This window comes from Peromyscus californicus, unplaced genomic scaffold (genome assembly GCF_007827085.1).
Source record: "Peromyscus californicus insignis strain IS unplaced genomic scaffold, ASM782708v3 Scaffold_12__1_contigs__length_115047231, whole genome shotgun sequence".
In the NCBI taxonomy this organism is placed as follows: Eukaryota; Metazoa; Chordata; class Mammalia; order Rodentia; family Cricetidae; genus Peromyscus; species Peromyscus californicus.
In genome coordinates, this window is record NW_026294413.1 from 69803560 (window position 1) to 70380275 (window position 576716).

Below are 576716 nucleotides of genomic sequence, written 5' to 3' on the forward strand. Positions count from 1 at the left end.
CTGCAACACACTTCTCTCTCTCTTGGGACTATTCTACACCTAGTCTGCAGTTCTCCTTGGCAGGTATCCCATGACTCTGGCATCTTGGGGCCTCCAACATAATCCAGAATTTACCTTCATAGCTTCATGCACTGGCCTCTCTGAGTCTCTACACAGGGACTCCCTGCCGCATACCTGGCCTCAGTGGCTTTCCTTAACCATGGAACCCTTCCCTCTATCCTTCTTGACTTTAAACCATGTGTTCAAATCTAACAAGTTATACTGCCTTCTTTGGCTGAAACTTGGTCCCCTTGAAGACTTGCATTTGTATAGGCTTTGACACCACTTCCTTTATTCCTTTACTGTTAGGCCTTCCTTTAAACTTTTTATCTCCTTGTACACAGGACATGGCCCCAACATTATATTTTCTTGTGCTCCATTCCTCTTCAAACTGTACATGTTGTATTTCATTTGCCCCACTTGCTCTTTTTCATTATAGATTTATGTGAGAGTAATCACTAATAAGCACATGACACAGTCAGTACTAGGCTGTTTTGAAATCTCCTCAGCCAATGACATTAATCCAAAACTCTTTAATTTAGTCTCAGGTAGATCTTTAGGGTAAGGGTAAAAAGCAGTCACTTTCTTTGCCAAAGTCTTAGAAGAATGGTCTCCAATACTCTTCCCCTCTGAAATCTTGAGCTAGGTCACCCTAGTCTGCATTTCTCTCCACCCTACTGTCTCCCATGTTCCTACTGGGACAGTCCATTAAGCCTCATTTAAAGAGTTCAACCACTTTTTTAGTTCAAAGTCCCAAATTATTCCATATTCTTCCTCCAAACAAGAACAGCAATATGCCACTCCCTGGTGCCAACTTCTGTTTTAGTTACTGTTATATTACTGTGAAGAGACAACATAACCAAGACAACTCTATAAAAGAAAACATTTAATTGAGGCCTTGCTTATAGCTTCAGAAGGTTAGTTCATTATCATCATGATGGGGAGTGCGATGGGATGCAGGCAAGCATGGTGCTGGAAAAGTAGCTGAGAGCTAAACCCTGATCTGCAGGCAGCAGGGAGAGAGAGAGAAAGAGAGAGAGAGAGAGAGAGAGAGAGAGAGAGAGAGAGAGAGAGAGAGAGAGAGCATGGGCTTTTGAAACCTCAAAGCTTACCCATAGAGCAAGTTCTAATTGGTCTTAATAATAAAAACCCGGAGTCAGATATCAGGGTAAATGCTGAAAGATCAGAGAAGTAAAGGAGCCAGTCACTAGAGAGACTTCTTACCTCTACTGAATCCTCAGATCAGAAGGGGGTTAGCTCCTGTCTTCTCCTGCCTTATATTACTGTCTCCACCTTTCTAGTTCTGAGATTAAAGGCATGAGCTTCCACCACCTGGCTCTGCTTCTCTTTTAGAGTGGATCAATCTTGTGTAGCTCAGGATGGCCTTCAACTCCTCATCTTTCTTCTTCCTCCTCCCAAGTGCTGGGATTAAAGGTGTGTGCCACCACTGCCTGGCCTCAATGGTTAACTAGTGGCTAGCTCTGCCCTCTGATCTCCAGGAGAGCTTTATTTGTTAGAGCACAAATAAAATACCACCACATTCACACCCTATGATACACCTACTCCAACTATGCCACACCTCCTAATCCTTCCCAAACAGTTCATCAACTGCGGATTAAGCATGCAAATACATGAGCCCATGGGGGCCATTCTTACTGAAATCACCTCAGTAATTTTATTTTATTTATTGTTGGGTCTTTGTGTGGTTTAGGCATCAGGGTAATAGTGGCCTTGTAAAAAGAATTAGACTACGTTCCTTTAGTTTTTATTTTGCAGAATAATTTGAGGAGTATTGGTGTTAATAATTATTTGAAGGTCAGGTAGAATTCTGCGCTGAATCCATCTAGCCCCGGAATTTTTTTTTGATTGGGAGACTTTTAATTACTGCTTCTGTTTCACCAGGGGTTATGGGTCTATTCAAATTGCTTATGTGATCTTGATTTAACTCTGGTGGGTTGTGATTCCACCCATAACTCTTGTATTCCACAGGCCTGAAAAACCAGGACCAAGGCTTGCTGCTAGCTAAACAATAGCCAGGCCCACTTGGACCACAGTTGTAGAGGCCTCTGAATTGCCTGAGGGCTAAATTCAGGGAACACTTTCCTAGGCAGCCCTGTGTAATTGAGGAGCTCCAGGGCTATCTTCTCAAAGTCATGCCTTCAACAAGTTAAAACTTTTAGAACTGAGGAGATGGATCGATCACTGAGGACAGACACTAGCCATGCAAGCCAGGTGATCTGAGTTTGATCCCAAGAAGCCAGCTGGATGTGGCCGCACACATTTGTAATCCCAACACTCCTATAATGACATCGGAGGCAGAGATGAGAAAATTGTGCAGAAGCTGCAGGGGCAGCTAGACTGGAGGGTTCAGAACAGAAACAGAAACAAGACAACTTGCCTCAGTGAGGTGGAAAGTGAAAACCAATGCCAAAAGTTGTCCTTTGACCTTCACACACATGTACACACATGCACGTCTGCTGCTGGGGATGTCACTCTGTACGCTGTGAATGTGCTGCTCTGATTGGTTGATGAATAAAATGCTGGTTGGCCAGTAGCCAGGCAGGAAGTATAGTATAAGCAGGATAAGCAGAGAGGAGAATTCTGGGAAGTGGAAGACTGAGTCAGGAGATGCTGCCACCGCCACCATGAGAAGTAAGGTGTAAAGACACCGGTAAGCCACGAGCCACGTGGCAAGGTATAGATTTATAGAAATGGGTTAATTTGAGATGTAAGATCTAGCTAGGAAGAAGCCTGAGCCATTAGGCCACACAGTTTTGATTAATATAAGTCTCTGTGTGTTTACTTGGGTCCAGGTGGCTGCAGGACTGGCAGGTGAGAGAGATTTGTCCTGACCATGGGCCAGGTGGGACACAGGAAAACCCCAGCTACAGTCTACTTTCTTTCTGTGTACATGCGCATGTACACACACACGTACACACACACACACACACACACACACACACACACACACACACACACCACTCTAAAATGGGTAAAACAACCAACCAACAAAAAAATTTTAGAAGAGAGCTGGGAGATTCTCAAAAGAATGGCTGTTGCTATTGTTCCTGGCTGCCCACCAGGACTTAATGGTAAGACCTTATTGCTGAAGACAGCACACACTTTGTTCATAGCACATGGATAAATCAAGTTGATACTGACCAGGAAGCTTCCTCCCTGCTGCTAGCTTTCATAGTACTGGAAGGTGCCAGGTAGCCTGCTGGGGGGAAAGCACCCAACAGTCTTACTTAGCTGCTAATCTTGTAAGCAGAAATGATGGCAAACATGGCAGATATGTTCATGTGTGCAGTAGTGGCCTGAATGTTATGGGGATAACCAACTGCCTTCTGGTTGGATTTAAGTTCCACTCCACAGGAAGAAGCCCAGGCCTGTTAACTGTAAGTCTGGCCAATAGCCTAGCCCATAGTTGGAAAGCTCATAGACCCCAGAGGTGAACCTCCTATTATTATGCTCAATGAATATAGTATCAAACTGTTATTATATATATATATATATATATATATATATATATATATATATATATATATATATATCCCAGACACGCAAATTAGTGTGGTTCTCAGACCTCATCAGGGAAGTTTCTTGGTGCAGTGGACTCACTGGGGTGGCCAGGAGAGGATACAAAGGTGGAAGGGGGTATGGGTGGATCTAGGAAGAGTTAAGAGGAGGAATGGGCTGGATATGATGTATATATGAAATTCTCAAAGAAGTAATAAGTTGTTGGGTTTTTTGTTTGTTTCTTTGTCCCAATTAAAACTTTATTGGAAGTTTCTGGGCTTCTTGATCAGAACAAAGTAAACTTTAAGTCTGAGAGTTGAATGAAGTAGGAGGAAAGGGACCTTCCTAGGTCCCTGTTATCACCGATAGTAATGAATCTCAAGGGAAGTATAGCACCATCCAACAAGAACAGAGAATCTCAGATGAGTTAAGTCTGAGCTATGCATCTTTGCGCATCTCTGAATTTCCATGGAGACCAAAGAGAACTTCTAATACCCCAGGCCTCTTCCCAGTCCACAGAGACAAGGGGTCTACCATGATTGCTCTACCCCCAAATCTTCTGTGGGCATGATGGGCCTGGAAGATCAAGTCCAGCATGCAAGAGCCAGTCACATGAGTCATCAATTGAGTCATCAAATAGAATCTCTCTAATATAGGAACTGTAGATGGATATTTAACTTTCTTTTTTTTTTTTTTTTTTTTAGGTTTTTCGAGACAGGGTTTCTCTGTGTAGCTTTGCGCCTTTCCTGGAGCTCACTTTGTAGCCCAGGCTGGCCTCGAACTCACAGAGATCCGCCTGGCTCTGCCTCCCGAGTGCTGGGATTAAAGGCGTGCACCACCACCGCCCGGCGGATATTTAACTTTCTTATGAAAGTGGTCCAGGAATGACACTTGGGGTCAGGAGCACTAACAGTCACCTAAGGAGTTTGTAAATCCAGTTCTGGTGAGTTTCCAGAGATAGCTCATTTTGGGGAGGACTGAGGGAGAGAGTATTGCAAAGGAGATGGGAAAACATGAAGGTCTGGTAGTGTGTGAAGTGCGATGGGACAAGACCTGCCTGTGTTTGTGAGTGGCAGAACATCTGGCAGCCCTGGAGCCTCCATCTTATGAAACTCTGGCGATTCTCTAAAGAAGTGTAGTCCTTCAAGCAACATTGTAGACCCAGAGGCTTCCATGAAAAACAGTTATTAGTCAAGTACTACAGCCATCAGGGAGTAGGGTTGTATGCCTGGTGCAATTTTTGGAATGGGGAAAAGCGTCCTTCAGGACTCTGTCTAAACACCTGTTATTGTTTCCAGGTGTCCACTGGCCGACTACAGCACAGCTGCTTCTCTGGTTCCTTCTCACTTCTCAAGTATCTCGATTGGAGTGCGGCCCCGTGAATCACAGTATCTCCAAGGTTTTTCTTATACTTTCTTTTTAAAATACCTTTTAGATGAAAACAGAAGTATCTCACTCTCCCCCTTTCCTTTCCTCTCTCCAGCTCTTCTCAGTGCCTGTCTTCCAACCTTCACAACCCCCTTCTCAAATTGATAGCTCCCTTCTCTTTGAGTATTACTATTCATACATTTCTAGAATATGTATGATTTGTATGCACATACACATAAGTATGTGGAAAGGAGATATTTTCACAAGGTTCCACCCCTAGACAAAGAGCTGTAGTTAACCATGACCGCTGCAAGGGGCAGAACTAGCATCTCCCAGGAATGACCCCTCATTGGCTTTTCCTGTGTTTTCAACCATTTGTTTCCTCTTTGTTGGCAAAATGTTCTACCCAACTCTAAACCCAAATAAGCTTACTGTGCCCATTTCTTTCATTTTTGGATTTAGAATATTACACAAACAATCATATAAAAGAAAAGCCACTCATAACCCTCTATTTTTGCACGTCCATTTTCTCTTCTAGTGGCTGGTACTTCTCCATAAAAACACATATTTTACTCATGTATAATGTAGTATGTTGTCATTTCTCAGAGTTAACCTTATCACATCAGTTCCTTCTCTTGTCTGTGACAGAGTTCATTGCCCACACAGAAAGAAGCTTGCCTTGAGCCAGGTGTGAGGGCACACATCTGTATTCCCAGCATTTTAGAGGGTGAGGCAAGAGGATTGCAAAGTTGAGGACAGTCTAAGGACAATATTAACTTATATACGCTAGAAAGAATAATCACTTAAGGTGAAAGATATATTCTCTAAAATTGAGATCGAATTCATGAATAACTCTGGATGGCCATTTATATTACTATTATTTGATTTGATTATTCTGGATATTATACAAAAGCACTAAACATGATAAAAATGCATCTTCTCACCTCTACATATCAGTTTCATGTACATGTATTCCTCAAAAAAGTAGTAGCCAAATAACTACAAAATGTTTATAATAATGACATATCATTTTATTAATATATGAGAAGCAAAGGGGTGAAATGCGTAATCTATGAGTATAGCTATATAAGCCAATCCATAGATGATAAAGAACAATATAAAACATGCAACAGAGTCCGCACAAAACAGAGCTGTGGTGCTTGAAACCAGCCTCTAACAGATTAGATAAGGGTTGTGCCACAGAGCTCCCCTCCCAGCCCTGCACCTCAAAGTCTTCATAGACTGGGAAAAGTGAGATGGCTCAGTAATTGAGAGCACATCCTGCTCTTGCAGAGGACCTGAGTTCAACTCCCATGTTGGGCAGCTCCAGCTCCAGGGGATCCAACATCTCTGATTCTGAGGGCACCTGTACTCACATGCACATACTCACACACAGACTCAAACATTTATATATAGTTAAAAATATAAAAATAAATCTTCAAATTAAAAAAAAATCATCGTGGATGCCGTCTCTGTGGGGATACAGATGAGTCTTTATTTCTCTTACTCTACACTCCTAAATTCTATAATGAGCTGTTAATATTTATATTATTATTATTATTATTATTATTATTGTGTGCCGTAGAGCAAGTGTGGCCGTCAGGGGACCACTTTGTGGATGTGGGGCTGTCCTTCCACCTCTGCAGGGGTTCTAGGGATTGAATTATGGTTATCAGGCTCACATAGCAAGTGCTCTACCCACTGAGCCCTCCCACCAGCCCACAGACAATATTTTTTTTACGATTTTTTGACATATTTGAAAACAATGTTTCCCCTAAATCCACTATATTTCCTATTACACTACCCTTACATTATTATCCTACTAATTTTGGTCATAAAGGAAGAAATGAAGATAAGCAGCACTATGGAGCTGCTTGCTCTTGTGTCCAGCCCAGGACTGTGTATTGGCTATGAATTATCTGCTTAAATCTCGGAAGAAGTTTCCATAGGTACTGTTTTGGTTTTGTTTCTGTTTTTCATATGGATGAAATGAGATTCTTAAGTTGAGGTAACTGGAATTCAAGCCCAGTCACCATCTTTTCTAAAATGCCTTCCGTAGCAAGCTTGGTAAGCTTCCCATCAACGATGGTGATAAGAGTCTTTGATTCACATTTGCAAAGGGAAATGTTTTCATGGATTTAGGAGGCCTCTTACAACATTTAAGTGAATATGGAAAAAGATACCATCCAATCTAAAATAATGAAAAAATTTCCTAGCAGAAAGAAGATAGGTTACATAAAAAGATGTTTAAATTTTTTTCTCTAAGTAACTACCCCAAATTTCCTAAAATGATGTCCAAGTTTATGATCTGCTCTTGACTCAGTGAGAGATCTTAATCACTAGCCTGAGGAGTGAGAAGGCGAGAAGCTTAAAACACTAAGGGAGCCCTCCAGCTCGAAGTGCAATACTCATTCCTCCTGATTTTTCAGGCCTGTATTGTCACCAGGTGCTCAGAAGTCAGGTCCTGATGCTGAGCATCATCTGTGAGCATCCTCAGCAGAGGTGGGAGGAGCCATGGAGAACAGCACCACTGTCACTGAGTTCATTTTGCTGGGGCTGTCTGATGCCTGTGAGCTGCAGGTGCTCATTTTCCTGGGCTTCCTCTTGACCTACCTCCTCACACTGCTGGGAAACTTCCTCATCATCTTCATCACTCTTGCGGACAGGCGTCTTTACACCCCCATGTACTACTTCCTGCGCAACTTTGCCGTCCTAGAGATCTGGTTCACCTCCGTCATCTTCCCCAAGATGCTAACCAACATCATCACAGGACACAAGACCATCTCCCTACTAGGCTGCTTCCTCCAGGCATTCCTCTATTTCTTCCTGGGCACCACGGAGTTCTTTCTACTGGCAGTGATGTCCTTTGACAGGTACGTGGCCATCTGTAACCCTCTGCGTTATGCCACCATCATGAGCAAAAGAGTCTGTGTCCAGCTTGTGTTTTGCTCATGGATGTCGGGATTACTTCTCATCACGGTTCCCAGCTCCATTTTATTTCAGCAGCCATTCTGCGGCTCCAACATCATTAATCATTTCTTCTGTGACAACTTTCCACTCTTGGAACTAGTATGTGCAGATACAAGCCTGATGGAGTTCCTGGGTTTTGTTATTGCCAACTTCAGCCTCCTGGGCACTCTGGCTGTGACTGCCACATGCTATGGCCACATCCTCTACACCATCCTGCACATCCCCTCAGCCAAGGAGAGGAAGAAAGCCTTCTCAACTTGCTCCTCTCACATCATTGTGGTGTCTCTCTTCTATGGCAGCTGTATCTTTATGTATGTCCGGTCCGGCAAGAGTGGACAGGGGGAGGATCACAACAAGGTGGTGGCATTGCTCAACACTGTAGTGACACCAACACTCAATCCCTTCATCTACACCCTGAGGAACAAGCAGGTGAAGCAGGTGTTTAGGGAGCATGTGAGCAAGCTACAAAAGTTGAGCCAGACGTGAAGAAAAAACACATTGCCAACTTGCCTGAATCTTTGCTAATAAGACCTGCCTTGGTAGCCGCTGATTTTCTCCATGAGGGCAGTTTTGTGTGATGTGCTCTGATGTACTGCACTTTCTTACTTGTATCATGGCCGTCCATTCTGTCTCATTTAGAGACGACAGAAATTCCAACATACCAGTGCTATGTGTTATGATTTGATATTTCGGATCCTAGCCTGTATCTGAATTTTATAAATTTCCCTTTCTTAAATGCTGAGAATAAACTTGGTATTTCTTTGCTAGTACTTTTCAAATTTGATGAAAAGTATGCCTGAAGGCTATATTCTTGGATAAACTTCAAAAGTATTATATACGGGAGAATTGACAGAGTGGTATAAGTAAATGTGAACTAACTAACTAAATATAATATAGGAAATACTAAGTCAAGGGCTAACAAGTAGATACATGCAACTAGGAAGATGTTGCGGTACATAAAAGGGCCCAGCAGACAATAAAAGTCAACTTTCCCCGCAGGCATGGTGATGCATGCCTTTGATTCCAGCACTCTGAAGGCAGAGGCAGGCAGATCTCTGTTAATCGGAGGCCAGTTTGGTCTACATAGTGAGTTTCAGGGCAGCCAGAGCTTCACAGTGAGATCCTGTCTCAAAAAAAAAAAAAAAAATCAACTTTCTGACAAGAATACAGGAAGTAGTTCCAAAAGCTGTGTGAGGTCGAACGAAGGGGGAGAGAATGCATATGAAAATGCCACAGTGAAACCTATCACTTTGTACACTAACTTAAAAATTAATTTAAAAAGAAAATATTTAACTGTGTAATGATATAGTTTTTCAGTTGCATCATAAATTATCAAATACTTGGACTAAACCTAACAGACAATGTATAAACGCTTTGCTCAAGAGCTATAACCTGGAGCCTGGAGAGATGGCTCCAGTGGTTAAGAGTGTTGGCAGCTCCTCCAGAGCGCTGGACTTCCATTCCTGGCGCGATGTTAGGAGGCTCACAACCGCCTGTAAGTCCAGCTCGGGCAAATCTGAGGATTCGGGTCTCTGCAGGCACCACTTAATATTTTCTTCCCCTTTTACATACCGGAAACTGTCAGATCCGGGAACTTTGACTGCCTGATTGACAGCTGTTAAACCCTTCCACCCTTCCACCCCGGGTCCCCGGGAAGAGCAATCAATAAGCTTGTGTCTCTAGTACTGACCATTTTTTTTAGTGTAAGAGATTTATTTATTTTTATTTTATGTATATGTGTGCCAGCCAGCAAGTATGTATGAGCACCACGTGTGTCCTGTGCCCCTAGAGGCCGGAAGAGGAACCACAACCACAACCCACTAAGCTGTGTTCCCCCCACCCCACCCCACTAAGCTGCCCCTCAGCCCAAGAGTATATATATATATTTTTGTCTTATTTGACTGTTTTTCTTTAACATTGGGAATCTGAGAAATTGTGAGCTGCCATATGGGTTCTGGGAACTGAACCTAGGTCTTCTGCAAAAGGGTAAGAACTTTTAATGACCGAATCATCTCTTCAGGTTCCTATCCCTTTTTAAACTTTTATTTCATTAAATTATTTCTTGTATGTTTTGAGATTATAATATAATGACCTAATTTCCCCTTTCCCTTTCCTTCCTCCAAATTCTCCCATATACCCTTTCCTGCTCACCTTCAAACTCATGACTTCTTTCTGCCAATTGTTATTGCAAGCATATATGTATTTGTATATACATATATAGACCTTTTGCCCAATTACAGCAGCAGCTTCCCCATGTGGAACCCAACATGTACCCAGGCCAGGCAGGGAAGGAAGGCAGCTTGGTGACAGTTTGAATGATGGTCCAGAGTTTGTACATTGAAAACATAATCCCAATACAAGTATTGAGGTCATGAGGAGCTCCGCACTCAAGGATGGATTCATGCCATTGTTTCAGGAGTCCATTCTTGTAAGAGTTCCCGATAAAGAGTAAGTTCCACCAAGTTCCTCTTCCTCTTGCCTGCTGATGCCTCCTGCCGTGTGATAATGCAGCAAGAAGGCGCTCACTGGATGCAGCCTTTTGAACTTGCAGAACTATGAGCTTAATAAATGTCTGTTGACTATATAACACATCTAGCTTGCAGTATTTTGTTATAGTAGCACAAAACAAACCAAGACATGATGGCGCATAATTTTATAGAGATTTTCAGCAATATTGTAAGAGCTTCCTTCTTCTCAGATTCCCAATATGAAAGAAAAACAGCCTAACAAGACGAAATTATACATTCTCTTGGGCTGAGGGGACGGCTCAGTTGGTGACGTGCTTGCTGTATGAACACGAGGACCTGAATTTGGATCCCAGGCATCCGCACAAAACATCGCGCTAATACGTGAACCCGTTGGGGGGAGTTTGTTGTATGGACACAGGCGGGTCCTAGCCCAGCCGTTGTGTGAACCAATGAGCACCAGGTTCAGTGAAAGAAAAAATTAAGTGGGGAATGGTAGAGGAAGACGCTGACCACTTGCCCCCACACGTATACACATGTGCACACATAGGCACACACATATGCACACACACAACTCAAATAAAAATAAACAGGGCTGTCAAAATGACTCAAGAGGTAAAGGCGATTGCCTCCTCTCACCTGAAGAACTCTGGGACACACGAGGAAGAAGGAGAAAGCTGACGACATCCTCTGACCTCTACACTTGCAGTATGGTTCTCTCTCTCCCTTCTCTCTAAATGAATACATGTAATAAAACTTAATTTAGAATAAGTAAATACTGTTGTGTGCCCTATGAAGAAGATTTAAAAGATTAAGTCTGGGCTCAATCTTCAGTACCAGAAAAAAAAAAGTGGCTTAAATATGTCTCCTAAGTAAAACAGAGTGAAATAAGAAATAAATCACGGACAAATCAAACACTGGAAGCCAGAAAAAAAAGTCTTTTTAAAAAAGATTATTTATTTATTTATTTATTTATTCATCCATTTATTTATTTATTCATTCATTCATTCATTCATTTATTTATTTATTTATTATATAGCGTTCTGCCTGCATATATCCCTGCAGGCCAGAAGAGGGCACCAGATCTCACTACAGATCGTTGTGAACCACCATGTGGTTGCTGGGAATTGAACTCAGGACCCCTGGAAGAGCAGCCAGTGCTCTTAACCTCTGAGTCATCTTTCCAGCCCCCAGAAAAAAAATTTTCTAAACAATCCAAAGAAGAAATTAGAAGGCAAATGGAAAGTACTTACAATTTTGAAAACACTTACTTTGAAGGAAAGCTAAAATATAAGAAACTTGTGAATTGTAACTCAATGAGCAGTTATAAAGAATTCATAGCATTAAATGTTTACATTAGAAACAGGGGAAAGGGGCTGGAGAGATGGCTTAGAGGTTAAGAGTACTGGTTGTTCTTCCAGAGGTCCTGAGTTCAATTCCCAGCATCCACATGGTGGCTCAGAACCATCTGTAATGAGATCTGGTGCCCCCTTCTGGCCTTCAGGGATACACATAGACAGAGCACTGTATACACAATAAATAAATAAATCTTAAAAAAAAAAAACCCAGGAGAAAGGTATAAAGTAAGTTATCTAAGTTTTCACTTTAATAAACTCGAAAAGGATGAGTAAATTAAGCTCAAAGTGATCAGAAGAAAGGGTATGATGAAGATAAAAACAGAAATTGATAAATAGAAAACACAAAAACAAAAAATTCAATTAGTTTTTAAGTAGTTAAAATTGTCAGGAAAAAATTAACTATATAAAGTAATCATAAAAAAGGAAAAGAAAACACATCTCCAAGGACTAGCTTTTATGGTACAAGAAGGTGTCCTCTAACGGAGGGAAGCAACCAGTTGCCCTACCCAGCTATGATGTCTATGGACCACAATGACAACCAGCAGGACATTTATCCCTAAGGGTGTATTAGTGGCGTGTGTGCCTTGGCAGTAACCAACAGTTGTCCACTTGGACTACTTTCCTGCTCTCAGCATTCCTTGGTTGACTCTAGTTCTTTGTCTAGGGTTGAGGTCCCATGAGACTCTCGCCTTCCATGTTAGCACGTCTTTTGGTGTCGTCCTTGTTCAGGTCTTTTTTTAGGCAGCCATATTAGTGAGGCGTCATCGGAATAGCAAGTTTGAGGCTATGTAATAAACTGAGGCTAGCCTAGAGCACAGAGTGAGATTCTGTCTCAAAAAACCAAACCAAAGAAACAACAAGAAACAGTATTCAGAAAATCTCTGTTGATTCCTTAATCTTGGTGTTTACTTTCCTGGCTGGTTTGATGCATGCTTATTCCCTATTTTCCCCCTCTCTTGAGACTCGTATTTGGTGGTTTATTGGGTTAGACATGATGGATTCTTTCCTAATTCCATTTTGTTCATCTATTTCCTTTGTTCTGTCGAGACTGCCTTTCTTTCTCCGAGTGTAGTGTGTTTGGCTCTAGCACTGGTCGGTGGTCATGCATCACCTTAATTTGTGCTTGTCTTGAAATTTATTTTTTCCTTTATTGATTGGAAAAGATGACTTTGATGGCCATAGTAAATTTTGGTTGATGGCTATCTATTTTCAGGGCTTTAAACCATAACGTTATGCTTTTGTGGCTTTGGAGGTTTCTGCTCAGAGGTATAATGTTATTCTGGTGGATTTGCTTTGTGAGTTGGCATTTTTCTCTTGCAGTTTTTAATATTGTTTCTCTGCTTTGGACATCCTTAATATAATGTGTCATGGTCAAGCTCTTATTTGGTCAAAACTATTTGAGATTGTAAATGTATATATTATTTTATATACATTTATATATATTATATAATGATAAATGTATCCACCATCCCCATCCCCCAGATTTAGGGAATTTTCTGCTATAATTTTATCTCTTGGGTTTTCTATGAGTTTAGTTTTTTTTTTTTTTTAATCTCAGATCCTTCTGCCACATGGGTTTGGGGGTTTGGTGCATTGATTATGTCCCCTAGCTCTTGGATGATGTGGTATTACTTGCTGATGTTTTATCGAAATGTAGCTCCTTCTCAGCCTTGTCTTCCATGCCTGACATTGCTTCTTCTGATTGTTTTACCTATTGACTTCCATGGTGACTTAATTTAACTCATAGAGTTTTTCATTTCCAACATTTCTGTCTCATTTTTCCAAGATCTCCACTCCATGTTGACTTTCTCACCTGTGTGCTGAATTGGTCTCTTTTCTTTGTTAACCTATTATATAACACAGTTGCATTGTGTCTTCTTTGATAAGCCCAATGCCTCTTTTCTTCCAGCAAGCAGCTCAGCTTCCTTATACAAATCACGTGTGATCTCAGGGCTGAAAAGCAGCTCTTTAGTCTTGAATTTCTTTAAGTCACCCCTACAAGGGAATTTCTAAGTACTGAGGAGTTCCTGCTTCCACGGACTCACCAAAATATTAAATTGTTACATGAGAGAACTCTGATCTTGATTTTAGGTTCTGTTGGTGAGGAACAGTTGGTTCACACTGCGGAGGAGGCCTTCAAACCTCTCTTGTGCCTTTGTCTTTTCCCTTGTGACTTTGGGTATATTAGCACTTTTCTGTTGCTGTGATAAAACACAGTGAGACGAAGGCAACTTACAGAGAAAGACTTTATTTGGGCATATGGTTCCAGAGGAATAAGAGTAAGCATGGCAGCAAGAGCAGGATACTGAGAGCTCACATCCTTTACTGTAAGCACAAAGCAGAGAGAGTGAACCAAGAGTACTTGGAGGCCTTAAGCTCTCAAGTTGACGTACTTCCTCCAGCAAGGCCACACCTCCTAATCCTCTCCAAATAGCACTGGCAACCGGGAACCAAATGTTCAAATACATGAGCCTATGAGGGTAAGGAGGCTCACTGAGGTCAATACCAGGTAGTCCAGGGAACACTGAAAGATCACAACAGTAATATCTTGGGGGCTAGCGGATGACTCAATGATTAAGAGCACTTGCTGCTCTTATAGATGACCTGGGTTCAGTTCCCAGCACCCACTTGGTGGCTCACAACCATCTATAACTCCATTTCTAGGTGGTCTGATGTACTTGTCTAGTCTCCATGGTCACTGTATGCACATGGTGCACATCCATACATACATGCAGACAGACAGACCGACAGACAGACACAGGGACAGGGACAGATTCATAAGACAACCTTCAGGCAGGCACAGATTCAGACTCATTTGGACAGACAGAGGATGGAGACACAGGGACAAAGTAGAGAATTCAAATCTGGACTCACTCTTGGCCAAACAACTCCAAGGGAAGTGTTTTGATTTCTTTCCTTAATGTGACACTGATACATTATTGGTGACTCAGAGTCAATCACTAATGTGTTTAATCCATACAGTGGACAAGCAGCTACATATGGTGGTGGAGAGGGCTTTGAAGAAAGAGTAAGGAAGCCAAAGTATCAGAAGAAGTATACTTAGGTTCTGGCTAGCACCTGAACAAAAGAGACCAAAAAAAAAAAAAAAAAAAAAAACCAAAAAAAAAAAAAAAAAAAAAAAAAAGGAAAAGTTGCATCTTTCAGAGAGATGGACAGACCCAGCTGAACCCTGTGGCTTCTCAGTGTGGAGACTGCTCTGGTAGGGCGGGAAATCTGGGAAGGAAAAGTACAGCACCTCATTAAAGGAATAATTATTCCGCCCATCTCTTCGGCATGGCTCAAGGGGAACGTACCTTCTTAGGATGGGCCTGCCTTTCTGAGAGGTAGTCTCTTAGCTAAGTGATTGACCCTGTCTGTCCTGAATGTTAGCTTTCTACCCAGGCCAGAGTTTCTAGTCTCTTGACCAGAAACTTTCCGTTAATGGGCCTTTATTGCTACTTTAACAAAAACTCTCCTTTCTCTATAGGGAAGCTGTGTGTGCTCTCTTGTGGCTCATAACTACATTGTGATAACAAGGCCCCAGCCATTTCCAAATCCCTTGGCTGCTAAATGCTTTTGAATTGGAAGTTACTAATCCCTTGGTTATTGGAGACTCTAAGTTTAGCATGGGAAGTTTGCCCTTTTCTCCCAATTGTAGAACAGTAACTTTGGATGAAGTTTAATGAACCTCATTGAATGAGAGAAAGAAAAATGTCAGATGAGACCCTTCTCAGGGCTGAGGGGTTACAGACAAGGCAGAACCATGTGGCTATGATAGACCAACTGTAGACCATGCTCCAGGAGCTGAAGCTCCTTCCTTTTTTTGGGGGGGGGGTGGTCTCTACCTGCCCTGAACCAGCTCACCCTTCATACTACTAAAATTTCTCTGTTCTCCTTCATCTCTGGTCACACTAACACATGTCCATCTCAGGGCTTAGGCCCCCTCTCTTTAGATGGAGGTTCTTGTTTCTCTTACCCAGCAAGACCCTCCCTCCTTGTAAATCCTTCTCTTACTGCCGCTTTCTTTTCTCCATAGCAGCACCTGATCTGATTTGCATGTTACTATTTGTTTGCCTTCCTTACCAGAGGGAGCATTTGAAGGCAGGGACGTTGACCTATTCGTTTTTCAACGAATGTGGGAATGATTTCTCCCCCCACCAACTTTGCATGGCAATGCCTGCTTTCTATGCTAGTACTATTTCCAATAACTGTACATTTCTATTGACCTGCTTATGAAAAACAGTGCCTCAGTGATTTGAACTGTTTGCTGACTACCCCTGAGGGGGAACGCTTTGTCATGTGCTCACTCATTGGTCGTTTGTGTATCTTCTTGGATGAGTTACTCATTCATACGCCCTTTACACGATGACAAATACTTATTTTCCTGCCTTCCTCCTTTCTCACTTCTTTCTCATTTGTTCCTTTTTTCTCTCCCATCTCCCTCTCCTCCTTCTTCTCCCCATTCTCTATTTTTCTTTTTGTCTCTCTCACCCCTCTCTTCCCTCCCCTCTCTGCCTCCTCTCTTTTCTAAGACCTTGCCATGTTGTTCAACATGACCTTTATACATGTCAGGATTGTACCCAGGCCCCATGAATGCTAGGTGAACTAACTGCCACTGAGTTCCAACCTTGGCATTTTCTTCTTATTTTTTTTCCTAGTGAAAACTTTTTTTTTTTACATGAAACAAACAAAACTGCTATGTAAATGTTTATTCTTTTTTTTTTTTTTTTTTTTTTTTTTTGGTTTTTCGAGACAGGGTTTCTCTGTGTAGCTTTGCGCCTTTCCTGGAACTCACTTGGTAGTCCAGGCTGGCCTCGAACTCACAGAGATCCGCCTGGCTCTGCCTCCCGAGTGCTGGGATTAAAGGCGTGTGCCACCACCGCCCGGCAAATGTTTATTCTTTTGACTCCAACATTTAGATTAAGGTACAGTGGAGTCCTTGGGTCCCCTGGTGAATGCACGGAGCAAGACCTAACATTACATCAGTATCTGGAGCAGTCTAATTCCCTTATACCATAAACTGAACCTCCAGCCTACTCAAACCTTTGCTTTGGTTTAACTTTTACACGTGAGCTGTCTTTGCTTTTTGCCAGTTTCATTCATTTATTTATTTATTTGGTTTTTCGAGACAGGGTTTCTCTGTGTAGCTTTGCGCCTTTCCTGGAACTCACTTTGTAGCCCAGGCTGGCCTCAAACTCACAGAGATCCACCTGGCTCTACCTCCTGAGTGCTGGGATTAAAGGCGTGAGCCACCAATGCCTGGCTTCATTTGTTTTTTATTTTTGTTTTGTTTTGTTTTTTCGAGACAGGGTTTCTCTGTGTAGCTTTGCGCCTCTCCTGGAACTCACTTGGTAGCCCAGGCTGGCCTCGAACTCACAGAGATCCGCCTGGCTCTGCCTCCCGAGTGCTGGGATTAAAGGCGTGCGCCACCACCGCCCGGCTTCATTTGTTTTTTAATGTGAGAGATTTGATGTTCATTTCTGCCTATAACTGGATCACATCAGACAATAATCTATGCAGCTTTTTTCCTCATGAGTAAAGACTCTTACATTTCCTGGGCAGATCTTTTGAGAGAAAACCTTTTGGGATTGCATGTTTAAGGATACCCTGGGTGGCCCACTCCTTTAATCCCAGCACTTGAGAGGCAGGAGATCTCTGTGAAGCCAGCTCATTCACACAGTGAGTTCTAGGACAGCCAGGGCTATGTAGAAAGACTCTGTCTCAAAAACTAAAACGAAGACAAAAATAAAACAAAACAAACAGACAAAACAAACAAACAAACCAAAAAACACAACCCACCCCCCAAGACAAAAACCAAAAACAAACAAAAGAATGCCCTAGGCAAGATGGCTCATAGGTGAGTGCACTTACCATGCAAGCTGACAACTTGAGTTGGATCTCTGGAGCACAAGTGAATACAGGAGAGAACCAACTCCATGGGTGTCCCCTGATCTCCACATGCACAACATAGCATGCACACGTGTGCACACACACATACATACACACACTGAGTGTGCATACATACACAATGTGCATACACACATCATGTGCATACGCACACATCATGTGCATACACACACACACTATAACAAATACAATTAAAAATAATAATGCTCCGACCACTTTGAGCCTCTTGGGTGATTTTTCTTGGAAAATGTTGAAATCTGACCTTCTTAAACCTGCAAAATCTATGCCTGACATTTTTTAACACAGTAGTAAGAGGAATAGTCCACAAGTCAAGAATTGACTGGGTGACCTCCTTCTAGCAAGAGACAGTTTGGTGTCCTGGTGCTTTGAGACCTAAGACTCTGCTGTGACTTGCCTTTGATCAGAAAGCCATCTGAATTATGAAAGACGCCTCCATGTTCTCTGGTCAGCTTAGTTCTGTGCTCCAACCTAGTTTTGCTTTCTTTTTAGAAATGTTTTCATGATGCGTATTATTTAGTGGTAACCATGGGTTTCATTATACATTCCCATACATGTCCACAATGCGTTTTCATCTTGTCCCTCTTCCTGCTGTCCCCTCTTGTCCTTCTCCTCCTCCCACTGGCCCCCTTCCTCATTCTACCTGGTCCTCTTCTACTTCCAAGTTTGGATTTCTTTTCTGTGTGCGACCCACTGAGTTTCATTAGGGTTGCTTACAGGAGCACGTGTGAATTACCAGTGGTCACACCACCAGGTTTTAGACCTGAAAATTATTGAAAAAAAAATTATTTACTACAGAGCCATGGGGCAGCTGCCAGCCACAGTCCGTTTAAGAAACCACTGATATTACATGCCATTTGTAGTTTTATTTGGAAGAGTTTTCTCCTTCTCTGAAAAGTTTAAGAAGCACATGATACCTAACTAACTTTTGTTTCAAATTCACCAGAGGCCGATAAATCTCCTCATGAGTTGTGAGCCCTGACAAAAACCCTGTTCCTAAGTTGGGCATGGTGGCACACACCTGGAGTGAGTCCTAGCTACTTGGGAGGTTGCGGTATGAGGACAACTTCAGCTCAGAAGCCTAAGGTCACCCTGGGCCACACAGTGGGACCACTGGACACTTGTTGTCAGCTGTCAGCTGCATAGGCTTCTTCTTTTTTTCTTCTCCAAAGTCAGGCTCTTCAAACTGAGAAAATAAAAACATCAACGCAAGCAGCAACCCTGTCCTTCAGTCGTCTCCAGCTGCTGCCTTGTACATTTTGTTCTCACATGTGCTAGCAAGAACGTGGGGCTGCAGAATTACAATGAGTTAGGTCTTGGGACACTCTAAGGTGAAGGGACACCAATCACTAGCAAGATGAAGTCTGTAGACTTTAATCCTTTAGCAAAGCCACCAACCAGGGGTATAGAGTTTTCCTGGGTTGGAGAAAAAAAACTCTGTGCATCCAGAACCATGAATGAATCACTAGTGTTGTCTAGGAATGGGTTATTCTCACCAAGGTGCCAGGCAGGCAGACACTGGCTTTTCTCCTCAATCTCAATCAAGAATGACCTTTGGTAGGATAGTGACAGAGACTTAGTTTTGGAGCCTGTCCTGGATCTCACTCTGTAGACCAGGTTGGCCTCGAACTCACAGAGATCCTCCTGGCTCTGCCTCATGAGTGCTAAGATCAAAGACTTGTGCCACCACCACCCGGCCTGTGACAGAGACTTTTATGGCATAATAGTACTGAACCTACACTACGAGAAACAGTTGGACATGGTGGAACACATCTGTATCCCAGCACTTGGGAGGACAAAACAGGAGGATTTAAACTCTAGTCTAGACTGGGCCACACAGCAAGTTAGGCCAGCCTGGGCCATACTGTGAGACCCTGACTCAAAAAGCAAAAACGAGACAAACAAAGCCTGACAATAGAGAAGAGGTGGTTTGTACTCAGATAGTTCTCTGGGCCGGGGTTGCAGCTCACCTTCAAACTCTCAGGCATCCTGCAAGGTAGACCAGGTTCTTGTGGGAGGACAGAGAGGGAAGAGGAAAACCGAGGGGCCTTTCGACCATATCTGCGATGGTGGGATTTAGAACCACCTAGGAGACAAGCATCTGGGCCAGTCTGTGAGGTCATTTCCAAAGAGTTTTTAACTCAGGTGGGGAGACCCGCCCCGAATGTGAGTGGTTTTATTTCATGAATTGGGGTCCCAGGCTGAATAAAAAGGAGAAAACGAGAGGAACAACAGTTTCATCTGCTTCCCCTGACTGTGGATGCAATGACGAACAGCTTCAGACGCCACTTCTGTGTCTTCCCATCATGATGGTCTGTCCCCACCCCCTCCCAACCCCATGAGCCAAACAATCCCTGCTCTCCTTCAACTCCAGTGAGAAGAGTAATTAATATCTCATCCAAGGAAGACTCTGTGTGAACCCAAAGGTCACATGATGTCTGAAGTGACATCACACCGCCCATTGCACACGATTTGGGACACTACGTTGACCACTAGCCGTAGAGGGTCCTTTTCTCGGCCTGTACGCCACACCTGCAGTTTTGCTCTTGAAGCATAGTGATGTATCAGGGAGCACACACACACACACACACACACACACACACACACACACACAGATGACTTGGAACTGGCATTAAAAGTGTTTGTGAGTTTTCTGAGAACTGAACTTGTTCTCTGCAAGATCAGCAAGTGCTGTTAATTATTAAGCCATTTCTCCTCCCATTATTTTATTTTTATGTGTGTGTGTTGTTGGAGACCGACTCCGGACAACTGTGTTTTGAATTTTGTGTGACCTTCCTTACTTTATCAAACTTTGCAAAAACAGGTTCCTGGCCTAACCACGGGCTGTACAACTTCCTGGAGTACCTGCTAATCAGCCAGCTGCAGGGGCCTGGGACCAATGCGACCTCACCCTTCCTTAGGAATTTTCCATTCTTCTCTCCTTTTGCTTCCCCTGCTCCCCCTCCCTGCCTGAAGCCCTGCTTATAAGCCTCAATACCCAGTCAATAAATGAGACCTTGACGCGACTCAGACTGACTCTGTCTTCCCTTATGCGCCTGGTCTCCTTTCTCTCTCGCCCCCATTGATCTTTCAGGAGGTGCCTCCTCGGGTCTCCCCAATAACCTGGCCCGCGGGACGGGTCAAGTGGCGCCCGAACGTGGGGCTCGAGGCACGGTGACCTGCCGGGCGATGGACAACAGAAGGGGCCCCGGAGAGGATCAGGGTAGAGACGCCCGGACCGCATCACTCGTGCAAGGCGGGAGAGTCTTGAGGTAAGTATGTCATCCCATTGATCATGGGCAAAAATTTATCTAAAGAGGCTGTTTTTCTCAAGGAGATGAAAGGTAATCTTAGGGAGAGAGGAATAAGAGTTAAGAAAAAGGATTTGAGGCCAGGCGGTGGTGGCGCACGCCTTTAATCCCAGCACTCGGGAGGCAGAGCCAGGCGGATCTTTGTGAGTTCGAGGCCAGCCTGGTCTACAGAGTGAGATCCAGGAAAGGCGCAAAGGTACACAGAGAAACCCTGTCTCGAAAAACCAAAAACAAAAAAAAAAAAAAAGAAAGAAAAAGGATTTGATAAAATTCTTCCAATATGTGGAGGAGAAATGTCCTTGGTTAGTGATTAATGGACCAGGAATTCACCCTTTCTAAAGGAAGCAGAGGGAGATGGGCATGTTTCACATTTACTAGCCCTTGCAGAGGATTTTCTCTCAAACTCCCCCTGCCTGACACCCAAGGGTCCAGAGGTTTATTGACATCTACCGGTATGAGCGCTCTCTGTCTTGTCTGTGTCTCTCTGTCTTGTTACTTTTGTTTTGTACTTTGCAGGCTTGATTTGTACTTTGCAGGCTCTCACTGGGACAGACGTGTCTGGACAGTGAACCTTGAGGCGAAGGGAGACGTCCCAGAGCCCTAAGGCCACCTCAGAGGTGACCATTTGGTTTAGGAGCATCTTTGGGTATCTTCCCCCACGGTGGGAGGAAGTGCCACTTTGTATTTTGTCCCGGGAATTTGTCAGAGCCATTTTGTGGGGGTTTTTTTGTATGTTTTGTTGTGATCATTGTTACTTTACTCTCTCCTTCTCTTCCAAGAAAAAAAAAGGTGCATGTCTGACTGACAGGGATGTGGAAGCCCCTGATGTCTGTCTGATTAAGGACAGAGATCCTCGAGTCTGGATTGTTTTTGATGTGATTGAGCCTGGAGGGTTACCCCCCCCACCCAGAGCACATCAGGCTGTCATTGTTCTTGGAGCTTTGTTGGTTGTTTTGTTGGGGCAAAGTTTTTTCGTGTGCCTTTGGTCTTGTGTGTAATGTATTAACTGTTCTCATTGTTGACTTGACTGTGACGGACGCTATGGGACAGTTCCCTTCTTCTCCACTAGACCTTTGCCTAGCCCACTGGAAGGATGTTTGAGCCACAATAGAGGGAACTGGGTCCCCCACCCCCACTCCCTGATTGAACTGAGATAAACAGGTAGCTCCTGCCAGGTGGGACTTGCATACTGCAAGAGGGACTTGCTGGCTGTGAATGAGGCTCAGTGCTGATGTTCCGGTTCTTGGATTGTCTGTGTAAATGTTATTTGTTTCTGTCTACTAACCTCCCTTATTTTCCTAAAGGAAGAGGAGGAAAGAGAGGCATAACTAAGGCCACCTCCGTCCCTCCCTAGCTCTCTTGCTATTAGGACTGCAGCCAGCTGGCCGCTCTCACGAGGGTGGGGGTGCGTGCTCTCCATACAGGCGGGTAAAGACAGGAGCTCTCGACAGGGCAATGGGGACTGCCTGCAATTGACAAAAAACTGTGTGAACACTGAGCAGAGAATCTGACTTTAGTCAGAGGAGTTAACAAAAACTTTTTTCAGGAACACTGGCAGCCAAGGACATGCTCTATGCCCACTGCTCCCCTTCCCTTCCTTTACTGTGATAACTTCAAGGTCTCTTCTGCAGGCCAGTAGCTTCTCTTGTTAACCCTTCTCTGTCCTGATATTGCTTAAAAAGAAATGTTAAAGCACCAGTTCAAGATACTGGGAAAATTATGCTTTTGTTTCCACAGGAAAAATAAAAATTAACATGGGTTTTGGTCATTTGAGTGCAATGGGTTACAAATACTTGCCATCATTTAAGAGAACTGGTTTCAAATTATTGTTGGCTAAGATTAAAAAAAATGTTTTAAAAAAATATATAAAATACAAGTTATTAGAATACGTAAAAGCAAGGTATAAAGGTCTGAGGATAAAAAGGCTTAAATAATGATTTAAAAAAAATGAATGACTTGAGATATATAAAAAAAAATGAAACATGTTTCAGATTTCTTTGTCTTGCTATTCTGCTGTTACATTGAGACTCCAAAGGGTCATAATTGTAAAAATGTCTGTCTACTGTACAGGTATGAATGAAAAATGTGGCCACATGTATGTTTGGTTTTGAATGTCTGAGTTTGCATGTCCTTTATGTTAAGGAATACAAGTTAATACTAGTCATCTGGCTATTCAGATACTAGTTTAAAGCATAAACTGTTCTATTTTAATAAAAAAAAACTGAGAGGTATATTTAACTAATATATCTATAAGAGAACAAATTGGCCTGGTTATTGTTACCAAACTTAGAGATATTTTCAAGATTGGGCCTAGATTTGTTTGGCTCAGATACATTTAATAGATAATGGTCCTCAAACCTGTCAAAGATCTGTTAAATATGGCATTTACATTATTTGATAAAAAGCTTACTATAGCAAACAGAGACTCCAAGCTCCCCAGCTCCTAGCAATGACTCCCAAGGTCTTCAAAAAAGATATGAAACAATGACAAGAAGATGCCACCTGAATTGTGGACAACACTGACCACTGGGCAAGACACTCTGACTCAACACCTGCTGCCAGGGATTTGGCCTATGAGACACTGACAAGATAAGGTCAGTTTTTACCAAGTTGCTCCTCAACAGGAAAAATTTCACATTATGGGCCCAGCAGCCAAGACTGATGCTGTCCTGACACCTGTCCTGCCAACACTTTGAAGACTATAGGAGCCTGGGATGATGGCAGTCTGGGTAATGGATAGTCTCTGTTGTTTTTTAAATAGATTTAAAAGTCTGCACTCAGGTAAAGTTTATCCTTCTCAGATCTTTGCTGACTGGACTAGCTGTAGCTTTCTCAGCTTAGTAATTGATTGATCAATGGATTAATTAATTAAAGCTTATAAGTCTTTTTAAAAAAAGATAAACAGGTTCTAAATATAGACTTACAGATGCTTTTCATTGGGCCAAGGAAATTTCAGTCCAATCTATACTTGACTCTCTAGATAGAAAAGACACTATGGATTTCAGGGCAAATTGATAATACTACAATTACTAAGACTATGGGTCTAAAAGTTCCAAATAAGTTCGTAAGTTTTAACTCCTATTCCTAGTTTATATCTATCTCAACAGGTTTCCACTTGGCTGACAGATATATTCAAACATCATTTGCTGGTGACAACCTACTGCAAATGACTGTGAGCCCTGAACTTGCTGAAAGCTGATATGGACCAATTCAGCCGATATGCATACCATCTCTTCAGCTGGTCAATAGAACGCTCCCTCTTGTCTTTGACTAACATTCTGGCTTTCCAGGGCCTTGACAACAACGTCCCAATGTCAGCAGGAAGTAATTACAGAAGAGAAAACATTGCCCTTGTTTCCCGCCCCCCCAGAATGTTAGATCAAAAGGGAATTTCTTGTCATAGGGAACCTGAGATAAAGTTCCAAGTTCCTTAAGAATAAGGAACTCTGTCAGCCATCACAAGGCTTTTGGTCCTTGTGCTTCTGCTAATTACTGTTGGCTCTTATATCACTGATGTCTTAACTAAATAATGATTCATGTCTGGGTACCACTAAACGGAGGATGCTAGAATTCCAATATCCACCTCTGAACCCATGACACACTTGCAGATGGCAAAAACTGAATAAGGGGAAGCTCGCTTTGCCATTGATAATGGGAAAATCTTATGTTCTGGTCCAATTAGTCTCCGATATGGAATTCTTTGAGCAGAGAGGCAGATACACTCGAGAACCTGTGTCTATGACTATTGCCCTATTGTTAGGTATTGGGGGCATCACTGCAGGAATTGGTACAGGAACTACTGCCCTTGTGCAGAGCAACCACCTTATGCAGTTACAAATGGCTATGACTACTGACTTAGAGGCCATAGAAAGATCCATTTCTGCTCTGGAGAAATCTTTAACCTCGCTCTCTGAGTTTGTGTTACAAAACATAAGAGGTCTGGATTTACTATTTTTAAAGGAGGGGGAATTCAGTGCAGCCTTGAAGGAAGAATGCTTCTTTTATGCCGATCATACTGGTATTGTCAGGGAATCGATGGAAAAATTAAGGGAAAGGCTGGTTCAAAGAAAAAGGGAGTTTAAAAATCAGCACGGGTGGTTTGAAGATTGGTTGCAAGGGTCCCCCTGGCTCTCCGCCTTGCTACCTACCATTCTAGCCCCCTTAATTGTTTTTCTCCTTCTCATTACCTTTGGTCCCTGGGCCTTTCAGCGGTTGACTCGGTTTATCAAAAATCAGATTGACTCGGCCTTACCACAACACGTCTCGATTCATTATCATAGAGTAGATTCCGAGGAGATCGGCCAGGAGCCCCATCAAAGACTCAGATTCAGTGTCCTAAGACCCTAATGTCCCCACGGTCTTGCTAGAGGGTACCCAATGACAGGAATAGTACAGGGCCCACGCCGGAGACAACAGCGTACAGAGGTCCTCGAGACCGGCTCAACATGGCACGCTGCCGAGCGTGGGAAGCCCCCTGTGTAGCCTAAGACAGGGACTCTCTCGGACCCTAGCCACCCCCATCACATGGACTTGGTCCATTTTTGAGAAAAGAGGGGGAACTGTTGGAGACCGACTCCGGACAACTGTGTCTTGAATTTTGTGTGACCTTCCTTACTTTATCAAACCTTGCAAAAACAGGTTCCTGGCCTAACCACGGGCTGTACAACTTCCTGGAGTACGTGCTAATCAGCCAGCTGCAGGGACCTGGGACCAAAGCGACCTCACCCTTCCTTAGGAATTTTCCATTCTTCTCTCCTTTTGCTTCCCCTGCTCCCCCTCCCTGCCTGAAGCCCTGCTTATAAGCCTCAATACCCAGTCAATAAATGAGACCTTGACGCGACTCAGACTGACTCTGTCTTCCCTTATGCGCCTGGTCTCCTTTCTCTCTCGCCCCCATTGATCTTTCAGGAGGTGCCTCCTCGGGTCTCCCCAATAACCTGGCCCGCGGGATGGGTCAGTGTGTGTGTGTGTGTGTGTGTGCACATCCATGTGGGTACACCTGTACAAATGACTGCAGAAGCCAGAGGTGTCATGTGAGATCCACCTGGGAATGGAGTTTCAGATAGCTGCTGGACATGGGACATGGGTGCTGGGAACTCAACCCAGGTCTCTGGAAGGGCAGCAAGGGCTCTTTAGCCACTGAGCACCTCTCTTCAGCCCCAAGTTTACAGTTTCAAAGAGGGGCAGTTGAGTCTCAGTGGAGACATACCATAGGAACTTCTAGGTTGGGGAGGTGGAAGGGGCAGGTTTCCATGTAAGGAACATCTGAGCTGAGACTCAGAGAATGGATGGAAATTGGGGAGCAGGGTAGTGAAGGCCTAGACCTAGGCTGACAGGTACTGACTGGGCAGAGCATAGCACCCAACACCTCATAATTCTCCTGTTGACTGAGGTTTAAACCATCTGTGCTCTGGACTGACTCCTCTCCCATGGTGAGGAGGCTGAGACAGTCTGTGAGAGGCAGTGGCGCATAAGTGGTATGTCTTTGGTTCCGTTCTCTTGTTTGGGGATTGCATGGACTGTTGTGAGGCAGTGGTCTTGTTGGATCAATATTAAACATCGTCATAACCAACAGTTTTTACTCTTCTTTATTAATATAGAAAAGGAGGCCGAGGCAGCTGGACTGGTAGTACAAAGCACCAGGAGTTAATACTATTCTGGTGAAGGGTTGGCTTTATAAAAGAGAAGGAGCAGGAAGGAACTGCCCTGCTTCTGGGGCCAGGCCCAGCCTAGTACCCCAAGCCTTAGAGCAGGACCTGGAATGAAATCCATGGGAGAGGGCTGACGGGTGATTCTGAAGCAGAGTGAGTTGGAGACCATGGTGACAGATGGTAGGCATAGAGGCTCAGGCAGCGAGAAGCACTTTGTGACTGATGCGGACAGAGAACAGTTGGCTTTAAGCTCCTCAGTGAGCCATGGGCAGGAGCTCTCAGGGGACCTCAGCTCTGGTAGAAAATGCTGCAGATGCTTGTGGGCTTTGTGAATGCAGACATGACTCTAAGGTAGAAGGGACTTCCCCCTTCTCCACCAGGAGCCATCTTCCCTCTACACTACACATGGGGCTTTAGGGCCCAAGGCACAGAAGAGGCTTAGAGCCTCACAGTGGGAGGAAGAAGGGGAAGGGTCTCGAGTGTCCCAACTTAGGCAACCAGGATTGAGACACAGGGCAAGGTAATAGTGTGCCCGTATAACAGGTTAGAATATGGAGCAAGGTTAGCTTTAAACCAGCCCCACAGCAGTGGTGTCTGTGTGGAACCTTAGTGAATGAAGCAGGCAACACGTGCTGGAAGGCAGCAGACCTGGGCTGTAGACTCAGTTCTGCTGGAACCCATCACGCAGAGCTGTGTTCCATCCTGCCCTGATCTCTTTCCTCATCGGCCAATAAGGGCTTGGGCTATGACCTCCAAAGTCATGGAAGGGGCTGTGCAGGTGAACAGGGCTGCTCTTGGTGGGTTAAGTGGGAGCCGGGTTTGGATGGCGGCATGGAGTAATGGAGAAGGAATATGTTCCTGTATGGAACCTACTCTCAGACACATTCCCAAACTCGAAAGGCTGCTGGGAGCCTTCCTCTGTCAGAGGAAGGGAAGGCCATGCAGGGAGACGGCATGGCTTGTGCAGTCTCATAATCAACACCTGGTCACACTCGGCGGCGTGGAGAGAATGGGCGGCACTAGGCAACCCTTTATGCTCTTCCCCAGAGTGGGGAGTTCAAGGCCTCTTGTGGATTCTGCCTCTTGCCCTCAGCATGGGATCAGAAGTGCTCTTTTTCACTGTGGTCTGAGCTCGGGAGCCCGACTCTGCCTGGCTGGCATGTGTTAGTTGGTGAGGAAAGGACAGAGGTTCTGACTAAGACAGGGAGGTGACGGCAACTCTGGCTTCCCCCTCTTCCTCTCAGAGCAGCTCAGTCAACCGAGTTACAGATCTCTTCTACCACAGAATTGAAGATGTGCGGCTGGTCGGCATAGACGTGGTGCGATGCACCCTCGATCTCCTGTGGACAGACAATGACAGTGGTGGCTCAGCTCTGGAGTCGCAGCATTGGGAAGTGGTCTCACCATTTCTTCTCCCTCCCCCAGGGCTTGCTGGCCTGTTCCCTGAGCTCTTCTCAGAAGCAAAACCCTACCTTTTCTCTGGAGGCTGCACATTCCTTAGGGAGGCGATGAATGTCAAAAGGCCATTTTGTTTTAAGGGGACAACCACTGTGCCTTTCCTGCTCCTAAGCCTCACCCTTGGTCTGCTTGTTTTGTGCAGGACACAGGACCATAGGTGACTCAGTGGGAGGACACAGGACCATAGGTGACTCAGTGGGAGCAGGAGGTACGGGAGACAGAAGTGTGGTAGGAAGTCTTTCACTACAACCTCTGAAGTTCAGTCTCCTACTCACAGCCTTGGTTTAGTAGGGAGGATGGGGAGGCTGGAGGTCTGGAATAGAAGCATGCGTCTGGCTGCTCTGGGGGGGGGCGCGGGGGGGGGGGGGGCGGGGGGGGGCGGGACCTGCCTTTTAGTTGAACTGGACTGCACAGAAGAAGGAAATTCCTAACTATCTAGCAGGGGTTTTGGTGGTGGTGGTGGTAGTGGTGGGGACCTTCCAAAGCCACTGCTCAGTCTCATCTATATATTTCCGTCCTGATTTTGATCACCCTTTGTCACCCAAGACTTTCCCACCCACTGTCCACTGCAACTCCCACTCCTTGGCAAGTCAACCTACCATGTCCCGGACATAGGAATCTGGCCTTTGCATCTTCACTTTTTTCCCCGTGCTGGTATCTATCCAGGTGTTAGCCCCATAGATCATGGTGATGGGCACGTCTTTTCGAATTAAGTGAATTCGCTCCAACATGGGGCGCCGGGCCCAGCCGAAGGACTCCATCATGGCTTTGAATGCCGTTTCCCCACTGACAGAACAAAACAGTGAGGCAATTGACAGCTAGACAAACCCGAAGCAGAAAATGTCAACTTGTTGCATTTCAGAGGCTGGGCTGGACCTTCTGTCTTTATATTCTCCTCATAGCCAGCGCTGGCTCATTAAATATTGACAAGATCAGGAGATGAGTGCCATGCCTCAGGGCATGCTTGTGAAAACCCCCGTGACACAGGGAGCTGCCAAGGACACAGTGAGTTTTAATGCAACACATATTTACACCTGGACTAGGTGAAGGGACACAGGAACGGGACAGATGCGGCACCTGCCCTGCTTGGGGCTGGCATTGTTGCTTATATCTTTGGAAGGTGGTGGCTACATAAATAATCCGATGACTATGCTTTAATGAAAATTATGCTTTAACTAAAAATTCTTAAGGATTATGAAAAGGGATCAGAGCTATAGAACATGGGCAAGGGGCTTAGCTGAGGGGATGGAGGGAGACTTCACTAGAGTGAGCCCTGAAGGGTGAGTGCTACACCAAGAGGGCTGGGCTGAGGACACTCTGGGACCAAGAATGACAGTGCATCAGGTTTTTGAGACTGGGGCTCAGCAGCTGCTGCCAGGGGGGCACCGAAAATGTGAATTCAATCTTCCTATCGGGTTTGTGTGAGGCTGGGCCGGGAGCCAGCTTTCCGACTAGCTTGCAGCTTTTGTGGGAGGTAGGGAGGTTGAGGACAATGTTCCCTCCTGGGCTCTGCGTGTTCGGAGTAGTTACATTTCTGGTTTCCTTTGCACCCCGGGATGAATTCTGTCTATGTCAGCAGGAGCAGAGGACACCTCCAGGAGACACTGGACCACAGACTCTACAGTCTGTCCGACATGAATTTAAATCGTGTCTCCTTGGCAAGTTGAGTAGCCAGGATACACCTTGATTTTCTCATACACGAACCGGCGGGAACTATGTCCACTTTCTTAGGTCAAGATAGATGAAAAGAATGAAGATACGTACAGGGCTCCAAGGTCTAGGTGGAGTGAGGAAGGTACCACTCAAACATTTTCCCTTTGGCTAGAGTTCATGTTTTCCAAAGGACTGATGGGAATTACTGAAAATTTGTCAGCTCCAGTAAGAGAGCTTGGTGTTATAAAACTGAGTGATGTCTGGAGGGAGGAAATGAGAACTGGCCACCTGATGGGCTGATAATGAGCCCATGGGGGCTGGGGGGAGTCAAAGAGCAGGAAGCTGGGGGTGCCCGCTTTGACCGCTGAGGTTCCTATGGCACACTGTTGACCCGGGACCCCGCCAAACGTCAGCAGTAATCCCGTGTAATACTGGCTCGAGACTAATGCTCACTGTTCTGCCGAAAGGATAAGCCTCCCCTTCCTTCCAGCCTTGGGCGCACAGTGACTTGGGCAGGCTTGGAAAGAGGTGGCTAGTGTCTATGGCTCCTGCAGGGTCAGGGTGAGGTCTCCACAGGGTGGTGCTACCAATGTGCCCTGCTGGTATCAGCCTCTCACAGGGCCTGACTGTGGGAGAAGATTACTTTCCTGGCTCTGTCCTGGCTGTCAATGCAGCCCAAACTGCCAGTCAGCAGGCTTTCGGCGCTTGCCTCTCAACAGCTAACGGGGAGGACTTCTCACAGTTCTCAGGACACTTCTATACCTCCAAAAGGGGGGAAGGATTTTTACACCAAGTCTAAGCCATTTCCAAGTGTATATAGTTGAAATAAATACATATTTTTTCTGTGAATGTATTCCAGACATGTATTCTATAGATATATCACGTGGGTGTATACAAGGGGACACATTCTAGGAGTCTCTCTGAAGCAATATTATACGACATACTAAACTGAAAATGAGGAAATTTAGAAATTGAAGATTGTGGATGGGCAAAGGCTTCTCTTTCTCTATTTGCTTTAAAAACAAACAAGCAAACAAAAACCACATTTGCCTATAAAATCAAACCAAAAACCAACAACCAATTTTTTTTTTTAAATCAGTTTTTCAGTTTAAAAAATGCCCTTGAAATGTTTCCCACACTGCTGCTCATCAGGCCAGTTGCTGATCCCTAGGGAAGCCCAGAGGTCTTCCTCTAGAGAGGACAGCTTGTTTAATTAAATCTAGTATCTTCTATACCTGTCCTGACCTCCCCCGGGGAACTCTTTGGAAATGATCAAGCCTGCTGGTGCTTGTGTTCCCCTGCGTCAGGGTTTTGTGGAAGAGGAATAAAGCATCAGATGATGCAGCTCTTTAAGCCATCCCACGGGGCTGGTCCCGGAGCCGCACTCACCTGGGATTCTGCGCATTGCAGTGGTAGATGTATTCCGAGATGGTATCGTCCTCAAAGAAGTCTGCAAACTTGCGCTTGAAGTCCGGACGGAACCTCTGCACCAGTCCAGGCCCTGGGAGAGGATTGAAGAAAAAACAGCGTGATGCTGGGTGTGCCTGCAATTACAATGCTCGGCAGGCAGAGGCAGGAGGATTGTTTCAAGTTCAAGGTCAGTCAGGGGATACAGTAAGACCCTATTTTAAGCCTCTACCAAAGAAAAACAATAACCACTCAAACCCAACCCACAAAAAACCATGGAGCTGCCAGTGTGGGTGGTGGTGGGGAGAGAGAATAAACTCCTGCCTGCTTATGTTTAAACAAACTTAACCAAATTTATCTCTCTAAGGATTTATTTCCTTTATGCATTTAACACACAATGGCAAAAAGAGCGTAGAAGCCTTCTGGGAAGCGGCAGATGACTTCAAATGTCAGAGTTTGATTGTTGGTCACCAATGAGTTTAGCGACAGCCTAACATCCCCAAGGAACCAGGTAATTTTCACTTCAGTAAGTCCCAAGACTTTTCCTCTAGGTTCACAAGTTCTGTGAGGGTCTGCAGTTGAGAGAATTTTCATTTATAGTCTGAGTTGTGTTTCCCCATGCCCCCCCTGTATGGGAACCTTGACGGCTTTTTACTCTTCTGAAGGTAGCTGATGAAAGCAGACGAAACTACCATTTTCCAAGCACTCTCTCATTTTCAGGCTGTAACGGAATACATGGAAAGGGGACCTTGACAACACTGCTGCCCCAGGCTCGGGGCCCTGCGCCTTTCATCACAGTGCACATGTAAGCGCTAACCATGCAGGCACACTGTGAGGACTGGGCCTACCGGCCACTTTCTCTGTCCTGGCAGGGGTTTTGCCTATGAGAGGTGTCTGGGGAGGTAGGTAGTCACAGGCCCTGCCCTCTTCTGACACAATCTTCCATGGCTGTCATGCAGCCACCCAACACAGTGGCTGAAGCCCCGGATGAACCTGGCCAGACCCAAGGCCAGGAAAGGAGAGCATGGTTAGAGGAGGAAGGATGGTAGGGGGTCTGCTGGAGCCACCTGGACTCTGAGGTCAGCCCTCTGCCCACCTGCTCCCTCTGGCCCCGGTGTCCCTTGCTTGCTCCCCTTCTTCTAGAACTCCTGGGCTACCTTCTACATCAATGCCCATTTTCCACTCTTTCTGTTTCAGCCACTGTAACAAGCGGCCACTGAACATTTCTATACAAACGGAAGCTATCAGTACAAAACAGGGGCTGCCCATCTTTCCAATAAAAGGAATCTGCTTTTTACTTCACCGGTGTAAAAGCTCCTCAAAGGGAAGCATGTGGACAGTGTGAGGGGAGGATGCAGAGCCCCTAACACCGTGGACAGCGTGAGGTGAGGATGCAGAGCCCCTAACACTGTGGACAGTGTGAGGTGAGGATGCAGAGCCCCTAACACCGTGGACAGCGTGAGGTGAGGATGCAGAGCCTCTAACACCGTGGACAGTGTGAGGTGAGGATGCAGAGCCCCTAACACCGTGGACAGCGTGAGGTGAGGATGCAGAGCCTCTAACACCGTGGACAGTGTGAGGTGAGGATGCAGAGCCCCTAACACTATGGACAGCGTGAGGGGAGGATGCAGAGCCCCTAACACTGTGGACAGCGTGAGGGAAGGATGCAGAGCCCCTAACACTGTGGACAGTGTGAGGGGAGGATGCAGAGCCCCTAACACTACACACTACAGTGTGACCCGCCACTTTCTGTCTCTGTCTCTTTCCTGACAGGTACCCAGTGCTAAGAAATCCAGAACAGAGGGAGATGTGGGGCTTCTCTAGAGCAGCGCCTGGTTCAGAGGGACTTGTCTGTCACTGTGCTATGTGAGAACCTGAGGTTCAGAGCTCTCCTTGCTATAGGGGCTGGTGAGCCATGGAATGGGACCCAGTGGTGGTTACTGAACCCGAGTCACTGACAGGTTGTCATACAAGCTCACAGCAGAGAAGCAGAGAAGCCACACATCAAAGCCCCTTCCTTTCTCTGGGATCTGCCAATGCATAAGGCAGCCATTCTGTTCTATCTGCTGATGCTGATGGGGGGGGGGGAATATATCAATCATCTGAAACCTCCACTAACGAGATGCTGCCCTGATTATCAGTTTTAATGCCAGGTCGGGCCTCTGTTTTATGAACAAGTGAGGATGGTAGGACCCCAGGTGCACCAAGGCAAGCTGTGGTGAATGCGGTGGCCTCAGTTTAAAGACAGAGTTCTCCTCCTGAAGGTGACTCACCCCAAGGCCCAGCCACTCGAAGAACAGCCAGTGGATTGGAACGCCCCAGGACAGATGCCACAGCCTTGACCCAGGTTGGAGGTGTACGGATCTCACTGGGGTCAGTTGGTCGTAGGGGAAAGCCCCATGGGTCCACCAGGATAAGGTGTTTAACTCTACATTAACAGAAAAAATAAATAGAGGATACACTGTATTTGCTTGGAAGTATCAGAGCTCTTAAGTTGCTGGGAAATGAGAGTATTATTGGAAATAAATACTGGAACATGCCTAGTAAGGCATGGAGTCAGCTCATAGGAAGAAGGGTGGCTTCACATTACCTTTCAGGGTACTTGATAGAGTAAGAAGTGGCCAGGAATCCCCCCAAACTGTGCCCCAGGAGGATCATGGTGGGGATTCCCATGGTCTCCCGCCATGTCTCTATTGAGGTCACAAACTCATCTTCAGCTCCTTCTGGGTCCCTTGGGAAGGTTGGCCTTGAGCTCCGCCCGAAGCCAAGCAGATCAAAGGTATGGAGTGTGCGGCGGGCACTCAATGAATCCATGTTGAGGATCCAGAGGCCCACACCGCCCCCAAAGCCATGTACCATCACCAGAGGGGTGCGGTCCTTTTGCTCTGGGCTCACAGTCACCGTCCAGATCTTGTTCTGGTTTGGGAGGGAAACATAGCGGGCCAGGAACTTGTTCTGGAGACCTGGGAAGGGAAGAATTCCAGGGTAAACCAACAAGAATGCTTCCTGAGCACATAGCCATTTTGCCTGGACAACACTCTTCATTTTCTCTCTTCCTAAAGGCATCACCTTAGGAAGCCAGCCTGGTCTCCATAGTGAGTTCCAGGACAGCCAGGTCACATAGAAAGACCCTGTCTTAAAAAACGAAAATAAAGCTGGGCGGTGGTGGCACACGCCTTTAATCCCAGCACTTGGGAGGCAGAGCCAGGTGGATCTCTGTGAGTTATTAGAGGCCAGCCTGGTCTACAGAGCGAGACCTAGACAGGCACCAAAACTACACAGAGAAACCCTGTCTTGAAAAAACTAACCAATCAACCAACCAACCAACCAACCAACCAACAAAAAAACCAAAAACCAAAACAACAAAAAAAACCAAAAAAAAAAAAAAATACACACACACACAAAACCAAAAATAAAAAACAAAAAACAAATAGAGTAAAAAGAAAAGAAACTGAGGAAGCCCCGAGGAGCAGCCAGTGAGCTGCATTCCTCTATGGTCTTTGCTTCAGTTTTGGCCTCCACGTGCCTGCCTTGGCTTCTAAACTTCATGATGGGTTGCAACCCGTAAGCCAAATAAACCTTTCCTCCCCACATTTGATTCGGTCAATGTTTTATCTCAGGAACAGAAAGTGAAGTCCCCATCCATCTCCAGCCTCCTTAGCCTGGCCTTACCCTGAATCCTATTTCAGGTAAGGAGGACAAGCCCCTCCCCCGGCCCGTCTTTAGCTCTGATCCAGGCCCTTGGCTTCCACCTGTGATTTGATGTGCAAGTCCTTGACCTTCTCCAGCAAGAACCTCGCTGAGTCCTTTCAGAAAGAACGCCCTGTCCTTGATGTCTTTAGTGATTTCCATCCACGGGCCCTGTTCCTTAGTCATAAATCCCCAGTTGTTTTTGTAGTATGGAGAACTGAGGATGGTGCCTTCCCAATGACAACAGCTTCATATGGTCATTCTAAAAGACTTAATAAGTCCCAGAGTCATTTTTCTTTTATATTTAATATGCTAATGCATTCAAATCCAAGGACAATGTGTAGACCATTTGGTCTACAGGCAATGAGAGGGATCACACTCTTTCTCAAGATGGTGTGCTCAATTCCCTTCTGATCCCTGATGTCATTCAACTCTTGGACTCATTGTTCTTGAATGTACACGTGTTTGGAGATGAACACAGAGAACTGTGGTCTAGCCAGGTGGAGGTGGTGATGGGAGTGGGTTGAGCCACTTATTCCTCTTAGATATTGAGGTGGGGCAGTGTTTTGTTTTGTTTTGTTTTGTTTTTGCTAGTGTGGCAACAGTCATATGAAAGAGCTTCCTGGGTAAATCAGACTGCATCTGGATGGAGGCTTGAAAGCTGTGGTTCCTTTCAGGCCTTGCAGAGCAGCAGGGTGGATCATGATGGGGTGGGGGGATAGGGAGATATGGCCCCAGGGTCTTGTTTGAACCAAAGGCTATTGCTGTTCATGGGTCACCCTTCTTCAATATTGCTCATGAGTTCTGGTCTGTGTGAACTCCAAATGTGGTAACCAGACAGCTGGTAGGCTTACACCTGCGTAGAAGGCAGGGAACAGAAAACACAGGATTGATGACACTCGGGTAGGAAGGTGGTGAATTAGAATGTGCTGATCTATGTGTTTAGAAGAGAGGGAAAAATGAAGAGACAGGGAAAAGATGGAGGACTGAAATATCTGTGTGCATTAATGCACAGTGGAATGTATAGCGTTTGAGGTGAAGCTGTAGGATGTGGAAGGGGCTACCAGAGGGCTAGGGAGTTGAGGGACCTCTGTCGTGGAATACTGTGTCCTCTGTCTGTCCCTCCCCTCAAACCAACTGATTTTCTTTCCTCTGGCCCATGCACTGCTCATCAGGCATCAGTTGGCACAGTGGACCCAGCTTGGGGAAGATCTTCCATCCTTTCTAGACTTTTTGAATGGGGGAGCAAACTGTCCCCTCTACTTACACTGGAGGATCCTGGCTTCCACATTCTTCAGATGAGACATGGAAGTAGGGCGCCAAGCTGGGAGCCAGCTGCTCAGCCAGCCCTGAGGCCTACAAGACAGAGAAGCACTTGTTGGCCACACTGAGAAGGAAGCACATGTTCTCAGCCTTGCCGACAGCTCCACGAGTTATCGGGGGACAAGGTGTTCCCCAGCCTCAGCAAGCCTGGTCTTCATGGCCTTCGGCGTCAGCAATGCCTCAGCAGTCTGATATACTGTTACTCTTCTTGGGCAAATAGCTATTAACAACAATGGCCCTTAGCAGATATCAGAAGACCATGTACACAAAACTTGACTTCTTTGCATTTATTATCTTCCTGGAGCTTTACAACTAATTCCCCTTTGTTACTGGTTATCAGAATTTATGTTCAAGGAGATTCCAAAAGGAGAGGGAGTGACTTTAATATTTCTATTATTCTTTCCACCCCCAGAACTAGCTGTCCTTTGTAGGGTAGGAGAGACAAATTCCCACGCCATCTGTTGTCTTCCACCCTTCTGGAAGTAGAGGCTGCTGTTAGTCCCTGATTGTGAAATCCACTAGCTCTGAACTGGGGTAGGCAGGGAGTAGGGGTGTGTTATTCGGGTTCAAGTCCTATGGTCCACCAAGAGACACAAGTTGCCTCTGGCCTATTTTTTAGGTTGTAAAGTGAGAAGGAAGCTTACCTATGTCCTAGAGGAAAACTGGTAACTCATCCTGCTTTCTCCTTCACACCCAGTGACTAAGCCATCGAGGTTACAAGCCCTAGTTCTGGAGTAAACAGAACTCCTGGATCTGAATCCCAGACTTGCCACTGATAAGGAGACTGGCTTTGAGGTCTAGGAATGAAAGGAACCTTGTTGGGTGCCTGCCACAAGTTTAATGGTTCAATCAATTACCGCTTTTATTTTGCCTTCCCTGTCTTTTCACGTTATTTCCCTTTGTGTGAACTCTGCCTAGGTGAGGGCTATAGGGTGTTTCCCAGGAGCTGCAGCAAGGGCTTGTGGGTATGAGCATGAGAAGACAAGGACACCTTGTGGAGGAACCATCCCAGCTACTCATAGCATACACAGTGGGCACCCCGAGCATCATGGGAAGCACAGATCTTAGATTAATTAGGATGTTTTCTTGGAAATCACATAGTCTAGCCTCTACTTCACAGGTGAGCAGTCTGATACCCCGAGAGGTCACCAGCAAGTTAGGAAAAGGATGCCTCTTCCGTGGATCTTCCAGCCTCAGCTTTTTGAGACCATATCTGAACATTCCTGTATATCACCACATTTCATTAGTTTCTCTTTTCTGAAGGGAATGTAATCTAAAGCCAGAAACTAGAGTTCTAATTCCAGCAAGGCCACTTACCAGCAATGAGGTTGTGGTACATTAGTTTTCTGAGTCAGTTTCTTCAGCCTCAAATGGGAGGTAATTATATGTACCTCACAAGTTTCTAAAAACTTGTGAGTTAACATCTAAAGCATATAGAACAATGCTTAGCACCAATAACCCCCAAATCAACATAACTTTCCCTCAGCTGGAGCATTACCTGTATATATTATTACTATTTTTAAGTAGCTACTCTCAACGAAAGTTTGAGGTTTGAAAGAAAACCAGCGTTGCTGTGTGAGTGGTATGCCAATGGCTTTGGTCAGATGAAAGCTGTCAGTCTCAACCAATCAAATCCTAGGGACATCCAGGACTCTTTTAACAGTCTTCCAGAATTCCTTGTTGGATGAAGCACTAGAACCAGGACCACAGATCTTGGCCAGTCTTAGATGACAAATTGCCTCTGCATTGTAGAGACTATAACAAGTCAGATCATGACACCTGACCCCCACATATCTCTGTAACTATCCACAGCAAGCTCAAGAGAAATGCTGTCCTACAGAGAGCAGCGTGATCCACACAGTCCTGAAAGGTGGTGGGGGTGGGGGGTCCAGGGAGCTATGTGTACACCTTTGCCTTTCTTCTCTAAAAACCGGTCCCGAAAGAGAACGGTGCCTGTCCCACTGTGTGCCCATGTTACTGAACAGGCCATGGTGCCTGTCCCACTGTGTGCCCATGTTACTGAACAGGCCATGGTGCCTGTCCCACTGTGTGCCCACGTTACTGAACAGGCCATGGTGCCTGTCCCACTGTGTGCCCATGTTACTGAACAGGCCATGGTGTCTGTCCCACTGTGTGCCCATGTTACTGAACAGGCCATGGTGTCTGTCCCACTGTGTGCCCATGTTACTGAACAGGCCATGGTGTCTGTCCCACTGTGTGCCCATGTTACTGAACAGGCCATGGTGCCTGTCCCACTGTGTGCCCACGTTACTGAACAGGCCATGGTGCCTGTCACACTGTGTGCCCATGTTACTGAACAGGCCATGATGTCTGTCCCACTGTGTGCCCATGTTACTGAACAGGCCATGGTGCCTGTCACACTGTGTGCCTGTGCTATTAGGGAGGGAAGAGCTGAGATGGGAAAGTGAGGCAAACTGCACAAAGCCCCTTAACCACGAACTTGGCCTGGCCGGGGTGGTGCCTCATCCTCGTGAACCTGTTCTAGACTCCTGTAATCTTGAGCAAGTCTCTGAATTTCTACGGGCACCAGCATCTGCTGCTTTACTTGTAAAACGGAGCTGAATGGCCTGCATCTTTTCTGGCTGTAATGCTGTTTGCCCAGTCTCTGCAGGCATCGTAAATTTTGTCTTAGAAAGCAATACTCTCTTGAGCACTTCCTTCAAGTCCCCCAAGCTATTATTTACTATTGTTACAAAGTTAATTCCTTCTGCCAAAAGGACAACTATTAGGTCAAGGGAAGGAGGCCCTGTTCCATGAACCCTCGGAGCTGAGTCATTCTCCTACAAGCAACTTTTTCCTGATCTGTTTAGACTGTCATCATACCACCCACAGGTGGCATCCCAAACTTGATGCCCTTGGGTAAGCATAACGCCCCCCCCCCCAATCTAACAAACTTAATTCTGAAACCACGGCAGTAAGCACGTGTTTATAGTGATTAAAAATATAAATTTGAATTGCAAGCAGAACGTGTCAAGGAGGCCAAGGGCTAAAAGAACTTGCAAACCAGTTCCACACTAATCTCAGCGCAGTGGAGACTTCTCTCTCCTTCCCACGCCTTCTTCTTCAGGGCCTTTCAGACTCACGACTCTAGTCCCGGGGCAAGTGTCGACAAACACCCGGCTGCTGCCCCCCACGTCCGAGTCTCTCAAGCCTGCTTTGGGGGCGGGAAGAGCAAGCTTATCCCTCGCACATTACCACCAATCAAACTGCGCTACCACCAAGGGGCGATCGCGAAGACTAAATGGAAAGTCAGAATTCCCAGGCTGCACACAAGCACATCCCTCAGCGCTCCCCCAGCTCCGCAGCCTCCTCAGAGCACCCCATCCCTCCCTAGAAGCCAACCTGAAAAGGAAAGGCGGGGAAGTCTGAAGCTGTCCGCAACCACAGACAGTCCCCGGATCCTGGCCCGGACAGACAGACAGAAAGAGAAAGAGAAACGGACAGGAGTAACTCACTGCTGCTCCAGATCATCAGCCATAGTAAACAAGCCCTGCCGGGTCGAGCTGAGCCAGCCCATCCCTCCGCCTGACGCCAGAACCAGCTGACCCAGAGAAGTATCGGATAACAAAGGGGGCGGAGCCGGAGGCGGAGCCTAGGCCGCTGGTGGGATCCGAGAACCGGCGCCCCTTGGCCTGCACCTCGCCTGGGCTGGGACCAATGGGGTGCTTCCTTCCGCTCCCGCTGGCCTGCGTCCAGGCTGAACGCGAGGGTCTCGCAAAAGTAGTGATTCTCTCATCATCCACCTTTGGGGGACAGCGAGGGAGACAGGTAGTTTAAAACTCCTAGTCCCTCATTGGAATGCCACCAGCCCCACCTCTACCTCTCCACAATTAAAGAGTGAAGGAACTGCCTTGTCTCTCTCCCTCTATGGCTCAGATCCCTGACGCTTCACCTGCCTTTCCTAGTCCTTCTGTTGAAGCGGTTTAGATGTCCGTGGAGACGTTATAGGTTGTTCCCTACAAAAGGGCCTTGGATATTGTTAACTCAAGAAGATTTCGATTCCAAAAACACAAAAAACAAAGTGCCTAGTTAAATTTGAGTTTGAGACAGAAAACAATTTGTAAAGACTAAGTATGCTCCACGCAGTATTTGGGACACCCCGTATTTACTGCTCTAAGCAGAGGTATGACATCTGTCAAGATAAGTAAGCATTCCTCTGCTCTGGGGATGTCTGACTCCAACCTAGTTTTCAAGGAAAAAGTAGCTCGATTCTGCTTCCATTTGGAGGATCTCCCCTCCCACAGGAGGGCCAGGTAAAGGACTAACATGTAAGGCCGGTCATGCTTTATGTATGTGGATGTGGGATGTGACATGACTTATCTCAGAAGCTCTGAGCACATTTCAGGTGGGTTCTGTGGAGGAGCCAAATCCTGAAGCTGGCTGCAGAATTCACTTGAACTGGCAAAGGGAGTGTGACATTCCTGGAGCTACTCCATTTCAGATTATCTACTCCATTAGGTTAAAAACCATACTTCAGGAAAAAGAAATTTACAAAAGTACCTTTCTTTTTTTCCTTTTCCTTTCTACCTCTTTCTGTTTTTTTGTTTTGTTTGTGTTTTTTTGAGACAGGGTTTCTCTATGTAGTTTTTGGTTCCTGTCTGGCCTCGAACTCACAAAGATCTGCCTGGCTCTGCCTCCTGAGTGCTGGGATTAAAGGTGTTCGCCACCACCACCCGGCTCTTTCTGAGATTTTATTTATATAGACACACACTGTGTGTGTGTGTGTGTGTGTGTGTGTGTGTGTGTGTGTGTGTGTGTGTGTGTTATGTGTCCCAGGCTGGCCTCCTGGTTGATGTGTATCTGAGGATGACCTCGAACTTCTGATTCTCCTGTTCCTAACTCTGGAGTGCTGGGATTATGGTATGTGTTGCCCAGCATAGTGATTCAGGATGGGGATTGAATCCCAGGGCTTCCTGCTTGCCAGGGAGGCACTCTGTCAGCTGAGCTATGTTCCAAGTCCTAAAGTTTTTTTTCTTTGGTCTTCTAGAAGATTCTGAGATTTCTTCTTCCCTAAAACAGTGTTAAATTGATCATTATAAGAGTTGAAAGTTTAAGGAATTTTCAGAATTTTTCATTCATTCTTTTAGCCAAGCATAGTGGTCCTAAAATTCAGTACCCATAACCTTTGGAAGCCTGTTAACAACTCAGTCTCCCAGTTCCTCAGGTTCTAATTCAGCTAGAAAGCTGGAAGTTTTCAGAAGCATTGATGATGCTGGTAGACCCACTAGCTAATTAAAAGCCTAGAGCCCATGGTCAGAAATCTGGACCTAGGTCAAGTTCTTAGTTTTGCCAATTATCCATTTCCTGATCTTGGGCAAGTCTTTTTATCAGGTTGCTTCTTCCGTTTGTATTGTGTCTCGTGCGAATTAGCTAAGTTAACTTAAAGAAACATTTAGCAAACTTACTCTAAAAATGCTACATTTAATGTTCAAAGCCAAACATTATGTTGGCACAAAGAATCCATTGATAAGAAGAAAGGAAATGACCTCCTCTGCTGGTCCCAGACTTCCCTAGGAGGGCTCTGGAGAGCTGGCAACTATGTAGTCAGAATTAATAGCAAACTTCCCCTCTTCTACAAGAGGCCTCCGTCACTCTACCACATGACTTCATTTTCTTCAGAATACCACTGAAAAGATCCTGCACATTTCTTACTCATGTTTCCCTCCACTAGAGACTAAGTTTCCTGGGGGAATTTTCCTCTGCTTTGCTCTCAGCACCTAGAACAGGTGCGCCAGGGTAAGTGCTTGGCACTTGATAAATGGATGGGCGAACCGTTAAGTAAGCAGAAGCAAGAATGGTTACCTACAGGACTAAGTGCTGACTAGGGTTTGGGGACTATAATATAAATGACACGAGACAGAAATCCTGAGCTGTTTTCACATCCCACTTTTCCTGATAACCTAGAAAATGTAGGTCCTTTTGAGGCAAGAATGATCCGGTGGAACTAGGGCATTCTAGATTCTAGAATGTATCTCACCACAGTGCAGAGAACATTTGCATTCTGTCTCCACATGTGCCAAGTCAGCTTTAGCATAATTTCCCACTATAATAATTGTCTAGAAGGAAGAAATTTGAATATGTGGAAAATGCCATTTACAACTAAAGTTACCCTTAAGGTATCTCCAGAACTGAGGTAACTCAGGATTGGGTGGATCTGCTGGAACTAGATACAATGAAATGGACCTTTGGTACCGATCTAGACAAGTTTCTGGAGAGAAAAATGTGTTTTTCCCCTTCTTATCTTGAAGTTAAGACACATGATGTGTACATATGGAAGAATGCACCCTCCTGTCTACATGATTCTGATTTTTTAAAATATGAATGATTCGATGTGCTTTTAAAGTATTGTGTTCTTTAATTTTTAAAGATTACTTTATGTGTTTGTGTGTTTTGCTCGAGTGTACACCACAGGCATACTTGCTGCCCCAGGAAGGTGGAAGAAGGTGTCTGATTCTCCTGGAACTGGAGGTATGGATGACTGTTAGCTTCCGTGTTGGTGCTGGGAACCAAACCCAGGTCATCCACAAGAGCAACAAGTGCTCTTAATCACTGAGATCTCAGCAGCCCTATTAATATGTTCTTTAGGAATAGAATCTAATTGGTCAACCCCCTCCAAAAGTAGGTGGAGTGGATAAGCTGATATAGCCCAGCCCTGGAAGGAATGAATCACTTCTTCAAATGGGTGCTGCTGACTTTTGAACGAACAAGGTGAGTCTTGGACTAAACATAGGGACTGAATAAAACAGCTTCAAAGTCCTCTGTCCAGTGATACCTGTATGCGGCTTAATTTTTTTTTAAAGGATTCAATTATGTGTGTGTGGAATGGAGGGTGAGAAAGGTACACGTGAGAGTGGATGCTCACGTGGGCCAAAACAGCCTGTCAGAATCCCCTAGAGCTGGAGTTACAGGCATTTATGAGGTACCTGACCTGGGTACTGGGAACTGAACTCAGGTCCTCTGTAAGAGCAGCAAGCACTCTGAACTGCTGAGCCACCTACCCCGCCTTTGGCTTAGTTTGAAAGGAACAAAACCCAAATGCACTTTCCTTGGTTACTCCTAGCTCTGTTTTCATTGCTCGGGTAGCCACACGTGTCTAGTTGTTCTCATATTGATGGGCACAGGCATTTTCATTAAAGAAAATTCTACTGAACAGGGTAGTGCTGCTTAAGTGTGGTGTTTTCAGATCTCTGTTGTAGCGAGAGCAACAATTCTTAGCAATCCTCTTCCATTGGTAAATGCTACTCTCATAAAGGAAAATAGGACAAATTCTTTTTTGTTGCCAGAGAAGACAAGATTGAAGTGCTTTTGTGTGTGTGTGTGTGTGTGTGTGTGTGTGTGTGTGTGTGTGTGTGTGTGTGTGTGTGTTTTAGAGACAAGGTTTCTTTGTGTAGCCCTGGCTGTCCTGGACTCAGTTTGTAGCCCAAGCTGGCCTTGAACTCACTGAGCTCCGCCTGCCTCTGCCTTCCAAGTGCTGGGATTAAAGGTGTGCGCCACCACACCTAGCAAGACTGAAGCTTTTCTGGGACTCCCCAAAGAGCTAGGTGAGAAGGAAATCAGACAGAAGATCGGAATTGCTACACAGCAGGGATGCCTGGATGAAGGGAGACAGGCTCACTGGAGACATTCGCTGCTCAACTAGAACTTGGAGCAGAAAGCACCATGGTTGAGAAAACACGCTTTGTGTTTATTGAAATTTGATTCTGTTATAATTTTCTTTTTGAAAAGAATCTCATGCTGGAGGTATAGCTCAGAGGTCCAGTATTGGCTTAGCATGCTAGATCCCTAGCATCACGAAACAAACACATAGGTAGCGTGCTTTATTTGCTGATTAGAGAACAAGGAAAGAAGGGTCTTGGTCTAACACGGACCACAGCTTTAAAAGTGGATGGTTACATGCTAGAGCAGAGAGACGCAAAGGGAGTCAAGGGCAAAGTAAATACGGAGGGAAAGAACTGAGAGAGCCTCTTCTCCACGGAGAGACTGTCTCTACAAGAGTCTTCTCCTGCTCAAACTTAGGATTTGTGTTTGTCTTCACAGAGAATATAATTTCTTATTCTAAGAGAAAGGATGCAAAATCATGGACTTTGCCCAGTAAGGGCACCCTCTCACCCTGCCACTCTCCCAAGTCTTACGTTGTTGATCATCTTAGTTGTGAAGCTTCTAAGGTCTTCTCTGATTTCTGATTTAACTTTAAATCCTATTTCTTTTGCCAGCCGTTTGATTTGCAATCCTGGTGCCATTTTTTGTATGCCCAAATTATTGGAGCTCTGCAGTATGGGCAACTTTTAATTATTTGGAGAAACAGAGGAAAGAGTTCGTATCAGGAAGAATAATATTTAATAAGAGCAAACATTTTCTGAACATTCACCATGTGTTATGCACTTTGCTAAATGTTTAATGTTTTACATTATCTCATTTAATCCTAATAAAACATTGCAGTGATCCAGGTATTGTTATTTCTATGTTATAGAAGTGGAAAATGAGACCTAGGTGTCATAGTGGTGCATACCTGTAATTTCAGTACTTGGTAAGCAGAGGCAGAAGGATTGCAAATTTGAAACCACTCTGGGATACATAGTAAGTTCCAGGCTAGGCTACATAGAGAAATCTTGTCAAAAAGAAGAGGAAGACCCTATGCTAATTCCCTACCGGGTTCCACCCTCTTGAATGCTTAAGGGAAGTTCCTTGTCTGTGTATCCTGCATAATGGGTGTTAACAGCTTAGATGCAAGATTGTAAAACATCGGTAGCGAACTTCTGCCCTCTGGGGTTCTCCCATTGTGCTGTAAGCCTGTATTTAAGAACTCTTCCCTCCTTCAATAAACAGCATTCGGCATTAAATAAATAAATAAAATAAAACATTTTTAAAAAAAGAAGAGGAAGAACTGCCAATTAAACACTAAGTCATCAGACTGAGATTAGATAATTAGTAGTAGGTGGAATCAAAGTTCAAAACCATCTTTATCTGATTTTGGAACTTGCACTTTTATCTACTGCTCAGCACATGAACTTTTACACATACTAATGTTCTGACTCACGCCACTCAAATCCAACAATAGTATGATTTCCTATTGATAGATAAGTTTATACACTGAACACAAAACAATTTTCTTTCTTATTGTTAAGTCAGGTAGCTGAGAAATTTTTTAGTTTACTGTATCAGAAAGGCTTTGTCTCTGAATGGTGGTGCTTGTCTCAGTAAGTGATGTTTTGCATTGAGTCTGTCTTCCTAGGGAGTTTCTACGTCGATGTTAATGATGGTAGCTGACACAGATCAAAGGCTAAGTCACTGCTGGAAGGAGCTGGAGTGATGGTATAGAAACTTGAGGAATTCATAACTGACGATTAAAGCAGCCCCCTGGCCCATTTGGAGTTAGGTTGAATATCAGAGGAATCTGCTCTTTTACTTGTGATGAGACAGGGAGAAAAGTTCAATTGCAGATGCATGTCATATTACAGGGAATAGGAACCAGTCTGGCTTTTCTTCCCCACCCGCTCTGCCAGTCACACAAGAGCACTGAGGCTCAATTTCTTAAGCAGTGCAGTCTCCTTGGTTGTGAATATGGATTTACCTCTCCTAACAGACTAAGGCTTTCCAAGGACACAGATGATTTGCTGAACCTAGCAAGGTTCTTTATTCATCATAGGATTGTGGTGCTAAATGTTTCCAGGCTAAATACGAGTAACAAGAGACAACAAGGGGATGTTGTTCAGTTGCTGTTTTAGAAATTTTGCTCATTCAGCTAGCTAGGGCAGTTGAAAGTGAGACTTAAACGCTGAGATGAAGTATCTGATTATGTTTGGGTAGTCTTTGCAACTGAAAGCCGAGAAATACTGTTTCGAAGGTCTGGTTATTGTGAACTTATAAAGGCAATGCAAACCAGAAGGCGGAGCTGAAGTTTTCTTAAGTTAAAACCTCAAACTTTCGTTTCGTTTTCTATAAAATGATTCGGAGGTCAGGTTGAACCAGATGTGCTCTTGCGAGCCGTTCACCATTGACATGTCGAGATATTACAACAGATTTAAGACGTTCAGTTTGGGGCGGATTGCTGCTGATTCTGACTCTGCACTCTACGCACAAGTGACTACCTCCCTTTTTAGACAATGACTGTGTTTGATTAACCCCAATGTTCCTACAACTTAACCACAAGTTATTGGTCCTTGTTGGTACCCAGCAAACGTTTGTCGAATGAATGAATACCTGCTGGCTTAGGTTCTTCGTAGGGCTAGATCCGGCCTTCCAGTTCAGGATCCTGTGGAGGTCAACCCTTACCCGCCAGTGTGAACTGGCGCTTGCCCCGGATAAGCATAGTTCTCTCTGCGGAGGAGCTTGACCTCCTCTAACGATCTGTCATAGGCATCTGCAGACAGAGCTTTTAAGAGAATTAGGGTCCGGCAGGTTGAATCCCTAGACCGCCAGCTTGGTCTCTAACCAGATTCTCACGTTTGACCACAGAGGACACGGGGATCAAAGAAAGCCGGAACTCTCTGGTAAGCTACGCTGTCCGCGGTAAAACCTTTCCCCTTGTTCCTGTCACAAATCTCGTCGCCTGAGCAACAGTGGGCGTCAACAAACGCAGGGCGGAAATAAAGATATAGTACACGTCTCCTGCTCAGCGCTAGCCCACACGCAGGCGCATTAACCTACTTCCGGCTGTAGTTCTCAGTCTAGGGATGCAATCTGCGTCTGCGCATTAATCGTGACGCGCCAAGGCCGACCAATACGCCTGCGTGGGCGGGGCTAGGGCCCGCCAGCGCGCACGCGCGAACCACATCCCGGTGGCCGTCTGGTACCCGAAGTGTCCCGCGTTCGTCATGTCGGCGTCGGTGGTGTCCGTCATTTCGCGGTTCCTCGAGGAGTACTTGAGCTCCACTCCTCAGCGGCTGAAGTTGCTGGACGCCTATCTCCTTTATATACTGCTGACCGGGGCGCTGCAGTTCGGCTACTGTCTCCTCGTGGGCACCTTCCCCTTCAACTCCTTCCTCTCCGGCTTCATCTCTTGTGTGGGCAGCTTCATCCTAGCGGGTAATGATTCTGTGTCCTGGTAATAATGTTCCACTTTGGCGCGCAGCTCCGTCCTCACAGTACCCTCTGGTAGTTTGTAGATGGCCGTCGCCTGTGAAGTCATGCATACTTCTTGGGATCCAGGAAACAGGCTTAGAAATGTTGTCACGTTTCCAGTGCCAAACAACTGCCTAGGAGCTGGAGCTGAAGATGTAAAGAAACTCTCTTCTGGTGACCCACCGCAATTAATACTGCTCTAAGGGAAAAAAATCCCACTCCAACTTCAATGTTGCTCTAATACAAATGTAAAGTTTTTAGACCCTTAAATGAAAAAGTCGACCCTGAGCCATTTCAGTCACCTTGGCCTAATCCCTATTCCATTCAGGGGGAGGCAGGAATAGGGATATAAATATTGGTGATTGCTTGTGACGCTATCTAGTGGATGCTGGCTCATTAGTTGCCCCCACTTATTTTTGTGGACGATGTTCCCCTGTTTTTCTCATTATCCTTGAACTCAATTTTTATTCACACAGTTGTGTGTTAGCTTTTCTTTCTGGCTTTCCGCATTTAATAATCTTGTAGACTTCCAGATTTAATGAGGATTGCCTCCACGAATTTCATCTGAAGTCTGACCTTTCTTGCCCCATGGAATTGAGTGAATGAATACTGGGAAGAGGTTTGGCTCAGGAATGTTAGCTACCAAGTGTATTATGGTCATCAGTGTTATTAGCTATTGCTTTTTTTCCCTCAGTGAATTAGAGCTGGTTTGCTCACAGACAAAATATAGCATTGGACTTGTCTGGACACTTAATGTACAAGTGATACCTCCTTAACACAGATCTCACATCACTTGTACACATTCACATTGCCAGCTCAGGCACCCTGGGGATAATTTTACTTTTCAGAACTTAAGTAGGCCTCTGGTTATGGAAGTGTAGGAATGGGACGGGGGGGGGGGGGGGGGGGGGGGGGGGGGGGGGGGGGTTAAAAGTTGATTTTAAAAATGTCTCTGCTGATGCCACCCCATCTTCATGAGCCTCTGTGTAACATTGGTTTCTCAGGACTATGTAGAAAAGAACGATCTGCTGAAAAGTTAGGTTGGTGTGAAAAAGCCAGAGTTTGACTTTTTAATTTTCTTTTCTTTTTTCTTTTTCTTTTCTTTTCTTTTTTTTGCAGGTGGCTTTTTCTTATGCCAAGTATTGTCTTTTCAAAATATTTCTTTTCAAAAATATTTTTGTGGGTGTCTCTGTGTGTGTGTGTGTATAGTGTATTGTGAAGTGTCAGTACATGTCTGTGTACATGTGTGCATATGTGGAGGTCAAAGAACAGCAGCGTTCAGTGGCTAGACTGGACTGTGTGCGTGTGTGCGTATATGGTTGGCCAAAGAGCTTGAGGGGGTGTCTTCCTGTGGTGAATTGTCTGTCTCCGTCCCGTTCTCTCCAGACCCACAGTTACAGGTTTTCCATGGGTGCTGGGCATCTGAACCATCCGGTCCTTATGCATTGAGGCAGGCACTTTACCAACTGAGATATCTCTCCAGCTTCCAGTCTTGTTTCGTGCCTGTTAAGGCTAAAATTGTCAGGTCCCAGTGTGAGCAATATGGCTTGTTGTTATTGAATAGATTGCTCAGCAAAAGAACACTGTTAGTAGTGAGACTAGGGTCAGTAGTGAGGTCATTATTAGTAGTGAGAACATTAGTAATGAGGACATTATTAGTAGTGAGGATATTATTAATAATGGACATTATGAATAGTGAGATCATTATTAGTAGTGAGAACATTACTAGTGAGATTGGTGTCAGTAGTGAGGACATTATTACTAGTGAAAACATTAATAGTGAGATTGGTGTCAGTAGTGAGGTCATTATTAGTGAGGACATTATTAGTAGTGGGGATATTATTAATAATGGACATTATTAATAGCAAAGACATTATTAGTAGTAAGATTGGTGTCAGGAGTGAGGAGATTTCCAAATCTTTTAGGTAACAGGCAATAGAATGAGAGAAAGAAAAGTGGGTTCAAGAAAAAAAGAAAACAGATTTTTGGTAATTCATTGTTGCTGCAGAAAGTTATCATTTGCATATCTTCCCCCCCTCCCCCGTGAACTAAGGGGCATTTTGCCACTGAGCTAAATCCTCAAATCCATCCATCCATCCATCCATCCATCCATCCATCCATCATCTATCCATCCATCTATCCATCATCCTCCATCATTCTCCATCCATTCATTCATCAGCCATCCACCCATCCATCCATCCACCCACCCAGCCATCTTTTTTTGAGAAAGGGTTTCAGTGTGTAGCCCTGGCTGGCTGGAACTATTGATCAGGCTGACCTTGAACTCACAGAGATCCACATACCTCCACTTTCTGAGTGCTGGGATTAAAGATGTGTGCCAGCAGCCTGGCTGCCATGTTTCTTTTGGCAGCATTAAGTTTACTAAATCCAACCTCTTTTGCTAGCCCAGATCATTGCTTGGTTACTTGTTTTAATGAAAAGTTTGAAATTTGGATGTTTGGCCTTTGTTCATATTGTTGAGACAGGAAATATTATACCTGCTGAAGTTGTTTTTGTTTGTGTTTTGATTTTTTTTTTTAACTTTTCTCTTTTTTTTATTGGAAGAGAATGGAGGGGGCATTTTGACTTGTGAAGGGAGGTTCTAGGAAATTACGTTGGAGGATTTTGAAGGACCAAGTGGTGCTGAATGTTGGAGCTTTGGGTGTCAGATCTATTACTGTAGGCGATCATCTGAGAATTAAAAATGATAGCATGGGCTGGTGAGATGTCTCCATGGGTGAAGGTACTTGTCACCAAACCTGAGAACCACCGAGTTTGATCCATGGGACCTGCATGATGGAAGGAGAGAACTGACCTCTGCAAGTTGTCCTCTCATGTCCACATGTGCATACTCACACTAAGTACATCACAAGTGAACAAACCAGCATCCAGCAGCAGTGCGTGTGTACACTCACACTAGTACATCACAAGTGAACAGACCAGCCATCCAGCAGCAGTGTGTGTGTACACTCACACTAAGTACATCACAAGTGAACAGACCAGCCATCCAGCAGCAGTGCGTGTGTACACTCACACTAGTACATCACAAGTGAACAGACCAGCCATCCAGCAGCAGTACGTGTGTACACTCACACTAAGTACATCACAAGTGAACAGACCAGCCATCCAGCAGCAGTGCGTGTGTACACTCACACTAGTACATCACAAGTGAACAGACCAGCCATCCAGCAGCAGTGTGTGTGTACACTCACACTAAGTACATCACAAGTGAACAGACCAGCCATCCAGCAGCAGTGCGTGTGTACACTCACACTAGTACATCACAAGTGAACAGACCAGCCATCCAGCAGCAGTGCGTGTGTACACTCACACTAAGTACATCACAAGTGAACAGACCAGCCATCCAGCAGCAATTCCTTTTTGGAAGTAAAGGACAGACTTGAAGTTGATGTAAGTCGTATGACTTGGAGGAAGATGCTCTTTAGCTTAATTCTCTTTACTCTTTTGACTGGTTATTCCTTTTTTATCTGTGCATTTGCTCTTTGGAAATTGGTTCGTATATTTTAAATCAGTTTAGAATGCTGCCATCAAACATTTAAAAGCCTGATAAGACACAGTGTTGTTTTCTGTCTCCTCCTGGCTGGGTGTGACTTACTCAGGGTCTCAGGAAGTGGGTTGAGGTGACTGGCACTGGGATGAGCTTGTTCAGCAGTATAGTATAGTATAGTATAGTATAGTATAGTATAGTATAGTATAGTATAGTAGGTTTTTGAAGGACTCCGAGGGAGTAATTTTCCTTTCTTGTTTCCTTCTCTGCAGCTGACTGTTTATCTTATGGTTAGCTCTCACTCGAGGAGAGACATCTGTCGCTTCTAAGTTAACATTCCAGTGTTGGCAGCCTTCTTAGTTTCCTTTTTTTACCTAACTGAAATCTGCTCATTTCAAGTACTATTTAGGGAGGGGAAGTGGGAAATAGTTAAGTCTCTCCTTAAAATAAGTATGCCTAAAAATAAGTCTTACTAGGCCAGCAGCACTCCACCACCTTGCCTCAGCTGTAGTCTGTGAAATCACTGTTTTAAGTCACTTTACAACTTTGGTCCTTCTGTTCTCAAACTTAGGAAACAGTTTTGCCTTTTGAAAAAAGTAAGAGTTTGGGAGCTGGAGAGATGGCTAAGTAGGTTAGCGTGCTCTAGGCATGAAGAGCAGCTCTCCTGCACCATGTCAAAGCCAGACATGACTACATGTGCCTGCAACCCCAGTGCTGGGGGCAGGACAGAATCAGGAGGATTGCTGAGTCTTGCCTGCTGGCAGCTCAGGTTCAGTGAGAGACCCTGTCTCAACGGATGTCTCAAAGGGTGAGCGAGAGAGAGAGAGAGAGAGAGAGAGAGAGAGAGAGAGAGAGAGAGAGAGAGAGAGAGAGCGCGAGAGCGAACTCGAGCGCATGCAGGACACCCAGTGGCCTCTGGCCTCTGAAAGTATACATATACAGGCATGTGCATCTGCACACATGCACATATACCACACGAACATACCACATTCATACACCTAACAGCACACACACACACACAGAATAAATTGAAGACATTTACAAAATAAAGTTTTAGTGCTCCCAGTTAAGAAATCTGAAAGGAGTTTGAATTTGAGAGACAACACCTAGAGTGTTTTTTGTCTTAAGGGAGCCAGTGGCTTATGTGGACTGGGGTCTGCCTACTTTAGGGAACGTCTGTGGATTCCTCTTAGCTACTGTCCAGGAGATTGGGAGTTTGCCAATTCATGGCTCACTGTCCTGTTTCTAAGTGCTCTATCTATCCATTGCTACTTTTTTATTCTCGGTCCCTCAGGCTGCTCCCTGGCTGCACAGTCCCTGGTCTCTCGTTTAGCTTGATTTGACTTGTGAGCCTCATTGTGCTGTTTACCGGCATTTGTCTGTGGCTCCCAAAGCAGAGTTTTTGTTTTGTTTGTTTTTTCATGACACATAGGCTCTTTTGGGAGCCGGCCTCATGGGTCCCCCCTCTTCATCTCTGTCTGTTCTGGATGCTCCAGTGTTAGTGAGTTACATGCCGCCCCATGAGCACTGATGTCAGACTCTGGTACCTTTATTTGACCGTCTTCAGAACTTCCTTCACATCTTACATCTCTCAGTTCACACGCTTCCTCCCTGTGGAGAGCCTTTCCTGACTCTCCCAGCAGATCCAGGCCTCTTGTGTCCTTGCTTTGCTCTGTGTATGTGGGGAGTGGGGCTAAGGAAGGAGAGAGATGGGACTTTTCCCTTGGGCTGCATTTCTTGTGCTTGTCTGCCCTCTGGAAGGCAAGGGCAGATGCTTTCACGTCTGCATCCTGTTAAACTGTGACGTGTCTTAACTTAAGGAACACCGAGTACTATTTGTCAGGCTCTCTGCTCAAGTGCTGCAGATTCAACTGTGAGGAACACAGATAATGGTACTGGTGAGGATGGGAGCCTGGTGGGCTCCCCGGCCCTTCCAGTGGTCCTGCAGTGTGTGCCTAGTATATTCACTTTCCTAAAGTGTACTTTGTAACTTCTCACACTTGCCTCCATTTCTTTGCCTGTATTCACAGTTTATCTTGTATTTTAGTTTTTTACTAACAGTGAAAGTAGCCAGGAGTCCCTTCATCTTCCACTGAATCGCAGCAGCCTGCCTGCTCCTCTGCCTGTGCTGTCCATGGCTTCCCACTGTGGACATGTCCCTCTCATGCAGCCGCCAGCTCCTCCCCTGAGTCCGAGGAGCTCATCTCTTGTTGGCTGAGTGACTTCTGCAGTTATCCTTCACTCAGCGTCATGGATTTTCTCTCTATTGGATCATTCTTTTAGACGTGCGCTAATGTTGTCTAATTTGAAGAAGTTGAACCAGGCATGGTGGTACATATTTTAATCTTAGTGCTCGGGAGGCTGAGGCAGGAGGATCTCTGAATTTGAGGCCAGCCTGGTTTACATAGTGAGCTTTAGGCCAACCGAGGCCATGTATAAAACAACCGAGACCCTGTCTTAAACAACAAACAATCCCATTTGACCCCAGGCACTCGTAGCAACCCTCTATTTCTCTCCGTTATTGTAGCACTTCTTCAAAGAATAGTCACTGTTTCTGCCTTTCCCCCACTTACTCCTCAGTGCTCCCCTGGCGGTCTGTCCCCACCACTTCCAACTGTCTTGCCATGTTGCCAGATGGAGCAGTCATCTGCCTCACCTTACCTCACCACTCAATGTTTAGCATTTAGCTCAGTTGGTTCATTCTTAGTGAAACACTTGCTTCTCCACACTCTTGTGACTGACTCCTCCTTGCTCCTTGTCACCTACTGTCTTTTCCTCCCTGCTCTGCTGGGTGTTTCATTTTCCATTTCTTTCCATAGGCGAATTTAAGTTCCATCTGTATGCGTACAGTTACCATGTTATTTATGTTTTTAGTTTGGGCCTGTCCTCTGAGTTTCACATTAGTAAATCCAGTTCCTGACTTCATTTCTCTTCTTGATGTCTGTCTTGTCTCAAGTTTATATATCTCAAAGAGAGCCTTCCCTGCCCAGCCATCTACTTCTTCACCCGCAGGGTACAGTGTCAACCTTGGGGTAGACTGTTCAGCCAGATATTTAGGAGGTCTCTCTGATCACAGAATTTCTCTTGACTCCCACATCCATTTCACCAGCAAGCTTTTGTTGTCTCCAGAATATAGAAGTCTCTGTGTCTTTCATTTCTGCCGATTTTTACCTCCCTAACCCTGAACTCTTCAGTACCTAAGTCAATCATCTCTAGTCCTACAAACCATTCTTCACATTGCAGTTCTAACTTTAAAGAATGTGAGTCATTTATGTCACGCAGCTATGTGGACCCTGCAGCGCCGTTATGTTGCCCTTTAAGTTCAGACTCTTCTGGCCGCTGACATCTGGTGTTTCTGACTTGTTAGTCTAGACATGTCAAAACTGCTTTTACTGTCTTGATTGCTCTGTCCTGGATCTTTACGTGGCTGGCTTCAAACATGGGCATTAGTAGCATTTTAAAAGATGGCTTTCTAGTCTCCCTATCATGCTCCATTTTCTTCACAATGTGTACCCTGCCCAGAATTTTCTTGTTTGTTTGCTGACTTGTCCCTGGAAACACTTGGTTTGTCTCCACAGACTGTAAGTTCCTTGGGAGCCAGACTCCTGTCTGTCTGGCTCTGTGCCACATTCCCAGCATCCAGAATGATACTTGATGAATATTTTGCTGAACAAACGAGTATTTAAGGATGATGAAATAGAACTGCTGAAAGGGGACAGGCTGCCTCAGGAGGAGTCGTTTCCATCTTTGGAAGTGCTCAGGGGACGCTGAAGGCTCATTTCTGGAGCAAGCATGTTTTAAGCAAGCATGTTTCTTTCCCTTTCTTGTGTCCAGAGCAGCTGGGGAATGTGGCGTGTTTATGAGTAACAGGTTCTGGAGGGGTTGTAGTTCTCATGGGGCAGCTTATCTAACCCTGGACATGCTAAGTGTCCTTTAGAAAACTTCCCAGGTTCTTCTTGGAGGCTCCTTCCAGCACACCCGTCTCCCTCCACTTCTCGGACAGTGTCCTGCTTACTTTCTATTGCTGTGGTCAACACTATGACCAATAGGGATGTGGGGAGGAACGGGCTTATTTGGTTTACATGTTATAGCTCATCATCAAGAGAAGGCAAAGCAGGAACATGGAGGTAGAGACTGAAGCAAAGACCATGGAGGAATGCTGCTTACTGGCTTGCTCTCCATGGCTTGCTCAGCTTGTTTCCTTATACAACCCAGGACCACCTGCCTGGGAGTAGCGTTGCCTGCAGTGGGCTGACAGTGGGCTGGGCCCTCCCATGTCAATCATCAATTAAGAAAATACTGGAGAGACGGCTCAGCAGTTCAGAGCACTGATTGCTTTCCAGAGGACCCAGGTTCAATTCCTAGCATCCACATGGCTATTCACAGCTGTCTGTAACTCCACTTCTAGAGGGTCTGACGTGCTCTTCTAGCCGACTAGGGCACCAGGCACACAAATGGTGCACAGACATACATGCAGACAAAACACCTGATAAATAAAATAAAATGAAATACATTTTTTTAAAGAGGAAAGAAAATGCCCCCAAAACATGCCCATAGGCTATTCTGGTGGAGGCAATTCCCCAGCTGAGGTTCTCTTCTCGTAGCCAGCTCTAGTTTATGTCATGTTGGCAAAAAAACCTCTACTGGAATAGGCATTTTATGCATCAAATGGGGTGTTGGGAGGGGTAGAGAGATGGTTTAGCAGTTAAGGGCACTGGCTGCTCTTCTAGAGGACCCAGGTTCAATTCCCAGCACATATACGTGGCTTACAACCATTCATGTGACTCCAGTTCTGGGGGATCTAATGCTGTCTACTAACCTCCTTGGGCACCAGGCAGACACGTGATGCATGTCTGTATATGTGTAGGCAAAACACCCATACACATAGAGTAAAGATTTTTTTCGAAAATGGGGTTTTGGTCTTGACCTCTGAGGTACGTTGAATGCTTTGGGGTTGATTTGTGCACTACAGAATTTGAGTTATTCTGGTCATTTTAGGGTTGGCATCAGCCCGTGGCTGTATCTATCTTCACAGAGCTTTTCTCTTGTTCCCTTACAGTTTATAACAAACACGACCTCATTTTCTATCCCATTGCTGTTCATAGTTCTGTATCTTTTTCTCTAGAGTTTTTGTTAGATTCCAAGCAAGTAATCGAATATTTATATATAAAATAAAGATATAAGCATAATAATTATATATGAAAGTTAAAGTTTTAGAAGAGCAGATGGGGCCCGAGGCAGAGCAGTGGCTGCAGAAGCATGAAGGCTTGCGTTAGGGTCCCAGCACTCCTGGGTAAAGATGGGCATGTCTGCAGCCCAAGCTGAGAGAGAGGAAAGACAGGCAGACCCTTGAAGCTCATTGGCCAGCAAACCCAGCTGGATCCATGAGTTTCAGCTTCATTGAGAAATCCTGCCTCAAAAGATAAAGTGGGTAGACTGGAGGGATGGCTCAGTGGTTAAGCTCACTTCCTGCTCTTCCAGGGGATCTCAGTTTGGTTCTCAGGACCTACATCCAGGACTCACAGCTGCCTGTAACTTCAGCTCCAGGAAATCCAATGCCCTCTTCTGGCTTCCAGGAACACCCGTATACACAGGTCGTACAGAGACAGCACACACACACACACACACACACACACACACACACACACACACACACACACGATAAAAATAAATATTAAAAAAAATTAGGTGGGGTGTGAATAAGGAAGATTCCTGAATTTAATCGCTGGTCTCCACACATGTATGTGTGCACCTACCCTTACACACATGCATACATGAACATACAACACCACAGACACAGGCAAAAAGAGACCTGGAATGAGTCATTGCTTTTGGCTTCTTTTCATTCAGTAAAAGTGGATAGCTTTATTGTCAGTGTGTAGAGAATTTACCTCATTCTGAATAATTGCATAGGATTTCGTTGCACGTCTGTAGTATAAGTGTTCCCTTTGATGATATTTGGACCATTTCCTTTTTTTCTTTTTTCTTTCAAATTTACAAACACACTATGTTTTGTAAGACACATTCATCAGTCAAAAGATAAAAATATTTTAAATATTAAGTAGTATTGCTAGTTGTTTTCCCCAAAAGGTGGTTTAACTGACCTTTCACGGCAAGGTTTTAAGTGGTTCCCTTATTCCAGTCAGTGTCCTTCAAGATCAGTGCACTTCCGTGGTGTTTCTGTGCTTAGAGTGATGGAAACTGTTGCTATGGTGATGAACTCTGGAGCACTAGTCTGATCATCCTCTCCTTTGAGTGGATTCTTCTTTGTTAATGCTGGAGTGGCTGCTGGCCTGAGGCAGGTGTGATTATTTATCGCAGCAATAAAGGTATTTGAGCAGATAAGACCCCTGGAGCTTCTTTTCATGTCTGGGTGATTGGCTGCTGCCTGGTTAGAGACTTCAGGGATACAGAAGTGTGGCAGGAAAGATCACTGTCAGGAGTCCTGTGTGTTAGATCTTCTGCTGTTTCTGAGATGGATAAGCAGCCACTAGAACTTTATCAAAGGTAGTTATCTCCAGTACGAGGTCTGTATTTCTAATCTCTGCTGTGTATTATGCATGCATCTTGTAGAAAAAGTTTAGTATTTCATAGGGTTGTCATTCAGCTCAACTTTTGTTGCTACTGTATCTATAGCCCTGTGTAGATATAATTAGACATCTTTAAATCACTAGATTAAGAGAGTTCTTAGGCTGGGGGAGATATATTAGTGAATAAGCTGAATAAGCTTAGTTTTAGCATAACTCTGAGATATCATTTTTCCCCTTTATTTTTCCTTTAATAAATAATAGTTAAGATTGCAAAAGTGAGCCAGGCAGTGGTGGTACATGCCTTTAATCCCAGCACTCGAGAGGCAGAGAGTTCAAGGCCAGCCTGGGCTATAGAGCGAGTTCTAGGACAGCCAAGGCTACACAAAAAAACTGTCTTGAAAAAACAAAAACAAACAAAAAACAAAAAAAAGTAAAAATATATAATTTAATCTATTTTCTATTTCGTTTTTGCGGTTTTATTTATTGTCTGCCTGCATGCATGCTTATCAGGCTTGTCGGCAAACGCCTTCAACAGTCAGCTGTCTCACAGCCTGTTTTTAGTCTTGGTTTCTTGAGACAGTTGTCTTACATAGCTCAGGTTTACCTTGAACTTGCTGTGGAGTGGAGGGGTGACGTTGAGTGGATCCCATCCTCCATCTGCCTCGGAAGTGCTGGAGTTAGGGGTGTGCCGAACCATTACCTAGCTTGGGATGAGTTTTTAAATTCTCCGATTTAACCACCTCCTAGATCAAGAGAGAGAACATTGTCATACCATACAGGGTTCCTCTCTGTCCATGAAAGATGAAAACCACTGTCTCGACTTACTTTGCTTTTTTGAGACGGGGTTTTAACTATGTAGCCCAGGCTGGTCTCAGACTTGTGGCAATTCTTCCTCCCCTAACCCCTCCAAGTTCTGGGGTTACAGATGTGTGCCACCCCACCTGGCTGTTTTGTCTAGTTTTAAGGTTCTGTATGTATGGAATCATCTAGCATGTACTCTTTATGTCTGGATTGTGGTGCCTAACATTTCACGAAATTCATTCAGCTTGTATCCAGCAGACATTCCTTTTCACTGCCATACAGTATTTCTTTGTTTGCATGCACTATAATTTATCCTCTGTGCTGTGAATAGATGCTAAATGTTTCTAGCTTGGTGCACACCATAGGCATCATTCCTGTGCGTGCCTCTTGGGTGTACGTATTAGAGGAGAATTTTCATCATGGGATGTAGTTGTATATTCATTAGAAATCGTTTGTTTTGTACTTCTAGATAGTGACTTTTGTGTTTTGTTTCTTATGCAGTTTGCCTGAGAATACAGATCAACCCCCAGAACAAGGCGGATTTCCAAGGCATCTCTCCAGAGCGAGCCTTTGCTGATTTCCTCTTTGCCAGCACCATCCTGCACCTTGTTGTCATGAACTTTGTTGGCTGAACTGCTCCCGTTTCCTTCAATGTGGAGTTGGAGACTGGCAGAATGTAAGTGATGATCACAGCCCGTGTCCCGTTGTGTTGATTTTAGCAGTGAAATTAGGTGGGACTGGTTCTGCTGTGAGTGGATGAGTTCCCATAGTGCTGTGAGATGTTTGCAGAATTTCCTGGAGGCCCAAAGTTGGTTTTATCAGCATGACCATCAGCCTGTTGTTCTCAACAGTCATATTCTTTGTGTCTGCAGACCATTAAGGTACAGAATATGAGTGTTTGCCTGAACTTAATATAATGAATTTTACTAGTAACTTACGAAAGAAATTAACTCAAAACTTAAAACTTTTATTTTTGTTGTTTTAGACAGGGTTTCTCTATGTAGCCCAGGCCAATCTCAAACTTACAAGCCTCCTGCCTCAGTGTCCTGCCTGCTGGGATTACAGGTGGGCAACCAAAGATTTTTGAAGAACGATAAATTGCAGGGTTTGCTTTTAGATTTGTTCTTGAAGTTTTTTTTTCCAATTTTGATTGTTATTGATGTTAAATGTAGCCATTGTTACCTGATAGGCATTCAGAGTAGTGTGAATGAGTGATAGTTGGTACTCACTAACGTTGTGTCCCAAACTTAAATGATAAAGTTGATTAACTTGGGAGAAGATTTGGAACCCAGATCATTAGCATTTGGTTCTTTTGCTACATCCCTTGTTGGGCACTGAAGCCATTCCTGCCCCCCAAACAGACTTTACAGAATTCTGATAGAGAAACAGAAATGGGCCTAGATCCCTCTTGTGGAACTGAAAGCCTTCTCTGCCCTCCCTCCCTTCATAGGTTGTATGACCTCCTCTCCACCTGCTCCTCTTGTCTTAGTTACTTTCCTGTTGCTGTGATAAGACAGCATGACAAAGGCAACTTGTAGAAGAAAGTGGTATTCATGGTTGCAAAAAAGGGTTAGAGTCCATGACTGTAATGGTAGGGATTATGGTAGCAGGCAGGCATGGTACTGGAGCAGTAGCTGAGAGCTTGTATCTTGAGCCACAAGCATGAAGCAGAGAGCTAACTGGGAATGGTGTGAGCTTTTGAACCTCAAAGCCCACTCTCAGTGACACACCTCCTCTAACAAGGCCACACCTCTTAATCCTTCTCAAACAGTTCCACCTACTGGATGGAAGCATTCAAACATATGGGCTTGTGACCATTCTCATTCAAACCAGCACAGCTCTGAAGCAGGGTCTTCAAGCTGTAATAAGTACATGGATTTTTTTCCCCATACACGTATCAGTATTGTTCCTTTGATGTGAGAAAACGAGCCGGAAGTGTCCAGTAACTTCCCCCGTCGCAGTTATGTGGTTATAGAGTAGCCTCTGTCTGCTGATGCTTTGGCCTAGTGCTTGTGCAACTCACTGATGAGTGTGCGCTTTCCTTTGTCTTTGCGCCATAGCGTTAACACTGTTGTTTCTAGGTGGTAGGAGAAGAGAACCTGAGAAAATAACCTTTTGGGGAAAAGATTTTAGGACCAACCTCTTTACATCACTACATGGAAACCTGTGTTTTTGTACCGAAAGCATCAGAACTCACACAGGAAGCACCAGAGTGACACATGGCAGAGTACATGCAGTGATGTGACAGTCACTGCATTTCATTTTCTAGCAGGAACTAGTCATTCCCTTGCAATGGCAGTAAATTCACCTTCAGAACAATTGTTTTTTCAGGTAAAACTTTGATTTTAGGGAGTGGTAACTTGTTGGGATGCTTTAGTCCCTGAAAACATTTGAGAACCACTTTATCCTAACCATCCTAATACAGTTTCAGTCCTTGGAGACCTGACCTGCTCTCCATCCTTCCCTCATCCCTAGTCAATCAGTGACTGTTACTGGAATACAAAGGAAAGGAAAATGCCTTTAAAAGTGAACAGTCGAGACCTAAATCTCAAAAAGTGTGAACAAAAACAAAAGAAACGAGCTGGGCGGTGGTGGTGCACACTTTTAATCCCAGCACTTGGGAGGCAGAGGCAGGCGGATCTCTGTGAGTTCGAGGCCAACCTGGTCTACACAGCAGGATCCAGGAAAAGCACAAAGCTACACAGAGAAACCCTGTCTCTAAAAACCCAAAAAACACAAAACAAAACAAAACAAAAGAAACGAAGCTGGTGTCATAGTTGGGGTTTCTGTTGCTGTGAAGAGACACCATGACCACAGTAGCTCTTACAAAGGAAAACATTTAATTAGGACTGGCTTATAGTTTCGGAGGTTTAGTCATTATTGTCATGGCAGTGTGCAGGCAGACATGGTGCCGGAGAAGAAGCTGAGCGTGAGCAGCAAGACCTGGTTTGAGCTTCTGAGACCTCAAAGCCCACCCCCCAGTGACACACTTTCTACAAGGCCACACCTAATAGTGCCACTTCCTGTGAGCCTGTGGGGGCCGTTTTCTTTCAAACCACCACATTGGGATTGTATTTCATTTGGTAATGTGGTTCAGTACCAGCATTCCACAAACCAGACATAGTGGTACATGCCTGTCATCCCAGCACTCAGGAGGCTAAGGCAGGAGGATTAGAAATTCAAGTTCATCCTAGCTGCATTCGAGTTGGAGGTCAGCCTGAACTACATGGGACCCTGTCTTAGATAAGGTAAAGACCTATAAACATATAGTTAGAACATAATGTGATTAGAGTGTTTCAGAGATCAGACAAAATGCTGTGAGACTGAGAAAGGGGTGAGTGTGCCTGGGAGAAGTAGCTGATGAGAGGATCACAGCTCTTACCAGTTACCAGTTGACGTTTCCGTTGGATGCCTTGAGTGTAGCTAGAAAATGGAGCCTCTGATGTGGACAAATACTAGGTGTGAGTCTTTGGCCTTCTGGAGAGATGTTGAAACAGCTGTGTCTTCTGATTGCCTCACTAGATTTGTGAAGGTGTTTTCTAGATGAGTTACGGTGTATATTTAGGAAGGGACAGAACACATTTCAAGGGTGTTCTCAAGGCTCAGAAAGGTAGCAGATCATGGAAAATTATTTCTGGTGCTGTCATGGTTGGGGGAGGACTTGGCTCCCAAGAACTCAGTATTTCAGAATTATGACAAGACAGACAGAAAGCAGGCTCAGCAGAACCCGTGTAGTGCAGATCATAGTCACAGCCCAGGGCCGCCTGCTCAGCTGGGAATCGTGGGCTCAGAGTATGCAGAATCTTCCAACCCCAGATTGCAGTGTTCAGTCACTGTGGAGAGCATAGCCTCATAGGAGAGGTGGGAAATGCTCTTCTCTGGGGGATGGCCCAGCACATTGTCCAGAGATCTTTCACTGCAATACACTACCCTGCTGCACACATCCATTTGTCCCATCTATATATGGTTTTAATTTAGCTTATGAGGCCAAACATGTTAAACATAGTTTCCAAGTGAGGTCTCAGTAGTTACAGTAACTGGGAAGGTAGGATAACAACTCCATGCTCTGAGAAAACACTTATGAGCACTATAGGAGTGACTTCCTTATTCCTAGGAGATGAAGTGTGGGGTACAGGCAACACGTTTTTGAGCTAGATTCTCATGTTGCTGCCTAACATTCTTATTTTTCAGTTGAGAGTTGCACATTTAAATCTATAATGTAACTGATTTTTAATTAATTTGAAGGTGACATTCAGCCAGCAAGAAAGGGCAGATCAAAGAAAATGGCATTCAGCTGTAAAAATGAGTGTGGTTCAGGGGAGCTGGGGAAGAGCAGATGGAGTCCCCCTGGATGTTGTTGTGAATGTTTGTGCAATGCCATTTTATTTTCAAATAGCCTCAGAAAGATGACCTCACCATTCCCGTTTGTAGGTCAGGTACTGAGAGATCCAGAGAGGCTTGTGAGAAATTTTTTGTTGGTTTTGGCTTTAGACAGGGTCCCTTATAGTCCAAGGTCACTTCAAACACGTATGTACTGAAGGATGACCTTGTACTCCTGATCCTCCGCCCATGCCTCCCACATGCTGGGATTACAAGTATAAGCATTTCCCCGACCCAATTTCAGATTCCCTTTTTAATTTTTAAAATGTTTTTATTTTTAATTATGTAGATGTGTGTATGTATGTGTGGGTTTGTGCCTGTTAGTATCAACCCCTGCTCACTTACCCACCCTAGTCCATTTAGTGCTGCCTACACCCCCATGGGTGTGGAACCATCTGCTGCAGCCTGGGTTACCCACCAGCCTAGATGTTACCCTCTAAGCTCTGCTGCCACCTAGTGGATGCACGCTTCCTTTGCTGAGGGTATTACAAAGCATGGGAGTTATATTCTGGTGGAACAACAAAAGCTAGTTCCTTTCCAGCCATAGGAGGGCAGCAGAGGCTCAGGGGAGCTGAATTGCTCACCGGGGGTTGCTTTACATCCTGGCCAGCAGTGGGCAGTGTTGAGCTAGGAATCCTCTGCACCACCCCAGGGGTGTGTTCACAGGGTTTCCCTCTCTTGTGAGTTGCCTTTTTTCTGGACCCTTTATTGCCTCCAGCAATGAGCTCCTGCTGGCAACAACCTTTAATTTTGTAGTTGATGAGTGGGTCCTGTAACCTTTTCTCAGTACCTTATCCTCTCTGGGCTGGAGGTGAGGTTAATTCTATACTAAGATTAGTCCTAATAGCTAAAAACATTGATTGACTTTTAATTGGTGGCTGAATTCTTCTGGTTGGTCTTTTAGGTAGAGAGAGAGTCAGATGTAGTTAGATTTATGTGTGTGTGCGTGTGTGTGTGTGTGTGTGTCTGTGGATGTGGATGTGTGCATGTGTGGGGGTGTGTCTGTGGATGTGGATGTGTGCATGTGTGGGGGTGTGTCTGTGGATGTGGATGTGTGCATGTGTGGGGTGTGTCTGTGGATGTGTGCATGTGTGGGTGTGTGTGTCTGTGTCTGTGGATGTGGATGTGTGCATGTGGATGTGTGTGTCTGTGGATGTGTGTGCATGTGTGGGGTGTGTGTCTGTGGATGTGTGCATGTGGGGGGGTGTGTATCTGTGGATGTGGATGTGTGGGTGTGTGTGTGTGGATGTGGATATGTGCTTGTGGGGGTGTGTGTCTGTGGATGTGTGCATGTGTGGGGGTGTGTGTCTATGGATGTGGATGTGTGCATGTGTGGGATGTGTGTGTCTGTGTCTGTGGATGTGGATGTGTGCATGTGTGGGGTGTGTGCATGTGTGTGTGTGTGTCTGTGGATGTGGATGTGGATGTATGCATGTGTGTATGTGTGTGTGGATGTGGATGTGTGCATGTGTGGGGTGTGTATCTGTGGATGTGGTTGTGTGCATGTGTGGGGTGTGTGTCTGTGGATGTGTGCATGTGGGGGTGTGTGTCTGTGGATGTGTGCATGTGGGGGTGTGTGCCTGTGTCTGTGGATGTGTGCATGTGTGGGTGTGGGTGTGTGTGTCTGTGGATGTGGATGTGTGCATGTGTGTGGGTGTCTGTGGATGTGTGCATGTGTGGATGTGTGCATGTGTGGGGCGTGTGTCTGGATGTGAATGTGTGCAGCCATGGCACATGGTTAGAGGACAGCCTATGGCAGCTGTTCTTCTCTTTCCACCACATGGGCCCTGGGACTGGAACTCAGGTTTGGGCTTAGCAGGTATCTTTACCCACTGATCCATCTCATCGACCCTATTTTTAAATTATTTTAAATCTATTTTCAGTTTTGTTTGAGACAGTCTTGCTCTGTGGCCAAGGCTACCCTTGCACTCATGATCTGCTCCTTGCCTCCTGAGTGTGGGACTACAGGAGGTCACTGCTGTACCCAGCTCATGTGGATCCATGCTAAGACTTCTGTCCCTGTCCTCATCCCCCGACTCCAGCCCTAAGTCACTGTCCCCACTGGGCTGCACAGGACCTGCTCCCTGGACTCTCGGGTCCACAGTGCACACCTCGCACATCCTACATTTGTCACGTTGCTTTAAAATTGTCCACTCTTGCTCCTGCCCTGCCCTGCTCCAGATTCCTGAGGAGGGGACCTTAAGGCTGATGACAGGCCTCAGTTTCCCTGCCTGTGCAATGAGGGGCTTGCTTGGCCTTCATCACAATTTCTTTCAGCTGTTACTTTTCATTAATGTTGTTTATGATGGCCACTGTGTTTTGTGGACTCCATTTGGGCTTTCTCTCTCTCTCTCTCTCTCTCTCTCTCTCTCTCTCTCTCTCTCTCTCTCTCTCTCTTTCTCTCCACTTGTTGCTTTTTATTCATATTCCCTGAAGGTGGAACATTAAAGTAGGATTGTTCAAAATAAAACGTCCAGTGTTACAGAACCGACCATCTATAAGACGTTCTCTTGCTACCACAGTCCCACATCTTTAGGCTTCATGTATCTTCCTTATGCACCTTTACATCAGTGCATATAGTTTTCTTGCCTGCCCTGTGGTAGGGAGACAGAGAGCCGCGCTTCTGCGTTATACCCAAGGAAACAGCCTTGGCGAATTTCAGTTGACTTTAGTCCTTGGTACTAAGTGACTGGGTGGGCATGCCGTAGTGGACACTTGGAGCCACTATGTTTTCATGAACACTATGTTTCTCTGTTTTCAAGAATGTTTAAATAATAATTATATCTATCATAATATATGATATATATTGTTATAATATGTTACATATATGATGTGTATATTTACTTATATATAACAATATTATTATACACGCATACCATGTATATATTACATATATGGTATATATACATATATGGTATGTGTATTTCCTGTTAGATGTGTTTGTTAAAATATTACACTTGCTTTCTTTTTTAAATGGGAAAATTGAAGAGACATTCATAAGAAGAGATAAACACAGAACCTTAGGTGTTTCTGCAAAGTCAGGCATCATTACTGTGGTACAGGAGAGCTGTACGGAAATGCGGACTGGGAGACTTGACTGCATCCAGTCGGGGCTGACCCTACACTGGCATCTTGTTCTGGGTCTGCACTACCCACATCAGTAGCCACTAGTCAGTGATTGATGTTGGTTGATGGATATCTGAAAAGGGACTTACCAAGGAGCTAAATTTTAATATCTTACGTTTTATTTTTTTAGACAGGCTTTTCTGAATCCTTGGCTATCTTTGAACTCAATATATAGCCAAGGAAGACCTTGAACTTCTGATCCTGTCTCCACTTCCCAACTGGGATTATAGAGAGGTGCCACCGTGCCTGCTTTCATGAATGAAACCCAGGGTTTCATGTATGCCACATAAGCACTCAGCCAACTGAACTATATCCCCAGCACAACCCATAATTTCACCTACTTTTAACTGAATTTCAGTAAATCTGTGTAGGTCCAGACTACTCGGTTGGAGAGCAGAGCTCTGGATAAACTTTCCAAGCTGTCAAGTTCTAGTTTGTCATTTCTAAAACGAGAGGACTGGCCTATTTATTGATTTCTGGAGTGTCCTTCATTTTTAGAAGTTACGGTCCGGGCCTTGTAACATGAGAGTGATTCAGACTGAACTCTGCTCTTGGGAGTTTTGCACAGTGGTCTTTGATTTATATCACCCCCATTAAAATTCTGTTTCAATTGGGTGATCAGAATCCAAGGAAAGATGGATTTGGTGGCAGCTGTCCAGATAGCTTCCGAGTAGGGAGCGTGCTGGGAGGGGCTCATCCCGGAGGGGCTCTGCCCGGAGGGGCTCTGCCCGTGTCTCCATTTTTACCTCTGTAGACAGTGCTCTTCGTCATCCGGGTATCTCACCAGCAGGCCAGCCTGGGCAGATGGTACAGTTTGCAGCCTGAGTGAAAGATGGACTCTCCCGCTACCTTTCTCAGTTGGTGTCTTCCATTTCGTGTGTCTCACTATCGGAGGTTTTGATAGCCTTTGCTCTGCTTAACAATTGAAAGCGCTCTTCTGAGTTGTCCACTGGGCCCAGTTGTACTGAGCTAACATTTTAGAAATCCTGAGGCCTCTGTTGTTTGAATACTCGCTAAGTACTTCTCCTCTGGAAAAGGAGGGAATTGGGTTTCTGGAACCTGCTGCAAAGACACTTTATTTCCTGAGCTCTCTTCCCTCTCCGTGGACTGGCCTGAGTGTCGTAGGTTCAAGTGTTGTAGTATCAGAAGTCCACCCAACCCACGCATCAGCCCAGCCACCTCTGCAGGCATTTCCCATTTACCCAAAGTAACTTTCTTTAAGGAAACCCGAAATCACTTCTAAAGACCCTGACCCTTGGTGAGTTTTTGAGAAGTCTTACCTTCTGTCTTGAGGCTGTCGTCCAATTGGACGTGAGTGCCTGTGAGGAATCTGAGGGCAGGAATCTGAGGGCTGATGCAGATGAGGATCGCTCAGTCGGAGAGCTGCAGGCCCGCCATTTTTGGGGAGCTTGGAATTTAGGTGTGAGCATTGTCTTTGTAGATAGTACTCTCACACAGTGGTGGTTGTAGTCTGGCTGCAGTGTTGTCTTATGCTCGGCAGTGAGTGCCGCAGCTGAGAGTTCCGATGGAAGGATTTGGGACGGGACATTTTACCTTTCTGCTTCTGTCTTTCAGGTTCACTCTTTGACGTGCCCTGGATAAGAATTCTTGGATGACAGCTTGTTGAACATTGATTCTTCAGACTGTGCTTAGCTGTGACTGACTGGGTATGAGACTGGCGTCCAGAGAACTCCCTTTGCCCTGTCAGACCCGCTTCCCAGTGCGGTCTGTTAACACGGAATCTGCCTTCCCCGAAGTGTAACCCTTACTCTCCAAATTAAACAAAGTTTCTCTGCCGCTCCTCGCCGTGCCTCTGACTGCCATTTTTCCTTTCCACACTCGTGTGAAGATCGTTTCCCTTCAGCCCCGGGTGCTCACAGCTCCTCTGTGTTGTTAACTGGCAACTGTGAACCTTCACCTTTGTGTTCATTAAGTGGCTGTCATCGAGGTCAGTGACAGAAGACAATGCTGACAACCTGGAAAATGGCAGTCCTCTGTCCTTTGCTGGGTCAGGCAGTCCTCTACTAATCCGTCATTGTCCGGAACTGTACCGCCAAGCACTTTGTCAGAAACCGAACTGGGTGTGTGTGTGTGTGTGCTTTCACTGTACATCTGTTTCCACGTGCTTCTGGGGAAGAGTGAAGTGTGTGTCTCTCAGGCGGTATAAGCCGGGTGCCAAGTACGTGCGTGTGTGTTCAAGAGTGTGTGTGCACACATGAGAGAGACCGTGACAGTGTGACTGTGTGTCTTTGATGCCAGGTAAGTATCTGTGTGTATGAGAGAATGTGTCCCTGTGGTGTGTGACTGTGTCTGTCTGTCTGTCTGTGGTGTGTGGCTGTGGCATGTGCACGTGTGTGTTGATTTGCATCTCGTGTTTTCCAAAGCTCCCCGCAAGTCTCTCGTTCCCCGTGCAGTTGTCTTCAGAGTTCCCAGTCCTCATTAAGGAGGTGAAGAAATGAAGCTCAGATTTGTGCTTGAGATCACGGGTCTTACTAAAATCCGAGACAACAAAAGAGCTCATTAAGGACAAAGCTTGCTTAGAATATAAGTCTGGTGGCTGAAGTCTAGGCATTGGGTATCAAGTGAGCTCTGCGTCCATCTCAGGAGCCTCAAGTTGGCCAAATATGGGAGCAGCTCTGTTGAGCTCCACGGTAGGTGCTTACCAGATGACCTGTGCTGCTGAGGTCCCCCAGTGGGCTGCACACTAGCATAGCCTGGGGAACTCAGCTCCATTGGCTGGGTCCCACTGGATCCAGTCAGTCTTTGGGGGTCTAACTGTAGTTACCTAGGTGACTTGAAGGTGCAGCCAGGTTAGGAGGGTTGCTGTTCATGGGTACTCACTTGTTAGTAGTGCTGACGTCACTCAGGAGCTATTTGAAAAGGAAACTCCCAGGCCTTACCCCCAAGCACTGAAGCAAAGCTTTGTGTTTTAACAAGGTCCCAGGTGATTGGTGTGCATGTAGAAGCTTGAGATGCACCGGTCTGGAGCAGTGATTTCCAGCTTTGGGTGTATCTTGAAATTACTTGGGGGCTTGACGAAGCTGGCCTCCATTCTTTATTAGCCCTCTGCTTAACTAGACATACAAGATTGAGAGTGGTTCTTTCTGCACAGGGTTGGCAAGCTTTTTAGGAATGGCTGCGTTCAATATAACGACCAAGACTGGCAGTGGTTCTGTAGGCCAGGGCTTACCACCATGGGGAGAAATTCTCGGCGACTTAAGAGGTCCAGTGTGCTTGACACTCATGCACAGACATCATGTAGCTTTACCAGGGGAGCCGGATGATTTTTAGTTTGGTTTAGTTTGATAAATAGGTATTTCAAATAAGAAAAGTCTTCAGATTTCAAGAAAACGAGTCAGCTGGGAATGAGTAATAACTTTGTCTTTAATACGCATGCAGGCTGGCATTTCTCACAATGATTTAGAGCCACGTGGGACAGGTACTGAGTTCCCAAGTATCAGATTTGCTTTTGTCTCAGGGGTTGTGGTTTTCCCAAATTAGCCTTGCTGGCGACACATCTCTGGTGTGTGTGTCTCCCGTTTACGACAGTACAAAGCTCTGCAGCTTACTTTTGGAGTTCAAATTGGAAAATGCACTATCGGTTACAAGGTTGCTGTGGGCTTATTAGCTTGCTCTGTGGGTCTCAATTCCGTATGCACAGGAAGGTTGGCAGTGGGTTACTCCTTTGTTAGGGAAATGCCCTGTTCCTCCTTCCCCACAGCTCCTCATTCTGAGGGTTTTGTTTTGCTGACTCAGGTCAGAGCAGGTGCATTGAGTCCCGTTGTATGGACGGAGGGATGTCCTGCTGTTTCCTGCTGCTTCTAGCTCACAGCACTGTGGGCTGGTTTATTTTTCATTTCCTGTGTTCTTTCTGTAGGGCTGCAGGCCGTTCACCACAACCACTGTGCATTGTCCTTTGCTCTCCGCGGCGGTGAGAGGAAGCACAGCCCTTTGCACCTTCTGCCTACACACTTCCTGTCTCCACCCCATGGAAATGTCTCCCCTGTTTCCCCTCAGAGCAGCCTATACCCTTTGCTCTTTGATCACATCCTGTACTCGGGGGCTACAAAACACTTTCGTTATGATGGATGGAAAATACTTGGGGGCGTTAGAGAGATGTGTTCCCTGGTTTGGGAGTCTCAGCAAGCTAGCCTCAGCTAGTTTCCAGCACCTGGGAGCTTTATTTACATGCTCACTGTGATCCTGGTGGGTTGTGGCTCTGGGCTCTGGAAGTCTAGACTATTGGAGTTCCCTGTGACTTTAAGGTTTCTGTTGGTACGATAAAACACCATGACCAAAACAAACAAACAAACAAACAACAACTTGGCAAGGAAAGGGTTTATATCAGTTTACAGCTTGTAGTCCATCAGTCGGGGCAGGAGCTGATGCCGAGGCCAGGGAGGGGTGCTGCCTACTGGCTTGCTTCTATGCCTTGCTCAGCCTGCTTTCTTACAGAGCAGGACCAACTCGCCCCAGGGTGGTGCCACCTACAATGGGTTGGACTTTCCCCTCATCAATTTTAATTAAGAAAATGCCCCACAGGCCGGCCCACTGGCCAAGTGGAAGGGGGCATTTTCTCAATTGAGGTCCTCTCTTCCCAGATGACTCTAGAATGGATCAAATTGACATAAAAACTAGGCAGTACAGGACTATGGCTGATTTTTAAAAGATCAACATAAAAATGAGTTTTCCCTAGGTGTGTGTGATCCTTTTCCTTGAACAGGGACTTCAGTGAAAAAGAAAAAACAAACAACCAAAACAACAGAAGAAATCCTATGTCAGACCAGACAAAAATATTTTACTTGCTTAATTTGAGTTTACAGATCTGAGTGCACACAGAACTCTTTGGCATCACGCGGGCAGCCCAGTGTTGCAGATATGCTGGCATGATCTGAAGTGTTGAACTGAGCCTGTGTTCTGCCACATACTGTTTTTTGAACCTTCATGAGCCCTCTGTCTCTAAAATCCTGTCAATAATTAATGAGGCACCTGGGCTCTGCTCAGTAGGCACGGGGCAATAAAGATAAGAACCAGCCTTGCTGTCTAGGGGTGAGGGAGCCAACACGGAGCCCGTGTGTGTCTGGCATGGTATTAAGTGCCCGTGCCCATCTGCTGTGTAAGTTCCATGACCCCATGAGATCCTAGAATCCCATGAGGATGGTAGTTTCATTTTCCTGAATGGAGAAACGGAGTCTTGGCTTGCCAGTGTTAGGATGTGAATCTTATTTCTTTCTGACTCAAAGCATTTACATTAGGCTTTTGGATGAGCATGGGGGTGAGCACTTCATGTCCCTGCTCTACAAATACATCAGTTCTCATGGAAATGAGCAGAGCTGCTGAGAACTCTGACGCCATGCTTTTCTCCCTCAGTAGCATATCCAGCCTATGGGGCTCTTGCCAAGCACCTTGCTTGCCGGTGGGAGCAGAGGTCTCATCAGGAGACCTGTGCTGGCCTCTGTGTGCGTGCGTGCATGCGTGTGTGTGTGTGTGTGTGTGTGTGTGTGTGTGTGTCTGTATAAACGGCTTGCAGAACTGGTTTTCTTCCTCTACGATTTAGGGTGGAAATCAGGTCATCAGGCTTGGAGACGAGCACCCTTATGCCCTGTGCCGTCTTGACAGCGTATTTTTTGTTTGTTTTTAATTTTTAAAAACAATTTTAAAGATTTTGTTATAAATTAAAAAATTAAAATATTGTATCATTTTCCCCTTTCCCTTTTCTCCCTCCGACCCCTCCCATGTACCCCATCCTTCTGGGGGCTTTTTCCTGGGGAAGCCTAGTTCCCTCTCAGTGTTCCTTAGTTACCCATCATTCTTTGTCAAGGAGTGGGGCCTGTGTGGTTTCCTCCCTCTGTGTTAGCATGTTTATTTTTTAATAATTTATTTTTACTTCATGCACATTTGTATTTTGTCTGTGTGAAGGAGTTGGATCCCCTGAAACTGGAGGTACAGGCAGTTATGGGCTGCCATGTGTGTGCTGGGAATTGAACCTGGGTCCTCTGGAAGAACAGCCAGTGCTCTTAACCACTGAGCCATCTCTCCAGCCCCTATTTGTGTCATTCTTGTTCAGCTCTTGTTTGGGCAGCCGTTGATGACACTTCACGGTGTTTTACATTTCTAGGAAAGCAGGCTGTTCCTCTGGTTCTGGACATCTTCCCCCCTCTTCTCAGATGTCCTCTGAGCCTCAGGTGTAGGAGATGTGCTGCAGATGGGTCGGCTGGTGCTGGGCACCCCATGATCGCTGTTCTCTGCGTTTTCATGTGCGGGTTTTCTTTGTGTATGTATGCGTGCGTGCATGTCTGCGGGTGTGTGAGAGGACATCTTGTGTATGCATGCATGCGTGCATGTCTGCGGGTGTGTGAGAGGACATCTTGTGTATGTATGTGTGCGTGCATGTCTGCGGGTGTGAGAGGACATCTTGTGTATGTATGTGTGCGTGCATGTCTGCGGGTGTGAGAGGACATCTTGTGTATGTATGTGTGCGTGCATGTCTGCGGGTGTGTGAGAGGACATCTTGTGTATGCATGCATGCATGCGTGCATGTCTGCGGGTGTGTGAGAGGACATCTTGTGTATGTATGTGTGCGTGCATGTCTGCGGGTGTGTGAGAGGACATCTTGTGTATGTATGTGTGCGTGCATGTCTGCGGGTGTGTGAGAGGACATCTTGTGTATGTATGTGTGCGTGCATGTCTGCGGGTGTGTGAGAGGACATCTTGTGTATGTATGCATGCGTGCGTGCATGTCTGCGGGTGTGTGAGAGGACATCTTGTGTATGTATGCATGCGTGCGTGCATGTCTGCGGGTGTGTGAGAGGACATCTTGGCAGGAGCCTGTTCTTTCCTTCCACCGTGTAGGTACTGGGGTCAAACTCAGGTCACCAGGGTTGACAATAGGTGCCTTTGTACAGAGCCATCTTGCCAGCTTGTCTTTTGTTTTGTCCTTATCACCGAACTTTTGACTCACAGGGCTGGCAAGATGGCTCAGTGAGTAAAGAGACCTTCAGTGCAATCCTGGTGACCTGAGGTTGACCCCTAGAGTCCATGGAAAAGTGGAGAACTGGCTCCACTGATTTTGTCCTCTGACCCTCACATGTGTACCATGACACACCCTCCCCACCATGACACACCCTCCCACCATGACACACCCTCCCACCATGACACACCCTCCCACCATGACACACCCTCCCACCATGACACACCCTCCCCACCATGACACACCTTCCCACCATGACACACCCTCCCCACCATGACACACCCTCCCCACCATGACACACCCTCCCCACCATGACACACCCTCCCACCATGACACACCCTCCCCACCATGACACACCCTCCCCACCATGGCCGCCCTCCCCACCATGGCACACCCTCCCCACCATGACACACCTTCCCCACCATGACACACCCTCCCCACCATGACACATCCTCCCCACCATGGCACACCCTCCCCACCATGACACACCCTCCCCACCATGACACACCCTCCCCACCATGACACACCCTCCCCACCATGACACACCCTCCCCACCATGGCACACCCTCCCCACCATGACACACCCTCCCCACCATGACACACCTTCCCCACCATGACACACCCTCCCCACCATGACACACCCTCCCCACCATGGCACACCCTCCCCACCATGACACACCCTCCCCACCATGACACGCCCTCCCCACCATGACACACCCTCCCACCATGACACACCCTCCCCACCATGGCCGCCCTCCCCACCATGACACACCCTCCCCACCATGACACACCCTCCCACCATGACACACCCTCCCCACCATGACACACCCTCCCACCATGACACACCCTCCCACCATGACACACCCTCCCCACCATGGCCGCCCTCCCCACCATGGCACACCCTCCCCACCATGGCCGCCCTCCCACCATGACACACCCTCCCCACCATGACACGCCCTCCCCACCATGGCCGCCCTCCCCACCATGACACACCCTCCCACCATGACACACCCTCCCCACCATGGCCGCCCTCCCCACCATGACACACCCTCCCCACCATGACACACCCTCCCCACCATGACACACCCTCCCACCATGACACACCCTCCCCACCATGGCCGCCCTCCCCACCATGGCCGCCCTCTGTCATGAGACTAGTACAGTTCGTACGTGAGAAGAATATTGCCTCAGCAGGTGAACCATGTCCACCCGTGCTCACTGGAGTGAACAGGGCTCTGCTTTGGCATTCTAATCTAATCCTAAAGAGGAACCAAGTAGGTCCACAGTCACCGAGGAGTCACTGGAGCGGAGTACCAGGAGCTGGTCTGGTGGAGGCCCTGCCTGTCTGGTGGCTGCACCGGCACTGAGACTTCATGTCCGCTGTGTTTGGTGGGAAGCCCAGGCATCAGGGCGGGCCCACCGTGGCCTTATGTAAGCTGTCCGTAGGCTTCCTAATCTGTAAAAGGGGCAGTGCCTATTGTGAAGGTCAAAGGAGGCGACGCTCGCTTTGGTGCTGAGCAGGCACACGCTGTTGTAAACAGGGATTCCAGACAAGGATGCCGCCTGGTGCACCATTACAATAACTTAACTTGGGTCAGCAAGGAGAAGGAAGGACGTCCTCGAGTGGATAGAAATAGTGTCTTGCAGTCTTCACGGACAGCAGTCTTTCAGGCTTACCTTAGTTCCTGCCCAGGCTGACCATGAGACAGACCAGTTGCTCCCACTCCCTAAACCACATTCTCCACTCTGAAGTGCTGCCAGCTCCATCTTGGACTTGTGTGTGTGTGCTTCCTCTATCTAATGTTTCCTTTTCTCTTGGTTGATAATTTTCATGGGGGTGTTTGAGAGGAAGGGTGGAACCGGACAGTCCACAGTGGATTTCAGGAGGGCTTTGGAACTGTGATACCGAGGCCTCTGGATGGGGCATATGTTCACACCCCCAAAGCAAGCACACCCTGGGCTCCTCTCTCAAAGGCGGGAAGCCCTTCGGGACGTGGGGGCATCCTGGCCTGAGGAGGAAGGCTGCTCAGAAAACCTGCCTGTGGGAGGCACACCGTGTCCTGCTGGTTCAAGGAGTCCTCCAATCAGGGAAGTCCCGGGGGTGCCGGAAAGGAGGAAAGAAACGTGTCTCTTCGAGGGTGATACAGTGAGAGGCGTCAGGGAGGCCATGGAGTACCGTGGGGCCCCGTGGTCCTGAAATTTCTCCATCCTGACATCCCGGAAGCTGGAAGCTGGAACCTGGAAGCCACGGAAGGAGCAACAAATGTTCATGACAGTGAGAAGGTGCTGGGGTCACGATAATGGGAGACGTGGCCATCTGCTAAGTGGGGGCCTGGTGAGCCCCAAGTATACCTGGGCATTGGTGTTTTAAAGCAGCAGTCTGCTTTTATCTCAGCATGGGGGAGCATGGATGCATCTGACCAAACACAGGCCATCTTGCATGCAGGATTGTGGTCCATCCTTCTGCTCATCTGACATCCCACTGCTTTACATCTGCCTGGGGATTCCAGTTCACTAAGCATCAGCGTTCCCATTAGGTCTTCCAGTCCCTTCAACAACATTGGGAAGTAGGTGGGCATGCGCTTTTGTCTCCAAGTGAATGAAAAATTGAGACAGAGTAAAGTTAAAAGCCCTAGGAAAGAAGGTTGGGGAGGGACAGTGATGCTCACAGATCAACCCCTGCTGTGTCTGACCCCTGCCTGCATAAGATATTAACAGAAGCCATGAAATTCCAGCCACTGACATCTCTCACACTCACATACTGCCTGGACTGTTGAGTTTAGTTTATACACACAAATGCAGTAAACTCAGGTTTTTCCAGCTTGATGCGTTTTGACAGGCATCTGTCCCGATGTACCCACCATCCAGATTCCAGGTCAGCAGCCCCGAATTCCAAACCTGTGTGCTCCGTTCCCACCAATCCTTCCCCCTCTAGACACCAGCATGTGAGTGCCTGTCATGGGCTATCCCTTTGACTTGTCCTTCAACTTCATCTGTATGGAGTCACAGAGTCCCTGAAACCCGGCACAGCGTCTGCTCCCTGACAGGTATCCCGTGTGAAGAAAGCCTTGGTTCCCAAACTACCTAAGAGAGAATGTTGGTACAAAGTGGGAAACTGAGGCTGTGGCCTTACAGATTACGAGGAGTGGAGCCGTGGATCCTGGGCCAGCCAGGTTCCCATATTCCACCTGCTGTGCCCTCCTGGCTTCCAGCAGGGTGGCAGCTCTCTGGGTTCCTCTTGTAGGTGGGTCTCATAAACCTGGGCAGGCAGTGCCCCCTGCTGCCTGAGGACCTGACCCTAGACTCTGTGCCGAGTAACAGGATCACACAAGTCTGGAGTCCGGTGCAGTCAGTGACTGGCACAGTGCAGGAGCTTGTGAAATGGAAGTCACCTGCCCTTTTTATTTTCCCTTGGAAAGAGTTTTTCCTAGGCTGTGGGTTTTCCTTATCCAGAAAAAAAAAAAAAAAATAGACCAAGGGAGAAGCAGCCTTTTTTGGTGGAGTACTGCTGCCCCCGTGTGGGTATCTTGGGACACTACAACAGACTGGGACACCAAGACAGAGGGTTTTCAGGTCTCAGGTTCTGTGGCTTCCTTGGACCCTGAAAAACAGATGTCCACCAGGGCTGTGACACTTGAATCTCAGTCTAGAGTGGGAACGAGAAAGTATGGGGCTTCTCGTGGAAGGTATCGTTTGGGGAAGCAGCCTTAGGAGTGGGTGTGGGCAGATGCAGCTTCGTACCCTGTCCAGCGCAAGGTGGGCTGGACATAGGCTTTCTCCCTTGCACTAAGTACACAGAATGGTCTAATTTGGGGGCAATAGAGGTCAAGGGGAGGGCGACTTCTGGGGAGTGGAGCAGCAGCGCCTCCCCAGCCGGTTGTTGGGCATGGGTGTTAGCACCGGGGCCCGCGAACCCCGGGCCTGCGAGCCCCTCCCCTGCGGGCCCCCGGGCCTGCGAGCCCCGCCCCTGCCGGGCCCTCCCCGTGTGCCTGGTGGCCTTCTTTTCTGCACCTGTGGTTGGGCTGCGGTCTAACGGCCCAGCCTACCTCTTCTGGGCACGTGGCCTGGAGAGATGCTATCTCTGACTCTGTATTTTTAACTCTTCTTTCCAGAGGATGTGGCTTCTGCGGGAGAGCTTCAAAGGGTGCCCTGTTTGCCCCTGTCAGCAACCATGACGTCACGGAAGTGGGAGGAGGCTATTCAGCCCCCAACACCTGGAGGGAAGTGGGCAACTCTTTCCACTTCCTGTTCTACTTTTGGCTATTGATTCAGTATCTGACCAGCTTACCGCTTCAGGGTGCAGCTGTCTGTGTGGTTCTTGGAGAAGATCCTGTGCCTTACATGTCTGGGTGAAGAGAGGCCCGAAGCTTGCTGCGTTGCTCATGTGGCCTTTACACAAAGCAGGGGCTGGTGGTCCTTCAGACTGCCCCAGTAGCCAGCAGAGGCGTCAGCAAGGGTCACGGTCTTTGACAGGTCTCTCACACTCACTCTGGAAGGATCCCGTGGAGAACCGGCCCTAGCTATGTGTGGGCAGAGGCAGCCTTCACTTCCTGTCCAGGGCAGGGTGGGTTGGACAGAGCCCTTGCCCCCTTGTACTAAGGAAGCCCAAAGCCCTTCTTCCAGCATGCTGCTTGAGGGAAGTAGGGTCCGGGGGATTAGTGTGGCTCACAGGAAAAACGGAAGTGGACATCAAGGGACCTTTGGCCCTGGGTGTCAGTGGTCGTGTATAACCAGAGCTGAGACTTGTAGAAGCCTGTGTTTCCTAGTAAGTGTCCTCCAGGATTCAGGGGGACGGTGAGTGCTTGCCCTCACGGCGGCCCTCATTAACAGGCCTCCACTCCCGTTTTCGTTATTGACAGTTTGCCAGGTTACTCTATTCCTTGAGGAGCTGAAACGGTGGCTCCCCTGGCCACTTCCTCCGTTGATGTCCTCTTTCTTCCCTCTCGAGCCCATCCCCCTCCCCAGTGACTAATGGTGTGGGGCCTCACTGGCTCATCCGTTGGTGTCTGTTGGGTGCCGGTACCCAGCACGAGGACATACTGATGAGCAAGGTCCTCCTCCCATTCCAAGGAACACACGCGGTCCAGCACACTTCCCCGCCAAGATGTCACTTGATAAGCGGTAGGAGGGTCTCACGTGAGATTTGGGAGTTGAACTTTATGGTGTACCCGGAACCAAAATGAGACCAAACAAACCTATAAGCTCCAGATGGCTGCCTGAGTGGTCACAGCTGGATGCTCCATAGCCCAGGCCTGTCCAGCCTGCCTGTTTCCTGCCTGCCTGAACTGTGACCCCGGCTGCACTCAGGAGGCAACTATCTGGGGGAAGTTTCAAAACACCTTCCACAGTTCTGGCCTTGGGACGTGAGGGGTCCATTTTTCTGCCGCCCGAGCTGGTCTACATAAAGCCCTTGAGGGAACAGGGCGTTTGTCTGGACTCTGGACTCGAGAGGCATCCATTTTACAGCTGGCCCTGGCAAGGTGTTTGCTGGGGATGTGTGCCTTCCCCCTGTGAGTTGGTCCAGGCTGGTTAAGATGCAGCGGCCGCTTTGTGACCTTTGCTTGACCATGTCTCTTTGTCATGACTTCAGGTTTCTGCAGTAGCCCCCTTCCTTCTAGACTAAGCAGTGGTCAGCCTAGAACCCGCCACGAAGGAGTCTCTGCCTGTTTGTAACACTTGTTCAGCCCCTGTGGAGACTTAGCCCCAGCTGTGAGGGGATGTTCCTGTTCTGATTGGATGGACATTTCTCTGGGGTGAAGGTGACCTTGATCTCTTGGTGACCTCCTGCCTGCCTGGGCCTTGTCACAACCTAGGGTGGGTTGGGCCTGGAAGGAGGAAGCCTTACTCCCAGGCGTGTGGCTGGATCTTCAGCCCCTGCCACTGCACCTCACTATGGGCCTCGGGTAACCTTGGGGTTCTAGTGACTTCTAGAAGTTGCTGTCTGATGGCTCTGGGCTAGTGAGGTTCAACAGAGGCCTGGGTGTAAGAGTACAGGTCAGTGGAGGGGTCTGTCTTTGGCCTCTCTACTGTCTTCCAGGCTTCTTACTCTGCCCCATGCCCACAAGGTCCCCTTCAGCTTCTGCATAACCATAGCCAATTTTCAGGAGCATGCCTACTTCCCCAACCACCCACACTTCCTTTGCCTGGATCTTTTTTTTTTTTTTGTAGAACAAAGTGAATTACCACTTTAGGAGGGAAAAAAAAGACAAACTAATTTGCCCTAAGTTTTTAATGGTTGATAAAGGCTTGCTCTACTAACCTTCCCAGGGGCATTTTCATTTAATACAGGGAAGAGAATGGTTTAATTAAAAGAAATTCCCAGCAGTAGTTCTCTGGCAACGTGCCAGACAGATGAGGAGGGGCTTGGGGAAGAGGCCTGGGAGCCCCTCCTCCCGTGTGTGAGGGTGGCCCTGTCATGGTGGTGTCTCCCAAGGCCGTTCACTTCAGTAATCTTAAAAGGCTTCTGTGTCGGCGAGAGATGAGACCGCTTAGAAGTAATGGGATTCGGTGGTCACTCTAACCAGGGGCAGCCAGGACACGGGACATGGGTTTTTGCCGTGGGTAGCCTCCGGTCCCACCTGACACTTCATATAGATGGTGACCCAGAAGCTCACAGAAGGGAGGGGCATGCCTAGCTCACCCGCTAAAGCTGGTAGCCCCATCTCTATGAGAAGCAGCAGCCTGGGTTACGGCTGGGAGGATTTGCGTATTTCCGGCTCGCATGGTCACGGACTCCAGGGGGAACCGGGCAAGGATTGGGTGGTGGTGGGGGGAGTCCTGGGGGTTAGTAAGTACTCTATTTTGGTCTGGAACAGGCAGGTGTTCACTGGTCTCTCAAGTGTATTCCCATCAGAATCCCTACCCTTGGGGAGAGGAGACCACCGACGGCAGAGGCTGGGCAGAGAGAGGTGTGCTGGGAGGCCCCAGGGACCCCCGCTGCTGCTGGAGGTGAGAGTTTAGGACACCTACTTGGCCAAGTCGCAGCCATCGGTTTATAGGGTAAAACACAGTTTCAGCGACAAGTCAATCTGAGTGTGAAAGCAAAAGAATGTGTCCCTGGAGGGCAGGAGCCAGTGGGTGACGATGTTGGGGATACTTGTCATTCTTGTCTGGTAAGTTTCAGCTACAACTTAGGACACCCCTCCCGCGTCTGAGGTGTGGGGTGAGCGGGACACACACACTTGTAAAAGGAGCTCCCTGGCCCTTGGCACAGCTTGCTTAGTGGAATTTTTAAGAGTTCATTCCGAGAAGAGGCTGGGCTGCGTGATATCCCCGTACTTCGGTTTCTCTCTGCCCAGCTGGTGATAAGCAGCGTGAAAATGCCCCCACCAAACCCAGTCAAATAGGATCACAGTTTCTGCTCTTCTGAGTCATCTTTAATGAAGTCATGGGCAGCAGAACGATATACAATGTGGGTCAGACACACACGGTAGCAGGGAAGGTCTAGACAATGAGGTCATCTTTTCTACACCTTGAGGAAAGGGTAATGTGGAGTTCTTTATGGATGCTTTATAACAAAAACCAAAACATGTTCTTTACAACATTCTCCGGGAGCTGCGGTCCAAGAGATTCTACTGGGGATCTGTCATGGGATGGGGTGGGGTGGTGGGGAAGCGGGGGAGTGGGGGGTCTTCATATCCAGGAGAAGTCGCAGCCCCTGCCTTTCCTGTGAATGGCCAGCAGCAGTAGGTATAGTAGCTCTTAGCAGCTGTTCAGCAATCTCCTTCACAAAGTCAGGAGATCCAGTCGGCGGCGGCGGCGGGATTGTGAGCCAGTCAGACCGAGAGCCTTCTTTATGGGGTGGGAGGGCTCCTTTTTGCTTGAAGAGGGAGAGGAGGGGTGATGAAGAGGAAGGAGCTGGGGAGTTCAGCCTCTTTCCGTCTTGCCGACCTGGAGTGAGGAAAGAGCAGAGGTCAGGCTTGGTGTTGACCACTAGGACTCGGGGATGCCATGGGGATGGCTTTGTTTGGGGCTGTGCCAGGTGACTGGGGGCCTTGTCAGGGTGCAAGCACATGATGACTCGAGCCAGGCTTAGGGGGTAACCAATGTAGTGTCTTCCAGCATCGAGCTGAGAGAGCTTGCTAGGAGCAGGAACCCAGGAAAGGGGGTTCCACTCTGAGAGGCGGGGCCAGAGGCACGTGGTCCATATGCATCAGAGTTGGACTTTCTCTCCTCCTCTACTCACTGGCTATGTGGCTCTTGATGTGACCTGACCCCACTGCCTTCATTTCTAAATAAGGATAATCAGAGCTGTTCCACATATATCTGAGGAGAGGCGTGGCTAAGCTGAGGATTCTAAAAGGAGTGTGTTCTGTTAACCACGCTTCAGGCTACTATTACAACAGCAACTTGTAACAGGGAGTAATAGAAAAGGCCCGAGGGTCCAGTCTTTATTTAAAAATTTTGCTTTATTTAAAAGCAAATTCCCATGGGAGGTGGTTTGCTCTCAGGCCTGGGTCTTAGCCTGAACCCCCATCCCCTAACCCTTCTCCAAGCTTTGACGACTTCTCACCTCAACTGGACCACAGCCGCAGCGTCATGAGCAGGTTAAATCCGGCCACTTTCAGGAGTAGGATTCGGAGTCCCATCACTGACAGGTTTTGAAAGTTTAGGTTCATATCTGTAAAACCAAGAGGTCATAGCCGTTAGGGGTGTGTGCATGAGAGGTCTGTACAGCAAGGCACCGTGGACTTTCCCAAGAGCTGGTTAGGTTGGGTGTGGGCGACTTCAACTCCCGGATCCATTTCTTTTAGCTTTTGTGCACACCCCAGGGCAAAGGTGTTTGTGTATTCCTCCAGGGCAAGAGCATTGTGTTTTAAGACAAAAACCACCCAAAGGACTTAGGCCATATACTATTCCGAGGCCCTGCAGGCTTTGACGTGGGGTTGGGGTAGGTGCTCAGGACATGTCTTCTCAACCCTGTGGGCCTGGGCCCCTCAGTGAAACCACAGTAGTGATGACTCAGTTAGGTGGTTGCACTGGGACAAGACCTTTGCCTGAGGCCATGTGAGTTCTAGGCCTTTCTAGAAAGGAGCTTCTAGAGGGACAGTGTCCTCAGAGTGACACGGTTAGTGCAGGGCTGCTCTGAAAGAACCCACAAGCTCCACAGCTGCTTTCTTTAGCTGTCCTTACCGAGGATCTATGACAGAGGCCGGGGAGTGCCTCACTGGCCGAGTGAGACCGAAGGCACAGCTTGCTTAGTACGGAGAATGGAAAATGAAGCTAACCACGCTGGAGGGATCCAAGACAGAGCGTGGGCAGCTGGGACTAGGTGTGGAGGTGCCGCTCCCACCCCCAGATCCACCCCTTCTCCTCCCCTGTGCACTAAGGGTAATTATGGGCTCATTGCTTCCTCCTGCATCATGCAAAATTGGGCAGCTCCTTCTCTTACCTGTTTCAAAGCTTTTCTCTATCAACTTGGCATCACAGGGAATGTCTAAAAAGAAAAACAAAGACATTTTCTTGAGTCTAAACCATGTGGCTTTTCTGTGATTCTTTGGGAGAGAACTGGGGGACACAGTGCCCAGGGGCATCCAATGGTGCAAAGGTCCCGGTAGGACCAATGCCCCGACTTCTGGGCACCCTCTCATTCTTTCAGCAAACGCTGGCTGTGCAAAGTATATGCTGCATGACATGGACCACAAAGTCAAAATAGTCCCTGGACTCGGGCAGGTTTCAGCCCAGAGACCAGTGAAGGCAGTGAGACATATTCACAGTGACTAGGGCCATATATTTCCGTGTATTCCAAGAAGTTCTGAATCCCACTTTTTTCCTTTGTTATCTCCTACTGAGTATCTAGTCCCACTGACTCAGACGCTCTGCCGCCTTCCTTGACACCTCATTGCTTTTTCTTCTGTGTATGGTTCTGTCCTTGAAGCCCAAGTGGTGTTGGCCACTGGAGTCCCTACCAGCACCTGGTAGGGACTCCATCATCCCTCTCCTGCATTCTCTTTCTTCTGCTGGACCTACAATCCACCCTCCATGCAGCAATCAGCCTTGTATTTTATTTTATTGAATTGTTTTTGGAGACAGAGTCTCAGGTAGTCCAGGCTGGCCTTGAACTTGCCGTGTAGGTGAAGGTGACCTCCACTTATGATCTGGCCCTATTTACATCTTCCAACTTATTTCCTGCAGCTTTCCCTTGTTCTCAGCACTCTCCTTTCTTGGGCTTTGACAGGGTCCTCTCTGGCCTAGGCACGGCTGGTCCCTTCTTAACCTTTGAGTTGTAGCGTGGTAGCATTTCCTCAGAGCCCTTCTCTGAGGTGGTTCTTTCCTCACCTCTAAGTTAATGCACGTATTAATTACAGCCTGACGTAATTTACATGTCCCTCTGCTGAGAGATGGTCTTCCTCGATTAGAATGGTGCTCCCTAGGGGCAGCCTCCTCCTCTGACTCCTGACGTCACTCCAGCATCTGAGACTTGGTACCCTCACACTCTTGGCAGACAGAGAAATCAGGGCAGGCAGCAGGGGAGGGCAGGAAGGGCATGGAAACTGGGCCTGCGAGCTCAGAGAGGGCAAGAGGCTCAAACAAAGACAGGAAGGTGTGAGAAGTCAATGCCGGGCCGAGGCCCTGTATCATGTTCTCTGGTCTGCTGGAGGGCCAGGCATTTGTGGCCTGCTGGGACAGGGCTCAGTACTCCTAAGTAAAACAGGATGTGGATTCTGACGACAGCTGATGAGCACATGACCCAAAGCAGCTTTTAGACACCACAGACATGAGCTGGGCCTCTCCCGAAGCAAGGAGATCGCGTTGGGCAGCACTCACCTGAACTGGGGTAGGAGGCGTTCTCCTTGAAGGCATCTTTACAGTTGAAACTATTTTGGTTGCTCCAGGCAATTGCTCCGTTGCTCTTGGAATCCATAGACCTCATGTCCAGCACAGTCTTGTCAGAGATGAACACTTCAGACGCCATGTCCTTTGACACATTGATTTGAGAATCGAAGTCGGTGAACAGGCAGATGCTGCTGTTCTTGGACTTAGGATCTCTCAGCTGGTATACTGCTGGTTTTGGGTCCTGGATGTCTGTGGGCCAAGAGGACTGATGTTAGAATGATTTTTTTTTTTTTTTTAAAGTTTTTGTGTCCTAACCTAGGCCAGAACTCAGAACCCAGTGACAGGCAAGGGCAGAGCTCTCTGGGTTAGCTGGTATTGTTCTGAGGCTTTATACCAGAAGTGACATCTTAGAAACAGCTGTTCACGATGGACTGGGGCTTAGGGACAGGCACAAGTCATGAGTCCTGGCCAAGATCTCAAGCTCTCGGTATGTCGTCACTTTCCACGTGGTCCAGTCTGGCATTCTGGAAAACCAGAAAGGTGGGGCCACTAAACCAGCTTGTCATTCTTCGACTTAACGGCGTCTTCAAAACCTCAGGAAGTCTAGTCAACAAATTTGCTCTGGCAGGACGCAAACAAGCTTAGAAGAAAGGACCCAGGGACCAAGCTATCCCTCTGGAGTGCTGTCCCCCAAGTAAGCTGGACACTGGCGGGAAATGCAGGCCTGTGCTATTTAGACATTAAGTTGGAAAAAATCTATCACATCACCAGGCGATTTCTCTCTCACTGATAAATGTTTTGAGTAACAAACCAAAATACCCACATCCAAGTCCTGACTCTGTAATTTACTCCCAATGGCCTTGATTAGGTCAACGGGCGGCTTAAGTCTAAGAACTTTCACATATAAAATGGACATGCTCCTTCACCCACCTTTCCAACCAGGCTGTTCTGAGAAAAATGAATATTTCTCCAAGTCAAATGAACCTAATCAACCACACAGCACTGAACAAGTGTGCCAGAGTTTCACCATGAAAATGTACTACTGAGCAAACCAATCACACTGTCTCCTTATTCCAGGAGGCGGGGAGCTACTGGAGGCCTCTCCTCAGTGCCGAGACAATTCTTGACTTTTTCTGAGGGATTTTGTTTTGAATGTGACTCTCGCTGAGTAGTTTCCCTACCCCTTCCACCTTCAGAGGAGGAAGCGGAGGCTGGCCAGAAGGATTTAACACAACAGACCACCTAGAGAGTTTTCAGCAGGGCTGGGACCAGAACGCCCTGTCCTGTGCTCCCCTCTCCCACAGCTCTTCACTATGCATGGAAGTTTTTCAGATCTGGGTGATGCTCTCTGCTCACTGAGACAACCAGGGTGGCCTTGGCGATGCAGGCTTCCAGCTGGATCCTGAACCAAAGACATCAGGCGCCGGCATAGCTCTAGGATGCTGAGTTAAGACAGAGCTGCCTGGAGCCTGGTGCTGCCCGTGGAGCAGCAGAGCTGGGTGGGCGCCATGGTCAGACATGGAGCTTTGCCCCTTTCAGACAGAGAAGGCTGCCGGACAGGAGCTTCCTAGTTTTTAGGCCCTTTCCTTTTCGGCTCCACAGATATCTACAGCCACCTTACCTTTTCCCCGAAAATCAAAAACAAATCACCTTTAATGGGAGGTCTTTGGGGTTCTGTCTCTCAGAGCCCCGTGGTGAGAGACATCCTATTCCTACCTCATAAGAAAAACACATTTTACCACTGAATGGCATCAGAGGTCACTTTAGCAGGACTGGATCAATTTTTCAACTGTAAGTTCAGCTGTTCTGGATCCTAACCTGTCATCACAATTCAAAACAAATACAGAAGGCCATGTCTGAACGTATTAGCCTGCAGGTCCCCAGGGGCACTGCGGTGATGGAAAACGCCCTCGCCACTGAATCTGTGCCCTGTAGTTAAGCACTGGGAACTCAGAAATGAGAGTTATTGACGTGGATGTGGGCCCCATTCAGGTTTGGACAGCGTCAGGAAACAGTACCACAGGCTTTTCAGGAAAGATGGCCAATCTATCTGCATAGCCCTCCTAATGCCTCCTCTCTCTCTCTCTTTCTTTCTTTTTATTTTCTTTCTTTTACACAGGGTTTCTCTGTGTAACCCTGGCTGTCCTGGAACTAGCTCTGTAGACCAGATTGGCCTCGAACTCACAGATATCCACCTGCCTCTGCCTTCTAAGTGCTGGGATTAAAAGTCACTGCCTGGCTAGTATCTCTTTTTTGGTTTGTTCTTTTCGTCCCTTTTTATTATCAGATTTGCCTACACAGGCCAAAAGGCTTGTGCCTTGTTTATTCCAAGAGCAGATCTTTTTTCTTGTTTCCCTCTGCTGGAATTCTGCCCCCCTCCTCCCCATACAGATCTTATCAATCTGTCGAGGCTCAGCAAATCTTTTCCAGCACAGAAAAGAGCCTCTCTCTAGGGCACCTTCTACCAGGGCTTGAACCCATCTGAGTTTTTTTATCCCCACCACCAGTTGTCGACACTGAAAGAGTTCGTTAGCTTGCTAAATGTACAGTGTTCTCAAGCTTTGGCTAGTTTTTATGCTGTTTGGGGACAGGTCAGACATCTATCTTAGGCTTTTTTATTCTCAGCCTAACATTATCTAGAGTGATAGCTACTTAGAAGGCATTTAAAAGTGTCCGCTGAATGAGTAAAGTCATATTTTAATGAGTTTGACCTAGAGAAACACAGATATTTAAGATTGATAGTGGTGCCTTTCCCCCTTTGCAGACCTCTGTAAAACAGTTAGTATAATACCCCCAATAAGCCTCACCCTGCCATAGTAACAATGGCCATCTCCAGGGAAAGGATTGATGACACTGACCTACAGGGTTGCCAATGGTACCACTTGGGATGACTCACCGGATAGTACCGCCACTCGGGTTCCTTTCCCGAATGTTAATTTACCTCCTAGTCCTCCAGTGTTCACACTGCAGGAAACGCCTTTACAGAAGCTCGGGAGACCTACCTAGTCCATAGACAGAAGATGCTCTGGTCCCCCACAGCATGGACAGTCATAGTCTGAAGACTTAGCCCTTCTGCTGTCTGGTACTGCAATTCTGTCTCTTCTCTGAGTAGTTCTTTCCTACCGTCCAGTTCTACTGTAATTTCCATAAATTCAGTAGAACTCAGGAGATCAAAGCTCCCTGCTCAGAGCAGCGGTACCTTGGATCCTCCAGTTGAAGGATCTAGATTATCACCCACCTCATGATTGCCAAGGGGTCAATGTGGGGATAATGTTTCCCCAGTATTTAGTGCTGGGTGGGATGGGTTCTTTCTAGAATCATTTAAGATCCTGCAGAAGAAAACACCCGTGTCTTGGACAGAGAGGAAGAGGAAGGACTTGTGCATTCTATCCTTGCCTCATTCTCCATATTTGGAGGATTGCTTAATTTGGTCCCTGCTCCAAAGATTAGTTTGGGGCTAGAGCTGAATTCCCACTACAGGTAAGGTCTCTGAAGAAGCCTTTGTGATACCACTCTGTTAGAGCCCATTGGGGTCTCAGGATACTACCCTAAACTGTCCTGAAGTTCTTGGCTTCTTACAACTTCTTTTTACCAAGGAAACTGTTGCCCTCTCTTTTTACAATAGTAAAAATTTAGTATGGCAAGGCCATGATAATAGTACTAAGGATGTATTAGACACTCTCCCAGGGAAGGGTTTCTTGTTACGTGCAGGCAACATCTCACATTCTGATGTGGTGTTATCAGTTTGTTGCTGAAGGTGGAAACAGTGTTAAATACAACTGGTGAAGGTGGGGCCGAGTTTACCCCAGCTCCGTCATCCTCCTTGTCCATCTTCTGCTCTATCCTTATTCTAGCATGCAGGACACTGGCCATTCACAGGGCTCAGTCATTTTCACCCTTGGGCGAGGGTTCTGGGACTCGACTCAGTTCTGAGAAAAGCCTCTGTGAACTGCCATCCTGTTACCACACTCATTAGCTAACCCAGAAGTTTAACTACCTGCAGCAATAAAAGAGAATTTGTGTTTGCCATTAACCCATCTCTTCCTCCCCAAGGGCACTTAGCTAATTTTCTGAATGTTCAGGTTATCGGGTGCTGATCTTATCAGCTTCGCTTGAAAGCACCGAGTATCTGCAATTCTTTTAATTTTTTTTCCCTATAAATTATTCTGTTCAGATTTTCATATTCACTTTGGCCCCTCTCTGACTTCAGTATGAGTACTGGGAACACTTTCGGCCACCACAAAAGCCTGTGGAAATAAGAAATGATGTTTTGTGCACCCCAAGTTTGCTAGAGATTACACTAACAGGTCATCAGGCCTTCTTATTCTGGTCGTTGGCATGGTCATACTCACGTGGGCGCACAGCCAGTCTGGTCCCTGATCCAAAGGTCAGCTTATTGAAGCCACCAGATAGCACACAGTAGAAGGGTGCTTTACAAGAACTCTAACCTGGGCTGGACCAGCCTGGATGGGGCACTTGCCTCCTGCCTCAGTTTACCAGTCTCCCTCAAGTCAGCCTTCCTTTGATGAAAGAGAAGTCTCACCACTGAGAATTTCCCTCAGGAATAGTCTCATAGACCTTTCCGTCAGCCATCCTGGAGCCAGTGAGGCTTTCCTGAAAGGTAGGTACCCATTCTGGCTTCTACAATACAACTGAAGACGTAAGAGGCAACTTGGAAGAATGTGAGGAGCCATGGATTAGTTGCAACATGATTTTTAAAGTACACATTGTTTTCTTTTCTGACAGGGCCTTGCTCTGTAGCCCGAGGCTGGCCTTGAACTCATGAACCTCCTGCCTCAATTTCTTGAGTGCTGGGACTACGGATATGTGCCGTCGTTCCTGGTAGGAAATGCATCTTGAGGGAAGCGGCACTGGTAACACGTGGAAAACATTGGCAAGGCAGGATCGGGTGTAGGAGGGCCCTCCCTAAGAGATGGCTGTCATTCCTGAGCATGCGCACAGACGACAGTCATCCTGGCAGATCCACAAGGGCACTGCCTAGCGAGGAAGCCAGGAGGAAGCTCTGCCTCTTCTTGGGGAATTCCACGATAAGGACTGGCCATATGGGGTACAAACCCTAAAGTCTGAGAATAGTGTGGACAAGCACAAGCTCTCAGTGAGGATGCCACAGAGCCTCTGTCCTTCTAAATGTGTGTGAAAAAAAAAAAAAGAATCCGAAGCCCAGGAAGTATAGAAAGTGTGTAATGTATTCTAGTTCTGAAGACTGATAACGCACACCAGCATTTTAAAGTCTGTGTGTTCTTACAATAAAGTAAGCCAGTGCTTCTCAAGCTTACTTTTTAAGGTTAATGTTACTATTCATTAATATCTCGTGTGTGTGTGTGTGTGTGTGTGTGTGTGTGTGTGTGTGTGTGTGTATTTCGGTCTTTGGGTCTGCCTTCTCTAGCTATAGGACATTAAACTTCCATTCTAAATGCTAGTCTAATTTTCCCCGTTAGGTTCTCTCTGCTCTGAATCCGCTTGTTCTCCTATTCATTCCTGCGGCCACAATTAGGGGCCTCGCTGGTGCTAATTGTTTCTTTCTAATCATTACGAAACAGCTTCATTTCCTTCCCACAACTGCACCTAGGCAGCCGAGCTGCACCCACTTGTGCCCTCTCCAGCAGACCCAGCCTCGGGGATCTGCACACACAGACAGGATGGCATCTTCCCAACAGGTTTACCTGCCAGGAACAATGTCGGCTTGAAAGGCTTTTCCAAACACACATTCTTGAGCTTCCTTCCACGGTTTCCTGCACATTTCAAAGATGAGTCTAATCCCAGGGGGAACATTTCCTCAGCGTACCTCTTTTCTCTGTGGTCCCTCAGATGGACACACAGACATCACATCTTTATCATCACACCTCTTCTTTTTTTTCTGCTAAAACCCATTTGTCCTGCGCTCTCATTACAGACATTTTTATCCTTTTGCCTCTAAGCCCTGGCTCTCCAGAAAGATGGTGGGCTTTCTAATCTAGGAAAACCGACCCTTGGCAGGGAAGAGACCCCTTGATAAAGCATGAGAGCAAACACACACAGGAGGAGGAGGAGCTTTCCCGGGAGAGATGGGAAGCTCCCCCACCAGCATAGGCCTCTTGGGCATTCTAAAATTCTACTCTCTGCTGCACTATATTCCATGTGGGTGGACTCTATAATCTCCCTGTTTTAAAGGCCAAACAATTTTCTCTGTTGGAGAATTCTTACTAATGCCAAAACCAGCATGTTTTAAACAGTGATTTTCTCTCCATCTAGCAGGCACTTTTGAAAAGGTTTTTTTTTTGTGTGTGTGTGTATTTGCGTGTGTGTGTGTGTGTGTGTGTGTGTGTGTGTGTGCACGCATATGCCATTGGGACACATGTGAAGGCCAAAGGACAATTAATTTCAGAGGTTACCTCTCATTTTCTACCATGTGGGTCCAGGGATTGAACTCAGGTCACAGAATCAGGGGGCAAGCACCCCAGCCCACTGAATCACCCTGTTGGCCCAGGAGGCATTCCCCACTCTTAATAGTCATTTGTTTGGTGATGCCTACATCCCAGGCATTGTGCTGAGGTATAGCAGTGTGAGAGTGAAAGAGCAAAACTCTGTCCTCGGCGAGATTATGGCAGGAGGATGAATGTAAAGAGGAGGCACTCTGGATAAGAGGTTGGCCCTGCCTTCCTTTGTATTCACTGCAACCCGTTTGGGCCTCCCCAGAATCTGGGTAACCCTGGACCATAACTGTCTGTTTAAACTTGAGATCCTGGAGGGAGAGAGCCTGCCTTTCCTCGTCTTCCCTCCCTTCCTCCCTCTCATCTAACATAACGGTTGCGACACTAGAGCTGTCCAATAAATGACTACCGCACGGGTCAACCCCCCAAACAGTCTCTTTTCAATGCAGTCCTAGTATTTATATTCTGTTGTTATGTCTATTGAACTTCTGTAGGGTCTAATTTTCCAAATTTTGTATTGTTTTTGGCATTATGTAGGCCTTATGTTCCTCCTCATCTCTCAGCTGAGTATGGAGTTTCTGAGGAGTGTGTCCGAAGTTCACTATCTTTGGGGAGTTTAATCCATCATCTTTTATGAAACTCAATGATAAGAAAAGTAAAAATAAATCTTTTGTTACACTTAGTCACAATTTCCTCTCTGATAAAGATCTAGAAACCACAAAAGAGGCTATCCCTGTAATGATGGAAAGGTTAATTCCCCTTGGCGACTCTCTTAGAAAATACATCATTAAGCCAATGGCTGGGAATCTAGAATCCAAGTCAACCAAATCTTATGAGGAAACACACAAAATTAGTTCAGGAACTACTGATTCATCATCTAAGAAAGCAGAAGGACTTCCTAAGGCCAGGCACTTACTTGGATAAACTTGGAGTCTTGTTCCACTCCCCCAAGTGAGCTGGCCTGCTACCTGTGCCCCCACCCTGGTACAGCACAGTACAAATACCTGCCCTCCGACTGGGTAGTTGCCCGTGACCACTTAGAGCCTCTTAGGGAACAAAACGTTTATGTGGCCCACTTCATGGTTTTAATATTAATTCCTCTTTCTTTGTAGGTTAATACCCAATGAACAGTCTCGTCTCCTAATGTTTCTGTTTCCTTCTCTTACGTACCCGCATCTTGCTAATACAAGTATGACTGTACTTATGCCTCCAGAAATGCCGAGTCCCTATGCCATGGCTACCATGGCCAGAGGATTAAGATGTACAAAGATTGGACCAAACCTCCTCACCTGGGGAAGGAAAAATGTACACCCAGGTGGCCTTTGAGGTACGGGGTCTTCCTTCACACAGTACAGGTGGGATGGTGGGAACTGGGCAGTGGTATGATTAATAATAAATAATAATAAATTAATAGTCAAGTATATTTAACTCAACCTTAGTTCTGTTTTTCTGAGCCCTGTGATCTTGGGCCACTTGCTCACCCCAAGTCTCTGTTTCCATATCTATAAAATGGGTCTAATATCAATTACCTATTATCACTAGGATGGATGAGCGCACAGCTCTAAGAAGGGCATAGCCCACTCACTGCCATGCCAGGCATGTTGTAAGCAGAGCTAATAATAATACATTATTATAACTACCTGCATGCTTTACATGGAGAAAGGGGTGAGGCTTCTTGTAGCCAAAGGAGACCCATTTTTGTCCAGGATTCCTTAGCATCCAGGCTAGGAATCTGTGTTCTATGAGAAAAGATGTCATTGAATGGACAGGAGATGGTGAGTGTCTCAGACACAGAGGGGGCAGTAGGGTAGACTCTGTGCTTGCCAAGAAGAAAAGGTCTTCGGAAACCTGACAAGAAGAAAATCTCTTCTCTAAATTTGGATATTTGTCCTTTGAAGCAGAACCCTTATCCATTATTCAGCCCGGCCTCATTAGACCTGACATGCCGACAGTTACTCGACTCAGTAAAGGACTCTGTTAATGAGTGCAGACCACTCCACTCCCTCACCGTAGGACGTCCTTCCCTGACTCAATCTGTTCACAACGATTCCCCAAGGATCCTTTCTGCAGTACTCACACGGATGAACAAGGAGGCTGGTCCCTCTCCCAAATGTAAGCTGGTAGTTTCCTCCCGTGGCACACAGTGAGGAGAGCCTTTGATGAAACCCATCTCCCGGGACCTCCCTTTGCTATCAGGCCTGTTGAGCTGGGGCAGCGATCCAGGGAAACACCGACCACACTCCTAGGTTTGTCAGAGAGCCCTGAGTCCTGGTGCCTAGTGGGATGGATGGGTACCAAGAATGGGTATTGGAGAGTTCCTCATCCTACAACCCAGTTACACTGAAAACCTACCACTCTCTTGTGAGCACAGAAGGAATACCCTAATACCACCACTATCAACCACCTTATCTGTGGGGCAGATAGTCTGGTCTGATTCCATTTCTATTTTTCCAGATACCAGGGGCTTCTGAAAGTGCTCTGAGACAGAGACCCCAGGGGATTTTAGAGCACTTGTGCTGAAGCACCCCTAAACTTCAGGCAGACTCTCTTCCCTCTGCTCTGGTCTTCCTGTACTCTGATGTTTTCCATTCCTAGCCTTCTCACCATGTGCGCCCTAGGCGGTTGATTTCTGCAAAATCTTGTCTGAGAAGACTCCAGGCCAGATTAAGGCCCTTCGTGTGACTTGGGCTTTTATCCCATCCTCTTTTCAGCCTGGAGATAGGCACCCAAGGCCATTTGATTTTTCTTTATTTCCAGTGACCTTGATTCAAACAGGCCCTTGGGTCTATGAAATCCTACATCAGCAGAGAAGAAAGTTGCAACTTTTGAAAGACACGAGGAAAACAGATCTCATGCTGCCTACTTCAGAGATTACTTCAGCTGCCTACATCAGAGACGGGAAAGCTCACCGCAGCCACAGCCGAGGCTTCAGCCTGAAGCTGAGGTGGCCACTCCAGCCATCTTTGGCCCTGGCATGCTGCTGCCTCCCTACTGACCTCCTACTGTGGTTGAGAGTTGTTACTGAAGAGCTGTGTGGCTCCACTGAGCTCAGGGTGAGAGGAAGGGGCTTCACAGTACCCTGCATTGATCAGGACCCCAAGCTGTCTCAGCCACAGCAGCAAGCTGTCCCTGAGATCCCTTCAAGCCCTAATTTCTGTCATCAACTGTTCACTGTGAAAGCAAGCCAGAAATGGTGGGGGGCAAGCTTTATAAAGAAAATGGGAGCTGCCGGATAGAGAGGGTAGGAGAAAGCTAGTTGAAGCTTAGGGCCATCGAGAACCTTGTTTGTTAGTGATACATCACAGATGATGGTGTGCGTACTCCACTGCCCCAGAGTCAGGAGAAGGAGGTGGCCAGCACAATGGTAAGGAGAGATGAGGGGAGCTGTAGCAAAGGGCTACTCGCGGAAGAGGTTCCTTCGCTCACTTACTTGGTATCACCACCACGTGGGTTCCCTTCCCCAAAGTTAGCCTGCTGTTTCCCGTAGGCCCACTCCGAGAAAGGGCTTCACAAAAACAACCAAGTCTGGGCTCTGCCCTCTCATGGAGGACACACGCCCTTCACAGTGACTCTGCAGCAGAGACCCAGCAACAGGAGATCTTGAAGTATTTCCTGCAATGGCTGTTAAGAAGACTCAAAGGGGCCCTTGTAAGGAGAGCAGACAGCGCCAGCCCTCAGTTGCTACCCGCGGCCTCCATTGCCCTCATCACAACCACCAACGGTCATCACTTTTTTCCTCATCTGGGAAAAAAAAGAGTCCTTATAAAACTCTGTGAAACACTTTGCTTCCTCTGCGGGCCTGCAGGTTGTGAGAGTTTCTAAGGACCCGTGGGAGTAGGCAGCCATTTTCTCACGCTTATCTGCTCCACTTGTGTGGAAGGTCCTGCTTTCTTGTGGATAGATGCAAAAATTATTTTTCATTTTGCCAGGAAGAGCAGAACCAAGAGAACATCCAGCCTGCTGAACTGGGGCACACGCTAAGAACATGCCAGGGCATGATTCAGAGCTGCCGTGCTCTCTCTGGGCCTGAGCGAGAGCCATGGGTGACTCACACTTGACTCATTCCTGTCTCTGTCCTCACCTCACTCTACGATAGTGATTGTTGACAGGCTTTTTTTGTCCTCCAAAAGTCAGACATCTCAGTACAGAACAGACTTGATTCCCTCCTCAGAACTGTGGATGCAATTGTCTGTCTCCTGCCAAGGTGTTTAAAGTGTCCACTGCTATCCCTGCCCACCTCCACCCCAATTCGCTAATACGATTGAGGGTTTTCTCTTTCACTTATTTTTATTTACTTATTTTTGAGACAGGGTGTCACTATGGAGCTCTGGATAGCCTAGAACTCATTATATAGAAAAAGCTGGCCTTGAACTCAGAGAGCTCAGCCTGCCTCAGCCTCTCAAGCATTGAGATCAAAGGTATGTGCCACCACACCCCAAGACTGAAGTTCCTGAGATCAGAAATCACATCTTAGCTTTCTTCTTTGTTTTGAAATCAACCGTGGTCCCTGGTTTGTTGGTGACACTCAATAATCATTTACTAAGTTGAACTGGCTTTTATGGAACATTGTTATTGGGGCAAAGAGGCCAGTTTGGGAAGAAGTTAAAAGCTAAGTACACTCTGAACTGCAAAATCTAAGTGCTTAGGCAAGGGAAAAACCAAGAAAGCATTTCTGAGAGATAATAATGAGACTGCGTACACCAAGGCACTGAGTTTCATGTTGATTTTGAGCAGAGAGATGGGAGCCGTATGAGCAAATAAGAAATCTCTTGATGGAAACAAATGCCACCCCCCGGCAGTAGCTTGACAGTGATTCCTTTTAAAGGGTCAAAAGAATAATATAGCAGGAACATGTACTCCAAGTCAGTAGCGTCGCTGTGATCAGAAGCAAGACAGCCACAACAAGGATCACTTACACACCGGTACAACAGCTGCAAATTCACAAAAGCAAACCGAGTGGTGCTTTCCACCACTCACCAGGGCTCTCTGTGGCAGAGATCCAGACAAGGTGGCACCTGCAGCCAGGCCTGGGATTCCAAAGGCACACTCAGGTTTGTTACTAAGTGTTCCAGGGTCGTGTACACACACCAAAGTGGCGTGGGGCATATCATTTTAACCTTCATTTTCCTAAGACGATTGGAAGATGAAAAGAAATAAGGCAGAACCCAACAGGAGATCTGTTTGGTATATAGCAGGCTTCATAAAAGCTCTGACTAGTATTCAGTCTGAAAAGCCATTTATACAATTAGAGTTTCCTTTCTAGATAGGACCTATGGCAATTTTCCCTATTGCCACTTCCCATTTATTATATGCTGTTTCCAGGTACGATACTCATGGATACTATATGTAATGTAAGACTATTGTCTACTCATTTTCTTATTTAAACACCACACAAAGCCAAGGGTAACTCCTTATCTCCCCGCAAAAGACAAAGAAGGAAATGAGTGAAAACAGATGTTTTTCCTTCTGTAATATAAATCAGGTTACTCATTGAACTCACTTGGATCAACCAGCAGTCTTGTTCCCATCCCGAAGATAAGTTTGAAGCCTGTATTGCTCACAGTGATTTGTCCTGTGACAAATTGGTCTATTTCCCTCACTTGCCACTTTCACAACACAGCTGGGCACAGACAGGCCTGGGAAGCCCACGATCAGTCTTTAATAAAATGCTTTGTACATTTTCTGTTCATGAATGAATCTTGCACTCAACCTACAAGACGGTCATTCATTCAACAGTGGTCACAGAATATGGCCCCAGAACCAGGCTTGCATTAATTTTTTTTATGATATTGGATGATTAAAGCAACCCTTCTGAGTCTGACCTGCCTTTTAGGAAGAAAATAAGTTCTGAATTAGATGATTTCCAAAATAACAGCTAAGTAAGTGGTCTATGATCTAGTAATATCCCAAGTGCATTATCCTGTAACTCACAAACAGCCAGGCACTTGCAGACAGCTCACCTGTAGCTGCTCTGCCTGGGAATACACAAGGAACAGTGAGGGGAGGGGAGGGAGTCAGCAGGAGGAGAGTCTGCCATTTCCCTCACCCTTCTCCCCACCTGAGTAAATGATCCGAACAGCGCAATGCTCTGTGTGTCACGGAAAAGAGAAGAGAATCCTTTAGAATGGGGGCATCTAGCTCAAGACTTTCTGAATCTCCACTTAGGGCAACATCCAAGGATGGAAAAGCTAAACTCCATGCATTTCCTTCCTCTCTGTGATTGGCATTAGTGAACCATGACAGAGCCTGTGACAACATGAAGCAGAAAGACCAGGGCTTTGAGATCAGGCAGGTTGACCAGGTTTGAATCTAGGTCTTTCAGATAACTAGCCACAGAATTTGGGGCAATCACTCCTCTTAGCTTCATTTCCCCACCCCCATAAGATAGAGAATAAGAATACTGTCCCTTGCCTTAGAGAGCTCTACACTCAATATTATATCTAATACTATACCCACACATCACAGGCACTGATACCACAGTTATTATCTTTTCCCTTGATGATGATGATGATGATGTTGATGGTGATGATGATGATGGTGGTGGTGGTGGTGGTGGTGGTGGTGGGTGTGTGTGTGTGTGTGTGTATGTTGTGTGTGTTTGTGTGTGTGTGTCTCTGTGTGTGTGTGTGTGTGTGTGTTCCGGGTATTGAATTCTCACCATCAGGCTTGTGTATGAAGTATTTTACCTGTTGAGGCATCTCATGGGCCAGTTATTATTATTAATATGCTGAGTTAGATTATTGATTAGCAAGGCTATTCATTAAGGTTACATAATATCTCCCCCTCAGAAATTGCCTCTGAAATATTCTCAAATCCACATTCTTGAATTGGATGAGCTCTAGGTTCACAAAGGTGGGGGCTTCTGAACCACAGATGTCTACACTCCCCTTCTACTGGGAGTGTCTGAGGCTCAAGGAGGGGTGATGATTTGTTCAGTATTGCACAGTAAGTTGATGCCAAATCAAATTTAGCTTCTTGTCTAAAACTGGCATCCCTTGGGTCCTTAGTTTGTACCTCACTGACTCTTTGAGGACAATGGTTTGTGTAATGGGGCACTTAGTCTCTGGAGTGAATTTGGCTTGGCTTATTTGGGGCATAGGCGAAAGAACCTTGAGCCTCCTCAATGGCAGTGGAAGCATAAATGGTCTATTAGATAGTGGCCATGTCATTTTCTGCTCTTCCAGCGGCCTCTGTCCATTCAACTCCACTTAGCAAAATCCTCAGGTGAAAACTCTAATGTTAGGAAGAGCTTCTGTCAGCCTCAATTCTTGGGAAAAGCCTTAATGGAACACTGAATTCCACCTCAGAGAAAATATGCTCAAATCAGTCTTAAATACTATCCAGAGATTATAATCTTAATACTTTAGGACTTGATTATAACTAATTAAAAATAAGATACAATGACAAAATCACATCTTGTTCACTGTCCCGTGTATTCACTGAACACTCCGTGGTTAGTACAGCACCCCACACTTACTCAGGTCCACTCTTAGCTGGGTTCCCCTTCCGAAGGTCAGTGTGTTTACTCCTCCCAGCTCCCACAGTGTCTGAGGCCTCACAGTAAACAGTTTTCTGTCACCTCTCTCTTCACGTACACCAATGACTTGGAAAACACTTGAGATTTAACGTAAATCTCAGGTTTGACTTGTCATAGGAAGAAAAAGTTCTCACTTCCCAACCTCAAATGGAGCAAATTTAGAGTATTGGTGGGAAGGGACACGAAAGGCTATCTGAGTCCAAGTCCCAGTGAGAGAGAGAGAGAGAGAGAGAGAGAGAGAGAGAGAGAGAGAGAGAGAGATTCTCCAAAGCAAGAAGGCTGCTGTGAGTTACATTTCTAGTTGGCAGCGGAGAATAGAGTGTAGATCTTTTTGATTCTCAGTCTAATATTTCCCCCTTTCTCTACATCCTTGAATGCCCTGTGCCATTTGATTCATTTCCTCCTTCCCTTTGGCCTGGGGATTCTGGTGTCTCTGGCTGCTCAATTTCAATTAAACAAATATTTGTCAAATTTGTAAAAGAACCGTATTAGATATTGCAAGGGATGTGAAGAACCTTTGCTTTCATGATCTTTCACTTTTAACAATGGCTATTCTTGGGGATGAGTTTCTATAGCTCTACATGCTACAGACTAAGACTGTACAGCTAAATTTGCCATACAGAAGGTAAGAGGACTACGAAGGATGTCCTAGGGAAGGAGCACACAGTCCAGGCTTTTCACAGGAAGCTAGGTTATTTCTGGAGAAACTACCTGATTATCTAGGGCCTTAGTCTGCACTCCATCCTATTCCAGTGACTTAACTCTACTGTTACTTATAGCTCATCTCTTACTTTCGTGTTCAAACGAAGAGCCCAGGAAGGTACGGCCTTCAATCCACACATTGTCAACCGACAGAACAAGGATGCTGCGGTCCATGAGACACAGCAGGAATGTGCAGAGACCTGAGCCCAGACAAAAGGACACAAAGCAAAGATGTGAGCAGCATTTACCTGGAGAGACTAGAAGCCTGGTGCCCTTTCCAAAAGTGAGTTTGCCGTATCCTGAATTCACACTGTAGCAAACCCCTACACAAAAAAGGCCTGCAGCATAGGGCTTTTCAACTTGTGATACAGTTTGGAAGGAGAAAGAAAGCTCATCATTTATGGAGAACAGACGATATGCCAAGAGGCTTAACAATCTCCACACATTACATAACCTCACTAGGACTGTGACCTTGGACATTATTATCCTCTTTAATAAATGAGGAGAGGGTGACCTACGGCTAAGCAGGCTGTACTACCAGCATCGCCAACAGACATTCAAATATTTGCATCTACATGGTATTTTAGCAGAGGGCTCAGATCTCGGAAGATTCCTCTTCATCATTCCTTCTAGTATGGGGTTGCGCGCGCACACACACACACACACACACACACACACACACACACACTCTGGTTTTTGCTAGAACTAGTAGGACTCTAGCAACAGTGAATCAAAGCCCCCCCCCCCCCCCCCCCCCCAGTTTGGCCTTCATTACAGAGCCATTGTTTGGAACATAATGGCATTTTACCCTCAGCCTTCCCATTATTCCTTCCCTACGCCACTTACCAGGGTTGACCAGCAATCTAGTTCCACTCCCAAAGGCCAGTTTATAGCCTCCACTCTTTCCACAGTGCTTCTTAGCCAGTCAAAAACACCCAGGAGCACACACACCCAGACTCACGGCTGTAGCTTTTCATCTACAAACAGGCTGTATCTTAGCTTTCTTTTACACCCCACAAAGGACACAGGTCATTTATCTCAAACCTAGGGCATTTGTGGTACCCAATTTAACAATGAAGTTGCTTTCTGCCCATGTCTCTGGATCTATTGCCCCCAAACTCCCAATTTTCAACTCTATTTATCTAACAGATGTATCTAACTCTTCTCTCATCTCCATAATAGTTGTTTTTAGATTATTGCCACAGTGTCTCCCTAACTTTAACGTCAATCAATTGGCAACTTCATGAAGTAGTGTTCGGATCACTATAAGTAAAGGCTCCCCCACCCCAGTCAACTTATCCTGTAAGCTAGGGGCTTACTCAAGTCACATTCTGCCTTCAAAGTCAAGTGACCCCTGATTATATAACATGATGCTTCACACTTGTTAAAAACAAACAAACACCAGTTCTCTGCTTTGGCTTTGTGAATCTGCTGTTCAACATTTGGCCCACAGGCAACTCTGAGCTTTCTTTCCTATTAGAAAAGGACGTGGGCAAAACAACACTATTAAATGTTAAGGGATGCATGAGGGATCCTATAAACGTCTTTGCTCAAATCTCCCGAAAATGACCAAGAAAGAGAAGGTCTATTGCATCCCATTGTGTGCTCCCAATGCTACCATCTCAGAGAAGACGATGCGAGGGAGAGGGAACCATCCAGACACTGGACTCACTTGGGATGACTTGGAGTTTTGTCCCAGTTCCAAAGCTCTGGTGAGTCCCAGAATTCACACTGTCAGGGAAGTCTTTACAAAATGGTTCCTTTGCCTTGCCATTTGCATCCGAGTAACTTTCAACTCACTACGCTTCCATGAAAGAGAGTGTTTTTAACCAGTGCCCACGGCGACAGATCCACATGAAAACAGCCTCTTTACTAAGAACGTATATCTCAAAAGAGTTCTACTGCCTGACCTAGCTTTTACTTTCTTTTTGTTCTATAGACACATATTTTATATGTGGGTAGCACTTCAGAATCTATGAAACATTTTCACATACATTAACTTACCTTTATAATAACTCAGGAGGTATTATTAAATACTCCCTTTTTACAGATAAAACTGGTCCAGTGCACTAGTCAAACCAGATTTAGAGGACCTGGATGTGTTCAGTTAAGCTGCCCTTTCTTTAGGATCAGCTCTCTGAGCTAGTGTTTCTAGGGATCCTTCATGACTTGCTTTGTTCACAGCCAGTTCTGTGCCCTTATTTTAACAGTTTTCCTATGCAAGCATGCACTTGTCTGCATGAACCATTAATTCTTTGACACTTGTACCTCACAAATACTGCAGCAGTGGGCCTCAGCTGCCACATTAGGCTTCTCTTTAGTGATGTCTTGTCCCACTCCCCCAAATGAGCATGCTGTAAGTCGTGGTCCTGTGCTGTCCGACAATAATGCCCAATCTGCTGTGATCATAGATTAATGTGATCAGCATACAGCTATCCTCCCTCATGGGAGCTCTGCTGGGATTCCCCCTTTTGATTACTGGAATAAAGGCTAAGCCATGGAATTAAACCCATGAAAGCCTCTTTTCAGGGCTCAATAACAGTGGTACCATAGATGTAACAGAAAGCCTGAGAGGGTACCAGCTGATAATTCTCCAGCCAATGCTGAAGCAGACTGCTTTTAAAAGGATTTGTAAAATTTCACTAAGTAGTTGTTTTTTTCTAGTCAAAGGCTGTCACTTCTGATCCCCATTGTAACCTAGGAACTGGTACCTGTATATACTTTCATTTTGCCAATGTTTAGCAAATTGCATACATCCCTCCAGTAATTTTTTCTTTTTATCATTTTAAGCTATTAAAATAATTATGAACACATGGTTAGACATGGGATGGAGGACTGCCTCCATTAATAATATTTAGTTGCTTTCCTCATTAAACCCTAATTCTACTTAGATGATAAGGAGGCATGTAGTCATCTGTGTAATATAGGCTATATGATAAATACAAGCATTATCATCAGTAGCTATCAGGTACTTACTGGGACTGACTGATACCATAGTTCCTTTTCCAAACATCAATGTTCCGCCTCCTTGGTAGGCACAGTGAAACGTGGCCCTGCAAATTCCTCATTTGCTTACTCATTCAAACTCACCAAGTATACAACTATACACAACAGAAATCATATGCTGTCCTTGCTGTTGGCAGTTTGGTGGTTAGCTCTTGATTCACACAGTAACTTAACACTAGACACAGAGGAAACAATGAAAACTATCCACTCTCCCATGCAATGGTAACATCTAGGAGTGGGAAACAATAAACAAACATGTAGATTTATGAGGTCCAGTGATGGAAACGGCATGCATTAAAGTCAGCTGGGTAACAGGATAGAGGGCAACCAGGCAACAGTGTGTTTGATGGCATGTTAGATTGGAGAGGCAGAAAATTTCTCTCTGAAGATAAGGTGGACTTAATCATCACCTTCATTGACAGACAGCAAACGAAGGGCAGAAAGATCAAAGCCAGTCTCCGAATTACAGTGTGTCAGTGAGGGACGTTTCCATCATACCTCTTTCTGCTGATGTCCTAGATGTGAATATCACCAAAAACTGCTTTCTAAGAAAAAGATAAAAACGGACAGGTGGGCTAGGGAGATAATTCAGTCAATAAACTGCTTGCCATGCAAGCATGAGGACCTGAGTTGCAGGCCTAGAACTCACAAAAAATTTGTGTGAGTGTGTAATCTAGCACCAGGAATGTGCAGACTCTTGGGGTTCTCTGGCAATCTAGACTTGCTTAATCAGTGAGAGACTTTGTCTCAAAGACCAGCGTAGATGACCCCCAGGAACAACATCCCTGACCTCTGGCTTCCGGATGAATGTGTGCACACGTGTATGCACAGCCGCATGTGTGAGAGACTGGGACGCTAACTCAGCAACTGAAAGATGGGACCTTGGCTATTTAGGGCATTACAGTCATTAGATGGTGCCAAGTGGAAGAGAAGGTGGCATTTCAGAGTAGCTTTTTTTTCTGATTAGGATTGGGTTGGCTGCTGGGCATAGGAAGTATCTTCCATTCTGCTTCTCTGTTATGCTTGCAAACAGTGTAAACTATGGCCTGCTTTTCTAGTCAGAATGGGGAAGGCAGAGAGAGCACCCTGTTTCCTGTGAAACATGGATGAATGGAGACATTCGATACCCCGCTTACATGTCCAAAAGGCTTAACACTTGTCTCAACAGTAAATCCAATTCAGATTCCATAGAAATACTTACTAAGATCCACTTTTAACATGGTCCCCCTTCCAAATATCAGCTTCTGGACACCTGAAGATGCCACAGTGATCTCCTCCACCACAAAAACCAAATAGTGCTTGAGCACAAAAACTTCCAGGGTTCTTTTGCTTGACTGAGATATAATCCAACACTAAGCACATATTTTGTTAAATTCAAGAAAAACAGTAAATTCTTATGCCATTTCAAATGGAAGGAAACCCTAGGAATCACTTAGTACATTCTCCTAACTGCATATTTCTCTACAAAGTGATTGCAGGTTTTTGAAGATCTCCAGAGGCTTTGGTCACTAATTCTTATGATTTTTTCCTCACAAAGGAAAAGCTCACCTTATTTCCAAATTCTGGCCTTTCTCAGCCATAGCTAAAGTCCATCAAACTTGTTCACTTTTAAGCTCACCCTCAAATGGAATTTTGCATAAAAATATAACTTAAAAATCACTAATCGTCTGCCGAACCATACATTCCAAGGATATTTCACAAACATTATCTCAGCTCAGTCATGGAGTCCTCTGGGGTAGGCAGAGCTGGAATCATGAAGTCCATGTTACAGATGGACCAAAGCTTAGAGATCTCAGTGGACCTCATGGAGGCATGGTTATCAAAAGGATGGACTGGGTTTGTTGTCGTCTGGCTTCTAATTGAATGCCTTAATAATTATGTTGTGCACGTTCATATATTGATTCTGGCATCTTGCCTCTCAAGTATTGTTTCTGTCTTATTCCCTCTTCCAGTCTAATAAAAAGTCTCCCCCGCCCCAAGAAAACAAATAAAATGAAACCCCTTCTAGCCTGACTCCTTTTCAAAGCACACTGTCTTTTTAATCCTCATACACGTTCTGTGAGCCAGGAGATAAGGGTTACCAATATTTCAGTTACGATAATTGGGAAAAATGAGAGCCAGAGGAGATAAATCAGAATGATAGTTACAGAGGCTACAGCTGGTTACAGACAGCAATATATTGAACCTTAGGAAATGTGGGCCCTTGCCCTGCCATTGTGAAAGTGTTTGAATCACATAACCACTCATAACAGACAGAATCACCTTTGCTGCCTTTCTCTGCTTCTTGGAACTGTGAGATAGGCTTATTTTAGAAAATCTGATCCCAGGATACATCAAGCTAGCAATACCCTTTATCTGCACTGAATTCATCTATCCATTTGCCCACACTTATATAAGAGAAATACTGAACATTTTAAAGCCAAGCTTAATACAGATTAATTTGGGTCAAACTATCATACTTTATTTAAAAATGGATGACCAGGCTTCTGTTTCAAGTTTGGGAGCAGAGCTGTGATTCAGGTCCAAACACTCACCCGGCTTGACTAGCACCCTGGTTCCTTTTCCAAACGTTAGCTTGTTCCCTGCACTGTAGTCACACTGTGATCTGAGGCCCAGCAAAAACACAGGGACCAAGGAAATCACACTCAGCAGATACTTGGCAAAGGACCTTCCCTATGCTTGAAGAGATGGAGGGCTTTCAACGTTCAGGGTAAACCTGTCTTCTCCATTGTATGCACCTTATATAGAGATGAAACGGCTCTAAGTGTGCACACATTGAAATCTGACCTGTTTACATATTCGATTGTTTCTCAGCTTTGGTCATTCAGACCTTGATATTCAGGGGTGACAGGTCTGAATCATAGCCTCATCCAGGAGCCTTTCGGACTATGTTTAACACATGAAGGAACTAGGAACGCTGGAACATTCAGAGTCAGGCTGTTATTCATCTAGAATGGAAATGCCAAACCTAGTGGATGATGCACTTCCTAACTGAGTGTCTCCATATCATTTGGTGCCCAAGGAAGAGGGAGGTTTTAGACCTCGGTCTACTGTGCTCTGTGACTCAGCTTTACTCCCTTTCCTTAAAGTTTAGATCCAAAAGAAGGTGGTAAGCGAGCATCTTGGGGAATGTACACACTACCACTCAGAGGTCATTCTTCACAAATAGTAGTCAATGGGGCCTCTCACAGGGAGACAGCCAAGAATCACAGGACCCAGGAAAAGCCAACCTTGTAAAACTGTTCTTCAGTTTGGCTTGCCTGTTCTGGTTGTGGGCTTCAGTCTTTTTCAAATGTTGGTTATGGTCATGGTCCAGAGCAGGTGTTTGGGGGTCCTTCAGACCCTTCCAGCACAACTGCTCTCCTATTCTCCCTGTGGTAAAAACCACTATTCTCCTCATGGGCTCCTAACCGGGACTTTAGGCTGTCTTGGCCCTTCTCTCTGCTTTATCACACCAGGCTGCCTGGGAGGTGATGATGGAAAGAAAGAAGCATTCCTATTTCCTTGGTTTTTTGAGAATAATGGAATTCATTTGTCTCCATTTTAAATTTCTCCACAGTAATGTGTCCCTGGAGTAGAAAGGAGCCCACTCACCAGGCAGGACAGTCAGCTGAGTTCCCCTTCCGAAGTACAGCTTCCCTAAGGATGAACCTCTGTCTACACAGTGCTTGCCCCCTTTACACAAACCTGCTCCTAGTGATCCCCATCCTCTCCCCCTGGCTTCCATCCCTTTTAAGCAGCCCCAAGTCTTTTTTCCCTCCCTGAGCAGCCAGCAGCCTAAGGTAGACAGTCAGTCTCGGAGGCTGCATCTTAAGGGACAAATGATCTGTGGTAACAATAATCTTTCCGCCTTCAGAGTCCTCTCCTATCAGAAAGCAATTACACAGCCTTTTGAGAGTGTTTAAATTGGAAGGACCTTCGCTCCCCTGGTCCTATTTCCCAGTCTAAAAGGCTGCTCAGTTGCTGGGACTGACATTATGCTTGGATCCTATTCCAAAGCTGAACTTGTGGAAACTTGGACAGATCAGATCTGTCCTCTGCAAAATCACCCCACTTCCCTCATTCAACCTCTGGTCCTCCTTCAAGGCACTCTCTCTCTCTCTTTCTTTTTCATCTCTAGTACCTCTTCTTTCCCCACTTACTGCACCAAGAAATCATACTTCATTATCTTTTAAGTGTAAAAATCTCTGTAGGCTTCAGCTTGTGAACAATTTGATGGCCCATTTCTTGGCTATCAAACTAATAAAAATAGAAGAAAGAGGTTTAGCTCACCCTTTTTTCTTCTATGCTAGAGTCATGGGGGTCTTAGCATTTAGAGTTGACGGATGTCAGAGCTGATCGAGTCCAACATCTAAAATGTCACAGAAATCCCTTCCACAAGGTCCTGTGCATTGGCTCTGGGACAGCTCCAGACTTCACAGAGTAGCCTGCCTGCCCACAGCGGCTCCATCTATTCAGAAGCTTCCGTGGAAAGCTGGGACATGTTTTCATCTACTGCTTTTGATGTTGCCTTTGGTATTAACCCGTCCCTCATCTCCATAACAGTTCTTCAAATATTGGAAAAAGCCATCTTCTAAGATTCTTAGCGTGGCCTTTCTGTTTCTATCTGACTTTTTGAGGACTTGGTCCTTGACAAATACATCACTGTAGAGGCTTCCCTAAGAAGGAAGTCCATCTGCCAAGGAAGAAGTGGTGAGGGAGGAAAGAGAGGCAGAAAAGCTAGGGTTCTAACCCAGAGGGAGAATGCACTTTGAATTTATTTATTGGTCATTAACCTTACTTTCCACGTATCCGCCATTTTGTTTCAAAGCATTCTGGATTTTTCCCTGTCACTTACTGTTCTGACAGCCACTGCTATTCCTGCCCCAACACGAGCTTGTAGTTATCGGAACCACAGGCTACTTCATCTTGCACAAACCTCAGCAAGACCCTGGTTATCAGAGTTAGCTGTGGGGACACGCAGGCCTGCCCGCTGGTCTAGCTTGGCCCTCTATTTCCTCTGTACCGTTTGGTAACTATTTCAACTCTGCCCTTGAAAGTGGGTTAATGTCTGCCCCAGAGGGTCCTCAAGGGGGTGAAATGAGAAAAGGTGGAAGGGGCATTTACCCAGAGTTTTGTATATAGCAAAGGTTCAGTAAATGTTAGTTATGGGATCTTTTATGAATGCATATAATATGCCATATCTGCTTTATGAAATCCTAGGTACTCAGAGGTACTTTAAATTATATCCAATTTTTAATTAGTAGAAATAGTAGTTTTCCTTACATTGGGAATTTTCCTCATGAAAGAAATCAAAAATACACTTGTCTGTTTCAGAATGTTTTCAGAGTGGAATCATGGGATTTGTTTACTATATTTTATACCTGTTCAAAAGATGTAGAGACAAGGAGCTCTAAAATAAAACACTGGGCGAGGACCCAAAATAAAAAGAATTCAGAGCAAATATAGACCGAGAGGAGGAATTTACTCTCGTCGGTGGGTAACTATAACTTACTTGGTTTTACACTGAGTTTGGTGCCAGATCCGAAGTAAAATGCATTGAAATTATACACACAACGTTTAGCACTATTACAAAAAGTCCTCTTCTTCACAGAGAGGTTTGTTATGAAAATGGGACTAATCAGGTTATGTGGAGACCAAATGAAGCCCACCCGTTCTGGGCGGTTCTATAGAGAAGTCAAGAGCGGTGAGGAATGAGCAGAGAAGACACATTCATTATCAGAGACAGGCAAGATAAGGGCAGCTGATTTTCTCCAGTGTTTATCGATTTCTTTTCTCTACTTTTCTGCTTGGGTGCTTTCTTATGTCCTCTGTGCTCTATGCACACACTATTTGAAACAAGGATGCTGTGAGTAAATGCTCTTTGCTCCTTGCCGGCCTAATTGTAATCGAAAATTCCCCTCAGGTGGACTTGACTATGAGGAAAATCCTTATTCTGCCTCTACTTCCAGGTCTAGCTGACGCCTCTCTTTTAACCCCGGATCCGGATCTGGGTAGTTCTTGGCAAGTGGCCCTGAGCTTCTCTTCAGGACATCCTGAGCCATGCAAGCTAGCCTGGGGGGATCCTGCAGATGTAGCCTAACAATATCACACGATCCTGTCTGACAGAATACCTACTTTATACAACCAGCTGTGTCTTGACATCCACACTGATGGTCCCCTTCTACCTCCACAGAAAAACTCTACCTTTCAGTTCATTTTGCTTTCTACTTGCAGATTTCCTTCAGGAAAAAAGAAACAAAGAAAAAAGAGGCTGCAGTGTTGACTGCCATTCCCAAGTCTAGATGAAACGTTATTTATGGGCAAAATATTTTGCTGACAATTTCAAGAGAAAGGAAACCTCGGTGCCAACAGTTGCACACCCACGCTGTTTGAATTTAAACAGATCTCAACAAACGAACATAGTTATGAGAAATAAAGTCGAGGTGACTTCAGTCTAAGCCAAGTAATTATAATCCTTATGCGGCTTTGAAGGGCAAGGGGCTTACTTGCTCTGACTTGTAAAAGTGATAAGCACTCTGTTACAGGACTGCTTTACTGGTAGGGCACCCAAGAACTATAAAAAAACAGCTTAATTTAAATATCTTAAACAGGCACCGCTGTGTTTAAGGACTTGTGTAGCACAAGCTGGAATTTCTAAGCTAGACATGTAGCTACCTAGCTTGGTGAAGCTGTTAAGACTCAGCTCTGTGGAATTCTGGTCAAGCTTCCCTTTCTCTACACGGTCTTTGATGACCGACTCTCTTATATTTTACCTTGCCCAGGATGCGCAACTGGGTGGCTCTTTCTCTTTCTCAACCCCCGGCTCTCAAGATAATTTATACACAGTTGTTTCCTAATCAGTTGGTGTAAATAGGAATTAACTGTAGGGGCCTACCAGGTATAACTGTCAGGTGGGTTCCAGATCCAAAGGTCAGTTGCCAGCTACCTCCAGAAGTTGCACTGTGATTTGCCCAAACACAAAAACCTCAGCAGAGGGGGCAGAGTACAGTGTGGAGCTGAAAGTTCCTTCTGAAGAAGGCCTGCGTCCTTCAAGCTAGGCTCAGCTTGGAGTAACCAAATCACTTATCTACAAACTCTAAATGAGTCCTTCTTTGTCTTTCTAATTATTAACTAGAAATTCCATAGGAATTAGATTTCTTTAGGGGAATCTTTGACTTCCTTTTTTTTTTTTTAACCACAGAGTTCTGAGCATCAAATAAATACGTGTTTCTAAACTGTACAGTAAATGCTCTTTGATTTTAGATGTCAAACCAGCATGGAGATTTTCCCATTTAAAGAAGCTCACAGAACAGAGAAAATCTCCCCTGTGGGTACCGGTAAGACATGCTTCCAGAAAATTACCCTAATTCTTACATTCATTCCAAGCCTGGGCTTGGAGAACCTGGATGTGGTGGCCATGGAGCTGGCATCAAGTCAGTTTTCATAGTGAAATACACTTTGTTAAGATCAAGTTACAAGAAAATTGCTACTCTTTAATCTCCATTTTAGGCATTTTATTTCTCATTCCCATATCCGTGTTGATTTTTATCTGCTGATGGCCTTTAAAACTTCAACAAAAGTCACTTTTGACATTTCCTAAGGTAGTAAGAACAGTATAGAAGGACCGTACCCAGGAGAGAAGCGAGGGGCCCCGTGTCTAGCAGAGGGGTCTGCGAGGCCACCCTCACACTAGCGCTGATTCCTGCTGGATCCCTGGCGTTAGCATGAACTTGACATAGGGTAGGTACACAAGACCGTCTGTCAGATGAATCCTGTGGACTTCTCAGAGTTCAAGCCCCAGACTTAAGGTCCAGACCCAGCTCAGCCAGAGCAGGGCTGTACCATGATGTGCCTTCTCTGGGCTCGATTTTCTTATAAATGGCAACAGTCCGAAAGGGTGATTTCAGAGTCTCTGCTCAGCGAGTCTGTTATATGGACTTGTGGCCCAATGTTCCAGACACAGGAAGTGTCCTTCAGTACTCATGCATACATTTTATTTTTCAATGTAACTTTTCAGACTTTGACAGAGACTCAACCCTTCCTGTGGCCAGTGATAATTATTTACAAAAGACCCATTCTAAACATGGATGTAACCTCGAAGTGAAGAGCGCCTCAGAGAGCTCATTAAGGAATTAGAAATCTTGTCACTGATTACTGCACAAATCCAGGGCTATGATCCCAGCCAAAGCCCAAGGCAATCAGTCATGTATCCTTAGTCCCAATACATATATTCTGGGAGCAATTCCCAGAGACATTCCTCCACGGCTCATTTTGCACTGAGCTGCGGGATCCTAACCAAGGAGACTTCCGGCCTCCTCTGTGACACTCATCCTCCCTCAGTAGACATTCTTTACACAGTGTAATAATTGAGTCAAAATCAGCCCTTAATCCGTAGACATTGCTTAATCCCAGGATATAATTTTATACTTACTGGGCTTGATAGATAACTTGGTTCCCTGTCCAAAGATAAGCTTTCCCTGGTTATAATTCACACTGTGTTACACACCCTGTCAAAAATACGTTCAATCTGCCTGAACACATTTCTAATCCTCCACCCCCAAATCCGCAGCTGGTTGCTCCCACACCACGGCATGAATCATGGCAACATTTCTTACTGTAACTTCTTATGAGGGAGAGTAGGAGTACTCACACACAGGAGTCTGAGAGACAATAATGAGAAGTCTTCTTTATCAAAAAACGTTTCTATTTAATGCCAAAATGGTGTCTCATTTTTGCTTAATGGCTCTGGATATTGTTGTTTGGGGGGAATGGCTTCCGTCCCAATGTGTTTCTCAAAGGCTTACTTGGAAATGGATGACACACAAAGGCTTAGATGAAGGCATGCCAAGGCTCCATGGACTTGGGCTTACCTGGGGTAACCATAACCTGGGTTCCTGTTCCAAACTGCAGTTTCCCCACACTGGTAGTTGTCACACTGTGACAAACACTTCTACAAAATGGCTTCCCCAGAGAAGACAGCTGCTAAATGAAGACAAACTGCTCATGGGGAAACCATCTTGCTACAAAATGAGGGAACTGCATGATGTGAGATACAAGCATTTTCCTCTTCTCTTTTAATTTCTCTTCTTTCAAGACACTGAGGATGATGTGTGCCAAGAGGCATGCTTTCTGAGCAGGACAGCCAGAGAGAGAGGCATCATGGGGTTAATAAAGCCTGCACTACGTCCAGACTCTGTGATGATGGAAACCCTCCCTTCTGAGAGCTTATCTGATCCCAAATCCCTTCCTCGGTGCTGCTGGAGGGCAGCCACAGCGCTGGAGGGCAGCCACAGCGGGTCAGGTCTCAACTCTTTGAAAGAGCCTGTGGTTTGGATTCTGGAGTCCAGTGGAAAACCTGGGTCAGTGACTGTTCTGTCCTTGTTGGAACAATGCCAACCACTGAACTCTCTTTGTCTCAGTTTTTAAATCTGCCAAGTGGGGCTAACGATGCTGGAGTGTACTGCCATCCACGCAAAACTCTGCCCTGAGATGGTGTATTTACTGGAAGTCTGGCAGTGTGGACAGACCCCAGGGCTGGGTTCTTGGTGAAGTCCTTGTGCTATTCTTCCCCCTTCCCCCCTTGCCTCCTCCACGGACAAAGAAGGTGACAAGATATTGGGCCTTTGTCTGTCCGCCCATGTATGTACCTTTGATTCAAGGAGGCCCCCTGCCCCTGGGAAATAAATAGATTGTCCTTTTGGAGATAATCTGACTCAGCGCATAATTCAAATTATTTGCCACTTACTTGGCTTCACAAGCAGCCTTGTCCCTGTCCCGAAGACAGAGGAGACACTCTGTCCTTCTGCACAGTGCTTGTCTCAGCATCAAAAACCAGCTCAGGTTTCTCCCCCACGAAGCACCCCAGAGAAGGAACCTCTAATGAAATTCCTCCTGTGTTAGCCACAGCCTGAATCCCCCCCACCTCCAATAAGCAAACTCTCCTACTCTGTCCTCATGGGCTTGTCCTGCAGCCCCTCCTGAGGTCACAGTGGACCTCTGGCCTCAGGCCCCTGCAGCATGTCCCCATGCCAGCACTGTGTTCATTGTGTCTTCTCACTTAGGGGTACTCACAGGGAAACACAGCTAATCTGGTGCCGAGACCGAAGGTCAGTCCCTGGTTGTAGTTATTGCCACAGTGTTTCTGTACTCAGCAAAAACTCAATAGAGCTTCCTCTCTGCACCCCCCCAGGGCATCTCAAAACCACAAATGACTCAGGATCCAGAACCTGTAGTTCTGGCTTTAGAATAAAAAAGCCATCCCATTTGTCTGTTGAGTCTTGAGAACAAAGGGAGTTTGGGAACCAAGCAGGCAACGGTTCTAAAACCTAGCCCAGGAAGCCATGGATGTGTCCCGAAGGCTGGAGCTCTGCGTTAATCAGTCTTGTGTTTTCAGAGAGGGGCTCTAGAGGCTGCAGGAAGCTTAAAGAGGTTCTCTCATTCCTCCAAACGCCTGCAGGCAGGGCTGCACTTCACTCACCCCTGATAGGAGGTGTCTATCTCCTTTCAAAAATCCTCCAGAGAAAGCTCTCTGGCAATGACTCCTGACAGCTCATTTTCACTGTTCAAAAACCTATTAAGAAGGTTTTTTACCACTAATGTTACTCTCTTCTTGCAGTATCAGCTGCATCTTACGCTCTGGGTCCTGGCCAGGCTGGAGAGCAAAGCCCCTCAGTCTTGTCTAATACGTCCTTTCTCAGACTTAGAAATGGAACTGTGCCCACCTGGCCCTCACCAGCTTCCCCCTGAAATAAAACGGTCCTCATTCACATCTGTGGACTTTGCTGAGCCCCCATCTCCAGGCTTGAGAGCTTTGTCAGGGACAAAAGAGTTTCAGGAACCAAATCTCTAATGAGCGTCACCACCCAGGAGAGCAGGACAATGTGGAATAGGCCACCCTTCCTCTAAAGTCTCCCCTGTTTTACGTCATGTGGAAGCCCCTTTTGGGAAAGAGGCTCCAGGTATCTTGGAGGAAGTTGTGCTGGGGTCAGGTCGGTGGGTAGCCCTGAGAGCCTGGGGATGCAGCTCTGCAGGAACCTCCCTTCTGCCTCTGATACTGATATAGGTTTTTTTTTTTATTGAAACGAGTCAGGGTTCTTTCTATTTTCACTTTCAAATCCCAGGTGAAGAATTTCCATAGAGCAGGTTGACACTCTCCACACCCCCTTCTATTCCATCTCTGCTCCTGATGCATGACAGAGCCTTGACAGAAGAGCCCAAAGGGTGAGGCCGGATCTCTAGCATGCATCAGAGGTGACGTTTGTCATTATTATTAATGGCTGGGGCTTAATGATCGCTCCCTGTGTTCTGGGCACTACGCTAAATATGTGAGCTGTATTATTTCATTTGATCTTCACAATAATTCATCCGGGCAGATGTATTTTTATCGTCATATTATGGATGGAAAAGCGGAAGCTCAGAGAGATTAGGTAACTCACCCCAGATTACTCAGCCGGTTAAGGAGTGGAACACGGATTTAAATTCAGATTTTTTTTTTTGATCTCCAAAGCTCACACTATATTGACCAGCCCATCATTGCTTCAGCTTAAAATGTCTCGAGGGGACATAGGACATTTCACGGGAGTCTTAGAACTGGACTCAGTGCTGAACCTCATGTTCCATGGAAGATACATATTTTCCTTAATGCAGATGTACAGAGTCCTCCCGGTTCTTTTCAGTTGTTTAAATTGTAGCAGGGAGTCAGAATTAAATGCAAGAAAGTACTCTTTGGCAGCGAGGGTTGCTAGATTTTGGACCTGATTACCCAGAGAAGCCTGAGGATTTTTCTGCTCTTGACCATTAGACAGAACCAAAGTGCATCCCACACACCCAGGGAGCCTGCCAGGAAGTCTAGTCAAACGTGGTGGGGTACTGGATTCCCTGGAGCTCCCTCTTAATGTCCTCATTGGCTTAAATATTGTTTATATCTTTATTCCCTAACCCCCACCCTACTCCTACCTCATTTTAAAGCAGGGAAGAGAAACAGTTCTTTTTTTTTTTTGGCCCGAGGAAAGAACATTAATAAGAGCCCAAGCAGATGCATAAGATTAAAGTATTTTTCAAACTAATGATTTGATTGATTTCCCCTAAAGGCCCAGGCTAAGAAGAAGGCAACTTACTCGGCTTCACCGTGAGCGTGGTCCCATCCCCAAAGGTTAATTTGGCTGCATTGGTGTTACACACTGCTCAGTGCTTTTGCAATAACCTTGACTGGAGCTTCTAAGAAGGCAGGTGGAGTGGGGGGGGGGAGGGTGGCAAGCAGGAAAACAAAACCTGAAATGACTGCCCATGGCCAAAACAATCTCCGTGTAATTAGGTTAGAGCGTGGGAGGAATACTGATCACCAGCCCCTTCCCGGCTCCACTCCATCCGCCATCATTTTCCTTGAGAGAAAGAGTCTTGGAGAGAGCTCCTCCTGGGAAATTCACAGAGTGGCTACTGCCTGTCTCCTGGGGCTGAGTCTTGCTACTCCCACAGGCCTTTTGTCCATTTTCATGCAGTTCTTGCCTCCCCCGCCTGCTCACTTCCCCTGCACCTTCCCCCTCCTGGTGGTTCACATATTTTCTCAGGGAGAGACTACATGGATATTAAAAGCCCCGGTACAATGCCTCAGGGAACATGCACATTAATAACCTTGTTTTCCAACTGGTATCCCAAACCACACAACACAAACCAAGCAACGAAAACACCACCTGTGTTTTGACAGCCTCTGCGTGATGGAGGGTGGGTTTCTTTCAGAAAATAATTAGCCAGCAAGAGGGACTTACTTGGGATGAGGGAGAGTTTGGTGCCTTTCCCAAAAGTGAGCTGGTTACTCCCAGTGCCTCGTAGACACAGTATTTCCTTTCTTTGCAAAAACTCCACAGAGGCTGAGAGAATCAAACTCCACAGCATAGGAGCACAGGGAACTGATATTGAGGGAAAAGGCCATGGTACATATCGTCTTTATCCTTACTTGGAATTGTTGACATTAAGTACATTTTATGTGTTCTTAGGAAAAGTAAAATTTGTTACTAACTAGAAATTAAATAGAAATCCACAATGTATTTAAAAGTCATGCCTTGGCCCCAGGCAATCCTTTCTGTACTTCTCTAGTTTAAGGGGTCTCAGGTTCTCTGTCCAAGTCTTTGAACTCCTGGGGACAGAGGAGGGAACTCTTCTGGAATGTGTGGTCAGGGGAAGCTGGGGGTGTGAGACACAGTGCAGAATCCGGTCCTGGTCCGTGCTTGCCCATGGCGCTCTGGCTGGAGTTTGATTTATATAGTATGATTGCTGCGTCTTCCTGCTTAACCCTAGTGACTTAGCTCCTAACAGACTCGACCTCTCTCTTGTGGTTGCCATATATACCCCTGAACTACACCCCCGACCCCTAACAGATCTTTGTGGGGGTGGGCAATTGCATTCCTAAGAGCACTGGAGAATCACTGGAGGTCAGAGCCATTGTTGAATAAGGTTAGAGCTGGCTAGGCACTTTCAACCATAGAAAGTCTTGCTTCCTTTCCTAAGACAAGCTCCCCACTTCCTGGATTCCCACGGTGACCATCTTCCTACTCACCCCCAGCCCCAGTGCCTGGCCCAGTGTTTTTCTTGGGCTTTTCTTCTTGTTAATCATTTTTTCCTGGTAGAATCATCCAGCAATCTCTCCCATTTAACCATAGCTTTTATTTTCCTTCGGAGTCCTTATCTCTAATCCTTATAAATGACAATATAATAAAAACATGTCTGGCTTTGCCTGTCTGCCGTGACTATAGAGTTTCCATAGACGGAGCTGTGACCAGCAAGGCGTTTCTGAGCTCCCTGAGAACGTCCAGCCCATTGTTAGCCTGAGAAAAATATCCCAAAGGAAATCCCTGGTCCTGGCCTTCTGATGAGCACTTTGCTGTGTCTGAATATATCACAGACATAAAAAGGAGTGGCCACATCTCCAAAAAGAAGGAAACTATTGGGGAAGTGATAGGGAGTGAAAAGACTCCTCGTCGGGTGTTACACTTGCCCAGCAGTTCATCTCTGTTGTCTCCAGCATTGAAGTGGCTCTCAAAGAAGTTGTGTCCTGCCCATCCCTGGAAAAAGGGACACGAGGAAGCATGGAGACCGAGCCAGGATATCAGCAAAAGCCAAACACATAAAGTAGACCTTTTATAAAGGATGGGGGAGAGATGGTGGGAGTCATTAAAAAACAAAACAAAACAAAATGGTGAATATTTTTTAGTTGGAGCCAAAAATCACACTGAATGCACAGTCAGCTGGGACAAGTTGGGGGTAGGGTGGAGCGGGGTGGGGAGACTTGAAAATGGGCTCTAGACAAAGTTTCTTGATTTTTCTTTCCTTCTCACACTAGGTCAACAATGAAAAAGATCTTGGCATTAGGTGGAAGTCTGGGAGCAATTTCTTCTGCGGTAGAGGTAGAGGATGTGGTGTTTGGCTGAGCTGGGGAGTGCCCTGAACCTGAGGGTTGCCCCATGTCTCAGAGTGTAAGAAACACACAACACTCAACACACCTTCAGCTCAGTGGGAGAGAATGTCAGAACGTTAGAAAATGGAACGGTACTTACTAGGGAGAACATGAAGACGTGTCCCTTTTCCAAAGATGGTTTTGTAACCGTTTGAGTCGCACTGTGATTGGGACCATACCGAAAACGTCTAGTGACAGTTTTGGGGAAAGATACATATTCACTGATGGATATTTCACCTTCATGGGACTTAACAGATTGCACATTGCCTCTTCTGCTGTAATAAACAGTCCTCGTTATCTATTGGGCCGTCACTCTCTGGGTCTCCTTGTTATTTTGCCTGAATTTTATGCTGCTTGCTGACCTCATTTGACACCGAGAGTGAATTACAAAAGCAGCAACCCAACAAACTCCTTGAGGATATCAAACACAATTCTGTTATTGCAGGCAAAGGATAACTGGCAGGCAGCCACCAAGCTAGACACCCTCTCTCCAGAGCCTAAACCAGCATGTGGACAGGAAGGGGCAGCTTGGGTCTCACAGCTGGAGGTCTGCCTGAAAGGAGCTGCCTTGCAGATCTCTCACCTCACGTTCAGCACTGAGATGTAAGCCTGGGAACAAGCCACAGCACCAAACTCTGAAGACACTCTCCTTGAGTCAAGCAAATGTCTACTGTATAGCCTTCCCTAGCTGGGGACCTTGGAGACTACTCATTTTGGCTCAGAGGGGTTCCTAGTTTTGGGGAAATGTATGTAGTAGCCCATGGATATTCTCTTACTTCCAAGAGATGCTCATCAACTCTGAAAAGACCCCTGCTTGACCCTCAAAGAACAAGTTTCATTGTCTCCTCCTCGTCCACCTGACCCCACAGATGCGCCTCATTACAGTCATTGAAAGAGCTTGACATGAGGTAGTTAAACTATCAGTTCTGATACAAAACTAGGGAGCCAACAACCCACTTCTGTCTCTCAGCATTTCCCCCAGCAGAGCACTAGGCGATAGACGACCCTAGTTAAAGTCTCTTTGGTTGCTCACTCTAGAGTCACAGTCATAACCTATTGTAGGCTTTTTAATAACCTGGCCAGTCAGTTTGATAACACCTGCCTCTTAATATTTATTGTCTGACATTTGTGTGGGTCTTAGCTCCTAAAATAGCAATGTGGAGAAAACTGACACCCTAGGAGCACCCCCAGGAATGCCAGGCTCCTGAACGCCATTCTTTGTCCCCCTCCAATGAGATACATTTCTAAGTCTTCATCCTACTTTTTTCTTGATGAATTTCCTTTCAGTATTTGCAAGACCACCTTGGACAATCAGTTCCTCTCTGGATTGCTATTTCACTCCCAATGCATTTGAACAGTGAGGCTGCGTTTTTAGTGGAATTTGATGTGGTTGATGAGACCTGATGTGGACATTTACCAAAACAGGACAGTGCATGGATCTCCTGTTAGACTTTTGAAGAATAAATATGAGCTAGATACAAGAGAAGAGGTGCGTAATAAATGTTATTAGCATTGAAAATGAGATAGATGCTCATTTTTAATACAAGACAAGTTCTGTGGGCAAAATCATAATAAACACACAAATCATTGCAGAATACAGTTTCGGAAATACTGAGGCTGTAAATAACTCATGGCTTCAGTATCTGTCTGGAAAAAGAGAGCTGAGCTACTATATTAAAGGCGATTTGGGAAGGCCTCATTTTCCATCTATTTATTATTGTTTCTGTATTCTCAACCATCATGAATGTTTCATGTGTTAAAATGAACATTCACTTTAAGCAGGACATTTGTTTTCATAATAAATTACATCTCTGCTATAGTCACAGGATTTACTTGTTTGGCCAAATATAAGCAGAACATGGACACTTACTAGGCTTCACCACCAGCTGCGTCCCATCTCCAAAGAAGAGTCTGTTGTTGTTATTCCCACAGCATTTCCTGCCTTTACTGAAACCCTTGGCAAGACCCAGCCAAACACTAGCATCACAGAGAGCGGGCAGTTAGATCCGCTATGCTTTTTTTGTTTTTCTTCTTTGTTTCTGGAAATTGTCTTTTATCACAGGAAGAAAAAGAGTGGTTCTGCTACATAAAGCCGGCCATTTCGCCTTTAAAAAGACCAAACTTACAAGCTCTTAAGCCTCTCTCACCCTAGCATTTCTGAGCTGAAATCTACCCAAACTGAATCAAACAATTCGTTAACAATTCTGTCTCCTGTGTGGGCTCAGTTTCAGATACGCAGGCATATTTTGGAAGAAAAATTAAGATATGGTCTAAGGAAGCAAGTGCCTGGACAAGCTAATTTGTAGAAACAAATAGAAATGGTGTATTCCTGTATCCACAGGGATGTTCAGCAGCCACAGAACCATCTGGACTCACCTCTAAATTTGACCTAGGCTCCGTAGTCCTGTCCCTACTTACTGGTCAACTTACTTTGGAGCTTTCTCAGTGTACAATAATGCTTAGGTAATTGTCTTGATGTTTCCTGAAGAAATTCCATCATGGGCTGCTAGGTGGTTTCAGCCAGAAAGGGTTGGGAGTAAAAGTCCGTGATCTCTCACAGCCTTAGGAACAAATGGAAGAAGTGAACCTCTCCCGTTATAAAAAAGTTTGTATAAGAAAGGATAAGGGTGTCAAGAGCCCATTTATCTCCAACTTGTACTTCAGCTGGTCTTTAATATGCATGAAGTCATTGTACTAAAGGAAGAACGTGAGCAGTCCAGGCAGGGACAGCAGGGCACTGTCTTTCTGGGCTAAAAGCAGGGATTCACCGCTAGCATTAAAGTTTGGCGAGAGGGTGACTTTATCTCCCCCTCCCGCAGGTAACTGTGATGTTGATTCATCAGGTTTGAAGAAGGTTCAGGATGGATTTTATTGTCCCCTGTCTAGTCAGGGAGAGACAGGTGTCCAGAGTAAAGAGGAAGGACTTCTCCCAGGCAAAGTGGAAAGGGAGCATCAGCCGGAGGGTCACAGTTCAGAGATGGGGTTAACCTACTCCGGCCTTTCTTTCCCCTCCCCTCCCAGTCATCTCATCAAGGATGACTCTGGAGTCTCTATGGGGAAAAAAGATATAGCTTAAGGAAGCTGATACAGAATTCTATATCCACAGAGAGGTTGCTCTGCACAGGTTGATCACAACTCATCCGTGGCTAGAAAGCGTAACTCAGAAACAGACACTCGGCAGCATTCGGAGAACAACTTGCCCACAACAGATTTTACCCTCTTCCTAGGATTTATCTTAAAATTAGCACAATTTCCTCTTTCCTGGCTGAAGTTGCCACTCAGTGGAGTGGGGGATTTCTCAGAGTCCAGCATGTTGTGACAGGTAACGGGGGACAGCAGGCCACAACGCCAGCCTTAGCCCTCCTCAGCAGAACTCCCATTTGCCATGGGCAAGGTCTAGCACACAAACCCCATTACTCACGTACTTGGCCTGACAGAAAGCAGAGTGCCAGTTCCAAAGATGAGCTTGTTGGCAGTACCCCCATAATTCCCACAGCCCTTCAGAGCCTTACAATAACTCTCAGGAAGGGCCATGGAAGATGGAGGTAGAAAAACATTGTGTCCTTTCATGTTAAGAATATCTTAGCACCACTATGGCAGAAGTCAAGAACCAGGAACCCTTTTACCTCTAGATTCTTATAATACTGCCCTTTAATGGATGTCTTTGTGGGGTTTGAGCTACAGCTCCAAAACCTGAGTAATCAGCAAGTGACCAAGAACTTTGTAGGCATCTGCTCTCCACACAGGACAGTGGCCCTAGGCAAGGGTGTCGGGAAAGCTATGGCCACACTACGTTTTACCTACTGTTCTTTGCCCTTTCTCTTTTCTTTGAATTTATTTTCTTAGTGAGATGGGCTGGCTTGTCTTTGGGAAAGAATTCTAAACATACCAGAGGGGATTAGACATCTCCTAACCACTCTGCTATTTTAGAAAGCTAGTAAAGCATTATTCATTTTGGAAGCAAGTAGATTAAACAAGAGAGTTGGTGGCTGACATTGCCTCTCTCTCGGAGTGAAGACCCCATTGTGCTGAATGCGTTGTCTCCAGCAGTCTGGATTGTTCTTAAAAATATAATTTGCATGCTATACTTCATGTATTATTCAGCTAGTGCCTTCTTTCTTACTGTCATATATCTGAGACTTACCTGCCTTTATAATTAGCTTGGTCCCAGAGCCCCAGATCAGCTGATAGTTGCTATCCACACAGACACAAAAACCTTAACAAAAACATTCGCTGTCCTTCTGGGGAGCCTATTAGAGATAAAGCCCAGATAAAAACTCCAGAGCAAAGCACATAAAACAATGTAGGAATATTGACTATTGAAGATTATTTGTTCATTTAATTACATCAGGTTCCCTTGCCCATTATAGATTCCAGACACAGATGACAAAATCAAATGACTAACCATCCAAAGTCAGTCTTGGTCTCTCTGCATATAAGGGAAGCAGAATTCACAACTGTTTTCAAATTAGAGAAGTTGAACTTACTTTGCCTTCCCTGATATTCTAAATAAAAATGTAAACGAGAAATAGATCATTTTCTTGGCATCCTAAGGCAGTCAGCTCTCTAGTGTCTCATTTTCCGAAGAATTGTGTTCTCATACAGATGAAATAGATTTGTTTACAGAAGGTTGTATCTGGGAGAAATGACATCCTGCACTTCCATGGACACAACAGCCAGAAGCATGGAGGGCGCTGGCAGAGCCCAGTGCTAGGTAGGGTGGCCGAACATACCAGTTAAGCTGGGGATTTATAGAAACCACCTTTCAAATTGCTCCATGATTTCAGAACTTACTTGGTGAAACTTGTAGTCTGGTCCCCGATCCAAAGATGAATTTGTTGGTATTGGAGGACACAGTGATACCAAGGTCTACAAAAACCCCCAGCCCTCTGCTCTTTCTATTTCTGGTACCAAATGGCTACCAGGAGCAGAGATTTGGGGTTCAGTAAAGCTCCAAATGCTAAGTTTCATCTCCTGAAAATGTCCATGGCTTGTGCTTATTATATTTCTAATTAACAAACTAACCTCTCGAGACGGTTCACCTTGTGAGAGTAGCACATCTCAAGCTCGATGCCCAGTGCTGAGTTTTTTGGCTTGGCTTAAATTATTTAACTCTTCTGCTCATCAATTTTTCTGCCTCTGAAACACGTTTGATGACAGGTGATCCTTTTGATTTATTAGAGCGAGTGTGAAGGTGAGGAGGGCTGCTGGTGCAGTGGGTTATGGCACTACCATGGGTTAATGCATTTTGAATAATGTGGGGGAAGATGGGATTGTTCAAGTCAGGGTACTATTAATCTGAATAACAGGGAATACGTTGGCTGAAATGTGTTGTCAAAGCGACTAACACAAAAACTTTCTTAGTGAGAAGTAAAGGAGAGCATGTCTATCTTGTGTATCTTTCACAGTACGGTCGGCAGACACAACCACTTCATCTACCAGAAAAGAGACAGGCTTGGGAAAAGGCCACAGACTTCTGAAGTCTAGTGATGGGAGAGAAGACACGACTGTCCTCACAGCAGTGATAAGCATAGATTAAGTTCCTGGACAGGCTATTCCCCTTGGCTGTTGGCAGCATTAAAAGGAACGGGTCTAAGTTATTTTAAAAAATGAACTTGACCTTTTTAGTAGTTAAACTTGACCTCTTGAATAGTTAAACTGGCTGTGTCTGCAGACCCAGAAATAGTATCCTACCAGAGAGTAGCTGTAAACTCATAGAATCAGAGAAGACACACTTACATGGTTTAACAATCACTTTCGTGCCGCGTCCGTACTGTAGCACACCCCCAAAGCTTGTTTGCCCACAGTGGCTGGGTCTACTACAAAAACCTCTTCAGAGCCACCCGTAATTGAAGGTGGAAGCTAAAACTTCTTAGGTCTGAGAGGGCTTGGACCTATGTGTCACGAAAGAGGTGCTAGCCCTTATTCCTGAGGCTCTTCTTTGTCCTGACCCCTCCCCAGTCTTCAAACAGGCACCTAGGAACCATGACACTGCCTGTATGTCAGTAGGGGCCCTGCTGAAGGCCCGCCAAAGAGGACTCTCCCAGGTCCCCCAGCCATTTGGGGATCACTCAGGGAGCCAAGAAACTGCTCAGAAACACAGCAGGCTTGCCGAAAGAGTCAGGCAATGGTTCTGTGCTTGTGGTTGTGGCTAGGCGCGGTAGACAGAAATTCACAGGAGAAAGAAAAGAGGGTTACACAGGTGTTAGAGATGAGGGACCAGGGTTGGAGTCGGACAGGGTGAAAAGAAGATAGTAGACACACTAAGAGCTAAGAAACCACCAGACACACTGAGAGCTGGTGCCGAACTCGCCATTCTTGGCTGTGTGAGTACATGTGATTTCTGAGAGACGGCCCCTGGCTGTCAGTTGCCCTCACCTATTTAGATTTTTTTTTTTCCTCCTGGGCAGGTTCTCAGTGCTGCCGAGAAAGCCCCGCCGCACACGCTGACCACCTCCGGTCTTGCTCCCACGTCACCAAGCTGTCTGACCAAGTGTTCTACTCGAGTGGCTTGGAACTGCAGCCACAAAAAGACACTCAGAATCTGTTTCTCTCTTCCTAATTAGGCTGTCAATCTGTTTAGCTAATAAGTCGCATAAAGGGCTTTCATCTCCTCCGTGGATAAAGAGTCGTATAAATGCAAAAGAGCGGCCGCCACAAGTCACGTGGCTCGCGGCACGCCTTCTCTTTGTGTGAAGAGATGCCGGTTCGGAAGGGAACCTTTCCGCGAGGAGAGGCCGCGTGGGAAAAGCAAAGCAGCATTTGTTTTTATTAGGCCCAGTCTATACGGCACAAAGTAAAACAGATTCGGCAATTATTAGGTAAATGCGACAGTCGATTCGGGCAATGGGAGCCCGGAGAGGTTTGCTGAGAGGGGTGCCTAACTATTTGGATCAGCTACTGGCATGAATCAAATTAACTGGACGTTGGTGGTGTGTGGACACCAACTGATAAATGTACCCTGATTTGGTTCTTACAAGAGGCTTCTATTTCATAAACTTAACGTTAAGGCTGGCTAGATATTTGCACCCGTTCCCCTCCCTTTCGCACTGCTGTTGACGTTTCCCACTTATTCTTAGAATACCTATCTAACATTAGGACTGCAGAGGTAAGAGTGACCTTCTCCCCAGAGAGTCTTATCAGGTGAGCACATGGAATCTCATTTAGAAGCTCATTAGTCGTTCGGGCTGTGAGAGCCCATTACAGATGAAGGGCTTTTTCTCAAGTGGTAAAGGACTTACGAGGAATAATGGTTAGTCTTGTTCCAGTCCCAAAGACGAGGCTGTTTGTCCAGACGTTGGCAGAGTATTTCTGCCCAGTTTAAAAGCACCTTCTTACTCCACTAAATGTGCTCCATTACCCTCTACATGCTCGCCAGGGACGTGCTATACATATTAGGACCCCTACTTACTCAAAACCACTCAATTAAAAACATGTTGCATTAGGTTCTTTTAACAAAAAACCCAACCACAAAAAGCCCCCTAGTTTTTCAAGGGAAAGCTGGCCAATTTTCACACTATTTCTCCTTGTAGGACAGGCAATGCTTGAAGAATTTTGGAGGCTATGGTGGTGGTTTTTACTTTAGAATACTATTATGATAAGAAAACAAAACAAAACAAAACAAAAACAACCCTGTCTTTCCTGTGAATCAATCAGACTTACATTCCCTCTACCTTAGCTAGAAATTTTAGAGCCAGCTCACTGCAAATCTTGCCTCCCTTGGTCACAAGCTGAAACCAAACAGGCTGAGAAGATCTTGCTGGCTACTTGAAGAGAATTATACTTCATAAAAGGAAAGTAAGACCCGAAACTAAGAGTTTTTAGTTAGAAGTAGGAAAGATGAAGACTAGTCAACAATGAGCCTAAGCGACAGTGCGGCTCACACAGGACCGTTCAGACCCACCTGGTTGTACTTGTAATGTTGTCCCTAGCCCAAAGATGAGTTTCCAGTTGTTACTGGTTGCACTCCAATGCTGTGCTTTACAAAAACTGCCAAGGGGGCTCATTTTTTTTTTAATCTTTCCTTCCTTTTCTCCAGCAGTCTAAGCTAGCCCCAGTGAAAAGCTACTCAACAGGGTACTCACTGTATGCTTGGCACTGTGAGAACACCTTGACGCTGTTCGCTATTAACCTCAGGACATCTTGGAAAGCTGGTTACCACCCCACCCCCACTTGACAATTGGAGAAAATGGTATAAAGAGAATGACAGCCTGGTTACACACAGCAGAAGGGGAAGTGGCCCCCAAGGTGCTCTTGAACATCCCCGGAGAGAGAACAGCTTCTCAGGAAAGGCCAGAGCTGGAGCAAAATCAGCTTCTTTCCTGTTACGTCTAGCAAGTCACAACAAGGCTCCAAGCCACAGAGAATTCAGGAATGTAAGGTCTATAGGGGACCATTGATGGGGGAGCTTTCCCAGAATGGTCATTGACTTGGAGATGACCCCCAAGTCCTGAGAATTCCCAGAAGCACTTGGCTGGTGAGAAACAGTATTTATCAGCAGCCCACGTGGAGGGAGGTAGAGGATGTATGTTCTAACTTTCTCCAACGTCCAGTGCTCCCTGGCAGCTCTTCTGAGGTGAGGCAGCCTAGCTTCCCTGTTAGAAAAAAGCGTCTCCTGCTCCAACTGCCTTCCTACCATAGCCTTCTTGATGCCTTGATCTAGTTATTTTGATTAAGCAATCAGCAAGGACCCAGCTTCAGCGGGCAGGAGAGAAACACTAGCTATAAGAGGACATTTTGAACATTAGGAACGGAAAAGAAGGCAATTCTGGGATTTTTCAAACTGTACAGCAGCTAACATGAAGACTCACTTGGATTTACTGCCAGGCTTGTTCCCAAACCCCAAATCAGCTTACGGTTGTCACCAACATTACACAGTTATAGAGAGCTTTACAGAAATGGAGCAGCCAATGCGGACCAGGAAATCCCTTTCAATCTCCATACCCGGATGGCACGCTCCCTTAGCTGGGATCTCAGCCAAGGAGGCAGTGGGAAAGACAGTTTATTATTGTGGTTAGTTCAGGGTATGAGCAGGGTGGAAAATCAGCTGAGATTAAACACTGTCCTTCTACCTCCAGGCCCAGCTGCTCTGTGACCAGCACAGCAGGGAGCCCCGCTGTCTTGACAGCCTTGCTTTAGGACTCCCTGACTCCAGGGCTCCTCTTCCCTGTGTTGAATAGTCTTTAGGTTCCAAATGGTTAAGACGAAGAGGACAAGAAATGTAATTTCTCCAGTGCGCTTGTTCCCACGCCACACAACTACACACGTGCCCATCTCCACACATACCTATGCCACATTTGTACCACACCATCTCTAGATTAATAGAAAAGTAAAACTGAGTGCTATGGCTGCTTTCTGAAATTAGAGCGCTCCTTATTGATTCAGCAGAGATACTCACAGGGTTTGACCATTAACCTTGTTCCCCCTCCAAAGGTGAGCTTGGCGCCTGCATTATTATTCACACAGTGATCTTCAGCTCAGCAAAAACCTCCTAGAAACTGAGCTAAGTTCTCCCTAAAGATCTGCTGGAAGTAGAGATGCTGTGAACATAGAGAATATTAATAATTGTCACAGTAATAAGCTGGTACAGAATCCTAGCATCAGCTTGGATTTCAGATCTGTTTCTGCATTGGATGAGTGAAGGGTGTTCTTTCCAAATATTCTAAAGAAGGCATTTCACACACAAACCCAGAACACTGACTGCCAAAATTCCAGCACATCTTCAGTATTTTAGATAATAATTCTCCAGGGTTCTGAAAATCACATACTTCATTTGGATGAAATACGAACAGTTTGTGTCCATGGTACCTAAGACTGTCACCACAGTGAGAGGGCGTGAAGGAAACTGTCACTGCCTCCCTGGCAAGAGAGGTCAGAGTATTGATCCATATTCTAAGGGTAGGGCCAGGTGCTTGGGACCACAGTCTACAGCCAGCTTTTCGCACATCTCGGAGGATGGCTTGCTTCTTCAGCACCCAGAAGGAGGTACAGTCATACACACTTATCTGCCTCAGAGTTTGCCCTGATCCCAGATCGTCTTGATCCTCTGCTTAGATGGTCACCAGAAAAAGGGCTTTTCACTTCCTACAATCCTTGTCCTAGGGAAGACTCCTCCGTTCCTATCATCCCTTCCCAGGAGCTAGCACAGCTCGGCAGCTAGCCTGAAATCATTCCCATGATTAAGAAAGTCATTTTTCCCATTCTCTCTAAGTGCCCTCCACCATGGAGAGAGGAAGAGTAAAGTCCTCTTTCCATTTTGACACAATTTGAAGGAGAATCCGAATCAGAAGCTCCGCAGTACACTGTTCATTGCCAAGTGTCAGCATGGTTTCCTCTACCTTCCAACTATGTGCCGCTTTGAGGATTAGGTGCCTAACTACTGATGATCAGAAATGACTCTCTCTCTCTCTCTCTCTCTCTCTCTCTCTCTCTCTCTCTCTCTCTCTCTCTCTCTCTGTATAAGAAACGTAGAAGCATATAGGTAATGCAGCAACTCATAAATTTCTGTCTTGAATTTAGCCAAGGACCATCAACCACGAACCCCTCTTCCCCCCCCCCCCCCACACTCACTACGGAAGCTGGCATCTTTATTCCTCCTTTTCATTTGTCTACTGGATCCCTTACTCTGACCTTCTTAATATTTAAACAGGGTTTACAGTTTTTCATGTCTCTTTGTGAAATGGGGTCCGGTGACAACTGTGCTGAATTTGCTGGCTATGTGACAGGAAACTCAAGTGTTTACAAACCTGTACAAGTCTGACTGGGTATTAGGCCAGGAGGCTGGCTGTATGGACGAAGGGCACAGGTGTGGGCACATGCAACAGTTCGGGGGAAACAGTGCCTGGGGCAGAGAGTTTACCAAGGGGAATATCTGACAATCAAATTAAAGCTCAGGAAATGCCCAGGTTTCGGAGGGGGTGACAGGCGAGGCAAGGGATATGATCAAACCCTGAGACAAAACTATGGGTGCCCAGACAAAGCGCCAGGTTAGACAGAGAAGAGCGATGTAAGGGGGGACAGGAAAGGTAAGTGAAAAAAATGTGACTGAGAATAGCGTTATAAGAGAAGAGAAAGAAGAACACAGGATTGCTATTCTAGAAGTCTCTTGAGACCTCAGACATTTCTTTCCATTTGTTATATTTTATGACAAAGTCTTAGTCATGTAGTCCTGGCTGGCCTTGAACCTGTGACCCTCCTGCACCTGCCTCCCAAGGGCTAGGGTTACAGATCTGTACCAACTAGCCTGGCTTCATAAGCATTCTTCTACTGAATGATGAGAAGTCCATCATAGTGACTCCCCAGAGCTCTTTTAACCCTTTCTGTTCAGAGTTGAGGGACCCAGAGCCTCTTCAGATAGCAGCAATTTTAGCCTCTGTCATTGTTTGTAATGAGTATTTATTCGGCATGCCCTGTCCCTTGCATGTAAACACCAACAATTTTAAAATCAAGTCTGCCTTGCTTGTACTTACTTGTTAGAACCTTCAGTCTGGTACCTGCTCCAAAGACATAGTTGTAGCCTCCTGTGTTAGCCACAGTGTTCTATGTCTCTACATAAACCAAGGTAAGGCTGCCATTGTTAAAAACTGATATCCAGCACTAGAGCATGATAGGCACTTTCTTCACTAAGAGGAGTCAATGTCATGTTTTTCCAAAAGGAATTTAGTTGGCATTATATCTCTCTCTCTATAGAAAGCCCTTGTTCCTCCTGTTGGGTTTGAGTTTGCAAAAATTCCCCCAATTTCATGCTATTATCCTGTGTGTTCATTAAGTAAGTAAAGAGGCTGATTTAGCAAATGTCCTAGACATCTAAGCAGTTTCTTGAGCTCTTCAAAATATTCTCCTTAGGATTCTCTCTGAGAGTCAGTTTATGAGCCATCAAACAAAGCAATGACATTATTTTATAGATATACTTCATTTTAGATCCCAACAGTATTGGCAATTAGCTGGAGTCCCTTCTTGATTGATATCTTTTTCCGAAAGCTTTTTGATTATTAACAATAGTGAAATCTACTTTTCAAGGGTGAAACCATCATGGGTTGCCACAGGAAGAGAAGGCTGTGTCCTTTGAGGGCCATTTCAGAGCAGGAAACGGCCAGGGCCAGAGCATGGGAAAGTGCAAGCCACTCTAAGCTGGGTGCTTTGGCCACTCACCAAAACGCACCAGTGCCGTCAACACAGAATCCTATCGTTGGGCTGTTTTACACACTGAAGGTAATTGATGAAATATTACAAAAACATGAGGTGGCAGCCACTTCCGTTAAAAAGTGTGTCTGCATGGAAGGTACTTACTTCTGTAATTCTAACATAAATAAAACAAAGCAACCTGAAATGATTAACGGAAATCCTACCAACCCCGGAAGGGTGGGTAGCCTGTAAATCTTGCATATTGCTTCCATTTACCTATATCCATAATGCTTTCCCTGACAACTCACAGCTCACAAGTCTACTGCTTCATCGCAGATAACCCTGTAGAGGTGGGAAGCCGTCTAAGCCGCCGGGGTCCTCAGTCCCTCTCACAGGGTTCACTTAGCCAATGACATACCCCAGGAAAATTGTCCTAGGATGGAGAGGAGTGCTGTCCAAAGAAAAACAAGCCCACTGATGTGATAAAGCTAGGGTTGTCCTCTGTCTAGAGAAAGTTCCATGGTTGGCCACTTGCTCGGAATGAGAAAGTCAGGAACTGAGGCTCTCGTCTGTGGTCCCCTCCTCCCAATCCTCAGCCCACTTGCCTTATTTTTCGGTTCTGCTTAGACGGCGTGGCATAAACCCGGTCCGGCCCTCATCACTTATCTGCTGAGGACACGCTTCCTTGGCTAGGCACTGCTGCTTCAGAGGAGTCCCTTTTTTTGTTCGTTTGTTTCTGTCTCTATCTCAAAGCTTTTCTTCTTATCTCTGCCTTTTCCCCAAAGCCATAACGTGCTTTGTGGACCTTCGAGAGAAACACTGATTGCAGTATTAGTATAATTCATCAAACTGCCCATAGACCTGATAACCAAATCCAGCCTCCAGGGAGACATGTATTCATATCTTGCTCACACATCCGACATAGTTAACAACTGCATGCTAAACGAAGCAATTAAATTTAGCTGTGTTTCAACAGGCCCCAGTGGATTTCTTTCCAGCAAGGATAATTAGTTAGCCACAAGAACTTACCGGGTGTGACCAACAGTGAGGTACCTTTGCCAACATGGACCTAGTGTTTGAGACCCTCAGCACATTCTCTTGAAATGACCCCCCCTCATCAATTCTCCTCCCATGGTCCCTTACGGAAGCTAATATCTAAAAGCTAATCACCCAGAGTCACAGATCATGGCTCATTTAGGAAACTCTTCCACGAGACCATCACTGAATCTGTCACTGTGCCCCACAATGAGATGGACCCTTACTCCTGAGAAGTACCATCCAGGGAACGGGGGCTTGCTAAAGTCATGAAGCCCAGCGTTGGCTTACATCCAGCACAGGGAAGTACCAGTCTGAGCTGAGAACCACCCGGGAGTTGAAAAAAGCAATTCTGTGGAGTTTGTGGATGAAGTAAGACGGGGAGGGGGGGTACCCCATCTCCTCTAAAGCGTACTTCAGTTGCACAGTCTGGTGCAGTCTTGGGAATCTTTAACACTTACTTGATTCCACAGAGAGTTTGGTGCCTTTTCCAAAGGTTAGCTTTCCTGTGCCTCCTCCAGAATTCACAGTCATTTGGGGCCTTACAATAACCAGCAGGCAGACAGGACTGAAAGAGACCATCTTCCCCTCTAGTGGAAGTCTCTGTCCTTGCAGCCTTAGTTCCCAGGTTCTTGGCAAGCTTAGAGCATTCTCTGAAAATAACAGCTGGCTGTGAAACTACCTCCGAGCTTGGTCATAAACCACTAGTTCTGCTGCCCCAACATTGAATTCTGATGGGCTGCTCATGCTGAAGACTTAAAAAGACAGTGGGAAGGTCAGGTAGAGGGGGCTAACCTGGGGGTCAGAGAGGGGCAACTTTCGAGCAGGTAGCACCATGCCTCCTTCACAGGTCAAGTTTTTACAAGGAATAACAGTAGCAAAAACCAACCAATTATCAACCAACTAACCAACAGATATGACTGCACTTCTCCAGAGGCAAATAACAACAATCTTACATGAAGGAATTCAGGTGCAGCTGCACCACCCTCGGAAAGGGTGCGTGTGTGTGTGTGTGTGTGTGTGTGTGTGTGTGTGTGTGTGTGTGTGTATGTGTGTCTTTGTATTGAGGAAAACCTGATTTTTGAATCGTTAGGTTTTAATTTATCTTACATGAACATACATAAATCACCCTAGCATTTCTGTACATCCTGGGCTAATGAAGAAAGAAAGCAGTTGCATTAATTACTTCTTGACCAAATCCTTGGAAAGGCCAGAATTCACTAGAAGTTACACTGATCTTGGAGGTAGTGATGTGTACCCACTGAAGTTGTACAGAACAGCAAAGTCACCCACTCATGTTGGCTTGGGGATGGGCTCAGTCCTCTACTTACTTGGTTTCACTGTTAGCCTGGTTCCGGCTCCAAATCGTGGGGCATTGTTGTTATTGCCACAGTAATACACACTCTAACAAAAACATCCTGGGAGACTCTTGTAGTTATCTCCTAGGTAGGGACAGGGGACAGAGGAACTGACATGCCGTTCAACAGGAATAGGGCTATTTGTCACATTTCCACACCATGAGTGCCCATATTTGTCAGTGCGTTCAGCACACCTAACTGGAACTCAAACTGGTACTCAGAGACAGGTAATCAGTTTTCAAAGAGGTCCCTGAACACTACAAAAACCAACATAGCAAAGAAATCATGCCCAGGTACACAGACTATCCTCAGGGCCCACTGCCTGGTGACTTGCTCCAAGAATTCTACTGTTTTTGTCTTAATCATAGGTTAAGAATGCTCAAACTCATCTTCATCATTTTTGTGCTAATTATCACCAGAAATTTCACAACTAGTAAATAATGAGACATAGCAGTGCATTGGAGGAAAAGATCTATCACTTGGTTCTATTCTCAGAGAGTCAAGGTTTTATTTTTACTCCACCCAGAGCCGGCTAAGGTGAGTCTTCCCAGGGGGCACATTTATAAGGAAGCAAGCTTCCCTAGGGTCTCTCTAGAGTGCCCATAAAAGATCACAGCAGCCTATTTCCCCATGTTATACTTATCACCCTTGGGAAGTTGTCAGAGTGACTTGCTAGTCTCTAGTTGAGAGCACTTTCACCCTGTTGCTAAGTGACAAAGTCCTGGTGATAAATTAATTTCCAGTCCCACTGTTCCAGGGAAAATACGCAGTACAAGGGAGCAGGAAGAAGCCTGGAGCAGAGGTTGCTCGCACAGATGGAAGGGGAAGGCTCAGCGACAGAAATCAAGATAGCACGAATAATAATGGAAGGCTAGTGTCCTCCAGGAGGTCTCCTCCCACTGGAAGACAGGGAGAACTATATGCAGCCAGGACATCTCTATAATGCTCCTTCTCTTAAAGGAATACCCAGTTAAGTGACTTCACGGTTCCTAATACCTACCAAGGCTGACCTGCAGTCTTGTTCCAGTCCCAAAAGTCAGTTTCCTGTCACTGCCAGTGTTTACACTGTGAGACACTCCATAACAGAAACCCAAAGCGGGATTTCCCAGCCGGTCTCCACTGCCTGCCTCAGTGTTCTCCCCATGGCTTCTTTCCAGACAGGCAGCCTGGGAAAGCTTTCCTGAATTCTGAAACATCAACTCTGTGAGGCCAGAGGGTTCTGGTCAGATAATTGTTTGATGAGCATATCCTGTCGGCTGCCCTTTCGGCCTCAGTTGGTTATAGGCACTGGCGAGTTGATTAAGACCAGGAGTTGTCAAGTTCAACTCTGAACACATTGGGAATCAAGCTCTTTGCCCTCTCTCTTCTGGGTTTATGTTAATGGATCTGTCTTGTCATTTTCGATGAGTGATGCAGCTGAGAAGCCAAATGATTAATAACTGCGCTACATTAGGTCCCTAAGTCAGGCAGAGATGAAGCCATGATGACAGAATTGGAGACCCAATGAGACTCTATTAGCACACCCATTGCAAAGCTTCCTGTGAAAACACTTTTCACTGCAGAGATGCTGTTGGCTAAGTGGCTGGTGTATCTTTCTGTCTCAGTCTTAAGCTCATCTCTTTTGTCTGTGGGGATCTAGAATGTACCACAATGGACATGGAGTCATATACAGAGACAAGGGACAAATCTCAGGAATCCTCCAAAGCACAGACTGTGTGACTTCCTTCATCCACATGGCTCAAAGCCTTCTACATACTTAGAACTGTATTGGCGGTGGCAGCTGTACCAGATGCTTTCAAACAGTATTTGGAAATGTCCCCAGAGACCCTTCATTTAGACTCCCACCTCCCAGGTAGAAGGACTTACAGGGCTGGATGATCAGCTTCGTTCCTTTCCCAAAGGTGAGTCGGTTTGCACCTCCTGTATTCACACCCTGAGGCAAGCCTTGACATAAACCTCTCTGTCAGAAACACACATCCTGAGCCCCCAAGAGCCTCTACAGTGCCAGCACCAGCTTATTGCCTTGGTCTATGCTACTGGTCATTTCTTTCTCTGCCTTGTTGCTGGCATGAAATATTTACCATTCGTCACCAAGGCAAAGGGCTGAGGAATGCAGGCCCTACATAGTTATCAATTACAACACTGTCCATGTCTTCCAGAGATGTCTACCATAGATTATCTGGAAGTCCATGCCTACCTGGAAGGGGTAGGTAGAATGGAGGACCTTAGCCAAAAGCATTTAAAAGACTATCAAAACCAAAACCAGAACCAACATGATGATTTGTGTATCTGAATCTAAAGGAGGACAAATCATCTGTCAGTCTGGAGCAACAACACGAGAAGGCACAGAAAAGACTCGCTTTGTGCTATTATGGGCCTGACGGCCAAGCACGTCCTCATCCTCAAAGCCAGCATGTCCGCATTGCTGGTTCCCTCGCTGCTGTCAATAGCAGGACAGAAACCGAGCTGGCGCTTGTCCCCAACCTCTTCTTACCACACTGTCTGCCTGGGCTTTCTCCTCACGCCCATGCAGAATGCCCTGCCAGCCAGCGGTGTGCACCTTTTCTCACCCCCAAGTCACAGGCTAAGGACACATCTCTAAGCTCCACACCACAGGCCGCGCTTTCCATTCTGCAAATCTAGACACCAAACAGCAAATAGCATCATCCTTGGAGACAGCAATTAAAAAAAAAAAAAAGAAATTTTTTGTTCCAAATTTAAAAGCTCAGTTTTCAAGCTGTGGGCCACACCAGTGAGTGTGTACAATGCTCTCCAAGGCAGTGTGTGGAAATTTTTAAGTGAACCACACCAGTGATGTGCCTGTACTGCACCTGGAGCTTTCTTTGTTTCTTAGAACCAAATACAGAGACGATTAGGTTGGGATCATGGTAGGCCAGAACGTGTTTTGTACTTACGAGGTCTGACTCTCAAAATGGTTCCCAAGCCAAAGGTCAGCTTGTTTCCAGAGCCCACCACAGCCTCAGACTCCTGTACAAAAACTGCACCTGAGTGTGAGTGTGGTGAATGTGGGGTAAGTGGGTGGGGTGGTGAGTGACTTGGTGCTGGAGACAGGGCTCCCCTACTTTGCATTTAAGGCCTGATGGTATTTGACCAGAAAGCTAAAGACTTCATACTAATTACAAAATCTTGTAAGTGTGAAATTAGAACTTGGCTCCTGTTTGCTCTTTCCTCCTTGGACTAGGGTACATGCTACAATCCCCCATGCTTCACTGTTTCTTTTCTCTCAGGGCTTTTCTAGACCTCCAGTCAGAACTGTCTTTCATTTCATTAATCCTATCAGAACTTCCTGTTCTAAACGATTCTACTCTGCTGGAATGTTCTCCAACTCCAAACACACAGCAACTGCCTCCTCTTGACGTCTGTTTGGAGGGTGAACTTATTATGGCTGTTCAAATATCTGGAGCTGTGAGCTGGCTTAGAGGTAGTCTGTCTCTTTCTAGGTAAGGCATCCTATCCCGAGTTCCCTCTTGGTTTCATTTCCCCTGGGTGCACTGTGGGCTCACCTTGAGTGAGACATTTCTCTGAATGTTTCCAGCAGCTACAGCGTCAGGGAGGGAGCTGACTGACAACTACTGGGTCCCCAACTCCCATGGCTTAGCTCTGCCACTGCCACTCTTCAGGACTCTGAGCCACCTGCCCCTGGATTCAGAGTGAGGAGACTCTTTTCCTGTCTTATCTAGAGAGAAAAGAAAAACACCTTGGTATGGAAAAGTGCCTTATCCAGCCTGACTGGAAGGTGATTGATAGTTTAAGTCTCACTGTAAGAGTCTGAACCAGACAGATCCTCAGGACTCAGGCTGCTAATTTTCAGTGCAGAAAAACAGAGAATTCCTCTAGGAAACATAGTGGTTTAGACACTCAGGAAATCCCGAGTTGGAGAGGTTCCATCCCCCTAGTTCTTGCTCCTACAGTAGGGCTTTCTGCTTGGTGATGCTGCCTTTGGTGACATGGTGAACACATTTAAACTGTACAGCTTTTAACTGGAGGTAGGCCTCTCTGCCTCAGGTTTGCACATTTCTCTGTGGATATACAGCCTGTCTTTGTATCTGTCTGTTATCTTTATCTCTCACTTCAGTGTTTTCAGCAGTTAATTCTAGATTTCAATTTTGCAAATCTAGACACCAAATTGTATGCAGCATGGTCCACAGAGACAGCAATTTTTTTTTCAAGGTTAAGCTCAGTTTTCTAAGCTGCGGACCACGCCACAGTGTTGATGTGTATTGCTCTCTCAAAGCAGTGTGATGAACTGAATGCATATTGCTGCCACACTGACAGGCTCCATTTCTGGGTGGGGGAGAACCTGGAATTTCCCCTAAATTTATTCTCCCTTCACGTTTGATGCTTCACTTTCCTACCTTGGGGAGCTCTGTCTCACCCAGAGCATCATTGTTCCCGCCCTTCCCAATATCTTCGCCATCTGCCAAAAGAGACGCAACACTGGATAGATTCTATAATGCTGTTCTGCTGGTTCTCTGTCTGCATCTCCACATCTTCTGCGAGTCTCTTTGATAGCTTACGATAGCTTATGTTTCTACTGTCTCTCCCCCACACGTCCAGCACCCAAAGTTAAAATTATCATACAAGATAAAAGGGGAGACGCGCAGACATTCGAAGTTCTCTTAACCCGTCGTCACTTTGGCACATGATACCAGCAGCAAAAACGGAATTGTGAATCGTATTTCCTAGTTATGAATTAAATATTCATGACTGGAGTTCCCCCAGAAGACTCAGATGCTTGGCTGCCACCTCTCTTTGCCAATAATGGAAAAGGACATGGAATCTCCCCAAGCTCGGATAGTCCAGTTCGATCCCTAAAATCGAACAGGCTGGTTCCCTGATTAAGGACGAAGTACTTACTGGGTTTAATGGTGAGTCTGGTCCCAGCCCCGAAAGTCATTTTCTCATTTCCATAGTTGGCACAGTGTGTCAAGCCATTACAAAATCCACCGTGCCCACTCTGCCAACGCCCTGAAAGCCCTCACAAGTTGCTTGTGAGCCTGCTTCCTCCAACACTTCCATAACTGTTTCCTCGCCACTGCCTGCTGCATCAGCTGGGACAACATGCTGTCCTCCGGAGAGCTTGGCTGGTGACTTTCTGCTAAATTTGCTTCTAGAGAGGACGGGAACCCCTTCTTGTCTGGGTGTTTCGGGTTCATACTTATGCCTAAGCTCAGATACAAGCCAGGGGACCCCGGCCATGCTTCTCACGCCCTGACACCTCCTCATATTGCAGTTTTCTGTGGAGTTCCCTCTTGTTCTCCTTGGCCTCCGTCCCTCTCCCCTCACATGAGTCAGCCCTTCAGCCTCTGTCCCTGAGGGGTGTACGCCGTGGTGGGGACTGATGTCTCTGGTCACTGCCGTCTTTGCAAGAGCAGAGGCGCCTGCTGCAAGCATCCACTGTCCACTCCCCTCCCCGCAGGAATTAAGACCTGGCCCGGCATAGACCATCCTTGGGGGAAGGCAAGGGAGCCTTGCAATGTTCCAGACAACATTCTACCCAGGAGCAGGGTAACTACCTGCTCCTAGCAAACTTCTGATAGTTCCTTCTGCAGCTTTGGGATGTTACAGAATGGCGATGGAAATTTTATTTTTTTACTTACTTGGAACAACAGTCAAACTTGTCCCGGACCCAAAATAGAGGTTCTGGTAACCCATGTTCCACTGTGACAGGAACCTCAACAAAAACCAGCTGCAGACAGAGCGAGAGTCTACACCTGGGCTCCCCATGTGGGCAAGTGGGGAGTGACAGGCTGTGTCTGTCCCTCGCCCTGTAAGGACACTTGGCAAGGGTATAGAAGGAGGAAGTTCCAGGGCTTAAAGCATCTGGGACCCTGCGCTGCTGGCAGGTGGCTTCTTCTTGGGAGGGGATTAGAAAGACAGATGATATGCATTTGCTGTGGCTTACTGTCTAATTTAGGTGTAGGCCATTTGTTTTATGCTTGGGTATTTACATTTTTTCCTTTTAAGACTTAATGTCTTAATTTCTCCCTTGTTGATCAGACAATTCTGAAACACATTTTAAACCCAGGACTCCTTATGAAATCTCTTGACTTGGGGGAGGATTTCATTTCTTTATTAAACTCTCTAGGTTCATCAGGACCGAAGCTCAGGGACCATGTTGCTATGCCCCACTCTGCCTCATTTCTCAGACACCTCAACTCTTTCATGTCCATCATTCTCACCCCCCTAACTATCCTCCAAACTTGGTGAGAATGTAGTAGTTACCACAGGTGGCTTTCTAGTTACCACTACCAAGGCCCACACTCTCGGTGGTGCCTTTTAAGGACTAAACTGACATTTGCTGTTCTTTGACCTTTTTTTTTTTTTTTTTTCTGGTCAAGGTTAACAGACCTTAATTCCTTCAGCTTTGTGTTCTCACTCACCCTGTCACTGAGCTCCATGTTTGGACTATAAATCCTAGCATAGTCCAGAGCAGCGGTTCTCAACCTGTGGGTCTCGACCCCTTTTGGGGGGTTGAATAACCCTTTCACAGGGGTCCCATAAACAGGTACCCTGCATATCAGATATTTATATTACAATCCACAACAGAAAATTACAGCTATGAAGTAGCAATGAAAACAATTTGAGGGTTGATGGTCACTACAACATGAGGAACTGTATTAAAGGGTCGCAGTGTTAGGAATGTTAAGAGCCACTGCTCCACAGACAGAATGCAAACTTACTTGGAATGACTGATAATGATGTCCCCTTCCCAAACACCAGCTGGTTGTAGGAGGATGTTACACAGCAAATCAACCCTTTACAATAACTGGCGGGTGACTCTTAAAAAGCAAAGGTCCTAGCTTTTTGTGCTATAACTTCAAAACACGTCTCAGGTCCTGTTCAGCCTATAGGATCTGAGTAGGAGACACATTTTGAATAGACTCTGTCGGGGATGAGTATGCAGTTCTCGCTGGTGTCATTAGAACCCCTGGCATGCCGCAGGTTTTCAAAGGCACCATCGAGCTCCCTTGTCTTCTCCCATCTTTGTGATTTCTCCACCCCTCAGCATTTCCATCTGTATCTCATTTCCATCTCTAAGCTAGCTTGGTGACACCAGGTCCTCAGGCATCATCGATCTACCTTCTTGGAGACAGCACATGTTCACCGGCACATTGTGATTAAAGGGCTAGAAATGCCAGGCTCTCTAAAGCCAAGATCTGAACTCCCCACACCTTACCTCTGGTCAATATGTTGTTCTCATTTGTCTGGCTAATGAAGGGCTGACCTTTCTAAGTGGATGCGTTTTGCTGAAATGACAGCTGCCAGGGAGTTAACAACAAAGATCATGCTCTGGAGGCACTCTTGCCCTTTCAGACCCTTTTGGCATATTTCAGTCAATTGGATCCTGAGCTAAAATGTCAAGCTCTTGGTGTTGGTGCTCATATTCCTGGGCTTGGGGAAACTTAACAACAACAACAACAACAACCATCACCACAACAATCATCACCACAACCACCACCACTGCCACAACAACAACATGAGCAATACTGCTACAACCTGGACTCTGCTCATCAGAACCAGACTTTACTAGGAGGTATCTTGCACATTTGAGACATTTATACAACCCCACATTGAACCCCAGAGCAGTATTGCTAATAGCCTCGGTTCACACCTACCTGGTGTGATTCTATGCTGCTAAGGCCAGCTAAAAGGAGTCATGTGACATATGTCCTCCACACACTTAGGATCTACTGTGCTCTCTGTTTCGGCACAGGGCTGGGCACACAGCTCTTTGTGAGAAGACTCTGTTCTTGGTAGAGATCCTGGGATAGCAGCTGTAGTGGCAACACCTTTCTCTTTGATACCTTCCTCCTGATCCAGTCCTATCAAGCTGCACTGAAATGTCTATTTCTGCTTTTTAACTGTTTCCTCTCCTGCTTGCCACTCATTGAATTGATTATTTCTAAGCACTCCCCACTCTCCAAGCTCCAGGCTCTCTTGAACTCACATCTATTTGGCTCCCTTAGGATTCCCACCAGGAAGGTCTAAGAGGCCTGGACTGGGGAGTGAACAAAGGTATGTGGAGGACACTGAACTGGGCCTCTCCCTCCAGCTTGTGACTCTTTCCACATATTAGCTTTGCCTCACTGTCACACATCTCTCTGCAGTGGGTTTTTTTTACAACAGATGACAGAAGGAATTTTATGCATCTTCAAAAATAGTCCCATTTCCCTCTCTCCCCAGCGGGATCCAGCCGCAAACGCACCAGAACCAAGCCTTCCTATCTGCTCTAATTATTGCAAGGATGCAAGTTACCGTGAGAAGAAAGGCTTTAAGTCCTGGGTCTGACACTTTTGAATTAATTGTAGTTTTTTGCCTGTGGTTTCGGTGATAGGGAATGGACACAGTAGCCACTTCTTTCTGTCCATCCTTTTTCTCTTTCTTTTTGTAGTTTTGCATTTATAGATGTAGTTGGATACACGCAGGGGACACAGAGGGATTTGAAATGAGACCTCACAGTCTCATCCAGTTGTCTGTTTTTCCTTCTCTGCTTCATTTAAAACCCCTCCGAACTGACTATGACATAGCTCTTCACTCTCTGTTCTGATTATCTCTCTCTGTTGGGGAGGGCATCATTGGAGAGGGCCTTGGCTATGCTAAGAAGAGTTCAAGGTTGCTATAAGGGGGACCTTTCTGACAGGGGATGCTGTGAAATACAAGATGGCTTACTCAGGAGGAGTCAGTTGGAAAGAGTTTCCTCCTCCCCCCTCCAAAAGTAAGAGCCCCACTTCCAGAGAAGGCTCTGAGATTGGTAAAGATCCTAGCTTTCCAATGTCAGGATCGGCTTTACTCTCACAGGGGGGAGAGACTAGAGGAGCCTGAAGATGGCGAAGGACCTTGAACAACGTAAGTTAACTTAAGCAAAGTGCGGCTCCTACACAACACACAATTCTTTAAAACCCGATACCAGGGACGACACTTCAGAATCTCCACTGTGCTGCCATGTCCTTTTTCACTTACTTGGATGGACCCTGAGGATGGTCCCTTGTCCGAATGTCAGCTTGCCAGTGCCAGCGCCAGTGTTAGCACTGTGACAGAGGCCTTTACAAAAACACTGGGTGGAACCCCGAGGCCCACAGACACCCTTTCTGTTTTAGTTTTGGGGAAAATAAGCTCACCCGGCAAGGTCTAGGCCTATGAAGCTGAGTATAGTTCTCTGACGGTCAGGGGATCTTTCCTACATTTGGTCCAGAGACACTGACCAGCCGCACCCAGGGCCTGCCTCCCACCCCTGTTTCCTCTGGTTTCATAACGAGGCTTACTGATTTCTCTTGTTCAGTGTTCTCTTCTAAAGGTCTCATTTCCATTTTACAACATCATTTCCAGGACAATTTCTCTGTTCAGTTTTCAAGGCATGTCCTTCCCTCCCCTCGAGGTGCCACACATTTCTGATGACAATGAATTGATTACGAGGAGACAGGAGGCCTAGTGTTCCGCCGTTTGGAGGCTGACTAGAATTAGATGAGGTTTAGACACCAGTGCTGGGAAATGCTGTCTCCTCAGCTCCCTTCTCGTCCCAGCATAGGAGAGGGAGATGACGAGAACATTGAACTGAGCCTTTGCACGGGGTGTAGCTTTCTGTTACTCTTGAACCAATGGACTCTAAGCGGGAGCTCACGGGAAAGTTTACCTCTGAGCCCTGTTATCCCAGTTAACTATCTGTTAATGTAACGAGCTGTTTGGAAAGCCTCTCCACCTTGGGAAGAGCTGGTGACCGTATGATCACAGCAGAGGCGTGCAACCTTACAGAGCAGGCCTGGTACTACAGTGGAGACACTGAGATGTCTCTATGGAGACATTCCTGTATAGTTGCATGAGATAGTTATAATTCCATTCCTTGATCAAATGAAGTTCTGAGTGCTGGCAGTCACAGCCATAGGAATTTAGGGGCTTTTGTTGGCTAGTCTGATGGATGCCACAAGAAAATTGCAAGGAGCAAAACTCAGTGGTTTTATTATATGGTATATTTTAGTCCTTTAATTTAATTTGACTTTTAAAATGTTAAACATTTTTTTAAGTAAATTTGTGGTAGCATCTCTACTCATCTCTTCAGCAATTACTTCTTAGCAAAGAGTTAAAGTTTTAGCTTGCCCACTGTCATTAGGAGGGTGGAGAAAGGGGCTAGGAAGTATGTATCTGCTTTGAGGAGGGTTGAGGTGCTACTGTGGCAATAATCTATGTTCTGCAGACAGAAGGAAAGAATTTCATCATGGGTTTGTTAGGCCCAGCCTTGCCTTATAGTTACTGCAAAGAAAGCCCACAGCACGGGGAACCTTGCGTGAAGTTACTGTCCCGGGTGCCAGAAGGATGCCTGCCTCGCACAGCTGTTGTCTTTGCATGGTTCGGCTGGTTTACCAACATTTTAAAGTGTGGAGGTTGTTAGAAAGAGGCCATTGAAGAGCTGAAAGGGTGTCTTAGCTTCTCCATTCCGGAAAACCCACCACAGAGTTCTACCCTGATCTTGCAAGACACCCAAAATTAATACCTATGGCTTGGTCACCAGCTTTGTGTGCCCACCCAGGAGTCCTGCTTTGCTAAGTTACCAGAGTGCGCGGGGTTAACTGCACCACATAACTGCACCACACCACATTTCTGTCGCTGTGGACAGGCTGATTCCGGCCCAGCTGAGCGGTGCACTGGCCGGGCTGCATGCTCTGCAGCCTGGGTGCATCCCAGCACATCCTAAGCTGTGTGCCAGAGAACTTCACTGACTTCTCCTGGCTGCATACATTGTACCCCGAACCACTCGTTAGTGTCCCTTGCCCGGAGCCACTCTTTTTAAGAGCCTGGCCTGGGCTGTTTCACAACGACCCCACCCTGCCATGGCTCTTCTCTTGATCACAGAAGACAGAGCTGAATAAATGAAGCTAGGAATCTGGCTTTTATGCAACATCCAGGGCACGCAGCTTCTGCCATAGAGGAGACTTGTGCCTTCAAAGTTTTCCTATTTTTACGTTCGCTGAATTTCAGAACAGGTCAGTTTTGAAGTATGTTCTTAAAACCCACCAGCAACACAGATTATTTTTCAAGTGTCAGTAGCAGCCACAGTGACTTTCCTATAAAAAATTTTTAACTGTTTCAGTGCACACACATCCTCATGAAGGAGGGCAGGAGTATACATGAGGCAGACACTGCTCTGCTGTGTTCTCACAGCTCAGAGGATGGACGGAGTCCTCCAGTCTCAAGTAAACTAACTAAGCAGAGGCTGAATTATTAATTTTGCTACCAAAAAAAAAATAAAATAAAAGGGATTAAATGCTCTGTCCAGGGAACCAGACAGTCTCTCCTGCAGAGATCTCCAGTACTCCAGGAGGGACTGAGGACAGTTTCTTTAAGAGGAAGAGTAAGAAGGCAAAAGAAAAAGAAAATCAGGCTGTAGAATCCCCATCACTAGTTAATGAAATTACAGGGTCCCACATTATTTTGGAGGTAAGTTTTAGTATCGACATTATTTTTGGTTCACTAAATTTGCATAATCACAACATGGCAATTTCCTCTCAATCTTTCTGGAAAATTCTCTCCGGCCTTAGCCGGATTCAATTTGCCTTGCAGTACCAATAATTTCATTTAAAGTGAGTAATTGGGATATTTTTGGCTAGAGGCAACTTAGTCTTTGTACAGTGGCGTTGGGCACCATCTCTCCATAACAAATCCATTCAGATTTAGAAGCTAAGCTGGGATGCTTTGGAGGGGCAATTCTTTGAAAGAGAAGCATCTGAAGGTCCCCTTCTGCCAACCCCTTCATACTTACTTGGGTTCACAGTTAAGAGAGTTCCTTTCCCAAAGGTCAGTTTGTAGCCGCTGCTTCCACTGTTCCCACAGCCCGGGGAGGCTTTACAAAAACAGGAACCAGGGCTGCTCTTGCAGAAGGGCCCTGGCTGCTCTCATCCCTGCCCTGCACTACGGGTTTGCAGGTTGTTTGTGGGTAAATCTGGAAGAAGCACAGCAGGCAAGACCCAGGCTTCTAGAGGCTAATGGCTGTTTTTAGATATCGTGAGGTCTTAAATACGATTTTTTATTGCTCTTCTTATGACTAAGCTGCCACCTTCATTTTGGTAAGCCCTTTCTTTCTCTTCCTTCTTAATTGTTTTCTCCTGCTCGGTGCTCATGCAGTTTCTAGTTTATTGCACTTTTGGGGTTACGATTTCTCTGCCGTTTATTGAATTACTTATAATCAATTCACTGGTTTCTGGTCCATGGGAAATGGATTTCAGAAGCGGAAGAGGCCAGGGACACACATACTACATGAGGCTGAAGACCTGCTCAGCCTTCCTCGCCTGCTTCTCTGGAGGAGAAAGCAAACCATGTGGTGTCTTTCCAGCAGAGTTTGGAGGACACAGCCTAGAATGATGGCCATGGAGACCTATCAGCAGCTTCTGCCTCCATATTTGCTAGGGTCAGCCTGTCCCTTGCCCACACACCAGCTTCTAGAAGTCACTTTAGGGGTTGTGCCACATCACACAGCTTTGCAAAGCTTGTATACACACTGCCCAGCCAAGCCTCTTTCTTCTCTTGAAGAAGCCAGGTCAGGTTCCCAGCAGTCAGGTCTGCTGTGGAGAATGGCGGGAACCTCACAGAAAGGAGGGGTGAGGCTGTACCTCCTGGCCTGTGCTCATCTTGTCCTTCACAAAGTCCCCTTTACTGGTTGTAGACATGTACTGGAAACTTCAGTTCCTTTGTCAGACATTTAACATCTTTATTTTTTCCCCTTCATAGATTTCTAACCTCTTTTCCTCTCATCCTTCATCCAGCCTTTACAGAGCTTTCCCTAAAACAGTTGGATTAAAGGAGTCTTTACACTTAAAAGTTTCCTGAGTGAAGTTAAGCTAGCTTCCTACTTAAAGTTTCTGGACTGACTCTGGGGCCTCCTCTTTGGGGACTCAATACCCCGCTCTAAGACAGGAAAGGTTAAAAGGCACACAGAGAAGCCAGGGAGGAGCCTGCTCCCAGAAACCCTCTAGTCCCTCTGTGCTTAGGCGGATTTATTTCTGAACACTTCCACCCTCCCCAACCCACGGGCAGGTCATTGTCACTAACAGGGAGCTGTCCTCAAAATCGACCCCTGAGGACCTTCCCATATGCCTTACAGTCTTGAAACAAGACACGGCACCCCTCTGTGCTCTGTTTCTAGATGTGCCCCGTGAGAGGATTAGGAGGAGATCTGTTCGCCTCTCCCCAACTCCTGTCGCTCTTTAATAGTTTCAAACTATTTTTGGAAACACCCCTTTAGGTTAGAGAAATGTGCTAAGTTTCTAATCGCTTCATCTTTTTTCTTCCTATCTATTTACTGCAGTCATATATTTACAATCTAAATTTCCATTTCATTTCCATTTCGGGAGCTCCCTAATGCACTTTTCTATTACTTCCAGAACACTGTGCAGAATGACAAATTACCGAAACAAAACAAATCACAAGGACTTTTTTAGGGCCAGAGACTGACATTTCTGTCTGCTCAAGACAGGTCTGGGAGGAACATATTATTATGACTGTTCCAGGCAAGACCAAATAGGCAGTCCAGGCAACTGGGCCACGAGGCTCACAGGATTGACAGGCTACGTCTAAGGAGCTATCTGTTGAGCATCAGTCCTTGGGATTAATTTGGATTTCCTCTTTAATCTACTTCTCAAATGTCAGTTTCCTATCTTTTTTAGAACCCCTCTGGCAGGGAAAGCTTAAGGTAGATCTCAGGGATGTTTTCTGAACCTCAGTTGATATTTCATCTTCGCACACATCACAAATAGAGGAAGCGAAAGAAAGAAGACTCTAACACTATTGGGAAAGAATGTAAAACAGCTCCTTGGGAAGGATGAGAATTATAAATAAAATAGAGTTGTATATTTTTTTCCTGATTATATTTCTAGTACTTGGAGAGCTCTAAATAGCCAGTTCCAGTCTGGAAATGGAGCAGCTGACATTTCTCCTTGAGCTCCTGTGAACCACTAGACACACAGGCCAGCATGGGAATGGTTTTCTACTTGATGCTGTTTTAGGCATGAAGGACTTAGGGGAGGTCAAATAGAGGTGACACAGTGATTAGGAAGATATCCTGATTCTGGCCTTTCAGCCATGCGAGTGGGTTTACTTTGAGATACCCCGTTGGGTAGCTGGTATTTTGGAATTATGAGGCAATGTTAACCCCTAAATAATTATTTGGAATGAGCTTCCGTTGGTGTAGAAAATAGAAATTGTCTCACAAAGCAAAATTTCAGCAACACTGAAGTTAATTGAAGTTAGGTTCATTTTGAGAATAGTGAGGCAGCATTCAAAGCATCCTTCTGGCCTTGTGGGGTGAAGAGAAGGGTTAATAGGCCTGGCCTAAGAATCCTTTTGCATGCCCAGTGGCCAACTTGTCAGAAAGAGTACAGAGGTGAGAGAATAACAAAAGGGTCTCCCCTGATGCACAGAACTCAGTCCAGGCAAGGATGCAAACATTCCGGGAGGACCCACTTAGAACACAGCAGTGAGCATCATCCTGCGGCACAGTTTTAGAAGCTCATGGTCATTTTGACTCATTTGAAATTTACTTTTAAATGTTGCCTCTCCCCTAAATATCAGCTTTTGATCATCAGTAACAAAGGATCTTACAGAACTTTGCCTAACTAGCGGGGCTCCAAGACTTTGCATTGTAAAGAGTCCAATAGTTAATTCCCTAATTGTGTCAACGTGGAAGACTTGCCTAGTCAAGGATGTAAAAGGAAGGTGGTCATTCAGTGACCAGCATGCACCTCACTCTCTCCTCCTGGGTCAGGCTGCTTGTGATCCTGCTACCATTGCCTTGGGTCTAGCCTGTGCTTTTCTCATCCTCCTTCCTTTCTAGATGCATTTTGTTCCTGAATACTAATGCTTCAATTTGGCAGACATTAGTCAGAGATAGCCCCCTTAACAGAAGCAGACTTAACATTCCCAAGTGCTTGGAAGTGTTGGCAATGGTGTTAAAGGTTCTCTTGTTAGGGGCTGGCCACAGTGTCCTCGTGACCAGTTAGCAACACAGTGAAAGATGCTAGGAAGTGGCAACTTGGTTGTTTCTCATTGAATTTCTACAGGTGATGGTTTAATGTTTAAGAACAAGTAACTGTCATCAAAACATACCTGGTGTGACACTCAGAATTGTTCCTTTCCCAAATGTCAGCTTATTGTTGGCTCCAATAGCCACACAATGACACACGACTCTACAAAAACTCCACTGTCCAAGCTTCCCCTGAAGCGTCAGTGTTTGCTTGTGGGTCTAGAAACCTCCCCGACAAAGCCAGTATTGGATAAGGAGGAGCAATGGATAATCCACAAATCCCCTTTTCTGTGTAGTCAGGGTCACTTTTCTGGGAACGTGTTAGCATCCACCCCCTACTGCTGTCTGCCTTGCAACACAGAGGCCCCAACTCCTTCTCCTCCCTCTCTCCCATCTTACGAGAGAAAAATAGAAGCCCAAGGAGTGGGTTGATTTTCTTTTGGTTCCATGGGAAAATCCCACCAATTGCAATTCTAAAAATCACCTGTACAGTAGCCCGACTCCTAGTGCAATGGTCCAGTGCCATTCTCCTCATGCCTCTTGGGTAAATAGCATGGAGGGTCAAAGGCAGTGTCCTGCATGTGGCAGGAACACACCAGAAATGGTTTGGATTGAAATCAATTAAGAGGATTGCTATGGTGTGGATTTGGGTTACAAGACAGAATAGAAAATTTGCATACCAGGGTTCCAGAGAGAAATTTGAAACATTAGACATGAACACTTACATAAGCTCACGGTCAGTTTTGTCCCCTTCCCAAAGATGAGCTTCTCAGATCCTCCTTGATTCACACACCTGCCAACTGCTTTACAAATACTACCTCGACTGTTCTGCCACCTGCCAGGAGCCAGAGCTCCACCAAGTCCCCCAGGGACAGGACAAAGGCAGAATCATGGTGCTGTGCAATTGTGCAGCTACATGCCTCGTTCTGAGTAGGACAAAGGAAAATATTTGATCGCTCTTTTACCTAAGAGCCTATTGGATCGCTGCCTTATTAATTAGGTGAATGATCAATCCAGTTGGTTGGCAGTTACAGTTAATTTGAAGGAGCTCAAGGCTCTGGGGTCAGAGCCAAGTGCTTTAACTTGCTTTTTACCTCAGTTTCCCTATCTGTAAAGAGGGAGAATGGCAACAGCTTGTCAATGGTGCTATAGAGATTAGAAGTTTATGACCGGGTGGCAGTATTCTGTCTGGTCAATCCTGGGCTGTCTGTGAGACATACTTTCTGGTTTTACAACTACAGAGAGTGAAGCGCCATTGGCTTTCCCCCACACGCAATCTCAGTAAGAAACATCCATCTCTGGTATTGAATGTTGTGAGCTAAATTTCAAGTCCTTCCTTCCTTTTTTTGTTTATTCAATTTTTATTCATTTAGGGTTTTTTTTCCCTTTGTCTGGGTCTCATTATGTATCCCTGGCTAGTCTGGAACTCCCGATCTAGACCAGGTTGGTCTTGAACTTGCAGTGATCCTCCTGCCTCTGCCTCCCATGTGCTGAGATCACAGTTTACACCACTTCTCCTGGTCCTTAAGTTCTCTTTCTTACTGCAGGGACTTGATGAAATTACTTGGCCTCTCAAGCATCTTTGACAACAAGAGACGTTGCCTTTAAGACGAGGATTGTAATGCTACTGATCTCAGAGCCACCTCAGGATTAAGTGTGATAATGCGGAGGGAGCATGTAGCAGATGCTTAACAAACCCTCAACATTATTTTCCTCCACATCAACTGCATGGCCCATGACCTTTCTCAAAATAAAGTCCTAAAAGTTTGGAAACCCCTGTGAAATTGTAGAGTCCTGGAGTTGTCTACCTGAAGACCGGCAGGGCATGAAGGTCACAGAAGAGCTGCTAGACAGTTTGATGTGGGGGTTGGGGGGTAGGGTGGGGTTGTTAAGTGATCTTGTGGGAATTTGGACAAAGCTCTATCTACTTGCAGGTGGATCAGATACTTTTCTTCCTTTTTTTTTTTTTTTTTTAAACTGACTGTACTTGAATCTTGGCAGACGTAGGGCAAGAAGCCACATGCCCGTTAGTTGGTGTAAAAAGGATCTCAAATCACATTCAGAAAGAAGGTTAGATACTCCCACACTTACCTAGATTCACTGTGAGCTTTTCTCCCTTCCCAAATGTCAACTTAGAGCCACTGACTTGCTGGACACTCTGCTGAAGGGCTTTGCAAAAACCCGTGGCATCAACTTAACGAGCACAGTTTTGCAGAGCTTTCCCAAAGACTAGAAGTTTCCTGTGCTGTCCAAGTTTCAGAAGAGAATAAGGGATACCATTCTTTTAGATAAACTGTGGAGCCAGGGCTCAGACAGTGCCCAGAGATACAGTTTTTACTTGAAGATTCCAGAAGACTTTGCAAGCCAATTCTATATACGTGATCCATGGTCCAAAGCCATCACACCACACAATCACGCAATATAAGTTCCTCCGGGGAAGAAGTCAGCTGTGCAGAGTCAATGAGCAGTGTTCGGTAGTTATGGTCATTATCTGAGGGCAAGGCTAGTGCTTCACCAGGCTTTTGCCTTTCTTCCCTCTGCAGGTAGCTGCTCCTTTCTTCCGTTATCTAGTTCAATTGCTGTCAATCATTGCCCCCTGATTCAGCTGCCTTACCCCAACCCCAATGAGCACACAGTGATTTTAATCTCTTTTTGGAATCAGAAATTCTATTTCAGCTAACCTTTGTACAAAGACTGGGCTGTTTTCCTCCATTGGGTCTAGGCTGGTCAGACTTACGGGGCTTCTTGCCTCTGCCCCAGACCTTGGTATCAGGCTCAACTGTGTGACTTTGAGCAACTTTACTTCCTCTCTTGAGTTTCACAGTCTTTATTTGCAAAATTAGGAGGTCATTAAGGACTTTCTAAGCCGTGAGTTTTTCATTTGCCTCTTTGGATTTAATGTATTCAAAAACGCTGTGTCATTTTTACCCCCTGGCTGATCTTATTCGCCTCATCTCCTAAACAAAATCACACAAAGAAGTAAAAAAAAGGAAAAGTAGGTCTCTCCTTAGCATGCTAGGGAGTGGTGGTTTCCAAACCTACCATCTGCCTAGTGTTTGATCTTCTTAGAGTTTGAAGTCAGAATGTTGGAACCAAATCCCCAGGGAGAGGTATATTTTCTTAAAGGAATCCAGATAATTCAAAACCCAGCAAACAGACCAACACCTTTCGTTTAAACACAGTAGTTCTTCTTAAGCCTCCTGCCCTCCACTTGCAAATGCAGTTGTATCTCCTCCTTTTCTGCAGGACCTGCTGTCTGTCCTTGAATCTGAGACCCATTAGAAAGGGAGACTGACCTCCCATTGGATAAGGTAATTAATTCACTATTCAGAGTGTTGCAGGCCTCCGGGTACCAGGTGCTCTTACTGAGGGCTGCTGAGGCACCTCTGAGAGAGGCTCCCTGGGCTGACAAGCCACTAAGCACCTCAGTGTTCTTTATGGAGTGCTGGGTCTGTCCCTTAGTGTTGGACAGAGATACCCATCTCTCAGTCTCCAGCAAGATTAGGCAGCAATGGAGGCCAGCATCTTGAGCTGTCATTTGAGGTTATCACTCTTTGACTAGTGCGGCCTAAAGATGCAGGGCATGGGAAGGAGAGACCAAGGATGTCAGGATACTCTACATTTCTTCTCTGTTTTCACAAGGATCAGAGAACCCTTCTGGAAACCTTACTAGGCTATTTCTCGCCCATGCTGTTCTATAGGCGATAAGAAGGTAACTCTTGGTGCTTTACCACTGACCTTGAGAGGAGAAGGAGAGCCCTGGGGGCCATCAAGTATACCAGGCGGGTCAGGCTCCCCTTTCCACTACACAAAGACACAGAGTACTGCCTGCCCTTCCCATGTCAAAACTCCTGTTCTTCAGAGAGTTTCTCCCTCCGGACTTCAGCTTAGGAAAACATGCAGTAGTGGGAGATAATGCTACCCTACAAAGTAAGAGAACACACAGTAGAGCCAGTCGGAAAGTAATGCTGTTGATTACCTGGTGTCGAAGGTTTTCCATGCTGTACACATTTTTTTTTTTCCTGAGGCTACGTCACTCAGGGCCACTGTTAAACGAACCCTGGCTTCATGACGAAAACGGGCCATCCACGTCCATGGGGCAATGACAATGTCTTCTCAGAAATCAGTCTGGATGGTCCTTGGGAAAACTGTAGGTTCCTAATAAGCATTTGTTAAGTTGAATATGTATTATGAATATGTATTAAATATTCATATTTTCTTACTATTCCTTGAGGGACACTTCAATCTCTCTCCAACAATTCTCAGGTAGAAAAAAAAGTAATTCTGTCAGATATGATTTGCTGAGTTTCCTGATTCTTCCAGTCATGGCTCCAAATGCCAGGTTCCTATTAACTCTGTACCCACAGAGGCAAGCACCTTTACAAAAACTTGCCATCTCAGCATGGTTGAAAGGCAATGACTTTGCTCTTTCCTCACTAGAAAGAGACACCCTTTGTTACTCAGAGATATCCATCTTCCCTGAGAAGGGGATGGCCTCCTTTCCTCTTTTGGAGTAGACGTGGGAGAGAGAGACGAGTCCATTTCAGGATGAAGATGATAAATAAGATTTCAAAAATCTTATCATGCCAGGCAGATTTTTTTTTCTTTCCAAACTGATGGTTTTGCCAAAGGCTGTTTTCAGCACTCCTCTCTCTCCCAGATGCAATAATAACTGGATTTCAAGTTGGCATCTGGACATGGACCTCCAGGCTCCGATGAGTCACACACATTGAACCAAGACATTCTGCTATCCCCGCGCTCCCCCCCCCCCCCAAGAAAGAAACATACATTCCTTTTTTCTTCTTGCTGGACAATCAGGATTCGAGCAGTATACATAGGGTCATAGAAACTCTTGAGCCTTGGGTCAGCCCCACTGTTCTATATAGTGGCGTACTGGAGCGAGAGGCTTGGAAGGGATTGCTGTTTCCAATGTGCTCATTGGAAAGGCAGAGACAAATTTGCTCAAGGTCATGTAGGTAGGTTCGAGTCATAGCAAGGAGTAGAATTCAGGACATTTGAGTCCCAGTACTGCCTCCTGCATCTGCCTGCATGTGCCAAAAGAGAGCAGGACTTTTCCCTGGGCAATCTCTCCTTACAGGAGCTATTGGCTGGCCCAGGGCATGATTCTCCCTCTTAAATAGTGGATATGGCACCATGAAGAAGGATTTGGAAAGTGAGAGAGAGAACTTCTTCACTTATTTCTAAGCCTGCAGGCAATAACAACTGATAGCAAGGGAAATAGCCCCTGGGATACCCAGGGAAGCCAAGGAAAAGACAGAGATCGAAAAATTTGCCCTTTACCAAAAGGATAACCCAGCAGAGAGTTGGCTCTGATTAGTGTCCCTGCAGGACTCATTATAGGGAATGACAGTGCATGTGTGGATGGCAAACACAAAACAGCATGGTCCTCCCTCCTCTTCTCGCTCCCATAGTGGGTACTGTGAATAGAAGAGCGCTCTTTCCTCTGAGTGTAGAAGTGGCCGAAGGATGCTTCTTACGAGTGTGCTCCCGGGGGCCAACTACCAATTGTCAGCTCTTGGCAATTGAGATGCAACCTCTTGGCTCTCGCTGGTCAGGAGAACAACTGTGGAACAGATCCTACAGATGGGCAAGAAATCTGACAGTTGGGAGTCAGGCACAGTTCCATCATAAAAGGTATTGAAGACCTGGGTGGACGAAGACTGTTCTTCCCACAGGCTGCTCTGGAGGTGACATCAAGGTCATTGTAGAGTGTCCCAGTATCTTCAGACTATTTTTCAAAAAACCAGCTTTATAGAGGATAGCACTGGGGAAAAATCATGGTAGGGTTCTTCATGCTTTTTTTTTTTGGCCCAAATCCAAAAGGTCTTTCCCCAAAGCAGGAGCCCGGGGATGTGCTGGCCCTTGTCTTTCTTTGGAGTACTTCCTGGTATTCATCAAGCCAGGTTGTTCCCAGGCATCTCAGAATGGAAGGTGCCCCAGGAAGACAGGGATGCCAAAGCTCTTTCTCTGGACACTTGCTCCATGGCCACACATTCCAGATGCTTCTAAGTTTTCCCTTTTAGTCACATATTCGTAGTATTCCACAATATATATTCCACAATGTATCTAGTGTTCTGTATCCATCCAAATAAATGTCCCTCTTCTTGACTGTGGCATTAGGCATTTTGGAGGCAAAAATGCCCACTTCTCTGGGTCTCTTAGGGTACCATCTCTTTCCCTTGAAGGCAGTCCTCTTTGAGTGACTGGTGAAGAGTGGGCCCATAGGACCAACCCGGCAGCAGCATCTGTCACTCTCAGAGATGAAAGGGGAATGGAAATAGAAGAGGCAGCTTTGAGATCCGTTATGAAAAGAGTGTTTTCCTTCTTTGACCTACTTTCTGTTGAGCTCCAGCATGACATGTTTTTGGAGACGGGCCAGTTAGAGCAGCAGAGGGCGCTGCAAGGTCAAAAACAAAGCCACTCAGCTCAAAGGACATTGGGAGGAAAAAAAAACCCTCTCCCTATTTTATTAATTAAATTCGTTCTTTGACAATTTCACGCATGTCTATAATGCAGTCTAGTTTCCCTCACTCCACCTTCTCTATCTTTCCCCTCCTCCGGCCATCCCCCTTCTACCTTATAGGTCCCTTTCCCAAGGTCACGACCTTGTGTTTTGTTTGGTGACCCACCTAAGCTAGAGTCATCTCTGTGACTAGAGTATGGAGCTATCCAGTGGAGCCTGGTAGGCTGACTGCTGGGTACACATCTGAAGATAACCTGCACCTCCCCAATCCACCATTAACCAATAGTTCATCAGGGAGAGGTAGGGCCCCAGGAGCCCCCTCCCCATTCATGACTGGCTGTTGATAGGTCCAGACTTGTGCAGCCTCAGTGCAGACAACTGTAGCTGCTGAGTTCCTGATTACAATGGCCAGGTCACATTCAGAAGATAGTATTCAGCAGCTCTCCTCTCTGTCTTCTGGTTCTTACATTCTTTCTAAATTTTTTTTTCTTCTTTTGGTAACAGGAGTTATCAAAGACTCAGACGGAAGGATGTAGGAAGTTTTATTTACCCCCCTTGAGAGATGATTTCAAGCTAATGAAAGCCAGTCCTGTTTTTTAGGTGGTTGGTGGTACCTGCAAACTTCTAGTTCCCCGAGGACTGCTCAGGCTGCAGACAGCAATGTATTAGGGAGATGGATAGCGCTCTTGAGGGCATTAGTCAGTAGCGGGCTACCACATCCGGATAGAACTTTTTGAGCCCACTCCGTCATACAAAAGTTGCAACCTTTCGAAGACCTAAGAACAGTGGGCATGAAGACTTATTTCTCATGTTTGAATTTCTCATTCTTTGGGTTTGGGGGCGAGCACAGCCGGCTCAAATCTCAGGGGAGCACAGTGCTCTAGGACAATGTGTTTGCAGTACTGAGAGCATCAAGATGACATCCTGGGCCAGTGAGACAGCTCAGGGTGCAAAGGTCCCTGCTACTAAGCCTGTTGGCCGGAGTTCCACCCCCAGATCCACAGGTAGAAGGAGAGAGCAGAGTTCTGCAAGTTGTCCTCTGACCCCCACCTGTACGTTGTGGTTTGTGAATAACACATGTGAATATGTTCAAACACACACACACACACATACACACACACACACACACACACACACACACCCCTTAAAAACATTAAAAAGGTGTGGTCTTTAGATTTTTTTTGAACCATTGATTGATAGAACAAGCCTTCAGCTGAATTTAACCGTCATCTAAGAAGATATTTCGTTAGCATCTTCATTCTGAATAGTTTTGAGAACAATGCTCTTAGGACTCTTGTTAATCTGTACGTTTGATAAATAGATGCTGAAGGTGGTCTAGACCTGGCAGGTTGACTGCAGGAGCCCGGCTGCCTTGCTGTGTGGCCTCCTCAGGAGTGCCCCTTTCGAAGCACACCTTTCAGGAAAAGTTAGGACACCAGAGCTGGGAGATGTCACTTGTGCCCCCCAGCATCTGTGCCTCAGTGTGAACTGGCTGCATGAGTCCTGTGTGAGGGCCGTGGAGCCCACGTCTGTGCTCTTGGCCAGATGTCACTGGAGTTGAAATCATCAAGAAAATGGCTCAGTCCAGGGGTGGGTTGCAGACCTGGATGCTTTGAAAATTACTTCTGCCAGCAGGAGCTGGGCTGTGTGCAAGGATGAACAATGAACACTTTTTGAAAGATGTATAGTGATGTCCCAAATATGGCATGTTCCAGATATTAGCAAACCTTTAGCTGTCACTTCTTGGAAGTAAGCGTGGACTGCTCTCTTGTACTTTTATTTGACACACCTGGCAACTTAGTTCGTGCTGCTGTGGAATTCTTTCCTCTTTTCTTTCTCCTCCTCTTCCTTCTCCTTCTTTTTCCCTTTCTCCCTGACCCCTGGAGATGGATGTTGGGTGTACCTCATGTATGCTAGGCAAGTACCCCACCACCGAGTGTCACTGGTGAGCTTTTCAGTGAAGCAGCGTTCTTTTATGGCACATCTATTTATTGAATGACAAGCTATGGGTTAGGGACACATCAGTGAAAAGATGAATACTATCATTAGTCTTGCGGAGCTCATGCATGCATGCATGCGCGCATGTGTATATGTGTGTGTGTGTGTGTGTGTGTGTGTGTTGTGCATATATATGTGTTGAGATTGAAGAAAAAGTTGCTTTTTTTTTTTTTTTTTACAAATCTGATGATTTCAGATAGCAATCTAAGGGAAAATTTCAACAGAGCTGTAATCCAGGGTGGCAGTGAGTAACTGACTAATTGGAGTGGCCAGGGACATTTCACTGGAATGGAATGAATGAAGCATTAGGATCAGAGTTTTAGGTAGCTAGAACAGGGAGACACATGGAGGACTACAAGAAAGGCTATTACAGCGGAGGCAGACTGAGAAAGCAAGGAATACATGTGAGTAAGGCTGGAAAGGAGGCAAGGGCCACAGAGCTTCGCAGGGTCTTAGAGACCCAGGCAAAGAGAGGCAGTTAGCATTCTAAGGACCTGGAAAATGGATGGTTTAGGACAAGAGCAGAAGCAACGGGACCAGTTAGAACTCTTCGCAGTGGTCCTTGTAGGAGATGATGATGTTTGCATGAGGGGGCAGTGGGGGGTGGGAGAAGGAGATGGGCTGGTGATTAGAAGTACTAATGAGTCTTACTGATGAAGCAGATGTAGGGAAAAGGGAGAGAAGGAGGGAGCCTTTGCCGATACTCACGGGAGCGGGGGTGAGGAGTGAATTAGTGTTTTTGATTCCAGAGCAGCACTTCCTAAGTACTGTGTCTTGGCTTACATGGAAAACCATATTATTGGGGTACATGACTGGGGAGGGGGTAGCTCAGGGGCTCCAGCCACCCAAGGCATACAGGGCTTCTCAGAACAGTACCTCAGCAAGCTTGTAGTTCTCTCCCTGCCAGCAAGCTCCCTTTGGGGTAGTAATTTTACAGCTGTAGACAGTTCCAAGAGACAGGAAGCCATGTCGTACAACGCACTAAGTGCTGTCAGGATCAGTAAGCACCCCCTCAAGCATCAGAAACCAAAGACTTCTGGGGTCCGAGGCTAGAAAACAATCTTGTCTGGCCATCTTTTCACCTTCTTTATTTGGAGGAGTGAGGGACTTACTCGTTTATTTTACATATTGAATACTATACAGGTACTTGCTAATTTGTTCTGTTTGTTGAGTTCTACAGGTGAATATACAGATGTCAGGTCCCTGAGACAGGGCTACTTGAAGTGTGATTCATGAGCTGGTGTCTGTAGTTGGTTGTTTTTTATTATTATTATTATTATTACTTTTTACTCTTTGTTCTTTGCTCTTTTGGGGGGTCCACCACCCAGCTCTCAAATAAATGCCCAGCCTTAGCTTGGCTTATTTCTAGCCAGCTTTTCTTAAATTATCCCATCTACCTTTTGCCTCTGGGCTGTCATTTTTCTCTATTTCTGTACGCCTCTCTTTATTTCTTCCTCTGTGGCTGGCTGGGTGGCTGGGTGGCTGGGTGGCTGGGTGGCTGGGTGGCTGTGTGGCTGGGTGGCTGTGTGGCTGGGTGGCTGGGTGGCTGGGTGGCTGGGTGGCTGTGTGGCTGGGTGGCTGGGTGGCTGGGTGGCTGGGTGGCTGGGTGGCTGTGTGGCTGGGTGGCTGGGTGGCTGGGTGGCTGGGTGGCTGGGTGGCTGGGTGGCTGGGTGGCTGGCCCCTGTTGTCCTCCTCTTTCTTTTCTCGCTTCCTGATCTTTTCTCCCGGGTTTCTCCTCCTATTTATTCTCTTTCCTGCCAGCCCCACCTGCCCTTTCCCCTGCCTCGCTACTGGATGTTCAGCTCTTTATTAGACCAACCAGGTGTTTCAGACAGGCCCAGTAACACAGCTTCACAGAGTTAAACACATGCAACAAAAAAGAATGCAGCACATCCTTGCATCATTAAAACAAATGTTCCGCAGCATAAACAAATGTAACACACCTTCAACTAATATTCCACAACAGGTGTCAGTCTATGATCAGAGAATACAGGAATGGAGAGTAAGTTACTTTATGAATTAAGTATGCCAAAGCATGCCATTGTGGGGATTGCAGTTTCCTTCCCTTATCCCACTCACTCTGGCCTTCCCTCCACCCCTCCTCACCTTTATTTATTTATTTTTTAAGCAACTCATTTTCATTGTCAGAAGTATCAGTTCTAGATGGTTTGTAAACCACGGCAGTTCCTTGTCGGAGGCCCTTCCTTACCTCACAGTTTCAGCTGATCCAGTCACTTGACAGTCATGTGAGAGGCTGTCTGCCTCCCCTCATTGCCCTCCTATCTCCTTCCTGTTTAAAGTCCTGTGACAACTGAAGAGACCCCAGCGTCCGTCCGTCCTCCATGCTCTGCCTCCTGCACTACCCTAAAGGATGAATCTTGGCTTGATTGTCAGCCTTTTGCTCGCCTGTAAGAGGCTTATTTCCTTTGCTCTGCACCCAGTTTCTCTTTCTCTGACCTTCGGAGGCTTGGTCCCTTTTTCTTTCTTTCTTTCTTTCTTTCTTTCTTTCTTTCTTTCTTTCTTTCTTTCTTTCTTTCTTTCTTTCTTTCTTTCTTTCTCTTTCTTCCTTCCTTCCTTCCTTCCTTCCTTCCTTCCTTCCTTCCTTCCTTCCTTCCTTCCTTCCTTTTTTTTTCGAGACAGGGTTTCTTTGTGTAGCTTTACACCTTTCCTGGAACTCACTCTGTAGCCCAGGCTGGCCTCAAACTCACTGAGAACTGCCTGGCTCTGCCTTTCTTTTTCTTACATGCTTCGTGTCTAGTCATTCTCTGCCTGTGACTTTCATTCCTGTTCTCCATTGAGTTCCTCTGAGCTGGCCGGGGTCTGCGAATGCAAAAGCTACTATTGTCTCATTTCCTCTTCACAGACAAGGATGTGCTGTGTATCACACTGATCCAGAGCTCCCCCAACATGACAGTGGCAAGTGGAAATGCAGTAACATTGCTTTGCACTTATGACGGGTATAATCAAAATCCGGATTTATTTTGGTATCGCAAAAGGCAAGACCTGACCTTGCAGTTCATTCTTTATAGGGATGATACAAGACTCTATGACGCAGATTTTGTTCAAGGTCGATTTTTTGTGAAACACAGCAAGGTCTATAGAACCTTCCACCTGGTGATCTCTCCAGTGACGCTTGAAGACAGTGCCACTTACTTTTGTGCCTCAGGGGGCCACTGTGGTGCAAGTGCTCAGGAAACCTGCACCGAAACCCCTGGAGCACAGTTTAGGAGTGGCCCCCTTCCACAGGAAGTCACATGCCACTTTGTCAGGCCTCCTTCTCAGTCGTTTCTGTTCCAGGCTGGCCTTTAGTGGTGCCCCCAAGTGACTGCTAATGAAAGGCCTGGCCACAGCCAGGAAGACTCTGGCTTCCAAGCAGCAGATCATCTCTCACTCCGGGTTCACTGGGTCTTTGTCACTCAAGTCTCTTATGGTTGGCTGTGGAGAACTACAGCTTGAGGACATTCCGTCTCTCTGTCCTCAAGTCTGTGCTGTCTGCTGTGAGGGTATCAGAATGGTACAGGGGCCGGACCAAGGATGTCACCATCACAGTTTTTAGTTTATCTCCGCCATTGCCTACTCATTACTGTGCACTAGTAAGCTTTCATTTTGAGACTCCTAGTGGATTCTTAAACCCACTCCTGTCTTACCTTGGTTCTGTGTCTTGTCATGTTTAGTTATATTACTTCCCCGGGGTATCCTTTAAAGCCTCTATTTTACTTATTTTATTCTCTCTCTTTGCTGAAGAACATGTCTGGCCAGTTGTCTAAGAACTGAACACATTTTCTAAAGTGCTGAGTGTGGAGCTCAATGGTGTCCTGAGACAAGACCATTTTCCCCAGGAGACTGGCCATATGATGTTGAAACAGATGCCCCTTCAGTCTCTGAGACACAGTCTCACCTTTCTCTACTTCCAGTAACATCTGCTTCTTAAACATGCCATCAGAGTTATTAGATACAACCCTAGGGATGGAAGAGCCCAGAAATAAGAAATAGTCTCACAGTTTCACAGCTGGTTCATGATAGCCAGGGACACCAGGCTGTACTTCTAGAACTCTGTTGCAGCTAGATCCTAGGAGGCTTTATCAGGATGAATTTGGGCAGGAGTTTGCATGCACTTTAGACACAGTAAGTGAAACATAGCCACTCTGTGGAGCAGCAGAGAGGATGAGGTGAGGGAACCACAGGTCATGGTCCATCCCAAGGCAGCCAAGTCTTTCCTGGCTCCTGGCTTCAATCTTCACATATATACATGCGCATGCACGCATGCACACACGCATGCGCACACACACATGCATGCACACGAAAGCTGAGGAAGAATAATTTTAGGGAGGGATGGGGCTAGTGGGAGGGGGTGGGCATGAGTAAGGGGATGGTGGTGAATCTGAACAAGATAACGGCATACCTGTAAGGAAATCTTATAATCAAACTCGTTATTTGTATACTAACTAAAATAGTAATTTAAAATTTTTGGAGGCTCATTTTGATGGAAGAAATTTATAATCCTGTGATGTGCTAGGAGTTTTTCCTAGCATGGTGGGTCAGAGTTGTCTCATTTGTTGCTGACAAGAGGCAGTCCTGAAGCTCAATGTAGTGACATTTAGATTGACACATTGTCCTCATTTTGGTGATGTAGTGGGCTCATGGGACAGTAACTTTGGGCTGACAGTCTTGAGACCTTGGTTCCATTCCCAGCAATATCTATCTCTGCCTCACTGAATGACTTTTGACAAAGTACAAACCTTTTTTTCTGGGGTGGGGCTGACAGGGCAGCATGTGATCTTTTCCCAAGAACTTCAGAATACCATCCTGATGTCGCAGCAAGGGAGCAGAAGTGAGTGCTTCGGGACTCGGCATTCTTCACACATACCAGGTGAGGTGTGGAGTGTTTGATCGCTGTTCCCTGGGTAGACCTGGCCTGCCCATCTAGATTTTCCTGAACCCAGTGACTCCCAGTATCATTACCTCCTGTGGTTTGGAGTCTGTGGTTGATGGTGGTGGCTGGAGAACTGCCAGTGATAATTGCTCTTTCACATGCCACACCATGACCCCTGCTTTATACTTCTCATAGCAGCTGAGGAAACCACAGTGCCGGGTTGCTAAGGCCTGCTACCTTAGTGGGTATACCAATAAAGCCGTGGCCACGCTGAGCTGAGACTATCAGAGCTGAACACCACATTGAAGGTGTTGCTGTTCTAACAGCAGCAGGAAACCAGGGCCTAGTCCCCCAGACAGGCATCTGGGGCCTGGGGATCAGGAAGCTGCGGTGTGACTGACATGCTCAGCCTGGCTTCCAGCAGACTAATAGCTCAATGGAGCTGAGTGCCTCTTCCCCTGGTAGTCCACAGTGAGTGAAGGCAGAGGTGAGCAGGTTAATAAATGAACAGAGGCAGGCCTGAGAAGAGAGGCAGGAAAGCGCATCAAAGATCCAGGCGAAAGGATCTGTGCCCAGTGATGTCAAAAGCCCTGGGCACAGACTGGCCGGCAAAAGGCAGTAAAGGTGATGCCTTCACAGGAAAAAAGAGAGGTCACATTCCTGTCCCCGCTTCCAAAACACTTGCACAGTGAGTCATTGGCAGGCCGGGCACAGGTGTTAATCTGCACCCTCGGTACTGCGCCTGGGACTCAGCCCGTTTGTCCACGTGAAGTCAGTTCACAGAAAGAGGTGTCCTTCCTCTCTGTGTTTTACTTTCATCTTTGGTAATAGAGTGGAGAATAATTAGATGTGACTGCAGAAGCTTTATTGCCTGCTTGGAGGGCATTAAGGAAGCTAAACATGATTGTAAAATATTAGGAGAAACAGGAAGTGCTCAAGTCGTTGGCACCTGGGTGCTGCTAGGACACTCTCCTGCATGGCTGTGAGAGCAAATCCAGAGGGTGGGCCATCCGGGCCTCAGGAGAGGAGGAGCGGGCGGGCGGGCGCTGGCTAGGAACCGGCTGAGTGCAGCTTTCCACGTTAAGCTAAAAAGATACATGTTCTCTCTCCCAAGACCATTTTCCTCCTGGGTAATTAAGCTGCTGATTTACTGGTCCCCACTTTCTAGTTCTGGGTAAATAAAGAAAGATGGAGCACCATTTCTAAAGTATACCAGTTATTGGGGTGAAATAAAATAGGTCTATGTTTTTATAGCTTTCCGAGCCTTTATAAAGCAGTGTGTAAAGCCAGGCCCACAAACCCTACTCCCCAGGGCTTCTGTTTTTCTACTGGACCGGAGGGTTAGCTAGGCTTGTTGCCCTCACAGAAAAGCTGGTTTTGTTAGCAGCTTTTTAGAGGTGGCGGTGACGGGTCAGTTTGGCACACGACGGAGTTGGAAGCCTTGGCTATAGCGTCTTCATAAGCTTTTGATTTTCTTTCAGAAACTGTAGGCTCCTCACGCCAGCCAGCCTGTAAGAAAAGGAAGGTTGTTACAGAATCATAGACCCTGAGCACTGGGAGGGGTTGCAGGGGTGATACCATTTTGGGGTGGCGGGTAGCTACTGTGCTGCACCACTACAGACATGGTTAATCCATTGTGGATCACGCCCCTGCTAACATGGCAGTGGTTCTGCTCCTCAGCATAGTACTCAAACCTATTGGCTTTCCTGGAACCATTCTTAAACCCAGACCCAGAGAAGGTACGGAAACTGGCCGTGGGATCAGGGATCTCGTCACAAGGTCAGGCAGGACGAAAACTCGGTTTTCTGACGCCTAGGGTAACATTCTTTATACTGCCGTGCTGCCTGTGACCTCTGGACTGAGAGTGAAGTAACAGGCGGAACTAGATACCCATTTGAGAATGATTGCCTGCACTTACAGATCAACCCCACTCTCAGAATCTAGGGTCATTCCTTGAACAGAAATTGATGAACATTTGGATATACTGGGGAAAATAAGGGAGAAAGAGTATTCTACTTTATTTATGTGTATGGGTGTTTCCCCGGCATGTATGTCTGTGAACCATGTGTGAGTAGTGCTTTTGGAGGCTAGAAGTGGGTATCAGTTACCCGGGACTCAAATCACACATGATTGTGAGTTGTCATGTGGGTGCTGGGAATTGAACTGTTGTTCTCTGGAAGAGCAGCCAGTGCTCCTAGCTACTGAGTAATCTCTCCAGCCCCAGGGAAGAGTAAGACTTCATAGGCAAGCCTATCACTCTCTCTCTCTGTCTCTCTGTCTCTCTCTGTTCTTCCCTCCCTCCCTCTCTCCCTCCCTCCTTTCCTCCCTCCCTCCCTCCCTCCTTTCTTTTTGAAATAAGGTCTTATTATATATATATAGCCAGCTTGATACTATATAGACCAGGCTGGTCTTGAACTCACACCAATCCTACTCCCTCAGCTTCCCAAGTGCTAAAATTATGGGACAGTATCACCACACTTTCCTTGTTTGTTACTGTTTCCAAACCTCCTTTACAATTTATGGCATAATTAGGGTGGAGCTGGGACTATGAAGTGACCAATTCTTACCTTAGAAGAAGAATAACTTGACAGTAAAGAGGAAATTGATGGCCACACTCTTGGCAAACAGCATTCGTAGCCCCAGCACCGTGAGGGACATCATATTTACCTTCTTGGTGTGAACTATGATAGAATAAAAGTAAAACAGTGGCTTCAGGAGAGAGCATATTTCTTTCCACAGTGCCAACAACTGTCACCAGTCGGCTCCAAATGCCCATGGTTCTTCCTGACCTACACACCCAGTGTGGTGCGAGACAGCATTCAGAGCCCTCAGGCTCCTGTGCCCACCCAGACAGGCCAGTTTGGGAGACACTGGCTCACAGTCTGGCGAGCTCTACTGGGATGGAGGTCGAGGGAACCAGTGGGCTAAGTATGGTTTTCTTTTGAAATTTGATGCTTTGCGGTCTCATGTGTTGATGACAGAATTTGTCTTAACCACTTGATTTGAACTAACCTTTTGGGCCATGGCAAGTCTCTGAAGTTTGTGTGGCATTTTCATGTTCTGGTGGTTTTATATTATCTAGAAAAAAACAATAGTGGTCAAGATTATGTTGGCAACCAAGAGGCAAAAGGAGGGGACTCTAGGTTGGTAAACTGAGGACAAGAGGGTCATACAGGTATTTATACAGACAAGATTCTTCTTGTTTGGGATCTTTTTGGCATCATCAGGGCATCAAGATACACTCTAATTTGTAGGCAGAACAAGGATTTTCAATTCCATGATGAGATAATCTCCCTTGTGGAATTTTGGGATTTGTTCTGGAGTAAATGATATCTTTGGTGCCAGACATTTATATGAAAAAGACTGTGTTGGTGAAGATGAGGGATAGGATTAAATAAGAGGAGAGATGCAGACCATTTCCTTCTTAGCCAGAGTTGAGAACCTTCTTTTTCTTTTTTTCTTTCTTTTTTTTTCTTTTTTCTTTTTTCTTTTTTTACCAGCACAATGCTAAATCAAAAGTAATCTATGCTGGCTTCACACTGCTCACTTCTCTTCCCTTGAGTTTCCCGTCTAAGCTCCCTCAAGACAGCAAGACAGATACTCACCGAGAGAATTTGCATGTGGTTCAAAGTCAGTGGAGTGCACAATTTCACTGTTGTGCTGAACTGAGCATGTCACTGAATTGGAATCTCCATACTGACCAAGCTTGACGGCACTGTACTTCCCACTGGGGGAGATGACTACAGCAGGGTCAAATTCTGCTATCTTCTTGGATGACTTGAGACTTATAGTCACATCCTTGGGATAGAAATCCTTCACCAGACAGGCAACATTCGTTCCATTTCTCATGATGAAAACAGATGGTTTGGTAGGTGGCTGAATTTCTGAAAACATAATCAACTGAGATGATAATTTACAGTATTATGAGAATTAAACTAGTGTTGGTTAGAATCTAGAACACTCTATACCTTGTTAGTGGTGTCCTTGATAGCATTTCATGGAAGTATGGACAAGGTAAGAGGAAAGAAGGGGCAGTTAGTTTCGCTTCCAATAAGGAGCTGAAATGAGATAGGGTTGGAAGAGAGATGGGATATAACAACTATAAAGAAGTTTCTAGAACTGAAGATCTAGTATGGGGCCCTGGATGTGATCCCTGGCACTGCATAAACCCACCATAGAGCTATATACCACTTATTCCAGCTGGGAGGTAAAAGCAGGAAGATCAGGAGTTCTAGGTTATTCTTGAGTACCAGCCCAATCTTGGCTATGTGATACCCTGTATCAAACCAAATCAAAACCAAAACCAAACTCAAAAAAGGCTGGAGAGCTTATTTGGTAAAATGTTTGCTCTGCGACCATGAGGACCCGAGTCAGATTTCTAGAACCCACGTAAAAATGCCATGCATGGTGGCAAGTGCTTGTAATCTCAGCATTGGGGAGGCAGAGACAAGAGATCTCCAAGGGATACTGGCCAGCCAGTCTCACCTAATTGGCGAACTCCAAGCCAACAAGAGACCCTGTCTCAAATGAAGTAGATAGTATTTTTGAGAATAATTCTCAGTGTTGTCCCTTGGTTTCCATGTGTTAATGTGTGCATGCACTGGCACTCACATGTGTACCTGTGCACACACAAACATTAGAAAAAAACCCAAGTTTTTGGATAAGCTCCATTTTAGTTATCTATGATTTGTTCATTAGCTGGACAACTGAGGTCAGGCTGAATATCTGTCTGTGTCAGTTGGTTAGTTTTAAATATAGGAGCCTTTGAAGGAGATTACAGAAGGTACTCATATTTTGCGTTGCTCTCCCCATCACTTCCTTTTGGTAAGACCAATGACCCTATACTAAGTACTGCTGTAATGCTCCTTATCAAATTCAAATCCTCTCAGAAACTGCAACCCTGGTGAGGATGGGACTCCTGAGTTTCACTATCTCTGACTGTGGATTGGAGTAGTTGTTCTAAGTTGGCAGGTTGATGAATTCAGTGAGATAATAGCAGGTATACAGACAAAGCATTGTGGTTAATGCAGTAAAACTTAACATTTATCCTCACTGAAGTGGGGGACAAAGAGAGAACTCTAGGAAGCCTCATGGTACAGCCTTCCCCAACCAGGCTCGTCTTGGGGGCCTTATGGGAGTCTGGGAGACCTCTTTAACATGAGATGGTGAGATTATGTCAGTTAAAAACACAGGCTTCTAGAAAGGTCTGCATAATCAACTGAAACTCAGAGCGGGGCAGTTGGAGTTATTGTAGGGTGTTGCCCCCGTTCTGTAAACTGGAAGAGATCCCACTGAAAGTAAGTGGTAGATTTCTCTGTATTTGGGTGGGCACTGATTCTTTTCTAAGGGCCTGGCCACTGTACAATTTTTGTTTATTTCTGTTTGTTTGAGATAGTCTTTATATGTATATCAGGCTGTATTCAAACTCTTGATCCTTTGGCCTCACTCAGCCTTCTAAGTGATAACATTACAGGTTTGCTACCTTCTAGGAGTCATTTCTTTTGAGACAGGGGCTCATGCATCCCAGACTGGCTTTGAACTTGCGATATGGTCAAGGATGATCTTGAACTTGTGATTCTTTTGTTTTCATCTCCTGAGTGTTAGGATTGTAGGCACACACCATCAGAGGATAACAACTATCATTCTTAGAAAGTACTTACTGACGTAAAACAAGCTAAACCCATCTCTTGTTTTATTCTAAGAGGGGCTGTGGAATGAATGCTGGTGCTGGAATTGGATTCTCTGCCTACTTCGCCTTCCATACCTTGCTTTGAATATAACCCACCGTTATTCTAGGTATGCACTTTTTTTCTTTCCTTAAAACTGGAAGTCTTGATGCTTTGAGAAAGACAGTAATGATTCTCTCATACTGCCTGGTTGAAGCCTCTGAATTGTGATAAATTTTGTGTCCACAAGGCTTGGATTCTATGTTATCTTTAAATAACCACTGAAGAAAGGGCTTTGTTATTACCTACAATAAGAAACAACCACTGACCTGTGAGCAGATTTCTCATCCTAAGATTCATTTCTGACTTTCAATAGTAATTTCTCTTGTGAACATAGCCCATAGTATTTACTAGTAAAGAGCTGGGGTTGTTGGTATCAAATGAAAACTATGTTGAATTACAACATACTATTATCTCTTATGGGTTATGATCAAGACACCAGGTCTCTTGCTAAACAGAAAATCTTACTAGACAGAAAATCTTGGTAGTGCATATGCAAGTAGAAAAGAATTGACTTTTCTATTGCTCTATCCAGAGTTGGGTTGGAGTTCTAGCGATGGGGTCCGTGGTAGTAAAGCTATAACCAAATCAGTTGGTCTGAATTGGTTGAAAGGAGTGACTCTTAGTGAGAAGGTACCTGCTGATCTCCACAGTATAATTAGATCATGGCGGATCAGGGATATCCCAAGAGAACAAGCTGTCCTGAGAAGGCTTCCTCATGACTATATCATAATTCTCTATTTTTTTTTTTTTGTCCACCAAGAAGCTCAAATGAAAGATTGGGATCTGTTCTGGCACTCAGGGCAGGAGACAAATTCCCAAGATTCTGACTATGTTAACTTTAGCTCTGGACAAGATTGGGTTTCTTTTTTTTTTTTTCAAAGAGTTTCTTAGAATTATCCACCCTCAACCCTCGTGAGAAAAACCTTTGCTTATTTTTTTTTTCCTTACACACTCAAGTCACTGACAGCAAAACTGATAACCTCAGCACTAACGGCTGAAACCACAAGTCTTCGTCACTTGTCTTCTTTTGGGAACTTGGTATTTCTTGTTCATGATCCTGTTTGTGGCTTGAGATGTATTGTGGTTGATTTTCAAGAGAATTAGGAGTTAGAAATTTGTTCAATAAAAAAGAATCAAACTAACCAAAGCAATCTCAAACTCATTTTGTCAGTTATTCAAGAGTACGGTTCAATTTGAATAAGTTTGGACAGTGAAGGCTTGATTGGATTTTTCTTGTTTGAGACAGGGTCTCTCCAAGTCATTAGGACTAACTTCATACTCAATCCTCCTGCCTCAGCTTGCTGAGTGCTAATATTATCGGTATGTGCTGCTCGGCCCAGCTGCTTGTGCGGGATTTTAAAATATAAACATGTAAAAAAATTATCATTGATTAACATTTTGGGTTAGGGAGATTATTTCTGAATAACATGAATATTATAATACAGCCAGCAAGATGGATGTCTGAAGAATTCCATGCATGCACATGCTGAGACCTGAATGTATTTGTTGAGGTTTCAAATTGAACACAGTGCATTGATTTAGTAAAACATTTTCTCAGTCTCTCTCCTTAAGTTAAGATCCATATGCTTAAAACAATTGAAAAAAGAGCTTATTCAATCAAATAATTGGCCTCTGATTGGCATGGTAACTAGAGAAAACAGAGATCTGGTTTGAGTTGACCCTTTCTTTTTAAATAAGTAGAATGGAATCCATGTAGCTGTCACTTGGAACTTAGTCTGTTTTGTATTTGATTTAAACAAATATTTTAAGATAACATTTAAATGAAAAATCTCATTGTTTATCTTTTGAGAACAGTCTCTTATTATTCCATGAATATGACTATATTTCAACACTTTCTTTCAAATGTATTTACTTGGACAATACCATTTTGTTTTCCGACATTCTCTTATGAGGACTCATACAGTGCTAAAATTACATGCTGGCAAACAGCAGAAAGATAAGAGAATGTCCTTTCTAAATGTTCTTTATGACTTATAGACTTAGATATTATCCACTGTAGAACCACCCAGAGCATCTTATTGGTTCTCTAAGAATGTGGCATCTGTAATACATGTCACTCAGAGTTTCAAGGCTCTTTGCCAGTCTGGGATTTCACTTAAGCCCTAAAGTTTTCTCTACCTGGTTACTCTCACCTGGTTAACCACCTGTCTCCAAAGCTTTCCTAGCTATGGGACTTTTGTGCTCTGTAAGGGGGCATGTGGACTAGTCAGCTTAGCAAAGGTATGTGCAGGCAGCAATCCATTTTCTGGGAAGTTTGAGCCCAAGTGCCCCTGTGACTCCCTTCCTCCCAGGGATACATTTATTAGTGTAATTTTAAAAAGATCCCTTTGTTTTCTAGATTGATCTGAAGACTCAAGAAATAAATGAGGACTAGAGTTTTAGTATCTATATATTAAAAGTAAAAGGAGTTACAAAGGCATGTTAGCAGTCCAGTGTCCTCACCCTGGCCCACTTCCTTCTGCCCACTCAGTCACTGAGATGTAAAAGAATCTGCTAGTTATAATTTGTAATATAATCTGGGTAGTAGCTCTAGTCTCAGGACTCAAATTATTCATAGAAATATAGAAAAAAGTCAACTTACGGGGCTCCACAAAGAGCTTTGTGCCAGTTCCAAAAAACATCTGTCGGGTGACCCAGGAGCACATTATCACCTTGCTTTACAGATAACCAGGCTGGGGCTAACTCTGGGTCAGAGCTTAAACATCTGTGCCTTGCCTTGGAGCCTGCGTCTCAGCCTACAGAGCCTACAGTTCAGAGAATCCCAAAGTTGTCCTTGATGGGACAGGGAGCTGAGTGCACAGAATGTCCCTTTCTTTGGAGCTAATAGTAGCTGAATGTTTGGATGGGAAAGTGAGCAGGAAGGCTCCATCTAAGAGGTCCCGGGACAGGGCTGAAGCAGGACAAGAAAGGGTGACAGACAACTGACTTCAAGATGCAAAATTTAACTCCCAGTTTATTGGGAAGGCTTTCCAAGAAAAACACAATACCTGGATACAGAGATAGAGTTCTACATTTCTTACCCTGGCTGAAAAAAAGCATGGAGAGGAGGCCTTAGGAACATCATTTTCTCATACTTTGGTTCCCTTTTCTTGAACCATAAATGGTGTATATCTTGATTTGAATCCTCTTTTTCCTCCACTACTCAGATGAGTTTCATGGTAGTAATGAGTTTTCTTTCTAATTACTGAGCCTAGAAAAGGGGCAAGGACCTGCGGGTTGAGTAATAAAATGGCTGTGTTTGGCAGGTGCTGTAGAGTGCATGTAGTTTTGTTTTATAATTTCTTCTGATTCTGGGGCCCAAAACGAGTCTCAGAAATGTATAGTAATCATCATGACTATGTGGATCACACCCTTTCATCACCAAACTCAAGAGCTAGAGCTAGAGCCAGGGAAAAGAGAATGACAGTGAAGGAGGACCGTCCCTTGGACTGGAAGGAAGCTCTCAGAACTGCAGATTTGATTTGAAATTCTCGCTTTCCCCACCTGAGCTTCACATATCACATTGACTTCCATCACCGCCGGTAGAAACCAGAGAAGAAAGTAGATTATCATGGGGAAGTGTGGTCAGTGTCCTAACAGAACAGAGAGTGAGCATTTATATTTTCAACCTCCTTAGCCCCAAGACTCCCAAAAGTGCAGCCTCAAAGATTTGACTCTTAACACAGAAGATAGTTCTGAATTTCAAGTGGAAATGGTTTAAAGAGAAAATGAAGCACAGTACGTTTTGCTCAGATGCGTTTTGCCAAGCATCAGTCAGACTGCAATCAGCTATCACATAAGGTGGCTTTCCTCCTTCTCTTCATTGTTCTGATGTTCTTAGAGGTAAGAACACTAAAGAAATCCCATGGTTTCCCTGGAATCAACAGGCAATGAAGAATGCTTGCTTATTAAGTAAAAACCCCTTAAGGTTTTATTACCGTCTGAAAGGCAGAGACCCAGCTGACAGTTCCAGTTACTTAAGAGGGCCAGGCTCACCACTTCCCTATACCTTTTCCACTTCTTTCTTTCCTCTAGAATGAGAAAAGCTCACATGTCACCATGTAAGAGATAATAACTGCCTCGTTGGCCTTGGCATTTTGGAAGCCATTTGAAAGACTGTTGTTCTCTGGCTTGGCTCAGGTGCTTGGCTGTTGAAAGCCAAACCACTGACTATAGACCCTGGATTTGCAAACACTGGACCAGGATACCAGTGGGTAGTACTTCCAGGAGAATGCCATCACTTCTTTATTGTTTTGGAGTCAGTGGCTGTGCTTCTGTGTGTGAGAATATAGGTCCCCGAGGCCTTGTGCAGAGTCTCCAGATTCACGGCTAACAGAAGAGGTAAGTGTGACTCTGGCTAGGATGGGATCTTGGGGATCACTTAGTCTGCAGTCAGCCTTGCTGGCTTAATGCCAGTTCTCAAAGAAAGAAAGAAAGAAAGGAAGGAAGAAAGGAAGAAAGGAAGAAATGAAGAAAGGAAGGAAGAAAGGAAGAAAGGAAGAAAGAAAAGAGACCAAGATGTCTAGATAGATTATAGATAGATAGATAGATAGATAGATAGATAGATAGATAGATAGGGTACATCTAATGCCTTCTTTCATGTCTTTTCATTGTTTCTAACCCTCCTTCCTACATCATGACTGCAACTCTTTTTTCCTTTGAGAGCAAGAGAGGCTTATCTCAACTGGAGCTTCTGTGTTCCAATCCCTGACCACAGAGAGGGTCAGAACCAGAAACCTGACCGACAGCTTTTCAAAGTGGTTGTAGAAGATTTATTCTTATTAATCTTTAGGATAGAATCTTCAGTTGTGTATCGAGTATTTTCTTAAGAAAAACCCACTGGTCCTCAAATTTTATTCTAATTCATTGCAATAAATAATGAATTTCAAATTTAAGACTCCTCCCCACTCCCAATGTCCTGAGAAGCTTCATTTATTGAAACTGTGCTACAATAACTCTAAGGCAGTAGTTCTCACCCTTCCTAATGCTGCAATCCTTTAATACAGTTCCTCATGCTGTGTTGACTCCCCCAACCATAAAATTACTTCATTGCTGCTCCATAACTATACATTTTGCTACTGTTATGAATCGTAGCATAAATATCTGGTACATAGAATATCTGATATGTGACCCCTGTGAAAGGGTCACTCAACCCCCCAAAGGATCACGACCCACAGGTTGAGAACCACTGCTCTAAGGGGCTGAGCACAAGTTGATTCTGTGATGAGCGGGTGCCCACTTCCATAGATAAGCTGTATTGTTACAGCAGTAGCTTAGGTATCAGTTGACTTCTTTGCTACTCATCCCTTTCAGTCCACCTCATCTGTTTGGATAGGGTTGGTGGATTAGGATGTGGGTAGCATGAGAAATAGAATCTTGTGAAGGTTTCTGAGATCTAAGCATTGTATTTTGCAGCCTGCTTAACTCCTTTTATCTTCTAAATGTTGACATTTAGGGACGTCCCTAGGTTTTTGACTACTAGCTCCTTGACCTACCATCTCTTATCCCTAGATTTTGCTGAAGATCTCATTTTTCCTAAGAGAAAGGAATCATTTTGGTTTTGCTGAACTGCTTGATGGCCATTGTAAGCAAAAATAGTTATAGGAAGGTTCAGGTAAGCTAATGACTGACAGATCATGCATCAGCAGGACAGGGAAGGGCAAAGTGCTCTGGGGGTGAGGGCCACTGAGAGTTGGGTCTGGTCAAGAGTTCATAATAAGAGAATTGGGTCTATTCAAGAGTTCAAGAGCAGTCACATAAACCACCATCCACATCAGAACCTTATACTACTTAACACTGGTGTCTACACCACTTTAGCAGTCATTGTAACCAACTTCATGAGCTGGTATTATTAGATCCATTCCACAGGTGCTGTCACCAGAGGTAAAGACAGCAAATGTGGCTGGGCCTCTTTCTTATGCCTTTGAGAACCCAGTTTCCATTCATGGAGCCAGGAAAATGGGTGATAGGACTGGAAATGGCACTAGCTCTCACTTGTTCAATCCCCGGTGATCAAACACAGGCTGATAGAAAGACATATAGAGAAAGCTGAGTCTTTCAGTTGGTCACAAGATGTTCCCAACACTGGACTGCGCTGCATTTCTTGCCAAATTTGGTCTTATTATTTGGAGTATTGTTAGTATCATAGTGTGTTCAAGCCAAAAAGTTCCTTGGAGCTCTTTCATGTAACCATAAGAAATTAGAGTTCTGTGATGTCACAGAGTTGCCAAATAGAAAGAACGAGACTAGGTTCTGAGTTGTTATTGAACAAACTTCTCATCATACCTCATGACTACCTCCTACCAGGATGACAGCTGTGGCCTGGGCTAGTATGTGGTAAAAGCACAGATGTTGAACCATTTTTCTGGAAGACAATGAAGCCTTTCCAGAAGGGACAGGAGCTCAAGAAGGCTAACTGAAAACCCACCCTACATTTTATCAGACATTTTCCCTGATTCTAAAATCACCCCTTGGATGATTACCCGCGCTGGAGGCAGTTTTCAGTCATTTGAGACCTCTGATCTGGTGACTTAGGAAAATAGTCAAGAAAGACAGTGTCAAAAGACAGTGTCACAGAAGAAGAAAACAAGTTACACGATTCGACCTCTGGATGGACAGGCTCCCCTGAGAAAGAGAAGCGTTTTTCCTCAGCCGGGGAGCCTAAACCAATTTGCTTTTCCTTTTACAGCAGCCCTCGCTTCAGATGCCAAGTTGTGTGAGATCCACTGGGGGATTTCCTGTCCCACGGTCTCATTTTTCTTCTTCTAGGGACTAGCTAGCCTCCAAGACAAACAGAAGGGCACTTCTACGGCACGTAGAAATCCAGCTTTTAATAGTAACAAAAGATAGAACGTCGGTCCTAGAGCAGTGGTTTTTAAGCTTTGGGCAACGTGAAGGTATGGCAAAGCTCCACTGAGTTGAGGACTTCACTCAGCCTGACCTTTTACAAATTCTGCTTCAGGTCAGTGAGAGCACTGTGCCACCGCCAAGCGCACACCGCAGCTGTACTTTCTAGTGCATAGTATTACCAGAGCCCCCGGGAGTTACATGTTCATGAATGCCACATTTTAGCAAACTTTAATGCCATACTCATGCTTAGAAGTGGCTGCTAAATTAGCTCTGTTATTTGTAAAACATTCCCCCCCCCCCATAAGATTGCCTACATGTCTGTCACTCAAAAACTCAAGGAGAGACTAAACATTTTCAAATCAGTTTAGAACCCATGGTAGACCGAAGTTCTCTGAGAATCACTAAAATAAAGGGTGGTTCTTAGCTGTGGTGAACAAGATGTCAGAAGACCCTTAGCCATTACGATCTTCATGACATGTAGGGAGCTCTATTTTCTTCCTTATAAAGTGAAGAAATGCCATCTCTATTGGTAGGTTATAAGACAGTGGGAGAATAAGTATAGAGCATCCTGTAAGCTACAAAGCACCAATGTAATTCTTAGAATTTTATTAGGTCTAGACTGAGGGAAGAGGAATTGAAGCAGGAGAGATGTCACTTCAGGAAGGACAGAGCTCAGACTCAGGAGGAATGCTGGGAGCGGTTATGGAGGGAGAAGGAATCTCACTTTTGGTGCTCTTTGACCAGAGGGTGGTGCTCACTTCCCAGGGTTACAGTTGATGGCGGGAATCCAGATTTCTCTATTCCTTGGTCATTCCTCCAAGTCAGTTATGATCTCTAGTCCATTCTCGAGCCTTCCCTTTCAAATCAAAGAGTATAAGTCCTTCCAGGAGCTTATAAGCTACCCTTCCCCACCTTGATTACGAGCTTAATTTCTCTGACTCTGCCCCATCCCACATCATCTCTGTATGCATGTTGTGTGTGTGTGTGTGTGTGTGTGTGTGTGTGTGTGTGTGTGTGTGTGTGTGTAAGCCAGAGGTGGGTGTTGGATATCTTCCTCTATCATTCTCTACTTTTTGAGTTAGGATCTTTCATGGAACGTGGAACTCACTGGTTAGGCCAGACTATCCGGCCAGTGGGTTCCAGGGGTCCTCCTGTCTCTGCCTTCCCAGTCCTAGGATTGCAGGCGTGTGCCACTGTGGCAGGCTTTTTACATGGGTTCTGGAGATTCGAACCCAAGTTCTCGTATAGGCATTGTAACCCTTTACCGACTGAGCCCTCTCTCCAGTCTCCCTTTCAAATTTGTTTCCTGGCACTCTTTCACTCAGCCACAGCCTCCTGACCGTTCTGCACACACTCCAGAGAGCAAAGTTCCGTTCCTCTGGGGAGCTGCCGGGCACACTCTGCCACGTCAAATGCCACCTCTCCAACAAGACCCCTTCCCTGAACATTACACACGGAGCCTTTCTACTTGTCCTAGTTCTTGGATCCTGCCTTGTTGTCACCTGCCGTACTGTTTTACCTCGTGTCATTGGCCTTTCCAGAGTAAGAAGTTTGACCCGCACTGTTTGGGCTGACTCTTTGTACCTAAAATAGTGCTCGGCACAAGTAACAGTGACATGCCCCTGGGCTGCAGAGCCGGGCTCCGCTTTGCTGCTGCAGTTTTCTGGCATACTTCCGTGGGTTTCCTTCTCCTTTATATGGGTACCAACTGAGGTGTCCCCTGGTGGACGGGGTCACTTGTGTAACAAAACACATTCAGTGTCTTAAAGGTCCTTGTGGATAGTAAATCTTACCGTGTTTATCTCCATGGACCAAGAGGGATGGCTAACAAATCAACAGTTATTTTTAGATGGACAAAAGGACTATAAATAATAGAGCGGGAGAAGGGGCTTCTAGGAAGGAGTTGGAAAGGTCTCACATTCTAAGCAGGCATTGGCAGAAAGTTATACCAGTCCCTGGTGGGAAATGGCTCTAGGTAGAGAGTTGCACACATAAAGACTCTGTCTGCTCTGGGAGATGCTTATGAGAAAGAAATGGGGGAGGGGCACGGTTGAAGAGCCAGTGACTGGGAAGAATAAGAAAGCTACCCAGCTATCTCAGACTCTAAAGCTGCAATGTGAGTGACGAGCCTGTCTTCCACCTCTTGGGATGGATGCCTCTCTGGGTATCTGGTTTGGATATAGGGGTAGGAATCCTTCCTTGGTGAGGGGGCTGTTGGAAAGGAAATAGCGTGAAGTCCTGATGGGGTGGCTCTTCTGCATGGCGTGGGAAGTCCTCCTCGTGTGGAGAGACAGCCTGACAGAACAGCAGGAATCTTAAAAGCACAGGATGCGAAAACCACACAGGTGATTCAAATTAGAGTTTGGCTAAGCTGTACGATCTTGGGTAACCTCCTCCCAACAAGATTCATTTTCCTTGTTTGCAAAACACAAAATGATAACTAATCTCAGAAGATCATCTTGAGACTGAACAAATGAACTGATACAAAGTAGGCACTCAAAATGCAATCTTGGATGTAAGGATGGTATGTAATAACAGACAGCATTGTAAGACACCCTTACAGCCTCTTTCATTCAGGAAGATGTGTCTGAGGACGGTGACCCTTTTGTTAACTCCTGCCCTGGACACTTTCAAGCACATGTTTACATTCAGCGTCTTACTGCATGGCATCCCCAGGTTTATTCTCCATGTAAACTCTATCCACCAGCCTAGGATACCTGGTGGGACCTGCTGCTGGGTGTAGATAGGATCGGCCAGGCTAGGGTTTCCTGGAAACCTTGCAAGCAAGAGCTTGAAAGGGGCTTCCAAAGAAAGAATCAAAAGAAAGTTGGCTTCAGAGAAGACAGAAGGCCCTGTTTGCAGCTGTACCTCATTAATCCAGCACTGGTTGGCTAAAAAGGAAGGCGCCATTGAAAACTATTCTGGACCCTACCCCCTAGATGCGCCTTATCTTCTCCAGCTTAAAGAATAATGTGGCGCACCGGCTGGGTGTCTGGCAAACTTCAATTAATCACATCTCTTTTTTTTTGGAGGGGGAAGAGGGTCATATCCATCTGTCACAGTTTGCCAAATCATTTTCCTTAAGTTCACTCACTTTTGAAGTTAAAATATAATTAAAAGGAAACTTTAAGCCATACGGATTTGAGAAGTGATTTCTGCTATTCTGCACCTGGGGGACTCCGGCCCAGTAGATCAGAGCACGTTAACTCATTAAAGAGCTCCGGGAACAAAGGGAGATTAGGGAAATCGGTCACTACCTCGCTGGGGGTGGGGACATGCTGTTAGTTTTGTGAGAAGTTTCAAAGTCAAAGAAATTTAAAGGCAAAAGTCTGAGTGGCATGACTTTACAAACTTTGACTGTAACCAAAACAAAAGTGGCAAACTTGAGCTCCCCTGCTGTCTTCACTGTTACTTTAGCCTCAGCTCATCTCTTTCCTGCTCGAGTCTCTACCATATGTGGCCTTGGGGGGGCTGGAGATGCCCCAGGCTTGAAGATTTCCCTTCCTGGCTCCAGATCCTTCGCTTTCTTCACTTCCCAGACTCAGGACCCTCCTTCCTGTTTTGGACAGTTCTTTGAATGAGGGGAGCCTGACCTACAACAGTCTCCCATCTGGCCTCTCCAGAGCCTTCTCTTGACCTTGTAAAACAAGCTGAAAGTCATACCAGCAGGGAAGGGAGCAGTTGTTGCTTTCCTAGATGCCAGTCTGCTGACTTGTGGCCACCACGGGTGCTTAGACTAGACTTCTTTAGGACTAGGTTATTGCTAGACTTCTTTAGTGGAGTTTAGCTTACTGGTTTAGTAGACCCCTGGCTTAGGGGCAATATCCGGCTACCTGACTATAATAATTAACAGCATCTACTGAGTGGAAACCACTATATATTTTTTTAATAACAAGAAGTTGTTGAATTTAGTCAGCAACTTAAATGATATTAAAAGATACTTTTTGTGCAGCACACATTCAACACTGTTACTGTGACTGCTTTAGAACAGCTAGGAGCACGGATTCTGAAGGTCCATAGGGACTTCCCATAGATGTTTCAAGTGTCTCTTGGTTGGGAGTCCCACAAACTCTCTTAATTCTTATTCTTGGATCTGGTCTCCCTGGGAAACACATTGCTCCATCCTTATTTCTCTCTGGTAACAGATTCTATGTACAGTTTGAACTAATAGACATGAGTGTCTGGATACCTTCCTTCCATGGAGGACTGTGCTCACATATTTGTAGAGAATGGCCACTTATTCTGGCTTCACGCTCCGTGTCCAGGACACTGATTTCATTCTATGCTCTCCCAGGAGAAGGCATCTGACCTATGGAAGGTCAGCATTATTTAAATCTGGAGCCACTGCTACAGGATCACCCGGGCTCAGATGCATCCTGACTCTGCTGAAGCTGTCCCACTTGGGTTTCTACAGTTCGACTTGATTCCGTGAAGCAGGTACAATTCTCCCAGGTTCTGAGCTGCATAGGTAATTTCAAACCCCCCAAATTCTACTTCTTTTTATAGATACCCCAACTCCTATGGAGGAGCTAACCATAGCTCTCCTCTTCCAGACATCTGCCTTGACACCATTGAATCACTATTGGACACTATTGGGTTTATCCATATTATTCCGTTCAAATTTCCTCATACTTCCACCTAGGTGGAAGATCCCTTAACCCCAACCAAATCCAGACAAATAAACAACTTACTTGGTTCCACGATCACTTGGGTTCCTTGTCCAAAGACGAGTTTGTCTGTAGCACAGCCACTGAGGCCATTCCAAAAACCCCGACGGTTCTTCCCCACCTTCTTTCTGTAGACTTCGTGACTGCGGGGGGTGGGGTGTGAGGGCGTTCATGCTTCTGTACTTTAAAGATGGCACTGGTCACTCATACAGATGGCTCATCACGACTTTACAAATGTGTATAAGGATGGGTTTGCTTACAGGAGGTTGATGTTTGAACAGCACGTGGGCACGACACGTTCCATAGTAAATGCTTCTGACACAGTACACGTGTGGCATTCTCTTAACTGTGCTTTCTGCTGTTTTAAAGAGTTTCCATTTCTTAGATCCACATAGAAGCGTTTGTCTCCGAAAGCCAACACCGTCAGGTCTTGGATCCACAACTACTCCCGAGTTGAGGCTTTTACACCTGTCCTGTGGCTTTAGGTCAGAGAATATATAGAACAGCAAGGGAGAGGGAGAAGTGGTATGAAGTGATGGTTTGTTTCAGGATAAAAAAACTTCAAAATTGTTAAGTGTGGCTGGTGAATTGGCCACAGACAAATCAACCTCCTCTCAAGCCCACCTTCCCAAACTGCAAAAGAAAAGAACTTGGGCAAATTTTTCTAGGGACCTGACTTCACAAATTCCATATGAAACAGCTCATTTAGTTCTTTTAGTGCTGTAGAGCCAACATGAAAGCATGGCAAGGGTACGCCTTCCAACAAATGCCTTTTGTATTCCTCACTGGCTGCGTAAGTAAATGATGAAATAACATTTTCACCCAGGGAACAGGTGGAAGGCAGAGGCCAGCAGTTGGGGTCATCTTTTGTCCAGTCCACTTTCTGACATTTTTCCAGGCTTCCAAACAAGGAGAACAGGCTGCCCCATTGTGTTTATCCTCCATGGCACCTGACTCAGGCAGGACGCTTCCCAGGGAGATGGTTCTTCACCCTGGGCAGTTTTTGTACAGGTCCCCAATGGGGTTTGAACACTGTGCTCGTATCCCTCCAATCACGGTGCTGTAGAGCTTTACAAAAACCTTCCCTGGGCTCTTGATCACGTGTCTCTGAGAAACCCCCAGCCAGATGTTTTCTGCAAGTCAAGCCACAGAAGAACAAAGGGTTTGGCAGTTAGTTCAGGCCAGACTTGCCTGGGTACTACTGCCTAATGCTTGCTGCCCTGCTGGCTGGATCTATCCTGGGGTCAGAGTGGACTGTTAGAAAATTGTCATGTCCGCTTCTACCCATACTTTTCGGCCAGTCTTCTCTCAGATGGCTTCCCACTGAGAAGCGTGTTAGACATCTGAAAGTCTCCTGTGCATTCTACATGCTGTGGGGTAGGTAGAAAAATGCTTGTGGCCCACATCATTTTCCCTCTCTCCCGCTAAGCCTCAGAACCACCCTGGCCTGCCTTGCTTTTCACTTGAATAGTGTTCGACAGTCCACAAAAAGGCTTTCATGTCAATTAAAAATTTTATCCTCTCCATTGACTCCCCAGTTGCTTAATTTGGAGCCAGCAGCCCATACGGTGCTCTTCGCGAGTTAGAAATGACAACCTGCTGGGCTTGCAGAGGCGGCACCATGGGTTCCAGCTTGGGAAACAGAACTCTATTTTGTGGGCTTTATAAAAGGTATTCGCATCTCCAGCGGATGCTGCCCTGCACTAGGGCCTCACTGCACTCCAGTGCCCTTGGTCAAGGCACAACCAGAGCAAGCAGAGAAGGTGGCTCTCCCTAAACACGACAGACGACAGTAACTCTCCCTAAATACAATGGATACTTTGTAGTTATACAGATATTTGACTTCTGCTTTGGGCTGAGCCATGCCCTTGAAGTCTTTCCTGGAGGCTCTCAAATACTGACCTCATTTGTTCTTGATCGTGGTGAGGATCACTGTTAAGATATGGCAACACAATAGATTCATCTAAAGTGACTTTGCTAAACGTTGAGTGTTAATGGGAGTGTATGAGTGTCGTGCTTACTGTTTATCAGAAGGGCGTAGGATTGAAAAAAAAAAATGTTGGTATGTGCTCCCTGGAGGTCTTAGAGGAGCCCATGGCTTAATTTAGGTGTTATCGTTTCACTTGTGATCTTTCTAATGACTTCTGCCCACCTAGGTGTCATGACCACATGCAGAGGCCCAGAGCACCTCTGTGACTCAGACCCTTGACTATAGCTCCCGCTGAGGATTAGTCTTTGAGATGTCCAGAGGGGGATGGTCACTGTGATGAAGAACTAATCAGACTGTTAATGTGGTACTCACAGATGTTCCCCCTCGTATCGATGTGTAAACTCTACCCCGATGAGGGCGCAGCTGTTATCATCCCCAGCTTTTCATTCTCTCCCATCACAGATGCATACATCCCGACTCGCCACCACAGATGCATACATCCCGACTCGCCATCACAGATGCATACATCCCGACTCGCCACCACAGGATGAGTCATAGGTGCGATGCGCCCCTGTTCTCTTGACATTGGTGTTTCGGATGCAAATGACAGTGTTCCAGCGCCAAGCAGGGACTCCTCGTTGTGGATTTCTGCCAAGTGTTCTTGAGCCTTCTATGATAAAGGAATTTATTGCTGCTTCTGCCTTTTATAGCATGTGGAATAGATTTGAAGACAACCTGCGTCTTGAAGCCAAATCCAGCTGGCCTGCTGTAAAAGCAAGACCTTAAATAACTGAAAATTTAGAGATGTTTGTTACAGAATACAGTCACAACAGCAATAGCTGGGTTATTAACACAGTGGATATTTTAGAAAACCGATAGGACTCCATTGCTTCATGTTAAGACATCTGACCCAACACGGTATTTGCAACATCAGTGCAAATGTCAACACGAGGAAAGAGGAAATATTGTTTTGGTATTATGAAAATAGATCTGAGTCTCTTTCGTTCTCTGAATAGGTCTTGGGGTCCTGAGGGCTTGACAGGCTGTACTTTGAGAAGATTGTCCTAATTCTCTATTATTTGTACTGTCAAGGCTGCAACAGCAGCAGGAGACTCCAGACTTTTGTAGTTGGTTGTTTTTACTCTTTGTTCTTTTGAAGGCCCGCCACTTGGGCCCCCAAATAAATACACAGAGGCTCATGATTAATAAATGCCCAGTCTCAGCTTGGCTTGTTTCTTGCCAGCTTTTCTTAAATTATCCTGTCTACCTTTTGCCTCTGGGCTTTTACCTTTCTCTATTTCTGTATATCTTTTCTCTCCTTCTGATTCCATGTCTGGCTGTGTGGTTGGGTGGCTGGCCCCTTCTTTTCTCCATCCTTGATCTTTTTCCTCCCAGATTTCTCCTCCCATTTATTCTCTTTGCCTGCCTGTGATAATTTATTGTGTACTCTAATAAACTTGCATGTGGATCAGAGGACAGAGCCAGCCACTAGATTAGACATAGAGATCAGGCAGTGGTGGCACACACCTTTAATCCCAGTGCTGGGAAGCACATACCCCTTTAATCCTAGGTAGTGATGTCTGGAGAGAGAAAGGTATATAAGGCATGAGGAAACAGGAACTCACACTCTTGAGGCTGAGGATTTCGTAGAGATTAGAAAGTGGCTGGCTTGTTCTGTTTCTCTGAGTTTTTCAGCTTTCATCCCAATATCTGGCTCTGGGTTTTTTATTATAAGACCTTTTAAGAGTTGTGTTACGCCTACCAGCCCCACCTATCCTTTCCTGCCAAGCTATTGGCCATTCAGCTCTTTATTAGACCAATCAGATGTTTTAGATAGGCAAAGTAACACAGCTTCACAGAATTAAACAAATGCAACATAAAAGAATGCAACACATCTTTACATCATTAAATAGATGTTCCATAGCATAAACAAATGTAACACATCTTAAAATAATATTCCACAACATACTTTCTCTACCATTTCCTCATACTACCTGCTTGCTAATGGTTGTGGATTGCTCATAGAATATGCTTTTACTAATCATTGCACAATGATCAGAAACCATTTGAGCAGCAGCTTCCTAGGTTTGTGGATACGATGGATTTGACCTGCACATTTTGGTTGGAATCTCTAGAGTGAAGGGCTGTGAATCTAAACCTTGCTAACTGTAATTTCTTCTTTCTGGTGGTACTCTGGAGGTCAGGTGCTGGACTCATGGTGACTGTGTTTGGCGACATAGGTGGGGCTCAGTGATGACCTGAGAGTCTGAGTGCATTATATTCAATATGCACAGTATGCGTCATTAAATGTAAGTATTCACTTATTTAAGTGACATGTTTGCTGACATGGAAGGTTCAACAATGATCTGAGTTTGACTGCATATCTTTGACACATAAACTATATTTCTTTCACAATAATTCAGTATTTTCATTAAAATAAGTGTGAACTAATTTAAGTGGCTGGTACTCGGGACTGATAACACAGCTTTACAAAACCATGAAGGGGAAGAACGGACCACCATGGCTTTGTAGGGTTAAGGAGCCAAATGATAACCTAGCAACCAGACAGGAGTGAAACTTAACCAGGTCTTTGGACTGAGACTCATCTGTGGCCTTAAAACGTTTCAATCTCACTGTGTTAGTTACTTGTATTACTGCTGCCGCAAAATGCCTAGCAATAGTGGCCTGAGAAAAGAAGGGTTGACTTTGGTCGACAGTCTGTCACGCAGGGGAGGCCAATGACAGCTGGAGCGGGAGGCAGGTGGTCACACTCTGTCCAGTCAAGAGGCCGAGAGCCCTGAATGCCTGCGCTCAGTTCCCTTTCTCCTTTCGCTTCGGTCTGTGACCCTGTCCCATGGAATGGTACTGCCCACATTTACAGTGGGTTTCCTGCCTCCAAGAGGCTAATCGAGACAATCCTTTCATAGACAAGTCCAGAGATTTGTTTCCATGGCGACTCTAAATTCTGTCAAGTTGGCAGTTTTAACCATCAGGTTCTCATTTGGGAGATTTAGACACATTTCGGCTCTGTCAAAACTTCCTCTTACTAGCTCCGTGACACCTGCTCACCTGAAGGAGACGTGAGCCTGACAACCAGCAGACAGGAGCTCACTGTAGAACTGTAGAAGTATGGAATGTGTCGTGTCGTGTCCGTCCGTCCGTCCGTCCCCCCCACTTACACTTCAGTGCAACACGGCTTGACTTTTAGCTGTTATCATTATCTCAGATCTTGAAAGGATTCTAAGACACCCACCCCCAGGTTATGCTGGTGTCCCGCAAAGAATAGTAAGAATCCAAAATGGCCACATAATTATTAGTGGTTTTCTTATTTATTTGCTGTGTGTACAGTTATAGACAGGATTCATTGTTCTGTGAGAAATACATATCGTGTTCTTGTCTGACTGTCATCTGGACACAGCTTGGCCATTGCCTTCTTGAACTGTTGCTACCCAAAGGAGACCTGTACATGATTGGGGCCACTGACTTGCTCTCATGGTGGTGGTATTGCTCATGAGCCCACAAAGCTCTCTAAGAGTTTGTAGGCAGCTAACTGTCACTAGGGGGAGGGTCTCATAAAGTTCTAGCCCTCCTCAAGGATATGTACATAGTTATCAGTTGATGGGGAAAGACTTTTCTTTAGTGATATAGCTGCCCACTAATGGTCCTGAAAGTAAACTCTCCCTGGCATTCCTGTAAGTTTCACCAACCACACTCACTGTTTTTGCCAAGCTATAATGACATGGGATGGTATTTTGGACTGTTGTTAGCATCCTATCTAGGCTGAATAGGAACTTACTCATTTCCACAGGAAAATTTTACACAGTATTTGTGTGAGCACAGAGTTTTCATGGTTTCTGATTTCTAGCTTTGTGCCTTTCCTGGAACTCACTCAGTAGCCTGGGCTGGCCTTGAACTCACAGAGATCCACCTGGCTCTGCCTCCCGAGTGCTGGGATTAAAGGTGTGCGCCACCACTGCCCGGCTGGCTTCTGACTTCTTATAGATTCAGAATTCTTAAAGGAGTATGTGAATTTTCAAAACAATATCACATTTCACTTTTTCGTTTGTTTAAACCTCCTATAGATTTGTTGACCAAATAAAAAAGACATTCATTTAAAACTTTTGGAATATTCCAAAAGGGATTAGTAGAGTATCGTAGACTCGTCACCTAGCCGTAACAATTGTTAAGGCTCACTGTATCTTCCATTTATTTTGTTCAAAAACTTAAAAATACATCACACACATGACAGTTCATTACTGCAAACTTCAACATACATCAGCTTTTTCCTTGTGTGTGTGGCTTTTTGAGGCAGGGTTTCATTCTACAGCACAGGCTGATCTGGAATTTACTATGTAGTCCATGTTGGTTTCAAACCGGCAGCAATCCGGGTAGCTCAACCTCTTCAGTGTCGGGATCACAGCTGGAGCCGTCGTGATTGGCTTTATTATATATTAGCAAAGAAGAGAGGTTTTTTTTTTTCACTACCACAATCTCATTCCAATCTACCAAAGTCAATAGTAATTTCCTCACATCACTTAACAACATCTCTGTAGTTAGATTTGTTCAATTCTCCCCCGCCTTTTTTTACAGATTCAAAAATGGAGACCCATTTAAAGACAGTGTAGTTCGTTTGGTCAAAGTGGTTACGGTTTCTATGTCTCTTACACACTTTAAGTCCTGTAACAGTTCCCACCCACTGCTTCCCCTCCATTAGGCCTTTCCCTTCCCCTTTCTCACATCATCATCTATGGGAGATTCCGGCCTGCTGGTCTACAGAGCATCTCACTGTGTCAGCCCATTCTCCTTTACTTCAGTGAAATCCTCAAGCTCAGTGCTTTGTAAAGCGGAGGGTTTTATTTACTCACAGCCTTGGAACAGGAGGTTCAGTCAGCAGGATGCTGCGTCTATGAGTTCTCCACGTCACGTTACAGTGAACGTCATCAAACAGGAGAGCGAGTGAGAAAGTAAGAGAGCACACAATACCAGACCAGGCTAGAGAGAGCCCAGAGGGACCGGCCTCTTCTTTTGCAGGCTTAGTTATCTTTCAGCATTTAAGAGCACTTGCTGCTCCTGTAGAGGACCCAGGTTTGGTTGCCAACACCCATACGAAAGCTCACAACTATTGATAACTTCAGTTCCAGGGGATCTAACATCCTCTTCTGGCCTCTGTGGGCACCACCACGCATGTATATGGTGCACATTTGCATAGGCAGGCAAAGCACATAAAATAAATAAATAAATAAATAAATAAATAAATAAATAATAAAATAAAAGCAAATCTTAAAACAAACGAAAAGCCAACATTTGACTGGGGTTCGAAACTGTATCAGTTCCCTCCAGATGCAGGTCCTTCAGCAGCTGCTTTACTTCCCACCAGGCTCCACTTCTTAAAGGCTCCACGCTGCTTCCCAATACCATGAACAACACCTAAGCTCTTAGGGGACCCACTCAGACCAAATCCAAACCACAGTACTCACTGTCTGGGCTTGATTAGTTGTTCCTTTGTAGAAATAATGTAGCTGGTTCTTGCTTCCTTGTTCCTCATTAGATTGGATTTAACTTATTTATTTTCGTCAAGAGTACTGTGAAGGTCATGTGCACTGAGTATGGAGTCATGCCAAGATGGACATGGGTGGCAGATAATATGGGCAACATAGTGACAGATAAATCTGCTGCTTTGTAAATCAACCAGCAAGAATCCCGAGACTTTCAAATGTTTTAAACCTTCTATCTTGGCATACCATATGTTTTCTGGTGTGGTTTGTCTGGGTAAGGCAGGGAGTTCATCACATTTATTTCTGTAGCTGTGAATGTCTACAGTCTGCTGTAAGAAAGAAATTATAAACCATTACTCTATTCAAAAGTTAATATCTATGAGTTTGCACTTCATCAAATAAGCAATCTATTTCTGTATGAAAAAATGAGAATTTCATTAAAAATGTTATGTCCGTGAATTGCTCATATTCTCTGAAAATGGGCTTCTTTGATTTTATTTTGATTGGGTTGATGCTTCTATCACTGGAACCATAAACCCAGTTATTTTCAACAATATAGAAAGGAGCCCTCGACATAGTTCTCCCTTGTGCGTGGATTTTGCTTTCCCGGATTGAAAAGAGAGGAATCTGACCTGGTGTGCTCACTAAGATTGTCACCCTTGATGAAGAGATTAATTTCTCTGTCTCTGGACCGACTCATGCAGGATCAAGAAGAGAAGAAAAGAGCCTGAGACTGGGAAACTCAGATCTGTGGTATTAGTTGGTTTATCTCTGAAGTGAACAGAACTATTGCTGAGTTCTCAGGAAATATCTCACTCAAAACTAAGTTCAAGTGGGTAGAGAGAATTGTCTTTACTATGAAATGAGGGAACTTCAGGTGGATTAGTGAGAGAGAGAGATTACTTGATTCTGAAATTCCCAGTGATGCTATGCCATTCTGTTTGCGAGGACCAATTAAGGTTCATCTTCAAAAGCTCTTCTGATCGTCTGTCTTGACCCAACAACAATTTCCCTCCGCCACATGTTTTCTTGTTTCCCAGTGACTTACATTTTCCCTAGACAGAGTCTGCGTTTCCACCACAGGGGCTGTGTTTCCGTGTGACCTTCTTGCTCCATTACTACCTCATCTGGCAATTTTCTCATCAGAATAAGGTACATGACCTCTTAGGATTTGGGAATTCATTGTCATAGTGTCCCCCCAGGATCCATTTGCAGTCATGGCTTTTGAAAATACATCATTGTAAAAGGCTGGGATTCTGCAAACATGTCATGCTCCAGTATAGAGATAGTTTCACAACCGCTCTTCTGAGCACTTGCTGTGTTATCTACAAGGTTTAAGGTCTTTGGAAGAAGGAGTTATGTAACTGATACAGATGTGGAGTCAATGTTTTGGTTTCTTATATATACTGTGCTACCTAGTCTACTGGTACTTGGTTGCTGTCATGTCGGTCCACTTGATAAATGTTGGGGAGTGTGGCTAGGATTTTATTACTGAAGACTTTGGTGATACTCTTTCCTATTCTGAAATTATTGCAGTAACAATACAGAGTAAACATCTTAAGGAAACACTCAGGGCGGTGGTGGCGCACACCTTTAATCCCAGCACGCGGGAGGCAGAGGCAGGCAGATCTCTGTGTTTGAGGCCAGTCTGGTCTACAGAGCAAATTCCAGGATAAGCCAGGACTACTCAGAGTAACCCTGTCTGGAGAACACCAAATAAATAAATAATGAATAAAATCAGGGCAAGGAGGCAATAAAGCTCACCTAGTATTTCCCCACAGCATGCAGTGGGCTCTGCAGTGTGGAGGCATGTGCTGGGAATCACAGCTGGGGGTTTCTGAACGCAAGTTTAATAGGCTTCAACCTGCGTGATATACCAACACTGTGAAACACGGCAGAACAAAAACACCCTTTCTTTATTTCTTTCCTTGGCACTTTGCCATCACCACCGTCTGCCTCAGAAGCTCCCATCAAAGCTGTTATTGTGGTTTAGTGTTTTAAAACTCAGGTGCATAAAATCATCACAATCGTTAAGTACTAAAGACTTAAAGAAAAAGAGATGGGCAGTGGAAAACTGAAGAAAGTTACTCACTTGTTATCAAACTTGGGAAACTATTTTAACCCATTAGCAGTGAAAATATAAAGCATTAACTAACTGCTGCTTTGGGTTGATAATTAAGCAATGCTTTTCCTAGAGAAGGTGATGTCTTTACATGCTAAGAAGATGCTGGGTAACAACATAAACTGTTTAATTTTTTTTTGGAAGCCGATTATCAACATTCAAAGAAGGAGCAGCTTATATTTGATTTCTTCAAAGATCACAGCATCCAATAGTACAATGTGTATATTCAACTTCTGTTCTTTCAACAGTGAAATAGAATTGAGGACAGACACCCTGAGTCAGAATGATCTCACAATCAGTGCTTGTCCTTGGATGCTCATGGCTGCCAACTGATGGAGTTAGTTAAAAATAAAAAAAAGACACTAAAGTAGTTTAACAGAAAGAGTAATATTATTCAGTGTTGGATATTGTTTAAGAAGTTTTTAAAATGTTTTATTGTGAAGATTAGGAATATTTGCTTACAGTATAAATGTAAAAATAGCAATTTTAATGCTATGGGACTAGGTATGGTCAATGGCACTTTCCTTCAGCCACAAAGCAACGAAATCCTGCCATTTCCAGGAACATGAATAGGACTGGCGGTCATCACATGAAACAAAGGAAACCAGTTTCAGGAAGACAGATAACACTCATTTCTTTCTCTTATATGTGGAATCTAGATTTAAAAAAAGACACCAAGAAAGGGATGTAGAGATGGCCTAGTGTTTAACAGTATGCACTGCTTTTGCAGAGGACCTGAGTTAGTTCCCAGCACCCACTTCGCCACCACGTCTAAGTCTAGCTCAGGGATCTTCTGGCCTCTGAGGACACCTGCACTTACATATTTGTACCCTCCCCCCATGCGTGTAGCTAAAGATAAAAGACATGAGAACGGAAGGGGGACTCTTGGGAAGAGGAAGGGGACAAGTGAGAAGGGAGAGGGAGGGTCAGGGTATTTTATGAAGAATTCATTTCTTCACTCTCCATTTCTTCACATGGAGACTCCAAAGACAGTGCAAGCTTGTCTTTCATTTTGGGCAGTATTTCTCAAGCTCTGAAAATTCTGCTATGATTTCTCCAGTCTTTATCTTATAATCTCTTTAAAAATATAATTCTTCCTTACTTCCCCCCAAGTGTTAGAGTAATTAAAACCTTTCCTCATTTTAAAAAGTGATTTATTTATTTTTAGGTGTATGAGTGTTTGCTTGCGTGTATGTCTGTGTGCCACATGTGTGTAGTGCCTGCTGAGGCCAGAAAAGGGCATCAGACTATCAGGAACTGGAGTTACAGATGGTTATAAGTTGCTGTTTAGGTTCTGGGAATTAACTCATATTCTTTGCAAGAGCAGTAAGTGTTGTTAACCATTGAACCATCTTTCTACCTACCCCCCAATATTTATTTATTTTTCCTTGTTTTTATTAGTTAAATATTAGTGAAAATCGATTTCAGGACCCTTCTTGAGGTTGGGTTTTGATGAGAATGAATTGAAAACACACTAGGGATGTGATGAGGAGGGAGTGTCCATGAGAAGGACACAGTAAGAAAATGAGGAGCAACAAATGACCTGCTTTATTGTTCACAGGCACCAGCCACTGGCAGCCTTTCTTATCCACTGCTAAGCCTTTAGATTATTTAGACCACAATTCAGCATCCCACTCCATCCCAGCTGTTCTCTCCTCTTCTCTCACTTTTTTCTTTCCTGCCTTCCTTGCAGGTCAGTAGTACTCTTGGAATTCTCTCATTTTTTTTTTTTCACAGCTCATAAGAAAATGTATGTTGTAATATGGACCATGGCATTTCCTGGGGAGATCAGATTAATGTTAAATCAAATGATAAGTACTCTGAGTGAACAATAACAATTTCTGGTATTAATATTTTTGTTTCTCTCTTTGTACTTTGTCCCTTTCCTCCCCGTCTTCTCCATCTTTACTAAGAAGAAAGTGTATAACAAGGACTATTTTTTTTTTTGAGGGGAGAAAAATATTTCTTAAAAGACTTACAGCCAGGATATAGTTCCTTACAGATACCTGGAAATCAAGGACGTCCTCACAATACCTGGCACAGGCAGATGATACTACTCTGGTGACCAGAATCCTCATCCTCATTGTTCTGTATGCAGAGGAACAAAGTCGTGCTGTGTGTGGCTTTGAATGTCCATCTAGTGTATGTCTACCACGTGGGACTCAAAAAGTGAGGGGAAAGGGTAGTGACATGGGGGCACTATGTCAGGATAGATTTGTAGATTTCCAAGCAGTATAAGTAAAATTATACTACCTACTCTCCAGTAACTTCCTCTCTTCTGTCTAAGCCTTCTTAAGTCTCCGAAATATTCCCACCTTCTTAATTCCCAACAGAATGAATTAAATATCAGGAGAGAGTCTACCAGTCCCCTCTCTCTGAGCAGGTATTAAATGACTGAAGAGATCATGATTATGAGAATCTCTAAGAAGCTGATTCTCATGCCTGCCTCTGTGGAAGCTTCTTGGGTAGTTGGTGGTTATGGCCCACATCTGTTGTTGATTGGCTCGATGCCAGCAGCTCTGGTTCTCTGAACTGGAAAGGAACTCAAACGTGGGGTTTTAGGGGTATGGAGAACCGCAGGATGTGAGCATTCTGGGCCTCTGGTGCCTCATAAGGAAGCTGCATCTGCTGGATTAAGGAGCTGGAGAGAAGACCAAGTCAGCAGCCGATATGAGCAGCTTCCCAGCACTTGGGCCCCAAGTGTCCCACCACTTTCTACTTCTTTTGGAACATGGGCCTTTCCAGGTCTGTTAGCCAAGCTGCAGAGTCAGGCCTGACTAATGGTGTTAGTGTGATGGTATACACTATGCTGAACAAGGAGGTCCTTTCTCCAGATGTGATGGAGGCCAGATGGCTTGGGGTATGGAGGTTGAAGACTATGGCAGAACTATCTAAAGCCCTGCTGGCAGGCAATCTTGAGAGAAAGTGAGAGTAGGAAAATAAAAACACCCTTTGTAAAATGTTTTCCTCATTAAAATAGTGGTTAGTGAGTTTTGGTCCCAAAGTATTTTCCTTTCTTGTCAATCTGCCCTGATGGCTGAGTTGGTTAGTACATGGAGGACAGGGTCTCAGATTTCATCACTAACTCTTGGATATGCAGAAATGATATAGAGGAACTGCAATAAATACATATGGCTGGGAATATAGGGTGTTTAAAGACCTGCTTTATGTATCATTCTTGGGGTCTCTGTATTGGAAAGAAAGATGTTTCTCTGCATTGGATTCACTTATTTTACACTAGGTCTCCATATCAACACAAGCTGGTGCTGACTTATCATTCTAGGCGATTATCAACCAGACCAGACCTGTTATCAATACACTGGAGAAGAAGGTGTGGTGTTGGAGAGGCAAACACGGAGCAGAACGTTGGAGCTGTCTATGGTATCAGTGTTTCTTCTGTCACTGGGGGCCTGCGGTCTGAGTGTCCTCCTCAAGTCCATAGAACTTGTACAGGTAAGTCTTGTCTTCAGGGATTCACAGAATCTGTGCAAGTTAAGATTCAGCCAGGATCCTTTACGGCAGAGGTAGTACAACAACCCCACTTTTCCTAAAGATACAGTACAGTGATGAAGCACCCAGACCCGGGAATAGTTAGAAACTCTTGAATTTTTCTGAGCCAGCACTTCCAAGGGTGATAAAGTCCATGGGGCTCAAGCCAATGCTGTTCTGTGGACAAGCTCCTGAGAAAAGGACCCCAAAATGATGTGAAGTGATGTTAACTTCCAGCCTGTGGGATGGGATAGGCCTGGAAAGTATATCACCCAAACCCCAGAGCACCCCCCCCACAACCAAACCCAAATAAAACACCCAGGAGTAAGGAGGGAAGAAGAGACCTGGTCTATAAATAATCCAAGATGATCATTGCTGGAAGACTGGAGGGCAGAACTGAGATGTGGAAAATGTGGAGTATAAATATCATTGAGTAGAGTTCACAAAGAGCCTAAATTTAAAACACAGAGGCCACACAAACAGGAGAAAGAGAGAGAGAGAGAGAGAGAGAGAGAGAGAGAGAGAGAGAGAGAGAGAGAGAGAGAGAGAGAGGTTTTAGAAATAAATGCTGCTGGAGACATCAATGCACCAATGAATGATTTGGTTTGGAACAATAATATACAGAGAATTTTTTTTATGGTGTTCTGTCATAAATGGGTTTTAGTTGCTTAGAATAACAGAGAAATGAAAGATGAAATCTCCCACAGAGATTTCTGAAGAGACTGTAAAAGTTAACTTGTACATTGGCCTTATAATGAAAATGAGAAAGTCCTGATGGGAGTTATCTTCAGAAGGGAAGTTCTGAGAAATACAAATAAGTCATTGCATTTGCATAAAAAGTGATAATTCCATGCTTAATACATGGTCATACTTAACATAGTTTGGAACGTGTAAATTAGCTAGAATATTAGTGAGTTTTCAGTTCCAGTGAAAAGTTGAATCTGAATGCCCATGGGTTCAGTCAGGAGTCACAGGATGATGCATCTGGCCCTTGATTATGTTATTTAGTGAACTTCAGGTTCAGAGTTACTGTGAGGTGTCCTGTGTTTTCAGGCCTCTGTTTTGAATGCTGTGCAGGGCTGTTATTGTGCCCATAGACTTTGCTTTCTTTATACCCTGTACAAGTGTGACACCTCATTCTGAGGATACAGTTAACTTACTGCAAGCCCTGTCTCAGACCTAATCAATATCATTACCTCAAGTAGTTTGCAAGATGACATTTTGAGGCTGTAATATAGGAATATACACTTGCTGGTTTTCCTTACTATTGTCACGTGTAAGCAGATAATGCTCTGTCTGGTTACTTAGCAGCCAGCTGTGTATTACGTTCTCGTAGGGACATTTCTAAAAGCTTCCTTTAGATGACTTGGGAAAGGGTAAGACTAAAGACAAAGCACAGCCTGAAGCTCCAGCTGCTGACTGGAGCACGAAGGGAGAATAACAGCTAAGAAATATGAGGTCTTTGGCCCCTTTCCCAGAATCGCCAGGCTAAGACCTTGGCAGAGACTCAACAGGAAACTGAACTCTATTTGCATATCCTTTTATACATGGGAGATTAAAAGCTTCAACCTTGAATGATCACAGTTTCTGAGAATCATGACAAGGCATTAAAGAAGAGGTGGAGTGTCCCGAGGGAGGTGAGCAGGAGGCCGTGCAAGGTAGGTGTGAGGTTGGCAATGACTTTCACTTCCCTTTGATTAATGGTGAGTGTGTTTCATTTAGTTCTTTTAAAATAAATTATTCTTATGGGGTCACATAAAGGAATCAGCAGGGCATAGATCTTTGCTTCTCCAAATCTTGGGAGTCTGTCAAAGTTGACCCCCTTTTCTCATAGCTAAATCCTCTTCCTGTGTAGATACCTACACAGCTTACTGCTGAAGGGAGTCTTAGAGGGAACCCAGTATCGACTCAATTGTACAGATGCCATCAGAGACTCAAAGAGCTCAACTGACTTGTCTGAAGTCAGACAGAAGTGGAGTTTTGACTCCCACATGAGCTTCTACCTCCCCTTAGCAGGTGGACAGTTCCTCAAGTCTCAAGTGACTTCTCTCAGACCTGTGATTTGGCACAACTACCCTTCACTATTGTCTCCCATCAGAACACGCATTTCTCTGGCAAGACAGTGAGTCTAATTCCCTGGCTCTTTCCCCAGTTCTCCTGGACCAGTTCCCTGTGATTCTTTAATGGAAGGATGAACATATTTATCCTTGAGGTTCATTTAGGGAAACTTGGCTTTCTTGGCCAAGCAGTACTGTAAAAACAAACACGGGCAACACAATGATGTGTGAATGACACCCTTCATATTAGTAAATAACTTGATATCTTTCAAGGACAGGAAAAGCTCTATTCTTAAAAGGGCACATTAACTAAGACCAGGGGTGAGGGGGTCCCTGCAGGTATCATGGCAGGCAGGGAAACAATCCTCGCAGAGGTGAGAATGAAAACTTAGTTCAGCTGGCTTAACCTGGATCAAACTTCTAGAGAGTGTGATAGCAGGTGGTTTATTGCCAGAAAATTTAAACACAGTACCATTTGGGATAAAGTTTCCAGGAAACAATCATTCCCATTCCAGGTTTCTAGGAGACAATCATTCTAATTCCAGGTATACACTAAAGCTTAAGGTGTGCCTACATGGAAACTTCTTTGCAAGAAACATATGACCACAAATGTGGGTTCTATAGCTAAAAGGCCTAGAATCTAGTGTGGTCTCTGACCAAGATAGCATTGAGGTCATCAGGCCATAAAATACATGTGACATCTCTCCTAAGGGTGGGTTTTATTAACTGGGAGCTGAAGACAAAGATCTAGGGATGGAGAGTCTTGGATAATCATTCTGGGGGATTTGGGTGAGGTCTGATTCCACAGATAGCAAAAGGTCATCAGGTCATTAACAACACCCACTCTCAACTTTCTGGGTAGAATGCAGGTGTTTTATCTTCTCCATTGAGGAGACACCCCTAAGTGTTTAACATTCCTGGTTTTATTAGTCATCTGTGAGTGCAAAGACCTTTGGGATGCCAATGTGAGGAGGTCCTTTATGAGAGCATTCCTAAAGCTAGGCAAAGCCAAACTTTCTAAAAATTTAGATCTTTTTGCCTAGTTCTTATCCAAGATGTCTGATCAAGTCTTCTGGAAAATGGTTCATATGATAAATTTTTCTGCTATTTTAGTGAAATAGAGACATGTTCACTTGGCACAGACAAGCCTTAAGGATCAGTGTTTATTAAGGGGATACTCCTTACACTGACCCCCAGTGATGATCTGGCCTTTAGGATTTCCACTACCAATAGCACAGGGAATTAATTTAGAGTAGTCTTTGGAAAGTCATTTTTATGAAAAATCATGCAGGCAACACATTGGATTTGGAAAATGCAAATAGTTATTAGCACTGAACCCTATTCCCTTCTGAATCCTTTGGTGTTTTCTGGGTAAAACTCCCTCACTGTGGGACATTAACATTGCTGAGCACCTTTGGGGTGCTCATCACAGGTTTTCCCAACTAACTAGTTGCTGTTTATCCTTGTAATAACCTTGTGAACATATTCTGCATATTTTATGGACAAAGGATAGAATAAAGGCTTAGAGAAGTTGGGCAACCCACTGTGAGGTCTGGAACTGTGATTCTATTTTTGTTTGGTTATTGTCACTAATTAAATGCATATGCAACTTATGAACCAAATTCTTTTTTTTTTTTCTTTTTTGGTTTTTTGAGACAGGGTTTTTCTGTGTAGTTTTGGTGCCTGTCCTGGATCTTGATCTGTAGACCAGGGTGCCCTCAAACTCACAGAGATCTACCTGGCTCTGCCTCCGGAGTGCTGGGATTAAAGGTGTACACCACTGCCTGGCACGAACCAAATTCTTAAATATGTTCATTTAAGATAAATGAAACAACTTCCCCAGTAATGTTCATATTATGAAAAAAATTAATTTCAACACATGTTAATATTTTTGTGAATGATTGTCCCATTTATTTTCATACACCACTTATCTGTACTATATTGGCAAATATAGAGAGGAAAATATACTTACTTAAATTGCAACATGAGACTTTTTTTAGGACAACAAAGAAGCTTTCACGAATCTGCAAACATGGGAAGGCTCAGAGATAATTATCTGAGACTCAGGGACAAACTCACGTCCTTTGCTTTAGCATGATCTCACCTCTTGTCCTTCCTGTTTGCTTCGTCCAAATGTCCTCTAAGACCAGGGAAAACACCTGCAATGGGAAGCCAACCCCATCTAAGAGGGGGGCATCGGATTCCTGTCCCTTGGCCAACAGGACTCCTGAAAGGGCAAGTCAGGACCTTTGTGACTCATCACACTCCTCCTTACCCATTGGCCCAGGCAGCTCTGGAAGCAGTTATTAATAGAGGAGAAGATGAGAAAGAGCTGAAGGAGCAAAGTGGAGTGGTTGTCATCTAAGTATAATCACAACGCAGATATACTGAGAAGAAACGGACTCCAGGGAGAGGGAGGTGTCCCTATCACACTTCTAGATTTTGCTTTGCTCTGCCTGTTGGAGGTAATTTCAATTCCTGTAGTTTTTCTGGATTCCCAGTTGTAAAAGTACAATACACAATAACAGAGTCTTCCTGTTTCAGTCCCTTGGTTTCCAAATACAAGTAACTGTCAAGCATTTTACCTGGTGATAACAAATATCCTTTAATGCAAGATGTTCAGTGATTAATACTCCCTGTCTTACTTACCTTTCTATTGCTATTATATGACCAAGGCAACTTACAATAGAAAGTATTTAATTTGGGGTTCACTGTTCCAGAAACACACACACACACACACACACACACACACACACACACACACACACACACTAGCAGGTGTCTTTTGAAACCTCAAAGCCCACTCCAAGTGACACACCTCTGACAGGGCCACATCTCCTAATCCTTCCCAAACAGTTCCACCAACTGGGGATCAAGCGTACAAACAAATGAGCTTATGGGGCCATTCTCACTCAAACTACCATACTTTCCAAAGGACTAAGTTGGCAAACGTATTCATGTAGTCTTTCTGGAGCTTGTTCAGACTAGTTTATACAGAAGAATCCCAAGTTAAACCCATGGGAGTGGCCACTACTTCTCACTGTTACCCTCCAAGAGGTTTACTGAACATCTGGATAAAAGGAAACACTGGTAAGGCTCATAATGCTGTGAGGCAGACACTGCATCCACTCATCTCAAGATGGTGATGACTGTGTCCCCACAGAGAAACACCACAAAGCAGCCAGTTCAGGCAGACACTAAATGCTGGAGGCTGAGGGCCTGAGAGTGGCACAGGTGCACAGGAAGCTGTCAGCATCACGGCGGCTGAACAGGAGGCAGTTCCGCCTTCCAAACCCATGTTTCTTTGGTGGAGTCTGCTGAGGACTCTGATAAAGTATTGAGTCCATAGTTTGGCCATAGACATGCTTTTAACAAGCCGGATTTTGATATACACTAAGAAAAGAAGACTCTCAGGTTGTATGTCACAGCAGCATGCAGGAAGGATGCCCGTGTTTGTGTCCTGGCTCAGCTGCTTTCAGTCGTGGGGCCTTGGGCAGTCTCCAAGCCTCCTCACACTTTGGTTTCTTCATCTGTGAAGTAGAGGTAATAGCGTCAATGGGTCGTTGGGAGGACCAAACAAATGGAACACAGGGCGACTTTATGCAGAAGTTCTCCGAGACTGCGGGCCAGCATTATTAACCTCATTACTGGGAACTCTGGAGTGACTAATGATTTCCACTTCAAGGAGATTTTTTTTAACTTTTAACTTCTTATTGCTGAAAGTCAAAAAGGTTTTTCTTTTTTCCCCAACTAACAGGAAATGAGGACGGCTACTCACAGGAGGTAACAGCCGGAAGAGACCTCGGCTGTATCAGGCTCACCTTCTTCATCTTACAAATGAGTGTGAGAGGAGAAGAAATGGGTTCAAGCTCTCACAGGATAGGTGCAGGTTTGGAATAAGTCACAGTCATGGGGGGGGGGGTTCCTTCCCATTCTGTAACAACTTTTTATATGCAACAATTCAATTCTGTCCAATTCTTTGTCTCCCACTTGAGGTAACTCAGAAATTGACCAGGAATGCATGCCTATGGAAGACCGACCAGTGCTGAGCAGAATGAACCATCACTATTAAAATATAAAGACACTTTTAATAATCTGGCTTTTTCTTTGCAACATCGTCATATTGGTAGTGTGCTGGCTAGTTTTATGCTGACTTGACACTAACTAGAGTCAGATGGAAGGAGGGAACCTCAATTGAGAAAATGCCTCCGTAAGGTCTGGATGTAGGGCATTTTCTTAATTAGTGATTGATGAGGGAGGGCCCAGCCCATATGGATGATGCCATCCTTGGGCTTGTGGTCCTGGGTTCTATAAGAAAGCAGGCTGAGCAAGCCATGAAGAGCCAGCCAGTAAGCAGCGCTCCGCCACGGCCTCTGCATCAGCTCCTTCCTCCAGGTTCTCCCCCTGTTTGAGTTCCTGTCCTGACTTCCTTCAATGATGAAGAGTGGTGCGGAGGTACAAGCCAAATAAACCCTTTTCTCCTCAAGTTGCGCGCTTTTTGTTGTTTTGTTTTGTTTTTGTTATGGTGTTTCATGGTAGCAATAGAAACCCTAAGACAAGTAACTTGTTTTGAAAAAGACAGAAATGGGAGATTCTTTGTCTCTGAATGAAAGGGAGGGAAGAGCTGCCTGACAGGCTCTGGCCATTGATCCATCTATTCCTCAGCAGAGTGAGTGAGAGGCCCTGTGGTGAGCGGCAGGGGTTACCCGGGTTGAGATGAGAGAGAGGAGTCTGCCTGCCCTTTGTTCCTTCACCAGCTTTGTGCTCAATGTGATGTGCTCAGCAGAAGTGCTGAGGAATCCAGGGTGGGGACTGGGGTTTTGAGGTTCTTTAGAAAGAGTCAGAAACCACAGACTGAACTTGAGGCAAGCACTCTGACTTCATCAAGAGCTTTGTACTCTCACAACGTAGAAGAAACTACTTACTCTCCAAGCCTTGAAGGAAGTAGCCGGCGGCTCAGCCTGGCTGGGTGGAGAAAAGTTTCTCAGCTGACTGGCAAGGACTTCCTTAGCGTGGATGCAGATTGGAAGCACGGGGTGGGGGTGGGGACGTGGTAACAGAGTGCTTTCTCATGGCTCTCAGATGTCAGGGTCCAGTGGAGGAAGCTCTGAGCCAGAGACAGGAGAGCTGGGTCCTTTTGGCCACCAGCTGATCTGTGGGGATGGGAAGGTCACTGAAGTCTTTGTTTTTATTTTTGACACGCTTAGTGAGGAGGCCCGGCCAGGTGTTGATTAGACTTCCTTCACTTCTAACACCGTATGGCAAGAGTATGGTAGGGTGACTAGGCTGCCGAACTCAAAGGCTTTCAGTTGACTCTTCCCGCCCACAAGGGCCTTGTCCCCAAGCTCCCGCTCTGATTTCAGCAATACTCCAGCGCCCCTGTGGAGTGTTGTGTTCTCACTTAAAACATGCTGCAGGAAGCCTTAGTTACTTTTTTTTAGGAGACTGGTGCAGTTGGCCCCTTTACCAACTACTCAGGGTTAAACCCCAGATGTGACATAAACACAGCTGAGGTCTTTAGGCAGGAGGGATGCCTTTGATGTGACAGAGCTGTGACCACACACCCAGGCTGCCTCCTTGGCATTGCCCTTGTGGGTGATGACTTCCTTCTCATTGCCTCTGAGTAGTGCCTTGTCAGGGGACAAACAAGTGGAAACAAGCCCTGGGGATTTCTCTGGGCTTTGTGGTTCCAGAAGCCCTGGCACCTTAGGCTGGGGAGGGATTGTAACAACATCCCCATCTTTCTCAGAGTCACCCCCTTCCTCTGGTTCCCTCTCTGCCTGGCTTCCTTGAGAGGAGGAAAATCCAAGAAACTCACTGGGATAAGCTTCCTTGATGTCAGCTTTCCTGTTTATTAAGACAGTTTGGGGGTGGACATTGATCTGCAAATGCATACAAGACGAAGGTTGTGTCCCAGGGAGACTAGAGTCAGCTTGAGACGAGGCAGGGACGTAGGTCATGGTCTCCCCATCCTTTCCTTCTGTGGCAGGCAGGGTGGACTTGTTATAGTTCATCGAATATGGTCATTTAACAAGGGAGAGAGGCAAGGAGAGGGCTCAGTGGCACACACCCCACGCACTTCCCGCTTGTCAACAATTTCATTCCATCTTCTTCCTCCTCCTGTCCTAAGTTTTGATCTCTTCTGGACTCCTTCCATGCTGCTCCCTCACACTTGTCCCTTGACGGTTTGTGCCAATCAATCCAACTCTGTCATTCGGTCTTCAAGAAATGACAGTGCCCGTCAAAGAACGCTTAGCAAGAGAAGGGAGAGCCCTCTGACTCGCAGGAAAGCTGCCGTTACATCTTAAAACTGGACCAGAGGTTAATTTGAACAGAGGTGTTTAGAAAACAGACGAACATCAATCAGGCTGTCTATGTGGAAGCCCCCCCTGAGGTGTCCCCTTTAGTGTACAGCCTTTTTGAGAGGTGGTAGAAAGCTGTGATCTCACCAGCCTTCCGGGACACCTTCTCTGAGTCACCCCTCCCCCCTCCCTCCCTCCCGTCTTCACTCCCTCCCCCCACTTTCTTTCTTTTCCCTTCTTCCCCTCTTACTTTGTGCTTCTGTATGGGCATTATCACCATGTAACATTTACTTTTAAACTTAATTTACCATTTATTTCCACTAAAATATAAACTCCCCGAGCTTCCAAAAACCACATTCCCGGCCCTTTTAAAAATGTACTCAGCACACAGTAGGCACTTAATAAATTGTTATTGAATGAATGAATGAGTGTTGTTACGTTCTAGGAAAGCAATTTTAATCTCCAAAAGTCTATAGTTGAGATCGATTTTTCTCTCTTAATGATTTGTTGTCATAGTGATATATTTATACTGACATTTCTGTTTCTGAGAGTTATAAATACTCATGAGGTTCTGCCCTTAAGCTGGGGAAGGATAATTTAAGCCTCCCTATTGTATTCTGTGTATCCAGGTGAAGAGGAAACTTAGGATTGCTGGATTTATTAGTTAAACACCGCACTTGAGACTCTGCCCTTATTTTAATGTATACAGCTGTTATGTTCATTTGACTTAACTTTCTTTGTCCTGTCACCAGGTATTTTTTCCAATTGAGTGTGGCATGCCGGGCAAGCACACTGCTCCATTGACGGATGTCTGCTTCAGGAGCCCTTGGGCATCTCTAGGCTATGTCTTTGGGGAGTCCTTCCCATGTTTGTTACATGCTACTGTATGCTGTTACCACTCACAAATGTATGTGTACAATACTAAAAAAATTTAAAGACCCCAATAGATTCCATATTCTTTTGGGGTACCTAAATCTTGTGGTAGTGGTAGGGTATAGGGCTGTCAGGAATCACACACACACACACACACACACACACACACACACACACACACACACACATACACATCCCTTTCAGTACTGGGGATGGATTTTTTTTTTTTTTGGTTTGGGAAAATGACTTATTATAACTTTTAATTATGCAATAGCAGGCTCTTGTGTGTCTGTTTGGGGAGAAAATACATAATTCCTTCATGAAATGAAGTAGAAAAATTAAACTTTCCTCTGACAACCCAAGACACGGGGTATATGGCATTGGGACTTATCCGTGAAAAGCGTTGGTTAAAGGGGAAACCCTCCCATTTTATATGGCCATCATCTGGTGTCTAGGGACTGTGGGAGGACTGAGGGCTGGCCTCTCAGAGCCATGTAGCTGGCGTTGGAGAGTGCTGGGTTGTCAGCTCTTCAGAAAGTCTTGTTGCCGTCAACAGCCTTTTGTTAGTGGGTAGTCAGTCTGAGGGAACGTAGCTCAGAGGACAGAGTGAGTACCAGTCTTGTGTCCACAGCATCAGCATAGGGTGGAGTACATGGCTGCCATGGTGTGGCATTCAACCCTTCAGCGAATGTCTGATGTGCTAGACTTTTCCAAATGCTGGAATTAAAGAAAGAATGAAAAAAAAAAAAAAAAAGAGCATTGCCATCAAGTATTTGTACCTGTATTCCACAACTAGGCAGACATGAGAGGCATTATTTGCTCTATCAATAACTGAAGTCTCTGGACACAAAACAAATCAGAGCTTTATCATCATGTCATTTCAATTATCGTTGAGGGAAATGGATTCAGCTGGAAAGGAGGGCAGGAGGCAGATTCTGGAGTTTGCTCACCTTGTCAGTGTGGAGAAGTTCTCAGGCAGCATGCATTGCCCGAGGCACCGCAGTGTGCTCATGACCTGACTCACAGCAAGGAAGATTTGCTTAGAAATTAATTACTATTCTTTGCACAGTTTTTCCTGCACCGGAATCCACCCTAGTACTTTTGAGCACATTACTTCATCTCTCAATGTGAGAGCTATTGATATCAGATCTTAAGCCCATTTGCTGCCTCTGTCGAGGTGATAAGTGGATAAAAATAAAAAAAAAAGACAATCTGAACATTTTGCCTCAGTGTATGGATACACATGGGTGGTAAAGACAGCAATCCTGTGGACTTGACAGAACCCACAGAATTTTATCCAGCCCTGTGACTCCTATCACAAGGCTTCATCACCACCATTCCAGGCCTCTGAGGAGCCACAAGGCAATGAATCCATGAGAGTCCAGAAAGATATCACCTTTGACAAGCATTGCAAGAGGCATATGGGATCATTTCTCCCACGTTGGCCCCGGGAGAAAAGCAGGACAGATGGGGTGGAGCGGACTAGGGGAGAGGAAGGCATCCTGGCAGAACACCTTTTGTGCTGAAGTTGCAAATGGTGTTTTAAAGCAGTGAAGGAAGAGAGTGGTAGGTAGCAGGAGTTACACACCCAACCCCTACCCCGCCCCCCCTGCCCCCCCCCAGACCGACCGGTTTAGTACTGTGGCTGTTCTGTTCTCTGAGCAACCCCTGCATCGGCAAAGATGATCCAACACCATACCCCTGACCTCAGCCATTCTTTAGACAGGTAAAGCATTTCTTCAGCTTATCCCACAGCCCATATCCCAGGACAAGAACAAGCAGCCTTCAACCAGATCCAGTTTCTGGGTCCGCTTCTGAGGTAAATTGTCTCTACAGGGCTTAGTACCCCCATGTATACGACGGAGCTGATAATGCCCTCATGGGGGCTGTCACAAACACGACTGAGAAGTAAGGAGACAGGGGCAGAAGGGAAGGCAAAAGGTCTAATAGGGTGGGTAGTCATCGAAACATTCAGGATGCTAGAGAAGGAGTCTGACCCTTGTTGTTAGACGAGATGACCGAGCATACTACTAACTATTTGGAGCTGAAGGAACAGAGAAGCACTTCCCCACTTTCCCAATTTCGTCTTAGTACACTCAGAGTCGGGGGTAAATGGGGAGAAACTGGATGTCACCATAGCTGCACTTCAGGAAGTATCTTTTTAGTTGCATCATAGCTTTAGAACTTTGGGTGTCTAGCTTTGTGAAGCTTCAAGAACATTGTTAGAGTGAATGTAACAATTAACTCCTTTCTCTGCCCCATTGTTGGGCTAAAACCCACAGTGGGGCTGCCTATCTGAGCAAATAGGAATGCCCAGATAAGGTTAAGGGTGACTGATCCCCAAGTAAATCATAAATTCAAGAAGGCCACGATCTTATTGGGCTGCTGTTTACATAGATCTCAGTGGTTTTCCAGCTGCTCAGAAGTAACCCTGCGGCAGGCAGCAGTAAGATCCTTCAGATGCCTCGGTAATACTGAGTAGAGCCTGGCTGCTGCCCATCAGTTTCACCTTGGAACTTGTCCTTGAAACCAGAGCCACAGGTATTTTCTCTGTATGAACGTCTGCTTCAATCTGGTCTTATTGTGTTAGTTAATTACAAGTGCTCCCTTCTATGCGGTATCTGAGGGCTCCCTAGGGTGCCCAGCTGCCAACCTGAGATATCAGTACAACATCTCCTGTGACTCTTGAAAGACAAGGTATAGAGGGGTCCACTGAGGACTGAGGACTGAGGCCGAGACAATTGCATGGAGGCACTGTCTATATAACTAACATGTCCTAAGACACTGGATGCCTCTTGGCAGCTCCTCCTCCTCCTTGTCGTCCTCCTCGTCCTCCTCCTACTTCTTTTAAGTTTCTCAAGATCTGGTTTCTCTGTGTAGCCTTGGCTGTCCTTGAACTCACTCTATAAACCAGGCTGGCCTTTAACTCACAGAGAGCTGCCTGTGTCTGCCTCCCAAGTGCTGGGATTAAAGGCATGCACCACCACTACCTGGCACTTCTTGCTTTCTTAATCTTGCTTAAAGTCCTGGATTGTGACTAATCTGCAGAAGATGGGATGAACAAGGAAGGAGATCCTTCTGCCTGGGTGTTTTCCCCTCTCACTCCTGCTTTTGCTGTGACACACCTGTATCTGAGAAAGTCAACTCTTGCTTCCAGCTGTCCCATTCCCCCTTTCCCATAGGAATATTCCCCCCTTTATTCAGAGAAACCCCTGAAGTTTTATTTTTATTCTCTCAGCTTCCAAAAGCTGGGATTCCCAGTGTATACCACCATGCTTTGCCCCCAGGAATCTCCTTCCAAGCACAGAGGCTTGCAGTGCCTGCCCCCTGGTAATGAGATGATTAAACTACCTTCAAGATCTGCAGCGAGACCTAGTCAGGCCATTTGAGAGGCGGCTGGGGCGGCTTATTTGACTGATGAATTGATAGCAAGGTTTCTGTTTCCTCCCCTAGAAGTAAAAGTTGGTATTTTTACTGTTTTTAATTAGATGTACAAGTTGGATAGTCTGCTGAGATGTTAGCAGTTAATATAAAGAAGAAGAATCATTGGCATTTCCGATGTAATCAAAAGAAACATCAAAGGAGGAGATCGATATGTGTGCAATGACTGAGGATGTTGTAATGATTGTTGTGCTTGCTGCAAACTCCCTCTGGGCAAGCTGGACAAGGATGGTTCACCTTTGTGTAAAAGAACAACCCAGTGAGACATCATCTCTCAATCTAAGCCATTTCCTGATCTTTATTGAGTTTATCTGTCCCCTGCCCCTCCTCTTCCTTCTTCAGAGTCACCTGTGCGGAGTTAGGCAAAACATTGCAAACATTTTAGCTATACCACTTGGTTGTCTGGTGCCAAACAGTCAGCCCTGAAAACGTACATATAAGTAACATGTATGTATATACAAGTACATATATACATGCAATAATAATTGATGAAAAAAGAGGCTATGATTGGAAGGAAAGTGGAGAGGGGTATATGGGAAGATTTGGAGGGAGGAAAGGGAAGGGAGAAATGTTGTAATTAAAAAAAAAAGATACTACCACTGTACCCCAGTTTATTCCAAACTAAAGTTACACTGATTTAAAAAGAGGGGAATGCTTGAACTCTTTTGACTTATCTTTTGGAAGTTGAAAACCGTAATCTTTGAAGTCAAACAGGTAAATTAATAACAGGAAATAGAGAGTGCAGGAGAAACTTGAAATCGAGTCCTGTGGCAAATAAAAAGGCAAGAATGGGGATCTCACACAATGTTTGAGTGGACCCAGGACCTACATCTCCACGATAGTGGTGAAAACAACACCCCCAATTCTCGTTACTTCTCCTGCGTTACAGGGACCAGACCGCCCTGAGGAAATTCAGACAGAAATAGTTCAAGCTGGTTTGCTCCTGTGGTAGTTGCTCTTTCCATTCAACACTGTTGTCCTTCACTTGGCCCTGACATCTAGTCTATCCATAAATTCTGAAGGACTGTAAGGATACTCAGGGTGGACACATTATTTGCTATTACAGATTACGTCGTCAGTGTTCACACGAAGGGTGTAATGGTGCTTACTGTCTATAGTTCTTTAGAAGTTGCCAACGGCAGTCTCTCTGGGTTTAATACTTGGTCTTTTCATATCAGTTCTTGGTATATAAGTCTAGGCATTCTACTGTGTTATCACACCCTGAAGATTTACTAAAGAATGACAGATGTGGTCTCTTGTCTCATGGTGCTTATGTTTGAACATCACAGCCAGTCATCACTCAAATATTTGCATAGTCAATTCCTTCATCACAGCAGTGGTGAGTATTCAGCAGACACAGAAAGATCACAAGAGCTTGGCGCATGGGAGAGGTTCTGGCTAGGAGGGAGGGTGGGCGACTATTGAGTTGGCAGTGAGTCTGCTGTTCGCTCTTTTTACCAGCAGACGGACCTTAATGGATTACATCCACCTGCTTCCTTTGCTTCTTGGCATCCCCTCTGGTTTGGCCAACGAGAGGCAGGAGGAGAGGAGACTCTGGAGGAAAGGGAAGTGAGGTCTAGATTCCATCCTGCGGGGCTGGTGTTGGCAATGGCTGCCTTCCTCCCCTGAGACTGTGGCTCTTTTACAGTTGCTGGTTTTAGTGACGCTGCTTCCTGCTACATTTCAGACCCAGGGTGTTGCCAGCCTCTGGCTATTTTACCACCTTTATTTGGTTTCTTTGTTTCTTTCTTTTAAAGTATTATTTATATTTGTACGGGTGTTTTTGCCTGCACGTGCGTCTGTGTACCTCATACATCCCTGATGTCCTTGGAGGCCAGAGTTGGCACCAGATCTCCTAGAATTAGAGTGACAGGTGGTTGTGAGCTGCCATGTAGGTGCTAGGAATTGAACCCAAGTCATTTGGAAGAGCAGCCACTAATTTTAACCACTGAACCCACTCTCTAGCCCCATTTATTTGGTTTCTTACACCGCCACTGTGGTAGTTTTCTGTAGGTAAGTGGTTTAAATTTGGTCTCATTTCTGGAGTCTAAATATCTGAGGTTAGAGTGTGAGTAGTACTATGATCCTCGTGAAACAGGTAGGGAACACTTTCTTGCCTCTTCCTGCCTGCAGTGGTTTGTTGCCAGTCTTCAGATTCTTTCCCAGAGTATAGCGCGAATGGCTTCGAGTTCCCAACGGGGCCCTTGTTTCCCTCAGAAACCTCGGGAGCCCACGTTCCACTGCATGTATTCCTCTCTGGTCTTTTAAACTTCCCCAGAATCTCTCATTCAGCTCTGTTTGCAGAACTCTAGGGGTTTTCTAGCCACATCTCCAAAGTCTTCCAAATTCTTCCTGGAAACCAGTTTCAAAGGCATATGAATTACATGGACAAGGTGAACAGCAGTGGAAAATGTCTCCATATTATGATACCAATCTCTGTATTGGTTGATTGTCTTATTGTTCTGACCAAAAATGAAACGAAACGAAACCAAACCAAACACCTGACAAGAAGCAACAAGGGAAAGATGGGTTTATTTTGGCTTGCAGTGTGAGGAAGCAGCTCATCATGGTGTGGAGGCATGGCAGCAGGAACTTGCTCATATCTGGGTGGTTGCTAGGCAGAGGAAAGAGGGTAGCTTTGGAAAGTGTGTTCAGTTGGCTTCTTCAGCGTGGGACCTTCACGCATGTGATGGTAGTACCCATATTCAGAGGGAATTCTCCTTTTTCAGTTAAACCTCTCTGGAAATGCCTTCGATGCACTCAGACGTGTGTCTTCTCAGTGACTCAAAACAAGGTCAAGTTGTCAGTGAAGATCAGCCATCTCACTGGGTCTCCGGGTTGTGGCTCTGAAAGTTAGGCCATCGTATCATAAGACCTTCCATTTCCTCCTACCTAGGCAGAGGATGGTTAAAAAGGAATGCTCACCCTTATATGTAACCTGTCAAGGTTTGTCTTCTTTTTCTCTTGGTGTAAAGATGAGCAACAATGGCTATAAACGTGTGGCTAATATATCATTTTCGGAGTCAGAGAGTCTCCTTTGAGGACCAGACAAATCAACCCACAGATGAGAATATGTTGGGGGAAGATGCTGTCTTGTCTTCTTTGGGAAAAGAAAGGGGACAGAAGGATTTAAGGGTGGAAGGGATCTTAGTAAGCCTCTAATCCCCCTTTCAGCCTTCACTTCTCTGTAATCTCAGACAGAGCTTTGTTACATGTTTTTCAAGTGAATTCCTTGAACTCTTACCCAATTTTCATTAAATTTAACTTTGTTTCTAATGACATTTTTTATATATTATGTACTTATGGTGTACTAAGTCATGTTTGGAACATGTTTACATGGTGTTATTTTTAAATCACGTTAAATATATCCCCTGGAACACTTATTTGGTACAGTGGAAACACTGAGACTCCTTTCTGCTGTTTTGAAACATACAGGCTATAATTGTTATCCATAGCTACCCCACCGTGCATCTGAACAGCTTATGTCTGTCTGTATGACTTGGAACCAGCTAATCAGCCTCTCTCCATCTCTCCCTATTCCCTTCTCACCAGCCTCTGACGACCACCAACTTCAATGAGATCAACTTTTGAGATTCTTCATGGGTGGGATCATGGAGTGCTTGTCTTTCTGTGCCTGGTATTATTTCACTTAATAATTTGCATAGACTGCTGAGGGGTCAGCTGACCTACCTCTGTTCACACAAGCCCCAGACTGGTCTGGAAGGGGGCCTGCAGCTTTCCTCACGGACCACCCCAGTTTTCCAGCAGAAGGTGTGCCATTGTGGAAACCCTGAACTGAGATTCACAGCACCTGAGTCTGAAAACTGACTCCATCGCTCACTCCAAGTCTCATATCACCAGGCTTCAGTTTACAGGACAATTACATAGGAATAATCCTGTTCCACTGGGGTGTTGGTAGTCATGAAATGGCAGACGTGATCAACAGTTTGATTTGTGCTGGGGATAGCTGGTCAGCGAGAAGGATCAGGCTGAAGTCTGTGACTTGGGACAGAGCAGTGGCAATGAGGGTAGGTTGGCACAGTAATAGTCATCATGGTGACCACAGCAATCTTCAGGGAGACTTGGCTGGCTGAATCCCCACCATTACCAAGAAATGAAAGGTGAAGAATTTACATTGCAACTATTTACTTCTTCTAAAAGAAACAAATGGACCTGTCCCTTATTATTCAGAAAAACTATCTGGCTTAATTCCTGAATGAAAAAACACAGTGAAAGGAGATAGAGAAATTGAGAAACAATACTCTCTTTCTTAGTGCAGGAGGGTGCTATGTATGCTGCTGGGGGAGAATTGCCATCATTAATCTTGCTCAGTTATGGACCCCATGTGCAACAGTATCAACTGCCTAAGTGAGATGAATTAGCTGGTGTAATAGTGACAAGTCTGTTTTGGGGGTAACCAACTCTGACTGGATCTGATGCTACTCCACAGGTAAGACTTCATGTTTGATACTGTAAGCTCAGTCAAAAGCCAGTGGCTAGGGAGGTCAGGTGTCCTAAAGTGGAAGCTACTGCTGTTGTTTTGTTAACTGGACATGAAGGGTCTCTCCTATTGGTTTCTAAATAACTATGTTTCTGCCCATAGGAATTACATGCTTTCTCCTCCTCCTCCTCATAACTCACATTTCAGAGACTGGCCAAATGTTTCTGGCTTGCTTTCAGATTGTATTAGTTAAGGTTCTCTAGAGTAACAGAAGTTAGAGAATGAATCTCCAAATATATATATATATATATATATATATATATATATATATATATATGAATATAATTATAGGCTTCCAGCAGAAGGTGTGGCCAGATTAGACGTAGATTTTCCAAGCTCAAATTATCTGGATTAAAAGTATGTCTTTCCGACTCAAGATCCAGATTAAAGGCACGTCTTTTCCCACCTTAAAAAGGTCTGGATTCAAGGCATGTCTTCCTACCTCAAAGATCCAGATTAGAAGTGGATCTTCCTACTTTAAATTAAGCAAAAATCCCTCACAGATGTGCCCTCCATATTTGGGTCTTAGTTAATTCCAGATGCAGTTAAGTTGGCAACCAAGAATAGCCATCACACAAATGAAGAGAAAATAGCCTGAATCAGCAGGCATTCTGTCCCCAGAAATACCCTCACTGGTTGTACAGTCTGGGCCCTTTTCCTTTCTGCTGCAAATTGTAACATTTCCTTCATAGCATAAGGCTGAACTGGTTGGAGGAGATGTTGATATTTAGTTTCTGACAGCTATTAATGCTTCTTTGGCCTCTATTTGGAGGTACTTCTTTAATATTTTATTGCAATTTATCTATTTATTTTGGATTTATTATTTATTATTATTATTTATACACCAAGGCAGCCGTTTCCTTGGAAGAGAGATAGATTATGCCAAAATGCCAATTGTCCATCGGACAAGAATCCATAGCTGTAGCATGGGATTTAACAGAGCAGATTATTGCATTAGATTCATTTTTAGCAGCAGCTAAGTGCTTACCATACTATTCCGTGCATATCAAGTGCCCTATAAATGTTGTTACAGACTAAAGAATATATAAAACCAAATAAACATAACAGAAAGATGAATCAGCAGAATGGACATGGGGATTAAAGGAGGAAAATCAAACCTAAAACACAAGAAAACTTAGTGACATGTTATAGAATTATCCTCTAGAGGACAAAGTAAGCCAACTAGACACGAAAGGGACTAGGGCAGCCTGGACAATAGGGAAGTGGGGGGAAGCCAATGAAGCGATTAGCACAACTGTCCATGCTTTGACCCCACACTGGGATACCCAGGAATCTTAAGAGTTACAAAAGCCTGGGTGTTACTTCTCTGGAGTCTCTCCAGTCAGTCTGGGGAAGGTTCTGGGGATCAAGATCTTTCCAGAGGCTGGGGAGAGGGCTCTGTGGTTAAGAGCATTTCCTGTTCTTCCAAAGGACCTGAGTTCAGTTCTCAGCACCCACCTGGGATGGTACACGGTCATCTGAATCTCCAGCTCCAGGGCATGTAACTCTCTCTTCTGGCCTCCATGAACACTGCACACACTTGGTATATTCTCTCAAAAAATAAAAGTAAATCTTAAAAATATCTTCCTAAGCTGCACTCATGAAATATAAACAATAAACAATGTGGTTGCCTAAACAAGACCCACATAATGACAATACTAACTGATGTGCCATATGCATGGGGAAAATTTCACAAGTTCTCACCCCAGATGAAGAGATACAGCTGATCAATGGCTGCTAAGAGAGGAAGAATCAGCTTTCTCCAGAGACAAGCACTCAGATGGGTTATCCAGTTCTGTGTTCAGCCTCAGGAAATCCTCTTTGTTTTCCCTGCTTGCTGGAAGCCCAAGGAACCCGGTGAACTTCAGACAGAACCCAGAGTAACAACACTAGAGGCTTTCATGCTGCTGGTAGATGAAACAAGCTTTTATTGATTGAAGATCAGTTATCAAAAACAAACAAAACATGTGATTTTGTATTTCTGTCCAATAATATCCCAAAAGAAAGGTAAAAACTGGAAAAACTTGCATTAGAAGCATAAGGCTCCTTCTTTCTAAAGAACCGGAATAGGCCCTTCCTCTTTGAAGTGTTCTCTGCACTTGAGGAAAAGCTCTCAGTTCAATGTTGGGAAGTCGAGGCATCAGGACCTTGAAGCAGCTGCCCACATCCCACCCAGGAACAGGAAGCAGAGACGATGACTGCATGTGTGTTGCTGCCCAGTTCCCTGTCTTCATTTTATACAGTCTAGGATCTCCTGCCCAGGGAATGGTGCCACCCACAGTGGATGACGGGCCTTCCCACTTCAGTGAATGCAATCAAGATAAATCCTCCACAGGCACACCCAGAGGGCCTACTCCCAGGTGACTCTAGATTCTGCCAGGTGGACAACACCAACCGTCATGCACGTTTTCCCCCTCCTCTGGGGGTGAGATGGGTAAAAGCAGAACCGGGCTGCTTTAGGAAGCTTAAATTTCGTAGCTAGAATTATACAGCCGTGGAACTGAGATCTGGCTGCACAGGTCTTGTGTCCTCCATCTCCGGTTATCCCACTGACACAGGCTGGTGACGCTGCTGTGCTCCCTCAGAACCCTGGGGACACTCCCCACTTGATCTTCCATCTGGAAGCAAATAACAACTCTTTATTTCTCCATCAAAGGGAAAGGAGAAAGGTGTAGGAGCCTCTTTGGGAACAAGACCTTTCCACTTGCCACAGACGGGAGCGAATGGGGTGACCCTGTCTTCTGGGTAGGGCTTCAGATGCCAGACTGGGACTAGAGAGGAAAAGGGACTTGTTCTCTTTTCTTGAACCGGGTGTTGGTGGTTCTGAATCTTCGTGCCAGTGATTCTCACAGCCACCAAAAAAACAGCGTGCCTGGCTCTTGGGCTCTGTCTGAGCTAGATGTACTTAGTATTTTTCAATTAGTTTTATTAGATTGGAAAGAAAAAAGGAATGAGGCTGAAAGGATGGCAAGATAGAGTTGGAACTGAGGAAATAATGGGAGAAAACCACAAAATCCCTCTGGGGACTTCTGTGAGGACAGATGTGTAGTAAAATAAAATGGCGCCTCCGAGGGTAGCCTTGGGACTGCATGAAGAGGGTTTCAAAACCGAGGAAGCAGGGAAGTTGGTATTCAAGTGGCGACATGGACAACAACAGCTTAGATCATTGCCACCCATTGTCCTTGTCATGTCCTGAAAGCTCCACTCCCTCTGCATCTGCAGCTGCCCCATGGTCATGACCTGTGTACCCTAGGAGCTCTGGCAGAGTCTGTGGGATTTGTAGGGAATTCTGATGACAGGTAGAAACAGGTTAAGGGACAATGACAGGGGTATACAATTGGTAAGGAGTCTACATTCAGCACAATCAGAGATGCCATGCTGAAGAGTGGTTGTTTTACAATTACCACTGTACCGCTGTGCTAGCACCTAGCTTCCCATGCACGTGCTGTTATATACATCATGTACATGACAAGTTAAAGGGCTCTTAACATTGAGCTGTGTAATGAATGCTCAGTATGAGTGAATGAAAAGATTAGCGAATGGGAATACAAACTATCCTGTTGGCAGGGCTTTAATTGCAAAGTAATCTGAAAGCCAGTGCATGTACTTGACTGACTAAGAAGTGACTGTGGGAACTTGGGAAGCTACCAGAAGAGGGCAAAGGAAATACCTCGACTGCCTTTGCATGATGAACAACCATGGTGTCTATCAAACTGAAACAATATTGTGAGGGAAATCACAATCCACGACAAAGCACCAGTCTACCTATCGGCCGTGTCCAGGCTGTCGTGGGAATCTGGGGGTGCATAGGTGATGACGTGTGCCAAGGAGATAGACCAGAAGCGCCCAGGGAAACAAGACTTTTGTAAGACTCAAATGGCCATGGTATCTTTCAGAATACCTTATTTTAAAATGTGTCAGCTCGGTCTCCAGAACCATGACCCAGAGGGTAAGCTGAGAATTACAGCTGCAGAATGCCAGTGTTACTGTTGCCTTGATTCACAAATGTGCTGTGTCCGAGTTGACCTGAAATATAGCTGGGGACCCTGCTGGGCAGCATTCCAAAGGCTCCTCACAACACCACCGTTGGCCCAGAGGACTTCTTATTAGTAATAGGTATTATGGCACAAACTGTTTGTTTATCTAGGGATGGGTACAGAAGGAACCTAAGTGGAAAGGAAAATAAAATTCAAAACGCTACTGCCCCTGAGACATGTTTATTTTTGCAATAGAGATGCAATCAGACAAATGTCCTCTACATTGATGGAGATTAAACTCTGAGCTTCAAATACATGGTAGCTTATGACAAACATTCTTTGGCAACCAAGGTGAAAAAAAAAATAGCCTTTGCACATAGTAAGTGGTAGATGTGCAAAGGGACATATGAACCAGGTCCTTCTCGGCTGACAATCAGGGACCTTGGTTCACACAGGCAGATCAAGTGCGAGAACGTTCTCAGTGTGTATCTAGACAACCCAGTGGAACTTGGGCTCTCCGGGTATCTGAGAACTAACTGATTGTGATTGGTGCAAGAGGACGTGGGAGTGAATGGGACCAGAATTCAGAAAAAGTGAGCTTGCCATGTACTGTTGTTAGAAGCGCTGGGAGACAACTTTTCTGGTCCAGGGAGTTTTTCTCTTCGGCTTGTTCTGTGACCCCAGGTTCTGAATCAAGGAGCGGCACTGGGTGGTTGAACTGAATTGCTGCCCTGCTGGAGCAGGAGAGTTTTAAGGAAGACCCTATTGTTTCCCTTTGTCTTTTCCCTTTGGAGTAGAGCATAGACCAGAGTGGCCTGTGGTAAGGAGTGAGTCATCGCTGCTGTAACACACTGACTCACCAGCTGGGGTGCGGGAAAGTCGGTGGTTTAAGAAAGCTGTGCACCCCTTCCGTACCCACAGGGAGGACGCGAGCTCAAGTTAGCATTTTAAACTGAAGTAGTCACCTCCTGCCAATGTGTTCTGTCATTTGAAATTGTTCATTTAGAAACACGTGAGAATGCGGCATTATTTCTTTAAATGAAACACTCTTGTCCATGTCCTCTGTGTCTCAGTGATCCCTAAGGCAAAAATTCAGTTCAGACAGTGAACTCAATATTCGTATTTTAAGCACTTACTAGTAATGCACTGTGGAGAATGAAGACGGAAGGCCGAGGCAGCCTGCCCTGAGGGGTTTATAAATTGGGGGCGTGGCAGATGAAGGCAATAGCTAAAGAATCATGGCATGAGAGAAAACATGTGAAATAAGCCAAGATAGGCAGGTACTTAGGTGGTGTGCTGTTGAGGGCAAATGCTATCCTTAGAAGAGAGTTTTACATTGGAAATATAAATTCACGGGCCGTGAGCACATCTGTGAAATGTAATGCTGTGAGAATGAATGGGATCACTCAGGAAAAGAGTCAGAGAAGCAGGGCCCAGTGGGAGCGCTGGTACTCTAGACACTCCACAGAGGAGTAAAAACCAACAAAGGGTACTGACAACCAGGGGCCTGTGACGGACTGATCTGCCAGTGTGGCATCTCCGCAGCTAAGCACGGGGAACATTTTAGGGAGGAACAGGGGGCCCACAGCTGGGAAGTAGTGTGACCGCCGGCTACTAGTCATGTGTTGGTCTTAGGTCAGTTTTCTCTTTAAAAAAGCCATGAGGGCAGAGTCCATGTCTGTTTTGCTCACGTTATATACCCAACGTCACACACACACAGCATTTGACACAGGACGGAATGCAAGATACAACTGTTAAAAAGAATGGGAAATAAAAACTAGTTTCTTTTCTTTCTTTCTTTTTATCCAGTTGCATTTGCAGGTTCCTGATATGGAGTTAAGCCTCGGCAAAGAGCAGATACTTCCTTAAGGGGCCTGGACAGAGCTTTTGGTCTTGTGTGTGACTCATTTCAGCGTCATTAGATGTAACTCAATCAAGATGCACAGAAATAAACAAACAATGGTAATTTTTCTGGCTGATTCTTCCACAATCCTTTGAGATCTTAGTACTTGCCACTAAAGTCTCATGAGACCTTAGTTGTTGTCACACACACACACACACACACACACACACACACACACACACACACACAGAGGCATGATCCTATGATACCAATCCTGGCTTAAACAGGTTTTTGCTGTAGCGGTTTTCAGAACATTGAATGTGACAGTAGAAATTATGGGTATACAGGGACACTGTTAATACTCATTCTTTGCCAAAATAACTGCAGAATTGTTTTTAACTCTGTAACCGCTGCTATCTTCTGGAGGGATGGTGACATATGGAGAAGAATCTGCTGACTGTTTCCCAGAGTGTTCCAAGAATTCTAAGAAAACCAAAATTATATCAAGCTTCTTTCCAGTCACCATCAGAGCAGAGCAGATGGGTGGAGTCAGAGGCACAGTGGGCTACCATTGTTGTCCTGAAGAACTTGACTTTTCCTTCCATAGCAGATCCTTATGAACACCTCCCCGGGCTCTGGGTCTTGCTGTACCTTCTGTGGGAAGCGTTCTGGTCTCTGTAACCAGTTGCTTTTGGATTTGGCCCAAAGAGTCTTGACCAGTGAGTGGGAGAGGACATGGCTGATGTGTGAGAGAGGAAGCCTCTTCAGCACTTGCTGGTCTTCTCTCGCTCTTTCCTTCTGCCGTGAGGACAGTGTATCCCAAGTGGTGATTTCCCTTTCTACCTGGGCTCTGAAATACACAGTTACAGGGAAGGTGCCTCAACCTCTAGCCACCAATTTGTGGGAAAAGCAAACAGTAAATGTTCCAATACAAAATGTTGAGGTGGAGGCGTTGTTAACATATCAGAGTTTCCTAAGGCAGAGAGGGAAACATGGAAGGAAACATGAATGCTGTTTCCTTTAGAGCTCTTACAGAGACAGTTCTGAGAAGCAGGAGTAGGATGAGGGTGATTATGTGGATTATGCTCATTGTTAATAACAAAGCTGATTGACTGATGGCTGGGCAGGAAGAGATGATTGAGCATGAGAGCCAGACCTGGAGAATTCTGGGAAGAGGAAAGGCGTAGTGGGGGAGACACCAGCCAGCTGCCCAGGAAGCGAGATGTATAGAAAATGTGGTAACAAGCCACGAATGAGGTGGCAAAGCATAGATCGGAAAAATGGGCTGATTTAAATGTAAGAGCTAACTAGTAATAAGCCTGAGACATTGGCCAAACATTGATAATTAATATAAGCCTCTGAGTGATTATTTGGAAATGGCTGCAGGATGGGGTGGGAGAGAAAAGTCTCCGTATACAGGGTGACTCGGTTTTCAGCCGAGTATTTTCATAGGTCACAGGGAAACACTTTGCTCTGACTGAACACAACTCTGAGAATGGAAACAATTCAGTCTAGGCCAGATGAAGATTTGTAGACCTAATGTAGGCTGTGAGGCACCTGCATATTTGAGAAAAGGTCTCAATATTTCACCCTGCATGAAATCCCAGGGAGAATTCACAGCCATTCTGGAAGGCATCATCTTTCTCCCCTGAGACACAGTACTTTTCCAGTGGTCTCTTCCAGTCCCTACTAGTGGGAAGGGAGGGGCCTGTGTTCCAGAAGCACCAAAGCCTAGAGAATCCCAGAGGTTTGGGATAGCTCTTTAATAAAAGTGATAAATAAAAGGGGTGATTGTTATAGAAAGAAACGATGAACCTCCCTTCCCCCTTGGCTCTCCTCACTTCTTTATCTTCTCAGAGAATATCACCACTACCCTTTTAGGCGATCTGTCTTGAGATGTGTATGATAGCTGCATTTTCAAAATCTCTAAGCTGCTGATAGAGCCATAGCTCTAATCTCAGTGCTTAGGGGACAGAAGCAGGTGAGTCTCCATGAGTCTGAGGTCAGTCTGTTCTATAAAGTGAGTTCCCAATCAGCTGAGGCTGAATAGTGAGACCCTGTCTCAAAACAAAACAACAAAATAAAACAAGACAACGAAACAAAAAACCTCTAAGCTTTTCTTGATAGGGAATTAGCCACATCCTGTGGTTCAAGAGGCCCCATGGAATCTTGGTGGACTGTCTCCTTCCTACAAAAAGAAACTGATCATATTTAACACCAAACACAGCTGTGTGCAATGTCACCATTGAGGATGGTCACCTTCTTTCCTGGGACATCTAAAGGGACCCCTAAGCATGCTTTACCCCTGGAAAGTAGCATTTTCCTGTTATAAACATGTGTGACCTGTGAGAAGCTGGCTCTGAGCCATCACCCCATTCTTCGTAGCCATTCATCACTCCTAGGAATGTCTCAAGCCTTCAAAGCCCCCAAGACCTTGTGCAGTCTGGCCTCTCCACCTCCCTGTGCAGCTCCACTCTGCCTTCTCTCATTTTCTGTGCTTCTGTCAAATATGTCTTCTTGCTGTTGCTTGAGGATCCAGGTGGGAGCTCTGCCACTCCAGGGCTTCCTCAGCGGTTGTTCCTTGCTTTGTCACTAAGGCTGTATTTGGAGGACAGGAATGTAGCTTTGGCTGTTTTACAGCTCAGTGTGTGACAGCATCAGGAGCATTGTGCTGGCTCAGTGCGTATTTGAGGGATGAGGCTATGCCTCTCTATAATTACAGGCTTGTGCATTTTAATAATATAGCTTCTGAAAATAGCCAAGTGGAGAAAAATAACCAAAGGGCTGTGTTTATTCCGGCTAGGGGTCACTGAAAAAAAGTAACAATCATATTAGACTCCTGTGATTTCCACAGAGCGACTGAACTTTCTGGGAAGGCTTCACTTGCCCAGCAGCATCCCTATAGAGACATCTTAGACCTATGGAGGACCATACACCCTGATGTTGCCCTATGTGCCTCAGGATGTGCACTTGAGGATGTCACACTTCAGTCACCTCTACAAACCTTTAGATTCTATCTCAGGGTCTCTAAGATCACTCAAAAATAAAAATAGAAAAAATAGAGCAAAACTGGGCCTAACTACATCCCAGAGTCTGCAATGAAGGCCAAATTCTGAAAGATGCATCCATTTTTTTTTTAAAAAAAATACAGATACATTTATATAATTTTCAGGTCCAAAGAAAAGCAAAATCAGATTTGATCCTTATTGTCTTGGAGCTTACATACTAGAGAAAATTGGCACAATAAAATTACTGAAATACCATCTTAGGTTACAAGATGAAAGCATTAGGGAGGAACAGTCTGAATTGGATGTTGATCTCAAGATGCCTCTGAGAAGCAAGAGTCAGACAGCAAGGAGAAGAGACAGACTCCTCAGGGAACAGTATGTTAGGAAGCCCTGGGGTGGGAGGGCACCTGCCCGGACCCTCAAGAAACAGCAAGAAGACATATTTGACTGAAGCACAGAAAACAAGAGAGAGAGAGCAGAGTGGAGCTGCACAGGGAGGTGAAGGGGCCAGACCGCACAGTATTTGGCGCTTTGGAGGCTTTAGGTCTTCCCGTAAGTAATGAGAAGTTGCAGGAGAATTTCTAATGAGGGACATGACATGCTCATATTTGCATAGAGGCTGGATAGTTTATTCAAAAGGCCCATAGGCTGCCTAAACATGAACTGAGCAAGGATGGCATTAATAGACAGGCCAAAGTGAATGGGAGAAAGCCCACAAGAACTACGGGTAACTATGGGATTCTGAGAATGGGAGAAATAGTCTTCTCCAGGGAAGGGCACACCAACTGGTTATCCAATGCAAAATGGTCAGCCCTAAAAATATACATGCAAGAAACTTTATTCAGACACAGCTGGTTGTATTTAGGAATACACACACACACACACACACACACACACACACACACACACACACACACACACACACAATTTGGATGTAACAGCAATTAATGAAAAAGGAGACCATAAATTTGAAAGAGAACAAGGAGGAGCATTTGGGAGGGTTTGGGTTTGGAGGGAAGAAAGGGAAGGTGAAAATGATGTAATTATATTATAATCTCAAAAAAAAAGTAACTAATAAACACCACCACTGCCGGAAAAAACCCCATATATTTTGATCCGTAGTCTTTCCCTTTCCTTAACCTCCCAGAAGAATTTTATTTTTTTAAAATAAGAATTACTATGGAAAATACTTGAATGGAGAATGGTTATCATTTATTCAATCAATATTTGATGAACATGTATGTTAATGGAGGACTTCCTGTTTGACCTTTTAGATTCCTTCTGGCTTTCAAATTCAATGATTTTAATTTCCCATTTAAAACCTAAATTGTTCAAAATGAAGGTCACAGCTTGGAGTTGTTCAAGTTGATTTTTTTTTAATTTGGACTGTAGATGTATATTTCCTGGGCACTTTTAAAATGCCACAATCAGTGCCTTCTTCAAGGTTGCGACACCCTTGGACTAGGCAATGTGTGTGGTAGAAGCATTTTGATTTTCTTGGCTGCGTGGAGGCTTGGCTTCATCTGAGGTAGAGGAAGAAGCTGGCACATGTTTTCAGTTTCCCCTTTTTTGCTCTTGTCTCTTGTTCTTAGGGGTGACTCTACAGTGTTGGGTGACCTGTCTGTCACTGTAGCCAGATGATGGCACTGTTTCTGGGTGTAAGACACATTTTGTCTGCTCTTGAATCCTTTATTCCCAACCACAAAGCATGCCTGCAGAAGACCCTGCTGGGGAGTCTGTGCCTATGAATTGAACTCAGACTTTTTTTTTAGAAAGCGAGATTTCCTTTCAGTGTTCTGAACGCTGTTCATCCAAGCCCTTTTCATGATGGATAAAATTACAGAAGACTTATACAAACTAGTTTGCTATCAGTTGCCTTTATCAGAGGAGTTGGGAAGTTGTGGACATATAGAAATAATAGCCATGTTTTGTGTCATTCATTTGGTTTCAGGATGTTTGCAGAGAATTTTGGTCCATGTTCACACTAGGTAAGACACTCAGGGGTCTGTCTCCACCGAAGTATGAGGCTTTGGGTATCATACAAAAGCCTTCCCCAATTACCTCCATGGAAGCTGAGAATCACTCTAGGTCTTTACCTTTAATTTTCTTCTTCCTCTTTTCTTCTCATCCCTCTCACTCCCTCATCCTTCCTTCCTCCTCCTCCTCCTCTTCCTCTCCCTGCTCTCTCTTTTTTTCCTTTGTATGGATTCTCTCAGGACATTGGGGACATAGTAGCTACTTTTTCCTAGGATGCCTTTCTCCATTGACTCCATGCTGTGTTTTACTTACTTATCCCACATTCGTGTTCTGAAATCTCCCACCTCAACATGTCCCCATCCAGCCTGTAAGGCAGTGATTTTCAACATGTGGGTTGCGACCGTTTTGACAACTCTCTATCTCCACGAATATTTACACTACGATTCATAACGGGAGCAAAATTACAGTTAGGAAGTAGTAATGAAAACACTTTTATGGTTGGGGGTCACTGCAGCATGAGGAACTGTATAAAGGGTCGCAGCGTTAGGAAGGTCGGGAACCACTGCTGTGAGGGAAATGAATGAGCATTATTCTCTTATTTTCCACTGCTCTTGTTTCCAATGAGACTTAACCGTGTACTAAAGATTCATGTTCTTTTTCTGGCTTGATCTTGAGCTAGAGGGAGAACATGCTGGATTTCCGTGGACAATCTATGAAGACGGGGATTCAATAAATGTTTATTCATTTCTTCTTTTGCCTGTGAATGAACAAGAAATGGGCATACATGAATTTTATACAATATGCTCTTCCAGTGAGCATATAAGATACAATATCACCTCAGTAAGAATAGTTATTATATTAATAAGATAAATAATCTGTTTCCTGATTTGGGGATAGGCAACTGCTTATAATCAAGTTTCACATCTGTCTGTACATCAGAATCACTTCAGGAAATTTTACAAATAAGAATCTTCCATGGCAGTCGGGAAAAACCTGTTTATATTTCTCTACCTCAACACAATGTTTCAATAATCATGATTTGTGTATGTTTCCCCAAATTCATGCTTTAGTAACTTGATCCTCAATGCAACCGTGATGAGAGGTGGGACCTTTAAGGGGCCATTATGTATTGCCTTCAGGGATGGATGAACGGTCCTAGTTTTCACGGGAGTGGGTTTCTAATAAAGCAGTCAGTGTGGTCCCCTTCCCTTGCTCCTCACCCTTCTCCTGCTGCCATGGGGTGGAACAGCAGGAAGACCTTCACAAGACGTGAGCTTCTTGCTCCTGAGCTTCTCAGACTCCACAGCTGTGATAAATAAATTTATTTTCTTTATAACCTGTGCAATAGGTGGTATTCTGTTAGTCACACAAAATAGACTAGGATAATGGGTTTCCTAGACCAGTGCTTCTTAAACCTTTGTGCAAATATAACTTGCCCAGGGACCGTATTAAAATACAGATTCTGATTCTGATTTAGTAGATACGGGGTGATATGTAGGATTCCTCATTTGGAAAAACAACTAGGTGATACTGATGCCATCGATCCCGATGATGCCTATGAGGCCCAGAGTGCAGGAAGAGGACAGGAAGCCAGGAGTAACCTGAGTTGTCTGCAAGCTGGAACTCCAATGCAGGTTAAATCAAAATCTCTGGAAATATATCCCAGACATTGCTATTCTCAAAGAATTTCCCCCAGGTGATTCAAACATTAAGCTGGAATTGAGTGAAAACCTTTGCTCTAGAGGTAAAGTGATGTACTGGCTCATTCTCTGAATTAGGGCAAGGGACAAGAAGCAAGGTCCTGGGTTCAATCCCAGGTACCATATCAAACAAACAAACCCCCAGTTCTTCCTTGTCTGCTCACAACAGAGACTCTCAAAGCAGTGCTTTGGATTACCTGCCCCAGAGTCAGCTTGGGCACTTGCTATAAAAAGCATATTCTTTTCAAGCACAGTGGTACATGTTGATAATTCCAGCACTGGAGAAGGAAGGAGTGTCCCAATGAGTTCAAGGCCAGACCAGGCTGCTTATAGACAACTTGTCTCAAAAACATAATCAGTCAATCAACTAACCAATCAGTTAATTGATTGTGGGTCTTCCCCTGGGAAGATAGAATCTTTACACCAAGCTCAAGAATATATATTTGAAACAGTATCTCCAGATGTTTTATATGTGCAACAAACGTGTTGTTGGTCCATAAGATAAAATCATATCTCCTTGCCTCATAGGCAGAGATCTTTTAAAAAGTTGGTTATAACCAACTTCTAGACTTCTCTTCCCATGCTCTCTGCACCAATCTCTTACAGTAGGCAGCTCCTAAGGTAGGCTGCTTCTGACTCATACCTTCTGTAACCCTTCCTCTTCAATGCGGCTTCACTTAGTGACTCACCGCTGTTAACAGAATATGGTGGAATGGTGTTATATCACTTCCAAGACAGATTGTGAAAAGACTGAGCCGGGCGGTGGTGGCGCACGCCTTTAATCCCAGCACTTGGGAGGCAGAGGCAGGTGGATCTCTGTGAGTTTGAGGCGAGCCTGGTCTACAAAGCGAGTTCCAGGAAAAGTGTAAAGTTACAAAGAGAAACCCTGTCTCGAAAACAACAAAACAAAACAAAACAAAACAAAACAAAACAAAACAAAACAACAACGAAAAGACTGTGGCTTCTAACTCAGACAACTCTTTTCCTCAGAGTCCCAGCTGGGTTAAGAAAAACCCTATGGAGATACCCATGTTGAGGACTTAAGTTGTGTGGTGATTTGAATGAGAATGGCCCCAATAGGCTCATATATTTGAATAGGATTACGAAGTATGACCTTGGAAGAGGTGTGTCACCAGGGGAGGGATTTGGGGTTTCAAAAGATTTGTACAATTCCTAGTGTTCTCTCTCTCCCCCTCTCCCTATCTCTCCTTCTCCCTCTCTCTCTTTCTCTCTCTCTCTCCTTTTCCCTCTCTCCTCTCTTTCTTCTCTTCCTCCCTCCCTCCCCCCTTCCCCTACTCTCTGCTTTGTGGTTATAGATCAAGATGTGAGCTCTCAGTTTTTCTTTTGATCCACCATCATGGACTCTAATCCTCTGAAATCCTGACTCAAATGAAATGCTTCCTTTTATAAATTGTCTCGGTCATGGTGTCTTGTCACATCAATAGGAAAGTAACTAGTACAGGCCATCGGTACCCATGTAGGTGAGCTTAAAGTAGATCTTCTAATCAAGCCCCGGGAAGCCGTCAGCCCTGGCTAATGCCTCAGCTGCAGCCTGATGAGAATTCTGGAGCCAGAGGAGCCAGCTACTACACTTGGATTTCTGACCCACAGAGAATGTGACATAATGAAATGCATGTTTTTGAAGTTGAGCCTTTAAATTTTGAGGTAATTTATAATAATAGATAACTTGCATGCCTACTGGGAAAAACCTTTCTTCATTTATTCAAATCTTGACTCTTTCAAGCCTAGAAAATTCTAAAAAAAATCTTTTTCACAGAGATTGTCCTTTCATGAACTCTTAGGGCATTGCATATAAAATCAGTGATATTCATTGTGATATAGCTAGCATGTGTTTTATTTTTTAATTTTGACATTTCCAATTTTTAAGTTAGTTTACAAAATAATGGGTTTCAAAATGACATTTTCATACACATATTATTCATATTTTTTCTTTGCATTTTTGTATTCTTTTGTAATCTTTAATTGTAATTGCTGATGCTAGGTCTTCTAAAGAAAAACTGAAAGCACATAGAATTTTCCTTTTCTATTCTTGTGATCTATCCTAATATGTGAATGCCATCTATGGCTTTAAATCATGTGTGGTAAAGGTGGTATTGTAAGGAATGTTGACTGAAAGGCATTGGAAGCTCAGACTTTTAGTTTCCACAGTCATTTCTACTAGCTATGCTAACGTTCAAGTTTATGTGAGGAGAGGATTCCAAATAGATATCTGAGCAGAAGAAAAGATGGCTGCTAGAATACACCCCCTAATGATTATCAAACGCTTGCATCTTTAAGTGCTTGCCCTCCAGTCTCTTTACTTGGCTCCCTTAGACCTGATGCCCTATGGACTCAGCCCTTGTTAGGTGGTAGTCCATGTATTTTATTTACTTGATTCATGGTCAACTCAGTCCATATAACAGTGACTATTATCTGTTTACAAAATTCTTCTGGTGACCAGTGCGAAGGAAACCTGTGTGTTACCTCTCTCTGCCTGTGCCCCTGGGGCCTCAGAACTCTTCTCTTGCCAAGATATCAAACCTTTAACTGTAACAGTCACGAAAACATTTCAGAAAACAACCCTACTCACTCTGCAAAGTTAGCGTCAAAACTATTGCTGATAGCTTTGGAAACTTTGATTAGAATGCTAATGGAAAACAATCTTTGTTTTATCCAGTTTCTGCACAGGAAAGCTCCCAGTGAGCTACAACACTCATGATGGAAGACATTCTGCTCATCAGCTTGCCCTTTGAACAAGAGGGCCCCATAGGTAGTGAAGGTTGAGGGCCTGTTGGTCTGGCCACACAAACTCTTGGCAACCTTTACTTCTCTCTTCAATTGGAGTAGAAACTTCAAAGATCAGGCCTTGCCCCAACTCAGCTCCAGTCTCTCTTATCAGAGGTGACTGTTAATGTAATCAGGAGGTCCCATCTCAGATGTGGTGCAGAGTTCAGCCTGAGATAGTCTCTCATTGGGTCTGGGGCCTTGGTTTGACCCTAGACTTTCTTGAAGCGATCGGAAGCGGTACTGTAGCACTGTGGATATCTGACCCACAGTAGTAAGTCCCGGCATCTTCCAATGTTACCTTTTGAATCTCAAGCACAAACTCACTTTTTGAAATGTCAATTTTCCCTTTGAAATTACCCATTACATCATCAGTAGAGTTGTTATTTAGTTTGTATACTAAAACCAGAGCATTATGTTCACTTTTCTTATACCAGCTCATTTGATAAGTCTTCAAGTCCCCTCCTGTTACAGTGCAGTAGAAGATGGCATGATTCCCAGCTGAAACATTTAGGCTTTTGTCAACTTGTTCCAAAATGATATCCAAAGAGACCCCTGAAGGGAAGAACCTAAAGTCAGAGAGTTTTCAAAGAACTTCCTCTACCCCAAGGGGACGGAGTTTTGGTGAATGCTAGGCATCGATTCACCCTATTATGTCCCCAGAAAATCATTCTAGAGATATACCTCCCAATGAGTAAAGGACCTAGATGCCTGTCCTTACCTGTACAGAAGATGAAAAGGTAGAAGACTGGACATCTCCAAAGCATGGTTTCACTGAGGACGACTGCAGCAAGCTGGTGCTTCTTCGGGTGCTTTGCCAAGATTCGCCTGTCTCCGTCTCCGTGAGAATCCTTATCTGCTGTAAAGGTGGTTTGATATCAGTTACTCCCTCAGAGAGACATGTGGCGAGCTAGTGAGGTCACGGGCGGTTAGGATGTAATTCAACAAACAGACTACTCACCTATTGCAGGCCAGATATTATTTGGGAGGTGTAAATGTGAAAAAGATATGGCTCTGGTGTCAAAGCATTCAGTTTTTATTTGTTTGTTTGTTTGCTTGTTTGCAGGGAAGTGGAGAAAATAGACAAACAGCAAGCAGTGACAAGAGAATTAGTTTCTAGAAAAGAGGTGGCCTCAGGGTCCCAAGAGCACCAGGGAAGGAAGAGCTGTCTGGGATGCTCAAAGCAGGCAATCCTGGATTGAGCCCTAATAACTAAGTAGGATATGACAGATTTGGGGTCTAGAGAGATCTCCAGGGGAGCGAGAAGGCATGACATGAAGTGATCCAGCCTGTGAGTGCTTCCTAGCCCTTCTGCCTCCAGATAACCTCTTGTGTGGTCCCTTCTACCCGGATTGTTGCCTCCTGTGGTCTTAGGCCCTTCCCTACTTGTGATTAGTACCTGCAGGAAAGTACTTGCTAGTTCAAAGGTGTGGTATGTAGTCTTGATCTGCTTCTGCTATTCCTTCTTCCTGAAATGATAATAACTCCCTTCTCCTTTTCCCACTCCCATGAGGGAGGCGTTCCCTGCATTCCCTGAAATGTTAGGCTGTGGCACTAATCAACTTCATTCTAATTGTCTGAGAATTGGTTTCCTGCATAGCGTTTTAAGATGATTTAAAACAGAAACTTATTTGCACATGCACTCCCATTACCAGATATTTACCGGCCAAGCAGGATTTTTGCTTGGAGTCTGTGTGTCCCTGGGAGCCCAGACGGCTGATGGCTCACTCTAGTGAAGACTTAGATTAGAGAAAGACTTATCAGCACGTCGGTTAAAACCTGAGGCATCTAGGCTTTCTGTCCACCTTTGTGGATGTCTTCAGCAGCAAGGTCACATCTATCTAAACAGAACTTGTTTGTGATAGCATGAGGCTCACTGCTTAGGTGGAACCACTCAACTGACCAACATTAACGTGACCAAAAGGAACACTGATACTGCAGGTCTAACTCTCTGCGGCTTGCATCTTGCTTTGGGACTTGCCAGTACTAGGGGATTTACATCTTGAAGCCTGAATTTCCTCATTTGTTAACAGGGACATTTGAGTTCCTTTGTAGGGATGCTGTGAGGTGGAAATGAAAAAAACACAGACAAGCAGCGGCTCCTGTGTTTGGTGCAGATCTGTAGGCTCACCAGAGATGCTGATTTCTTTATGTCACCTCTTCTGTCTCCTTATGGTAGGTTGTGATCCGATGACAACTCCCTGCCTTAGTCATAGTCACCAGGGAAGACACAGAACTTGTAATTTCAAGTCTAATACAGAACAGTCCTCTGAAGAAGGAAGGTTTCTGTCTAAGTATGTGAGTCTGTCTGTAGGACTCTGGGCCTGAAAATGGAGGGGGCTATGTCAGAGATGTACCTCTATCTACTGTGCCTTTAGGCACAGGCCCCAAGAGCAGAAAGCCTCAGCTATTCCGGCCGATACAGGATGAGCAGGGTTTTTAAGAGGCAAAAAGTGGCCAAATAAAACCAACTCCTACTCCATATACACTCAGCCCCCGTTTTCTTTCTGATGGTCTCCTCCACTCTGGGGTTGTGGTACCATCTGCTGGTGTCTAGGGACACTTGAGTATCCATGGAAGAGAGCCAGGCTGATGCTCTCTAATAATCAGAACTTTTAGGACTTGCTTTGCCTTTGGTTTGAGAACACAGCCATTCTCCCCACCTTCCTCGATTCTTTGAGTGAAGAAAAGGGTGAATGTAGTGCAGAAAAGCTCTTTCTTTGGGTTATCTTTTATACACCACCCTCAGACTTCTCACGTAAAGGTTTAGTAACAGTCCAATGGTCCGGCACATGTGCCTGTGACGGATTTCAGTTTTGGGATGGCCTTTATCAACTGTCACTCTGCTGCTAATCTGTTTCCAGTTTCTCTGCTGTCATTGGCCGGCTGGATAAAAGAGCAAGAGCAGGGGTGACCAAAGAAAGGAATGGCGTTGTGTTTCCCCAGACAGAGATGGGACCTCAGCTGCTGGGCATCCCAGGTCTGCCTTCAGTAAAAAAGGGATTCTTCGCCTATGTCTATTTGGGGTTTAGAATGTGCAGGCTGCTGGGATTCTTTTATTTCTTTCCCCGAAACGTCTGTGCCTCGTTGGTTGTTTTAAAGCAAACATGAGAGACTTTTGCCAATATTCCATCTGCAATTCACTTACCCAGCTGTGTGGCACGGAATGAAGCCTCTGCCAAGGGAGACAGCACAGAGGTGAGCTGAGACTCCGTGAGTTGTAACTCTGCTGCTGCCGCCGCCTTGGGACCTGGGGATGTAAGTCAATAAACATTTTCACGTTTAGTTGCAGCTCAAGGTTGGATCCCACTAGGATGTTTTCTTGGTTCCCAGCAGCAGCAGCAGCAGCAGCAGCAGCAGCAGCTCATCCTGGGCTCTAAATGTCCTAATTCCAAGCTCTGCTTCACTCTGGCCACACTCCTGTAATCACTGCCAAGAATCAGCCTCTCGTTCCCACACGTGTCTGGAAGGGCTCCTCTGCTGCAGTGTGTGCTCCACCATGGTGTGAACTCCACAGTCACTGGGGTTTGTGCTACTTCCCCTGCCCTTGGTTCTTGTCAGCCTATCAGGACCATAGTAGATACCCAGTTCCCGTTGTTGAATGAAAAGTTAATCATTCCAATTCTATGTGCTGAGACTTGTCATTGATAGTTGAACACTTAACGAGTTTAATGTTCCTGGTCACTGTTTCTTCAGTGTTCATCCTTCATAGATGAGATGGGGAGATTGAAGGGCTTGCTATAGAAGTTAAGGTGGTCAGAACAGACTTGAAGTTTCCATTAACTCCAACGTGATGTTTGTTTTGACACCCACAGATTAGTACCTGGAACCCTGACCTTGGGTAGTGCTTGCCAGTCAATATATAGCTCGCCAAGGCATTGTCCTTCTTCCTTCAAACTTTCCTTTACCGTTTGTGGTAGTTTGTCTTGGAAAAGAAGAAAGATAATGCTATCATACACACTCAGCATTGGATAATGAATGGAAGATTGGAGACCTGACAGAGAGTCACATTTCCCTCTTGCGTGTGATGGTGGAGTTCCTTACTTGTAGACAATACATCAGAGTTCTCAAGACTGTGTATCCTAAATTTTGTTCAACAATTCTGAACATATGTCCTCCGTGACCCCAAGTGTCTTGGGGAAAAATTAAGCCCAGGAGAAAAAGCCAAACTTATGGAATTGGTCCAGTGAAGCTAAGCCTTTGAAATCTGATTGTAACGCCAAATTCAACAAAGAATTATCTCCAGTTTCTCATCCCAGGGAAAAACCCATTTTGTGCAATCATGTGCCTTGGAAGAGCTGATCTCAGGGGGCACCAGTGCCGATAAGCCCATATGTTGGCTGCAAATGAGAAAGCCACCAAGATGGCAGAGGATGAAGCTTCCATTCAAGAACAAACAGACTCTGAAACCCAGGAAAACAGGCATCCTTAGAAGAGACATGTGTATGTAGTATAGATATGTGTGTGTACATGTGGGTTGTATGTATGCAATTGGGTACATATGGAGACTAGAGGCTGATGCTAGACGTCTTTCTCTCTCGCTCTCGACCCTAGAGAAGACAATCTTCATTCACCCTCAGCTCCCAGCTCAGCAGTTCACACCCAAGGGGTCACTATGGTGGTTTCTGCAATAAGCTAGGCTGATGTGGAAGTGTCTTTGGGCAGCCTGGAGCCTTGAGCTGAGCTTGACATTTTTTTTTAAAGGATGTAGTCAGGTCAGATATACAACTTCTTTTGTTGCCTTGTTGGAATTGGAATCTTTTTCAGGCTATCCAGTATGCTGGTATTTTGATAGAACTAATTCATTATCTACATTTATGTTCACAAACAGTATTAATTTTATTTCTGGATGTATGTTTGTAAATTATTCCATTATTCTGCCCACTTAGTGAGTGGAGGCATTGTTGTGTTTTAATATCTCACAAAGCCCATGCTTGCTTGTTTTATGAGGGTCAAACAAAAATTACCTTCTTATTTGCTTTTTCCTATGTAGTAGGCCCTTAATAATTTATCAGTATCCTTTGCAACATCCTTTGAAAAAGACTTTGAAGGTCTTTCCAGTTGCATTTCTCTAAATTCCCATTGATATTTAGTTCTTACTAGAGGGGATGTTAATATAGAAGAATGCTTATGTTTCCAAGAGACTGACTAACTTCTGTCTGTGTGTGTATACATGTGTGTGTGTGCATGTGGGTACATATGAACTAGAGGTTGGTGGTGGAAGTCTTCCTCTCTTGCCTTCTATCTTATTTTACTGAAACAGAGTCTTGAGCTGAACTTGTAACTCAGTGATTCAGCTGGCCAGGAAGCTCCAGTGACCTTCCTGTCCCTGTCCCCTTGGTGCTAGGATGACAGGTGTACACCACTGTGTTCAACTTTTTTACATGGGTTTGGGGGATATGAACTCAGGTCTTTGTGTGTACAGGAAAGGCATTTTTACTGACTGACCCATATTTCTAGGTCAGAGCTTGGCGTAGTTCCTGTAAACAACTTCCTAAAGGATCAACCCAGTCAATTATAGGAAAATGTGGTAATTATCATCATGATAACACCATCAAGAACACAGGTAGTTGATATCAGTGTTTCCTGTGTACTAGGCCTTGCTCTAAATATATCGACACTAGATAGTTCACTTAATTTTAGCAGTAATTCTCTCATGAAAGTTTTGATGAGAAAAGAAAAGCATAAAGTAACTTGCCCAAGGTCATGTGACTAGTGAGTTAATCAGAGAAGACCTAAGATTCATACTTGAAGAAATCCGACTTCCAAGTCTGCACTCAGCCAGTTTACTATACCTACTTTCTATCCGTCCATCCATCCATCCATCCATCCATCCATCCATCCATCCACTGATCCATTCATCAAGCTATCATACATCTTTAATATATCTACTTTACTACATCTGTGTATATGAATATTTACTATTTTTCAGTCTTTTGGAATTGTTGGTAGGCTATTCAGGATCTGTAATTAAGATGTTAATTGCTGGCCTTGATTTTGCCTGTGTGTAATTCATTTGTCCTTCTGGGAATCAGAGACTGTGCTTTTATTTTCAGGTGGAAAATTCAAGTAATTCAATAGAATTTAATTTTCACTGCTCATGGTTTAAAAAGATAAAAGCGAGGCACTGATACCTGCTGGTGTATTTTCTATTTGAGAAGTACTCGTTTTTTAATTTGTATTTCCACAGCATTCAGTGTATTGATTTGTAAGGCCCTTCTTAGGACTTCTTAGTTTTGAATGAATGAATGATAAATAAATGAGGCAAGTTCGAGATGACACTAAATGCTGTTTCTCATTGGTAGATGCTCTCTCTGGATTGTGTGTATTGTACCTGCTTGGGGCTTATGGTCTTTTGTTCATAATGATATCCAACAAACACCACAGTGCCTTTAGTGCACATCAGGAAATGGCCTTGCCTCTTGGCTTCACATACTCAATAGGTAAGGTATTGGAGATGGCCCTGCTCTGATTCCGTAGTGTCTTCCAGACATCATAGAAATAGGTGAGCTTTTAGCTAGCTCTTTGCAGATACAAGAACTGTGACTCCCATTAACATTTTTATACTGACACCGGGGCCGCCTCCACCCCAGTCATGACAGCCATGTTTGGAGACTCTGTGATTTGGGTTCTGCGGGAGACGTCTGGTGTAAAGAACAGGAAATGGAAAACGAGAAGTGTTGGGAATACACATGCCCATTTACCAGGGGGAAGCCAGGATAGGAGGCTTTGCAGTTCTCCAAGCTGTGCCACGTAGCCTACTTTGCATGCACAATACACTTGGGCCACCTTATCTACAACTGCCATGTGGCTGCCTCATCGCAGCAGCAATAAAAGAAAGAGGTCCTTGGGGGTGGTTGGTGCCTGTGCTATTGAAAAGCACACATAGAGGCAGCAATCCAAAAGGCTCCTTTAGAGGGGGCCTGGGTCCCCCTTCGCTAGCCTGGGCTTGTGTTCTCAGCATATGGTGCATTTGCTTATCAGTCCCGGGAGGCTTATTCTCTGAAAGGAAACAACTAGGGAGATAATCTTTTTTTGAAAGACACGTGGTGGGTCATGATCTCTCGGGTCCTTCTTCCCAAATTTCAGGAATCTAAGGTGCACAGAAGGCTGAGTAGAGGTAGCAACAGCCATTTTTCTAAATGTGTCCGGCTCTAGTTGCTCTACTGGAAATTTCTGGTTCTGAAAGTCGCTCTTCAGAAACCACCTAGCGAGGAAGCGGTTTGTTCATTTGCAATGAGCCAATCAATCAACCGCCTTATTCAGCAAAATTTTTTTTTTTTGAGAGACAACTGTATACATGCTTTCTTCTGAATACTGTGGATACAATGGGGGCGAAGCCACCCAACATTTCTACCATCATGGAGTTTAAGCCCTGTTGCTGGCATTTAACTTGAAGCATGTGAAAAAGGCAGTGTAGCAGTGACTACACACAGGATTGGGCAGGAGTGAGGAGAGGATGTTCCTTGAGTCTGTGTCTATCCAGGCAGGGTGTTGTCCCAGCCCACACTACTGGTCATGAGGCTCACTGTGGAGGAGACCAATCTGGAACTTTCCCTGACAACTCATGGTCCATCCAGCGTCAGAGAGGCTCTCTTCCCACCTTCCTTTGTAGCTACTCTCCCGTCAAGAAGTCTCTGTTTGTTAAAGCTCTGTAGTTCCTGACTTAGCGTTGTCATCATTCTATTCTTGGAGCAGAATCAGCTTGCCTACTGTTCCCACTGTGAGGACAGTGGAGCCTTTGCACGATAACTTCTTTTTCATTATGCACACAATGAAAGACTGCAGAGCCAGGACATTTAAATTTAGGATAAATACTAGGCTATCTTTAGAGCAGATCTTCTTTTGGAAGTTGGGGTCAGGGACTTTTTTGTTGTTGCTTTTCTTAGTCTTTCCTCCTACTTCTGCTATCCCCTTACCTCATCTCTCCTTTCTCTTCCCCTGCCACATGTCTTTTTGAAAAACATTCTCATGAACAACTTGAAGGGGATGATAGGATGATGGACAGACATAAGGAAACACTCACCCAAGGGTGTTGTCTGGTTTTAGAGTATTACGGGAGAGAGTTGTAGGTGGTAAGGCTGTGATGTGACTGCGCCAGAGTGGGAAGGATAACCTTGAGGGCCTGGGCTCTTCTAGAGACTTGGCCAAATGGTGCTGATGATGTTTGGCACAGTGGAGCTGGTTGGGGAAGACATACGTGTGCTGCATGGTGGCCCTGAGTGGTCCATTCAAAATCCCTAGCGAAGGCTGCCCTAGTGAGAAGGAGTGCCCTCGTTAGATGAGATGATGCTGTGACTTACAGAGAACAGAAGGATAGTGGCAGGTTCTTTCTGGATCTGCGTTCCCTTATCCCAATGCCAAAAGACAGAAGAAAAGAGAATTTATAGATGAGAAGGATGTTCCACATGGATTTAATATTCAAACATTATGAATTAGTTATGAACACTAGTTGTAGTTGGTTGAATATTTATGCAATGGGCTTTATAAATAATAATTAATCAACAGAGTAATGACTGAGGCTTCCAAGAAGACCTCCCAAATCTTCTGTATTGGTGCCTAGAATTCTGCCTTTGGAGACTAATCCTTCGGATTACAGAAACAAAAAAATAGTCCTGGAAGAGCTAGAACCTTAAATCTAATGCACTAAAAATAAATGGGAACAGATTTTGAATGATAAGACCTTAGGGCACAAGACCTAGAGACTCCTCCTGCACACAAATACCGTGACAGGAAGAGCTGGCCTTTCCCTCCTCTTCATCCCGCACGCCCCACTCGTCCACTTTTAGACCCTTTCTTAAACTTGAACCTGCAGTGCCCACCTCAGGTTTTGCTCCTTCTGTCCCCAGATTAATCTCCACGTTGACAGCGATCTTTCTGAACACTTTTTAGGTACATTTCTTCTATGGGCATCTTCCTTAGAACAGAGTCCATGTGCCTTAGCCTGGTTCCCAAGACTTCAGTCGGCTAAGACACAGACGGCACTCCAGCCACCCCTCTGCTCTGGCTAATGTAGACTTCATGTCCTGCCAGTTCCCAAATATGGCTCATATACTACCTTTGCTCAGACTCAGCATTGAGGCCTCCAGCAACTCATCCTCCAGAGGTTTAGACCTGGAAATCAAGGCTCCAAGATAGGGCTGTATTTGAACACAGTGAGCTAACCCTCGAGACATCCCATGTCTCTTGAGTCTCATCTGTTGGCTGCCAGCCTCTTCTCTTGGGGAAATTTCTGTACTTTTTTTTTTTTAGGGTAGAGAACAGAGATGTTACCCTAGAGGCCTTTCCCTTAACCACTCCAAGGCATCCTGAGAAAGTCATAGTGTAGGACACGCTTAATATACGATCACCTTAACTTCTATGGGCAGCAAAAGAAAAATGCTATCTTAGTATGACTTGTTTTTCAGTTTGTTTGCTTCCAGGGAAGGCATCAGAGAGCAACTTTCACAGTTTTTCAGTGTTAAAGCTAGGGGTGTGTACTCTGAGGACCTAGGTGTAGACTCTCAGGGTAGGTGTAAGTTAGAAGCTTTTATGACTGGCCTATGCTGTGAAAGGAGTCCCCACCCTTCCTTGGCTCCCTTTGACAGAACCGTTCCTTGGAGACAGCAGACACTGCCGGGTTTCTGTGGTTGGACTAAAGAGTACTCTTTCATTCAGAGTACTCTCTTCTCTTACTGAGAATGAGTTTATTTACATTGAAAAAGCGTTTGTTGGTCGTTTTGGAGATCATGAAGTGATCATAGCACTACAGTAGGTATACCAAGACAGTGCTTCACCAAGACAACTTAAATGGTGACTTTTAGTTAGAAGGAGGGACATGCTTATTGTGAATTTAGTTGGGAAGCTGGTGCTCCCCGGTGCTCCTGGCTCTAATAACACAGGTGAAGCCCATGTTTGCCCTGTCAAGGCTGTGAAGGTAAACCCTGCCTGAGACAGCAGAGGGGCAAGCACAAGATTCCCTCCGAAGAAATATTTTTTTTTCCTCCTGTCAATCATTTCAGGACAGGAAGAGTTAGTTTTACACTGAGAAGAAATGACATCTTCTGTTCTAGACACATGGGGATGTCACAGTGCTCACAATTTTTTTTATGTGGAGGCACTGAACTGGTTGCTGCTATGAGAAGTCAGCCCAGATGACTGGGAGAGACTCATGCTGAGAGTCCCACTCTCAACAACAGAAGAAGAGTGCTCTAAATCCCATTCAAGAGTTTTTCCTCCAATCACAGAAACCCAACAGTGTCTGCGGTATTCAGGAACAGTTCTGTTAAAGGGAGCCAAGAGAGGGTGGGGACTCCTTTTATAACGTATCCCAGTTACAAAGGATTTTGGGTGTCAAAACATACACGGCTTTCTCTCCTTGAGCATTCAGTGGTGCTCTGAGTGAGTAGACCAGGCTGTGTCCCTGATGTCACAGGATCCGTTACAATGAAAGCAGAGGAGGAGTGCAGCCTGGAGAGGTGTCTCCCAAGACCTCAGGCACTGGAAGGAGAGCACAGTAGAGTATGATGGGGACCCACTGGGAGCCATGGAGTTCCCACTAACTCCTTAGGAATGTGATGGGTGCTACATATCCAACATAGAGAGGCTGCAGCATGTTGTACATTTGGCTATTAGTGGTACAGTGTCTGTTTCTGTTAATTTCCCATCTAGCACCTCGAGCACTTTGGGGGCAATGATATGAAAGAGCTCCTAAAAAGAAGAGATCTGGACTTCACTTACGCTTGAAATGACATTTGTACAACGTCAGCCACCGGTTTAGTCTAACAGTCTGGGCATCCCCTGCCATCTTCAAAAACGTATGCTCAGCAACTGAGCATTGGGTGTGCAGACAGCTGGAAAGGGTAACAAATCTGGAACTTGTAAATTTCAGTTTATACATTTGTGCTCACCCATCCATCCAACGAGTATTTGCTGATAAATACTACACTAGTCCCAGGAATTTAAATATGTCACTCCCAAGAGCTTACATCTGAATGGGTGGAGACAAGCGTGGCTGCAAAGACACAGATTGCTCCTGGTTGTTGACATGCTTAGGTAAGCTCTCTCTCAGGGGGAAGGTCACCCACAGGACTGGACCTGTTTGCCAGTGAACGGCCTTTTATGCCTATGATCCCAGGTATGAGAAAGGCATTGCAGGAAACCTGGCCATGCCATCGGTTGAGGGGTGCTCTGAGGGTGGGTCCTGTTTTTGGCTTCCAACAAGAGGTTGCATCCCAAAATGATAAGGCAAGGTAGGGATAAGATGGAGTGGAGCATCTGGAGTTTTGACTGATCCAGCATTGCCCCCTAGTGGTCAAGAGCAGAGATACCGGGAATGATGAATTGCAGGAGTCAATCAAGGGATGTATGCAGATTACCGAAGGGACTCAGGAGCAGCTGCCTCAGATGCAGGTTGGGAAGATGGATTGGAAGCCACCTCTGAGAAGTGAAATTGAAGATTACTGTTCACTTATGGCTGGGTATTTTAGGAGCTATGCCTAGAAAGAATCAGAAACAAAAACCAATTTATTTTCCTAACCTGGATTTTGCCAGAAGAAACAGTAACTGGTTGGCACAATGGCCAGGCAGCTTCAGAGTTTAGACAGTGTGGTGCTGATGGGAAGGGAGGGAGAGTGTATCTAGAGCAGATCATCTGGTCTCCAGCCTCTCAGGGTCCTAGGGAGATTTTTGACTGAGAATTGCTATCTTGAGACTCTCTGGCAGTGACAAGCACAAATCCACTAAAATGAAGCAGGATGCAGACTCCTGTAGGCAAGGGATGCTGTTAGGTTTGCAAAAGAGTCTAGTCCATCACAAAGTAAGCTTGTGTTTCCTTTGGGGTTTAAGTGCTTTAAAATTCACTATTAATCCGACTTTGAAGGAAAGGTTCTCTTCACCGGAAAAAGCCACCCTTCCCCCTGCAAGCACACACACACACACACACACACACACACACACACACACACACACACATCACCACCACCACCACCACCACCACCACCACCAGCTACAACTGGGCCAATGTCAGCAGAGGATTATCATCACGGTAGGCTATTCTTCCGCTGAGATCTTGGATGTATGAGTCAAGGCTGAAGTTGTCTTGGCAGCCGCTCTGCTCTTGGCAAGATCTGCAGCCAATGCTATGCTTGCTTCTTGCCTTCTGTTTCACCTCAACACACAGTGTCCACTAGATACATCATCACTTGCTTCCCAAGGTCACGGAAGCCCCAGAGTTATATTTCCACCCCAGGTTTTCTCCTGCCTTACGGTTTCAGCTGACTTACGATTTGCCTTTCTGGACCTACAAGCTTGAAATCTTCTCTTCCCTTAACCCCTTGGCTCTCTTGCTCGATGGCCCTGAAAAAAGAGAGAAACAGGCAAGAGGAACCTGCTAAATTTAAAAATGAAACAGAAAAGAAAGTGGCTGGTTCACCAGCTGGGTAATTATGGCACAATCCAATGCACGAAGGGTTGGAATGCTCATATGACTGCCGTCAAGTTAAAGTCCCAGAAGCCTCACTGTAGAAGACCTTAGCAATGGAGAAACAGAGGGATTGAATGCAGGGCAGGAGGATTGAGAGAGGAGAACACTGGGAATGGGTAAAACAAAGGTACTCTGCTTGTCGAAGTCTTGGGAGAAGATGCTGTAAATTATACCAATGGTATACATAGACACAGCTGTCTGTGCTCTAGTATGTGGTTAAAAAGAGGCTTTGAAATCAAGAACTGTGTCTTTTCTGCTAAGCCATAGCAAAACTCCAGTGCCTTATGTATAGTAAGCACTGGATAATGAGAATAAAGCTCATGGCACAGTGGTTAGAGCCAGTGCTTTGGAATCTAACCATCTGGAATCCAAGTTCTTCTTCAACACTTTAGTTCTTGAATGTTGGGAGAATGTTTCCATCTCTCTGAGCCTTTGGTTTGCTATTAGTAGAGTGGAGACATAATACCTTCTCCATTTTCTACACACTGACCCAGAAAGTAACAGTAGGGAGAAAGATGTGTTATCACCTCCTCTCCAATTCTTCTGACATCTCTGTCTACACCACTTTCCCCTCCAAACTTCATAGGGACTATCTATCTATCTATCTATCTATCTATCTATCTATCTATCTATCTATCTATCTATCATCCGTCCATTCATCCATCCATCTATCTATCTATCTATCTATCTATCTATCTATCTATCTATCATCCGTCCATTCATCCATCCATCCATCTATCTATCTATCTATCTATCTATCTATCTATCTATCTATCTATCTACCTGTCTATTTATCTATCTATCCCTATCATCTCTGTCTCTCTTAGAAATTCTCACTGAATCCATTTAGTTCTGCCAATATGTGCATGGGTGGCACCATCTACTAGAGCATAGTAATACTTGCTTCTCAGCTCTAAAGACTTTCCCAAACTTTCCAGGGACTAGGTGCTATTGAACCTGGTTTAAGATGGGAGAAACCCTGGCATACGCATACCCTCTCCCCAGAAAGAGACATGGAGTGGTAGTGGCTCACCCATCCCTTTGCTACAAGCCAGGATGCTGTGGCCACAACTCTGTCTTCTGCCACAAATAACTGTGATTCACCGAGTCGTATGAGCTGCCAACAGAGGAAAGACTTGAAGGTGTTGCACTCAATCACCATTGAGAGCCTATTAGAAAAACAAGGTACCATGCAGCCACTTGAAAGGTTAAGAGTCTAGAAATGGTGCCGCTACAGAGGAAAGTCCTTCTGCTTGGCTGACTGGGGCAGGGTCTATGGCTTTACAGCAATTGGTACAGATGCTGGGTGAGGCAGTGCATTCATTTTGTGCTCAATAAAACAACTTTTATTCATGGATGTGAATTGTTATCCCCCCGGGAAAGGTGAAGATATAGAAACAGGTTGCAGTTTCTAGGAGAATCTAATTCCCCTACTGTGTGTGTGTGTGTGTGTGTGTGTGTGTGTGTGTGTGTGTGTGTGTGTGTATGTGTGTGTGTGTGTGTGTGTGTGTGTGTGAGAGAGAGAGAGAGAGAGAGAGAGAGAGAGAGAGAGAGAGAGAGAGAGAGAATGAGAGAGCGAGAGCACAATGATGAAAGGGAGCTATGGTATCCTAGGTAATTACCCAACCTGAATTTCTCCTGGAGTTTCTGGATAGTGGTGCCAGATGTGTTCAGGCCTCTGTGCACCACCCCACGGAGCAGGCATCCAGAGCCTACCTCCTCTTCCTGGCTGTTCCTCATGTCTGGGAACACATCAAAGGAGGCTTGATATTCATAACTGCTGTGAGTCATTTTCACATAGAGCTGTGGGGAGCTGCCTGTACTGCTGCTTGCTGTATTCAGCCCTTTGTAGGAGCAGCTGAGCTAAACCAATCTTCCATTATGGGTGAGAGTAGAGCCCTCCTAGGAGACCTGATTTGCCCCCCCAAACTCCCATGCTGAGTATAAACGGTTCTTTTAAAATTTGAGAAATAGTTAATAAAACACCCTCCATCTTGGACTAGGCATCTCCAGCACCCACAGGGACAGCTCTGCAGGTTCCCTTCCCAAGGGAGTGACCACCTCCAGGCCCTGTTGTTGGTGTCAATGACATCTGAAGCCTCCCGGTTTGCTTCACTCAGAGGACAAAGAGTGTCAACAAGACTCCAGCCACAGCCACAATTCTTCTCCGCTGGAGGATACATTTTGCTTGTTCCTGTGGCGTTTGTCTATTGTTGGAAGCAGTGTCCTGTGTGCCGTTCTTTGAGTGGTGACAGAAGCTTGGTAAAGAAAAGCTGCAGGATGGTGGAACTGGAAGAGGGATTAGTCATCATCTAATTCCAGGACCTCAAGTTACACATCACGAATGAGGCACAGGCAGGAAGCATAATTGTTTAAGGTCACACAGACTGGCAAGAGTTTCTGGCATATGAAGTCATTCTAAGAGGGAAGGCAAATGATGGCAGGGCACCTTGGTATCCACGGAGGACTGAATATAGGAAAGGGATGAGGACCAGGAAAGATGAAACTGTTTCTCCATTCTGCACCTCAGTTTCTCTGTGTGGAATTGACTCTGAGAAGTCTTGGGAACTGTGGGCTTTGTGGTTAATGGAGAACCGTCCAGTTTCTCAACAGGCCGGAGAAGGATCCTGTTCACAACAACCACCCAGGGCTTTCGAATCTCCTGCGTTAGGAGAATTCAACAGGGGATTGTTGTAGTGAGAAGAGGGTGCAAAGAAAGCGGGTGCAATACAGGAATGAAGCCATGAAGCTGTGGTCCAGGCTGAGCCCTTTCTACAGTCAGCAGGACTGGGCCCCTGCTTTCCTTCTGGGCAGCTTAGAAAGCGTGCTCCCTATCCAGGTGCATCCTAATGCATTCTGGTCATGCCATATCTTTTCAGCCCTGCTAGAACAGCAAGTGTGGTTTGCTCTTTAAAATGCCCAGAGCTCCCTCTCCCATATTGGGGCTTGTGGATTAAAGGTCAGACCATGGAGCTTGTCTAGCTGTAATAGGGGTTCTGGATAAATGAGGCCCCAAGGTCTGCCAAGGAGATGAGAGAGCAGCAGACGCCCCAAGGGAAGAATGTGGCAGCCGAAAGCTACACAGGGTCCTCTCTCCAAGTAGCTCTCAAGGGTCTCTCATCTTTTGCTAGCTGTTTGCCCTATACCTCAGCTTGGCCATTCCCTTTAATCGTGAAGTCCACACCTCTTTGTCATTCTTCTTAACCCCTATCTCTTGTTATACCTTGTCAGCAATAGTATCCGGTGACTTTAAGGCCAACTGCGCCAGGATGCAGTGGGTGACTGGTTAGCTGCCTCCTGTTTAATAAACAGAGAAAGATTGCTGTGCGGTATCTCCCCATATGCTGTGGCATCTGTAGCTGGCGTGTAAGGGACTCATTTTCCTCACATATCTCATTAAAGATGCAAAGCAAAATGGAGGGCTGCAAACCCTTCTCTCCAGGAGGCTGCCCAGAGCTCACATTTCTTACCCTCTGCTGCCATCTAGTGGCTCCTTGTCTCTTCTTCGCTGTGTGTTCAGCATCAGAGGCAGCCAGCCACCTTCGCTCCGGCGAAAGAGGAGTGAGCCGCTTCCATTAAAGACAATGAAGTAGAACAGAATGGTAATCATGGTCTCCTCGGATGTCTTGTTCTCAACAGGTGCCCACCTGGGCCACCCTGGGGCTGCCTCCCGGAGCCTGACACACACCCCCCGCCGACTTTCTCGCTAACCTGCTGTACCCTGACTCTAAATGTAAATCATAAAAATGTATCATACATACTTGGAAGAGCTTGTGAGCTTCAAGGCAAATTCTTTGGCCAGGGCACCGAGTCCCACACCCCATGCTAAAGGCTCTCCTAACATATTGAAAACCTCCCAAAGGCTGGGGGTGGGGAAGGCATGGAGCAGAAAGGGTGTCTCTTTTATGCTGTTTATCCATTTATTGCCATATAGAGTCCCTGGAGGCTAATTTTAGGCCCAGGGCCACCCCCCTCCATGTACCATATTTCCCGAGCCTGACCTTGTCTGACATGCACCCTGTTGTCCGTGTTGGCATCAGAACGTGTTTCTAGCCTTGAATCAGCTGCTTGGGGTTCAGAGTGGCTAAAATCACTCCCTTGGGAAGATATAATACAGCACAAAGAGCTGAACTGACTGCAACTCATGAACGAGCGTGGCAAGTGACGAGCAGGCAGGACACACAGCAGCTGTGGGTTTATGTACAGGGTGCAGGTGCTTGTGTACCACGGTGTGTTCATTACAGAGAAGGATAGAAACTACTCCTGGGCTGGGGACTTAGACACAAAGAGTGATGTTGCTTTTTTTTTTTTTTTTTTTTTTTTGTCCTTAAACCATGCAGTTAATGCCTTTTTCCTTAAGCCTTGACATGCGCTCATTAATTCCATTAATTGATTCATTCTTCCATATGTACTTGACATTTCAATATTCAGCAAACTAGACACGAAAAGTAGCGCATGACACCGTCTGAATCATTAAGGATATTATTATTAGAGCAGGGAGAGGGGAAGAAGGAGGACAGTCAAGGTGGCATTCATTCTCCAGATGGAAAAACATCTACACAGAAAAGCAGGTCTCACCGAAGACTGGGTCACAGGAGTAAACAATTCCAACTGCCCAGGGAATCGAGCTGGGAAATGTTCTCTAAAAGGTATGGTCTCTTAAAGTCTCAGTATCCTCAGATCTCTTCTCTAGCTGCTAGCTGTCTCCCCAGGGAAGGCAGCCAGTGAGAGACACAGGGAAGGCAGTGGGGCGTGTCTTCCAGAGCCCCAATTCATTGATCTACAACAGCCATCTCCCCCTTCTAGATATTACAATTCATCCGTTGATTGACATGTCCATCCATTATTCATTCAAGACCCCATACTGTCCCAGCATTGACATTATAGGCACAGCCACAACAAGTCTCAAGTTTCCACACCAGCTGCCGTAGTGTTTCCCGGACAGAGAAGGCCAGTTCATTGCCATTTTTTGCCTCCATCTTCAGGTACTTCATCAGTTGAGTATCTGTTCACATTTTGATGCTTTTAGGTGTATGCTCAGGTCCCCCTCCCCCCCCCCCCCCCCCCCCCCCCCGTACCCGCAGTGTCCTGCTGCCTTTTCTCAAAATCCTATCGACCTCTGTCCTTGGGATGACTGGCTAGGCTCCCGGGGCTCCCAGCTGGCAGGGGTGGTCACAGAGGAGACTGCATTTGTCGTGTGAAAATAGTCTTCAAACAAGCCAAGGAAAGAACCTCTTCATTTAGTATTGGTTAAAAGCAAATTAGACTCCCCTCTGCAGCATTGTTTGATATGCCTTGGGAGGAGGAAATTTGATTTTGCCCAAATTTCAAAAGCCTGGGATGCCGTGATAAAGGCCTTTATAGTCCTTGGCTGTAGTGCACAGTGAAGAGGGACTATTCTGAGGCCGGGCAGTTGAGGAAAAGACTTTTTTGTAATTTAAATTTACACAGATTTGGCCTCTTACATTTCCTGACAAGGAGCTAGAAGTCTTGATAGCAGCTGGGCAGGAACATAACCTTTAACTGAAGAGTGTTGGTCAGGGGGAGCTCAAAGGCGTGTAATGCTGCTCCTTTGGTCCTCAGAGCATGCGTGGGGGGGAAGAATTTGTCCAGTCAAGCTGGACGTTAACTCACTCCTTTTATCACCTTGCCTTTTTCTTTCTCTCTCGTGCACCCTTTGCTGCTAGTCAGAACGACTTTAGACTTGCCTTTCTGCCTCACCTTTGCCTCGGTATCTCGTTCTCTTCTTAGCAAGCCACATGAAACCAGGGACTAAAGCAAAGCACAGCCCAGAGCCTAGTCCTTTGCCAGCCCTCTTGCCGGGGTCATTGTATTCCAAGGCAGAGCCTGCCAGGGAGTGGTTGGTGCTAATGGCCCGTGACTTTCTGTAGGTGCTGGGACCTGGGATAGCTGCTTGTCCATTTTTTGTCTGTGCCTGCAAACAGGTGGGGGCCGCAATGGTGTTTTCCTCTCTTCCTGCATAGATGGGTACTAACATCGGATCCACAGTGGAATGAAAGACCAGAGTCTGTGTCTGAAAATGTCATAGAAGGGAAGTGAACCCTGCTGAGTTTCATGGGCTTCTGGGGGTGCCCTATCACCCCAAGCCTGATGTGGATTATTGAGAACTGCATTCCCTGAGCTTTCCACCAGTTCCCTCCATCTCCATTATGGCTTCCCTAAGACTGCGAGTTCAAGCTCCGGCTCACAAGCTAGGAAGTGGGAAGGAAATTCACTGTTCACTGAGCATTTGCTATATGCCTTCAGCTTTACCACACCACCTCACTCAACAGCCAACCAAGATGCGCGTTAGGCTCCCATCTTATGAAAAAGGTTAACCAAGAGGTTAATGTCCCCAAAGTTTTAGAACTAATTAGTGCCAGTGACAGAAGTGCCATGGTGCCTAAAGTCCTAACAACTTCTGTGACCGCGTGGGTAGAGCCGAGAGAAGGAAATGGTGGCTCTCCTCCTCGCTCTTCTGCCCCTGCTCTCTGAAGGACAGAGAAACTGTTCAGAGGCGGAAGAATCCTCAGCTGTCTCCCGTGGTCCTGGAGCCGCATGCTGAGACTCCGGGTCCCTGGGGAAGACTATTTCCCCAGCTCTCAACATTCCTTAGTTGCCTGTAGTTCTCTGTGAAGGGTTGAGGGCTTCCCTCCTGGGCTTCCCCTGCCGCCTTCAGTATGTCTGCTGCTGTCCTTGTTCAGCTCATGTGTAGGCAGCCATGTTTGGTGAGAAATGGTCAGCCCTGTCCCATACATACAAGCAACATTACTCAGACTTAGCGGGTTGTACTTATGTATTTAGGAATGTATATGTATGTGATATATGTATGTAACAACAATTAATAAAAAAAGAGGCCATGGATTTGAAAGAGAGCAAGGGAGAGTTTAGAGGAGAGGAGAGGGAAAGGGAAATGATGTAATTATATTATGATCTCAAAAATGGAAGAAATAGACTCCAAGCTCCCTACCAAGTATCAGGAATGCAGCCATTCTGGTCCTCGGCTTCAGGCTCCAGTAGGAACTGTGTCCAGGGCTTGAGGCTTCCCCTGAGGAGCATGGCTTGCAGGACAGCTTAGTCACCGCTGTAGTCTTTATCAGCCCACATCTCTCCTAGTGTTCTTTCTGGTTGGATTTCAAGTGAAGCTGGCAGTCTTTAGTTACTACCAGGTGGCTCCATGGGCTGGGTAGGACTGTGAGGGTTTTCCAGGTTTCTTCTTTGGATCAGGGTCTTGCATAAGTGATTCTCGGCTCCAACACTGCATTATTACCTTTGGTCCTGGGTAAGACTCTAGGCCTTTCTGGGGGTCAATTTTCTTGTTTATAAAATCAAAAAGCTGAAACATGGCGTGAACTGGACAGTGGCCTCAAGTGCTCACCTCACAGTCTGCCTTCCTCTGGGAACATGCTGCAGCTGCCCCACGGGTTTGCCCTGTGTAAAAATGGGAGGGGAGTCCCAGAGAGGTTCCCTCTCAGGCTCTGAACACCTCTGGAGTCACATTGGGTGATGAACAGAGTCGCATCATTTGGCTATTCTGCCTGTTTCCTTTGGGGTGGTGTTTAAAACATGGCTTTGTCTTTTGTAGATTACAGGAGTTGGCGATCCAGTGAAAGAGGAGGTATCTTCTACCTATGTCTTTCCGTATTCGTGGTCCCACAGTCACAATATCCACACATTCTTTGGTCTCCGTTTGCACGTGGCTCTCTATTGAGCACCATCCTTAGTACATGGAATGGAAAGAAACTGTATCCCCTGAAGTGTCTAGTTGAATCTCCCTGATGGGCACGGATGCAGGAGGAAAGGGGAGTCTTTACAGGGGACTGTAGAACAAAAATTTTATATTTGGTCTTATTTCTACATTTCCGTTTTGTAGATGAGGAACAGGCGGCCAGAACCAGGTCATTTACCTGACAGGGAGCGGAGACAAAGTTGAAACCAAATCTTCATCTTCTCTAGTGTTCATGCTGCTGCTGCTGAATGTGAGCCCTGGTGAGCCATCCAATGGTCTGTGTCTGCCACTGCACCAGTGGACATAACCTTCCTTCTTAGCATTAATCTCAAAGGTTAACCTCTAACCCTCAAACTCACTGCCACTAATAACATATCAAGATCAGTCATGTAGGCCCAAATGCTTTTGACTATATTTATATTTTTTAGACTACTCATCTACGTGCTTATCTTCGTTAATGAAATAGGCAGCATATAGAGCCAGCCTTCCCTTGTTGACTCGTCAGTCAATTTTGACTCCACTTCTCAGTATGATATTCCAGCCTTTCTGGAGCATTAACGGTTTACCAAGTTTGATGTGCCAATTCTCCAAGGAACAAATCTGCATTTTAACTTGTACCTTCAGTGGCTGAACTCCAAGGGATGACTAATGGAGAGATTTCAGATCTCATGGCAGGTTGATGGGTATATAATTCTTTTTGTGCAGTGTGTGTGTGTGTGTGTGTGTGTGTGTGTGTGTGTGTGTGTGTGTGTGAAATTTTGCCACATACTGTTAACTCTATGGGTAAGGCCAATTTTGTCCTACGATGAACTCTGGAAAATGTCAAAGCAAATTCTGCTTTACTTTCAATGCTAGAGGAGCCCCTAACTGGAACAGCAGTGATGTCCCTCTGGTCTTTTGCTGAAACTATGGAGCAGCAGCTAGTGTCCCAGCTCTTCAGTGCATGATTGTCATCTGCTGCTGCAGGCCCTGCCAAGGCTGCTGCCACTGCTGAGGATGTCATCAGAGCTCAGTAGTACAGATAGAATCATCCCTTGGAGGAGGAATTCTCTCTGGAGCAAGACGCTGTTACAGAATCCATCATAAAAATTGTTGACCAGGATTTTTCACATTTTCTTCCGGATATACTAGAAAACATAAAGAGTCCCCAGTACATGGACCTGCACTCTCTAGTGAGCGTGAGCACTCACCGTAATAGGCTCTGTTGCTAATTGTACTGCCACACCTTTGAGAAAATTCCAACTGATTCTAGAAGACAAGATTTCACACCAGGTCACCGAAAGAATAAATGCCTCTGGGTGGCTTCCAATGGGAGCTAGTACACTTCCTACTCACGGTGAAATAGAGGGTGGCATAAACTTGGGAGGGGAGGCATTCCTTTGTGGGACCATGGTCACTAGAGAGAATATAGATAAGAAAATACCGTCTTGAGGGAGACTTGGGTAATGATGTCTTCGAGTTTTTCTGAGGAAGAGATCTTTGATCTGCTATTGTTGAGCATGTCCATTACCCTGAAGAGTGGATTGGATACTTTCGAGAACTGATTGAGCAGGCGAGTTGAAGCAAGTTGATGGGTAGGTCTGGCTAAACTAGGGAAAAGGCAGGTCAAAAGTGTTATATATATATATATGCCTTCAATCAGTAGAGGTCAGATGAAGAACATATTTGTCACTAGACCCCACGTTAATGACTTTCAAATATATTTCCTTCTGATATCCACTTTGTCTAGAATACTCCACGGGCCCCTACGTCTCCAGCTCTTTCTCACTCATGGAAAACAAGCTCATTGGAATGAATAGAGAGGATGGTTTTACTTTGACTTAAACACTAATGAGCACTTTTACTTTGTCGTAGTGTAAATATTAAAGTTATAAGAGGCAGCCCAGGGACGAATTAATTACTTTAAAGACCCGAAAGTGCTTGCACAGTGTCTAAAACTCTGTGCCGAGGCGCTATATCCTCATTTAGTACGGAGCCTCTGGTTCTGTAAAGCCAGAACCTGCAAGTGCTTCCCAGGGCCAGCCAGGAAGGGACTCTTCGCAAGCCCAAGGGATGTTTGAACTGCAAATCTTTTCCTCTTCTGTGCTGCTCATCAACCTGTAAGTGGGAGGCTGAGAATGCAGAGAGGACCCAGGTCAGTTCTGTAATTAGTTCCAAAGCGCTGCAATTAGAGCGCCGGTCTGAACCTGTCCAGCTGAGTCCTCCCCTTACTCCCCGTCTGGGCGGGAAATGGCTAGGACAGAAGATGACTTCATTTCTCAAAGGCCATCTTTATCATCTCCTTGTATTATTCCTGCTCCTGGGTGGGGGACACACAGTATTTATTCACCACTTGCTATTTTATTACAAAAACACCTAGCTGGGCATGGTGGTGGTGCACGTCTTTAGTCCCAGCACATGGGAGGGAGGCAGAGGCAGGTGGTTCTCTGAGTTCCAGGCCAGGGTTACACAGAGAAACCCTGTCTCAAAAAACAAACAAAAAAACCCCAAACAAACAAACAACAAAACACACTTGCAATCATTCCCTTTTTGTTCTGGAATTATTGATAAAGTAATCCTTTGGCTGCATTGGTCATTTTTAAAAGGCAGGGCAAGAACCCAGGATGAACTGCTTACCGCCACCCGCCAACCTTATCTTTGAACCCACCTCATTTCAATCCTCAGGACTTAGCAGAAATGACCTGTGTAACTCATGTCAGAATTATTGAATTTATTTGAATCATTCAGGAAATTATGGCCAAATATGATCTGTTGGTCATTTAGATTGCTAGATCTGGAATAGGTGACATGACATTGAGTCGTATATTAAGAACAAGACAAGCTATGCTCCCTTCTTGGGACTTCACTGATGAGAAGCAACTGGGAAACTTCTCTTAGCAATGGAAGAAGCAGGCTTTTTGGGGGTGCATTTTTTATTGTGTACAAGCATGCTGGCCTTCAGGTTTACAAGCTAAGGAAGGTGATTTAAACTGGGAGCTGCTGAGTCTCTTCCACTGTTGATATCATCATCTTGTAGAGACAACCTGATCTCGGCAGAACACGTGAAATGAAAAGAGTGGAAGAAATGCATATCCATCTATCGGGAATGGTATCCGACTCAGAGGTTGAGGCAGCAAAGGAGTCAGACATGATACGAAGACAGAAAGTCCAGGACTTTCCTGTTTAGTCACCCGACAGACATCGGTAGGCTCAGGTGAAGAGTTAGTGTCAGTAAAAATGGCCTTCAAGTTTCTGTAAAGTAACCCAAGCAAACCCATGGCATAACACACAGCAGAGAATTTTTCAGAGCTATAGGGGGCCCAGCGCTGTATCGCTTGGCTGTGTGACCTTCATATAAGTGATTTTTAAAAGTCAGGACAAAATGTTGTGATTTTGCTCTAACAGATTGCCTGACACCTGAGCTGATTGTGGGGGCTTGCCAAGGACATTTGATATGACAAGGCTTTTCCCTGGTAACAGTTCCCGCTTGTTTGTACCTGTCATTTGTGCAGCCATTTTGTATTCCACTAACTTGAGCTCAGTCTGGTCACAGGGGCTCCTAGTCTGAAACATTCTGGACCAGTGACGGTTCTGGTGTCTTATGACAGCCCTGCTGACTTTGTGCTTTCAGGGACAGGTGAAGGGCCAGCAGTTTGTTGCCTTTGTCCCTTAGCAGGGGCCCCTCCCTGCCTTGCCTCTGTCCCCTGCAGTTCACCATCCTCTTTCCTTGATCTTCTGGAAGGATTTAGAAATAAAGCATTATTTTGCTTTTGAGTAAGAGAAGATTAACCATGTAGATTATGTTTCTGAACAGAAACAGCAGAGAGCTTTACTTGGAGTCTGAATAGTTAAGTTCAGAAAAAGGGCAGGTCTGTTTTCTATAGCGGGTAACAAATGCTAGGAACTCGTTTCAGGGTCAGAGCATGTGAATGTGTGTTTTACAGAAATTCAGATACATATACTCATGACAACTCACTTTCAGAGACAAGAGGAATGTCTCAATATTCTAACATAATAACCTACTGTTTAAAAGATACCTTTTCAGATTGTTGTTTTTCTCATTTTAAAAGTGCTTTTAGAAAAAGTGCTTCAGTGTTTTCTTGCAGCACCCTTCACAACAGCTACGCCATGAAAACAACTGAGGTGTCCAGCAATAGAGATGTAGACAAACATCGAGGTGTGCACACACAATGGAATCTTTAGTTGTGAAGAATAAGATTATGGCATTTGCAAGACAGTGGATGCTACTGAAGAGACTCATATTAAGCTAATTCAGCCTCAGAAAGACAAATTCACATTCTTTATTTTATTTGTAGCTCTTAATCTTCATAGGCTTATAAAATCATTTACATAATGTCACTAAATAGAAGCAAAACTGTCTGTGGGGGAGGCGGAAAGAGGCAGTGCTCAAAGCACTGTATATATGTGAGTGAAAATGTCCTTATGTAACCCTGTATAATAATGGCAGTGCATGTACTTTTAAAAGGGAAAATTGTGGTTCACATCTAACTATAAAAAAAAAGAAAGAAGGAAGTCATTGAAGATCCCCTTGTCCAGAGAAAGTAACTTTAAAGTTTGTAGATTTCTGTGTAATCCTTGGTTTTAAGAGCATTTTCTTACATTGCTGGGAAACTTCATATTGTGTATTCAATTTTGTGATAACTCTTGCCCATTTATAGTAGAGCAAAATATTTCCCCTTAGTGATTTGAAACTGTTCAAAATGTAATTTTTGAACGTTATTTTTAATTATAAAGTGACAAATTATAGCTGTATATATTTATGGACTACAAAGTGATGTGATGACTTAATGAATAACGCTATGGAATATCTAAATCAAGATAATTAACATATTTATCATCTCCAGGACTTGTTTTTTTTGTAGTAAGAACACGGGAAACGTACACATTATTTACCATATTCATCACACTCTAACATATCTCTTATCTGACGGAGGCTTGTACTCTTTGACTCCACATCTTTATTCTCCCGGCATCCCAGCCTCTGGTACCCACATCCCACACTGTGCTTCTTCATCTGTTTTAGATGACACTGCCAACCAGCTCCCAAATAAAAACATGGAGGCTTATTATTAATTATGAATGGTCAGCCTTAGCTTAGGCTTGTCCCACTAGCTCTTTTAACTTAATTTAACCTGTTTCTATTCATCTACATTTTGCCTTGGAGCTTTTCACCTTTCTTTCTCTGTGTCCCACTTTCCTGCCTCTTCTGTGTCTGACCAGCTGGCCCCGGGCATCTCCCTGGTGTCTCTTTTTCTTTTTTACTCTGAGCCTAATTTCCTACTACTACTTACTCTCCCTACCCATAACTCCCACCACTCCTTTGCTATTGGCTGTTCAGCTTTTTATTAGACCAATCAAGTGCCTTAGGCAGGCAATGTAGAACAGCAACACATCTTTACATAGTTAAACAAATATTCTGCAACAATGGATGGTTAGTTAAGGTGGAGAGAAGACGTGGCTGAAGAGGGGGACTCTAGAATCAAATTCGGTGGGTGGCAAAAGCCAGCATATGCAAATGATCCAAACATACCCTGGGAGAGTCAGACCAGCAGCTTGAGTCAGTTTGAAATGTTGAGATGTGGGCATGGCTGAAAGGTAAGGGTAGGATCCTTTACCAATGCTACCCGAGGAGAGAGAACTCAGGAAGGGGTGTTTGGAGACCCTTGCATGTTAGGGGATGGGGCAGGTGGTGAAAAAGAGAAGACAGTAGTGGGTGACCCAGATTAATCATTTTTATTCACATATAAGAAGTTCAGCTGCAGCCAGAGCACACAGACAAGGTGCCTATCCTTGGACAGTATATTCTAAGTATCCAACAGGCACAAAGGAAGGTCCTAGTTGGTCATTCAGGACCCTGAGGGCATATACCTCCTTTCCTGTAACCTGGAGAGAGAAGGGGCGCGAGTTAAGTCCAGAAGAAAGGTCTAAGTAGGACTGGAGCCTGGAGAAAGGCTTGTTGAAGCTTACAAAATGGCTTAGTAATGGGTGCAAGAAGGGGTTCGTGTGAGGGGCCAAGGGCCATCTCATATAGGGGGTCATCAAGAAGAGAGAAGGAAGGATTCCAAAAGCATAAGAAGCTGCCCATCCTTAGGAAGGATAGAATTTTATCCTTGGTGGTGGGGATTGTAAGTGACTGAATTAAGTGTTTTCTATCTAAGGGGGTTTCTATCTGTGGGTTGGAGTGATAGCTAATCCCAGATAAGTACCTTGAGGGGTAGACAGCTGGACATTAGGGGGTGAGACCACATATCCCCGGCTGGACATAAAGTTTAGTAAGGTAGAGGTGTCAGCCTGGCTAATTTGCAGGGGTGGACTATAAAGAGAAGATTGTCTATGCATTGCATAAGCTTGGATTTAGGAAGAGACAGAGAGGATAAGTCAGAGGCCAGAGCCTGGCCAAATAGATGTGAGATGTCCCAGAACCCCTGGGGGAGGACAGTCCAGGAGAGTTGGGTGGAAAGGCGAGTATCCAGGTCAGTCCAAGTAAAGGCAAAGACATTTTGTAATCGGGGGTTGAGAGGAATGGAAAAGAAGGCATCCTTGAGGTCTAGGACAGAGAAATGGGAGGTCTCTGAGGGGATGGCAGAAAGGAGAGTATAGGGGTTGGGTACTATAGGGTGAAGGGGAACCACTGCTGGGTTAATGGTCAGAGATCCTAAACCAAGTGGTAGTTTCCATTGTTTTCTTTTTTTTAATAATTTTTTTTTTATTTTATGTGCATTGGTGTTTTGCCTGCATGTATGTCTGTGTGAGGCTGTCAGATCCTCTGAAACTGGAGTTACAGACAGTTGTGAGCTGCCATGTGGGTGCTGGGAATTGAACCTAGGTCCTCTTGAAGATCAGTCAGTGTTCTTAACCACTGAGCCATCTTGCCGGCCCCTCCATCAGTTTTTAAAACTGTGAGTATAGGGTTACTAAAGAGGGAAGAAGTGAGGTACAGAAGATTCTTTCTTAAGAGGTCAGAGATGAGAGACTTAAGTTCCCTGAGGCTGTAGAGACAGGGTGGGTACTGAGCCTGGGTGATGTACTTGGTGGGATTTGATGAGGCTGGTAAAGCTGTCACTCTACCTTGACAATAGGGGAACAAGAAGTTCTGTCAAGACTAAATAAGTGGCCCCAGTGTCCAAAAGGAGAAAGATAGATCACCCTGATACTGTGATATCTACCTGAGGTTCCCAGTGAGAGATGGCTGTGGTCAGGCCAAGGGAGCCCAGGCCTTCTCAGTCACCCACGGCCATATCTAGGAGGTCAGCTGAAGGGCTTCTGCCTGTGGAGTTAGGGGTCCTCTCTCCAGATGTTTAAATTGGCCTCAGTGTCAGGGAGACTCTGGGAGAAGAAGTAGGTCATCAGGAATTGTTTTCCATCTGGGGTCTCAGGATCTAGATTGGCATATTTGAAGAGGGCCTTTGCACAATGGTCTAGGAATTGAGTTGGGTTTTCATGTTTGTTCTAGACGACCTCTTGGATTTTTTCATAATTTACCACTTTAAAGGTGACCTTATGAAGACCAGCTAGGAGGCAAGTTGCAAATTGGTTCCTAGCAAGAGTGCCCCCTGGGATATTGTAATTCCATTCAGGGTCCTGGTCAGGGATAGTATCATCCCTGACTAGGTGAGCAGCCTGTCACTGAGAAGGAAGAAAAGGAAACTGTGTAGGCTAGAGAGGAAGAGAAGGGACTGTGGGTTGAGGCCAATAAGGGGGAGGTTCGTTAGCACGATCTAAAATAGTGGAAGAATCATCTGGTTTGGGCCTCACATCTAGGAGGAGTTATTTTTTTTCCTTAGTTGGCTTAGTGTGGTCACATGGTAAAATCCTTCCTTTCCAACCCTAGCAAAGATTTCTGTCAGCCCGGTGGCTGCCTCGATCCCAATGGGGGGACAGCAGCTAAGGTGGCAGCAAGCCACATGTTTCCTTTAAGATTACCTATGTATAGATGTTTAACTATCAAGTCTGGTATTATGAGTTTTAAAGTCACCCCTTTGTTACAGATTTTACAGGGTTTTAATCATACCCAATGTGCCTACAAACCTTGAGGCACAGTAAGTTTACACAATAGTTTTACAAATCTTGAGATAAGATTTATACCTTAGCCAAAGTTTTAGAGAGTTAAACCAAAACCAAAAGAATATGAGATGAGCAGCAATTGTCCCTATTGGGAATAGTCTGTCCCTTTATTTTGTTTTTCTCTCCTTTCTCTGTCACATAGTCAGATGGATCACTTGATATGGATCAGAGATTTTGGAAGAAAAATTTAAACAAGTATGCTTGGGTCTAGAGGAGAGGGAGCCATACCCTAACTCCAGAGCCAGATATTTTTTTTCGAGACAGGGTTTCTCTGTGTAGTTTTGGTGCCTGTACTGGATCTCGCTCTGTAGACCAGGCTGGCCTCATCAGGGATCTGCCTGGCTCTGCCACCAGAGTGCTGGGATTAAAGGTGTGCACTCCCACCACCTGGCCAGAGCCAGATTTTAAAACAAATGGGACAGCATAAAACAACAGTCTAATGCCACTCATACCTAAAAGACTCCTGAATCCCTGTTAAACTAAATCTGGTAAGCTGAGAACAAAGAAGACTTAGAGACAGGAAATTTTTGAGTCCTGGCTATAGACAGAGGATGCTGCAGGAGGGAGCGGAGAGAAGCCCCAGCCAGGGAAGAGTGTGTGCAGGGTGTGTGCACGCTACAGCTGGCCTACTCCTTTGCTTTCTCCCCAGCTGCTAGGTCTTGCTCTGGGCTCCCACTTTGCAACAAACATACAGATCCATCAATGGTAACTTAAAAGACAAGACTTTTACAAAGTGTGTGTGTGTGTGTGTATGTGTGTGTGTGTGTGTGTGTGTGTGTGTGTGTGTGTGTATGAAGGGGATTAGACAAAAACAAACAGGGCTTGGAGCCAAGAAAAGATAAATGGGAATCTCTTTCCATTTCCCTGGTCACTCACAGTGTTTGTAAAGGCCCCAAATAATATTGATTATCTAAGGGATATTGAAGACAAATTTGACTGCAAAAGTGAATAAATTTAGGGCACTTCATGTTGGGTGCCAGATGTAGAGGCTGGAGGTTTTCTAAAAGGCATCCCAAGAGGGAATGAGAGAGTATGGAAGACACATTCCCATGGATGAGAGAGAAGGAAAATGTCACTGCAGCTTGTAGTCGTGGGCATCCCCAGAACTCAGGGAGGACCAAATGAGGACCAAGCCATTCAGTGGGTTGCCACCACACTCAGTGGGGGTCAGGCACTTAGCCTGACTAAGCCAGAGTAGAGACTTGGTGCTTGGTACCAGGACTTTCATAGAGACGGAAGTCAGGCCAAAAACCAGCTCTTAAGGGGTTGGGGGAGTTCTCATCCACAGGAAAGGGCTGGAGAATGGAGTCACAAAAGCCACAAGGGCCTAGAGGAGCTGTGGGGTTACAGGCAACTCTGAAAGGAAGGCTTTCCCAACAGAAATAAGTGTTAGAGTTCTGTTCCCCAGAAAGGTGTTAGAGTTCCGCTCCAGGAAAGGTTTCCCTAACGCAAATATAACAACTCTGCTCTGGCAGGGGAGGGTTTCCCCAGCAAGAAAGTTTCATAGTTCTGCTATGGTGGAAACCTTTCCTGTACTCTGCTCTGCTCCAGGACTGGCAGTTCTGAAGGGAAGATGGGAGAAGAGGGTGGGAAGGGGCACAGTAGCTTGGTTTGGCCTAAGGAAACTTCAGGATGGCAGCTCCAAGGTGGGGGGATGGGGTCAGGAAAGAAGCCCAGCTGTAGACTGTGGTAGGGGGTACTTCCACCTCCAAGAGCACCAGAGGGGTGCCGGACATTTAACAGTCACTTCCTCAGACTCAAGGAAATGTTTACGCTGACCAAAAGGGAAGCTTCCCTAATTGCTGCTGGTGGATGGGGTGTTGAGCACTCAGTGAGCTAGAAGGTGAGTCTGTGGAGGGTGGAGTGGAGATGAGGGATAGGGTCCCAGTGCAGCTTGGGCCCCTGAGGGGAAATGCAGGTACTAGGAGAGCCTATCCCAGGTTTTGGCACCAAATGTGTTACAGTTCAGATGGAAAGGTATCCAAAGGAATACCACAAAGTCACACCACACAAGAAACCTCACACAAGAGATTTATTGGGAGGGAAAAACCCAGGAGACTGGCTGCCTCTGCTCAAGAGCGAAACAGCAGAAAACTGAACAGGATACAGGGCTTGTATGGAGTTTCTTGGGCAGGGGGAATGGAACTATTCAGGGTGACGTTTTCCAAGGTGGAGATTGGTGGGATTTCATGCCCAGAGGGTGGGCTTTTTCCTCTGTAGGATGGGGGTGGGGGCTGGGTCCAGCAGTTAGGGCAGTTAGAATGTTCTGTGAGTGGAACCTGACAGATGGAGGTCTTCAGGGGAGGAGCCTGGCCACTCACGTGGCTTGAGGGGCTTATACTGATGACTTATGCAAAGCAAGTTTATTGAGAAGTACAACATTATACATACTGTTTTCAGGAGAAAAATTGGCAAGACCAGCAGAGTCAGACAACGTTGGCAAAAAGAACACAGGATAACTCAGACCTATGTTATAAGAACTGCCAAAGAATTGTTAACCATCACTGAAGGGGAAGAGTAGGGTCCCTAGAAACTGCAACCTTGACTCTTTTGAGGAGTACCCAGGCTTTTCAGGAGTGAGTTACCACAAAGTCATACAGCAAGATCTCACGAGAGATTTGTTAAGCCAAGACATGAAATGACTGCCTCTGCGTGGGAAGCAGAGACAGCAGCAGGTTAAGCTGGTGTGGTGGTTCACAGAAGGTGAGCAGGAGCATGCGCATAGAGGAGTAGAAAAGGACAGTAGTTGTGGCTGAGTCATCCAGGTCTTGCCAAGTCCATTCCTGGACAAGGACACAGAACTAAAGTTCCTTTTGTCCCTTCATCAGGGCCTTGGAGAAAGTCTCGGGTAGGTCTGGCTTCCCACAAAGCATTATTTCTTCTTTTATCAGTTCCTGCCTTGATTTCATGTCCTGATTTCCCTGAATGATGGACTACAAGGAGTAAGTGGAAATAAACCCTTTTCTCCCCAACTTGCTTTTGATCATGGTGTTTCACCACAGCAACAGAAACCCTAAGAGATTTGGTCTTATGAACTTTGGCTTCTTTGGCCTCCTTCCGTTCTGTTTCCTTAAGTCAGATAACCCACTGGTGCTCAATTCCCCCTGCTTGAGCTACGATCTTGTTACAGGCAGCTCATCAGAGATGACCACTCAGGCACAGTGTATAACCAAATGAACATTTTTATTGCAGCTGGCTGAGGCCACACCCAAGTGTTCAGGGAACTAGGTGTGACCCCGAGTGTCCAGAACGTGGGATTCGAAGGGCAGAGACCTTGGCCAGGCATCTCGCTCAGCTGCTGCAGGAGGTTGGGGGTAGGGGGCAAGCAGTTTGAAGTAAGCAGTTTTAACAGAGGCTAAGATAAGTTAGCTAGGACATCCTGATCTTTGTGTTCGACAATAGAGCTGAGAAGTTTTCCATGGGATTTTCCCATCAAGGAGATCAGATTCTAGTTAAACCTGGAATGACCTCAGCAAGGATACAAGATGAGGAACCTCTGCATTGTCTTGCCCCATTACAGTCGAGAAATTCTATTTTTTCCCTTCACATAGTGTGTTTTTGTTAATTATTTGGGAATTTCACATAATGTACCCAAATCACACCCACCTACCATTCCTCCCAGGTCCACCCTCCCACCCTTGCACCCCCCCCCAAAAAAAAAAACTACAAACAGCCAAGTCCAATTTGTGTTATCTATATATTTAATTGGAGTCAAACTGGTCAAACTCCCATTGGCCAGTTCCTTAAAGAGAATTTAATGTCGTGCCCCCCAAAGGGTGTGTGTGTGTGTGTGTAAAACCTATCAACTGTGCAGAGCTACACTTCAGCATCTTTATCACAAATTTTAAGGACACTCTTCAGTAGCTTCATGTCTGGACTATTCTCTTCAATAGTTTCATGTCTGGACTATTTCTTTTTGGGGGGTGTGGGGTTGGGGGGAAGGGGTTGGCACAGAAGCCTTCAATATCTCTCATTCTAAGTTATGAGTCTGCTGTCATAAATACTACTGCAAAAGCTGCCTCCCTGCCCATAGCTGCTGGAGGCAAGCAAGATCATGGACACCAACCTGGTTTCTGGCGACAGCTCAGATCATGAATATCAACCTGATTTTTGGCAGCAGCATGGATCACGGACATCAGCATGACTTTTGGCTGTACACGAGTCACCAGCATCAACATGGTCTCCAGTGGCAGCACAGATCATGGACATCAACGTGATTTCCAGTGGCAGCACGGATCGTGGAAGTCTTCCAAGGAAACTTAACCCAGAAAATGACCATTCTTCACCTCGTTGTTACTCAGACTCTTGATCATGTGGTTGGGCTCCATGTCTGGGAGCAGGACCTTCGTGAGCTCCAGGTTGCAGTACACCCACCTTGCCCTCAGCACCAACCACCCTGCCAGTACCCTGGGAGCATCCACTGTGTTTGCAGTCCAAGCACAGCACCTCAGCCATGCTCTCCTCCTCACAGCAGGGCCAGCAATGGCAGCAGCAGATATGGCTCCATGCCTTGGGATGGTAAGCTGAATGGTAGCACTGTCTTGGCAGGTGGTGACAGGGCGAGGTGGGCATGGTGGTGGCCCGAGGACTGGCCCTGCTCTGCTAAGACATGCTCCTTTGTCAACCAAACTGCACTCCCAAACCTGCCGCCGCTGCTGCTGCATCTCTAGTTTTGCTTCTCTCTGCTGCACACTGCTCTGCTCTACCCTGCCATAGTTTTATTCCATCTTGGATATCTTCAAAATTATATTTTCTAAGATAATTTAAATATTTTTAATTTAATCAGGACTTTTTGCTTTAAAATCTCTGTTATAAATAAAATGAATTTGGACTATTTTAACAATTTTAATTTATATGAATATTCACTCATTAGCCAATTTAATATCATGTAAACAATATAAAAACAAGCACATAGCACATATATACATATGTTTATATATAAAGATAGATGAACTAAAAGCTAGGGAGTTTTGTAGTTTTTATTTAGAGACCTTTAAGAAAACAATAAGCTGGGATCTATTAGGGATTACCTCATTGTTTTCCATCTCCAACTGATCACTGTTAGTCTCTGTACAACATCTTGAATACTGTTGCTCTAGGTAACTGTCTCAGATAATTTTTTAAAGTGAATGGTAAATCTGTTTCTTGCTATTCTATTTTGATTGGATTCAAACATCCAGATCACATAATGTTTTGTGATTATATTATTATAAAATCATATTCCCAATTCCTAAATAAATTTCTCTTTAGACATCACTGTGTCTCCCCTCCATCCTCAAATAGTTTGCTAGGAGGGGACTTCTGGCTTCCGTATCTTTATACCCAGAGTTCTTTCTGTGGTTAGCTTTTCCTTTCAGCAAACACTGAGTGTGCAGATAAAGCTGAGACCAATTGGTTTGCCTCTTAGTGACTTGTTGATTCTGTGGGCAAGGTTTTGTTCATGCTTGTGTTTTCTCTAGATTTTCACAGATGGCTCATTAGATGTGTGTTGATTTTCAGGATGAACTAATGGACCACTCCTCTGATAAGATACTTCTCATGAGAATAGTTTTCCCTCTGTCTTACCCTGGATTCTTTACACTGGGCACCCCCAAACTCCCTTAGGATAATGATTCTGGTATGTCCAATAATTCTTAAAAGTAGGCATCAGGCTCATGTTCTACCAAGAGGGAGGACACATGGGCCAGAACCCAGGGTTTCGAAGTGGATGAAGCACTTCCCGAAGCAGCCAGGAAAGGGTACAGTTTCCCTTTGTGGTGTCCTTTTTGTTCACAGGGAAGAAGTGCAGGTTTTAGCCTGGACCTGGTCTGAGACAAAGATTTGCATACATGGAATTTGCATTCATCAGACACTGATGAAGGAGGAGTGAGGAGTCAAGGGCCAAAAACGGGCAGCAGGGAAAGCCAGCTTAACAGCGCTCAATGGAGCAGACCGCCACAGGGCACTGTGGCAGACGACCTTCTCAAGAGAGTCTTGTAGAATTGCCTCAGTATTGTTGGGGAGGCGAAACCATTTACTCGTTTGTTTCAGTGGTGCCACAAGAGTGTTCATTTCTCTTTCCTATTCCTTATCCTATTCCCTTCCTTTCTCTTCTGTGCATCTTCAAGAAATGAGGTCTAAGATTCAAGATGAAAAAAATATCAACATGGAAGAAATGCCCTTGATGCAGTATGCACCAAGTCCAAATAGCAGTTAAGTTTGTATAAAGCAAAGAATGGAGGTCAATAGAAAGAAAGAAATTAATAATTTCTTTGATATACTTGAAGCACTGGGAGAAATTATCAAATATTTTCATTTCTTTTGAAAACTTAGAAAGATAGGAAACTGATTGTGATAGCTTATCTTGACTCACCTGGGAGGAGGGAAATTCAACTGAGGAACCACCACTGTCAGATTGGTCTGTGGAGTATTTTATTGATTGCTACTTGCTGGAGGAGAGCCTAGCTCACTGTGGGATGTGCCATTCCTGGGCAGGTGGTCCTGAGCATAAGCTGGAGTGAGCAAGCTAGTAAGCCGCATTCGTCCACAGCCACTGCTTCAGCTGCTTCCTTTAGCTCCTGTCCTTGCCTATGACTGCTGTGCATGACAGAGTTTGGAGCCCAATAAATGGTTAGTGAATCCTAAATGCTGAATAATTGAGTTATTCACACAACATATATTTTCTTTGATCTGTTTTTAATTGTGGCCTAGGTTCTTCCCTCTTGGAGTAAAAAAAAAAAAAAATTATGTAATTTATTCTTGATTTTTATGGAAGCCCTCACAATTCAGAGACTGGGGATATTTGAAAGAGACTTAAAGCCTTGTAATTTTAAAAGACCATGGAACTTGTAAAGCTGTACATTTTAATGTTATGATGATATTAATGTGAGATCTTGGGGACAAACAGAAAGGAACAGCTATGGTTTAATAGTGATGTGTTTGTGTCAAGTTGACAATGAGTGGACTTGTGATTGCTAATCATTACACATCTGGGAAGAGGGAATCTTACTTAAGTAATTGCCTCTATCATATTGGCCTGTGGGGATGTCTGTGGAGGCAGTTTCTTGATTTTTAAATGATAGAGAAAGGCTTAGACTGCTGGGTAGGGGGTGTCACCTTTGGGCAAGTTGTAGGGAAAAGGGGCTAGCTAAAGAAACCCACCTTGAACCTGGAGCCCAGAACTAGGAAAAGATGGCTCAGATAAGGCCAGTGAAAGAAACATAGTTTGGCTCAATCAGAGCCATCTCTGTCCCCGGCCCACTGACTTGTGAAACCAACCAATCACAGAGCAGGACAGTAGCACCCTGTTCCTGGGGCCCAGGACCAAGGAAAGAAATAGCCTGGGTTTGGGACCTGAGCCAGAGAAAGGAAAACTTTATCCCCAAACCCAGAACCAAGAAAACATGCCCTGACTCTGAAACCAGTACCAAAGAAACACTCTTGGTCCCTACAATCAGAGTCAGTGAAAGAAATATGCCCTGGTCTTAGAATTAGTGTCAAAAAGCTTAAGGAAAACCAGTGGAAAAAAAAATACAGTTTGGCTCAGATCAGAGCCATCTCTGCCCCTGGCCAGCTGACTTGTGAAACCAACCAATCATAGAGCAGCACCCTGGCCCTGGGCTTAGTGAGCTCAGAGCTATCTCTGCCCCTGGTCAACTGACTTAGAAACCAACCAATCACAGAGCAGGAAAGTAGCACCCTGGCCCTGGGGCCCAGGACCGGGGAAAGAAACACAGCCTGGGTTTGGGACCTGAGCCAGAGAAAGGAACACTTTATCCCCAAACCCAGAACCAAGGAAACATGCCCTGACTCTGAAACTAGTACCAAAGTAACACTCTTGGTTCCTAGAATCAGAGTCAGTAAAAGAAATGTGCCCTGGTCTTAGAAGCAATGTCTAAAAGCCAAGAAAGGCCAGTGAAAGAAACACAGTTTGGCTCTGAAATCAGGACCATCTCTGTCCCTAGCCCACAAAACTGGCTAATCCCTGGGCAGAAAAAAACTAACCAATCACTGGTTGACTTTGCCCCCAAGACATCCTATATAAACTGCCCTGCCTGGTCAGGTGTGGGCTGTTCTCTCCACCCTGGTAGAGGCTGCTACTCTCCTGGACTCCTCCTTCCCAAATAAACCTCTTTCTCAAAAGAATTTTGGGTGTGAAGATCTTCATTCACTGGCGTAGAGAAGAACCTTGCTGAGACCTCCCTCAGTGGACAGAGCAATGAGGAGCTGAAGAGAAGATCTTTTCTGAGACCTCCCTCAGTGGACAGAGCAAGGGAGAGCTGAAAAAGTAACACTTCTCTCCTGAGCCAGAGGAGATTGCTACATTTTTGCAAGGGTTTCCCTTTTTGCAGAGTGAAGCAAAAGAAGCAATACCTTAGGCTGGAGAAGCAGAACTCTGCTAGGAAGCCCCCTTAAGTGGGGGCTGAGCAAAGCTCAGCTGTAGCAACTTTTCAGGAGAGGAGCAAGATTGCTATGTCCTGTGGGGAGACCATCCCCCACCACACCAGGTATAGCCTGACTCCCCAATAGTCAGGATACCCTTCTCTGTTTTGCTGTCCTGGCAGCTCCAGGCCTGACTCTCCTGAGCAGTCAGAATTCCTTCCCTTCCAAGGCTGAGCTGTCTCTTTGCATCTCCAGCCATCAGAGCTGTCCTAAGCAGCTCCAGGTGTCCAGGACACCTCCAGGGCTGAGCTGTCTCTTTGAAGCTCCAGCTGTCAGAGCTGTCCTAAGCAGCTCAAGGTGTTGCCTGACTCCCCAAGTAGTCAGGATACCTTTCCCCAGAGTTGCAAAACTCACATTTTGGTGCCGAAACCGGGACCAAACCCACAGAGTTGCAACAAATTTACTTACACAGGTGATCCTGAAATGTGTAAGAAAACTGGCCAACACAGACTAACAAAAATTCCACTTCGAAGCATGGGAAACCTTGCTTCCAGTTATTGGTCAGGGGGCTCCAATAGATTCCTAAAATAATATAGGCTTTTGCCATTGGTTTTGGTTGTCTCTAAGAACTCAAAGCAAAGACTGTATTTCAGAAGATATCACACACTTTACATACAGGGCTTGGAGGATTTGAGCTGGATCTGACCTAGAAGCCTCCTCTCAAAGGACTAGCTCTCACAGTATCAGAAAGTGTCACATAGGTTGCTAAGGGTATAAAAGCAATAGTCTTTTCTAGCTGTAAAGTCTACAACTATAACAGTGACTGGCTTGGCAAGATATCTCTGATATTGCAATAGTGACATTTATCTCTTGGGAGTAACCAATTACTGTTTAATTAGACTTAAGGCCCACTAAATAGGTAGGAATTTATGCCTGGTACTGTAAACCTAGCAAATTATCAATGGGGTTTCTGGGCTAGAACACTGTCACGTGCACAGTACTTTGATTTTCCTTTGTGTTTATCATGACACCAGCTTGTCTGTTCTTCATTTCTAAGATGAGTGTAGCAAGGAACTAATGCCACCTGTAGGATTATTATAACCAGTATTAGGTGACCAGAACTGTAGAAATTCTCCTTCCCCAGGGTTCAGACTTTGTTCCTTAGTTTTTGGCACTTACTCTGTTCTCAAGGACACCATCAAAAGCAGAATATCACCTTTATTGCAGCATTTCTATACAAATTAATGCACATTTTCTGGAGGGCATTCTAGACTAGGTACTTGAGGTTCCCCTCCTCCAGCCTCAGAATTAGGAAAATTATTATTTCAGTTATTATGTTCCCACATCTAGAAATTCTTCAGTTTACATCTTAGTTGAAGCCACCAAACAGCCAGTGAAACTTGCTGGGTCTTTGCCATTATTACTATAGCTAAAGTTTGCAAATGCCTCTGTTAGACAATTTTGGAAGAAACATTAGTTTATCTAAGGATTCTTTCTTAATTGCAACTCCATTCCCAGTTCATCAGAGACCACAGAATTGCATATGTACTCATCATCACAGTGTTAATAGTGTTACTTGCAAAGGGAACCATCCACCATCTTTTAAATATAGTGCTCACATTACCATCTGGAAGCAGGCTCAATAGGCACTTACTAAACAGGTAAAATGCTTGGATAGAAAAAGAAAGATACAGAACCAGACAGCACCATCCAACTAGGATTCCCAGGAGTGGGGTCAGCTGGGAGAATAGATGCCCAATGATTTCTTGACTTCAGCCATCTGTGTTCCATTAAGTAGAGCAACTGTCTTCCACACCATGTCTCTCAAAGATCCAAGGGTATGTGCCTTCTCTTTTCTAAGGGTAGCACTATAAACATCTTTGCTTTCTTCATATAACATCCTATTTCTCCACATATTATTTCAGCTCCTTTTTGTTGGTCTTCTTACAGTTTATCAATGTCCCTTCAAATATGTTTCAAATGTTAATTTCCTGTTAGAATTCTACTTTATTCAAGTAGTTTTCACTCAACTGTGATTACAGTTCATGACTCAGTGGTTTAGCCTCAGTGGTTAATTGCTTCCATCTTATAGTAATTTTCTGCTTGTGAGATTCCTTTCCATCTTATACCTCATTCATTAGAACTACCTCTTAAGAAAAAATACATGCCTTTTGTCCATGGTAATCGCTGATTGGATCTAGGTAGACATTAGATCATCAATTTGGACTGAGCTATAGAGTCAGGGGCTAGACTGTGCTGGTGTTTGTCAGAGCTATAAAACCCTGTGGGTCTGAACCACATTCATCCATAAATGACAGCTCAGATATTGGGTTGAGTCTGGTTTCTCAAGAGGACAGCTCATTATACATTCGAGGAAGTAGGTTCAGAAAGAATAGCCAGTTAATAGTTTCTTTCCTCCTGTGAGATACAGCTGAATTTTTGGCAAAAACATTTCATAAAATTCCCATTTTATAAAAATGTCCTTTTCCTTGAGCCTGTTTGCATAGCTATATGGAATGTGTGGTAAATTCAGAGTCCTTTTTCCATATGTTGCAACTGATTTTTGTAAACCTACACACACACACACACACACACACACACACACACACACACACACACATTTCACTTTGGCTGTTTTAATCCATCTTTTGGACTTGTTGAAATGCTTTTCAGTCTATAACTCATGAGACGACATCTTGGATACCATTCTCAGCCACGCACTATTTTGTACTTGAGGAAGATAATTCATATGAATTATGCCAGATGACTGTGAGTGGGTCAGGATGAAGAATGAAACCTCGTGGTGTAGCAGTAGAAGGCTGCTCTAAATCAAATCTTTACATATGGTCTTTGTGGTTCTTGGATCGAGCCTTGGGTCTTATTTATACTATACCTGAGCTGTACTTTTAGACCTTATGTTTGGCTGTTTTTCAGGTGATAATAACTAAGGCTTTGTGTCAAATGGCAAAGAGACAAGAAAACATAATTTGCAAAGTGAGCTAAGTTTGAGTCTTACTAGACTGTGGGTTTGGGGAAGTTCCCTAGGTCTTCACTGTTTAAAGTCTTCCTCTCTGAAATAGGGATAATGATGCCAAACTCAGTTTTGTGATGAGGATCACAGAGAGTTAAAAATGTATAGTGGTCAAGATTGAAGGCTTTGGGCTAATCCACTTGGATCTGTGAATCATCTTCTTTTGTCTTTTCAGGCAAGTAAGCTAGCATCTGTACTTTAGTTTTTTGGTTTTTTTTTTTTAAATCTTAAATATGGGATAATCACTGTACTTACTCCTTCCTGAGACTGTTGTGAAGACTGAAGTAATGTATAAAGCATTTAAAATATTATTTAAATCTTTTTTTATTTTGTCGTGTGTGTGTGTGTGTGTGTGTGTGTGTGTGTGTGTGTGTGTGTGTGTGTGTGTGTGTGTGTAGGTCAGGGGACAACATTGAGATGTTGTTTGTGGCCTTCCATCTTATTTTTCAGACAAGGCTTCCCTTGTTTCTGCTGTGCTGTGTACTCCAGGTGTCTTAGGGTCTCTATTGCTGTGATAAAACACCATGACCAAAGGCAGGTTCAGGAGGAAAAGGTTTATTTAAGCTTACAGTTCCACAGCACAGTCCATCACTAAGAGAAGTCAGGGCAGGAACTCAAACTGTAAAAGAAAAAAAGGCAGAAATTGAAAATTTTGATAGATAAGTATTTTGCACTATATCCTCCAAATTAAAACATTCCTTTCTGGAGGCAAACTCTCTAACATTCAGGAAGTATGTTAGTTATTTTTTCTATTGCTGTGATACAATACAATACAATACAATACAATACATACAATACAATACAATGCAATGCAATGCAATATAAAACAACAGCAATGCACAGGAGAAAAGGCTGATTTTGGTACCCAGTTCAAGGTACACAGTCTATCATGGTGGAAAAGCCTTGGCAGCTTCATGATGCACAGTCAGCAAGCAGAGTGATGAATCCTAGTGTCCAGGTCACTTTCTCCCTTTCCAGTGGTTCTCAACCTTCCTAATGCTGTGACTCTTTAATACAGTTCCTCATGTTGTGGTGACCCCCAACCATAAAATTATTTTTGTTGCTACTTCATAACTGTAATTTTGCTACTGTTATGAATCATAATATAAATATCTGTTTTCTGATGGTGTTAGGAGATCCCTATGAAAGGGTCATTTGACCCTAAAGGGGTCATGACCCACAGGTTGAGAACCACCGTCCCTTTATTCATCCCAGGACCCCAGCTCTAGAATGGCACGACTCAAGTTTAAGGTGGGTCTGTCTTCCCATTAATTAACCTGGTCTAGAGGGTCCCTCACAGGCATGCCCAGAGGGGAACCTAATCTGAACAATCCCCCATAGGCATACCCAAAGGAGTAAGTACAGTGATTATCCCATATTTAAGAGATTAGGGATCTCGTCAAACTGACAGTCACTGTGCAAATCTGGCCAAGTTATCTGCTGCCTCAGAGCTTTAGTTTTCCTTTTTTCTGTTTCTTTTTTTCGTTTATTAGTGGACATTTGTTGAACAAAGCAGCAGGTAAGCAAAGCTCACAAGTTTCTGAAAACCCCAGAAACTTACAGGATCAGCAAGCCCCGCCCCCAGGGCTAAATAAACAGTGACAATTGTTAGAAGGGATGGTTCAGCCCACCGGCCTCCAATTGTGTGAGGAGTTCTAGGGATGCACCTTTTGTGAGTCTATGCCCATGCCGGGTGAGCTTTTCAGTGATGCAGCTGCCTTGAGACATCTCTGCTCCTGTACACCTCCACCCCCGCTCCTGTAAGTACCGTAATAAACTCGTTGGTTCACTGAAGCAGACATAGGGAGAATAGTATCCGTGGCTTGTCATCCGTGTCTTATCTGGGGTCAATAGATGTTTGTTCATGTCTCCCTAGCAGAAGTCATATAACAAAGAGATCCTAAGGGACAGTCATGGAACCCTCAAGACGGCTCAGCAGGTAAAGAGACTTGCTGCATAAGCCCGACAACCTGAGTTTGGTCTTTGAAACCCACGGAAAAAGATGAACGTAATAGTATACATCTATTTCCCCAGTGCTCACGGGGCAAGAAGGGGGAAGGCAGTGGATTGCCTGGGAGCTCCTAAGCCAGCTAGTCTGATGTTCTGGCTAGTTTTATGTCAACTTGACACAAGCTAGAGTCAGTTTAGAAGAGCAGTCTATGGGAAGGAGGGGGAGGAGAGAGTAATGAGACATGAATATGGTCAAAGTCCATGATATAGTTGAACAAAACTGTCGTCATGGAGCCTACTGTTTTGTACAGCAAATGCTCACTAATAAACTTTAAACAAGGAAAAACTAAAGCTCTGGACAGCAATTAACTTGGTCGAATTTGCACAGTTGGTAAGTAGTAGAGTAAGTAGACTGGCATCCAAGTCATTAGACATTAGTTCCTAAGCATCTTGCAAGGTGCCCCCAAGGACAAGAGCTAGCACAACCGGGGGGGGGGGGGGGGGGGGGGACGTTGTCTGAGACTCTTCCCTGACCTTGTCTTTCTTTAGTCAGGGAAGCCTCTATGCCTTTGGGCACTTGTAGATTTTTTTTTTTTTTAAATCTTGTAATAGTGTGCCAACAGGACTGTCTGTGTTAGACAGAATGAGGTTCCTCAGATTGGCTTCCCAGTTTCAAAGCCTATGTCATCTGGACCCTTGAGGGTTTTGTACAACTCCCCACTGTGTCCTTGGCACTGTGTCTCTCAAAGACAGTAGCACGCAGTGGAGTCTGATACCCGGACTAAGTATTTCACAATGGGTGAGATTTTTTTCTTTAATGTTTTTGGCTTCAAAGTTTTTTGCTGTTTTCCATCATCTCTATCTTAAGAAACTGAGGAACTTTGTTGGGATATCGAACATACCAGAAAAGAGTGGGGTGCCCTTTTGGTGTATAACTGCATCCCGTAGTCACATCTGCTCCTTCTGACACAAGTTATTTGACTTGTCTGTTTGACTGAATTGCCACTGGTTCCTCCTGCAAGGGAAAAATGCTTATTTTATAGGTTTGACCAGAATCATGTTATTTGGAGAAAGCTTTTAAGATTTTGAGACTATAAAAATTATTCTTACAAAATGTACTCACCAAACATAAAGTTAGAGAATGCGGAGTGTTCATCACCAGGGCCTAGTCTGCCCGCAGGATCCTGCTGAGGCGATGCCGTGAAGGAATCACAGAGAGGCTCATGCATGCACTTGGACTTTTGTGTGGCCGGCACCTCCATGTGTCAAGTCAACAAATGGACTATAAAACACTCACCTGCTTCCAAACTTTACTGTTCTGTCTAGTGCTCATTCCTAAGAGACACTGGCTGGAATTTGGCTTTCTTAGGCAGAAGAGTCAATAATATATCCTAATAAGCACAAGCATGTGACCTCTAGGACACATATTCATTGGCATTTACATATCATACCATGTCAGAATCTAGACATGAAAGAGGTGTGTGTGTGTGTGTGTGTGTGTGTGTGTGTGTGTGTGTGTGTGTATGCATGTTTTCTTTATCTTCTAACAATGTCCAAACAGGCCTGTGTCTATGTGAGAGAAACTTCTCTGCTTGGGTAAGATAGACACCACCACATCTGGCTCATTCAGGTTCTTGATTCTGTGTTCTTTCTTTTTCAGATGTGCCATCACAGTAGGCTCTTAGAACTGGAAAATGTTTTCTTCAAGAATGTAGCTTTCCATTTAGACTAGAAGTCATACTGAGTATTTACAATATTTTTTAGGTTGCATATTGAGTAGCTCAGGATGAGTGGGTCTCATCTAGGAGAGGACTGGGAGAGGGTCTTGGAATAACAGAGAAGTTATGAGAAAGAATCTCATGATCACGTGCATATGTGTGTGCATGTAACTTTCACTATTTTTACAGGTTGAAAATGGAAATTTTTTTTTTTATTTCTTAGTTTTTGAAGTACTGGAGATTGAACTGAGGGCCTTGTGCACACAAGGGAAGTGTTCTATCTCAGTGCTCAACTGCTCTTTCTCTGTTGAAAGAGCCCTTTTTTTCCCTCCATATTTTAAAAATAGAATACAAAGAAAGAGGCTTTCCAATGGCATTGTCACAATCCTTTGTTTGGCCTGATTCTCCTGCTCTGCTTGACCCTTCTGTCCCCAGTATTCTCCTTCATGTCACAATATGTCACTCTCCTCATCCCCCTTCTTAAAGACATCTTCCCCCTTCTCATGGTCTACTTTTTAGCTTTTATGATCTGTATTCACACCCACACCCACATATATAGGAATGAGAAGCTGGGATTCACATAGGAGAGACTAGCTGTAGTGTTTGTCTTTCTGAACCTGGGCTAACTCACTTAACACAATAATTTCCAGTCCCATTCATTTTCCTGATAATTTCATGATTTTCTTCATAGATGTCCTTGCTGCTGATGTTTTTTGAAGACAACAGAGAGCTGGATCTGGCTTTCTAATCCAGTCAACCTGTGTCTTTTAATTGGTGGGTTAAGACTTCTATTTGAGAGGTGTTTACTATTGTTGTTTTGTTGGACGTAGTTTTGGTTGATTAGTAAATTGGTGGTTCTTTTCTTTTTTTCTCTTGGTATCCTTACAGATTTACTAGTGTGCTGTGTTGAACATGATTGATTCTTTCTCTGTTCTCTTGTTCATCCGTTCCTATCATAAAATGTACTTTCCTGTGTGCTTGTGGACAATGCTGTCTTTTCTTAGTTCTTTTTGTATCTTATACCTTTCAGATGTCCTGTGTACTGGCTTGGTTGCTGTGAACCATGTTCACTTGTGCTTGACTTGAAAATAACTTTTATCTCTATCAATTTGAAGAGATAATTTTGCCGAATATAGTAATCCCGGGTGACAATTATTTACTTTCAGGGTTTGAAAGATCATCCCATGATTCCCTGGCTTTTAGGGTTGCTGATGAAGAGGTGATATTTCTGTATGTGAGTAAGCATTTTTTCCCAATAGCTTTTAGTATCCTTTGTTTTATAGTTTTGTTACCTTGACTTTTGTATGTTGTAGAGAAGTTGTTCTCTGGTCATATCTATTTGGTTGTGAATGCTTCTCCTGTTTGGATGCCTCTTTCTTTTGTAGGTTTGGGAAATTCTTGGCTACAATTTCATTGAATAGATTGTCTAAGCCCATGGCCTTTATCTTAGCTCCTTCTTCTTAGTCAATGGAGTCTTAGGTTTCCTCTTTTGAGTGTGTCCTAGACTCTTTACAAGTTCTGGTCATGTTTGCTGAGCTTTCTCTTTCCATGTGTCTGCAGGTTGTCTTGTCTTGTCTTCCATCTCCAGAATTCATTCTTTTGCTTGGTCTTGTCTGCTGTTGATATTTATCTCTGGTGGGTTTTGTTGGTTTGTTCAACTGATTGATTGATTCTTGCATGAGTAGAATTTTTATTTGGTTGTTTTTCAGCATCTTAATTTACTTGTTGGATTTTCGTGATTTCATCCTTTTTGATAACTTCCTTGTCTAGTTCCTGAATTGATTTCTTCTTTTTGAGTCTCTGCATGGTTATTGATCCTTTATAGAAGTAAGACTCTGGAGTCTTTTTCTGATTTCAGCTAGCTCATTGTCTTTATTCTTTTGGTATTGTGGAATTATGAGCTTTATGGGGTCATGGTGGAGTGCTACATCAGGATTTTTATGTTCTTTTACTGTAATTCTCACATCTGTTGGGATATATATGTCTTTAAGTTTGTTGTTCCCAGTTTTTCCCTCTGTTTTTCCTTGTTTGTGTTATCTTACATGAGTCCTCCTGGTTGAGAGGACCCAGCAGACACCATAACAGGCTGCTCAGTCTTCTCTCAGAGATCAGGCCTCAATTTCAGTTTCCTGAGACTGAACTAGCAGTTTCTGAAAGAGCCGCAAACAAAGGACAATCAATTTCCAATACCCCTGACAGCAAGGACAAATAGACCTGGTACAATGTATGCAGTACCTTGGCCAGACCTGAGCCACAGTCAACAAGCTCAAGATAATAACCAAATAAGGACAAAGCCTGGGACTTGTTTAGGCCTATCCAAAAATGGAAAAGCTGTAGCCTTAGCCAGCCCCTAACTAGCCCTGGCCAATTAGAATGTACCAATATGACTGCCACTTGCTTAAGCCAATCATATCTGAAGTGACCTAACTGCCCTAGGAACTCCCCTTGACTATGCTTCAAAGGAGCCTGTGAGAGCCTCTCAGGGTTGTCACCATTTTGCATTTGTGTGGGATGGCCAGCACCAGCATGCTGGAAACTTTCTTGAGATAATAAATGCTCTTGTTGATTGCATATGTTGATGGTGGTCTTTTGTGGGACTTCTCCAGGACCCTAACACTGGTAAGCTCTCATTGCCTCAATTCATGTTCAGGGAGAAAGTCTACTGTAGTAGCAACCATGATGGCTTGAAAGTAGCCCTACTGCTAAGTGCAGAAGGCACTCTTGCCTATCCCTGTGTCCCTGTGAGGTTCAGAGACTGCAGCAGGAGGGCTCTGGTTGGGGAAATGGAGTTTATAGTTTAAAGCTATGTGTATCAATATTAGTAATATTTAGAACTAAATGTATCAATATTAGTAGTGAACTGAGGAGGGAAGGAGAAAGAGAAGGGAGATTAAGAAGGAATGTTCAAGGTATGAAATGTTCAAGGTAGGAAATGAAGTATAGATGATATTATATATTAGGCTTACAGAAGGAAGGGCAGACATAAAAAACTTTTCTAGTGACATGCAAGCTATAATCCAACTGAATAATTGGGGGGGGTAATTGGGAGGAGTGGAGTAAGGGGAGGCTATGGTCAGGGTGTATTGTATGAGAGGAGAATAAATAAAAAGGAAAAAATTTCTGTCTGAAATCTTCAGAATGAAAAAAAAAGTACCAAAGCATCTATACAAAAAGGGAAAAAACTAAAAAGTAAATGAAAAATAAAAAATGAGAAAAAAAAGTAAATCGAGGGCTGGAGAGATGGCTCAGCAGTTAAGAGCACATACTGCTCTTTCAGGAGACCCAAGTTTGATTCCTAGCACACAAATCCAGTAACACACTATTGTCTGTCACTCCAACTTCAGGGGACTTTGATGCCTTTTAGCCTCTGCAGACCCCTGCACTCATGAGCATGATGCTCCCCCAGATATTCATTATACCCACATACACATAATTAAAAATAAAACACATCTTTAAAAAAGTAAATTAAAGATTAAGATAACACACACTGAAATGAAGAAAGTGCTGTGTGTGTGTGCTCAGCTCCCAGTTCTGCCCATTCCTGACTGGGATGAGGGGGGCGCGTTGAGACTTTTTCAGCTTCAGACTCCTTTCCACCCTGATTCTATCTTCCCAGCTGGACTGCTCATCTGTGGCCTGCACCAGAATACAGCCCACATTGCTCTTCCGTTCCCAGCATCACCCCTTGCCTATCCTCAGTGGTGAGCAGGATGGGATGGTGAGTGCTTCAAACCTCAAGCTCTGTTCTGGCGCTGTAATTATGGCTTGCTGCGCCCCATTCTCCTCTCTGGGAATGCTGAGTTCAGCCTCTTATTTGATTTTCCAGCAGTGTGAACTGACCCTTGCAGCATTCTCAGAGTTCTTGACTGCGCTTCCCTGGTGGGACCCAGATCAGCATGGGCAGCTCGGCATGTCTGTGCCTGCTCTAGAGAGTACCGGATCACTTCTTTATAAATCCCACTTTGTCTTAGTTCTGCAGACCTTTCTCTTATTTCTCCATTGGTGGCTTTTTATCTTGGCTTGGTTCCTTCTAAACTCCTGGTCTCAGTGATACGGCCTCAGAGCTGCAGTTTCAACTACACTTTCAAATTGTCTGTTTCATAGGCTGACCTCGGATCTGTGCTGCAGCCAGGCAGGACCTGACCTTGTCCTCTTCCTCAGCTCTGAGATTTAACTTTTGTTGTTATTTCTCTGACTGTTAAAAATTTGTAAAACTTATAATAAATTGGCCATTCTGACAAGTTTCATGAGTTGGTTATTTTTCTTCTGAGATGTTAATGTTTTATTATTGATATATAGGATGTTTTAGCTGCAAGGGTGTTATCAGAATATCACACAGTGTACTTCATTATGAAATTTACATATATATTACTTATATTGTATTTACCTCCCCATTACCCACACCTTTTCTGTGTTCCCCTTTTATTCTCTATTAGTCATTTTATGCTTTCACATCAATTTTTGGTTTTAGATTCCAACTATAATTTTATGAGGAGTAATAGATTCTAAAATGCAGATAGAGAGAATAGTAAATATATACCAGAAATATAATTATTGTCATTGAGTATTACGTACTGTATACAGTTATACGTACTATATGTATTATACTCTTATGCCTGGCAGTGAAATCGATTTGCTTTTATCTGAATTACCCACAAACACATGAATATTGCTCATGGGAACTTGAAAATCATTTTAATTGGTTTATATTTACTGTATATAGTGCTGAGTTTCATCAGGGCATTTTCATGCAAGTATTTAGATTTTGACCTTATTCTCCACATCCCTTTCCCTTTCTCTTCTCCTTTCTCTTCCTCTCTGCTGTTAGTGTCCTTCTCTTCTCTAGAGAGTTCCACATCTACTGTGTTTGTGTATGTTTGTGTGTGTGTGTGTGTGATCCACAAATAAAACATTAGATTTATCTTTCTAAGTCTGCTTAACTTGCATAACATAATAATCTCCAGTTGCATACATTTTCTGGCAGATAGCACACTTTTATTCTTCTTTATGACTGAATATAATTTTATTGTGTATATACCATATTTTCTTCATCCATTACTTTGGTTTGTATTCATTTGTTTATTTGGTTCTGATGCTTTTGAGATAGGGTCTCATGTAATCAAGGCTGAACTTAAACTTGCTGTATAGCTGAGGATGACCTTGAACTCCTGATCCTATCGCTTCTGTGACACAGGCCTGTTCCATAATGACTTGCTCCAATTCTTTGTTGATGGACACATAGGTTGATTCCATAACTCAGCTATTGTGAATGGTGCAGTAATAACCATCAATGCATAAGGATTTCTGTGATGTTGACTTAAAGTATTTCAGCTATAGACTGAGGATTGTACATTTGGGTCATATGGTGGATTTCTTTTTAACTTCCATACTGATTTTCACACTGGCTAGACTAATTCACATTCCTATCAGCAGCATATAAGGACTCACCTCTTTCTGCACCATTGCCAGCATTTTTAGCTATTTATTTTCTTATGATTGCCATTCTGAGTGGGGTAAAACAAAAAAGAAAAATTTCAGTTTCACTATAATCTTCTCAAGCCATTGTTATATGTATAGTTTGTCCTTGACTGAAATAGCATTATATGGTATGAACAAATATATTTTGTTTCAGAGCTTGAGAATTTAACTAGTGCATACACCCTTCTGTGGCTATTTTGTTAATTCTTTATATTTTCACTCTTTGCCTTAGAAGGGAAAACAAGGACCTGAATGAAAATCTCCATAATGCTAAGTGATTTTTAATAATGTTATTTCTCCTGTGGAGGTGTTACTGAAAATTTTGGGGAGCGTTGCCACATGTTACCGTGGAACTTGAGGTTCTGTCTCAGGATTCTTAGTTTCATTAACAAAGGAGTTTAAGAATGCACCCAGAAGGAAGCATGAGGACAACTTTATCAGTATTTAAAAGAAGCACCCCAGGGCAGGCAAGCTGCAAATCCCAGCTGTCCAGAGGAGGAATATGAAGAAGAGGAAGAGAGAAAAACCATGCCATTTGTAAGCTGCCACATGGCCACATCTGTGAGCTTCAGAGAAAAAAGTGAGAAAGCTCACAGTGTCTGGGAAAGCATGAGAAGACTTTGGGAGGTACCCAGAAGAATGAAAAAGAGACAAAAAGTAGAAAAAAAGACAAGTTAGACTTTCCCAAGCCATTCAGAAAAGTGAGCAGGCTTAGCCTACCTGCATGACCGCAGCTCCATAAGCAACGTCTGGGCTGGGCTTTCCAGGAGAGAACAGTGCACTTTCTCTGAAAGGTCAGTGAGAAGGAAACATGTACAAGAAAAGGACCTAAGACAGCACAGGCCTTTATTTTAGGGAAAAATCTACAGAGGGAGGTCTCTGTAAGAATCAAAGTCGCTGTTTGCGTCTGGGGCAGTGACAATGTAGAAAGGGAGGGAGAAGAAGGAGCTTGGTAAGTTTCCTGTTTAGACAGGCAGTTGGTGCTTGCTGGGGGTAACTAGTGAGTAGCTAAAGAATCCTAGGTGATCAGGTAATTGATAAGCATTCCTCCTGGCTAGCTGTTACTTGGGGTCAACAGGGCAGGGAAAACAAGTGTCTAGAGTAACAAATTATTTTAGATCTGAAACAAAATTACTGAAATGACTAGAATTGTCAAAAGTCGATGTGCTTTACCAAATGGAGTGGCCACAGCTAACATTCCTGATATAGATAGGTGGAAATAGAGCTGTCATTCTTGCGGCTTTTTCCTGCTGGAAAAGGGGGCATCCTCCCTGGGAAGGCTTGGGGAAGCTTTTGGTAGCAGAAATTTTGGAAGAGAAGGCTGTTTTTGACATCTCTTTTGCCAGTGTCATGGATAAAAGAGCTCAGGCTTTGGCAAGCTCATTAAAGGGATAATTATTCTTCTCCTCTCTCGGATGGCTTAAGGTGAATCCACCGTCCTGAGGCATGGATTTGGCTCAGTGATTGACCGGCTCAACTGGATTAGTTCTTATGTTTGGGGAGGTTTGGAATGTAATGTCTCCACCCATGCCAGGAAAAGTTTTCTTTTAATGGGCTTCCCCAGATCCCTGATCAAGTCTCTCACAATAGAGTGGTGTTTCTGATGTTATCAGAAGGGAACAATGCTGTCACTCCTGCCTAGACAGTTCTTACCGGTAGGGACAATGAATACTCACGCTGAAGTTGTAAAAACTCAGCCCCCTTATCTGGTTTGACTAATAACCCCTCCTCTAGACATAGATCTCACCTGGCATCTGGTTGAAAGCCTTATATTCAATTTTTGATACCAACAGAATGGGGTATCTCACTGGCTTAGAACTGGGGGAGGAGAATCTATCTTTTCTGGATGTAACCAGAGTAGTGAACTATTACCACATTATTGTGAGTCCTTTCATGCTCCTATCTGTGACATCAATACCTGAATAATTTGACTAGGAGTAATTAATACTGGAAACCAGGGCTAACACAACCTGTGTGCACTGCAATCCATTTAAAGCCCTCCTGTTGTTGTCTTAAGTTTGAATAAGAAGCACGGTGTTTCTATTTATTTGCATTGGACCCTGAAAATTATATAGACAGTACTGCTGATGATTGATATCTCCTGTTTGCTCAGGAGTTGACATTTTTCTTCATCTGTTAATTGCCCACCATTGTGCAGAACAATGGGGCGCAGCTTTACTAGCCATTCACTGTCCCCTCTGTTCCAATTTTTCCATCACTGTCAACACCACGAGCTTTGAAGGCCCTTAACAATACCTGACTTTGAGTAGAGAGTCAGAAGGAAGCACCATTATGCCTTCAGGAAGAGGCATAATGAACCTTCCTATTATTTCCTCTAAACTCACAGGTCAACTCACAGGAGATCCTTGGCCGAAGGATCCCCAGAAATGGCACTTAATATGTCTACATCCCCTTTCCATAGCAGGAACAGTGTCAACAGCTGTTCCTGAGTGGGCTTTTATTGTGCAGGAAGCCTCTGAGCTCAGTGGAATTGCAGCCCCTGTCTGCTCTGATGTTAATTCAACAGTTGTCTTCCTTTCATCTCAACCCACCTCTATTCTCAGCAGAACAGCTTGAATGAGGCTTCTGAATGGAAGCGAGATCACATCATTCCCTCCTCAGAGGCTTCCTGTGGCTTCCCATTTCACCTAGCCCTTGAATATGTGAGGTGTTTACTGGCTGAGAACTGGTCCCTTTTCTCTCCCTGGGAAGCTCTTGCCCCAGATATCTTCAAGGTGTTCTCTCATCTTCTTCAAAGGCTTTCTCAAATGTTACTTGCCTATTCTGACATCCTACCTAAAATTTCAAGGGGACTTATCTTCCTGTCATCTTGCATAGCAACCACTATACCTCTAACCTGCTTTGATTACTTTCTCTCTCTACTCATCTAACACATGTGTAGTTCACTTATGTTTAAAGCTTATTAAATTCAATTTTTATAAAATCTGATATTTTTATGCATTTGTTATAGATAAAGCACCTAGAATAGTGTCTGGCTCACAGTGGATACTAAATAAACACCCATTGAGTACATTTTTGAACTGAGAACAAATACATTTTCTGCATTACAAAGGGCTGGTCATTGTCCCCATGACTACACACATTCCCAACTGTGTCTGTGCTTTTAGATTGGATTTCACATACAGGTCAAGTTGCTTCTCTGTGGCCTGCCCTTCTGGGGAGGGAATTGATTTACTTAAGTTGTGCTTTGGCCTAGTACTTGGATCAATCAACATTGGAAGAGTGCTGAGGCTTCGGAGCAGTGCTGGAGGCTACTAGTTCCCTTGTATTGATAAGATGACATCATTTGGAACCTGCCCTCAATACCAGGGTAAAGCACTTAAAGTTTCTATGGCTCACGACTGCAAGTCCTTTCTTAGAGTTGGACATAAGTCCTGTTAATTTTCTATGTGTTGCTCCTAAAATGGGGCCTGTATGCTCCTCCAGAGAAGCCGTATACTTGCTCTTTCCCTTGTCTTTATGAATTTCATCCAGTAAATACTGTTTTAAAAGCTCTGATATATGACATACGTATTTTTTCATTTTAAGTGACAGAGTGATACAGCTGATAAACACTTTCAGCTAAGTGGCAGGATACAAGACACTAAAAAAAAAAATCAGTACTCCTCCTATACACAAATGACAAATGGGCTGAGAAAGAAATCAGGGAAACAACACCCTTCACAACTGCTGTGGGATGGTCTGTATGTCAAATGTATTGCTGATTGGTCAATGAATAAATCACTGATTGGCAGTGGCCAGGCAGGAAGTATAGGCGGGACTAACAGAGAGGAAAATGGAGAGAACAGGAAGCTGGGAAGAGAGACACTGCCAACCGCCATGATGACAAGCCGCATGTGAAGATGCCGGTAAGCCACGAGCCATGTGGCAAGGTATAGATTAATGGAAATGGATTAATTTAAGCTGTAAGAACAGTTAGCAAGAAGCCTGCCACGGCCGTACAGTTTGTAACCAATATAAGTCTCTGTGTTTACTTGATTGGGTTTGAGCGGCTTGGGACTGGCGGGTGAGAGAGATTTGTCCTGACTGTGGGCCAGGCAGGAAAACTCAAGCAACAAATGGCGTCCAACGTGGTGGCAAGAGTTTCCACCTAAAAACTGAGAAACAAGATTCTAAAACGGAGCTAAAAACAGTTCCTAATTGTTTCTCTCAAATGAGCGGCAGCTGCCGGTTTGAGCTACTGGCCGGTTGCTGGCGTGCACGCTCGACCTGCAGTATGGCGGGAATGAGGCCTCTGGAAGTGGCACATTAAGCTACATTGTGGATTTAGCCTTTGCTAGTACAAAACAAAAGAGGTTTCTGGGCTACACGCTGCTTGGATAAAAGCATAGACCCACGATAGCTCCCAGAGCTGGTGGTAAAGTACCACGCCATGTTGGGAAGCTGAGGTGGGCGGAGCCAGCAGCCACAGCTGCTACAGCTTAAAGCAATAGATTCACAATAAGACAGATTCAGATGTAATAGTTTAAAATGTGTGTAAAATATACGTAGGCTTAAAAGAGACAAAAAAAAGGTGATATATACAGTATAGAAACAAATACATGGTTTTAAAAAATAAAGTCTTTAAAGAGACAGTAAAATTAATATAAAAAATAAGCCACGTAGAGATGACTATTACACAGAGAGTCTGGATTGTGTTGTCTTTGGGATTCTTAACTACAGAGAGATATTTGATTGTAAAGGAAGCTGAGTTAAACCAGTATGTATATTTTAAAGATACTTTGACTTCAAAATTTGGATGTAAGGATATGTTGCTTTGGAAAAGAGTCTCTTTTGTTTCCACAGAAAGCAAGAGGCTATGGATTTGTTCCAGAGTAAGATACATCAGGTTTGACCAGCCAAGACCCCCTGAAAGGTCTCCGATGACACCATGGCCCAGATGATCCAACATCCAGAACCGTTTCAAGACAACTGGCTCAGATGATACAGCCTCACGGACTACTCCATGATCCTAAAATTTTCTTCGTTTCCCCAGAAGATACAGCGCCCTCCTCCAGCAGGAAGTAGTAAGAGAAGCTACGCCCAAATTCCCAAATATACCAAGCTGACTTTGGAGATGTGTAAAGGTTAAAACCTTCCTTTTTAAGAAAAGAAAAGGGGAGGTGCTGTGGGATGGTCTGTATGTCAAATGTGTTGCTGATTGGTCAATGAATAAATCACTGATTGGCAGTGGCCAGGCAGGAAGTATAGGCGGGACTAACAGAGAGGAAAATGGAGAGAACAGGAAGCTGGGAAGAGAGACACTGCCAACCGCCATGATGACAAGCCGCATGTGAAGATGCCGGTAAGCCACGAGCCATGTGGCAAGGTATAGATTAATGGAAATGGATTAATTTAAGCTGTAAGAACAGTTAGCAAGAAGCCTGCCACGGCCGTACAGTTTGTAACCAATATAAGTCTCTGTGTTTACTTGATTGGGTTTGAGCGGCTTGGGACTGGCGGGTGAGAGAGATTTGTCCTGACTGTGGGCCAGGCAGGAAAACTCAAGCTACACACAACAGCCACAAATAATATAAAATATCTTGGGGTGACTCTAACCAAGCAAGTTTCTTGAAGAAATCTTGAAGAAATAAATTGAAGAGGCTAGCAGAAGATAGAAAGATCTCTCATGCTCATGAGTTAGTAGGATTAACATAGTAAAAATGGTCATCCTACCAAAAGCAATCTACAGATTCAATGCAATCCCTACCAAAATTCCAACACAATTCTTTACAGACCTTGGAAGGACGATTCTCAATTTCACATAGAAAAACAAACATACAAACAAACCGCAGGACAGCTAAGATAATCCTGAACAAAAAAAGGAACCAATTTCAAGCTGCACTACAGAGCTATAGCAATAAAAACCTGCATGGTATTGGCATAAAATGGACACACTGATCAATGGAATGAAATTGAAGGCCCAGACAACAATCCAAACACATATGAACATCTGATTTTTGATAAAGAAGCCAGAAATACACACTAGAAAAAGGACAGCATTTTCAACAAATGGTGCTCGCATAACTGGATGTCTGCATGTAGAAGAATGTAAATATGTCTGTTGGGACCTACCGACCTGTCAAACGGTACCTGAATATGGGAGTGAGGATTAAGAAAAAGACCAGAGACAGAAGATAGAATTGGGAGGGCTCTCAGTGAATACTGCAGCAGCCCCAAATTTATTTCTCACAGCCTTTTTATATCCAAAGCAAGGGGGACAAAAGACTTCCTTACCATGGTTCAAGGACCAAACAAGTGTAAACATCTCCTTAATTCTCAAAGCATCTAGTAACCACACCTTTGGCCAATCATCCTATTACTCAGCCTTAAGGAGCAAAAACAAGTTTGAACTCTCTGACCTTAAGTCAAAATGGAATCAGGCCACGATCTGGAGTCGTTGGGGGCTCCCACATATATCCATTTTTATGACCCTGCACAAAACCCAAGTCCAGATGGATCAAAGACCTCAACATAAAGCCAGATACACTGAACCTGATAAAAGAGAAAGTGGGGAATTGCCTTGAATGCATAGGCACAGAACTTCCTGAACAGAACACCAATAGTGCAGGCATGATATCAACAATTAATAAATGGGACCTCATAAAACTGAAAAGCCTCTGTAAGGGAAACGATACCATTAATAGGACAAAATGGCAGACTACAGAATGGGAAAAGATTTTCACCAGCTCCATGTATGATAGAGTTCTAATATTTAAAATATATAAAGAACTCAAGAAATTAGACATCAACAAACCAAACAATCTAATTAAAAAAGGGGGGTACATATCTAAACAGAGAATTCTTAATAGAGGAATCTCAAATGGCTGAGAAACACTTAATGAAATGTTCAACATCCTTAGTCATCAGGGAAATGCAAATCAAAACTACATTAAGATTCCATCTTACACCTGTCAGAATGGTTAAGATCAATAACACAAGTGACAGTTCATGCTAGTGAGGATGTGGAGCAAGGGGAATGCTCCTTCATTGCTGGTGGGAGTACAAACTTGTACAACCACTGTGAAAATCAATATGGTGCTTCCTCGCAAATTGGGAATCAATCTATCTCAAGACCCAGCTATACCAATCTTGGGCATATACCCAAAGGACACTCCATCCTACCACAAGGACACTTACTCAGCCATGTTGATTGCAGCTTTATTCATAATAGTCAGCAACTGGAAACAACCTAGATGTCCCTCGATAGAAGAATAGAGAAAAGATGGTATATTTTATACAATGGAGTATTACTCAGTGTTAAAAAAAATGACACCATGATATTTGTAGGCAAATGGATAAAACTAGAAAAAAAGTCATCCTGAGTGACATAACCCAGACCCAGAAAGATAAATATGGTATATATTTACTTATAAGTGAGTATTAGCAATTAAGTAAATGATAACTAAGCTATAGCTGTAGACCCAGAGAGGTTAAGTAAAGAGGACCAGTCTGGGTGGGAGGAGGAATGAATAGCTCTCCTTGGGAGGGGGAAATAGAATAGATTTTACAGGTGGACTGGTGGCAGGTAGGGACAGGAGTGGGAGGGGTCAGGTTAGGAGGGAGATGGGATGGAGGGAGAGACTGTGGGGAGATATGGCTGGAATTGGGAGGCATTTCGGGAGTTGGTGTGGAAATATAGTGCATTGGAAAGTCCCTGGTATCTCTGAATGTGATCCTAATGAGGGCTCCTAGAAATGGGGGATATGGAGTCTCAATTGGCCATCTCTTATAATCAGGGAGAGATTCCAGTGGAGGGACTGGGTTGCATTCAATTGAGTTTTTGGCAAAGGGGACCCCATGGAAATCTCCAAAGAACCCAAGCTGATGCTAAGACAAAGAGAGTTGCTCTCCAAAAACTGACAGTGGGGCCCCATTGCCAAGGACAACACCCATACAACTCATTGAACATGGAGAAGTTGAGCTGATACCTACATGAGGCCTTCACCCCTATGTTTTAGTTTCTTTGGTATGAGACAGTATTCTGCAGGCTACCAAAGGAGAAATATGGACACCAATCCTGCCACAAAACCGTTGACCTATAATCTGTCCTGCCTGCAAATTGTGCTAGGGCAAAGGTGGCACAGAACTTGTGGAAATAGTCAACCAATGCCTGATTTGACTTAAGGCCCATTCCATGAGAAGGAATCAATACCCTACATTGCTTGGGTAACCAAGAATCAGAGACATGATAGCCCAGAGGCCTAGGGTAAAACCAAACATGACTGGTCTAAAAAAAATCAGTGAAATGATTCCTAATGATATTTTGCTATATTCATAGGTCAATGTCTTATCCAGCCATCATCAGATAGGCTTCCTCCAGCAGAAGATGGGAACAGATGCAGAGACCCACAGCCAGATACTATAGGAAGAGAGAGTTTGAATTGGAGGTCTCTATAAAATCTCTCCCCTCAGCTTAGAAAATCCTGCAGAAGATAAGGCACAAAGATTATGGGAGCCAGAGGAGAAAGAGGACACCAGGAGAACAACAGAATCAGCTAAGCAAGGCGCATATGAGCTCATAGAGACTGAAGCAGCAAGCACAGGGCCTTCCTGGGTCTACACCAGGTCCTCTGCACACATAGTATAGATATTAGCTTAGTATTTTTATGGGATTCCTGACTATGAGAATGAGTTGATCTCTGGCTCTTTTGCCTGCTCTTGGGACTCTTTTCTTCCTGTGGGATTGCCATGTCCAACCTTGATATGAAAGTTTTTTACTTCATCTTATTATAGTTTAGTTTGTCAAGTTTGGTTGTTATCTCTTAGAAACCTGTTATTTTCTCATGAGAGACCTAAAGGGAGTGAATCTGAAGAGGAAAGGTGGTAGGGAGGAACTGGGAGGATTAGAGGGAGGGCAAACTATAATCAGGATATATGAGAAAATCCATTTTCAATGAAAAATAAAAAAGTGTCAGAATGATGAGAAAAAGAGATAGGGACAAATCAGGCAGACAGGGACAGGGCCCTAAAAACAGGCAGCTCTGATTCTTGGTTTTAGCTAGAAATATAAAAAATATTCTGGCCAGAGTCACTGATTCATGTCTTGGTTTCAGTTCTGCTCTAGCCAGCAGCTAAACAGGTCAGAAATGTTCTGTCTAGAGGCACTGGAGTGCACTGGTATGGAATCTGGCCACAGGAATGGAAAGATGCATGCACACCTGGTAGGTGGGCCACATGGACTGACCTCATCATCTATGTCTCAACCCAGTCTTTGCCATAAGTCTTAGGAAAAGGCCCCAAATGAGCATCTTCATAGTGCCCACCTCTGGGACCCCCCTCTGCTGCCCTGGGGCTCTGCTTGCTTTCTCTCAAGTTCCCACTTATGAACCCATAATAAACTCCTTTATTAAATCTTCCTATGTTAAAATAGGAAGATAGGAGCTAATGAAATCCATTCTTCAAATCTGTGTGTCAAGGATCCTGGAGCCAGTGACTCAGGGAGTCTTGTGAGACTGTGAGCTTTTAAGCCCATCTGTGTCTAGAAAGTTTCCGCCAAATCCAAGGACCTGCTTTCATACTGTACCAATAAACCTTTTCAAGTGTCTGTCAATTTTTTGTGAGTTTTTATGAGAAAAGCAAGGTGTAAGTACATTATAAAATTTTCTTAAGGGCACAGTGTTCACGATAGAGAGGTTTAAACACCAAGAAATTTCTTTTGACGTCCAGTGTGTTGTTTGTGCTGTTAATGGCAAAGGGTTAGAGACACAGTGCCATGCTGTCATCCTTAGTAGTGGTCAGGCCTAACCAAGATTTGTGGCTTCAACACAGAAAAGAATTTCAGGACTAGCCAGTATGAAGTAGAGTTTGGGTTATGTTAAAATAGGAAGATAGGAGCTAGTGAAATGATTCAGGTGATTGCTGTCAAGCCCGATGACCTGAGTTCAGCCCCCAGAACCCACACGATAGATTCCTGCAAGTTGTCCTCTGACCTCCACACCTGTGCTGTGCCATGTGCACATACACAGAGACAATAAATAAACACAGAAATAAAAATCGATCAGTACTGAAGAGAAGAACAAAAGCACATCTAAGAGAATAAATGTGGGCTTCTCTAGGAGAGAATGACGTTTATTAATTACTTTTATTTTAATTTTTGCATATGGGTATTTTGCCTGCATGTATGCCTGTGAACCACTTGTGTGCTTAGTGCCCAAGGAGGCCAGAAAGGGTGTCTGATCCTCTAGAACTGGAGCTACAGACAGTTATGAGACACTATGTTGGTGCTGAGAATTGAACCCTTGTCTCTATGCAAGAGCAGCCAGTGCTTTTAACTGCTGAGTTAGATCCAGCCCCACAGAATGGCAATTTATTAAAAGACCTTTTTAACATAGGTATTTATGCATGAAGGTAAAGGAATAAAAGATGCTTGGGATGTGAGTACGAGGTCCTCAATGGAAAGTCTCAACTAAGCATCTTACAGTAGACTGATATACCCTTCGGTAGATCACAAATGATACCTCAGAAGGTTGCTAAGAAACTTTTTAACACCTTCCCTCTTTATTTTCATGAGATTCCAAGGTGGTTCCTCTGAATGAAAGATCCTAAAGAGAAGGGGTACCTTACATGGAACATTCTAGAAAACTGATTAAATGACTAGAACTTCGATGACTATGAGATGTTGGAATGTTGTAGGTCAAGAGGCCAAATATAATTTATCTTTGGCTACCATTGTCCCCCTTATTAGCCATTCCTTTCCTGCCTCTGTGTCTGACCTGACGTCCTTGTGACTACCAGGTCAAACCTTTTGGTATATCGTCTGAGAAGACTGCCAGCTTCCAACAACCCAAAAGGATCAGAGGCTGACAGCAGAGGTTTCCCCACTTTGCTGTAGTTGCCCACCTGATGTTTCTGTTGTATTAGGAAGTGAAAGTGTAAGATGTTTCAGTGTATTAGATAAGTGTCTTGATGTCTAATTTTGTTTGCTCTGTTATTGGTAGAAGTTCATAAAATGGTTACCATGTTGGAACAAGGAACTTGGAGTATCCTGAATTTGTGTTCCTGGGCCATGCTCAGTCATATTTGGCTCCAAATGCTCTTGTCCCCTTTGAGGTATGAGTCTTGATTTTACACGGCTACTCTGAAGGTGCCCTGCATGTTATTATAATCTGATGATGTAGAACCAGGAGCCACAAGGGTTGCACAAGGGATTTAGGACATGTTTTTACTGTAAATGGAGTTTCTGCTGAGGTATCCAGACACATTCAGGTCTGAAGGTGGGAAATGAGAAAGGCCTTAGGCAGTTGTTAATTGTACTGGACTCCTTGCCTCTCAGCTAGTGAAATGTTTTTAACCAGATTCCAAGCAGCTCCTCTCTCTTCTGTCTTTCTGTCCTTTGGTTATGCTATTGTATTCCAAGAATCTCCAGCTCTTCAAACAGTAAAATAATAGTTTTGATATTGTGCTATCTTCCTGTAAATTAATTTTCTAGATTGAGAGTGTTGTTCAGTTGGTACAGCCCTTGCCTAGCATACGTGAAGCCCTGAATTCAACCTCCAGCATTTCAAAAACTTGGTGAAGGCCTGAAATCTCAGCACTTAAGAGGTGGAGAGGCAGGGGGATTTGGAATTCAAGGTCGTCCTCAGCTACATAGTAAGTTTGAGGCCAAGCTGGGCTCCATGAAACTTTTTTCACGCCTTTGATCCCAGCTCTCAGGAGGCAGAGGCAGGTGGATCTCTGTGAGTTCCAGGTCAGCCTGGTCTACGAAGCAAGTTCCAGGACAGCACGAGCTCTGACACAGAGAAACTGTCTTGAAAAACAAAACAAAACAAAACAACAACAAAAAACCCAAATCATTTTCCTCCTTTTATACTTTTGCTATAAACTCTGGATGTGACTTTTAATGGTCCAAGAAGAAGAGTGTGGTGGTTCAAATAAGAATGGCCCCCATAGGCTCATATATTTGAGTGCTTGGGGACAAGTATTTGGTTGGTGGAACTGTTTGGGAAAGAGTAGGAGGTGTGGCCTTTGAGATTTCAATAGCCCATACCATTCCCAGTTAGTTTGTGCTCACACTCTCTCTTTCTCCCACCCCTTTCTCTCTCCTCCCTTTTATGCCTGCCTGTTGCCATCCTCACTGCCATGATGGTGATGGATTTTATTATTCTTTGGAACCATGGCCCCCAAATTAAATGCTTTCTTTTATAAGTTGCATTGGCCACCGTGTTTTGTCAAGACAATAAAAAAGTAACTAAGGCAAAAAGTTTGAAAAAAATCTCAAGGAGACTAAAATATTTGAGACTTTGTATCCCTGGAACTGTATAATACAGGCTGGCCTTGATCTTCCTGCCTCCATTTTCTGAGTGCTGGGATTACTGGCATGTGCCATCATGCCTGGCCAAAGAGTCAAGAGTGTTAATCCCATCATATAAGACTACGGACCCTTATATTTTTGGTTGTGAGCCTAGCCTTTAACGGCTGAGCCATCTCTCCAGCCCAAAGCTACACAGAGAAACCTTGTCTCGAAAAACAAAAAAAAACAAAAACAAAAACAAAACAAAACAAAACAAAAAGACTACAGACCACCAACCCAAAATTCAATTTTAGTATTTGGGTTGGGGTCTTGATGTTGCTGAGGCCTCCAAGAATGTTAATTCCACCAAGTGAGAAAGAAGACCACCACCCAAATTAAGGCCAACTAAGTAAGCTTTATTTACTATGCATAGGAGTAACTCTCCAAAGAGGGATTTGGGAGAGCACTGTGGGTGGACTTTTCAAGCCTCCTTTATAAGGGCAAAAGGTGCAAGTTGGGGATTTTCAGAGGAATTTGGTAACGTAAGGACTTGGCAAGCAAATTACAGAAGCAGACAGCAGGTAAGATTATTTGATATATCATTTTGGCAGAACATCTCAAGATTTCTTGGTGTCTTATCTCATCAGGATAGAGTTCAAGGTGCTTTCAAAGTGTGAGTCAAACTCCACAATGTGGGGAGCATGTCAAATCCCATAAGCAGGTTAAAGCACAGTCAAACTTGACCTTTACAGTAAACAGAAATGAACTTATTCTGACCTTGTAACAAAATGGCTTCCAACCTTAAGATGGAGTTAGGCTGGTTCATCAAAATTCTTGCCTTGGCAGTAAAATGAACTTGCAAGTCTTCTGAGAAAATATCCTTAAAAATAAAAATATTTAATATCTTTTTTGAAAATACACACATCAAGAGCTTTTATCATGAATCTCGAGTCAAAAACTTGTAGCTAAGAATGCTGCTGATACTAGATTGTTTATCGTATGCAAAGAGGACTTTTACCTGCTTCCTGTCTGAACTCTAAGCAAAACTGAACTTTGAAAAAAATGATCTATCCAACACATTTCAGATACAGAAGATGATAAATGGCAGCATGATGTTTTAAGTGTCACCTTCTAAAAATATCTGAAAATACTTCACTTCCTTAAAGGGGTTTATGGAAGGTGGGTGGGACTGAGAGCTGCATGGTTGTCAACTGGCCTTTCCTGAAGAAAGTTCACGGTAAGCAGATAAAGCCAAGTTTGTAGTTGAGTCTCAGAGGATCAACAACTCCAGCAGGAGATGAGGAAGGAGCCAAGGCATCAGGGAAACACCAAGGAGCCTGAAGACTGAGGCTTAGAGAAATCCCTCCAGGCAGCCACATGGTTTTACACTTAATTTTATTGATCAGGATTGAATTCATGACCATACCTGGCGTCAGAGAAGTCTAGGAGACAGAGGCTTTTATTCTGAAGCAGAAGAAAGAAGAGGTAAGCATTGAGGGGAATATAGCAGACAGTTCCACCCAGAATGAAACTGCCTCATAATTAAAATCTAGACGAAGTGGATGGTTTCTCATGCATTATACAGTGCTAAAATGACTATATAAAGAAATGTTACAAGCCATATGTATAATCACATATAATGCAGCTCAATAAGTGAAATGAATTCATTTTCTAGAACAACTTGATAAAGTTAATAGATTTTAATAATCATTTTTGTATGTCTATTTGTATGTGTGTGTTTGTGTGTGTATGCACGTGTGCAAGGATGGTATATGTGGGTATGTATGTACATGGCTAAGGAAACTAGAGCAGGACATCAGATATCCTGTGTTGTCTCCACATTATTCCTTCGAGACAGGGTCTCTTACTGAAGTTGGAGCTAGGCTGGAGGTCAGCAAGCGTCAGTGATCCTTCTCCCGATGACTTTTGCTCTTATACTCTACTAAGGCTCCAAGTCTGTTGAGTAGTCATGCCCAGCCTTGCATGTGAATGCTGGGATCCAAACTCAGGTCCTCAAGCTTTCACCGCAAGCACTCTTGCCCACAGAGCCATCTCTCCAGCATCTCAGTAGTCTCTTTAAAGGCTATGAAAGATTTTGTAGAAAACAAATCAAAGATATAGGAGAATTTAATGATATAATTAAAAATGTTGACGATATAGATGCCCATATACATATTTTTTCTTTTATCTTTTCTTTTTAATTTCTTTCTTTCTTCTTCTTCTTCTTCTTCTTCTTCTTCTTCTTCTTCTTCTTCTTCTTCTTCTTCTTCTTCTTCTTCTTCTTTTCTTCTTCTTCTTCTTCTTCTTCTCCTTCTCTCTCTCTTTTTTTCTTTTTAGTTTTTTTTCTTTCTTTTTAGTTTTTTGAGACAGGGTTTCTCTGTGTAGCTTTGGCGCCTTTCCTGGAAATCATTCTGTAGCCCAGGCTGGCCTTGAACTCACAGAGATCTGCCTGCCTCTGCTTCCTGAGTCCTGGGATTAAAGGTGTGTGCCACCACTGCCTGACTTGCCCATATGCATATTTTTAGCTGCAAATAAAATTAATTACAATTATGTACTTGACCTCAAAGGAAATCTTTTTTTTAAAAAAGGTACGTTCTCCAATCATAATAAATGAATGTAAAAATTAAGATCTTTCTCCTCCAGTGTGTGATTCTGATCAAATTATATATTTAGAAAATTGTCCAAAAGTAAATATAAGTTATTTTTTAAAAATCTGTGTACTTCTCAGTTAGGAAACAAGAAAGGAAGGGAGGTACTAAAAAATGTCCTAAAATTCAAGTGGATGGATTCTTAGTCATACTCATCTTTTGAGGGGTTTGCCTACTTTTGCCTTTAAGATCTAACGGTACTCACAGAGTCCAAGAGTCTCTACAAGAAGGGCACACGAGTGTCATTCCTTCAGTAGATTGGGTTGGGTGAGGATATCTTTTCCTCCTCATCAACGGTTTCTTTGTGTGGTTGTTTCCAAAATGGAAATTGGCATGTGAAGACATAATTCTAAAGTTTACGGAAATCTGAAAAGAAATCTCTCACAACATTCTGTTTCTGATTATGTAACAATAAAAAAGCCGAGTTCACAAATGCAAAATAAAAATGTCCCAACGAGCAGTCATCAGCAAAGGACCTTGCTCTTGTAGCAGGTTCAGGGAAGTTGAAATTTATGATGCCTTGTAGGTACTGACAAATACAAGGTCAGAGTTCTGTCTGCCTGCTGTGTTCCATGCAAGACCCTGTGGAATTGAGTTAGTTTTTCATGTCAAACTTCATTTTGTCAAAATATGGAAGTTATTATTGCCAGGGCCGAAAGCTCTGCCTGGTGACAGGAGCCTTTGCTCCCGGTCAGGTGTTGTTGCTGACTTTTCCCACCTACTGGGGAAGGTGATTGGCTCATGCAGATGCTGGGGGCAACCAGAGGAGATATACCATTATCATTATTTACCTTTAATGATCACGTTTCTGCTTAGGACACGTTGAAATGTTGTTCATTTTTACATTTTAATTGTACTATCTGGAACATCTTCTGAGCCTGACTGAATGAAGAATATCATTTTCTTAGAAGTTTGGAATGAAAATCCAAGGGTGCTGATCTTGCTGATCAGGCTTGTTCATCTCATGGATATATGAGTAAAGATTGTTTTCAATGACTCTTTTGGAGAACTTTCAACTTGGACATTTTCTGAAAGTGAAATTTGTTTGCCATTAGGCTGAAAAGATGAAAAGTTTAAATAAATGTTACAATTTAACAAAAAATAAAAGCCAAAAATGTAAAAAAAACAAAAACAAAACCAGGAGAGAGAAGAAATGGGCAGCAAATATAGGAAAAACAAGATATTCCTCTGCCTGTCAATTCTTCTAATTTACTTGAGGTAAATCTGGCTGTAAGCCAGAAGATAAATTTTTCCCCAAATTCCTCCTTGAAGCTTTTCTTTGGGACTCCATGGGCTGTAGAATGCTTGAGAGTATATGTGAAAATAGCCGTGTGATCAGTGTGCAAGAATCAGCTTCTTTTTCAGTGCTGGGGATTGGATCCAGGGCCTTGAACATGTTGGAAAATCGCCTCACCGCTGAGCTATGTCCTCAGCATCACAGTATGTTTGGTACAGCTTTGTTGACTGGCTTCGATGAGCAGCTCAGTTATGTAAATCTTTCTGGGAGTGAGAAAGCTGTGTACTGACTCCTGTCTATGGGTGGAGAGACGGTGGTGGAGGAGAAATAGAATAAATCCCCCATTCGAAGACAGTTACTGCTGGCATTTATTCATAACTTCCCTCCTCTTCTACAGCTTCAACAGGCGTAGGAGGAAACGCCACTATGCTTAGGACCCTTTTTAAATGTGCACCTGCTTTTTTCCTTTTCCTAAAATTAAAAAGGGGAAAATGTGCTTTCTATAACAGGAGAAGTTATGGGCCTTCTATTCTATCCTTTCTTTTAAAAGACACCAAACCATGTGTCAGGGCTCTCTTCTGACTGTGTTGCATGGAACTGTTGATAATACTGCTTTGGTAATTGTTGTGGATAACTGGGTTTTGTTTCCAGTCCTGTGCTCACTCTTCTGTGACTGCCACAGAGCAAACTTGAGCTGAGCCCTGTGAACCTCACTCGGACTTTCTGTTTTCATTCTACCTGTGGATGCATGGCAGAAAGGGATCAACTTCCATCTCTTTGCAGCTTATAACCCAGTTGAAGCCGCCGTGTGATTTCTGGGGCTTTTCATTCTCCATTTATGAATTTGGAATGAAAAGCAGAATTTTTAGACAAAAATCTCTTTTGTATATTTTCTATTTACTAATTGATAAGCTTGGTCTGCCACGGTGTACTTATCAACCATGTGGCCCGAAAATGAAAATCGTGCCATCTTTAAGAACTGAGAAAATGTGTGTGCTTCTTAGTTTGGGCTGCTAAGCTCAAGTTATGAACTGGCTGACTTATAAGCAACAGATATTTATCTCTCCCAGGTCTGTAAGGAGGAAGCCAAAGATCAGATGCTAGTATGGTAGAGTTCCAGTGAGAGTCCTCTTCAGAATTATAGGCTGCTGCCTCTCTTGTGGTGAAAGCCAGAGAATGGGAGGCATCTTAGCCTCTAACTTTTATGAGAGCATAAATTCACCCCTAAGGGTTCTACCTTAAATGCCCTGTCTTGGAATGCCACTATACTGGGGGTGGGATTATGACATACAAATTTCAGGGGCACAAACATTCAGTATATAACAGTGAATGTGCAAAATCAGGAACACACTTGAATTTTTTGAGGGTTACTTATCTACTTACTGCCCACTGTAAAACTTGGAAAAATTACAGACACATGGAGGCACAGCAGGACCTAGAAGCAAACAAATCTTTAAACAGCATTTTCCTCAATGCTTTAGAAAGGAACTTAATGTACAATTTTACTGCTTTTAATTAAATTGTACTTAATTCACTTAAATTACAAAAATTGAGTGCTTTCCAGTCATAAAGTTGGGGTTAGTTCTCTTATTCAGGAAGGAAGCCTTGGAAAATGCATATAAACTCACTGGGGATACTGTTTATTTGGTGTTGCTACCATGGGATCATTCTGGGACACCTCTCATAGAAACCTGGGACTTGTCTCTCTATGGAGTCTTATTTGGGCTGTAAGTCATCTGAGTCATTGAAAGAATCCTTGGTCAGCCCAGGCTCACAGGTTCTCGTAGGTTACTAAGAATGCCTTTACTTAAGTGAGTGGTGCACATCCTTAACTGCTGTTACCTTAGAGACAGGGAATGAGATAATTTGGAAAGCAAAATACACTTATCACTTAAGTAGAGAGTGCAGAAAATGGAAAAGGAGCTATTGTTGCAGGTGTAAGCCCCTCAAGGAATGTGAGTGACCAGGTCCCTCCTCTGAGGACCTTCAACCACCAGGCTTCACCCACTCAAATTGCCTTACAGAATTTAAAAAAACCCAAGCTCAGGACTTGAAATCTCACCAATCCCTGAGTTTACTTCAAGTTCTGGACTTGAAATCCACCAATCACCACCCTAGAAAGCCCCCCACTCCCCAGAAAAGCTTTATAAACCCCATCTTCTGCTCAGTTCTCTGCTGCTTCTCACCCGAGCAGAGGCAGCCACCCTCCTGGGGTTTTTCCTTCCCAGAGAGTCTCCTGTGTGAGGTTTGTTATAGGTGTGGCTTGGTGGTATTCCTTGTCTCCCCACTGCAGGATACCTTTCCATCTGAGCACTTACATGGGGGATGGGGGCATGGTATAACTATCAGAACCCATTTAAACCTAGCATTCCTTGGTTACCAGGGCACAGACAGTGGTCATGGACCTGTGAAAAGGCTACTGACAAAGTCTTTATGCTTGGGAGTCCGGGAAGGAGGTGAGCTTGGACAAGCTGTGACCCATGGTGGAGGGTCATTCTTTAGGGGCTGTGTTAGCGGTTGTCTAGCATCTCCTCTCAGACTGTAAGAAAGACTGTATGTCAGTAAGAAACAAGGGGAGGTCCAGCTGTTGGCTCTGGGTGTGGCACAACCTCCTTCAATGGCTTCTGTCTCCTGTATTCTCAAATGATTAAGGCAGTGGTAGGGAAGGTCGAGAGAGAGAGAGAGAGAGAGAGAGAGAGAGAGAGAGAGAGAGAGAGAGAGAGAGAGAGAATGAGGTCCCTGCGTATTTGGCAGTTAGTTTTTCTAACATTAATTGGAAAAATTAAAGAGACAAAAGTGTTTGTATCTCAGGGTTGTAGGGTAGATGTAGTGATTTCACTCACCCGTGTGTGTTCGGGGCTTTTCAAGTAACCTGTTTATTATCTTTGAAAGTCCTACAAAAATCTCCCCAAATGTTGTGGCCAACAGATCTCTATATCACACGGTTTACTTGACTACTGCATTCTGTGTTTTATGGAGGAGCACCAGGCAAAGAGCTGCTCATAGAGTATTCTCATAAATTATGAAATCCTTTTCTTCCCCTGGCAAGTGTTACACGTTACATTCACATATAAAGCGAACGACTCCATATTTCATAGGAATTATTTGTGATGCTGCATCAAAGGTGAAGTCACTTTGTGATGGAAGGCTGATGAACGCTGAATGTGAAGCCGTTGAGAATAAGACTGTAGTTTCAGGAAAAACATGTTCAGGATTTTCCCTCTTAAATTTACTTTCCATTTCAGGAAATAAATGTTAAACATCATCTTTTCCCCCACTTGTGTCAGGCTTTTTCTAGCAGAAATATGCAAAGATAGAGCTAAGCCATACAACCACGGAGTTTTAAGGAAGCCTGGAGTGCCAGATGCAGGTTTGGGTATAGACCAGCAACACCAGGAGAGCACTGTGTGCTCACAGCACAGAGGTAGGTGGCAGCGTGGGTGTGCTGGAGTCTTGAGAAGTGCAGGTGCTGGCACTGGCTTTTTGGCATCAAGTGAGGCTGTTGATCTTCTATCCCTCTTCACTGCTCCATTCAACAGCAACACAAACAGAAACTCCAGGGTTTTCCCCAGCCCTCACCCAGGACAGTCTGTCTGCAGCAGCGCTTGGATAATTGTACTGTTTCTTCCTGCTCAGGTGCTCAGGAAGTGTCATCTCTCCACTTAACCCTGTGCAAAGAGAACATTCCAGAAGGACAGGGTCATCGGTTCACTCCATCACCCAGTTCTGCCTCAAGGAACCTTGTGAGGCAACCCAAACCTTGTTGCTACTCAGTGCACATCATACAGATAATTCTTCTTCCCTCACAGCTCCCTTAACAACGAGCAGTTAACTCACAGTCTAGCTGAAGCCACAGAATCACTGCTAGTGGTGTCTCTATCTTTCTTTTAACCTGAGCCAGCTCACTAACACTCAGGTTTAGGAGCCCGACAAGCTGGCCAGGGCTCTCCAAATACAATAGTTCTTTCTTTTGCAATTCACAAAGGAAGGGGAAGGGAAGAGGAGAGGAGAAAAGAGCAAAGGAAAGGGGGGGGAGGGAAGGAGGGAAGGGAGGGAAGGAGGGAAGGGAGGGAGGAGGGAGGGAGGGAGGGAGGGAGGGAGGGAGGGAGGGAGGGAGGGAGAGAGCTGTGAATGCAAACAGCGCCCTCTTCAGGACACTTAGGTTACCGAGAAGCACTTCTGAGACAGAGGTGCTCACATTTTTCTTAGAAAATTTTTTAGAACCTTACTGATTCCATAAGGACTTTTCCCAAGGTGCATCAATTGAATAAACTTAAACAAATAAGAGAAACACACTGACTGATACATTTGAAAAGTGTTTTCTGGGTTTTAAGCATCTGGGGTGTAAGTCTTGCAAGTACATCCATTTCTCTGTTTCTCTCTATGTATCAGCTTCCTCCACTTGGACTGGATGCCACCACAAGGCAGTGGACACGATTGCAAACATTTCCTCACAGGGGTTTATCTCACAGTATAGTCACCAAAGAAACACTCAAGCTTCCTCTTCCTACTTTTAAATTTTAAAATTCTGAGATAAAGCATTGATTACCTCCATCCGAGTGCAGCTCATCACATCCATATCACATTCTTAGAATTTATCCTTTCTTCAAATCAGAACTTGAATCCTTTTGTCATGCTTGGCTGAGTTGCAAGCCTTGACTTGGAAAAAAAAAGTAGATGTCTACCCTCTGGACTGTTGTGCGAATGGCATGGAAGGGCGTTTCTTGAAGACTTCCTTAAACACAAGTGGTGGCTTCCGATGAACTGGCTTATTTATGAGTCACATTGCCCTTCTGTAGGAAGTGTAACTTCTGTGCCATGTTGACTGCTAGAGTCAGCTTCTTCACTTTCTCAACTTTCACACAAGAATGTGGGAGAAAGTGCAGAGTAAGATGATAACCACTGATGTGTATTTAGCTCCACTGCAGACTAAGCATTATGTCAGATGAATGCAGAGTCACATTGTATCATCACAGCATCTGACTTTGCAGAAGAGGAGCTGGGCCATCAGAGTCGCGCAAATGCTTAAGATTACACAGCTAGTTGGTAGTGACAGACTGGATTCTCCCTCCACCCACTTACTGGGCTAACACCCACTGGCATGTTTTCCTGTGTGTATCTAGAAATGTTTGTTAGGATTTGGAACACATGGGGAACAGGCAGGATTTTTTTTTTTATCATGCTCATTGCAGCCAATGTAAGATAGTTTTCTACATACAATTTTTCTACATTTTAAATCCTAAACTCAGTTCTCTACTGTCTCAGGCAAGATGCCACAGAAATACCATTTCCTACTTGAACTCTATAACAGATAAGATAGAACTATTTTTCCCCTTAAAATCACCTGAGAAAATGAAAGACATTAGCAGAAATCAAAGGCATCACAGTCAAAATTATCTACTGTGCACACATCAAATATCAGGTAGGTAAGAATGGAAAATAATATTCAGTAATTTCACACAATCTAATCTTGATCTTGATAAAGTTGTAAAGTGGTTATAAAGTTTAACATTACACTGTAGATGTAACCAACCTTCTTATTAAATAAGAAACACAGAACCAATGCAAAGAAGAAAGCCAAGAGGTCAGAGCTAAGAGCTAAAACCTTACCCTTCCTCCTGCGGTGGTCCTACCTCTCCGAACCAGAGCTACCCCTGTGTTAAAGTCTTTATTTAGAGTTCCTGTTCTGCCTTCTCATTGGTTGTAAACCCAACCACATGACCGCCTCCTCACGGCCTGTCTGTATAGGCCTCCAGGTTTTCCATGATTGGTATTGATTAAAGGCATGTGTATCCAATAATGGCTGTATCCCTGAACACACAGAGATTTACCCAGCTCTGCCTACCAAGTGCTGGGATTACAAGAGTACGCCACCACTGCCCTGCTTTCCTATGGCTTGCTAATAGCTCTGACCCCCCAGGCAACTTTATTTATTAACATACAAATAACATTTTAATACAAATAAAATATCACCATATTACACAAAGACCGAAAGGTGCCAGTTCAGGGCAACACAGCACTGGTTTATAATTTTTAGGAGCAGGCTGTGAGTATTCACAAAAGAAGGGATTATGAAAGGCTATAGCAGCTCAGTGCGGTTTCTCTGGATGAACTGAACATGAAGAATATATAACAAGAGGATAGAGAAGGAGTTAAAGGTTATTTTAGAAAGCACAGGGAGATACAAGAGAGAGTAAAATGCTTTGGAGAAAGTCTGAAGAATGATGGACCAGAAAACATAGGATGGAAAAATCACCCATTGGAATCAGGATGGATCATCAAGCTGAGGCATTGATTCTGGAGGACACTTAAAGTCAGGCAGAGTCACATTCGTGAGGAGTCAGGAGCTGCTGTGGGATATGGAACAGTGCACTGTCTTAGTTCCTTTTCTTGTTGCTGGGACACAACACTCTGACAAAAGCAACTTAAAGGAGAAAGGGCTTATTGTGGCTCATGGTCCCAGCACAAAAATCCATCATGGCTGGAAGTCAGAGCGGCAAGAACTTGAAGCAGCTGGTCATACCACACCCACAACCAAGAAGCAGAGAATATGAATGCATGCTGCTCCTCAGCTCCCATTTTTCATGTGTGCAGTCCAGGATCCCAGTCAAGCAATGGCACTACTCACAGTGATTAAATATTCCCACTTCAATAAACACAATGAAGTTAATCCCACACAGGCATGTCCATAGGCCCGTCTCCCAAGTGATTCTAGATTCTGCCAAGTTGGCAACACAAACCATCATATGCACCTACGTGTATGAGTGTGTCTCTCTGTGTGGGGGTATTTGCACATACATATGGGGGCCTGGGGGAGGGCAGATTGCCTGGAGCTGGAGTTATAGGCAGCTGTGAACACCCAACCTGAGTTCTGGGAACTGACCTGTGGTCCTCTGCAAGCCGCAACTGTTGAGCCCTCTCTCAGCCCCACTATAAAGATATATTAAAAGAAAGTGTGTCAGTAGTACAGAGGACTGCTGGGAACTGGGGTGAGGGATGGAAAAGGGCAACAAAAAGATTTCGCTAAGGGAGAGTAGCTATCAGCTTCAAAGGACAAGTAGGAATTGGTGCCTGGCTGTGAACTCTAACAGGAGTGTGGCATTGTTCACAGGAGCTGGAAAGTTGGAAAGTTTGCAAGTATTTGCATATGCAAAGTGTTTTAAAATAGAGATGATGGTGAGGCATTAAGTGAAATTGCCCTGGTGAGAGTTGGAGGTAGAAGACAGAATCACAGACAAAGAGTAATTGAGAACGCAGAGAAACTCAGCAAATAGCTAGCTATTCTTACACGTCCCTTGTTCAGACACTTTCAGTAAGAGTGTGCTTTTCTCAGTCGGTCTGGGAGCAGAGTTTCTTTGTGTAGCTGTCCTGGCTGTCCTCAAACTCACTCTGTAGACCAGGCTGGCCTCAAACTCAGAGATCCACCCGCCTCTGCCTCCCAAGTGCTGGGATTACAGGCCCGTGCCACCATGCCCAAATCTACTTCCTGAATCTTAATGAGCTTCCGGCCAAGATGGATTGCTATATCTCAGAGGAAAACGCTATTTAGCTATTGCTGTGCCAGAGACAGACCTGACTGCTGATGTCACAGAGCATGATGTCTTTAGAGAAGGTGACATCATCTTTCAGTGTTTTCCATTGAGTGTAGCCGGTATTGTTAGAGGAGATATACAGGTACTGAGAGAGGTTTAACAGGCAGGGGCTGGTAAGGCCTCACTGAAGAAGCAACATTTAAGCTGAAACTAGCATACATTTGGATCTGAAATCAGTGAGATCTGGCAGGAAATTAATGGTTAATTGTATAATTTGAGGGAACATGCCATCAGTTGTAAACACATAAAATATAAGTAAGGTAGAGACTATAATGCACCCGGGATGAGCATGATTCCAGATATTGAATGAGAGAGGAGTGGTTATCAGAACTGGAAATAGACTGTCTGGAAAAGCCTCTTAAAGAATTAGCTGAGTTGGTACTTATAAGTCAATGCCAGCCTATGTTAGTCCCGAGGAAGAAGCTGGGGAAAGAGTTACCTTGACCTTCTACTTCTTCCTTCTGAGCTCCGGAGCATCTCCTCTTGAGTAGAACCCAAGAGGATTCATTGATGTATTCTCTACAGATTGGTGGCCTGGGGGTCAAGCACAGGGGGAAGGTAGGGAGAAGGACTTGGAAGGTCACATGGGAGATAGCAGGTACACAGTTCAGTACAGGTGATGGAGAGGAGGTCGGAGAAGCAAGCCAGATGTGGCCTGAGCAAGGAAGGCTTTGTGAGCCTTGGTAATGATTTTGGATTTGCATCAAATTAATCCTACTTATAGTTTTCTACTTTTATGAACTTTGTTCTCTGAAAATTTCAGACATGTACATAACATATTCTGGTTCCTCTCACTCCACCCTCTCATAGTCGCCCCCCATCCCTGTAACCACTTCTTCACCCCAAGTCCCATTTCTACTTATTTGACTTTTTGTTTTACGACTTAAGTGAGTGAAAAAAAGACATAAAAGGAGGAGGACCTGACCACTCCTAAAGTTTGGAGAAGGTTTATTTTATTTTATTTTTTTTATCGTAGATACTAGGGAGAAACAGGCCGAGGGAGGAGTCCACACTCAACATGGCTGGCAGACTAAACCAGACCATGAGGGGAGAAGGAGGGAGGAAGAGCAAGAGAGGCCACCGACCAAGAGGTAGTCCAGGCCAAAAGGCCAAGAGTTCAAGAGAGCAGCATAGCCAAAATGGCTGAGTTATATAAGGATCATGTTGTGGCAAGAGAAGTGGAAGCCCAGTCCCTGGGAGGGAGAGGTTTAGGGTAGGGTAGGGGGTGGGCTGAGAAGTGCTTGGAGGAGCCACAGGTACTGAGTAATTCTGGGAGAGCTGGGAGGAGCGACAGGTACCGAGTAATTCTGGAAGAACTAGCCAGTGAACGCTTTGACGTGTTACTAGGCACCTCTGCTAGCCAGTTGTCCTGGGTTCCGGAGAGCGAACACTAGTGAGTTTAGTCATTTGCACCTCACACTTGAACTGTTAGTAGTAACTCTGACTAGAGGATGAACATTGTAAGTTTACTTTGATATCCTGGCTACGAGAACCTGCCTTTCCCACTTCAGGGCCACTGGAGCTCCCTTGTCCAAGGAAAACATCTCAGAGGGGATGAGGATTTCCTTCACTGGAGTGGTCCACTGGAGGAGGGCTGACTTAGGGATTTTATTGCTTTGATGAAACATCATGATGAAAAAGCAAGTAGAGGAGGAGAGGGTTTATTTGGCTTATACTTCCATATCACTGTTCATCATTGAAGGAAGTCAGGACAGGACTCAAACAGGACAGGAACTTGGAGGCAGGAGCTGATGCAGAGGCCATGGAGGGGAGCTGCTTACTGACTTGCTCCCCCTGGCTTGTTCTGCCTGTTTGCTTATAGAACCCAGGACCATCAGTCCAGGGATGGCACTACCCACAATAGAGTGGGCCCTCCCCCATCAATCACTAATTAAGAAAATGCCCTACAGGCTTGCCTGCAGCCCGATCTTATGGGGGCATTTTCTTAATTAAGGTTCCCTCCTCTCAGTTGACTTTAACTTATGTCAAGTTGACATAAAGCACAGGGACCCAAGGACCCAAAGGAGATGTACTGATGGGCTCACTTTGAGTGCCTTCAGCTTGCAGTGCTGTTGGGTCTGGGCTGAAGGGCTCTCACTGGAGGTGCACACTTATCACTTATCAGAGCAGTTCAGCAGTGCTTGAGATTGGGGAATCAATAGAATTCTCCAGAACTTACATGTAACCTTGAAAAAGAGTTAGAAACCCCAGAACTCAAGTCATTGGTAGAGAAGGTGCTGTAGCCTTCAATGGAGAGAGGAAGTAGGAGTTGATGGAAAGGAAGAGGGGAGAACACCCCCATAACTATTGAACTGACAACTGAATTCTCTTGTATCCCCTAAGTAGTCAGAATAGGCTTTTGTATCGTGGATACAAGGATGCATTTAGTAAGATCATTTCAAGTAAGATGCAAGTCCATGTTGACATGTTTAGGCTCTTGTCATACCCACAGAAATATGAGACCCTTCCACGAAGGTACAGAATAGAATTTGCTTCATGAAGACTTCTTTGCTTGCAGGTGGTGTTTCTATGAAGTTGCTATTCAAAGCCAGAATGTGCCAGATGGCTATGAAGAGAGGTCTAACATACTTCACAGAATTTGAAACTCTTGACATAAATTAATCAGCTTTTCTTTCCTTCATGGCCAAATTCAGACTATTAAAAAGTAATTAAGAATGTTCTGAAGCATATACTTCATTAGAGTTCTTCTAACAGAATATTTGAATGTTAGGATGATAAAATTAAATAAATAACAGCCAGCTACCTTTCTGTCCCAACCAGTTGGATATGGAATAAGGATTTCATAGCTTAAGTATAAGAAACTGATCATCCAAATTGATGATAGAATACCCCTCAATATGGCATTTTTACCATATTAGGTATCAAATTAGGCTTATTATTCCTAAAGGTAATACATCTCACAGAAATTGGGAGTGAGGCTGTGTCCAAGTTTTATTAAAGTCCTTACTGAGAAAACCAGTAATAAATAATACTGATTCCACAAGGGCTTACAGGAAAAACATGTAAATGAGTTGTAAGATATTGTTTGTGTCCATGTGGTAGTTTGAATGAAGAGGCTCCTATATGCTCATTACATATTTGAATGCTTGGTCCCTAGTTGGAACTGTTTGGGAAGGATGAGAAGGTGTGGCCTTATTGGAGGAGGTATGTCACTGGGGGTAGGCTTTGAGGTCTAAAATATCCATACCAGGTCCAGTCTTGCTTTCTCTGTCCTCTACTTGCTGAGGAGATGTGAGCTCTCGGCTGTTGCTCCAATGCCACGCTTGCCTGCTTGCCGCCATGCTCCCCGCCATGCTGGTCATGGACTTGCCCACTGAAAGCAAGCCCCTGATTTAATGCTTTTTTTTTTTTTTTTTTTGTGAGTTGCCTTGATCATGATCCCAGCAATCAAACAGCAACTAAGACAGTCCACATTACAATCTGGGATTAACTATTCTTTCTGTTTTGTAGGTTACCTTCCAGCTCACAGAAATGCAAAGCCGCTGAACTTTTCCCTCAGTAACAGATTGCGAAGTAAACGAGCTTCGGCAAGCAAGTGCATTTCCCAGGAGTGTCAGACTAACGCTCAGCTGAAAATGCTCTCCCGTGCTCCCCCTGCCCCTCCCACAAAGCTAGCTACATTGTCTCTTTTCTTTCTTCCCACATTCCATAGCCTTTTCTTTCACAGTGCTATTAATACGTGACCATGTCATTTCACACTGCCCTTCCTAAGGAGAGATGTGTGTTCAGATGCCTTTGTATCATGCAAGAACTCAGCCTTCCATAGTTTTGAAACTCAACAGCAGCTCTCTGTCCAAGTCAGAGTCAGAATGCCGAGGGGGCTTCAGGAAATTTATTACGTTTATTGAAACAAGTTTTCTTTCTTTTTTTTTTTCTTTTGTTAAATCTCCCGTTAATCTTTCTCAAACATCACTTCATGAAGACTGGCTGAGAATTTATCTGTAATGCTTAGTGTAGTCAAACAGTGGTCCTCCTGCTGGTCAAAGCTCATCTATTTCAAGGGAATGCGTTTGCAGGTCTTGTACTTTCCTGTGCAACCGTCCTTTAAAGCGGCCTAAGAGCTTGATTATGGTTTTCATCTCCCCGCCCTCGTTTCCCGGCTGCCTTTGTCCAGTTTGTACAAAAGGGATGACTTACAACAGTGCCTTCTCCTTGAAAGATTCAGGGAAGCCACTCTTCTCCCCACCCACCAGAAACCATAGTATACCAGCAAAAGACCAGTAAGACAAAAAAAAAAAAAAAACAACCCAAGACAAAACAAACAAAAACCTCAAGCAAGCAAACAAACAAACAACAGACAAACAAAAACAAATAAAGCAAAATGAGACGAAAAGTCTACGAAAAAACCATTGAGTTCATTTTGTGTTTGCTGTCTACTGCTGGGCATGGAACATACCTTTAAATGTGGATAATATGCTCAACGAGATTTCATTGGGGGAAACAAATTTTTCTTTTTCAGGGGATGTCAATTGCAGATAGCTTCTTGTTTAGGGGTAGGAGCCCTTGCCTGCCTCTCCCTCTCAGCACTGGGACCCTGTCTGGCTTGAAACTGTGTAGGCCGTCTGTATGATGACTGTCTCTGTGAGCTCATATATGCATCAGTCTTGTATCTCGAAGACACAACTACCTTGAAGTTATCCATCCCCTATGGCTCTTACTGTATTTCTGCCTCCATTTCTGTATAGTTGTCTGAGTCCTGAGGGGAGGGGTTCGATTAAGATATCCCTTTTAAGACTGAGTGTTCCCAGATCTCTCACTCTCTGCACATTGTCCGTTTGTGGGCTTCTGTGTTAGTCCATCTACTGCATGAAGAAGCTTCTTTGATGATGGCTAAGCAAAGCATTGATAGATGGGTGTAGTAGAATGCCATTAGGAAAGTCATTGCTATGTCCCTTTAGCAGAACACTAGTATATGGTGTTCCCCTAGCCCAGGGCCTAGCCAGTCTCAGGTTCTTGGCCACTCTACATTGTCAGGTATGACTTCCATCTCATGGAGTGGGTCTTAAATCCAATCAGGGAGCGGTTGCTTACCCCACAATGTTTGTGCCACCGGCACACCTTGCAGGCAGGTCATCATTGTAGATGTCAGGCTTTGCAGCTGGGTTGGCGGTTACAGTTACCTTTATCCTCATGACACCTTCGAGTACCATGAGCACTAGTCAGGGGTGAAGGCTTTGTTAGGCACCAGTTTGACTTCTCCATGTGCTAAGAGAAGTGTACACGCTGTTTTCAGAAATAGGGCCTCGTCATCAGTTTGTGTAGGGCAAACAATAGTCTTGGCAATAACCTGAGTTGTTCATGGATTTCCAAGGGGCTTTTGCCCAGTACTCAACTAGATATAACCATTATTGACACTAGAAATTTCACTTGGTGGCAAAAGAACATTTAGTTGGGGCATTGTCTCTTCCATTATTTGGTTACTCCATTTAGCTTTCTTTCATATATGTACATATTAAAAAAAAACTTCTTCAGTAGTGGGTTTCCACATGATGCCTCAAATGACCCTTAATGTTAGTTATCCCTCCCCATATTTCGTCTCTTAATCTTTCTTGCATCCCTCTCTCCACTTAGTCTTCCTACTCCATTCTCTCCCCTGTCTCTCCATAACTGTATGTTCTATTATCCTTTACTTGGGGATCCTCCCCTCTCCCCTAGTCCCTTACTTAATACCTAGTGTCTGTGGTTGTATGTATTATACGTAAACATTGAAGGCTTAAAAGCTAATATCCACATATAAGAAAAAACATGCATTATTTCATTATTCTGTTTTTTTTAAACAGCTGAATAATATTCCACTGTGTAAATACACATTTTCATTATCTACTCATCCATTGATGGATGTCTAGGGTGTTTCCAGTTTCTGGCTATTGTGATAGAATGCAATGAACATGGATGAGCAAGTATTTCTATAGTAGGATGTAGAGTCCTTCTGGTATATACACAAGAGTTGTATAGCTGGATACTGGAGTAGATCTGTTCACAGCTTCCTGAAGAACTGCCACATTACTTTCCTTAGTTTCTGTACAAATTTGCACTGTCATTGGCAATGAATAATTGTTACCTTTTCCCCATATCCTCATCAGCAAGAGCTGTCATTAGTTTCATTGACCTTGGCCATCCTGACAGGTGTAAAATGAAATCTCAGAGTAGTTTTGATTTGCGTTTTCCTGATGACTAAGGATGTTGAACATTTCTTTAAGTGTTTCTCAGTCATTTATGTTTCATCTCTTGAGAACTCTGTTTAGTTCTGTAAAATTGGGTTGTTTTCTAAATGTCCAGGGTTTTTTTTGTCTTTATGTATTTAGACACCAACCCTGTATTGGATGTATAATTTGTAAAGATCTTTTTCCATTCTGTAGCCTGCCACTTTTCTTGAGTGATGGTGTCATTTGCCATACACACATCTTTCAGCTTCATGAATTCCCGTTTATTAGTTGTTGGTCTTAGTGCCTGTGCTATTGGTGTTCTTTTCAGAAAGTTCTTTCCGGTGCCAATGAGTTTGAGTCTATTCCCTGCATACACCTCGATCATGTTTAGGATATCTGCTCTTACACTGAGGTCCTTTGTCCATTTGGAGTTGAGTTTTGTGCAGGGTTATAGATATGGATTTAATTCTTTTACATGCAGCTATTCATTTGGCCAGCGCCACTTGTTGAAGATTCTGTGTTCTCTAGTGTGTATTATTTATTTATTTATTTTTGTCAAAAATCAGGTGTCCATGACCATGTGGATTTATGTCTGGGTCTTAAATTAGATCCCATTGATCAACATGTCTGCTTTCAGGTGTGCTGTTGTTACCAATATGAGACCTCTCCAGTTTGTTATGTAGGCACCTATGCTGTGAGCTTGCCTCTTAGAATTGTCTTGATTGTGTCCCATAGGTTTGTTGTGTTTTCATTTTTGTTAATTTCTAAAAAGTTCAAAATTTCCTTCTTGATTTATGTCTTGACCTGTTTTTCACTCAGTAGGGAGCTGTTCAGTTTCCACGAGTTCATAAAATTTCTGCTGTTGTTGATATCCAGCTTGGATTCATAATGGTTAGATAGGATTCAGGATATTACTTCAGTTTTCTTGTATCTGTTGAGACTTGCTTTGTGTCCAAGTATGTGCTCAACTTTAGAGAAAATTCCATGAGCTGCCAAGAGGTAAGTATATCCTTTTGTGTTTGTGTAAATGTTCTATAAATGTCTGCTAGATCTATTTGATTTATGGCATTATTTAACTCTAATATTTCTCTGTTTAGTTTTTGTATGGGTGACCTGTCTATTGATGATAGTGGGATATTGAAGTCATCCATTATCATTGTGTGAGGGTCAATATGTGATTTTATCTGTAATGTTTCTTTTATGAACATGGGTGCTCTTGTGTTTAGTGCATTAATGTTAAGAATTGTAATATCTTTTGGTTGGATTTTTTTTCTTTGATGAATATGTGGTGTCCTTTCCTATCTTTTCTGATTAGTTTTGAAGTATATTTTGTCAGATATTAAAGTGGCTATACTGGCTTGCTTCTTGGGTCCGTTTGCTTAAAATATTGTTTTTCCATCCTTTTACCTTAAGATGATGTCCATCCTTGATGGAAATGCATGTTTTCTGGATGCAGCAGAAGGTTGGGTCCTGTTTTCTATGCAATCTGTTAGTCTATGTCTTTTTATTTGATTTACTGTTCTGGTAGTATTTATTCCTTGTGTTTTCTTAGTTGTGGTTAACATCTTCAACATGAAGTTTTCATTCCAGTGCCTTCTGTAAAGCTGGATTGGTAAACAAATACTGTTTAAATTTAGTTTTTATTGTGGAATGGTTTTCTTTCTCTGTCTATTGTGATTAATAGTTTTGCTGGATCTAGAAGTTTGGCTTGGCATCTATGGTCTCTTTTAGTTTATAAAACATCCAATCTGTCCCTTCTGGCTTTCAGAGTCTCCATTAAGAAGTCAGATGTTTGTTGAAATTCAGATGTCCATATGTGTGTAGATTTACATCTGGGTCTTTTATTAGATTCCATTGATTCACCTGTCTGCTATTATGCCGTACTATGTCGTTTTTTATTACTATAGCTCTGTAGTAGAGCTTAAAATCAGGAATGGTGACACTTCTGGAAGTTCTTTTATTGTACAGGATTATTTTAGCTACCCTGGATTTTTTGTTTTACCATATGATGTTGAGTATTGTTCTTTCAAGGTCTAAAAAGAATTGTGTTGGAATTTTAATGGGGATTGCACTGAATCTGTAGATTGCTTTTGGTAAAATGGCCCTTTCTACTATGTTAATCCTACCAATCCATGAGCATGAGAGATATTTCCATCTTCTGATATCTTCTCCAATTTCTTTCTTCAAAAACTTGAAATTCTTGTCATACACATCTTTCACTTGCTTGGTTAGAATTGCCCCAAGATATTTTATTTTATTTGAGGCTATTGTCAAGGGTATGGATTTCTTTCTCAGCCCATTTTATCATTTTCCAAAGAAGCCAAAATTATACATTGGAAAAAAGAAAGCATCTTCAACAAGTGTTGCTGGTCTAACTGGATATCAGCATGTAGAAGAATGCAAATAGATCCATATCCTCCACCCTGCACAAAACTCAAATCCAAATGGATCAAAGACCTCAATATAAATTCAGGTACAGTGAACCTGGTAGAAGAGAAGGTGGGAAATAATCTCAAATGCATTGGCACAGGAGACAACTTCCTGAACAGAATACCAATAGCACAGGCACTAAGATAGACAATTAATAAATGTAATCTCATCAAATTGAAAAGCCTCTCTTTATAACACAAAGAACACCATCAAAAGGACAAAACAACAGCCTACAGAATGGGAAGAGATCTTTACCAACTCCACATCTGACAGACGACTGATCTCCAAAATATATAAAGAACTCAATAAACTAGATATCAACAAACCAAATAATTCAATTAAAAAATGGGGTATAGATCTAAACAGAGAAGTCTCAATAGAAGAATCTCAAATGGCTGAGAAATACTTGAGATGCTCAATTTCCTTAGCCATCAGGGATATGCAAATCAAAACAAGGCTGAAATTCCATTTACACCTGTCAAAATGGCTAAGATAAAAAACACAAGCAACAGCTCATGTGGTAGAGAATGTGGATCAAGGGGAACATTTCTCCATTGCTGGTGGGAGTGCAAACTTTTACAGCCACTTTGGAAATCAGTGTTGTGTTTTCTCAGAAAACTGGGAATCAACCTACCACAAGATCTAGCTATACCACTCTTGGGCATATACCCAAAGGATGCTCAATCATACCACAAGGACACTTGCTCAGCTATGTTCATAGCAGCTTTATTTGTAATGGCCAGAACCTGGAAACAACCTAGATGCCCCTTGACCAAAGAATGGATAAAGAAAATGTGGTACCTTTACACAGTGGAGTACTACTTAGCTGTCAAAAACAATGGCATCATGAAATTCACAGGCAAATGGATGGAACTCAACAAAAATCACCCTGAGTGAGGTAACCCAGATCCAGAAACATACATGGCATGTACCCACTTGTTAGTGGATATTAGGAGTTAAGTATAGGATGGCCAACCTACAGTCCACAGCTCTAGAGAGCCTAGGGATAACAAGGAGGGCCCTGAGAGGGATGCATGGATTTCCCTGGAAAGGGGAAATGGGGGATATCTTCTGGGTGAATGGGGGTTAGGGGAGGGGAGATGGAGGAATGGGAACTTGAGGGAGTGGACTGGGAGAGCTGGGTGTTGGAGGCAGGATGAAGGGGGAGAATAATGAAAGAGATGTCTTTCATTCCTACTTGCTTTTGTTCATAATGTTTCTCACACAACAGGAAGCAAACTATAACACCTGAATTTTCCTCAATATCCCTACCATGTTTCTTCCTGACTTGGTTCTTCATCTAGAACTTCTGTGTTACCACAGCAACTTCTCTTCTGATATCTGTCTGTTACTGTTCTAAATTCTGACTGTATTCTTATATTCTGTGACCTGTCTTAAAGTTTCAATGTATGCTCAACTTTTTTTTTCTTTTTTCTTTTTGGTGTGTATATGTGATAATCCAGTGGTTATGTTGTAAGTGAAAAGAAATACTTGTTTTAGCCTTACTTGCTGGCTAGTTTTCTTCCTGTTTACCTTTATCATCCTTTGCTTTTTAGAATCATCCAAATAGCTGTTAATTATGGTGAGGATTTGTGAGTTGATTAAATAACAATTTTACGCACTTACAACAAAAATGACCAAGACCATTTCTAAATAGTTTATGTGTCATAGAATGATTCTGTCCTGATTTCTCCATATTTACTCCTGTGAACACTTTTGGTGACTTATATTTAGAACGTATTGCTAGGTTTATTTTAGCAAATTTTGCCAAACTGTCTCTTTATTTGTTCTTGAGTTTAAATACACAATTTAATAAGGCACAAGATAAAGAAAGAAGAAAGAAAACCCAAATAAACCAGAATTAAGAAAAAGGAAAACACAAGAAATGCATACACAAAGAAACACATACACAATAAAATCTCATAAAACACAAAACTGTAAACTATAATCTACAGGTAAAAGACCAGTAACACACACACACACACACACACACACACACACACACACACACACACACACACACACAAAGAGCCCAAACAAAGCAATATGAGACAAAAAAATCTGTAGAAACACCAGTGAGTTCATTTTGTGTTGGTCATCTACTGCTGGATATGGGACCTGCCCCTAAGTGTGGTTAAAATAACCAGTGAGACTCCATTGGAGAAAACTAAGTTTTCCTTTGAAGTGGGTGTCAGTTGGAGATGACTTCTTGATTAGGAGTGGGAACTTAGGTCCTCTTTTCCCTCTCAGTATTGGAACCCTGCCGGTTTGAACCTGTGCAGGCTGTGTTCATGTTGCTACAGTCTCTGTGAGTTAATGTGTAAGTCCTGTTGTGTGTTGTGGAGCATTAGTTGAAGATGTGCTACATTGGTTTACGCTGTGGAATATTTGTTTAGTGATGCAAAGATGTGTTGCATTCTTTTATGTTGCATTTGCTTAGCTCTGTAAAGCTGTGTTACTTTGCTTGCCTAAGACACCTGATGGTCTAATAAAGAGCTGAATGGCCAATAGCTAGGTAGGAGAAAGGATAGGCAGGCTGCCTGGTAGAAAGAATAAATAGAAGGAGAAAGAGAAAAGAAGAGATGAAAGAAAAGGAAGGGAGGAGGATGCAAGGGGCCAGCCACCCAGCTAGACAGCCAGACATGGAATGAGAAGGAAAGAAAAGGTGTACAGAAATAGAAAAAGGTAGAAGTCCAGAGGCAAAAGGTAGACAGGATAATTTAAGTTAAGAAAAACTGGCTAGAAACAAGCCAAGCTAAGATTGGGCATTTATAAGTAATAATAAGTCTCGTGTATTTATTTGCGAGCTGGGTGGTGGGCCCTCAAAGAGCAAAGAGTGAGGAAAAAAACAACTACAGTTGTGCCTGGAAGACACTGTTTTCTTGGGGTGATCCATTCCCACTGACTCTTACAATCATTCTGCCTCCTCTTCTGAATAGCTCCCTGAGCTTAGAGGGGAGGGGTTTGATCAAGATGTCTCATTTAGGAATGAGTATTCCAAAATCTCCTACTCGCTACACTGTCCAGTTATGGGTCTCTGTATTAGTTCTCATCTACTACTAAGAGTAAGCTTCTCTGATGATGGCTGAACCAGATTCTGATCTATGGGAATAGCAGCATGTCATTGGGAGTCATTTTATTGCTATGCCTCCTTTCTGGTAGAATGCAGAGTACCTTCTAGGACCACAAACAATAGTCAGTATGGGTGAAGGCTGTAGCTAGGTACCAGCTTAGCTTCTCTATGTCAGTGTGATATGTAAGTGTTGTCTTCAGCAATAGGGACTTGCCATCAGTTTGTAGAGAGCAAACAATAGCCTTGGCAACAGTCTGAGATGTTTGGGGATTTCCATGAAGACACTTTGGCCAATGACTCAACTACATATAACCTATTCCTGCCTAGCACTAGAGGTTTCACTTGGTGGTGAAAGATGTCTAGTTGGGACATTGTCTCTCCCATTACTTGCTGACTCCATTTAGATTTTTTTCATATATGTATATATTTTAAGAAGCTTCTACAATAGTAAGTTTCCATATGACCTCCCAAATGGCCCATTGTTAGTTGTCTCTCTCTGAATCCTTTTCCTTACTCATTTTTTCTATCTTTCTCTCGATTCAATCTTCCTGCTCTGGTCTTCTGACTGTTTCTCCACAGAAGAAGACCCTCCCCTACCCACTAGTGCCTTACTCAGTACCTAATCTCTGTGGTTATATGGATTGTAGCATGCCTATTGAATGCTTAAAATCTAACATGCACATATAAGAGAAAACATAAAACATTTGTCTTTTTAGGTCTGTGTTACCTTACTCAGGATGATTTTTTTTTCCTAGCAAACTTTATAATTCCATTTTTAACAGATGAATAACATTCCATTGTATAAATGGGATATTTTTATTCATCCACTGATGGACATCTAGGCTGTTTGTTTTGAAACATCTTAAACAATAGCCAATTGGTTAAGTGGGGTGAGTGTTCAGTGATAAGGGCAAATTCCAACAAGAGCATAAATTCAGGAGATGACCTCATGCTGAGAGTACAGTTGGAGAGGGATGGGAGTATGATAATAAATGAGGTTGAATTGATAAGTAGGGAACTAATTAATCCATCAATTGATAGCTCTTGGTCATCTATCCTGCAAGGCCTAGTTCTGAACCCATCGTGATGCCCTCTGCTTTGGTGGGACTTACATTCTTTAATAATCTCAGGTTCTTTTGTGGAAGGTGGTCTTTATTAAAGGGGAAATGAACACTCATGATCTGATTTTTATTAGATCATTCTATTGGCTGTATGGATCAGCATTTGAAGGGGGAAAACTGAGGAGGGAGAGATTAGGTGAGTATTTATGTATCAATTCAAATGAGGAGATGTATGCAGGCACAAGAAGCAAGGATGGGAAGGAGAAGGAAGCATTGATGAGACTCAGGATATTGGCTGAATTTGTGAGCCTTGATGACCAACGGCCCAGGGGGATAGTGGAGAGAATAAAATTTAGTGGTCTTGAAGGTTTTGCCTTGTGGGAATAATGCTTTCACTGATTTTAGGGCTTAGACCATGTTTGTCATTTCAAAAGATTCTGCATGCAGAGAAAAGTCTCAAGTGGGGTGTTCTTAGAGTTGGAGTGAGTGGAGGAATGAATGGGGTTTGTAAAATGATTTATCAACTTGAATTGTGTTTCAGCATTTGGCCTTGGACTCTCCCAAACACTATTCATTCTAAATACAATTCCAAACCTGAAGTTTGAAGCACACCCATTGGGTCTGTCATATTCTTCCTTGTACTCTTGAAAGTGAGTAGATGCAATAAAATGCTGTACTAGGGTGCTAAGTAGTTAAAACTATTATTTGGGGATTATGGATATGAAAAGTAATACTTGTGTCTTTCCATTTTTTTTTAAACTTTTGCCTTAGTTTAAATAAAGTGAGGACCCTTCATGGTCCAGAAATGCGTCATTCCTTAGTGGTATAAATAAGAGTGGTTACTGTGTTCAGACAGCTGCTTGGTCCCAACTTTTAGGTCGGATTTTCCAAATGGCTTTTCCAGTTAGCCTCATCACAATTACTATAGCATCATATTTTGCCAGACAAAGGAGGAGTCCAAGTCAGAAAAATAGAGCAGTCAGACAGATTAATCAGTAAACAATGAGATAGACAAGATGTAGATTTGCAAACTATTTTACAATTAGAAAGAAGTAATGTATGTATGAAAAATCAGATGACTTATGCTGGAGGGTAGAAGATGAGAATTTTTTAGGGCTGGGGACGTACCTCAATGTTTGAGCACTGGCTTAGTGTAGATGAGGTTCTGGATTCAATCCTTAACATTGCCAAACAAACAAACAAACAAATAAACAAAACTAGACTTTTACAATGTGCCGGAATAGTGAGCAAGGCTGAAGAAGAAAAACTGTATAAAATTAAGATCTGTAGGTCAATAAGAAAAGTATACACACACACACACACACACACACACACACACACACACACACACACACACGTATATATATGAATGACTTTGATGTGATTGTGAGATATGAACATAAAATTGCTAGTGTAATGGCTTCATTGAGAAATGTTCCCCTGGTCTCAGGTATTTGAATACTTGGTACCCAGCTGGTGACAGTGTTTGAGGAGACTCAGGAGATGTGGTCTTGCTGCAGGAAGTATGCTTCTAGGAGTGGGCTTCCAGAGCTTAATGCCCCACCCCACGCCCAGCGTGCTTTCTCTCTCTTCATGCTCCTGGTTGAGATGTGAGCTTTCAAGTCGCAGCTTCCAGCCCCGGCTGCCATGTCTGCCACCTGCTGTCCTGCTGTCCTGCCATTATGACTCTAGCTCTCCGGAGCCGTAAGCTGAAATAACCTTTTCCTTTTATAAGTTGTCTTAGTCTTGGTATTTTATCACAGCAAACAGAAACAGAATGAGTCGGGTAGTTTTTAGAATCACTAACAAATTGAAAGACTTGGACAAAATTCTCAAAGAATAGCTTTCGGCTAAGCTCTGGGTTCTGCTGGATCACAGTGACATTGAAAATGTATGGCCTGTCCTCTGCAACACATGACTTTTGACAGCTAATGGAATAATACATGTAAACTCACTTTGCAAAACTATGAAGCCTTATGCATTGCCTGTATTATATTATTGTTTTGAGAATTACAGTTTATAGAATTACGTCTGTGTTTCCTACAGTTGCTCATGAGTACTTTTTCCTCCAAAGAAAAGAAAGTCTTCCTCTGTGTGCCACTGGTACCCCAGCCACTTCCTATGTTTGCACAGACGCTGAGATCTGAGGTTTCTGTCAGTCCCTCTCCGTTGCCTGTGTCACTGTGCCACTCTCCATGAGTGCACAGAAATACGTTGCAGCGTCCTCCAGCTGCAAGTCTGAGATCTTGAGGCTGAAGGACTTCGCTGCTTTCTGAAAGTTCACGGAGAAGCGGTCCTCTGTTGCATTCTGCTGCTTATAAGCTTCTTGGCGAATAACGAGAGTCATCTGCCTTCTTCGCTGTTTGTACCAGAACAAGTTGTAGTTAGTATCAGTCGTGTCGTAGGTGCAGTCCAGTGTTGCTGACTCTGTCTCCTGCACAGACTGTTCTTGCTGACGCTGAGTGACTGTCTGGGCCATGCTGGCTCCTGTGGAAAGAAAGGAAGAGGGAAATGGCTCCATTATGGTGTCTGTCAGCGAGAGAAACAGACTCTCCACCTGGTTCCCACCCTCATCTGCCTTTCCTCTTGATTCCAGCGCCAGGCAGCGGTTACTAGCCTTATGCTTCCCGCAGGCTTGGCCCAATGAAACTGGTCTCAGAACCCAGTGCTGTCAACCCTTCTCCCTACTGCCCATTCCTAATGAATGCTAGTAAAGCAGATGCGCTGGCCTTCTTACCAAGAGAGGTGGAAACCAAGAGCATCTGCAACAAGCACGGCCAGGCCATGACGAAGCTCGATTCTGATTCAGCCCTTGCTGTCAGCTAGCCTTGAAACATCACTCCTTCAAAACAGGAAATGGTAAGCCGAGTGGGCTGTCATTGATGGTATCTCACTTAGAAAACTTGTCAATGTATTTTATCTCTCTCTTCAGAGAAACAATCTTTCTCAAGTGAGAAAAGATATGGTCCGAACCAAACAATCTCTGGAATGAAACAGAAAAGAAGAAAGTGATAAATTGTGTTCATAAAGACAAAATGTTGAGGAAAAAGCCAGGTGTGTGGTGCACACCTTTGATCCCAGCACTCTGGGAGGTAGAGATAAGATCTCTGAACTGCAAGGTAGAGATAAGATCTCTGAGTTTGAGGGCAGCCTGGTCTACATAGTGAGTTGCAGGACAGCCAGGGCTATGTAGAGAGACCCTATCTCAACAAAACAAAACAAAACAAACAAACAAAACCCCCAAAATCAAAACCCAACTCCCCCTTCCCCCCCAAAACCCAAACCCAAAACAAACAAAAAATTTGGGTAGTGGTAGTGTGGATAATGAGAAGACAGTGAGGCCTAACGTAATGACTACGTCTTCTGTAACCATTTTTCTTTTTCCCTCCTCCTTTCTCCCCACCCTTTCTCTCTCTCTCTTTCCACTCCTGTTTCTGTCTGAAAAGTTGGTATCATACATGTAAAAATACGATACATAAGTGTGGACATGTGCCATGTGTATGGAGGTCAGAGGGCAACTTTTGGAAGCTGCCTTCCACCTCGTTTTGAGGCAGATTGTCTCATTGTTTCTGCCACTGTGCTGTGTATGGCAGGGAAGCTGGCTGGTGATCCCCGGGTGATTCTCCTGTCTGGGCCTCCCGGCTCACCATGTCAATACAGGAATTTCAGATACGTTTTATTGCATCTAGCTTCTTACGTGCTTTTGGGGATTTGAACTCAGGTCCAGGCTGTGCAGCAAATGCTTTTTACCAATTGAACCATCGCCTCAGACCCATAACCAGTAATGTTTTGATGGGTTGAGACATGATTAAAATAATTCTGACAGTGACAACGTTCAGATAATGGAGAAAGTTGGAGCTAGGAATTTGAATACTTAATTGCATTGTTATTTGTGGAAGATATTTTTTTCCTTTTGTGAGAAATACCTGGCTTTGGTTGTGTCAAGGACCTTTACCATCCTGGTAGGAAGCACTGTTGTGAAGAGTTTTGTGAATATTTCTTCATTCAAAACAACAAAACCGCACAGCTTATTTGGGGACATTCTTTACTGCACATCTGACAGCTTGTCACCAGCGTTTCATTGTTCTTCAGACACATTTTTTTTCTATGAGAGAGGAAAGGGCACAAATTACAGTCCCTAGTTTATAATGAGGCACCTGAGCAGAAATGAGAATCCACAATGCGGAGAACGGTGAATCTCATTTACATGAATTTTCTCTGCCCACAGAACCTGTGTCAGCCAGTCTCAGTCAAGGCCACCTTCACAGTGTCAGGCTTTCTGTAAAGGCCTCTCCCCTCCATAAAACCAGAAAGGGAACAGAAGATCAAATTAAAAGCTGTGGAGAGCGGTACCTCCCATTCTCCCATCTTTCTTGTTATTTCCATTTGGAAAGCTTAGTACACTGTAGGATTTTTTTTTTTGCCCGCGATGTTTTCAACTCCAGAGGACTCTTTAAAACCTACTTTTTGTCCTACTTACTGGTTTATGATGGAAGCCACGGAAAATTGTTAGGTATGTTAGGGGTCTACAGTTTCCCTTCACCTGTCCAACCTCTTACAGGAACCTCTAGGTGATGGGGCTGCATTCACTTCCAAACTCAGCCCAGCTTAAGGTGTGAGTTCACTGAAGAGGGTCTCATGACTGAAGTTTTCCTGTGCCTGTCAGGTCTCAGATCAGAAGCTCCATCTTGCTCTTGATAGCTTCTCCTGGCTCCCCGGGCCCAGCCAATAGAACTTTAGAATCTGATAGTTAAGATCCAATCACTTCCCAGTAAAGTTACTGAACTCTGAAGATTCAACAAGATGATGTATGCAATTGAACTTCCAAGTGGGCAAATGCAGTGGGAGCATAGACAGAGGGCAATCCATGAAAAGTGTTCCAGTGTGTGAGCTTGGCCAGGCGATCCCACATGGCAAGTCTGGTCAAAAGGTTACTCACCAGAGTAAAACTAAGTAAACACACCATGAATATCACTTACCCACTGCCATGTTCTCATGAGAACTACAGGTGCATAAGCAGGCACCCATAGATGCCAGTGGCACTGGAGGGAGAAACTGCCCTCTTAGTTGGCAGTTGACTAAAGAGCACAAGAGTTCCCCGTCATGAGCATCATCTTGAGGGACCAGGCACATTCCCTGGTAGGGAGAGGGGCCATAACCAGGTATTAAAGATGGTGAACTTCCAAGATATCCCAAGATGGCTGGCTTCTTCCTCCCCTCCTGACCTGAGACAAAAGCCTGGTAGGTTAAAACAAGGGATTTGAGGGCCTTTTTCTCCTTCAGGTAGGCCTCCTGTTGATGGACTGGCTCCACAGGTTCGAGTTGAATCAGGACATGTCACAAAACAGTTGTGGGTCAACTGGCCATCCTATCTTCCTTCCAACCAATCAACCCTCAGTTAGAGGAAGAAAACTCTTCAGCGACCTAAAACCCCAGTCTTGGAGAACAGACGGGAATGCCATCCCCTTATTTTTCTCTGTGTGTCTGTGCACGCATGGGTTTCTTCACCCCCGACCAAAGCTTTTCTTCAGCTGCTGATCCTGTCTGCTCCTGTTTGCTGTGTTCCAGACTTCTCTTCTGCTACCTGTTGAGCTCAAGATTTTTCCTGCCCTTTAGTTCTTTGACTGGCAGAGAAAACAGACCTGATCAAGACAGCTAGATGGTAACAATCTCATGCTGAGTGTCCATGTAATTCAATTCTTAGGTGAAAATAAAGCGACCTAAAAACTTTGAACACGTATTCCTGAAAGGTTTTATGTCGTTCACTACAGTAGCTTACAGTTTATCTTGTCAGAGAAGGCAATGGAGCCTGTTCACTAAGCCCCGAGTGCACCTGAGTGTCCCCTAGGCAGCATGATTTCTGCAGTACAGGCAGGTGGTGCAACCTCTTGACTGTGAGGTCTTATGGGAAGGGAATGGTGGACCTGGTACGACACTGTGGAGGGACAGCAGTCCCACAGAGCTCTGGATAACCAGGACAGAATCAGACTTGAGTGTGAGTCTGAAACACTGCTCAGAAACTTACAATCCATCCGTTTGTGGGTGGTCAGCTGGAGGCGAAATTACTTAAATATATGATGTTAAAGAGTTTGCTTAAACATTACTTTCTTCTTTGTGTCTTCTGTAAAAGAGAGAGACCAGTTCTGAGCCCTGTGGTGTCCTGATGAAATGAATCTTAGGTTCACATCCTGGCTGGAGCTCCCAGATAACAGACATGGCTCTTAGAGTCATGTCTATACTTCAGCCTTTTGAAGTTTATGGAAATTTAGTTTTGGGGTAAACATCTGACTTCAAGATGTCCAGATACAGGGGTCTGCTCTTTGAGTGTGTATCAGCGATGTAACTTTTTATTATTTATTTATTTATAGCTTTTTATTGATTCTTTGTGGATTTCACACCATGCATTCTGATCCCCTCACTTCTGCCTTCTGCCCTTGCAACCCTCCCTCCCCCAACAGAAAATTTAAAAGTAAAAACAAAACAAACAAGCAAATAAAGAATCTTGTCATGGAAGATGTAGTGTGGCTTAGTGAGTCACATAGCATACCCTTTAGTCCATACATCTTTACTTGTAACTGTTCCTTGCAATGAATCATTGGTCTAGCCTCTGGCTTCTGCTACATCCTTGATATTGGTCCCTCACTGGGACTCCTCTTGGATACCCTAGGATTGCCTTGGGTCATGGAGATCCTGCAGCTTTGTATCTGCAGGTTCGGCCCCTTAACACGCTCCAGCAGTTCATAAATGAGCTGGGTGTTGGGGTGGGCTTCCTAGCAGTCCTAGTTCTGGCCCCAGGTGGTAGCTGGGTTGGTCAGCCTGCCAGCTTTCCCCCATCATCACCACCTGGGAAAGCTCTCCATCCAGCACTGCTGAGGCTAGCTCACCCAATGTGGCAGACAGCAAGGAGCAGGGCCAGGTCTCCTGCTCTCCCATCCTTTTGATAGATCAACTTCAGCAGCTATTAGTCCAAGGAAGCAGCACCCTCTTCAGGTTAAGGACGTAACTACTCTGATCATTGGAATTCACTTCTAAGAAAGAATTTGATTGCATTAAGAAATCTGTTTTATAGGTTCAGAGTAACTGGATTTATGTTGAGGTCTTTGATCCACTAAGAATTCTCAACAGAAGAAGCTCAAATGGCTGAAAGACACTTAAAGAATTGCTCAACATCCTTAATCATCAGGGAAATGCAAATCAAAACGACTCTGAGATACCACCTTACACCTGTCAGAATGGCTAAGATCAAAAACACTAAAGACAGCTTATGTTGGAGAGGATGTGGAACAAGGGGAACACTCCTCCACTATTGGTGGGAATGCAAACTTGTACAGCCACTTTGGAAATCAATATGGTGCTTTCTTAGAAAATTGGGACTCAACCTCCCTCAAGACCCAGCTATAAGCACTCTTAGGCATATACCCAAGGAATGCTCAATCATACCACAAGGACACATGCTCAACTATGTTCATAGCAGCATTATTTGTAATAGCCAGAACCTGGAAACAACCTAGATGCCCTTCAACTGAAGAATGGATAAAGAAAATGTGGTACATATACGCAATGGAGTACTACTCAGCAGAGAAAAACAATGGCATCATGAGATTTGCAGGCAAATAGATGGAACTAGAAAATATCATCCTGAGTGAGGCAACCCAGACTCAGAAAGACAAACAAGGTATATACTCACTCATAAGTGGATACTAGATGTAAAGCAAAGGATAACCAGACTGCAACTCACAACTCCAGGGAGGCTACCTAGTAAAGAGGACCCTAAGAAAGACACAGGGAGCGCCCAGTGACAGAGAAATGGATGAGATCTACACGAGCAAACTGGGGGTGGAGGGGTTAATGGAGGGCAAGTGTCAGGGGAAAGAGAGCTTAGGGGAGCAGAAGGTCCCAGCTGGATCAGGAGCAGAGTGGGAGAACAAGGAAAGAGATACCATGATAAATGAAGACCCCATGGGAATAGGAAGAAGCAGAGTGCTAGAGAGGTCCCCAGAAATCCACAAAGATACCTCCACTATAGACTACTGGTAATGGTCGAGAGAGTGCCTGAGCTGACCCACTCTGGTGATCGGATAGCCAAACACCCTAACTGTCATGATAGAACTCTCATCCAGTGACTGATGGAAGCAGATGTAGAGATCCACGGCCAAACCCCAGGTGGAGCTCCAGGAGTCCAATCAGTGAGAGAGAGGAGGGATTATATGAGCAAGAGATATTGAGACCATGGTTGGAAAAAGCACAGGGACAAATAGCCAAACTAGTGGAAACATATGAACTGTGAACCAATAGCTGAGAAGCCCCCATGGAACTGGACCAGGCCCTCTGGATAAATGAGACAGTTGATTAGCTTGAACTATCTAGGAGGCCCCCAGGCAGTGGGACCGGGACCTGTCCTTGGTGCATGAGCTGGTTTTTTGGAATTTAGGGTCTATGCTGAGACACTTTGCTAAGCCTTGGTGCAGGGAGGAGGGGACTGGACCTGCCTCAACTGAATCTACCAGGCTGGGCTGACTCCCCAGGGGAGACCTTGCCTTGGAGGAGGTAGGGAATGGGGGGTGGGTTGGGCGGGGGGGGGGGGGGGGGAGGACAGGGGAATCCATGGCTGATATGTAAATTTAAATTAATTATAAAATAAAAATATTTATTTTTTAAAAAAGAAATCTGTTTTAGGGCCAGCAAGACGGCTCAGTGGGGGAAGGAGCCTGTGCCAAGCCTGATGAGCTGAGTTCAATCCCTGGGACCCACACGTGGAAAAGAGAACTGACTCCTGCCAGTTGGTCTCTGACATGCACTCTGTGATGCATGCCTCTCTCTTGATTACACAACATAAATTCAAAATAAGTAAATAAATAAATAAATAAAAAGCTATTATGGAAGCCATGTGCTTTCAGACTTATATTTGTGCTAAATGTAAATAACTCGATATTGAAAATGCACCCAATTATTTCCATTACCAACTGCTTTGAAGTCTTACCTTTTCCCGTACCTTTCCTCCTGAAAGAATCCTGTGACTGCACTAGCATACACTGATGCACCTTTAATCTTTTGGTTTGTTTGTTTTAAATTCTGATACAGGGTCTTTTGTAGTTTAGGCTAGTCTTGAACTTCCAATGTAGTCAGGGGTGACCTTGAATTCCTGAGTGTCAGGATTACAGGTGTGCTCCGCATGGCCCAGTGGAACTAGATAATGCACCCAGCCTTCCCGCAAGCTAGGCAAACGCTCTGTGGGCTGAACTGTATCCCCAGTCTCTGATGCCTCCTTTTAATGTTCTTCCAAGTGTATAGAATGGTTATAGAATACATTTGGAGCACAATGTTAGAGATTTGTCAATATGCATGCTGAACACTGTGCTCTGGGTATGATGAACCCTGATGTGGGTAGGAAAATACCTTTCCTCATGGAGATAATTGTGGTAATATTTTGTTTGTGCTCTAACAAATAAAGCTTGCCTGGAGATCAGAGTGCAGAGCTAGACACTAGAGGCCAGGCAGTGTAGGCACACACTTTTAATCCCAGCACTAGGGAGGAGCCAACAGGAAGAGATATGGCTGGGAGGAGAGAAGATTATGAGGTGGGCGGAGACAGGAGTTCAGCCCCTTTCAGTAAGGATTCCTAGAGGTAAGAAGTTGCACAGTGGCTGGCTGCTCTGCTTCTCTGATCTTTCAGCTTTCACCCTGATATCTGTCTCCGGGTTTTTATTATTAAGATCAATTAGAATTCACACTACAGAGATTACTTCACGACTTCATGTACTTAGCGGAGAAAAGGTGAGCACATCTCAAGACGGCATGCCACTCAGAGCTGAGTGGCTTGGTTCAGATTCAGTGCTGTATGACGTTGGAAGAGAAGGAGGATTCTGTGAGCAGGAGAGGACAGTGCTGGAGCTGATGGTGAACTTGAGGCAGGCACCATGGGCCAGTGAGGAAAATAAACTGTAAGAAAGGAGAGTTTTGAGAAAAGCTAGAAATGCCGTTTGAGTAATGGATGCAAGTTGATTGGAGGGGGGAACCACAGTGACAGTCAAGGGAGCATAGTAAGTGAGGGGTCGGCTTACCAGAGACCGGCAAGGGGAGGACATCTTCTACAGTGCAGCGGGTTGATCAGAGAAAACCCTCAGAAAGGCAGGCTCCAGATTGGGAACCCAAAGAACTCGCTACTCCCTTACAACTGGGGATAGTTATAAGAGGAAAAGAGAGGGACAGGATGGAGAGTGGGAGTCAAAAGCTTCCCATTTTTGGGTGGACACTGCCACTGTTTTAGTTCTGGAATAATAATTTCTGTGGTTTTGAGAAATTATCATAAGTTAACCAAAATAGAAGAACTTTTCCAAATGGTGTGGCTCTAACACTGCTGACTTTTGTCTTCATAGATAGGTGGCAAAGGTGTGTGCTGGTTGTCCCCGAATCTCTTTCCAGATGAGGTCTGTCCTCATCACAGGGTTCTTGGGGCAATCTCTAGTATTGAGGTTCTGAGGAAAGATGCTGTCTACATGCCTTAGGTGCTTTCCGGTAAAAGAGCTCAAGCTTTGGGATAGGCCATGGGCCATTGTTTTTCTTCAACTCATAAGTGTTCCTGCAGAAGCTCCACCTCAACTCCCCTCCCCCATCTCTCTCCTCAAACCCTACCCTGTCTCAAGCCTGCCAAACACAGCTTCTCCCCCAGAGATGCTCAAGACCACTCCTACAGGATATTTAAACTGCACCCCAGAAAACAAAAACGTGGCTTTTCTGTCTCTCTTCCCTCGACTCCTCTCTGGGGGTGGAGGGGCGGTGTTGGAAAATCATCAGGGAGTGTTTTGCCAATTAAACCTGGGCCTTTTCTAATTTGATTTGATTTGGTTTGATTTGGATTGCTGCATTGGCAGAAAGGCTTATGGGGTGCAGAAACTTTTCATTTAGCTCAAAGACATAGGCTCACCTCCGTGATTTATTCTAGTAATGACCACTTCTTTGAATCCGCCCAAGGCCCCTTATAGGGACCACTCTCTGCTTAGACTCTCCTTACCTCATAGGCCCCTTTCTAATATCCCATTTCTTCAAGATTTTAGCCTCTGTGGGCAACCTCCCTTCTTCCCTTTGCAGGCCCACTCTTCATCTTTCATCTTATACTGCTTACCAAAACTTGGATCTGTCCAGCACATATCTGTTTATACAGGTAAGGAGAAGGCCGGACTCGAAATGGAGAAGTCCTCTTTGCTTCTTAGGTGTGTGTGTGTGTGTGTGGGGGGGGTGGTTTCTCAGAGAAATCTTATTATTCCTGCCCAACAAACACCAGGTACCATATAGTAATTCTCTAGTCACTCCCTCAGGACACTCTCCTGCCTCTCCCTCTGGCACCAGTTCTAACCATATCCTGTTTGAATCAGACAACTTAACCTCATTACTTAGTTGAACTCCAAGGACACAGGAACCCCTGTACACTCTTCCAGTGCTAGCTTCTTGCTGGGGCTGCCCTCTCCGGACAATACTCCACCTGAGAAGGTGAGGTTACTGCACAGGAAAATGGGGGTGCCATCCTAACCATTTTCATTCCATCTCATGATCCTTTTGTCTCAACTCTTCAGGAGTTTTCTTCCTCTGTTGAACTTCAATCTATGTCTATCTCCCAGACACGCGGTCCAGTGGTTGTACCCTTGTATGCCAACATCTAGTCATTGAACTCCTTCCCAAGAACCAAATGCTAACTGTCCTCCTTTTTGCTTCAATTCATTCCTCAGTTTCAACTTCTAGCTCTGAGAGGTACCCTCACCTCCTCTCCCTCTTTGCATGCCTGTGTGTCTTTTCCATCTTGATAGAGGGACAGCTGACATCACCACCCCAACACTATTTTCAACAGCTTTCCAAGGCTCTTTCAGATACTCTCTACATGAAATAGCTACTCCTAGTACATCCCTCCATAAAATCATCTCCCACCTATGACTCTTACAGTCTTTCTGCCCCCCCCCCCCCCCCCCCCCCCCCCCCCCCCCCCCCCGCCTTCCACATAGATCCCTGAGCCTTGAAGGGAGGGGTTTGATAAAGACATGCCATTCAGGGATGAACACTTCAAAACCTCTCACTCTCTGCACATTGTACGGTTGTAAATTTCTGTGTTAATTACCATTTAGTGCAAGAAGAAGCTTCTCTGCTGAGGGTAGAGTGATGCACTGACCTGTGGGGACACCAATGTCTTTATGAGTAATTTTACTGTTATGTTCATTTAGTGGAATAAAAGTAGTAGAATATCTTGGGCCCATGACTAATCTAGTCTCTGATTCTTGACCTCATTAATGATATTAGGTATGGGTTCCATCTTACAGATTAGGTCTTAGACCCAATTTTAAAAAAAGTTTGATTATTCCTTAACATACATCACTGTTGCACCAGTGGGCATATTTGCAGGCAGGTCATTATAATAGCTTGCAGATTTCCCATCTGGGTGATATTGATAATAATTCTCCTCTGGCGGCATGCACAGTACCTTCTAGCACTATGAATGCTAGCCAGTATGGATGAATCTTCCAGTTGAGTACCAGCTAGATTTATCCATGTTCTATGCCATAAGTATTTTGTGTCTTCAGCAACACGATCTTCCCATCAAGTTGTAGAAGGTAACTAATAGCATTAGCAACAGCCTTTAGTGTTTGGGTGAATAGGTCTATGGGACCCCTTTTGGCCAATGACTCAAAAAAGATGTAACCCATTCCAGGTACTGGGCATTTTATTTGGCAGCATATGATGTCTGGTTAGGATATTTTCTCCACTTCTCATTATATAGTGACTTCATTTAAATTGCATATATATATACACACATACACATTCCCATACATGCCTCTCTCTTTAGATAAATATATATAAAACACTATCTATTTATCTATCTGTCTACCTATCTATCTATTTATCTATCTGTCTATCTATCTATAGTGTTAGGTATCCTTCCCCATATTCTACCTTCCTTTACCCCTTCTATCCCTTCCTTCAATCCCCAACTTTCTTTAAACAATCCTCCCAAACCAATAGACTTGCTCACATGTTTCATTCTCCAAAACCACAGAGCTCTGGACTCATTACTGAAAGGGGAGGGGTTCTATCTTTTCCTTCGGGAACAGCATTGCTCTAGCGAGAGGCTGGAGAAGTTGTAAAGACAGTAAGATTTCTCTGAAAAGACTAGGGAGGGTGTGCTCAAGAAGCAGAAGGGATTTTCTCACTGAGAATCTGGTCTTCAATTCCCTGGGTAAATAGATGGGTTGTGAACAGAGCTAGGCTTTCTAATCAGTGGAGGGTGAAAGGAGAAAGGTATCAATGCAAAGGAAGGCAAGGAGGTTGCCCACAAAGGCAGCATAAGCTGAAATCTTGAAGAAATGGGGTTATGTAGAGAGGGGCCTGTGAGGTGAAGAGCGTCTGCATAGAGAGCGGTCCTCGTAGAGAGCATTGGGCAGATTCACAGAAGTGGTCATTATTAGAATATATGACAGAGGTGAGCCTGGTGGTTTATCAGAAATACGTTTATTGAGCTAACAAGTCGAAGAAGCACAACAGCCTGCTGGTGAGGATTGCAGAAAGAGTAAGAGTCTGTTAGTGGGTGGAAAATACAGACATGTCTCTAAATGTAAGTAATAGGAAAAGAGCCATGAAGGGACCTGGATGAACAGGTTCAATGAAGTTTCATGGGTGAGCCCATCCAAGTAGTTAGAAAGACAGAGGTTGCTCAAGAGCACTAGTCTGGATTGGACAAAAGACCTAGCAGTCAAAGGAAAAGGAAGAGAGTATCATTTAGGAGGCAGTGAGAGATGCTTGTGAGGGGCAGCCAGACAGGGAGAGGAGTAAGTGGGGGCAAGAACAAAGAACTCAAGTGTGTATTATGGCTTGTTCAGAGGTATTGTAGGTGAGAGACACAGGAAGGCTAGCTCTGGCATTGATTAGTCCAGGGGTGGTTGAAAGTCAGGAAAGTTCTAGGTCTTGTGGATTATTTGTAGGGAGGTTTGACCTTTAAGAGTAGAGGCTTAAGCAGAAGAAGAGTCCCTAAAAGAGGTAGGAGTTTTAGATTCACAATCTGGATCTGAGAGATGCCCTTTGCCTTTGCTGCTGTTGGAGCAGTCAAGATTAATCTGGTGAGCTTTTTGGAATTTTGACTGCAAAGATCGGGAAGAGTCAGAAATGTAGACCCAGTTCCTTCAGTAGATGTCTAAGGAGATTGAAGGATGGGGTTGAGGTTGACAAATTTGGAGAAAAGGTAGTAGAGTGTTCTAGTCAGCTGTAAGGCAGGCCCCACAACTGGGAGTGGAGACCTGTGAACACATTCTACACTGACAGGTGATAGTATGAAGAATCTGTGACAGGTTGAGGAGTAGAGTTAGGACTTGTGAGGTGAGCAAAGGCTGATGTCCTACATAAAGCTGATCATGCAGGGCAGAAAGGAGCGCCTTCTCTTGAGCAGAAGGGGAACAAGGCAGCAATGGAGAACACAGTAAGAATCTTTGAGGATGGCTTCCCTTTTATCTAGTTGTAAAACCTCATTGAGGAGCAAATAGGTTGAAATGAGATAAAAGCTGGAAGGACAAGAGAGTTAGCAGAGGAGGAGACAAGCTCTGGCTGAGCAGAATGGAGAATTGGAAGTGTGTGAGGTGGAGCCAGCACTACCTGCACAGCAAGCATGCTAGCTTCATGCTGCTTTGGGCTATCTCACCAAAGTGCTCCCATTGGTATACCACTTAGGAGTCTCAGCAATGGGAACATCTGACAGGTGACTAAAATGGTGGTAGCAAGAAGTCAAGGAGACCAGTGTAAGAGCAGGATGTATGTGTGTGTGTGTGTGTGTGTGTGTGTGTGTGTGTGTGTGTGTGTGTGTGTTTCTTCTGAAAGTCTGTAGAAGGAGAGTAGCTAGATTAAGAGTTTTACAGCATTGAAAGGTGACTAAGTGGTCTTACATAAATAGTGTATGTTTATGAGAGAGAGAGAGAGAGAGAGAGAGAGAGAGAGAGAGAGAGAGAGAGAGAGAGAGAGAGAGATACTAGTGACTTATGAGCTCAAGGAGATTGTAGGAAATAGAGACAGTGTCAAGTTGATAGAACGTTCTTCAAGGGCTTCTATCATTAAAATGGAGCCAGCCTCAGGATTTTTAAACAAGATGACTAACTGTTTGGATAGTCAGCCTACTGCTTAGAATATTTCTCCATAGCATTGACAGAGGAGAAGTAGGACTAAATTATGGATGAAAGTACAAAAAGGATGAGAGGTTTGGAATGGTCTGGATTTCCCAAGACAGGAACAACCAGAATGCCTCTGAGCTAAGATAAGGATGATCAGATGGGTTGGGAGGGGGTCAAAGTTTCTGTAAAAGGGCCAGGAGCAGCCTGGTAAAGAGCTTTAGTTAAAAATCCAGAAGTTGGGGCTCCAAATACAAAAGTAACTGGCTAGGCTTAGAAAGGAGAGAAGATCCCAATTAGTTTTGGAGAGGGGCATGTCCTAGGTTAAAGTTTTGAGGCCTTGAGGAGGTATCACAGTCTTAGAGGGGACACTATATTGCAGGCCAGCCATAAATTGAAGGAGAATATAGTGGTGTGTTGTAGAGACAGGTTGTAAGAGGGCAGAGGCTGTCTTCATACTAGAGGAGGAAGATGGGAGTGAGGTTGAACAGGTTGTGAGTAAGAGCTTGGCCAAAGAAATGCACCCTGGGAAAGGACTGACCAGGATATCTGGGTGACATTTTGTGTCAGGGTCTGTCCAGATAAATGTGAAAAGGTCTTGGCAAGAAGGGTCAAGGGGATGAGTAAAGGAAGCATCTTGATATCAAGGACTGAGCAATGAGAAGCAGAAGAAAGTAGGGTAAAAGGGTGTCAAGGTAAGGAATGCAGCTTGGTTAATTAGGTTTAAGTTTTGGACTAGGTGGTAAGAGTGACTTGGCTTTTGGAATTTCAGAATAGCAGTGCTGTGGGGAGAATTAGTGGGCCATAAAATTCTGACAATTACAGATTTAAGTCCCTCAATCCCTTAGGCGTTAGTGGATACTGAGCCTGATGTACAAAGATGGAGGGGTCTTGTAGCTTAATTAGAATAGGAGTATGGTGGGTAGTAATACTGAGTGAAGAGGTATCTAAGATCCCAGGATGAAAAGATGCTAGGAGAGTGGTAAGAGAGTTCCTGGTAGGAGATGGGTCTAGATGACACATTAACAGGAAGTAGGTTGTGGTGGTATTGTGTTCCCCAAAATATTGTGCACCCTAATAAACTTATCTGGGGTCAGAGACAGAACAGCCACTAGATACAAAGGCTAGAAAATGGTGGCACTCACACCTTTAAACCTAGCACTCCAGAGGTAGAAATCCCTCTGGATCTCTGTGAGTTCAAGGCCACATTGGAAACGGCCAAGCATGGTGACACATGCCTTTAATCCCAGAAAGTGAGCCTTTAATCCCAGGGAGTGGTGGTAGAAAGCAGAAAGGTATATAAGGCGTGAGGACCAGAAACTAGAAGTATTTGGCTGGTTAAGTTTTCAGGCTTCTAGCAGCACAGTTCAGCTGAGAGCCATTCGGATATGAGGACACAGAAGCCTCCAGTCTGAGGAAACAGGACCAACTGAGGATCCGGCCAGGTGAGGTTAGCTGTGGCTTGTTCTGTCTCTCTGACCTTCCAGCATTTCACCCCAATAACTGGCCTCAGGTTTGATTTTATTAATAAGAACTTTTAAGATTCCTGCTACATCAGGTTTCTTTTGGGGGCCCTACAAGGGAAATAGAGACATAAAACTAGTCTAGAAAGTCCTGTCCCAGGAGAGGGGTTGGACAGCCTAGAAGGAACAGTAATGAACAGGAAAAGGAATGCCCACATAGACTGTACAGTAAATAACTAGACCATAGTCTATTTGTGTTTATAGGAATGCTTTCTATCCCCATTATAAAGAAGGGACTCTTTCAGGGATCCAGCAAATTCAGGTAAAACTGAATAATTAAGTCCCCACCCCCCTGCAATCCAATAAACATGGCTTGTTCTTATAGGTTATTGACAGGGTTACTTGAGTTCACTGAGGGTGACAGTGATAGGGGTGATCATTCCTGGGCTCCCATCAGTCAATAGTAAATCCCAGAAAACTCACTAAGTTCTAGTTCAGAGGTGGACTTTCAGAAACTGGCAGTTTGCCAGACACAATCTGATTTCCAGTGTCCTTTCCCCCCAACAACGATGGCAGAGGTGAGGCAGTGACCGTAGATTGGGGCAGGCTCTTTGCAGTCAGTGGCCCGCTTGGCTATGTTTAAAGCAGGCCTTGGGTGGGCCAGACGTGAGTGGGGAGGTCTTTGTGAGTGTTCAGGGGGTGACCCCTGGGTCAAGGCTGATGCCAGCATTTGCTGTTTAACATTATTTGGCTTGAGGTTTTGTGTTTTGAGAGCCTCCTCTGCTATTAGAGACCTTGAAGTCTACTTTAGGTCCTCCTGAGGAACATAAGGGCCATCCTCTAATCTTTGAAACCTCTTTCTAATGTCAGGTGCTGACAGGGAACTGAAAAGGAGGTAGAGATGTAATCTTCCTTCATCAGTGTAGGGAGTGAGAATTGTGTGTTTAGCCATAGTTTCTGATAGGGAGAAAAATAAGGCTAGGTTTTCACTGGTGCCCTAGATAATCTCTTTGATTTAGTTATGATTGGCCACCTTAAGTATGGTTTTTTTCCATTCCCACTAGGAGACAAGTAATTGTAAAGCCCCACTTTTCAAATTGGGTTGGTGTATTAGTTACTTTTCTGTCACTGTAATAAAATACCATGACCAAAAACAACTTAAGGACCACAGAGTTTGTGTTGGCTTATGTCAGAACACAGTCCAAGAATGGAGTTGTGTGAGAATTCTGAGGGCTTGTGAGAAAACTCCAAGAAAACAAGACAAGAGTCTTGTGATCTCAGTTTCTTCAAAAGACAGAATTGTTCTTGGGATGTTTTTTGTGCTCCTCCTAGGTATAGTGGGTAGGAGTTTTCAGCTGTTGCTACTCATATGCCTCTTTGGAAAAATACATTTTTGCCATGCTCGACTTGTCTTTGTGATTGTACACTTTACTCAAGTGTACAATCTTAACTCTTAACTCTTCTTCTTAACTCTCAGAGTACAAATTGTCTGATGCTCTGAATAAAGTTGCCTATTGCATGAGACTTTAGTCCACCTCATTTTTAGGACCTGTTCTCCCAGGTTCACATCAACAACTAGAGTGGTAAAGAGGCTTACAGTTCCAGAGGAAAGAGTCCATTATGGAAGGAAAGGCATGGCATGATGGCAGCAGGAGGAAGCTGGCTGATCATATTTTTTATTCATACACAGGAAGCAGAGAAAGGGAACAGAAAATGGGGTGAGGGTATGAATCCTTAAGGCAAATTTCCAGTGACATAGTTCCTCCAGAAAGGTTTCACCTCCTGAAGTTTCCATAATATCTTGTGATTGTTTGAATAAGAATGCCTCCCATAGGCTCATATCTTTCAATATTTGGTCCCCAGTTGATGGAACTATTTGGAAAGGATTAGGAAATGTGGCCTTGTTGGAGAAGTTATGTCACTGGGGGTTTCAAAAAACTCAACCCATTTCCAGTGTGCCGTCTCTCTTTCTTTACCTCCCACATGCAGGTCGAGATTTGAGCTCTCTGATGTTCTTGCCACTGTATCTGTGCTCCACCGTCATGGACTCTAACCTATGAAGCCATAAGCCTAACTAAATGCTTTCCTTATAAGTTACCTTGACCATGGTGTTTTGTCACAACACTAGAAAAGGGACTAAGACAGAAGTTGGCAGCAGGCCTTTGTGACAAGTCTGACCATGCAATTTTTTTGGAGGAATGTGGAAGACTTTGGGACTTTGACCTAGGAAAGAGATCAAATGCCATACGTGGGGCTAATAAGCCTTCCTGGTAAGAGCTTGGGAGGCAGTGGTGCTGAGAGCAGTGTAGACTTCGGAGGTCCAGGTTAAGAGGTTTCAGAGGAGAACAATGTTAGCAACTGGATTAGAGACCATTCTTGTGTTATTTTTGGCAAAGACTGTGGCTGCTTTCTGTTCAAGGCTAAACTGAAAAGTAATGGACCAATTTATTTGGTGGAGGAGATTTTACAACAGCCGAATATAACTAAGGGAGAGTTATGGAGAAAACGTTGAGGGGGAGGGATGTAGAAGGGGTGGACACTGGCCATTTCTAGAAGTGATCCAAGAATGGTGAGTAGTGAGTGAAAGGATGTCTGGTGATAAACAGCCCCTGTGGCCATGTGATCAGGTGTCTGCCATGGTGGTGGCAGGGGTCTAGGGAAACAAGCTATATTATTTCTGGAATGCTAATTACCATGTTTGTTTTTTTTTTTAACTTGTCATGATTTAGTCAAAATAGAGGAACTTTTGAAAATGTCCATGGCTAACAATATGTACACCTTTTGGGTGGTGAACAGATGTGATGACATACATCTAGACTGCAGTTTAGTAAATGTGATCTGCCACATCGTAGTCTAAGAAAAATTGGTGTTTCACCCTAGGTAAGCTTGGCCCTTATTCATAGTCACTTAGGTGCTCACTTTCCCTCATTAATAATCTGCTCAGAAAAGTTCTTCTCTTTCTTCATTACTTTTTAAAAGAATCCCTGTATTTTGTTTTCCCATAGAGAGAGGCTGAGGCGGGAGTGTAGCTTGTTTAGGAAGTGGTCCTAGGGGCCAGGAGTGATAAAGTAGAGATGCCAGCACCACACTGGGGCTGGATACTGGCAGAGAAGCCAGCAGGATGCCTCTTAAAGTGGTTTAGCTAAAAAGACAGAGTGCTCTCTGGTGGCTGGGGTTTCCTGTCGGGGTCGGGGGGGGGGGGGGGGGGATTCCCACACACCTTCAGGTGGTGTGTGCTCAAGAACTGTGTGAGCTCTCAAGGCATCACAGGCTGAAGTAGGGAGGGAAACTCATTTGTGTTTGATTTTTATCAGTTTCAGGAGAGTCTCAGCTCCAGCCTTATGGTGGCTAAAATCAGATGGGACAACGGTTTCAATGAGATACTTGCTATGCCTCTCGCTACACTCTTGAGGCATGCTTGCCCTACAGTATTCCCACTGAGTGGCCTCACTCTCTTTGTGGTATTTAACATAGCAAGGTTTCATGACTTGAACTCTAACTCCATTTCCTCAGCCGGAGCTAAGGCTGCAATGGGTACCCCACTCTTCTGTCTCCTATTCTATACCTTGAAGATTTCCTTACCCTCGGATAACATGTCGTGGGCCTGGATGGCCTGCCCAGTGGACTGGCCCATGTCTTCATTGCTGAGAGGTTTTAATTCCTGAGCACTTTGGTCTTCTCAGGGCTTGTTGTGATGCTTCTACCTGTTGCTCATGTTGTTATGTAAACAGTGAAGACACCATTGTGCATCATCTACTTTCCAATTATATTCTTCTTTCTCCTCACCTGTCACAGCAAGCGGTGTCTCATGATAGCCAGATCACTTAGCCCTCTCAAGTTATTCACTCTTCACTTTGCTAAGAAGACCATGGACATATGGAGTTCGAAGGAACCTAGATGACAACCACAGAAGCCGGCGCAGTGCAACCTTGCCTGAATTCCCTGGTGGAAGCATGCTTTCTTTTGGAACTAAGATATTGAACCCAGCAGAGCCTAGTGTTGTGGGGAAAGGAAACACAGTTCCTGAAAGTGGACTCAGGGAGTGAGATGAGGTGTCTCAAAATTCTACGTTTACTTCCTGGTTTCTAAACTCATGCCTCAGTGCCATGTCCTGGCTAGCTCTTTAATGAACATCATCACCTCCTGGAGGACAGCATTATAGATACCAAGCATGCTACTGGAGTTGGTGCTTCAAGTTTTCATTTAGCAAGCCACCCCATCATTCTTCTAGGCCATCTGATTGATGTAGGTACCACAGACCTAAGTCATCTTGCAGGTGCATGGTAGGTCCAGCAGAGTCCCATCTTGGTGAGGACCCCACAGTATGATGGTTTGGAGAGATTTGTGTTTGGGTGTGGATGGTCAGTGAAGAGTATGAACAACATTTGACAAAATTCCTGGAGGTAAAAACTCCCAAATTACAAAGCCTCGCTGAACAGAGGGAATGCTTAAGATGTCTGATCTCTCTAGTGTATGAGCCAAAGCTCTGGGAGTCAAGGGTAACATTGGAAGCACCATGAAACTAGGACTTCTGCCCTGTTGTCTTTACTGTTACTTTGAGAGGTAAAGTCTGCAGATGCCCCTTTCCCTGTGTTTCTTAGAGCTGGAGGAGAGTAGCGTTTACTCCTAAGAGAAGTTGATGATTTTCTCTTCTGGAACCTCCAAGTTTGCACAGATGCTGAGATCTGAGGTTTCTGTCAGCCCCTCTCCGTTGCCTGTGTCACTGTGCCTCTCTCCATGAGTGCACAGAAATACGTTGCAGCGTCCTCCAGCTGCAAGTCTGAGATCTCGAGGCTGAAGGACTTCGCTGCTTTCTGGAAGTTCACGGAGAAGCGGTCCCCTGTTGCATTCTGCTGCTTATAAGCTTCTTGGCGAATAACGAGAGTCATCTGCCCTCTTCGCTGTTTGTACCAGAACAAGTTGTAGTTAGTATCAGTCGTGTCGTAGGTGCAGTCCAGTGTTGCTGACTCTGTCTCCTGCACAGACTGTTCCTGCTGACGCTGAGTGACTGTCTGGGCCATGCTGGCTCCTGTGGAAAGGAAGAGGGAAATGGCTCCATTATGGTGTCTGTCAGCGAGAGAAACAGACTCTCCACCTGGTTCCCACCCTCATCTGCCTTTCCTCTTGATTCCAGCGCCAGGCAGTGGTTACCGGCGTTATGCTTCCCAGAAGCTTGGTTTTGAGCAATGCAGCATTTTTGCTATTAATCTTCCCTCTTTCTTCAAAACCCTAGATGCCAATAGGAACAAAGACCCACAACTTCCTTACCTAGGCAGGTGGTGACCACAAATGCCCACAGGGAGCTAACCATTGCCATGCTCGCAGCTGTCCCCTGCAGCCAAAGCCTCCAGCTCTGAGGTTGTCGTCTATGTTTACTGGCAGTTCTTTAAAGCGCAAGAATCTTTCACAGGTGGGTGGGGGATTCTATGTCACTGACAGAGAGAGTTTTCTGGCCCTTTGTTGTTTTTTTCTCAGAAAGCAGGCCTTTAGTTATAGTTTAAATGAAAGTGAACGGTGAGGGTTTTTTTTTTTAATAGACAGAATGAAAAGAAAGAAGGTGTGGAGTTAGAAAATTTCTTACAAAAATAGCACATTAAAGTATGCTAGGTAAAACATAATTATGGACAATCAAACATACCTGATAGATAAGGTGTTCAGTTGTTTACATCTTCATAATTTCTTAAAGTGACAGATGAGGAAAAAGATGCTTCCGAGAGGAAAGAACTAACTAAATTCAGAAATAAATGGAAGAAACAGAACACATAAGATCTAACTTCCATGAATATTTGAAAAAACTGGATTTTGCTTGTGCTACCTCAAGAAGCTCTGAAATGGTGGTTGCAGACACTGTGATCAGCATAATTGCTGTAGATAGCTTGGTTTATATTCCGTGGCTCTTGAAACTTATTCCATTTTGAGAAAATATGAAACAAGAACTCTAGAAGGCCCCTCACTGACTCATTAGTGTTGTGCTCTTCCAGAGCAAGTCGCAAGGATCTATGTAATTCCAGAGCTGGAGTCCCAAGCTGGGAGCATGAGCTGGAGTTCTGGCACATGATGGGTGCTGTCTGGGGAGCACAGCCAGGTGGCTCCATGTCTCTACTCCCAGAAACAGGCAAGGAGTTGGGAGGGTTGCAACTGACTCTAATGGAAGCTACTAAAATCTCACCCTCTCTAACGATGGTGATGGAAGAGGCGCTAGAATTCCTCCTACAGCCTCTCCATCCTGGCCTCACGATTTGAATTCCTCTATCTTGGTCTTAGACCCCTTCAAGTCAGTACCAATACGGAGATTTGTGTACAAGTACCCTCTTGTGGTTGCATTTAGAGAATGTTGATTGGAAGTAAATTGGGAAGAGAAGGAAGATAATACATGACAAAAGTCAGCTACCACTAGAGTGAACTGGAGAACAATAGTTGGGTATGTCTGGGAGACATTGCTAGCATACCCTTTGGGGTTACCCCAAACGAATCTTGAAGAGGCTGGGGAAATTACCTGTGAACTTTTCCATCACTGACTAATTACTGCTCTTATGATACAAACTTTGATACTTCTAGCTTTACCCAAACACTGTCCATGTTGCTCCCCTGGCCAGAAAATGGTCCTCAGAGTTGCTAGAATTTTCAGCAAGTAATGCCCAGTGTGCAGAGCTAACCACCATGAAGATGAGTAGGTCACCAATAGCGTCTGTACTAATAGATCCCCAGACCTGTGCTTTGTGGTCACACCACTTAGAACTCCAGCATTTGGAGAAGAGACAGAAAATATTAATGGGGCAAGTTAAAGTTGCTACTGTTTATTCCAAGGCTGTAATTCACATTTATTTCCTTCAAAATCACCCATTCTTAATTCGTCTTAGCATTTGAGGATATTCACACTGTCCTAGAGGATTTGTTTCTTCAGGAAATTACCTAGACTTCCATTCCCAAAAAGGCTAAGTCCCTGCTTATTGTGCCCTTGTTAGGTCATGGTTGCCACACTTCCCTGTTTACAGTAACTAATGGTACAAAATGCCCCAAAGCCATTGTAAAAGAAATGGTAAAAAAAAAAAAAAAAAAGTCAATGTACAAGTGAGTTTTGGGCACATCTTCCTGGCTCCTACTGGATAGCTGCAGCCCTGTGTCTTCGTGGTGATCAGGATCAGCTGTGACGTTAAAGCCCGAGTGTCCGTGGATAGAATGTCTGCTGAAGAAAGCTGCAGGCCCCGAGAGAGGCCTGTCCAAGGGAGAGGCTGTAATGGCTTGCAGCTGGCAGACCTGGGAGTGTAGGGCTTCTCAAACCTGTTGGAGACCAGATGACGTCACCCCAAGCCCCGGATGTTGGAAACAGAGTGGCAGTGTACGGTGTTTGTACCGTTGGCTTTTTAATAGTGTTTTGGTGAGAGCCTTCTTTGTTTTTGCCCCCATCCTGACCTTTGGGAATAGGAATATTTAGTCTCAGCCATTGTCTATTGGAAGTATGTAACTTGCTTTTGATTCTACCAGGGCTCATAGATAAAGCTTTAACTTGAGTCTCAGGAAGGAATATGGACGTTTGAATAGTATAAGACTATGAGGATTTTGGAAGTTAAACTGAGCATATATAGATTATGAGATGACCATAAGTCATACGGTACTGGCCTGGAATGTTATGGTTTGGGAGTAAAATTTCCCCACAGATTCATGTGTTTGAAGGTTGTAGAACTTTTTTTTTTTTTGAGATGGGGTCTACCTGGACAATGGGACTTGAAGATTACAGCAATACCTTACTTCCAGGCCCAGCCTGTCTATTCCTAGTAGGTACTGGAACGTGAGCAGGCCACACCACAAGCTTAACTACCATAGACAGGATCAGGTCCCATCACCACGCTTTTCTTACTCTCCCTGTGAGCCACGGTGATCTACTAAATTGTTTCTTGTGAAATATTTGGTCTCAGTGATAAGAAACAACAATACGAGTATAGTTCCATATTACAAGCTCAGTTGTATCTACTGTGATAGGTTGGATGTTTGTTACCAGAAGTAGCTAAATCTGACCTGATAAGAGAAAAACTCCTGCTTCTGAGGTGTAGAGAACCTTGGTTCTGTTGTCTTGGATGACCTGTTCATGAGCATTGTTGAGGCAGTGCAGTGGATGTGGACAGAGGCTGACTGGCAATCTTTGCATGGATCATCTCACCCACGTGGCCATTCAGAGCATTTTCTGTAGTGGGTGCTCTCTGGTGGCTTCCACATGAGAAACAGTGCTCTGAACACTCGGGGTCTATGCTCACTGCTCCTCACACAGTCTCCTGTAACCCTCTTCCCACTCCACCGGCTTCAGATTCTGACTCTAGAAAAGACTGAGGCATCTGCTAGTTTCCAAAGGCCCACCGCTCATTATCTGTGAGCACAGCCTTAATTTTCTCTCTAGTTTGAACTTTGCTATCAGGAGGCAGCATCTTCTCTCCCCAGCCCCCTCTTTTTTTTTGTAAGTTTTATACCAGTTCCTGCAGGTTTTTATACCTGATCTTCTAAGCTAATCTTTTTGAAATGTCAAATATATTTTCTTTCATAACTGAATCGGATGGTTCTGACTTTCAAGATTTGTATTGTGACATCTTTGTAAAAGACTACAAAGAAGCTCAAAGGCAGGCATTTTACGCTGGCCTTTTGGTGCATTCTCTTTCTGGTATTGACTGGAGTTTGGGCTTCACACTGAGATGCAAACTTACATTGGGCAATATTTAAAGGCATTGTCTAGTAGCACAGGTCCTGGAAGGGAACACTCGCCATGTTTTTGGAGGGCCTTCTCACATCTTCTTTTGCTCATAGCAAAACAGAAGTGTGTTCTTGACACCCAGATGAAAGGGTGCGTTCTTGGGCCTCTCTAGGGGGTTTAGGTAAAGGCTGCAGGTGGCGGAGGAGCACTGTGTGCCCATTCCACAGAAGAACCGAGTTGAGTCTTGGAGCTTGGCATCCTTTACCAGCAGGGAAAAGAGCTGACCTTCTATATCCAGCCTGGCTGTGAATCTTCCACTAATCTTCTCTCTCACAGTTGGAAACATTTGTATCAGGGTGATGAAGCCCCTCTCAGGGTCCTGCCTAAACCACCGGAAGACATTGGAAGCTCTGTCTCGGTAACTACAATTCAGTGTGAAGTCCTCACCTTCCTTAGTTGTCAGGGAAGGAGGACTCTGTTCCACCAGTGGTTGTCCATTTGACCCTGCTTAAGCAGAACACAAAGAGATTTTCATTTATAAAAAAATGCTTTAATATCCAGGTTTAGAATTTCCCCGATTGTCCTATGCTTCTTAGAATGAGACCCACATTGTCCCGGCTCCCCTGTATTTTGCTGCCGAGGCTGTATGGCTTTTCCTCACGTGTGCTTCCTCCCCTGCTCGCCACTGTCTTACTCACAGGTCAGCCGCACACCAAGGAGGAGCAGTGGAACTGTTAGAGAAAGACCCATTCTTTTTCCTGGAGCTCCAGAGGACCATCTGGGGCTGCCACCGACGGGTGTGCAGTAGTCATTGTTCTAGCCTTGATTGTTTGAGTTTTCACAGCCAATGAGAACCTTTCTGTCACATGAAACAGTGCCTGCCCTCCCTGTGGTGACTCTCTTTCACCCCTTTCTGGTTGCCGGCAGTTCCTTCTGTCACGAATCAGAAATTTTAAATGAGAACCCCTTCTCGTTGTCCCTTAACACACGGTAACTGAACACCTTAAACTAAAGGAAGATGGATTAGAGAGACGAAAAGCAGAGGAATGAAATCCACATGATGTTAATACTATCACACGGCTAGTAATTGTCTGAGAAGGTGAAGAGTTTTGCTGTATTCCTGCAAAGCATTTTGGAGTTATGAATTGTTGGACATTTTCCTCCTTAGCATTCCACACTAAACATCCTTAGGGTTCTAAACTAAACCCGTGTGACATTTTTGTTGTTGTGTGAAGGAAATGCTAAATGTGTCTTTCTTCTCCACTATCCTCTGAGGTACTTTGGAAATATTTGAGTAAAAAAAAAAGAAAACAAAAAACAAACAAACAAAAACCCATCACCATGGTGGTGTATGCATTTAATCCCAGCTCTCTGGAGGCAGAGACCAGTGGATCTCTGAGTTTGAGGCCAGCCTGATCTACAGAGCAAGTTCCAGGACAACCAGAGCTACACAGAGAAACCCTGTCTCTGAAAAACAACAATAAAACAAAACAAAGCAAATCACCAAATGGAGGCTTCATCAATTCTGTGCGCTGTAAGTCTGTTAAAGCAGAGTAATCTTAAAATTCATATAAATTTTACTAAAACTTTTTATTTAGAAAAAAAGTATCATATTATTAACTATTGCCCAAGTTGGTATAAAATGTAAGTTTTTTTTGTTTATTATGTGTGTGTGTGTGTGTGTCTGTTTGCATTTGTTGGTATGGATTTCAAGTCACAATTAATAGAAAAGTTTTAAATTTACTTTAAAAAAACACGTAGACTTTGTTTTCTATTGCTGTATGCACAGTGGTTCACTATGCAACATACTACATTGAACCTTAAGAGGGCTGTGTAGGGGATGGTCTTAGCTGATGTTAAATGAATTTCATAAACTTGAATATTATCTTCGTGTATTTTAGCTCAGTAATGTTGGAAGGAATTTTTCTAGACTTTCCTCACACATTACTAGAAAATAAAACTTTTCACAATCAATGCCTTATCTTTTAAATAAAATGGATCATGTTTTGTCTTAATAAGACAAACATTACTTAGTAAATATTTTACTAATCCTTTGATAATTTTCTAAAATATATTTTGATCACATCCAACCCGACCTTAACTTCTCCCAGATCCTCTCCCATCTCCCCAACACTCCAACTTCATGCCCTTCTTTCTTCTTCTTTTTAAAATTTGATAATCTATTGACTTGAATTTGTGTTGCCCATATACTTCCAGGTGTCGGGTCATCCACTGGAGCGTGGCCAGCCTACCAGGGACCACATGCTTAAAGAAAACTGACTGTGCCTTGGCCAGAAGCTATCAGTTGTCCAAAGCTCCTAAAATAAAGATGGGGGCTCATGAACTGCTTCACACTCCACGAGGGAATGTTAACTGGCTTTGTCTTGAGCAGGGATCACAGCTGTTGCGAGTTCGTGTGTGCAGTGGTTCTGTCATGCCCAGAAGACACTGCTGTACTCTGGTCTTTCCTAATCTCTGGTTCTTACTGTCTTTCTGATCCCTCTTCTTCCAATGATCCATGAGTCTTAGGGAAGGGGTATGATACAGATGTCCCACTTGGTGGCTGAGCACTACACAAATTATATTCTTTGCCCTTAGACCAGTTGTGAGTTTCTACGTTAACCACCACCTACTGCACGAAGTAGCTTTTCTGTTGAAGTCTGAGAGCTGTACTAGTTGAAGACTGCAGGGATAAGAATGTAGGGGGCAGTCTGATACTAGGTAAATTTAGCAAAATAGTAGGTTCACTCCTGGGACTATGAGCTTCCTAACTACGAGATCTTGGTCATATTTACAGCACCAGGCACAGGTTTCCTCCTGTGGAATGATCCTTAAGTTCAGCCAGAAAGGGGCTTGTTATCCCCATAACATTCATGTCATTATTTCATCCATGGGCATATCTTGCATGCCAGTCATTATTGTAGTTCATCGGGTTCACTGTTGGGTAAGTCTGTTGATGACAATTTCGTCCTCAGTGGCCCATATTGCTTGAAGCCTTGCTCCAGATGGGTTCAATGACCTGGGACGGATGTGTGAAGTTGGCTCCATGAAGAAATTGTGACTACTTGTTCAAACAAATGGCCCCAGATAGCCTGGGCTGCCTTCACTTACACAGTTTCAATGGTTTTCGTGAACAGTCCCACAATCAGTTTTTACTTCCTAAGTTTTTAAAAATGGTGACAATAATTTCCAGTTTGTTCCTTTGCTTCTTTCCCCTTCCATTCCCCCAACTTTCCCACTGGTAACCATTACCTACTTGACTCACAGCTCTACTGTTAAAAGCATGAGCAGTGTTGTAGGCCACAAAGAAAGTTTTCTAACTAGGCACACCTACATGTAGAACAGTGTGCCCAGTTGGCAGCATTTGTAGTTACAGTGTCATGCAGAGGGAGAGACAATTTTGTCTCTAGTGGTTAATATTTACATCTGGTAGGGTCTGGGTTCTTACAATCAACTGACCAGCCAAAGCTGGATCAATCCATCCTACATTCTATACTACTCTGTCTCCTCCGAGGATATGCCAAGTTTTTTCATTTATCCTATAGACAACATAACTTGGAAACTTACTCTTAGTAGTTGGCACTGTTTATCTCTTGTCCTTATGTCCATCTCTCTTAACTTCTTAGGGTATTGGTACAGTTATTAGAAATGAGGAAAGTGTGGGATTCTATGATTCTGCTTCATTCCTTGTTTCTAGACTATCCCCATTAACTTTTGATATCATCTATTTAATAACATTTCTCAAAGACTCTTGTGGTTAAAATCATTCTTTTCAGAACAGTTATGCAAATATGTACTATTAAACTTCATGACCTATTGTGATTCATTCATGCCAGCAGTGTGGCTAGCATGGTGAAAGCAAGGAGAGCAGGTAGTACATAGGCTCCCAGGGTCATGACAAGAATTATGCCTTGAATTGTCCACAGGACTTTGCCAAATGGGTCAGGGTCTCCAGGGCTTTGCCACAAGGAGAGCCGTTTGTGCTATTCTTAGGCCTTGTTCCCCAAAGAAGTCACATGGCTCCCACCACCATATAGTACCTTTCAGTACTATGAAATTTAGCCAGCATGTAGAAGCTTGATATCCTGGTTGACACAGACTTAATTTCTCCGTGTGCTGTGATTAATGTGTGGGGTCTCCTTAGAAATAGGATGTCACGATTAAGCTCCCATGGGCAACTATCTTAGTCATGGTTCTTTTTCTGTGAAGGGACACCATGACCAAGGCAAGTCTTATAAGAGAAAGGATTTTAATTTGGGGCTTGCTTACAGTTTCAGAAGCTCAGACCATTATCACAAACAGAGAGAGAGAGAGAGAGAGAGAGAGAGAGAGAGAGAGAGAGAGAGAGAGAGAGAGAGCTGCACATCAATGCCCACTCCCAGTGACACACTTCCTCCAACAAACCCATACCTACTCAAAGAAAGCCACACCTCCTAATCCTTGTGATCCTTTCCAACAGTTCCACTCCCTGGTGACCAAGTAGTCAAACATATAAACCTATTAGGGCCATCTTATTCAAACCACCACAGCAGCTAAGATCAGTGGCAATGGCATGTATTGTTTTGGGGGTCTCTGGGACATCTCTGACCAACAACTTGAAAGGAGGTATTTCACATCTGGCTCTGGGCTATGTTTTCTTTGGTAATCCATGGCTTCTGGGATGACCATAATCCCCTTCATAAGATAACTCTCATTAAACTCGTATTTATATCTATACACGAGTTTATAAAATAGTAGGTTTCTACACGGCTTCTCCAAGCATCTTTAGAGTTATTTATCCCCCCCAATACCCTCCTTGATCCTACCCTACCAACCCTCTCTCCACCTAAACCTTACTTTCCATTATTGTTCTTTTCCCAAAGACAAATATTTTTCTTTTGTTTTCTAGGGATTAAAATTTATTTCTTTGTATTTATATTTTATCATTGTTTTCCAATGCTTATTTTTATATTAGTGCATAAACAAACTATGTGCAATAGATTGCATCTGTTTATGCAATCTACATGTGATTGCTTTATTTTTTCAGTCTGCCTTTAAAGATTGTGATGAAGCCTGGCACTGTGGCAATGAATAACCAGGACTTTCCAAGCTTTTGAACATTAAGTATCTGAGAAATAATGCAAAATAAGGGTAGTTTTAATTTATAAAAAGGAGAGGGAGCAGTTTAAAATGTGTGTGATGAGGAGAGTGATGACTGGATATTTTAACGCCAGCCAGTTCCCTTCCTCACTGTCCTTTCCTTTCATGGAAGGTCGTGAAGGTTTCTTACATGCATGGACTGTGCTACATCTCTAGAGGCATGAATAGATTGAGGGAAGACTGGATTCCTTTCCTCAGTCAATTCTTTTCCTATCATAGATTTATTATAGTTCAACCCAAGCCACTTTAAGCTATCTCTATAAATACAAAGCAGAACTTTATTATGTTCTCAGGCAGGAAAAAGCAGCCCGCCATCTGGCTAACTTTGAAAATGTTAGTGCAAATGTAGGAATTCTTCTTCTATTTAGTCTTGGGTACATGGGTAGACTGGGGGACTTGCTCATATTTCACACATCAGTTATCTGAAGCTCTTCATTTTGACTAAGATGTTTGCAGAAAGGGTTAGTAAGATCTCAGAAGCAGCAGAAATTTAAGGAGAGAGTTCCTTTCCATTTCTGTATCCAGTCCTCAGCCTGCTAAGTGTAGATGCTCACCATTCCAGGTCATTTCCTCAGCTACAGCCCCTAGGTAAAGCCCTGGCAAGTCCACCCCACCCCTTCCCTTTCTTGTCCTTCATATGATTATGAAGTAAGTGGTTGACCCTTGGTCCTGAGAGTCTGAAGAATAAAGAGTTGTCATTTTCTTAGGTGTTGACTGTGGAAAATAATCCTTTGCTCCTTTTTAGGTATGGAATTATGTAAAATAGAGAGACCCCCTTCCATAGCATTCTCCTTGTGCTTCAGAATTGTGTTTGCTTTCTCCCGAAGATGCAGGCTTTGGGTAGGGCAGGACTCTTGTCTTCCTCTGTCAACTCATTTTTTTTTTTTAACTAAACAAAACCCAATCACAAGGGAGCTAGTGTGTGGGCAGTCATTGAGAATTTGGTTCTTGACCACACTACACTGGGAACCATGAGATCACTCTTCTTGACAGAGCAGGTCCTCAACTCATACCATCTCTGGAATACAAACTGCCAGTGGTACTTCTGTTGTTTAAAGATTTTCCTCTTTGGTAAATCACATTCTTGCCAGGAATGTAAGAAGGGATGTTTTGCTGGTGAGAACCAAGGGTAGATGCACAGTTGCTTGGAAGAAGTGCTACTTACATGAACACTTTTTCTTACAGTTGCTTCTCTGTGTTCAGCTAGGATAATTCCAGCCTTCTAGACAGGTATCAGCAGAAGTAGATCTAGGTAAAAAAATCTAGAATTTTCCTAATTAATGATCAACAGGGGCTGTGGCAGGTCAACAATGAATGGGTTTTTTTTTTGTTGTTGTTGTTTCTTTGTTTTTTACCTATAGTCCATTCCACTTAAACTTATGGGGATATTTCATAAACTGTACAATGTAGAGCACTCTAATTACATAGTAGGGAAGGCAAGAAAATCATACAAGAAGTTGTAAAATTAACTCCAGGGGGCAGTGCATGGCTGGCACCAGCGTTTATCACTGTGGTAGTACAGCACAGGAACAGGTATCTGTAGCCACAGCCGCAGCCCAGTAATTATCACAGGAGCCAAGAGAGAACTCATATGACTACTTCTGCTGACTCAGAAAAGGAATTTGACAAAGTGGTCCTTATGCATGTTAAAAGCATTAGACATAGGGATGAACAACAGATTCCTTAATATAAAATCGCATATGCGCCACGGTCTCAACAGTGCTTCCTCACGGGAAGTACCAGGAGCTCTTGTAGTAAAGAAGGAGAAGGCAATGTCATCCACACTCCTGTCACTATTCAACACTGCTTTAGAGCTGTGGGCTGGTAAAATCAGGAAGCAAAAAGCAGCAGCAACAAGAAGTCAGAACCATAACCCGAAAAGAAGATATCATCTGTACATTTGCAAATAATTATACTTCTGGAAACCTGAAAGGGAACACAATGGTTTATAACAAATATAGCATTTTAAAAAGCTGCACCTTGTTCATATGTCAACCCAAGAAAAGTCAAAAGAAATCGGAAATAGAGAGTACATTACCTATTTTGTAAAAACAAGGAAATTGTCTTATAAGTACAGTCAGCACACAAAACCAAGGGTGTCAGGGCATCTTTGTTCTTGTATACCCCTCTTGGCACCCTCCCCCTTCCTCTGCCCTCATCTTGGTATTCCCTGCCTCTCTCCAGTACCACGTGCTTTCTATCCCCGTCTTTTCCTCCCTTCCTCCCCTCCCCCTTAGATCTCTTCCTCTACTTCCATTGTTCCCTTTCTACTTTCATCAAACACACAGGGCAGTGGAGGAAAATTCTTAAATGAAAATTAGGCCTAGTTTGACAGGCTAGATAAACAGACTAGTGAATCCCTATGTAGGCCTAATCACTCATGGGAACTCAGGTAGACAAGCATCTCAGCATCTCAGTGGGAGAAATGACTTTGGGAAGTTTGCTGGGGTGAGTTGTGTTTCTTTCATCTGGAGGCTGGGGCAGATATGATGTAACTGTTGTCTCGGTTCAGACCAGCAGCCTGGCTAGACTACAGGGGTTCTGTAAACTTGGAGTTGTGTGAAGATTTTCCTAAAACTGGTTTGCTGTGGAGCATTCCGAAAGTTCAGAGGTCAAATGCTGTGGAACATTCTGTAAGGTCAGAGGTCATCTGCAAGGTCAGAGGTCAACTGCTGTGAAGCATTCTGAAAGTTCAGAGGTCGAGTCTTTCTGTCATCACTTCCACTCAGACCACCCAAAGGAAAGAATGTATCTCAAATCTCAACTTTGCTGAATAGTGCATTGCTTCCTGGTTGGAAAAATAAAAATCTTGATACCAAACAGACAATTTATTGGCTTCAGGATTCTGTGAGTAACAGAAATATGGGAAGACAGGGTATTTATCAATTAAGCATCAACCTCAAGGCAAAGTTCCATATTTTATTCATTCATCTGTCTTTGAATGAGAATGAGATGGCTTGGTTGCAGTTGGGCCCACCATATAACATCCTATTTTGATTTGAAAAAATGATTCCAGATTTTTCCTGACAGAAAATAAATCTTACATGACTAGGCTGTCTTATAGTACAGGTTGTGGGAGAAAGAGAAGTTAAATAAGATTCTAAGATTTTTGGCTGCCATAACTAGGTAAATTATTTGTCATTTTATCGAGATCAGCAAGGGTGAAGGCAGATTTTATGGGAGGGAACTAGACATTGTGGTTTTGACATGCTAAATTCTGAATGTCAATTAATTATGCATGGTAATGGCACCATAGGTGTCTTAGTTAGGGTTTCTGTTACTGTTAAGAGACACCATGACCACAGCAACTCTTATAAAGGAAAACATTTAATTGAGGTGGCAGCTTCCACTTTCATAGGTTTAGTCCATTATCATCATGGTGGGGAGCATGGCAGTGAGCAGGCAGACATAGTGCTAGAGAGGTAGCTGGGCGTTCTTACCTCTTGACTCACAGGCAACAGGAAGTGGTGTGTCTCACTGGGCATGGCTTGAGCATATATGAGACCTCAAAGCCCACCTCCACAGTGAAACACTTCCACCAACAAGACCATACCTATTCCAAGAAGGCCATACCTCTTAATAGTGCTGCTCCCTTGGGGAGCCATTTTTTTCAAACCACCACAATATGCAATACCATATATGAATATCTGCCTTTCAACCGGGAGAGCCAGGATGGAGATGGTGAAAGCCACCAGTGCACAGATGGTAATTAAAACCACATCTCTGGGTGAGATCATTTGAGTATGAACATAGATCAAATACATGTTTCAGAAATAAGCTGCAGGAGACTAGAGGCCACACAATCTAGAGGTCAGCAAAGTGAGACTGGGCTAGAAAAGGAGACTGAACGGGGTTGATCTGGGGCCACAAGCAAACCAGATCTTGTGTGACCACCCAGAACTCAAGCGACAGTGTTCCAAGGAGAGAAGAGGCATTATGTCGGTGGAGATATCCAAGAGATCTCAATAAGGTAAGGAATGGTAAGATCATTGGATTTTCAGAAATAAAACTCCTGTGTTGGGAGCCATCATGTATGTCTCTGTGGCAGAATTGTAAATTTTAATACTTTCCTAATTTTCTCTACCCCCAATGCATAAACGTGTGTAGACTCAATAAGGTTATATTATCTCTCATGTTTGTGATCTGCTTTACATCTCTCTGGTCAGTCTGCCTGGACAGTGCTTCTTTGCACTGTAAATTCAGATCTAATTAGACCAGCCTGTGAGTGTCTCTCTTCTTTTTCACTGTAATAATTATGGCTATAAATAAAAGAATTTCTAAATGAGACAGAATTTTGACTTTTGCAATTCTAGGTGGAGCTAGATCCATAGGCTCTGATGTGCTAAGACATCATCTGTCTTCTATCTTAGCATTGCCTTTCTCCATCTCTCTTTCTCATTTTATTACATGTATTTCAAATAACACGGTATCTTAGTTAGGGTTTCTATTACTGTAATAAGACACCATAACCAAAATCAAATTTGGGGAGGAAGGGATTTATTTCTCTTACACATCTAGGTAACAGTTCATTCCTGAGGGAAGTCAGTGCAGAACTCAAGGCAGGACAAGAGAACCTGGAGGCAGGAACTGAAGCAGAGGCTGTGGAGGAGAGTTATTTACTGGCTAGCTTGAATGGTTTGCTCAGCCTGATTCCTCAAAGCATCCAGGAACAACCATCCCAGGGGTAGCCCTGCCTACAGGGAGCTGGACCCTCCTGTATCAATCATCAGTCAAGAAAATGCCCCACAGGCTTGCTCACAGGCCAGTCTAGTGGAGAAATTTTCTAGTTTAGGTTCCTTCTTCCCAAATGACTCTAGCTGGTGTCAAGTTGACATAAAACTAGCCAGCACACATGGGATATTTAAAAAATAATTTTATTAATTCTTTGAGAATTTCATGCAATGTATTTTGATCATATCCATCCCTTCCCCCTCCTCCTTCAAGACCTACCTCTACTAACCTATCTGCTCAACTCTGTGTCCTCCTTTTACCCCCATTTAAAAAATTAGTTCTTGAGAATTTCATACAATACATTTTATCATATTTACCCACACCCCTGACTCTTAGGTCCACACCCTCTCCCACTATGCACCCAACTTTATGTCCTTCTTTTTTCTCCTTATAATCCATCAAGTACAGTAGGTGCTCCCCATACACTCACGGAGCACCTATGGCCTTCCACTGGAGCCTAGTCAGCCCTCCGGGAACCTCAGCCTTAAAGAAAGCTGACCCTTTCCCTCTTCCATCGCCCAGCAGCTCCTCAGCTCAGAGTGAGACTGCATACCCGTCTTCCCCCCAATGTGGGAATTTTGCATGGCTTGAGTTTGCACAGGTCTTGTGCATTTTGTCAAAACCACCCTGAGTTCACATGTGCAAGTGCCCAGGTGTGCCCAGAAAACACTGTTTCTTTGGAATCAACCACTATCTCTGGCTCTTACCAACCTTCTTCCTTTTCATGAGATGTTTTCTGAGCTTTGCAGGGAAGAATGTGATACAGATGTCCCATTTAGGCCTGAACATTCTTCAGTGTCTCTGTCTCTCTCATTTCAGAGAAGTTAGACATAACTGTCATATAAAACAATAATGGCCGGGCGGTGGTGGTGCACGCCTTTAATCCCAGCACTCAGGAGGCAGAGGCAGGCGGATCTCTGTGAGTTTGAGGCCAGCCTGGGCTACCAAGTGAGTTCCAGGAAAGGCGCAAAGCTACACAGAGAAACCCTGTCTCGAAAAACCAAAAAAAAAAAAAAAAAAAAAAAACAACAACAATAATGACCCTGATTTAACTGAGAGTGAAGTGGGTGGTTCTGAACACAGTGCTATCCCATCACAGCAATGGTTCTGCTGGAGTTTTATCCCTGTGTTACAAAACTACAAAATATTTTTTGCTTCTCCAATAATTTATTATTTAACAATTGTTTAACAGTTAGCACACTAAACAGGTGTCCTTTTCCTCTGATCAAAAGTGTTAACGCTCCTGACAAGACTTCAGTTCTGTTTCTTGTACCGTCAAAGTCATAGATAAAGAGCTTCCAGTGACAAGTGAACGAGGAATAGCAATGGTCTAAGAGTCAAGGCTGAAAGGGGCTGTGGGAAGAGCTTGGGGGATCCTGGGAGTGGAGGTGTGAAGCATATGTCTGGTTAGAGAGACAGAGATTAAAGGGCTAGGGGAACCCCGGGTTTTTACCAAGAGGTAGAGTCTTCAGGGAGTTGGGGTAGGAGGAGGGCCACCTGCAAGCAGGCTACTACAGAACTGTGTATGAAACTTGTGAGATCATAATGGCAGATAGGAAGGATAATGGAAATCACCTACCTGATACCCAGCCTTGTGTGTGCACCGGTGGTCCCTGGGAGGAAGTGTTTATAGGCATTGATGGCTGACCCAAAAGAATGGAAACGGCCTAGAAGGGAAGGCTGGGAGCATCTATAGGACAGAACTAAGCTGACTCTGTACCATCCACTCTATATCTATGATTCTCTGCATGTTGACAGTTTTGGGTCTCTGTGTCAACTGCCATCTACTTCAAGAAGAAATTTTTTTCTGATGAGGGTTGAGAGATGCACTATGCATATTACAATAAGTCATTAGGAGTCAGTTTAATATTGTACCTATTTATCAGAATAATAGTAGTAGATTCCATAACAAGAGCAGCAGTAGAACCTAGGTTTAACCATAGGTTCTTGGCTCTGACAATAGTGCCAGGTATGACTTGCATTTTTTGAAGCAGGTCTTAAATCCAACCAGAAAGTGTTTCTTTGTTGCTGTTTTAATCATAATAACCAGGAAATGGAATAACTTATATGTAAATAAGCTGACAAACGTATAATGAAAATGTGGCACATTACATTGTGGAATATTATTCAGCTGCTAGGAAAACCGAAATTAGCCTCTCTCTGTGTGTGTGTGTGTGTGTGTGTGTGTGTGTGTGTGTGTGTGTGTGTGTACCTTTAATCCCCGTACTGGAGATGCAGAGGCAGGTGGATCAATGTAAGTTTGAGGCCAGCCTGATCAAACAAAGCAAGTTTCCCATCTCAAAAAGAAAATTATGAATTTCAAAGGTAAATAGGTGGAGCTGTAAGCAATCATCCTGAGTAAGGTAACCTAGACCTAGAAAAAGTGTCGCACGTTTTCTCTGAGATGCAGGTGGTAGCTTTTAAACATTCCCTAGGCGTGTTTCATTTGGCATACCCACAGAAGTCAGGGAACTCGTAAGGGTATGGGCAGGTGGGTTTAAAGGGAGAGGAGTTAGAATGCAGTGATCTAGGTGGGGAATAAAATAACGGGAAGGATTGAATGGGTTGGGGAGTGAGAAGCAGGTAGGGGGAGTATGGGAAGGGATAACTAACACCAAAGGCCTCCTGAAAAAGGTGTATAGAAACCTACTACCATAGGCAATTCTTAAAACCTATACATGTACATATATAAAAAGAGTTAAAATGGAGTTACCCCACAATGAGGGCAGGGGAGGAGAGATCAATTCCCTGCCACCACAGGCTGGTAAATAAACTCAGTGCCAGGAATGGGTTACCTCTTTTAAAGTTGTTGGCCAGGGGGTCCCATAGATCCCTAAACATCACAGGCTATTGTCATTGCTCTTGATTCCCTACAGAACTTGGTAACACCTTGTTGTTGAAGATATCATAAACTCAAGTCATAGAACATGGAGAGATCAAGCTGGCACCGATCTGGAAGCAACATCTCTGCTGGCTGGATTTCACAGTGCTGGAAGGTAATATGCAGGCCACCATGGGAGAAAGTAATCATCAATCTTACCTAGCTGCCAACCCTGCGAGCCACAATAGTTACTGACCTGAGAAGATGCTCTGACTGGTGTAATAGTGTTATGGATTTTATGGGGGTAGTCAAACACTTCCTCCCTCTCCTAAACTAAAATGTTAATAAAACCCCCAGGGTCGTACACTGATTAAGATCTAGCCATTTTTCAGAGTAGAAACAGAAAATAAAACACAGATTAAAAAAAAATGAGAAAACCCTGTCTGTCCACTGACAAGACTCTGTTTTCAGAATAACTGTGTTCACCTATAATTCCCCTCACTATGCTTAGGCTGTTTTCTGTAATGGTTTCTATTTTTATGTGTTATGCTGATAACTTCCAAATTGTCTCTGACAAGCAATCATACTTAAGATGTTTTGATTATCTAGAGGCTTTATTGTTATTATTATTCATTTTTGAGATAGGGGATTTCATAGTCTAGACTAGATTTGAACTTACAATGAGCCTGCTGCTTCTCAATTGCTGGAACTCTTTTAATTGTTAGTATTTTGTCCTTAGCAAGTTTATTCTGCCTGGAAGGGTTCTCTTCACATCTATGCATCAAGTGCAGATTCAAAGCACAGTTTCTTTTCTTTCTTATAAAATCATTTCTTTTTTAGAATTCCGTATATGAGTACTGTATTTATATCATTTCTCTCCCTTTCCACACACACACACACACACACACACACACACACACACGCACGCACGCACGCACGCACGCACGCATGCACGCACCCTGTTGAGTTCATATGTGTTAGGACTGACTTCTTGGGATTTGATAATCTGTCAGGAGGCTCATCCCTGGAGAAGACTGAGTCTCCCTTTCTCAGTGGCCACCTAGGAGTGGAACCTTGGGAGCACCCCTCCCCCATCCACCTTGGCTTGTCAGCTAGTGGTGTCATTATGAAGGTCTTGTTAAAGTACCCGTATGGTTATTGTTGAGATCTCCTGAGTCCAGCTTCCCTGTCACACACCGAAGAAGACACTGAAGTGCAGTTTGTATAAAGTTGAATGTGATTTTTAAAAAGTACATTGTAAATTTAATAAGCTTTTTGGTTAGTCAGTTCCCTTTATGCAGTTCTCCTTCAGTATAAAATGCCAGATTTTACTTTTCTTATAAATGATATCACTTTGTTATTTTTTTCTGTAACATCGCATTTCACATTTCTTCCATTATTTCTTATGAAATGGAATATTTTATCTCATAGCTGTCTGTTTCATTTAAAAAAAAGCTTCAAATTACAATTCTTCCTTCTGGTGAATGGAAATGTACTTTTATGTGACTGCGAATTTCCCTTCATGCCTACACATAAATATAACCAGCCATTTACGCATTCAACCATTGTTGGCTAGTGATTAGTAGCTTAGAACACTGGAATGCATCCGCAAGGTTTAAATATAGTGAGAGATATTTTCGTTTCCTATTCATTTTTTGTGTTTTCTATAATTATCATGCAAAACAATGGGTTTCGTTCTTTTCCCCTGTGGCGTTTCCACAACACTGTGTGTGTTGGTTCTCCCACTCCATCGTTGCCCCTCCCATCTTCACGTATGTATTCTATCACCTTCTCACCTTTTCTCCTTAAGCCCCCCTCTCTCACTGTTCCTTTTTTTTAGCTCCGTTACCTATACCCAAGCACACGTGTCTATTCCTTCAAAGACTAGAAAAGGTGTTTATTTTGAATAACTTTAAATGGCATACTAAAGTCATTAAAAACCAATTTGAAATATATAGATAATCACTTGCATTGATGTTTTTCTTTTAGGTGTGTATCCACTGTGACTTGGATCGCAGGGTGCTTTGAAGCTGTCTGGATGTTGTGTGCTCAGCCTTGCTCAGAATCCAAGCATTTGTCAGAGCTCAACAGATTTACTTCCTAGCTCAGCCACACACATTTCACTGCTGTCGCCAGAGCTCAGAAATTAAATGTCTTTTAACAGTATGTCAAACACCATTTTGCTCAGGGGATTTATTTTCCTAAACTGAGGAAGGAGTGAAGAGAGAATACTTCCATAGGCAACAGTTTACTCATTAGGGGTTAACTGTGGAGTTCCTCACAGCACTGTTTCGTATGGGACTCCACAGTGAATGCCACAGGAAGAAATACCTGAAAAATAAAAGATTAGTGCAAGAAGTTGCTCTACTTCTATTTTTATGAGGAACCTCCATATTAACCTTCATAGTGGCGGGATGTGATGGTTCGTGGTAATTGTCAGTTTTTCAGAATCTAGAGTCACCTGGGAGACAGGTTTCTGGGCACACCTGTGAGGAATTATCTGGGTTAGGTTGGTCTTTGGACATATTTACTGGGGATTATCTTAATTAAATTGGTTTAAGTGCAGAGACTTATCCACTGTGAGTAGTAACATTGACTGGGTGTACTGGATCCTGGACTGTATACAAAGGAGAAAATGAGCTGAGTGTGTGGATCCATTGCTCTCTGCTTTTTGACTATGCGTGTGCAGTGACCAGCTTCCTCAGACTCCTGTTGCCGTGACTTCTCTCCCATGATGAACTGCATGCTCAAATTTGGTTACGGATTTTAAAGATATTCTCATTTTGAAGAAAATGGAAGTTTGTTATATGCGATTTATTTTTCCTTTGAATAGTATATCTTACATGCATCACCATATCATTCCCTGCAAATCCATTCCATCTTCTTCACTAATGGCTTATAGTATTTTGCAGTACAGATGAACTTTTATCTCTTATTGGTCACTGAATACATAGATGTTTCCTACTTCAGTGCAATGCTTCCTGTGAAGTTTTAGTAGATTTTATATCTGATTCAGGGGGTATTCTTCTGTTCTTTGTAACACGTTGACACATATCAAACACTTTTTGGAATCTATTGAAATGAACTTTCTGGATTCATCTGAGGTGGCTTTTCTTTCCTGATGAAAGAAAGATGGGAATCTATTGTCTACTTCCTCATATCTTTCTTTCCTTACCTCATCTATGGTACCCATGGTTAGATCATCATCCTGTGCAGCCATGAAAATTTCCACTAACAAGGTGCTGGTGACAAAGCAAAAAGAGAAGGCTTTTGGTGTGATGTGGTATTACCACGGAACTCACCTTGCTTGCTTCTGACTCCGTCCACTGAGGTTCTTGAAGGTCTTCATTGCTTAATTTTTTTTTGTTAAAAAAAGTGCACAATTTTTTTATGCAGGTAATCTCAACTGATCCTGCTAGTTATAGTAATTGTGGAGAAAACATGAAGTTTTTGGTTTTTCCTGGAATGACTTATACAGAAGAGAAATAACCTGATAGTGTCTCACATTAGCATCTGGCTGGTCTCTGGAAGGAATATCTGTATTTGGAAGATTATATTTGGAGTACTTGTGTCACTGACATTTAGCAAAGTGAGGTGAGACTTAAAGAGGTAGAAGAACAAGGGGTGGCTGCTTTTTGGGGGGACTTTATCAAAGTACTCTTCCCAAGGGACACAGGAAGTAGAAGAGAGAGCAGAATGCACTTTTCCATGTGATACCGTGATAAGGAAAACATCAGCCTCAAGTTGAATCACTCAGGCATGATTTTCCTACTCATATATTCTTACATCTTTTCATGTTCTACACAGTACTTATGACTTTTTCTTCTTGATGCAGAGAACAATACTGAATCTCCATAGTGTTCTTCTTGGAATATGTTGCTAGCCCTAGAGATATCTGCCTCAGCTGTGACTCATTCAGTCATTTTTAGGACTCAACTCTCCAAGTCACCTTACAAAATACAAAAAATGTATATGGGCATTTTGCCTGCATGTATAGGTATATACAGTGACCGAGGAAGCTAGAGAGGGGATCAGATCCTCTGGAACTGGAGTTAGAGGCAGTCGAGAGAGGCCATATGGATTCTGGGAACTGGACCTGAGTCCTCTGTAAGAGCAGACTGTGATTTTTATTTATTTATTCTTCTCTCATACACTATATCCCCATCGCAGCTTCCCCTCCCTCTACTCCTTGCAGTCCCTCCCCACCTCCCCTCTCCCTCAGAAAAAGAGCAGTCCTCCCAGGGACATCAACCAAACATGGCACAAGATACAATAAGACCGGGCACAAACCCTTGCATCAAGGCTGGGCGAGGCAGCCCAGCAGGAGAAAAAGGGCCCTAAGAGCAGGCAAAAGAGTCAGAGACACCCCACTCCCACTGTGAGGAGTCCCCCCCGACACCAAAAACACCAAGCCAATAACCGTAACATAATGTGCATAGGACCTAGCACAGATCCATACAGGCTCCATGATTGCTGCATTAGTCTCTGCAAGCCCCTGTGAGCCCTGCTTGGTTGATTCCACAGGCTGCACTCTTCCTGTCAGATGGTGATCTTAATCACTGAGCCATTTCTCCTGTCCATCATTTTGATTTTGAGACATAAGTTCTATTTTTACGGCACTAGAGAATCAATCCCAGCACCTGTGCGCTAAGCAAGTGCTTTACTAATAAGTCACGTCCCAGTCCAAGTATGACTTCTAATAGAATATTTTTGTAAGACTGTGAGCAGCAATGTTTATACCAGAGTATTCCAAAAGACATCATGACTCAATAACACAAATGCTTCCCCTCTAAGAAGTGAAACTTTTGAATATTTGCTGTCACTTAAGCTTGACATGGAATTTGAAGTTTTCATTTTGACATCTTCCTTAGATGCTTTTTATAGTGTGTGTATGTGTGTGTGTGTCATAAGAGAAACCTTTTATGTTCTATTTCCCATTACAGTTTATGTTTTGATTTAATTCAATTGGAATATATGGAGCACTTACCAAGTGTCAGGCCTTCACTAGGTGCTAAAGTGTTCGTACATGAGATAAGACAAAAACTTTCACTGTTGGCAGATTGCATACTGGTTATGTTACGTACCCAGTACCCACTCTCTGAATCATACTGATTTTCCAGTGAATTACAGCAAATACAGAGTTGTGAGTTGTTCAAAGCCCTAAAGAAAGGAAGGAAAATACTCATGGACAAATGAAGAATGTGAGATCAAGCCAGAACAGGGAGAGGGAAGTTAAAAGAAAAATGCAGTTTCCAATTGCTCACATTGACAGACTAAACCTCAGAGGGAGCTGAGCCTGAACTTGTTTCATTAATATTATGATTAAAATACTTTTTATTCATATAAGCATATGTTCACTTACAAAATAATAGGCTTCAGTATGGCATTTTCAAGCATGTGTGCCGTGTACTGTGATCATTTTCACACCCCATTACTGCGTCTTGCTTCCTTCCTTCCCATGAGTACCTTTCCTCTTCATAAGTAGATCCCTTCTGCTTCCATGCTTAAACACCTATATATTCTGATCAGCATAAGCCCCACCCTTTCTAATCTCCCTCCACCCCCTTACTCTTACCTCCTTCCTGTAAGTCCCTTTCCACAGTCAGGATTTGTTGTTGTTATTTTGAGACCCACTGAGTTTAAGCAGGATCATGTATGTGACCACAAGGGTTGAACATGGAAACCTGGTGGACTCCTCAGTGGGTCCACGGTTGAAGATGATGACTGTGTGTTCCTACCTCTCCCCACCCCCATCCGTTCCATCAGTAGGTTTGCCTCAAATTTGGCCTCCTCTCTTACCAGGGAGCTTCAGGCTATTATCTATTTGTTTGTTTGTTTCTGCTCTCCCCTGGCTTTGTAGCCACTTTGTTATCACGTTTGTGCTTCCCACTGTTTTCAGTCCTTTCTTTTCAGAATGTGGCATGTTATTGTTACCCCACTCTTTCATTCATGGAGGCTGCTTTTAGTTCACCCTCTCTGTTAGTTACCGGCTGCTGCAACAAAATATCTGCAAAAAAACACCTCCAGGAAGGAAATACTTAATTGGATTCACAATTCCAGGGCACAGTGCATCACTTCAGGGAAGCGGGGTGGGGGGGGGGGGGGACGGGGGGGGACAGCATGAGGCACGTGCATCTGTCCTCAGAAATTACAGGGAGAACGCCGCTGCTTAGTTCTGCTTCTCTTTGTAATCCAGCCCAGGACCCCTTACAGAATGTTGTCATTCACACTCAGGGGCAGCCTTTCTGCTTCAAATCATCTACTACTCTTGATAACCCCCTTGATAACAGACATCCCAGAGGCTTACCTCCCAGAAGGCTGTGCGTCCTGTCAGGTTGGCAACCAATAGTAACCATCACAACTCTACCCTCTGTCTACTTGACACCAAACTCATCCATTTTAAATCACCATCTTCTCTGTTTTCATAGGCTCATTGGCTGTCTCAGAATGTAAGATGCATTCATCCAAACTGTGTAAGCTCCCATAGTCTTTAACAGTTCCAACACTGTTCAAAAATGTAGATACAGAGTCTCTTCTAAGACTCAGACAATGTATTACCTGTGAGCCCCATAGCATAAAAGAAATGTTACCCATTTCCAACATGCACAGATTCAATATTAGCATTCCAAAAAGGAGGGATGAGAGCCCATCAAGGAACGATTGCACCAAAACAAGGTCCATGTCTGGAGAAACATGAAATCCTGTAGCTCATGTTGGACACCTGTGGTTGTAATGAAGCCATCTGGTCCCCAAAGGGCCTGGGTGAGCCCTGTACCCCCTTCTCTGCTAGCTGTAGCACACAACCTCTCTTGTAGCAACTCTGATGCTTCCAGGTCTCCTCAGTGACACCCCATGGTTCTGTCATTTTCAATATCCTAGGATGTCTGCTGCAATTTATGTTTCATTTTCACAGCTTCACAGTGATCCCCCAGGATCTTTTCAGAGACTCTGACCTTCATGCAAATTGCCAGGCCTCATCAGCTCTCTGAAACTGTGGAACAAGACTCCATAATCGACTCCATCTTGCATCCTTCATGGTTTCAAAACCAGTACCACGTGGATAACTCTCTCACATTCTGCTGCCAGCTAGAGATGCAGCATGGCCTCCTTGGACCATAGATATAAGCAGCCCCTGTGTACCTTGGTGACTCAATCTGCATAGATGGAATAGGTTGGGAGGTATGTGGAGCAGCTAGCTTGGCAGGCAGACATCTAGGCAAATCACTCTGTGGATACTGCAGACAGGGGGTAGGTAGCCACTTGAGGCATGTGAGGAGCAGAGAGAGGGGCTTCTGATGCATGCTTGGATGCTGCCACAATCATTTCCTCTCTCTTTCCATCCTTTTCCTTTACTTTATGCCTATTCTCATCTGTCTCCTTGTCAGCAGAGGCCGAGGAAATATCAGTCATGGACAGAATGAAGGCGATAGATATTACATTGTTCCAGGAAGTGCTTATTGTGGGCCTTAATGACCTCCTCAGAAGAGGAGGATTTTAGGCCGGTGATTATAGCCAACAAAATGGACATGAAAAACAACTGGAGGGTTACTCCTGAGGTCACTTTCCTTTTTCTGGCCAGGAACAGAACTATCATCCAAAGATCCGGTTCCCACATGTTCTCTGAAGAGATCCATGGATCAAGCACCACAGCCTCCATCCAAAATCTTTCTAGTTCTGATGTTGTAGCCCAGAGGCCCCTGGCTGGTTAAGAGGGACTTGAATGCTCTAATAGGGGCCTCTGTATGGTGAGGGAGGAAATTTCCCGTAGTGGTAGAAGGTGTGGTAAACAACAGTGACGGTGGCTCTGCTTCCTGAGGGTCCAGCCCTTATATGGAAACACCAGGCGAGCCTGAACAAAAGTATGTGCCACCCTACCATACTGACAGACTTACAAACAAGATGAACAACAAGAAGAAAGTGAGGGTCCCAGAGCTTACCTGCTGAAGGGACCGACATCACACAACATAGACAGGCCTGCTCACCAAAGTACACTGCTCAAGGGGGCTGCTCAACCAGCATCATGAATGAGGAAAGGGAGACAAACAGTCCCTGTTCAAGTACCAGATGTGGCAGGGTCCTGTGCTGTTGTTCCCTTTGTTGGAGGGGGCCAAGTAGGCACAGAGTCAATGACACAGACTCTGAGAGAATGTTGAAACAACAAGCTCAGTTTATTCAGGAAGAGGCAAGCCTTATTTACCCTCCACCCTGCCCCAGGGGAAGATCTGGTGGATATGCAACTGCTGGTGTGACATCACTGCCTTTCATTGGTCCAAGTCATCTCCAGATCATGTCTCAGCTGCTGTTGCTAAGGCCTTTAGGCAGACCCAGGTTGGCTCTCAGAAAGCATTTTATTACTGGTTTGGGTCAGTTAGCCCTCAAGCCTGTTGGGGATGAGTCATCCCACACTTCTCCTGTATCCCATAAAGAGATCATATACAACAATTCACTTATTCACTCTAGCTCATGTAGAATACTGCTCCCTGAGTGTGTCCTCTACTGTCTCCTTAAACAAAGCATTCTGATCCTTTACTATTTGTGTGTGATTCTGTAATTTTTTTCAATAAGATGTCAAGAACCTGGAAACAGTTGGTCCAGATAGTAGCCCCCAGTAGCAGTATCTGCCTTGGGGTGACCCTGTTCCTTAATCTATATCTGTCTTTCAAGACTTTCCACATTCCTAGGATCTTTAACTTCTTGGGTTTTCCGCTGTGTTTCCAGAGCCATGCTTTCAGTGGCTGCCTATGAGGATCCTGACAGATTACACATTGCCTGGACTTCTAGGCCTTTCTGTACAATCTGGATGGGAGCCTTTGTGACCATGCCACTGTTTCATTCTGCATATCTATAAAACCAGAATCACATGGATGACACCAATGTCACTATCAGTTTAAGCACACGCTGTGCCCCATTAGGGAAAATACAGGAATGAAAAGAGGCTCTTCACCTGTGGATCTGTTTTGGCTTTCCTAATGACAGTTAGGAGGCTTCAGATACCACAGACAAAGTCAAAATTGACTGGGGAGACACTACATGTTTCTCTAAAGACATATGTTATATAGCAGTTTTCTCAAGATTGAAATATTCCATCGAGCACAGAAATTCCTTAAGACAGAAAGAAAACAACTCAAAATAGATCCAGGAAGTCCCTAAAACTGACCAGATTCACCAGGACCCTGTGTTCCCAAGGGTAAACATTAAAGACTGTCAGAAGTCACTCTCAGACTATGCACACTGCAAAGATGACTCTCAGAGGAGCCAAGCTCAGAACACTTTGGGACTAGCCAAGCAGCCGGAATGAAGCAGAAATCAGCTGAGCTGCCTGGGAAGGACACTCTGCAGCCTGTCCATCTGCCTGCAGGTTGTGTAGTGTGCTCCAGGTTCACAGCTTTTGTGAACTCTTACTCATGCTTCTGTGGGCTTTTCTTGGTGCTCTTGTCCTTGAATCATTTCTGATTTGTAAATAACCCTTCACCCATATTCCCATAAGTAACCCCAACAAACTCATTTGGTTCACCAAGTTGGACTTTGGTGGTATATATACTGCAGTCTGTCATGGACTCCCCATGTAGGGTGAGTAAATGTGTGTGTTGCATCTTTTGATGAAAAGTGTGTCAAAGACAATATAAAAACTGTGCTTACTTAGGGCCAGCATGCTCTATCTATAACTGAGTTTGAACACTTCTCTCATTCCCAAGTCTGACAATACCTGTCAAATCTACCTTACAATTTTATTGTATATGCACTATGTTGGGAACATCAATTCTTTGTGTCTTTTCATCATTTCAGAACTTATTGAAGAACAATAAGTTCACAAGGAAGGTGTGGTGGTTTTATTGGCACAATTTGCTGATGTTCCCACTTTTCTTGACAGTTCTGGCTGAGTTGATCACAGGTTCTTGGATTCCAATTAATATTATTTATCAGGTCACATGTTACATATAAGTTACAAATGATTGAGAAGCCACAGCAGAGTTCAATGTGTTTTAGAATTCCCAATAATCAGGACAGTTGAAAGACAGTGGTACAAATAGCGTTTATGAGGAACAAGACAACCAAACTGTAGCTAGAGTTATCTCTAGTCCTGCCTGGGCCCGCAGTCACTCAGCTCCAAATAAACACACAGACGCTTATATTATTTAAACTGTTTGGCCTAATGGCTCAGGCTTCTTGCTATCTAGTTCTTACATCTTAAATTAACCCATTTCTATAAATCCATACCTTGCCACATGGCTCGTGGCTTTCCGGTATCTTATATGTTGCTACTCGTGGCGGCGGCTGGCAGCGTCTCCTGACTCAGCCTTCCACCTCCCAGAATTCTCCTCTCTCCTTATCCCACCTACACTATACTTCCTGCCTGGCTACTGGCCAATCAGCGTTTTATTTATCAACCAATCAGAGCAACACACATTCGCAGCATCCCCAGCAGCCCACAGCAGGAGAAGCTGTGCTGCGGTGAGTCAGGCTGCTGCAGGTCACATGTTTGAAGGTGAAGCTGCAGATCTGAATACAACTTCAGAGGTGAAACGGCACAGCTGGGTCCAGGCAGAAGAAGAGGTGTGCAGATGGATGGCAGGTCCAGACGGGTGAACAGTAGGATGGTGTGTTAGCTACTCTCTATAGCTGTGATACATGCTCTGGCAAAAAAAGCAACTTGGAGAGGAAAGGGTCGATCTCACCTTACAGGTTACAGTCCATCATCAAGGGAAGCCAGAGCAGCAACTCAGGGCAGAAGCTTGAAGCAGAAACCAAGGAGGAGCGCTGCTTCCTGGGTTGCTGCCGGTCTCCCTTTCTGCTGCCTTTCTTGAACAGGCTAAGTCCACCTGCCTAGGGACGGTGCCTTCCACAGAGCGCTGGACTCTTCTGTAGATGTTAACAATCCAGGAAATGCCTCACATTCATGCCCACTCGCCAGTCAGATCCAAGCAATTTTTCGATTGGGCTTCCCTCTTTACAGATGTGTCAAGTTGACAACTAAGATTAGCCATCACAGAGGGGCACGTGGCAATTTGAATAGCCCAGATCAATGGCAGGGATCTAGCTGAGCTGAACCCCATGGGATCAGTGACAACTATTTCAACACTAACACTGGGTGGTCCGATGATAGGTTGGTGGGGAAAGTTGGTACCATAGCTCTAGGTTTCTACCTATTTATGGGGTCCAGGTGAGGGAGTGACACCCTTTCCTTGGTCTTCTGTGTCCAGTAAGTTCCCAGGCCTGGCTTTCTTAATGGATTTTAGTACACCCATGTGCCCCTGGACTCTCAATTTACACCTATAAATCTATAGGTGACCCATGTCTCCTCCCAGGAATAAATCATTTGTCAGTCCATGCTGTATAGATGGTGCCAGACAGATCGCTGTTCGTGTGTCTGCCCATTTCCACCCTCAAAACAGAGTCAAAAGCTACTTGCAAAATGAGTCTCTCAACACAAAGCACCACCTGGAAGACAGGTATTTTATACAACATGGAATAGCTCATAGCAAGGGGCAGCCTGATCTAAACAAACTGTTTACAAAGAGAAATTCTTTAATCTTCAAACTTTATTGGAAATTACACTTTGAACAACACAACTTAGAGAGTCACAGGGTCTTATATATGCACACTGTAAGGATGTCTAAGGGCATTTCCTGTGGGATGCCCACCCACACTTATCCCTGGGTGTGTCTTATCTGTCCTGATTACCCATCTCTGTTCACTCACTCCCATGTTTGAAATCTTCGTTGTAATCACTTTCAATAAACCCTACTTCATGTTGTCTCATCCTGAAACTCTTTTCCACAACACAGTCAAGAATTGGCTTTCCTTACTAGAGGTCTCTGAAAAGAATGCCTCAGTGGCAGGGTGGAGCCACGCCCCTCTGAGTTTGCTTATGGTTCTCGGCCCCCAAACTCTCCAATGAAACCTTGGTGAAAATATGAAAAGCAGCCAGGGAAATGGCAGGCTGCCCTGAAGTTTCCTTTTCCTTTCTAATTAGTCCAGTACTTTACAATTCAATCTCTCACTAAGTTTTAAGATGTAGAGAAAATGGAGACAATTCTTTGCCAGAATGTGATGTGAATCTGGTCTAGTCCAGGTCCCAGTAGAGTTTTTCATCCCGTCTAAAGCATCATGGCTGTTCATCACTTTCCACATCACATTTTCACTACTGGCATTCGGTCTTCTCAGTTCCCACCAGAATCACACTGATCACATATCAAGGTCTACTTCTAGCATTCTAAAGTCTTCTATAGCATAACTCTCTAAATACCTCCAAATTTCTACAAAAAAATTAATTCTAAAGCTTAAGAATCACATGGTCAGAGCCAGTCAAAGCAAAATCTGACTAATTGTAACTAATTTTTTCATGTATATGTTAATCAGAAGTTTTGTTTCTGTGACAAATACCTGAGATGAACCAGTTAAGGAAAGAAGGATTTATAGTTTCAGAGACTTCAGTCCAAAGTAGGTTGGCCCATTGTTGTTGGTGTGAGGTGAGGCTGAAAGCAGAGTGGAGAGAGGGAGAGGGAGAGACAGAGACACAGAGAGAGGCAGAGACAGAGAGACACAGAGAGATTTCTAGGCCAAGATACAGCCTGAAGGACGTTTCTCAGAGACCTGCTTCCTTTTGATAATTCCCATTCCCTAAAGTTTCCACCTACCACCTTGGTCCCCGGAATTCAGTACATGAGCCTCCGGGGAACATTTTATAATCAAACCATTACAGAGATCGTGGTTGGCAAAGCAAGATGAAGGGCCGAGGGAAAGTTGTTGCAATTTATTTTAAAAACGTAGGAAGGCAACCTTGGCGGGCTGGAGCCAAGGGGCCCCAGAAAGCCACGCCCGCACAACAGAACTCACAGTGGAGGGTTACTGGGGAGACAAGAGCTGAGGAGAGAAGAAGAAGAGGAAGAAGAGAAGGAGCAGAGGAGAGGACCGAGACCCATCCCTGAAGACAAGAGCGGTGGAAGTGAAAGAGACGGGAGGTGGGCGAGGCCGGCCTTTTATTAGGGGACATAGCAAATGCGCACGGGGGAGGGGGGTGCTCTTAGTGGCTGCAGCTGAGGACCCATCCTATCAGGACCCTAAGGACAGGCCAGCACAGGTGCCTGAATGCTTGCAGTAAGTAGCACAGGCTCTGAGGTGAGAGTTTACTCCCTGGACTGACTGTGGTGCTTCCTCCTGGAACGCGGCCAGGTTTTCTGATACAGCAGTAGTCACTAGAACTGAGAGTTACTGTTGCCTAGGAGTATAAAGTCCGATGGACTTCCTCTTCTATTTAGTCTTCCAGTGTTTGGATGCTTTCTATAGCACAATATAAGGAAGCTTTTTATATCTCATTGCGGGGCCAAAATACTTGACAAATGCAACACGAGGAAAAGGAGGACTTGTTTTGGCTCGTGGTTTGAAGGCAGAGTGCATCGTCATAGGAAACCCACTACGGCAAGCGGGGCTCTACCTGCGCAGCAGGCGCTTGAGGCAGCTGGTCATTGCGTTCTTAGGAAGCAGAGGGAGGTGGAAGCCGGCAGTCTGCAGCTCACTTTCTCCTTTCCCTTTTTGTTTTCCTGACAGGACCCCACCCCATGAGGTTGTGCTGCCCACATTCATGATGTGTATTCTCTGCTCAGTTAAACCTCTCTGGAAACCCTGTATCTACATGTATGTTTCCTAGGTGCTTGTAAAATCCAGTTAGGAGCCGGGCGGTGGTGGCGCACGCCTTTAATCCCAGCACTCGGGAGGCAGAGCCAGGCGGATCTCTGTGAGTTCGAGGCCAGCCTGGACTACCAAATGAGTTCCAGGAAAGGCGCAAAGCTACACAGAGAAACCCTGTCTCGAAAAAAAAAAATCCAGTTAGGTTGACAATGAAAAAAAAAATCACCATCCCAAGATAACCCCACGCTGGGCACCAGCAATCGTCTCTCTCTGCCTCCGGCCAGCAGAGACTGCATGAACACCACCTCGTAATTCCATGCATTTTGTGCTACGATGGACTATGACCTCGCAAACCACAGGCCCAGATTACCCATTCCCTACGTCGCTTTTGACAGCTGTGTGGTTAGAACAGCAAGAAAAGGAAATAATATGCTGACCATGAGTACAGCGCCTCGTAGTACTCAGTGTGGAGCTCCTCTGAGTGGGTGGATAGGGGCTTCTGGGGGGAACTTGCAGACCATATGGACCTCAGGCTGCTGATCAATGGAAGCCATTGATCTCACATGTTTTGTGGTAGTGTGATATTCAGCGGCACCCGAGCAGGATAAAAGTGAGGAGTGTGAAAAAAAAATGTGGTCGAACCTCAAATTAGTGCCATTTCCTAAGGATTGCATAGGATCCGGTGATTTAAGGCATGAGTTCTGAGGAAAGAGTCCAAAAGGGTTTGGTAATGAAGAGTGTTTGCCATGACTGAAGGAGGGAACTAAAGAAGAGAAGATTTGGTCTCTGAGTTGTTACAGTTATGCAAAGATGCCACAAAACCATAGCTTCTAGCTTCATGAGTACATGCATATACATGTGTATATTTATATAAATTTTGATAATAGGTCTAAAATGTACATCACAAACTCAAAGCAGCACTGGCCTCTAGGAGGAGATAAGAGGGTGCCCTGGGCAGAGGTGGCCTAGACTTTGATCTATTATATAAGAACTTCAAAAAAAAAAAATCAGAGGACATTCATTTCTTCTATGTGTAAATTAAATTAGCTTAAATACATGGGCATTTTGAAACAATTATGACAAATCTTATTTGGAGCTACTGGCTTAATCTCTTGTAAAAAGCCTGTTAAAATTTCTGTGAAGTATCTCATTCCTTCCCTAGGTGATGCTTTCCATGCTGTTCAGTACATACAGAGTGAAGCCCTTTATTAGAGTCAGACAGACAGGCAGACAGACAGACAGACAGACACACACACACACACACACACACACACACACACACACACACACGCAGCTCATATAGCAGACAGACACATAGGGATAGACACAAGGACATAGGGACAAACAGATAGCCCTCAGGCAGGCACAGGTTCCATCTCCTGTGACAGACAGAGGGCAAATGACACAGGGAACAAGAAGGAGAGATGTAGGAGAATACTTTAAGGTGTGCTACTTTTGTTTATGTTGCATTTGTTCAACTCTGTGAAGCTGTGTCACTGTGTCACTGTGCTGTGCCTGTGTAAAACACCTGACGGTCTAGTAAAGAACTGAATGGCGAATAGCAAGACAGGAGAAAGGATAGGCGGGGCTGGCAGGCAGAGAGAATTTATACAGAGAGAAATCTGGGAGGAGAGATCTAGGAACCAGAGAAGGAGGAGGACTCCAGGCACCAGCCACCCAGCTACACAGCCAGCCGTGGAGTAAGAAACAAAGACAGGCATATAGGAACAGGAAAGGAAAAGCCCAGAGGTAAAAGGTAGACAGGATAATCTAAAGTAAAAAAGCTGGCTAGAAACTAAGCCAAGCTGAGGCCAGGCCTTCATAATTAGGAATAAGCCTCTGTGTGTGATTTATTTGAGAGCTGGGTGGCAGGCTCCCCAGAAAAGTAGAAAAAAAAAAAAACCCCAACAACATAGAAAACTCAAATCTGGATTCATTCTTGGTTGAAGACTCCAAGGGGAAGTGTTTTCATTTCTTTCCTTAATGAGACACTGATGCATTATTGATAACTCAGCGTTAATCTCTAATGCAGTATAATCCAAGAAAATCAGGATAAAGCTAAAGTAGGAAAGAGGAGAAAGGATTTGCTTACCCAAACAGTGAAGCCACGTGTTACAACAGCCTGTGAGTTAGAGTTATGATCCATTATTAGAGCAATTTAAATTCCCAAGCCCTGGGAGTATTTTGCTTATACTGATGGAGTCATTTTGCTTACTATTTATTGCACAGAGCACAGTTCCCCTGATCCAATGTCTCCTAACTACCATGATATCTTTTGCAGAAATACCCAAACCCAAACCCAAACCAAAACCAAAGGACAGGCTTACATGTGTATGTGTGTCATGCCTTCTGCCTGAGGTTCCTGGGTGGCTGCCCTATGAGATGCTATCTTTGTGCTTGCCAATGCACAGAAATAAAGGGCCGTATCAGCAGGAATCAGGGTTTTGATCTGCAAATCTATGGAATGTGCTGTACTCTTTGAATAGAACCGTTCTAAGGCAAAATCAGCAACCCCCTTCTCAGGGTTTTCCCACCCTCTGTGGAGAATATATTCTGGCGCCTCGTTTGGATGCTGTCGAAACCAATAGAGGACAACATAGTATGCGGAGGAGGCATTGTAATGACAGCGCAAGCTCACAGACCTCCCTTCTGCTGCAGATACCCCTGTGTCCTGGGACGCGATCCAGTCTGCTCTTCCAAGGCCTGCCACATGAAACACACAGCAGAGAGTATCAAACAAGGGTCTTCCTCCACGAGGGCAGACTCAAGTGCTGGATAGAACTGTTACCTGGGAGGGCCAGTGCCAGAAGTGAAGTGAAGATCAATGGCTCATGCATCGTTTCTTCTGAAGTCCTGATTGGTTCGAGATCTTACAATATTCAGTGGATACTTCAGGCTGGTAGCATCTCTCAGTCAAGGTCCTGGGAGGTTCTTATCTCAGGTCAGAAATGGGAGGAGCTCAAGTTAACTAGAGAATTGCCTGAAGGAACTGAAGTAATTCTCCATGACTGGAGAAACACTCATTGTTCATCTGAGATAGTCTGAATATGTTGTATCTGTCTGGATTTATTTTTCCCATGCTCCTGGACACAGGTAAATGGGTTAACAGCAGTGATGATGTCTATAGGTTAGGGTTGTGTGTTCCTTTATATTTCTTTGATAGGCGATGGATATTAGTTTTAGAACAATGTTACTTTGGTGACAGGTTAGTCCTCTGAGATGTAAATTCCGTTTGGCATTTGTGACAATGTGAAAGAGGCACGAGAGTAAAGGAAGCTCTCTAGTCTGGCCACAAACCTCTTCGAGAAGAGCTGCCTCTCTAGCTTCTAGTTTACAGACTCATCACACCGCTGCACCCCCCGGTAGGTTTACACAGGACGTGCTCTTTTTTCAGAGGCTGCTTATGATAATAAGTGTTCAAATTAGTGTGTGATATGCTCAGAGGAGTCTTCTGTCTTTTTAATGAGGCACTTGATATTCAAAACAACATTAAAATACAGAGTATAAGTAAGAATTGGACAAATCAGGAGAAAGACTTCTGCTTGAATGAAATAATGCTGCCCAATGGTCTCTACCCTTTCTTATTTGCTAAGTCTGGCAATAAAAGTTTCAGGCTTTCTTTTCTCTTTTCCTTTTTTCTTTTTGTAATTTTTTATTGGTTCTTTGGAATTTCAATCCCACTCATTTCCAAGACCTTCCATGTCTACCCTCCACCCTTGTAGCCTCTCCACAGAAGAAAAAAATAAAAAAATAGAAATAAAAATTTTAAAAAATCATTTCATTCCTCCATCTTTCCCGCCTCTCCATCGCCTATGCATTTGTCTTAGTGGCACTGGGAGCTGCGGTCTGTCACACAGTGTACCCCTTTGCCCAAACAGCTTTACTTGCCAATGTTCTTTGCAGTAAGTTGTCGGTCTGGTTCGAGGCCTCTGGTTTCCACTACACCATCAATACTGGACCCTCACTGAGACTCCTCTCGGATATCCTGCTGTTTCTGCCCGAGTCATGGAGAGCTTGTGGCTATGGTTCCACATGACTGGCCCCTTCACATGTTCCAGCAAGTCATGGGTGGGGTAGAAGTTGGGGTGGGCCAAATCAAAGTCCTGGGTGGTAGCTGAGTTGGTGAACCCACTCCTCCACCAGGAACCCCCTCCCTCCATGAGGGGTGGTGGCAGCTAACGAGGCGCTGTGCCCAGGCCACTGTGGACAGCTCTCTTGTTAGGGGCTCAATCAGCTGTCCAAGGGCCAATGAGGGGTGGAACCACCTCAGCATGACCCTTGCACATCAACATGGCCTCAGGTGGCAGTCCAGACCATGGGCATCTGCATGGCCTTTGGTGGTAACATGGGCCATGAACATCAACATAGACCCCAGATTTCATAGACCCAGACATGGCCTCCAGTGACAGCAAAGGTCTGGACATCACATGGTCTCACAAGGCAGTGCAAGCCACTCATGTCAGCCTCACCACTGTTTTGTCTCCAAGTTCTGCCTCTCTCCACAGTACTGGAACCACTCTGCTTCCCTTTCTCTCCCTTCATATACTTGCTCATCATAGTGGTGCTCATTGGACTTGTGGCCTCTGGCTGTCTGTCTTCTGTCTGGCCTGAGCTGCATGGTGGCAGGTTGGAACTGCCGCCGATGGCTGGCTCTTGGCTTTCTTATTACTACTTATATGTCTAGTCCAGGTGGAAGATAAAACAACTGTAACAGTAGAGGCAATGTACATACTGGTTTCAGGACCAGTCTTGATCAGAGAGGGTTTCATTTTCACCATGGGGCAGAATGTACAGTAATGTGGTTCATATACATACTCCAGAGCCTAACTGTGGCAACTGAATATGGGATGAAGATGACTAGGAATTCAATGCCTCCACAACACGCTGAGACTCTAGACTGGGAGGTGGTCATGTGTAGGGTTCTGCATAGTTTTTTTTCTGTCTAAGGTACTGTTTAACCTTCTAGATTTTTCCCACGTGAAATCAATAAGCGAGAGCTTTCTTTTATTACTTGCGTTGGTGTGGGCTTTGCAAAATGTCAGTTCATAACCATAGTTGAAAGTTGCATGATCTTCATGGATGATCAGAGACGGGGAATGCTGTACTGCTTGCCATTGCTGCTCACCCCTGTGCAGGAAGATTAACATACCAAGAAAAGGAATGTCAGATTGTCTTCCCCAAGACCATAATTATTCTCCACTGGAAGTATAAGGCTTCCTCAAAGGCAGGATGAATTCTGCTTTCCTACTTTTCTAATGATCAGTTCTCAGGTTTACTTGGCTATCCCTGACTCACAAGCTCAGTTCAGGGAAAAAGATCACTAGTGAAGTCTGTGTCCACTCTATCTTTTGAGTTTTGGGTTTATTTTCCTGTGAAATGTGATTACTTTCCCTCTTACCAACACCATGTTCCTTTACACATACACACACACACACACACACACACACACACACAGAGAAAGAGAGAGAGAGAGAGAGAGAGAGAGAGAGAGAGAGAGAGAGAGAGAGAAACAGCTATTTAGTTATTAAGTTAACAAAAAATTGTATGATTTGGCTCCAGTTTAAATTCAAATCCTTCCCACTAACTCGTCTGTGGGAATCACTGGCAATGGAACACTGCCATCTTGTGTGCTGGCACAGAATACCTGGAAATTTGTATTTGTTCTTATTACCAGTGACTGTATTTTATTCTGACCTTCTCCCTCTGTTGAAGGACAGACTATTCCAAGCCACACTCATTCTATTACTCAATGGCGCCATAGGCACTGAAAAATGTGAAAAATGTGGAACCCTGACCACAGTCTAAACCCTATCCCCAACATGCCTTCACCCAGAACTCTTTTTTCTGTTAGTATTTCAATATTAAATTATATTGTATTTTCATTAAAATTACGGTACTTATTCTCATCTAGTCTCATAAGATCACTTATTCTCAGTATCTTGAACAACCATCCGTGCTCCAGTGGGCAGTTAAAAATAAAGACATGAGCTGGGCAGTGGTGGCGCACACCTTTAATCCCAGCACTCGGGAGGCAGAGCCAGGTGGATCTCTGTGAGTTCGAGGCCAGCCTGGTCTACAAAGTGAGTTCCAGGAAAGGCGCAAAACTACACAGAGAAACCCTGTCTCGAAAAACCTAAAAATAAAAATAAAAAAAAATAAAGACATGACTGTTTGAAATGGAATTGTAGGGATGAGGGTTGATGCATGGAAGGGAGAAAGGAAGAATGTGGGGCAGTTTACAGTAATCAGAATAAACTTCATATGTGTAGGAATTTGCCAAAGAACACATTCAATAAAAAATAAAGTAGATCTCTCTTACTGTTCTCTAAATAATTTCTAAGGCATCGTAAACTGTAATAGTGTGTGTGTGTGTGTGTGTGTGTGTGTGTGTGTGTGTGTGATGGGATGCTCGTTGAATGTTCACACAGACAGTAGGGCATTCTCACAACTGTTGCAGATCATGGTACCCTAGAACATTTAATTCATGTGTCTACTCTGCCTTCTTCATGTAATTTTTTTTTTTGACACAGAGTCTTGTTATGTAGTCCAGGTAGGCCTCAAACTTACTATCTTCCTGCCTTCACTTCTAGAATGCTGGGATTAAAGATGTGCACGAGAATGCTTGGATTGATATATTTGCAATTATTTTTGAGTAAGGCTACTTCCTTTTATAATGATTTAAATGAGCAGTTAAGATTTCATTTCAAGAGAGCTGACATGCACAGCTTTGGTTATGCGTCTTGAAGAAATGTTCAGTTCTTAAGAAAATGAAATTATATATTTTCCTGTCATTTAATTTTTGCCCAATTGTCATATTATTGCATAGAGATATATACTGTTTTTCCTTAAATGGCTGACTATATTCTGCAATATGAGTATGTTATAATTTAGCCATTGACAGTTACTGAATACACACATTGATTGCTTCTAGTTTCTCTCTCAGTGTGGTGTTTACTGAGACTTTTTGGTGGATAATTTTTATTAGATTCATGGATCACTTTATATTCTTTATTTATAATTTTTAAAATGATCAAATATTCTCTTGAATTCATTTTAATAAACATTCTAGATGCTTTTGAAAGGGATTTAATCTCCTGATAAAAGAAAAAAAGTGAAACCACTGCTTAGTCTGTCACATCTTTCTTCTGAAATTACCCATGGTGCCTATAGGTACATACATCACCATTTAGTGATTATGCAGCATCGAATACTTCCCCTGACAAGGTGTTGGTGACAAAAAGCTTCAGCTTTGCCTTTTGGTGTGATGTGACTTAGCTATGGAGCCTCTGCATTTGGCTTGCCTGTGTCTGTTTTATGAGATGATCAATGGTCTTTTCCCTTAAATCTGTTTTATAAAGCTTTTCTGTTGCTTCTAACGGACAGTTCTGATATCCATGAATTTTAACTGGAGAGGAGGAGTGGGATTTCCAGGACCATTTTTATTGGAGTGATTCATATGATAGTGAAATAGTTTCATGCTAGCAATTTTGTTTGAAATAGCACAGTTACAAAAAGACAGCAGCTGTATCAGAGGGAACTTCCACAGTATTTCCTCCCTTACTCTCAAGTTAATAGCTTCTTTTTCTTTGATTATTATATATGTTTTTGTATAAATATACACATGTATGTGTATGCACAAGTATATAAACACAAACTGCTGAGTCTATTCTTGTTTGTGTGTTCATGGTTTCCGGGATGACCACTCTGCATTGGACAACCAATGAGAGGGCTCATCCCTGGAAAAGGCTAATTCTTCTATCCCCAGAAGTCATTGGTTGCCTGTAGTTCTATATCCAAGAGTGGAATCCTGTGGGACTTTTCCCCCCTTCCATTTTAATATGTCCATTGATAGTACCATTATTTCAGTCTCCATGGAACCAGAAAATACTATACCAGTTGCCAAGGGAAGCAACTAGACAGTCCTACCCAGACAATAATCAGCATGGCTCAATGTCCATAGAGATAAATGTAGCTACCACCCCTCACCAAAGAAGCTCCTCTTTACAGCAATTGCAGACCATAGAAAAGCACAGCTGGACACAAAGCAAATCTTAACAGATCATAGGGAGCCCACCCCCACTGGATACATTGCAGCTCCTGTATCTGCTATGGCTATGTCTATGGCTGTATCATATGCAGCTCCTGTGTCTATGGCTCAGGGAACATTGCAGAAGAGGAGGTGGAAAGACTGTAAGAGCTGTCATACCAGGAAATCTGCTGTGAAATAGCCTCCTAGAAAGTTTATTTTATTAATAACATACTGAGCATATCAAAAATATACTGAGCAGATACGTAGAGCAAGGCTTCATGCTGGATGCTGCGATACACATAAGGTCAGGAAGGCAAAGACAAAAAATGGTTTCTTTGGCTGAAGGGCAGACTAGTTATTCTGAAGTAATTTTCACTGAAATAGATGTAGGTTCCAGATGAGTGACAATATATAATCATGAATTGTCCAAATGCCCCAAAATGTAACAAAAATATGCAGGGAACTGACTCATCAACTGAAAAAAACTAAGTATACAAAGTAATGGATTTTGTTTTGGCATTTCATACATCTTTCATTATGCTTTGTTCTAGTTGCCCCTCCCACTCAGTCTTCCCTCCCCTTGCCGATCCCCTCTGCTTATTCCCTTCCCTATTTCTGCTACCATGTCACATGTATTTCCCTACATTCTTGTCCTTCCTCACTCAAAAAATACCCTCTAATGTTCCCTTTCAAGATTGTCTCTCTTTCTCTCCCTCCCTCTCTCTCCACCTCCCACTCTATTTGTCTGCCTCTCTCTCTCTCTGTCTCTCTCTGTCTCTGTCTCTCTCTCTCTCTCTCTCTCTCTCACACACACACAAACACACACACTCACTTGAACAGACATTCAAAACTAGGTTCTGATTGTGAAAGAAATAAAGAAGTCATGGGTTATTTTTCCTTACGAGTCTGCTTCTATTTCATTTTTATGACGGAATAAAATCCATAGGTTCTGCTTTTGTTTTGTCTATGCAGCTGCTGATTTATTTTATTGTGAACAGTATGGCAAGAAGCATGGTTATGAAAGCATCTCTGTAGGATACTTAGTGTCCCCTACACCTGACAGGGGTAGATCAGATGGCAGTTCTATTTTGAGTTGTTGATTTCCACAGTGGTCGAATCAGCTTCAGTCCCTCCAACAGTGTATAAAGTTTCCTACTTACATTCACTCTCAAGCCTTTGCTGTAGCTTGTTTTCTTGTTGTGAACCATTCTGACTGGGGTGAGGTAGAATCCCAAAGTACTTTTCATTACATTTCTCTGATTATTAAGGAAGTTTGTTTCTTTTAAAAGAATATGTTCAGCTGGGCGGTGGTGGCACATACCTTTAATCCCAGTACTTGGGAGGCAGAGGCAGGCAGATCTCTGTGAGTTCGAGGCCAGCCTGGTCTCCAAAGTGAGTTCCAGGAAAGGCGCAAAGCTACACAGAAAAACCCTGTCTTGAAAAACCAAAACCAAAAAGAAAAAGAAAAGAAAAAAAAGAATATGGTCATTGCATTTCTTTGTGTGTGTGATGGTGGGGCACGTGTGTCACAGATGTGTGTGGAGTTTAGAGGACAATTTGAAGGAGTTAGTTCTTTCAGCCACATGGGTTCCAGGGATAGAACTCAGGTTGGCTATTTATGTTTCTTCTTTTGAGAATTATCAATTCAGTTCATCAGCCCATTTATTGACAGGATGATTTGAAATTTTTTTATCTAATTTAAAAAATTCTAGATATTGTTCAGTCCTTGGTTTGAAGTATGGGTGGCAAAGCACCCCCCTCATGGTGAAGCCTCTCTTTACCCTGGTGACCTCCTTTTCTGTGTGATAGTCTTTTAATCTCAGGTAATTCCATCTGCTGATTGCTGGATTATTTCTTGCACTATTGGAGTTAATTTTAGAAAGTGTTTCCCTTTGTTTCCTCCAGCAGGATACAAGATCAACTAAAAAAAAAAATCAGTAGCCCTCCTATATACAATTGACAAACAGACTGAGAAGGAAATCAGAGATACATCACCCTTTACAATAGCTACAAATGATATAAAATACCTTGGGGTAACACTAACCAAGCAAGTGAAGGACCTATATGACAAGAACTTTAAGTCCCTGAAAAAAGAAATTGAAGAAGATGTCAGAAAATGGGAAGATCTCCCATGCTCATGGATAGGCAGGATTAACATAGTAAAAATGGCAATCTTACCAAAAGCAATCTACAGATTCAATGCAATCCCCATCAAAATACCAACACAATTCTTCACAGACCTGGAAAGAATAATATTCAACTTCATATGGAAAAACAAAAAACCCAGGATAGCCAAAAGAATCCTGTACAATAAAACAACCTCTGGAGGCATCACGATTCCTGACCTCAAACTCTACTATAGAGCTACAGTAATAAAAACATCTTGTTACTGGCATAAAAACTGACATGTGGACCAATGGAATAGAATTGAAGACTCTGACATTAATCTGCACACCTATGAACATATAATTTTTGACAAAGAAGCCAAAACTGTACAATGGAAAAAAGAAAGCATCTTCAACAAACGGTGCTGGCACAACTGGATATCAACGTGTAGAAGGCTGCAAATAGATCCATATCTGTTACCGTGCACAAAACTTAAGTCCAAGTGGATCAAAGACCTCAACATAAATCCAGTTACTCTGAACCTGCTAGAAGAGAAAGTAGGAAGTAGTCTTGAACGCATTGGCATAGGAGATCACTTCCTAAATATAACACCAGTAGCAGAGACACTGAGAGAAACAATCAATCAATGGGACCTCTTGAAACTGAGAAGCTTTTGTAGAGCAAAGGATACGGTCAACAAGGCAAAGTGACAGCCTACAGAATGGGAAAAGGTCTTCACCAACCCCACATCTGACAGACAACTGATATCCAGAATATATAAAGAACTCAAGAAATTAGACATCAAAATGCCCAACAGTCCAATTAAGAAATGGGCTATTGAACTAAACAGAGAATTCTCAACAGAGAAAACTCAAATGGCTGAAAGACATCTAAGGAATTGCTCAACATCCCTAATCATCAGGGAAATGCAAATCAAAATGACTCTGAGATGCTAAGATAAAAAACACTGAAGACAGCTTATGCTGGAGAGGATGTGGAGCTAGGGGAACTCTCCTCCACTGCTGGTGGGAATGCAAGCTTGTACAACCACTTTGGAAATCAATATGGCGCTTTCTTAGAAAATTGGGAATCAATCTCCCCCAAGACCCAGCTATACCACTCTTGGGCATATACCCAAGGAATGCTCAATCATACCACAAGGGCACTTGTTCAGCTATGTTCATATCAGCATTGTTTGTAATAGCCAGAACCTAGAAACAACCTAGATGCTCTTCAACTGAAGAATGGATAAATAAAATGTGGTACATATACACAATGGAATACTACTCAGCAGAGAAAAACAATGACAACATGAGGTTTGCAGGCTAATGGATGGATCTAGAAAAACCCAGACTCAGAAAGACCACCATGGTATGTACTCACTCATAAGAGGATACTAGATGTAAAACAAAGATGACTAGACTCCTACTCACAACTCCAGGGAGGCTACCTAGAAAACAGGACCCCAAGAAAGACACAGAGATCACCCAATGACAGAGAAATGGATGAAATCTACATGAACAACCTGGACATGAGTGGGGGTAATGAAGGGCAAGGGTCGAGGGAAAGAGAGCTTAGGGGTGCGGGAGATCCCAGCTGAATCAAGAACAGAGAGGGAGAACAAGGAATAAGAGACCATGATAAATGAAGACCACATGAGAATAGGAAGAAGCAAAGTGCTAGAAAGGTCCACAGAAATCCACAAAGATACCTCCACAATAGACTACTGGCAATGGTCGAGAGACAGCCTGAACTGACCTACTCTGGTGATAGGATGGCCAAATACCCTAATTGTCATGATAGAAACCTCATCCAATGACTGAGGGAACCGGATGCAGTGATCCTTGGCCAGGCCCCAGGTGGAGCTCCAGGCAAGAAAGAGGAGGGTTTGTATGAATGAGAATTGTTGAGACCAAGATTGGAAAAAGCACAGGGACAATTAGCCAAACGAATGGAAACACATGAACTATGAACCAATAGCTGAGGAGCCCCCAACTGGATCAGGCCCTCTGGATAAGTGAGACAGTTGATTAGCTTGATCTGTTTGGAAGGCATCCAGGCAGTGGGACTGGGACCTGTCCTCAGTGGATGAGCTGGCTGTTTGGAACCTGGGGTTTATGCAGGGACACTTGGCTCAGCCTGGGAGGAGCGGACTGGACCTGCCTGGACTGAATCTACCAGGTTGAACTCAATCCCCAGGGGAGTCTTTGCCCTGGAAGAGATGGGAATGGGGAGTGGGCTGGGGGGAAGGCGGGGAGGGGGGGGGGGAGGCGGGGGGGAGGGGGGGAGAACAAGGGAATCCATGGCTGATACGTAAAATTAAATTATAAAATTAAAAAAAAAAGAAAAGCCAAACCAAAATAAAACTTGAAATAAAAAACTCAAGTTACTAGTAAGGAAAAAAGTTCAATGAAAAGCCTCATTAATAGATTAAATGACGTAGAAAAGAGAATTTCACTTATTGAAAACAAAGAAGAAGAAATGGCTAGCTCAATCAAAGAAAATGTTAAATCTAAAAAAATCTAGGTCCAAAAGATTCAGGAAATCTTGGATACTATGAAAAAAACTGAGGAGAAGAAAGCCAGTTCAAAGTCACAGAAAATATTTTTAACAAAACCATGGAAGAATATTTCCCAAATGTTAAAAACAGTGATGCCAATCAAGGTACAACAGGCATATAGAATACCAATCAGACAGGACCAGAAAATAAACTCCCTATGACACATAATAATCAAAACATTAAACGTACAGAACAACAAAAAAGAATATTAAATGCTGTAAGGGAAAAGGATCAAATCACATGGAAAACCCTATTAAAATAACACTTAACTTTTCAGCAGAGACTCTGAAAGTAAGAAGGACCTGTATGGATGTTCCACAAATTCTGAAAGACTGCACATGCCACCCTAGACTATTATACCTAGCAAAACTATTAATTGCAATCAAAAGAGAAAGAAAAATATTTCATAATATAAATAAATGTAAGACATCTCTATCCAGCAATCTAACTCTACAGAAGGAAAACTTCAGTCTGAAGAGGTTAATTACACCCAAAAGTACATAAAGAATAAATAATCCCTGAACAGTTAACCAGAAAGATCTAAACAACAACAAAACAGAAACATAAAGCACCACAGCAAAATACTAGGAATTAATAAATAATGCTCAGTAACAACTCTCAATATTATCAGTCTCCATGCCCCAATAAAAAGACACATACTAAAAGATTGGATGGGTGGAGGAGCAATAGAGTGAGGAAGAGCAAGGTTTAAATGATCTTATCACAAAATGGGAAAAATGGGGCAGACTCTAATTACCAGGCAGAGGGAGATAAATTCAGAAGATGAAGAGATGATAACAACAACAACAACAAACAGCAAAGATGTCTGAAAAAGTCATAAGGAATCAAATTATTAACTATCTGCCTAAAAATATCCTACAATAAGTCTGTATAAATATACATATATAGTTTAAATAAAATTCTATCATTTGAGCTGAAATGCTCCCTATAAGAACTAAAGACCACCTACCAAAAACCCCAACACCAGGCATGAAAAAACCATCTTTTGAGTTGTTGGCCTGGGTTGTTCAAGAGATTCCCCCAGCACAAAGCCTATTGCTGTTGTCTTTGGTTACCCCCCTCCCCGGCCCTCAGAGGTGGAAGGTAAGTCACTATTGCTGAAAGCTCCATACACTTCAGAAACAAGGCCCAGAGACTTCCTGAGCTAAAACTGACCTGAGAGATCAGAGGGCACCATGAAAGCTTTCAAAGGAGGGAGCCTACAAACAATCCTACCTAGCTATGATGCCCATGAACCATATCAATGACCATCATGACACAATATCACTAAGATTGTAATAGTGGCATGCATGTCTTTGTGGCAACCAGTAGTTCTCTATTTGGAATTTGACCCACTCAACAGTGGGAACAACTGGAAACTTAGATAATTATTCAGTGCTAGTGAAATCATGCTAATGGAGGAGAATATACAACCACTAATTTACTAAACCAGCATAATCTCAAATAGCAGTCTATGAATATTTGTCCTATACCCACCTCTCATCAAGGCAATTTCCCTTTCCAACAGATGGAGACACTACAGAAATCCACAATCAATCCAAATGTAGAGCTGTGGAGACCAGTACTGGTGGATACATCTGCAAAGCACTCCCACAAGTAAGGCTCAAGGATCATTGCAGAAGAGGGGGAAAGATTGCAAGAGCCAGAGGATCAGGGAGTTTGCTGTCAGATTGGGTCTCCCACTAATATCAGAAGCTGTACCCATAAAGTCTCACCACTGTGATTGTCTGGATGTGAGCTGTACTAGAATGACACCAGTGAACATTCCAAAGAGGACAGAGGAAAGTTCATGAGACCTCATCCCTACACAACTACAGGCAACTGAGGAAAGCTGGAAATGGGAGAGATCTTCCTCCCTCAGGGAAGACCATGCAAATTGGTCTGAAAACATACACATATGTAACATTATATGGAATGAACAGAATATATACATACATATGCATGTATACACATATATCAATATAATAACTATTAGTCAAAAAAGAGGTCATGAGTTTGAAGGAGAGTGGGGACAGGTATGTTGGAGTGTTTGGTGACAGGAAGGGAATGGAGAGATGTTGTAATTATGTTATAATCTCAAAAATCAAACAAAAATTTGATAGTTCTAAAGGAAATTTGCTAATATCACAAGGAATCTGTACTATTAAGATGTCGTTCCAGCGGCTGACAAATAATACTGCTACATATTTCAAGTGAGATTATGTAAATCTGATAATACTAACAATAAGAGCTTATCTAAGGGACAGCTGTTGAATTACTTATGGTTGAAATAACCAGCACTTCAGTTTTGTTTTAAAATAATTAAGTTGGGTAAGGGCAGTGAGAAAAAAAGAAGGCAATAAATTCCTCCTGTGTTGGTACTCATTGAGAGTAAGGAATGCATAGCGCTCATACGATTCTTTCTATCTTGTGTAGGCTTTTAAAATCCCATAAAGAATGCACTAGTATTTCTTCTACTTTCTTTATTTTTTTTGGAAATATTTGGAAATGTTTTGAATGAAATGGCCACTTAAATGTGCATTCAGGGACTGGGTGGACTCAGTCATGCTTGACTTTGCAATCATGAAGACCCGAGTTTTATCCCCAGAACCCATGTAAAAATGACTGGCATAGAGGTATACACTTTAATCCCAGCACTGGGGAGGTGAAGAGAGGGAGATGCCTAGGCTTGCTGGCCTGCTGGTCTAGCCTAATTGGTGAGCTCCAGTCCAATGCAAGACCCTGTCTCAAAGGATGTGGATGATATTACTGAGGATGACCTGAGGTTGTTGTTTGGTTTCCATACACATGTGCAAATACATGGACACAAGCTCACACCCATGTGTGCATGCACCCATGCATAAAACAATTGAGTGTTCATAAACCTTGGTCTGAAGATACATGAGTCTGTGGGAACCATTGGTTTCTTTAATTATAGCCATATTCCATTTTTTCTAAGCTAGTGTTAAATTTTTAGTAGAAGAAATCAACTATTTAAGTTGAAATTTATTGATTATTATTGTGGGTGTATATGTACTATGTCTGTGTGTGACCGTGGGTGCACACATATGCCATGGCATGTATGTGGAAGTCAGAGGACACGTTTAGGGAGTTGGTACCTTCCTGCCTTTGTGTTGGCCCTGGGGATCCCACTCAGGTTGTCACCAGGTACAGCCAGCACCTTTGCCTGCTTAGGGTTTCACTGCCCCTGAAATTAGCTATTTCAAAACTACACCTTTAATTTGCTTGTATAGATTGTTTCTACTGTTTGCTAATTATGAAACTCCCGAGATTTTTAATGTGTTCTATCATTCTAACTATTGTGTTTTCATAGTACCTGCCTTTTCTATTGCTGATTTGGATAGAGGTTTATCAACATTATTATAGTCATTTGAAATAAAGTATTTTTCCATGTCTTTCTTTCACTTAAGTTTCACATTTCTGTTTCCTTTGGGATTTGTTTGCTTTGAGTCGCCTGCCCAGTTAACTGGTATTTGAACTTTATTCTTTTGTAAGAATTATTTTTATTTTATGCATATGAGTATTTTTCCTGAATATCTGCATATATGTCTGTGCACTGTGTGCCCCAGGAGTTCAAAGATGGGGTTGGACTCCCAGGAACTGGATTTAAGCCTGATTTTGAGGTGCTACATCAACACCGGGAACTGAACCCAGATTCTCTGAAAGACCATAAGTGCTCCTGCACTTTGCCATCTCAATAGCCCCATGAAATATGAGCTTTTTAACTGCACATGTGTAGACTGAAAATGCTTCTTTAGAGATTATCTCAGTTGTGCAATGGAAGGTTTGCTAGAAGAGGTTTCCAGTGTCATGAATTAAGAATAAGTAGTTGCCACTATTATATTTTTAAATGTATAAATTACTTAATATCTTTTACTGTCTGACTATGTGAAAAGTTTGTTACAGTTGTTGTTTCTCTTTGTTTCTGTCTAATGGTTACTTAAAAAATATTGTTTCTTTGGTTTTTGTATCCTTTTTAGCTAAAAGTACAGGGTCAGTCTTTCTTAATAGCTCACAAATACTAGAAAACAATTTATTTCCCCTAATTGCTGGCTGTATCCATTCCTAACATAGATAACATGTGGGAATTTAAGTTTACTACACTTTGTTATTCGGTTTACCCACTTGCTAGTGAATGGATGCTTCGGTGGTTTCCACATTTTGATCTCTAGGAATCCTGCTTCTGTGAATATTCAACATGCAAGATTATACATGGACATGCTTTGCAGTTCTCTTTATAAACATTAGAGTGTCAGCAAGGGATGTCTGTGTTTAACCATTTGAAGAAGTGCCAAACTGTTTTCCAAATTGTATATGCCATTTTATACCTCTACCAATGGTGGATGAAGATTATCTTCCTCTTCCTCTTCCCTCCTCAGTCCCCTTTCTTTAAAATAGAGTCATTCTAGTGGATATGGTACCACATGCTGTGGCTTTGATTTATGTTTCCTTAGTGAGTGATGATGTCAAGCATCTATTCAGGCACTTTTTGGTCATTTGTGTATGTTCCTCAGAGCAGCGACTTGGCTATTTAAAAATGGTTGTTTAGTTTATTATTGATCTGTAAGATTTAAAAGATACGTTCTTAGCACTAGATCCTCATCAGACCCGTTGTCTGCATTCTGGTGGATTCTCTTTACCTTCCTTTGTGGAAATTTATGGACGTCGATGCCTCAAAGTTTGTTTGGTAAAGCCCTCTTTAGCCGTATTTCCTTTGGTGGCTTTCATTTTGGTAACACAGGTAAGATGTCATTAACATTTGTAGCTATATTTTCTTCTAGACTTTTATAGTTTTAGCTTCTATAGTAAAATTTTGATCTACTTGAGCTAAGTTTTGTACTAGAGTGATGAAGAGATCTAATTTTATGCTTCTTCATGTGGCTTTTCAGTTGTCCCAGCAGACTTCACTGAAAAGGCTCATACTTTTCTCATTCATGGTCTTGAAATCTACTCAGCAACAAATAATGAATGTGTTACTGAACTCTCATATCTACCCCAACTATCATCCATTTATTTTCAAGAGAGATATGTTAATATCATGTACTGTAATTGTGCATTGGTCAATTTTCCTTATATTTTGACAAAAATAAGTAAACAAATCTATCCTCTACATTTTGAAGGAACCACTAAGCGAAGTTCAATTGTCAAAGGACATATCTTTCGAGGGCAGACTCTTGAGTAAATGAGAATTTTCAGCACTGGATCAGCAGGTACACATGTCATCACATTTCATACCAGAGGAGCTGCAGCGAGAGGCCGCGTTGTGACTGAAGTCGCAGCTGCAGATTTGATACAGGCTGCAGGTGCCTGGGGAGCACTGTGCCATCCTGCACAGAAGTAGGTACTTGTATCAACAGGCTCCGAGGCTGAGATAGTCAGGACACTGTCTTTTCTTGTTGTACCCATCTCAGCAGTCACTTTCCCATGTCTGACCAAGTCACCACCCTTATATAAGGCTACCAAGAGGACCAAGCCTTTTCCGGGGTCCTGCTTGTACCACAGAAATCTTTCAAGTGTACTTGAAGAGTTGCAGCTCATGGAGACATCCTTTCCTTCAGGGATGGATATATACTGAGCACTCTGACTCAGAACTTGACCATTCACCGCTAGATGAAAAGACAAAGAAAACAGTTTTTCGGTTGGCTTCAGACCACCTTTCTTAGACCCATGGAGGATACTGTATCCCAGAAGTTCCCAGCTCTGCCTCCCTCCTCTAGCTTTCCTCTGGCGTCTTTTCTAGACTTCGATAAAACCTCACTTCACATTCTCTCACAGAGTTTCTTCTGCTTCAGAGTTCCCTTTGGAGGAAGAAAAAACCCCTAAGACTCACGTGCTAGTTGCATCCAGAGGATTGTTAATAGACCTTCAAGGAGCATCTCTTTAGCAAGCAATTCTTTTCTAAATGGGTTTCCTATTTCAAGAAACTCATCTAGGCTCAGAGTGACACAATTTAATTACCATAGTGGCATTAAAAACAACCTGTTCTGTGGATCAGCTAACCTGATTGCTCATTGGATGTTTCCCAGGGGTTAGAACTAACCTAGAAAATAGTTATGAAGGAAGGCACTGCCCCCTTATGGCTAGACACTAGATTTTGGCCCTGCTTTCAGTTTCTTTTACTGATCATATTTTCCTCAATCCTTCAATGAACACACTTACCAAGTACCCAGGATATGTGGGAGAACTATACAGAGCTGAACAAGAGCAGAAACGGCCCACAAACAACTTACATATCTCTGAGAAGTTACTACAGGAGAAGGGCTTCTAGCTGATTAGAATGCATTTAGAAAAGTATTTTTCTCTGTGACAAGGACATGTGGGTGTGTGAGATGCTTGGAAAATTGGGGGTGGGCCTGCCTTCACTGGCCACAGAATCGGATTCTGCAGGCACGTGGAGCAGCAGAATGCTCACAGAAATCTGGACCCTTTGACAGCCTTGCTAATCAGGGCAGTTGTTACCTCAGAAGACAGAGGCCAAGGTCTGGGCACTGGTCTTCACCCAGAAAGCATGAAACATGTTGTAGTTGAAAGTGGAGCCAGACTTTTAGGTCTTCCATGGTGACTAGGAAAGGCAGGCACCCAGTTTCATAGGAAAACAGCAACAACAACAACTCCACACTTCACTGATTCACTTATTTTCTAAAGATGAAGATGCAGAGCTAGAAACCAGGTGTAGTTGAGAGTGCAGTGGGCAAGTATTTGAAAACAGGAACAGAAATAGTCTTTCCTGGATTTATACCTCATTTAGTATGGATAACTGCCCCAGGATCAGTAGAAAATTTAAACTCCCATAACATGAAAAACAGAAACCACAACAGAAGGACAAGACTCAGACAGGGACAGTGAAGGCAGACAGGCAGGCAGGAGGATGCCTCTGACTTTAAGCACAGCGTTGTGGTCATTCTGGCTCTTCCAGAGAAGCAGATGGAACCAGGAATATTATCAAAACCTCATTTCTATAGAACGGAAACTCACAGGGACTTTCTTTTAAAGAACGAAATTGATGAGGCATCTTGGTTCTTTCTCCTTTCTTGACTCCTTCCTTTCTTTCCCTTCCGTCTTGAGAATTAAGTTGAGGCTCTCAGGATCTCGTATGCTTAAGTGAGTACCTTACTGTAGAGAGACACATTTTTTTTCTTATGTGAACTGTCTGTTCATTTACCCACTTAACTGATTGTATTGCTTTAGATTTTTGAGTTTTTTTGAGTTTTGAATTCTTTAAAAAATTTAGATGTTAAGTTCCTGTCAGGTAAATAGGTAGCAAGGATTTTTTTTTTCCATTCTGTATTCTGTCTCTGAACTTAATTTTTTTTTAATTTAATTAAAATATAACTACATCATTTCTCCCATCTCTCTCTTCCTTCCGGCCCCTCCCCCAAATTCATGGCCTTCTTTTCTTTAACCACTGTTGTTACATATAAGTATCAATTGATCAATGTATAAATACAACTTGTTGAGTTTATTTAGTGCTGTGTGCATGTATATTGTTTCCAGGCAGAGCATTTGGTATTGGATAATCAAGAAAGGGTCTCATCCCTGAGAAAGACTAATTCTTTGTCTCTCAGCAATTGTTAATTGCCTGTAGCTCTTCATCTAGGGGTGGAGCTCTATGAGATTCCCCCATCTACATTGGGATCTTAGCTGGTGTTGGTCTTGTTAAGCCGCCATGTTGTTTAGATTTCACAGGTATAGATTCCCTGTCATAGCCAGAAGGCCACTCTCACAGCACACTTCCTCATCCTCTGGCTCTTAAAATATTCCACTCCCACTCCAACAATGTTCCCTGAGACTTCTTGGATGCAGAAGTTGTGTTGTAGATGCATAATTCAGGGGGCTGGGCACCCCCAGGTCAGTCATCTTCTATATTTTGACTAGTTGTGTGATTCTGCAATACTCTACCTCTCCCTCTGATGTAAAAAGAGGCTTCTTGGATGAGAGGTGAGATCTACAGTTACCTGCAAATTTCATGATTTTTGTTTTTGTTACCGTACAAAAGCTTTTAAACTTTATGCAGTTCCATGCATCAATTCTTGTTACTCTTTGAGCAGTCTGAGTCCTTTGCAGAAATTCATTACCTATGTCTATGCCTTGAATTAGTTCACCTGTTTTCCTTGAGCAGTGTTAATGTTGCAGGTCTCACTTTAAAGTTCTTTTTAAATTCATTTTGAATTGATTTGGGTACAGAGTGGGGAGTATCTAGCTTCATTCTCCATGTGGATATCCAATTTTCCTCGCTGTTTTTCCTCCAACACATATTTTTGATACTTTTGTAAAAAGTCAGATGACTGTCATCACATTTCCCCCTGGATTCTGTTCTGTCTTATGGATCCAGGAATTCGTTTTGTGCCAGTGCTAAGCTCTAACTGTGGCTCTAGTATATTGAAGTCAGAGATGATGGCAGCTCCAGCTTGGCTCGTCATTCTTGAGATTGCTTTCTGCTGTTTGGTGTCTTTTGTGCTTCTATATGAGTTTTAGGATTGTTTTTCCTACTTAGGTGAGGAATATTCTTTGAATTTTGTTGCAGATTGTATTGAACCTGTGGATCACTTGGCCATTTCACAACATTAGTTTTGCAAAGGCTGGTTATGCACTATATTTATCCTTCTATTGAACATGGACTTCAGTCCCATGAAACCTACCAGTTGGGCCAAGATCTTTTTCGTCTTTTTCTTTTAATTTCATTTATTCATCAGAATTTCATACATGTTTACAATGAAATATGCTTGTATATGCCTCCCGTTCTCCCCTTCAGCTCCCCCATTTCCCTACTATATGCTCCTCCCAACTTACTCTACTTTGATATTTATTTGAATATATTTTTCATGACACTTTTCAGTATTTTTCCTCTCATTCTCTCTTCATATTTTGTTTCATATGTTTTTCTATTTTTTTATTCCTCTTTTTGTCTATCAACTTCTCCCTGGGATATTTTTAGTATGGATAGGCCAGTGAGAAATTCTGCAGATTTTCTCTTTAAATGTCATTTTTTACTTTTAATATTTCTTATTCATAACAGACATAAATCATTGTACTTATTTATGTAGCACAATGTAACTTCATTTTTCTTCTGACCACCCACGGTTTCCATTTGCCCAGTTCTCCAAGGATGTCAGAGTTGGTTACTGCTCATGGCACACTAAGAAATACTGCTCTGGGTTCATGTCCCTTATGGAAATGTATGCTGCTCCGAGTTAAAGCAATGCCCGGGACTCAGCCTTGTTCAGTTTGTCGGATCAGTTGAGGCAGAATCGCAGAGTGCTTTTCTTTAACAGAAAGCTGTTTATGGTGAGAATAGGAGGAGGATCAGCACACAGGACATGACATGTGGCCCGTTATCACAGGATGATACTGGCATGAAATTAACAACACTTGCCTCTTGATGACAACGGCTTACCAGTCTTCTGGGACATTAGAGGTTAATCTTTAAATAGTCACGATTCCTCTCTGTGTTTGCAATACTTAGTGTTTCTAGCATTCTATTGCAGACAGTGTCATTATTCCTCAATTATAAAAATAAAGCTTTAGACTAAAATGTAAATATGTACACCCTAAATGTGTATTTGTAGATGTATATAACACACATGGTGGATAAGTTCCACTTACACATTTTTCATGAAAATCATGGCCCTTGGTCCTTTCCTGTCTGCTTTTCCTTTTATCACATTTCCCAAAATTTTCTTTGGAGGGTTTCTTTTTTTTTTCTTTCTTCTGGTTATTTTAATGAATTTTTTTTTTTTAAATCAAAGCATGATCAGGGCTATAACACTGTATAAACAGAGAGTTTAGTGTTTATATGCATGTATGTCTGTGATTGATGTGTGTGTGCATGTGTTTGTATGCACGTGTGTGTGTGTGTGTGTGTGTGTGTGTGTGTGTGATGTGTATGTATGTGTGTGCTGTGTGTCTGTATATGATGTGCGTGTGTGCATGCATGTGTCTATATGTATGATGCATGAATGTATGATGTGTGTATGCTGTGCATCTGAGTATGATGTATGTGTGCTTGAATGTGGATGTGTGTGTATTTATGTGTGTTCAGGTTTATATGTGTGCATGAAAGCAGGCGGTCAATGTCAGGTACCATTCTTCAGGAGCTGTTCACCCGACTTTTGGACACAGGGTTTCTCACTGGAACCCAAGGCTAATTTATTAGGTTGAGCTGGCTCACTGGGAAGCCCCAGATCACCTCCTGCCTCTGCCTCCTTGACTTTTTCTACCAGGGTGCTGACGATCAAGTCCTCATGGGTATGGGGACAACACTTTAACTGAGTGAACCATCTCTTCAGCATAGCAACACTGTTCTATTTTTAAACAGAAAACATTCAAGCTGAAGTTGTACCTCAGTGGCAGAGCATTTTCTCAGTGCACACAAAGCTGGAGTTCAACCCCCATCATTCCAAAACAAAAGAAAAAAACCCAAGGTAAACTAACAAACATCATCACCAAAATGAACAAAAAGGCAAACAAATACTGTACAGAATGTGTTATTGCACCGACCTTAGTCAGCATAAAAGATGATTTCTGTTTTATGCACAATTTTCTTTGAAGCCTTATCACGAGGCAATTTCTGAGAGCAGAGAACATTTGATTTCCTTTTCTAAATTTGAAGAACAGAGAATCCCACAATTAGATTGGAATCATGTTGATCAGTTTATGGAAATTTTATCAAGAGAATTTTGACCAATTTGAGATGATCATTGTTTTATTAATGTGGAAATACTCTTTTTAGGCCCTTCCTGTCTCTGCTGCCATCAAAGAACGTCAGCCATTGTTCTGTGCTGCCCCAGGACCTAACTAAGGGTCAAGGGGTGATGAGGAAGTCAGTAAGCTGAGGCACAGCCGTGTGATTACAGATGTGTGCAGCTTATGTGCCTTTGGAGCTGCTCAAGGATTCCAAGGTCAAGTGGAATGTTCAAGTTTATGAAGTGGGTGGGATGCACACCCACACCAAAGGGAAGCAGATGAGCTGAGCAAGATACTGGCACCTTGAGGAAAGTGGCTGCCAAGGACTTGTCCTGTCCCTTGTCCCCCTTTTCAATAAACCTTTATACTGCAAGAACGAAAATATTATTTTAACTACTAACTACTAAATAAAAGAGGTAATATGTCAGTTGCTTAACGTATGTGATCCATATGATCAAAATAGTATGATTGTATCAGTTTTATAAGGGGGAAATGGAAGCTTAGAAATTTTTAGTTATTGGTTGACCTCACATAGTCTGTAAGAAACAGAACTGGCTCCTCCCTTGCTCGAGCCTTTTAGCATCTCTAGCCTATGATCTTTGCTTGGCATAGGTGTTCAGTTAATGCTTTGAAATGGGGCCAATACCCTAACTCATGTGGAGGTAGTAGACAAAGGTGGGATGTTGATCATTTCATTTTGAAGCAAAGTGGGGAAAAGATATTTCAGTTTGGTGTGCTCAGGGAAATACAGAGAACGGAATGTGAGTGAAAGCACAATGAGAATTGGAGACCAGGCTAAGACTGCGTTAGGTCTCTATTCATCTGTCTTTCTATCAGTTTGTTTATTTCTGTATTTGTGATATAAATGTTGAAAGAATACGGTGCCTATAATGACTCTTGTGTCTAACAGTATTGCTTTGCCAAGAGTCATGAGAAAGTCTTAACATGCTCCCAAAAGCCTATGGTCTTAACATACCCCCAGAGGCCTATGGTCTTAACATAACCCAGAGGTCTATGGTCTTAACATGCCCTCAGAGGCATAGGGAATGACTCAGAGTTTCTTTCTGTTAGGAAGGTAGGTAAATAGCAGGAGGGAAACATGTTCCTCAGAGCAATGAGGCACAAGATTTGTGCATTATTTTTTTTTTCTTTTTAACATAATTTCTTTATTGAATTTTTGAGAATTTCACATCTTGCACCCCAATTCCACTCACCTCCCAGTTCCTCTGTATCCCTTCTCCCCTGCATCAGCACCCCAAATGAAAATTTAAAAAGATCAAAACAAACCAAAAGAACAAAAACAAAACAAAACAGCAACAATAACAACAACAATGAACCTCTTTGCTCCTCCATCTTTCCCACCTCTCCAACACCTCTTCATTCATCCTGGTGGCATTGGGAGCCACTGTGTGTCACACAGTGTACCCTTTTGTCCAATTAGCTTTACTTGTGATGAATTCATTGCAATGAGTCACTGGTCTGGTTCAAGGCCTCTGGTTTCTAGTACACCATCATTACTGGATCCTCACTGAAACTCCTCTTGGATATCCCATAGCTGCCCCGAGTCATGGAGATCCTGTGGTTATCATTACACAGGACCAGTCCCTTCACAAGCTCCAGCAGGTCCTAGATAGAAGAGATGTTAGGGTAGGTCAATCTCAGGGCCAGTTGAGCTGGTCCAGGCCATTGCCCCCCCCCCCCATGTCAGGTAAGAGGTGGAGCGAGCTCCCCCCTGCCCATGCCATCAGGGTCAGCTCTTCCCTGCCTGTGGTGAGGGGTAGGGCCATCTCTCCCGAGTGCAAGGGCAAGCTCTCCCATGAGGCTCCAGGCCAGCTCTCTTACTCCAGCGTCCAGTGAGGGGCAGGGCCAGCCATCCTAGGGCTAGTGAAGGGCAGGGCTGCCTTAGTATGGCCCTCTGATTCCATCGTGCATTGGTTCCCATGGCTCTGTCAACACAGACCCTAGCTGTAGCAGGACCACAGGGCCAGATATGACCCTTGATAGCAGCTTGGGTCTGGATGACATCCTGGCTCTGGGTGGAAGCACAGGCCACTCAGATCAGGATGGCTCTGGTGGTGGCAGGGCTCCTGGACACCAACAAGGCTCCAGGTTGTGGCCCCGTGGCCTCAGTATAATATTTGATAGCAACACAAACCACCCGGCTTCGGTGGGACCACGGAACCAGACACGGTCCTTGGCAGCAGTCGGGTCTGAATGTCACCATTGCCCCAGGTGGCAGTGCAAGCCACTCAAATCAGCATGGCCACATTGGCAGTGTGGCCCTTAGACACTAATTTGGCCCCAGATCTCAGACATCTGCTGTGGGATGTTCTGTATGTTAAATGTGTTGCTCTGATTGGTTAATAAATAAAACACTGATTGGCCAGTAGCCAGGCAGGAAGTATAGGTGGGACAAGGAGAGAAGAGAATTCTGGGAAGTGGAAGGCCGAGGCAGAGAGATGCTGCCAGCTGCTGCCATGACAAGCGAGATGTAAGGTACCGGTAAGCCACGAGCCACGTGGCAACTTATAGACTAATAGAAATGGGTTAATTTAAGATATAAGAACTAGATAACAAGAAGCCTGCTGTGGCCATACAATTTGTAAGCAATGTAAGTCTCTGTGTGTTTATTCGGTTGGGTCTACGCGGCTGTGGGACTGGTGGGTGATAGAGATTTGTCCTGACTGTGGGCCAGGCAGGACTGGAGAAATCTCCAGCTACAGACATCCATGTAGTCTTTGATGGTGATAGGATCCCTGGACAACAACACTGACCCTGATTGCAGAAAATCCATGGACCCAAACATAGTCCTCACCTATAGCTCTGGCCCAGATGTCACCATGGCATTGGATAGCAACACAGACCACTCAGATCTGCCTGGCCCCAAATGCAGCATGTCCCTTGGCCACTAACATAGACTCAGGTGGCTGACCTGACCCCGGGCATCCACATGGCCTTTGGTGGCAAACATGGGCCACAGACTTCAATACAGACCCTGGCTGCAGTAAGACTGTGGGCCCAGATATGGTCCTCGGCAGCAACCTGGGTTCGGATGTCACCATGGCCCCAGGTGGTGCACAGGCCACCCAGACTGGCATGGTCCCAGCAGCAGTATGGTCCTCAGATACCAACACAGTCCCAGGTGGTGGCTGAGACTCTGGGAATCCTCATGGCCCTCATGGGGACAGCAGCCACGGACATCAACACAGACTCTGGCTGCAGTAGGGCCACGGACCTAGACAAGGCCTCAAGCTGTAGCCCTGGCCCGGATATCACCATGACACCAGAAAGCAGCACTTGCCACTTAGGTCTGTATGGCTCTGGATGCAGCACAGCCCTTGGGCACCAACATGGTCCCAGGTGGCTAATCAGACCCTTGGCAACCACACAGCTCTCAGTTGCAACAGGAGATGCAGACATCAACTCAGACCCTGGCTGCTGGAGGGCTATGAACCCAGACATGGCCCTCAGCAGCAACTTGAGCCTGGACAACATCATGGTTCCAGATGGCAACACAGGGCATCCAGATCATCATGGCTCCGGCAATGGCATGGCCCTTGGACACCTACATGGCCACAAGTGGCAGCCCAGATAGTGGACATCCTTATGGCCTTTGGTGTCAACATGGGCCATGAATGGTCACATAGACCCATGAACCCAGACATAGCCCTTGGGAGCAGCCCAGACCTGGATGTCACCATCCAGGGGGAGAGGCAAGAAGACAAGAATGCCCTCCCCATCAACCTCATCCATTCCACCTCTTTCCATAGCTCATGAACAACTCTACTTCTTTCTCTCCCATTTCTCCACCACATACCTGCTCATAACAAAGGGACCCTCCCACCAGCTTCCTTTGGGCATGCCAGGCTGGCTTGTGGATGTCTTCCCACCAGCCTGGGTCTTGAGGACACAGGCTGACCTGTGGGTGGCTTGCACCCACATTATTGTTTAAATTACTGAAATTTGTACCATTTGTATATTTGCAAATTTGTATAGTTTAGGGTTCTACCCACTAAACAGTACCATTACTGGGAAAAAGTCATGTTAAATGTTAAAGACAGTTTCCCATTGCATCATCCCCACTCCTCTCTTATGTGATGAGACAACTGTACCCTCAAGGCTCTTGTTTTGGCAATTGTTCTAGTCCTGACTCAGGGGCCTATATCAGCAGAGCACCTGTGGCCCAGCTGCGGGTTTGGAGACAGCCTGTGGAGGTCTGTAGACCACTGTGCATCTGTTCCACAGAGGAAAGTGCCTGAGTGACTAGGCTGGGAGGCTTGAATGTGCAGGAAACTTTGTTGCATTTTCTCATCCAGCCTGGCAGTTATCTTGTCATTATTTTTCTTGTCTCCACCTTTCTGTAATGTCATCAAGAAGACGGGGCCTCCATCACTCCCCTGCCAGTACCAGTGTAAGGCGTATAAAGATTCTGATGAATTGCAGCTGATGGTGAGTTCATCTCCTTCTTGGATTATCAGAGACTGAGGGCTCTGCTGCAACTTTTGGGTGTGGACCCCTGTTCAAAAACATAAAGTCAAGAAAGCACAAGAGGCAATAATAAGATCTTAGCGGCTGTAGTAGAGATGGTGAATCCCTTCCCCCTCCATCTCCCAAATAACAGCATTATTACGTCAGCACACAATATGGTCTATTTTGTTAAATATATTGGCTCTGAAAAGCCTCCACCCCAGGACAGAAAAGATCCCCAAGAGGCCACCACCATCACCTCATCAGTTTCACAAATAAAACATGTACTCACAGGAGGCCTGAAGCCTTAATAGCCAAAGAAGTGCTGGAAGGAGTGTCCTCATCACTGGTGAGGCAGCAGAGCTGGATTTCTCTGAATGGGCTTCCACAGCGGTGCCTACTGAGCTCATGAAGGAGACTGCCTCAGTCATAGATCCTACTGACTTTCTGTTTGTTCAGCACTACGCAAACATAATTGAGATGCTTTTAAAACACTGCCACCCTTTGACTAGACTGAAGAACGTTGAGTAATGAGGACTTTCGTATATTTAATTCATGTGATACAAACCCTACATTCTAGCAGCCCAAATAAAAAATTTAACTGGGATAGAACAGGTGACATGAAGGAAAGGGGATACTCTGGGTTAAAGCTTTAAGCTGTGCTGGGGACAAAGAGGTAGGGCAGGGCAGGGGTTAGGGAGTGGGTTAGCCAAAACTCAGGATATGTGGATAAGTCTTATGGAGGTCTACTGTTTGTAATCTGATATGTATGTATATAACACTGAAAGTGAGTCTGGTTAGAAGTTCTCTGGATAGGTGGACAGGATTGCTCTCAGAAGACATGGTAATTAAAATCTCAGTGCCAGGCATGGGATACTTTCCTATGAATTGTTGGCCAGGGAGGCCCCAGGGGCATCCAAAACAACACAAGCTGTCACTGTTGCTCTTGGTGGCCCACAATATCTAAAGGTTAATCCTTTCTTCTGGAAACTATTCTCCATTTTAGTTGTAGGACCTCGATTAGGAAACTCCCGGCTACCTTTCTTTCCCACAGGAGGGATTTCATGTCTGGTACTGTAAACTTTGTCAAAGGCCCCCAAATGGAGAGAATCACAGGCCCTGGGGTGGGTGGATGGGATCTTATTGATGTTATTTCACTAAATGGTCATACTACCAAACTATGTCAAACTTAATATTTATGTTTATACTCATAGGTTTACGCTGCTCTCAACCTTAATCAGAGAAGTTTCTTTTTCGCGGCGGGTGGTGGTTAATGCAGAGATTCCTAACTGTTCAAAGCGCTGAGAATAAATGAGTGTAAGTGCTCAGCTATGGATGGGTCATCTGTGTCAATCTCCCCTCATCCGAAGCTCAGGGAACATTGCGGAAAAAGTGTAAGAGCTAGAGGATGAGGCGAGTGCTGCAAAATGCTGTCTTCTAAACATGACATGGTTGCTACACTCATCAGCGCACAGCAACTGGGGTTGCCTGTGCAAGGCCTGCTCTTGTGTGAGAGCCTTTTCTTGGGGGTGGCGCACAACATGAATAGATTGACCTCAAGAAAGTGGACTCATGATAGGCAAAATAGTGACTGTGCCAAAGTCCAAGTTGGTGAGCCAATAGGCTTTTAATGGGGTTACTAACAGGAATGTTGCATCCCGCACTGACAGGTGGGTTCCCCTTGGCAGTCCCTTATGGGACAATTCAGTTTATGTACATGCCCTATCATCATATCCATCCGCCAAGGTCACAACTGGGGAGAGGCAGGCCTCACACAACTGGACAACATATATGTTATCAGAATATTTTACAGAAATCCCAGAGGCCTATTTTCTATTTTCCAACCCATGTTTTCTCATCTGGGACTAGACTTTACTTGAACCCAGTGAGCAAACTGAAGTGGCAACTGAGGACTGATGACCTGTACTCTGGCAAGGGTATCTGCTTCCTGATTACCAGAAGGACTTAATTGGCTGTGGGCTGCCTTATGGAAAACTATCAGGTGTATTCAGCATATAATAGGCTTTCTTACACTATCCTGCCATGTGAACTCTGTTCCCATAAAACGTTGTTAAATTCCTCTGGGAGGAAAGCCTCTGCTTGCCTAAGGAATGCAGTGGACAAGATGTTTCCTCCCGGCTCCTCAGCAATGCAGTTTAGCTAGCTCAAAGGCATTATGCAAAAAGCACCCATTAGGCTATAGGGCCTTCTGTATCCCGAGTATTTCTGGTGAATGTGATGAGAAATACTCGGAATGTTTAATATTGTTTCTCTGTCCCTGCTTTGAATTCTGAGCTATCTGAAATTAAAGCTGCCCAGAATGCTAGTAAATATACTCTAGAGCAGCATCGTCCAGAGTTCCCTGGTTCTGTTGAATCTAGAGTTTGACTTCAATTCCTCAGCACCTGTCACGGTCAGATCCTGCTAATCAGCGGTTCTGAGTCCTGATGAGCTTTGTGATATGTTTATTCCATAGTGGCTGACCCAACACCTGCTGATAGAGTGCCTTTGTTGTAAAAACTGGATTCCCATGAGATTATAGCTGACCTTGCTCAACCTTACCAGTCAGCCACAACCCAGAGAGGAATGTTTGTTGGGACAGCCTATCTCCACATGATAATCTATTCTGTCCAAGAAGATGATTCCAGGAAGAAGAGGCCAAAGACCAGCATGTAGCCCCCTACAACTCCATCAACGTCCTCATTTCCAAGACCCTCATCTGCCCCCGTAAAGGGTCCCAGCCAGCTATTTTCTCTTGCAGAACCTCCATTCCCTAGGGCACGTTTCTGACCTTCACTGTTTGAAATAAACCATCTCATCTGTTGAGGTCAGACTCTGGTCTCTTTCTGCTTTCTGTCTCTTTACTCTGTGCTGCTAAATCTAATACTTGCCAACATCTTCCTTTTCTCATTGGGCCAGCCATAAAATGAGGTCTCTACATACAGCTCAGCTGTCAGTATAGAATACCACAAGCCCACTCTTATGAGTTATTACCATCAATACTGTTCTTAACTTTGCCACTTGTGGGAGGCCTACCCATTTCCCTGCTGGAGGCCTGCTCCCACTTTTTCCCCAGGGTAGTCTTGAGGAGGGAGGACTGAGAAATATTTAGATAGAAAGACAGAGGGGAGAGAAACAGATAGAAACATAGAAGAGCCTCAGGAGGGCCTGGATCATTATCCACCAGTCCCTTCTGTCTCTTCTAAAGGGCTTTTTATAGGAACGCCAAGGTGTGGAGCAAAAGACCTCCCCCTAGCACAGCCAAGTGCAGACCCTTCCAATCACCTGGTAACCATACACGTGGTCAAGCAATCCTCTAATGCAGCCCTGCTGGGTAAAGTAAGCTCAGATCTTACTAGGAAACCTCTGTGGGCCTCCACGGACACTGGATAGCATTTCCTTTTGACCCACCTCTACCACATGGTGTCTGTGTCCATCTGTATCGGCTTAGTCATTAGTATGGTTATTGAAGGAGCTCAGTGGCTTGAAAGGACACTGGCCCCATGGCGCCCTGCGTGGCCTTGGTGACAGCTTAGAGAAATGATACCACATTGATGTAAATATGCACACCACAGAGCTTGCATCTGTGCCACCCCAGAGAGAGGCTTGGCTAGAAAGCCTTCGTGGCAACCCTTAACTGGATAAGCTGGTTTTACAGCTACCGAGGTGGGGCCAGTGATGGGTTCAACCTATTGTAATGTTTTATATACAGCCAGAAATTGCTGTTCTAGAACTGTATACCAAGCTTCTGCCTTTCCCCATGGATGAGGACAATATCCTATTGGAACCATTTACTTAGGTTGTTTTTCCTACAGCCCCCAGCCACAGACTTCTTGGCCTCTAGTGACTTCTAACCCGAAGGAGCACTGGGCTAATGGGCACATAGTCATTTGGCTTGGTCCACAAAGATATTAGCTTGCTAAAATGTCTTGAGTCTTTTTGTCTCAATCCCATATGGCAACCCTCTCCATTAAGTTTTTAAACAAGGTAGGGCAAGGAAACCTGCCAATATTCCCAAAGCCTGAAAACCTGTGATGTGTTATATTTACAGGCACAGGTTATTATAGGATTTCCTTACTAACTTCATCAGATATCATTTCTATCTCGACAGATCATAATACTCCCAGGCATTTTACAGCTGTGCCTGGCCCTTGCACCTTGTGTGGATTGATAACCCATCCTCATTCCTTTAGATGCACCTGCATGTCTTTTATATGCTTTTGTAAATCTGCAGAACACTCGGAGGTTAACATTATGTTATCTGTGTAATGAAACCTTTTTACAGGGGTCAGAAAGGAGAATAAAGTAAGGTCCGGGTTACCATCCCATGAATAGTGGGACTGAGAAGGTGACTTCGAGGAGTACTTTGAAGGTCTATCTACTGTTGACCATTCTAGATGAATGCAATTGGCTTGGGATCCTGTCACAAGAGGATATTAAGGTAAACCATTAGTAATGTCCAATACAGCCTGACACAATTCTACCACTTGTATTAATCATTTTCTTAAAGGTTCAATATTTGGTACGGGAGTGTGGATGGGAAGTATTACCTTAGCTGGTCTTCTATAATCCACAGTCATTTTCCATGCACATTCCTGCTTCCTTATCCTGGGGTGCTTTCATAGGGGCACTGTGCATCTCTCCACCCTGATGGGTTTAGTGTGTCTCTCTCAAACTGTCCAGACCCAGGTCCAGGGGCTGTTTTGCATTTGGCTCTTGATTTAGCTACTTGGGTCTGACAGGTTCTGGGCTGAAGCTACTGTTGTTATCTCTGTCTCAACCACACCTAACTGCTGAGAGAGTCCTGGGTCCAGCGGGTTCTGGGCAGGCATTGTAGGTATAACCACTCCCATTGTCTTTTCCCCAAGCCACATCTCAATGCTGCAGAAGCCCCTCATCTTGCAGGCTCTGGATGGGCACCACAGCTCTATCCATCCATGTTGAGTCTCTCAGTCACACCTGGCTTCTGTGGGAGCTCCAGACTGGATGAACCATTTCTACCCTTACCAAACTTTGCTTCCGGAGAGAAATGTACACACCTTACTCTGAGGGCATGACTGCCCACCCTGGGGACAGGCTTAGACTTTCTTATTTGACCTGTGCTACCATTAATGCCATCTATGAACTGAGACTTTAAAGTCTTCCAGAAGCTCACTAGCATGGCATTTGGCTTTCTGCAAAGTTTTTTCTCAAGAGCACCAACTTGCCACATATCTTACCAAATTTGTCTTCAAGTGACCCAGATGGACCTCTTTCTTGCCTTTGAACTTTTTAAAGCCTCTTCTGGACTGTTTTATCACTTCACAAACTTGATTCATGTGCTTAGCTACATAGTTTGGATCTGCTGTAACCTTTCCTACTTCATAAAGATCACATCCTGTAATGGAACTCAACAAAGCTACAAAGCTGAGTAGCAGTATCAAGGTCCCCAATGAATCAACTCTCTGTGAACACAGTTCTATCCAGTCCAGGGAAATAAGGGTCAAACAGAGCTCCTCTTATTCCCAGCTCCAGTGTTTACGGTATTCTCTCATTCCTGGACATTTATGGGAACTTCAGATGGAGGTATCCAAGTGTTCCTAAAGGCCCTGACAACCTAGTCCACAAGGGAGGATTCTCTCACACTGTTTTAGGTTATGTAACCTTAGGGAGAGATGGATACTTATGTTACTCAGCTTTCCTGCCTCCACAGCAGTCAGACTTCATCCTTCATGTCCCACAGCCTCTTGAGCCAGGCTGTGGCAGGCTCTTTCACTGCTTGGTTAAAAGCCTTCCCCAGCTTGAGCAGTTCAAGTGCTGAGTGTCTCCTTGCTACAATAGTTTCTCGTACACGATTATTGTTAAAGTCCCCTCTGCATTTGGGATCACAGGGTTCCCCTTCTTCTCTACTTAAGGATGAACCAAGGAGTATATTCTACCATGTTTTCCTCCTCCTCACTCCCTAGTCATCAGTAATGGCATTTGTGTTGTCTGTAAAACAATGCTTTCTTTATACCATAAAATACATTCATCTTTCCTTTAGTCTCATTACATTGAACCGTTCTTCCAGGAAAATGCTGAATAGAAGTGACGAGGACAGACATTCTCACCATGCTCCTGATATTGGGTGAGATGACTTCAGACTCACCCCAATAAGTTTGAACTGCATTGTAGATTTTATGAAATTGTCTTATTAAGTCAAGGAAGTTCATTTCTATTCCTAATTTATGAAAATTTAAATAATCAACACTGATTTTGTCAAAGGATTTCCTGTATATATTGAGATTATTGGGTATTTTCCTTGTCAATAAAATGCCTTATATTGTTTTTAAAATCCTACACCAACCTTAATTCCTAAATTTCTATCTATTATAAAAGAATACTTTAGCCAGATGCAGTGGTGCAGTCCTGTATTCCTGCACTTGAGAGGCTGAGGCAGCATTGTTAGTTTGAGGGTAGTCTGAGCTACAAATCAAGGGTCTCTCTCTCTCTGTCTCTCTCTCTCTGTCTCTCTGTCTCTGTCTCTCTCTCTCTCTCTGTGCGTGTGCGTGCGTGTGTGTGTGTGTGTGTAAAATTACAATTCTATTTATTGTATCTAAGAGAAAATATAAATATTAAAATCAAGCAAGTGAAACCATTATTTATCCACACTATGAAGTCATTGTTGGGTAAGAAAGAGAAATATATATGTATGAGTGCACCTCAAATAATTATAAATTAAAACATAAAAATAAGCAGCAGAAAATGTGTTCCACTCCAGTTTCTGTAATAAAATTGGGTAACTGTGAGGATCTACGTAAATATGGAAAGGAATGTGATTGTCGGGAAGTACTTCAAACAGTCAAAATTGGTTATTACAGGGGTTAAAGAGGAAGATGGATGGAGATGGGAGGGCCAGTTTTTACTTGAGTAACGATGAAAATCATTTTTATTCTTTTATGTAATAAAAATATTTCAATGCAGATTAAAAGTGAAATAACTATCTGCTCCTTTGAAAACTGGTTATTCGGACTGTATGCCACAGGGAGCAACAGAAAAAAAAATCTAATTTTTCTTAAGAGAAAATGGAAGAAAACTGAGGCTTCTTTCCATCTTACGGATGTTAGAAGGACGCAGTGATGTGTCCCCAGAGCTTGGACACTTCCCTGGCTCCAAAAGGGTTTTCTCATCCTTTTTACCCAAGTTTGCACAGAAATAAACTTTTTTAAATGGAAAGAGTCAGAAGTTCTCACTCCCTTCTCACTGCAGAACTGGAAGTTGTGCTGTCCGCTGCCCTGCAGACATGTCCATCCATCTACTACTGTTAGCGGCTCTTGCCCAGCCTCAGCGTTCCTTTCCCACCCCTGCTTGGTTCCTCAGTCTTCTCTTTCTCCTGTAGAGAGTCTGCTCATTCCTGTGCAGAGCTCTCTTGAGAGGATGCCACTGCTTCCCCTCCCCCACCAGGCAGATATTGCACGGGGGGGCAGCTCTGTCTGTCACACTGTGCTACTATCACGATACAGTAATACACAGCAGTATCGCTCAGGCTGACGCGAGGCAGGATCAAAGTACTTGACTTTCTGTCAGAGGGAATAGCCAGAAAGGCCATTCTATTGCTTGTGTTTTGTTGTAGACCGTGAATGACGTATTCTGGACCCCGAAGGGGAACCTGTCGGTACCAATAGATGTACTCGTTCCCACTGATCGTGGAGTGGCTACAGGGCAAGTGTACAGGTTCTTCTTCAGTACTTTCCATTGAACTTGGCTGTGTACTTTTAGCATCACCCACAATACCTAAGGGTTAAGAAACAACAGATCAGCTTTGGACCATCAAATATCGGAGTGTCTAAACGTCAGGCTCACAGATGACCCAGAACTCTTCTCCTGAGCTCGGCTCTTGAGTGCTGTACGTTGCTCAGGATCAGAGGACATTGCTGAAATTTACTCCTTAGCTACGCAGAATCACACAGACAAAGATAAGTTGTCCACTTCCCACTTTCCTTAAGCTTAATGAACCTGGAGCTTCTTATACATAAGCCTGCAGGTGGGATGTGCAGCTGTTTGTGCTGATGATGCTCAGACTCACTAATGAATCACACAGACACCAGTTCTCTCCAGCAGTTTGGGAAATCACAGAGGGAGAAGTAGAGGCAGCAGATCCATCTTCTTTGTCTTTAGGCACAAAAGTCATCCTTCCTTAGGTTCAGAACACTTACCCAAAGTCAGGAGAATGGCAATCTCACTCACGAATCTCATGGTTAAGAGCAAGTGGATGTTCTAGGGTTCTGAACTCAGAATCGGTGTCTGATGTGAGGATGGGAGGCCTCAAGCCACAAACCAGCAGCTGCCAGCCTTGCCCCTCCTTCAAGAAGCCTTTTTTGTGGGTGGCTCCAGTCAAATGCCTCTTGGTTGGGTCTATCTCCACCTCCCAAGTTTAAATATAAAGATTAAAGGGAGATGAAAATGTTTTTTCTTACATATCCCCCAACTTGAGTTTCAGTTGAGAAAATTTCAAGATTCAAACCCAACAAGGCTGTGTTTGAATGCACCAAAGCTTTCAAAGGAAACTATTCACCCCTTGTTGATGGGAAAGGCAAAGCTCAGTGTCAATTGATAGTTTAGTGTTCTGTTGAGCTGGTAGAAATCACTCTTTATTTCAGAAAATCCTGTTGAGCTCTGTGCTATAAGGATAAGAAAAGACTTCCTATTTATATCGACAATATGCAAGTCTTAGAAGCAAAAATATATAATTTAACTTTTAGAGATGCCAACTTCTTTTTCCCATCAAAATTGTGATAAACCAAGTTAAAAATAAGACAATAGTGTAGAAGAAACTATTTGCAACATACTTAATGAGAGTAGTTTCTTAAGTGTGTAACGGTGCTGAGGTCAGCATAGTAGAAAGAAAACCATGCTAAAAGCCAATTCTCTGGTGCTCCAGTCTCCGATGTGAACTCTGTCTCTTACTTCTGAATGAAATTACTGGCTACTTCTGGTCTTATTAAAGACATCACTGACTTACTTGCCCATAACTACCTACTGTCTAGTACATATCTCTAACACATATCTCCTCATCTCTAGCCACACCTAGCAGCGGTACACCCTGAGGATAATAAATAGAAAAGAAAAGAAATAACGGCCAGGAAAACAAGATTTGGAGAAGAAAATGAAACGATGCCATTTGACAAGAGAGGTAGAAATACTCTCTCCAGGTTACCCAAAGTGATTACTAGAAATATGGGAAGGAATAAAGTTTAAATCATTCCTTCCTCTCTGCTACAAAAAACTGAGCTTGTCGGTTCTCTATAACAATAAATATTTGGTCATTTAAAATTGAACTCCATATTAATTACCTGTCTTATTGATCACTTGTCAAACTGGAGATTGACCCCACAGCTTTGCTGCGTGTTAGGCAAATGCTCTACCTCTGAACTACATACATCTCCAATTCAAGTAGACATTTTTCCCCCTTTTTTTTGGAGACTAAGTCTCACTATATTGCTTAGGCTGTCTTAAATTCATGGTGCACTCCCACACCCACTTTTCTGAGGCGCTATTACTGTTGGTGGCTGCTTGGGGTGCGCCATTTTCTTTAGTAGTGTAGCCAGTGGGGGGACTAGTTGGGAAGAAAAGTCCAGAGGGAAAGGAAAGGGGCTAGTTGAGGATAATGGAAGAGGTGGCGAATATAATCAGAATATATTGTATATATGTATGAAACTGTCAAAATAAAACAAAAAGAAAAGAAAGATGACCTATAATAAAAATTCATGACCTCTAGGTTTCAGAACCTAAGTTTCCAAGTAGCTGAGGCTGCACTACCTCCCCTAGCTCCTCCCCTTACTTTCCCTGGGTAAGGAGTGGGGTCACCCGTCTGCTTTGCCTTTGGCAGTGAGCCTCCCCATGTGTTTGAAGCTATGAACGCATTCACAGAGCGCTTATAAAATGATAAGGCGGCAGAAGGGATCAAAGTTAGTTCTCTGCACATCCGCTGGCACCCTCGGCTCAGTCTGGAAGGAGCTTAGGTTCGCAGCGCCCTCTGGTGACTGCTCATGGGAACTCCTCTCCTGAGAACCAGGACCCAGGATGGAGTTGTCTCAAGATCTGTTTTTGCTATGGTCCCTCCTTCTACTGGAAAGGTTCAGTGGAGAGCTTTCTGTCACTGTCTTCTAAGAAAGACTGAATTATTTGCAGGTTTTTGGGAATCTGGAATTGTTTCTCTGATGTTTTCTCAAGGACCAAATTCATTTTGTCCTCCTTATTTTCCTTGTGCTTTGGTTGGAAGGCAACTCCAAGCCCATGCTCTTTGTCACAGGGCATAGGATTTGGCAGTCGAAGCACTGAATGATAATCTAACCGCTGGATGCATTAGTTGATGCTTATTCATCACAGGACCAAGAGAAGTTACATGGGGTGATTTTAAATAACTCCAAATCAATGCTTCTACTTTCCTAGAGGCTATTTTGGATAAAACAATCTAACACTAAAGGTATAAGTAAAATTCAAACACCACACTGACTCTCATGCTTCATCATCCAAAAATCATAAATTTAGAACAGGGAAGGCCTGGCTGTGACAATGTAACAGTGTATGACATGGCAACAATGTAATCTTACTCAACACATACTCACTGTGCTCCTACTGTGTGCCAGCTGGTCAGGTGGTGACAGTCAGTAAATGCCTGTCCATATAAGAAGAAAAATGCTGGGATTGAGAACAGAGATTAGAAATGCCAGAGATCAGACCAACATTCAAACCTTTCATCTAGTGTTCATTACTGCTGTGCTCAAATGGTGTAGAGAATCAAGACTAATTTAAAAGAACAATAAATATTCTGGTATCATTTGTTATTGTCTGTCTGTTTTATGTGATAGCTCTGTTGAGACAGGAATCATGTATTACACAATTCATCCAGATAAGGTGAATAATTCCAGAGCTTTAGTGTATTTACAGAAGAACGCAACCATCTCCACAATCAATCACAGAATATTTTCACCATTCCTTTGGAGCAGTGGTTCTCAATCTTCCTAAGGCTGCAACCCGTTAAAACAGTTCCTCATGTTGCAGTGACCCTCAACCATAGAATTTTCATTGTTACTTTACAACTGTAATTTTGCTAGTGTTATGAATTGTAATGTAAATATATGTATTTCTGATGATCTTGGGTGACCTCTGTGAAAGGGTTGTTCGACCCCCCCACACACAAAGAAGTCATGCCCCACAGGTTGCGAACCACTGCTCTAAAGGAATCTTTACCCATCAGTAGTCACAGATGATTTTCACCCATGAAATCCCCTCTAGGCAACCATTCATCTACTTGTCTGCAGAATTTCTGAGCAGTTCAAATGAAATTACATAATACATGCCCTGAGACAGTGGGTCTCTGCTCATTGTCTCAGTTGCTGATAATAAAAGATATGGACACATGTGGAAACAAGTAAAGGTAGATTTTATTAAGGTTTAAGGGCAGAAGAGAAATGAGGGAAACGCAAGAGAAACTCCCATTGAGTGGGAGGGATGGTGAGAGGAAACCCCGGGGAACGGCCCATCTGGGCATTTTTATAACTTACTTCAGGAACTGGACAAAAGCTGAGGTCATTTCTACTGAGACTAGTTATTCCCCTGTGCTTGTTGTGGGCTGAGACAGCTAGGGGCTTCCACACTCGGTTCCTCCTCTTCTGACCCAACTAGAGAGATGCTGACAATATTCTGTTCACATGCTGCTCACTTAATTAGGGAACAGTCACATTTTGAAGCCCTCTGTCTGTCTGATTGACTCTGTCAGGTGTTCCCCTTGGCTGTTTATTGACCATTGGTCTGGGCCTGCACCACAGGCTGTCAATCTTGCAAATGCTGCTGGTCTCCAGCCTCGAGAAGGAGGCATCTAGTAGCCACCAATTAATCCATGTTTTGTTTCTGGTCCATGTAACTGTTTTTTTCACAGTTAATAAGAAGTGGCTGGATTTTTCCTGGTCACTCACGTAAAGTCCCTTGATTTGCTGTGCTCTGTGGTCGTCCCCTTGCTGGAGTAGGTGGAAGCTTTATAGAAGTCATCAGTCTGTTGAAATGAGCCCACGTTAGCAGCAAGGATGTGTGAAGAGCGATGCTCCTGTTTGCCTGTGTTTCTGGGGGTAGGAGCCAGCTGGCCTGCCCACACTAACGGTTTTCCCAGATGTCCTGTCTTTTCTCTTACCCGCTCAGCTTGGCTGTCTTACATCCAGCTGTGAGCCCTTCGTGTCTGTTTTGAGGACATGACATCTCCAGACGTCTCCACTGTAATAGGAGCCTTCTTTTTACTCTGGATCACATTCAGTTGTTCATTCTGTCTCATGGATATTTACATCGCGTTTATATTCGGCTAGAATGAAGAGCACTGCTCTGCAAATGTTTGTAATACCTCAAGGTCTGCATGCATATGCTGTTCTATCAAATATTAATGGAACGGGAAAATTGCTGAGCTGTCAAGGATTGAAACATTAGTGCTGTCTTTGCCTCGTGTACTTCGTGAACACGGCTTATTTTCCCACTTATTAGATATTTGATTCCCGTTCGTAATGCTTTATATATTTTTGTGCTTTGGACTTGCAAATATTTTAAAAATTATTGCTATGCATTTGGGCCTCCAAATTCATTTTATGGTTTTTAACATTTCATTTAAATTATCTTATTCACAATTAAACACTAATTTAAAATAGTGCATTGCAGGCTGATTTAGTGATTCAAGACATGTATAGGTTATTGTGGTTTCTTTATACTACGTTATATCATTTGTGATGAAAGGTATCTTCTGTTGTAGTCATTACAACTTTCAGGACCGTCAGTACATTGTTTAATGGAAAGATTGTTCCTTTAGCTCACTTCAGTGAGTGCAGTGACATTTCCCCGCGGCTTTGTGTGTAGTATTTGACCTATATTAAAATGAAGTGATTTTCTTCCATTCTCAATTAATTAGAAAGTTATTTCTTTGTTGTGAATAAATGATGATCACTGACTAAACACTTTTGGGTAACTATTAAGATGACTGTACTATGACTTTATTAGTGGAGGTTATTTGATTTATTTAGGGTTTGTTTTTTGTGTAAATTTTTATTAATTTTTTCATACAATGTATTCTGATCACACTTTCCCTCTCCCCCAACTTCTTGAGCATCCTCCTCCCCATTTTCTTACCCACCCAACCCTTTGCCCTTTTTCTCTCTTTAAACAAACAAACAAACATAAAATCCAGGAAACACATATAAAACATACAAAAACACAAAATCAGAAAACAAAATATTCAAGGAAAAGACCAATAAGGCAAAAAAAAAAAAAAAATGCTCAAACAAAGCGATCTGAGAGAAAAAGCCCACAAAAACACCATTGAGTTCATTTTGTGTTTTGGCAGGAGGCTTACCCTGAAGTGTGATTAATAGCCCCAATGAGACTCCATTGGAAAAAAGAAACTTTCCTTTTCAAGTGGGTGTCAATTGCAGACAGCTTTTTGGGACCTTGACTGGCTTGAACCTGTGCAGGTCTTGTGTGTGTTGCCATGGTCGCTGTGAATTATATCTGTGCACTAGTCCTTGTGTCTGGAGAAGACCATTTTCATGGCGTCATCCTCCCTCTCTGCCTCTTCCTCTCTGCACATTGTCCAGTTGTAGGTCTCTGTGTTAGTTCTCATCTACAGCAAGAAGACACTTCTTTGATGAGAGTTGAGCAAGACACTGAACTATGGGTAGAACAGAATGTCATCACGAGTCATTTTATTGCTATGTTCCTTTAGCAGAACAATAGTATTTGGTTTTCCCTTAGGCCCATGGCCTATTCAGTCTCAGGTTATTGGCCACCCCAGTACTGTCAGGGATGTGTTCCATCTCATGGAGTGGTCCTTAAGTCTAATCAGATAGTGGTTTATTGCTCCCACAGTGTTTGTGCCTCTCTTGCACCAGGATATCTCTTAGGCAGGTCACTTTTGTAGGTTTCAGGAGCTAGAGCTGGGTTGATGATTGCCTTTCTCCTCTGGTAGCATGCAAGAGCACCTTTCAGTACCATGAACAGTAAGCAGTCAGTAGGGGTGAAGCCTCTAGCTAGACACGAGCTCAATGTCTTTTTGGTTCAGTGAAATATGTAAGTGTTGTCTCTGTGTTTAATGAGGTTTCTGAGTGTTGTATTAAGCAATAGGGCCTAACTGTCAACTTTTTGAGACAGGGTCTCATTATGTAGCTATGACTAGCCTGAAGCTTGCTTTGTAGACCAGGCTGGCCTTGAACTCATAAAGATCTGCCTGCCTCTGCCTTCCAAGTGCTGGGATTAAAGTCATGTACACCATACCTGATTTTATTTAGAATGTTAAGTAATTATTATATAAATTCCAACTCAGTTGTGATTCCTTTTTATAAATTTTAAAAATAAATGTTTTATTTACCTTGGTGTGGTGGCGCATGCCTTTAATCCCAGCACTTGGGAGGCAGAGGCAAGATCTTTGTGAGTTCAAGGCCAGCCTGGTCTACAAAGTTAGTTCCAGGACAGCCATAGCTGTTGTACAGAGATCCTATTTTTTTTTTTTTTTTTTTTTTTTTTTTTTGGTTTTTCGAGACAGGGTTTCTCTGTGTAGCTTTGCGCCTTTCCTGGGACCCACTTGGTAGCCCAGGCTGGCCTCGAACTCACAGAGATCCGCCTGGCTCTGCCTCCCGAGTGCTGGGATTAAAGGCGTGCGCCACCACCGCCCGGCCAGAGATCCTATTTTGAAACAAACAAACAAACAAAGAAAGTTTTATTTAGAAATTTTGAATTCAAGCCAACTGAGTGAGGTTGTTTGGTAATTAAAAACAAATTTCATTCAGTTTTACTATGAAGATCACGCTGGCCTTCTAAAACAACAGTTAATGTTTCTTCTTTTTCTCTGTGTCTTGTTAAGGTTAGTGTATCAGTAATGTTACGATGAGTTCTATGCGTGGAAAAATGAACTCCAAAATCCCAGTAGATTAAAGAATCAGTGACTTGCTTCTTGTGGGCATCTAATTCATCCTGTATCATTATGAAGACCATTAATGGGATTCTGATTGGGCATTTTCTGGCTTAGCCTCATGAAGTATCCTTTTTCTACCATTTTCCTGCTTACATAGTCACTATTAAAATCAGTATGCTGTTAGAAAGTATAGCATAGCTTTCTTTTTAACATAGCATACATACATTGTAATTTATGGAAAATGTGATTTTTATTATTTGTTTTTTATTCTTTGGCAGTTTCATCCACATGAATAATAAGTTGTTGAGCTTTTAGCCACTCCTCCATCCTTTTAACCACTCTTCCATCCTATCTTCTCCAACAAGTCTCCTTCTTACTTTCATGTCTTTTTTGTGAGTATGAAAGTGAATAGTTTTATTACCATTTAAATATGAAAGTCAGTGGAGTTTCCGTATTTCCTGAAATAAATGGATTTGTTCAGTTTATTTAAGAACCATTAGAAAAGCACTTTATGGCTTGTGTTTATCCCTAAATACATATGTAATATCCAGGAACTTCAGAGAATAATATTCTATATGCTAAGCTCAATACATGAATATAAAAATTTCCTGTATGTGTCTAGGTGTTTTACCAGTATGTATGTTTGTGCACTACCTAGAAGCCTTGTGCATACAGAGGCCAGGAGAAGATGTTGTATTCCCTGGAACTAGAGTTACAGATGGTTGTGAGCTGCCATGTAGGTGATGGAATTGAATTCCAGTCCTCTGGAAGAAGAGTTAGCAGTCAGTACTCTTAATCACTGAGCCGTCTCACCAGCATCTATATGTGTGTGTGTGTGTGTGTGTGTGTGTGTGTGTGTGTGTGTGTGTGTGTATGTGTGTGTGTGTGAAAAGTTTACAGTGGTACAATCTAAGCTAGTGTTCTTCTTGATTGCTGTTTATGGATATTCACTCTCAGTGGGCAACTGCTTTTACGGAACTTAGGGTTTTGTTTTTTTTAAAAATTTCACTGTCATTCCTGTGTCTTTGGGGTCCCAGAGAATGCAGAAGTAATTTGTTGAGTCTACCAGTTGTCAGGAAGAGATAGTGAGCTTGATAGATTTTTTTTCCTCCGTCTGTTCAGGTTCTCAGAGTAGCAATCAAGCTTTGTGTTAGGATTAGAACACTGCTGATAGATGAGGAAAAAAACGCGTATCCACTGAGAGACTGCTTGTAGCAGTGCAAAGTATAAACACTCCATCTGTTTTCATAAACACAGTGAGAAGTCACAGCCTTCTTGTCCTAGTATGGTGGATTGATTGAGAAATATCCCCCATAGTCTCAGACATTGGAACACTTTGTCCCCAAGCTCTCTGGGGAGGTGTAGAGGGTACAATCCTGCTGGAGGAAGGATGGCACCGGGGATGGCCTGTAACAGTTTTTTCTCTCCACCTTGTGCTTTTCTCCCATTGACATACCTGCAGCCTGCTGCCAGGCTGTTCTTGACATCATGGACTCTAACCCTCTGGAACTTGAAGCTCAAATAAACTCTTTCTTCTATAAGTTGCCTTGGTCATAGTTTCATCACAGCAACAGAAAAGTAACCGTGCTGGGTCCTAGTATGAAACAGAAAAAGGTAGAACTGGCTCCCTTTAATTGTCAGAGGTGAATCATGAAGAACAAGTAATTCAGTATAATGATAAAAGAACTTCATGGATTCCTTCCCTCTCTATTTATGCTTCTGAACTTACACATTGCAGACTCACAGTGTCAAGCTCTAAGAATAAGCTCAGGAGACACGTTTGGAGTTGTCCTAATTTGCTTTTATTGCTGTGATAAAGACCATGACCAAAAGCAACTTGGAGAGGAAAGGGTTTATTTGGTTTACATGTCCTGATCATAGTCCATCATCGAGGAAAGCCAAAGCAGGAACTCAAGGCAGGAACCTAGAAGCAGGAACTAAAACAGAGGCCATGGAGTAATACTGCCTATTGACTTGATTCTCATGACTTGCTCAGTCTGCTTTCTTATAGCACCTAGGAGTATTATCTCCTCATAAGCTGGCCTTCCACACCAGGCACCAATCAAGAACATGAACCACAGACTTGCCTACAGGTAATCTGATGGAGATGTTGCTCAGTTGAGGTTCCTTCTTCCCAGATGACTCTAGATGGATCAAGGAACACAATCCATCTATCTTCTGCATACAAGAAGCACATCTTAGTTTTAATATAGGCTTTTCTTAGAGTAAATGGATGGACAAAAGTACTCCAATCAAATGCAACCAAGAAGCAAGCAGCCTTCGCTGTCCTAGTATCTGACAAAATAGACTTCAAATTAAAACAAATAAGGAGAGATAAAGAGACACTTGTGGCGGTATTTTACTTGTACTGAAATGTGATTTTAATTGTATGTTAATAAATAAAGTTGTCTGGGGGTCAGAGCTATTAGAGCCATAGCAAGTGCGTGGCAGCGGTGGCGCACGCCTTTAAGGACCTGGAGGGCGGTACATTCAGGCAGTGATGAGGCAGTCACATGTTTGGGTTTACAACCAATGAGAAGGCAGAACAGCTAGAGTATATAAAGACATACACACAGGAAGTAGCCCCCTTTTTTTCGGAGAGCTCTCTTGGCTGAAGAGGATCCCTGAATTAGGAAGGGTGAGGCTCTTAGCTCTGACCTCTTGGCTTTCTTCTCTGAATCGGCTCTATGTTTCTTATTTAATAAGACCATTGGTCACATCTACAGACACTTCATTCTAATTAAGGGAGCAGTAAACCAAGAAGACATTACTATCCTAAACATTTATGCATGAAACTCTGGGGCACCCAATTTTATAAAAATTCTACTGGATGTAAAAATACATATTAATATCACTCCATTAACAGTAAGTAATTTCAATTCCACTTTCTCCTATAGGCAGATCATCTGAAAAAAAATAAAGAAAGAAACTTCATAATTAATTATAAAAATCAACAGCTTTTCTATATACTAGCAACAAATATAAAGGGATCATGGATGACCTCCCATTCACAACTGCCTCAAAGAAAATATAATACCTAGGAATAAACCTCACCAATGAAGAAAAGGGTCTCTACGATTAAAACTTTAAAGCTCTGAAGAAAGCTACAGAGACAACAGAAAATGGAAAGATATCTCAGGTTCATGGATTGGTAGTGCTGTCATTGTAAAAATGACCATTTTTCCAATTGCTATTTATAGATTCAAAGCAATCCCCATCTAATTCATCACAGAAATAGTAAAAAGTATCCTAAAATTCTTATGGAACCACGAAAGACTCTGAATAGCAGTCCTGAGAAAAAAGAACAATGCTGGACAGATGACAATTCCAGGTCTTTGGAGAACAGTACAATGGTTCTCAACCTGGGGCTCATGGCCCCCTGGGGGTTGCATATCAGATATCCTGCATATCCGATATTTACATTACAATCCATAACAGTAGCAGAATTACAGTTATGAAGTAGAAATAAAATAATTTTATGTTTGGGGTTCACCACAACCTGAGGCACTGGATTAAAGGGTCACAGCATTAGGAAGGTTGAGAACCACTGATGTAATATAGAGCCGTAGTAATAAAGACAACACAACACTGGCACAAAAGTGACAAGTAGAACAATGGAATTAAGACCCAAGCCTGAGCACACACAACTTCGGCCACTTAATACTTGGCAAAGATACCTAAAACATAAGCCGGAGACAGGAGACTGGCGCTGAGAAAACTGGATGCTCACATGCAGAAGAGTGCAATTAGACCCACATCTATCACCTTTCACAACACCTAACTCCAAATGGATCAAAGACCTGGACTTGAAACATGAAACACTAAAACTGCTAAAAGAAACATAGGCAGCATCCTACATGATACAGGTGTAGGAAAGGACTTTCTGAATGGAGCTCCATTTACAGAAGAATTAAGCCAACAATGAATAAGAGATACACCACGAAACTAAAAAGCTCTACCAACAAAAGCAACCATCAGGTGGGTGAAGAAGAAGCCTACAGAATGGAAAAGAATCATTGCCAGTCACACATCTAACAGAGGTTTAATACCTAGAGAATGCAAAGAACTCAGAAAACAGATTAAAAAATTGACCCATTCAAAAAAAGGGACCCAGGACTTGAATATAAAATTTCAAAAGAAGAAAAAAGAATGGCTAAGAATATCTCAAAACATTGTTCATCATCCCTAGCAAACAGGGAAATAAAAATCAAAACGATTTTGAGATATAACCTTATCCAAGTTAGAATGGTACAGTTCAACAAAACAATGGACAACAAATACTGGAGGGAATGTGGGGAAAACAGAACCCTCGTTCACTGTTGGTGGCATTGCAAACTGGTCCAGCCACAATGGAAATCAATGTGGAGAATTCTCAAAGCTAAAAATAAATCTACCGTACGACCCAGGTATACCACTCCTTGGTATTTGCTGAAAGGACTTGACATCCACTCCACAGCTACTTGCTCAGCCATGTTTATTGCTGCTCTATTCATGACAGCTAGAAAATGAAAACAACATAAATGTCCTACAGCCAATGAATGGGTAATAAAAATGTGGTACATGTATACTCTGGAATACAATTCAGTGGTAAAGAAATACAAAAATCATGAACTTTGTAGGTAAATGAATTGAACAAGAAACGATCATATTGAGTGAGGAAACCCACACCCAGAAAGACAAAGGTCTCTTGTACTCTCATCAGAGCCTCTAAGATCCAACTCATCAGATGTGAGTCCATATCTTGTTTCTGCAGGACCTAGGAAATTAAAACAGGGCCTTTGCTAGGGTAGAGGAGTTGGGAGAAATAGAGAGAAGAATAACAGGGTACAAGCAATGTGGTTGGGAAAATGATAAAGGGATCTCTTTTGTAAGGTGAGAGGCAAATGCAGAAGAGGGTGGTATGAGGGTAAAGGGGTATGACAGGTACAGATAATCCGATGGGGAAATGGGAAAAGGGTGGCTCTTTAGGGAGGGCAGAAAAGGGTAAATAAAGAGGGTAAACTAACAAGGTTGTCTGAAAATGCCATAAGGAATCATACTATTAATTACATACCTAAAATAATAAAACCTATAATACATATCATTCTGTCTATAAATATTCATATTTAGTTTAAATGAACTTTTCTCATTTGTGCTGATGTTGCCCACTACAAGAGTCAAATATCACCCAACAGAAACCCCAATACCAGACACGAGAAGCCCTCTATTGAATTGTTGGCCAGGGCCTCCCAATAAACTCTTTTTTTTTTTTTTGGTTTTTCGAGACAGGGTTTCTCTGTGTAGCTTTGCGCCTTTCCTGGAACTCGCTTTGGAGACCAGGCTGGCCTTGAACTCACAGAGATCCGCCTGGCTCTGCCTCCCGAGTGCTGGGATTAAAGGCGTGCGCCACCACCGCCCGGCTCCAATAAACTCTTAAAACATACAGACTATCGCTGTTACCCTTGGTTGCTGCCCTCCCTCCACATTGAGGTAGAAGGTAAGTCCCCATTGCTAAGGACTCCATGCACTTCAGAAACAGGGCTCAAAGACATCTGAACTGGAACTAATCTGAATGCTTCCTCCATGAGGACTAGCTTTTTTGGTACTGGGAAGCATCATGCAAGATTCCAAAGAAAGGAGGCAACCAACAGTCCTACCCAGCCATGATATCTATGGACTACATAAATCACCAGCATGGTCTGATAGCTCTAAGGGTGCAGCAGTGCCACACATACCTTGCCAGTAATGGACAGCTCTCTAATTGGACTAAGGAGCAGCTCAACAAGAGGGAAACTAAGCCTGTTACTGGAAACCTAGCCAACTTTTCAGCGTCAGGGAAGTCATAGGTATTGGAGGAGAATCTACAACTACCACTTTACTAAACTCACATAAACCCCTAACAACAATCTACACATTTGTCCTGATACCCATGGATGAATGTCTTCATCTTTCATCAAGAAAAACTCTCTTTGCAACAGCTGGAAACCACTACAGAAAACTACAATCAACATGCCGAGTTGTGGATCACAGTTCCAATATAAACCTACAAAACATTCCTGCACCTAATGTTCAGGGAACATTGTGGAAAAGTGGCAGAAAGATGGTAAAAGCCAGATAAAGGAGTTTGCTGTGAGATTCTATCATCTAGGAATGTCAGAATCTGTACTCATAGAGTATCACCCAGATGGGTTCCTAAATATGAAAAGGACATCACCAGTGTACCTGCTAAACTGCAAAGGGAAAGCCTATGAAGCTTCAACCCTACACAAATAATTATATGCAAATTAGGAATGCTGGGAATGGGAGAAATAGATTTCCTCAAAGAAGTGCACAGCAATAGGTTGTCCAATACCAACTTTGTCAGCTCTGAAGATATACACATATGTAACATTATATGGACTAAGCAGGTTACATTCAGGAATATATATGTATATATGCATGCAATATCAATTAATAAAAAAGACACATGAATTTTAAAGAGAGCAGGGAGGGATATATGGGAGGTTTTGGAAGGAGGAAAGATTGAAATGCTGTCTTTATATTATAATCTCATAAATTAAAAAGTGAAAAAAAGCAATTTGGGGTATCTCAAACTAATAATTTAATGATGTATCTGAAGGTCCTAGAAAAAGAAGAACAGTCAACACTCAAAGAGTAGATGGGAAAAAGTAATCAAAAGTCAGGGCTGAAATGAATAAAATGGAAACCAACAAACAACCACACAAAGAATCAAGAGGCATTCTTTGTAAAGGTTAAAAAAAAATAACAAACATCCAGCCAAATTAACTAAAAGAAAGAAATAGAGGGTCCAATTAACCAAAGTAGAGAAATAAAGGGAGGTACTGCAACAGACAGGGTCAGATAATCATAAGGACATCCTTTAAAGTCTGTATTCCACTGAACTAAAGAAAAAAATCTAAAAGAAATGGATGAATTTCTAAATGAATTAAATAATGTAAATAGATCCATAACATCTAATGAGATAGAAGCAATAATTAAAGATCTTGCAACCAAAACAAAAAGCGCAGGAACAAATGGGATCAGTGTAGAATTTTACAAGACTGTCAAAAACTTTGGCAATGTTTTTCAAACTATTCTGTAAGATAGGAAATAATAAATACTTCTAAATCCTCTTTATGAATCCAGTATTACTCTAATACCAAAACAGGACTAGACCAAACAACAAAAAGTAAATTATAACTCAATCTTTCTGATGACCATAAACACAAAAATTCTCAATAAAATTCATACAAACTGAATTCAAGAACACATCAAAATTATCAGCCACTGTAATCAAGTAAGCTTCATTCCAGAGATGCAGGGATGGTTGAACATACACAAGTCAATACTTGAAATTCACACATAAAATAGACTCACAGACAGAAACCATATGATCATTTCAATAGATGTAGAAAAGGCCTTCAACATAATCCATCATCCCTCATGATAAAAGTTCATAAGAATCTGGGAATACAGAGAACATATCTTAACGTAATGATGGCAATATGCAACTAACTCACAGTGAACATACTCTAAATAGAGAGAAAGCCAAAGCATTTCCACTAAAATCATAAACAAATAAGACTATCCACTCTCCTCACTTCTGTTCAAACAGTGCTTGAAATCTTAGCTACAACAGTAAAATAAATTAAAGGCAGCTAAAAGTACAAAGAGGCAAGAAGTTACAGCATCCTTTTTTGCAGGTGGTAAGATTTTATATGTAAAGAACCTAAAGTCAACACCAAAAAAACTTCTACATCTGATAAATGCATTGAGCAAAGCAGCAGGATACAAAATTAAGACACAAAACAGTAGCCTTCCTATACACCAACTGCAAACAAACTGAGATACCTTACAACACACACCTACATCCATACACATCCTGGCAGTGCTGAGTGGACTCGGCTAGGGGTAGAAAAGAACTCATGAAGTTGGGAGAGAGTCGTTGGGGGGCTGGGGAATTTGGAGTGGAGGGAATGGAGGAATGACTTGATCAAAGTACTTTGTATGCATGTAAGAAATTGTGAAACAAAGAAGTAAAAAGGGCAGTTCATAGAATGGAAGAAATCATTTGCAAGTTATGTCTGTCATGAAGGTCTAGTATAAATACTCTCTAATGTGAGTATATAAACAGCCAACAAGCACATGAAGATCTGCCTCACCTTATCCATGATCAAGGAAAAATTAAAAAAAACTTGGGACCACAAAGAAACATTGGTTCAAATCTAGTATGGTAAGCATAATCAAAAGAAAATAAAGATATTGTAGAGAAATTGGAGCCTTCTTACACGGTTGATAGAAATTCAAAATAAAGTCAGTTTGTAAACTGACTTTGGTAGTTCTTCAAAATGTTGAAAGCAAAGTTACTGTGTGACCTAGAAATTCTGCTTCTAATGGACCATGAAACTCAAGAATAACCTGACAAAAAGTTGAACACAAGTGTTTAGTCTTGAAACCATTATGCAAAATGAAAAAGTCAGATACAACAGGTCACATACCGAATGATCCCATTGATATAAATGATCTGGAGCAACCATATGCATGGAGATAAGCCAGTGAGTGCTGTTGGGTGTGGTGTGGACAATTAGGATGGGTGAGGCTCCTGAGGATGTGGAAGTTTGTTTTTTTTTTTAATTATGATAAAGTTCTGAAATTAGATGGCTATTTTGGTTACACAGATTTATAAACTTACTAAGATGACTTAATGTTCTACCTTCGAAAGTTTGTTTTTACTATGCAAATTATAATTCAGTTTGCCAAAATGGAACAAGCGGAATTCCTATATGGACTTGTATTAAATTGTAACAATGCTGATTTCAGTAGGGGTTATCATTTGGGGAAAAAATGATAATGGCATTAAGAAATTCAATATAAGTATTATAGGAAAATATATTTTATATATTAAATTAGCATGACTTGAGATATATGCAGATGCATTTAAATGAAATACTTATAGAAAAATTTATTTTGAGGTAATGAAATTTTTATTGATTTCACAGTTGTTAGGTTTTCCAAATTGCCCATAATGAAAACAAACTGATTAACATAAAAAATTGAACTTTTTCTTGTTATCTGAAGGTCAGAAAATTGCCACCCAAAAGACTTTTGATGCAGCATTTTAGGATGTCTAAGACAGAGAGAAAATTCTATGTACTCCAATGAAATTATCTTTACATTTCACACATTTACTTAAAACACTGCCACTTCTCCAGAATACATTAGAGTTAGTTAAAATTTTACAAGGTCCTTCTGAACTATTTATTCACTTAAATTTGTTTAACTGATTCATAAAACATAAAAATTATATATACTAATGGAATAGCATGTGATGTTTTAATATATGTACATGTGTCCATATATTTGTCCCTCTCTTAAAACATTTGCCATGATGAAAACATCCAAAACATTTTTGGAAATATGCACTCCATTTATTATCAATTGTCAGACCTTTCTGCTGCAATCTATGACTTACTATCTGCTGATCAGTACCTTCCCCATCTCTTTTTCCTATTATTCACATCCTCAGTAAATCACGATTCCCTTCTCAACTTCTGTGACCATCCTTTCGATATTCCATATGGATGACATCATGCAGTACTTGCTTTTGTGTGCCTGGCATATTCTACTTAACATACTGACCTTTTTCATGTTGTAAATGGGAGGATTTCATTCCTTTTTGCTGCTGAACAGTGCTCTGTTGTGCTTGTGAACCATCCTTTACTCATCAGTAATTGAATTCTTAAGTGGTTTCCATTTTTGGGTTATTGTGAACGGTGCTTCAATAAATAAGGGGTGCATATGTCTTTTTAACCTATCAACTTTATTTCCTTTGGATACATATCTTCTAATGGAATTGCTGAATTGTACAGTAGATCTATTTAAAATTGTTTTAGGAGACATCTGTATCATATGCATGCACTAATTTTTATTATTTGAAAAATAATCTTGGTTTATTTTAGTGTGTGTGTGTGTGTGTGTGTGTGTGTGTGTGTGTGTGTGTGTGTGTGTGTTGCTCCCATACCGTGGCATGTGTGTAAAGGTCAGGGACAATTCTGTGGTATATGTGTTCCTGGAATTGAACTCAGGATACCAAGTTTGAGCTGCAAGCATTTTACTCGCTAAGCATGTTAAGTGCCTAAGCACTCCATTTTCTTTGTGTCCTCACCAGAACTTGTCATCCTGAGTCTTTTTGACAATTCCTGGGAGGTGACTTACTGGTGTTGGGTAACAGCCCATTGTGATTATGATTTCCATTTGTCTGTTAGTGAAACTGAGCATTTTTTTAGATTATCTATTAGCCATTTATGTATCATTTTATGTGAAATGTTTACCGAGTTCTATTGTTTCCCTTCTTCTGAAAGAGAGTCATGTTGCATATCTCAGGCAGGCCTTCAACTCAAGATACTTCTGCTTCAAATTTCCAAGTACTAGGATTACAGATATGTATTACCACTTCAGATTTCATTGCCTCTTTTGAAAACAAAACTAATTTGTGTGGGGCTGAGCCCTCCTGTGCTTTCCCTGGTCTACATTTGCATGTATATTGTTGTTATCTTTGTTTAACTCATGTTTAGGAAGCCATGCTGGTGAAACTTTATGGGTGCAGCTCCTGACATTCCTAGGAGATGCAATCTCATAGCTAATTTTCTGGATCTTACAGTCTTTCTGCCCCTCTTCTACAATGTTCCCCGAGCCGTAGGTGCAGGAGTGTGTTGTAGATACAATCACTGGGACTGGGCTCTACAACTCTGCATTCTGATTGATTGCGATTTTCCATAATGGTCTGTCTATTGTAAAAGCAACATGTACTTATGTATTTAGGAATATATATGTATATACATGTATGTATGTAATGACAACTAATGAAAAAGAGGTCATGAATTTGAAATAGAGCAGGAAGAGGTCTGTAGGAGGGCTTGGAGTGAGAAAGGGAGGGGGAAAATGTGCCCAAGAATGCCATTTTCTTTGTGTCCTCACCAGAACTTGTCATCCTGAGTCATTTTGACAATTCCTGGGAGGTGACTTACTGGTGTGGGGTAATAGCCCATTGTGATTATGATTTCCATTTGTCTGTTAGTGAAACTGAGCATTTTTCGATTATACTGAGTTCTATTGTTTCTATATGTAATTATATAATTCTATATGTAATTATAATCTCAAAAAATAAAAAATACTTAAGAAGATAAACTACTTGCTTTTGGACTGTTGAGCTTTAGTAGTTTCTCACATGTTCTGATATCAGTCCCTTGTTAGATATATAGTTTTTTTTTTCTTAGAGTTTCTATTGTTGTGAAGAGACACCATGACCATGGCAACTCTTATAAAGGAAAATATTTAATTGTGGTGGCGTAGAGTTCAGAGATTCAGCCGTTATCATCACGGTGGGACATGGATGTGTGCAGGCAGACATGCATGTAGGTGCTGGAGAGGTAGCTGAAACTTCTATATCTTGCAAGCAACAGGAAGTGGACTGAGTGTTACACTGAGGGAAGCTTTAATAAAAGAGACCTCGAAGCCTGCCCCCACAGTGACACACTTCCTCCAACAAGGCCACACCCACTTCACCAAGGCCACACCTCTTAATAGTGATACTATCAGGTGGCCAATTACATTCAAACTACCATAGTTTATAAATACTTTCTTCCATTATGCGTGTTGTCATCCCAGTCATTTGATCATGCCCATTGCTTGGCAAAAGTGTTTCTTTTTTTATGTAATCTCATTTGCCAATTTTTGCTTTTATTTATGTGATTTAGGAGTTTTGTCCAAGGAATAAAAAGCCTTGCCAATTGTAATGCCCTGAAACATTTCCCCTGTTGTCTTCTGGTTGTTTTGTAATTTTAGGCTTTATGTTTAACTCTTCAATCTATTTTGACTTTGGTTTTATAACTTGTGAGAGATAGAGATCTAGTTTGATGATTCAGTACATGGATAGCATTTGCTGAAAAATCTATCTCTTTCCTCAAGTGTATCATTTGCACTTTTGTAAAAAGTCAGTTAGAAAGCTTTTTCCATAGATACTAAGGAGATACTTGAAACATCATAGTGCTGTATGACACAGGATGTATTTATATTACTAATAACTCATATATACATATAAAGAGTGTGTGTGTGTGTGTGTGTGTGTGTGTGTGTGTGTGTGTGTGTGTTTGGTGTGTTATAAGTTTCATGGTTTTCAATGGATTTTTTTTTTTTGAGACAGGGTCTCACTTTGTTGCCCTGGTTGTCCTGGAACTCGCTTTGTAGACCAGGTTGGCCTCGAACACTCAGAGATGTACCTGCCTCTGCCTCCAGAGTGCTAGGATTGAATGTGGCAACCACCATGCCTAGCTCTGCATTGGATTTTTAATAAAATAAAAATTCCTAGCAGTTGGCAATAAAAAGTAATATTCCTTTAAAAACGTTCAGTTGGTTGTAGGTGTGTGTGTGTGTGTGTGTGTGTGTGTGTGTGTGTGTGTGTGTGTGTTTGTGTGTATGTGTAGGTTTCCTCCTGCTATGATGTGTGTTTGGAAGAATGACTTTCAGGAGTTGGTTCTCCCCTTCCGCATGTAGCTCCAAGGAATTACACTTAGGTCTTCAGGTTTGGTAAAAAGTGCTCTACTCATTGAGCCGTCTTGATTGCCTTAAAGACGATATTTTTATGATCACTTATCAGATCTCTACATTCATTTCAGTTTATAGCGATCCATTATAATCCAAAATGTTTGCAGGGATAAAAATGTTACTGCTGCCCCAGTCGAACGTTTGCGTTCAGGCTGTTAAGTGCCTGCACAGCACTGTGTGCCTGCTGCACAGAGGTACAAGGCTGAATCTTCTGTTTCTGCAGCTGTTATATGCAAGGAGACGTGTTTAGCATTTTTATCCAGTATCACTGTGAATCTTCCCTCCTTCCTTCTGTCCACATTTGAGCGAATGTCTGTGAGGAGAGTAAGGCCTTCCCTTCTGTCCTTCTTATACCAGGGGAAATAATTAGATGCCGAATTTGTGTACGTGCAGTTGATAGCAGCTGTTTCTTTTTCCCAGACATCCAGGATGGAAGGACTCTGTATCACTGTGTTTGCTTGACCACTTACCACTGTTGAGATAGTAAGACGAGTTACCAGGTCATCTTTAGAATTTACAATTTATTTCTAGAATATCTACAGGGGGTGATCAGGATGAAACCCTCTGCTTCCCCAGACTTGTGGGGAAGCCTTTCAGGAAGCCCAGGGGTGACTTACAGTTTAGATGAACACAGAGGAGCATGGGCAAGGCTTCAAAGTACTTCTCCATTCTTCTTGTTCAAATCACACAGTGACCTACACTTCCTAGGAAGGTACATATTCTATTCATAATTGTCTGTTCTTACTTATCTTGGCTCTGAGCCAATAGGAAACAAACTTCTCTGCCCACAAATACTGGGTTGAACTAAGTGAACCCACCTTTTCTTTGCATGTGAAATGAACTGCTGCCACCTCGTGTGTGTTCTGATTGCTTGCTGCTGAAGTGTGCAGAGTACTCAGGCATTCTGTCTTTGGAAGGAGAGCTGGCATATCTGTTTGCTACCTAGAAACCCTTCTTGCTACACAAGCAGAACAAGTGTTTCTAGGGACTATATTGTAGACTTTCCTTTAAATTTTGTATCGTATAGTCATTCTTTATGAAATTAGAGACTTGGAAACAAAGGGGGAAAATCTGTCAATGAAAAGTAAAAACACACCATAATTGTGATCTAGATAAGCATGCAGACAAAAGAATGTCACCCAATGATGAGGCTATACCCTGTTTATACAGAAACAATGATGCTATACCCTGTTTATACAGAAGCAATGATACTGTACTCTATTTATACAGAAACAATGATACTGTACCCTGTTTATACAGAAACAAGTACACAGTCCAGACAGAAAGTTTTTACTGCCTGATAGTGTAACTTCTGTGAGTGAACACAGTGGTGTTGGAGCTAAGCCTCAGCACCATAGTGAAAGTTCTTAATGTCAGTGTGTCCTCTTGAGTGTTAAGGAAAGCAAACTCCTAGGAATTGTCAGACACACAGGTATGAGATCCTGACACATAACAGCTTCAGAGATGGTTTGTTACCTTGAAATGATTATTCCTAGCTCCCTCCAGAAAGCCTGAGAGAAAAAAATATTGACATTTAATTAAAGAGTCTTCATTTTAATATTTCTATTAAATATTTAATACTATGTCTGAAGAAGAGACAAGATAAAGTCTCCAGAGAGACCATTCCATTTACTCACTTGGATTTCTTATACAATGTTTGGTCCAATCCAGAACATTCAAATCTTTAGTTTTCAATATAGATTTTTGATCCAATAGGAAAAATCAACTAACAGAAGCTAAGTGATAATGACTGCACTTCTCTCGCAGGAGTCTAGTGATCTCATATCGATCAGAGCAGAGGTGACAGACTGCAGAGTTTGGAAATGTTGGCAGCATTGGGACATTCACTGACTTGGTCTTACAGATATAGTTATAATCAGTTCTATAAAATTTGTGTTGTGTCATTGGTTATAATCTCCTTTGGAAAAGTTAGAGAGTCTTACACACTCAAAATGCTTGAGTAAAATTCCAAAGCAGGTTCACAGCGAAGGTTGTATGCAGATTTATAGTTTCATGTCTTATTATCAATACGCTTATTTACAAAAATGTTGGGACATGGTTTATGGTTTATGGAAAGAAAAGCAGAACATGTAAACTTAAATTAGGTAAAGTTCAGCAGAATTTGCCAAGTGCCTAAAATACTAGAAACAATTAACTTAGGATGGAATTCATTTTCCTTTGCTAGTTCAGTCTGTAGAGTCTACCAAAGGGATGATCACATATGCTCCTTGGTAGATATTTTTACACCTAACCTCATTTAATTATGACGTCAGTGTTACCATAATCAAAACATTCATGTCAGCTTTCCTAGCTTTGGCTTTCTGAGGCAAAGGCTCCCCAGATTATTGTGAATGCCTGGCCTGAACCATCTACGAACTAGAATCAGGCTCACATATTTCACTCTAATCCCTAAGTTTTAGCATCAGAGAATGAGAATGTTCAGTATTCTGATGTCTACAAACTGTTTTTTGTGAGAGCTCCTGAAGTTCTAGATATTTAGTTTTTTTTTTTTTGGTTTTTTAATTTTTGATTTATTTATTTATTTATTATGTATACAGTGTTCTTCCTGCATGTATGCCTGCAGGCCAGAAGAGGGTACTAGATCTCATTACAGATGGTTGTGAGCCACCATGTGGTTCCTGGGAATTGAACTCAGGACCTCTGGAAGAACAGCCAGTGATCTTAACTGCTGAGCCACCTCTCCAGCTCCCCTAGATATTTAGTTTTTAATTTTAGTTTAGTTGTTAATTTTATTTTGTTATTGTGTGTGTGTGTGTGTGTGTGTGTGTGTGTGTGTGTATGTGTGTGTGTGTGCGTGTGTATGTGTGTGTATGTATAGGCTCATATGTGCTATAGCCAGTTCTGTCCTTGTATGAATTCTGGGATTGGACTCAGGTCCCTAGGTTTTTATGGCTAGTGTTTTTACTAGTTGAGTCATAAACCAGATTGCTGGCCCAGAAATTTATTTTTGAGAGCATCCACTTAGAAATGTTAACGAGCCCCACAATAGACTACTGGCAATGGTCGAGAGACAGCCCGAACTGACGTACTCTGGTGATAGGATAGCCAAACACCCTAATTGTCATGCTAGAAACCCCATCCAATGACTGAGGGAACCGGATGCAGAGATCCACGGCTGGGCCCCAGGTGGAGCTCCAGGAGTCCATTTGGCGAGAAAGAGGAGGGTTTGTATGGGCAAGAGTTGTTGAGACCAAGGTTGGATGAAGCACAGGGACAAATAGTCAAACGAAGGGAAATACATGAACTATGAACCAATGGCTGAGGAGCCCCCAACTGGATCAGGCCCTCTGGATAAATGAGTCAACTGATTGGTTTGATCGGTTTGGGAGGCATCCAGTTGGTGGGACCAGGTCCTGTACTCAGTGCATGAGTTAGCTGTTTGAAACCTGGGGCCTATACAGGGACACTTGGCTTGGCCTGGGATGAGGGGACTGGACCTGCCTGGACTGAATCTGCCAGGTTGAGCTCAATCCTCAGGGCAGTCTTTGCCCTGGAGGAGATGGGAATGGGGGATGAGCCGGGGGGAGGGCGGGGGGGGGAGAACAAGGGAATCCGTGGCTGATATGTAAAATTAAATTAAATTATAAAATAAAAATAAAATAAAATAAAAAATTAATATAAAAAAAAGAAAGAAAAGAAATGTTAACGAGGGGCCAGTGAGAAAGCTCAACAGGTATAAAGATTCTTGAGCTAGCCTGACTGCTGAGTTCCATCCTTGGAAGGAGATAACTGATTCTCAAAGTCATCCTCTGATTTTCAAGGACACACACGCACACACACATAAGCATGCCATATACATACACATACAATAGTAATAAATAAAAAAAATGCTAATGAGTTTCAAATATTTTAGGAAGATGTTCTTGGTACCATATTTCTAATCTGCTTCAAAGGGGGAGTTCATTTATGTCTGTATGCCAAATACTGAAAGCAGCTGCATCCCTTAAACTTTCTTTAGGCAACGTATCAGGAGATAGGATACCTACTGTCCCCAAGGACTTGTAAGCCACTCCCCAAATGGCTTTCTTTACGTTATGTTGGGGCATATTATTTTAAGGTGTGTTACTTTTGTTTATGCTTCATTCGTTTAACTCTGTGAAGCTGAGTTACTGGGCCTGTCTAAAACACCTGATGGTCTAATAAAGAGCTGAATGGCCAACAACAAGGCAGGAGAAAGGATAGGCAGGGATGGCAGGCAGAAAGAATAAATAGAAGGAGAAATCTGGGAGAGGAGAGATCTAGGAGTGAGAGGAAGAGAACATCAGGGGCCGGCCACCCAGCTACCCAGCCACCCAGCCACCCAGCCACCCAGCCACCAAGCCACCCAGCCACCCAGCCACCCAGCCACCCAGCTACCCAGCCACCCAGCTACCCAGCCACCCAGCCAGCCATGGAGTAAGGGTGAAAGTAAGATTACAGAAGTAAGAAAAGGAAAAGGTCCAGAGGCAAAAGACAGATGGAATAAGTTAAGAAAAGCTGGCAAGAAACAAGCCAAGCTAAGGAAAGGCATTTATAATTAAGAATAAGCCTTCTTGTGTGATTTATTTGGGAGCTGGGTGGTGGCCCTCCCCCAAAGGAGTCAAAAGAGTAAAGAGTAAAAAACACCCAACAATGTTTCCCAAGTCAAGCACCTGGACATTGTTTTTTCTTGTCACCACTCAGTTTTCATTCATAACTAGTAAGAAACAGGGCCTGTCTCAAGTGCAGTTTTACAGTGCTATTGCTTGAGAATTTCATACATGAAAATGGATCAAACACACCCTTATTCTCTTTCCTCAAAGTCATCCTCTATCTATCCCCCATTTTTTTCTCCCATCTTTTTTTTTAAAAAGCTGTATCTACTCAGTGTTCCTTGTATGTGCATAGCTGTAGGGTCGTCTACAGAAGCGTGGTAGCTTTTCTGAGGCAACATCCATGAAGAAAACTTTCCTTACTCCAACAGCCACCAATTATCGATAGCTTTTCAGCTAGGGGAGGAACGTTGTGAGCATTTTTTCCTACCCATGCTAGGATTTTGTGTGGCTTAATCTTGTACAGGTCGTACACATCTAGTCACAGCTGCTGTTAGGTTGTGTGTGCAATGGCCCTGTCATATACAGAAAATAATGTTTTTCTACAGATGTCTTCTACTTTTTACAACCTTTTCTTTCCCCTTTCTATGATTATCCCTGAACTTTTGTGGGGAGGAGGTGATAGAGATGTTCCATTAGGGCTAAGCACTTTACAGTCTCTTATTCTCTATCTGCTGGCCAGTTGTGGGTCTCTATATTAATACTTGCTATATACTACAAAAAGAAACCTCTCTGATGAGAACTGCACATATGTTGGGATATGTGCAATATAAGGGTATAAAGTAAGAACTTAGAGGGCAATTTAGTCCATTTAGTAGAATAATAGTATTAGGTTTTCCCCTAGGGCCTATGACCTAACCAATAATAGGTTTTTGGCCCAGTTAATGGTACCAAGCATGAATTCTGTCTTGGAATTGTCTTTAAATCCAATCAGAAAGTACTTAGTTAGTCCTATAACACCCATACCACATATCGTGCTGGTGGGCACATCTACCTGACAAGTTGTTATTGTAGCTCACAGGGTTCACAACTAGGTTATACTTTTCTCCACTTGCAGCATGACAAGAGCTTTCTGGAACTATGAAAGGTAGCCAGTAGATAAGAAACTTCCAGGTCAGTACCAGCATGATTTCTCCATGTTCTCAAGTACATAGTATCTTCAGTAATGGTATCTTACTATCAAGTTCTGAAAGATAATCAAGAGTAATAGTTATAACTTGTAGTGTTGCATGGAGGTTCTATGGGATTCTATTGATCAACAACTCAGAAAGATGTGGCCCATACTTGGCACTGGGTTTTTTATTCGACAGCCTATGGTATCTGGGAGAGGCATTGTTTCCTACCCCTCGGGTACCCTTGTTTTCTCATTGAGCTATCTGTGACAGAGAACCTTCCACAGTGAACTCAACAACTTCCTTTCAAGATCTTGTCTTATGTATGGCAACCAGTAGCAGCCAACAGATACTTGGTACAGTTTGTGAGATTTCCCTGAGAATGTGGGAGCTGGCTATTGCCTCAAGCTGAGTTCTGGTATTTCATGAGAATTTTCTACCACGATGCATTTTTAGTGTGCTATCTGAGAAGATAGAAATATGTTCCAGAGTCTTCTGGCTGTGCTGGTGATGTGACGAGCCAGACATTAGCCGATTTCTGGAAGTTCACAAAGTGTTAGCCCTATATTTTGACTGGTTTCTGCATCAGCCTTCTGGAAGATGGGACCATTGGCTCTCCACCTGCAGGCATTTTGTACCAATGTGGTACATAATATATAATCTTTATGTCATGTAACAGTGTAACTCTACAATCTTGCCCTCTCACCTAGGTGTCTCTGGTTGTAACTGAATGGCCTCTCGGGACATACTGGATACTGCACAAGAAAAATATGACCAGATTTCTTCTCTGAGTTGTCCTGAATGAGAGACTTCTGAGACAGAAGTTAAACCTTCCTTCGGTGAAGAGAAAAAAATCCAAATTTTCATTGTCTGTTACAGATATGGCCAATTTTTCATTCCTGATCCCCTCCCTTCCACTCCTACCTTCTAATCATAGGCTTTCCTCATCTTCTGTCCCTCTGAGGGAGGCAGAGGACCAGTACCCGTGATACACAGAAGTGCCATATTAGCATCTCTGTTCATAGGAAAATGTCTCCTGCTCTGACACTAAGCATCATCTCATTCAGTTTTGTATAAAACTCTAGTTAGAATTATTAGGTATGAGCAATTAAGCTGTCTTTGTGTGTTCGTGCCTCTGTGTACGTGCATGTGTGCATGCGTGTGGGTGCGCATGTGTTGACCAGAGGACAGTCTTGGCTATGGTTCCTCTTATGCCATCTGCCTTACTTAATTTTTTTCCCTTTCAAGTAAGGTCTCTCACTAGCCTGGGGCTCATGAATAAGTGGACTAGGCTGGCTTATCAGGAAGTCCCAGAGATCAGCCTGTCTACCTCCCCAGTGTGGGGGTTACATGCACATGCCACCATGTCTATTCTCTTATGTAGGGTCTGGGGAATGGAACTCAAAAGCTCCTGTTTTCATGGCAAACATTTTACTGAATGAGCTCTCTCCCTAGGACAACACAGTTAGTTTATAACAGTAAGTTGGTATGGTGGTGAGGTTGTCAAGTTCTGGTCCACTCACATTTGTATAGACTAAATTGAACCTCTGCTGTGTTAAAGACACATCAGTTTGTTCAGACATTCTATAGAGATTTGGGAGCAATGATGATTTATTTCCAGATTTATAGAGCTATAAAAATACAACCTTTTCGCCAGGCAGTGGTGGTGCATGCCTTTAATCCCAGCACTTGGGAGACAGAGGCAGGCGGATCTCTGTGAGTTTCAGGCCAGCCTGGTCTACAGAGAGAGTTCCAGGAAAGGCGTAAAGCTACACAGAGAAACCCTGTCTCGAAAAACAAACAAACAAACAAACAAAAAATACAACCTTTTCTCAAAAAAATTAAAATAAAGAAGCACTTGCATGTCCATGTTTATTGTTGCTTTATTCACAATATCAAGGAAGTAGAACCAGCCTAGATGGCCTTCAACAAACAGATGGATAGATAATGAGAGTGTAGTACATACACAAAATGGAATTTTATTCAACTTCAAAGGAAAATTGAATAGTGAAATTTGGGGAAAATAGATGGATCTGGAAATTATTATATTAAGTGAGTTGACAAATACTATATAGTCTCCCTCATTAGAACAGCTTGGATATATATATATATATATATATATATATATATATATAATATATATATATATATATACATACATATATACATAAAACATACACACACACATATATACACTCACAAAATGTATACTCAAAATGAGTGTAGGTAAAGGATAGAAAATTAGAAAGAGGATCATGAAAGAAGTCAAAGGAAGTGTTAAGGAAGTGCAGAAGGCAATAGAAATGGAAATGGAAAAAGAAGCTACTTGGGGTAGAAAGGAACAAGGAGGTGTGGGAGTGCTTAAGGGAAAATCAAAGTTATTTCTGTTTGAAAATGTCATAATGAAACCCATTGCTTTGTGAGCTTCATTAGAATCAAAATACAATCTCTATTTACCCTCTTTCCAATAGGAAATGGTATTTTAATTTAAAGTTCATGTGTATTTTATGTCTTTGTTGGGGGTTAGATATATATTCTCACACATACAATTCCTGTCATTCTTTCCTGTTTTCTTCCCTTCTAGTTACATGTTTTCAACCTGTTCTTTCAAAGTCCATTCACTTTTCTGATAGTGTTTGAATTCTGGCTCCCTTCCTAATGTGTAATCTAAGAAGCCACATTGTTTTAGGAAACCAACCAACCAACCAACCAACCAACAAACACCCTTCCACTCCATTCAATTTGTTTGCCCTGGGCCCAACATGGTAGGGGATCATCTCTGTCGTGAAGTATTTGCCGTGATTCCAGCTGGTGGACAGTTCCTGGTTTGACTCTACCCTGACCTCCATCTCTACATACTGCCCAGGGGGAGAAAGGAGTAAGGAGTTTCGAGTTTCCATACCTTGTTGGTAATTTCCCAAGATTGTATTGAGAGTTCCCAGTCTCACTTGCTCCAGACACAGCTGGGAAGTCGAGGGTCCTGGGTCAGGAGGACGTGAGTTTGATCCCCAGGCCCACGTAAACACTGCATTGGATGGTGCCCATCTATAATTCCAGCACTAGGGATGCGGGGACAGGAGGATCCCTGAACTTTCTGTCCATCTAATCTGGCTAAATTGGAATGCTCCAAGTTCAGTGAGAAACTTGTAACAAAAATGAAGTGGAGAGTGATTGGCAAAGATGGTGTCTATCTCTGGCCTTATGTACACACATGTGCACATTCTCATGTGTGGGTACACACACAAATACTATCATGAGATCTAGAATCTAAATACTTTCCTGTTAAAATCACCTATATTGGTTGTAAGCTATGTGGAATACATGATATGTATCAAGTGTTACATTTAAATCTACTTTGACAAATGGGCATCCACTTGTGTAACCATTACTTTAATTAATTTATAAAATATTTCTTATCACTTGGTAAGTTACTTTGTGACCTACTGTTGCCTTCCTTCCCTTCCCATCTTTGGGCAACTTTGATCCGATTTTGTCACCAAAGAGTAGATTTCCTTTCTCTGCATTTCATATATATGAGGTTGGACGATATATGCTCTTTCATGCTTAACTTATTTCAGGATAATATTTTTAATAGTCATCCACATTGACTGGTGGGCCAGTAGTTTATTTCCCCATGTTTCTGAGTAATATTCAACTTAACGAGGACATCCCTGCTTATTTGATGAATTATGCACCCTTTCTTTGGCCATCTTCAATCTGCTATTGATCCTTGCAATGAATTTTTCTTTTAAGGCATTACAATGTGCAGTTCTAAAATTTCTATTTGTTTATTTCTAAGGTTTCTATTTCTCTGCTGAGATTTTATTTCTGTTTACTTATTAAGAACATATATTTCTTTCATCCTGTGGACATATTTTCAGTTAGTTCATTGCACATATTTACTATAGCCGATTTACAATGTTTATCTATTAAACTGAGACATCTCAGTTACTTTCTATTTGCTGCTGATTTTTTCATGACTATGAATCATACTCTTCTAGTTGTTTTTGGTTATATAATGATGATCAATGATGTGATATACAGAAGAACATTTCTTGTTGCTACACTAAATTCTTGTCAATAAATCAGTTAATAAAAACTTGTTGCGTTCTTACTACATTACAGTGCAGTGCTGGGTTTGCTGTTAGGGAATCTTGATGACTGTATTTGGGCAAACAGGTAAGACAAACTGTGTTGACAGCACATGGTACCTGAAAAAGCTCAAAATCATACAGAAGAAATCAGTGGAGAAAGCGGGTGCCAGTTTAAAACCGTAAGTGCTTCCCAGTGACATTTCCCAGAGATAGAGATTCAAAACCTTAGAGGAAGCATGACTAGTGACTTCTTCAGATGAGTGACAACTTTAACAATTTAATACCTACTATCCCAAATCTTTATAAGGAATCAGTGAAAAAGTGTTTCTCCTCTGTCTTTCTTTGACAAGCCCTCCAGGCTGTCCCCAGGTCAACTGATACAACAGGGTATCTGAAAGCACTTTCAGCTGTCCACACCTTTGTCTTCCAGCAGACCTGGTGGTGCAAGTCAGCCTCAGAAAGGTCTTCCTCAGTAGCAATGACTTTGACCTTAGAGAATGGTCTCATGCCCTCAGACAGGACAGCACTTTTATTCTGGGCACACACTAGCTGCATCTGTCCAGAATACTTTCAGAGCAGTTCCTTCCTATGGCTAAGGTGGGAGGTGTTACTCAGACTATGGGCTTTGCTACCTTACAGAGGAGAACGCATGCTGGGTCAAATGCTGGTGGTTAAGGAGACCATAGGCTCCAGAGGAGGGAATAAGGGAGAGACCAGCTATTATCTTGCCAGATGGCCTGTGGTCAAACTGCCTTCTAAATACTTAGCTCATATCTGTGAATGAAAATTCCTGAAAAGAAGCTGTGTCTGGCTGGGAACAAAACACCCCTGGGAGGAGCTTTTGTGTCTTCAGAGACTGATTGGAATTTCAGATTGAAATTTTGTAGGTTCAGAGGCTAGTTACTTTATCTTGGGCTAGTTTTATTCCTTGCCTAACTCTGAATCTGAAATAACACCTTGTGATAATCAATAAAAACCTCTTAGAAACTACTAACTTAGTGGAACATTAGCAATCCAAGAACTAAGAAAGTCATCAGACAATATTTTAGGGCTATACAAAAGCTTTCCCCATCTCGAGATATCTGTCTCTCTTGGGTACCCACCAATTTATTTTAAACTTGTTGTGATTTATGACTTTCTTTGTTCTGTAAAACTATAAAAACCCTGTGAAATTTTTCCATGTTGGAACATGGAATTTGAGGTAATCTAAATCTGTGTAACCAAAATGCCTCCAGAATAAACAATCTCACTCCCTTTAAGATGAGAGCTGTGGTTTTTACATCAATATAAATTAGTACTGCTCTCAGTCTTCATCAGAGAGGTTTCTTATTGAAGCCCGTGACAGTTAAGACAGAGACTCATATAACTACTCAAAGCGCTGAGAAGAAGGGGTGATGGGGGAATTGGCTTTAAATGGGTTGTCTTTATCACCCCCTCTAAGGCTCTCAGAACATCAAGGAAAGGGTGAACAGAGGAAATGAAAGAGGGCCAGGGTAGGGAGGTGTATCGCAGAAAGATGCTTTCTTAATATGACATGTTTATTGCACTCCTGAATGCATTGCAGCTGTTGTCCCTTGCTCAAGACCTGCACAAGATTGAGCCCATCAACATTTCTTCAGGGAAGGCGGAAGGGCTTATGGGGTCCCACATTTCCCCAAGAGACTACTGTCAGTTACTGGGTGGCTGGGGTAGCCACTGATAACTTCTTATGGTATTTCCCACCCATGTGTATGCAACTGACTCTAATCAGGCTAAGTGGGTTACATACATAAAAAAAGCCTCAAAATGACAATGTGTGTGGCATGTTGGAAAGGATAAGGGTTTCAGTGGGACAAGAAAAGGAGATGAGAGAGGGTAATGGGGAGTGAAAAATGACTAAAATTCATTATATGTATGTATAGGATTGTCAAAGAATAAAAAATTAAAAATAGAATAGAACAAAATGGGTTTTGAATCTTCTTGAATAACATAAATCACACCATAAATTGTTTTTGCTGTGTGGAAGGGTCAATTAATACAGTGTGGAAGGGAGAACAATCCCCGGATTAGTTAGGAAAAAAGAGAAAAATTATTAGAAAATCTGCATATACACAAACACAAATATATAAAAATCTGTGGGCAGATATGAAATGAAAGCAATCTTTCAAACAGTAACATTTTCATTACACCATTTGTTTGCAAATATTCTTTCTGGCATTCATTATTGTCTCAGTGCAATGTAAAGCATCTTATAATGGCTTACAATTCTTCACAAAGTGATCTCTGCTTATTACTTTAATTTTACAATTGTCATCAGTTTTTGAGTGGGGTACCCCACCAATATGACACCTTTCAGTGTCGTTTCCCCAAAATAAAGGTTGCCTTCATGTCTTTGCACATTTTTCTTTTCTTTTTCTGTAATGTTCTTTGGCTTTATTATTGGCTGATTCATTCTATACTTCTGAATTTAGTTGTTATCTCCTTATGTTACTTTTATCTTCTTTCTGCTTCCAGTTAAATGCTTCTGTTAGGTGCCATTTTCTTCCTCTGTGGTAGATTTTAATTACTACATCATGTTGGATTATACTCTACAGAATAACAAGACCCTTGAAGACTGAAATAAGGTTTATTATCCCAACTGTATCACCTGTACTCGTCTGAGGCATATATTAGCCATCAAATGCAGATTATTTATGGAATTTAAAGTAAATAGAAGTTGAATTTGGAAATTTCATGAAGGTTTGACTTCTCACTTGTAGAGTGATGTGGTGATTTGACAGTTTTATGATGATCATCATGACAGATAAATATATTCATAACATATAGAATCATACACACATATATGATTGAACTGTGTGCCTAACTACAGTTGTATGCTATATGTATGTACACACACATGTATACATATACATATATATATATGCTTACATGCATAGTATACATATTTTGTTCATACATTTTGTGTGTATTTATATATTTATCTATACATATCTAGGTTAGCTATCTATTAATTCTCAAGTTCTCCATGCTTTCTGTTGCTTTGTAAGTGCTGTTCCTTCTTTTATGATTATGTCCTTCATCACTTCTATGTTTCAACCCAGTGGACTTTACTTAGTCTTTAGTCTTACAACATGGGATCTGGAAATTTCCATCTCACCTTCAAGGCTGGCATGGGTCTGGCCCTCTCTATGAGCTTTCACCTTCCTTTGCTTTTCCAATCAAGCCTCCATCCCACTTTACTCTTTCTGATCAGCTACCTATGCCTATATTAACTAGCCTGTAAATTCAGTGAGAGAAAATTATGCGATTTCATTTCCCCTCTAGCATATAACATGTATGAAGAAATAAGCAGGTATTTAAATAGTTGTCTTCTTTCTATTCCCTGATAATCTCATTTCAACTTTCTTGTTGAATATATAGAATCATTTATGAGTATGTATGAAATCTGGAATCCACATTTGAGACAAAATGTGGTATTTGTCTTTATAAGTCTGGCTCATTCTGCTAAAAATAGTGATCTCCCTTGCATCCATTTTCCTGGAACCAATCTGATTTTATTTATTTTTTTTATGGTTGAATAAAATTTCATTATGTATTATATAACAATTTCCTCCTGGATGAAACATTCCATCTAGGAGGAGAGTTTATTAAGACACAGTATCTTCTAAGAGGAGGAGAAATCTTCCATCCTACAGGGAAGCCCATTAAACTCAGGAAGTAAACAACTCAAACTCTTCAGGAAGTCCCTGAAACTGATCAGGTTTACTAAGTCCCTCCCTTCTCAAGCATGTATAAGCTGTAATGACTGCTAAGAAACACTCTCAGACCAGCTGAGTTGCTTAGAAGAGGCTCTGGCTAGGCAAGCCATCTGGAGAAACAAAGACCAGCTAAGACATTTGGAAGAAGCAGACCAGCCTAGCTGCATAAAAGAAACACAGCCATCTAGAAGAAAACCAGATCTCCTGGAATCCCTGAAAGAGACAGTTTCTAACCTGCTGTGCTGGTTGCAAGTGCAATGTGCTCCACATTTTTGATGTTTAAGAGCTCTCACCCATGCTGGGGCAGGCTTTTGGTATTGCAGCTGTCTGAGTTATTTCTGTGCCTGTAAGTAAGCTTTCACCTCATATTCTTGGAAGAAATATCAATAAAACTTATTGGTTCACCAAGGTTAACTTGGATGGTATCTACTTTGTCTGTCCTCAGTTCCCTATCTGAGATGAGTAGACATCGGTTTAGGTCTCTCCCAGATTAGTGTCACACAATCCTTGCCCCCCAGGAATGATTAAAGGATAACTGGCTTCTTCCTTTTCTCTAATAATCTTACTTTGACTTTCATGTTGTATATACAGAATTGCACACACACACACACACACACACACACACACACACACACACACACACACTGGGATCCACATATGAGACAAAACTTGATATTTGTCTATAGATAATCACAATTACAATGATGTAGAAAATGGAATATAAAGTTTGATAAAAATTTAAAAACATACAAATGAAAAGAGTTGATCCTTTATACTTCTCCTCTTGTAATGCTTTAAAAATTGATCGCATGTTAAAACTTAAAGAATAATTCTGGATTGATAAAATTATGTTAGCTAAAAATTATTAATTAGGAATTATCAATAGTCACATCCATGACTATATCAAAGTTAAGAAAAAATTATTTATTGGTTAAGGTAATTTTCTAGAGATTACATATCACATCCACGACTAGATCAAAGTTGGAAGAAACTTTAAGAGTGCCATTGCACAGTGATAATAAATGAGGCTATATAACCAATGACTGAAAATGAAGGAAATATGAAGCTTGAATCACTGTGGAGAGCTTGAACAGATCAAGATGAACTTCTGTGTAGCATTCCCTTGTCTGGTATAACTGTGCACCCTTGAAGACAGAGAAGACATCAATATATCTCCGTGTGATAGTTTCCTATAATACATAGACATGAAACAGGATAATTGTAAATATTTAAAACACTGAAAAAATCAGTGACAAACAGTCCAATAAAAATATGCAGAATGTGTTAGTAAGCCTTCAAAAAACCTACTCCATGTCATTATTTATGAATGGAATACAAATTAAGCCTACAAGTAATCATATTCCACCAAAAAGACCAAATTTAATTCCTAAAGTAGCAGAGGTGCTATACATTGAGGAAGGAATTGTGAATTGGTAAGCTATTTTGGAAAACACTAGTTAACTATTTGCTTGCCTGATTTTGGGATTTGTAAATAATGGTAGTGAGCATCCAAAATGGTGATATTTTATTTGTATTAAAATGTTATTTGTATGTTAATAAATAAAGTTTCCCGGGGGTCAGAGCTATTAGCAAGTCATAGGAAAGCCAGGCGGTGGTGGTGTGGTGGTGTACACTTGTAATCCCAGCACTTGGTAGGCAGAGCTAGGTAAGTCTCTGTGTGTTCAGGGATACAGCCATTATTGGATACACATGCCTTTAATCTCAATACCAACCATAGAAGACCTGGAGGTCTGTACAGACAGGCAGTGACAAGGCGGTCATGTGGTTGGGTTTACAACCAATGAGAAGGCAGAATGGAAAGTCTATATAAAGACTTAAACACAGGAAGTAGCTCTCTTTCGGAGAGATAGGACCACTGCAGGAGGAAGGGTAAGGTTTTTGCTCTTAGCTCTGACCTCTTGGCTTTCTTCTTTGCATTGGTTCTGTGTTTCTTATTTAATAAGATGGTTGGTTACATCTACACCCATCCCCACTAATGATAAATGCAGAGTATTCATAGCAGTTCTATTCACAGCATTAAAAATTTGAATGTAACCTAAACATCTACCAACAAGTGAATAATCAAGTGTAGTAGAATATTATTTTAAGGTATGTTACTTTTGTTTATGTTGCATTTGCTTAACTCTGTGAAGTTGTTTTACTGTGCCTGTCTTAATGGTCTAATAAAGAACTGAATGGCCAATAGTAGATAGGAGAAAGGATAGGTGAGGCTGGCAGGAAGAGAGAACATATAGAAGGAGAAATCTGGGAGCAGAGATCTGGAGGCCAGAGAAGGAGGAGGACATCAGGGGCTAGCCACCCAGCTACACAGCAAGCCATGGAGTAGGAGTAAGATTTACAGAAGTAAGAGTTTGAGAGAAGCCCAGAGGCAAAAGACAGATGGGTTAATTTTAAGTTTAAAAAGCTGGCTAGAGCCGGGCGGTGGTGGCACACACCTTTAATCCCAGCACTCGGGAGGCAGAGGCAGGCAGATCTCTGTGAGTTCGAGGCCAGCCTGGTCTACAGCGCGAGATCCAGGAAAGGCGCAAAGCTACACAGAGAAACCCTGTCTCGAAAAAACCAAAAAAAAAAAAAAAAAAAAGCTGGCTAGAAACTAAGCCAAACTAAGGCTGGACATTCATAATTAGGAATAAGCTTTCATGTGTAAAAGAGCCAAAAAACAACCAATAATAATCAAGTGGATTCAAAATTTGAAATTTAACAAAGTAATTAAAAGGAAATCCTTTATATTTCCTGCTAAGAATGGCTATTTTTTAAAAGACTAAAGTTAACAGTAGTGGCATGAATGTAGAAAAAAGAGAATTCTCACACTTTTTTTTGGTAAAAAGTATATTAGTAAATCCACTATGGAAATAATATGGAGGTTCTCCAAAAATTAAAAGAAGAAGTCTCATGTAGTCCATATAATAGAAGTCCAAAAATAGAAGTCTCATCTGAGTCACTTCTGAGTACATAGCCAAAGGAAAGAGATGTCCGCACTCCTGTGTTTGTTGAAGCAAGTCAAGAATTGGAAACAACCTTGCATGTTCATAAAGTGATCAATGAATTGAGAGTAGTACATATACACAATGGAATACCATAAAAGGAAGAAATACTGTAATTTGCTACAAAATAGATGGGACTGAAGATATTAAGTGAAATAAGCCAAGCACAAAAAGACAAATGACTCATGATTCCAGTCACTTGTGAAACCTAAAAGGTGTTTTGTTATTGTTGTTGTTGTTGTTGTTGTTTTTAATAGCAGCTGAGAGCAGGATCGTGGCTACTGTGAAGAGCTGAGAATACAGGGAAAGGTTGATCAATGAGAACTGAGCTATTGTTAGGTAGGAGCAGGAAGTTCTGTGTCTTATTGCACGCAAGTGATTATAGATAGCAAGACTGTAGTACATATTTCAAAAAAGCTCAAAGAAAGGACATTGAAAGTTTTCATCACAAAGAAACTGTCAGCCTCTGTGGAGAGAGATATGTTTATCCTGATTTAAACACTACACCATATATACATATATCTGGTCTTTACATGACACTCCATTAATCTGTGCAATACTTATTTATCAGTTAAGAAAAATCTTACTGATATACACAACAAAGTGGATTATTCTGACAGGTGTGGTACTATATGAAAGAAGGCAAAGCACAAAGTACATTCTGTACAACCCATGTGTATGAGGTCTAGAAAATGAAATCTATTCTGTAGTGAATTAAATCAGAACAGTAGCTATTGCTGTAGGAGTAGAGAGTAGTTAGGATAGGTACCAGGAGTGTTCTGTGATCTGAAAATGTTCTGTGTCTTCATCACTGTGGTGGTTTCACAAGTTCTAGGTGCAATTCATTAAGCTGCACACTTAGCATCCAGAGTCATTGTATGTGGTTAAGAGGAAAGAATAAAGTGAAAACCAGAGGCAAAAGACAGGCAGAATGGTGGCAATTAAAAGGAATATTTCTTGAGAACAATTCAACAGCCGTGAAAAATGGAATGTTATCTTCAAAGTATCTTTAGACGGTACTGAAGGCTTTTCAATCATTAAACATCTTAGCAGAATGAAGGGAATTCAGGACATTTTCATACAAAGACTTAAGATATTGCTACAAGGACAGCTAAGGATTTATCTTACAGTTAATAAGAAAAAATGATGCCCATAGAAATGTGATTTGCGTCATATTTTAATGTTAGTAGATGAAAACATGAATATTTCCAGAATATACCAATAAATAAAATGTCCTCATTCTATTATTGGCACTACAATAAATTTTGACTCTAAGAAGCCATTTATGTGTGAAAAAATGTTGGTTATCCTGCTAAAATTGAATTACTGTAACATAAAACATTGCCCAATAAACAAAATACACAAAGCACTATGAATAAAATATAAGCACAATGGTATTAAGGATAAATGTATGAATATATAAACACATAATTCAATACAGTATATATTACATTATGCTAAATTATTATTTTTCTCCATTCATATGCTACTATTGTGGACTATGTGTATTTTACACAGTAATATATATCATGAATTATTAATATAAGGAAGCATATTACATAATGGTAGAAGTATATTATATAACAGGATGAACAGGAACAATTAGCAAACAAAAAGAGAGCAGAATTTTAAAGAATTCTGAGTGAATAGAAGGTCCCATATAAATGACACAGTAGAAATAAATAGATCAGAACTTATTAGCCTTAATTAAGAATGTCAAAATACTAAAATTACTAAAGATAAAAAGAAACGTGATGTTTTAGTCAGAGTTCTCTAGAGAAACAGAAACAGGGTGATGAATATATGTATATATTGGAATTTAATAATTCCCACACTAACTGTCTCTCAGTGCCGGGCGCGGGAGAGGGGGGCGACAACCAGTAGTTTCTCAGTCCACAAGGCAGGTGGGATCCCTCAGAAGTCCCACAGCAGGAAGGTTCCTGAGAGCTGGTGGTCCCTAGTCCAAAATGCAATCTCACTCGAAAACACTGGTTCTAATATGAGCAAAGAGGCAACAACCGGATAAATCAACTCAGCGGCAGGAGAGAAGACCAGTCCGGCAAGGGATGAGATGATCTTCCTTCCGAAATACCCTTCTCCTCTGGGCTGCTGCCCCAATTGGCGTGGGGCTTCCCACATCAGTCAAGGTAGCCAGGACAGTTCTTTAGCTGTGGCTCCCTACTCGGATGATTCCAATTTGTGGCAAATTGATGTTGAACCCAACCATAATAGAAGGAAAAGGCAGTTTGGGACTCAGAGACTGACTTAGATGCCAAGCACAAAGCAAATAAATCTGTCATAACTCCAACTAGACGAGAAGTGAGGCAGCAAACGCAGCAAGATTTAGTTTAATTTTTCCCATGACACAAAGAATTTCCTTAGGATGTTTCAAACACAGCACAGTGAACGTCTAAGCTGAATTACTAATACATGCTGCTAACTATTGTTCAATTTTTAAATAACAACTAATTATTAGAAATAAATCACTACCATTTTCTTCTGATTTTTGGGTAAGTTTGGGAATTGCAAAAACCCGAAGCAACATTATCACTCAGAATTACGATTAACTTGAACAAATGCCAGGGAAGAGTTGTGTTTGAACACTAGTTGCTCAGCACTAAGTACCCAATTTAGTGATTGATTAAATGGCTCTCATTTTTCACCTCTTCCCATGCCTGTGTTCTAGGGGGTTTTCACAGAACCTTTGGCTTTGGGGCCTCCTCAATTCTGAGTTAGAATTGCTTCTGCCAATTTGTATAAAAATTATGGAAGCAGCAGGGTGGGGAATGCTCTCAGTCTCAGCTCTTGCTCTCCCTCTCCATGCCTGCATCGAGAATGCTCCAGACTGAGACTGCTGGAGGATGAAGTAGGTTAGCTAGAGTTGAGTATTTATAGCTTCTGGACTACCGGATGATTGATCTCAGACATGACTGAACTCTGTCAGTCCTATAACTGTTTAGCAGAACCCACTTGAAACTATCATTCCCCACATTATTGGCAAACTGACACAAAGACTTGGGGTTAAGAGCAGTGAAAGAGATTATTTTGACAGAGTGTACCATTAAGGGGATGGGGAGAAATCTGCAGCTATGGAAAACCCCAGGAACTCATGAGATTGTTCCCAGCTAAGACTCATAGCAATGGCGGAGAGGGTTTTTGAACTAGCCTTCCCCTCCACTCAGATTGGTATTTACCCTAATTGTCATCATAGAACCTATATCCAGTGACTGATGGAAGCAGATGCAGAGACCCACAGCCAAGCACTTGGCCAAGATCCTGGAGTTCAGTTGAAGAGAGGGAGGAAGGATTATAAGAGCAAGGGGGGAGGGGGTCAGGATCATGATGGGAAAAACCACAGAAATAGTTGACCCAAGCTAGTGGAAGCTCATGGACTCTGGACTGACATCTGGGGAGCCTGCATGTGACAGAACCAAGCCGTCTGAATGTGGGTGAAAGTTGTGTGGCTTGATGTGTTTGTGGGTCCCCTGGCAATGGGATCAGGACTTACCCTGGGTACAAGAACTGGCTTTTTAGACCCCATTCCCTATGGTGCAATGCCTTACTCAGCCTTGATGCAGGAAAGAGGGGGTAGGTCTAGGCCCAACATGGTATAACAGCCTATATTGACTACCCAAGGGAGGCCTTACTCTGTATTAGGAGGGATTGGGGGTGGGATAAGAGTAGGTGGAGAGAGCAGGAGAAGAGGAGGGAGGGGGAATGGGTTGGTATGTAAAAGGAAAGAAATTCTCTTTTTTAAATAAAAAATTATATATATATATAAAATTTTTTATTTAAAAAATATATATAATAAAGACTTGGGATTATGCGCCATTACTGTCCAATAGCTAACTCGGCAGCAGAAAATATGTATGCTTCACTGAATAGTGTGTGCCGTGGCTGGGAGGATGCAACACACTGTATTCAACAGCAAAAGGCAGGGCCTCCATGGTGTCACAGCTCTAGATCTTATCTCTAAGTCCAATTGAAATGAAGTCTTTCTGTCTCTTTCTCCCCCTTCCTTCTTACACACACACACACACACACACACACACACACACACACACACACACATACACACCTTGTCCCTCAGATTAGAAAAGTTTGTGAATATAAGCTTTAGGCAGAGAGAAACGTAAAAATTAAGAACTGCTGTTAAGAACTGGACAAGTCTCTGTGGATGGGCTCTTTATGGGTCTAACCCTGGATAGAGAACTTTTTGCCTTAATTTTTTTTGTTTGTTTTTTGAGACAGGGTTTCTCTGTGTAGTTTTGGTGCCTGTGCTTAATCTTGCTCTGTAGACCAGGCTGGCCTTGAACTCACAGAGATCTGCCTGGCTCTGCCTCCCGAGTACTGGGATTAAAGGTGTGCACCACCGCCGCCCGGCTTTGCCTCCATTTTTTAGCTCTGAAACAGGAAACTGATGGCCACCTGACACATTTGTAGGGAAAGTATCAGCTTTAGTAACTACAATAATGGTTTCACTGTTGCATTTTCATAGTGCATATAATGTACTTTGATCATATTTACCAACTTTTCCAATTTTACCCTCTGACTTTCCCACCAGTTTCCTTCTTCCCAAATAGTTTCCCATATATGTGTATGTGTTCCTCATCTATCTGTCTATCTATCTATCTATCTATCTATCTATCTATCTATCTATCTATCTATCTTTCTGTCTGTCTGTCTGTCTGTCTATCTATCTATCTATCTATCTATTCTGCATATGAGAGAAAACAGGCAGTTTTTGTCATTTTGAGTCCGGCTTACTGCAAGAGATTCAGATTTTTATGAAGGAAAAAACATGAGAAAGCTACTTAATAAATCTTACGTGAATAAAAATATGTGCATACATGCATTTGTGCATAGGCATGCCTACTCAAGTGATTTTTTTTTTCCCCTGAGAAGTCATGGTAGTTCATGCTGTCTTTCTTCTAATGGTTGGGATGTTTTGGCTTGTAATGTAATTCTATATTTATGGAATTATAAACAATTCTAGGTCTACAGCACAAAAATTGTTCATAGAAATTCAGGATTACTAACATCTTTTTTTTTTAACCATATAAATGAAAAGCATTAAAAAATGACCAGGTTGAGGTATGTGGAATCATATTGCTCCTGAGATGTGAGGAAACAGATTTCATTTTGTTCTAACTCATATTGACCAAATGGAAACATATGAGTAATTAATAGAATTATCAGTGGCCACATGAATTGATAGTGGAAGTCAGAATGTAAAAGATCCAAACATTTTCTTTGATCCTGCCCTTAATTCATGCCCACTGGTGCACAGGAAAGAGAGAGCTCCCCATTTCGATAATGTCAGTTTGAAGTATAACTGTCTGTATTTTGGGATAAGGGGAGGTTCTTAATTAAAAGTTTAGGAATTCCTTATATCTTCTAAGATTTTACGATATTTTAATGACCTGGGCTTGGTTCTTAACTTCCAACTTTGAGCCATAGTTGCTCCAGCCCTTTTATCTACATTAGTACAGGGCCATTATGTCTATGAAGAACAAGGTCTTTGCATTTTGGCAGGCTCTTTGACACAATTGCCATAGGACAAAATTGCTACTGGATAGTGTGTTAAGCAGTTGAATGTCAGCCTGGGAAAAGAGTGTACAATTAATGATTTACGGAAGGAGACCTGTGTGTTTAAACAAAGAAACAAAGGAAATTGACTCATAGCATGAACACCTTCAGCTATATTGAATGTAAAATTGGAACCATGCAGAAAAAAATAACCAGAGGTTGTTTTGTTTATTTTACTCAAAACTTAAGCACTTAATGCGGATACTCTCCAAGGGGAAAACATTTGGTGGAGACCCCTAGTTTCCTCCCTCCAAATACGGGCATGGGGAAGACAGGATGTTCTTAGCCCAGGATCGAAGGATAAATAAAACAAAGAAAAACAGTAAAATAAGGTAAAAGAGAGATTACAAAAATGAATAAATAAGCAATGAAAAAGAGAGAAAGAAAAAAGTGAACACAGAAATACAAACAACCCACCCCAAAATACAAAAAGCAACAAAAAAGAAAAAAGTGAAATAAAAGCGAAAAGAACATGACGACAAAAGAGTCAATGTGTAGCGAGAGAATTCTGCTTTGGCAAACTCAGCAGCCTCCCTCTGAAGGCGGAAGCAGAGCCAACAGACCGCTTAGCACTTGGGAGCTTGGAGAACTTTCTCCATCTGTTTATTAGTTTGCATTATTAGTATGTATTTATTCAGGCTTTTGAGACGTGATCTCACTGTATATCCCAGTCTTAAAATTCACTATGTAGCCCAGGGTAGCCCTGAACCCGTGCTCTTCCTGTCTAGTTTCCCAAGTACTGGGACTTTGTGTATGCCACCAAACCTGACTCTCCATTTATCTGTGGAGCTTGTCAGGTATATTTGTCATGTCTAGCCTTCCTGTAAGCTGATTTTGCCTCACCAACTTTCAGCCACACTCCGTCATGCTTCTATGTACAACGGAAATAAGGTCACAGACGCCCTTGTTTGAAACCCGAAGCAGGACCTTGCTTGGGGCCCAGCTGTGAGTTTGGATAGAGGCTTTGGGCATGTGCAGAGCACTGTGCACCTGCGGCACAGAAGTACATTGCTGAGTCTCCGGGCTGAGAGGCTGCAATGTGCAGTGAGAAATGTTTGCCGCTTTTGCTGAAGAAGATTGTGAATCTTCCATCTTCATTCTTATCCACATTTGAACGGAGAGATATCAGGAATGTAGGGCTGTTGGCAGGATACTTTTTGTACCAAGCAAAATAGTCAAACATATTATTATTGTAGTCACAATTCAGGATAGAAATCCCTCCTTCTTGAACAGTCAGAGATGGAGAATTTTGCTTAACCTGCTGGCCATCATTCTTCTCTTGACTCTTTACCCCTGTTTGGAAAGAGAGTTATGGGTTTAAAATTTTCTTAATGTTCCTGCAAAACAAAGCAAAAATCTCCCAATCATCTCATTTCCTTGCAGCAGTCCTTAGTGATTGCCTACCACTTCAAACACCCTCTCTGCAACTTACATTCTGGCAGAAGCCACAGAACCAACAGCACGGCTCCACAGAGGTTGGCCATTCCTTCTCTGAAGATTTGAGGTGTCTCGTCTTCTACTCAGATGGCTGCAGCTCTGACTTCTTCCTCTACTGACTTCATTTCCTTTTCCTTTTACCTGTGAATAGCCCCATTCTTAAGCGAAGTTAGTCATCTTTGCTAAAGAAAGCACTGCCCCCTCTAGACTAAATGTAGAAAACTTCTGAAAATATATTTCTGACTTCCTCAAGTTCAATTGCCATGTTTTCCCCATCAAAAGTAAAAATGGGGATCAGAAGAGACAAGGAGACCTTCAGAGTTCAAGTGGTGTGTGTGTGTGTGTGTGTGTGTATGTGTGTTGAAATGGTAGAAAATGAACCTGAAAATGTAAATAATTGTATCATGTCAAATGATTGGCATATTGCCAGGTTATAAACTTATGCAGATACCTTTTTAAAAATATTACAAAGATATGGTTCTCATTGGGACTATGTAACAATATAATGTTCTCCTTAATAAAACTATTGCACATTTAGAACACAGGATGTTCAGTCATTTTTGTCTTTAATGAAATTGAATCCTAGCATGCTCTTCAAATGTGTCGATTTTTTTCTCCTGGTTAAATAAATGTCACAAGATAATTAAATTGGATTTAAATTGTAGATGGTTTCTTAAAGAACACATGTGAACGCACAAAATCTATCCTTTGCGTTTACTCACAGCTGGGTTATCCATCTTGGAACCTGGATGAAATTAGCCAGTGTTCTCTCTGTTTTCCTGCAGAGGCTGGGCACAACACTAAACCTTTGTCTTCAAAGTCAGAAGATGCCAGAGGAAACACGTTTGCTACAGTCTTGGCCACGTGTAGTCCATTTCTTCAGCTTAATAAAAGGAGAAGCAGGACAATTGTATTTTAATACCATGTCTGTAGGGTAATGAACGGTCACAACTAATTGCAAATTCCAAGATGTTTGTCTAGAATTAGTTTTAAGAAAACACACATAGCAAAATATGTCAGTTATCTATTGCACTGTGGTAAAATGTTTTATTTTTAAGTGTTAATGATAAGCTAATAGCTTGAAAGTCACACTACTAAACCTATTTATGGTATCTAGTGTGTCACCCATGCTCCATATTAATATTTCAACTCATATAAATCAGGTTTACTAGTGAAGAAGGTTTCTTTTTGAAAAAATATTTATTTTATTTTTATTTATGCATGTGTGTGTCTTTGTATGGGTATGTGTGCATGTGTGTGCAGGTAACTGTGGAGCCAGATGAGGGTTTCAGATCCTCTGTAGCTGGAGTTACAGGTGTTGGTGAGCTGCTTGATATGAATTCTGGGAAATGAACTGGGCTTCTCTACAAGAGCAGTAAGCTCTCTTTAGCATGGAGCCATCTCTTCAGTCCCAAGTGAAGAAACTTTCACTGATTTGCTTGTGACTTGGAGTAGTCAATTAACAGTTTCTAAAAGGTACTTGGTACAGAACTTGATGTTTATTAAAAGCAAACAGTGGTAAGTGGTTTAATTCCACTGAGAAGATTTGCAGTGTGGAGCCAGGCAATAGCTCAGAAAGCTGGAGCAATTCTTTAACTTGAGCAGACTAGAGGACATTGTCTATGGTTATGCAAGAAAAGGACATTTCTGGCCATTTCAAAGCAAATCAAACAGCCAGAGTGCTTTAAAAATCTACTCAATCCATTATGGCGGTAGTTTAGGATTTATGTATAGTAAGTTTATAAGCTGATATTAGAAAGAACAGACACACAGAAGTCATGAGCTTTGTATTAGAAGCCAGGAAGGCTGGACTCGCAGACCTACTTGGGAGCCTGGGGTAACAGTGTGTGTAGTACTCTTTCTTACCTGGCCTTGTCTACAGATGGGAGGAGAGAAGCTTTGTCACCTTGATGCTTTCTTCTCAGGTGTGTCTCAGGAGGAAGGAAAGACTTGCACAGGCTAGTAGGAGGGGAAGGTCAAGGAGGCCATGGCAGAAGCAATTGAACAGCATGGAGCAGCCTGCAGCCAGTGAGGCAGAGGCATGGTGTTTTGGCTGAGTCACTGCTAAGGAGATTGTACTGCTCTGAGATATCAGTGCTGAAACAACAAGAGGCGGGCTTTTTGTTTGTTTGTTCGTTTTCTGCCTATAACTTTAATTTTTAAAAAGTTTAAATAGGATTACAACATTGCACCCACCCTCTCCATTGGTTATGCTCCACAACATTACAGTAAGGACCTGTGAAGATGTACATACTTATGGAGTAACTCACACTCAACCAGAAGCTTCACCACTACTGAACAGCATTCATACTGCTGGAAGTTACTAAACTGGCTACCATAAGGGGAAAAGCAATCATCAATATCACCCCTCCCGCACCCCTGGCTACAAACTCTGTGATCTATAGCAGAGATACACTGGTGCAATAGTGGCATAAATATGAAATTATCCAATCTCCTTTTGATTAGATGTAAGTAAGACCCACTCTAGGACATGGAACCCATATCTGACACTGCTAATGAGGCTGAGAACCTGAGACTTGATAGGTCATGGACCCAAGGGGAAAACCTACTATTGTTCTGCTAAATGAATAGAGCAATAAAATGACTCCTGATGATGTATTCTGTAGCTATAGATCAGTGCTTCACTCACCCTCATCCTGGGAATTAACATAGAGACCCACAACTGGACAATGTGTGCACAAGATCTTGGAGGACTCAGTCCTAAACGGGTTGTCTATATTAAACCCCTCCCCTCAAGACTCAGAGATCTATGCAGAATAAAAGTCAGAAAGATGATAAGAGCCAGAGGTGGTGGATGACTCCAAGGAAACAGTGTCTTCCAGACACAACAGGGATGCTGTCCATATGAATTCACAGAGGCTGTGACAGGATGCCTAAGGCCTGCACAAATTCAAGTTGGATAAAATCCCAGCATGCAGAAGGGGAACTAAGAAGCTATTTGCAATTAATGCCTGCTAAAAAATTACTTTTCTCCAGTGGAGTGATGTCACTGCTCCAGTTGGCAGGGGGGCCTGGGAGAATGAAGCCAATAGAGGAGGTAGATTAGGGTCTCACGCAATAGCCAAGTTTATTCAAAGTGTCAGACAATTTATGCTTTGAGGGTAAACAGGAGTCACATGAGTGAAGTGTGCAATCGCAAGGGCAAACCGCACATGGCGGGGAAGCCACAGAGTGGCAGAAACATGTTTTTCCATAGAAATGTATAAACCAACAACAATAGCCAGTTGTAACGCATAATTGGAAGTAAACTTGCTCCTACCCACTACACCTGGGAGAGGCACCAAAACACATTCCAAGAATAATTCCGCGTTTTGAAGAAACTGAGGTCACAAGACTCTTGTTTTCTTGGCGCTTTCTCACAAGCACCCAGAATTCTTCTGACACAGCTCCATCTTCAGACCATTTCTGACAGAGTGACACTTGGTATATCAACCACAGTCTGGGGTAGACCTCATCTCAGGAATAGTTGGCCAACACAGAGTGGACTCCGTACGGTTTTGTGTGCTTTCTTTTGTTATGGTTTGAAGTTTTTATGGTTTTTTTCGGTGGGGAGGAGAAAGAAAGCTCATGAATTTAGGTGGGTAGGACCTAGGAGGAACTAGGGGAGGAGAAAGAATGTGATCAAAAATATATTGTATGGAAATATAGAGAACTAAATAAAAATATAATTACACCATTCCCCCCTTTCCTCCCTCCTACCCTCCTCAGGTCTGCCTTCCCCCAAACTCACAGCCTCTTCTTTAACCATTGTTGCTACATATATAGGTAAATGAATAAACATGTAAATGTAACCCTGCTGTGTAACACGAATCTTAAAAGGTCTTATAACAACAACAACAACAACAAAACAACCTGGAGCCAAATATTGGGGTGAAAGCTGAAAGATCAGAGAAGCAGAACAAGCCAGCCACAAGCCAGCCACAAGTTCTTACCTCTAGAAAATCCTCAGTCTAGAGAGAGAGAGAGAGAGAGAGAGAGAGAGATCCTGTTTCCTCACACCTTATATACCTTTCTGTGTCCTGCCATATTACATCCTGGGATTAAAGGCGTGTGTCACCACTGCCTGGTACTGTTTCTCTCATGTAGCCCAGTGTGGCCTAGAACTCACAGAAATCCAGATGGAACGCTGTCTCTCGAGTGATAGAATTAAAGGTGTGTGCCACCACTGCCTGACCTCTATGTCTAATCTAGTGGCTGACTCTGTCCTCTGATCCCCAGGTAAGCATTATTGGGGTACACAATGTATCACCACACTGCTGAGCTTGTTCAGTGTTGCCTTCATGTACGTGTTTCCACGGCAGACCCTGGGTCAGTATTATGTGCACTCAATATTGCGAAACCATCCAGGGGCTCATCCCTGAGGAAGACTAATGTCCCCGCTCAGCAGTTGTTAATTGTGAGTAGCTCTTCATCTAGGGTTGGGGCCTTGTGAGATTCCCCCATCTATACTGGGACATCAACTCGTGTTGGCATTGCTCAAGTTTTGTTTATGTAACCGTGTTGTTGGAATTCCATGAGTGTAGTAGTTTCCCTGTCATAGCTAGAAGGCACAATCCCACAACAAACCTTGGCTCTCAGAATATTTCCTCCCCCTTTTCCACAATGTTCCCTGAGCCTTGAGTGCAGGAATTATGTTGCAGATATATCAATCGGAACTGGGTATCACACGGTCAGTTGTTCTCTGCATTTTGACCAGTCGTAGTTTTCTGTAATAATCTCTGTCTGCTGGGAGGAAAAAAAAAAAAAAAAGCTTCTTTGATAAGGAGTGAGATCACACTTATCTGCAAGCATAAAGATACCTGTTCAATATGTAGTAAGGAATTGCACTGGTTTAGGAAGGTGACAGTATCGATATGTTACTAAAATGGTGAAAAAGCACATCATAGAACTACTAGAATGAGATAGAACTTTCATTCTTGCTGAGTGTTTGTTAGAAGAGCTGTTAATTGCACAGCCACATAAGATCAGGAGACTTCATTTTAGGAGGTGGAAAAATTCTGAGATAGACTTATGAAGGCTGACTTTTCATTAGGGATGAAGCTTGCTGAAATCATGCTGGCAGTTATGATCATACAGAAATAATAAATGTTGAAAGCCTGGACCTCCATCTTATTTATTTTTTTTTATTTTGACACTCTTTATGCAGAACACAGAACATGGGAGATCCAATCATCGCCATTCAGGAAATTTGTTTGACTTGGGGTGTGAGTTGTTGGAAAGGTATGTATAAAGTTTTGTCTGTATAGGCTGTGCTGGGATGTGTGTGTGTGTGTGTGTGTGTGTGTATTTATAAAGATGAGTATGTATAATGAACTCTTACCTCCTAATAATGACTGCTGGATAATCCTTCTAGGAATTTGTGGAGCGTGAGAATTCATCCTTTAATATTTTTATTTTAACAACCCAGAATTATGCTGGTATTTTAAAACAATATTGAAAGTAAATTTTCCTGATAATAGTTTTTGCTAAAAGCATGTAATTCCTAGATTTGCGGTGATACATTTGTCTTCTCAAATCCATCATTTCATAGAAACAAAAGGCCCTTTTTTATTTTTGGTATTTCTACTGTCAACTAAATTCTTTGAAGAAACCCTAGTTTCTGCTTCTCTTTTCATCCCATAGACACCTTAGCACACATTTCTGAAGACAAAGATTCCTATTGTATTCACCTACATTTGCCTCGTGCATCAGTCTTAGAGCAACCTACAGAAAGAATGCCCTTGAGTTAATGGGTAGAGCCTTCAGTACAGGACTTTTGGGCTTACACACTTCGGAAAGGAGTGGGGGAAGTGAAAACTTACGGGCTGTTGGAGGGTCAGAGAAAGAATTCTCTACCAACCAAGTGATCTGGCACCTCTAGCTGCTGAAGTGTGATCTGAGTTCGTAGGAAGGTCTCAGGAAACTGTTCAAATGAAAGAGACGCCAGTGGGGGCTACTGCAAAAGTCGCTGTCACCCATTTCCAGGCACAGAGAATTTCTCTCTAGTTTCCCCATATAGGGTACAAGGATCACCAGTCCGAGCAATCATTGTTTTCTCCTTTCACCTTTCTCTGCTGTGGGGTGCTCCTCTCCCTATTCAGGCAAGGATATCCCCCCAGCTTCTTACAGGGATGCTCTTCATTCAGTGAGTCTGTATCCATAGGAGTCCCAACAAAAGCCCTTTTTGTGTCTTTATAATTGCTGCGAGGACACACATTGATGTGAAATAAACTCAACTATTAATGGGTATTCTATCTACTATTTGAAACTAATTTTTTTTCCCGTAGCATTTCATTTTCATGAAACACATTCAACAGCTGACACTCCTGATCTTTGTATTGGCAAGATCTACTCAACTATGGTTTGACTTCTATACTGCACGTGTGTGTGTGTGTGTGTGTGTGTGTGTGTGTGTGTGTGTGTGTGTGTAAGAAATGGGGGAGGGTTAAGGGCAGGGGGAGAGGGAAAGGAAGAGAGAGAATACTTGAGGATAATAAGAGGTATCATTTCATGAATTGGGAATTTTTTACTATTTTGAAATTAAATGCAGGGTGTTTATAAAATATTCTATAAAAAATAAGGACTCAGTAACCGAGAGGGAAAATAAAGAAACAATATAAATCAATTAGGAGTAAGAATATTGACCAAGCTAAATAAAATATGGGTCATGATCAGACTTAGAAACTTTTCAGAATTGTGAATAGTTTATGTAAAAATTACACCTCTTTCTTATTTTTATATTCCATGTATCTTACTGAATATATGAAGTCAAATGATAAATAGTAGCCCAGGACGTAAGATGTATAACTACATACTGATCCTAAAAGTTTGTTTCTATTCTACCATCCCAGTGCTTGACATTAGAAGACTAGCTCTCAGCCAGGGCCAGTGTCTGGAGACTCCGTGTTTCTTGTGGTCGTGGGGTGCTGCCAGCATCTGGAGAGTAAAGGCTGTGAATGCCACTTGACTGTATGAAAGGATAAGATGACGCAGTACCCAAGGCAGCCTCTCTCCTTAAATTAGCCACTCCTTTGCCCCTGCAAAGCAGAATAATGCTGCTGCCTCACTGTCCAAGCAGCCCTCTGCCTTTTCCTTCTTGCCTTTACTCCGTCACCTTCTTCCCAGCTACGCTCTACTTTGTCTTTGGTTGTGTTTTTTGCTTTTCTTATTTTTTCTGACCTTGGCCTTCTGATCTTGGATGTAGCACAGTCATAATTTCTAAAGAGCAATATTTTTGTTTTCTGGGCAAAGACACAAATCTTTTATTTGGCCTTGATACTAAGTAATGTACATTCACAGAGACTAAAATTAAATAAAGATCAAACAAATTGTTTTGCTTAATCTAAGCTTCATATTGAGATAAGGAAATAATTAGAGATATAGAGATAAGAAAATAATTCATGAGTGTGGTAGTGGTAGTACATACCATTAATCACAGCACTTGAGAGGCAGAGGCAGGCAGATCTCTGTGAGTTCGAGGTCAGCCTGGTCTACAAAGTGAGTTCCAGGACAGCCAGGGCTGTGTAACAACACAGAGAAACCCTGTCTTGAAAAACAAACAACAACAACAAACAAAAAAGAATAGAAAAAGAAAAGAAAAAAAGAAATTCATAATGAGAACATAGGATCATATTGTTACGGTTTTTTTGGTTCACATTCTCTCGTTAGGACCCTCAGCCCCTGTCTTAGTCAGTGTTCTATTGCTGTGAAGAGACACCATGACCAAGGCAACTCTTATAAAAGAAAGCATTTAATTGGGACTAGCTTACAGTTGCAGAGGGTTAGGCCCTTATCCTCATGGTAGGGAGCAGGGTGTTTCACAGGCAGAGAGTTCTATATCTGAATCAGCAGGCTGCTGGGCCTTGGAAAGGGCCACCCCAGTGACACACTTCCTCCAATAAGGTCACACCTTCTAATCCTTTCAAATAGTGTCTCTGCCTCTTAACCAAGTATTCAAATCTACAAGCCTACAGGGGTGGGGGAGGGCATTCTCATTCAAACCACTCTTTCAGGCTTCAGAGATTCTCTTTCTGTGGAAGTTAGTAGTTCTCTCAAAGCCAAGGGATTCTTTTTCTAATTAGAGTGCTACCTTTAGGAGTAAGCCTAGCGCTAGTACCACATTCTGAACAGCAATGCAGCCACACACCTACATATTTTTTTTTTAATTTAAAAAAAAAAACCTAACTTACTCTTTAAAGATTTCACATGTGGGTACAATGTGTTCATTTACATCCATCTTTCATCCCTCCTCTCCTACTCTTCCCAGGCCCATTTCCCTTCCATCCCAACTTCATGCCCTCTTCTTATTTTTATTTTTCTTTTAAAAAATAGCCCACAGAGTCTAATTAGTTTTGCCCATATATGCATGGGTATGGGAGCACGTACTGGTGCACGAGAAACCTCCCAGGGGCCCACACCCCTGAAGAAAACCAAATCTCTCTCCCCCAAACATCAGTTACCAATAGCTCCTTAGCTAGGCATTAGACCTCATGTGCTCCTCCCTGCTGTGAATTCATGGGTGCAACAGCCCTGCATGTAAGTGACTGTACAGTGTTAGTTCTCAGTGGAACATTTATATCACACTTCCCTTCCCCAAGGCTCAGGGACCATTGTGAAGAAAAGGGTAGAAGGAGTGAAAAGCAGAGGGTGGGGAGGCCCGTTGTGACCTGTGTCTTCTGGACACCATAGGGCTGTTGCAAAGCCCCAGATATTTGTGTCTGACCCTGGAACCAACAGTGTATTTTCCGGAAGGCACAGGCACGTGGAGAATTTCATTGCTCCTTGAAATGGAGATTGTAAATCAGAGGATTTTGGCCTCCAGGGAACGGTGGCTATGGGAACTAGATGACAGCCTTCTGTTACCATGAATGAGTTCCTCGGAGGAAGGAGCTGCATCATTTATATATTCTCTGTTTAGAATACATAGCAGGGTAGAGATGAAAATTTTAGTGCAGCTCATGAAAGTTGTGATTGTGGTTAGCAATTCACAAAATGTTACTAATCCTCATAAAGTGCCATGAATTAAGCACTTACCCTTACCTTGCACAGATCCTGCGAGGGAAAAAGCATTTCCCAGATCACACAGTCAGTAACTGGAAAATATCCTTTACTGTTTTTTTTTTTTCCCCACAGTATCTGCCTTGCTTTTCTTGGAGATAGACTCGTAAGCACAGTGACTATGAAAAGGTGTTGGGGGAGTTTTGTTGGGGAAAAAAGCAAGCAAGTCTTTTGCAGGTAAGAACATGCCTCCAAAAAGGTGGAAGAAAATGAAAACAGTTTTATTATTTAATGAGCAATACATCAGAATGTGTGCATATCCTAGGCAATTTACTAGCAGCATGGTGAAGATTGAAAGACATCTCATCCTTTTAAATAGCTAGGTGGACCAAAATGCATATGATTCCTCAAGACAAACAGCTGAGCTCTAAAATAAGTAGTCTTAATAGCATGTTTGACCCAGCCTTAGTTTACCTCATGACCAAAGCTGGCTACGTTAGGAATGTATTTCTTTTTCTGAAGGAAAAATAACTCTTCTCTTTATGACAGGAGGTAAGTCTTAAACTTGGAGAAAGTACCTCCAAGGTTAGCTGCTTCCCTGCCCATGAGAGCTGAGAGGAGGCACTGCATCTATTGATGATGACATTTCACAGTTATGGCTCCCAGAACCTTGAGAAAGACAGCTGTAGGTTAATAAAACTGGCAAAGGGCTTATTTCTTTTAAAAAGATTTATGTATATCTCAAAGAGACACAGAGAGAATTCACAGTAAGTTTTCTAAAGCCAAGGAAAGGGACTGCATCACTTCCTTTGTACCAGGGAGGACTAAAAATCTTTTCTTATTTTTTAATACAACTTCTTCTAATCTTCCTCCCCTCTCCCCTCCCTGTTCCCCCTCTGTGCGTGCGTGCATGCGTGTGTATGCGTGTGTATGCGTGTGTGTGTGTGTGTGTGTGTGTGTGTGTGTGTGTGTGTGTGTATGTGTGTGTATGTGTACCTTTATTCTGATGCCTGAAGAGACCAGGAGTGGGTGTTAACATTCCCTGTAGTTGGAGTTACAGAAAGTCATGAGCCACATAATGTGGATGCTGGGAACTGAACTTGGGTCCTCTGCAAGAGCAGCAATTGCCTTTAACCATGAAGCTATCTCTCCAGCCACTGTTTTCATATTTATAAATTTATATTTTACCTTAAACTTATAATGAAGGCATGCCATGAACTAAATCTCTCAAGGGTGGATTTTTGGAGTTGGCTACTATACTAATGTTCAGTTATAAAGCATGGAAAGTAACTTTCAAAAATAAAAATGTTTAAAAAAATCCACAAAATGTAAGATATGGTATCCACCATTTGCATTGGACTTGATATTGGTTTGATTACAGGACTTGGTGAGGAAACAGGACCCCAGAGTCTTCCATAAATGTAGGAAATTGATGTGGGCTTTTAAAAGATGAGGCCGTGCTATTGAAAGGTCTTTCTTTATAAGAATATTAAAGTTTTGAGAAATATGTAGCATCCATAAAAAGGTCTTTTTATTAAAAAAAGCATAATGTTTTGCAATCCCTACTACACTTACACATGTAAAGAGAAACCACAAAGCCATCTCAGTCCTACTATAGCTAGGATTGTGTTTGGCTACCATAGCAAGAGATTCAATGGCATAATGGTTTTTTAAAATGCTCTGTGCCTGGCAGTCTTCAGCTGCTCAGGTACAGGCCACACTACTCAGAAGAACATGTGAGTGACCTGCTACCCCACTCCCTAGATTCTGTTCCCCAAGACCCATTCCACTGCCAATGCCCTCCCACCTTACCACCATCTTCATGGCCAGCCCTTCCCCCTAACTTCAACAGACTTCAACTACTCAGGTGCAAGCTGCACCAGTCAGGACTGCTCTGCTCCCTAGATTCTGGTCTCAAAGACCCATTCCACCACCCACCCCTCTTACCTCATTGCCAGCCCAGAGGCCAGGCCCTGCCACCAACCCTAGGGAACTCCTGCTGCTCAGATGCAGGCCAGACCAGTCAGAAGAACAGATGTAGGCCATACAAGTCATAAGAACAGAGACCTCCTGCTGTACCAAAGGCCAAGCTAACTGCCAGAAGGCCAGCTCCCAACTTGGACAGAGACCCTGTACTATATCAGAGATCAAGCTGGCCACAGAAATCCAAGCCACAAAGACTAGATGATCAAAGAAGAAACAGAAACCAAGGAGTAAAACACACATCTGTGGTAGTTTGAATATAATTGGCCCCCATAAGTTCATAGGGAGTGGCACTATAAGGAAGAGTGGCTTTGTTGGGGTAGGCATGACACTACCACAGGAAGTGTCACTATGGTAGCTGGCTTTGAGGTTTCATATGCTCAAGATACTGCCCAATGTCTCAGTCCACTTCCTGCTGCCTTCAGATATAACCAGCACCATGTCTGCCTATCTGCCTCCATGTTCCTGTATGCTGCTATGATGATAAGGGACTGGACCTCTGAAACTGTGAGCAACCTCCCCAATTAAATATTTTCCTTATAATGGTTGCCATGGTCATGGTGTCTCTTTACAGCAACAGAAACACTAAGACAGAAGTTGGTACCAGGAGTGAGGTATTGCTGTGATAGACCTGACCATGGTTTTGTTTGGAGGAATTTGGACCTTGGTAATTCGGGTTAGGGAAGCAGTGGAATGCTTTAAGCACTGCTTAATGGGCCATACTAATAGGAGCATGGAAGACAGTGGTACTGAATGTGATTTGATGAACTGTGGGAATCAAGAGGTTTCAGAGGAGAAGAATGCTAGTGTGTGGCCTAGACTGTTCTCATGACATTTTTGTGAAGAATGTGGCTACTTTTTGCACTTGTCTGAAAAGTGTGCCTAAGGCTAAGGTGAAGAGTTTTGGATTAATTTCTTTGGCAAAGGAAATCTCAAAACAGCCTAGTATAGACTGTGTTGTGTGGTTATTAGTTTATAATGAAAAGGAGCAAGCCTAGCAAATAAAAAATACAACATGTACAGATTGAAAAAAAGGGGCACCAGGACATGGAATACAGCTAAATCCTGTGTTCATGGAGATAAACAGACAAGAAAAGGAAAAAGGGGAGTGGTAACCTCAGGGCAAGATCCCACCTAGTTAAGTTTCCAACTTGTGAAAAGGAACTAAAGAAAAGCTTAGAGCTGGGTGTGGTGGTGCACACCTTTAATCTCAGCAGTGGGAAAACAGAGGCTGGCAGATCTCTGAGTTTGAGGCCAGCCTGATCTACAAAGCAAGTTCAAAGATAGCCAAGCTTAGGCAGTGAAAGACAGAAAGCTGGTGAAGATGTAAATTGAATGAGAGGGCCATGTTCCAGGCCCAGCAAGCAGCAGAACTTCACAGCTTTGGCCAAGTGCTTCTGGAGTTAAGGATAGAAGAAAGGGGCTATGGAATTTGCCACTGAGACTAAGAAAAGTCACTGATCCCAAGTATGTGTCAGGGGTGTCCCTGAATGGAGGCCTAGAGAGACCATTGTATGTGTAGAAGGGCCCCCAAACAGCTTGACCACACAGCTTAGAGCCCCAGACACAGCTTCTGTGACAGGTTTACTGGCAGGCAACACCCAGACCCAGGAAAAACCATAAGCTGACTCCACCCAGGGAGGGCCCACATCCAAGGGGAAGTACCTGACATCCCAAATATTCCAACCATTAGATAAGGTGGCCAGATGTCCCTGAGTCTAGTATACCAATTTTTGTTTTGCAGATACCCCTAGACAAATGTCAGTCTATCAGGGTCCTGAACCCTGAAAATCCCCTCACCCCAACCTATGCTATGATAAAAACTCTACCCTGCCTGGGTCAGGCCTCTCTGCTCTCACCACTGCATCGGACAGACAAAGGGACTAAGTTCAGAGCTTGAAAATAAAGGCTCTTTGCTTTTACATATGGGATGCAATCTCTGTGGTGGTCTTTTGGGGGTCCCCAGGATCTGGGAATAACAGTGTGAAGCTGTGAAGATGAAGCCTGGATTGCCTTGGGAACGACAAGATGTTGGAGATGCCAGAGCCATGGGATACCTGCCGAGGAGAGCTGCTAACAGGGAGTGAAACCAGCCCAAGAGAAAGAAGTATGTTGTAGTCAACAGAGCCAAAAGGAGTTGAAGATCTGAAGAGCATTTTGACATCAGTCATGGAGATGCAGAGTCTGGAGTTTGCCTAGCTGGTTTTTGGTCTTGTTTTGGTCCAGTATTTCCTCACTATGCTTTCTTCCCTATGTTTTGGAATGGTAGTGTATAACCTGTGCCATTATATGTTGGAAGTATGTGATCTGTTTTTGATTTTGATATTATAGGGGGTAATCGTTAAGAGTTTGCATGAATCTCAGAAGAGAATTTGAACTTTGGACTTTTAAACATTGTTGTGTCTGTGATAGATTATGGGGACTTTTGAAGTTGGGCTAAATGCATTTTGCATTATGATATTGTTGCAAGCTTGGGGGGGCAGGAAGTGGAATGTGGTAGTGTGAATGTAATTGGCTCCCATAAGCTCATAGGAAGTGGTATCATTAGGAGGTGTGACTTTGTTGGAGTAGGTGTGGTCTTGTTGGATAAAGTGTGTCACTGTGGAAGTGGGCTTTGAGGTCTCATATGCTTAAGATATCACCCAGTGTCACAGAACACTTTCTGTTGCCTGTAAGATGTAGGACTCTCAGCTACTTCTCCAGTACCATGTCTGCCTGCATGACACCATGTCCCACCATGGTGATAATGGACTGAATCTCTGAACTGTAAGTGAGCCACCCCAATTAAATGTTTTCCTTATAAGAATTGCCATGATCATGGTGTCTCTTCACACAGTGGAAACCTTAACTAAGACACCCTCCAATAAAAACAAATGCAGGAATCAACACCTGGACCTTTAATCACCCCAAACCCAGATACCTAAACATCAGTGTAAGAATACAATCAACAACAGTCAGGGCAATATGGCACCACCAGATCCCCACTATTCTTAGGACAGCAAAACCTGAATATTCCAACGCAGCTGAAACACAAGATAATGACCTTAAAAACAACTTTACGAAGATGATAGATATCCTTAAAGAGGAAATGAAAAACTTAACTCCAACCTAAGGAAGTAAACTACACCCACAAAAACACAAGCAATGGATAATCTCACACCAGCAAAAAAAAAAAAAAAAAAGGAAATACACACATACACACACACACACACACACACACACACACACACACAAAACCACACTACCACCATCACCACCACCACCACCACCACCACCACCACCACCACCACCACCACCACCAAAATAACAAGAATTAACAATCACTGGTCATTAATATCTCTCAGTATCAATGGACTCAATTCGCCAATAAAAAGACACAGGCTAATAGAATGGATATGAAAATAGGATCTATCCTTCTGCTGCATACAAGAAATATATCTCAGCATCAAAGATAGACATTACCTCAAAGTCAAGGGTTTGAAAAACATTTTCCAATCAAATGGACCTAAGAAGCAAGATGGTGCAGCTATCCTAATATCTAACAAAATACACTTCAAATCAAAATTAATCAAAAGAGATGGAGAAGGACATTCCATATTCATCAAAGGAAAAATCCACTAAGATGATGGTTCAATGAACATCTATGTACCAAATGCAAGGGCATCACTAAAGCTTAAGTCACACATTGAACCCCACACATCAATAGTGAGAGATTTCAATACCCAGCTCTCACCAATGGACAGGTTATCCAGACAAAAACTAAATAGAGAAATAATGGAACTAACAGACCTTATGACTCAAATGATCCTAACAGATATCTACAGAACACTTCACCTAAACACAAAAGAATGAACCGTCTTCTCAGCACACCATGGAACCTTCTCCAAAGTTGAACATATACCTGGTCACAAAGCAAGTCTCAACAGATACAAGAAAATTGAAATAACTCTCTGTATCTTATCAGATCATAGTGGATTAAAGCTGAATTTCAACAACAGAAAGCATACAAACTCATGGAAACTAAACAACTGTTCAGCTGAATTACCACTGTGTCAAGGAAGAAATAAAGAAATTAAAATGCTTTGTGCTCATCTGGGTTCTGTTAGGATAGAGCTAGAGACATAATTATACTTGCACTTTTCTTCATGGCAAAACTATCACTACTTTATGTTGCAGGAGGAAAAAAGGATGGAGAGGACTAGACATGAGGATTTTACCACAAAAGTGAAAGCAGCATGGAAAACACATCTGTGATCACATCTCACTGATCAGAAACACTTCCTTCAACAAGCAATCCTAATATCTGTGATCACATCTCACTGATCAGAAACACTCTCATAGGCAGTCCCAAGGTCTGTGATCACATCTCATTAGTCAGATTTCTTTTTACAGGCAAGCCCAAGCTATAACACAAAGTGTGGAATGAGTATTGGGTTTCTGAATCATGGAACTTTCTGTCTGATAACTTCCATTGTTCCCTCAAGTTGACCCCTGCCAAGGCCTACCCTGGGTGACTGTTTGTCCACATTGTTATTGATTTTTTAAAAGTAGGCTACATCCACAGCCTCATCTCACGGCAGAAGAGTTGTGTCTATGGTCCATGTTTTTTAGAATGGCAGCAGAAATGGGTCTATGAGGCAAGGAGGAGTTGGGGTGCTAACACTGTTCATACTCATAGCAGCTAAGGAGGAACTAGAGGCTCATGGAAGCAGTGTGGCAAGAGTATGCAGCTGCACGGTTTTGAGGCAGGTAGCAGAGGCCACAAGAGCAATGTGTTCCTGCACAGAAATAGATGCCTGCATCCCCAGGCTGGGCTCTGATGATGTGCAGGGAGCTGTCCTTTCTTGCTTCACCAAACTTAGCAGTCATCCTCTTTTGTTCCTTTACTTCTCCACTCTTGACTAATGTCATCAGGATGACAGGACCTTCCTTGGGCACCTGTCTATACCAGTAAAATTGAGGGAAAGTGCTTGAGGAGTTGCAGTACACAGTGAGATCTTGCCCCTCTTGAATACTCAGAAACTGAGGAGTCTGCTCCAGCTGCTGGGTGTCCAAACCTGTTTCAAAACAAAGCAGGACACAGAGAGTCAAATTTGAATGCCCTTGCTCATGTGTAAAAACTGCAAAAGAAATCATGGGCCTAAAAGTATGCTGGTGACCACTCAGGATCAGGAAGTGCATGGGGGAGGGTGGAAGGATGGTGGATGGATAAGACCAACGCAGACTGTATGGAAAACAGTGAATCCCACATTGTGAAGATCATACATGTTAATAGAGGAAAAAAACCCAAAGGCACAAGAAATTTAGGGATTCCTTTCAAAGTTGAAGTGAGTTTTCTTTCCGTTATCTCCTAATCTACCCCTCCCTCCTTCCTGAAGGAAGGACTTGTCTCCAGAGATTTTTCTTTCTCTTGATGAATTTCTGCTACATAGACTGGAAACCTCTTGAACTTACGAGCCACTTGATTCCAAAGAAGCAACACAGAGAGTTTCAGGAGCATCTTTTCTTCCCTTCACCGGGTGGCCAAGGTCACTGGATTTAGTGCTCTCCTGCAAGAGGCTTTTCTAGACTAGAACACATGTTTCCGGTACTTTGATCTCAAATAAGATGTAAAAACCCCACGTGGGGCGGTCAGGGACTAACTCAACCTACATCCTCCCCTATCTAGCCCCAGACTCTGCTTTGATACTGGGAAAGATTTTGCCTTTGGAAATGCTACCCTCCAGTGGAGAGACAGGAAAGTGATTTGCTTTGAATGCTCCTGATTCTCCAATTTTATTTGGTGTAGGTAGCTCACAGTCAAGATTTATGTAGAGTCTAGTGAGCTTCAGAAACAGAAAATATCTCTTTTTAAAATGGATAATTTTAAAGCCAGAATAGTAGACAAATAGAAGACAATGGGAATATCATTTCATCATTTTTTGTCTCCCCAAGAAGTGTGTTCCTGAGTAATGCTTGGATCCCCTACCTCTCTCCCCGCCACCCTGCCTCTGTATGCAAGCTATAGATCTTCCAGATCATGGGGCATGAGTAAATAATTTGTTATGCAGCTACTTTTACCAAATTAAAGATGAGTGTTCCTGTTGTGTAGTATCTAATTTAGGATACTTTGCTGGTACCATATTGTAATGTTCTGCCATCAGGTCATGGTTTACATGGAGCAAAGCCCTGACTACACCACATTATAGTTGTATTCATTGGACCATTCTGGCAAGAACCCCAAGGAAAAGATCATGTTTCATCACCTAAGTGACCTCAGAAAATGTGGTGGTATTGTGTTCCCCAAAATATTGTGTACCCTAATAAACTTATCTGGGATCAGAGACAGAACAGCCACTAGATACAAAGGCTAGAAAATGGTGGCACTCACACCTTTAATCCTAGCATTCCAGAGGCAGAAATCCCTCTGGATCTATGTGAGTTCATGGCCACACTGGAAACAGCCAGGCATGGTGACACACACCTTTAATCCCAGAAAGTGAGCCTTTAATCCCAGGGAGTGGTGGTAGAAAGCAGAAAGGTATATAAGGCATGAGGACCAGAAACTAGAAGCATTTGTCTGGTTATGCTTTCAGGCTTCTAGCAGCAGTTCAGCTGAGATTCATTTTGGATATGAGGACTCAGAGGCTTCCAGTCTGAGTAAACAAGATCAGCTGAAAAGTTGGTCAGGTGAGGTTAGCTGTGGCTTGTTCTGTCTCTCTGACCATCCAGCATTTCACCCCAATAACTGGCCCCGGGTTTGATTTTATTAATAAGACTCTCTAAGATTCCTGCTACAAGAAATTACTAGAAAAACTTGAATCCACAGTTTCCAAATACTAAATAAAATATGCGATTAGTGCAGAGGGTATAGTTGTGGTGGGGTATAGAATGAGGGTGTGTATGCTCACAAACATCAGCAAAGGTGAGGGGTGCTGGCCCTGTGACTAGTTGTGAGTGTCTCAAACAGGAATAGTAGTGCAAATGCTTTCTCTTCCGTTCTGTGTCAGGTGTGCCATAATCTAGATTCCTCAAATAAGATGATAACAATGGGATGGTGCATGATAACAAGAATGTTAAAGGAATGCTCAAGGATCACAGGCTGTCGGGTAACCCTACGAGACATCTCGTAACTCATGCAATTTATAAAACAATGCGGATTTCTTTCCAGTGGACTTGCTTCTTTAGCTTCAAGGAGATAAGAATAATTTCCTTCAACATTAGAAAGGCATCATAGTCATTATATTGACTGGGAATATAGAATGGCCTTTTAAAATACCCAATTCTCTTAACACATTCACCCAGAAGAAAAGCCTTGCCACAACTTATGAAGTGTGGAATCCAGAAGAGTATGCCTGGAGTCTTGCCTTCTTTCTGGGTTATGACCTAAGTAAGAATTGCCAGTTAAAAGAGAGGGAAGCATAATGTTGGGTTGACCTGAGAGGTATGATGAACCCGAGACACCTCCAAGTATCCTTGAAGTTCACTGTTTCCAGCACAAATCAGCTCTCATTGAATTAGGATCCCTTGTCAAGGTGCATTGGGAATTAGTTGTAAGTGCTTCTTACGTATATGACAGAGATGGCATTAAGAGCTGAGTTTAACCAGATGAATAGGAAATGCCCTCTATCCCTGAGGAACCTTGTTTAATAAGGATATAAGAGCCAGCAAAGGATATAATTTGATGAAATGTGCTAATGTAAAACTGCCTAGAAAATGCTGAAAGAAGAAAAGGGCAAGCACCTATAATTTTGATTTGTAAATGTAATTTCATAATTTGGTAATATCATCTAGATTGGGAAAAAGCTTTTTGAAAGTGTGTGACATTTGTGGAGGTTTCATTAACGAGTAGTGCTTTTCAAGGTTTATGAAGAATGACATGTAAAAGAAGATGCTGGACTGAGCTCATTTGTCTGAAATCATGCAGTAAAAATGGTCATGAGGATGAACAGTCACAGGGACTAGTAGAGGAAATATGTTCCTTTGCACAACTGAGAGCTATGGGAGGTCCTTAAACAGCAAAGTGATCAAGTTAGATGTGTGTTTTAGACTGAGTCTGAGTGATGATAGTGTATTAGAGAGGTATGAACTAAGAGGTAGCAATACAACTAAGAAATTCTTCTCAGAAATCAGTGGAAAGATAGTGAGAGTCTTGATCTGATAGCAATCAGGAAGTTGAGAAGCAGCATCTGATTAGAAGAGACTATTTTTTATTTTTTAAAACCAGTAACATGACTTGGTGTGTTAGCCACTCTGACTGCAGAAATGCTCAGTGTAACATTAGCTAGATCTTAGTGACTCACAACTATGTTTGATTTGTTGTTCTTGGTATATTAATTTTGGGTCAGTTAAGTCTTGCTTGTTGAGGCTCTGCTCATGAACTATGGATCTGCTGCACATTATAGACTAAAATCTGACAGAATATTAACTGGCATGTGCAGGACTAAATCATGTGATTGTATTTGTTTTCTGCTTTGATAGATACTCCCTAGCTACTCACAGCATTGCTCACAGCTAGTAATGTGGCCAAGTAAGGGCATAGGGAAGAACAGGAAGTGTCCTTGGACTAAAGTGTAGTTGTTAACAAATGTCATTTCAGCTTCTCTACATGACACTGTGCTTAAAGTGGCATTATTGAGGACAAGGTACATTAAGATAACTCTAAAATCTTGAAGAGGAGCCATGGTGATGACCTAGAAGAAATCAAGGATATAATATATTTTTCTTCTCTCCTTGCTCTTTTGTTTTGTACTGTAGGGCATGTCTTCAATAAACTAACTGTTAATATCAGCAATGTCCTTTAAATGATGTCCCTTTTTATCAGAGTAGCTGGCTATGCTTTGGTGGTGAAGGACCCATTCTTCTTAATGTCCTGTCACATACCAGAAAGCTTTGATAACAAGGTACATATGACTTTTCCTAATGAGTTTTTATTCTGGTTTAATAGTCTCAACTCTGTGTGATTACAGAATAAGCGGAAATAAGTGAATATAACCTATTGTATCAAAATATGTGACCTAACAGAATCCAGAAGTGAAGTTTCCAGAACACCAAAAAGCTAGAAACATTCTAATGTTGGTTAACAGATCTAAAACCTTGTGTAGTCGTTACATTCTAGATTTGACTTTTGTTCCACAGGCATTAAAATGACCCCAAAACAAGCTGGATTTGGTATGGGGTATCAGGATAGTTGGGTTGTCTGAGTACTGTTGCGTTGTAATGACTATTTTACCATTTCCTATGAACTGAAATATTTATAATATGTAACAACTGTTATATTATGCAGCAATTTATATTCTGAGGGGATATGGAATTTCTATTGAGTTTGTTCAGTGGTTGAAGAAATGTTTTCTTGGTTGTCTCGCAGATATTCTCATTATAGAAAGATGTTTATAGAACCAACACATTCATTTATATAGCATCCAGAATAATTTGCATTTTTATCAACAGTGCATAACTGTTTCAGGAAGCCTACCAGAAAAGACCATTCAGACACAAAGGATAATCAATTTAAAGTTTTTATTACAGCTGGATGGGGCAACACTTAGGTATTCAGGACCCAACGATAGTACCCAGCATTTAGAATAAGGAGTTTTTAAAGTCAAAACCACATTCCAGCATCTTACAGCTGCAGGAGGAGGTTTTGTACAAGCAAGCAGTTTAACAGAAGCTAAGATAAGCAGTTAGCTATAGAGGGAGGTTCTACACAAGCTGGTGTTTAACAGAAGCTAAGATAAGTTAGCTGGAATATCTTGAGCTTGGGTCTTAGAATAGAGTTGGGTAAATTTCCACAAGTCTTCCCATCAAGGAGATTAAATTCTAATTAAAACTCAAACGGCTTCTGTAAGAATGCAAGATGAAGGAACCTCCACGTTGTCTTGCCCTATCTTATTAGATTTCTTTTTTTCCACATCCACATACATCATTTTTTGTTCCCTTTATTATAATTGCTCTGAATGGGGTAAAAATATAATTTCAACAGAGCTTTGATTTGCATTTCCATAATTGCAAAAATTTTGAATATTTTTGTTGGCCATTGGTACTTCTGACAACATGCCTATTCATTTTTATGTACTCACTTACTGAATGAATTATTTGTTCTTTTGATATTTAGTTTTTAAATTACTCATATATTTTGGTTTAATCATGTGTTAAATTAATAGCTAGGCATGTAGGAATCAAATCATTATAAAATAGTGATACTTGCATGCACATATTTGTCATGGTGTTAGTCACAATAAAAAAGTTAAAACTAGATTCCACCCAGGGAAGCAGCCCCCATTTCCAGCAGGCACTCCCCTGGAACATGTAGGCTACTCTAGCCAGGGAAGCAGGTAGGCTAACTGCAGATCTTCACCTCTATCTCCTCTCCTCCAAATCCAATATCCCAGTCTCATCCCTAGCTTGACAGCAGACCACCTGCTGAGGCCTCCTTTCCAGGCACCCTCATTCCCCAGTAGATCACACAGATTTTCACCTCCTACTTTCCCTCCCCCCACTCACTACTTTATCTCGGACACTAACTCCAACAGACATTCCCTAGGGACCTGCAGGCAACTCCTTCCAGGGAAGCAGGTAGGCTAACTTGCAGATCTGTACTCCTCCCTCTTTTTCTCTAAGACCAATCCTCAAGTCTCATACCCAGCTCAGACAACCTCTTCTCACCCTCTGCCCTCATTCCCAGGGAACTAAGCAGATCCTCATGGAACACATGGCATTCCTCCCTCCTGTGGACCCTCTCTGCACCTCCTTCCTAGTCCATCCCTATTCCTAAGTGTCAGCACCTAATACACAGAAACCTATTTACCTGGAACCTGCAGTGTGGTGGTTTGGAAGAAAATGACCCCCAAAGGGAGTGGCACTGTTAGGAAGTGTGGCTTTGTTGGAGTAGGTGTGGCCTTGTTGGAGGAAGGAGGTGGTCTTTGAGGATTCATATATGCTCAAGCTACAGCCAGTGACCTAGTCCACTTCCTGTTGTTTTGTGATCAAGATGTAGCCAGCACCACATCTGTTTGCATGCTGCAATACTCCCCACCATGATAATGGACTGAAACTCTGAACTATAAGCTACCCCAATGAAATGTTTTCCTTTATAAGAGTTGCTATGGTCATGGTATCTCTTCACAGCAATAGAAATCCTACCTAAGACACAAAGTGACCACACTTATCAGGATATTAGAAGAATTTCCCACCAGGCAACACACAGCTACCATACTCTCCTAAGAACCAAAGAGGAGCCGGGCGGCAGTGGTGCACACCTTTAATCCCAGCACTCGGGAGGCAGAGGCAGGCGGATCTCTGTGAGTTTGAGGCCAGCCTGGTCTCCAAAGTGAGTTCCAGGAAAGACACAAAGCTACACAGAGAAACCCTGTCTTGAAAAAGAAAAAAACCAAAAAAAAAAAAAAAAAAAAGAACCAAAGAGGAAACAGAAACCAAAGAACAAAACACCCACCCAGCAAAGACCACAACAGATATGAGTGCTTAGAATTACAATTTTCCCAAATCCAGATGCATAGGAGCCAGCATAAAAACACAATTGATAGTAGTCAGGACAACTTCTCCACTACAACACAGCAACCCTTCCAAAACAAACCTTGAGTATTACACCATAGCAGAAGCACAAGAAAACAGCCTTTATGAATATAGTAGAGATCTTTAAAGAGAAAATGAATACACCCTTACAGAAATACATGAAAACATGAACTGTTGTTTTCAAGAGTTTCATTTTTATGTTCATTAATATGTGTGTGTATGTGTATGAGCACGTGCATCTGTGTTTGCACATATGTGCATGTGCCTCAGAAGCTAAAAGAAGGTGTTAGAGTTACCTGGAGCTAGAGTTACAGGCAGCTGTAAGGGGCCTGACATGGGTGTCAGGAACTGAACTTCAGTCTACTGAAAGAGCAGCTAATGCTTTTTACCCATGAGGCATCATCTCTCCAGCTCCTTTTTACAACCTTTTAGTCATCTCTTCTGCAATGATCCCTGAGCCTTGGATGGGGTGATATAGACGTCTATCTATGACTAACAATTGGGCCACTATACCTTAGCGGCAGTCACCTATTCTCAGGAGAGTCAGCTATAACTATGAGTCTCTAAGATAAACTATCCTTTGCAAAAAGTTTATTTCCCTGTCTGACCGAAGCTGATGGCAACAGCAACAAATTGGCAGAAGCACAAATGTTTAGTAGGCAGTTTGATAGGCACAGCACATCATCTCAACAAAACAACAACAGTTGCTTGCCTACTGAGGCCTCCGAGTGCTGCAAACCCTTCTGCATGTGCCAGGTCTCATCAGAACAGACACAATACTGAAGATAAAACATTTCAGGTTTGAAGGCTTCCGTAAGTACTTCTAACAGTTAAAACTTTTGATGAAGCAAAGCTAATGGCTGTCTCACTGATTTGATGGTGGAGGCAAACACATTTAGAGTAAAAAATCTATGATTGACATTTCCCAGCCAGTTCACATTAAATAACTCACTGATGTAATGCTTTCAAGAGAGGTAAAATTTGTTTGCATGACTTTTTACATTCCCCCAGGATAATGGAAATTTTATATATATATATGATTTGTATATATATATGATTGTGTTTCAGTAAATTCATGTAGACAATTCCCTGAAGTTCAACAACAATATCCTCATTCTTCATTAACTATAGGCACTCAGCAAACACACTCAGCTATGTCCATCCTTACCCAGAAAAATCTAAGATACATCACCAGACATATTTATAAAAAATACCCAGACTGCATGAGTATTTTGCTTTTTTGCAAGGGTTAAATGAACAGGTGGGACAATCACACAAAGCCCAAATTATTTGATCACTTTTTAAACAGCAGTGATGAAATTATCAAAAGTAGACTAAAACATATGTACATTTTTAGTCAAGTACATTTTGTGAGCTACATCTGCATATACAGCTCGCAGTGCTATTGATTCTAATAAACAGCCAGTTCGTTTAACCCACACAGCAGCACGGGGACGTTGTTAGTGTCTTCTCTCTTCTCAGACGAGGAACCCGAGACGGAGAAGTTCATCAGTCTTCCCAGAATCACAGTGTGCTGGTGGTAGAGTCACGCTTGTAGTCCAGGCCTCGTGGCTGAAGAATGGACACAGTTAACTGCTTTAAATACCTTCTCACTAGGACAATGTGAATGGCGCCCAAGAGTTCAGCACATAAGAAGCACCAGTGCTGGCTGGTAGCTTGTTGGAAAGGCAGAATCTCAAGTCCCACCGAGTCGTGTGGACTTTAGACTCTTAGGTGAGCCGCATCGAAGTCAAATCTGCAAGTGACATCTGCAAGAACCCACATCATGGTTTCAATTAGTGATGACAAACACACATGCAAGCTAAGGGATATAAGACAGAAGAACACACATTTACCTTCGTTTAACTACTTTGAACTTTACAAGTAATTAAACATACACATCCCCTATAATGCCTGTGAATGGTCGTCTCCTTGAACTACTGCCTCAGCTCAGTCACTGACTTTCCCCTGGGATATCTCAATCCCTGCTTGTCTCAAAAGAGAAATTTGTTTTATCTTTCCATAGTTTTTGCAAGGCTGAAAAGAAATGTTATTATTCTAAAGAAAATTTACTTTAGTCAATGTATCCAAACTCCATCAGCAGCTTTACTTAGACTGTGACTTTTTTAATTTAAGTTTTTAATTTTGAGATTTTCAACCATAAGTATTGTATTTATATTGTTTCCATTCCCTCCCTCTACCCACTCCAATACTTCCCCTGTTGCCTCATTTCTTCTCAAATTCATGGACTATTATTCTTTAATTATTATTGTTTTATTTATATGTATACATATAACTTATATACACATACAAACATACACACATGCACACACTACTACTATTATATATGTATATGTATATAATATACTATTATATATATATATATATATAATCTCCACTGAGTCCACTTAGTGTTGCTCATGTGGACATGTGTTTAGGGTCTTGGGGTTGGGTGGCCTATCAGGGGTCTCATCTCTAGAAAAGACTGATTCTCCATCTCTCAGTAGCCTTGACTGACTGTAGCTTTTCATCTAGGGGTGTGGCCTTGTGAGATTTCTCCCATCTACATTGTCATGCCAACTTCTGTTCTCATTAGCCAGGCCTTGTTTTGGCAGCCGCATTGTTGAGGTTGTGTGTACTCAGCTTCCCTGTCATGTCTAGAAGACGTTATCTCATAACAGGTGTCCTGGTCCTCTGGCTCTTACAATCTTTCTGCCACCTTTTCTATGATTTTTCCCTGAGCCTGAGGTGTAGGGGCCATATTGTAGGTGTATCAGTTAGGGTTGGGTAGCCCACAGTCACTTGTCCTATCTTACAGTTTTTAAGATCATCACAGTGTAAAAAGCTAGATCTTAATTTTGGGAACATGAGTTTAAATTTCTTGGGTGTTAACAAGCAGCACTGTAAGTTAATTAGTTAGTCCATGGTCCTGGTTAATTCATCAAATAACTCTCTCTTTGCTTTATATGAACTATTATGTGTTTAATGGGTAAAACATCCAAGAACACTATAACATGGTATGAAATATATCTCAAAAAACCCTACATTTTGCTTCAACTCTATATGAGCCTTACCATAATTCATATAATTCTTTATAATTGTTGACATTTTATTTTAAAGGACAACTTAGAATAATCCTGTGAGAGGTTGAGTGGAAAAATTTGGTCCCATATAGTAGAAGAGAAAGCCTATTTCAGCTAAGAGAATAAGCATGAATTGAAGAGTTAGAAGTAATTTTCCCTTTGCCTTAGACTCCCAGGAAACCATAGGGAGGTGGGAAAGAGAAATGGTGAGAAAGGATAAAGAATGAAATGTACGTAATGATGAAAGAAAAGAAACTGGAAGGGAAATAGCCACATATTTAAAACTCAGTGCTTTCTGCTCCTCATGCCAGACCAGAAGCAGCCACCGTGGAGTGCAGGGATCCAAGGAAACTATCAGGAAAGACTTACAATATTCCTTACTCATATTAGAGCTTATCTTACCCCCTCAAGCCTCTTCCACACGGCACTTCATGGAGCCTGCTGGAGCCAAAGGGATCAGAGAACTTCACCTTTCAACCCAACATGACAGATGCAACAATTCACTTCTTTTTTTTTTTTTTTTTTTTTTTTTTTTTTTTTGGTTTTTCGAGACAGGGTTTCTCTGTGTAGCTTTGCGCCTTTCCTGGAACTCGCTTTGGAGACCAGGCTGGCCTCGAACTCACAGAGATCCGCCTGGCTCTGCCTCCCGAGTGCTGGGATTAAAGGCGTGCGCCACCACCGCCCGGCTAACAATTCACTTCTTAAATACTCTTTTTATTTCCTGTCAGGTATGGAATCTTCACTCTTGAACACATGTTTCATGGTGGGTTTACTTTTGTTTGTCTATTGCTCAGTTGATTGTTGTTCACGTTTCTCCACCAGTTTACTGTAAGGCATTCTTACTGCGTTCCTCACCACATCTCATATGCTTCCTTTCTTATTCCTATGCATTTTCTTCTTTTCATCCTTGTCCTCTTCTTTTTAACTTCTTAATTATAAAGTATTGTAGCTTTACAAATCTCTAAAACCTGGTAACCCTAACAATAACCCAGCTTTTCTCTCCTATTTTAATAATCTCTGTTTTTTTCTTTTCAAAGTTGATCTAATACTTAATCCTTATACTTATCTACCATACTTCTCTCTTACTCCTAATTTTATTAACTAAAATCTGGGTATCTGTCATAATAATCTTGGTTGTTTATTCCCCAGTGGTTATTGACATCAAAGGGGGTACTGTCACTATTTGGCTAGCATGATATCCATATAGTGGAAATATTAAAATAGAGGTTGTATTCATAGGTACAATCATACTCGGAGATATTATAGAAATTGTATCAAGCATCCTTCATTCCAAGATTGATGAGCTATTTTCTGAAATATATACTTAGGTCTACTACATCCAAGTCTTGCATGAACACTGCTAATACATCAACTAAAAGAATATAGCTGTTTAAAAGGCATAAACAAACCAAAGAAACAACAAACAATATGTAAATCTCATCACAGCAACACACGAAAAATGAAAAATCAAGACAGTCTAACTTCTCAAAAAATCAGTAATCCTATAGTCATGGTAGCAAGTGAGAGTCAGATGAGATCCCAGACAGAACAACATTAAGTATGCTGAAATAAATCAAAGCAGAAAATAAGCTCCTGTAGAGAACACAAACACATCAATGAAATAAAGAAGGTGATGTAAAATTTGAAAAAGGGGTTCAATAAAGGAATAGCAATACTGAAGAAAGGCAATCTGAAACGCCAGGAATATAAAACACAGTTGTGGAGCAAAAGGCTCTGTGGAAAGTGCCATCAATAGAATGGATCAAGGAGTGAGCGGACTATGTGGATTTCAAGACAAGGTGGAAGAACTAGATCCATCCAAAAAATATAAAGAAAGGTACTAGTGGGGACTCCAGGATATAGGCCTCACCCCGAAAGGAGCAAATTTAGAGTGTGTAAATGAATATGGCTCCAAAGGTTGAGTCAGCATTTTTAGAAGAACAAAGGTACAAATCTCAGAGGTGGGAAAAGAAGTGTCAGTCTAGATCCAGGAGGCATCCAGGATTCCAAACATGTAAGACCAGAAAAGAACCTCTTTTTTTTTTGTCATATTGTAAGTAAAACACTAAATATTCAACACAAAGAAAGCATGCTGAAGACGGCAAGAGAGAAACACCACTAACATATAAAAGCAGTACCATTGGAATGACAGCAGCTCATTCAACTGAAACTTTAAAGTCCAGGGGAGTCTGGACAGATATATTTCAAGTTCTGAAAGACAACAACTACCAACCCATGCCACTCTGCCCATCAAAGTTGTATGTCATAATTGAAGGAAAAACAAAACTTTCAATGATAAAAATAGGCTAAAGGAATTTAGTAACACTTAGAGAGCTTTACAGAAAAACCTGGAAGGAAATTTTCAGATTGAATATAAAAACAAACTCATATGCAAGTTTCAATAATAACTCTGAATATTAATAGTCTCAGTTCACTCATCAAAAACCACAGACTAGTAGACTGAGTACAAACGCAGGAACCATCCATTTTTCTGTCTCCAAGGTATTTACCTAACCACAAAAGAGAGACAGTACCTTACAGCGAAAGGATGGAGAAAAGTATTGCAAGCAAATGGATCCATGAAGCAAACAGGTGTTGCTGTTCTAATATTTGACTAAACAGACTTTAAAACTATTGAGCAAAGATAAAGATGGTCACTTCATATTCATTAAGGTAACAATCCATCAAGAGGACATGGCAATTGCAAACATATGGTGCAAAGACAGGTGCATTCAGTTTCATAAAGCAAAACTATTAGACTATAGAAGCTCACAGTTAAGAAACTCTGGGCTTCCAAAGTGTTGGAATTTTTAAGTTTTAGGAGGCCTTTTGAATTGGACTGTGTTTTATGTTATAAAAAATAGCAACATGACACACTGGGAATAAGGGGTGGAAGGTTATGGTTTAAAGGTGATATGTTTGTGTGTCAGGTTAACTATGGATGGTGTTGTGACAGTTCTAAATGTTATTTTATAAAATACACAATAATTTATGAAAAGACCCTAAATGAGAGATTATGTTGACTTGTGCATGTTTGTGGAGGCTTGTCTTCATTATACATACTTGATGGATGAAGTCTCAACTCATTGTGAGCAGTACCATTCCCTGGTTTAGGGCTTTAGATTGCACAAGAATAGAGAAAGATAGGTTAGTACTAAATATGCATGCACTAATTTCTCTCTGCTCTTGGTTGTGGATGTGGCCAGCTGCTTCAAGATCCTGCTACTGTAACTATCCTGATAGGACAGACTGTAACCTAAAACAGTAAGCCAAGTAACTTCCTTTCTCCTCTAATTTTCTTTTTGTATTTTATTACCTTTCTAGAATAAAGTTTTGATACGAATTAAAATATATATAATTAGAAGAATAAGTAGTTTGAACACAGGTACCATGCATGGGTAGACAATGCTTCCTCCAGAAGGCACATGTTATTAAATAAAACACAGTGCTAAGAGTGGGATACCTTCTTATTGGTCGGGGAGGGCCCAGAGGCATCCCCACAAAATATAGGCTGTTGCCTTGCTCTTGGTTTTCTACTGGAATTGCATGGTAAGACTTTATTGTTGCAGTTATAATACACTTTCACACACTTGCATAGTGTCAAAGGTGCTATGTGGGCTACTTAGGGAAAAAAGCATCAATGGCATTACTCTGAATGCTATAATACCAATCTTCCAGGGAAGATGTAACTACTGGTGCAGTAGTGGCATGGCAGTTACAGGATTGTCAATTGCTTTCTGATTGGACTTGAGTTCTGCTCCACAGGAGAGAAGTCACATGTTGTACTGTAAACTTGGTCAAAAGCCAACGGCTAAAGTGGTCATAGGCTTGGGGGGCAGGCTACTATTGTTTTGCTAAATAGATTGTCAAATTAATTTCTATATGCTTAGGTTTTTACTCATAGATTTGTGCCTTGGCAAGAGAACTTTCTTTTTACAATGGGGTAAAGTTAATATAGTAACTCAAAATTATGAGAATTATTAATGAGAATAAGTGACTGTGATTGCTTATCTGTGGTGAAACAACTGTATCAATACTTCTAAGGTGCAACTGAAGAGGTAATAGAATAAATATAGGAGTCAGAAGAAGGAAGGCTGTGAAATGCTGTTTTTTTTTTTTTTTTTTTCCGGACATGATATGGTTATAAACTCACTGCTGCTAGGATGGCCTGCATAAGATCTCCACAATATCAAGCCAATAAGATTTCAATATTTCAGCAAGCAGCATTAATTGCACTCAGTGAGTTACAAAGAATAAGAAAGAAAAGAAAAGAAAAAATGGAAAAGTACATGAAGATGGGAGGGTGGCTTAGTGACATTTCTATTGCTGTGATAAGGTACCATGATCAAGGCAACTTACAAAATAAAGGGGTTATTTGGAACTTACAGTTTCAGAAGATTAGTTAGAGTCCATGACCATCATAACAGGGAGCATGGCAGCAGGTGGGTAGGAATGGCTCTAGATGTAAGCTGGGAGCTTACATCTTGATCTACAAGCATGAGGCGGAAGGAGCTAACCTGGAATGGCATGGGCTTCAAAGCCTGCTCCCAATGGCACATCTCCTCTAACAAGGCCACATCTCCTAATCCTTCCCAAACAGTTCCACCAACTAGAGACCAATTTGCAAGCATTAAGCCTATAGGGCCATTCCCATTCAAACCACCACAGAGGGATATATGTTAGGGGGGTATTTAGAGGTTAAAGAGAAGGAATTTGGAGGTGAATATGGTCAAGATACATTGTGTGCATGTGTGAAATTGTCAAAGAATAAATAAAATATACTAAAAAAATCCTTCAGATGTCATAGTTCACTTAATAAATAGTGCAGTGCCAGGAATGGGATCATTTCCCTCAAGTTGTCAGAAGTGTCTTAGAGACCTTCCAAACAATATAGGTTATTGCTGTCATCCTTGGTGGCCCACCAGAATTTGATGGTAAGACCCTATTGTTGAAGACACCACATACCTCAATCAGAAGACATGAGAAATAAATGTATTTTATCTTATATATGTATATATAATACTTTATATACATATACATATACATATATATATATATATATATATATATATATATATAATAAAATATTGACTGGGAAGGTTTGTCTCTGATGGTTAGCTCTCAGAGTACCAGAAAGTCCTATGTAGGATGCTGGAGGAGAAAAGTCATTGAATTTAGTACTGTTTTATTAACTAAATGGATGTAATACCAAAATGACTTCTAAATACTTATTTCTATACCTATGCAGCTCTTAGTTCTCATCAGAGAATTTTTTTGGGAGGGGGTACAGGAGGTAGTGGTTAATGCAGAAACTTACAACTAGTCTGAACGCAGAGAATTGTTTGTGGAGTGTTCGGTTATAAATAAGATATGCATATCATACTCCCTATCCCCAAGGCTCAGCGACCATCACAGAAGTGGGGGGCAGAAAGACGATAGAAGCCAGAGGTCAGGGAGGATCCGAGTGACACAGTGTCTTTAGGACACAACAGGACTGCTACACTCATGAACTGGTAGCAGCTGTGCTTGACTGCAGAACAAGCCAGTTGACATTCCAGCATGGAGGCTGGCAGGGCTGAAAAGCCCCTACTTCTAGCTGAGGAGCTATGGACAACTGATGGTGACTAAGGAAAGGAGAGTCAGTTTCCTTTAAGGGTGTGGCTCCTGGTAGGTTGTTCATGCTCCAGTGGATGGCCCCATACTCGTAAGTATGTGAGAATCACAAATTTGACAAAGTGGAATTATATATATATACATACATACATACGACATGAAATTGGGAGGAGGCCTAGAGGGTGGATCGTAGATGACTTACGGTGAGGAATGGGGGATAAATATAATCCATACACATTACATGATTATGTAGAATTCTCATATAATTAATCAAAACATTTGATTTAAAAATGAGAAGAATCAGTGTGCATTCTTTGCTGATAGTACTCATTGAGATTTAAGTCTAAGTGTGTATTAACTGTGTAAGTAAAGAATGCTCAGATTTTCAATCGCTCCTCTACTAGGGCTGGGACTTTGTACTTATCTCCATATTCCAGGGCAAGTTCCACACCCCAGAATATTTGGGCAGCACAATTAGACTTGATGGGTTACACACACACACACACACACACACACACACACACACACAAAGTTGTGTGAAAAGGGAGTTGAGGTGGATCTGGGGAGGTGATGAATATGATCAAAATACATTGTATGGAACTGAAAAAAAGAATGCTCATATTTCAGCCTCCATTTGTGCAACAGAAAATATATAGTAAACCAACATTTAGGGAATAAGGTCATTAAAATATGAAGCTATTGCTACAGCCCAGTGTATTGGCTGGGAAGACTTATGGTGTTATATCAGGCAATGTCCAAAATGATCAAACTGTGTATTGAAATGACTATGACAAAGTAGAGAAGGAAAACAGATTGTAATCCATATTATTTATAGATATTTATTTAATGCTGGGTCCTGTCTGACTATGAAACAGTCCTTGAAGGGAGAAGTGAAGATTAAGAAATAATAGATATGAAAAATAGAGATATATGATGTAAAAGAAAAAGACAGAGACAGAATAGCATCGGGAGGACTCTGGGTCAATACCACAGTTGCCCTGAGTTTCTTCCTCACGGGCTTTTTATACACCAGCAAGAGGAGAGGCAAAAGACCTTCCCCTTTCAAGGTCATCATGGTTCAAGGTACAAAGTACAGACAAGTGTAAACACTTCCTTAATTCTCAAAACATCTAGTAGCCTTGAAGTATTTTGGCCAAAACATCCTATTATGCAGCCTTGTGGGGCAAAACAAGCTCAGACTCTCTAATCTTGAGTCAAGATGGAATAAGGGCACACTATGGAGTCTCTGCGAGCCTCCACAATTTAATGCCTTATTTTTCCTTTTTCTGGATCATATTTCAGAATATTAAAAATATTTAATTCACCCGGGGCCTAGCCATGGATCTCTGCATCCAGATACCTCAGTAGTTGGATGGGGTTTCTAGCACGACAATTAGGGTGTTTGGCCATCCCATCACCAGAGTAGGTCAGTTCGGGCTGTATCTCGACCATTGCCAGCAATCTGTTGTGGGGGTATCTTTGTGGATTTCTGTGGGCCTCTCTAGCACTTTGCTTCTTTCTATTCTCATGTGGTCTTCATTTACCATGATCTCCTATTCCTTGTTCTCCCTCTCTGTTGTTGATCCAGCTGGAATCTCCCGCTCCCCCAAGCTCTCTTTCCCTTGACCCTCGCCCTTCATTACCCCCACTCATGACCAGGCTGTTCATGTAGATCTCTTCCATTTCTCCATCATTGGGCGATCCCCGTGTCTTTCTTGGGATCCTGTTTTCCAGGTAGCCTCCCTGGTGATGTGAGTAGCAGTCCAGTCATCCTTGTTCCACATCTAGTATCCTCCTATGAGTGAGTACATACCATGTTTGTCTTTCTGAGTCTGGGTTACCTCACTCAGGATGATTTTTTCTAGATCCATCCATTTGTCTGCAAACCTCATGATGTCATTGTTTTTCTCTGCTGAGTAGTATTCCATTGTGTATATGTACCACATTTTGTTTATCCATTCTTCAGTTGAAGGGCATCTAGGTTGTTTCCATGTTCTGGCTATTACAAACAATGCTGATATGAACATAGCTGAACAAGTGCTCTTGTGATGTGGTTGAGCATTCCTTGGGTATATGCCCAAGAGTGGTATAGCTGGATCTTGGGGGAGATGAATTCCCAATTTTCTAAGAAAGCGCCATATTGATTTCCAAAGTGGTTGTACAAGCTTGCATTCCCACCAGGCCCCGGGTGCATCTCTGGGAGTCCAATTAGCAAGAAAGAGGAGGGTTTATATGAGCAAGAATTGTTGAGACCAAGGTTGGATAAAGTACAGGGACAAATAGCCAAACAAATGGAAACACATGAACTATGAACCTATGGCTGAGGGGTCACCAACTGGATCAGGCCCTCTGAATGGGTAAGACAGTTGATTGGCTTGATCTGTTTGGGAGGCATCCAGGCAGTGGGACCAGGTCCTGTGCTCATTGCATGAGTTGACTGTTTGAAACCTGGGGCCTATGCAGGATCGCTTGGCTCGGCCTGGGAGGAGGGGACTGGACCTACCTGGACTGAGTCTACCAGGTTGATCTCAGTCCGCAGGGGAGGCTTTGCCCTGGAGGAGGTGGGAATGGGGGGTGGACTGGGGGGAAGGTGAGGGGGGCCATAGCGGGGAGAACAAGGGAATCCATGGCTGATATGTAGAACTGAATTGTATTGCAAAATAAAAATACAAATTAAAAAAAATATTTAATTCACTAGTTTGTTCTTCTCAAAACATTTGTTGAGAACAACTTCACTGTCTTGATACTGTGTTCTGTAGTCACAACAGAGAGTCAGAGACAGGCTGCAGGTGCCAAGAACATAAAGTATGAGGGTAGGAGGAGATTGACTGAATAGTTGAACTTTGGAGCAAGGTCTGTGTCCCTATCAATAATCATCTCCATTACTTTTAAGTCTGATTCAAGTTCATTATAAGCATGTGTCTGCTATCCTTGCATTCTCTGTGTCTGCTAAAGCATAAGGCAGCAGGAATAGAGTTCTGATATCCTTTCTGTTTTGCACACAGAGATCAGGAACTCTGTCACCACTGATGTGTGACACCATACAAATATAAGTTAGGCATTATACAGTATTTCCTGCTTTGTATGCCTTTTTCACAGGGCACTCCATATAACCCCAAATCAGTGTGGCTATGTACCACATCTCCATCCTGTCTTGGAAGTCTTTGACAGCCTCTGTGTACATGCCCAATATAAGACCACAGGGTGGAGCTGAGCATTTGAGGTCTTCTCAGCTCTGGTCAAGCATCCAACTCAAAAACTCAAAGTTAATAACTGTTACACACTTATGCTTCTGAAACAGAATAAGATATATGGATATAAGGACACTCTGAGACAACATGCTGCCTGTCCCATGGTCACTTGTACAAGTCAATAAATTATCATTAGGGTTCCTGAGCTGAAATATGGCCATTACCTTTTTAGTGTAATTCATAAATACCTAAACTATCCAATCGACAATGCCATGTTTATGATTCTGTTTTGAGGTTTACAAAGCTGGGAACCCTTTCTAATCATCAAACAGTCTTCCCACTCATAGAGAGCCGCCAAAAAACCATGACATGATCCAAGCTGCTGTGGGACCTGAAGAGATATCTGTCTGTCTTCTTCTCATAAAGTTGCTTTCTTATTACTGTTTCACACCCAAACCATCTTCTACTTCTACTGTGTCGACAAACTTTAAACATTCTTGACTGAAATGAGCATTACAAAAGGAGTCTGAAGACTGCACAGGGTGAGTCCAGTCTCTCTCCCTCTTCTCCTGTTGCTTTCCTTTGTTTCTCACAATGAGTTCAAGCCAGATCCTTGTACATGTCAGCCAAGTTCTCTACCTGGGGTGCGAGCTCTAAACCCGTAGATTTTTGTCTTGTCAGATGTAATCGCATGTGAAACACAGGGACACTGCCTGCTGGGAAAGGGGTATGAAAGAGAAACAAGAAGAAATAAATACAAATTGATATAGCTAAATTATAACAAGCTGTGTACATGAACAGATTCATGTTTATGTACACAGATATGCACATGTTTTTCTATTATATAAAGTCAAATTTTTATCTATTAATGTTAAAACAACATTGCACATACATTTTTCTTTCATCTATTTTTAATTTATGTCTTTGCCTCATTTCAATAAATTAACTCAATGTTAGCCACTCATCTAATGTCTGCAAATCATTTTAAGTACTCAATGAATCCAATTCTAATTTTTAATCATGATTTTTATGCTTTCACATTTGTCAATGCCACTTCATGCTTTTTTTCAAAGATGTATTCTGGTTCAATTCTTATTTCTTGAATTGTATATTGAGTATATATTATTCTTTTTGAGACAGGTCTCACTATGTAGTCTGGACAGCTCTTACACTGCTGAGCCTCCAGTCTCAGCTTCCTAGTGCTGTGATTATGGTTTTATTTCATTTTCCTTATCCTTATTAATTGGCCACTAAGGAAGTCTGCCCCAGGTGGACTTTTTTTTTTTTTAACATTCTGGCTTTGAGAATATACTTTTGTATGTTCTTTCACTCTCTTCCCAGCTTGCCATCTATTTTTATCATGGGGGCATTATGTAGAGACAGCCTCATTCATCACTCTGTGCCTCTCAGAACACAGTCATACATGGCTGCATCTCTCTGGTTCACCTGAGGCAGGCTCAGCTTCCTGGACTTTGTGCCTGGAATATTTGAGAAGCTGTTCATATCATTTGTCACAGGGCTCTCGTAGTCTCAAATTGGAAAATTCCATCTTTTAAAAATTATTTATTTTGTTTTTGACAATTTCATATTTTTTTTTAATTTATTTTTCAATACAATTCAGTTCTACATATCAGCCACGGATTCCCTTGTTCTTATATACAACATATTGTGATCATATTCACCTGTCAGTATCACTTATCCCCTCCCACTCCTATTGATCATTGCTTCCTCCCCAATAGTTCCCTCCTAGTTCCCCATTCATATCTTTTTTTGATCCATTGACTTTAACGAAGTTGTTTGCATGAGCATGGGTAGAGCGGCTATTTAGTGTTGTATGGGCAACTTACTAGTGATTATACCACTTAAGAATGTGGCACCCTCCCCTCCCTAGGCAATCATGATCTACCAATAGCTCCTAGGGAAAGGGTAGAGTCTCATGAACCCCTTCCACACCCATGATGGAGTGTTGAAGAGCTCAGCCTCTTAGAGGCCTGTGCAACTAACCACAGCCATGTATGAAATTACCGAGAAGGGCCACAGAAAGAACAGAACTGGGAATGTGCAGTCCCGGGAGACGAACACAGTAGGTTTGCTGTTTGATCCTTCCTGGAGCAGAAACTGCATTGGAATATTGAGACTTGTCTTCTATGGAATATATGATCTCAGATGATATATATTCTAAAATCTGGAGTGTTAAGGAAAGGAGAAGGTGAGAAGGGACATCTGCATTCAAATGTTCCAGGGAGTCACTTCAGGACAAAGGGACATCTCCAAGAAGCAAGTCTTATTAGGCTGTGGTTGTGCACCCCTTTAATCCCAGCACTCAGAGGCAGAGGCAGGTGGATCTCTGTGAATCTGAGGCCAGCCTGGTCTACAGAATGAGTTCCAGGATGGGCAGAGCTACACAGAGAAATCCTGTTTCAAAAGACCAAAAAAAAAAAAAAAAATGCAAGTATTTCAGTCTCGTATACCCCATACATGTCTCCATAGGACTTCACACATTCCCTGTTATACCTGCCCTCACAGGGCTTTGCAAAGGCATAGGGCATTTTCAAGCATCTAGACTCTGTTATCCTTTCTTGACTGCTATCATCCCTTAAGTGAGCTCTAATTCCACTCTGACTTTTGCTTCTATCACTGAATTTTCTCCAAAATTCTTCCTTGCTGGACCCTATAAGTATGTCTTTGATAATATATGGTACACCACAGTCCTTTTCTGATTCTGACATTACAGCTTACCAGGGAAGAGCCTGCTGCTACAGAAAGTGACCATTGGAGAGATAAGTCCCCAGAAGCTGTTCAGGCGGAGGTCGGAATGAATGGAAATTCAAGAGTACCGGAATAAACTGCCAGTTGTCACCTTTCATTTGTGTAGAGGCTTGCCTGCTGAATAATGGGAACATTTATTCCCCCCTGTCCTCTCATACCAGTTGGCCTGAATACTTTCTTGAGACGAAAGAGGAAACTGCACCAAGATTGTACAGAAGCAAGGATGTGACTGCAGTTTATGATCAGGGATGTGTCAGGATGGAAGAGAAATGATTTCCTGTTTCATCAGCCTGAGAAGAAGAAGAAGAAGAAGAAGCTGTAAAGCGCATGACTTTTACAGCCTTGCAGAGGGAAGCGGACCAGGTCTGAGGAACAAATCAATCAAAGGTTAGAGTGTGCTGTTCCAGGCTCCCTTCTATCAGATTTGCAGCCCAGCCTCCACAGACAGCAGGGAACGCTTTTAGCCGTGTAATTGGATCCCCGAGATAATACGTGTTCTATGGCTTCACAATGCTCCCCGGTTTCTTCTTTTCCCGAACCCTCTTCCATTTTGCTCATCCTTTATTCCAAGCATATGTGTGAAAGACAACAAACACCTCAGTGACATCATAAATTGAGAACACTGGGATTAAATTGTTTTCCCACAGATTAACCCCCACCCCCCCCAAAAAAAACCCGAAAAACAAAAACCTCAGTTCTCTCTTCATAAGGTACTGGGTGTTATCATGAGCTTCTGCTTCCTTATCTATATGAATTTATTGTATGTTTATGTTAAGCTAGGGTAGAAACTAGGTGCCAAACCGCATTTCCATGTTAGAACACTGAGAGCAACTGCTGATGGGGTAGAATCCTGATGATGGTCTCCAGTACACGGATGGAATTCCGAGCTTTAAATGTTCACCAACTCCTACTGTAATTCAGTTGATAGAACTGAGAGTCGGACGTAATGTCTATCCAATACCTACACATATTCTCCTAGGTGACTCCGGGCACTTTATTTACCAGGAGCTGCTTGTACTTTTCTTGGCATAACTAAATAATACTGCACATGTAGGAAGTATTTCATAATACGTGTTTCACAGTAAGTGTATGTCAAGAAACATAGTACACACAAAAGGTGAGAGAATGTAGGAAAGCAAGACAGTGTGAGAGATGGCCGAAGTGAATACTTTCTATAAGATAAAGCTTAGACTTGACCTTTCTTTGTAAAACTTACGTATTAATGTTTTTCAAACGATAATAGGCTATTTCTCAGAGCAATTTTAGGTTAACAGAAAAATTGAGCACCAAGTAGAGGGAGTTCTGATGCACTCCCTCCCTACCCACACACAGCAATTGATTTTTAGACCCAGATCAAACAAAATAAAAAGAAGCTGAACACCTTGCTGTCACACCTTTAATGTTGCTGATAGTTAACAGAAGTGTCATTATGTTCTTACATTGTCATATTGAGTTCAATAAAGTTAAGGGAACAATGGGAACATTGAGATGGGAAGGATTACACACTCCTCACACGCCTCCATTCTGCATCTTCAGCTCACCCACAGGCTGGTCCCTACTGCGGTTCACCCAGCCTCACCATTTGTTCTTAGGTTTGACACATTGTGTACTTGAGTAGTCTTGAGCTTATTTGTTCACAGGAATGGAAAACAGTAGAAATGTTCCAGTAACAATCAGGCCCCACCTTGTGTGAAAATATGCAGATGTTCTATGAAGTTCTCTCTGATGTCCTCTGCCTAGTGTAATTGATCACATATATAAAAGCATTCATTTGTGGCAGATTGTCTCTGTCATTGGCAGTTTAAAGTAGATGAAAAAGCAGTTCTCCTATATCCTCTCTGAGTTTATGACCACACAAGAAAACCCACAGCCTGCTCTGGAATCATACACTTACCATACTTGTTAATATATATTATTGATTTGTGTCCACAATTTTATTACCCACTTTCCGTTTTTAAGTTATCATTTTACATCTTAGTATTGCATTAAAATGTATCCATTTACTTCTTTTCCTCTTTTTTCTTTACTTATCACCCATCTACCCACTTTTTTCCTCCTCCCCCACCCCATTCCCTGATCCCACTAGTTTCATACAGTTTTAAGTATCTATATAAAATCTAGCACCCACGAATAGAAGTGATATTTATCTTTCTGCATATGGTTTAGTTTGTTGAATATGATGAACCTGAATCTTCTGCCTTAGTTACTTTTCTTTCTTTTTTTAACTATATGAAGCTATTTTTAATTTTATTTTTTTATATAAATTTATTTATTTTTACATCCTGACCTCAGTTTCCCTTCCCTCTTCTCCTCCTAGCCCCTCTCCCTGCCCCCCTCTGTTCCCACCCCTTAATCCACTCTTCCTCTGTTTCTATTTAAGAGAGAGCAGGTCTCCCATGAATATCAACAAAACGTGGTGTATCAAGTTGCAGTAAGACTAAGCATCTCCCTATTACTAATGCTGGGCAAGGTGACCTAATATGAGGAATAGGGTACCAAAAGCCAGTAAAAGAGTTGGAGACAGCCTCTGTTCCCTATGTTAGGTGTCCCACAAGAGGACCAAGCTACACAACTGTAACATATATGCAGAGTGACTAGGTCAGTCCCATGCATGCTCCCTATTGTGGGTTTAGTCTCTGTGAGCCTGTATGAGCTCAAGTTAGTTGATTCTGTGAGTTTTCCTCTGGTGTCCTTGACCCCTCTGGTTCCTACAATCCTTTCTCCTCCTCTTCTGTGGGATTCCCCAAACTCCCACCTAATGTTCAGCTGTGGGTCTGCATCTATTTCCATCAGTTGTTAGATGAAGCCTTTCTGACTGCTGTGATAAAACACTGTGATCATGGCAATAGAAGGAAGGGTTTATTTGAGGCCTAGTGTTCTAAAGTGATGAGTCTACCACCATATGGCAAGGAGTATGGTGGCAGAGAGGCAAACATGGTTCTGGAGCTCTGAGGGCTCTGAGAGCTTATCCCCAGTCCACAAACAGGAAACAGAGATCACAACGGGAATGGCAGGACGGCTTTGGAACCTCAAAGCCTTCATCTAAAGACACATCTCCAACAAGGCTACATCTACTAATTTCAAAACAGCTTCACCAACTAGGGACCAAGTCTTCAAACATATGAGCCTATGGGAGCTATTCTCATTCAGAACAGCACATTCTATTCATTGGCCCCCATAGCCTCATGACCATATCGTAAAGCAAAATACATTTAATCCAACTTCAGAACTCTCCATAGTCTTTCAGTCTCCACACTGTTTAAAACTCCAAAGTGTAACATCTCTTCTGAGACTCAAGGCAATCTCTCAACTGTAACCTCCTGAAAAATCAAAAACTAAATCCAATGCTTCCAATATATAATGACATAGAATATGCATTGCCACTCCAAAAGAGAGGAATGGTGGCATATTGAGGAAGTACTGGACCAAAGCAAGACAGAAAACCAACAAGGAAAACACCAAATCCTGTAGCTCCACTGATGTTAGGAGGTTTAGATGGCTTTGCCCGTTCAGCTTTGCCTCCTGCATCCCTCTCTTGAGTTGATTTTGGCTCCTGTAAGCAGCTCTCCTTGGCATATCACATATTTCTGGCATATCCATCATCTTGGGATTCTCAAGGCAATACAGCTTTTATAGCTTCATGCATTAACCTCTCAGGTCCTCTTGACTTCTCAGAACCTTCATACAGGGATTGTCCTGTTACACATTGCATACTTTCAGTGGCTTCTCTTCATCATGTATCTCCCATGACTCTAAAGCCAGCACCACATGAATGACACTTTCAAGTTTGCCTACCAACTTGGGGTGAACCCTAGCCCCCTTGAATCACATTTGCAGTCAGGAGCTTTGACTTGTGACTATCTAAGAGCAGAAAATTGTCTAGACCTTTTCCTTTCACAAGTTGGGAGCTCAGCTAGGTGGAACATTGCCCCAAGGGCACCCCTTCCTTTATTCCAATGTAGATCAGGCTTTCTCTTAAACTCCTTATCTCTTTTAGTATAAGCATTAAATTTCCCTGTTCACTTTTTCCTTTTTATACTGTACATTCGTATTTCTTTTTTTCCCTACTTGCTCTTTTTCATTGTACACTTGCATAAGAATGATTACCCCATGACAATATTTGGCTGCCTTCAAAACTCTTCCTCCAAAGAAATAGGTCATTTCCTTTTAATTCAGCCTTAGGCATGTTGTAGTTGTTTTTTCCCACTCCTTTATTCTTTATTCTTTGGGGGCCTGCCACCCAGCTCCCAAATAAATACACACGGAAACATATCCTTACTCATGAATGCCCAGCCTTAGCTTGGCTTGTTTCTAATCAGTTTTCCTTAACTTAAATTATCCTGTCTATTTTGTCCACTGGGCTTTTACCTTTCTCTCTCTCTTTTTAATATCTTTTCTTTACTTCTTATTCTGTGTCTGGCTGTGTGGCTGTTGGCTGGCCCCTTCTTTTCTTGCTCCTCCATCTTTTCTTCCAGATTTCTTCTCCTATTTGTTCTCTCTGCCTGCCAGGCCGGCCTATCCTTTCTCCTGCCTTGCTATTGGCCATTCAACTCTTTATGCGACCAATCAGGTATTCTAGACAGGAAAGTAACACACCTTCACACAGTTAAACAAATGTAACATAAAAGAATGCAGCACATCTTTGCATCATTAAAGCAAATGTTCCACAGCATAAACAAATGGAACACATCTTTAACTAACATTCTATAACAGCAAGTTCTTAAAATGAGGGTAGAAAGCATCCTCATTCTTTGCCAAAGTATCACAAGGAAAGTCTCCGGCCCAGTTTCTGATATTGTTCCCTTTAGAAACTTGTTGAGTTGGGCCTCTACCGTCCATTCTGTCAACTCTACTGTCTTCCACGGTCCTACTAGGGTGGCCCATTATAAGCTCTAATGTTCAACTGTTTTTCTAGTCTGGAGTCCCAAAGTCTTCCGTGATTCTCCCCAAACCAGAAATTTTGTTCCGAGTGAAACACAGGGTCCTAGTTTCACTCTTCTAAGTGTAGGTATCCTCTATTCTCAGCACCATTTGTTGAAGAGGTTGCCCTTGTCCCAATATGTGTTTTCGATATTTTCAAATACCAGGTGGCTGTGTCTGTGTGAGTTTCTATCTGGGTCATCTATTATCCTCTTTGATCTTTGCATCAGTTTTGGTGTCAGTACCACGCTCTTTTCATTCCTGTGGCTTTGAGGTATAATGTGACATCAATTACCTTGATACCTCTGGCATTGTTCATTTTTCTCAGCATTGCTTTGGCTATTTGGCGTCATTTGTGCTTCCAGATGCACTTTGTTTGATTTCTGTGAGGAATTCAAGTGTTTCAGTGACTGTGTTGACTATGTGGGTCCCTTTTAACAATATAGACCTGTTCCCTGTACAGGTTCTGCTACCATGAGCATGGGAAAGCTTTAAATCTTCTAGTGTTTTCTCTAGTTATTTTTTTGCTGTTTAAAATTTTTCATTGTGGTTATTATTCTCTTTGTTGGTAGATTTATTCCTATTTATTTATTTAAAAACTGCTTCAAAAGGGACTGTTTCTTGATTTATTAGCATGTTCATTATTGGTGCATAGAAAAATACTGATCTTTGCGTATTAATTTTGTATCTACTTACTTTACTGAAATTATCAGTTAGAAGAGTTTTCTGGGAGAATCTTTAGGGTCTCTGTATACAATGTATACAATCATATTATATGCAAATAAGGAGAGTTTGATTTTGTTCCCCCTTCCTGTGTGCATCCAGTTTATTTCTTTCTCCTATTGCTCTGGCTGGGCTTTTTTTAGGTTTACTAGGAGCAAAGCAAGGGGACACCTTTGCCTTGTTCCTGAATTTAATTGTAATGTTTTGAGTTTTCACCATTTACCATGATACTCGATATAGGTTTGTCATATGTGGTCCTTATTATGTGGAGATTGTTTCCTGTTCCTAGTTCTTTAGTCATGAAAAGATGTTGGGTTTGTCAACTGTCTTTTCATTGTATATTGAGATGATCATGTGTGATTTCTGTTCTTAAATCTACTGAAGTGATATATTACTGCATTACTCAAAGTTATATAGAGAAACAGAACTGGTAGAATAAATCTATATGTATTGAAAAAGGATTTATCAGAGTTGCTTACTGACTTTAGACCAACAATGGCTGTCTCATGATGGAAAGGCTAAGAATCCAGTAGCTGTTTATTCAGCCTATGATTCCGGATGTCTCAGCTTATCTTCAGTATCCACTGGAATCCCAAAGAAACAGACTTAAAAGCTGATATCTACATATAAGAGAAAGTATACAACATTTGTCTTTTGGGGTCTGGACTCCTTCATTCAAGATCATTCTGTTCTAGCTCCATTCATTTACCTGTGGATTTCATAATATCATCTTTTTTTTTTTTTTTTTTTTTTTTCGAGACAGGGTTTCTCTGTGTAGCTTTGCGCCTTTCCTGGAACTCGCTTTGGAGACCAGGCTGGCCTCGAACTCACAGAGATCCGCCTGGCTCTGCCTCCCGAGTGCTGGGATTAAAGGCGTGCGCCACCACCGCCCGGCTCATAATATCATCTTTTAAAAGAGCTGACTCACATTCTATTGTGTAAATGTACCATGTTTTCACTATCCATTCTTCAGCTGATGGATATTTAGGGTGTATCCAGTTTCTGATTATTTCCTGAGGGGCCTGTCACACTGATTTCCATAGTGGCTAAACAAGTTTGAGTGTTCTCCTTACCTCACAGCTTCACCAGCATGAGCCATCATTTGTTTTATTGATCATGGACATTCTGACTTGTCTAAGATGAAATCTCAAAAAAGTTTGATTTGCATTTCCCTGATGACCAAGGCTATTGAACCTTTCTTTGCGTTTCTCAGCCACTTGTACTTATCTTATGAGAACTCTCTACTTAGTTCTGTATCCAATTTTTAATTTGGTTGTTTGTTTCCTTGATGTTCAGGGTTTGTTATTGTACTTTATATATTTTAGATACTCTGCCTCTATGTAATGTAACATCTTTCCCCATTTTTTAGCCTGCCCTTTGCCTGAATGGTGGTGTCCTTTGCCATACAGAAGCTTCTCAGTTTAATGAGGTCCTATTTCTTAATTGTTGGTCTTAGTGCCTGTGTTATTGGTGTCCTGTTCAGAAAATCTTTTTTTGTGTGTGCCAATGAATTCAAGCTTATTCCTCACATTCTCTCCTATCATGTTCAGGATATCTGCTCTTGCATTGAGATTCTTGATCCATTTGGAGTTGAGTTTTCTTCCAAGGGATAGATACTGATTTATTTTCATTCTTCAATATGGTTTGACCAGCACCATTTGTTGAAGATGCTGTCTTTTCTCCAGTGTGTGTATTTTTGGCTTTTTTATTTAATTCAGTTGTTTGCACATCTTTAGATTATTTTATGATTGCATTTGTGTTATCTTTGATTTCATTCTCCACTCATATAATCATCTTTTGAATTTTTGGTCCAGGGTTTTATCTAATTCATGATCATTGGGGTCCCTTACTATGGAATTAATAAATATCATAAGAATCATGCTGTCTTGATTTTTCATGGCTCTTACGTTTTTGAGTTAAGACTTGTACATCTTGAATGAGATTGTTGTCTAATTTTAAAAGTATCACCCCTGTTCTTTCAGTGGAGGTATTTGTAGTGTTCAAGAATGAGAAGGCTGCAGTCAGGTTGATACGCCATTTTCCTCCCTAGACCAGTGTTGCAGTTCTAGAGCTAGACCCCCATTCATATGTTTAGAATCCTATATTGTATCTTCAGCTCAGCTCTAAAATATTTTTTTTCAGAAGAAGCAACAACCAACGGTTAGGTCTACTATTAAAATACAGCAGTATTTAATTAGAAACTATTATTCTTGCCATTATAATAATTGGGGGTGGGTGGTAAAAATTGGCATGATGTGTTATGTCCCAAGGTGTTAGTTACTAAGGGTAGGGGTGGACAGGAAATAAGTCGTGTAAGGCTAGTGATAGGTGTTAGAGCAGTAAAGGGAAAACACAAAAGAAGAAAAGGTGAATAGAAGTGGGAACAAGGACAAAAGGAGACAAGGAAGCCCCATGTAAGGGTAGAATGAAAAGAGAAAGAGGTAAAGAAATCCAGACAACCTAACCCTGTTCCAGCACTCAGGGGCTGAGAGACATGCATCCAACTCCAGGCCAGTCTGTGTTCTTTGGGAAAACTTAGCAAAATGGCAACAGCAAAGGGAGAGAGAGCCCAGGGCAGACCACACTATTCCACTGAGATGAAATTAGATGTTAAATAAGAGAAGATAAAAATGAAGAGAGCTGACCATGGATACAGAGTGTGTTGGGTTCCTTCTGCAGCATAGGTATCTGCATCAGTGTGTCTCAAGCTTGCTGCTGTTTCTCACTCCAGTCTACAATTCACCCTAGATCACTACCCGGCTGATCTGGCTCAAAGTTTTCCACTCTAGCTAGAGGTATTCTTCAGACCAGCCCTCAGGTGATAGGCTCGTGACAATTCTCATGCTTCTCAGAGTTAGCAATTGGCAGGAAGGACACTTTCCTTCTAGAGATACCTAGTTGTTCACCCAGCAGGCTCTGAAAACTCTATTTTTAGTTTTGTAATCATATTATAATCTCAAAAAGAAAAAAGAAGTATAAAATTGTATTTGTGGCATGGATTTTCAGATATATGATCTTTTAAAATGACAAAATCACAAGTGAGCCTACTACATTGAGTGGCTAGAGATGGTTTTTATTAGGCTTAATTTATATGAAAGTAATGTGTGTTTTTTATATAACCCAAGATATAAACATTCTTATTTATAAACATGAAAATAGCTGTTCCCAGAGATTTAAAAACACAGCAATAGATGTTTTCTTTTTACATTTTTGTTATTAACATATTGTAACATATATGTAATTGTGTATATTCATGGAATACAGTGTGATACTTCACACATGGACGCACCAGTGATCAGATTAGGGGTGATTGACAAATCCATCACCCCAGGCATATATCATTTCTCTGTACTGGAGATACGAAGTCCTTTCTTCTGTTTTAATTGTGGACAACCTGGTTATCTACTGTGCTATAGAATATAAGAAATTATCGTTCATGTTCAACTGCACCCAGTCTCTGTTACCCGTCTTTGTCAGCCCACACCGTTTCTGGGCTCTGGTACTTAGTATTTCACTCTCTACTGCTTTGAGAGAAACTTTACTGCTATTTATTTATGTAAAAATTTCATCACTTGATTTTTTTAACCTAGTTCTCTTTATGGCTTTAGTGGCTTCTCTGAGGATTGTATTGTAAATAGCACTTAACTATTCATAGTCTGATAATTGTTACTTCACCTTTTTAAGAAAAATACCTAAGTCTTAAGCTGTATAGTTACTTTACCCTCCTCTCCTTAGGATGTAGGTGTCAGATGTTTTCCACTTTAGACCTGGAAAAATTCAGAATGCGATGACATGCATTTTAGACATCTCAAAAAGAGAAACTAGTGTAATATGTACAGTGAACCAGGGGAATGAGGTCTCTTTTTATATATTAGATATATATCTATACAGTAGAAATGGACTAAAGCTGAAACGATGATTTTAGCCTCTTCAGATGTATTCCCAGATATTGGGTTGTTGAGTTATGGGATAGTTCTATTTTTAACTTTTTGAGCAACATCCATGTTGTGTACAGCATCTGCATCATGTTACACTCTCAACAAGAGTGTGCAAGAGTTCCAGGTCTGCCATAGCCTTACCCTTTGTGATGTGGTATCCACCATAATTTTGCCTTTCACTTTCCTATTGCTTAAAGATAATGAACACCTCTTTGCACAGCTGTTAGCTGTTCTCATGTTTTCTTAATGGATATTTCTTTCTAGGACCTTTTTAGCTATTTAAAATCAGGTTTACTTTTTATTGCTTTGTTATAGGAGTTATGCATTGGGTTCCAGTCTCTTACCAGATAGGCAGCTTGCAAATACTCTTATTTCAGAGCCTTTCCATTTTATGCAATTGTACTTGTCTAGTTTTGCTGTTCTTGCTTGTCATTTTGATAGTGTACACAAAAGTCATTTCTAAGGTCAGCAGAATGAAGCTTTTACTTTGTGTCTTCTTCAGTAGTTTTAGAGTTGCAGGTTGTGTATTCACATCTAATCCATTCTGAGCATTTTTATGCATGATACTAGATAGGGGTTCTGTGCTTCATTGTCTACATGTAGCCAAGACATAGAAACAATCTGGAAGCTCATTGACAGATGAGTTAATCAAATGTAACATACTGACATAATGGGATATGCATTGAAAATAGCCTTGAAAATGAAGGGCATTCTGGAATTTGTGATGAAGTGGATGGATATAGATGGCATTGCATTCAATGAAATGTCAGTCACAGAAGAGCGAATACTTATTGAATCCACTGACATGAGTATCTAAAAGCAGTCATATTTATGGACACAAAATAGAATAGTATTTTCCAAGGGGTGGAATAGAAAGGAAGAACTGAGGAGTTACCATTCAGTGGTTGCAACATTTCAGTCAAACAAGAGTCAACTCTAGAGAAGCTTGCTGTGTTTGAGGGCCCCTGGCAGTGGGATCAGGATCTATCCCTGGTGCATGAGCTGGCTTTTTGGAGCCATTCCCTATGGTTGAATGCCTTGCTCAGCCTTGATGCAGTGGGGAGGGGCTTGGTCCCTCCTCAACTGAATGTACCAGACTTTGTTGACTCCTCCTGGAAGGCCTTACCCTTTTGGAGGAGTGGATGGGGGAGTAGGTTGGGAGAAAGGTGGTGGTGGGGAGCTGGGGAACTGTGGTTGATATGTAAAATGATTAAAAGAAAAGAGTCAGCACTAGAGACTGAGCAGCCAAGTATCGAGTCAGCAACACAGCAACCACCACCAACTCAAGACTCAAGTGGACAGACTGTGTGTGAGATGTTTAGAAATAGCAACGGCGTCAGTAAATAAGTCCCCAAAGGGTTCCTGTTATAATGGCTTCAAGGGTGTGCATGTGTGTCCAAACTCATCAAATTGTGCATTAAATATGGGCAGCTTCTATATATCATTTTTATTTGAATATACCTATTTTAAAAAGAGAAGATTTGTTTCTTGTATTTTACTGTGGATTTGCTCTTTCTGCTACTCTTCCTTACTTCTTGAGGTTCCAGTCTCCTTGGATAGCCTCTCCCTCCAGCCAGGAGCTTCCTTTTTGATACCTTTAAAAAAATTATGATATTCATTTTTGTTTTGTTTATTTATAGTTAGGATAGAAAGCACTGGATTTTACTATGTGTACTCTGGCATTTCAAACCCACACATCATTGTATTTTGTTCTTATTCACACTTCTCCTCTGCTGCCTTCTCCCATCTGCCTGCCTACCTCTTGCTCATCCTCTTCCTCACCCTTGAGAGAATCATTGTACTGAGAACAAGGCAAATTTAGAAAGAAAAACACTCTAGGTTTTTTCACACATGTGAAATAGGTGTGTGTGGTGGTGGGGGGCACATGTGAGGGCATCATAGGAATAGACAGGACCATATCAGAGAGGAAAAAAACCACAAACGAGGAGGGAAGAAGAAAAAGAGATGCAGAGGAGTGAAAACTGTTTCTTTTGGAAGTCTGAGGGTGAATTCCCACTATTTGTTTTATTTTAAAATGGCCATATTTTACTATAGTTTCTGCAGGATAATTTCATTTGCCTTTAGAAGTGAGGATTGACACCTCCCAAGCAGCCTTTCAAGTATATTGGGACATGGCTTTGTCTCCTGCAGGCACTACATCATGCTACTATGAGGACTTTGATTTTACTCTGCGCAAAACAGGATGCTACTGCAAGGATCTGAGCCGAGTGTGACGTGATCTTATGTTAAAGAACCTCATTGTTGTGTTCACAATAGATTGTAGTAGAGCATGCAGCAAGGCCTTTCAGAAATCTATCACAGCTTGGTCAAGGAGGTAGTGGTGGCTCGAGAGTAGATTGATTTTTAAGATAGGGCCAAACGATTTCTCAAATGAGTTATACGGGAGGGGTGAGGGCAAAGTTTTTGATAACTCATGTTATAGCCAGAAATGTTGCTATTGCTACAGTTGAAACACAAATTTGGTGATCTAAGGAGCATTTGGTAGGTGACTGGGGGATAGTCAGGAGATCAGGCCTGGTCACCACTACATTATAGTCCTGAGTGCAGTGTCTCTAGCAGCATGCATTGTCTCCATGCAGAAGGTCATCCACCTGAGAACCTCTCTCCTAAGTTCATTCTGACATGACTCTATAGTAAAATAAGGAATATGCTCAATTTCTGTTTCTTTTTAGGAGTCAAACGTTCTTCATAACCCTGCGCCTCCATTTTGATCATTTTCATTATTGGTGATCTTGCTATGAATCATTTATTGTGTGCCCTCAAGTCACAGAAAGTCTCAGGAGGTTTGTGCTCAGCTCCCCCTGCAGCCTGAGGCACTGTGTCACTCAGAGCGCAGAAGTACTTGGCCGAGTCCCTCCAGTGGGCTGGGGATTTCCTCAGGTTGAAGGAGGAGTTACTCTTCGTAAACTCAGCCTCAAAGCCGTTGATGCCTTTAACAAGGGTGTCTCTGGCGGTGTATTTGAGGAGAAGCTGGAGGCTCTGGCCAGGGTATTGGACATACCAGAAGAGGTAAGGTGTTGCACCATAAGAATAGCTGCATTTGATCTCTAGTGAGGCTCCTTCAGAGACAGTGAGATGAGTATCAGGCTGGGCCACTGACTGGGCCCTGTTTCCTCCTGTAACACCAATGCAGCATCACTGAGACCAGGACAAACAGAGACCACGTCCCTTGTGTAGATTCTGACTAGGAACGTGTTCTGTGGAAACAAAGGCAGGGAACGAAATAATACTTACTCAGTGAGAAGAACAGGCCAAGCAGCAGAGTGGTCACTGGGAACATGGCTAGGCAGTGAGATGTATTCTGGGAAGTCTCCCTGTGGAGAGGGCTTGGACACTATTAACTGAGAGATATTCCTTTAGCAACGACTGCTCTAGTGCCCTTTCTATTCACAACTGCAGCCCAGAGCGTTGTGAGGTAAAAAGGCTCTCTGGAGTCAAGTTTTTTTTTCCAGCACAGATATTTGGTCTATGCAACATTGCTGCCCTCTGGAGGCCAAAAGTGAAAACAAATTACATCTCAAAATTTTTGTTGGATCTATTTTCTTAAGCAATAAAATCTGAGGAGGGCGCTTTTTAAGAAGATAATTTAACTTTATGAATTAAGTATTAGTATCTAACTTTATGAGTTAGGGAATGTTATCATTCTCATTTCATCAGTGGGGAAGCTGTAAGAAAGGGTGACAATAAGTGACAGGCCTGGGGTTTCTCTCATTACTATGACCAAGAAGCCCCATCAGAAATGACTGATGACGATACACAATTATCACTACAGCTCTTTACAGTGTCAGTTGTCCTGATACAACGAATGGGAAAACAAGCCTTTATAGGGACAGTTTTTGTAGTCCACACACAGGTGTTTGGGCTCCCTTTCTACTGAAAGCTCAGTCCTTCTCCCACGGTGCTATCCGGACACAGACCCCCCTAACAAAAGCATGTTCTGTTTCACAAGTGTGAGTACTCAGTGCTGAAGAGATCTTCATCCTCCTCAGCACTTGACATGGTCAGGTTTCAGATTTTTGGCTATCCTTTTAGGGAAAGCTACTTACTTGGTTGAGATTTCAAGTCTTACCTTTTATAAACTGGAAATCCTATTCATGTCATAAAATGACACTACCATTATTTCTTTTTATTGTATATCTTAAGAGTGAGGGGAAAAGAAATGTAAATAGTGAGGCTAGCCTTGGTAAAGAACGTGGGAGAATCACTCTCTACAGGGGGAGAAGCCTACTGATGTGACAGGCAAAGGGAACACGGCTATGACTTCTGTATAAAGTTCTAAGTAAATTCTACTTACATGTTTTAAACAGCAGTTGAATGGGGAGGTCCTGGCAAGTGTCTCCAAACAAAGATCTTTGAGAGGAGGGCAAAACCACTGGTACCAGAGTCATGGAGGAGGAGGACAAAGCCACCAGTACTAGAGTTATGGAGGAGGAGGGCAAAGCCACCAGTATGAGAGCTATGGGGGAGGAGGACAGAACCACCAGTACTAGAGTTATGGAGGAAAAGGACAAAGCCACTGTTAGTAAATCACAAAAACTCTGGGTTTGGTGTCCCGGGTTTCAGCACCAAAATGTTAGTAAATTGATGGCTGAAACTGGAAGGAGACAGTTCAACCTGGAGGGCGAGGTATCCTGGACACCTCCAGCTACTCAGAACAAGAGCTCTGTCCTGAAGGTGTCCTGGACACCTGGAGCTGTTTAGCACAGCTCTGATGGCTGAGACTGCAAAGAGACAGCCCAACCTTGGAAAGGAAAATTTTCTGACTTCTCGGGAGAGTCAGGCCTGGAACTGCTTCAGCAAGGAAGGGTATCCTGACACTTTGGGAAAGTCAGGATATACCTAGTGTGATGGGGGATGGTCTCCCCGCAGGACACAGCAATCCTGCTCCTCTCCTGGAGAGCCATAATCTCCAGCTCAGTGTTACCAGCTCTCTCTTGCTCAATCCACTACGGGACATCTTAGCAAGGTTCTTCTGTTCAGCTCCTCCTTGCTCAATCCACTATGGGATGTCCCAGCAAGGTTCTTCTGTGCACCACGAATGAAGGTCTTCACCCAAAACTCTTTTGAGAAAGAGATTTATTTGGGAAGGAGGAGTCCAGGAGAGTAGCTGCCTCTACCAGGGTGGAGAGAACAGTTCGCCTTTTTAACTGACTAGGCAGGGCAGTTTTTTACAGGAAGTCCAGTGGGTGGAGTCAACCCCGGGCCCAGGGTTCTACTATTCTGCTCTGTGATTGGTTGGTTTCACAAGTCAGTTGGACAGGGGCAGAGATGGCTCTGATCTGAACTAAACTGTGTTTCTCTCACTGGCCTTATCTGAGCCATCCTTCCCTAATTCTGGGCTCCAGGGTCAGGGTGGGTTTCTTTAGCCAGCCCCTTTTCCCTACAGCCACCAGTACTAGAGTTATGGAGGAGGAGGAGGAGGACAGAACCACCAGTACTAGAGTCAAGGTGAAACTGTCAGTCAAAGCCTTGTTTCCGAAGACAGCATCTCCTAGGAAGGAAATGATAGAGGATGAGAGTACATCACTGTATTTAATTAAAAGATACACTGATAGTTATTAAAGAAACAATGAACAAAGAACAAGATAATTGGTGAAGGATCATAAAATACCAGACAGATGGGACACTACTGAGACTTGAGGAAAATTCAAACTAGAGCCGAAAGATAGTGGTGTTTTTTCTCAAGAGTGAATCATTTTTTTTTGTAGGTGCTTTGGGGAATGAAATAATTTCTTTCCCTAAATATGCAAACAATTCTTTGAGCTTACCAGTATTATTTATAAATCTGTTTAGAATTCCTTTCCATTTCCTAATGCTTATGACTTTGCTAGTTTATCTTTTATATTGGAGTGATTTATACTACTAAACATGCAAATCATATGAAACAAAGAAGAGAAGGGAGGAAAAACCAAGTGGGAGAAAGTCTCAAGACAAAGAACAAGGCAGTTTGAGAAGAACAGGGTGCAGCACGACAATCTGTGGAGGGGAGAGGAAGAATGATCTAGCAACTCTAGCACTGAGCACGCATTCCGAGGGGATAATATACAGCAAATCTGCGTGGACAGGGTTATTGTGATGCTATTCACAACAGCCAAGAAATGGAACCAGCCAAGGTGCCCACTGATGAATTAATAGGTAAATGAATTGTGGTACATACACAAAATGGAACATTATTGACCCATAGAAAGAGTGAATGAAATCCTGTCATTTGCAGCAACATGAATTGAATTTGGGGGCATAGTATATGAAATAAACCAGACACAGAAAGATGAAATGCTGCATATTTGCCATCATTTGTAGGTCCTAAAATCTGATTTTGGAATAAAAGAATAGAACTGTATTTTTTATAGACTGGAAAGGGGGAGGGTGGGAAGGGGTGAGATAACAGGGGTCAGAAAATGATAAAGAGGAAGGACTGGTTCTGATGCTGTATGGTAGCTGACTACAGATTGCAGGACAAGAGTTAGGAGACAAGACATTTCAGATTTACAGTCCAAAGAAATCATAAAATGCTGAGGATTTGGAAGTATTTGTTGCCCTTGTTTGATCATTACACATTGTATGTGTGTGTGTGTGTGTGTGTGTGCATTTAACTATTATCCTATACCACATAATATGTATAGATGTAATTTTGAAAGTTTTATAAAGGAATATTATACTTTGAATAGGTAAATTGTGTGAACTATATCTCAATAAAAGTATCATTTTTTTAAAAAAATGATGCCTTTTAATATGATAACTCTGTAATTATTTCATAAATATTATTCTGGATAAGAAATTTGCCAAATGGTTATGCCACTTTTTAAAATTCATTTCAGCTATGTGCTCTCATAAGTATTTTCTGCACACAGTACATATTTAGAATATTTGTATTAATTCTTTGAGAATTTCATTCATTGTATTTTGATTATACTCACACCCCTCTCCTATTTTTCCCCATATCTACCACCCTTTTATACCCACCCAACACTGTCTTTAGTTTTTAAAAGAAAACACCTATTCATTGCAATTTATTTTGTCTATATACTCTTGGGTGTGTGACTCTGCACCAGAATGTGGTCAACGTACCAGTGGCCATACTCTCAAAGAAAACTAACTCTTCCTTTTCCAGCTGCTATCAATTTCCAATAGTTACTCAACTAGGGATGAAACTTAGCACCCACCTCCCCGCTCCATGCAGGAATCTTATCAAGATTGAGCTTGCCCAGGTCCTGTGTGTGGTGTCACAGCTGCTTATGAGATCACATGTGCAACTTCCCTCTATCTCCAGAAAACATTGCACCATTGCAGTCATCTACTGCCTCCGATTATTACCATCGTTACACCCCCTCTTCTGAGATGATTTCTGATCCTTGGGAGGAGGCTATGTGATGTCCCATTTAGGGCTGACCTCTCCACAATCTCTTATTCTCTGCACTTAAGCAGTGGTAGGTCTCTCTGTTAATCACCATCTACGGCAAGAGAAGCTTCTCTGGTGAGGTCTAAGTTCAGTAAGTCATTAAGAACTGGTTTAATACTATGTCCTATCAAGAGAATAATTAGTAGTAGGCTCTGACTTAGGGTCTATGACCTGCTTAGCTCCAAGATCAAGTATAGGTTCCATCTTAAATCCAAGCAGAAAGTGGTTGGTTACTCCAGTAACATTGATGTCACTATTGAACAAGGGGCATATTTTACCAGGCATGTCATTATTGTAGCTTTCAGAGCTCACTGCTGGGTAAGGGTAGTGATTACTTTTCTCTTCAGTTAGCCTGCATAGCACCTTTAAGCACTATGAAAGCTAGCCAATAGGGATGAATTTTCAGATCAGTACCAGTTTAATTTCTCCATGTTCTGACTCAAGTATTTCATGTCTTTTTCAATAGGGTCTTTCTTATAGCCCGGTTGTGGAGGGTAACCAAGAGCATTGACAAAGCCCATAGATTTGGATTTCATGGGCCAATAACTCCAAAAGAGTGACCATTCCTGGCACTGGGCTTTTTATATGTTACCCTATCACATCTATTAATACCATTATAGACTAGCTTCATGACTCTCTTATTATATATACAAACATTTTAGGAAGTTTCCATAGCATAAAGTCTTTAGATGACTTTTTCAGAAGGTTTTTCATATTAGTTTAACAGCACACTTTTTTTTTTTACTTTTATAAATAACACACACTGCTTGCATTTGTCTTTGTTTTTAATAATATATTAAACTGATTCTTCTGCTAAACATTTTCATCACAGTAATTACCATCTTAGTTAGGGTTTATATTGCTGCAAATGAAACACTATGACTAAAAGGCAAGTTGGGGAGGAAAGGGTTTATTTGGTTTACACTTCCATATTGCTGTTCATCAATGAAGGAAGCCAGAACAGAAACTCAACAGGACAAGAACGTGGAGACAGGAGCTGATGCAGAGGTCATACAGGGGTGCTGCTTACTGGCATGCTCCTCATGTCTTGCCCAGCCTGCTTATTATAGAACCCAGGACCATCTATCCAGGAATGGCACCATTCGCAAAGGGCTGGTCTCTGCCCAAGATCACTAATTAAGAAAATCTTTAAAGGCTTTCCTACAGCCTGATCTTAGGGACGCATGTTTTAAATTGAGGCTCACTCATCTCAGAAGACCCCAGCCCATGTCAAGTTGACATAAAACTATCCAACACAATTAATCTCTTGTCCACTTGACACAAACACATCACCATTAAGACATGACCTTTCCTTTCTCATTAAGCTTCAAGATCTCACATTAAAAACATAAATAACTTAAAAGTCCCACAGTCTTTATAAATTCAAACACATTAGAACTTCAGTCCATTTAAAATTGCCAGTCTCTTTAAAAATTTAAAATCTCTTTAGAGTTCAAAATTTTTCAACTGTGGGCTCTTGCAAAAATCAAAACTAAGCTTAAATACTTTCTTACTTCAAGAGGGAGGAACCAGGCCATAGTCACAATCATATCAAAGTGAAACCAACAGTGTGAATAATTCAATGCCCCATTTCTGGGATCCACTTATGATCTTCTAGGCTCTTCCCATGAGCTTCAGCACTCCTTCAGCTCTATCCTCTGCACACACGCAGCAGCTTGGCTTCTAGGCTCTGGCTGGCTCCACTCCACTGTTGCTACTGTTCTTGGTGGTCATCCCACGGCACTGAAATCTCCAAAATGCTGGGGTCTTTGGCTGCAACTGGGCTGTACTTTCACCAATAGCTAGCTCTCTTCATTGTGCCAAGCCTAAACTTCTTTACATGATCCCTTCAATCTTGAGCCTTCAGCGGCAATTGAGGCTGCACCTTCACCAATGGCCTCTCCTACACTCTCTCAGTTCCAAACCTCTGCTGCTCTCCATGACCCCTCCATGCCTTCAAAACCAACACCATTTGGGTGACTTTTAGACTACCAACTTTGACTGCTATCATGAGGGTCAACTTTGGCCACCTCTGGAACACAGGTTCTGTGTGCTAACTCTTAGGAAACATTTCCCAGAAAATTTCACCTCAACAATGCTGATCTCTTCTTAATCACCACTTTTTTTCCCCCTCAACTCCCATCAAGTAACCCAGCAAAGCAAAGGTTTCATTTGAGTAGTTTGGTATCTTGTTAATCACAGCCCCAGCTAACTAGAATCACAGAATCTTAATTCAAAATAACAAATGGCCCCCAAGAGTCTTTGAACTTCCCTCTGAAACTTCACAAGCCAAGCCTCCATCCTCTATGCTGCTCTCAATATTCTTATCTCCCGAGCTCCTACAGAACAGCTCACCAAACAATGAGCACCCAGTGGCTTTTCTTGAACAAAGTTCCAAAGTCCTTTCATAATCCTTCTCAAAACAACATGGTCAGGTCTATCACAGCAATGCTCCATAATCCTGGTACCAAGCTGTCTTAGAGTTACTATTGCTGCAATGAAACACCATGACCAAAAAAAGCAAGTTGGGGAGAAAAGGGTTTAATTGTAGTACATCAATGAAGGAAGCCAGAATAGGAACTCAAACTCAAAAGCAGGAACCTGGAGGCAGGAGCTGATGCAGAGGCCATGGAGGAGTGTTGCTTACTGGCTTGTTCCTCCTGTCTTGCTCAGCCTGCTTTCTTATAGAACTCAGGACCACCAGCCCAGGGATGGCACCACCCACAATGGGCTGGGTCTTACCCTATCAATTGCTAATTAAGAAAATGCCCTGCAGGCTTGTCTACAGCCTAATCTTATGGAGGCATGTTTTTAAAGTTGAAGTTCCCTCCTCTCAGATGATCCTAGCTCATGTCAAGTTGACATAAAACTATCCAGCACAATTACTAAGGCGAAAAACAATTTCATGAAAATGGTATAAAACTTTGACTTGTCCATTCTGCTATGGAAAAACTCTCCCACTGTGTTATTTGATCTCTATAGTGAATCTGTGTTTATGTTCTAATTTTAAGGGCAAAAACTTTGTAAGTTCTGAAGTGTCACATAATTGAGCAAATCAGCAAACATCTTACAGCTTCTTAAAATTTATGGCTTAACATCTCTTTTCCGTGTCCAGACCAGTTAGTATAAACATCCAAACTTGTACCATCACCATTAAGTGGGCTTAGGGAATACAGCTGCAGCCTGAGGAATAAAGATTACATGTGAACCTCTTCCTGGGTCACTTCCCAGTTTCTTCTAAGCCCCTTATTTACAAAGAGAATTATTCTCCATGGTTTCTTTAAAGGTAACTAATTCATGGATGGTCATTTCATCAGTTGGGGCTGCACAACATTGATGAAGATGAGTTTTGCAGAGGTGGCTTTTCAGAAAGATGCTGGTACATTTTTCTACTTTGAACACATGTTTTAAAATGCCCAATTCCCCAATCTTTCATAGCAGCATTGGATTAAGATCTTAAGCTGCTGGTAAACCACTACCATGTAGCCTTTATTTAAAAAATATGTGTGTCACAATTTCTTCAAATACATTGATTTGGGGGTAACTGAAATTCCTTGTCTGTGTAGAAGAAAAACTAATAGCCAAGGTTTGGGGAATGCAGCTGTTAACCTTTTCTGAGTCTGACTGAATCTCTGCATACGTTCCCACTGCCATGAAAGACAGTTACACTGATTCTACGCAGATAATGTGAGACTTCAGCTCTCTCTTCCTCCCAGTATTGTGGAGAGAAGCTGCACCAGAAGTTTTAGGGCAAGGTTTGGGGACAGGAAACAGGTACTTGGGGACGCTATGCTACCTAGCAGAAACAGGTTCCTGTAGCTATAGGCTGGGTAGCCCTCATATGCACAGAGCTGTCTTTGTTTCTCCAAACTGACTTATCAGTTTGTCTTGCTTCTTCATTTCATCCATCCTGTCTGGTGGAAAGGGCTTCCCTGTACCTCTGATTGCATCAATAAGTTTTGAGAGTAATTGTGGTGTGTTCTGGAATTCTCACCTTCCTGTTTCTACCATGTGAGTATAATATTGCATACCAAGTTGTTGTGGGGGACACGGGTTTAAGCCAATAGAAAAATCTTTATTAGTTGCCAGCAAGTATGTTGGGTGTTTGTGATCCCACAGTAGCCCTAAGCCTTTCTCAGGGTGAGCTTTTGAGCACAAAAGCCATTACCTGGGTTGGCATATTTCAGTTAACAAGAACAGTTAGCCAGAAGCAGAACTGCAGAAACCAAAAGGCAAGGTTAGTACATTTAGAGACTTTCCCAGAACTATGGACTTGGATGGATTAGGTCTTTGTTTTCATTTTGGCAGCAGTTACTGTCTGTATGCTGCCTCTTATGGCTTGACTGGTACTTCCATCATGGAGGTAGTTGTGCTAAGATCTGGGGCCTGCTAAAATCTGGGCACCTGTTACAATCTGGGTATTATACAATGCTCCCTACAGTTACTTATTTTTCTCTGTCAGCTACTCTTGCTTCCATTTATTGGGATATTTTTACAATACAAAAAGGGAAGAACAATAGATATAAATTAAGTTATCAACAGAGAAGAGGTGAGGAGGGAGAGAGTCAGGGAAGAAGTACGTGTGGGAGATAAAAACAAACAAAAAGCTCAAACAATCTTTTCTGCCTTGTGTAATCATGCCAAGTCTTATTTACAAGACACACCACTATTTCCCACCCCCACTCACCCATGTAACAAGGCACTATGTCATCAGTCAGCCAGTCCATCTGAGCCTTCTGGCATTCTGGTCCCAGGAAGCTGCGGTTTCCCCAAAGACAGCGCCTATTACACCAGGCTTCGAAACAGTTTAACCTATGAACACTAGAGGGCAGCAAAGCCAGCGTAAAATCGCAAAGGACTTCAGCTGGATGTCAGGTTGATTGTGCTTCAGTAAAGACCTACTTCCTTCCTTTCCCCTAGCCTGGAGTTTGCCATAGCCCGATTCCCACAGATGGAAAACAGATAAAACTCTCATGTTGGAGCAAAATTGTACGGAAGCAATGAACAGAAGCCCTGATGGGGACCCGCGCTCTTTAGCCTGTCCCTCAGGCTCCTGATACTTTGCAGCACCAGAACGCAGGAGCGATGCCTCAGACACTCGGCTCTGTCAGCAGGTAACCTCATAAGTTTTTTAAAAATCTGTTTTTAAAAAATCTGTTTATCCTTAACTCAGACCCAGAAAGACAACATGGTATGTACTCACTTATACATGGGTATTAGCTGTTACGGAAATGGTAGTTATGCTACGATCCACAGACTCAGAACGGCTAAGGAACGCGGAGGGCTCTAAGGAGCACACGGTGGATATTTTCTTGAGAAGGGGAAATAGAACAGATTCTGCTGGTGGACTGGGACGGGTGGGAATGGGAACAGGAGGGATCAGGTTGTGGGTGGGGGAGGGACAGTATGAGGAGGACAGTATAACCGGAACTGGCGGGGGTATTTAGGGGGCAACGTGGAAACCTAGACAGGAGAAACTCCCAGGACTCAAGAGGGTGACCCTAGCGAGGACTCCTAGTAATGGAGGATACTGAACCTGAACAGGCCATCTTCTGTAACCAGGCAACTTCAAGTGGTGGCCAGGCTACCAACCCAGCCACAAAACCTTCGACCTGCAATCTATCCTGCCTGCAAGATGTGCTATGGTACTGGAGGCTCAGAGCTTGTGGGAGTGGCCAAACGACGATGGGTCTAATTTGAGGCTCACACCATGAAAGGGAGCCCCTGCCTGATGCTGCCTATTTGACCAGGAACTGGAGGCTGGATAGCCCAGAGACCTAGGATAGAAAAAAAATCAATGAAAAAATGATTCCTAATGATATACTATACTCATAGATCGGTGCCTAGCTCAATCATCATCCGCAAGGCTTCCTCAAGCAGTTGAAGCGAGCGCATCAGGAAGAGAGAAAGCCCAAATTGGAGATCTCCATCACGTCCCTCCCCTCGGATCTTAGGGAACACAGCAGAAGAGTGGGAGGAAGAATTGTAGTAGCCAGAGGGGTTGAGGACACCAGGAGCACACCAGAATCAACGAAGCAGGGCTCCAAGGGGTTCACAGAGACTGAAGTGGCAACCACAGAGCTTGCATGGGTCTGGGCTAGGTCTTCTGTATGTATGTTGTGGTTGTTAGCTTGGTGTTTTGGGGTACTCCTAACAGTGGGAGTGGGGGCTGTCTCTGATTCTTTCACCTGCACTTGGGACCCTTTTCATCCTGGGCTGCCTCGCCCGGCCCTGATATGAGGGCTTGTGCCTAGTGTTATTGTAACTTTTATTCAGTGTTTGATTGATATCCCTGGGAGGGCTGCTCTTTTCTGAAAAAAAAAAAAAATGGAGGAAGAAAAGTGGATCTGGGGGAGAGAGTAGATGGTGGTGGTGTGGGGGGACTGGGAGGAGTGGAGAGAGGGGAAACTTCGGTCCTGATGTATCATATAAAAGAATAATAATAATAATAATAAAACCCTGCTGATCCTTGTGCAATTTGTATTTAGGTTTGCAATCTTTTTCTCCAAGTCCCTTTAAAAACCAGTTATGGCGCCATCAAAGAGGCAGCCAGTCATGATGCTCTTTTACTGGAAGAAGTCATCATTTTTTTCTTAGCTCCTGGCACCATTTCCTCATGACTACAATAATACACTCGGGTGTTGGGAGTACCGGAGAGAGGACCAATCAGCGGTTTGTTTTCATTTCTCTAGTGAGTAATGATAGTAAGTGCCTCAATGTATGCTTGTTATTTACTGGGTAGTTGTATTTCTGAAGTAGCCATGTTTTAATATTTTTATTGATTTGAACGAGCCTTTCATACATTGTGTTTTTTGAGTCTTCTTCCAGAAATACGTATTATAAATACAGTTTTCCAGACTCTCCTTTGACTTTCTACTTTTTTTTCACTTCTTGTTGTACTCACAGTTTCCACCTTTTTATGTAATAGATTTCATTTATTGAATGAGTGTCTTTTTAAAGATTTGTTTTATTTTATGTGTATGAATGTTGAGTGTTTGCCTGCATGTTTGCATGTGCCATGGAGGTGCCTGGTGCCCACAGAGGCTGTGGGAGGGCATTGGATCCCCTGGGACCGGAGTTAAGGAAAGTTTGTGAGCTAGCATATTGGTGCTGGGAAGCAAACTGGGTCTTCTGCAAGAGCAACAGGTGCTCTTAACTGCCAAACCATCTCTCCACTCTCATTTTCTTCCTTCTCAGCTATAATTTAAAAAAAAAACAAATAAAGATTTGTTTATAGAAAGCAGATTGAAAGTTTCATTTATTCTCTTTAAGATCTATTAGAAGGCTTTCTCCCAATGACTTCCATTGCTTCATAAGTCTTTCTCAAAGACATTTCTCAGAACATGTAAGGACTGGCTATTAACAAGTATGCTTTGTGGGGAGGGAGGAGGGGACTTACTCAGGGAGGTCCACACCTAAACAAACACTGAAGACTGGATTTTCCTTCACGTCTGCCACAATGTTTGATCACACCACAGTGGCCAGCTTGAAGAACTCCTCATCAAACCTATGATGTTTTATTTAGCATTTCTCCTGATCAAGGATGCTCTTCTAGAAAAAAAAAAGAAAGAAAGAAAAGAAAAGAAAATTCAGTGCAAGAGAGAGTATGGGGGCTTCAGTTAAAAGATTGGGAAATGCTGAATACTATGTGTAAAATCCAGCTCCAGGCATGTGAGTATTCACAGAAACAAAGACCGTGATTATTATGAAACTGTTTTTGAATTCAACTCAGTGCAAGCACATTTATGTACATACTGAGTATACTTTCCTAGCCTTCCACTTATCTATATGTCTTCCCATAAGATGTGCTAGTGAAGTTAATATTGCGTCTTACTAGATTTCAGTAGCGAAGCCACAGGCTATCAGAGAAAGATGTTACTTTGCTAGGAGAAGACTAAGCATCATCCACAGAGGTGAACTTCGTGTCCTCTTTGGGGAGGGTCATGATGCAAGCAGGAAGCCTGATTGTCTTAGTTAGTTTTTTTTTTTATTGCTGTAAAGGGACACAATGACCACAGCAACTCTTATAAATAAAAACATTTAATTGAGGTGACTCACTTACAGTTTCAGAGGTTCAGTCTATTATCGTCAGGATGGGGAGCATGGTGGTGTGCAGGCAGATATGGTGCTGGAGCTGAGAGCCTACATCTTGACTCAAAGGCAACAGGAAGTCAACTGACTCACTAGGTGGTATCCTGAGCACAGGAAACCTCAAAGCCCAACTCCACAGTGACACACTTCACCCAACAAGGCTACACATCCTAAGAGTACCACTCCCTTTGGGGACAATTTTCTTTCAAACCACCAGTGTTGCTGTTTTCTTCTTTTAAACTATAAGTGTTGTTGAGAGAGGTGCATGAGGATGCCAAGTTCGCTAGTGAGCACTGTGGTAAATCTACATCATCTCAACCACCTGGCAATACCTCCCCTATATGGGTCTGTGTTGGGCTGATCATGAGAGAAACTGTGCAAGATTAGAAGATAGGTGAGGGGCAGCAGCCATCACAAGTTGGCTTTGCAGATTGACCTGGAGTCCAGGTACTCCATGGCTCATGTATGTGGCTATCAGTTTATCACCTCCTTTGTTTCCCTTTTCATTCCCTAGAGATGGAGATTGAGCTCAAGGCCTTGTGCATGCTAAGAGCATACTGTACACTCAGCTACAGGCTTAGCCTGTCAGCTTTCTATTGAAGCCTCCCCCACCTCCCACTATGCCTCCTCCTTTAGCTTCTCTTGGTCTTAGACATATACAATGATGCCAGGTAACTGCTTCTCAAGGTCATCCTCCAAAACCATTGAAGGACGTTTGCCCTTGTGGACTGCGACTGTCCTCATTACGTCCTTACAGTCACAGTTCAGCGAAGTGTGTGTCATCACTCAGCTCTTCCTCCCAGGTGTTAGTCCAGATGTTTCTCAGTAAACTCGCGCAGGAAAAACAAATTTGCACAGACTCCCCCAAAACTCTAAAAATCATGTGACTTAGGAATCTTATGATTAATCTCTTATTCTTATCACTCATGATGGTTTCCACTTCTTCGCTTGTACATGACTAGCACAAAGCCTGGCGGGAATGACTCCCATTGTTCATCCCAAGAACTCCACCCAGATCTGTGCTTTGAGCATCTTTAAGTGGAACTGACGCTTTGTCATGGGATAATTTTTTTTTCAATTTAACATGTTTTATTTTATTTTTTGTTTTCAACACATTCTGGCCACAGTGTCCCCTCCTTCCACTCCTCCCATTCCCCCCTCCTCTCCTCTCCCCCAGATCCACTCCTCCTCTGTTTCCCTTCAGAAAAGAGCAGGCATCCCAGGAATATCCACTGAAGATGACGTCACAAGATACAGTAAGACTAGGCACAAACCCTCATATCAAGGCTGGATAATTCTTGACCTTTAAAAATCTTTACACGTGTTCTGTATGATCTACCTACGATTCAAGAATTCAAGACAGAATGTATTAGAAGGAAGTTGCTCCTGACACCTGTTTTCAAAGAAGGCAGTTTCACATAAATATCCTCTGATCCAGACCACAGATAAATCAGCCCCAGCACTGCCCTCTGGCCTGGGATCTGCAGGTGTGCAGCTCAGCCAGGATCCTTCAGCAGGAGCCTAGCTCTAGGGAGCTCCTGGGTTTTTGCCCAGGTTTTACTGTCACTTCAAACACTGTGGCAGTCCCAGAGAGCACAGAAATAGTTCAGTGAGTCTTCCAGATGTAGAACTGAATGGTAAGGTTCCTGGAGTTCGCTGATTTCCGGGAGGAGACAGAACAGGGGCTGCTCTTTCCACTCTCACTAAAAGAACTTTGGCAGACTAGGAAAATACTTTCTCACCTGGGAATTCGTTTGTGTCAAGGAAGATGGTACGAATTCTGTCTTGTGCAGACAGACCGGGGTGACGGCTTCTTCACTACCTGAGTGTGTCTGATGGGACTTGAGGCGCCTTCTAGATCCTGTGGGAACAATTGGAAAACCGATGACAGTTTGATGCAGTGGATAAAATACTGTGAAAAGCAGGCCCATTTAGAAACGACAGACAAACGTAACTGAAGGTGCAGTCTGTTTGCTTTTCTCCAATCCCTGTTGCTCTGCCAGGTCTATTTGGAACATCACGTGCTGGGAGCAACGACTAGGCCTTAATATCACTAATTGTATGTGAGTCATCGTTCCAGAGATATACAAACATTGCCACTCACAGCAGGCAGAGGTGCAATGTGTGGCTCACGTCTTTTCTGCCTCCGCTGAGAGTTCTGTATTACCTCAGTTCTTGTGCTGTGCCCCAACCAGGAAACGGATCATCTTAGGGTCACAGACCACAGGCTTGGACACAGACGAGCAAAGGCGTGGCTCACCACAAACCGTTGCTTATCTCCTTGACTTTCCCTGGTAATTAACTCGGGTAGTAACTGAAAACAGAATTAGGAAAGCTGTTAGCTTTGAGGGCTGGAGATGAGGGAAACACAGACAGCTAAATAACATACTTTAGTGTTATTCAGGGGGATAATTTTGGGGTACATTGAAAGCAGAATTTGTCGACCTGTGCAGATGTGTGTCCACTGGACCTGGGATCTGAGGACCTGAAAGAATGGGGTGGACTACAGTCTAATGCTGTGGACAACTTTATTTCAGTTCAGTGTGCTTTTATACACGAATGTAACAAAGAAAGCAATGATCCAAGGAAGATTATTAGAGTTCAGAAAGGCATGATCAGCAAAACATGTAAACAGACATCAGTAAACACATAGTAAACATTGGTAGAGCAGCCATGTCCCAGAACTTTTTCAGGACAGACCAGCTTTAACACAATTGCCTGGCATGTACTATAGATTTTATCTAGGGAAGCACAAAGGCAGGGCAGAAGACTGTATCCACATTCAGGGTACACTGACCAGACTGGGTTCTACAGCTGTGTTCTGACATCCAACAAGAATGAACATGTCTTATAAATTAAATGCAACTGTTGGCCACAGGAGGCATGAAATCATGCCCAAGAACAATCCAGAAAATGAAATGCACTTGAGGTAAAAGGCCCTCTGTATTTTCCCATGGAGCCTCTCTCACAGTTCCCCAGCCATCATTCCTTTGACCATGTTCCTTGTAATCTACTTGCAGGCCACTAATTTAACACATAGATTTTCATTAAAACATCTGATAAAATTTATGAGAAGTCAAACACTCACAGGTCTTTGTCTCAATGAAAGGCAATTACATACAAAATGACAGCAGTGTCTCCTCCTCCGATCTTTACTGCCTTCAGAGCCTGTTTAATTCTGCAGCTAATAAAGCTACTTCCAATGCAAATGATAAACGTCAATTTTTTAATTGTTTCTGTTTTACGGAATTGTAGCAGGAATTAAATTAAATTGTTCTTTAAAAATTCAATATTATTATTATTATATTATTATTCAATATTATTATTTATTTATCTATTAAAATGATGAAACCATCTGATCATGTCACCTTCCCCCAAAAGAATTGTGCTGTTGAGATTATGTCCCAGGATTGCTCTGATACTCTGATACTGTACTTCCTATTGATTCAAGGTATTTAGTTCTAATTCTAAAAGTCTGTTTTTTTTTATTTGTAAAATCATTTCATATTGAGCACACCAAGCATGTTTGAGATACAGTGCTAAAATCTCTCTCTCTCTCTCTCTCTCTCTCTCTCTATATATATATATATATATATATATATATATATATACACACACACACATTATAAAATATGACACCTGTGTACATATATACACATATGTATGTATACACCAAGCATGCTCCTGTGTGTGGTGAGGGGTGTGTATGTGAGTATGTGTGCATGTGCATGTTCAGGTTATCAAACTGCCTTCTAAATATTAATAGTTCTAACCCTAGATTTTTGCTGTTCCCAGCCTCTGTCAGGGAAGCTTCTTATTACCGTGGATTAATGTGGAGACATAAATTGAATAATGCTGGATACATGACTCTAAGTGATTGGCTGCAGCTGGGAGTCCTGTATCAATCCTACCTGCCCTAAGACTCAAGGAACATGGTGGAGAGGAGGTAGAAAGAACGTAAGAACAGAAACCCTTTGTAGATATTAACACCACCAAAAGTGGTGGCTGAATTTTTGTGATGGGCTATTATTGTTTAGAATCTTCCGTTTGATTTCATGATTTAACAAATGAATTACCTCAAAAAGGCCAAAAGGCAAAATGAAAAGAAAGCACAGGGAAGGTCTCGGAAGGGTCCCACTGCGGGACGCAGATTTAAACAACAGAGCACCGAGAGCTGTGGAGACTGGTTTTGACTGTTTGAAGTCCACTCTTCCTTGCAGTTCAGCTCCAGGGTTGGCGGGCAGCCGGGGTCCTGGCTTATAGTTTCTGTAGCTAAGCAAATGGGACTCTGAATGTTCTGGGGACAGCACCATGGCAGTTTCTCTCTTGTCAATACGGACCTGCTTGGTGTTACTGACAGAGCTGGTGCAGGATCCCTTGGGCAGCAGAGAGTAGCTACCCCTGAAGTGTGATTGATATGGGAGGAAGAGGTTGGGAATTTATTGCATTTTAAACACCACTTTGCCCTTCAGTGTAATTTATTTGACAATGGACAATGTCTGATAAAAGATAGAGTTTGCTGTCTTAGGAAGTGTTCAACAGGATTCGTATTGAAAATCTGTAAGCTTAATAAATTAATCCATGATGAGACATGAGAGGCTTATCTGAAGCCAAACACTAGGAATTGTATCTATGCTCAAATACACAAATACCATGAATCTGGTTGTGACTGCCAATATTTACTCAACTTTTGACAGCTCTGCAACCTTCAGCCTGACCACAGGGTGAACGAACAGTGTTTACCAGCCCATGGCTTCCCAGGGGAGACAAAGCTGGAGTCCTAATGTCCCTTCCCTTTCCTCTCATTCTAAGCTTTAGAGAGACATGCAGCCTCTGCTCTCACTGAGGTCCCAACAGTCCCTAGTTCTGAAGTCTCTGCAGGTGCCTGTCAGAGCACAAAGGCACCAGCTAAGGCCCAGTGTTGCTAGAGTTTTTCTGCCTGGCCCACAGTCAGGACAAATCTCTCTCACCCGCCAGTCCCAAGCCGCTCAAACCCGATCAAGTAAACACAGAGACTTATTTTGGTTACAAACTGTATGGCCGTGGCAGGCTTCTTGCTAACTGTTCTTAGGCTTCTTGCTAACTGTTCTTACTGCTTAAATTAATCCATTTCTATTAATCTATACCTTGCCACGTGGCTTGTGGCTTACCGGTACTTTACATCTTCCTTGTCCTCATGGCGGCTGGCAGTGTCCCCCTTCAGCCTTCCACTTCCCAGCTCTATTCTCCTCCTTGTCCCGCCTATACTTCCTGCCTAGCCAATGGCCAATCAGTGATTTATTTATTGACCAATCAGCAACACATTTGACATACAGACCATCCCACAGTACTTCCCCTTTTCTTTTCTTAAAAAGGAAGGTTTTAACCTTTATACATCTCCAAAGTCAGCTTGGTATATTTGGGAATTTGGGCGTAACTTCTCTTACTACTTCCTGCTGGAGGGGGGCGCTGTATCTTCTGGGGAAACAAAGAAAATTTTAGGATCATGGAGTAGTCCGTGAGGCTGTATCATCTGAGCCAGTTGTCTTGAAACGGTTCTGGATGTTGGATCATCTGGGCCATGGTGTCATCGGAGACCTTTCAGGGGGTCTTGGCTGGTCAAACCTGATGTATCTTACTCTGGAACAAATCCATAGCCTCTCGCTTTCTGTGGAAACAAAAGAGACTCTTTTCCAAAGCAACATATCCTTACATCCAAATTTTGAAGTCAAAGTATCTTTAAAATATACATACTGGTTTAACTCAGCTTCCTTTACAATCAAATATCTCTCTGTAGTTAAGAATCCCAAAGACAACACAATCCAGACTCTCTGTGTAATAGTCATCTCTACGTGGCTTATTTTTTATATTAATTTTACTGTCTCTTTAAAGACTTTATTTTTTTTTTAAAACCATGTATTTGTTTCTATACTGTATATATCACCTTTTTTTTGTCTCTTTTAAGCCTACGTATATTTTACACACATTTTAAACTATTACATCTGAATCTGTCTTATTATGAATCTGTTGCTTTAAGCTGTAGCAGCTGTGGCTGCTGGCTCCGCCCACCTCAGCTTCCCAACATGGCGGCAGTATGCTTACCGCCAGCTCTGGGAGCTATCGTGGGTCTATGCTTTTATCCAAGCAGCATGTAGCCCAGAAACCTCTTTTTTTGTTTTGTACCAGCAAAGGCTAAATGCACAATGTAGCTTAATGTGCCACTTGCAGAGGCCTCATTCCCGCCATACTGCAGGTGGAGCGTGCACGCCAGCAACCCGCCAGTAGCTCAAACCGGCAGCTGCCGCTCATTTGAGAGAGACAATTAGGAAGCTGTTTTTAGCTCCGTTTTAGAATCTTTTTTTTCAGGTTTTAGGTGGAAACTCTTGCCACCACGTTGGACGCCATTTGTTGCTAACTGTTCTTACAGCTTAAATTAATCCATTTCTATTAATCTATACCTTGCCACGTGGCTTGTGGCTTACCGGTACTTTACATCTTCCTTGTCCTCATGGCGGCTGGCAGTGTCCCCCTTCAGCCTTCCACTTCCCAGCTCTATTCTCCTCCTTGTCCCGCCTATACTTCCTGCCTAGCCAATGGCCAATCAGTGATTTATTTATTGACCAATCAGCAACACATTTGACATACAGACCATCCCACAGTAGCCCAGCCCCCATAGCTTTGCTCTCACATTCTCAGAAGTTCAGAGACAAGGAGACTCAAGAGCCTCCTAAACCAAGTACCCAGCCTGGCTGTCAGCACAGTGTGTTGTTTGGAGCTATTTTTTTAATTAATATTTTTTTCATTTATTTTACATACTGACCAGTTTTCCCTCTCTCTTCTCCTCTCATTCCCTCCCCATCTGCCCCCACCACCTCCCACCTAGGCCCCTTCCCATCCACTCCTCCTCCATCTCCATTCAGAAAGGGAAAGGCCTCCCATGGGCTTGAGCAAAGCATGGGACATCAAGTTGAGGCAGGACTGAGCTCCTCCCCCTGCATCAATGCTGGACGAGGTAATCTAGCATGGGGAACAGGTTCCCAAAATCCAGCTGAGCTCCAGGGACAGGTCCTGATCTCACTGCTAGGAGTCTTACAAACAGACCAAGCTACACAACTGTCACACACATGCAGAGTGCCTTGGTTGGTCCCATGCAGGCTGTTTGGAGCTATTTTTAATTGATGTTATAGTTTTCTGGAAGACAAAGCCTCTCCCCAAATGCTTAATCCCAATATCCACAGTATAAAGCTGTCTGAACATAGCTGTCTACATGTTTAGCACCAACTCAAGACTGCTAAGATGTTACTTGTTGAAGAGGTGTGTATGTCAAACCCCCAAATTTCAAAAAGATGTTTTTGTTTGACCAGTCTTTGGAGCAACTCAAACCGGAGTAACTGAATTATTCTAAGGCAAATTATTCTCATTATCTCTGTTTCCTTTGTAAAAAATTAGAAGCTCATATTGGAACTAAATTAGAATTCCATCATCAGATCTGGACCAGAGGTCGCACAGCCACTATCATCCTTGTGGGGTCTACAGGTATGCATCTCATCTGACTCCTACAGCAGGAGGAGGCTTTCTCTAGACAGCTCCTGATATTATTGTTCAACACCACACTATTAAACACTACACATCAGTTCCCAGAGAGTGTTGCAGTATTCCGCTGAATCTTGCAGCTGCAGAGCTGAAAGGGTGAGGCTGATAGTTTTAGTTGCTTCCTGGAAGTACACTGAGGGATGACTACTCTATTGTTCTGGTCATAAGAACTCCCGCAAATAAGGAGAATAATTTCTCCATTGGGAAGGTGTTTGTCCCAAGATTATTGTATGGGCACTGATTCTTTTTGTTTCCTGTGAGCAACCCTGACTCACCATATCCCTTCCTTGCCCGGATGTGTCTGGTGGGACTTGAGTTACTTTCTGGACCACCCTGGATCCTGTGGGAACAAACAGAAAACACAAATGGTTCTCTGATATAAAGAACAAAAAACTGTAAGAATCAGACCAATTTAAGACCCTACCAATGGAAATCAGTTTGCCTGTCTGTGGTTCCTTTTCCTGCAGGGTTCCTGTGAAGTTCGGCAGGCACACGTGAGATGAGACACAACTTCTCTAACCACTTGTGAGTCATCTGTGTTTAAACTCAACATTTTACTTCTAAGGTTCTTTTCTAAGAAAATAGGTTCAGACCCACATTGTTTTTCTTGTAATAGCACACCTACTTTACAGCCACCTTTCAGGTCCAAAACAATGTTCCTCTACATATCAAGATACCAGGTGCTTGCTCTGAAAACTGAGTTTGCACATAAGGAATCTTTGCAGGTTATTCTGGTATCTTAGTTAGTGTTTCTATTGCTGTGATAAGCACCATGACCTAAAGCAACTTGGGGAGGAAAGGGTCTATTCATCTTACAACTTGTTTTCCATCATCCAGGGAAGTCAGAACAACAACTTAGAGCAGAAACCTGAGGGCAGGAACTGATTCAGAGATCTTGGAGAAGTGCTGCTTACTGGCTTTCTCTCCATGTCTTACTCAGCCAGCTTCATAAACACTCAAAGACCACTTGCCCAAGGGTGGCACTGTCCTGTGTGGGATGGGTCCACTCACATCAATCACTTCATTAAGAAAATGCTTCACAGGCTTGACCATAGGCCTATCTGGTGGGAACATTTTCTGAAATGAGGTCCCCTCTCCAAAATGATGATAGTTTGTGTCAAGTTGACATAGAACTAGCCAGCACACCTGGAAACTCTAACTTTGAATTTGAATTAGAATAAACTTTAGGGAAGAAAAAGAAAATATAACTAGGTGGCCCAAGCTTTCCTCTTAGATGGCGTGGGTGCTATAGATTCTTGCATCCATTTTCCCATGGCTCTGAAGTTCTAACTTCTACACCTATTTATAGCACAGGTAGGTGAATGCAAATCAGGACAGTATTCACAACAGTTGCTTAAGATTGCTTTTATACATTGACTAACCTGCACAAAGAGATACCATAGGGCATGACAGTGTATACATGTAATCCCACAACTTGGGAGGCTGGGACAGGAGGACTGCAGCAAGTTAAGGCCAGTTTAGGCTACATTGTAGTGAATTCAAGATTTAGCCTCAGCTTCATGTGAAGACCCTATTTAAAAATAGTTATACTGATTATATATCTCAATGACCTAGAATTGAGTGTTTTGAATATGAACTTTCCATTTTCATTGAAAATGTTAATGTTTTGGTTTTTGCAACTTTTCATTCTGCTTTAAAAGGTAATATTAAATATTTTGAATGAAACAAAATGCTGACTTGGGAAGTTTACATGAAAATAATTTTAGAGGTGGGGGAGATGACTCAATAAGAGCACTGGCTGTGAAAGTAAGGAAATCTGGCTGCAAACCCCTAGCACATATATAAAAGCTGGTCATGGCCTCACATCCTGTAATCCCAGCACTGGGAGACAGAATCAGATGAGTCCCAGGAGGTTGCTATCCAGCCTGCTTGACCTAAATGGCATGCTGCTTGGGTTCATTAAGAGACTCTCTCTCGCCGGGCAGTGGTGGCGCACGCCTTTAATCCCAGCACTCGGGAGGCAGAGCCAGGAGGATCTCTGTGAGTTCGAGGCCAGCCTGGGCTACCAAGTGAGTCCCAGGAAAGGCGCAAAACTACACAGAGAAACCCTGTCTCGAAAAACCAAAAAAAAACAAAACAAAAAAGAGACTCTCTCTCAAAAAAGTGTGGAGAATGACCAAGGAAGACACCTGTTATCCTCCTCTGGCCTCCCCATGTGGGTGTTCACTAAAACACATACGTGCACATCCAACACTCAGAAAGATTAGTTCATGTTCTTGGCCCAGTCATTAATGAGAACCCACTGTAGATGGAGTAGGAAGAAAGAAGAATGGAAAATGTAGGTTCTTTCTTCTGTTTTTACTGGAGTAGAAAAACCAAATTAGCTGCAAAGACGGAAGTCCAAATGGGCTGTCCAAGAATGCTGCAAATGCTTGTGAAAAGTACTGTGGAAGATGGTGTAGGGAAGTAGAGGCCGCTAGGGAGCCGTCAATTGTTAACGGTTTTTCAACAGAAATTAGAAAAATCTAACTTGAAGGGAGAAAGAAAAAGGGTCTGAGGGGCATAGATCAGAGATAAGCCCCTGGAGTCAATCCTCAGCATCCCCTAAATGGTAGAGTGAGAAGGAACGAGAGAGAAATAACTTGTGTGGGTGAAAGACAGAAAGCACAGCTCGTTTATAGACCAGTCAACCCAAGGTCTCATGGGAGACACTGTGGAGCCTTTATGTTTAAATAGAAATGTCTGTTCATTAGGCTCACTGTGTAAGGTCTTTTTGCTTTTGTAGTATGGGTTTTTATAAAGATGTCATTTACACACTGTTAGGACAGCCTTGACCAAGTTCTCCAGCCTCAGGCATTTCAGTGAGTGAGCAGGGATCTGTAGTGGGTAGCTGTCCCAGCTTTGGTCTGGAAGTACTATCCCCACTGAGGCTTCGGTAACTGTCATGCCTACAAGGCAGGGCCGAGACAGGAGCCCTTAAGACCCAAGATCCGGATGTGCTAGCTCTCTTGGTTCCTGAATCCTGGATGCTGGAGGTAGATTGAACAGAGTTTTCCAGAGAACACTGCTGGACTGTGCTACACCTTTTCCCGGACCCTGTTACCTATCCTTTTACTTGTAAGTTACCCCACAAAATAAACCTCCCTTTTAACTACATGGAGTTGCCTTAATACTACAATCAATAGGGATCCTTCTTTATCAGAAGTCTCAGATGGCTGAAGTCAAGAGACAAGGTAGAATACTATGGAGATAATTCAGTTTGAAAAATAAGATGTGTAGTGATTATCTAAATTATTCTATTATTAATAAAAAATTGGGAGTCAAATATCAGGGTAAAAACATAATTGATCAGAGAAGCAACCAGTGACCTCCTCTTTCTCTCCTTCCTTGATTCAAAATGTGTTGGAGACCCGACTCCGGACAACTGTGTCTTGAATTTTGTGTGACCTTCCTTACTTTATCAAACCTTGCAAAAACAGGTTCCTGGCCTAACCGCGGGCTGTACAACTTCCTGGAGTAGGTGCTAATCAGCCAGCTGCAGGGGCCTGGGACCAAAGCGACCTCACCCTTCCTTAGGAATTTTCCATTCTTCTCTCCTTTTGCTTCCTCTGCTCCCCCTCCCTGCCTGAAGCCCTGCTTATAAACCTCAATACCCAGTCAATAAACAAACGAGACCTTGACGCGACTCAGACCGACTCTGTCTTCCTTTTATGGCGCCTGGTCTCCTTTCTCTCTCGCCCCCATTGATCTTTCAGGAGGTGCCTCCTCGGGTCTCCCCAATAACCTGGCCCGCGGGACAGGTCAAGTGGCACCCGAACGTGGGGCTCGAGGCACGGTGACCTGCCGGACGACGGACAATAGAAGGGGCCCCCCGGAGAGGATCAGGGTAGAGACGCCCGGACTGCATCACTCGTGCAACGCGGGAGAGTCTTGAGGTAAGTATGTCGTCCCATCGATCATGGGCAAAAATTTATCTAAAGAGGCTGTTTTTCTAAAGGAGATGAAAGGTAATCTTAGGGAGTGAGGAATAAGAGTTAAGAAAAAGGATTTGAGGCCGGGCGGTGGTGGCGCATGCCTTTAATCCCAGCACTCGGGAGGCAGAACCAGGCGGATCTCTGTGAGTTCAAGGCCAGCCTGGGCTACCAAGTGAGTTCCAGGAAAGGCGCAAAGCTACACAGAGAAACCCTGTCTCGAAAAACCAATATGTGGAGAAGAAATGTCCCTGGTTAGTGATTAATGGACCAGGAATTCACCCTTTGACTTGGAACAAGGTTGGAAAAGATATTAACAAATTAATCAGAGACGGGAAAATGTCCCCGACGCCTTTTTTAGTTTTTATGGTGTGATTAGAGATGTTCTAAAGGAAGCAGAGGGAGATGGGCGTGTTTCACATTTACTAGCCCTTGCAGAGGATTTTCTCTCAAACTCCCCCTGCCTGACACCCAAGGGTCCAGAGGTTTATTGACATCTACCGGTATGAGCGCTCTCTGTCTTGTCTGTGTCTCTCTGTCTTGTTACTTTTGTTTTGTACTTTGCAGGCTTGATTTGTACTTTGCAGGTTCTCACTGGGACAGACGTGTCCGGACAGTGAACCTTGCGGCGAAGGGAGACGTCCCAGAGCCCTAAGGCCACCTCAGAGGTGACCATTTGGTTTAGGAGCATCTTTGGGTATCTTCCCCCACGGTGGGAGGAAGTGCCACTTTGTATTTTGTCCCGGGAAATTGTCAGAGCCATTTTGTGGGTTTTTTTGTATGTTTTGTTGTGATCATTGTTACTTTACTCTCTCCTTCTCTTCCAAGAAAAAAAAAAAAAGGTGCATGTCTGACTGACAGGTATGTGGAAGCCCCTGATGTCTGTTTGATTAAGGACAGAGATCCTCCAGTCTGGATTGTTTTTGATGTGATTGAGCCTGGAGGGTTACCCCCCGCCAGAGCACATCAGGCTGTCATTGTTCTTGGAGCTTTGTTGGTTGTTTTGTTGGGGCAAAGTTTTTTCATGTGCCCTTGGTCTTGTGTGTAATGTATTAACTGTTCTCATTGTTGACTTGACTGTGACGGACGCTATGGGACAGTTCCCTTCTTCTCCACTAGACCTTTGCCTAGCCCACTGGAAGAATGTTTGAGCCACAATAGAGGGAACTGGGTTCCCCACCCCCACTCCCCGATTGAACTGAGATAAACAGGTAGCTCCTGCCAGGTGTGGCTTGCATACTGCAAGAGGGGCTTGCTGGCTGTGAATGAGGCCGTCCTCTCAGTGCTGATGTTCCGGTTCTTGGATTGTCTGTGTAAATGTTATTTGTTTCTGTCTACTAACCTCCCTTATTTTCCTAAAGAAAGAGGAGTAAAGAGAGGCATAACAAAGGCCACCTCCGTCCCTCCCTAGCTCTCTTGCTATCAGGACTGCAGCCAGCTGGCTGCTCTCACGAGGGTGGGGGTGCGTGCTCTCCTTACAGGCGGGCAAAGACAGGAGCTCTGGACAGGGCAATGGGGACTGCCTGCAATTGACAAAAACTGTGTGAACACTGAACAGAGAATCTGACTTTAGTCAGAGGAGTTAACAAAAACTTTTTTTTTCAGGAACACTGGCACCAAGGACATGCTCTATGCCCACTGCTCCCCTTCCCTTCCTTTACTGTGATAACTTCAAGGTCTCTTCTGCTGGCCAGCAGCTTCTCTTGTTAACCCTTCTCTGTCCTGGTATTGCTTAAAATGAAATGTTAAATTATCAGTTCAAGATACTGGGAAAATTATGCTTTTGTTTCCACAGGAAAAATAAAAATTAACATGGGTTTTGGTCATTTGAGTTCAATGGGTTACAAATACTTGCCATCATTTAAGAGAATTGGTTTCAAATTATTGTTGGTTAAGATAAAAAAAATGTTTTAAAAAATATGTAAAATGCAAGTTATTAAAATATGTAAAAGCAAGGTATAAAGGTCTGAGGATAAAAAGGCTTAAATAATGATATAAAAAAAATGACTTGAGATATATAAAAAAAATGAAACATGTTTCAGATTTCTTTGTCTTGCTATTCTGCTGTTACATTGAGACTCCAAAGGGTCATAGTTGTAAAAATGTCTGTCTACTCTACAGGTATGAATGAAAAATGTGGCCACATGTATGCTTGGTTTTGAATGTCTGAGTTTGCATGTCCTTTATGTTAAGGAATACAAATTAATACTAGTCATCTGGCTATTCAGATACTAGTTTAAAGCATAAACTGTTCTATTTAAAAAAAAAAAACTGAGAGGTATATTTAACTAATATATCTATAAGAGAACAAATTGGCCTGGTTATCGTTACCAAACTTAGAGATATTTTCAAGATTGGGCCTAGATTTGTTTGGCTCAGATACATTTAATAAATAATGGTCCTCAAACCTGTCAAGGATCTGTTAAATATGGCATTTACATTATTTGATAAAAAGCTTACTATAGCAAACAGAGACTCCAAGCTCCCCAGCTCCTAGCAATGACTCCCAAGGTCTCCAAAAAAGATATGGAACAACGACAAGAAGATGCCACCTGAATTGCGGACAACACCGACCACTGGGCAAGACGCTCTGACTCAACACCTGCTGCCAGGGATCTGGCCTAGGAGACACTGACAAGATAAGGTCAGTTTTTACCAAGTTGCTCCTCAACAGGGAGAATTTCACATTATGGGCCCAGCAGCCAAGACTGATGCTGTCCTGACATCTGTCCTGCCAACACTATGAAGACTATAGGAGCCTGGGATGATGACAGTCTGGATAATGGATAGTCTATGTTGTTTTTTAAAATAGATTTAAAAGTCTGCACTCAGGTAAAGTTTAACCTTCTCAGATCTTTGATGACATTGATGACTGGACTAGCTATAGCTTTCTCAGCTTAGTAATTGATTGATCAATGGATTAATTAATTAAAGCTAATAAGCCTCTTCAAAAAAGATAAACAGGTTCTAAATATAGACTTACAGATGCTTTTCATTGGGCCAAGGAAGTTTCAGTCCAGTCTATACTTGGCTCTCTGGATGGAAAGGACGCTATGGATTTCAGGGCAAATTGATAATACTACAATTACTAAGACTATGGGTCTAAAAGTTCCAAATAAGTTTGTAAGTTTTAACTCCTGTTCCTAGTTTATATCTATCTCAACAGGTTTCCACTTGGCTGACAGATACATCCTAGCATCATTTGCTGGTGACAACGTACTGCAAATGACTGTGAGCCCTGAACTTGCTGAAAGCTGATATGGACCAATTCAGCCAATATACATACCATCTCTTCAGCTGGTCAATAGAACGTTCCCTCTTGTCTTTGACTAACATTCTGGCTTTCCAGGGCCTTGACAACAACGTCCCAATGTCAGCAGGAAGTAATTACAGAAAAGAAAACATCGCCCTTGTTTCCCGCCCCCCCTGGAATGTTAGATCAAAAGGGAATTTCTTGTCATAGGGAACCTGAGATATAGTTCCAAGTTCCTTGAGGATAAGGAACTCTGTCAGCCATCATAAGGCTTTTGGCCCTTGTGCTTCTGCTAATTACTGTTGGCTCTTATATCACTGATGTCTTAACTAAATGATGATTCATGTCTGGGTACCACTAAACTGAGGATGCTAGAATTCCAATATCCACCTCTGAACCCATGACACACTTGCAGATGGCAAAAACTGAATAAGGGGAAGATCGCTTTGCCATTGATAATGGGAAAACTCTTATGTTCTGGTCCAATTAGTCTCTGATATGGAATTCTTTGAGCAGAGAGGCAGATACACTCGAGAACCTGTGTCTATGACTATTGCCCTATTGTTAGGTATTGGGGGCATCACTGCAGGAATTGGTACAGGAACTACTGCCCTCATGCAGAGCAACCACCTTATGCAGTTACAAATGGCTATGACTACTGACCTAGAGGCCATAGAAAGATTCATTTCTGCTCTGGAGAAATCTTTAACCTCGCTCTCTGAGGTTGTGTTACAAAACAGAAGAGGTCTGGATTTACTATTTTAAAGGAGGGGGGATTATGTGCAGCCTTGAAGGAAGAATGCTGCTTTTATGCCGACCATACTGGTATTGTCAGGGAATCGATGGAAAAATTAAGGGAAAGGCTAGCCCAAAGAAAAAGGGAGTTTACCTTTGGTCCCTGGGCCTTTCAGCGGTTGACTCGGTTTATCAAAAATCAGATTGATTCAGCCTTACCACGACATGTCTCGATTCATTATCACAGAGTAGATTCTGAGGAGGCTGGCCAGGAGCCCCATCAAGGACTCAGATTCAGTGTCCTAAGGCCCTAACGTCCCCACGGTCCTGCTAGAGGGTACCCAATGACAGGAATAGTACAGGGCCCACGCCGGAGACAACAGCGTACAGAGGTCCTCAAGACCGGCTCAACATGGCACGCTGCCGAGCGTGGGAAGCCCCCTGTGTAGCCTAAGACAGGGGCTCTCTCGGACCCTAGCCACCCTGATCCATTTTTGAGAAAAGGGGGGGAACTGTTGGAGACCCGACTCTGGACAGCTGTGTCTTGAATTTTGTGTGACCTTCCTTACTTTATCAAACCTTGCAAAAACAGGTTCCTGGCCTAACCGCGGGCTGTACAACTTCCTGGAGTAGGTGCTAATCAGCCAGCTGCAGGGGCCTGGGACCAAAGCGACCTCACCCTTCCTTAGGAATTTTCCATTCTTCTCTCCTTTTGCTTCCTCTGCTCCCCCTCCCTGCCTGAAGCCCTGCTTATAAACCTCAATACCCAGTCAATAAACAAACGAGACCTTGACGCGACTCAGACCGACTCTGTCTTCCTTTTATGGCGCCTGGTCTCCTTTCTCTCTCGCCCCCATTGATCTTTCAGGAGGTGCCTCCTCGGGTCTCCCCAATAACCTGGCCCGCGGGACGGGTCAAAAATGCCCGCCAATTTTTCATGCCACTCCCAGCTACTTACTGTGTCTCTCTGCATGTTCTGGATCCTCCAAAACTTCTATGGCTAATTGAGGTAGGCTAGTAGCTAGCTCTGGCTTCTGATTCAAGGCTAACTTTATTGTCAGTCTTGAGTGTCAAAGTGTGATCAAAATATTCCACACCAAAGATGGTTTGTCAATTGTCCTGGGCTTCTTTATTGCTTGAGGGATAAAATTAGTAATGTAAAGCAAATCTCTGATTTGCCTACAAATAACTCACAGCCAACTTCATGCCAATTGGCCAATCACTGTCTCAAATGACTCTCTCTGTCTCTCTCTCTGTCTGTCTCTCTGTCTGTCTCTCTGTCTCTCTGTCTCTCTGTCTCTCTCTCTGTGCATGTGTCCATACACTCAGCTATGGGTACAGATGTTCTATAAGTTGACATTGGATGTTTCCCTCTATCATTCTCCTTATTTGAGACATGCTGCGGGATGCAGAAATAGGAAGTAGGAATTCGGCCGACTATGACAAAGCTATACCTGGAAGAAGCCAAAAGCCTTCCCAGAGGATAAAGTCAAGGCTTAAGGAGTCTTGGTGGTATTGGCTTTTGAATATTAGCTGTTTCCTGCTATGAATTTCTCGTGTGCTATTGTAGCTTTTCCATTCCTAGAACAATGTGTTTGATCATTCATTGGGTACAATCTCCCAATTACTTTTGGAATATTTGGACAACCTTCCCCACTGTGCTGACAGCAGTAACACAGCCAGACCCCTAACTTCAGACCTTTCTGTAATTATCATCATTAGCAACATCCGGTCAGGACCTTCTCCAGACAAAAGTATCTTATGTGACATACTTCCCAGACTTTCTAGAACAGATTTAAGCATTCAGACTATCTGTTTGAGGCCTGGAAGATGTTCTAATGAAGCTTAACCTTCTTTCTACCAAATGCTCTGCTCTAGATCAATTAACTCAGAACTAAAGGGTTTTCACTTACCAGGTATGTCAATCTGTGACTCAGGTTGCCTAGCTACCGAGTGCACTCCCCCACCCTGCCAGAAGACAGCTGCAGCTGAGATAGCTTGGACAGATAAGGGGCCAAAGGAAAATAAAGCATTTTTATTTTCACTCATCACTGACAGATTCCTAATACTTTACCTAACCACTTCTAAGAATATAGTTTGAGCGCATAATTTCCCTTCTAACTGAATTTGGCCCTCAGTTGATTCTATTCCCCATCAGTCACTTCCCTTTTGGGTTGTAAATGAGAGCTGACAATTCCTGCTCTTTGTTGAGATCTTATTGTCCCTCCTTTTGACCCTGAGGGAATTCAAGCCTGGTGACCTTGCCTTAGTCAGAGCATTGCTATTGCATGGGTATATAACTGCAAACCTTAGAGTGGAGAAGAGGACTAGATTGAGAACTAGAAGAACAAGATGGAAGATAGGGAAGAACAAGAGGAGGAAGAACCAGATGGAGGAGGACTATATGGGAAAGAGGAGATGGGAAAGAACTAGATGGGGAGGAATGAGAAAGACAACTTAGAAGAATAAAGAGAGGAACTAAGATGGGAAAGAACTAGATTGATGAGAACCTAAATGGAGCAGAATTAGATGAAGAAATTAAGACAGCACTTAGAGGGAACAGCATAAAAATGTAGAGAGAAATCAGGTAAGAAAGGAGCTAAGTAAGAGCAGAATAGAAGCTGTGTAGAGAGAGAGAATTAACTCAGAAGAATAAAGTGAATGGACTAAAGAGTTTCATGTACGTAGATTTATTTGAGAATCCCTCAGATTAACTGCCTCACCACTGGTAGCATCTGAAAGATTTACAACAAGCCCGCACGGTCAGGCGTGTTCGCATATGCCTGGCGGACACTTCCACCTAGCCAGGTCCAGGTCAGGATAGCTATTTCCGGGTCAGGGCATCTCGCGTGACCAAGATCTGTGTTGTTCCACTAGCCATGTAGGCGTGCAATGTGGCCATGTGATCTACGCACTTGCGTGTAGTAGTGACGCTGATCTGTCCACGCCCAGCCTTTAAAATCTGGCGCCATGTTCCCGGTTCCTTCTTCTCCACACACGTGTTTCCCGCAGGCCTGTTCACTCTCTGTCCCTTTACCTTTAATAAAACTCTTGTTAGCGGATTCTGTCGTGTTTCTTGGCATTTCCTTGCAGGGTAAGAACACAACGCAGCCGAAAAACTAACAGCATCACTTCTAGAACTCTGGGAAAAGGCTATTAGGGGCTGGACTCCAATAGCCTTCTTTAGAGACAGGGTCTCTGAACTTGGAACTTGCAGTTTGGGCCACACTTGTCAGTGAGCTACAGTGATCCCTCTGTCTCTGCTCCCAGCACTTGGATTACAGGTTCTATCATGCCTGACTTTTTAGATGTGTGCTAGGGATCAGCTCCTCATTGTCCATTTTCCCAGTCCCTCAAATGACATTGGAGAAATTAACTTCCTCCAGCATGTTAAGGCTTTTGTAGCCTAATTTTCTCTAAGATTTTAATCCTAGGATATAAATGCTGTCATTCATGAATCAGAAACTTACTTTGTAAAATAGAAAGCACACGGCCACTAAGAGCTGTCTCTGTAGGAGCTAAGCACGTTTTGGGATTCTACTTTCTCCAAACTGTTTGCCTTGACAGAACATACCAACTTCCTGAAAGCAACCAAGGTCCCTTATTCTGCATGTTTCAGGTAATTTTTGTTCATTTCTGCATTGTGTGACTCAGGGCAGAGGAGCACTCAGCTGCCCTAATCTCATGATTGAAGAGTTTCCCCAGGTGGAAGGATTTTTCATTCTTCCTATATCAGTCTGAAAGCTCTCCATGCCTGAGACAGGCTGGCTTCCTGGTGTGAGCTTCAGAACACCCTGGGAACCCAGACAAAAAACATACAGGGATAAGGGATGAGCAGCTGCCCTTCAGCTCCAGAGCGGCTGCTGCAGCTGCACAGATGCAGCCATCAGGCCGGGGCAGCAACTGGTGCATCTTTCTGTAACATCAGTGCTGTGTGGAGCTACTCAGCCACTAGGAGGGTCTCTGTTCACCATGAAACAGCACAGTGTGCTTTCTGTGAATAGCAGACTAAAGCAGAGTGACACTGAGTAGTAGAGGCACTTCAAGCCTCAGGATGTACAGCAAAGTCATGGCATGCAAGTAACAAGGAAGCAGACTTCTCCTTCCAGGATGATTTCCAGGAAATAGAATCCAATGACTAAGAGATCTGGACTCAGGTGGCTCTCTCATTTAGGAGGAATTGTTAGTCCTAAAATCTGCCAGAAAAACCAGTTCCATCATTTTGGCCAAATTTAAGTAAGCTTTTATTAAAAAATACTAAATACTGACCAAGATGGAATATGGCTAGGACCATCAACTGGAAACTTTTCAGGTAAGTGGCCTTGAGACACATGTCAGCTGAGCTTATGTGGGCAAAACCCATGGGCCACTGTTCTTTCCCACTGCTAGTTTCCAAGAACACAAATTCCCAGATTCCCAGGAAGTTACCTGGTCCTTGGGAAGGTGCAGATTGTAGTTGAATTTTGGGTCTAATAAAATGACAGGGGATTTACTTGTCCTCTTCACGACAGTGAAGGGACCCTTAGGAAGAGACATTTTCCTGATTATCTGCCTGCTTCTGGTTTGAGATACTTCCTGTTACAAGCTAACAAAAGTCAGAACTTACCTTTGATTAGTAGTTCTGCCATTTCCTCCTATGCAATAGTACCCCCTAGGGGCCGAATAAAAAATTAAGGACAATTTCCCAATTATATGGAATGTTTAACCATCCTTCCTGTCCTTCTCATGGTTAAATTTCAAAGCTTTATGAACAAGGTATCCCACCATAGGTAATGGACTCCAGAAAGCCAGCTCATGCACCAGGAATAGATTCTGATCCCACTGCTGGGGCCCCTCTGTCATGACCTGTCACTGCATGTGTGTGGGGGTTCACGTGGATCCGTGGAAAGAAGACTCAGAGGCACTGGGTGGTGGTGGCAGAGCCAGACAGATCTCTGTGAGTTCGGAGCCAGCCTGATCTACAGAGTGAGATCCAGGTTAGGCACCAAAACTACACGGAGAAACCGTGTCTCGGAAAAAACAAACAAACAAACAAACAAACAAACAATCACAAGACTCAGAGGCACCTAGGAATGAATCTAGCCTTTCTTGACTGCAGGGGGATCTGGTCTCTAAGGACTGAAACATTTGTACTTCGCCCAGGGCATTTTTATTTTTCTCTGTATTTACAGTTTAGCCAGTTGATTTCCATATACTTAAAACAACCTGAATGAAGCCTCCAAAAACACAATGCCAAGTGCAAATTCCTCAATGCATCAGGTATTTCTGAGTTTGCTAAACCAAGTTTTTGCATAGGCTTTGCATCCCTGGGAGACAAGATTCACACAGGGTGACAAGAGAAACAAAAGGTAGCCAAAAAACAAAAAACAGAAGATGGATTAGGGCTAGGTGCTAGCACTCTGGAGCCAGACCAGGTGTAGCCCAGTGGGAATTCTCCTACACCCCTCAAACAGACCAAGGGACACAACTGTCTCCTGCATGTAGAGGGCCTAGTCTGGCCACACGCAGGTTCTACAGCTGTGGGTCTAAAGTTAGCCTTGATGCAGCGGGGAGGGGCTTGGTCCTGCCTCAGCTGAATGTACCAGGCTTTGCTGACTCCCCATTGGAGCCCTTACCCTTTTGAATTGGGGTGGGTCAGGGAGTGGGGCTGAGATCTGTGGTTGGTATGTAAAATGAATAAAAAATTTTCTTAAATTGAAAAAAATAAAATAAAGCTTTATGAGCATGTACAGGGGAGGGTTTGTGTTTTGTAAATCTTTCAGATTATAATACATATAAAGAAAAGAAGTATACAAATTATGGGTTGAAAATAGGCACACAGGAAGTTTTGGAAAAATAAATTCATAATAGATGACAAATTTTAAGAGACAATACAACAAACAGAATTCAGAAAGTTATGAAATGTGTTATTATTTATTTTATTGGCATAATTTTATACTTCCTTTTTGTTTCCATAATTCCTCACTAGCTATTCATGTGAGAACATATTTATAACATTTTCAATGGAGACAAAAGACAGATAACACAGCTTTTCTATCTAACATCATTAATTTTTTATTTATGTTGCATTATGATAACATGTGTAATTTTGGAGATATAGTTACATTGGGGGAAAGTCTATAAAACATTTCATTACATTTTGAATATTCTTATGACGTGATAGGCCATAAGTATCATGAACACTCATTAATCACTTCATTAACTCTTTATGTGTTTCCCATTGTTGTGTAACACATCATCACAAATTCAGGAACTTATAAAAACATCTATGTATTGCTCTGCAATTTCTGTAGGTCAGAAGTCAGGCAAAAACTGAACTAGGTCTCACAAAGCTGCAGTGTCTTTAGGGCTTACAAATCACTGGACATAATGTTGGACAACCATATAGGGGGTTCATCTTTGGGGAAAACTGATTCTTACTTTCTCAGCAGTCATGAATTGCCTTTAGCTCTTCATCTAGGAGTGGGGCCTCATGAGCTTTCCCTCATCCATTCTGGATGTCAACAGGTGTCATTTTTCAGGTATAGTTTAGCCAACTATATTGTTGAGAAATCATGGGTGCAGGTTCCTTGTCTCATATAGAAGATAAAATCTCTCAGCGGATGCTGTGGTATCCTAACTCTTACCATCTTTCCAGCCCTTCTTCAATGATGTTCCTTGAGCACTAGGTGCAGGGTTTGTGATGTAGATTTATCAACTGGGACTGGAGACTCCACTGTCAGTTGTTTTCTTCATTTTGACCAAGTGTGGATTTTTGTGATGGTCTCCATCTTTTGTAGAAAGAAGCTTCCTTGATGAGAGGTCCATCGATGTAGTGAGAGCTACACTTTCTGTGTGCATAAGGATAAGTACTAATAATGCAGTTAGAGATCATACTGGTTTGCTCTTCTAGACTTCATGTGCCTAACCAGTCACTGGTAGTTGCTAGGTTTATAGTTCTGGGCATGAGTTCCTTCTCACCAAGTGAGTCATAAATCTGCTTAAATAGCTGATGAGGTTGGTTATTGCCAAGAAGTAAGTGGCACTATTGCATCTTTGGGGATATTTTTCTTTACTGGTCATTGTGGTCTGTAGGCTTCACATCAGGATAGAACTGTTGATTAATATGTTAATAAAAGGAAATATATATTGCCTTATAGGGATTTCAAACTTCATATTTTGGGTCAACCCACTTTTTATTAAAAACAATATTGCTTGTAAATCTTGGAATTTATTAAAATGTTAATACTTAACACAAAGCAGAGTTGTAATAACTGAGTTTGGGAACATGTGTTAGGTAGGCATTAGTGCCAAAATGTTTAGCTGATGATTTATGATTATGGCTATTATTCCATAATGTATTTCATATCCTTCTTACATACATATATGTATGTTTGTGTATATTTGTATGCATGCTGTGCATGTTTGTGCACATGTGCTAAGGTGTATATATGTGTGTGTTTCTTATGCGAATTTTGCATTCACCACTAGTCACAGCCTTGTTATATGGGTTCAAACTCAGAAGTTCATGCTTACTGACTGAGAACGCTAGTCTCAGAGCTCTTATTATTTGATTTTCTTTGAGATAGGGTCAAAGAAAATCAAATAGTATGGCTAGCCTGCTGTGGGATGTTCTGTATGTTGTGAATGTGTTGCTCTGATTGGTTGATAAATAAAATGCTGATTGGCCAGTAGCCAGGCAGGAAGTATAGGCTGGATAAGCAGATGAGAATTCTGGGAAGAGGAAGGCTGAGTCAGTAGATGCCAGCCTGCTGTTTAGGTAGCAGCATGTAACGGCACACAGGTAAAGCCACAGAACACGTGGCAACATATAGATTAACAGAAATGGCTGAGTTTAAATGTAAGAGCTAGTCAGTGGTAGGCCTGAACTAATGGCCAAGCAGTTTTAATTAATATAAGCTTCTGAGTGATTCTTTTATAAGCGGTCGTGGGGTCTGTTGGGCTGGGCAGGACCAGAGAAAACTTTCAGCTACACTAGCCTAGAGCTTACTGTGTAGACCGGCTGGCCATCCTCCCGTTTATGCCTTCTGAGTGCTGGAATTAAAGGAGTGCCACCATGCCTATTTCAGTTCATGTTGTTTAGGAAAAACTTAGAGTTATATGATGATAAAACAAAAGGAGAATGGAGGTTTTTCATGTGGAATGAATTCTCAGAAATGGATGTTATAATGGCTAATCTTGTGTCAACTTGATTAGGCTAAAGGATGCCTAGATAGATGTAAAAATATGGTTTTAGATTGTGTCTGTGAGGGTATTTCTGGAAGAAATTAACTTAAGAATCAGTGAGTTGCACAATGTGGGTAGACATTATATAAGCCATAGAGGACTGAGTAGAAAAAAAATGATGAAGGAAAGATAACTATTATCTCAGGTAGACATGGGTTATCTGTCATCTGTATTATCCTTGGATATGAGTGCTCTGGGTCGTTGGATGACAATTTAACCTATCAACTTTCCTGTGTGACCAGCTTGTGGATGGTATATTATGAGGCTTCTCAGCCTCTAAAATCTTAAGAGTCAAATCTGTCTATATATTACTAATATGTCCCTATGGTTCTGTGTTTCTGGATAATTCTAGATAATAGAGTATTTCTAATGCATGAAACTCTTAGTTTACCAAGGAAAAGACTTGCTCATGAATCTTATAATTATTCATAGACTTAAGGAGCCTGTTTGTCCATATTATTGAACACTTAATTTTGAATGTATTTCTACAAATATATTCCAAATACATCTACATAAGAATACAGCATGTATATGTTCTTATATAGATGCACAAATATTCTAATAATATACTCTGATAGACTCTAAAGTTTATATGTCATTTTAGAATTTGTATACTCTTTGTTAATATATATATATATATATACATTTATTATATATCATTATTTTGATGTGGAATAATCCTTTTGTATATTGTGAAGATTTGTCACTTGAATAAAAAGCTGATTGGCTTTAGTCAGGCAAGAATTATAGGCAGGACAACCAAACTAGGAAGATGATGGAAAGAAAAAGGGTGGAGTCAGGAGAGATGCCAGCAGATGCAATGGAAGCAGATGTGTAGAACATGAGATAACAAGCCAGGAGCCATGTGGCAGAGGATAGATAAGGAATATGAGTTAATTTAAGGTGTAAAAGTTAGCTAGTAACAAGCCTGAGCTATTGGCTGAGCATTTGTAATTAATATTAAGCCTCTGAGTGATTATTTGAGAGCAGCTGCAGAACAGGAAAACTACACCTTCAGATGATGTTTCAACATGGGCCTGGAATTTTTACATAAGAGCTGACAAAGCTTAAAAAAAGATTCTAAACACACAGTCAAACTGTGTGTTTGACTAAAAAACAGTCAAACTCAGCTTCTTGGTAACCACTTTTTCTTTTTAGGCTCTGTTTGCTGGTGGTGAGCAGAAGTGCAGCTCCTTTAAGAGACAGTTTCCTGGCTCAGTGCTAGTGACAAAGATGAGCAGCTCTTTTGAGAAGCCCTACTGCCCAATACTTAAATGGTGTTTATGAGTGGTAGGTGACATGTTGCTCAGTGATAGTGTAGACCCAGAAACTTCCTTGAGTTGGGGTGGTAAACATGGCTTCCAGAGCTTGTGGTCGCCATACATCTACCATGAGACTAGGCTCTCAGGGAACCAAGGGGGAAGAGCCAGCCTGAAACATTACATGATCTAAGTTACATGCAGCTTAAATTTTGCTCATGCAGACAGAAAAAGATTACAGATATTCAGTAAGGACAGATTCAGATGGAAAAACTCTAAATAAGTTACAGTGTGTTTAAAAATATACATAGGCTTGGGAGAGAAAAGAGAAGGTATAAACAGTCATAAAAAAGAAATATATAGTTTTAGAATAATAAAGTCTTTAAAAAGGGGCTAAAGTAATATAAAAGAAATAAGCCACATAAAGATGGAAAATACACAGAGAGTCTGGATCCTGTATGCTATTGTATTGTCTTTTGAATTTTTTGGATGCTGAGAGACACTGGATTATAAATCCTGCTAGATTCAACCAACCTATGTACTTTAAAAATATCTTGACTTTAAAATTCAAGTCAAAAGATGTGTTACTTTGGGAAAGAGATTATGCTTTTATTTCCACAGGAAATGAGAGGCTGTGGATTCATTCTGGGTTAAAGAAAATCAGATTTGATCAAGGAAGACCCCCCTGAAAATCCTGGCTACAAACATGATTAAAAAAACCTACAAGACCTGTGATATATATTTTACCTACTCAAACACATAACAAAAACCGTCTTTAATTGACTTGTGTACAATGCACAATCTATACTTGTACTAATACAGATAGGTATGTTACCTTTAAAAGTTCATATATTTTCAGAGCAAGGGGACCAGACACCAATGAAAATGATGGCCCAGGTGATCCAGCATCCAGAAAAGCTTCCAGGCTGCTGACTGAGATGATCCAGTTTCAAGACTACTACAGCCAAGACTTAACAGTTATCCAACTTTCTCAAGGTTACCTAAAAGATGTCAACACCCACATTCAATAGTAAGTAGTCTAGAGAACTAGGCCCACACTTCCAAAAGATGGCTTAGGGATATTTATTATCATTTAAGGGGGGTTGGTTATATATAACAGATTGTTATTGGTAATGGTCAGATGTAGCTGCAAAGTTTCTCTCTGGGTCCTGCCAAGCCCCCACAGTCCCGCAGCCCACTTATAAAATAATTACTCAGAAGCTTATATTAATTAAAATTGCTCAGACATTATCTCAGGCCTACCACTGACTAGCTCTTACATTTAAACTAACCTGTAATTCTTATTTATGTTTAGCCATGTAGTTTGGTACCTTTTCTCAGTTTTGCCTTCACATCTTGCTTCCTCTGTGTCTGGCTGGTGACTCCTGACTCAGCCTTCCTCTTCCAAGAATTCTCTTCTCTGCTTATCCCACCTATACTTCCTGCCTGGCTACTGGCCAGTCAGCACTTTATTTATTAACCAATCAGAGCAACACATTCACAGCATATAGAGAGATATCCATGGCAGTCAGAAAAAAAGCTGAACAAAGGAGATTAGATTAAAGGACCTCTTTCTGAAAAGAAAAAAGGGGGCATATAAAAATGATAGGATAAAAGGGTAGATTATTGAATCTACTTTTAAACCAAAAAAGCAACTACTAGTCTTAAATATTTTACATCAGTATGGATTTTGTATATTTATATAAATTTAAAGTTAATTTTGTTATATTGTATGTATGTTTCTACTCTTGTTTGGGTTATTGTGCTTATGCAAATCATTTTAAAGTGTAATATATAATTAGAAAATACAGATTAATAGTCATCTATACTAGTCAAACTTAAAGTCATGTTAGATATGTTTTCAAGGTCATAAACACATATTTAGCTGTATAGATATATTGTCTTCAAATGCTTCAAAGATGTACATAATATGGCATTTAAAATGTTTTAATAACATAAGGCTTTTCATGACAGTGAGACGTGTCTGCTCCTGGCAACACCAATCTACTTCAAAGAATATGATGGGCATTGAAAAAAAACACTGTATGGAATTTTTTTCTCTATGGTAAAAGCTAGCCATGCAGGCAAAGAAACTGTCCTTGCCTCAGTTGCTAACAGATACTGTCCAAACTGGACCATCAGGATGCAAAAAAGATGACTGCTGAATTTTGCCAAGATAAGGTAAAACAGCCCTTCAAAATTCCCTGCTTCACAGGAAAGTCTGTCAGACATGCTAGACCTGTAGGCCAGAGTTGGATGTCCCAACATAACAGAGAAACTTTGGATGACTCTCCAGGCAGCCTGATGTCCCTGTCATTAGGTAACATTTCACCCTAATGGAGTCTTGGATGGTGTTGAAGACTAGATAGTTATAGTTTTCCTTACTTATGATAGAAGGTAAATTAGGTACAAAACTTTGGAGTTACAAAGATATGATAAATAATAGATTATCTTCTCTAATTTTGTCAAATACAAATGGACTGGATATCATAACTGTAATTCTTAACTGTTTTTGTTGTATATAATTTTAGTATGTTAAAGTTAAAACCTTCCTTTTTAATTAGACAAAAAGGAGAAAATGCTGTGGAATAATCCGTTTGTTTACTGTGAAGATTTGTCACTTGGATTGGTTTAATAAAAAGCTGATTGGCTGGTAGCCAGGCAGGAATTATAGGTGGGACAACCAGACTAGGAGAATGATGGACAAAAGAAGGGCAGAGTCAGAAGAGTCACCATCCAGATACAGAGGGAGCAAGAGATGAATGAGGCATGCTGATAAAGGTACTGCCATGTGGCAATGCATAAATAAGGAATATGGGTTAATTTAAAATGTAAGCTAATTAGTAATAAGCCTGAGCTATTGGCTGAATATTTGCAATTGATATTAAGCCTCTGAGTGATTATTTGAGAGTGGCTGCAGGACAGGAAAACTCTGCCTACATTATCTAAATCAATATTAATGATATATACATTACTCAAGTATCTATGTATTTATATATATTATATACACACATATAAACATAACATTGGAAAATGACATTAAAATATCCACTTCCTTCAAATAAATAAAAAGTATGATAAAAATATCTACTTCTTGAAATTCTCAAATGAGAATAGAATTTGTCACTATCAGAAGAAAATGACAATAAAGAGAAGACACACTTATCTAGATACACAGCTATTTGGAATGCAGCCTATGAAAAGTCCTTGAAAACTGCAGAGTAGATGTGGACAAGACAGAGATTATAGAACTGCACAGCATTAGAATTTTGAATCATAGTAGAAGATATCCTCTGGGCAAGTGAGTGAGGAGGTAAAGAGTCAGGATCATAGCAGAAGCCAAATCAAGCGCAACAGTCCTTGTAAATGTGTTTGCAAACACATGGTTTGCAAAAACAAAATGCTGAGAGAACCTGTGTGAGCTACAGCAGGACTTCACCTTCACCTTCAGTTCCTTGTGTAGTCCTGAGCAGAGTAGGTATGTTCATATGGGAATAGAAGAACATTGGGGGGGGGGGGGGACATATGTAGAGGGCTGGGAGTGGGATTCTTTCTGAGCCTCAGGAAATGGTGACAGAATAGGCAGACACTGCCTAATAACCACAAAAAGTCATTATACCATTCAGTCAGAGGGAGCAAGAGGTGAAGATAAGATGGTGGGATGCTGGGGCTGTGAAAAAAGATCTTCCTCACATGTTCCATAGTCAAGAGGGATGTGGCTAACATCAGGACCACCAGAGCTGAATATCCAGTGGAAGAAGAAACACTCAGTTTCCCTCCTGGCTGACTAGTCTTTCCAGTTTCTATGCAGAGTCTGACTCTAGTAAGATTATGAAAGGGATGGACTTGGATGATGCTGTTCATGGGGGTTACACCATTATATGGTAGGGTAGCACAGTTAAGGAGGAACCACAGACTTGGGGGAAAGAATAAAACCCAAAATAATCTGCAAAAGAAGGGTGGAGGCTCAAACTCTATATCTTCTCATTCTTATCATAGTGGGTTCCTTAATGCATCACTCAGCTGAACTCATGAGGCCAATGACAAGAACACAAGCTAATATTTTTGTTGACTCAGAAACAGGGTTTGCTGTTCCATTTGGCTCCCTCATCACTAGACACTGTGTTTATCTTACTGCTTTGTGTATATGCAGACAACCTTTTTATCTTATGAGAGGCATCCTTATCTTGACACTATCTTTCTTGTACAGCAAAGAAAATATAGACTGTTGTTGTATTTTAGCTCAATGTTTTGTTTAAACCTGGGGTTGATCAAAATCCTGCTCTTTCTTCCTTGTTCAGAATAATCAGAGAATCCAAGTACAAGTCAAGGTAAGAGACTACATCAGACAAGGTCAAGGTCAAGGTCAGATGATGGCAGGGGAGAATTGCCATGAAGAGGAAAGACTTCCTGGACATGGCATTTCCTAACTGAGATTGTATCCTCATGCAGTATGTAGTGAGGATATGGAAGGACTGACTCTCAGGACCTCACTCGGAGTCTTCTCATATCTCAGCCTCTTAAGCAGCCTTATGAAATGAAAGTTGGTGGGAGTTAGGGTGAACTCTGCAACATGAACCAAGAAGAGCCTCGGTTGTGAAGCCTGAAGTAGATTCATAGATAAAATATTGTATTTTTTATTTGGGTCATAATTGCATGAGAGAGGAACACAAAATTCATGAGGGTTTTCAAAAGCTAGTTTTGTAATGTTTCTTGGTGATGATTAATTGTAATCAGGGTTCCCTGGATGTGTTTGTGGTGAGAACTCCTGCACTTCAAAGGGCTGAGCAGCCTTAACACTACTGAGAAAAGACACATAGCCCTCCCTCACAGGGCCACTCCCCTCAGCCCTCCTGCACCCTGGGTTTGTGTGCAGCTTCCCCTGCAGTCTCGCTCACTGTGTCCCTCACACAACAGTAGTACAGGGCAGAGTCTGCCAGCTGCACTGAGGACTTCTGCAGGTGGAAGGAGCTGCTGCTCTTATGGAGAGTGGCCTGGAACCCTTGGTGCTCTGTCCTCTGGTTGTCTCTGGAGCTCTTCAGGAGTAGCCGAGGGGCCTTGTTGAGATATTGTACGTACCATAAAAGCAGAGGCTCTAAATAAAAGGTCTGATAGGTGCAGTTCAGGAGCAGAGGTGCCCCCACTGTGAGAGTGACTGGACCTTCTGTCTGAGTTATGGAATCTCCAGTGCTCTTCTCTAGAAATAAATAAGATGGCTTTGTTACAGGGTACGAGGGATGGATGAAGGTCGTTTTAACTTTAGGAAAAATGAACTGTCATTAATACTCAGAAGAAAATGTTACTTACTGAACATTAAGAGGATCATGATAGTGGAGCAGATGACAGAAAACATGCTGGTAGATGGAAATGATTCTTGCTTCTTGCAGTACACCCTATTTTACAGGGCTGGGCTCCAGAAAGATTTTCTAGAAACTATCCTCTCATAGGCAAGAAACTCTGTAAAACAGGAGTCCTTTGTATGTGTCTGACTGAAAAAGGAAATAGGCGTGTTCAACTAGGATGCCCCCAATGAAAATGAAACCACATCTGGAACAGCGGTGATCTCTGGTGGTTTCTATGCAAACTGCACCAACGCCTTTTCTTTAATTCTACAGTAGACACTATCAACAGGTGGTGTGTCCTAAAACTCCTAATGGATGACTGAAACCAAATGTAGTATATGCTGTTTTTATAAACACACACACACACACACACACACACACACACACACACACACACACACACGCACACGAGCAGTGATTTATCTGTATGATAGGATTAGAAGACATTTCAATTTTCCACTTTATATTTTACTTCCTTTGCTTAATATTTTCTGATAAGAAACAATAAATAGTTATTAAAAGTTAAGAGCTGCTCCATCAAGTTGAGTATAGTATTCTCTGCTAATGACACTGAGTTCCTCTGATGGAGAGAGTGGATCTAAATGGAACCTGAAAGATGGTTCTAGAAGCCTCCACACCTGAGAATTCACTTTCATCTGGAGTTAATAAAAAAATATTCTAAAACTCATTGTTTCTTTTGGAAACAGAATTCAGGATATTTAAAAATGTCCCACTCTTAATATAATTCAGAAATATCTTCACCTCAAAGGTGGAAAAATGTTTGTCTTTTTGGTCTCAGGTTTGTGTGCAGACAACAGGTGCCTGGGGAGCACTGTGTACTTGCTGCACAGAAGTACGTAGCTGTGTCCCCAGGATGTGCAGCTGCGATGTTCAGGGAGAGATGTTTGTCCTTCTTCTTCAGTAGGACAATCAGTCCTTGTTCTTCTTTTCTGTCCACACTTGAAAGAACATTTATAAGGAACTGGAGACCTGCTCCAGGCTCTTGCTTGTACCAGGAGAAGTAAGAAGTGGAACTGTCTGTGTAGGTGCAGTTGATAACAGCGATGTCTCCCTCCTGGACACTCAGGAGAGAAGGCTGCTGCTCCAGCTGCTCTCCTCTGCTCACACCTGTGCAAAAGGAAACAGCAGGAAGACCGTCAGGCCACTATTCTCCAGACTTTGCTTTTCTTCCCGGGATGACTATGGGCAATCTGGAGGAACCTGTCCGCCCCTTAGACTGATAATAAACATTGCCAAACACCTTGTTTTCCAAAACCTCTCACTCACAATTCAGCTGCAGCCACAAGCATAGGAACAAAGGTCCAGTCAGTGTCTTCATTGCTCTCCCTGGGGACTGTGGTTTTCACCAGGCAAGATGCTTCTGGGATCAGCTCTCCTCCTCTGTCCTCCACAGCACTGCAGCCTCTTCAGTTGTCCTCACAGAAGGCTGCTGACTGCAGCTGCTCTTTCAGAAGTCGAAGTCCTTTTGTAAGTTTGCAGCAGTGGAGATGCTCTGCCACCTTGTGGACAGATCCTACCTGCTGTACCCTCCAATCCTCTTTTTTACTATTACATTTTTTCATGTGTTTATTTTAAAGTCTTTAGTCAATATTACACTTTAGAAAACAGAATGTAGAATTGTTAAGTATTCAAGTATTATCTACCTATAACACACACTTTCACATATTTGCTATAATTTTAGAATAAATATTTCTGGGACATTTCTGACAGCTCATCCATTCTCCAGGTTATTCAGCACTGAGCAGGATTAGGAAACATTGAGATGGATCCTCCAGTAACAGATTTACATGCTCTCCTGCCTCCCCAACACCTTAACATGCTCAGGAGACAATGTCTCATTTAGACATTAGCCATCCAAGGTGGGAAAATTGGGTAGTTTGTGGAGCTAGGGTTAACCTGCTTGGAAAACTACCAATAACCTATAAAAAACTCAAACAGCCAAATACCAAAAATTTCTTCTCAATAATATATAAATAGACAAATGAATTGAATATGGAGTTCTCAAAAGAAGAAATATAATTGATTAAGTATATGAGAGAAAAATTTCAATATCCTTGCCATAAAGAAAATATAAAATGAAACGATATGAGTTTCTATCTCACTCTCGTCAGAATGGTCATCACCAAGACAACAGAATGCTCCTTAGGATGCAGGGAATTGGAAAGCTTACACATGTGTGTGTGAACATGTAAACATAGTTACTATGAAGCTTCTCAAAATCTTAAAAAATATAATAAAAATCATATGATTAACTCTTATGTTCACACCCAGAAGAATCTAAGTCAGTAGGATACACTTGCATATCAGTGTTTATTGAAACACTATTCATGAAAGCCAAGAGAGTGAATCTGTCAGAATGTCAAGTGACTGCATAAATAAATATACACAACTGAATCTCCTCTGATCTAAAGGAAGAAGTAACATCATTGCAGAAAAATAGACTGAAGCAAATAATAAGACTCAGAAAGGCAACTAGCACTTGTTTATGAATTTAAGGTTTCAGAAACCTTCAATCTATCTATCTATCTATCTATCTATCTATCTATCTATCTATCTATCTATTTATCATCTACCTATCTATTATTCATCTACCTATCTATCTAAAGGTATATAAAACAAGAGAAAGGGGTGAAATGGATGTAATCCAAAAACTTGGTTTCTCCGACAGATCAATGCTGTCTTTAAATAGGAGGGAGAGAAGGTCGTGCTTTGATGGGCACTCTGTAGCACTGGGCAAGGAGTTCAATTTCTCATACATCCAATTTCTCTGAGCAACTTTGTACTTTTTATTTTTTGGTACAAGCTAAGCCTTGGCAGCCATCATTTAATTTATTTCTTACAGAAACTGTTTCAGTAGATATTACCATCAGTTGCATGCAGAGATAAGGAAATCAAGCAAGAAATTTGTGAAGCAATCTGCCAAAACCCCACAGCTAATAAGTAGTAGGTCCAGAATTTCAACCTAACTTCTAGTCTCTGAAATGTCACTATGCTGTTCAAGGAGGGAAAAATTCAAGAACTTTGGCATGTCCAGTGAGCACTAAACAAGAATACACATGCAAATCCCACAGCACAGTATCTCCCCTGCCTCAGACACTTGCTGGGTCTGCTTACCATGTAGCAGGCACACTCTGAGGTTGTTGTGTCTGACTAAAAGAGAAAGTCCTTGGACTCTTCTGAGGTCTACTTGGCAGTGTATCCTAATGACAGCTTTCATGGAATCTCACTGGCATCTGTGGTCTGTCACGTGTCTTACTGTCAATGGGAAAACTGTGCATTATATTGGAAGGGTCGAAGGTGGAGTGGAAGATGACAGGAGCTCACTATGTCATGTGACCTACAGCGGCTTCTTCCCCATCAGTGACTTCATCCCACAGCTCGGGATATTCCTGTAGTATAAAACTGGTCAGAATACAGACACAAACTTCACTTAACAAAGAGAAATGCCCCACCCTGGGCAACCAGGCTAAGCTTTGTATCCAAAGCACTCTTCTGCTCTCCCTCCCAAAGCACCTATGCATATCTATTCGGAACTCCTACATGAATTGCCCTCACACATGACAGCTGTAGATCAAACACCACACTAGTCTGCCTGAATCCTGCCTGGCATGGTTATCACACAGTTCTAACTTCAGCTCAGCAAGGATAGCTGCTGTTGCCACTAGGTGTTCTCACAATTTAACTCGTGAGCATCAGAGGCCAGCAAAGGAGCTCAGCACTTCAGTTAGACATCAGGTGGCAGAGGTCCACTCACGGACTATTTCCTTTCGAGTCTCAGAAAGACAAATATTGCATGTTTTCTCTCATATGTGGATTCTAGACTTACATTTTTTAAGTGTGTGTGTGTGTGTGTGTGTGTGTGTGTGTGTAAGGTATAGGCGATAGGACTAGAAAGGACCGTGAGGAAGGAAAAAGAAATATTAGAGGAGGGCTGGGAAATGAAAAATAGAAGCAGAACACGAGAGTACTAGAGTACAAATGACATGAAAGCAGAAGGGGACTAATAGGGGGAGTTGGGATCCAATAGGCATGGCAGAGGACAGGAGAAGAGAAGTGGGAAAATGATCAACAACAATGAATGAAAATCTCATAAAAAGCCCATTACTCTGGGCACTGATTTTTAAAACTAATTATTCAAGATATAAAAAAAACTTAAAAATAACTGCTTTTTTCTTTGACATAAGGAGTATGCTAGAGTGTGATTTTCAAGGAAAGAACATGGAAAGATTTAGACAAAGTCTTCGCAGGTGGTTGCATTTTGAGTCGAGACTTACAGGAAGTGCAGAGCATCACCATGCTGAGATTTGATGGGACAGCACTATAGGCAGGCTGGCAAAGGCAGGAGACAGAAGTCCTGGTAGGGAAATGTGCCCCGTGTGCTCCTGATAACCTTTCCCTCTGGCTCCTTGTACTTCACAGCACAGGACTTCAGAAGAGACTCCTGAGACACTCAGCTCTGCTAAGAGGTGAGTTAGTGAATGTTAGATCTGTTGATCCTGGGGCAATGTATGCTTCCATTTTGTTAGGGTCACTTACAACCGATAATGTCACCATCACTGAGACAGCCAGCCGCTCTGCTCTGGGCCACTGTCTCCCATTGTAAAATCCCTACTTTTTAGGGGCCCTTGGTGCTACACTCTGCTGACACTCTACTGAGGTGCCATTCAAAGTTAGAGAATGCTGTGTCTCACTCTGGAGCATCAAAAATGAGAAAACTAAGAGCTGTCTGACAGAAATTTTGGCATGTGAATTAAACAGATTCTGAAATATGTATTATAATCTCTCATGCATATTAATGGTAACTATATCAACTTCTTCCTTTCTCTTAAGTAAAACATTTCTTTCCTTCCATGTCTAGGTCCATGGCTCATTTCTGCTTAATCTTCTCTGCACATAGATTTGATGATGAAAATGTCTAGAAAACATAGACATCCACTCATTAGAAATAGTCATCATTTTCTGCGATCTTCTTAGGGTCATTTCTTTCTGGCTGCAGCAATATATTTGTGATGCTGAGAACACAAGCGGCATATAAAAATGGGGCTTGATTTTCATTCCCCTGATGAAAAGTCACGTTGAGTGTTTTTATATGCTTACTGATTGGGTATCATTTGTGAAGCAGCTGAGCTCTACCATGATTATTTCTTTTCTCACTGATTTTATACACTTTCTATATATTCCTCATTTGAATCCTTTTCAGATAGACATATTGCAGAGACAGACACTGTGCCTCTTGCCTGTGGCACTTGGGATGGTGAGGCAAGAGGACCACTTCAGCATAGAGCAATAGTTGGTGGTCAGACTGGGGAGCATGGTAAGACCATCTCTTGAAAGAAAGCAAAGAACTAGGCATTGCAAAGATAGTTTTCCAGTGTGTGTGTGTGTGTGTGTGTGTGTGTGTGTGTGTGTGTGTGTGTGAACTTTCCTCATTCTTAAGTTTTTTTCTTTTTTTTTAAAGGCAGAATATAGCTGTTACTCTGAGTAGTCTCAATTGACAATCCTCTGCCTCTGCCACACAAGTCATTTAAAACTGCAGGTAGGTGCTACTATGCCCAGCTTGAGCAACCTTGACCAAAGACAATGAAAAACAAATGTCAAGTTCATAGAAAGTTATCTTGAAAGTTGTTTTCATTTTCCTTTAAAAATGTTTTGTTCTTGATGATTTCTACCACTTCTAATGAAGTATCTAATGAAGTCCTTGTTTCTCAGAGGAGAGAATATGAATTTTACATTTGTTAACAGGATTACAATGTTTGCATTTAGTGAGTTCTCTTTGTGTGTATTGCCTCCCTTTGTCTGTGGTTCTCCTGTCAAAATAAGATTGGTGGACTTGCAGAACCCCTTAGCTCTGCAATTTCTTTGCTGGCTTTTAGTTTGGGAGGGATTCCTGACATCACAGTGAGTCATGGAAGTCTCAGATCATTACTGACTAGGGACGCATGTGATGTTTTGTGTCAATTAGTGTGTATAATAAATAAAATTTTAAACAAAACTCAGATCTCAGTTATTCCTCAGTTCTTAATCAACATCCCTCCAATTAATTGACAAGTACATCCACATAATAATCCACACAAGCTTTAAGGAGAAAGTGTGTGCATTACCTCCCAGAAGCTTAGGAAGACACGAGAAAACAAGTTAGAGAAATCCTGGGAAACCACAGCTGTAGGTGTGTGGTGGGGAGTTGGAGGCAAAGGCTTACTCTTTATTAAGCGCTCATAAAGTTTTTCCGAATTGAGTTTTCTGGAAGAAAATGTTATGCTAGTACATATGGTGACAAGGGCTGGGAAGGCATACATCAGGAACAAGCCTCATCTCATTGTGTCTGAAATTGCCACAGAAACTTATAAGGATCCTTCTGTTTCCCAGCTCTATCAGAGAGAGGTGGTGTAGGGCTGAAATCCTTCAGTTCCCCCAGGGAGAGGTGGTACACTACACAGTTGAAATCCTCCATGTCCAAAGCTCAGTCTCCTCAACCCCCGCTCCCCCAAGTGGCTTCCTTTTGAGTACGTGTGTCTCTCTAAACAGAAGATGAAGGCCTTGTGGGCATTGTGTTTCTGAGACTTAGCCAGGGTTTGCCTGGTCATATATGCCTGGGGTTGGTTCTTAATGCTTTTTAGATTGGATCTGTAGTTCTTTCTTTAGCTTTGGAGAAGTTTCCCTTTCAGTCTTCATAAATGGTCAGAAGGCGGCTGGTCTCATTAATCTAAACCAATTATGTCAGTGTGTCCTCCCAGATGAGGGTTTCTGTGACCAAAACCTCTTTTGCTAGAATTTCCAGACGTGAGGTCTTTTACCGGCAAGTCGCAACTTGTTTCTGGGGTTTGGGGAACTCAGCACACAAACCTTTCTCTGGTCGATGTTCCTAAAGTGTGTGGAAAGCCTGGCCAACCGAGTTTACCGTTGGTCATCTTTTTTATTGCAGTTCTGGGCATTGAACCTAGAGTGTCAGCTTAGGGAGCAAGTGCTCCACCACTGAGTTACAGTGGCTGTACTCAGTTCACCTTTGTTGAGCCTCCAGGGTCCGGTGTTAGTTTCCACAGCACGTGTTCCACTGTGCTCCTCTTCCAGGCAGTGGAGGGGAGAAGGCCTTCTCTAGTAAGTGTTTACCAGTCTCAGCTTCGGGTTCTTATAACACATTTATGCTTCTTTCTCCAGGGCCTGCTCTGCTGCTGCTGGGTCTCTGCGCTTGCCCAATCTAGCCTCTGGCTGCATGACTAAAGCCTGGACTTCCTCTCCCTTTAGCTCCAGCATGTGGCAACTTTAGTGACTACGGCTCACTGCTGCTTGGACATTTAGCTGTTTCAAATTCCCATTTTAGCTGATATCTGTTTTTTTGTTGTTTGTTTGTTTTTTCTCTTTGTCTTATGTGAATATGATCTATTGTGTTTCTGCCTTAAATCTTTTTCAACTGGTCACATAAACACATCTAATCTGATGTTTTACCTGGAAGTCTTGTGGTAGCTTTAGAGTCTCAACTTAAACTGCCTGGAAATAGATTTCCCAGAATTCCCTTTGCTATGCGGCTCTGTTTCAGGGTTGGGCATGAAAGAAGGAAGTATAGAAGACCTGGAAGACAGGAGTGATGCAGCATTTATGTTTTACATGACTCTGCAGCTCTGAGTTCCAGGCAGTTCTCTCAGCTTTACCTTCAGTAGGAATGGCTCAGGCTTGGACAGCTCATATGCTGTCAATTCTGTGTGTAGCATGTTGCCAAATTACATGGCTTCTTCTGAAGTTCCCCCAAACAAGAGAGATTGAGGAGGCAAGGGAGATTTGTCCTTCTAGATTCCAATCGCCTTGTTAGTCTCACTGTACTTTCATATGTCGCAGTAACCCAGGTGCAGCCCTCATGCACTGTCCTTCCCAACTGCTGGTCTAGCTGACCTCAGGCTCAGTGCCAGATGCAAAACCAAAGATTTTTCAGGCACTCTCCAGTCACTTCCAGTAATTTTATGGTTAAATTCCTTATATTAATCTCTGACTACTTCATTCATAATGGCAACTTTCACAAGGAAATTATTTTCTTTGTTATTCCAGACACCTAGGTATGCACTGTTATCACCTTAAAGGGAAACTAGCAATTTAAATTACTATGATGTAAGCTACGAAGCTGTAGGAAATACTATATATGTTCTCTCTGATCTAATTTTTGCTAACATATATTCAAGACAATGTATTATAGTAAGATGCTCACAACAACCATTTCCAAATCTTATAGAAGGATGCTTTACTTAGAAACACACTTCTGATGCAAACCGCAGATGAAGCAGCCCTGGTTGGGACCTCCTTGTCTGGGACGTGCAGGTTTGCTTCTCGCTGGGCTGCCTGAGAGGGGCTGTGCTTAAGGAGCTCCCACGTTTATTCAGCTTGCACTGTCATTTCAAACACTGTGAGCCGGTTTCCAGAGAGCACATAAATAATGCATTGAATGTTCCAGCCGTGAGGCTGAAATGACAGACTGATAGACTTGGCTGACTTCTGGAAGACAACGGAATAGCAGCCGCTCACTTCTTTCATCCTGCAAGATGAAGAAAACTGATGAATGAGGAAAACCATCCCTCCACTCATAAACTTATGCCAGTAAAGATGGTATAAGTTCTACCGTGTCTCATGTGAACAGACTAGGGTGACTTCTTCCCCTTTCTTCCCACTTGTGCTGGTTGGACCCGAGTCACTTTCTGGCCTGCATTGGATCCTGTAGAACAATCAAGAAACACAACTGATTGTGTGATGTGAATAAAATAGTATAGGAATTAGACTATCTGAACACCCAAAGGTAAACCAAGTGGAGACACACTCTGCTTCCTTTTCTCCAATCGCTGTTCCCCCTCAGGTCCATGTGATTTGCCGTATGCCTGGGGCAATGCGTCCTGCTTAATATAGCCTTAGATATATGTGAAACATCCATACAGAGGAGGCCAAGGCTACCAACTCACAGAACAGGCTATGGGGAAGCACATGAGATAGGTGCCTCTGTACCAGTGTGTCTGCTCTGCCTCAGCTCGTGTTCAGCGTCTAAGTGTCCGGCAGTGTGCATGTGTACCGCCTGTGTTTCTTACATTGACTCAAGCAGGAAATAGGTTTTGAATGATCATAGGGCACAAGTTCCATGTAGAGAGAGTGAAAGTGTAGCTCACCACGGACTTTTACTTGCTTCCTGTCTTTCTTGGTTGTTAAAAGAGGCAGCACTTAAAAGGGAGGGTGAAGCTGTTTTGCACACATGGTTGTTATTCAGTGGGATAATTTGGGCAACCCAAGGTCAGATTCATCATGAGCCATGTGCAGTCTTTAATGCACTTACAGACTAGTATGTTGACTTCTCTCCATCTATTGTCTAAAAAAGGCTGATAAAGAAAAGGCTGCACAAGTGTATGCACTCCCTGTGAAACACTGGGATCTGAAATAATATTCCTCCTTTACTGAGAGCTAGAGTCTATCTAAATTCTGCAGTTAACAAAGTTACTTTTAAATCACATGGTGAGGGGCAGTCCCTCAGAATTCTAGAAGATCCCTCTTTGTTTATGTTCTGTGCAATTGTAACAGGGTAAATAACAGTCTCCTTTAGAGGTCGAGGAGATGCTCAGTGTGTTGAATGACTGATGTGCATCCTGAGGACCTACGTGTGAATCTCCAGTAGCCACTTAAGAATCCAGATGCTGTGGGGTGTTCCTGTAGTCCTAGCTCTGGAAAGCATTCTAGTCTATTCTAATAGGCAAGCTCAAGGTTCAATGAAAGACCCTGTCTGACAAATAGTATAGATGGAGAACAATATAGGAAGATGCCCAATATGGGTTCTGGCCTCCACATATATACCCAGGTAAATATATATGTATACAACAACAACAATAAATTTGCCCTCAACTGTTCAATCTCACTTGTTAAATTCTCCTTTGTATTTTTACTTGCAAAACAATCTCAGAATAAACTTTCCAGAAATCTTCATGAGGCAAGCCTATTATTTGTCTCCACAGTACATGGTACATATAACCTGAAAGTGTTTTGGGGCATGTTAGTAGCACATTAATTGGTAGTTGAATTTTTGTGTACCATTGTACAGTCACTTAGAATGAGCTATTAGGGGGGCTGGAGAGATGGCTCAGTGGTTGATAGCACTGTCTTCTCTTCCAGAGGACGCTGGTTCAATTCCCAGCACCCACATGGCAGCTCTCAACTGTCTCTAACTCCAGTTCTAGGGGACCTGACACAGTCACACAGACATACATGCAGGCAAAACACCAATGCACATACAATAAAAGTAATGTGTTAAAAAGAATGAGCTATTAATCTTTCATTTATTCTCATCATTTCAATGCATAGATTCAGCCAGATGGTAGTGGCACATGCCTTTAATCCCAGCAATTGGAAGGTAGAGGCAGGTGAATCTCAGTGACTTCAAGGCCAGTTTGATCTACAGAGTGAGTTCTAGAACATCCAGGGCTACACACAGAGAGATCATGACTTGAAATATGAATTGATTAATTAATTAATTAATAAAAATAAAAAAGGACATCAGAAAAGAAAGCATAAACAAGATCTTTGAAATTCAAGTGTTTTGTTAAAAGTTTAAATAAAAGATTAATGGGTGCTTCTGGAACTAGTTTCTGATATCTGAAGTCTACTGGCAATTTGACTGCCAAGGGCTGGCAGGTAGCCCATGTCTTGTAACCCAGTCTCTGTAGCTAAGCAGGAGACCGTGGGAGATCCTGGGGAGCTCTTGATGGCAATGCTGTGTTCTATGCTTTTGACAGAACAGGTGCAGGTTCTCCCACAGCCTCTAAAGTGTGGTTTTGGGGGTATATCAAGTTTTATTGGGCTGGGAAATTGGTCCAATTAGAAACATTCTTTTTCCTTTTTATGTGATTGAATTGGCTAGCAATACAGTCTGGTAAAGAATAAAGTTTAAAAGATCAGAGAGATGAATTGCTGATTAAAGGCATTTGGTGCTCCATCATGAGGATAGGGTTCAGGTTTCAGTTTGCTGGCCACCCAGCCACTGCTTACTACTGAAATGACTAAGGTAAGGTCATCCTATTCTGGCTTCAGTTCGTGTTTACATAGACAGTTCTCAGCTCTCTACTTCCCTCCCCACAATGCTCACGCCTGCCTTGGCAACACATTTGAGATTTCCTTCGTCTTGACCACAGTCCAGATGTATTAACCAAAATAATTAAGTAAACTAAAATAACTAGAAAAGATATGTCAAAAATAATTGGCATGTTATGTCTAAAATAATTACTATGCTCTGCCAGGAATGAACAGTTCAAGGGTACTTTGATGTTACTTTCATCTAACTTTGATGGAAATTATGGTCTGTGTGTTTTTTGCCTTTAAAAATATCTGTACCCCTGAAATTGTTCACTAAGAGACTTTCAGAGACATGAGCCTACTCTTTGTCTGTACATCAGTAAAAAGGACTTAAAATTTTTAATTGACTTAATCAGCATGGTTGTCAATAACCATCTTGCATGGATCATTTCAATTATTCCCACTCTAAGGGATCTGACACACTCTTCTTATCTCAAAAAAAGCACCACAAATCACTCTCCAACACATATGTGCACACACACATAGAAACACACACACTCATGTGCATACACACAAACAAACACACATGCACAGACACAAATAAACAACTAAAAGTAAAATCTTGAAAAAAAACAAAGATAAACAATAAAGGAGGCTTAGCAAAAGTTTATTAAATTAATCTGTGATAAGGTCTGAGAGGCATTCCTGAAACAAAATATGAAATATCCAAGTGTTGCTCATATTTATTCAAGTTTCAACTGTCCTGACTCAGGTTTGTTTGAAGGTGAAATGTGATCACCAATCCTGGATTCCCAGCAGAGACAAACCAGAAATCTTTCCCACACCTTCTTTCCTTCTCACCCCTGGCACTTCACATCAAACCACTGGCACTTCACAACAGCCAAAGATTGGCTCAGACAACTCACATCAGAACAGGCTTTTGAGGCTGAAGTCTATAGTTGTGTCCCGGAGAGCCATGGCCCAGCAAAGGCTGACTGTGATGACAGAAATGTGAGAGTCTTAGCAGAAGTCTGGGGAAGGAGAAGCATGAGAGTGAAGGAGTGAGGAACATCTGTGTTCAGATGTTCAGTGATGTTATCCATTGCCATGGGAGCATGCCCATGCTTGAAGATATCCTGCAGTTATAGTTCTCATGAAGAAAAAAAAAAACTCTGTGAATGATCTTTCATCCACAAAACTGAATATGTGAACATTGTCCAAAATGAATATTTTTTCTTTTCAGACACTGAAGGACCTTGACTATATGCTGAAGCAGAATTTATGTTAATTCCCAAAGTGCAAAATCTCTGCCTTCTGATTCCAGGTAAGCTTTATTTGTCAGAACACAAACAAAATATCACATAACATTTTCCCCTTTTTGTCTAAACAAAAAACAAAGGTTTTAACTAACATAGAAAAACTATATACAATAAGTATAATAACTATATATAGGTATATACAGGCAATAATTACATTAACAATGTCTAGTCCATTATCATTTGACAAATTCAGAGAAAATATTCCATTATCTATCCTATCTTGGTGAGTCTAAAGTGTTGTATCTAATTTACTTTCTATACTAATTTGCATTACTAACCCCAAACTATCTCTCAACCTTATACACTTTACACCTCTTTTATGAGTGTCTTTTCTGAATTTGTTAAAAATGAAAAGTATAACTACAAAGTCTTCAACTCCTGAGAAAGATATAATATTACCTGAGTAAACAGGAACTGCAGAGTAAACAACTTCTAAAAATAAGAAATGACAGAAACTGCTGGCTGTCTGGACAGTTTCCTAAGGTTCCTATATAATGTTGGGACATCCATCTTTGGCCTATAGACCTAGAATATCTGACAGACTTATCTGTGAAGCAGGATTTTTGAAGGACAGTCCCACCTTGTCTTGGCAAAGTTTGTCAGTCACTTTCCTTTCTATCATATTTGTCTAATTTGGACAGCATACTGTCAGCAGTTGAGGAAAGGGCAGTTTCTTGCCCAGTGGATAACTTTTGCCACAAAGAAAATAAACTCCACATGGAGTTTCTTCGATGCCCATCATGTTCTCTGAAGTAGATTGGTGCTGGCAGGAGCAGACATGTCTCATTGTCATAAGAAAAGAAAACCTTATGTTATTAAAACATCTTAAATGCCATATTCTGTAGATCTCTGAAGTGTTCAAAAACCACTTGCCTATCTAAATTATATCTGTTTGACCTTGAAAACATATCTAACAAGACTACAAGTTTGATTGTAATAGGTGACTACTAACCTGTCTTTCTTTATTATCCTAAGTAGTTTTTAATAGTAACTTTCAAGGACCAGAAATTTACATTCCATTGTTAGATGAGCTGTATAGGTTAGATGAGCTTGAATAGGAGTAGAAATGTATTCACAGTATCTTCTAACCAAAGTAACCTTAAATTTGTATCAATATACAAAAATCAATGTAAAATATTTAAAACTAGTAGTTGCTGTTTTGGTTTAAAAGTAGGTTCAATAATCTACCTTTTCATCCTATCATTTCTATAACACACACACACACATATTACATATATATATATAAAACAAAAAATAGCCTCAAATTTGTATTAATATACAAAAATCCAAGCCAATGTAAAATATTTAAAACTAGTAGTTGCTTTTTAAAAGTAGATTCAATAATCTACCTTTTTTATCTCATTTCTATATCCCCCTTTTTCTTTTTAGAATGAGATCCCTTAATCTAATCTCCTTTGTTCAGCTTTTTTTCCTGATCATTACCAATAAAAACTTGTAACCAAACACCCTAAATGATGGCAAATATTCATAACCCACTGAAAGACTAAAAACCACTCACCCTGTCTATTGAGAATATGGGTGTCACGTTCTTAAAGTTACTTCCTATTGTCTGGGGGCAATGGCATCTTAAGGGACCCTGAAAAAAAATTTGGGATAATTGTCAAGTCTTGAGAGAGCTAGCTATATAATCCAGTCCCTGTATAATGGGAAAGTGCAGGGCTGTGGTGGTTTTGTGTTCCCCAAAATATTGTGTACCCTAATAAACCTATCTGGGGTCAGAGAACAGAAAAGCCACTAAATACTTAGGATAGGCAGTGGTAGCACATGCCTTTAATCCTAGCATTCCAGAGACAGAAATCCATCTGTTCAAGGATACAGCCAAGCATGGTGACTCATGCCTTAATCCCAGAAAGTGAGCATTTAATACCAGGGAGTGATGGTAGAAAGCAGAAAGATATATAAGGCGTGAGGACCAGAAACTAGAAGCATTTGGCTGGTTAAGCTTTTAGTATTTGAGCAGCACAGTTCAGCTGAGAGCCATTCGGATATGAGGTCACAGAGGCTTCCAGTCTGAGGACAAAAGACCAGCTGAGGATCTGGCGAGGTGAGGTAGCTGTTGCTTGTTCTGGTTCTCTGATCTTCCAGTTCACCCCAATACCTGGCTCAGGTTTGATTTACACAGGGCTTGTCTCAACTCCTGGCTAGAGTAGTCTGTGAGGCTGGATCATCTCAACCAGCCACCTTGAAACTGTCCTGAGTAGTTTGTAGCCCAAAGATGATCAATAATCTACCTTCTTTTCTTTCTCTTTCTCTTTCTTTCTTTCTTTCTTTCTTTCTTTCTTTCTTTCTTTCTTTCTTTCTTTCTTTCTTTCCTTCCTTCCTTCCTTCCTTCCTTCCTTCCTTCCTTCCTTCCTTTCTCTCTCTCTCTCTCTCTCTCTCTCTCTCTCTCTCTCTCTCTCTCTTCTTTCTTTCTTTCTTTCTTTCTTTCTTTCTATATATAAAGAAATAACTCCTTTCTTCTTTGGGTCCAAAGAGAAATCATTATTGAGAAGTTTCTATACAGGGCACTTGTAATATTTCTTGTAGGTACATATTAGAAAACAATATATAAACCTGGTGAGGTGGGTCAGTGTGTAAAGCACTTGCCCTGGAATCCTGGTTCCTAGGATTGAACTCAGGTAACAGAGAAAGGGGAGAACTGACTTTATAAAGCTGTCCTTTGTCCTCCACAGGTGCTCTGTGTCATGTACACACACACACACACACACACACACACACACACACACACACACATCATCATCATCATCATCATCATCAACAACAACAAAAACAATAATACTGAAAGAATTTGAAAATATCAATATACAATATTTCATTTATATTTTTGAGATTTCTTGTAAGTATGTCATGAAGTATGTCTCATTCTGACACTCGCTTTTTATACTCAACATTATACATTTTGATTCATCTATGAAAACCACACGTGAAACTACTTCTTTAGTGAAAGTTATATATTTTTGTTATGTGAGTAAATTTCATTCCTTCCTCACTGAAGTCATTCATCTATTGTAAACACACCTGCATCCCTTGAGTGCCTCCTGGTTTATATACCTGAATTTTCTGAATGTAGACAGGGATAGAAGATTCAAAACAAGAGGAAGTAGAAGTGGTCGGTGGTCATGCAAATCACCACTTCCCTTGTCATCAGGGAATATTAAGGTAAAAGACAATTCTATGTGATTTCTATCACAGAAGCTACAGTCAAAGTGACTGACATTGGGCTGTAATAACCACACATTAACAACACTGTTGACAAGAGTGTAGGGAAATGGAGATGTTATAATTCCCATTTGGTACAAACCAACCACACAGAGAACTATTTGCATAACCACTAAGGAAAACAATTCAACTAAGCTAGTTAAGGAAATAGATCTAAAACTCTACTGGTGCCTGAGGAGCAAAGGGAGACTGGAGAAAAGCAAGCCATGACTTCACCTAGCTCAGTCTCTGGCCTGAATGAGCCTAATCCTCATATTCACTATGACACCTGTCACCTGCTCCTGCAAATGAAAACCCTCTGCACCTCTGCCAGGCTCAGCCCCACAGCAGGGTTTTGCTGGAACCTCAGCTGCAGGTTTGCGTATGGGCTGCAGGTGCCTGGAGAGCACTGTGCACTTGCTGCACAGAAGTAGATGGCTGAGTCTCCAGGCTGAGAATCTGTGATGTGCAAGGAGAGCTCTTTCGTGCTTTTACTGAAGAAGACTGTGAATCTTCCATCTTCCTTTTTATTTGACACTAAATTTATGGCTATCAGGAATTCAAGGCCTTCACCAGGGAACTGCCGGTACCATGGGAAGTAGTCAAATGCACTGTTCTCATAAGTGCAGTTCAGAACTGAAGTCCCTCCTTCCCAGACTGTCAGAGATTGGGGACTTTGTCTCACCTGCTGCTGGTCACGTCTGTCCTGCTGCTGGCCACTCACCCCTGTGTAGAGAAATAACAAATGCCATTAGATTCCAAGATTTGTATTACCTTCTTGTGGTTTCCACATTCATGATTTTGTCTGGTGCCCCAGTTCCCTTATGCCTCCACATTAATCCCATATCCTGGGTTATCTATTCTATTACTCACAGGCTAGGTGAAGGGCTAGGGCTAAAAATGATGCTTTCAGAATCTTGTCCATTCCTCTTAGAGCTGAAGCTCAGTGAGAATTCAGGTGTCCTTTTATCTCCCCACAGAACACTGACTCCAACTTCACAGACACCTCCGTTCTTTCAACAGGCTCCACCCTTCACAAACACTTTGACTAAAGCTGACATAGGAAGCACATCTCCATTTTTTTCAACTTTAGTTTCACTGAAAATACAGTCATTGAAAATTAGAAATTCCTTTCTTTTTTTTTTTTTTTTTTTTTTTTTTTTGGTTTTTCGAGACAGGGTTTCTCTGTGTAGCTTTGCGCCTTTCCTGGAACTCACTTGGTAGTCCAGGCTGGCCTCGAACTCACAGAGATCCGCCTGGCTCTGCCTCCCGAGTGCTGGGATTAAAGGCGTGCGCCACCACCGCCCGGCGAAATTCCTTTCTTTTAAGGAACCATTCATTACACAATGGTAGTAACATGCTGTAGCATGTTGCTATAGCCACCAAGAATAGCAGCATAGACATGCTTTATTCGTGGATCAATGTTGCGATCAAACCTCATCAAAGACAGTTCTTCTTGCAGTAGATAGGAATTAACATAGACACCCACTGGACAGTGTGCATAGAGTAAGAGACTTTGGGACATTCAGCCACAAATGGGATGTCTCCATCAACGTACTCCCTTCAAAGTTCAGGGATCTATTTAGAAGAGGGCTGCAAAGATTGCAAGAGCCAGAGGTGGTGAATGACTCCAAGGAACAGTGTCTACAGACACAACAAGACTGATGCACATATGAACTGTGCACAGAGACTATGGCAGAATACACAAAACCTGAAAAGGTTCAAAACAGAAAAACCCAAGCACTGAGAAGGGGGACTGAATATGTGTTCTCATCCCCAACAAAAAAAGCTATTTTAGTTGATACCTGCTAGGAAAGGGAAAATCAGTTTTCCCCAATGGAGGGTCACTAGGTATATCTAACCACATTCCATGGCAGGTCCCAGGCCCTGAACTCCACACAAAATGGGCTGTTTGCTTCATTTTGTTTTGTTTTGATATTTTCCTCTTATTAGGTTTTGTGCCTTTTGTTTTTGTTTTTTTATTGGAGAGGGTGGAAGAAAAAGAAATCATGAAGTTGGGTAGGTAGGGCGTGGGAGAGGAGCTGGGGAGCTGAAATATGATCACAATATATTTTATAAGAAAGTTTAAATCAAAGATTTCTAAAGAAAGATAAAAACAAAGAATGGAAGGATTGCCAGTGATTCAGCTATTCTACTTGTGGGTATTTATCCAACTAACTGAAGTCATCGAGCTAGAGAGATACCTCCATATGCTTGCTTATAAGGAACAAGTACACACTGGTTTCACAACAAAACCATGATAGCCAAGCTGTAGAAATAGCCTGGTACCACCTGTCAACAGACAAATGAAGATATTGCATATGAAACAGGAGAGTATGTTCAGCCATGTGTAAGAATGAAATCTTGTCATTAGTAGAGAAATGGATAGACCTGAAGGCTATGATATTAATCAAAATAGACACATAAGGAAAAATATCATGTATTTGTTCTCATGTGTGAAAACTAGAAAAAGAAGAAAAAAAGGAAAGGTGCTCTGAAGATAAAAGCAATTTTAGTTGAAGATGAGGAAGAAGTGCTTTGTATTTGCTGAGTGCCTACTGTATGGGAGTGCTCGGGTGTCTTTCTCCACAGGCACAGTTCCAATCTTCAACCTAGTATCATCACTCAAGACCAGAAAACTGAAGCCTATCAAAGACACCTGTGTGTCTAGACAAGACGATGAAGGAAAGGGTGTGGACACTGCTTTTTGATCCAGTTAGAGAAGATTCTGATGGAAGAGAAGATTGAGCTGGCTTCAAACTATGAGTAGATTTTCTAGTGGAAAGAACACCTACATAATGAAGGACAGCATGTATCTTCATAGGTTCACTTGCAAAATCCTATGTGTCAATACCATGGATCCAGGATAAACACATAAAATATAGGAAAATGCCAGATAGATATATGTATTTGTTGCTCTCTAAATACATTTAAGCAAGTTAGGAGATAATTTGTCTTATGCAGTTTTAAGAATTAAAATGTATTTATATAACTTATCTCTTCCCTCTCCTTCCTCCAATTTCTACTGTATTCCTGCCCTTCTTCACTCCCCAAATTCATAGATTCTTTTAAAAATTATAATTACATATATATGTGCAAATAACTATATAAATGCAACCTGATGTTTGCATAATGTCTGGCTCATTGGTGAGTACTTAGAAGAAACAAACTTCATCTCCCCTGATGCAGCTCTGCCCCTCTGTGGCCAAATGTGGAGGTCTTCACTCAACAGTTTCCTGAGTTTCCTAAAGGTTTCTGTGTAGAAACCCATATTGATGAGTCTTCCTCTGGCACCTCATGAACTTGGTACTGACACCTGTGGAATCTGCATACGACTGGACTGGGCCCTCTGCATGGGCAAGACAGTTGTGTAGCTTGGTCTGTTTGAGGGACCCCTGATATTGGGAATAGGACCTATTTCTGGTGCATGAACTGGCTTTTTGGAGCCCATTGCCCATGGTGGGACAATGTGCACAGCCTTGATGCAGAGGGAGAGGCTTGGACCTGCCTCAGCTGAATGTGCTGGACTTTGCTGACTCCCCATGGGAGGCCTTACCTTTTTGGAGGAGGGGTTGGAGAGTGGGCTGGGGTGGGGAGGAAGGCTGGGGGAAGGAGCAGGAGGAGGGAGGAGGGGGGATCTATGGTTGGTATGTGGAATGAATAAACAATTTCTTTTTTTTTTTTTTGGTTTTTCAAGACAGGATTTCTCTGTGTAGCTTTGCGCCTTTCCTGGAACTCACTCGAACTCACAGAGATCCGCCTGGCTCTGCCTCCCAAGTGCTGGGATTAAAGGCGTGCGCCACTACCGCCCGGCTATAAACAATTTATTAATTAAAAAAAAAAGAAAAAATTTTGTCCATCTTGAGGGCAGCTATAGCACACTTTATCTTGTACTTATGGGATCTGAAGTCTTGCTTAGACTACTGGACACACCTGAAAAGAATGATGCTTCTGCAATGTGACATATGTACTATACCTGATGTGAAGTCTTTTCCAGCACACAGTAGGCCCACAGGCTGCATTTCTGCTTAGACAGTTCTTCTACTTTCATTAAAGTTGAGTCATACAGACAAGAACGTGGCCTTATGTAGACTTTAAATTGGAAAATTGTTTGATCTTCTTCCCAGTACTCAATACAGTCATCATTTTTCAGAAAGTCAACATAATAGAAAAATGGCTGGATTTGACTTGAATCATATATTCTTCACCCCTTATGTAGAGTGCCTACCATGTGATTATTAGTAAGCCACATCCATTCTTTTTCAGAGTCTGCTAAAACATTTTTTCTGTTTTCAAATTGGGTTATTCTTTCTCCATTATCCAATAGATTTTTTACATATTCTGTTTAAAGTTTTTTTTAAAGCTTTTTTATTTAAACTTTTTTTCATTTTACATACTAACCACAGTTCCCCCTCCCCTTCTCCTGCTCCCCCTACTTGCCTCTCACATCCCCTCCACTCCTCAGAGAGGGTAAGGCCTCCCTTGGGGAGTCAGTAAAGTCTGGCATACCAAGTTGAGGCAGGACCAAGCCCCTCACCCCTGCATCAAAGCTGAGCAAGGTATCCCATCATAGGGAATGAGCTCCAAAAAACCAGTTCATGCACCCAGGATAAGTTCTGGTCCCACTGCCAGCGCTCCTACAAGCAGATCAAGCCACATAACTGTCATTCACATTCAGAGGGCCTAGTTTGATCCCATGCAGGTTCCCCAGCTGTCAGTCCAGAGTCTATGAGCTCCTACTAGCTCAGGACAGCTGTCTCTGTGGTTTTCCCCATCATGATCTTGACCCCACCCCCAAACACCTTTGCTTATATAATCCATCCTCCCTCTCTTCAACTGGACTCCAGGAGCTTGGCCCATTGCTTAGCTGTACATCTGCTTCCATCAGTTACTGGATGAAGGTTCTATGATGACAATTAGGTCAGCCACCAATCTGACAATGTGTTTTGAGTACTTTCTATTGGTTGTTTGTTTTGTCAAAGACTCTCAAACCTATTCCTAGAGGATTTCAAAGCAGTGCTGACTAAAATTAAGAACTGATCAAAAAATGGAATGCTAACTCACAATAATTAATTAGAAGATTCAGTAGATTCAGTTTCTTTCAGAAGTCTACTATAAATTCAATGGAATATCACAAAACCTCCAAGAATTTTTTTTCTTTTAGAAATCTATGAACTAACAACTTATAGGTAAGCGTGTAGACTGAAGGGAGGATTCCTTTGTGTGAGCTAATGAAGGAATACCAGAATAGAGAAAAATGGGCTTTATCCCAAATAAAAACAAAAATGTTCAGAAATCCACAAAGGAAGTGAAAAGGATACCTGAAAAGATAGAGATAAAAAAAAAAAACAAAAAACAAAAAACAGAGAAAGACATGTCATAGAGAAGTTAGCCTAACAGTGTCAACCATGAGAACATTTAGTTGGAATTTTAGGGGCAAGTAAGAAATAGCTTTCAAAAGGTAAAACAGACAAAATGAATATGGGAATGCTTACCCTCAGGATGAGCCCACAGCAATGCTAAGCCTTGAATGAGTTTTGTGAGTATTGGATGGGGTAGTGACTCCTGCAGTGGACTGCTCAGTGGTAGGGAGAAATCCTGTCTTATCACTTCTGTCTTTTATGGTTTGATGTTGCGGCTGTAACAGTTTGGTTTCTCCACTCAGAATGGGACAGGGGTTGAGCATTCAAGAATAGGATGATCAGTAAGAACTGGAAGAGACATCTAAACCAACAGACAACACAAATCATAACAGAGAATCACAGGAAACATTATGAAGAAAGGTGATATCAATCTTTCAAAACACTGCAACTCAACTACTAAATGCAAAGAAACTGAACAATATAAGTTTAAGATTAAGAATTCTTTGAGATTTTATTTTATGTGCATTGAGTTTTGCCATGGGTGTCAGGTCCCCTAGAACTGGAGTTACAGACAGTTGTGAGCTGCCATGTGGGTGCTGGGAATTGAACCCGGTTGCTCTGGAAGAGCAGTCAGTGCTCTTAACCACTGAGCCATCTCTCCAGCCTCATCTCTTTGAAATTTTTTTATTAGTTCTTTGAGAATTTCTTACAAAGTATTTGATCATATTCACCTCCTGAACTCCTCCCAGATCCATACCCCTTCCCTATTCATTCATCCAACCATCCAGATTTGTGTCCTTTTTTTTCTTTTTTACCCATCAAGTCTAATTTGTGCTTTCCAATACTCTCAGATGTTTGGCTTTCCACTAAAGTGTGGTCAACTTAGCAGGGCATCTACTCTTAAAACTGACCCTCTTTCTCAAGTGTCAATGGCTCCTTGGTTACAGGTGGGCCTTTGTTCCCACCTCTCCTCTTCCCTCTCTATGTTAGGATTTTATTTGGTTTAAGTTTGCATAGGGTATGTGCATGCTGTCATAATTGATGAGTTCATATGTGCAGCTGCCCCATTGTGGTGATATTTTATTTGTGCTCTAGCAAATAAGACTTATCTGGGGATCAGAGGAAGAGCCAGCCACTAGATAAGAAATAGAGGCTAGACAGTGGTGGCACACATCCTTAATCCTATCACTTGAGAGGCAGAGATCCATGTGGATCTCTGTGAGTTCAAGGCCACACTAGAAACAGACCCAGGCAGTGGTGGCACACACCTTTAATCCCAGGACTTGAGATCTCATGTCTTTGCTTGGGAAAGGACACATGCCTTTAATCCCAGGAAGTGATGGCAGGAAGCAGAAAGCTATATAAGGCATGAGGACCAGGAACAGGAACTAGAAGCTTTTAAGTAGTTCAACAGAGATCTAGTGAGGACTCAGAGGCTTTCAGTATGAGGAAACAAGATCAGCTGAGGAGTTGGCAAGGTGAGGTTGGCTGTGGCTTGTTCTGTTTCTCTGATCTTTCAGCTTTCACCCCAATATCTGGTTCTGTTTTTTTCTATTCATAAGACCTTTTAAGATTCATGTTAAAGCCCTATGTCCAGAGGTTTACTTGTCTTGGGGTCCAGCCTTCAGAGACACTACCCAGGGTATCTTCAGAGAATGCTTCTCAGGAGCTAGGATTGAAACATTTTAGAATAACTTCACACAGTATGTGAGGGTCATTTTTTTTAATTCTTCAATTCTAATCCTCTTGTCCTGATTGTCTATAATTTCTTAGCTCTAATTCTTTAGTTTCAGTTCTGTAGTTCTAAATTCTTTTTTAATTCTCTGTTCCAATTCTCCCTAGCTTCTTGTTCATCTAACTTAAATACATTTCAGGAGGCTTGAAGCAATTACAAGAGTTACATCTCATTGGTCAAAGGCATATTCCTTGGGTAAGCAATAAGGGCAGAGCCATTTACCATGGCAACACAAAGTTTCAAGGTTTCAGGAGTAAGACTCATCAGAGCCCAGTGGCATAGTGCCCAGTGAGATAAACTTTGAGACATAGGTCTTTTATCAGCTAGACTTGGCAAGCAAATAGTTGATATGATTTTTTAGGCTGCTTTGTGTTAGTAACCTTGGTTAGACACCTGTGACTCTGACCTTGTGCATGGCTGCAAAGTTTTATACTTATGATCCATACACAGAGATATTTAGTCTAGTTTGAACTTATTCCAAGGTAAAATGAGCTAATTGTGTGTATACAGTTTGTCTTAGACTGAGGAGAAATTGTTATTTTCTTGTGTTAGTCTGAGTAAAAGGAACAAAGCAGGGTTTTAAGTGTGCTACAGTCCTCAAGGGACAATAGATCTAATTATGAAGCATATCCTAGTATATTTTCTGTATATCAAAATTATACAGCTTAATGAGAAGTCATCTTTCTGACCATCCATGGATATATGTGCCCATAAGATTGAGATGCAATCATGAGATTACATATACACATCACATAAGTTTACTCATTACAATGCAAGTATTGGGGAGACATCAAAGCTGCTTTTGCACAAGTGAAATTACAGACAGGAGCAATAGCTTCCAGAGTCGATGGTCCCACAGGCCATGCCTAGGTGTGATTCTGCATCAGAGAATCATTCCTCTGGTGGGTTGGCATCTGAACACCAGTTGCCATCTGCTGCAACTCCCATGGCCTCTAACACAGAGGATGCCATATCCTTGTATTCATCTACTGTCTTGGCTCTAGCAGTCTTTCTACACCCTCTTCTTCAATGATGGAAGGAATATGATAAAGATGTCCCATTTACAGCTGAGCACTCCACAGTCACTTATTCTTTGCACCTTGACCAGTTAGTTGTGCATTTCTGTGTTAACTGACATCTACTGCTAATAGAACCTTCTCTGATGAGGGCTGAGACATGCATTAATCTGTGGGTTTAATGATGTCACTAGGAGTTGGTTTAATACTATGTTCATGTAATGGTACAATAATAGTAAGGCCTTCCCTAGTGCTCTGACCTGTCTAGTCACAGGTTCTTAGCCTAACAATAGTGCCAGGTACAGGTTTCACCCTGTGAAGTGGAATTTAAATTCAACTGGAAAGTGGTTGGTTACTTCCATGATATTTGTACCAGTATTGCACCAGTGTAATTTTGAAACATTTTTGATAAAAAAGACCAATGACCTGAAAGAGTAGATGAGCTGAATCTGGGACCTGGGGAGGAAAGTCAGCAGCAAAGTGGAAAAAGTCAGCAAAATGGAACAAGAATAGAGAAAGACACAAAGAATAAATAAATAGAAAGTAAAAAAAAAAGAAGAAAAGAAATTGGAGTGGTCTCACACTAGCAGCTTAACAGCACATCTGAAAACTCTAAAACAAAAAAAGAAGCAAGCATGCCCAAGATAGTAAGAAATAATCATACTGAGGGCTGAAATCAATAAAATAGAAACAAAGAGAACAATACAAACAATCAAGAAACAAAGAGTTGGTTCTTTGAGAAAATCAACAAACCTAACTAAAAGAGAGAATATCCAAAATAACAAAATCAGAAAGGAAAAGGGGGAAATAACAACAGATATGAGAAATCAAAAGAATCAGTACGTCACACTTCAAAAAAAACCCCTGTGCTCCACAAAATTGAAAAATCTAAAAGAAATGGGCAATTTTCTTGATAGATATCACTTACCAAAGTTAAATCAACATCAGATAAACAATTTAAATGGACCTATAACCCCTAAGAGAATAGAAACAGTCATTAAAAGTCTCCCAATCAAAAAAAGCCCAGGCTCCAGATGGTTTTAGTGCAGAATTCTACCAGACTTTCAAAGCTAATACCAATACTACAATACTCCTCAAATTATTCCACAAAATAGAAACAGAAGGAACATTGCCAAATTCATTTTATGAGGCCACAGTCAACCTGATACCCAAATCACACAAAATTTCAACAAAGACAGAGAATTACAGACCAGTTTTCCTCATGAACATTGATGCAAAAAGACTCAATAAAATACTTGCAAACCAAACGCAAATCCAAGAACACATCAAAAAGATCAAACACCATGATCAAGTAGGCTTCTGGCCCTTTCTTTTGGTTACTTTGGCTAAAGTTTTGTCAATAATGCTCATCTTTCCAAAGTAGTATTCTTTATTATTTTCATAATTTCTTTACATTCATATTTCATTAATTTCAGAAATGATTTTGATTATCTCTTCCTGCTTACAGTTTGTCTGTTTAGTTATTTTCCCAGATAATCTATCTATTGGTGTGAATGAGATAACAATATTACCCACCATCCCTGTACTGGAGTTGATCTGTGGTTTTAAGTTGAGTACTGCTTCTTTTATGAAATGAGTGATCCTGTGTTTGGTGCATATAAATCACCCTGTTGTTGGATTTTCCCTTTAATATATTAAAAGTGTCCCTCCTTGTGTCCTCTGATTGTTGTTCTTTGAAGTCAGTCCTGTCAGATATTAGAATAGCTACACATCCTTGTTCCTTGATTCATCCTAAGGTGGTATCCATCAGTCCTGAGGTGTGTTTCTTGGAAGCAGGAATAAGTTGGATCCTGCTTTCTGATCAAATCTGTTAGTCTGTTTCTCTTCATTGAGATCATTAATATTAAAGGTTATTATTGAAAACGTGTATTAGTTACTGTCATTTTGTTGTTTTAGTGATTTTCTATTAGACCTCTTTTGATTCAGTTGCTGAAACTTCTTGAGCCTGTTTAATCATCTCTTCAGATTTAAATATTATCTCCAGCGTCTTCTGTTGAGCTTGTTTATTGGTTATATATTATTTAAGACTATTTTTAGCATAAAAATTTTTCCTTTTTCCTTCAATTATGGCTGATAGTTTTGCTGGGTACTATCTTGGCTGGCATCTGTGGTCTTTCAAAACTTGTAGAGCATCTGCCCCATGCCTTCTGGGTTTCATGGTCTCTATTGAAAAATATGCTGTTATACTGACAGGCCTACTTTTGTATGTGGCTTGATCTTTCTCTCTTGCTTCTTTCAATACATTTTCTTTGTTTTGTAAATTTAAGTTTTGATAATTATATGACATGGGGATTACTTTTCTGGTTCTATTTGATGTGCTGTATGCCTCTTGGATCTTGATAGGCATCTTTTTCCTTAGGCTAAGGAAGTGTGAATTTACAATTTTGTTGAAAATATTTTCTGTGCCTTTGATCTGAGTCTCTTTTCCTTCTATACCCATTATTTATACATTTTAAAATACTAGTTCAGAGTTTCTATGTGGGTCTCCTCCTCCTCACTTTCTCCTTCTCCTCATTTTCTTCTCCTCCTCCTCCTATTCTTGATTTGACATTTTTTTCTGAGCAATTCAGTTCTTTTACCTTAGCTTCAAGACTTGGTATTCTCTTTCATTTGATCCACTCTATTTGTGAAGCTTTCCTCTGAATATTTTTTGAATTCTTGAACTTTGATTTCAAGTTTAATTTAATTTTGGATTTTTTTCAGAAATTCTATTTGTTAAATTCTGTTTTCATACTATGAATTATTTTTATTATTTCATCCAGTGGTTTAAGTTTTTGAGTCTTTATTCCAGCATTTATCCATATCCTTTTGAGTCCTTTGATCATGTTTGTTGTTGCTATTTTGAAATCATTGTCTTGAATACCATCTAAGCCACTTTTCTTGGGGGGGGGCATTAGCTATGGTAGTGCCATAATTTTTGGTAGAGCCTTATTATTTAGGTTATTCATATTTGTGTATTTGCAATGGGACCTAGGCATCTGGAGTTGGGTCATTGCTACTGTGTCTTGGTATGGTAATATCTTTATTTTGTTAAACTGGTATTTGAAGCTGTATCTCCTATTATTCTAACTTGTTAGATAGTTGACTAGCTAGCTATATGGGGTTCAGGGTTCAGTCTTTGTGAAAATCAGTGTTGATGTTCAAAGGGGGTTAAAGTTCCAACTCAGCTCAAGCTAAACGAGATTTCTAAACACAGGAGCAGATCTTCTGTAGAGTTAGAGGAGTCTTACAATTAGACTTTTGGAGTTTGGGAGAGGTGCTCAGGATTTCTCACAGGTAATGGTTGTTGGTTGAATTGGTGATTCCTCAGGTAATGAGTAATGGTGAACTTGGTTTTCCCCACATAAAAAGAGGGTGAGGCCGGGCGGTGGTGGCGCACGCCTTTAATCCCAGCACTCGGGAGGCAGAGCCAGGCGAATCTCTGTGAGTTCGAGGCCAACCTGGACTACCAAGTGAGTTCCAGGAAAGGCGCAAAGCTACACAGAGAAACCCTGTCTCGAAAAAAACCAAAAAAAAAAAAAAAAAAAAAGAGGGTGAGAAAGGGGGGCAGGTATGAGACACAGGATCCTCAGATGAGTCTGAAAGAGTGGGTCTAGTATTCCTTCCTGGAGAGGGACAGTTTTTTGGCTTCAGGGACTAGTAGAGTTGGTATAGTGAGTCTGGTGTCTGTCTAGAGAAGGGTTATGAACAGTGAGGATGGGTAGAGTTAGTGTAGGTGGACAGAGTTGAGTTTGGGGGTGAGTCTAGTCTTCCAGGTTGAGGATGGGGGCAAGGGTGCTCAGTGCATCTGGATGTGTTTGTTTGAGAGAACTGGAAGTCTTTACTTGAAAGGGGGTATGCCAAAAGATGTGCAGGAAGGCAGGTGGGTTAGAAACCATGTGTACCTTAGCAGATAGTGAGTGTGTGTGAAATTGATGGTCTAGTGCATCTCCCTAGGAGGGGTGGTCCTTGGGTTGCAGGGATGGGTTGGATAGTGCTGCAAATCTGGTGTCTGCCTAAAGGAGAAACTAAGGGTGTATAGATGGGTGGGTGAGGTTGGCAGGGTGGGTGGAGTTCAGTTGGGAGGAGTCTAGGTACTTCAGCTAGGGATGGAAGTTATGGTTGCTTGGTCAGGAAAATGAAGCTAACAGCATGGGCTGGACATTCCTACCTAAGTGGGTGTATGGAAATGGTCACAGGAGGGCAGCCAAATAGTCAGTCTCCAAGCTAGGGACATAGATCAGTGGCAGAGTGATTTCCTGGGTTGAAGCTAAATAAATAAAATAAATGTTATGCATTAGGAAAATACAACATTTATATATTTACCTAATAACAATCTTTCAAATACATAAAGCAAAAACTGACTGAGCTTCAGCAGAAAGAGATCATTTAACAATAACAGTTGGAGACTCCAGTAACTTACTACTAATAATAAATAAGAACACTGAAAAGAAGAACAAAAAGAAAATAAACTCTAACAATATTATAAAGCAAGGAGAACTCACAGATATCCATCCAGTCAAGAACATGTTTTTAAACATGCAGAGACCACTCTTCAGAACATGGCAGGTTCCTAGTTCAGGGAAACTCCAAGGATATGAACAGGACTTAGGCAAGTGAGGGAAAAGTGCTGCTCACATCTGTTTAACAACATAGGAACATTTGGGGATGTTTTCATACTGCATCAATAGGTCAGATGCATGTGTCTGCCCTTGCTGTGGCCCACTGTTGAAGCATGATCTTAATAATAAAAACCTGGAGTCAGATATTGATGGTGAAAGCTGAAAGATCAGAGAAGCAGAACAGTCAGCCACCAGAGAATTCTTACCTCTACGAATCCTCAGACAGAATGGGGCTGAGATCCTGTCTTCACCCATTTTATAGTCCTGTCTCTACCTCCCTAGTACTGGGATTAAAGGTTTGAGTCTCCACTGAATGGCTCTGTTTCTATTTTAGACTGGTTCAATCTCTTGTAGCCCAGGGTGACCTTGAACTCCTGATCTTCCGGCTTCTTCCTCCCAAGTGCAGGGATTAAAGATGTGTGTTACCACTGCTTGGCCCCTATGGTTAACTAGTGGCTAGCTCTGCCCTCTGATCTCCAGGCAAGCTTTATTTGTCAGAACACAAACAAAATATTGTACAACACACTGTGGTCAGGACTGAATGTGCTTGAGACCCAACTAAGCTGCATCACTGTCCACAGCAGTTTTATGTGGATAACTGTCTTTGCCTTTCTTTCCCTTTGCTCCTTACCCTTTACAACTTTAGCAAACTGTGGCTTAAATGATCATGTTGATTCAGTACTCTTATCAGCTTCTCTGTTAGTTCTAAGTTGAACATTTCTGCTTCGGAAGGAAGTATTTATTTAGAAACGAAGATAAAAAAGATAAAAGGGGCATTAAACTAGACAGATGTTCTGTGGTGGCTTCCTGATGTCTTGTGACTGGGAAAGGACACACCCACCCCGCTGAAGGTTTGTGTACTGGCTGCAGGTGTGAAGGGAGCACTGTGCACTCATAGCACAGAAGTAAGTGCCTGAGTCTGTGGCCTGAGAGGAGGAAATGTACAGAGAGCTGCGACGTTCCTTATTAACTGTCGTGGATTTCAGTCTTCCACTCTGTTGTGTTCCAGAAGGATTGTAAAACAGGCTGACGAGGCGTCCCCCAGGACTTTGGTAAAACCACTGCATTTGGTATAAAGTGGTGGAAAAGTTGCACTGCAGCTCTGCACTCTCTCCCTCCTGCAGAACCAAGGACACAGGACTCTGCTCCACTTGTTGACCTTTCACCCCTGGTAAGAAACAGAGAAAGAGACACAGATGGGGTCACTGAGCATCCACAGAACCCTGAACACACCCCATGTCCTCTGAGAAGGTGGGAGCTCTACAGGACTCCTGAGCTGCTTCCCCACCCCTCCATGTGCTGACAGAAATCCTCTCTGTCCCTGAATGTGGACAGCCAGACTCACAGCAAACCTGGGTGCACAGCAGCCCCAGCAGAGAGCACAGCAGCCTCTTCATGGTGCTTGTGTGGCTGCTGGAGACAGAAGCAAGGAACCAAGCCCTGGGCTGTGGTGTCAGGATGGCTGTTGAATGTCCCTCCTCCTGCAACAACCAGTCAGCTCCACCCAGGAACCCTGCCAGGCCAGACACTGCAGAGTTCCCTCCCAGCCTTCTGAACCTGAAGCTCCTCCCAAACCAGACCTGCCTGAGAGTCTGGGTGGAGTGCAGTGCGGGGAGATGGTCCTTTTTTGATGACATTGGGATTGTAAGACATATGAGAGACCTTTGAGGAGGAAGGAACCAATTCCTCCTAAGAAGAAAATGTCTCACAACTGTATCAACAAGAGCCTGAGGAATGGTATAGAAAGAATAGCTAAATATTATATCCAGAAAATAGACGCCTCCTCTGACTAAAATATCTTTACTGACCTATGAATTAAAGGAGATGCTCTAATCATACAGAGTAACAATATAATAATTATTATGTAATATAGATTTAATGATCGCCTTTTCTTGGAATAGATAAAAATATTTACATTTGGATACTCCTGCTACAACCAAGGTTTGTGGCAAATCTTTTTAAAGGACCCATAAGGAGAAGGTGGAGTGGGAAAAACAAATCAAAGTCCCTAAATAACAGTGGCAGGGGCAGCAGCTCTGGTGTGCTAGAGCACATGGTGACTGGAGGGGACAATGCACCGTGTATGCATTTGTAACAATAGAGAAAGGGATTTTAAAGTTTTACAGAACACATCAAATCCTGGAGAGTGCCTGAAACTGGGACCCTGGTCTTTTACTCAGCAAGTCTCAGGTGGTTTTGTGACTCAGGGCAGAGGAGAGCAGCCAGCCCTCTCAGTCCCATTGTCAGAAGATCCTCGGGTGGAAGGAGTTTCCATCCTTCCTGCACTCAGTCTGAAAGCTCTCCATGCCAGAGACAGGCTGGCTTCCTGTTGTGAGCTTTAGGAGGCTCTGGAGACCCAGGTGAGGCTGTTGCACGTGCAGGAAAGGACCCTGAGGGTTGGGGGGGGGGGGGGGGTTAGGAGCTGACCCTCAGCTCCAGAGCAGCTGCTGCAGCTGCACAGATGCAGCCAGCAGGCTAGGGCACTGCCTGAGCTCTGCATCCTCCTGCAGCATCACTGCTGTGTAGGGAACTCAGCCAATAGGAAAGTCTCTGTTCAAAGTGAAGCAGCACAGTGTTCCTTCTGTGAAGATAGACTAAAGCAGAGTGACACTCACAGAGCACTCTAAGCTTCAGGATGCACAGCAAGGTCATGGTGAGCAGGAAGCAGCTCACTTCTGCCTGGGAGACCTCCAGAAAACAAATAAAACCAGGACACTGAGAGAAGTGTACAGAGGTTGTTCTGAGCTTAAGGATACCAAGATGCCTTCATCATAGGGAGCTCAACAGGACTGGCAGGAAAAGCCATTCTTGGCAATCAGCCTTCCTCTGGCATCTAAGAGTCTTCCTCTTTCGCTGTCTAAAATATGCTCAGTCAGGACTCTTGCTTTAGTAGTAGAGAAAGTAGGTTTTGCTTCTTTCTTTTAATCTACAAAAAAGTCATTTCATATTTAGAAACAGTGCCCCCTAGGGGGCAAATTTACAAAATAGGAAGTTTACAATTTTGCTGTAATTCTCATTGTCTGATTAGTTTTGTCAACATGACACAAACTAGAGTCACTTGGGAAGAGGAAACTTCAATTCAAAAATTGCCTCCATCAGGTTGGCCTGTGGGCATGTCTGTGGGGCGTTTTCTTGATTAATGATTAATATGGGAGGGCCTAGCTCACTGTGAGCCTTGCCATCCTGGATTATATAAGATAGGAAGCTGAGAAAGCCATGGGAAGCCAGCTAATACACATCCTTTCTTCATGGTTCTTCTTCCATTTCTGCCTGGATTCCCTGCCCAGATTTTCCTCAATGACTGACTACAGACTGTAAGCTGAAATAAACTTTTTGTTTTCCAAGTTGCTTTCGTCAATGTTTTATCTTAGCAACAGGGAAAGTCACTAGGACAGAAACTGGTACCTATTCTGATGGATATGACCATGTGATGTTTTATGCCATGGATTGTTTTGTATATGAGAGATAGAGGGTTTGAAGCTCTTGGCTATGCTTAATGAGATGTTGAGGGAAGTTTGGATGATAAGAATGCTGATAATGGATGTCCTGTTTGCAAAGTTTCAGAGGGAAGCTTGAGAGTCCCCCACAGACTCTATTTTGAATATTTGTGTGATATGTTGAATTGAGAATCTGTAGTTTTTGGCCATTTAGGGCTGAAGCATCAGCTGTGAATGACAAGCGACCAGCAGCTCTGAGGCAAAACTTTTGCTTTACTGAGGCAGTTTATGCTAGTTAGATGGGTCTGAAAAAAACTTATCTGTGATTAATAAGAAACCAGTATCATTAAGGTGAAATCTATGAAGTATTTCATCAGGGTTTACACACAGATGTGATCCAGAGGGGGCCAACACTGCATCTCAAGAGGGCAGCCAAATTTCGTCAATAATATATGTCTTTGAGAAAAAAAACCCATAATGATTGAGGAGGTAATATAGAGAATTTAAGGCTTATTGCCTTGAGCTAAGCCCAGAGTCCCTGAAGATGCTATAAGAGGCTATTAGTAAAGATAAAGCATCAGCTGTAGTGGAGACTCCAGCATGATGAAGATGCCATGACTACTGTGGATGACCACCAAGACTGCAGCAGTTAAGGGGTGGAGCTTGCCTAAGCATGAGACAAGCTGTGTGTGCTGTGGCTTGCAGAGCCAGGTAAATTGAACTGCCTAAGCCCTCTGTGAGCCAAGATCATGAGTGAGCTCCAGAGGCCAGAGACTGACTGAGTTATATTATTTGATTTGCACTGGAGAATGTTGGGTTTTGCTTTGATCTGACTGTACTTGTGCCTTGGTTCTTCATTTTTGGAAATAATGACATATATATCTTGTTTTTGAATCTGCTATAGAGTTTGAGTATTTTAAAGAGACAAAACTTTCAAAGTGTTAAAATGTTTTAAAGACTATAGGGCTTTTAAAGCTATACTATGCTTTATATTATGATATTAATATGAGATCTTAGAAATAACAAAAAGGAAAGGTTGTTTTTAATAGTGATGTCTTTGCCTGTCAAGTTGATAAGGAGTCTATTCTATGGTAGATTTTGTCAACTTGATACAAACTAGAGTCACCTGGGATGAGGGAACCACAATTAAGTATTTTCTTCCTTCAGATTACCCTGTGGGCATGTCTCTGGAGGTGCTTACTTTATTAGTGATTGATCTGGAACTGCCCAGCTCATTGTGGATAATTCCACCCTTGGGCAGTTATCTGGTCCTAGCTTGTATGTGAGAGCAAGTTGAACAACCACAAGAAGGAAGCCAGAAAGCAACATTCCTCACTGGTTATACTTATTTTTAAAATTTTTACATCCTGACCACAGCCTCCCTCCTCTCTTTCCACCCTTTCTCCCATCTTCCTCTCTACCCCTTCCCCTCAATGTACTCCTCCTCCATATTCACTCAGAAAGGGCATTCCCCTAGGCATCAGCAAAGCATGGTCTATCAAGCTGCCATAAGGCCAGGCACCTCCCCCGTATTCAGTCTGGGCAAGGCAATCCAGCATGAGGAATAGGTACCCAAGAGCTAGCCAAAGCACCAGGGGACAGCCCCTGCTCTCATTATCGGAAGTCCCACAAATAGATCAAGCTACACACCCATCTCATATATACAGAGGTCCAAGGTCAGTCTCATTCAGGCTCCCTTGTTGCAGAATATTAGTTTAAGATGTGTTACATTCATTTATGCTGTGGAATATTTGTTAATGATGCAAAGATGTGTTGTATTCTTTTATGTTGCATTTGTTTAACTGTAAAGCTGTGTTGCTTTGCCTGTCTAAAACACCTTATTGGTCTAATAAAGAGCTGAACATCCAAAAGGTAGGCAGGAAAGAGAAATAGTGGGACTGGCAGGCAGAGAGAAGAAATAGGAGGAGGAAGCCAGGTTAGAGAAAAAGGAGATGAGCAAGGAGCAAGGAAAGGATAAGGAGAGGAGGATACAGGGGACAGCCACCTGGTCACACAGCCAGCCACAGAATAAGAAGGAAAGAAAGTATATAGAATAAAGAAAGGTAAAATACCCAGAGGCAAACCATAATTAAAGAGAAATGGGATAGTTTAAATTAAAAAAGCTGGCTAGAAATAAGCCAAGCTAAGGCCAGGTATTCATCAGTAAGAATAGGTTTCTGTGTGTTTATTTGGGATCTGGGTGACAGACCCTCAAAGAGGAAAAAAATGAAACAAAACAAATAAACAATTACATTTTGGCATGCCAACATGAGGCTCAGATATCTACATAGGACCTGATAAAAGTAATAAAAAAAAACAAAAAAGCAAAACAAAACAAAACAAAAAATGGATAAGGCTCCTTTAGGAAACTCTACCATAGAGCAAAGCACTTAAACGGTCTTTTTCACACTAAGTAGAAAAAATTTAGTGAAAACACCTGCGACAGCGCAGGTCACTGGCCTTCCAGAGTTGGGGACTGCATGCAGTTCTTGGTCACGCACCTCTGACCAGGCCCGAAAGCTTTAAGCTTGGCTCTCAAAGACCCAGGAAGTGGGCAGAGCCAGTCACTAAAGCCATGGCAGAGGTCCTAGCTGCTGCAGCTTAGCAGTTTAAAGGCTCACATGGTCAAAAAAGAGTAGAGATACGCAGTAAAAGAAATGCAGATGGAAAAAAAAAAACTCTAAATGGGTTTCAGAATGTTTAAAAATGGAGGCTTAAGAAAGTAAGGAGAAAAGATATAGACAGTCATAGAAAGAAAGAAATAGTTTAGAAATAATAGTCTTTAAAGAGAGAAGTAACATTATATACATATATGAACCAGCCATGTAGAGATGGGAAATGCACAGGGAGTCTGGATTCCATATGTTGATGTATTGACCTTGAATTTTTTGTTGCTGGTAAGCAAATGATAGCTGCTAAGAGACATGGGATTGAAAGAGGGACTGATGAAATAACCCAGCCTAGATATTTTAAGAATGCCTTAACTTTAAAGTGGAAGGTAAACAATGTATTTGTCCAATGGAAGTAAAAAATGCTTTGGGGAAGAGTTTTTGCTTTTGTTTCCACAGGGTGTGGATTCCTTCAGGATTAATATGGATCAGGTTTGATTGGAGGAGACCTTCTGAATCTTGAAGGTTATAGCTGGTCTTCCTAGGACTTGGGCATTATCTCAATTTTCTCAGGTACCTCTAAAGATGCCTTCATCCATGGACAATAGGTAACAGTATAGAAAAGATGGTGCCCACACTCCCAAGTGATGGGGTAGATGGTTGTTGGTTATTTGGTGGGTTATGGATGTTTGTTATCACTTAGGGGACTATTGGAATATAGGATAAACAGACAACTATTAATCTCATATATTTTACATTGACAAAGATTTTGGTATATTGATACAAATTTATTTTTGTTATATTGCATATATGTTTCTCCTCAGACTCCCAGTACTCCCAGATGTTTGGCCATGAGTCTCTGATTCTGCCTCTATCAGTCACTGTATGAAGACTCTCTGGTAACAACTGGGGTAGTCACCAGTCTGATCACAGGGAATGGCCAGTTCAGGCTATGCATCCACTGCTGCCAGAAGTCCTAGCTGGGGCTATCCTTATAGACTCATGGGAATTTCCTTTGTATCCAGCTTCTACCCAACTCCACAAAGCCCCCTTTCTAGTCATCTCTCTCAACACCCTCCTCCTCACACATCCCCAACACACACACCCCAGTCCCTCAAGTCCCCATGCCTACCTGTCCCCAGTTTACCTAGGATATCTCTGTTTCCCCTTCCCATGTAGATCCATGTGTTTCCCCCTTTGGGCCCTTCTTGTTACCTAGTCTCTCTGAGGCTGTGAATTGTAGCATGGTTATCCTTTACTTTATAGTTAATATCCACTTACGAGTGAGTACATACAATGTTTGTCCTTCTGGGTCTGGGTTACCTCACTTAGGATGATTTTTTTCTAGTTCCATCCATTTGCCTTCAAATTTCCTAATGTCATTGTTTTTGACAGCTAAGTAATAATATTGTGCAAATGTGCCACATTTTCTTTATCCATTCTTTGGTTGAGGGACATCTAGGTTGTTTCCAGGTTCTGGCTATTACAAATAAAGCTGCTATGAACATAGTTGAGCAGATGTCCTAGTGATATGATTGAGTACCCTTTGGGTATATGCCCAAGAGTTGTATCACTGGGTCTTGAACACATTGGCACAGGAGACACCTTCCTGAATAGAATACCAGTCACACAGACACTAAGATCGACAATTAATAAATAGTACCTCATGAAACTAAAATGGTCCTATAAGTCAAAGGACACTGCCAATGGGACAAAAAGGAAGCCTACAGAATGGGAAAGGATCTTCACGAATCCCAAATTTGACAGAGGGCTAATCTCTAAAACATATAAAGAACTCAAGAAACTAGACATCAAAAAAAGAAGAAGAAGAAGAAGAAGAAGAAGAAGAAGAAGAAGAAGAAGAAGAAGAAGAAGAAGAAGAAGAAGAAGAAGAAGAAGAAATAATCCAATTAAAAAATGGAGTACGGACCTAAACAGAGAATTCTCAATAGAAGAATCTTAAATGGCAGAGAAACATTTAAAGAAATGTTTATCATCCTTAGCCATCAGGGAAATGCAAATCAAAATGATGCTGAGATTCCATCTTACACCTGTCAGAATGCCTAAGATCAGACGACAGCTCAAGCTGGAGAGGATGTGGAGAAAGAGGACAACTCCTCCATTGCTGGTGGGAGTGCAAACCTGTTCAGTCACTTTGGAAATCAATATGACGGTTTCTCAGAAAATTGAGAATCCTTGGTTCTGCTTTAGTTCCTTCTTGGAGTTCCTGCCCTGACTTTCTCATTGGTGGGCTATAGTCTGTAATCTGAAATAAACTCATTCATTTCCAAGTGGCTTCTGGTCCATGGTTTATCATAGCAACAGGAAAAGTGACTAGGACAGTCATATATCAAGGAAAATATATTTTCTAAGGTGTTAAGCTTGTGACTTTAAAAATGTTATGAACTGAAAATGTGCACAAAAAAACTTAGAGTGAGGAAAAACACAGCATCTTAATATATTTTAAAGGAACCTACCAGAAATACCACAGTTCAGAAAACTATGCAATGTTCTTATCGCTAAAGTTCTAAATATCATCAAAACGCACCTGAGTAGAAACTTGATTGATGGTGCTAGGAATAAACATGGCATTTATTTTTTTCTCTCCATAGGAAGTATTATAAATGTGCTGTCATATGAAGACCTGATCAAGAATTATGGAGTCCAAAAAGAATTACAGAAGTAAATCAAGTAAATAAGACAATTATAGCAGGCCTGAAACTTACAATTTCCAGTTCACTGCATTAACTCAAAGTCAAATTCAACATGTGTCAAACCTACTAGGGACTTAGTTACCTATGCAAAAGTCTTTTTGCCATTCTGAGATGTGACCTAATCCAAGGAATGACACTTGTCATATAGTAGGTGCTGCCAACAGGAGATTATGCCAGGCTTGCACACCAGGGGGCAGGAATCATGAGCATCACCTTCCATTCTACTACCAAATTTCTAGTTCAAGCAAGGTAGTGTGTGTGTTAAATTATGTAAATAAACATATTGTAAGCCTTAACAGGTACCATTTAGTGAAGCAATTTTGTGCCAAAGGAAGAACATAAAGGACATAATCCTCCTCAGACAGACCAGAGTGCACAGCGTGGCAACAGTGAGTGAGGGTAGAAAAGAAGGTTGGAAGCAGCTAGGGAGGGGAGATACAGATTCCAATACTGGAAACTGACAGAAATAAACTATGGCTCTGGGTTAAGTAACCAGACACAATGCAAAACAGTTAAGGGCTGTAAAATCTTGGTACAATGAAAAAAAAAATGTTAGTCATATAATTCAGTCCAACTCAGACATTCATTTCAGCAAAATCCAAAATATGTTTATGGCCACTTTATCATTACCTAGAAAATTAAAGTTTTAAAAACTGGCATCAGGCAATTCTAAGTGTATATAAGTTCATTAAGTTGTGTAGATTTTGGATCTCGTTAATTTTGGTGTGTGGAGTTTATTTATTTGAAAGGTTTTAAAAGTTTATAAAATGTGAAATGAAATAAAGGAGAATTTTGGGGAAAAACCTTCAAAATATTTTACTTTTAAAAACAATATAAAACTCAAGACCATGTGCACATAGCACTGGGCTCTTCTTGGGCCTAGACCTCAAAGTAAGGGACTCTGAAGGATATGCTTCATTTATCCTACATCAAATCTTTTAGATCATTTATCACCTACATGATTCCAAAACAAAAATTTAATATATCAGTTTATCACATTAATACCCATAGTCACATTATTGATTTTTTAACATGAGGAATGCTAGCATTGAGACAAAATAATCAACTTTTACAGTCTAAGCTAATGTGTAACTTATCCATTATCTCATCAGTGGACACTAGGACACCCATTTCCTGGCTAGAGTGAAGAGTTTGGCAATTAGCATAGATGTACAGGTATTTATGTGGTATATTGACTTAGGGTCTATTGGATATATGTCTGAGCCATATAGTTGGGTCATATGGCAATTCTAATTTTAATTTTTGCGGAACCTCCATACTGACTGGCATAGTGGTCATACCAGTTCATATCCCCATGAAGTATATGAGGGCTTTTCTTTCTTCACATAATCATCAGTGTCTGATTAAAACAATAATCATTTGGCTGAAGTGAAATTAGTAACCTTTATTTTCCATTCCCTAATAGCTAAAGATGTTACACTTTTTCCAATACTTATTGGCTGTTTGTATTGAATTTTTGAATATCTATCCAGGTCATTATTGATAATAAATAATGAGCAGTTCATAAATTGATTAGATGATTTGATTTTGGAGTTTTTAAAATTTTGAAGTTCTTTATATAATCTAGATATTAATCCACTGTCTGATACATGTTTGACAAAGGATGCTTTCATATTTGGTAAGCTGTCTGTTGGCTCCATCTACGGTTTCCTTTGTTTTGCAGAAGCTTTTAATTTCCTATAATCTTAGTTGTCTATCCTTGGGATTGTTTTCTATGCTGGTAGTAAAGATTCTTTCAGAAAGTTCTTACCTATACCTGTGTGTTGAAGATTGAAGAGTTTTTTTTCTTTATAGTTGCATCCAGTGGTCTCTAGATTTCCAGTTCTATCTTAATTTTTTAAATACATTTTGAGCTGATTTGTGTGTGTGTGTGTGTGTGTGTGTGTGTGTGTGTGTGTGTGTGTGCAGAATGAGAAATATAGATGGAGCTTCATTCTTCAATATGTGGATATCCTGTTTTCCCAATACTATTTATTAAATGAGTTGCCATTTTTTATAATGATTTTTTACAGCTTTGTCAAAAATTATGTATTGTTGATGACTGCTGAGGGAAAGAAAGTCACTCTCCTTTGGGGATGAAGCTGTTGTTAGGTTGTTTATGAACTAGTGGATGACCATACCACAGCTGGGCAGTACTAGTTAGACTCAAGTAACACTTAATAATAAAATAAATAAGAATATGAATCTGGGAGCGTTATGTAGTGAGGGGCAATAGAAAGAGTTGGAGGGAGACAGTGGCCGGTGATATGATCAATGTACATCCCATAAATGTACAGAACATTCAATAAAAAACTAGGTGGCTATCACTATATTCATTTAATTTTGAGGCCTATCTTTTATTCTACTGGTATACATGTCTGCTTTTGTGCCACCACAATGCTGCTTTCTGGATGTAACTCTGTAGCATAGTTTGAGATCTGATATGGTGATCATTATAAGGTGGAACATTAACCTTTGTTCCAGATTATTTGGTGTTTGGGGGTCTTTGGATTTCCTTATGAATTTAGTTATTTTCTAGTTCCATGAAAGATGTAATTGAGATTTTGATTGAGATGGAGTTGAATCTGTAGATCACTTAAAGTAATACAGCCTTTTTCACAACGTTAATTCTGCCAATTCCTGAGCATGAGAAGTTGTTTCATCTTTGTGTTGGATATTTTTTTAATGTCAATTTGACACAGGCTGTGGTCACCTGAGAAGAAGGAATCTTAACCAAGAAAATGTCTTTATACGATTGACCTGTAGGCAAACTGTTGGGTATTTTCATGTTGGATGGTTGATGTAGGATGGCCAGATCATCATGGGGAGTGCCACCCATGAGCCGGTGATCCTTGATGGAACAAGAAAGCAAGATGAGCAAGCCATTGGGAGCAAGCAGGTAAGCAGCACTCCTCCAGAGCCCCTGCATTTTCTGCCTCCAGGTTCCTGCCCTAACTTCCGTAGATGATTGACTACAAGCTATAAGATGAATAAATACTTCCCTCTCTAGTTTCTTTTGGTCATAGTTTTTAATCATATTAACAGAAACCCTAACTAAGGTAGAAACTGGTGCCAGGTCATGGGGCATTGATGTGACAGATATGACCATATATTTTTGGTAGCATTATGGTGTCATTTGAACTCTCAGCTGGAAAGGTCATCGAGTGCTGAAAGCTCAATGGGCTGTTCTGTAGAAGTTTAGAAGATAAGGATGTTTAAAGCAATACCACTGATGCAGGGCTGGGTTGTGAAGTTTCAGGGGGAAAGTTATCTCTTAAAGACCCCACTGAGGCCATTTATATGATATTTTTAATTAAGAATCACTAAAGTGAAACTTTTGCTTTGCTGGGACAATTGATGCTGATTAGCTGTAGCTGTGAAATTAGTGATGACTAAGAAGAGCCCAGTAACACTGAGGATTGGAAATCTGGGAGTATTTCTTCATAGTCAACACATGTGGTCCAATTGGGGATGAGGCTGCATCTCATGTTGCCAACCAAACTTGGTAATGTATGAGAATGTATGAGAATCACCTAGGATGTACTGGTTTTGAAGGCATGAAAGGATCATAGAGAGCAGCTGAGACTTGTCACTGTGCTGCAGAACTGGCGTCGCTGAAGAGAGAGGTGTGAAGAGGCCGTTAGTGAAGGGGCAGTGTCAGGTGCAATAGAAAAACCCAAGATTGAAGGGGTCATGGAGAGAGTTTGTACCTTGTGGTAGTGTCAGAGTCTCTGAAGAGAGCCCAGAAGGTGCCCACCTTGGTGAAGGTGAAGCCCACAGAGAACTCAGCGTTTTGGAGATGCCAGTACCATAAGATGACCACCAAGGACAGTAATCGTCATGTAGTAGAGCCAGCCAGCACCTAGCAGACAAGCTGTATATGTTGTGAATGGCAGAGCCAGAGAATTGCAACTGCCCAAGACCTTTGGAGCCCAGAAGATTGTGAGTGAATCCCAGACATTGGACACATGCTTCTGATACCTTTATACTGACTTTTATATTCTGCTACCTTACTGTGTGTTTATTAAATCGAAGAATTTTCTGGTTGGGCTAAAGTTGTTCTAAGAACATGATTGTGATAGTTAATGTCAACTGTCAACCTGTTAAGATCTAGAATCAGCTGGAAAATGGACTTCTAGGCATGCCTGTGGATAGGTATCTGGATGCCTGTGGGGGATCATCATGATTGATGGATCACCACCCAGTGTGGATGTCACCATTCCCAGGATTTTGGACCTGAACTTCATGAAAATTAGAAAACTAGCTGACTCCCAGAATTCATTGCTCTTATCTTTCTGATTGCACAGACAATGACTATGACCTGCTGCTTAAAACTCCCAGTGCCTTGGCTTCTCTACTATAGATTGTACCTCAAACTGTGAGTCAAGGAAATTCTTTCTTCCTTAAGTCACTTTTGTCGATGTGTTTATCATAACAGTAGAAATATAACCAAGGAAAGGGTCGCATCTCCAAATAACTTCTTTCTTTCTACTTGTACTCTTCTCATTCTCTTCTGGATTTCCTCTCTCTGATACCTCAGGTGCTGTATTGAGTAACAGTGGTGAAAGTGGACACACTTGCCTTTTTTTCTGATTTTAGAAGAAATGTCTTTAGTTTTCTATGTTCATTATAATAGTGTTGTAGTGTTTTTGTTTCTGTTTTGTTTTTGGTAGCCATTATTATATTGAGATTAGACTCTTTTATTCCTAGATTTTTCAGAGCTTCTGTAAGGAAGAGATGTTGAACTTTGTCAAAGGTGTTTTTACCCTTTATTAAAATAATCTTGTTATTTCTGTCTTTAAGTGTATATATTGACTGCATTAATTGATTTACCTATCTAAGGCAAACTTGCATCTCTGAGATGAAAACAACCAGATCATGGTCTATGAACTTCCTCCTCCTCTTATTATTGTTATTAATTATTATTATCATCATCATTAGTAGTATTATCATTATTATTCAGCACAAACCTTTTTTTATTCGAGTAAGTTTCTTTTAAACTAATAATTTCAGTGATTCTTACTCATCTCATACTTTACATAAAAGGATATTTTTTTCTTCAAATAGCTTTTGAGTAAAGATTTTCAACTTCATAAAATAAAAACATTTGTTTTCCCAGTTGTATCAACTGGTATGATAACAGACAGATGTACTTCATTTCTGAGTACCTCATGTGATGTTTCAGTATATAACTCACTTTTAAAAATTCTTTGAACGTTCATACATGTATATAATAAAATATGATCATATATAATAAATACTCCCATTTCCTTCTCCAATTCCCACCACACCCACTTCCCAATATTCCCTTCCTAACTTCATGCTTTCTTCTTCTTCTTCTTCTTCTTCTTCTTCTTCTTCTTCTTCTCCTCCTCCTCCTCCTCCTCCTCCTCCTCCTCCTCCTCCTTCTCCTCTTCCTTCTTCTTTTTGATAACCAATTAATTCCTATCAGTGCTATCCATTCATATATGGGTTTAGGGTCATTCACTGCAACACAATTTTTTCCATGTTGCTTTCTTTTGATTCATATTGCTGATTTTCTCATACCGACTCCCTTCCTCCTGCAATCTGACTTCCTTCTGTATGTCCTATATTGAATTCATCTTTGAATTTAGTGGTTGAAGAGTTATGGTTTGGGGGATATGAAGTTGTAGTTTTCATATCTCTTATGTTTTGTGATATTATTTGCACATACCTTGTTTTGAACACCTCTGACAGCTTTATTTGGGGAGTTTGTATTGAGCAGCCTACTCTTGAGATGAGGGGAGGACAGAAATGAGTAGAAATAAGATGAAAGAAGTTTAAAGAAATAAAAGAGAATGGGGTGAATTTTATAGGGAAGAGAGAAATGAGAAATGTATCAGAATACAACAAAAGGAAAAGGAAAAAAAATCCCAGTAAACAGAAAGCCAAAAATCAAATAAATTCAAGATGGGAAATGAAAACTACAAACAACAAAAGTACTACTACAAGCATAATAGAAAAAAGAGAAAAATGGGTGGTAACAAAAAAAGCAAGAAAGAAGACAATGTGTGAACAAAATTAGATGAATGTATGAGGGGGGATGAAAAAGTAAAAAGTTTATTAAATGCAGTTAAGTAAATACATTCTTTTATGTTCAACCTTTTAACAAAGAAAGAAGATGAAGTCTTTGAGCGGCTTCTTTGTGGCTTCTCAAAAGTTGGAGAAAGTGGGCTGCGTGCAAGAGAGAAGTGACTGGCAACTACTGTCTTTTCTCTGGTTTATGCTAGTGCTGAGTCTATTTTGGGCAAGTGTTTGATGTCAGTCAGAGCTGTTCTTCTTTAAAAGCTTCCTCCTTTGTGTACCCTCCTTTGCTAGACATAGTTAGCTTTGTCTAACAATTATGAGCTGGACAGATTCACTCATCTTCCTAGATCATATTCTTTGAGATGGCTAATGTACTAGTTGGAGGTATCTCTCAAGTGTGCTGGGACTTTGAGAAGCAATCACATCACTGAATCTCTGTAAAGGAGTCTCCTCTCTCTCTCTCTCTCTCTCTCTCTCTCTCTCTCTCTCTCTCTCTCTCTCTCTCTCTCTCATGTGTATGCTTTATGTACATGCACATGTATGTATACATGAACATAGATACAAGTGTGTGGAGACTAGATGTCTTTTCCAATCACTCTCCATCTAATTTTTTGAGATGGTGTCCTTCACTGATGCCAGAGCTCACTGATTCAGCTGGGCTGTCTAGCCAGTGAGCACCAGGGATCTCCTTCCCTAGTGTTCAGATTGTAAGCACTTGTCACTAGCCCTAGCTTTATTTACAAAATTTTAGTTTTAATTAAAATAATATTGCATTGTTTCTTCCTCCCTCTCCTCTCTCCACTCCCTTTTGTGTTCCTCTACTCCTTGTCAAATCCATGCCCTCTTTTTTTTTCAATTATTGTTACACACACACACACACACACACACACACACACACACACACACACTCTATGTATGTTATGGGCATGTTATATATGGTATATAATACATGAGAATAAATATATAAAGACAACCTTCTGAGTTCACTGAGTGTTTCTTGAATATATATATGCTTTTAGGACTGACCATTTGTATTAGCTAGTTCTATTTTGAGGTGGATCTGGGGATTGAACTAGGGCACTCATATTTACACAATAAGCACTTCACTGACTGAGCTTATACCTCTAGTCTTCAAGACTCCTATGTGCCGTCATGTCATTTGGTGTAAGGGAACATCAAGTTACTGAGCCTGTGTCTTTTTGTCTAGAACAATATGATAAATAAGGCAAAAGCATGTGGGTTGTGGGCGGGTCAAACTAGGGCAAGACAAAGGCAATGGCTACAAGTGGACAAGTAACAGGGCTAGTGGATAAGGATCAGAAATTCTTTGCATCAAATGTAGTATGTGCCTGTCTACTTTCATTGTCTTTTCAAAATAAAAACATATACCACTGCACTGGCTGCAGAATAGAAAGTCAGGTAAGCAATGGTTCAGGACCTGGACAGTTGGAGGAGGGAAATGTGTCCAGTAACAGACTAGTTGTACTTTCTGTTACTGCTCAACACAGACCTAACAGAAAGCTCTAGCCAGGGATGCCATTACAACAACGTGGAGATATGATGAGCAAGATCAAGGGCTCTGAGATGTGGGGTGGATGGTGATAATTTCAGGAACCCCCTAAAATAACAGAAAAATCAGTGGACTCCAGCAGAGTCTGGAGCCTGATGGCCATTATCAATCACCTTATTTACAGAGGTTGGAATAACCCTTAGGTGTCCTGCAGTCTGTGATAATGGGTTCGTGGCCCATGCACTATATTGTCTTCTGTGCATTGGCCTGTCCACCTTGAACATGCTTGTAGCCTGAACCAGTTAGGACTTGGATGTAAAGTGAAACCATTCACTGTTGGATAACCTGTTGGCTCACCCACTATACTCTGAGGAATAGTCGTGTTTGCCCCATCACCTATTTTGTCCTCTGAAAACGAGGCCCTGTGCCAAATGACACAGTATTAGGGTCATGTCTTTTCTAAAAACTTTGTCTGCCACACTAGTATTCCATCTCAGTACCTGTGAACCTTGGCCTTTATAGCCCAGCACTAGCTGAGGCTCTGATGTTGACGGGGACTCACCCAGGTATAATGCCCTTAATTCCTCTAGGGATGGAATATTATTCTCATGCAATAAGGGGGATTTAAAGTCTCTATGACTAATAAGTCTCCCTTCCTGATACCTCACCTTTTAAAGACAGTGTCACTAGAAGACACAGCTAGCTGGAGAAGTTCAGAGTGATCACATGGGCATCTTCCACCTTTCCTCAGCCTTACATATTAACGATAAAACATTGCTAATGCCTTGTGAAAGAAATCGTAACAGCAATTCAAGGAGAAATCACTTTACTAAAGCATTAACACCTATTCTCACCCCTATTTTTCTTTCACCTCCCTTGTCACCCTAACTTCCCCTCTCTTTTCTCCCTCTCCTTCTCTGTCTTCTCCCTCTCCTCCTGAGCCACATTTGTTTAGACACAAGATGGACACTATGCTCTTCCATCTGATATTCATTGACATGTTAGCTGTCATTCTGGTCTTGACTCCTCAGTTACACACTCGTTATAAAGGAAAAACATTGGACAGGCTAGCATGAATCCCACCTGAAATGCTCCCTCAGTGAGAAGCCTCCAAACAAGAGCAATGTATGTAGGTAGTTTTCAAAATCATGTTTTTTTCCAAGACAAGGTCATTTGTAGAACACTTTATATTTCTTCTTGTTGCACAAAAGGCTTTCACAATATGATTACAGAAAGGGACAAAATTAAAACAATCTGGTCTACCCCATTGGATCACAATTCTATTTTTGAAAAAAAATCGATGTGAGACATCTTATTTAAAAGTTGGTTAAGCAGTTAGGCTTTCTACACAAATAACACAAAAATGATTCTGCAAGTTTAACAATTTAACGGTAGAATTACTTATTTGGTCTGAAGGTAATTTAATAGTTTTCCCATCTCAAAAAGCCCCCCCAAAAACACTAGATTGAGAAGATATATTGAATTGTGTTTTGCTTTTTTCCTCTGCATGTTCTGAACATTTTATCTCAGACAGTTTTTAATCAAGTGGCTGAGTCCTATTGATCTGCCTGGGTACAAACTGTGGGTCGATGGGAGATGCTTTTCAAATGCTCCTCTTTGGTCACTCTGAGCTCTGGGACTACAGACATGCACTACTGCATCTGGCTCCCGGCGCTTCCCCACCTCCCCTCCCACCTGGATCCACTCCTTTTCTGTCTCTCATTAGAAAAGAACAGGCTTCTAAGAGATGACAACAAAATATAACAAAATAAACTGTACTAAGATAAAATAAAATCAAATAGAGCCTATCACATCTGACCAGACAAACCAAAGGTAGGAAAAGAGCCCGAGAGAAGACACAAGAATCAGAGACCCAGCCATTCACTTACTCAGGAGTCCCATAAAAACACTAAACTGGAAGCCCTATAAACATCAGAACACCTGGTGCAGATGCACACGGGCCATAAACATGCACACTTGTCATAACTGATCAAGATAGACATTCCATACGAACTGAACTAAGGATTTTTGCCAGCCCCTCTCCTGTGCTGCCACAGGCCCTGCCTCCCCCCGTCTGTGGAGTCTTTCCTCAGAGCCTCTATCTGGTTGAGGTTTTTGTGGGGCTCTTGTAGACACCTCTGCCACTGTGCCCTCGCTCATAGCACAGAAATACACTGCTGAGTCCTCCACCTGTGCGTCTGTGATGATGAGTCCAACGGAACTTTCTGAAGTCTGGAAATTGAGAGAATAATGACCCTCTGTTGTGTTTTCCTTTTTGTAAGACTCCTGACGAATAAGGAAAACCATTTCCCCACTTGCTGTGTGCTTGTACCAGAACAAGTAGTAAGTTCTTTCCCGGGTTTCGTACACACAGTCCAATGTCACAGTCTTCTTCTCCATCACAGACACTGAAGTCTGAGCCTGAGTTACCTTCTGGGCCATGCTGGTTGCTGATGGAAAGAACACAGAGACATCAACCGTTAGCTGTAACAACAATGGGGGTCTGAAGGATGAAGTAGCTTATGAGCCAGAGTTCTGATGATCCCACCCTTCTGAGCCTCAGCAGAGGACAATGACCTCCACTACCTATGACCTCGAGGTCACAGAGCCCAGTCCTGTATTGGGGAACATACTTACCAAAACAAATGGAGCTGAAGGTTGCTCCCAACAGGCTAAGAGTCAGCATATTGTTAACTCTTGTCTTGAGTGATAT

General features: G+C 43.0%; 4 protein-coding genes, 2 long non-coding RNA genes and 1 gene segment (V, D, J or C); 3 read left to right on the forward strand and 4 right to left on the reverse strand.

Annotated features, from left to right (window-relative positions):
- Positions 1-7440: 7440 nt before the first annotated feature.
- LOC128107964 (olfactory receptor 49) lies at positions 7441-8382 on the forward strand. Its single transcript, XM_052734292.1, has one exon. It carries the CDS (start codon positions 7441-7443, stop codon positions 8380-8382), a length of 942 nt encoding a protein of 313 aa, XP_052590252.1.
- Positions 8383-26525: 18143 nt separating this feature from the next.
- On the reverse strand, positions 26526-46609 carry Abhd4 (abhydrolase domain containing 4, N-acyl phospholipase B). 3 transcript variants are annotated; one of them, XM_052733273.1, is made up of 7 exons: positions 46359-46609; positions 36082-36170; positions 33715-34087; positions 33398-33552; positions 31107-31218; positions 28664-28850; positions 26526-27946 (listed from the first exon to the last, which is right to left on the reverse strand). In XM_052733273.1, exons 2-7 carry the CDS (start codon positions 36119-36121, stop codon positions 27857-27859), a joined length of 957 nt encoding a protein of 318 aa, XP_052589233.1. In that variant the 5' UTR covers positions 36122-36170; positions 46359-46609; the 3' UTR covers positions 26526-27856. The 3 variants fall into 3 exon arrangements, with proteins under 3 accessions (XP_052589233.1, XP_052589231.1, XP_052589232.1); XM_052733271.1 differs by lacking the exon at positions 46359-46609 and adding an exon at positions 39614-39732; XM_052733272.1 differs by lacking the exon at positions 46359-46609 and adding an exon at positions 39501-39607.
- Positions 46610-46902: 293 nt separating this feature from the next.
- Positions 46903-67368, forward strand: Dad1 (defender against cell death 1). Its single transcript, XM_052733274.1, has 3 exons — positions 46903-47183; positions 58560-58734; positions 67140-67368. The coding sequence occupies exons 1-2, from the start codon at positions 46973-46975 to the stop codon at positions 58688-58690; spliced, it is 342 nt and encodes a 113-aa protein (XP_052589234.1). The 5' UTR covers positions 46903-46972; the 3' UTR covers positions 58691-58734; positions 67140-67368.
- Positions 67369-79375: 12007 nt separating this feature from the next.
- On the reverse strand, positions 79376-436854 carry LOC128107439 (T cell receptor alpha chain MC.7.G5-like). The gene is made up of 7 exons (XM_052733275.1): positions 436803-436854; positions 436358-436663; positions 124815-124874; positions 83302-83559; positions 81926-81970; positions 81047-81154; positions 79376-80424 (listed from the first exon to the last, which is right to left on the reverse strand). The coding sequence occupies exons 1-6, from the start codon at positions 436852-436854 to the stop codon at positions 81048-81050; spliced, it is 828 nt and encodes a 275-aa protein (XP_052589235.1). The 3' UTR covers positions 79376-80424; position 81047.
- LOC128107442 (uncharacterized) lies at positions 189505-195104 on the forward strand. Its single transcript, XR_008217086.1, has 3 exons — positions 189505-190258; positions 194415-194546; positions 194662-195104. It is a non-coding gene; the product is annotated as an uncharacterized LOC128107442 (long non-coding RNA).
- A 61407-nt stretch (positions 436855-498261) lies between the features above and the next one.
- Positions 498262-501352, reverse strand: LOC128107443 (uncharacterized). Its single transcript, XR_008217087.1, has 3 exons — positions 501214-501352; positions 500789-500907; positions 498262-498506 (listed from the first exon to the last, which is right to left on the reverse strand). It is a non-coding gene; the product is annotated as an uncharacterized LOC128107443 (long non-coding RNA).
- Positions 501353-545241: 43889 nt separating this feature from the next.
- Positions 545242-545874, reverse strand: LOC128106535 (T cell receptor alpha variable 23/delta variable 6-like). The segment is given in 2 exon segments: positions 545242-545675; positions 545823-545874. Coding segments are annotated over 2 exon segments (486 nt in total).
- Positions 545875-576716: the final 30842 nt, after the last annotated feature.

Bases quoted from the DNA above. Each gene is read 5' to 3' on its own strand.
- LOC128107964 (XM_052734292.1), top strand. From the start codon at position 7,441: ATGGAGAACAGCACCACTGTCACTGAGTTCATTTTGCTGGGGCTGTCT.
- Dad1 (XM_052733274.1), top strand. From the start codon at position 46,973: ATGTCGGCGTCGGTGGTGTCCGTCATTTCGCGGTTCCTCGAGGAGTAC. The intron at 47,184-58,559 runs GTAATGATTCTG...TTTCTTATGCAG, and splicing joins GGGCAGCTTCATCCTAGCGG to TTTGCCTGAGAATACAGATC.
- LOC128107439 (XM_052733275.1), bottom strand. From the start codon at position 436,854: ATGGCCAACCTCTGTGGAGCCGTGCTGTTGGTTCTGTGGCTTCTGCCA. The intron at 124,875-436,357 runs CACAGTGCTCTG...ATCACTGTGTGA, and splicing joins GTACTTCTGTGCCGCAGGTG to ATAATAATGCAGGCGCCAAG. The intron at 81,971-83,301 runs GTGAGTGCTGCC...TTTTCTTTTTAG, and splicing joins CGCCTCCTACCCCAGTTCAG to ACATTCCCTGTGATGCCAAG.
- Abhd4 (XM_052733271.1), bottom strand. From the start codon at position 39,675: ATGGGCTGGCTCAGCTCGACCCGGCAGGGCTTGTTTACTATGGCTGAT. The intron at 34,088-36,081 runs GTAAGTAGAGGG...TTCCCTTCCCAG, and splicing joins GGAAGCCAGGATCCTCCAGT to GTCTCCAGAACAAGTTCCTG. The intron at 28,851-31,106 runs GTGAGTGCGGCT...TTGTTCTGTCAG, and splicing joins TGCAATGCGCAGAATCCCAG to TGGGGAAACGGCATTCAAAG.